The sequence below is a fragment of the Zootoca vivipara genome, chromosome 4 (genome assembly GCF_963506605.1).
Source record: "Zootoca vivipara chromosome 4, rZooViv1.1, whole genome shotgun sequence".
NCBI lineage: Eukaryota > Metazoa > Chordata > Lepidosauria > Squamata > Lacertidae > Zootoca > Zootoca vivipara.
The window spans coordinates 8,055,372-8,632,087 of record NC_083279.1 but is presented as its reverse complement, the minus strand read 5'-3'; the positions used below and the strand labels follow the sequence as shown (position 1 = coordinate 8,632,087).

Below are 576,716 nucleotides of genomic sequence, written 5' to 3'. Positions count from 1 at the left end.
TTTGTAGCCACTGAGCATGCTCAGTCCTCATTGGGCTGTCACTTTGGCTACATAAGCAATGGCACCCTCAGCCTGAACACTGGACTCCCCATTTCTCTTCCATCATGGAAATCCCCGCAGAACCTGTGGGGCTCACAGGAAGTCCCTTATCCAGGTATGTAACAGATCCACAACTGATTCTTCACCAAGGTTGCCTTACGTTTTGGAGGGGATGTGTCTGTGGATTTGATATCAGATGGGAAATTAGGGACTTGAAAGCTCTGCACTGTGTGGAGAAAGTGGTTTGAAAGAAGTTATTTGGTGAAGCTGAATAACCGGGAAATTGAGGACAGACAAAATATTCACGCAATGCATAAACTATGTAACATGTGGGGCTTGCGACCATCTCAAATGGTTTTAAAAGAGGTTCAGACAAATTAATGGAGACTAAGGCCACGGGTGGTGCTGTGGTCTAAACCACAGAGCCTAGGGCTTGCCGATCAGAAGGTCAGCGGTTCGAATCCCCGCGACGGGGTGAGCTCCTGTTGCTCCATCCCAGCTCCTGCCCACCTAGCGATTCGAAAGCACATCAAAGTGTAAGTAGATAAATACGGTAGGTACCACTCCAGTGGGAAGATTTCCGTGCACTGCTCTGCTTCACCAGAAGCAGCTTAGTCATGCTGGCCACATGACCCGGAAGCTGTACGCCGGCTTCCTCGGCCTATAGAGCGAGATGAGCGCCGCAACCCCAGAGTTGTCCATCACTAGACCTAACCATCAGGGGTCCATTTACCTTTACCTTTATATTACCTTATATATTAATGGCTACTAGCCACGGTGATTGGATTCCGCTTCCAGGTTGCCAGCTTCTGGGATTCGTAAGTGGAAATAGTGCTGCTGTGCTATTGTGGTTGCAGGCTCCCCAGAGGCACTTGGTTGGCCACTGTGAGAACAGGCTGCTAGACTAGGTGGGCCTTTGGTCTGATCCAAAGAAGGGCCCTTCTTATTTGCTCATTCAGTCTGTACTAATCTCCCAGACACTGCATGGCACCTGGAGATGCTTATCATCACTTGGTTCCCCTCACTTAATGATTCTGCGTGAACTGACTCCATTGAAAAGCATTCTTTTTAGGGGGTGCAAGGTGACTGGAAAGCTCTGTCTATGACTGCTCATTCACACAGGCAAGTGGACATTTGTTGCAGCCATCCAATGATGAACACGGATAATACATGAATCAGCCTATGGGAACAGCAGCAGAATAGCATAAGCTGTGCTGCCTACACAAGCCTTTCTCGAACTGCTGCTTTGTAGGAAAGCAGCAACAAATTGGAGATGAGAGGTGCCCCTAGAATCATAGAATCATAGAGTTGGAAGAGACCACAAGGGCCATCCAGTCCAACCCCCTGCCAAGCAGGAAACACCATCAAAGCATTCCTGACATATGCCTGTCAAGCCTCTGCTTAAAGACCTCCAAAGAAGGAGACTCCACCACACTCCTTGGTAGCAAATTCCACTGCCGAACAGCTCTTACTGTCAGGAAGTTCTTCCTAATGTTTAGGTGAAATCTTCTTTCTTGAAGTTTGAATCCATTGCTCCCTGAGTATATCTCTCCCTTCGTAAGTAAATCTCCCATAGGCTATATTCCATTTAATGGCGTAGTTTGTTTGTACCAGAGTAAATAATATTAATAACAGTAATAACAATAACAATATTTGTTCAAAAATTTGTTTGTACCAGAGTAAATAATATTAATAACAGTAATAACAATAACAATATTTGTTCAAAAATTCATTCAGTAGCACCTTTAAGACCAACTAAGTTTTTATTTTGGTATACCAAAATAAAAACTTAGTTGGTCTTTAAGGTGCTACTGAAGGATTTTTTTATATTTTGCTTCGACTCAGACCAACACGGCTACCTACCTGTAACTAGAAATATTTGTTCAAATTGAACAAAAAATAAAAAGGGAAGTAAAAATAAAGACAATAAAATAAATAATAGTATAGATGATGCTAGCAATAACACAAACCAACAATCATCTGTTCGCAATCTGAATGCAACAACAATCAGCACATGCATCTTAAGTTAAACATATAAAGTAAAAGAAGGGTTCCATATGTCCACATAGGTATTTACGCAACATTTTTGTTCAAATGGAGCCAGGGCTATGAAGTCATTGCGCAGTGGGTGAAAACCTATCCTTTCCGGCTCATAGTATAAGTATCCAAGCAACCATAAGGTCTCACAAAGTCCACTCTTGTTGTCCTGCTGTTAATTCTCATACTACAGTAATATAATTTTTAAGTAGATGGACATCTGCAGATATCAAGGATTTTTCCTGCACTGCACAAAATTGATGCAGATAACAACTTCAAACCAAAAAGAATATATCACTGGACAAGCCCTCTGGTTTGTCTTCAGATCGTATAAATCTTTTGCTTTTCAACCAGACTAATCCTGACCAAATGGCGCCTTTGGGGGCAAAGAGCAGCTTGGGGAGGAATTTCTCGCTGGAAAATTGCAGAGAGTGAATCCTTTCCCCCCCCCCACTGTGCCATGGTCCCAATGGGGATCCCCCTCCTCCACATCTGGCATTTAAAAAGGAAAAACAAATGACATTGATGATGATTTGATTAACATAATGTCTAGTTTGACCCTGAGACATATGTGAAGCAGTATATGGTGAAATACATCAACTTTATGGTGTGGTTGTCACTGCTAAACCCATAGCTGTATCTCTCACCAAATAAGTCATATACAGATGTTTGTATCACACATGACACATGAGTGGTCATGATGGAGGAGGGCAGGGAAGCTGACTTGGGCCACAGGTTATGGGTGCCCAGTGCGCGTGACATCATGACGTCACATTGCAATGTGACATCATGATGTCACACGCACCCCCAGCCTCGCGAGACCTGGGAAAGCTTCACCAGGGCCTCGCGAGTATGTGTAACTTAAGTGGGTGTGAAGATCCATTCAGAAATAGGGTTGTGCTTCTGGTTGTGCTGGCCTAAGGCTGGTAGAGGGGAAGCAAGACTTTAAAATAGTGCTTGAGTTAGACCATTTTTCTTGCCCGGGGTTGCCGTACATCCAGAATTTCCTGGATATAGCTGGAATACTGCAGTCGGAAGCAGTGATCACTTGAATGGGAAAATCCGGGTGTATGGCAACCAAAGTCAGAAGTCTAGATTTTGGCGAATGTCCCTAAAAATACCTCAAAAACTTCTTCTTCCTCCTCCTCCTCCTCCTCCTCCTCCTCCTCCTCCTCCTCCTCCTCCTCCCCCTCTTCTTCTTCTTCTTCTTCTTCTTCTTCTTCTTCTTCTTCTTCTTCTTCTTCTTCTTCTTCTTCTGAGATTTTTGCAAAAACAGCTCAACAACTTTTGTGTCTGGCAACCCTCTTTTTGCAAGCTTAATTTATGCCTGGTTGTCGGGTCATGTGACCAAGCTGAATGGGCTTAGGATCCAGCCTCAGTCCTGCCACTTTGGTCATGCCCCACCAAACCCCAAGAACACCCCCTTTTCAGGTCTGCATCGGTGTAAGAACCACTAGGTTCAGCTTAGCAAGCTGGGTCCTGGCCATAGCTGCCAAGTCTCCCGTTTTTTGTGGGAAACCCCTGTATTTTAAACCGTTTCCCGCTGGCAGTCCGGATTGGAAAAAATCCCGTAAATCCCCCGGATTTCCTACCTGCCAGGGAGGCTCCATTTTGGGTCCTGGTGCCGCCTGATTTCCGGTGCCCATACATGGGTAGTGTGGCACCGGAAGTCGCTTCTACGCTGCTGCTGATCCCGCATTTTTCAGCAGGAGACTTGGCAGCTATGGTCCTGGCTGAGTCAGGATAGGGGAGGTATGCTGGCATTATCTCCAGCTAAACTGTGGATGAGGGAGTTAAGCCCGCATAGCCTGGCTATACCGGGAATTTCCTGGCTCAGCCAGTATCCTCTGGAACCTAATCTGCTCACCCTGGCAGATATTGCTATAGGATTTCTTCCTAAGTGTGATTTCTAGCTGAGCTGTAAATTGCTTTATTTTGTCTTTGCTGGGAAAGTTTTATATTGTTACTTTTATTGATTTTTGTTTCAAATTTTGTTTTGTAAGCTACTTAGAGAATTGTATTGATGGGTGGCTATAGATATTTAATTAAAATAATTAAATTCAGAATTAATAATAGGAATAATACTGTGCTGTAGAGTTTAGGCGTTTATATTAATTCTTTCTAAACACATTAATATGAACTCCTAAACTCTAAAAAGCCGTATTACGAGCTGACACTTTGAAAACCCAAGGGCTTTGGAAGAAAAGCTGTCAAGACAGTATTAGTAGTACTGATGCAAGGGAGTTATTCCATTCTGTAAAATTTATAGCATGGCGATAGATGGTGGGCTGAAAATACTAATTAATGGAGCATTATGCACTGTGGGATGAGGAGAAATCATTATATCCTGCCTTTGAAACTTTCTGTGACTTAATTTAGTTCAAGAGAATTGTGTTTCTGTTTTATTCCCCCTGAGCGTCAAAGCTGGTCAAACTTTTATAGGAGTATTTCCTGCAGGATAATATAGTTACAAACAGTAGAAGGCTGAGAGGACATTAATGGACATGCCCTGCATTATTTTTGCTCACAGCACCAACATTTCCATGAGTAATTAAAGCACAAATTTTTAGATCCACAAACATGAGATTAATTATCTGGGATGTATACTACATATGCAAGGAATTATTTAAATGAAAGGTGAGGGAGCTGGGGCCAGGGGCAATGAGAGGTGGGCACAGGAGGTAGCAGGCCCACAGCCAACAGGAGCCACAGACTCTGAGCTTTTTCTTAAAATAAATGTGAGTCTCTAGCCCTCCTAGAAAGAAAGTTACAAAGCAAAATGTGGAGGTACTCTTCTGGTAATTTCTGTAAAGTGGGCCAGCCTGGCTATTCCTGCCTTTCAATGTATTTAGCCAGTGAATGAAGTCAGAGCTGATGAATGACGTGTTTGGGCACCAGGCAATAAGAAACCTTGGTGTTCTAAATAGCTGCTGTTTGCTCTCTTCTTTTCCAGCTTCTGACTTATTTTCTAGTACTTGTAATCTTTGTAAAGTAGTTACCTTTATTTTCTCCCTAGCAGCCTGGATTCAGCTTTCATGTGGTAGGTTCATCTGAGATCAGGCATTCCCTTGAAGTTATTTTCTGCCAATACTTCTACACCAGTGTTTCCCAAACTTGGGTCTCCAGCTGTTTTCGGACTACAGTTCTACAATTCCCATCATCCCTGACCACTGGCCTTGCTAGCTAGGGATGATGGGGAGCCGCAGTCCTCTGGTCTTCCTACTTTCTGAGGTCAAGTGGGTAACTACTGGAGGAAAGGCCTTCCCATTGGTGCTGCCAAATGTGTTCATCCTTTCCCTAAATGTGTGCATCTGGTACTTTCATTCTTCCCTTTTAGGTGTAAGGTGAAGTCTGCCCTGTTCACCCCAGTTTTAAATATGTTGTTCAGAACACCAGTTCCTCCTTCTTTTGTGCTTGGTTTTATTGGCTACCAGTTCATTCAACTGCTTTAATGTTTCCCATTTCTGGTTTTTTTTTTAATTGACTTTTATGGTTTGCTGCCTTTAAAGTCTTAAAGAAGTGGGTTAGAAATCCCAAAATAAAAATTAAAAATGAATATAAATTACTATTATATTTTCAGTTCAGGTTTTCCTCAACCTTACAGTGTGTTTTTTTAACTAGCTCTTCCTACTGGCTACAACATGCAATGGAGATGCTTATTTTCCTCTTCTTTAGTAAATAAATGCTGATTTGGAGCCTTACCTGCTCTGAGATGTTCATGCTGACCCATGAAACCTTAGATGTAGCACAGGCAAAATCTCAACTTCCGCCATTTAGTTAGGTGGTAAATGGAGATATTATCAATGTCATCTGATAAAAGTTATCTGAATGACTATACAGTACAAATCTTATAGAAAGCAGAACAATCATTCTAACGTGTTCTCCATGGAAAGGAAGCTATTCTTAAGTCTGGATGGATACTGAAGCACTGACACTGCTGACATTTGTTTTTTGGGGAAATGATGTGTTAAAGCCTCAGAGGAATATCAGTTGCAAATCATGGTACCTCTATCCTGGAGGTTCATTTTGCCTGCTTCTGTGCTAACATTTGTGTTGCAAAGATTGTATTGCTGCACTGCACCTTATTTGTGGACTAGCTCTCCTCCTGATTTGTGCTGCTGATTTGATTTTTATGACAATTTCTATTTTATTTTTTGTTGTTTAAAGACTGCTGGCTGTATTGATATTTTTAATTTCAGTTTCAGAGACTTGTTAGAGGGGGAAGTGGTTTATAATTTTTTTAGAATATATGAATAACTGATAAAATTATGATAAAAAAATTCCTTCAGTAGCACCTTAAAGACCAACTAAGTTTTTATTTTGGTATGAGCTTTCGTGTGCATGCACACTTCTTCAGATACCTTGATAAAATTATGAACAGTGCACTTACATGTCTGTCTATCCAGAGACAAACCAGATCAATCCCAGTTAAATGTGCACAGGATTGTATATGCAGCATTAGTGTGTGGGGCTGAGTAGCTCCTTATGCCATGTTTGGGTGGAAGGGAAATGAATATGCCCCCAGCAGGCTCCCCGCCCCAGACATCACAGCACTGACAATGGAGGAAGTATAACCCTAGCCCATGGGTATGCAGACTAGGGCCCGGGGGCAGGATCTGGCCCAATCGCCTTCTCAATCTGGCCCACAGACGTTCTGGGAATCAGCGTGTTTTTACATGAGTAGAATGTGTCCTTTTACAGGTGAAACTCGGAAAATTAAAATATCATCGAAAAGTGCATTTATTTTAGTAATGCAACTTAAAAGGTGAAACCAATACAGTATATTAGATAGATGCATGACATGCAAAGCAAGAGATGTCAAGCCTTTATTTGTTGTAATGGTAATTATTTGTCGTTAGGCGGGTCAATTATAAATGAAATGTAATAGCGATGTTTATTTTTGTTTATTTTTGTATTATTGTAACTATTTGTTTTATTACTGTGGAATTTCCAAAAGAAAGCATTTGTAAAAATTAAAAGAAAAATAAAAAATAATAAGTTGCATTACTGAAACAAATGCACTTTTCCACAATATTCTAATTTTCCGAGTTTCACCTGTATTTAAAATGATCTCTGGGTTATTTGTGGGGCATAGAAATTCATCCATTCCCCCCAAAAATATAGGTCTGAGGAATAGTGGACCAGCCCCCTGCTGAAAACATTTGCTAACCCCTGCCCTAGAGATTCCTGTGGTTGCACTCTACCTGTGAAGAAGGAGGCTCACAATATCCTGTGGCCCTTGGGATACTTCCCAGGAACCATAGGATTCTGCTCTAAGGCCATTATTCATTCTCCAACAGTTTGACTTCACCCCTGAAGGCACACTTTTCAATTGTCTCCTGAGGCAGACGGATGCCAAGCAACCAAGCTTGGGTTGATATTTGTGAAGCCCTATCTGAGTGTGCTATTTGTACGTAAAGTCGACTCATCAGCAGAATGATGGGGAATGCACATGCTAAGGTTCCCCCCTCTCATTGCCAAGTCATGGAGTTTGACAGAGTCCCTTCCGGCATAGCAGGAGGGGAGGTTGCGGGCCCCCACGAGCCCTTCACTTGGCAAATTGGCTCTGGCCTTGTGGTTTTCGCCTACCTTGTAGCAACTTGTCACAACTTTGGTTTTGGCAGTAGGCATTGGATTATCTCTAAAAGGTCACATGTGGGGGGGGGAGGTTGCTGCCATCACCTCCCCCAAAATGCTGAAGGGTACTCCCTTAAGGAGTCCGGGGGCATGGCCATGTCCGAAGCCGTGGTAGGTTGATCTGCATCGCAGGGCTCACCCAACGGTGGTTAACCCGACTGCCAGCACATCGGGCTGGAGTTGGATATAGTCGGTTAGATCCAATGCCTAAACCAATACCTCTCTACATCTGTAATCAATAAAGTTGTGGCCCTTTTATGCCCATTAACCTTATTCACCGTTTCCTGTGTCTTTATTTACTTGTGGAGGTTGCTGGGTTTCGCCACGCAACATGAAGCTTCCTTTACTTATGAAGGCTCCCTTGCATGGCGGGGAGTGCTAAATCATGTGTAGATCCTCCACAAGGAGAGGTCTCCCATTGTCATCTCCCACAAGTTATAGGCTGATGGTTATGGGTATGTGAGGGTGGTGCTTAGCATGCTTATCTCTGTTTTCTCTGCTGGTGTGCAGATTTTACACGTGAGCTGCAAAATCAATAAAGGTTCAGTGGACTCAGCTGGTTACAGTGGATGGTCATCAGCATACAGCATACAGAAGTGAAAGGGGCTACTATAGTCACATGTCAAGGCAAGAGTCAGATGCAGGTCAGCACAAAGGAGAGTCAGTATTCAGTGAAGTTAACTCAATTCAAGGAAACAGCATATAACTCAGCAAATCTTTCCCGTAGGTCTTGCCCCTATATAGCAGTTGCTAGGATTGAAGGTCCCTGCCTTCTACTCCTCCGAAGGCTCCTCCTCTCTTGGATGATTCTCAAGCAGTCTCAAACTGCATCCATGCACCTCTGGCCTCTGTTCTGCCCTCCTCATTATCCTGCACATTATTGGAGACCAGAGGGGAGGGGAGTTTCTCGCAGCAGGAGAGAGAAACTCCCGGGATTCTTCAGCAGTCTCTTGACCTCCCTCCTCTGCTTCAGCCTTGGAGTCTGAACTGCTCCCTGTCACAGGTTCCTCCTGCTCACTAAACCCTGTTGCCCCTTCAGCACCTCCTCCCAATTTCCTCCCTCTGACCTCTCCCCTGTGTCCTACCCACCAATCCTTGGGTTCTGAACCTTCTTCCTCTGGGATCTCCCTTGGGGGGTTCCCGGGGTGGTGCTTCCCACTATTCCTCCCTGACATCACATTTGCAAGTATTGGGGGGGGGATACTCCATATCCTCAATATACCCTTAATGGAGTAACATTTTCACAGAGTAACATTTTCTTCCATTCTTACTAATGTGGCTATGGCAGCTTGTGGATAAATAAAATAATAACATGTTTTATAACTGTTTTAAAACAATTTCCTGCACATTACGGAACATAATGCACCTCTAAGACATGAGCCTAAATTGATATTCATTTGTTTTATGTTGATTCCTCAGCACGCATGAAAAATAAAGATATGTGATTAATTTTTATCACTGCAATCTGAGCACAGTTGTGAATCACCAGTGTAGGGAGAATTTCCTCAAGCTTTGTAGGGAAATTGATATTTGATAAATAGGTAATCACTGTTAATGCTGATTAAACTGTGATTAAAATACACTTCAGCATTAAAAATGCCCACATGTTTCAGGGACTTAAAATCTTTATCCGGGCATTGTTGACAGAGGTGGCCGGTTAGTTTCACCTTAATTGCAAGATCCGTTGTCTATTCCATGGCTTACATTTCATTCAAAGCACAGAATTAACACTTGATTAGATTCCTCAGCTATTAGTGTTCTGGATATAAACACATTGAAATAATTGCTTGTCTTCCAGCTAACTCCAGTGGGATATAGATTCACGCGCTAGGTGTGCATAAGGTGAACAAAGAGGTAATATTTCATTTTTAGAGTAGTTGTGCAAGTTTTAAAGTTCCCCTATCAACACAATTGTACCTTGTTACCACCAGGACCAGTCTCTGAAAGAAAGAAAGCTCTACCGTAACTGGCAGCTTCAGTTCATCACCTGTTGTATTTGGGGGCTATCAATAGGGTGGCTACCGAAGCCAGGTGATGTTCTTATTCCCCAACAAAGTCTCACTTGGATCAGTGCTATATCCTAACTCAGGATGAGCGAATACGGTATGTCAGTTTCACTTTCTCCCAATTTTTCACTTTTCCAATCTTAAATTTCGTTCTTCACATCTGTTGGCGATTTTTTTTAAAAAAAGAGAAAGACCCCCCCCATTGGAAATTTATCTTAATATACACCCGCATATCTAAATTTTTGCCTAATACAAAACTTCTTGCAAAGTGGCTTCCTCTGAAATAATGCAATTTTTGTATGTTATTTTCACCAACATATCCATTTTAATGGACACTTTATCCCAGCATATGAATTTCTGTACACATTTTCTGGCTAGGAAATGGCCCTGCAAAATCGGAAGACTTGTGAATTTGAAAGAACGGCTGTGTTCTGTTTTGGAAAGTATGGGTTTGGTAGGTTTGTCTTTAAATGTGAACAGAATCAAATCCCCCCCCCCCAATCCTGATATAATATAATTCCTGGGGCATTTTAGGGGAGGGTGTCCCAGAAAACTATGTTGAAGGGGGAAGGAGTAGCAGCAAGCAGCACATCATAGTGTGTCAACACTTTTTTGCGTAAGCCCTCCCCACATTAATCAAATTCTTTTGCTCTAACATTACTGGGGCTTTTTCTTCTACTACCTATCCCTGTTCCCTTTACCTATCCACAACTGCCTCGATTTTTACTGAAATAAAGGTAAAGGTAAAGGGGCCCCTGACCATCAGGTCCAGTCGTGTCCGACTCTGAGGTTGCGGCGCTCATCTCGCTCTATAGGCCGAGGGAGCCGGCGTTTGTGCACAGACAGCTTCCGGTTAAAGGGGGCAGCATGACAAAGCTGCTTCTGGAGAACCAGAGCAGCGCACAGAAACGCCGTTTACCTTCCTGCCAGAGCGGTCCCTATTTATCTACTTGCACTTTGATGTGCTTTCGAACTGCTAGGTTGGCAGGAGCTGGGACCGAGCAACGGGAGCTCACCCCGTTGCAGGGATTCAAACCGCCGACCTTCTGATCAGCAAGCCCTAGACTCTGTGGTTTAACCCACAGTGCCACCTAAACTTTGGGCGCCACCTAAACTTTTGGCTCAGCACAACAGGGAGAAATGGTTCTGCAAGTTTGCAAAAGCAGGCTACAGTCAACACTAATCACGATAGACATCACCAAGACACTTCCTCTATCTCCTGAATCGTTTCCCATTTGCCTGTTAAATATTTTTTGCTTTTTTAAAAAAAAAGTATGTCAAAGGTAAATGTACACACAGAGAAGCATACATACAGCAGTTATTTTTTAAAAGAAGTCACCTGAAAAATGAGGAAGAAGTAAGACTGACAGCTGAAAGTGTTCGGTTTGATAAAAATGTACATCTTTCATGCAAATTGAGAATTTGGGGGAAAGTTGGGTTCACACCAGAAATGCAGAATCTGCAGTGAATTTTAAAAAATAAAGTCCCTCTTCAACCTTAATTATACCTTCCTGCAAAATACTATATGGCACGAGCTTTACATATTCCTTGAAGGATTCCTTAAATTATGGCACAGGAGAGCAGAAGAGATTTTTCAATCCCCTGCTGTCACTCGGCTTCTAATGGTATCAATTCATCTACATACCAGCTTTGTTTTTATAGCCAATTTAGTAGTGACTTGGGATAAAGCTAAATTTATTCTTTCCAAATATATGTAGCACATTTGGACAAGGGGGGTGGGATTGAAAGATTCCGAATCATTCCCACAATCCCTCCCACTGAAGAGATGAACAATAAGCAGTTGCATTTTAACCAAATATTACAAATCAAATAATGATACATATCACAGGTATGCGCACATGTGGTGTGTATTATAGTCCACCCAATGGAGAATTCAACTGCAGAATTCTAGCTGTTTGTGTCCAAAATGTCTTGACCTGGCCTTACCCAAGTTACAGTCTGAGTTTTGTTAGCATAGAGGACACTCTCTGTAGGCCTGACCAACATGTTTCAGTCACAGTTTATATAAGTCCTTTGTAGCCAGTCTCTGAATGATGTTCTCTACAGGTGAAGTAGCTCACCAGCATTCGTAACCACCATTAGTGGCCTCATGAGTCAATGGCTCCCCGTGTGGCTTTCTCCATATGCACGTTGGTTTGTTTTTTAATAGGTCACTATGTATCATGGGCACATGAGAATCCATTTGAGAGGTGATGGTCTCAGAAGTGGTGCACCTCAGCCCTCCGCAAAGCAGAGTTGCTAATGTTTCCCTCTATGTTTTATTACAGTGGGGGAGGGGGGATATTTTCCCTACCAATGTTGCTGAACTCCAGTTTCCATCATTCCTGACCACTGGACTTGCTCTCTGGAGCAGATGGGCGTTGGAATCCAACAACACCTGAAGAGCCACAGGTTCTCTGCCACTATTTTATTACAATCCTAAATACTCATTTATTAAAAGACATGTCTGTAACATTTTTCATGACCGCAGCAAATACAGTGGTACCTCGGTTTACGAACAGTCCTGTTTACGAACTATTCGGTTTATGAACTCCACAAAACTGGAAGTAGTGTCCCGGTTTGTGAACTTTACCTCGGTCTACGAACGGAAGCCGAACGGTGGAAGGGCACCGGTAGTGGGGGGCCTCATTAGGGAAAGCGTGCCTCAGCTTAAGAATGGATTTGGTTTGAGAACGGATTTCCAGAATGGATTAAGTTCATAAACCGAGGTACCACTGTACCAGTGGTTCAAATACTAAAGACACAGCTTTATAAGAGTATTAGCCTATTATAGGATATGTGATAAAAGAATGATATACCAGTATGTTCTGAGGTATTCAAGACCCCCAGCAATTTTCTGAAAACTGAAAATATAATTTAAGCTCTGGAAGGAATTTAAAGTAAAAGTTTGTTTTGCTCTGATGAGAATAAGTTAGCAAGCCAGAAATCACAGCTCCATTTACCCCAAGCGAGCAACAATAAACAATGAAACCGATGTAGTCCCCTTATGGATTATGCCCTTTCTCTACATTTTCTGTTTCAGGGTTATTATATCAGTCGCATTGCAAAAGACCTAGATCAACTTAAAAAAAAATAAAACCCAATAGAATGATTACAGCCGCTGCCTGGAATGACAAGTATTATCAACAAAAATTAATCAGGCGCATCTTTTAGTGAACTCAATTAATAATGTGCAACAACAGGGTCTCTTTTCTTAAGATGAAAATTAATTAGTGGAGGGAAGGTCACTTGGAGATGCTGACATCACTCATCAGAATGCTCTGGCAGCTCCTAATTATTTGTCTTCCAGGCTTGGGTGATCAGAAATTATTGCAATACCTGAGCAACATTTTGAAAAAGCTTTGTGCACGGCAGTTTTAATTAGACCTGGTATTTGATTAATGCAGTGGAAGCGTTTAGATCAGCCTCTTATCATTGAGTGACTTAGAAGTTTAAAGGAATAGGGGTGTGCAAGACAAGACCAGGAGAATACTTTTATATCGTGGCTATTCAATATCACAAGAGTTGTCATAATGACGTCTTCATGTCCCCAGTCTCCTAATATAGCAAATGATGAAAAATAAATAAATTTTAATAAGCTAAACATCCATATAATACTTTAGACCTATATTAAATTGCAACCAACAGAGGCATTATGCAAAATAAACAATATCAGTTTATTTAGCAGCAGTTGCAATGTACAGTAGCTCTCCTCTTTCCTGTTCTTCTGCCTTTCATGTATTGTGACGTGTTGTGCTATTAGCCAAAATATATTTTGCTTTCTGATTTATGTGTATTACACCTTCTTTTCCCTTGCCTTTTAAGGTTTCAGTTCTTCAGCATCAAAAAAATGTTCAGTTTGAAATCAGTTTAAACATACACAGAGTGAGGTCATACAATTGTCATCATATAATAATAAATGCAATCTGATGTGTCTCTTATTATGAAGTAAGTCCCATTGAGTTTAGTGAAACTGGTACTCAGGTCAGACTTTGGTCATCTTTTGTAATATGGTGCCCTGTGTGAGGCCAAAATTTGGCGCCCTCAAATGGATCTTCTCAATTTTGGATCTTCTCAATTTTGAACCCCCTCAGCTTGACACCCTGTGTGTGTGGCGACCATCTGCAGCACCCTAAATGCGGCACAGTAAGACTGTAAAGGAGAGCACATTAAGGTCAAATCCAATTGGCCCATAATTTAGTCCAAGAAGTCTGCCCCGCTATCCTGCGAGCTAACACAGAGTTGGCACCAAGGATCAGAAGTGTTCAAAGGACGACTGGACTTTGGGCACCACCTAGGTAAGATTAAGTTGCGTGTTCAGACCCAGAGACCTCCCCCTTAAATAAACACACATTTGACTCAAATTTTAGTTTTGGTTTTTGGCAGAATTTAGGCCACAACTTTATTGACTACAGAAAAGTGAGTGGTTACATAGGCTCTGGTCCGACTAGCTCCCTGCACCCTTGCAGGTAGCGCTGACCCAGAGCTCCATAATAGGTCAGCCAAGGGTGAACACCTGAGGCAGGTGAAAAGCCCGGGATCAGACTCTGTCCACTCTCCCAGATGCTCCCCTAGACTCAGGCACGGGCACAACCCCCTCTCAGGGGTTGACCAAACCAAGTTGAGTCCCTGGATTCCTTTAATGGAGTACCCTTCACATAGGGATGGTGAGATTTGCTACACGGCAGGTGAAACCCAAATGGCAACAGCCAATCAGCCAAGTGGGGAAAAATTCCTGCCGTGCCCCTGTCTCAACTACAAATGACACACGACGGCATAGCAAGGTCAATCACAAAATGCCCTAAAAGTAGGGAGAGGTGTGCGGGTGTCCCGATGCACGAGCCGAAAGAGAAAGCTCTGGGTCACGTGCATAGGTATACATAGGTCCCTTGATCCGTTTAGACTGCACCCCATTGCTCAGATTAAACCCAGCATCGAGGGACCTACCAATCAGGTGTTATGGCTATCCAATAGACCCACCCACAACCAGGAGGTCAGTCTCCAGGTCTCACCGCAACACGTGCCCTCTTTTAGGGAGGACACGATCTCACTGAATTCCCATTGATTTTAAGTCATAGAATCAGAATCAGAATTGTAGAGCTGGAAGGTGCCATGAGGATAATCTAATTCGACCCCTTAGAATGCAGTCAACTCCTAGGGGCTGTGGGGGCTTTGCCCCCCACAATAAAATATTTGAGGGGGCTGGGCCCCACCAAAGTTGATGGGCATTGCCATTCAAATGTTGTGCATGCACTGCATCATGTGATCGATTATTCATGGCGGGGCTTACCTGCCCCCCATATTTTATACAAGTTGGCACCCCTGTATACAGCTGTTTTAAGCAACTGCTTAATTTTAACAGCGCATACTTTAATTGTTCCAGTCAAAATCAATGAGAGTTCAAAGATTCACTTTCCCCTAGATTGTAAGCATTATAATTTAAATGTAACATATCATGCAAAATAAGATGAATACTTAAACAATGTATTGAAAACAGAGTATGATTCCTAATGCTAGTGAATGAATGTGAAACCATTTAAGCATAAAATTTAATCTAGGCAGCCAAGTCCTACTCAGAGTAAACCGGTTCAAAATAATGGGCCTAAGTTGATTGGCAAATGAAAATGATGGAGTACATGGAACTGGCTGAGATGACCGGGAGAATACGCGACCGGGGAGAAGAAGCAATAGAAGAAGAGTGGAAAGACATTAAAATTTATTTTAAAAAATATGGTAAAATTGTATATTAAGATTAGATTTAGAAATTTATAGAAACTGTGGGTTTGAGAATTATGTTAAGTAAATTGTTGTATGAGAGATCTGAAGTATGGATTCCTAAATAATGAATTGGAAATTGCTAAAGATGAATGAGTAATGAACCGCAGGTAGAGGGAACTCGAGGAAGTCCCCTTTTACATTGTTAAAAGGAAAGGATCATGGTATTTTGATTTTTGTGTTTTTTGTTTTTATATTGTTATTTCTGTAATTTTTTTCTTGTTATCTTTGTTTGTAAGTGTTGTGTTTCTTTTTCTTTTTTTGTAAAATCAATAAAAATTATTTAAAAAAACAAAAACAAAACAATGGACCTAAGTTAGTCATATTCATTAAGTTCAATATATTCATTAAGTTCTACTCAGCAGGTACAACCCTTAAAGTTTGCTTCAAGATAGCACTGAAATATGATTGTTTCTTTTTATTAAAGGGCTTTATGTTCCGTCCTAAGACAAAAGAAAATATGGGTCAGCTTTTTAAAAAGAATGCCCACATGCAGCTTAGTCTATAACTCATTTTCGATGGAACTCATTGATTAAAGCTAAGTGAGTATGACTGGATTGAAATGGCTAAAATCCAAACTTTCAGTTTTCATTGGGTATTTAGATGCTAGGGCCATACAGCAACATTTCCCCCCCAAGTGTTAATCTAAGGTCTTAAACAGGTAAATCCACATTTCTAACTGCATATTTTCAGTTTTAATTATAGAAATAGATAGTTATAGATGTTCATCACAGTTTCTTATTCTTAGAAACAAACTGATGTGCTATGAGTTGTATGGAACTCAGTACTACTCAGAGTAAACCCATTCAAAATTAATGAATATAAGTTGTTCATGTACGGGTCTAATCTTTGTAGGATTAGCATTGAATGCTACCCCATTTGTTTAAACAAATAAATATATAGTAGAACTAAAACAAGGATTTTCATTTAAAAACACACACAACACAATAAAGGAAGTTCTGCAAAGCTCTCTCCCAACAGTATTCAAATCCCTGAGCATTTTCACACACAATATCTTGGAATCAACTTTAAGCCTTTCTCCCTCATCGCTTACTTTCATTCCTGCCCTTTGCCCAGATAGAAGAAAGCAGGAGGGGCAAAAGAATGAGATTTATGGATGATGAAAATGTCTCAAAAACCACTTTTAAATTTTGACAAACAAAACCTCTGCTTTTGCCCCAGAAACTGAGCAGGCTCTGTATTTCCTCTTCCTGCACACTGGTTAAAATCACCACCCAGTTTGGGGCAAACAAACATAAATACATGCACTGCCTTCCTGTATCCCCAGAAATCACATGGCTGCCTATGGCACTCAGCTCACAGACACACGCATTTCTGCCTTTGCCGTACACTTTTTCCAAATTGATACTGGAGGGAACCTCGTAATCAAAGGGATATGCGTCCGTTTTCTTTTCTCTCTGAATGACTACTAAAATTGCAGTCAGATTTCCCAAATACCTTCTGATATACTCCCGGTGACCATTCTCAGATTCCCCTTTCCCCAAAACGGTCTACTGCAACTTATCATTTAGCACAGGGATGGGTAAGCCTGTGGCCTCCAGTTTTTGCTGGTCTCCAACTCCCATAAGCCCCAGTCGACATGGCCAATGGTTAGAGATGATGGCAGCTCTAGTCCAACGACATCTGAAGAGCCACAGGCCAACATGCATACTATCCATTTGATACTTTACTTTTGAATACCTTTCTCTGACATTCTAAATGTGGGTTTCTTCCCTACATGAAATGAAAGCACAGGACACCATACCTCTTGGATCAGCACGCTCAAAATCTAAGCGGTTAGTTTCACCATGGCATCTTCATCTCTCCTTTAGCGGAGAACAGATTGCCAGAAATAAATGAAGCAGAGCAAGCCATACTAAATTCGAATATAGAATTAGAAGAAATTAAGGAGGTAATGAGAAATAGGAAAGTTGGGATATAAATGTGAATTTTTAAAATAGCTCCTTCCCGTTGATTTTTTTTTTTTTTAGGCTGGGAAGTGCTGCTCAGATGAGCTCCATGTGGGGGCATCGTAGGCAACAATTTGTGTGATCAAAGTTGTTTGAACATTGCAGCGCTTGCATCAAGCCCCTGCCAAGTGGAGGTACCAATTCACACAAATGTTGTCACCCTGAGTGTGACGCCACATGCTTCTGAAGTGCTTGGATGGGGGCTGCCATCAAGTGTGAACTGGTCCATGACAGTCAAGAATAAGCATATTTAGAAAAATGTAAATGTCGAAAGTTGCTGCTTTTGTAAATTCACTGTTATGCACTAATAATTTCCTCTCCACATTGGTGGTTCGCGCAGTTGATAGTTTTTCTACAACATCTTCCAGACAATTGTTCTACCACGTGAAATATTCTTCTGCCTTTTGGAAGCCTGTCATTGATTTAAGGGTTGTGTCGGAGATGCTGTCAAACAGGGAGCCATGCTAAGAGCCTTTTCATATTACTCTAATTGCTCAGCTTGCAGAAACATCATCCTTCTAATTCTCTGCAATTAAAGTAACGTTTGAAGAGGGGCTTCAAATGAGAGCCATGAGTCCCCTGTCAAACGTTACATTAATTGTGAGGAATTAGAAGCACAAGTATCCGATGACCATTATCCTTCCTCCAAACTACTTTCCTTTATGGCCAACTCAATGGTTCTTCTGCACACTGCTGAAAACAATTGAGATGGCCCTCTGTGCTAGCAGTGCATGCCAAAGGCATGTATGGACTCAATAGCATCCCTGGATTGTTTGTGGTTTAAAGGTAAAGGTAAAGGGACCCCTGACTATTAGGTCCAGTCGTGACCGACTCTGGGGTTGCGCGCTCATCTCGCATTATTGGCCGAGGGAGCCAGCTTCCAGGTCATGTGGCCAGCATGACAAAGCCGCTTCTGGCAAACCAGAGCAGCACATGGAAACGCGTTTACCTTCCCGCTGTGGCGGTTCCTATTTATCTACTTGCATTTTGATGTGCTTTCGAACTGCTAGGTTGGCAGGAGCTGGGACCAAGCAACGGGAGCTCACCCTGTCACAGGGATTCGAACCGCCGACCTTCTGATCAGCAAGCCCTAGGCTCAGTGGTTTAACCACAGTGCCACCTGGGTTCCTCTGTGCTAGCAGTGCATGCCAAAGGCATGTATGGACTCAATGACATCCCTGGATTGTTTGTGGTTTAGCAGGCACCAAACATGAAAAGCTATACGCTATCATTATCATATGCTGTTAAACACTATATGCCACTGCATGTCATCTGTCAAATACAATTAGTCGATGAATACAATTGCATGTCACTAATAATAATAATAATAATAATAATAATAATAATAATAAATTTTATTTATACCCCGTCCTCCTCAGTGAGTGCCGGGCTCAGGGCAGCTGACATCAACAAGATCACAACAAAACGTAAAAGAAAGAAAAACAACCGATTAAAATGCAGATTAAAATACAATCCAGATTTTCAAAAAAAATTTTTGAATGCAAACACTGTCAAAGCTATAACATATTATAAACAATGCTGGCCAGGATTAAAGCATAGGCTGAAATCCTTCTCCCCAGCAGGAAGCTGGGGAGGTTCACATCCAGTTCTTTGATTGCAGATTGGATATTAAACCAGTCTAGCAGTACCTGAATAAAGCAATTTTCTTTGTAAGACAGACTTCCAGCCAAAACATGAATCAGAAAGTCTTCTAGAAAATAAGTAATTTACCAATTAGTAATAAATGAAAGCATTCATGTTCAAATAATTCATTTTTCTAAATAGCCAAATTCAAAGGATTATTTTAAAAGCCAAATGTTTGTCTCTAGTTTCATGCTGTTGACAGAATAAAATTGAGTGCAACGTTTCATTTGTTTTTGTCATACCAGTTTAAATAATCTACAGGAACTGAGATGGTTCATTAAAAGTATTCTTTCTTTCTTTCTTTCTTCCTTTCTTCCTTTCTTCCTTTCTTCCTTTCTTCCTTTCTTTGCTGTTTTTAAATTATTTCTTTCCCATATTCTACAACTGCTCTGTTAATGCAATTTTATCTTATTTGTCTCAAATTATGGTATATCATATGCTCGGAAACTAGTCAAATTGGGGGATGTTTTCTCAGCACTGGAAGAAACCAGCCTTTCTTATGAGAAGTGTACATCATCCCAGCTGTGATGCTACAGATGCTTGTTATTTTGATCAGAAGTGATCTTTGTTACCAGCCATAAATAATTATTCTTCCACTTCTGAAACAGACAGTTCAACATAGATAGGGCACTAAACCTGCACAATCATTTTACTTATGGGCATCCTTGGCTGGATTTGGAATGGCTGCTGTTATGCCATTCCACCCTGAAATGCTGTTGATACCTGCTTGGAAGGTGAAGCCTGAGAGGGGTCTGCATTTGATTATCTCTTCCCTCTCTGATACGACAGCAGGTGGCTCTGTGGGTTAAACCACAGAGCCTAGGGCTTGCCGATCAGAAGGTCGGTGGTTTGAATCCCCGCAACAGGGTGAGCTCCCGTTGCTCGGTCCCAGCTCCTGCCAACCTAGCAGTTCGAAAGCACCTCAAAGTGCAAGTAGATAAATAGGTACCACTACAGCGGGAAGGTAAACGGCATTTCCGTGTGCTGCTCTGGTTTGCCAGAAGCGGCTTTGTCATGCTGGCCACATGACCTGGAAGCTGTACGCCGGCTCCCTACAGCAGATTGTTGGGATTTCAACTTTTTTTTTTTAAGTTGGCAGCAGCATTGGCTGGTCTGGGCTCTCTCGGCTGGATCAGAGCCACAGACTGTGTTGGGCATGTAGTGCTTTTTTATGAAGGTAAAACTTTCCCTTTTAAACATGCTCTGAAAACAAAGGAATCACCGTGTGCGCATTTAAATGGAAGCTTTTTTGTTGCGGTTGCAGCACCCTATAGCAGTTAAATAAATATTAGAAGAAACTCCCGCTGCCTTTTGTTTAGCTCTCTGGGGCTCAGCTGTGTGGCTGCTAACCCTAACTACATCACTTCAAATTACCAGTAAATTAACAGAGGAACACTTTCAACCTTAGAGCAGATTTGATCCAAATAGTCTTTAAATGCCATTTCTGTTCCTATTAACCTAAAGATCGGCATAGCAGATATTTTCGTGAGGCTGCCCAGCGATACAGGGCATTAATGGCTCAGTTGTGACAGCACTTTTCATGATGATTTATGATTCAGTGTTTAACTTGATTACTCCACTGCTGACTCTGAATACTATTTCAATTAGTGCACAGAAGGTCACATCACAAATATTCCTCTATAATCTATTCCTATTAGCGCTAATACACAGAGTAACCAAATCTTTTCACCCTTGTTGATTCAAATCATCCATAGCACTAACTGCAGGCTTGTTTACCAGTTTGCTGCTCCGGACACATCCGAAATGGTAATTTTCAGTCCTCTGAGTACCATTAATAGCTGTACCATGACATTCTGAATGTAGTGTCCCCCTACTTGATGTTTGTTTGTGTGCATGCATGTGTAAGTTCTTTTTTAAAAAAAATTATAAAAGGAGTACCTTTCTTAAATAGAATTTTAGCGGAAATAATTAGATCAAAATAAAATAGTAAGGCACATGAGAAGTCCCCAAATGAATGGGAACTATGCAAGTACTGCTCTATAGTTGCAGTGATGTTTTTAGAAACAGTTCAGAAGTTGCATTAGTGCAAAATACAGCCACATGGCTACTAATTGCTATTGGATATACAGTGTGTAGCACAGGGGTCAGCAAACTTTTTCAGCCGTGGGCCGGTCTACTGTCCCTCAGACCTTGTGGGGGGCCGGACTATATTTTGAAAAAAATAATAATGAACGAATTCCTATGCCCCACAAATAACCCAGAGACGCATTTTAAATAAAAGGACACATTCTACTCATGTAAAAACACCAGGCAGGCCCCACAAATAACCCAGAGATGCATTTTAAATAAAAGGATACATTCTACTCATGTAAAAACACCAGGCAGGCCCCACAAATAACCCAGAGATGCATTTTTAATAAAAGGACGCATTCTGCTCATGTAAAAACACCAGGCGGGCCCCACAAATAACCCAGAGATGCATTTTTAATAAAAGGACGCATTCTACTCATGTAAAAACACCAGGCAGGCCCCACAAATAAGCCAGAGATGCATTTTAAATAAAAGGATACATTCTACTCATGTAAAAACATGCTGATTCCTGGGCTATCCGCGGGCCGGATTTATAAGGCGATTGGGCCGCATCCGGCCCCTGGGCCTTAGTTTGGGGACCCCTGGTGTAGCATATTATGCCCATTTTGAAACATCTATAGTGGTTGCTGGGTCAATACTGGGAACAATTCAAAGAGCTGTTTTTGATCAAACGTGTTCCTTAAACATGTTCCTTAATAAGACTTCCTTATTAAGAAGTCTACTTTGTGTCTCTTTATGCAGTAATTGCCTTCCTGACCATCCCATGGATGATGGGAGTTGTAGTCCAACATCATCTTAAACGGGGCTTTTTTCGGAGGGAACTCACAGGAACTCAGTTCTGGCACCTCTCAGGTGGGCGCCATTGCCATTCTAAGAGAACGAGGGAGGTGTTCATGGTGAGCTCTGGCACCTCTGTTTCTAGAAAAATAGCATTGATCTTAAAGACACCATATTGGGTTAGGCCGAGAGATGGATCCTTTCTGCACCTACCATTTATGGTGGTTGCTGTTTGATCTGATGTTTTTAAGAGTGAATTTGCAGCTGATTGTCTGAAACTTTGGCTACCTGTTGCTGTCATTAGCAGTGGAGTGCCAGATTGAGAAGAGTTCTGTGGCTGTAGCAGAGCCAGTCCAAGATATTTGAGCACCTGAGGCAAACTCCCCAATGGCACCTGCTTCCCACCATGAAAGGTGTTTGGGAAGATCTGTATCAGGAATGGGGGGGGAGGATTGAAATCAAGATCTGCTGCCTCTATGGACCCTCCCACCTGAGGCAATCACCTCATCTAGCTTTGTGGCTGTAGTCACACTCCTTAAACACCATCATATTCCTCCAGCCAGTAAATGTTAGAGTTATGAGCATGCCTACTGCGACAGGTCTTTCATGGCTTTTTTATTTAATGCCTAGTATTCCAGAATTTCTAACTTTGCAGGAGTATTATTATCATTCTCATTTTATTTGTATGCCACATTTCCATAGCTAAAACCATGCTCAAGAAGGCTTACAACAAGAAAATGCTTACATAATTACAAGCATAGCAAGAGGAGATTAGAAGAGGAATTGCGTTTCTGCCTGAGCTATGGCGAACCTGGTTACTGTGATGAAATTTGTCTGCAGCTAATGACTGCTGTCAGCGGCAGTATTTTGAGTCAGTGCCACAATCTCTGTCTTCTACATCTCTCCTCTGAACTAAGCTCATAAACTGACAGCTTGCACTAGGCAGAGGGAAGTGGCATAAAACAGACATCTCCTAAACCACACACCCAACCCTCACTGCCTCTACACAGAAACTAGGACAATGCCACACAAATGAACTGAGTATCCATACCAGATCCCAAAAGTCAGAATTTTTGCAATTGAGAGGAAAGCAGTTTTTTTTTTGACATTATTATGGAATACTAGCCAACTAATGATGACGTTTTTGTTAGGATCTCCTACTCTCGAGTAGGACCCTGGCAGACACACATGCCCAACTGGCATGTTCCCTCCCTCCTGGTCAGTCGTTCGGGAGCTTCAAAAGCTTTCTTCAGCCTGAACATCACAGTGACTAATGCCAAGAAACATCAGCACACTTAGGGATCCACAGAGTCTTCGCACTTTGCGTAACAGAACTCAGTAGCACAGCATTTGGCTAATCTATGTTTATTTACATAAAATACACTCAGAGCACTGCAACGTGGCTCCCTCTCTCTCTAGCATCAGACAACAAAGAGAAAGAACAAAGGACAATAGTCTCACTTTATGGAACGCAGTAACACAAACATCCTGTCTTCGTCACTTCCCACTCTGTGGAATGAAAAAATATACCGTCATGTGATAGACAACAATCCCATGACAGAAGACACGGGGAATGAATCTCCAACAGTTTTATGGCAACTTTCAAAAAATACACAAACAACTATACCACCAAAAATGGTAACTGCTGGAAGGTTCGGGCTGGTTGCCCCAGGGTTACCCAGAAAAATTCAAGGTTGAGAGGGGATTGAACCCTGGTCTCCCAGATCCTAGTCCACTCTAACCACTGATCCAAACTAAGTCTCTGTGCCATCTGAAGTGAGAAGGGTGGTGAGTGAGGGTCATTCTGTTGTGGCATGCTGACTTTAGAAACCCTTCCCTCAATCTGTATTATGTCTAGAATGGTCCATCAAATAAATGCACTGGATTTCAAAATACTATTGCAGTGCATAAACTGAATTATTTTCACCAGTTCACAGCCTCGGTATACATGCAATGGAATATAGAAAGATGCAAATCACATGCCATGTGCAAACCAGTCATTTCAAAATCAATATACAGTTTTTGAAAGACTTGGTGGCATTTTTCTTTAACACAGGAAACAGGACATTTCAAAATATTTGAGGAATAGTTATAAATGTGCCCATGGTGAGCAAGCATCAAACTCAGTAGGTCAGTGTTACTCCAAAGTGTGAGTTTTGCAGATGTGTCTAATGAAAGCATAATAATAATAATGGTTTAAGACTGTTTTAAATTCCTTTGTTTCTGCCTATGCTGCAGGTAAACTCAGATTGTTCAAATGTTGCACACACAGCTAGTTAACATGGATCTGTTAATTTCAGCACAGATGCAACCCTCAGCAGGACATAAAAACAAACCAGGAGAGATAGCTATAACTTGCTGCTGTATCATAGCTACTGAAGTTTCTTTGGCTTTCATGTTTCTTTATATAACAAACAAATGCTCCATGCTGAAAACATTGCAAAGGTTCTAATTTGTTGCCCACGTAATTTTTAGTGAATTTATCACTTGCAGAGAAGCACCAGATTGTTGGCAACTTGAAGTTCACATTATTTCTTCCCAGGGCAATATAAGTTTTCTCTGTTGTGCCTTGATTGGCTTTTCCCTGGACTTTGAAAGGACAGTGACAGTTGATCATGCTGAGATTTCCAACCACGATCGTAATTAGAACCTCCTGCGGCTTTTGTGATACGGACACTAAGAACTACATTCAGATTCGCAAGTTCATTTGCAGAGATCTAAAACAAATAAAAGCCGGGAAGGAAGACAATTAGCATTAGTCTCTAACGGTAGACTCGGCAGACATTTTACAAACACTGCAACTTTCTGCTCTCTTCAAACTACTGATGATTCAGATTTTGAACTTCTCTCAAAGTCAGCACTAGAGCAAATAGGCGCTTTTGAATGGGTCCAGTTTCAGAGGGTCTTCCCACCTTATTATTGTTTAATCAGTGGGAAGGACACATTTGATTGGTGCTGCCCACAGAATTTGATATGTCCTCTTTTGCACAGAGTGGCACGCCATGGGAGTTGCTTTTCTACCATCCAATTCCATGCTATTGGGAAATGTGAGAGAACCATACGGACTACTCATGCCAACCTTTCCATTCAATTGAAATCCTACAGGGAGAGCAGGTACTACCGTAATAGCTGCTGTAGTATCTGTGATGTGCACTTGTTGCCACAACAGCAGAGGCGCTCCTAGGGTAGCGAAACCAGTGGCGCTGGGAGCTACGCAGCAGGGGGAACCACAATAATGCTGAGCGCAAGAGCTGGAGGGGCCAGATTTTAGTGTTGCACGGGGCGCTACTGAATTATTATTTTTTTAATTTTAAAATTGATTTTCTTTTTTCTCATTACAAATATACTTATATCCATAATATGCAATTCACATAACATCACCCCCTCCCTCCCCTTGGACTTCCCTCAACTCCTATTTCTGATTTGTTATCTTCATTATTGTATTCTGCTGGTTTTTTTTACAATGTATCATATCTTCCCTTTGTTACATTATTTGTTCCCTATTGATAAAATTGTGAATGTTTATTTAAATCCTGCCATCGAGTTGATATTCTTTCTTTGTTTCTGCAAATATAATATCAAAGGTTCCCACTCTTTTTCAAAATCACTATGTCTTTCCCCCAAATTCTGTCCGACAGCTTTGCCAGCTCCGCATAGTTCATCATTTTTTCTTGCCATTGCTCTTTTGTTGGAATTTATCCGGTCTTCCAATTTTGTGCTATCAATATACTTGCTGCCGTGGTAGCATACATAAATAATGTCATTTTCTCTTTCGGCAGGTCTTGGCCTAAAATGCCCAACAGGAAGGCTTCTGGCTGCTTAACAAATGTTATTTTAAACATTTTTTTCAATTCATTATATATCATTTCCCAGTAAGTTTAAACAACTTTACAATCCCACCACATGCAGTAAAAAGTACATTCAACTTCTTTGCACCTCCAACATTCCCTCTGTTCATTTTTATATATTTTTGCCAATTTAACCGGTGAAATATACCATCTATACATCATCTTCATATAATTCTCTTTTAGCAATATACAATCCGTAAATTTCAAATTTACTTTCCAGAGTTTTATCCAATCTTCGAATTGTATATTGTGGCCTATATCTTGTGCCAGTTTAATCCTAACTGACTTTACTTCCTCATTCTTCATTTCCCATTCCAAAAGGATGTTGCATGCCTTTTTTAATAATTTTGAATTCTCTTCTATAACTTCCTTTTGAAATCTGGAAACCGTATATGAAAAGCCACTGAAATTTGAGAGCTCAAAGTCTGCCATGGATAACAGCATGGGGAAAAGCTACAAGAAAACAACTTCTGCAATGTTGCAGTAATATGTGTAGAAGTCTATTACAGAGAAAGGCAGACAGGCGGACAGAAGGCGGGGTAGCTAGACCCAGAAAGGCTCTTACTAGTTGCCTAGAAATACCAAACCTGTGATAATCATCTGAGCCCCTTCTTTTGTGTGTCTCCTCTGTGAGTGGTCCGGACGTTGGCAACATAAGAACAGTCTCTCTGCTCTCCTTAAGGAGACTCTCCTGGCACCTTCATTTCATATCTTTAGGCGCCAGGCAAAAATATTTCTCTTCAACCAGGTGTTCAGGGTTGTTGGGTTTTTTTAATGTGTTTGTGGTAGAACAGTTTATTGGTTTTGGGGTTTTTGTTTTTGTTTTACAGTGGAACCTCTGTTTATGAACACCTCGGCTTACGAATTTTCGGTTTACGAACACCGCGGACCCATCTGGAACGGATTAATCCACTTTCCATTACTTTCAATGGGAAAGTTCGCTTCAGTTTATGAACAGACTTCCGGAACCAATTGTGTTCATAAACCGAGGTACCACTGTATTATGTTTTGCATTCTCCTTTTGTATTTTTCATCATCCTTGCCCTGACAAGCTTACAATCTGGAGTTGGACAGCTTTGTGAGAAGAGAAGAGAAGCCTATGTACCTATGTATTGTATTTTCCTGTGTTGAGCTTCTGAAATCATTTATGTTTCATTGTTACAAGTTTGTTGTTATAATTTTCTAAAAATGATTCTTTTTTAAAAATAATTGAAATTGAAAAATCTTCAGTTTATGGCAAGTACTATCTGGAGGTGTATGGGTGTGTGTCTGTGTTGTTTTTTAAAAAATTATTTTTGTTTATACCTCTCCATTGGCCTATATACCCTCCAACACTTCTCTGAAGAAAATAGGGATGTCCTATTCCATAATAATGATGATAATAATAATTACACTCTGGGTGGCTTCCAACACATATACAAAGATAATTAAATCTATCTAGGGCTGCCTTCAGATGTCTTCTAAAGGTTCTATAGTTACTTATCTTCTTGGCTCAGGGGGTCACATAACTCCATACCCTCCAACATTTCTATGATGAAAATAGGGATGTCCTAAGGAAAAGCGGAACCTTCTGGGATCAAATAAAAAACTGGGACAGCTTCTGAAAATTTGGGTGCTACTGTCGACAGTAGCAGCCAGGATCTTAATAGCAAGAAACTGGAAAAGTGAGAAAACACCTATGATAAATGAGTGGCAGGTCCAAATGATAGAGTATTTGCAGTTGGATATGATGATGCCCACCTAGCAGTTCGAAAGCACGTCAAAGTGCAAGTAGATAAATAGGGACCGCTCCGGCGGGAAGGTAAACGGTGTTTCCGTGTGCTGCTCTGGTTCTCCAGAAGCAGCTTTGTCATGCTGGCCACATGACCCGGAAGCTGTCTGCGGACAAACGCCGGCTCCCTCGGCCTATAGAGCGAGATGAGCGCCGCAACCCCAGAGTCGGACACGACTGGACCTGATGGTCAGGGGCCCCTTTACCTTTACCTTTTATGATGACAGGGAGAGTTAGTATCCGATACAGAAAGAATGGGATTTTTTTTAAAGAGTATTTGAAAAATTATTGTAATACCTATAATCTCCTGGCAGAACTCGAATGATTCTTATAAAATAAAAAGTATAGATAACAACTCCTTTTTTGATAAGAACAAAGAAAATAAATGGTAATTTGAAACTGTATGTAAAACAATAATAGGAACAACAATCCAATGAGCCTAATCAGAAGTCAAATTTATTTTTTCCCATTTTTTATTTTTTATGCCTTCTCTCCTTTACTCATTTTCTCTCTCTTTCTTTTCTTCTTTTCCCTCTCTCTTTTTCTTTCTTCTTTGTTATGTAAAATAGATAAGGTTTAAAAATATATGGAATGTTGACCCAGTCGTTGTGATGTTTTGTAATGCTATGCATTATTAAGGGTGGTGGGATGTAGTGAATAGTGAATTGTTGTGTTAGTTGTGTTGTTACTGTTTGAATGTTAAATAAATGCGGCAGCTAGACTGGTGACTGGGAGTGGCCGCCGGGACCACATAACACCGGTCCTGAGAGATCTACACTGGCTCCCAGTACGTTTCCGAGCACGATTCAGAGTGTTGGTGCTGACCTTTAAAGCCCTAAACGGCCTCGGTCCTGTATACCTGAAGGAGCATCTCCACCCCCATCATCCAGCCCGGACATTGAGGTCCAGCGCCAAGGGCCTTCTGGCAGTTCCCTCACTGCAAGAAGCCAAGCTACAGGGAACCAGGCAGAGGGCCTTCTCGGTAGTGGCACCCGCCCTGTGGAACGCCCTCCCATCAGAGGTCAGAGAGATAAACAACTACCTGACATTTAGAAAATACCTAAAGGCAGCCCTGTTTAGGGAAGTTTTTAGTCTGTGAGATTTTAATGTATTTTGATGTGTGTTGGAAGCCGCCCAGAGTGGCGGGGGAGACCCGGCCAGATGGGCGGGGTATAAATAATAAATTATTATTATTATTAAATCAAAAAATGGAAAAAGAAAAGAAAATTCAGGATGTCCCTAAAAATAGGGGCACGTGGAGGGTCTAGGCCTATGGTCGTCAAAATGGTACAAAAGCATCTGCATTTCCTTGGGTGCTCTGAACCATACTTCCTATGCACAAATCATACCCCACAGTAAACAACTTGATTAGGATACAAAACGTTGTTGTTTAGTGACTTCCCCCCTCAGTAACCTCTATGTTCAAAATCATTTTTGTTGTGATTTACTGCATTTGATATTTATAGGCACAGATTGAGACACAGTATGCTTTTGCCTGCTTTTTCTGTAGGCTAACATTGATACCATCCTTTAATGTGCAGTGAGGGGTGGGTTTGGTTTTTTTACTGGTTGCTTACCCCTTAACACTGAAGAGAATCTGTGGGTAAAACTCTGACTCTCAACATTAAATGGAGTTCTGCTTTTCATAACTGTGGAGCCAGGATGTTCACCTGATGCTTCTTTAAAGAGGTTGACACACACACAAAAAAACCTACCCCTTTTGCTAGAAATTGCATTGTTAAGCAAGAGAAAACAATCTGAATGAGGAAAATCACTGTTAAGACTTCAATGTGCCATATGTCCTTTAAAGCTTAATTACAAGAGGGGCACAACAAGAAAGCCATTAAACTTGCACCCTATTGTGCATAGGTATTAGAAGACATATGGTGCGTTTCAAACAAAAGTATGAATTTACTAGCATTGATTAAAGGAGAAGGGTTATTTTGTCACAATTTCTTTAGATGCCAGAAATGTTTGAAACTAAATGGTTACACTACCATCCCTAGAGCTGGAGTTTTTCAAACTGCCTCTTAAATTTGAGACAATGGCAGCCTCCCTTTAAAGAACGGCAGCTTGTTTTAAGAATGGGGGCAATTTCAGAACGGGACCCTCTTTAAAAAAAACAAACAACAGCAAATATGGCAGGGTGTGTGCACAACAAAAAACCTCATCGGGGGGGGGGAGACACCCCAAAGTCTGCTCACTCAAGACTTTCCCTGACTGAGGATGGATTTTTATAATCAATATCAGTGTTTATGTGGGCAGAGGAGGAATGGTGCAGACTGCCTCCCCATCCTGACCCCTCCAGGGAGGAAGAAGAGGAAGACAGTATAGATTTACAACAGGGGTTTGAGGGAGGTCGCAGCTCAGAGGCAGATGAGGGGGAAAGTTGGGAAATAATGAGAGAGGAGGAGGCAGGACCGGAATGGCAGCTGGCTGACATGGTGTCTTTAGAAAGCATTCCAGACCCTCCATCTCCCAGAACCCGGTGAGCCTTAAAAATAGGAGAGCAAAGAGCTTAAAGACAGAGGGCATGTAGCAGCACCTGTAGAAGTGACGAATGAAGAAGTGGGAGAGATTGGGTGTTTGTGTGTGTGGAGATTCACTTGGGACAATGCCATTATCCAAGAGAATGGGTTCTATAGTCTCTCTCTGTAATACTGAAATAAAAAAGGATGGTAAGAAACTTTCCCTTGTCTTTATACTTTCCTGGGCAACCAGCAGGGAGCCACTGACAGCTTCCTGACAGTTAAAATTATTTGAGTGATGCGGTGGGAGAAAAAAAAAAAGCTTGTATACTAGTATAACAAGTTGAAGAGTTAAATACCAGAACTTTGCATTATGGGCTAGAATTAGACTCTGCCCCTTATACTTTCTGTCGTTTCAGTTGTCCTGGACTTCACCCTCGGAAGCACATTTCATTGTCTTTCGAGACAGATGGAATCCAACAATTCTAAGTGTGATACGCACAGTGAGAAATACACACATCTCCATAAGTGCCTAGAGTACTTCAATACCCTATGTCCATAATCCTTATAGCAGTCACATAAAGTAGTAAAGTTATTAAGTACAACTATTGTTTATTGTCCCGAAAAACAGGTGCCTAGGAACTGTACAAAGAATATAGGGAGGTTATTCAAGTAAGTTTTACTCAGAGTAGACTCACTGAGTATGACTAAGTTAGGTCCATTATTTAAGTGGAATGGTCTCCCCTCTCTTCCTGCCAAATGCTGTTCTGGTGGTTCTCCCAACTGCCCCAGAACCAATTTCAGGGGGCATGAGAGGCACATGGTGGGAATAAGAGGGGAGGAAGCCCCATTGCGGAAGTGGAAGTCCTTGTGCAGAGTTTCCAGTGATGGGTCTCGTTAGGTGTAGCTATTAATGAGTCCTGAAACATTACATGCTGTTAGAGTAGTTGATTGAGGAGGGCAGACATTTCTCAGATATTTTGCTTGTTGCAATGAAAAAGGAAGCTGCAGGGGCCACACCCCTAATAAAAACAGAAGGTACAAGTTAATAAGATTATTTGAAACCTGGATATGTTACAACGACCTAGAGATACTCAAGGATTTCATTCAACTTGCATTTTGAAGTGAAGCATCCTGATTTGTACTTTCTAGGCTAACACATGTATTAATCTGCAGCCACCCTTCAGTTTTCACATGTCTCCAAATTAAGCAGTGCAATTATTGGTCTAAAATATACATATTCCAAAATGCACATTTTAGGGGGAATACCAAAAATGCAATTTTTTGCACAGTTTTTTTTTAATTAAAAAAAATCACCAACAATGCAGACTTGGGGCAGAACAGAGTTATGATGGAAAAGATGCACAACTGACACAGAGCAGAAATAGACTGTCCATCCCTACAGCCAACACCAAACCTGCAAATTTTGTTAGAATAATAGAACTGTAGAGTTGGAAGGGATCCTGTGGATCATCTGGTCCAACTCCCTGCAATGCAGGAATCTGTCCCATACAGGGATTGAACCAGCAACCTTGGCACTATCAGCACCACACTCTAACCAACCAAGCTATACAGGCATTTTCCTGTTGTTTCTGCTTTTGGACCCAGAAGCATACCTGCCAAGTTGCTGTCGGAGAAATAAGGGACCGGGCCGGAAGTAGCAGACCGGAAGTAGCGCTGCTGCCATTTTGGAACTGGGCGGAGCATGCTCAGAAGTGACTTTTGATGCTGCTTTGCCCAGTTCCAAAATGGTCGCCGCGCCAGAAGTCGCACTGCGGCCATTTTGGAACTGGGCAGAGCAGCATCAAAAGTCGCTTCTGAGCATGCTCCGCCCAGTTCCAAAATGGCCGCCGTGCCAGAATAAACCGGGGGAAAACAAAAAAATCCGTTTTTTCAGCTAGGAACAGCTGGAAAAATGGGGATTTTCCGGGGAATACGGGAGACTTGGCAGCTATGCCCAGAAGCACTACAGAGACCCAGAGTTACTATGCCTCTGAGCACTACAGCATCATTCAGCAATCCTGGCTACTAACTTTGATGTTTAGTGAAATTTCGCTACAGGTCTCCTATCAGTTGTTGCATTAAAGAGGGAGATGTCAAGTCTACGGTCAGCTTAACATATCAGGTTGCCTCCTTCCCTTTAAAGCATTTTCTGGTGCCCTGGCAGAGACCCTTGCAATATACTGAATCACACCATGAACTTTACAAAATGTCAGCAATTCCTCTGCATGCTCATACCCTTGTTATTTTAAACAACAAAAAAGCCACATTGCATCCCCCACCCCCTCCAAATAGTCTTCATTCACATTAAGACCCAGTGGCCTGCAAAATTAAAAGTATTGAAGCGTACACAATCTCTGATCAGAACCTCCCACCCCCACCCCCAAAAGAAAGCTAATGAAAAGATCAACAATAGACCACCTATGAAATGTACAGGTTTGGAAAATTCAGTTATGGTTAAATAAGTTCAAGGCTGTAATCAAACAATACGCATCTGACTTGAATGCTGATCTTTCAAATATGCATGGATGACTGAGGCGGGGGTGGGGTGGGCAGGGGAGAAGGATTTTGAGATCAACTTTTGGGCCTTCTGTGATATATTAATTTATTTATTAGAACCTTGTAGTGGGCTGGGCCTGTCCAAATGTTTCTTACCCCAGTTTCCTAACTTTAGAGAAGCATAGTTAGCAGGGACCAGTTAAGCCATGATGTGGGTGGGGGTGGTACATCCCATTGAAAAATAATGAAACATGGATAGAAACATTGGTATTAGAATGACAAACAGGATGTTCATGCTCTTTACGTTGGCAGCTCCTGATTCAGCAAGTGAAAAACAGATGTGGAAGCCTGCTCATCAGTCTGAATCTGGGTGTCACACAAAGCAAATTACATTCCCAAACTGTGCATCCAGGCAAAATTGAAGTTTACCTTGTGCCACCATGGTAGGCCCCATGCAGAACTGATTGCCCCGTCTGTCTGCTCATATAAAGGGAGTGGATATCATCCTGATTGCATTTGCATTTATATCCATCATCCCTCCAAGGAGCTCAAGACAGTGTGCATGGTCTAATAATTCAGTTTTTAATAAATGTTTATAAGATTGCCAACATGCCAGCGTGAACCCCATCAGTTTACAAGCTAGTTTAACTTGAGAGACCATGACTGGCCCAAATAAGCTTCATGGCCAAACCAGAATTTGAACCCAGGTCTCCTCAGTTCTAGTCTGACATGCTGGCCACTGTGCCAGGTTGGTTTTCATTCAGGATACAGTTATCCTCTGGGAAGAAGTGCCCAAGTACAGCTGGCAGGTACAGGAGAACCCTCCAAGTGTCACCATTACACACGAAGTGTGGTCTCATTTCTGAGCACTAGCTTCAGTGTAAATATTGACAGACCATGGACTATTTACAATGGCAAAACGTAATAATTACAATTAAATGTTTATAGGTGAGCTTTCCCAAATCTGGGAAAGATGGTAATAGTAGCAGAGGCTAGCTAGATGATGGGTACATGTATGCAATCCCATGCTCAAATTTGAGCAAGTTCTGTCTCAAACCAACTCTTCAAACATCTGCTATGTACTTATCCAATTAATGAAGCCATTTAACAAATCTAAGGAAGTGAGTGGTCTAGGGGACACTTGATGCTCAAGCATTGTTGCTACTAAACAGATGTGCACCTGATCAGTATCTGAATGGCAAACTAGCGGGAGCCCCATGCTAGCTGCTTGGAAGTTTCTAAGGAAAGATGAGATATGTAAATAATGGCATTTTCATAATGTAAAGTTTATAAACCTATAAAATGCATCTGAGTTCTGTACAGGTCAGGGAGAAAGGAGTTGACTCTGCTTTTATCTACATGTGCTTCTTTTCATTCTTAATGGGCATGCTAATGAAATAACACAAGGAAGAAAAGTTTACCTTACAAAACTGAGAGGAGGGGATGGGGCACATGGAGTGACAGAATTGCAGCTCAGAGGTAGAGCACATGTTGTACATGCACAAGGCCAGTCCCCACCATCCCCAGGCAGAGAGGGAATGTCATGGTTGGAGTCAGGTCTAGTGGTCTCAGCAACTTTTTCCAGGAGGTCTTACCGCAAGGAAGCATTTGTGAGGGCTGAAGGCTCCTTCCCCTGGTTCCTTCTTGCCTCTCATTGCTCTCCCCTCTTTATTTTTCTGTGTGTTCTGGGAAACCAGGGTGGAGGGCAGCTGGTCATAGCAGGAGAGGAAGACTCCCTGTCTTCTTTCACAGCCTGCCTACACTCAGCCTCTGTCTGCACTGCTCTCTGTCACAGCCTCTTCCTGCACACTAAACCCTGTTGCCTCATCTGCTCCCACACCTCCCCCCAGTCTGCCCCTTCTCCCTCTGTCCACTCATCGTCGTCCCACCACTAATTCCCTGGCTCTGAGGCTTCTTCTGACCAGACAATCCATGACAGGGAAAGTCTGGTCATGAACCCTGGACAGCCATTCTTCTTAAGTTCTTATGAAAAATTTCCAATACACACTACGATTGTGTTCAGCAGTATTCAGCAATGGGGGCATCTTAAGCCTTTTCTGCAAGAGTGGTTAACATGTGGTCCCCAAGATGTTGGGGACATCTCCCATCATCCATGACAATTTACCATGCTGGCTGCGGCTGGCTGGTATTGGAGTCCAGCCACATCTGGAGGGCAGAGATTAGCCTCCCCTGCTTTCCTGGAGCCTGTGGGGAATTTACATTTAGTGTCAAGATCTTTAGTGTAGGAATTAGTGGTGGCGAGAGACTGTAGTTTTTCAGCAGTTAAGGAATGCTGTAGTTGTAACAATATCCTATTCTCCTTCTATGTAATCCTGACTTGGAAACCATGATAAATAAATACAATGTCAACTGTGACAAAATGTTGTAGTTTCATGTTGTTGGTTTGCAAATTGAATTTTTACATAAAATTTACACTAAATGGAACCTCATTATATAGTGATGAGGTCCAGTATGATCCAAATCATTAAAATCACTGTACTGCTTAATGATTCACTAAGTGGTACTGCAGTGCCATAAATTTAGCACTAGTTTCATGATTCAAAACACTAGGCTGAGACACCAGCAAATCGTATGTGGATCATTAAATTTACAATGAATGTCAGAGATGAAATAAGGGGGAAAAACACTTTGAGAGAACGGGATAATATCTGCTCTAAGGTGACATCCATCAAGATAAATGATCTTACCCTACTTGCACTTGTTATTCTTCATTTTATTTGGGTTTTTGTTTTGTTTTTGTTATTCTTCATTTTTATAATTTCCAAGGGGGCTGGATGCTTCTAAGAATGAAAGTAGCTGTCATTCTCCGACTCTTTTGTGAACAACTTGATTTGCATTCAGGTCACTGAGATATATGTCGAGGAACGGTGACCAAATTGTGGCACTTCAGAAGGAGCTACTGATCTAAGAGACCACGGGCAGGATCAGACGGTGATGACGTCTAAAAGGGCAAGGACAAAGCCTTCTCGGAAAAAGTGGGTTGTGAACTAAGATTTGAAGGGAGAGAGGTGAAATGACATAGGTAGCCAGGAAGAAATACAAAGCCTTTAAAGGCAGAGTTTCCATGTTTTGCCCATCAGAAACAACTATAATCCCTGTAGCACTTGCTGACCCTTCATTGATTCCTAAGCTGTCTGCCCTGTGTACAAGCAGACCTGGGGCAGAACAGATGTTGCCGTCTACAAAGCGGACGACACACAACATGGGATACACTCTCTGCTGTTACTGCTTTATGAACATCCCTTTGTACACCAATGGCTATTTGTGAATGAGGGCCTAAAGCTGTGTCTACACTCTACCGCTTCAGGTTGCAAGTGGAGGACACATACTGGGCATTGACTCCAATAAAGAGATTGAACTGAATATTCCAGTCTTCCACACAGACAAAAAAGTATATTTTTCTGCACATACCGGTAGAAATCTAGAGATGTCAAGGACAGGGGTGACATGCCACAGTTTTCTATGTGTAAGTTTTCTGTTTTTGTATGGAGGATCATCCATGCATGTGATCTCCCCACCTGTGGGAGCGTGGAATTTCCACGCATGAGCCTTAATACACTTTCTCTTTATTAAGGCTTGCAGTGGGCAACCCAGACTCAAGCTTAACTTTGGCTATCTACTCTGTTGCTCATCTTTGGATTCTCATGCTGAGAATTTGTATCCAAATACACATTTCACAGATGTGGTTTCCCACATGTAAAATTGAGTGCCAGTCATCGTTTTAAATTCTGCTCCCCAAAACACGTGAGAGGGCAGGGGAGGAAAGAAACAAAAATGAATTAATCACCTTCTGAAAAGTGCAGAAAGTGGAACATATGAATGTTCTTGACTCTCCGTGTGTGTGTGTGTGTGTGTGTGTGTGTGTGTGTGTGTGTGTGTGTTTCACTGGGGTGGGATTGTGGGAAGGAACAGGGGAATAAATAATTCAAAGGCCTGGTGATCACACAAAAGATTCAGTTGACTTGACAGGTATGAATTTATCTCACTTGTGAATGAATAACCTTTGAGTCTCACTTGAGACCTAAATATTCCAAACACATTTCCTTAGGCTCACATCAAAAAGGGCTGTTCATTTCAACCAAACAGCCCTTTTGGTTACCTGTAGTTTACTGCAATAAATTTGAAAATTACCATAATAAAGGCTTTCTAAGGAGATGCTGTCTTGTAAGAAGGAAACTGAGTTAACCCTTTGTTTTGCCAACAATGAACACCCTTGCTGGAAATGTTGTTGATGTTACCTTTGCAGCCTGAGATCACGCAGAAAAAGATACTACATATGCAATGTAGACAGGAGTACATTTTGCATATCGTGCATAGCTGTTTTTACAAGTGACAGAAGCTCCATTCTAGGGAGGAAAGGGATTCAACTAACTCACGTGTAAGGTTGGATGACTCTGTCTACTTTGGTTTCTCTCCATTTTTCATTTTTCCAGACTTCAGTTCTCCACATTTCCACAACAGTTTATATATATTTGTTGGAAATTCGTTAGCATTTTTGTGTGAATTTCTTTTAATATACACACTTATTTACAAACCAATTTCCCCATGTCTAGTGCATTTTATATGTTATTTACTCTAATATTCTCTCCCCCTCCTAGTATATTAATTCAACTAGTATATTAATTCAACTAGTATATTAATTTTGTTACACATTATTCAGCATGCAACATTCAGAGAATTGTGAATTTCAAAGAACACTGTGTTTCAGTTCACATATTGCTTCAGAAAGTAGGTAGATTTGCCCTTAGTTGCAAATTGAATTGAAATTCTCCCCCATCCTGACTCATATGGTCCCAGCAGGATCATACAAAATACCAAGGAACACCATATAACCCATTATTGAGTTGAGATCAAGCTCTCAAAGTAAACTACATTGCATGCACAATCCCAAGCCTTTCTTAGGGTCATCTATTGTGCTTCTGGAATGCATCCAATACGGAGAACCCATAGACATACCTGGATTGTCAAATTCTGCCAGGCATGGCAGAAAATGAAACATAAGACACTCTCATGATAACACATAGAATTGTCCTTTATGGGGTCTTTCTGAACCAGATGGTTCAAAACACATCTTATGTTGGATATTTGTGAATGTGTCATCATGGTGCTGTACATTTATGAAACTGAAACCAAGATCAATGTGCTTTTGGTGTTAAAGAAACTAGGTAAAGAACAATGCAGTCTGAACAATGGTGTCATACCATCACAATCAGGAGAGCTTTTGCAGCCCTGTATTAAGCTTTTCAAAGAGCAATGATATTTCTCAGTCCTCTAACATTAACAATTTCCTTCTGAGGAAACAGATATTTTCCAGTGAAACGAGTAACTTAGCTGGCACCTTGTCAAAGTGTCTTTTATTTAGAGGTGATTTTGGGATATTTATTTCTTTTCTTTACCTAGTTTCTTTTGGAATATTTAAATCTATCATTTGTCTTTGAGGATTTATTAGTTGAGGTTTTTTTTTCACTTTACCTATACCTCGTTTCAGGGAGTTATCATGGCACAGCTTTGTTTTCACGCTGGTTATACCCATCCGTGATTGTCTTTTTTGCTTTTGGGGGGTATCGTGGCATTTATTTTGGTTTCGCTCCTACCTTTGGCAACGATGCCAGTCAGGTTGTGTAACCACAGCAGTGACCGCTGGCAGGAGCTCAGAGAGGAAAAATGCCATGGTGCACCTGTAGCAGCAAAATAGCACACCTTTATTCGCTCCACCTGCAATAAAACTTGTCTCTCCCAAATCTGTCTCTACAGCCACAGTATACACTATAACTCTCTAACAGTTTGACTTTACCCCCAAAAGTGCACTCTTCCATTGACTCCTGAGACAGATGGATATCATCAAAGCATTGGGGAACATCTGCAGTAGTATACCCATTGGCCACAACTATGTAAGGTATCTACCATGGCATTGCTGCTGAAAACAGCATCTTCATATTGAGTTCTTCTCTTTATCTTGTAGGAACAATTAATCTCTGATATGACTTCATCATATCATATGAGAGTTCCAGAAAAACATCTACTTCTGCTTCATTGATTTACGCAAAAGCATTTGACTGTGTTGACCACAGCAAACTATGGCAAGTTCTTAAAGAAATGGGAGTGCCTGATCACCTCATCTGTCTCCTGAGAAATCTCTATGTGGGACAAGAAGCTACAGTTAGAACGAGATATGGAACAACTGATTGGTTCAAAATTGAGAAAGGAGTATGACAAGGCTGTATATTGTCTCCCTGCTTATTTAACTTATATGCAGAACTTTCATCATGTGAAAGGCTGGACTGGATGAATCCCAAGCCGGAATTAAGATTACTGGAAGAAATATCAACAACCTCAGATATGCAGATGATATAACTTTGATGGCAGAAAGTGAGGAGGAATTAAATAACCTCTTAATGAGAGTGAAAGAGGAGAGCGCAAAATATGGTCTGAAGTTCAACATAAAAAAAACTAAGATCATGGCTACTGGTCCCATCACCTCCTGGAAAATAGAAGGGGAAGAAATGGAGGCAGCGAAAGATTTTACTTTCTTGGGCTCCGTGTTCACTGCAGATGGTGACAGCAGTCACGAAATTATGAGACACCTGCTTCTTGGGAGAAAAGCAATGACAAACCTAGACAGCATCTTAAAAAGCAGAGACATCACCTTGTCGACAAAGGTCTGTATAGTTAAAGCTATGGTTTTCCCAGTAGTGATGTATGGAAGTGAGAGCTGGACCATAAAGAAGGCTGCTCACCGAAGAATTGATGCTTTTGAATTGTGGTGCTGGAGAAGACTCTTGAGAGTCCCATGGACTGCAAGAAGATCAAACCTATCCATTCTGAAGGAAATCAGCCCTGAGTGCTCACTGGAAGGACAGGTCATGAAGCTGAGGCTCCAATACTTTGGCTACCTCATAAGAAGAGAAAACTCCCTGGAAAAGACCCTGATGTTGGGAAGGATTGAGGGCACAAGGAGAAGGGGACAACAAAGAATGAGATGGTTGGACCGTGTTACCAACATGAGTCTGACCAAACTGCATGAGGCAGTGGAAGACAGGAGTGCCTGGCGTGCTCTGGTTCATGGGGTCACGAAGAGTCAGACACGACTAAACAACAAAACAAAACAAACATGACTTCACCCTGTTCTGCATTTGCCATACTTCTTGCTAATGCATTGGCTGTCACTCCCAGGGGCATGAAAACTTGAGGGGGGTATTCAGACACTCCCCCCCCCATGTTGAAAGAACAAGTGAGGGAAGCGGTGTGGGTTCTCTCACCCCCACAACCAACACACATAGTAGCCATTCCTCCTCTGTCCACACATTTGGTTGACAGGTGAAGACATTCTGCGCACATAGAGATGTGCTTCTTCGTGTGGGGATGAAGGGAACATGGCAGCTACATACATCATGCACCCCAACAACTTCCCTTATGCATTCTTTCAATGTACATGAATTGGTGTTTGAACTCTCCTTGATAAATGCTCCTCTCCCAGGATGAATGGTCCTATATGTTATGGAGAAAGAACGAAAGAGATTTTGGCAGCCCTTCTATGGATTTTGCAAAGGCAATCTGATGTAACAAGTAAACTTGAACTAAACTGAGCACACATCTCTCTTCATCAATATGGAGTTGTTATCAAGCATTCTACATCCCAAAGCCTGTTTTTATTCCTTTTCTAAAGTGTATTTAAAAACATATCTTTGTGGTTCATGTGAAAAATTACTATAATGGCCACCTGATTGTGCTTGCTAAGATAGTGGAAAATTCGTTCCCACAAAGACGTAGCCGTTTCTACATCTGGAATATTCTGAAACGAGGCCCATGTTCCTGTCATGGCCAATTAGGTCAACATGGTGAAACAGAGGCTCATGGGATGGTGAAACATAAAAGAGTACATTATTAACTGATGTCTTTTTCATTTTATTTTTCTTCAGTGACATTTAACAAATTGAATGGTAAATGGGACACACAGACACACACAGAGACACACAAATGCTTTGTTAGATTGTTTTTTTGGGGGGAGAGAGAGAGAGAGAGAGAGAGAGAGAGAGAGAGAACCTGCTCAGTTGGCATACAAGGTAATAACCATAATTGTGTGGTACAGGTATATTTCCAGTGAGATGTTGAAGGCGCAGTTTTCTCTCACAGGAATGTTTCAGAGCTTGCTCTTTGCTCACAAAGTCACATGATTTATTCAGTTTTGTGTATACATATTTTTACATCATTATCTCAAGAAAATTAAAGGTTGTCTGAGCTGAGCCCCATGAGCACTTTTCAGAATGCCAGTCCTGTAAAACAAAACCCTTGTTCTAAAGTTCTCCTGAGACAGCACTTTGCTGGTGTTGCTCTTCGAATCTTTTCAGGGAAGACAGACCTTTCTATGGTGCATTTAACAACCAACATGGAGCTCTCATTCTCTCCTTAGAACAGCCTAGTGCCAACATTCCCCTTTGAACATTCTGTCACATTTGTAGGATGACCAAGAAAGACTAAGGGTGACCAAGAATGAATCCAGGGCAAAGCTATGCAGTTTGGTTCTTCCAATTTGGTTCTTCTTCTTCTTCTTCTTCTTCTTCTTCTTCTTCTTCTTCTTCTTCTTCTTCTTCTTCTTCTTCTTCTTCTTCTTCTTCTTCTTCTTCTTCTAGATGGACCAATGACATGACTAGAATAAAGCAATATCCCATAGTCCGAAGTCTCGATCAGTTTCTGTTGGTAAGTGGTCTTTTGTGACTTAAAGTCAGGACCGTTCATCCAGTACAATAAAAAAAAAGAGAGTGAAAGTCAGAGCAGCTAAAGAAAACTATATATAAGTCAAATAAACTAAGGATCAAACTAGGCAAGGCATTTACTGTGAGATTTTTAAAAAATAAAAATAAAATAGTAGCTGCGGAGGAACTGACCACAGACAGTGCAGACGGAGAGTTTAACTCTTTCCTCTACCAATGAAAATCACCCCTCTGAAGTTGCTATTTGCAACTTGTGAGAGACAAGTTTAAACTCTACCTCTCCACTCCCCACAGTCCCATTGTCACACCCACCCAACCCCAAATTCCAGCTTTTTAATATATTTAGTATCTGCAGTTCAGTTCCATTCATACGATTAGCATCACATCTAGTTCAGACCTAAGAATGAGTAGAAACCCAGAATCAACCAAGCGCTCTGCCTGTCTAATCAAAAATAATCATTATTTTTAAAATAACATTTTTTCCCTGTGAGATGCCTTAAAGGTTCCATAGGAAATATAAAAGCAGGATATAGATGTAATGGAGAAATGGGCAAGCTATTGTGTGAATATGGTAGCAATAATAAAATTTTGGATCTAAAGAAAAGAAAGAGTAGGGTTTCCCCTTCTTTTGTATTTTATTTTATATAAATAGGAAGCTATATTTAGGGGTTCCCTCCTCATTTTTTGACTGGTATTGCCATTGTTCCCCATTTCAGGTAAAATATTTTAAATATTTTGTGGCCGATGATGTGTATTTTTCAAACTGATACTTTAAAAAGTATTTAAAATATGAAATTGAAAGTAAACATGGCTGATTTCAGTAGTGTCTGGTGTTCAAAATTTGGAATCCATTCTAACACTTCAGAAATTCTTGCAGAGGGAACTGAGGAAACAACTTCTACAAGCTTGGTTTTCCTGTGTGCATTCCCCCCCCTTTAAAAATACAGCCAATTGATCCATGTCATAAACCATGTACTGCATATTCTCCTTGGGGATTCCACCTGGCATTTTCAGAGAGGCAATAACATCTAGCAAGGTCTGTCTGTGAAGCATAAATTTTATTGACCTATAGACATTCCAAACCTTAAGATGCCCAGCTTTCTACTGATCTAAAACATGAACATCACAAGAGGACTAAATGATGGCACAAGAATCTCCCAGCTTTGGACGTGACTCTAAACAGGCTTCATGCCACTGACAGTCTCTAATGTTGGGAGCATCCAAGGAGGATGGCATTTCCCTAGAAATCCTAAAGATGACAATGTGATTTTTGCTGTGATTTTTCTCATTTCAATGGGAAACAAAGTACATTTTTTTTAAAAAAACCAAGCCAATACAATTACAAACCATATCTAAACAGTGTCATAATCTTACTGCGGTAACAACACTGGGCAAGTCTAGGTTTCAGGGCATGTTTTCAAGCATTTCATGCTTGGATTTCACTGACAATTACCTAGTGGGCAACAGTAAGCTGAAGCCTGAGATGAATGTAACCAGAACAATTAATCTCCTAAACCCATTCCCAACCATCTAATCTCATCTACCCTCCCATGACCCTCATCCCTCTCGTCTTTCATGTCACAATTTGCCTTGGACTCAAATTCTGCATTGCCAGTTATCTCTGATGCTGAAAATCTATTTGTTCCATGCAACGTCCTATTGAAATTTCAGACTCCAGCACAGAATGACAAGTGCACCCGCAGAGACCTGGAAACCAGGGTCATGCTTTTGGTCAGTCTGTATCTAACAAGGTTCACTAGAAACTAATGTTTTGAAGTCATATTTTAAAAACAAATATCAATACCAATAAGTTATGTTTGAATTGTGACCATGATACATGTTAGTTTAGTGGAAACACTTGATATAATGAGCCACTTGATGAATACTTGATAACATTTGATCTAAACTTTTATCCTGCAAAGGAATTGAAGATCTTTCATGAGTAGATCATCTCTTTTGGTAGAGTCACAAAATATCCTGTCCACTATTAATGTCTCAGATAGTGAATGCCTATACAATTATTTGTGTATTCATTTATATTGTTCTCATTTTCAGATGGCTTTATTTATTTACTTATTTACTTACCTGATTTGTATTCATTTATTTACCTGATTCATATGCTGCTTTTTACCTAGATATCGCAAAGTGGCTCACAACATTCATGAAATGCAATCATACCATTAAAAACACAGTATTTATTTATTTGTTTGTTTATTTTTTAAAAAAAACCCTCATGAATGAAGCTTTCAACTTTTAAACAAACAAACAAACAAATTCCACTCATAGCTGCCAAGTTTTCCCTTTTCTCACGAGGAAGCCTATTCAGCATAAGGGAATTTCCCTTTAAAAAAGGGATAACTTGGCAGCTATGATTCCACTACTGTACTATAACAAAAAAGCAGTCTGGAATTCTTCATTGCTTTGCAGGTAACATTTGGGGCAGTCTCAATTGTAATGGGCCTAGAGAAAATAGAGCTATAGAAAAATGTAGATCTCTAGGAAAACGCAGAGCTATAAAGAACAGATAAGCAGAGCAACATGAGGCTGTGTGAGGGCCTTAATCTGCTTCAGGGGCTTTACTGACATGATACTTCAACTTGAGAAGGGGGAAGACTCCCCTCAAATCACCCTCATTCACCTCCAAATTCAGCCCAGACACACTGGTGATGCACACCCCTAACCTGATACACAACAACTAGGGAAAACAATGGCAATGAAAAGGTTTGAAACATTCCCCCCCCCTTTTCTCCAGAAATTTGACACTGAGATAGCAATGGAAGAATATTTTGTGCATTTTTAATTCTTTGTAATATGTAATATGGGCATATTGTGATATTGCCAACAGAGGCATCTTGGCAAGATTCGTAGAGGTGCACAGAGTCATTTCCTATATACCTCTGCTGAAGGAGAGAACCCACCAATGCCACACAGATCAACCCATTCAATCCCAGTGTCTTAAACCCAATGAAGTTCTTTTCTCCTGGAGACTACCCCTGCAAATATTATTCTGCTCTCCAGTCTAAAGATTCTAACCGAAAGGTTGCATTATATTTGCTTCCGTTTCTCTTTTAAACATAACTCTCAGTAAGAAGGTCACTTCCTAGCGACCCATAAAAACCATATTTTGACTCATATAGTCTGCGTTTCTAACTTTAGGTCGTTCTTGGCAGATAGCGCTTAATGCTTTGCAACTGTTACACTGCTGGTGTGCATGTGTGCAGTAATTGTAGCAGTTTCTGCACTCATTTAAAGAGCAAACTGCTCAATAAGTACATAGTAATTAAGCAATAAGATGTGACAAGCAGCGCATTTCTGAAGAATTTATTTTCTGACTCGGATACCTCGAAAAGCACAAGGCTAAAGGTCGTGCGCTTTCCCTCACTTGAAAATTGGAAGATGCGCTTGAAGTATGCTTTGCTCGTCATGCCTTTATTGCTTATTACAAGATTCCAATTATGGATCCAAAAATGGGGAGGGGAAGAGAGATCAGCGGGGTGCATTTATGGAAGATTCCTTACAGAGGGACGTGATCCCTAACGTTTCCAGATTTGTCTAGAGAATTCTGCAATCTTTAAAACAACGCTAGACTCTACCAATGGAGGGTCCAGTATTTTGCTTGGCTGCCTTTTAACCAATACCAGACCACACCACCACACGGTCTCCCCGCAGAACCGCATTTGCATCTTCCATCCAAGTGATACTAATCAGGCTACGACTGCAAAGGGGGAGTGGTTTCTGAAAAATAATCATACCCCCCTGGAGAATTAGAGGCATTTGGCTTCCTGCACATCTCGCAACACCCCAAGGTCATTATCTCATGATAATCACATCTCATGGAGTTGCCTTATTGCTAAAGTGCAACACTAAATTTTAATTACAGTGAAATAGAGCTCTTCTAGCAGTTTATAGAACATCTTGTGTGCTCAAAGCCAGATGGAAATAACGCATGGCTTTTTTCTATAATAGCATTTCAATGGCATTTGGTGGGCTTTTGTTGCAGTGTGGAAAAGGACACTAGGGTTTTAGAGTAATTCCAAACTAATTTTTTGGCATGGAACTAGGCAACAAGGCCCTATTCAGAGGCTTACTAAGGGGCAATCCAGGCATTCTCCTTCCTGTTCCATTGCATACCTATTACGTGGGCATTCCACGTGGAGATAGAGGCATATGAACAGAGGAGGTCATTTTATACCTAGTCAGGCCTTCACGCTATCCAGCTCAGTATTGTCTACACTGAGTAGCAGCTGCTCTCCAGAGTTTCAAGTCAGGAAATATTCCCAGTCATACCTAGAGATGCTGCAGATTGAATTTGGGAACTTCTGCATGCAAAGCAGATGTTCTACCACTGAGCTAGACCACTTCCCAGTTTGCTGGCTCCGGACAATGGTGGAAAGATCACATGAGACACACAGAGCACTGAATCACACCGTGAGTCACAGATCACTCTCACCGAGGGAGTCTCACTTGGTCTATGATTTGTCCTTAATCTAACAGTCAGTGGGAGAAGGGAGGGAATAGAACCTTACAAGAAGATAATGTCCGATTATCAGACATTCTTTGCTCTCATGGTGAACCACAAGAAAGCAAGGAATGGGGCTACACAAAGTTGCCCTGCCTATAGTCCTTTCCTAGTGTTCATAAACTCCTGGTGATCATTGTGAGGGGAAGAAGAGCAAGAATGTACATGTCTGGGATCATCCTGTCCTCAAGGTTCTCTGCAGTGGGGCAGCCTCCCAGATGCATGCATGCTGTCCTTGGAAGCTGAAACACTGAATGCTCAGGCTTCATGGGAACACATGACTTGTGTTCAATAAGCTGCTCCACTGTAGACATCCAGTAGACATTGCTGGATGCAATGAATGGAACAGGAAAAATGTGTAGAGTCCTGCTTCCCTCTATCACACAATTGTTGCCAGGTGTTTGTGAATGCCTGCAGAGAGCTAATGTGTGGGGCCTGCTTAGAATACCAGACCTTCCAAGTGTCCCTATTTTTCAGGGATGTCCCTAATTGAAAGAAGCCTTCCCAGCTTCTGATTTGATCCCGAATGTCCTGCTGTTCTATAAAGGTAAAGGTACCCCTGACAGTTAAGTCCAGTTGCGGACGACTCTGGGGTTGTGGCACTCCTCTCTCTCTATAGGCTGAGGGAGCTGCCATTTACCATTCCGTTGGAGCGGTACCTATTTATCTACTTGCACTGCATGCTTTCGAACTGCTAGGTGGGTAGGAGCTGGGACCAAACAACGGGAGCTCACCCCGTTGCGGGGATTCGAACTGCCGACCTTCTGATCAGCAAGCCCTAGGCTCTGTGGTTTAGACCACAGCACCACCCGCGTCCCTGCTGTTCTTTAGGATGTCCCTATTTTCATTGGAGAAATGTTGGAGGGTGTGGAGTTATCCAACCCCCGTGCCGTCTGAAGGAAATCCTGTACAGGGAAGTTTGTTTAATGTTTAATATTTTATTATCTTTTTATATATATTGGAAGCTGCCCAGAGTGGCTGGGGCAATCCAGTAAGATGTGTGGGGTATAAATAGTAACATTATAATTATGGAATGGGACGTCTCTATTTTCATTGGAGAAATGTTGGAGGGTATAGAATAATTTGTGTAGTTCTCATCCTCCCCCATTCCTAAAATATACAGTAGGAAATGTACAGAAAAGGGTAACTCATACGATGCAGGGTTTGGAAAACCTTTCCCACAAGGAAAGGTTAAAGTATTTCAGGATTTTTTTGTTTAGGGCTGGAAACGTCAATGAAGAGAGTGACATGACAGAGATTTCCGCAACTATGAATGGTGTGGTGAAAGCTGTTTGAAGAAATTTCCTCTCAAATGCCTTGCAACAGGACTTGGGATTTCCCTGTGAAATTGAATAGTTCAGGATAGACAAAAGAAAGTGCTTTTTCACACAATGTATTATTAAGGTTTAGAATTCTTGACTGCAAGATGTTCGGATGCTTTTAAAAAGATAAGAGAAATTCATAAAGCGCAGGCCCATCAGTGGCTGTTAACTAGGATAGCTAAATGGAATCTCCATGTTCAGAAACAAGCAGACATTCTAAGTGGTTTGAACATACACTCTCTGCCCTGAAAACAGTTGGCTCAAAATGCAACAGACCTCTGTTCGAATGATTCCCACCATACTTCAGAATATCTGCCTGTCTTCACTTTGCATTTGAGGAATGGGTCCTGGGGGCAAATGAAGAGGTTTGGCCATTGCAACCATCATGTGCTGGTTGTAAGATTCTAGAGCAGGCACCCCCAAACTGCGGCCCTCCAGATGTTTTGGCCTACAACTCCCATGATCCTTAGCTAACAAGACCAGTGGTCGGGGAAGATGGGAATCGTAGTCCAAAACATCTGGAGGGCCGAAGTTTGGGGATGCCTGGTCTAGAGGTATCTGGATGGTTGCACATGGGAACAGAAGGCTGGCCTAAATCAGGTGTGGAAAACCTTTGGCCCTCTAGATGTTGCTGAACTACTACTTCCATCATCCCTGACCATTGTCCATGCTAACTGCAGGCTTATGGGAGTTGTAGTTTAGCAACATCCAGGCAACACGTGAAAGATTCCTAAGCCCCGAGCTAAATGGACAATGATCTGATCTGCCAACACAGTTCTTGATGGTCTTAATAAAACTAAGGTTTACATGCATGCATGGCGATTTCCACATACAATATTGCCATGGTAGTCTTGGCACACAAGGAGAGGGTTGCTGTAGTGTTTACTTGGACCCTCTTCCTCCTTTCCTCAAACTACAGAGCATCACTCATTATTCACAACAGGAGGACAGTATGTGCTCCCATACGAGTGATCCATGTGTGTGTCTCCTCCCTAGAGCCTGGGAGTTATTCCCATTGTTAATCATGGCTGATTCTCTGTGATCCTGACAAAAAGGAAGGGAAGGTGAAAGGCCCTGTCGAGCCCTCTGGCTTTCCCTTCCCAAAGCTGCAGTAATGGCAAGTGAATTGCCCTCTCTCTCTTTTTAACACAACATGATGGTGTATTTATTCCCTATTCTTACTATTTTTCACTAAATAATTGTTGGATATCTATCTGGAAGCAACAGCATTGCAGCAGCAAATAGCAAAATTCATCCCAACTGTAGCATCTTATCTTGTTCCACTCTCGTGCATAGGTCACATTATGCATCACGTTGTACCAGATTGACAAGTACTAATGTGAATACTTAAATATTTTAAAGGTAGCACGTTTCAGAATGATAAAATACTCCCCTCATCTTTCTTTCCTGTTGAATTAGTGGTTGATGATAAAGCATGTAATACTGCTATTGTTGTTTCTTTTCCCCAAACCACAAAACAGTGGTGTCCCTCTGAGAAGGATTTCCTATATTTTCGGCAAGGCAATGATCCACCTTGCCACAGTGGGGCTTTTTATTATTATTTTTGATTCAGCCATAAAATCTATCTTTCATAAAGAAACCCACTTACATGTCTTATTTCAGTGAAGGTTATTTGTAGACTGAAGGTCTTTTCTTGTCAAGATATGATGAATACCATGTGTGAAGACAGAAGAGCATCAGAACCTGTATTAGCCGGAAAACCCACTGATCTGTGAATAACCTAAAGAAGAAAACCTGAAGATTAGCAACGTCGCTTTTAAGAATGATCCATCAAATTCAACAAGCAGATTCTCAGAGATGAATCATCTAGTTCCTTTCATTCCTCCAATACAGTAAAGGTTATTTTCCTTCCTTACAAGCACAAGTTGGGGAATCATGGAAATAAGGCAGACATGTATACATGCTTCATGGGGTCTTAAGTCAATGATTCCATTTATTTTTCTTTCGCTCTATTTTTTTTTAATGGACCATTGAAAGTAGACTTGGTCCAGTTCATTGACACAACCCTAGCCACTTGGCTGAGGGTTACTATAGTACAGAGCAGTAATGACGCACTGTTATTTATCAACCAACGAACTTCGCACAACTTCTCCACTTGGGGACGCATTTATAATGGCAAGTCACCAAAAGAGCACTCCAGTCATTTGTCTCATTTCCCTGTAAAAAGCTATCACTTCAACTATCAAAGAGTGATCAGCCTCAGGTAATAGCATAGTGTAACATCTGATGAATGTGTCGTGCCAACCAGGGATCCCAAAGAGGATCTGCATGGAACTGGTTCTTTGGATGGAAGCCTGGCTAGAGTTTAGAATAAAATTGAACATAGCTTAAATCTTACGCTTAATGCAATTCTCAAACACATCAAAGGGATTTTCGTGATAATCCCGCCCATCTAGCTGCGTTTCCCCAGCCACTCTGGCCGGCTTCCAACAAAATATTAAAATACAATAGACTGTCAAACATTAAAAGCTTCCCTATTCTGGGCTGCCTTCAGATGTCTTCTAAAAGTCTGGTAGATGTTTTTTCTCTTTGACAGCTGGTGGGAGGGCGTTCCACAGGGTGGGCGCCACTACCGAGAAGGCCCTCTGCCTGGTTCCCTGTAACTTGGCTTCTTGCAGCAAGGGAACCGCCAGAAGGCCCTCGGTGCTGGACCTCAGTGTCCAGGCAGAACGATGGGGGTGGAAACGCTCCTTTAGGTATACTGGAACAAGGCCGTTTAGGCTTTCTAGTCTTAGGTGGACAATGTTATTACATAGTTTAGTCACTAGGTGGCACTGGGCTTAGTTGTGTCTGGCTTGAGTAAAGAGCTTCCTGTTGCTGTTCTATTCTTGTTTGGGAGAGACAATAACATTCTTGTCTAGATTCTTGACTGGTGTGTCCTATATGCATTCCATGATGAGGCATGCCATACAGAGGAAAGAAATACTACTTTGTGAAGTTCTGCATGAGCTCAGGTGGAAGTCAACATTACAAGAAATGCATGGCTGATGCCAGAACTTTACCCTCCCTAATATCTAACACAACTCATCTGTTTTCTGACGTCAATATGCTGTCATACTCCGCCCCATCAATTGATAATGTTGTCCATCATTTTTTTAAAAAATATTGATTTATTGGTTGCTTAAAAACTCAGCAATCTCCTTCACACATAAGTTTTTCTCTTCTGGCCTGTCTGAAGATATTTTTTTTAAAAAAAGTTTTTTTCAATAAAAATGTGTTAAATTATAGTTTGACAACTGGCAGTGGATGCACTAATAAAACTGATGATATTATTTATGTAAGGCTTTCTGTGTTCCAAGCTTTGCATAAATTACCTCAGTAATTACTACTACTACTACTACTACTACAACCTTGTACAGTAGTGTAGCATCATTCTCCCCATATTGCAAATCAGAATGGGTGGGTGAGGTTTAAACATACTGTTTAACAAACAAACAAAACATACTGTCTAAGGCCAGACAGTGGGGGTTTTTTAACTGAGATGAGATTTGTATCAGAAATCTCTGGGATAGTAGCTCATTTGCTTAATCACTCTGCTGTATGACTAGCTGTATGGTGGGTTGTTTTCAGGACTGCAACTCTACTTTTCCTTTTGCACACCTATTAATTCAATTTGGATATGCAGGCATTTGATAACGTTATTTCTATAATAATGTTCACTATGCAGATTAAACAATAAAATAGCTGCTCAGTTAACATAGTCAATGATTTATGGTTGCGTAAATGAGAACCTGATCGCTTGAAATGTTTGGAGTAACCTTGAAGATGTTCATAAAATTGGACTTCAAAACTAGTAAAGAATGATTTCCAGGAGTCAAATCCTATACACCAATGCCCTGGAGGAGTCACAGTAAAAGTTACTTTCTGTCCTTAACAAGTACAAGCTCACGGGTACAAGATCAAGGGGAAAAGGCAGACCTCTATTCATGTTTCATGAATCTTAAGTCCAATGATTCTGTTTATTTTTCTTTCACTCTATGCATTTGTTTTCAATGGTCCATTGAAAGCAGTCCACTCCATTGTCACAATGATTTCATGATTACATGATTTCTTGGGGCAGGAGACGTTACTATAACATCAACTTGTAATGACATACTGTCATTTAATAATAAATAATAATAATGATTTTTATACCCCGCCCTTCCCAGTTTAAAAACCAGGCTCAGAGTGGCTAACAGCAAATACGGTATAAAACACTGATTAAAATGCGACTTAAAAACAGCATAAAATAAAATATAAAATGCAGCATCAATATCAATAAAATTCAAAAATTCAGGGGTCATTTTGGGGAGAGAGAGAAAAAACCCAGTCAGTAGACATCAAATGATCACCAGGGCTAACTGTCCAGGTTGGTCCTACTAGGGCCAGCAAGGAGACCAGGGAAGAGTTTAAATATGGGGTCCAGAAAGAGTTTCTTAATAGAAGAAGAAAAAAGGGAAAAGGGAATAGAGGATCAGGCTAATTCAAATTGAAGGCCAGGCAGAATAGCTCTGTCTTACAGACCCTGTGGAAGGAGATCAATTCCTGCAGGGCCCCATGTCTTGTGGGACATAGCATTCCACCAGGTTGGAGCCGTCACTGGAAAAGCCCTGGCCCTGGTGGAGGATAGACCGGCTTCCTTAGGGCCCGGGACCTTTAAGGTATTATTATTCATGGACCTTAGGGCCCTTTGCAGGACATACCAGGAGAGGCGGTCTCGTAAGTGCGAGGGCCCTAGGCTGCATAAAGAGCTTCACCTGAGCGCTTACTCCAACATCTGTAGCTGCATGAATGTAGCAGATCAGTTATTCTACCAGTTTACAATTAGAATGGAGGAATGGGATGGATGGATGGGTGGATGGGTGGATGGATGGATGGATGGATGTAGTTCCCTCTACTCTTATTTCCCTCCCAAAGAGATGATTTGCAGCACCCAACCTCATTAGTGGCCACTGTATGCAAAGACTGGCTGCATGCTGTGTTGGATCAGTGCCTACAAATATGGCCTCTTATCACAAGAGCTAGCTAACGATACAATCCTAATCCTATTTGTGGACTCTCCTTCACTGGTCATCTGTCGTGGTTGCTTTAGTTGAGATTCCTGCATTGAAGGGTATCCTTCCCAACTCTACACTTCCATGATGCTAAGATAGGAAGACCAGATGTCTTCCGGTGTCCAGGAAATCAAAATCTAAATTTCCACAACTGGAAAACATCAAATTATTAAATTATTAATTATTGACTTTCATATTCACAAAGTGCAGTGCAATCCTATGTGTTGTTTACTCAAGAATAAGTGCCACTGTATTTAGTGGCACTTCCTCCCAGTTATGCAATGGCAGGCTAAGAATTCATTAAGTGTGACTAGCAGGCTTGCCCAACCTGATGCACCCCAAGGGTTTTAGGTTGGGAAATGCTGGTGTATTTAATTTGCTTGTTAAGACCATTTGAAACTGGCCCAGGACAGAGCAGTGGCATTTGCAGAGTGAGAGAATTTTGTGTACAGATCCTTTGCAGTAAATTGAACACACCTTCATAGTTAGAAGATGATGCCTTTGTATTGCATATGATTATAAGTTTGCTCTTGCTGATTAGACTTTACTTATTAGCATTTTAAACACTGTAATTCATTTTTTTCACTCTCTCTATTTTTGTGAAAACAAAGTTTCATTGGCCATTTTTTCCCTCATTGCTCATGAGGGGGCGCTCTTTATGTTGTTGTTTTCTTCCACCTACGGAATCAGCCATAAATCATAGGTCATTTTGCAAGGGGGACTTGTCAATGATGCAGAACAACTGCAAAGTGAAAACATTCAGTGTAAATTTAGTCCTGGGATGGCATACCTGTATTATTGATTTGAACTTGTGTCAAAGCAGTTGCCAGGTCAATTTAATATCCCATTCTTGTGATGTTAAGAACAAACTCACTCCTAAATAATACAAGGAGTTAAAGAGATGTCAGTTGGAAATAGCAAAAGAATGAAACAATTTAATTAAGCAATAATGGTGCCGGCATTGGGGTATACAAGGCAATAAACAACCCTTGTGGTTGATTAAATGCTGGAGGGAAGCAGAGGGTGAAATTCGGTGTGTATGGAACACAGTCTGTTTCCTGTTTGCTGTGGATTTTCTGCACCGTTGGCTCACTTGATCTTATTTGAAGTTTTCCTTGGCTGGCCTGTTCTTTTCACAGAAAGGTTATAGATAAAAAAATGTAGAAGTTTGTGTTGCTTTCTGTGTAGGCTTTGGATTTGTTCACCACTGGAAGATCCCATATGCAATCATCTAGATCTGGCTCATAACTAGGCTGGGATTGTGAGTGCGTGCAACATTGGGATGAGAGTGGTTTTGTGTCTGTTGCCATTTATGTGATTCCAGTTCCAAACATTTGATCAGTTCCAAACATTTGATCCTGGGTTGGTTGCAAATCTGATGGAGACCGTACACCCTCCCACAGCCCATCATGCTAATCAATAAATATTCTAGGCAATTTACAGCAAAAAAGAACAATGCAGTAAAATATCCATTTCAGTCCATTGCAGACCCCTCAAGGTGATGGACTGAAATGTGACTTTGACATGACTTTGTCCAATTTGATGACAGTTCCAAAATGTTGATTTAGATCCCTCTGATGATACCATCACCCAGTTTGACATGACTTTACTCAAGTTGCCTTGACAGTTCCAAACTGCTGTGGACAATTCTGAAGATATCACCAGTGCAATGGTTTCCAAGAGAAACAGTGAGTTTTGGTCTACATTTGGATACTGTCAGACAGTGTTTTGAATCAAGATGGCTGACCTAACTATTCCAAACCGCACCTGTCTGGATGCCTCTGAAGATACAGTTACTGCATTTTCATTTCTGATGTATTTTTTTTTTTTGCATGTTATACGGTGTTCAGGCTCACATGTTCAGATAAGGGTTAGGATAAATGAATGGCAGCGCTGTGTTGGGTTCCAAATAAACAAACTTCAAGTTGGAGAAGTTTCCATTCCTGCTTTGTGTCTCCTATTTCTCCTGGTTGTTGAAATAACTCAGAAGAGTGCTAAAAAAATGCACTCTTGGAAGGTTGACTTTTTATGTTATTCATGGAGCAGAATTTTCTCATAGGTTCCTAGTTGCCAGAGGTCTTCCATGCCTGGTGTGGCTCAAGTTTAGAATTGTTGGAGGATTATTTGTTTCAATCAGAAAAATATTGTGAACTTGCCCTGGGATTTTATCTCAGGTACAACACCTGAAAATTGGAACAAATGAGTAAATGATACTCAAAATGGCTTCTCATCAGTCCTCTTACCAACTTTGCCAGAACCAGCGAGCCATTAAGATGTCGATTCTTTCAAGCCAGCCGTGGCACTTTTATCACAACATGGTAATGCCTTGACTAACGTTTGTGATTCCTAAATCTCCCCCCGCCCCTGATATTTTAACTTCATTTGCTTTCTTCTCACAGCATCAAGATTCACATAGATAACCAGAGGGCAAGGTGACCTGTCAGCCAAACTCACACAATGGTTTTAAATCCTGAACAAGCATTTAGTGCTTAATGTAATGTGTAGGGAAAAGGCACATAGTAATTTAGGACTGGAGAGGGAAAGCATTACATTTCTGAAACATTTTGCCCGAATAAAATGATGAAAGAAGGCCAAGAGTATATATATATACACAAACATACACACACCTTAATAACACCTTCCTTGCCTAGGAACATGATTTACAATGAGTTTGTGAGAACAGTCTGCCCCTATTTCATGTTGAGTTACGGTACACCTTTGCGAGTGGCTGCTCAAAAGGGATGCAGTGGCTGTTGTATGTGTGTTGCGCCGCCACCGTTTCATGTACTGCCACTAAAATTTAAAATGCTGTACATACCAAATAGATCTATAAATTTATATAGTAACTATCCCAACAAATGCAAACTCGTTCTTAGTAACCATAAAATTACCTTCTGTTATCTATCACCTGTGAATTACGGTCTCATCACACACCACAGCCAACCACTGAATTATGCTGCTTCCCTGTGCACTATTTCAACATTTCTTCTGCAGAAGAACTGCAATGTTACAGAGAACAGAGCTAAACAAACAAGCCAGAAATAAAGCTAAATTTGTTGCACGGTAAATCTGCAGCTATTTTATCAGATTTGCATTTAATATTATTTAAAACACAATCCATATACTAAGCATCTTTATAGCCCTAAATGCAAATCTGGTAACAATAGTCTGATCTTCTGGCAATGGATCCAGATTTGGGTATACAAAACATGCCTAAGACAAGTCATGGCTTATATCTGCACTAGGAAAAATCCTCTGATGCTTAATTTCTCTTTGTGGCTTTAAGTAAGTGTAAACTTGCTCCCAGATTCCTTGCAAGGAGTAGGAGGAAAGTGCTGTGTACCCTTTGTAAATGTAACTCACTGCTACCAACATGTTAACTCTCCTAAATCAGGACTACTCGCTTATGGTGAAGGGAAACATACCCAGTGGTGGCTGTTTCACTTGGGCTAATGGGGCACAGCCTTCCCAAGGAGGTTTACCAAGGAGAATAGTACCTAGGAATTCTTTAAAAATATATCCCCATAATCTTAAAACCACATACAGTGGTACCTCTACTTATGAATTTAATGCGTTCCGAATGCACATTCATAAGTCGAAAAAAATTGTAAGTCGAATCCCATAGGAATGCATTGGGAGAAAAAATTCGTAAGTAGAAGCAACCCTATCTAGAAATTCGTAAGTAGAAAAAATCCTATCTAAACCGCATCCAAGATGGCAGACAGAGCTCTGTTCGTAAGTAGAAACATTCGTAAGTAGAGTTATTCGTAAGTAGAGATACCACTGTACTCTTTTATTGTCCCACACATATTTTATACTTCTATTTAAGCTCTGCATAAATTTCTGTCAATCAGCTGTTTGCTAACCAGTCAGGTCTCTGCACCACTCAGCCAATTCTAATCCAAAAACATAGCTCTGGCCAAGAAGACCCTCCCATGTGTCTCTTGGCAGAAGAAACCACCTGAAAATGGAGTATTAGGACTGCCAGCTTTTCAGTCCCTGTTGTAAAGGTTTCCCCTCCCTCCTGTTGTTATGAGGGCAATTCCTATCTCTGTCAAGGACAGGTAGGGCTGCTTGAAAAGCAGTCCTTCCTGCCTTCTGGGCATGCTCAGAACCATTTCCTTGAAGACCACACCTCCAAACAGCTCAAACCACACTCTCTGTAACTAGGCAGGAGAAGGGTGTGGTTGCAATCTTGGCCAGCTTTTCTTTTTAGTATTTGTTAAGCAATGATGGTGGACACAGTGTTAATCTCTTTCTACAATGAATATATATTTTTGCATTCATTTTTGTCAGTGGGGACAAGGACTGAGGAGAGAAATGGCTGGGTTCTGATACAGGCCTGTACAACTTGTGATCCACGAAACCAGTGGCTGGTGAGGTGGTGTGGTGGCTGTTCCTAATGAGCAACAGAGAGTGACTCCATGACGTTACAGGCACTAGTTTTATGGAGAATCACTGAAAGGGGGAAGCAAAACCAGCACCATGCTGGCATGCAGTGGTTGAATGTGCAACAGTGCTCCACATACCTGCCAAGTTCCGGCCTGAGAAATAAGGGACTGGACCGGAAGTAGCAGACCGGAAGTAGCGCTGCCGCCATTTTGGAACTGCGCGGAGCATGCTCAGAAGCGACTTTTGATGCTGCTCTGCCCTATTCCAAAATGGCCGCCACACCAGAAGTCATGCTGCAGCCATTTTGGAACTGGGCAAAGCAGCATCAAAAGTTGCTTCTGAGCATGCTCCACCCAGTTCCAAAATGGCCACTGCACCAGAATAAACCGGGGGAAAAAAATCCGTTTTTTTCCGGCTGGGGACAGCCAGAAAAACGGGGGTTTCCCGAGGAATACGGGAGACTTGGCAGCTATGGTGCTCCACGCAACCTGCTTTCTGACTTCAGAAAGTGACAGAAAAAACAACAATCAAACAACTCTCAGGCCACAATACATGGCTGATAAGATTATTTCAGCTTGCGTTGTGCCCTTTTTGGTGGGCCTGTTTATGCAAGAGTACTCTGAATGTTTATAATGTGTATAATAATTCAGATGAGCCCATACCAGATTTTCTGCTAGACCTGAAGTTAGGTGGAAATGGCATCTTAATGACTTCTTATAAGCTTTCCTTACCTGAGTTTTATGATATATGAAAGATAATGACCAGCATCTGATGCCCCTATTTGAAAGTTGATCATCTTGTGTGCTCCCAAGCTGCAGTCTTGTTACACCCTTGGCTCACTACGACATAAGCAGAATATGATTCCCAGAATGTTCTTAATAAGAACTATGAATCACACCCATTGATTTATCCACATAATCATGCACTTTTTTCTGTTGGACCTGCTACAAGAAAAAGAGAAAGAAGGGAGAAAAAGGTCACAAGCCCTTTGACTTAAGTATTTCTGTAATGGCTGTTAAAATCAATTCTAGCATTAAAGTCTCCACGAATGAACAATGCATTGAGTGGAAAATTGATTATATGGTCAAAGAACAGTCCTTTGTGGCCTCGTTTGCTTTTTCGATTAGTACAGCTGTCATGGCTGTTGTAGGTGGTCCTCAGCATTTCTACAGAACGAAAATAATGTCCTTGACATGTTGTGTTTGCCTAAAGATTAAAAGAGAACCAAACATATGAATTACTTTAAAGTTAACACTTTATTTAGTCAATGGAATTTTAAAGCAATGCCCTGGGCAGAAAGGAAGGGGGAGGTGGAATCTTGCTTTAAAGAAAAATCAATAAACAGATGAAAACAAAATGGGTAATACCCAAAGGCTGTTTGATACATTTTTGTGTATATGAGGTGTGTGTTTGTGCATGCTGAACCAGAGAATGAATTTGTCTATGCTTTTTGGTCTTTCCCCCTACAATCCCTTCCATGATGATGATGAGCTACATTGGTTCATACAAAGCAACATTTTGGATTTCAGTGAGAGGGCAACAAAACGAGTGGGAGAAGGAATGCTTTAAAGGCCCTCCCTTGGATTCACAGCAGACCAACAACTTAAGTGTATTTAACTTGTGTGTGTTCAGCTTTCCACAGTTGGCAAATATATATAATAATAATAAAAAGGGAGTGGGCACCTGGAGGAAAAATCTAGCAATCCCACCCGCTATTGCACCCAATGTGTTTTGACGGTACTCAATTTTGACTTGAGGCACTATCCCAGCAAAGATAATCATTGCATGTTACATGCATCAGCCTGAGGCTTGTCAATAGGGCTGCAGCACTGTGATTCAATACTTGGAGCTCACCCATGTCAATTTATACCTGCATGTACATAAAGAGGCATGGCAAAACTAGCATGGATAAGAAACCATTGGTTCTTTTTTGGGGGGGGTGTGCAATGGAATAAAAGTCCTTAGAATCTTGCAGGTGTTGGAAGTAGTCAGATTCTTCATTTCCTAATTTCACAGCAATGTTTCGACTGCCATGGAACACTGATAAATGCAAACATTGAAAATGTTTCTTTCTTTCCAGCTATGCAAGCAATTTAGTCATAATTGAAAGCAGATTTCTTTGTTAAGGCTTTAATGTTTTATTAATTTAATTTTCCACAGTCACATCCCCCCTTTTTTATTTTGCTGTTTAGCCTAAATTTCCCTTGATATTTGTAATTATAATGTTTGTTTGGGCTGCAGTATATTGTAAGTCTCAGCCAGCACAACTACCAAAGGAACAACTTTTCCCCTCTTGCCTTACAGAATAAAAACAAATAAAATTTCTAATATTGAAATCCTTGGATTCATTCATTTTTTAAGGTACTGTAAGGAAACTGATTTTGTGTAGCACAGCCTTATGCAAATTTACTCATAAATAGGGAGGGGAAAGGACTTAATTTAGTTTGCATTTTAAAGCAAACTTACCTAATCTGTAGTTTCCAAACCAGTAACAAACCAAAATTGAGCTACCTTTTCAAAATGGGGCCTTCTCCAAATTGTGCTCCCCAACTGAAACCTGTTTGCAAAAAAGAGTATATATTCAAAGAAAAATGCATGAAAGAATGCTTATATGGGTAGAAATCAATGTTTCTTTTCCTAAAAAAATGTTTAGGGGTACTCTAATTTTGACTCAAGAAAACCACAATTTTATAGCTCAAATTGGGAAAAATAAATACAGTAAATGGGCAAAAGTACAAAGATTCACAAAATGTTTAGGAGTATGTGTACCTCTGTGTCCCCCCCCCTCCAAAAGCACTGGTAGAAATAATATACAAAAAATCATTTAATATGGGGAAATTGCATGCAGCTCTGGTTATCTCTGGTCAGTTGGGGCTGACGGAAATTGCAGTCCAACATCACCTGCATGAAGTTGACTAATAGGTATATTCGTAGAGATTACAACTCGCTAAACTCTGCTAGACCATTACCTACATCAGCAAGGATAGAGCGCTTGAAAATCAGTCTTTAGTTATGCTTGCCTACTGAAGTTCACATGCTTAGTTTAGGTTCACATTTAAAAAAAATAGTAACCTTTTGCTCTTTGTTGTACATATTTGTCACTGAAAAGGGCCTTAGTAATTCTGTATGAAGTGACATTTTATCCCTATCATAAGATAGTTGGATGATGTCTTGTACGCCTCCTTCCTGCAACTCCTGCAGCCAAGCTGGTGCCAACATATAGTTCTGTTTTCCTTTGGACCACATCAGCAAAGACGAGAGGGGGAGTCTTCTTGTTTGGGCAACCCAGGACCTCCATACACACTGCCCAGGCTTGCGTCCCAGAGATGCCACTTCAGCGCTGCTAACACAGCAAAAACACTGCTGCAAGCCACGGTTACCAGTTACCAGTCTCCGCAGCCACAGCAAGCACTGTGATTCTCTAGATATTTAACTTCACCTCCAGAGGCCCACTCCATTGTCTCCCGAGACAGATGGATGCCAACAATCACCATACCATCGTAGGAACAGATGAGGAAAGATGTCCACCAGCATTGGTGCCAACTCCCTGGGGCCCTGGGTGCCCAAGCACCCACAAAATTCCCCATGAAGTGGCCGGGTACCCACAAATTTCGGTGACAGCCAGGACCATGCATGCTGCATGGCACCCATGCCCCCAGGCACCCATGGTAGTAGGGCCAAGATGAAAGACAGAGGAAAGGCATTGAAAGGCAGAGGAAATTTTTGAAATGTACTCAAGATTAACAGTAGAATCCTACATATGTATTGTCAGCAGCAAGCCCCATCGAGTTTAGGAGGGCCTACTCCATAGCTGCCAAGTTCCGGCCTGAGAAATAAGGGACTGGACCGGAAGTAGCGCTGCCGCCATTTTTGAACTGGGCGGAGCATGCTCAGAAGCTACTTTTGATGCTGCTCTGCCCTGTTCCAAAATGGCCGCCGCACCAGAATAAACCGGGGGAAAACAAAAATATCCGTTTTTTCGGCTGGGAACAGCTGGAAAAACGGCAGTTTCCCGGGGAATACGGGAGACTTGGCAGCTATGGCCTACTCCAAGGGAAGTGTATATAGGATTGCATTTTAAATGCTTGTTGTTGTAGTTTAAGAGTATTCGTTGTGCATTTGTTAAGTACCTCATAATAATTATAGCTATCTTATTCAATTGTTCTTTTAAGAAAAGGTGTTTGTGCCTTTGACATGCATATATATTAAGCAGGCCTATTTATTCTGGCTGGTCGCATCAGGAGGTAGAGAGGGAGGGACAATGTGGCACCAAAGTCAGTGCAGTGCAGAGCAGAGCTAATTCAGTGCTCTTGCCATCCTCTACTTGACAATATATGTTTAGTGTGGAGAACCAAAGAGCTGGCCAAAGATGCAGTTGCTCCTGAAACATAGGAGATCTGTGGAAATTAGCATATGCATACCAGTCTTGAGTTCTGCACATTTTCTCAAGGATGGCAACTTGCCACCTTAAGTCTTAGGGCTTGCTTTTCTTCAAGCAGATCCAGGTGGCTTTGCCTTTTTCAAAATCTGTCTTGAAAACAGCTTTGCGTGTGAGATCCAAAAGGGATCCGCCTTGAGATCTTCTATTCCTGCTAGCTCAGTGTAGCTGTAAATTCTGGGCAAATGCATGGGGGAAGAAAAAAACTAGTTAAAACCACCCATTAGCAGGAACGAGAAACAAATGGTATCCCCTATTAACCTTCTTTAATAGATTCCTGACCCTGGAAACAACTTATTATAAAACACACACACACACACACAGACAGACAGCCCAACAAAATCGTTCAAGTTAATTAGAGAGCTGAGGAAGAAAGGGTTAAAAGATTATATCCCTGTTATGTAATTGCCCCCTGATCATAGAAGCTCACTTAATTGCAAGAAGTCAGTTAAATTTTAAATCTGTCATCAGAAACTCTGGCTCTCCATATTATTTGCCAAGTTGTTAGTCGCTACATTTTCCACAGATGGTTTGGTCTATCGTCGGAGGAGAACCATGGTTCTGTGGGGGCAGCCATGGGAAATTTGGTTCTGGGGGTGGGAGTTGTGGTTCTGTTAAAGTGGTTGTAAGAGTGCTTTGAGTGTATGCTGTGGATGTTGATTCTTGACGGGCAATATTTGAATCAGACTTCGGCTGGCCACCCTTCAAGCAGAGGACAATTTCAATTATTTATTTTATTGAAAATAATCTTTGTAAGCCGGCAACTCATAAAAAAATATATCAAGGGAATATACAGTAAAATTAGAGGACGTTCCCCTGACAACCCTTCAAACATAAGACTGTAAGTTAGGACAACACTTGGCTACCCAACACTGAATGGTGTAATATTTGTCATACCAAATAGCATCACATGACAACAATGAGTAACACCTGCTGCTTCAGCAGGAAGTATGTCATATCCATTCCATTGACCCAGAAGGACTACGGAAACAGTTTTTATTTTATTTTTTAAAGAATTAGTTCATCAGGCCTTTGAACCCGCTGGGAGCCATCGTTATGTTTAGATGCAGACGTTGCGCTTTGCAAAAAGAAAAAAGACACGTTGTTGCTGACAATGTGAGTATTGCTGTTCTGCATTTTTGTTTTTACGATTGCAATGGACCACTGTAGAAGTACTGTCAAAAATGGATATAAGTTTAGAAATAATTAAAATAATAAATAAATGCAAGATAACCATATTGGAAAATCAACAAAAGCAGCAACAGCTTCATTAAACAAGGGAATTAAATGATGCATTTTAGTTCCATGGGGAAGAACTGGGTCCCCTCGCCGTTCTTCGTTATTTTCACCGGGGTTATGATTATAGCTAAAACAAGTTAATGCAATATAGTTGACTGGGGCAAGCAACATATTATGCCGGGATTGTCCTTCAGCCAAAATGATAAAGGTGGAGCTGATATTAAGGTCACGTTAGCCATCACACTGGAGTTATTCCAAATACAAATCCTTGAGAACGGAGAGGGGGGAAGGTAGGAGAGATCCAGCTGCATTATCATGAGTCACTATATAAATTTGTTCATAGTGATGACCCTTCATCACCCTGCTTTTAATATCTCATTATTTTGATGCTACATCTGTTGGCTGCCCGTATTTTAATCCATGGTCTGACTCCGACTCCTACTCTGTAAGAATTTATGGGCTTTAATCTTCGTTTATGAGGCTCCATTCCTAAAGCATTTTAAAAGATGCGAGTAAGTCATATCCAAAGGCTCGCCTTCTTCTGCTGTTCCATTAACAGTTTCAGAAGTTGCAGGGCCCTAGAGAGGCAGTGTCCCTTGCAAGCTCCTACCTTGAGTAGGTAACCTGGGCAGATGCTGTAACATGCTGATTGGATGTAGTCTTGTAACACACGCCTTGAGAATAACAATATAAAACTTGGGCTTTGCTCTGTTTTCTCCAGAACTGCCCACAATTTCTGAAAACCAGCAAAATGCCTTGTAAACAATCGGTGCTAGACAAGTTAATTTCCTTTGTCTGGGGAGTGCTGCAATTCATTTTGGACCTAACTACATGCCCTTGTCAGCATCCCCACTATTAACTACTTTATTTGATTCTGAGCCCTCGCATGATATATGGCATTTGAAGATTTGAAGACCTCCAATCTGAGTAACTTCACCAAGCATTTCCCAAAATGATGGATGAAGTTTGATGCCCCAGTTTATGGCACTTGAAAGCTCTCATGTCTGGTCATCCAAAATCAGAGTAAGTTTTGCATTATCAATTTGTCAATATTCTATTTTCAAACCCCTGCTTTGTAAATATTTCCCTATGATAATTCAAAACATATCAAAGGTATTTTGTTTTTTTACTCCTATGAGTTCAGTCTTTGGGGTGAAATGCAATTTTATCCTTACCATTTCTCCCTTACCTTGCCAAACTGTTCCTTTAATGTGATAGCATTGCCTCCACCTCTTGTCAGTTATTTCAGGATGGCACCAGCAATGTTTGAGAAACATAGAATCATAGAGTTGGAAGAGACCACAAGGGCCATCCAGTCCAACCCCCTGCCAAGCAGGAAACACCATCAAAGCATTCCTGACATATGGCTGTCAAGCCTCTGCTTAAAGACCTCCAAAGAAGGAGACTCCACCACACTCCTTGGCAGCAAATTAAACTGCCGAACAGCTCTTACGGTCAGGAAGTTCTTCCTAATGTTTAGATGGAATCTTCTTTCTTGTAGTTTGAATCCATTGCTCCGTGTCCACTTCTCTGGAGCAGCAGAAAACAACCTTTCTCCCTCCTCCATATGACATCCTTTTATATATTTGAACATGGCTATCATATCACCCCTTAGCCTTCTCTTCTCTTCTAAACATACCCAGCTCTCTAAGCTGTTCCTCATAAGGCATCGTTTCCAGGCCTTTGAGCATTTTGGTTGCCCTCCTCTGGACACGTTCCAGCTTGTCAGTATCCTTCTTGAACTGTGGTGCCCAGAACTGGACACAGTACTCCAGGTGAGGTCTGACCAGAGCAGAATACAGTGGTACTATTACTTCCCTTGATCTAGATGCTATACTCCTATTGATGCAGCCCAGAATTGCATTGGCTTTTTTAGCTGCTGCATCACACTGTTGACTCATGTCAAGTTTGTGGTCTATCAAGACTCCTAGATCCTTTTCACATGTACTGCTCTCAAGCCAGGTGTCACCCATCCTGTATTTGTGCCTTTCTCTTTTTTTGCCCAAGTGTAGTACCATATTCAGGATCTATTGGTGTTGATTAGTTGGTCCTTAATACACTTCAATCACCCAAAACAAATTGGGAGGGGGCTTTCTTATTGAATAACATATATGCTGCAGTTCTAGAAATTGTAAATACAGAAACAGGATGTGGTAACTATTCTGAAATATGTATAATCAGAATTATAATCAGAACTAAAAGCTGTGATTTATTGCATTCATCTCAGATAACAATCAGATACTAAAATACCAGCATCTTGTGGATTCCTAACAATATCTATTCACCCATCTATCTAAAGATGAAGGTAGGCCTGGAAAAGTTATAAAAGATTTTAAGAAAACAATTTTATTTGGAAAGGGGAATGGGATGCAGAGATACTTTTCGGGAAAGGGCCAAGATTCCTAAAAACTACTTAAAGGTAAAGGGACCCCTGACCATCAGGTCTAGTCGTGACCAACTCTGGGGTTGCGGTGTTCATCTCGTGTTATTGGCCGAGGGAGCTGGCGTACAGCTTCCAGATCATGTGGCCAGCATGACAAAGCCGCTTCTGGTGAACCAGAGCAGCACACGGAAACGCCGTTTACCTTCCTGCTTGGAGCAGTACCTATTTATCTACTTGCACTTTGACGTGCTTTCGAACTGCTAGGTTGGCAGGAGCTGGGACCGGGCAACAGGAGTACTTAGTGTCTACTAAGTAGACTACTTAGGCTTATGCAAAAGATGCACACTGAATTTTTGACTCACCCTAAATAGCTGACACCCATGCCCCAGCTGTCTTCTGTCATTACTAACTGCTTTTGAAACTTTTGTAGAAGTAGTTTGCTTTGCAGGGAGCAGAGGGAAGCCATTCTAGAGAAAAGGTTTGTGGAACCAGCTGCACAGTTCTTTGGACTGCGAGCATAGATTGGTGGTAGGGACTCTTCACCGCCCACAGGCCAAATTAAGCATCCAAAGTGGCAGGCTGGCTCACAAGGTGGTTTTCAGTCGGCCACACACACCTGTCACTCGCCTGATGCCATATGATGAGCTCAGAGCTCCTCAGTAGCTCTGACCCATGTCTAAAGCAGCATGGCTTGCGTTTGGTGCTAAATGTAAACAGAACCCAATGCAAGCCTTGCTACTAAGGAACAATTAGGAACACCCACTGTTTTCACTAAGTGGAATAAGTATTATTATTATTATTATTATTATTATTATTATTATTATTAAAAAATTGTATACCACCTTTCATCTGAAGATCACAGGGTGGTTTACAGCATAAAAACACAGAATGAAAACACAAAATATGTCAGTAGTGATGTATGGAAGTGAGAGCTGGACCATAAAGAAGGCTGATCGCCGAAGAATTGATGCTTTTGAATTATGGTGCTGGAGGAGACTCTTGAGAGTCCCATGGACTGCAAGAAGATCAAACCTGCCCATTCTGAAGGAAATCAGCCCTCAGTGCTCACTGGAAGGACAGATCCTGAAGCTGAGGCTTCAATACTTTGGCCACCTCATGAGAAGAGAAGACTCCCTGGAAAAGACCCTGATGTTGGGAAAGATTGAGGGCACTAGGAGAAGGGGACGACAGAGGACGAGATGGTTGGACAGTGTTCTCGAAGCTACTAACATGAGTTTGACCAAACTGCGGGAGGCAGTGGAAGACAGGAGTGCTTGGCGTGCTCTGGTCCATGGGGTAACGAAGAGTTGGACACTACTAAACGACCAAACAACAACAACAGTGGTCCTTACCGTAGTGGTCCTTTTTGAAGCCACCACAGTCACACCTGCCTTGGTGAGGCTGCATCTGAAGGCTCCACATGGAAGCACTACATTATAGCACCTCCACACCATAAGCTTGTTGGTTGCCCCACCCACGCCTTTAGGCAACTCTGTACAGGCTGCCCAAAATCTGAAAAAGCCACAGAATCTCTTTTCTTTTTTTGCTGCTATTATATGTACAGTAGCTATAATCTGGCACGATTACATCCAAACAATATGTAGGAAACAGTTTTTTTGCACATCCCTCTTTTGTCAAGAAAAGGTAAGACTTAGGTGCTGTTAGCAGCAATGCACAAAATATAATTCCACTCTTTCAAAAAACTTTAGTTTCCTTAAGTAACTTACTATGATACAAGTTTCAGCAGATCAGCATAAAATTTTCTTAATTTCATTACAGGCTGTAAATTAAAATTAATGAGGCTGACACCGACAATTAACAATGAAAAATGCAGATTGTTATAATTACTTAAGCAATAACATTGCTTTACATAGAAGACTTAAGGTGCTCCACAAATTATTTACAAGTGTTACATAAAACACAAAAAAATGACAATTTCAATTTATTTTGTCAGTATAAAAAACAAAAATCCTTACTAAAACCTTTCTCATTTGGGAATCTCTCGCCATGCATAATTAAGCAAATTTGATTGCAATTAAGCCTGGCTTCTACAGTGGAGTTTTAATTAATGCAAATCTGGCATCTACATCTATAAGATTAATTTTAGTGAATTAAAAGAAAACAACAAAGCACATTTGAAAGTGCAGTTGCATTGTTGAAAAGAAGGGTCTGTTAAAAGCTTGTGTTTTGTTTCTTCACCCTTCCATGTAGCTAGCCTTTGACTGAGCCTTTCAGGAAAAAATATTTTATTCAGATTTTGTTTTGTTTTGTTTCTCAATGCTTTATTAAAATGGGATCATCACACATACACACAAACGTTTGGAGAGACATCTTAAAATGCAATTATTTGCCCTTAGAAGAAGAAACCAACTGTAATATAGGCTAAGAGGGAGGTCAATGTTCTCCTTTTATAACAGATCCTTTAAATTTATTGTCCACCCCGAATTGTTATATTGCTCCTGTTGTGTCTCTTCTAGCGTTTGGGCACAGGAAGCAGCTGTCGGGGGCAGCCCTGGGTTTCTGTGCCCTTTAAAAAGAGAAAGAGCCCTCAGATTCCGGGTCTATCCGCTATTAGACATGAATAGCTAAATGGAACAGTATGGATTGTATCCAATGCTAGTCATACTCAAAGTAAACCTATTGAACTTAATGGACATGATTAACATAGGTTCATTAATTTTGATGGCTCTGTTCTAAGAAGTACTTAGTTTAATGCAACCCTATTACTCTAAATACTAAGCTCTGGGAGAGGCATACAAGATGTTCCCAACTCACTATGACTCAAATTATCAAAATGAGGGTGTGATGTGGCCCAGTTCGGCTAGATGTCTTATCACCGGTAATACTGTCAATAAAAAAAAAAAATCCCTCTAACTTTTCTATACCTTTAGGCTGGTGCTTCTAAAAGAGGATGAAATAGCATGTTTGTAACTGATCGTGTTTCACCAGTTTCTAACTTGTCACTTCTGACTCGCTTTCTCCCCCAACCCAGGAAGTTCTGGTTAGGAATTGTCGAATGTTTTTTGTTTCAGTTACGGTCTTTCAAGAAAAACCTGGATTTTCACATGGACTGCAAAAAAGAGCTTCACAGAAACAATGAAATCAACGACTCCATTAATAATTATTTGACATTCCCTCTGAACATACACATTATAATGCTTCACTTTGACATTCCCTCTGAACATACACATTAGAATACATTTGCAAGGTCCAACTAGCAAATGCAGGCAGTCAGGGAATATTTGTTTTCGGTTTGACTGATTCCAGCTGCAGGAGAGCAGGGCAGTTTGGGCAAGCCTGTTCTCCCTTGCCCCAACCAGCTCCACTGTGTTTCAGACCATATGTAAATTACCCATCAGAAGGGCCACCTGTATGACAGCTCCCAACAAACAGTCAAGCCAAAACATGGATTCTTCTTACCGTGCTTCATTCAGCAACACAGTCTCTTGGAAGCATCTTAAAATGCATCTTAAAATGCATGCTGAGTTTAGCACTCTTAAGTCCAAGTGATCTTAATGAGAAAGATGTAAGTATGTGTCAGTAACCCTTCCCAGACTCTTTTTTTTGCTTTTACAATGCTTTATTGAAATTATATACAAAAATAAAGAAAATTATACATAATTATACAAAATAAAGAAAATTATACATAATAAAGAAAAAATGTACTTATTACATCACATCATATTCTTCTCACAGATCCATTGACTTCCTGCCAACCCCTCATGTTTATAAACATTATTTAACCTATCACACAATTTATTTCAGTCTTATATTCATATATACTCTCTTTTCTGGTACTCCTCCCATGTATCACAGGAGCTATTCTAGAGCTGCCACAGACTTCATACTGTTACAATAATCCTTAAGATAATTTAAATAGACACTCCATTTTTTTAATAAAAGTTTGTTCTGTGCGGTCTCTCAATATGTCTGTAAATTTAGCCAATTCTGCGTACTCCCAACAATTTATTTTGCCAATCCAATTTTGCTGGTACTTTATCACACTTCCAGTTCATAGCTATGAATATTCTCGCAGCCACAGTAGCATACAAAAATAATTCCCTCTTATTTTTTGGAATGTCATGGCCTACTATTCCCAAAAGGAAGGCCCCTGGTTGTTGTTTTTTAATGATATCTTAAACATTCTCTTAAGCTCATTCTAATTCATCTGATCCAGTGGTTGACTTATCAGTCCTTCTCAACACTCTGGCACTATTGTAGCATCCATAACTGGGGTTAAATAAATACACAATTAGGGAAGTGTGTGCATGAGTACTCTAGCTACACTTCTATCTTTCAGTCCCCACCAGTCTCCATGTTCTCTGGAATGCCTATCTGTAGTGGAGATGTCTTCCGTAATCATTGAGATTTCCATGCATTTTCAAACCTGGTACCCAAAACTGCAGCTCAGTTGATTTTTGAATGGATTTTTTGAAATATGGAATATAACTATGAGCAACAGGCAAACAAGTCTTTGAAACGATGGACTTTATATTTATGCACTGGAACAGTAAATTTCAGGATAACACCCATCATAAACTTCTTTTTCTTTACTATAAGGACCTGCTTTCTTGACCTTTCCCCCCCTTGTTTTTGTTCTTGTTTTCTCTTTCATTTTTTTTTAGCCAAGTATGCACTCAGTTATATAATATTGAGCATCAGCTATCAGAAATCTCAAACGCCAAATATTATTGCATGGCAGCTACCCATCAATTGCCAGATAGCCAGTGCTGGGAAGAAAATAACGGGAGTCTAACACCAATATTAAATTTTTGAGAATAATTATCATGAACATTTGCATAGGGGAATTTTGAGGAGTAAATCAGTTTAATCTCTAATCCAATGTCTCAGCCTCCCAGTTAAAATTTCTGAAGAAAGGGCAGGATACAAATGACAGAAGTACGAGCGACTCTGCCCACTTCTCAAAGTTGGCCCACGAGACGGGATGGGGACACAAGGATGTGACCGTTTCCCCACCCCACCTGTGTTAGAGGGCTGCTAGCTGTAATCCTTAGTATTTTTAAACTCTGTGACACAGGTGTATTCTGTGTCTCAGCCATAGATTTGATTGGGACACTCAAGCTGTCTGACTCAGCTTTGGGTTTAATAACCCTTTCTCCATTTTCTCCACCTTTTTCTTGGCTCAACCACCATCAACATTCCGTAAGCTCACAGTATCCTCTCAGGCAGGTTTTTTTTTTTTTTGGAAATGTAATTGTTTTTTGATTCACAAACTAACGTACTTTTGCATACCTAGGGCATTTCTCAAATATGTAGAAGCCACTTACGTATTTTTGGAAGGCTCCATTTTCCTTCCAAACATCTGAGTTTGCTTGTTAGAGAGAATGACAGGCTAAACATGTTATATATGTATTTGAGTCAATGGAGATTTCTTGTGAATCTTTTTGCTCTAATTGTAAATTGTCAGGTTTCAGCCTGTGTCCCCAGGTGTTGTTGGACTACAACTCCCATTATCCCCAGCTAGTCAGGGGTGGTGGGAGTTGTAATGTCTTTAAACTGAAGCTAATTCCCCCCCCCCTGAATATGGTTACACACACACACACACACACACACACACACACACACACACACATATATATATATATACTCACATGTAACGGAGGCAGGTTAATTCCCAGTGCATTATTGGAAACAGAAAGAAATTGAAAAACTGGAAGCACTAACCATCTCCTTCATCAATAGGTTTATATTTAAACAAGGAAACCTTGAAATCCGTAAGGGGGGGGGAAACCTTGCTTGCTGTGTCAGGCTTTTGAAGATGTTTAGCATTATAAATGTAAGTGATTTTAACACTCTGTGAACACCTTAAGAAGCCTGTTTTGGCAGTAAGTGGTATATAATATTGTAACAACAACAACAACTGCTGTTGTTTTTTAAATGAGTTTTATTCTGATTTTTTAAATTATGGTTATGATTTGGTTTGTTGGTGTGTTTTTAATGCTTTGAACATAGTTTGTGGGCTTGTAAAAAGGAAAAGGGTGTTTTACATATTTAAAAATGAATAAAATGTCATTATTAGATACGGAATTTAGCCGTCAGACTATTAATAAGGCACACTCCAGCTGGGTCCCATTCCATTGCTTTCGCATGGAACCTAACAGAAACATATTTTACTTTGATTGTTCTTCTTCTACATCATCTGAACAAACAGCAAGTATAGCATGTGAGACTGTTCGCCTTACTTGCAATGGAGAGAATTCTCTTCACTTTTCAACCTGAAAAAGAAGTGCATTATGATTATAAGACTGGCAGGCATCAAAAATACTAGCCATTTTCCTGGCTTCTCCCTTGTGCAGTTCAATTTGTTGTTGTTGTTGCGTATCACTCTCCATCCAAAGATCATGGGGGGGGGGGTTTACAACATAAAGATACAAAATGAGAACACAGCATGCATAACAAAAAACCCCAATAACACATTTAAAAAGGTCATAGATTGTTGAGGTTACAGGTAGGTAGCCGTGTTGGTCTGGATCGAAGTAAAATAAAAAAATTCCTTCAGTAGCACCTTAAAGACCAACTAAGTTTTTATTTTGGTATGAGCTTTCGTGTGCATATCTGAAGAAGTGTGCATGCACACGAAAGCTCATACCAAAATAAAAACTTAGTTGGTCTTTAAGGTGCTACTGAAGGAATTTTTTTATAGATTGTTGAATTATCTAAAGGCCTGGGAGAAGGAGAATGTTTTTGTCTGGCGTCTAAAGGTGTGGGCTGAGATCGGGGAGAGGGGCACATCTTGCCTCAGGCACCAAAAGGTGTTGAGCCAGCCCTGGCAAGCGCTATCTCCCAGTCCCCAGACAGTGTTTACCCAGGTATGAATACCCATCCCTGAGGGCACTCAGCAGTACCCCCCCCAGAGTGAATATCTTTGGGTGAATATCTACCAGGTATCCCCAATCCAAAAATGCCTCATTTTCACAATTACCTTAATTTTCTTCACCATCCTCTACAGTCTATCAAGTAGACCCAAATTGACAAATCAAGAACAGTAGCCCTGCAGTTTGAAGGAGTCTCACCTACCAAAGATGGCTCAACCTGCCCCCCACCCCCACTCAACCCCTCAAAAAAGACAAGTATCAGAAGCCCACACTCGTAAAGGGTGGGGCAGATGGTGCTATGCAAAGAGGACAGAGAAGAAGGGGCAGAAAGGGATTAAATCCAGACCAGTCCACCACTTCCTGACTGAGCATTAATAGCCCAGGCGAACTGTAAGGCTCCTGACACTACTTTTCATACCCAAAGCAGGCTCTCCCATCCTAACAGCTTCTTGATGTTGTTGGACTCAAACTATTGTCCGTCCCAGTTAGAATGGCCAATGTGCAAGGATGATAGGACTTGTGTTATGTATTAGTGTATATAGTTTTCCCTCAGGTCCTCAGGTCCTTGACAGTTGTTTTAGGAGGGAACTTTAGAAGGGAACTTTGAATTATGTTTGATACATTGTTTGAGCCAGCATCTATAAAAGCAGGCCAGCTCGGCAATGCAGTTCAGTTCTGTTCCAGCTTCCAAATAAAGAGCTGCTTTGGAGAGATTACTGTGTCGTCTGCTATGCTTACCCACAACCTAACACTGGCGACGAGGATGGGATTGAAGGACCTGAGGGAAAACTATATACACTAATACATAACACCTTGTAACCTACGACATCAGGAAAGTACCACAATGTACCACCTGCCCTACTCTCTGTCTGTTACCCTGAAATTCTTGCTCTCTATATTTTATTTTCCTCTCTTTTCATTTGCCCCAAGAAAGCCACTTTTTCCTCATGTTTGGTTAGAAGTCAAATAGTTGAATGGTGCATAAAAATAGTAAGAATTAGAAGTCCATTGATACCAGATATCTCAGGGCGTTACCTTGTTATCCTTACTTTATATTTAGGTAACTTTTTGATTTTGAACACCCCGTCTCCAGAGAAACCTGTAAAAAGTACATGAATACATGCAGAATTGCTGACTGAATGTCAATTTTCTAGCACGCGACCTCTATTGATCATTCATTATTGACATGAAGGTCTCCGGCGTCTTTGCTTTTCTCTCTAAGCTCTTTCTCAGCTAAAATTTCCAAGCGAGAGACCAGTAAGGCCTTGAATAACAGAATGATTCAGGTCTCATAGGATGTTTTACAAAGTACACTGACCTCAGGAAAACATCTGAGGGACATTTTTATAAAGGCTCAACAACTGTTTTAAATGAAAATTTAAAGACAACTGGTAGTTAGGGGTAGAGGGAGGGAAAGAAAGCATGGAAATGCTTCATCTGAATGGCATAAAAATGAAAGGGAGATTGCACCCTACAACAATAACAAAGGAGGGGGAGTCTCTTCACCAAATACAATGTGGAGGGAATAAATTTATAAAAGGTCTGGCAAGCACATGTCTCAGTGTGCAAACAGAGAGAACAAGTGGGGTTTTTTTGTCTACCGGCAAGAAAGATAAAGTATTGAAGTAATGTTTTCTTTGTTAAGAAAATGATTGGAAAATTAATCCAGTTTTGAATTTCAAAAGCAATTGCCCAAGAAAGACATCCCAAAATAGCTCTTTATTTTTATGGGACTTTGACAATGCTTTATTTGTTCTAACTGGCCTATGTTTTTTAAATGATAGTTAATACTGCTGCTATTGTAAGTCTTTTTGTACTGTGTATTTATGCTGCAGAAGCTGTCTTGGATGGGATTTGCCCCACAAAAGGCGGCCTATAATATAAGTTGCTTTTTACAATAAGAGTTCTCAGTTCTGGTCTCAGAAGTTTAGCTGAACTACGTTCAAAATGTGTGTGCATATGTATGGGACATGTTCTTTTGATTCCCCCCCCCCTTGGGTCATTTGAATGGAACTAACTGACACCTTGAATTCTGTGAAAGTTGCCTGAGCACATATTTTCACATGCAGGCCTTGAAATAGTTTATTTGGGTATGGAGGGGTGACAAATAACACAGTGCACAGAGAATTCTTTGGTCGTAGATCTGGGTTTTTATTTCTGTTCGCTTTGTGCATGTTAATTAAGTATACACATTCAGGGCTAAGTGCAGAGACAGCTAAATAAACAAATGACACTGTGGAAAGGTCTTTCTGCATACTAATCATATCCTACATCTGCAAGCAAAAGCTCTATAAATCGATTTGCTCTTTCACATCAAAAGACAAACAGTGATGCAAGTCAGCAATTCCTTTGTCAAAGTCACAGACACTGCCGTTCCTCACAAATGCATTTCTCCAGAGCTGGATTCAACCATTTGATGATTAGCATTATTGGCAGCTTTTCAAAGAAGATTCATCAAGCAATTTACAATTGGATTGGTTACCCATTTTTATGATGGTCCTCCATAAAATCAAAGTTTTTTGTGTTGTTTTTTTGAAAGAAAAATAGATTGACATTTGAATCCCTCCTTCGAGGACAAGGAAGCCTACAAGAGGGGGAAGATGTACAGATTTTCATTCCAGAGTGTTTCTGTGTCTGCAAATATTGCCGAAGTCAGTGGCTCCCATGATAGCGAGATTAGATATGACTGATAAGGGGAACTGATGCAGAACAGGCTAAGGGCATCCCTGCAATGACTTTTAAATGAGCCCACATTACCCAAAAGTATAATTCACCTGAACCTCTAAATGCAAGAGTGTGTGTACAGATGCAATTGCTCAGTGGTAAAGGAGAGCCACTCTGCATATGCTCAGAAGTACTCAGCTGCCCTTTCACTCTGCAGATATCCATTCAAATGCATTCCATTTTGGTGTCCTGCTCCCACTAGCATTAAATAAAAGGTTTTTGGCACTGAATCCCAATGAAAGTTTTTGTCTCCAATGGGGGCAATATTCGTGGGAAAACTGTAAACTCTCAGGCTCATTTTGAAGCTAAGATGTTTGCAGCGAAGCCAAGTGCACTGTTACAAATAGACAATGTATGGGTTAAGCACCCCCTGTTTCCTAATCAGTACCACGCGAAGATGCAAGGAAAGGCTGGTGCCTCCATGTGGAGAGAGTTCAGGCATCTCCTGCAATCTGTGCTGTCATAGCAGCTCAAAATTTATGCAGAAAGCAACAGTCTCATCCTGAACACACACACACACACACACACACACACACACACACACACTCACGCATACACACACGTAGGCACTGGTTCATACAACAGCCACCTAAATGTGATCCAATCTGGGCTAGGAGACTTCTTGTGGCACCACATGCTTCCAAAGGCCATCATGGGAGTTGCCAGCTATATAACTGCTTGGGTTGCCAGACCCCCAGAGCTGACCTGAAGCCATTCATGGCTGTGCTGTCACATCAAAGGTCCCTCTTATGTCAACCAGTTTGTGGCCCACATTAATAGCATTTTGGCACCTGCCGATAACTCGTTTACTGTCATAGGCTTAGGAGAATAAACGAAAGAGAGAAAGACACCGTTTGTTTGAATGTTTAAGGAAGAAGCTGAGTCTTCAACCAAGAAAAACGAAGCCCATTCTTCGATAAATATGTGAATGTAAATCCTTTGCATGTATTCTTCTTTAGCTATATGTTCTGGGAGTTTCCACATGAAATGTGGTGTTACACATTACAGTGGGGTGATTCAGACACACGGGATTCCAGAAACGAGCAGAGAGGCATTCAAAATACCAGGACTTGGATAGACAGCAAAGTCACGCACCCCAGGTCACCAGAGTTTTGACCTCTGAAGGCTTCTTGAGGCCTCTAATTACATGTGAAGCATTCCCAGGCCTCTTGCTAAATAGTCTGAATGACCGACCATGCTAGAAACAAGCATGAAAGTGAGGCTGAGTCAAGAAGATGTTCAGAGTCAAAAAGACTGAGCCAAATAAAAGGGCTCAGTATTGGCACTACCTATTGACCTTGTTTGCTCCTTCTGGAAAGTCAACCCCATTATAAACAGTACATGAACACTATTTTCCAAACAAATGAGTTTACAGAGAGAGAGAGATTTCCCCCCAACCTTGACAAATGTTTCTAATTAACTTACACTCTACAGCAGTTTCAGCATTCCCTACTTCAACACTCGGCTCACCTCATCCCCTATTGTACCCATGTTACATCTTCCTCCTTTAATGGTGTTTAAGCGAAAGGACTCCACAATCATAAATCTTAAAGATCTCTAAAAGAGCAAGCAAAGATACATAAATATATGTAACAGATGCACAATTGCTTCTGTTACATATGGATGGATGCATTTATGCACATAGTGCAGTCATAACATTCCCTTGTGCAATCAGATGTTTTTTTCACCCAGTACACTAAGTACACCGGCTTCCCCTCTCCCATAGACCCTCCAAGTGTCCCTATTTTCCAGGGACATTCCCTGATTTAGAGAAGCCATCCCGGTTTCTGATTTGATCCCGGAATGTCCCACTTTTTTGTAGGTTGTCCCTATTTTCATTGGAGAAATGTTGGAGGGTATGGAGTTATCTGACCCCCAAGCAGTCTGAAAGCAATCCGGTATAGGTATTAGTTCCAGTCGTGGACGACTCTGGGGTTGCAGCACTCATCTCGCTTTATTGGCCAAGGGAGCCGGCATACAGCTTCTGGGTCATGTGGCCAGCATGACTAAGCCGCTTCTGGCGAACTAGAGCAGCTCACGGAAACGCAGTTTACCTTCCCACCGGAGCAGTACCTATTTATCTACTTGCACTTTGACGTGCTTTCGAACTGCTAGGTTCGTAGGAGCTGGGACCGAGCAACGGGAGCTCACCCCGTTGTGGGGATTTGAACCACCAACTTTCTGACTGGCAAGCCCTAGACTCTTTGGTTTAGACCACAGCGCCACCCGCAACTGGTATAGGGAAGGGTTTTTTTTAATGTTTAATGTTTTTATTATGTTTTTATATATGTTGGAAGCTGCCCAGAGTGGCTGGGGCAACCCAGTAAGATGTGTGGGGTATAAATAGTAAAATTGTCGTTATGGAATGAGAAGTCCCTATTTTCATCTGAGAAATGTTGGAGGGTATGCTACCATGTTTTAATAATGCACTGGATTCTGGAGGTGAACCCTAAATCAACCTTGCAGATAAGTCCACAAAGGGTTACTAGCCCAAAACAAAGCATTCCTTGCCTAAAAGAGGGAGGGTGTCCGGAGACATTTGTGCAAGTGGTTATTGCACTAAGTGAAAAGCATTTTAAAAAAGATACCCCCTCACCTTCTGAAACATTTTATGTGACATAAATATGGACATGTAGATTGCACAAAGTGCGGGGAACCTTTTTAAAAAAAATTCTTGCTTTGCTATTAGAGCTGGTGTTGCTGACATATCTAAAATATATGTTATACCAGTCAGGAGGAGGATTTCAGGACAACTGAACAGCAGTCATGTAATCAATGCAAGGCAATTTTATCAAGCTTTTTTTCTGAGTCTAGCTTTTCAGTGAAATATGTATGGATTAATCATTAGATAAGGAAAAAAACAGCATTAAGCTTTTCTGTGCAGGGATCCAGGTTTTTTTTAGTCAATATATATCTAGCTAAGGTCAGAAGGTAGTATCTGTTTCTATTTTTAAAGGATCATTTTTTGTTGGTTACATATTTACTGTCACCTTCTTGGCTGATGGGTGGGGGTTATGCATGACCCTTCTTAGGGGATTGATTTTAACTAGTGTTAAGAATATACGGAGGACTGATATTACAAATGTTTCCATTTCACTAAAATGCATACCCTTTCAGCAATTTAGGAAAGGCGTTTGTGAACAGGTGACTGAGCACAGATCCTCATAGAATTGCAGGGTTCGAAGGGACTCTGAGAGTCATCTAGTATAACCTCCTGCCATGCAGGAATCTCCACTGATCATACATGACAAGTAGCCATCCAACCTCTGCTTAAAAACCTCAGTTCTCAGGACTAGGAACCACTCACCTACAATGCCTCTGATAGCAGGATTCGGCTTGTTTATTGGCCCTTATCTAGCCCATCCCTGCATCTCCAAACATTGGTTCAGCTTGTGAAGGCCTTTCCTGACTCAGATGTAACAGAGAAATAGACACTGTGCCCCATATCTCCTGATGACTGCCCCCAACAGCTTCATATAGATGTCAAAATGCACAAGGGACAAAACAGTGCCCTGAGGCACCCCACAACTGAGTTGCTGCGGTGTCAATGCATAGTTCCTAATGCTGTTCTCTGAGACCAACCCTGCAGGTAGGAGCAAAACTGCCACAAACTGTGCCTCCTACCTCCAACTCGGAGACTTACCTTCCAAGTCCCGGACTGCAGAATCCGGGACCGGCAGCCGTGTGACACCGGAAGTTGCGTCAACGTAACTTCCGGTGTCGCTTTGCCCTTCTATGGGCACCAAAAATGGCCGCCGCCGGCTTCAAAAGTCACTTGTACGCATGTCAGGAAGTGCGCCAACGCAACTTCCGGTGTCGCTCCGCCCATCTATGGGCACAAAAAATGGCCGCCACCGACACCGGAAGTCGCGTCTATGCACTTCCGGACATGTGTAGATGCGACTTTTGAAGCCGCCGGCGGCCATTTTTGGTGCCCATAGAAGGGCAAATCGGAAAGGAAAAAAAAAGGCCGCCGGCAGGAGAAAATAACAGAGAAAAACGGGAGACGAAGTGATACGGGGGACCACCGGGAAAAGGTAAGTAAAATCGGGGTTTTCCCGGAGAAAATGGGGTACTTGGCAGCTATGCTCAGAAATGGTCCAGGAGAATATTGTAGTCAAAAGCCACTAAAAGATCCAACACACTTCCCCTGTTCTCCGAGAGAAGGCCATCAGTCAGGACGGCCAACTCTGATTCCCTGCTAAAACCAGGCCTGAACCCAGATTGAATATCCCGCAAGTGTCTGCGAAAAAACTGGACATCCTGTTTTCTCGCAGGAGATCATGGCGACCATTCTGGGTGCCATGATCTTGCACAATTTTTGTCACGGTCTGGTCGGTGGGAGGTAGCAGTCCCGACTCAGGACATCAGGACCAGAGGCAAGATGGCAGTGGAAACAGGAACGGGAGTCCAGGTGGCGCGGGGCTGTGGGCCAAGCAGCAGGAAGTCACAGGGTCAAAGAACCAAAGGTCGGGAAGCAGGGCGTCACAAAGGCAAAGTTCTGAAGGTCGAGGAGCAAGGAGTCACGAAGGCGAAGTTCTGAGGGTCAAGGAACAAAAGGCCAGACGAAGCAAGGGAGGGATCGTGTTGCTGTGGCAAAGAGCCAAGGGGAAATGCTGAGCTTATATCCCTCCTCAGCTCCTGCCACCAGGTGCAGTGAGTTACCAAGTGGCCTCACCTGAGCAGCCGGGCCTAGCTTCTCCAGAGCAAGCTGAGGAGGGCCCCAGTCCTGCAAAGCCCATACGCCTGACAATTTTATGCCAAGATTTCATCCTGAAAAAGGTGGTTTTTCTGGGGCAACAGTCTGGGGTCACATACGTTTTGGGGTGCTGTGCAAGCATGGCCCTGGAAAAAATCGTGTCTCTTGGGCTCCATGGTCTCATGCAGGTCACATGACTCATGCGGGAGCACCGGAGTTAAGTTGATGGAGGGAATGAACCCAGATAATGAGCACTCACACTTTGCATTGTGGGTGCCCTTTGTGGGATCGCGCGTGGTGCTACAGTTCCCAGGGAGCTTACTGGCAAACAGGCTGGCTTGCCTCTCAGTGTTAATTTTTTGAGATTCATGCCCAGCCTCAGTAATCATGTTTCTTGTTGATACCATCCCTACCCTCCCTTTGTTTAATGTTTCTTGTTTGCAGACTAACCTTTTATTCCTGTTTCACGAGCGCTTCTACGGTCTTTGACTGGTTGCTGATGAAGGACGGGGAATTAATTTTCCTGCATTGGCAATTCGTTACAACTTTGACGGTTATGGCCTTGGGTGGAATCCTTTAGTCTTTTCTTCCCTATATGGGGGACGGGCATGAAGTGGTAATTCACCCCCCTGTGGCGGCGATTCCAGGGTCCCCCTCTTAAAGGGGTTATATATATGGGTGTCACTGGCCATACACTGAAAGGTCGTCAGTGAATTACCCTGCGTGTGGGGATATGGGCTTGGCTGCCTGCGACACTTATGTCCCGCAAATACCCTCATATCCCATTTACCCTGATGAGCCCCAGTTCCCCCCCGCTGGGGGGCTGGGAGGGATACACACCCAAGGCCTAAGCCAAGGTCTTCCTACATTCGGAAGTTTAATAAAGTTGTGGCCTAATTTTAATTCCATATAACGTCAGAATCTTTATTCCTTCCTTATGATCCCTGGGGGCTCAGGACCCAAGAAGGGTTTTATCTTTCCAAATCTTTGGGAATTCTAGGGACAGAACTACCCAAACTGTACAGAAACTTATTCATGTACAGTACAGCGGCAAGAATGTTACTTGCCCAAAAACGGAAAGAGGAAGAAGTCCCAGCAAAAGAAGAAAGGATGCAAAAACGTATGGAATGTGCAGAAATGGTGAAACGTACCAGAAAAATATTTTTTAAATAAAAGAATGGAAATGGTTTATTGAATAGTTGCAGACAAATTGTAAACAGATAAGAGCATTGGCAGGGTTATTGTAATAACCTGCAGTTTCATAAGAGTATATATTTAAAGTAGATGAACACATTAAGTTAATTTGGATATGCAGAAAATATCAAAAGTAAATTTAAGGAACCACAGAAAGAGGGGGAAGGAAGTCAAGTTTTGAAATGTTAAAATGACCGTAAAATTATTGAAATTTATAAATCTGAAAATCATAATTTTTTTTAAAAGGAGAGTTTTATCTTTCACAGTGTTGGGGGGCTCCCTGTCAAGTCTTCCATGCTGTGCCATGCCTGGGTCAGGAGGTAAGCCTATCCCGATTTCCTATTCATCAAATGCTATGTTAAAATAGAACAAAATGAAATATTTAACTTCCCTAAATCCCTACCTGTGGGAAACTTCTTTTGTCTTTGTTACACCTGGGGAGGCTCAAGCAGCTGGGAAGCAGCAGCTGCACCAGGAATGTGCCCAGTCAGGTGTTACCATCTCCACATGGCTGCATGCCTGGGCACTCCATGTGGAATGACTGGTAGAAGTTTGAATCATCCCTCAGAATGACAGCATCAGAGAATGCAAACTCCGGAGCTCTCTTTCTAAATCAGCAATGCCAAACATAAGGCTTGGGGCCATGCCAAACTCTTTGGGGGGTTTCTGTATGTGGTCCACAGATCTGTTCCATACAAATTATTGGACCATTTTCAGGCCTACTGTGTGCGTTGAGGTAGGCATGCTTGTTTTGATCGTGGGCTTTCATGGGAGAAATGTTGTTCCTGGGACCTCAGGCTTCAGCAAGACAAGTGTGTGTATGCATAAAACCCTTTATTTACCATATTGTTGAGGCATTTTAAGAACAGACAACACCCCAGAGTTGCAGGGAATATTTCTCCCCTCGTGTGTGTGTGTGTGTGTGTTTGATTAAGGTAGAATTGACAGTTTGATGCTATGCTGACTTGACAATTTTCAGTGAAAAATTCTGGATTTATTTTATTTAAAATAAAATAAAAATTCATCTTGAAGTGAAATTTGCAGGCAAGCTAGGCCCTTCCAAAGGTAAGAATCCTTCCACATTTCAGAACGATAGTTGTAGTAGTTCTCCCACAAGGGCAATCGTTACAGTTTCTGTATAAGCACCACTTGATCTCCCTGGATGTTTTGTGGGGAAACTGCAGACATGAGAAGGGCAACTCTGAATAAGAAATCTGTCAGACCGCAGGCAGATGGGTCCGGGGGCTTTGATGCTAGGCACCTTTGAAGCTGATTTTCGGGTGGGAAGAACTAAGGTTTCACTTTCTGGGTAAAATTGTTCCCTTTGGTAACAGGTTTGACCTGTTGGTCACAAATGAAGCTGTCTCTTCACACATCTCCTGTTTCCCTTCCTGCCATCTTGAGGTTTAGCTTAGAAGCACAAGTTGCAAAGGCGATTCTTCCAATAAAGTTCCAGGATTGAAGAGTGCTGATAAAAAATAATGCCTCTGAATGCAAGCTAGGCCTGCTGAGCCTACAGCATTTATTTAATTATTTTTGATATCTGGATCGCCAAAGTACCTTAGATCACTTCACAGGTTTCTACTTTGACCTCGTAGAGATCCTGCTTCACCTCTGGCACATCCAAAATACCTCTGAGCCATTCCATTTCAACTCATGATCCATCTGAATCCAGTGCACACAACTCCTACCATGTATGTCAGCCATCACTCAATGCTTCTGGTTCCAAACAAGAAACTGTAAATAAGTCTAAAATTGCTGCACTCTGCTTAAGGGATAACCATATGATCAAAATGAATAGTTCTAAAACTATCGATAGACATGCAATAAAACTGTTTTTTGAAAATTGCAAACATGTTGAAATAGAATATTAGGAATTTTAATATAACAGCTAAAATATAACACTGAAGGTATAATAATGACATCTAAATTCAGCACTGACTTGCACTGCAATACTTCTGAAGCCCTACCTTTCTTTCTGAGTATGTGATATGAACCATGACATTACAATCTTATAGCTGTAGCAAGAATGAGTTATGTTTGTACTATTTCCCATTCTCATTATATTTTTTGTCACAAAATGAATTAATGTTGTGCCATTTTCTATTCTCATTACAATCTTTTCCTTATGAATGGGATATCAGAATTTTAATGCTTTTTGTAATCTGTGAATTATAGTGGGATGAGATACTACTGTGACCTTGTTTAATATTTTGCATTTTGACTGGCTGGCCATTACTATAAGACATCCAAGGGGTGAGGTGAAATTATCAGCTAATCAGGTTGTTTTGACAATATTTGAACCAAATGGTTTAGGTGAAGTGAAGAACAAGTCAAAAAGATGAATGCTCATAGCTCTTCAGAAGGGAGGTAGAAACTCTTTCTTGAGTATTGGAAAGTGGCTTTTCTCCATTCAAATACTGCTGGCTAGACTTCACTTCAGGTTATAGAAGATGTAGTTTCATATTCTTTAATCCAGAACAGACAAAACACGTGAGTCTTTCATCATATTAAATCCAAACAGTCAGGAATGGAACACACAGGGCCAGATGTAAGAAGTGATAGAGCACTTGTAGGGCTGACTCACACATTAAACTAGCCATTATGATATAATCTTCTCACTTGGTTTGCAACTGGAATGCCAAGGGCACACGCACCACCATGATTTTAAAAAGTACTGACGTGTATCATGGAAGTGTATCTGTGGTTGGGATGGGGGATAAATTCAATTCAATTCAGTCAACATTTAAAGGCAAACCTACCAAATTCACACTTTTCAAAACAATGTGAACTGACATGTCAGCTACCCTTTGAAATTGGCACTTCTTGAATTTTGCAATGCATCTTTGCAGCTAAATACTGTACTGTGAAAAATGCATATACTAAAAAAGTACACATAAAATGCATGTATTACTGAACGTAACACAAAAAAGTGTTTTGTTGTTTCTGTTTTAGCTATTTATTTGTGCTTTTATCATGCATTTTTATCTTGTGGACAGCCCTGAGATCTTTTGATGAAGGGTGATTGATATATATATATATATATATATATATATATATATATATATATATATATATATATATATATACATACACACACACACACACACACACACACACACACATATATATATATATATAATAAATCTAATAAAAATAGGAATGCACTATATTAGGGGATAATGCTTGCAAAAATGTGTAGGAGACATTTTTACTAAAACACTGGCCAATTTTCATGAGGTTTTTTTAAAAAAAAAAATATCACAAATCGTTGCAGAAATATGAAGAACTGAATTTAAGATTGAAAAATGAGAAATCTGGAGAATCAAAACTGACAGATTTGTCCATCCCTAATCTGTGGATTAACATTTAACACCATACCTTTCTCCATGTGATTTCTATATGTAGGGAATGATTGGGATGGATCACATACTGGACAGACCTTTAGATTTTGGCCTGCATAATTCCATTTTACGTTACCCCAACACAGTCATGTTGATCATGTGTGCTAGTTTAATTCTAGAAAACATCATAGATACACTATTTATTGATTCCAGAAATTACAAAGTATTTAATGACTTTAGAAAGACGAGGACCTGTTCACAAAGCACAGAATCCTTATTTATTTCATTGACTATCGTGAAGAATACAGAATGGCAAATAAAGACACTTGCTACATTTCCATATTGGCTAACTCTGAAGCCATTTCAAGCCAACTATCCAATTTGAATTCCTTGTCTTGGAAGTGAAAATATTTGTTTGTTTCTACAATAAAATGAAACATTTGACTAAGTAATAATCAATCAAACATTTGCTGCATGCTAAAAATAGACTTGCAAGGATGATCACCCCTTTTGTACTCCAGTGGTGCTTATGATTGACAAGTAAATTGGCATACGTCAATCAACATAATTTGGGGATAATGCTATTCACTTCAGTCTTTTTAACAGAAGAAATGTAATTTTAACGGGCTTCAAGATAAGTATGCACAACAAGTAATGTTTCACTTAGTTGCTAGTGAAACCCATAACTATGGTAAAGAAATCTGTGCACTATTTGAACACTGATAAGATGAATTTATGAGTAAAATTCAGGTGTTTAGTGTGATGTTTAGCATGGAAGAGTTGGTTTCCATTCTCACTCCCAGAACTTGAACAATGAGGGAGACACACAAAAATGGACCGTGGATATTTAAGGTACATTGTATTTACAGATTAAAAGCATGTCTTCATAACTGAAAGCCTTTCAGTATTCAGAGAACAGAATCACAGAATGAAATAGAAGCTCATAGGGAACATTTAAAGTTATATGTGATGGGTGTGTTTAGATTGACAGGTAGTAAACCAAAATTGAGAGAAAGAGATAGTGGAGTGGGATCATGCGTCTAGCGCTGCCTCCAAGTCATACAAGTCTATAGTAGCACAACAGAAACCCCATTTAGTAGCAGGGACGGGCTGACTTGGCACACAGTTTGATGGCTTCTGAGCTGAATACACTTTCATCCTATGACAGCATCAGGCTGCCAATGCTATTTCAAAGGGTCCCCTCTCATAGCATTTTCCTGGCTTAGGAAGAGCAGCATCAGCCCTGCTGCTAAAAGGGGCTTGGATCTGGTGTAACTTTAAGCCATATACTTAAAGCTTATACTGGCTTGCTTTACAGCACCTTCTTGTGAACAGGATTGCTCCCTACATCTGGCTCCAACACATTTATTGCCTTCCGAGTATTTTACTGTACAAGGTACTGTACAATAGATATTTTAAATAAATAACGAACGCATATACCTTTAGAACTGGTTTGCACAGCTTGGGATTTCACAAGTCATACACACACACACACACACACACACACACACACACAGTGGTACCTCTACTTACGAATTTAATGCGTTCCGAACACACATTTGTAAGTCGAAAACATTTGTAAGCCGAATCCCATAGGAATGCATTGGGAGAAAAAATTCGTAAGTCGAAGCAACCCTATCTAAAAATTCGTAAGTAGAAAAAATCCTATCTAAACCGCATCCAAGATGGCAGAAAGAGCTCCATTTGTAAGTAGAAAAATTCATAAGTAGAGTTATTTGTAAGTAGAGGTACCACTGTATAGCCAATGAAATGTGTACTGTGGCATGCCATTTCTCTCCAGTAACCCCATATTCCACTAGTTGAATGAACCAAGTATGATCTCCTGCCCCATCCCTCTCCAACTACTCTATAAGAGGAATTCATTTTTGGGATGGTCCGTCTTGCAACCTTAATGAAGGTTGTCTTAAATGTGATAAGGGTCACACACTGTGGCTACAAACCTATACCTGCTTATAATTTAATACCTATGTTTGCTTTTAAAGTTTCACTGTGTTTTAATGATCATTATTTTTATGTATATTCCTTTTGGGGGCTTTTAGCTATGTTTTATTATGTACAGGGCTTAGAAAGCTCTTTGATTAAAAGGTTTATAAATCTTCTTAAATAAATAGAGGTTTGCGGTATACAACTATAACCGTAAGATGCTAAAACCATAATTTCTTGCAATTGTAATTTCATGTATTGTCCAGAATGAAACTGGCTTGATCCAGAAGTCAGCAAGTGAGGCTTCAGACACCATTGGAAATGGCAAATAATCTGTACATCAAGGCTTATAAAAAGAAAAGAAAATGAAGAACCTGTTACCGACACACACACACACACACACACACACACACACACAAAATATTCAAGCATTACTACAACTTCCTGTGGGTGTGAGTGTGCAACAACATAAAGCTGTTCAAGGAAAAAGATTGGTGCATGAAGTGAAGAAGTAGAACTTCTTCTGTTAAAGCTGCAGGGGGGAATTTAGGTTAGCACAAAGCTATTATACATTCTGGAACTTGGCCAGGTCTGACACCCCCGATCAAGAAATGTGCAGTCATCCCAGATGATTCTCTGCCAAAAACACTACAAAGCGCAAGGCTCATTTTCAATGCTCCTGTGAACAGCATTTTGCTACCTATGGTTTTTTTTCCCCTTTCCCTGTTCTTTCTAAGGCTCCTGGAAAATTCTCCGTAACTGCTTTTAAGACATTTCCCCCTAGTGCAGATCTTTTCTCTCTTTTTTTTAAGTACATGTTCTGAACAGCTCTGACAGCCTCTTCAGCAAAAGAGCTCGGATTGTCAGCCATTGATGCAAAAAACCTGAATGTGCTTTGACACCCCGGAATAAGCTTCTGGCAATGTTATGTCTTTCTTTTTTAGATGTTTGGATAAATCACACAGCTCAAAAAACTGCATCATACATTATGCCTAAGTTATAAACAAATGCTGCTGAGGTAAGGATATTTCTCCAGTCCACTGTATTGCGCTCGCTCCTTTGAATTTCTGGATGTCACTCGAATACATCAGTGAAATGTTTGCTCGGGGCTTGGATACGCATTCCAAATGGATGGCTGACGTTCTTCCTTGAGAATCATCAACCTAAAATAAATGTCTGCATACCTCCCAGCTGAGTTCTTGAAAACACCTCCATTTTTGTACATGGTTGGAATTGTTCCATTCCCAAACCCATCAGAAGAAAGTGAAAAAGGAAAAGAAAAGAAAGATACGTAAACTCATACCACTCAGGGAAACAAAACTTCAACTTTTGTGGTAAAGCTAAGAGCCAGCGCACAAATGCATGCTTGCTGTTCGATGACTGCAGCATCAAGGAATGCTTGCAGTATCAAATTATAACTTGCATGTGCATGTCAGTCAATCATCACTTTTGTCTCACTACATTTTGCCTCCCGCACAATGTTTTGTAATGTTAACAGTTCACACAATCAGCTGAGCATTGCCAAGTACTGAGTGAATGGTTTTTCTTTCTTTTTTATCTCATCGTTATGCCGCTTTGCTATATACTAATAGCAAAGTGCTTTAAACATTTAAAAATAATTATAACATCATCAAAGTTCAAGTCACATGCATGTGTGTGTGAAATAGCAGCCATCACTCATTTTGTGATGTACAGGTTATGATTTTGATTACTACTACTACTTAGGAAAGGACCATAGCTGAGGGGTAGAGGATCTACTTTGCGTGCAGAAGGTCCCAGGTTTAATCCCCAACATTTCCAGGTGAGGCGGGGAGGAACACCTGTCTGAAATCCTGGAGAGATGCTGCCACTCTGTGCTGCCAGTGCTGGGCTACATGAACCAATATTAAGGCAGGCTATTATGTTCTTAGGGACCCAGGTGGCGCTGTGGGTTAAACCACAGAGTCTAGGGCTTGCTGATCAGAAGGTCAGCGGTTCGAATCCCTGTGATGGGGTGAGCTCCTGTTGCTCGGTCCCAGCTCCTGCCCACCTAGCAGTTCGAAAGCACATCAAAGTGCAAGTAGATAAATAGGGACCACTCTGGCGGGAAGGTAAATGGCGTTTCTGTGTGCTGCTCTGGTTTGCCAGAAGCAGCTTTGTCATGCTGGCCACATGACCCGGAAGCTGTCTGCGGACAAACGCCGGCTCCCTCGGCCTATAGAGCGAGATGAGCGCCACAACCCCAGAGTCGGATGACTGGACCTGATGGTCAGGGGCCCCTTTACCTTTACCTTTATTATGTTCTTATGTTGAATACATGTCTCTGGCCCCAATGCAAATGTTAAATCCAGTGTGTGATCATCAGTCTGAACATCTAAACCTTTCCTAGGATTTAGGATTTAACATACAGTTGCATACAATGGCACTCTTTGAAGTAGGCTTGTTAAAACTATAATGTCAGTCACTGCCCTTTCTTTGAAGAGGTATTTTAAATGGTACCTCTCAAATAAAGCGAGTTGCTGGAGGAGTTAACCTGTCCACTCTGTAAAAGTGTGTGTGTGTTTTGGGTATATAGTCAACTGCTGTCTATGGAGGGCGACCATTTTGAATTTCCCAAAATGAACCAGCGCCTCATAACAGGGCTTTCTGAAGAAAACAAAATGGTGGGTGCTCTAATTGCCTTCTCCTCAAAAGAATTTCACCTCGCCCCTGAAATATACCTGAAACAAAACAGCTAGTTTTGAGGGGAGTTAAATAGTTGAACAATAGTCTTTATCAATTCAATTAAGACCTAATAATTAATGTCCTGTGACAGGAAGGGGTGTGTGACTGCAGTCCTCAGCAATCTTACTAGATAATAAGGTCCATTGAAGACCAATGGAATTACATTTGAGCAAGCATGAATGTAAGAAAGGCATGGATGCAGACAGAGGGGGTCGAGGGGGGGGGCAAGTGCCTGGTCCGTATTGTGGAATTCCCTCCCAAGAGAAGTTAGATCAGCTCCCTCCTTTTTATATTTTTATCTATTCATACAGGCCTTGAAAGCTTGTGTGGTGTAGTGGTTAAGAGTGGTAGACTCATAATCTGGTGAACCAGGTTTGCGTCTCCGCTCCTCCACATATAGCTGCTGGGTGACCTTGGGCTAGTCACACTTCTCTGAAGTCTCTCAGCCCCACCCACCTCACAGGGTGTCTGTTGTGGGGGAGGAAGGGAAAGGAATATTGTTAGCCACTTTGAGAGTCCTTCGGGTAGTGATAAAGCGGGATATCAAATCCAAACTCTTCTTCTTCTTGAAAACTAGGGGCAGACAATGTTGACCTCTAGGGTAGTTGGTATTTCAATGCTGGTTCTAAATGGGCTTTGCTTTATTTTGACTGTTTTAAGTAGTTTGTCTTTATTACTTTGTATTTTATAATGATGTTTTTAAGATGTTGTAAGCATCCTTCAGTCCCAGCTTGGGAGAAAAGCTGGATTTAAATGCATTAAATAACTAAACATATAAGTTACACACAATTCATTTCTTCAAGGATACCGCTTAAAAGTATGGATGCTTTAGCTGACATTCCTGTGTTGCGAGGGGTTGGACAAGAGGACCCTTGGTGTCCCTTTCAACTCTACAATTCTATGATTCATTATATTATTAGCTAAGTCATTTCAGGTCACTATACAAGCTCTATATAAATCATCAAGGAGATAACCTAGGGCACCCCTCTCTCCTCGTATTCATAACATCCATTCCACATGTTCTATTACACACTTTTCCATTTCAATGCCATGCCATGTTGCTAACCAACGAAAGTTCAAATGCACATTTTTAAAACCCAACAAACACAATAAAAACCATTCCAATTTAAATAGCAAAGAATGCCAAAATATAAAAGCTGTGGAACAGCAAAGCTTATAGCAGTTTCAAACTAATTGCCTCTATCCCACCTCTAAAAGGCCTCTAAATCAAACATTTTTACACAATAATAGAAGGCTGGGAGGGCAGAGGCTAAATGAACCACCAATGGAAGATTATTCCAAATCCTGGATGCAGTGGCCAAGTTTATTCACCTGCTTAATGGGGGGGGGGCATAGCATGGCATCAGCCCAAGGCCCAAGAACCCAGGTAGGTTTGTATGAGAGACATCTTGCTGCTATGTAAGAAAATGACGAGATGGCACACACACCCCAATTCCAAGTGCAGAGACCCACCCACAACTCTGCTGCCTCCCCCCATCCACACAACAGAATCAGTAACTTGAGGCTGCCTCAATCTGCCTAATGGAAAGGCAGGCCCTGCCTGTGGGGGCTAATAGGAGCAGGGAAGTGTGCGATTTTATTTTATTTTATTTTATTTAAAAAAACAACCAATGGCACAGAAGAAAAGACTCAAACCCTCTGTCCTCATGTGCCATGATCCCAAATTTGATCAGGGATGGTTGATTATAGACACAGCACTTCTGAAAACAGACGCTCTGCATTCTTCAGCAGAGCCTAGCAATAAAAAGGAGCAAGCACCAGGTTCCTTCTGAGCATCAGAGGTGACCAGGGCAGCAACTGACCCAACAATCGGACCTAACAATGATTTCAGTGGTTCTACTGACTTAGTTGAACACCACCCAAGGGTTTTAAGAGACACGTGGGCTTCCCATAGGAATCTGGTTGACCACTATGAGACTTGGATGCTGGAGTAGATGAGCCACTAGTAGGGTTGCCAGACTCAATAGAGGACAGGACTTCCATGCCTTTAATTGCCCTGCTCTCTTTTGAATCTGGAAACCTTAAAGAGAAACCAGCAGGCCCTTTGCTTGGAAATTAAATAAAGGGTCTGCTGGTTTCTCTTTAAGGTTTCCAGACTCAAAAGAGAGCAGGGCAATTAAAGGCACAGAAGCCCTGTCCTCTATTGAGTCTGGCAACCCTAGCCACTAGCCTGATCCAGCAGTCTCTACTTATGTTCTTACACATAGTTTGAGCCTAAGATATCGTTTACATGCTCTCCATTTCTTGAGTTGGGACAGTTATCACGGGCACTGCTTCCTTAAGCTTGGGTCACTCTGGAAGGAAAGGTCCCTGGAGATTTGTGCCATTTTTGTCACATTTGGATCAATTCATAAATAGACAAGTTGAGCATAGATGGAAGCAGACAGCACAGCACTCCTAGATCTGCTGCCACACCCCTTCATCCACAGACGCCTTCATCCTTTTAGCGCAAAGCTCTGTTCTCTGTCCCTGTTCTGCTTAAAACTGCAGCTTATTTGTTCTTTTACACCAATTCAGACTTAGATTTCACTACCCAACCTTTAGGGGAAAGGAGATCTCACCCCTGAAAGAAAGAATCAAGAACCCACCTGAGCAATTACCTAAAAATCTCCTCAACAGCACCAAAAGGTAGAGCCAAGACACAGGATAGCTGGTTAAAACGGTAAGCATTGTTATTTGGAGGGGGAGGGGATGTACATTTCAAGTTCTATGCTGAAACATTACAAGTTCTCCCATCATAACCTCTCCTCATTACAGATGCAGACAATGTGCCAAGAACAACTTTGGGAGGTTGCATTTCCCCCCCCTCCTGATACCATAACAAGTATGGAAAGGAGTGTGGGTATTCTTCCCCCCATAAAAATTACTGGTTTAAAAACAGGTTTTGATTTAATATTTGAAGATAGAGTTAACCTCCTGCTGTGCTTTAAGCATTTGAAAACCCTCTGCAAAGTGGCATTTCAAAGGCAGTCTTATATTGAATTCCGTTTGCAATATTCATATCTAATTGTTGTAGGGCCCGTTGTTCTATTAATAAGTGCCAGAATAACAATGCCATTTGTGTGTGCATGCACTTTTGTTTGTTTTTAGACTTTTTAAAAGGACATTGTAGCTGCAAAGACTTTCTTCAAAGGAAGGGGCGAAAATTACACAGGCAGCTGATAAACTCCGACAGCTTTCAAGAAATCCCTGTGTATATCATTACTATGGGCACAATTAATCTGAGTGTTACTCTGTGAAGACATTCTAAGTGTAAATATGTTCTCATTTTAAGATTGTCTGGTTAGGTTTTCGAATTCCTGGCTTTATATGGGGAAGAACAGTGGCTTTTGAATAGGAAAGTAAAATACGTTTTCTTTCTAACAATCTTCAGGGTTCTGTCTACACACACACACACACACACACACACACACACACACAACTCTCTATCCGCTCCAGCAGAGGTAATGCAATGAAGTATTTCATATGACTTTAGCTCTGTTGAATGATTTAAAACCATTCTCCCATTGTAACTCTCCTGTTCTGCATTTTTATGTTTAGCGATTGTGTTTAGCAATATTGCTGAAAATATCTGGAGAGCAATCATATGGAAAAGATACTGGCTACTTTCTTTTGTTGGATTGCTTTTATCTGGCATAAAACTATTAGGCATACAGTCATTATGAATCATTAATAGCATGACAGCAAAGTTGACTGCAGTGGGAAATATCAAGTCAGTTTTATTATTCATTAATATATTCCAGAAGGAGCTAACTTTCCAGAGAAAGAACAGACATCCGAATTATAATATTTCATCCTTATGAATGTGAAAGTGTAGTTATGTTTTATCAGCATTTTTGTTGTTATTGTTGTTGGGCAAACTTTTATTGAATTTATTATGTTGTTCCTAGATACTGATTTGTGTATATTTGCTGATTAGGTTCACCCTGTTGAATAGATCCTTCATTCATTTTTGTAGGTTTACTAGCATAAGAAATGATGACTAGCGGAATGGTCAAACAAATGCTACTTGAAAGTGGGTTTCACTTGTGCGTGATCTTTCTAGAGTTTCATCAGGCCTCAGATCTGAACTTGTCCTCAACAAAGGCATGAAACCCCAAAGTTGATTGAGATTACTGTCATATACCTTCAACTGCCACTTTTCTTATCAATACACTGCCCATTGATGTCACGGTTACTGTGTTCTAGATGCAGATGTTCATGAGCTGGCATGTTCTTTTTTATATTTTTTTTAAGAATGGCTGCCATATGTGAACAACATGGCAGCATCCATTGAGGAGCAGGAAACGGGGGTCCTGACCCATGCACCAATGTGCTTTTCTTCCAACTACACATGTTGATCTTGTCACATCCTACCTTCTCAGCTTCATACATGGTCCGTTTAGCAGAGTGGTTGTAACTTTGTGCTGGAAAGGCACTAGGTGGTCGGTTACCATTTACTGTGCTTCCATTTATTGTGTCAACTTATTGCTGTTCTTTACTTCCTTACTGGCTGGGCTTTCAGTGGTGCTGAAGAAAACAGAGCATCTACATTTGGGAGGGGAGTTTTGCGTCTTCTCCTTCCTGATTCCCCCTTTCCTCTTCCTGTTACCACCCCTCAGAGCCACCTGGATCACTAAAACTGGATATTGACTGCCATAACTGCAGAGGGTGAGGTTTGTCAGTCACAATGAGCTGGAAACATGTGGTACTAGAAAAAAGATCGGGGACTCTGTGGCCCTACTGATAGGTAGTGGAATTTGGGGACAGGGGAGGGTGATACTTTGCCACGATATACATGACTTCTCATGAACAAACCAAAGCCCAACGCTCCAAGTGCTACAATTCAGTGGTGGTCAAAGTGACTAGAGAGCAGAGGTGGGAAATGCGATTTGTCTGGCAAATTGGATCATTATCTTTCCTACCCACCATGGGCCAATGTGAGAGGTACGTGGGGCTGCCCATGTGCCAGCCACCTGACATCACAATGGCATCAGGTGACTTGTTTTGGTTGTGCAGTTTGAAACCAAACTGTGTGGGCAAAGGCGCTGTGTTTTGTGTGCCACAACAATCAGGTGGTAGTTGAAACGTGCAAAGTTGAAACACGCAGCACCATGCAATCGCTGGCGATCAGCTGGTGGTTGACTCTTGCAAAGCACAGTGCACAGAGCTTTGCAGATGCTGCCAGTTAGTTGGTCCACCATCCTCAGAGGTGCAGCAGGTGTCAGTTCAGAAGAAGACATTCTTTCTGGCTGTCCCCAAACTGTGAAATTCCCTCCCCAAAGAGATGCACCTAGCGTCTTCATTATGTCACCTGAGATAGACCAATAGATCGATCAATATATAATCCCATCCTATATCCTTGATTGTAATTTGCTTTAACTAGGACTTTGTGCTGAAGGGTAGGTAAGAAATCTTAATCAGAATAAATTAAATAAACAAAAATAGGAAGGAAGTGCAAGCCAACATATAGAAGGAAAGGGTAAGTGGCTTTTCAGATACACATACTTCAGCTTGGTTTCAGACTTTATTGTAGCTGAGCACAGGGACTTGTGGGGTTGAGCGAAAGGCTTTGGGGAAAAGGTGGGTCTTGAGGAGGGATTTGAAAGAAGTAAGAGAAGTGGGACAGTGAGTGAGAAAGGGCGATATCTTTTGAGGAAGCAGGAAACTGTTGGATGGTTGATGCTGGTGGAGTTGAACTAGAGAAGGGTACAAACAGGCATGTATTTGGGGTATAAGAGTTGAGAGAAAAGGAAGGCAAGGGATGGAGAGCTTAGAAGACACAGATGAGGATCATGGGCACAATCTGGGAGCAGAGAGTTAGGCTAATGATGACAGTGATAAGACTAATAATAACAATAATAATACTGAGAAATCTTTAGCGGATATTGCCTCATCAGGTCAACTTTAGAAAGTTTTATTTTTGAATCACAACAATCAAAAATACGTAACAAAAATGCAGATTCAGACACTTGCAGAAAATGCAAAAGTTAATTGAGAAAAAAAATAGAATATGAAACAGCTGGCTGTCCTGTCTTGTGCCACCAACACACAATATCTTTCCAGACACAATCAGGTAGCAAGCATCATTCTTCATAGCACTTGTGTATGCAGTACCAATTAATCAGTTCAGAGCTATCCCTTATTACAAATAAGGCCCCAGCCCAGTTCTTGAGATTAATGGTTCCCTCTTGTACTGGGACAAACTTATTATAATAGATAAAGTAGATAGAATGAATTAGAACACATAAAACAGCAGACAAGACATATTTCCGGTGAAGAAGAATGCTAAAGCAGCTAGTATAATAGATGATGCAGATTGTAATAGTTCTCATATATATTACATGGGGGTGTACATTAGAAACAAACAAACAAATGCTAAATTCTAACACTTGGAAATAAGGCAAGTCTGGAAACTTAAGACGATCCAAGTCATGGCTTAAAAACAAAACCATGACTTAACATCTTAACTAAGATTTGTTTTTGTTTTTGCCACCAGATCATGATCTGAAGCCATGGTTAATTGTTGGCCCCAATACAACTTGTTCATGTAGCACACACAGTATTACATCTAAATACAGCTAATGACTATGATTCTATTAGCTGAGATTCCTGTATTGCAGGGGGTTGGACTAGATGACCCTTGTGTCCCTCCCGGCTCTATAATTCTAGGATTCTATGACTCCCTAGGTTTTCCTTGTCCATTCGTATCCCTCTCTTTTCTGTGCCAATCACCATTCTATTGTTGGGCCCCATTAATCAGACAACTTAGATTTAAGTTGGTTTGAACTCAAATGGCTCAAATCCATGAACTACGGGCTGGATTAATTGTGTGGTGAGTTAGTTCTCACAAGGTAGTGAGTGCCTTCCAGGTGTTGTTGGGTTCCAACACCCAGGACCCCAACCACCCTTGCCAATGCTCAGGGTGATAGGAATTGGAACCCAACAACATCTGGTGTTATGAATCCAAAGGACCAAACTATGATGTCACTGGCAATATCATTAGGTAAAGGCTGATTGCCGAAGAATTGATGCTTTTGAATTATGGTGCTGGAGGAGACTCTTGAGAGTCCCATGGACTGCTAGAAGATCAAACCTATCCATTCTTAAGGAAATCAGCCCTGAGTGCTCCCTGGAAGGACAGATCGTGAAGCTGAGGCTCCAATACTTTGGCCACCTCATGAGAAGAGAAGAATCCTTGGAAAAGACCCTGATGTTGGGAAAGATTGAGGGCACTAGGAGAAGGGGACGGCAGAGGACGAGATGGTTGGACAGTGTTCTCGAAGCTACGAACATGAGTTTGACCAAACTGCGGGAGGCAGTGCAAGACAGGAGTGCCTGGCGTGCTATGGTCCATGGGGTCACGAAGAGTCGGAAACGACTAAACAACAACAAAGGGACCCCTGACCATTAGGTCCAGTCGTGACCGACTCTGGGGTTGCGCGCTCATCTCGCATTATTGGCCGAGGGAGCCGGCAAATAGCTTCCAGGTCATGTGGCCAGCATGACAAAGCCGTTTCTGGCAAACCAGAGCAGCACATGGAAACGCCGTTTACCTATTTATCTACTTGCAATTTGATGTGCTTTCGAACTGCTAGGTCGGCAGGAGCTGGGACCAAGCAACGGGAGCTCACCCCGTCACAGGGATTCGAACCGCCGACCTTCTGATCAGCAAGCCCTAGGCTCAGTGGTTTAACCACAGCGCCACCTGGGTCCCATAGGGATAGGCAATATCATTAAGCAAGACTAAAAGTTCAAAGTCACTAACTGGGCTCTTAGAACATATGACTCATCAAGCCAATACAGTCCACCAGCCTATAAATCAGGGGTGGAGAACCTGTGCCCTCCAGATGTTGTTGAACTCTAACTGCCATCAGACCCAGCCACCATGGCCAATGGCCAGGGATGATGGGAATTGTAGTCCAACAACACCTGGAGGGCCACAGGTTCCCTACCTCTTGCTGCTCTCTACATTTGTTTTTGCTGCTTGCTTGGGATTGCAACTACTTGCCAAGCACTAAGCAGGTCACAGTCCATGTCTAGTAAGCTGCATTCATTAGCTGAGCAGACCTCACAAGTCATGCTTCACCTGTTTCTTCTTAACATTTCCTTCATTGTGCTACACTAACTGCAAGCATTTCTGCCTTGACAGCTACTTTAATGCTCAACAACAATAGAATATTTCATTTCTGTACGTTTACTTATCTGGTTAAAATTCTTATTTGCTTGTAAAATACTAGAAAAGTCTTTTAATCATTGGCTGTCAAAATGTCACAATGGATTTTTACATCAAAAACAGGTAGTCAAGCTGATTTTTTTTTAAAAAGGAAGGCAAGGTGTGTTTTCAGACTGATGACTCAAGCAACAAAATGTATACTCTGTTCCTGAGAAAACAAGAGTAATTGGTAATATTTAAGTAGACCTTGATTGTTCTCTATGGGTCCAGTGTTGCAATTTACAGAGGGAGTTAGGCTAAGCAAAAAAGACAAAAGCTGTTTCAAGACCTGAGAGGAAGGTAGACTTGAAGGAGGAGTTGTTTAGGATCATGTCCTGAAGGAAACCCATCAAAAAAGATGAAAGGGTGTCTGAGACAGTTGGTGCCATAGGTGCTGTGGAAAGACAGAGATGAAAGATCTGCGTGGAGATTGTGTAGGAGAATGAAAAAAAGATACAGAAATCGGGTTTCTTTTTCCTCATTAAAATACCCCTCCCCCCAACCTTACTTTGAGACAAACTAACTATGTGACTTATTGGTGGGGATTTTTTGCCTAGAAGGTAGTGTGAAATGTTGGGTACAACTGGAAAACAGCCATATCCTAGACATCCCACTAAATATTTTAATTTTTTGTCATTGCTCGAGCAACTCCTTGAAAAGAGATGATGGCAAATCCCTTCATTTTGAGTATGTTAAAAGTGCTGGCATTGCACACATGCAAACTCACCTCTAATGCTGCTATGTTTTCATGGGACTTTTATAGTAAATATATGCAGGTACACTGAAAAGGGACTTTTACAAACAAGAAAGGCCCTTCACAGAAGCAGAAGTGAGAAAGAAATTGGGCAATTTACCACTCTCTTGCATTTTATTGCAGCGGATATTTCACCATAGGCCTGGAATTAAGGAGCAAGCCCTTCAACCATTTACAACATTTGAGTCCATCATAATGGCTGCCAAGGACAGAATGAAAGATCTGGTCTCCAAAATCAATCAAACCAATGCTGGTTGATAAAAAAAGGGGGGGGGACAAAGTAGGTGTCCAACAGGTCTGGGAGAGGGAGTGGGAGGATCAGGACTGGGAAGCTGTGGGGTCCAACTCACTACTGGTTTCAGCATCAAATCAAATTGAGGAATGTAGGCTCAAACTCATTTACAGATGGCACACCACATGAAAGATTATGTCTAAAACAGATCCTGATTTGTTGCCTCCATTGCTGGAAAAGTTCCTTATTGCCTGGAACATACTATCACAAGTGGTGGTCCTGTTCATGGGCTCAGGCTTTTTGGAATGTTACTTTTGATGAAATTCAGAAAACCAGCAACCAACCGCTGGACAGGACCCCACAATTAGCCTGATGGTGTTAACAAATGCGTAGCATATTATCTGCTTATGGCTGCACATCTCACATTTGCTAAGCACTGGAAAAACCTGCAAGGCTTTGATTCCCTATTGGTATCAAAAGATGTGGCACATAGCACACACAGAGAAACGCCTACTCAAAATGAGGGTTATTAAATATTTTTCCGAGGCTGATAAATTTATTAAAACCTGCTTTGTTTTTACATCTTATGCATACATAAAGGAGAATAATATCATTCCTCCATCTCTGATCTCTGTCTGCCTCTATCTGGAATTCATAAAGCATTTTCCTCTCTCTTTTGCCTTCTTTATATTGTTTATACATTGTCATTACAACCTTAGGAAGAACAAAGCCTTGAATCCATTACTACAATCTCTGTTTCTATACTTGAATCCATGCTCATATTATTTACTCTCTCTTTTCCTGCTCTTGCTGCTGTCTTTGTATCACTGTTCAGGTTTTTTTGGGGGGGGGGGTTGAGGGTTTTGTGTTTTTGTCGATGTTTCCTTTTGTTTGTAACATGTCATGGGGGGGGGGGACAACTATGAAAACACTCCCCTCAACACACAAACTTTCTGGATGTTCCACGATCCACATTGCTAGATTCCTCAAATTGTATTTTCTCCCAGTATACAAGAAACACCATTGAAATAATACTCCTCACCCTTTATTATTTGTTTTTGTAGGCCATCCATGCCCAGGGGCCTCTGAACATGTAACAAAATAGAACTCTAAAATATAGCTCATGCTATTTTTTTTAAAAAAAACAGCATGCCCCAATTAATTCTCCATTTAATTAATTTTATTTTACATAGCTTTGAATCTAGTTTCAGGATTTTATGTAGGACAGGTTGTTCCTGAAGAAAATAAAAATGGCATTCTACCAATGAAGAAGCACTTATTTCTGAGCTTACTTGTTCTGCAGTAGGAAGATAGCATCCCACCTAGAGGGTTTTCCTATGCAATCCCATCGGAATACAGTAGTACCTCTAGTTAAGAACTTAATTCGTTCCGGAGGTCTTAATCTGAAACTGTTCTTAACTAGAGGTGTGCTTTCACTAATGGGGCCTCTTGCTGCCGCTGTGCTGCAGGCACACAATTTCCGTTCTCATCCTGGGGCAAAGTTCTCAACTCGAGGTAACTCTTCCAGGTTAGCGGAGTTTGTAACCTGAAGCGTTTGTAACTCGAGGTACCACTGTAAAAGGGACCTGCTAAAGAAAAATAGCACATTCCCATTTATTTCATTCAGGGTTGTGGAAGAAGACATCCTGGTGGATTGTCCTTAAATTGACTGCTTAATTGAGATTTGCAGTATTTCCTATCCCAGTGGTTTGAGTGGTAGATGCAAATTCCCTGCTCTGCCTGGCGCCAATATTGGTGGTCAGGGCAATGGCACTGACCTGACCCACCCACCCCCCTTGCCCATGCTGCTGCTGCTGCTTACTGAAGCAGAGGTGGAGGGGTAAAGTTGGCATTTCATTATCATTTAATTCCTTTACACTCACATATGTGTTTGTGTCTGCCAACATCTGAAACTCAATTCATCTGATGAAATGGAGTCTACTCCATGAAAGCTTGTGCCACGATAAAATGCATTCGTCTTTAAGATGTCACAAGACTCTTTTTTGGTTTTGCCGCAACAGTTGAACACTGCCTAACTGCAATGCTATCTGAACGGTGATAATCTATGCTGCAGTAATCTATGCTCTGGCAATTTCAAAATTGGATTACTGCAATGCCTTTTATGTGGGGTTGCCTCTGAAGATGGTTTAGCACAGGGGTTGGCAACCTAAAGGTTGCCATGGGAGGTCGTTTAACCGGCCCACGAGCCCCCCCCCAAACCGAGCCGCCTGCTCGGCGAGTCCCTATGGGCTGAGCTAAACCGGTGCAGCACTGTGTGGGGACTCACTTCCATGGCACCGGAAATCGCGTCTGCGCAAACGCAGATGCCGGAAATCCGACGGAGAGATCTCCACTGAAGTGAACCGGCCCAAGAGAGGTAAACCTTACCAACCCCTGGTTTAGAAGCTGTAGCTAGTACAGAATGCAGCTGCGCAATTGGTGATAGGCTTGAGACAACTTGATCATAGAACACCAAACATGGCACAACTGCACTGGTTGCTGGTACATTTCCGAATCCAATTCATAGTGCTGGTTTTGACAGATAGTTTTGGACTATAACATCTTGAACCATTCAGGACCCTAATGTCTCTTTCAATATGAATCTACTCGGCACCTTTGGTCTTAACTGAGGCTTGGTCTGAGGGAGGCTTGGTGGGTGGGGAAACGGGGCCTTTTCAAGTGTGGCTCCCCACTTGGAGAATGCTCTTCCCAATGAGGTCCACCTGGTGCCATTATTAACATCTCTTCAGCACCAAGTAAAAACCTACCTCTTCTCCCGGGCGTTTGATGGATGGCGTTCTGTTGTTATTGATTCAATGTTCCCCACAGCGGGAATTTTCTGCTGTTGCTAGGTCTGTTTTGTAATAGTTGAATTGTAATGCATTGTTGCTTGGTTTCATGCTGTGCCTTCGCCTTTCAATTTTCTGTAAGTCGGGGACTCTGCTTCTTTTGCATTAAGCAACTAACAAATTGCATATATAAAATAAGTATAGCGGCAGAAGGAGAAACTGAAAATTACCTCTTTCTAGAGGATACAAGAATGAGGGGCCCAGTTTATAACTCAGTGCCATTAAAACTGGTCCTGTTTCAAGATTATTTCGGATGTTGCTTATGATAGTTTGTAGGTCAGATGCATCACAATGTAAAGCAAGCTACTGCTTCATGCCTTGTTCTCCTTTTCAGCTTTGGCTTAGTCTGGGCACTGACGGGATATCAAGTCCAATTTGGAACACCAGACTTGCCTGCTCTGGGTAGGGAGTGGTATTCTTTTTCATAGAATCATAGAATTGTAGAGTTGGAAGGGACCATGGGGGTCATATAATAATAATATTATAATATTTTATTATTTCTATCCCGCCCATCTGGCAGGGTTTCCCCAGCCACTCTGGGCAGCTCCCAACAGAATATTAAAAACAAAATAAAACTTCAAACATTAAAAACTTCCCTAAACAGGGCTGCCTTCAGGTGTCTTCTAAAAGTCAGAGAGTTGTTTATCTCCTTGGCATCTGATGGGAGGGCATTCCACAGGGTGGGCACCACTACTGAGAAGGCCCTCTGCCTTGTTCCCTGTAACCTCACCTCTCGCAGGGAGGGAACCGCCAGAAGGCCCTCGGAGCTGGACCCCAGTGTCTGGGCTGAACAATGGGGGTGGAGACGCTCCTTCAGGTCATCTAGTCCAACCTCCTGCAATGTAGGAACCTTTTGCCCAATGTGAGATTAAGAGCCTCATGCTCTACAACTGAGCTATCCCAGCTCATGCAAGATGGATTGTACCATCTGTTAAATAAGGGTCAATCAGTTCTGGATATAACAAGTTCAAAATGGACATAACTTTTAAAAACATAATTTTGCCCGAAGTTTAATAGAGCCACTCCCTCTGCCCCCAGTGCCAATCCATGCTGTGGTGAGTGCCTGCAATGTAGAACATGCAGTGATGAGTGAATAGTGAGCAATGGGTATTATTTTCTTTCTTGCATCTTTTTTTAAGTGGCCATGTATTCTTTAAAGATCTTCATCAGGATTGTAAAAACAAAAATGAAATTTGCATTCTTTCATCCTCCCTCTTGCCCCTTTTGCCCTTTCTCTCTCACACACCTTTACATTCATATGCTTTTATGATCCTGGAGGATTCCTGTTATTGTTTGTTCAGATCACTGAGAAATGCAGTGCTTCTAAGATCCTCAGAGTGGAGCTCAACCACAGCCTACCAAAAATTCCACTCACAGCAATAGCACCTTGGTGCAAGGTCACTCTTACTCCCTCCCTAGTTCCTCCCCCCCCTGCACTTCTTTTAACCCACTGGGAATTTAACAATACAGTCTTGAGTAGAGTCTTCAGACTATACCATTAGCTTATTGAGTAACTGCACCTGCGTTTAAACTTTAATGATGCATTTTTAATATGATAAATGTATTATACTTCAATGGTTTTATATTCAGGTCGAATAAACTATGAGTTTTTGTTACTCTTCAGAACCTACTTTTCAAAAGACTAGACTTATAATTGTTTAGCATGGATAACCGCAGATGAGGGTCGGCGCTTCTAAGAAAAGCAATAGTTCTGCGCCAGCAGTGCAAGCTACCAGTTGCTGAGGGTGGGTTTAATTGTGTGTTGGTTTCTTTTTAATTTGGCATTTGTTTTGTCTACAGTAAAATGCAAATGAGCTTTTTTAACAGAACAGAATTGTAATTGTGGCTGGTAGTAGGAAATTTGCTTGTGGGCTGTAACTTATGCAACCATGCCTTGTGGTTGCTGGGTGTAGTGCAGGGATGGGAATGGTGTTGGACTCCAACTCCCATCAGCTTCAGCCAGGATGAAGATTGATCGGAGATGATGGGAGTTGTAGTCCATCAGCATTGGCAAGACCTCACATTTCCCCATCCCTGGAGTAGCAGAGTCACCTGCTTTGTGGATGAAACTGTTGATGCAATAAGAATTCCTGGATGTCAAATCCAAATGCTCTTGGGTGACAGAACCCCGGCAGAGATTTAAAGCCACAAAATATGCAGCAAAGTAATGTGTGGAAAGATAAGTGGTTAGAGCTTTAAGATATGTCAATCTAAGTCAGTTCCAGAATTTCCCTCTTCCCTCAGCATAAGTAAAGGCCACATATTTGGTAAGCTGATAACTGGTTTACTTACAAACTCTAAAAGGTCAGATTCATGTGCTTTCCCATACATCGGTCAGGAAAGTTGCACAGGCAGTAAAATGTACCAGTAGCTTAGTTACAAAGTGGTAAAAGTTCCTAGATTGTTGGTATAGGAACTCAAGGGTGGCTGGTGAGAGCCATGTGGTTGAGCTGGAGCAACCAGCATAAATATTTTCATATGGTGAGCTTCTCAGGCAGACTGAGAGAAAACAATAGGGTTTGATTACCTATTTCCTCCCAAGGTGAGGAGAAGAGACATAACTAAGTCTTGCAGGGCAGCTTATTCTATGGTATTAACTCCTTCATACATTAATTGGACTTAAGCATGTTGCTTATATGAGGCTGGTTATCCCACAGAAACAACATAGACTAGAGCTAGAGATGGGCAAATCTGCCAATTTTGGTTTCTCTATTTCTTACTTTTCCAATGTTAAATTCAGTTCTTCATATTTCCACACCAGTTTGTGTTTTGGTTTTTAGTCATCATGAAAATTCACCAGCATTTTAATACAAATTTCTCCTATTACGCACCTGTTTGTGCACAATTTTGCCTAGCGTACTAATTTTCATGCCTAAAATTATGCCTGCTTGTTTGTTACGTTTCCTAATATGTGCATCAATACGTGCATTTTAGCCAAATTTAAGCATTATTTGGCTAGAGAACTGCATTGCAAAATTCAGAGAAGTGCGAATTTGGGTGGCTGTGTTTCAGTTCACATCTTGTTTCAGAAATCTCGAATTAAGTAGATTCACATTTAAATGCAAACAGAATTTAATTTCTCCCACACATCTAATTAGAGCAGGAGAGATAATCTGCATCAAACACTGAGGAAGAGAAGCAGAAGAACCAAACCTTTTTAAAGTAAGTTTAGGCCAGGCATCCCCAAACTTCGGCCCTCCAGATGTTTTGGACTACAATTCCCATCATCCCTGACTACTGGTCTTCATAGCGAGGGATCGTGGGAGTTGTAGGCAAAAACGTCTGGAGGGCTGCAGTTTGGGGATGCCTGGTTTAGGCGAATCTAACCAAGGAAGCAATGCTCTTATTATAATGAATTAAATTTGTATATCACCTTTCATCCATAGATTTCAGGGTGCTTCACAAGATAAAAACACAAAATACATAATAGAAACAAGTGCAAGAACAGAACAAAAAAACCATAACCCCCACCAAGAGAGATCCAGAGGGCGGCAACATGAGAATGTGTTTTTTGGTGGGGTGTTGTTGTTTTTTTTGCACCAGTGTGGTGTAGTGGTGTAGTGGTTAAGAGTGGTAGACTCGTAATCTGGTGAACCGGGTTCGCGTCTCTGCTCCTCCACAGCCCCTCTCTCAGCCCCACCCACCTCACAGAGTGTTTGTTGTGGGGGAGGAAGGGAAAGGAGAATGTTAGCCGCTCTGAGATCATGATCTCGGGGTCCAGGTGAGTTCATATGGAGGGAGGTGGTCCTTGAGGTATTGCGGTCCTGATCTGTGTAGGTAAAAAAACAGCACTTTGAATTAGGCCCAGAAACTAAATGGCAGCCAATGCAGTTGAGCCAGGATCAGTGTAATATGCGAACGCTGCAGGTTGCGGACGTGCCTCCGTCATGGATTACGTCCGCAACCCGAGGTTCCACTGTAATCACTCCAAAGCATGGATTACTAGATGGTGGGATTTACCCACAAGACAAGAGATTTTGATGCACGCTGCAAGGTTGGCCATAAGTTAGAGTGAATTGGTTGCCCCAGGCAATTGGTTAGGGAAGAGGTTCGTGAAAGGACCGTGGTTTGTTACTTTAAATATATTATTGCATTATTGCTGCCAGACAGAATGGGTGCCAAAATAACTTGGCCAACCTCAGGTACTCCATGCACATTGCCTTGGGGAGGGGTATATACCCTTTGCTGCTCAACCTCAGACAGCAAAATATATTGGGCCAGCCCTGTCTGCTAGCTCTGGATGTTGAAAATAATGTAATGCAAGTGAGGTTCTGATGGCATTTCAAAACTATCTAGACTGTAGAATTACAATCTGTTCTGAAGAACTCAAGAGTTCTGAATAAATAATATCTGTTATATTTTCTAGCAAGGTCGTGTTCAGGAATAAGAACATTCCATTAAGACTGAGGCGATCTGTACAAAGTTGAAGGCAGCATTTTTACTTTTACTCAGCTCTGGAGCGGGTGGGACTGAAAATGTTGATAGTTGTGCATTTGTATGTGTGTGAGAGTGTCTGTATGAGTACATGTTAGAGAGAGAGAGAGAGAGAGAGAGAGAGAGAGAGAGAGAGAGAGAGAGAGAGAGATTGCTGCGTCTATATGTGTACATGTGTGCCTGTCAAGTTCAGGGTGTGTAACATGGTGATACATTTCAATGTGCATGGCCAGGCCCGGCTCGCCCATTGACTCTAGTGGCGCAATGCACCATGGCGCCTGGGTGATCAGGGGGTGCTGAGGGGCGCCCCAGCAAGTGGGGGAGCTTCGCGGTGGCCTCCCTTTTCCCTCCACCAGCCGTGCCGCGAGAGCAGGGAGGGAAGCGAGCGGAACAGGGGCACTAGGACCCTGTTCCGCTCTGCAGCGCCAGGGTCATCCCTCACCCCGGCGCTGCATTTCATTGGTAGAGGTGACGCCACATGGCAGCACCTCTACCAATGGAACGCAGCACCCTGTTGGCGGGAAGGAACCCGGTGTGGCCCGGCCTGACCAGGCACCCCGCTCCGCTGGGAGAAGGGAGGAAGGCTGCGTGGAGCAGCGGCGCCCCCTCCCACACTCAATCCGGCGGCATCGGACAGGCAGGCGGCCTCCGGCACAGCGTGGCCCTGCTGTGAGGTGCGGGGGCCGCCGTGAGGCTCCCGCCGCCCGGCACACCAGGTAAGAGTTTTCCTTTTTTTAAGAGTGGGGGGCGCCCGAGGGATCCCTGCACCAGGGCGCCCGATGACCTCAAGACGGCCCTGTGCATGGCAATGCAGTGTTATTTGGGATGTGCAGAATTTCAGCACTGGAGTGGCAAGTAGAAAGGCAGGCCTTGGTTCTATGCCACAGCAGGCCCTCAAACCCTCGTGGCCTTATCTAGGTGGTCTGCAAGCCTGGACTGCCTGTGTTAGTTGTGAGATGTGCGTCACAGCCTGGCCACCTGTGGCCTGTGAAGAGATCCAGAAGGAGACAGAAAAATCAAGAGCTGTTCTGTTAATGACAGACTTCATGTGTCTGCTGTAAAGGTAAAGTTAACCGGAAATGTACTTTCTATCCAAGTTTTAAAAACCAGTTACTTCTAACTTTATGCAAGTCTCTTCTTGATTAATATAAGTTGCTGTTGTACAAGAGTGTGCATGTTGAGAGAGTGAGCATTTTCTGTTGAACTCAAAGAGTGCCTGATGTCCCACTAAAGACAAACAATTACCTTCAAATTAGGAAAGCTGACAGAGGATCGATAAAGTATCTTATGAAATATCTCCAGGAAAAAGCCCACTGCAATCAACTGGCTACTGAGTGCTACCAATTCTACAGACCAGTATTTCCTTGACATTAAGACTTAAGTCTTTTTTTTTTCAGAAGTGCAGAGGAAGGATAACAGCTGTAACATGGATTAGGTTTGAAGTGGCATTGGTTCAATGTAGTTTCATGGCTCCCAAGGTAGGCTGTGCAGCAACACAGCCTGTGAATTATAAAATAAGGTGGTGGACAGATCTACAAATTAACAGATGTGCAAGTGGCACTTTTTAAAAAAAAATCAAAAGGAAAGCAGCCCTCCTGAAGCATTAGAGAAGGATCGAGACTGATAACAAAACCAGAAACATATGTTAAGTTATGTAAATTGTGAAACCACAAGGAGTGAAACTCACACCATTGGTGAAGAATTTGTCGTTACTTCTGTTTAAAGCTTGTGTCTGTCTTCAGCTTAACAACGCCCGGATCATCCGCACACACACACTTCGTGGAAGTATATCTAATATTCCAGCTGGTATTCCATTCAGGTTCAAACTTTATTAGTTTGAAAGTAGAAATCACAGTTTGAAATGGCATATGTTTCTAGAATGGGACACCTCCAGATGTCATAATCTCCAGCCATGCTAGCTATGGTTCTGACAGTGAAAAGGGAGGATGTATACCTATTTGGAAGTATCATTATTCTTTGTGCAAAGCCGTTACTATTTCCCTGTGCTGATGAGATGCGATGCAACTAAGGTTTACTCAGCGTAGACCTATTGAAATTAATGGCGCAAAGTTAGTCATGTCCATTCATTTCAGTGGATCTACTCTGAGTAAAACCCAGTTGAATGCCACCCATTATTATTTGTGCTCGTGGTGGTATTGCGGAGGGCAATGTGCAATCCAACTCTCAATACTGTCAGTGCCTGCAAAAGTTTCGGGTCAGACATACTGCATTGTTTTCACTCAGTGTGTGCCCTGTAACTTCCTATTGAAATCCTGTAACTTTTTTTGATGACAATCTTCTTTTGTTCTGCATTGCAGAACAACTAACAAAGCAGAATGATGTGTGGACTGTCAAGAGTAAACCCACCACTAATGAATGCCATGTTGCAAAATACACCCACAAATCAAACCTGCAGGGACCTAGTTTTAGACTGGTGTGGCAAGATACGCTATTTATTTTAACTAGTGCAGGAATTTACCGTAAAATTTTCTGCTATCCAGGTATACTGCCCCACCTAGAGAAGGAGGGCTTGGTGGTGGGCTTCTTAATTTGTTAACATGGTAGCTTCCATTTAAAGAATGACTAGCTCAGTCGGTAGAGCATGAGACTCCTAATCTCAGGGTCATGGGTATGAACCCCACATTGGGCAAAAGATTCCTGCGTTGCAGAGGGTTGAACTAGATGACTCTTGTGGTCCCTTGCAAACTTACAATTCTGTGAAAGTTTGATTTAAGGACAGAGACAACACTGGTTAAAAGAAACCCAAGGCATGCAAAGTGGTCATAACGCTCCAAACTCCACCCACCATTGATGTTAAGGGGAACCACTCGCCCATACAATAACAAAGGGCCCAACCTGGACTAAGACCGCATTTGAAGATGAATGGTTAAAGCCCCTTTACTCCCCACAGCAGGGTCCTGATCTAAATCTCACGGTCACCACCTTATGCTGGCTCATAGCTGCCAAGTTATCCCTTTTTTTAAGGGATTTTCCCTTATGCTGAATAGGCTTCCTCGTGAGAAAAGGGAAAACTTGGCAGCTATGTGCTGGCTGTTTGTGAAAGAGAAACAGAATCGCTCGTCTCCTGAGCAGGCTTATTGGGATTTTGCTCTAATTTTATTAATCTGTCTAATGCATCTATTGAAACTGTTGTGTCCTCCTCTGCCACTGCAAACAGCATACATTTCCTACCATCTTCATCTAAAACATTTGTGAAGAAGCTTATTAAATCTCAAGGGACTAGATAAAATAAGGCTCCAAAGGCAGCAAGCTTACTTCTAGTTTGAAGCTGGTTGTCACAGAGCCAGTGGGATCGCACCTTCACATTCAAGTATAAAAATGCTTGTTTGGTGTTCTGATCAAATGGAGGTGTTTAACTATAAAGTCAGGTGCTGAGCTGAATGTGTAATTCTTGGAACAATTTGTCACAATAGCTTTATGTCGATTAGGTTATTCCTACGTATACTTTTAAAAATATCACTGTCATTGTTCATTGGGTTTCTCGTGCGTGTTTTGGACAGCGAACTGCCAAGCACCTGCAAACGCCAGCAACTTGAGACAATTTGTTTTGGCAAAAGGTCATGATGCAGAAAATTTTCTGTAAGATGTGGCAAGTCCGATTTCATATATAGCATCCTCACTGGGAGGTGGGGCTGGGGCAAAGGCTTGAGTTGGCTGTTTCTAAGTCACTTGTCAAAGATACAGCAAGAGAGACACATACACACATCAAGTAGTTCCCTTAATCAAAGCGTTCAGACCAATCTCAGACATTTCTTTACAATCAAATTGAAGCAAATTAAAGTCAGGCTGGAGGCAGGTGTGCTGCTTTTTTAAAACAACAACAACACAGTCACTCTGTATAAGCTTGCAGTCAGATCCCAACACAGTTAATTAAAATAGTATTTCTCTAAGCTGTTTAAAGTATATTAAAGGATAGCTACATTAGTCAAAAAACAGTGCTTTGAATGCTTTATAAACATGCAACACCAGATGGTGCTGGAGAGCAAAAAAAAAATTGTGATTTTCCATAGCGGTTTTTCTTTTGTCATAACAATTTAATTTTTGACTTATTTATAGCATGTTCTTTCCTGTGTGTAGATCCACCCTTAGAGTCACTGGTCCCATGCTGCAGAATACTATTTCATCAGGGGTTCAGCAGGAATCCTTGCTGCTAACGTTTGGGTGTCTCTTGAAGACTTTTTTTACACTGATAGGCCTATTCAGTTGTTTAAAGTCTCTCAAAGGAAGTCATTCGTTCTTATGATTATTTTGAACTGTTTTATTCTACCTGTATATATTATTGAACATTGCTGTGATATTTTATATGAGTGGGTGATTTATACATATTTTTATTATAAATAAATATATACATAGTTATGGGAGATTAGGGAGTAGTTTCCTAAATGGGCAATTGGCTTACTATTGTTATTTATTAAATTTGTATCTCAAAACATAAAGACAATTAATTGTGGCTTTTCATTCCGCAAGCTAAATCCTTCTATCAAACATATTGCGAGTCATCCTCCAGAGAACTCCATATGTCTTTTGACTGCTGATTCTTGCAGTGGTGATATCTACTCCGACCATCAATTGTCCATGCAGCAAATGGACCTTTATGCCCCTTCCTCTTCTTCCAGACTCTGCTTTTCAGCATAGTCCCCCAGAGAGTTGGAGAGTTAGCCGCAATGTTTGTGGCAAAATATTAACTACGGGTGTGGGAGGGGCGTAGAAGAAAAGGGGGCTATTTTGCAGTTTGAGTTTTCAGTAGAGGAAGGGGGGAAAGGGCCTGATTCAACTAAATAGCTGTGAGCTCACCCCACCCAACAGGCTCAGGAAGGTTAGGATTGCACCCAGAACAGCACATGGGAAAGAGAGGGGAGATCATTCCATCAGGCCAGCAGAACTTTTTCTGCTGGTGGAGCAACTTCTTTAGTGCTACTTTGGATGCTCTGAGTAGGACCACCATCAAATACCACCAAAGGAGTGGAGAAAATTATACATCAGCTGGAGATGCACACCTCAGTATAGAATTGCTCTCTTTGGAAGCAAAACATAATCCTGAGGCAGGCTGCACAATCCCCACATCAAGTTCCTTAAGTGCTCTATTTGTATATTTCTAAATGAATAGATGTTGCAGAAAGGAAAACCTTGAGTCTCCAGGGATCACTTGTCAAAAGGAAAGAAACCCATTAAGCGCTGCCCCTATAGGTCTCACTACTCAGAGAAGCAGTAGGCTCCATTACCAAACGAAGCTGGCTTTCCCAAGTCAGACCACCGATCTCTTTAGCTCAATGTTGCCTAGTAATAGCTGTAGTTTTCCTGGCTACCTGAAGTCCTTTGAAGAGGTCAGGGACTGAACCCAGAGCCTAATGCAAGCAAGGCAGGTGCTCCACCACTAAACTATAGCTGTTCCAGAAACAGCCCCCCCCCCAAATCATGCAGCTAATGTGCCCTTACTTGGGTACAAGGCTTTTTCTGTAAACCAAACTCATAAGTACAATAAATGTGTGTGTGTTAACAACTTCCTGATAGCAGAGCTGAAGGCTAAAGTTTGTCTCCTTGGTGCTCTGATAGTTGTTTCGTTCAAGGGTAGTTGCATTAGACTGCTTCAAGTCCCTCACCTTAATGCTGTTCCACAGACAGCAGCTATAGCGTGATGGAAAATTCCACACAAGTTTAGTCTCAAATCTAATAATATATAATAGAGCAAGCAGTTATTGGCAGGAAGGAGAAACACACAGGAGATTCTGCAATACAAGGTTGAACTGCATGAACATTTCAAGGGGAAGCAACTTCACTTTGCTAAGGTTTTCATGCTGGTCATTTTAAGGGAAGTGTCAAGACTGCACACTTTTAGTCTGGGTTCCTTTATAGGAAATAAATATCACGCCAAGTGTTGCTGTCAAGGGAACTAAATAAGATACAAAATACCAATCTTATCCTTTAGCAATCTTATCATTTACTGTCTTCAGACATCATTTGCTTATTGTTTTTTTTTATATTCTGCTCTTCCTCTAACCAGGAGTACAGAGTATACAACAATAAAGTCCTAATTCATATCATCTAATCAGCAGCAACATACACCTGTAATACCACTCACATAATCAGCTACGACCCCAAAGTCTGTGGAAATAGAAATGTTTTCAGCCGTCACCCAAATGTCTCTAAAGTGGGGACCAGCAAGATGTCACCTGGGAGGGTGTCACCAAGAACGCCCTGCCTTGTCCCATGGATGGCTTTCACTCCCATAGTAGCAGCAAATCCTGTGCAGTCCTATGGAACAATTGTGTTCTAGTAGGCTGCCTGTCACTTGCAATTCAGAAACATTACAATGGGAAAGTTACAACTACACATTCAGTGGGGCCTGCAGTGGTTGCTTTCTGCAGTGGAGGAAAAGGATAGCGGTGGCTACTAGTCATGATGTCTATGTTCTAACCTTGACTGTTGAAGGCTGAAGACCTCTGAATGCCAGTTGCTGGGAATCACAAGTTATGTTCCATTCTGCTGGTTGGCCAATGTGAGAAGAGATTGCTAGACTAGATGGACCTTTGGCCTGATCTTGCAGGGATGTTATTATGCTCTTAATATGGCCCAACATGACCACTGTGTAAAACTGACTCCTATAAGAATGGGAGATAACCCAAGCTAGTTTGGGTGGCAGGGCAGTCTCGAGCAGGTCGGGTGCCCTGGCGCTGAGGTGCGGAGATCGCTCCGGCAGCCCCTGCCCTCGCAGTGTGCAGCATGGCTTCCGCACGGCTTTGCCACGCAGCGCCACACCTGCCGGTCCCGCGCCCTGGTGCCCCGCGCCACCGGGACTATACGTAGAGCCAGCCCTGTTGGGTGGCATAGCCTTTCGTGGATCAATTCCAATAAATTCATATATGAGAAGTCCAGAAGGCATGAAGTAACCAACTGCTCCATAGTAATTGCATTTGGAAGGTTCAGTGATTGAATTTGTATAGTCTGAAGAATATAAACACTGTCAACACAAATGCAGCATAATCCATGGAATACCGGTAATATAAATTAACACTTGGTTTTACATTTGGTTCAGGCTCTAGACATGCCTACTCAGAAGTAAATCTCTTATTTGTTTAAAGTAGCAGGACTGCAGCCTTGGCTTTCCGGTGAGGGCAAAGCTTACACATCGGCGATCCATTATATTTAAAGGTAGTTTATAAGATAATGGTATCAAATCAAATCATTTTAACATTGGACCAACTGGTAGATGGGAAAGATGAATTTTATACTTTTGCTATTTTAAGACAAAAATATCATCTATCAGATGCAGCACAATGGCAATAGCTTCAATTACAACATTTCCTAACAAGTGTGTTTGGGCCGTCAGCCCTTTCAGCTTCCAAGATACCTGAGATATTGGAGCAATTGGACAACTCATTCAAAAAAAAAAGGGAGCAATTACTTTTTAGAGATATCTATTAACAATACACAAGTTCAATATGCAGACTGTAAGAGATGATTGGAATAAACAATTGCAACTTTCATTATTACCCAGACAGTGGGAGAATGTATTAGCTTCAATACCTAAGGTGTCATTAGATTTAAAATAAGGACTAATACAACAGAAAATAATATTTAGAGTTTATTGGGCCCATTTATGGTTGTATAAAAAAGGGTTAGCTCAGTGTTAGAGATGTGGCTAGGATAACGCCTTTCCGAAACACATGTTTGTGCAGTGTTCTTTACTTAACAAGTTTTGGGAGAAAGTGCTCGACTGTGTAACTATGACTGTGCAGAAAACGTTAAACCTTTTAGTGGATAATATTTTATTGAACTATATACCTGCAGTGTGGAAATTATCAATGGGATAACGGAAATGGATTTTCCATGCCCTAATGGTGGCTAAGAGATTGATATTGAGGAATTGGAAAAATAAATATATGATACTCTTCAGTCAATGGACTGATGATATGACATCACTAGCAATTTATGAACAGACTGCTTACAGGCACAGACTCTGTATGGATGAATATGATAACATTTGGAATGAGTTTATGCAAAATGTAGTAGGCTATTAACATTTACATAAGCACTGGGACAATAACACTATACCAATTTATATAAGAATGTATAGGAATGTCATTTATTTTATTTTATTTTATTCGCATATTTTCTCTTTGTTGTTTTTCTGCCACCCAAATTTCATTCTTTTTCCCCATATCACTTAATTTCTTTTAACTGAAATCACCTGGACAGTGAGTTTTGAATGTGAAACTGCACATGCTCAACAGCATTTTAATTTTTGTTTCTCAAGGTTAGCGCAATGCCTTTTGTGCTTTGCAAAAAGTTGTAAAATTCTAAAGGTTCAGAGTAGTTTTTGTAGTCCACAAAAGTTTTGCCATAATAACTTGTTTAGTCTTTAAGACACCACAAGATTTATTCTGTGGTATCTCATTTCATGTGTTAATTTTGGGGAGAATTTTGGGAATCGTACTCCCAAATGCCCTAATCCAGGAGTGGAAATGTGAGCAGATTTCTCCATGTGGAAAGTGCCCCCATAAATCATCAGTGATTCATTGGCTGATAAGATAATAATCAGAGAGATGTGGGAGACCATATGGACGAAAAATGTATACTGGTGCCAGTAACTGAAGGAAGAGGCAACTAAAGGAACAGATGGGAAGATAGAGAGGCAATAATAACAAACAATAAAAGAGGGAACAGGCATGCTGGAGGGAACATGAGAAGATGAGAACATGAGAAGAAAGAAACAGAGAAAACAAACTCCAGTAAATATGGAAATAACAGAAAATAATGAGACACGTCTGGGTATTTCTAAGATATGCAAGGAGTTATGATAAAGATAAAATCACTAGTGAGAGGAAGTTGGACTGGACCTCAAACTATCAAGAGTTAGATCTTTCTGCATGGTCTGTGGTTGTACCCAAGATAAGATTCCATTCAATCCCGTCATAGTTACACTTGTTGTATTAAGGCTGATTATTGAAGGATAATATGCCCTAAATGGGATGCCACCAGGAACCACATGTAACCTTCTCTGAGCTCTTAGGTGGAAGAGCAGAGAGAGAGAATAAGGAAATATGTATAGATGGGTATTTATTTGTTAGCATACATGCAAATCGTGTTACTACCAAAACAAAGTGTTGAGAGGAGTAGTCCTGACCATTCAAATCAATGATATTTGCTTCCAAATTCCTATAAAATGTGGTTAGGATCGAGCTGTGATCCCTTGAGTGCTGGAAGCAGCAACCAATTGGATCTCATTGAATATTTATTTTAGCTCTTGACTTTACATAGTAATAATCAACATAAGAAGTTTTCATAAATGCTTTACTGTGACTTTGATGATGGCCGTAAATCATGATAATAGATTATTACATAGTTAGATTAGTTGGGAAGGAGCAGAGGAGTAGCAATACTACTACCACTATGACTTGATTTTTCTTATGTTATTATGTAAAGCTTCATGTACACAGACATGCACAGCTTGCAATTCATCCAGCCAATTCAGGCTTGTGGATTGCCCTTAGATCTCCTACTTTTTACAGTCTGCCTGGGGATGAGGGCTCAAACAAGCAGGAAAGGTTGGCCAGTATTCAAGCAAGCTACAAAACATGGTTGATGAACTACATTTGACTTGGTTGGTTGCAAGTTGTAGAGGCCCGAGTTGGATCTAGAAAACATATAAATAACAATATTGATGATGTCACACAGCGTGTGGGAGATAGGGGAGGTTAAATATAGATGACTCTACTCTTGGCCTCTCCATCTATCCTAACATATGTAACGTTCATTTAATTCTCATTCCCTTGGATTATATCTGGGGGATTTTAAAATCTTGGCTTGCTTCCAAAGATTCCTGGCTACCGGCATGTCATCTACTGCATTTCTGAGGCAGATGATTACCAGCAGGCAGTGCAGTGAAATTTCAATGTTATCTAATGGACAATGCAATGTCATTAGAAGTGCCGACTGTTTTCCAGTATTTGTAATGCTTCAGTCACAGTTAATACAGAGAGAGCTAACAGCAACTGCAAAATGTTACAAAGAATATCTGTTGGAGACATCAGCTTCTTGCACAAATTGGGCCTGAAACATGTTAAATCACATTTTTTAGAGCTAAAATGGCAAAATTACCCCACTCTGGTGATTACTGAAAATATAACAGAAAGCAAAATGACATATCGTATTAGAGAGAAGGAGTAGATGTAATGAATTTTATACTTGTTTAATGTTTTATTCTTGATATGTTTATGTGATCTATACGTGATCTACGCTGCAATTGCTCGATGAAGAAAGGGCTAAAAATTATATTCATATAATATAATATATATTGAATTGTATCGTGTGTATGTCATACTGAGAGTACAGCTACTGCAATAGATGGACTTAAATTAGGAATTACTAAGGTTCATTGGTTTCAATCTTAGGATGCAATCCTGACCCCACTTTTATAGGATTAAGCCCCACTGAATTCAATGGGACTGGCTGTTTTGTAGATACAGTATTAGGATTGTACTGTTAAGTCAGATAAACTCCATATTCTCTATCTGTATCTCCCTATCTGTTTATGTATCTGTCTATCAATAGTGAGATAATACATTTAACAGCATTCTTAGGAATGTGTGGGTGGGTGCATCTCAAATCCTAAGAGTACAGTTAAACTCATTAAAGAAGAAATGAAGTTAAAGAAACTGGCCTCTCTTTCTCTCTGTCTCTTTTTTTCTTTTTACATTCCCAGTAGAGTTCATTTCTACTTCAACAACTAAGCCAAGGTCACATTTAACTCACTTCAATTTCACCCAGTGCACAAGCTAATGTCAATAGTACAGCTGCCATGCAGAGCTAAAGACTGATGGTTAGACAAAGCCATTTACACAAGGCTGGGTCTTTCATCTTCGCTCAGCTAGTGACATAAGAAAGCACTGAGGTTATTCTCAACTAGAGACTAAAACTGGCATATTAGAAAAAATGTTATTCTCCTTAGCTGTCACACAAAGGATCTGAAGAAATGTAGAAATGTTTTTCCCCCCCTTGGTCATCTAGGGAGATCACAAAGTGACTCTAATAGCCTTCACTCTGAAATTTTCACATGGTTTAAGTGATTGCCAAGTCTGATATTTTCCATTTACACTTCATTGCCATCAGAAAAAGAAAAAAAATCAATATACCTACCTACTCAAGTGTGTCACAGGATGAGCTTATAAAAGAAGACATCAGTCTTTTTAGGGCATGAAAAATATACTTATTCAAATATATCTTATTTAAAATGACATAAATTGCAGAGGTTAGTCAAGATTCGATTTCCTCTAAAATATAAGGCTTTAAAAGTATTCCCTGACTTGACAAGGAATAAAAATCCTTCATGTTATTGATATATACAAATGCTCTTGTTTTATGCTATTAAGTTAGCCCCTCTATGGTATACACTGTCTAAGTGACTCTCTGCAAATTCCACACGAGAAATGATAACGTAACATATTACCACATATTCAGAATTTGGTGTTCAGCCAAAACATTGAAATAGTGGGGTTTCCCCCCCTATTCCTGATTTTTAATTAAATATTTTTTTTAAAAAAAACTGTTTCTCTCTCATTGGTTCTACTAAAATATCAAAAAGGATGTGATGAAAACCTTCTATAACTTAAATAATTTTCATCCTTCTATCTTCCTCCAGTAATTACATTTATTGCCTATGAATTCAGTGCTCAACACAACTGCATAAATCCCTTTGTCTAAGGCAGAGACTGATAGCAATTAGTTGACTATCACAATTAACAAGAGATTTATGGCAAGATTAATTGGCTTATTGCCTATATTCTTCTTGTGCCGTTCTTCAGATTTCTATAAACCATTTTGCTTGCCCACTTAATTCTTGCCATGATGCAGGGCTTGCCCACCCATGAGGCAACGTGAGGCAATCACCTCAGGCGGCAGAATCTATTGGGCAACAGATCCCAATGTCAGACTGTCTACCACCTTTGTTCCTGATGTAGATCTTCCCTCACCTTCCCAGGAGGGGAGAGGAAGGGAGAACCATTTTGGGGTCCATCTCCGGTACCAAAATGTGTTGGGGCAGCCCTGCCATAAAGCAAAATCCAACTGCAGTAGATTGTGCTTACACAGAATGTGCTTGCAGTTTAAACAGTTACTTATACTAAACAGAATATTGGTAGCCATCAATGGCAGTCAGTAATCATGATTTATATCAGCTTCATATTGTGAAGGATACTACCAGTTTTTTTATAGCTGGCAAATAACCAGGCTATCACAAAAAGAGCTGCCATCATTTCTTAACTATCTATTGGCTTTCTTCCAGTTTATACATACAGAGCACAATCCAGTGAAAATTAGTTGAGAATAGTTGAAAACATTGGAACTCAAATTAGTCATAACTCCCATTCCATTGTTCTCAATGGGACTAAGTTGCAACTAAAGCCTGCTCATCACGTCCACAATTTTAACCTCTACTCCATTGCAACATGATGCACCCAACCCAGATAAACTAATCAACAGTCACAGGTACCGCAAGCTTCTTTGATAGTAAAATAACAAAAGCAAAAGAAAATATTACCAATGTTGTTAAAAGGAAACAAAATAAACAGATGGGAAAGAGTAATTGGGAAACTGTGGGGAAATGGTATTTGATGTGGACTCTACTTCTGAGATTTCACCAGCCATTGCTCACATATTTGCACTCATATATTTGCTACTGTAAAGAAAAACAAACTTTTTTGGAATAAAAGATGCTATACTTAGAAAGCTGGATTCTGGTGAATTGTAGAATGTTACCGTAGCATAAGCCTCTATGCATATATTGGACTTAAGAATTTCATTTCAGTAGCCTGGATTGCAATATACATGCATGTAAAAGGCATTATACCATTCTTGTGCCATCTGGGAGGAATGCGCCCATTTCCCAGTTATACAATCTTGTTCTCTGTCCCTATTTCCATCTGAGGAATGTTGTAGGGTATGGACTAAAGGCACCCAAGCTTCCATCACACACAAAGGATCATGTCAACTGGGCCTGAAAATACACGTCAACACATATATTATGTTTCCTATATCAGATTCTCAAATACTCATGAATGCTTCCAGAGTACAGTGGTACCTCGGTTTAAGTACACGATTAGTTCTGGGGAGCCGTTCGCCCCCCGAAATCTACTTAAACGGAGCGGGGCTTCTGCGCGTGCGTGAAGCACCGAGTGCTTCTGTGCATGCGTGTGCCGTGCAGATCGCTTCTGTACATGTGTGTGCCGGCCGCGCAAATCACTTCTGCGCATGCATGGACCGCACAGATCACTTCTGCGCATGTGCACGCCATGGAACCCGAAAGTAAACACTTCCAGGTCCACGGAGTACTCAAACCGCAGCGGACGTAAACTGAGGTATGACTATACCATCAATGGTAGGGGAAATAGACATAGCTGCCAAGTTATCCCTTTTTTTAAGGGATTTTCCCTTATGCTGAATAGGCTTCCTCGCGAGAAAAGGGAAAACTTGGCAGCTATGGAAATAGAACTCTTCTCCCAGGTATTTGACTAATTAAACAATCTGGGCCCTTTTAAACTAGGGAGGGGGTATTGCTTGGTTTGTTGTTATGTTATGTATTTTTCTGTTGTTATACTGTAAACTGCCCTGTGATCCAGAGTATATAAATATAAATATGAATATGAATACAACAACAACAACCTGCTGAAATTTTTTTAATCAAAAAGAAAAACTGTTGAAGTGAAGTGATTTAGTTAGTAGATTGATCAAGTAAAGTTTGTTAATCAGTGAGAGCCAATTTGGTGATGCTGTGAGTTAATAATAATAATAATAATAATAATAATAATAATAATAATAATTTATACCCCGCCCTTCCCAGTCAAGACCGGGCTCAGGGCGGCTAACAACAAATAATATCAACACAAGTATAAAAGAAACAATTCAGTTAAAACGCAGATTAATACAATGCTAAATTCAATTTTAAATTAAAAATCTACGAATAAGATAAAACCATTATGAAATAAAACCTTAGGGGGGGGTAACCGTGGGGTCAGACTGCGTCAGTCCAAAGGCCAAACGGAACAGCTCTGTCTTGCAGGCCCCACGAAAAGATGACAAATCCCACAGGGCCCTAGTCTCCTGGGACAGAGCGTTCCACCAGTACTGAGAAGGCCCTGGCCCTGGTCGAGGCCAGCCTAACCATCTTGTGACTCGGGATCTCCAATATGTTATTATTTGTGGGCCTTAATGTCCTCTGTGGGTCATACCGGGAGAGGCGGTCCCGTAGGTACGCGGGTTAGAAGCACGCTTGTACACTGTTGGGGCTATTTTGATGTAATGACATGAAGAGAAAAATATTAAAGACTAGCTGGCCCAGTCACGCGTTGTTGTGGCTCAGTCTGTTAAATGGACCCTCAGAGTCCCCCTTCAGACTCCCCTCCCCTTCAGAGTCCCCCTTCATTTTGTTGAAATGTTTTATGTGTGTTCTGTTTACACAGGCTCATCCCTGTGACTCCCCCCACCCTCTTCTGACCCATGACCTACCCCACCCCCTCCTCCCCCCACCCCCGGCTCATCCTTGTGGTTGGGGCCACCCTGTTCCAACCCATGACCTACCCCACCCCCTCCTCCCCCCATCCCCATCCATGCAAGTCCCCACCTCCACTCGGCCCAGTCTCAAAAGCCAAACCGAGATGCTGTGGAGAGGGAAGCTTTCCTAGGTTAGTACCAGTGTAGCCGCTGCTAGAGGGCGCTGTTTTGCAACCTCTCCTGTGCTCCCAGCATGCACTTTCGTCTGATTTGTGAGTTCTGGAACACGTGGTTTTGGGGTTTTTACATTGCACAGGTGTGACATCTATCTTTAAAAACGGTGTGGGCTTGCTCTCGTGGTCACATTTGACTTTGTGTCAAAATTTGAACGCTATCGGTCAAGCGGTTTTGTTGAACATTGGAGATGAACACACATACCCAGTCTACATATTTTAATATATATACAGTAGATGATCTTCCCTTCCAACAATGAATGGTAAGGGTTTCTTTATTATTAAGTCATAAGGCATCTCAAGTTTCCTTCAGCGTTAAAAGGTAACTCTTTTGTGTATGATAATATGCAAATAGTAGTGTGTAGCACCAGCAGTAACATATATATATATTCCTGCATGCCAAGATCCAAGTTTGGAGCAAGTATACTTTGGTGAGAAAAACCCAGCAGAGATGTAAAGTCACAAAACTTTACAGCAAAAGAAAGCGTGGAAATACAGACTGTTACACCAGTTCGAAAGCACGTCAAAATGCAAGTAGATAAATAGGAACCGCTACAGAGGGAAGGTAAACGGCGTTTCCATGTGCTGCTCTGGTTTGCCAGAAGCGGCTTTGTCATGCTGGCCACATGACCTGGAAGCTATACGCCGGCTCCCTCGGCCAATAATGCGAGATGAGCGCGCAACCCCAGAGTCGGTCACGACTTGACCTAATGGTCAGGGGTCCCTCTACCTTTACCTTTTACACCTTTAAAATATGCCCTTCCAAATTAGTTCCAAAATTTACCTCTTCCTCAAGGACAGGAAAAAACCACACATTTGGTAAGTTAAAAAAATTGGTTTACTCACAAACTCTTCAAAGGTCAGGTTCATGTGCTTCAGAAAAGTTGCACAGGCAGTAAAACTTATTTACAAAGTAGTGAAAGCTCCAAAATTATTGGTGTAGAAACACAAGAGTGGCTAATGTGAACCATGAGATGAGCTGGAGCAACCTCTTCACACACTGAGCTTCTCAGGTAGACTGGAGGGGAACAATAGGCTTGCTTCCCCATTTCCTCCCAAGATTAAGGGAGCATGCCTAGGCTAAGCCTGGCAGGACAGCTTACTCTATGATATTAACCCTTCATGCATTAATTAAATTTAAGCATGTTGGTTATATGAGGCTGATTGTCCTACTTGGTTGGAATGGATTTTTTTAAAAGCACTTATATACCACTCTCCACCTCCTCCCCGACCCCCAAACCCCATGGGAGTTCACAATGAAATAGTATATTACCATTGAAAAATAAGCGTAACAACATCCTCTCCAAAATTCTACAAAACAAAACAAAAAACATAGTTTCCCCATTATATTCAGAATATTTGTCATGCAAGGGCCTAGTTTTCACTAAGGTGATTAACTTGCGACTGGACTGTGCTTCACCTCCAAAAAAACAGTCCCCTCAGAAAACTAGATTGTCAAGTGGAAGGGTTCAAAAATGCCTTCTCCCTGATAGACCAGCTTTCTAGGTGTAAGTTTTAGAAGACACTTCTGTATGTCAGTCTTGAAGGAATGCTACTTTATCTGAGCCCCTCTGAAGCAGTACAACTTTACCACATGAAGGATGGAGTGGGGAACCTGTGGTTCTTCAGATGTTGTTGAACTGCAGCTTGCATCATCTTGACTATTGGCCATACAGGCTCCAGCTGATGGGACCTGGAGCCCAACAACATCCAGAGGGCCACAGGTTCCCTATTTCAAGCCTAAGGCCTGCACCTATAGAATTCTATAGAATCCACAGTTCTATGTGACTTTGGAAGAGACCAGTGGGTCATCTAATGCAACCCCATGCAATGCAGGAATCTCAAGTAGACCATACATGACAGATGACCATCCAATCTCTGCTTAAAAAAACCTCAAAGGAAGGAGTCCACCACCTCTTGTAGGAGTCTGTTCCACCGTCAGACAACACTTACTGTCAGAAAGTTCTTCCTGATGTTTAGTTGGAATCTCCTTTCTTGTAACTTGAATCCTTTGGTTAGTTTCTAGCCTCCAGAGCAAGAGAAAACAAGCTTGCCCCATCCTCCATGTGACAACCCTTTACAATGGTACCTCTACTTACGAATTTAATGCATTCCGAATGCACATTCGCAAGTAGAAAAAAATTGTAAGTCGAATCCTATAGGAATGCATTGGGAGAAAAAATTCGTAAGTCGAAGCAACCCTATCTAAAAATTCGTAAGTAGAAAAAATCCTATCTAAACCACATCCAAGATGGCGGACGGAGCTCCATTCGTAAGTAAAAACATTCGTAAGTAGAGTTATTCATAAGTAGAGGTACCACTGTATATATTTGAAGATGGCTATCATATCTTTTCTCCATCTTCTCTTTACCCAAATCCTTCAACTGTCTGCTGTTGAAATTTACTACAAACTGAGTTAATGGCAGAACCAACTATATTTTTGATTAGGCCTGGGAACCTGCACTGAGTCAGCATTCCAGGACCTGGCCTCTTGGGTCATAGCTTTTTCTGCTAAAGGGGCAGAAATGGTCACATATTTAGTTGACAATACATATATGACACCTCGCTAGGGAACCCTGCTGCTCCTTCCCCTCAAAGCACTCTAAGCCTTCAGGGGCAATATTACCAAGAAAATGAAGCACAGGGAAAGGTTCGAACCTAATCCCAACACACCCAAACTGGGTCATGGTACGTAGCTGGATTGTTATTATTTGGTAAGGTGCATCAGGTGCTAAGCACACTGTAAAAAACAAAGTAGCAGTGCATATTTTGGCTGTGTAGTTTGTGTTTAAGGGACACATCATCTGTCAATTCTGACACTAAAGCTTTCTTCAGTGAAAGTGGAGAGCGAACTACTCAATAGTTCCCTACTAGTATTGCAGCTAGCCTGATATTGAGTAGTGCCTCTCCTTTTCTCCTAGAGAATCAGCTTCATTTATAGATTCTGGGCAGTTAGGGCTTAGCTTTGGCGGCGGCAGCAGATCTCACACTGAATGATGCCTCCTTCTTTGTCCTCTTGCTTTCCAAAAGTATGATATCTTAATTATGATTTTAGAAGCCTATCTGGACCAGTTGGAGGGGGAAATGTGGGGGGGGAGGGTTTAGTTAATCTTCATGCTCACCCTGTCCACATGTTCATGGTGACACACTAACCATACAATGCCTAAGCCATCCCCCACAGTTACAAGTATTTCAAGGTCAATTTATCAATTTAACAGCTTCATCTTCTTAATCACTAAACTTCTGTCTCTTTGAGCCTGTGCTGAAAGACTCTGGCTGCTAATTAAAATGGAGCTTTACTAGCAAGTACACAAATTAGATCCTGTCAGTAAGTTTATTCTAACTATTGGTCATTTCTAAATGCCTTTTTAATCCCCTAATTTTTACATTAAAATTCAAAAGCCTAACAATCTTAATCACCCCTACATCAAATTCATCATTAAGAACAGGAAGCCAGATGGTATAATTTTGATTTACCGGACTTCAGCGTGAATTAATGTACTGAGTGCCGATAATGAATACATCAAACCTGATATTGCAGAAACCTATGAATCTGGCATGTTAAATTAATAACACACTTTGCACAATGAAAGCATGTAAGCTCATATAAAACTGAGGAGTAATGGCCCCTTTTATTTTAAATGGTCTTTATTAGCCATCCATTTTTAACTCTTAACAAAAAAAGAAAAAGAAAAAGAAGAAAATTTGTTTAGTTATTTTCTATCCATTTTGCTTTGAGTACAACTTTGAACTGAATGAAGACCGAAAACAAGGAAAGATGAACTTTCAATCTATTGGTGTGTAATGATGGAATGCATGAAGGTCTGGATTGTAAATGAGCAATTTTCCTGCATAAGATGTCATATGACATCAGAGGTGTCAAACTGATTTCTTGGAAGCCTTGAGAGGTTCCTTGGAAGCTTAACAAGGGTTCCTCAATGAGATCAGTAATGGAAAAGAGCTTTCTGTGTAAGACATCTTGACTACCACTATCAATCTTCCATTGATCTGCTGGAGATGTGTACAGGGGTGTAGTTTCACTTCGTGCAGGGCACCAGTGAAAAATCCAGTGCTGTGGGTGAATTGCTTTTTCATCTTAAAACTTCCTGCAACACACAGTTCCTTAGCAGTAGGGATGCAGAAGAAATCCATGTGGTCTACATTTTAAAGAGCATCTACCGGTATCAATTTAATTACATACTTCTCCCAATTTTGCAAGGCAGATTTGACTCAAAACATTTTATTTTACTTACCATATTCAAAAATTATATATAGTGCTTGGTTGTAAAAGCAGCAGCCCTTAAAGTAGATCACAAAATCCTGAACACAGTACAGGAAAAATAACAGTTTGATAGTGGTTTTAAGTCAGAAAAAGTGTATAGGAGAATTTATAGACTTCACACCTCTCAATGCCTATTTCATTTCACTTTTAATTTGTATACCACCTTCCTCTATTGATATACACGAGGCAACTGGGAAACACTGGCCTGCGAGCGCTCCAGTTGGAGAACAGCCTTTACCAAAGGTGTAATGGGCTTTGAAGAAACTCGATCTCAGGACGCAAGGGAGAAACGTGCTAAGAGGAAGGCACACTTGGCAAATCCACACCGTGATCAACTCCCACCTGGAAATCAATGTCCCCACTGTGGCCTCCACAGTCACTTACGGACCCATTGTTAAAATTGTGTTTATGGAAGACAATCTTACTCAGCTACGAGTGATCACCAAAGAAGAAGACACAAGGCAGTTTGCAAGCTGAAGAAGCAACAAAATAGACAGCAAAGATCACATACCGAATAACAATCTGATGCAATACAAAAAGTCATAATAGAAACATAACTTTAAAATAAACAACTTATATAAAATACAGTACTATTCAAAAATCCATTAGAATATAATAGTAAACAGTAAAATTAAATATCAGCAAATAATAATTAAACAGTTTACACTAAAGTTTACAATAAAGAAGTACTAAGCTACAGTATAATCAATAAAAATAATGGCAAGTCACAATGCATAAATACCACAAAACATACAAAACCATGTAAAAGGATCAAATTGGGAAACAAGGACACAACACACACACACACACACACACACACACACACATACATATATCGCTGAGCTCCTCTTCTCTCTTCCTAGCTGCTTCTGCAGTTCTCAAAGTCATGGTCTGGGAAAGGCTCCTACGGCTGAAAGGTGGGGCAAGGCAGGTAGGAAAAACCATGGCCTGATGGCCAGCACAAAGTTTCTCCCCCCTCACAGTTCTTCCTCTGGAATCAGCTCTCTTATGAAGACTATTAAAAAACAACCCAGAGGCACAAGATCTCCCAACATTACATCTGTTGCACTGAGGGTCAACTATACTTGTATAGTTTGGTTCATTTGCTTTTCAATCACCTGAGCCACTGCTATAGATTTCAAGCCCACTGTACTTGGAGCAACTTCAGGCTTTTCAGTAAGTAGTGAAAAGTGGGGGCATGACTAACATGCATCCTTGTAAGCGTTCATTGAAGCCGAGCTCACAGATATCTCCCGTGGCGGCAAAATTCGTTTTGCTTGCATGTTACATTGAATACGTGGCAGACTGATGCACCTTGCCAGTTCTTCCTGGAACATGCAAACCAGTTCTTGGACAATCAGAGACATCAGAGGTTGTTTCAGACACATAATTCATTGGAAGGGGGTCTCCCCCCCCCCATGCAACAATATTTGTCGACATGGCAGAGAGCCCCTGGAGGTTTTGACACAGAACTTCACTCATTGCCTTGGTCTCTCTCAGAGAGCAAAAGAGATACCTCAGTTGAGAAACTCGTTCCTCCTTTCATGGATATTATTTGACGTAGTGAGCTGCTCAGAGGTGACAACAGAACTGATGGAAAAGGCCCTGATTAACCAGGGGCACATTTTCCCCTTTAAAGTAAGAGTGGCGTTATCCACTTGATCATCAAAGATATATAGGGAGTTGTAATCTCAGGATCACATAAACAAGCTCTAAGCCAGAGTCCTTTCCCAATACCACTCTAGCAACTTGAGGAGAATAAGTTGGTCCCAGTTGCAAATATTTTTACTCTGAAATCTCTAGATGTAGCTCATTTGACAAACCTATTATAAAATGAATAAATGAAGCTCTGTGTGATTTGTCCATTGTCAACATGTTAACACACTTTATTTGAAGGTAGATTGATGAAGGGTGCTTGAAGGAGTTTACCCTCCTGATTTAAAGAATAGAAAATCATTTTTTTTCCAGCACATTTTTTCTTTTTTTCCCCTTTAGAAGTTCACAAGAGTAGATATACAATTATACCCGACTTGCTGATGCAAAGGAACTAAGCATTTAGTTTCTTGTCACTGTCTCTGAAATTCCTAAAGGTACAATTAGCATTTCATTTGACATAATGTTGAAAGGTTCATAGATTGATCTTCCCTAAAATGCAGCAAGAATTTTTTGAAATGCAAATTTTGACATTTATTAACTTTTATTCCAGATCTGTTTATAGACTGTAAAACTGTGCATACATTTAACTCGAAGAAGCTAAAAGGACAATGTTTAGGTGGATACTCTGTGTTATAATAAAAGTCTATTTTATTGTTTCAACAATGAAATTTTTATTATCCGAGATTTATGATATCAGCACAGCAGTTTTTTACTGCGTGATTCACAGTGTTTTTATAGATGTATATTCAACAAAACAAGGGAAGAAATTGGACTGCAGTGTTCACTCTCAGGAGTGCATTTCCCCATTGAAATAATGTCAGCAGTTTTCCACCTTCAAAGCCCTGTGTTTTCAAATCAATTAACAATTCTAATTGTGCAGGAACAGTTGTTCACTTCGCTCTGCGAATGGGACAGGAAGCCTTATTTCCTTTCTTCGCCTGAAACGAAGACTCTAATCTTCCGAACCACATTTAACATTAAAAAGTGCATACCTTTAAAAGGTTAGACAGCTTTCCAACACTGCCAGTCATAAATATTATTCCCTCTATGTGGTCCACATTCGTTTTCTTTTCTACTTTTCTTTATTTTGGAAGCCTTTTCAGAAAGGTGGAGCAAGAGTAATCCTGTGTGTCAGCAAAGTCCCCTTAGGAGTCAATTGGATTTTTAAAAGAATCCTATTTTTATCTATCTCTCAGGACAGCTATAAAAAAGGGCAGCTTTTGTAAAATAGTAAAGCCAACGCTAGCTTTGACTCAACTAGCACATTGTAGAAAATAGTTCTGCTCTGTATCCACCAAGCAAGGCAGAACTAGAAATGCGGATGGTTTGCAGAGCAGGATTCTCAAACATGGTGGCTTCCAGATGTTTCTGGATTACAAGCCACACCTGCCTTGCCACGCTGGTTGACCTATGGGAGTTGGGAGTCCAACAACAACTGAAGGAAACTGCTATAGAGTATTAGATTTGGATTGGAGATGGCTCAGATGCCTACTAAGGGTTTTCTCTGTCTGGGCAAGTTCTCCTCTTTTTGCCTAACCTACCCCACAAGGATGTTGGGATGGTGAAATGGAAGCTGAAGCTAAAGGTAAAGGGACCCCTGACCATTAGGTCCAGTCATGACCGACTCCGGGGTTGCGCGCTCATCTCGCATTATTGGCCGAGGGAGCCGGCGTATAGCTTCCAGGTCATGTGGCCGGCATGACAAAGCCGCTTCTGGCAAACCAGAGCAGCACATGGAAACGCCGTTTACCTTACCGCTGTAGCGGTTCCTATTTATCTACTTGCATTTTGACGTGCTTTCGAACTGCTAGGTTGGCAGGAGCTGGGACCAAGCAACGGGAGCTCACCCCGTCACAGGGATTCGAACCGCCGACCTTCTGATCAGCAAGCCCTAGGCTCAGTGGTTTAACCACAGTGCCACCTGGGTCCCTGAAATGGAAGCTACACGCCAGTTATTTGAAGGAACAGCGCTATACCAATGGGATAAATAAACCTGGGGTTCTATCTGCTAGTGCAACAGATTTCCACTTGCTCAATGGAACTTTCCCCATCTCTCCTCTCCCCTTCAGCCCCCCATGCTCCCTCCTGATCTACTTAAGGGTATTGGAGGCCACTGTAGAGGCAGCATTATGGGGGATATCCGGCTCCAAGCACCATGGCGCAGCTGTTGCTCCCACCGTGGCACCTGCAGTGGTGATGCATTCTTTGGAGGCCAGATCAGCTGCCCCCGTGGATTCCGCTGTCTGAGGCAATTGCTTCACCTTGCCTCATGGGAGGACTGGCTCCGCCAAAAGCATCCACCCAAATGGAAAGCCGGATCCACCCCCAACAGCAAGCAGGGCAGATCTTTGCAGGTCTGTAGCAAATGCGCTACAGGCACATGCAACATTCCTCATCATCATAGTATTAAAATACAAGTTGGCATTGGGTGTGTTTGTTTTCTTACAGCACGACAGTTACAATTTACAGTGGAACCTCAGTTTATGAATACCTCGGTTTACGAATTTTCCGTTTACAAACATCGCAGACCCATCTGGAATGGATTAATTCACTTTCCATTACTTTCAATGGGAAAGTTCACTTCAGTTTATGAACACTTCAGTTTATGAACAGACTTCTGGAACCAATTACACCCATACCCATGCTTCGGGTTAAGTACGCTTCAGGTTGAGTACTCCACGGACCTGTCTGGAACAGATTAATCCACTTTCCATTACTTTCAATGGGAAAGTTCGCTTCAGTTTATGAACGCTTCAGTTTATGAACAGACTTCCGGAACCAATTGTGTTCATAAACTTATGAACGACTCGACAACCGAATTTTCCGACTTACGAATGGGGGTAATGGCATCCGGGGAAAAACCGCGGCGGTTTTAGATAGGGATTTTTTGACTTACGAATTTTTAGATAGGGTTGCTTCGACTTACAAATTTTTCTGTATCGCGTTTCCAATGGCATTTTTCAACTTACGGATTTTTTGACTTACGAAGGTGCCTTCGGAATGGATTAAATTCGTAAGTCGAGGCACCACTGTATCTGGAAATTCCACAACCTAAATGGTTCCGGAGTAATGAGAAAAGGCCTGAATCAGAAACCCAATGGGCTGAAGCTGTTTGGGTCGGTTTGAAGTGAGGGAATATGGTGCAGGGATCAGAGTTAAAGGCTAAACATCTCCTCTTTCTCTTGTTATGGCTCTTTCCTAAGTTTCCTCTCCTGAAGCAGCTTGGATTGAACATATAAAAGGCACTGGGGCAAATGTTCAACATGCAGTAGCTTGTTAGCTTGCAGCTGTTCCTTTCAACTTTTAGAATATTTCTGTTCTAGTCATTGTTATGTGTCTCATGATGAATGGTACCAATAAAGAGCAGCATGATTTTTTTTCTTTTTAAAATTTATTTTCTTGGGCCTAGTTTCAAGAATGTCAGTCTTTTATAGGTATAAATGATATTTGTTGGAAATAATAACACTTTAAAAAACTAAACTAAACTACTATTTATTCTTCCACCAGTGATACAGGATTTCAAATGCAATATTTATTCTCCCCCACCCCCAACTCTCTCACACATTATTTATTATGGTTTCCTGTAACTAAGATGTGGTTTATAATCATAGGATGCACCTTTGCTTATTGAGATTATTTTAATCAAGGAGTTTCATCAGAAAGTCAAGCAATGTTTTTCCTCTGTTGCTTCCTGCACAAGAGTTTTTAACATCTGATGTCTGATTTTTCCACAATAGCCATCTCCAACAAAGATTAGAGCAATCTGCCACAAAATTCACAGCAACAGAGAAGAATATGAGATTCTTTCCCGGTGGCTATGTACATTCTTCAGGTCTGTGTGAGCAAAGTCTAAGTGCAGAATTCAGCACTTAGAAGCATCTCAGAAATCTTTTTTTCCCCGAAACAGAGTTCTAGTCCTGCAACTATATGTGTTAAAATCATAGCTGCCAAGTTCTCCCTTTTTTTAAGGGAAATTCCCTTATGCTGAATAGGCTTCCTCATGAGAAAAGGGAAAACTTGGCAGCTATGGTTAAAATGTGTGACCAACAGCCTGTTGAAATCAACACAGAGCAGAGCACTGTAAGATTTCCAAGGATTGGAGGTGGAGCATCCATCTTCATTGTCCTTCCTAATTCACACACCCCTATAAATTATTCAAAATTTTAAAAATCCTGATGCTTTGCATATTTATGCAGGTCACTGAATCCTGCATTTCCTTGTGCAGAATTTGGGCTACTAGCGGCCAGGTGCTCTTGAATGAAAAAACCATGTTGTATTTAGATCAGCACCAGATACAGTAATGTAGTGTTTTCTCTCTCATTATTGGATTACTACGGCATCTTTCTAAACTCTAAATATAATCAGGCTCCGTAATGTATTCAGCCTGGAATTATCATGTGTGTGGCAGAAGTGCAGAATCTTCACACCTGTCATTTCTGGCTGATTTTCAAACATTGCGCCGCAAGTGTCAGGAAATGACCTGCCAGTCTGTGCTGATGATTAAGGTCGCCTTTGGGTTCTTCTGTGGCTTTTTAAAGAGTGTTTATCCTTAAAGTGCTATTGTCTGTATGAATCTGCCCATCTCTTACCATGTGAAAGGCTCATTTTGTGAATGAGGTATGAAATAGAAAGCTTTGGGGATTATGGCACAGCTTAGTCTGTCTTGTGAATAGTCTCCAAACATCGAGACGTTTGAGTAGACAAAGAAAGCGGCTTACCGGTAATTACAATCGGATGCTAGCAAGGAGGGTCAAAGCCTTGGACTGGTGCCACCTGTTGTTACCATAAAATATCGTTCACATAAGCCGGCTGTTGACTGCAAAAGAAAGTAACATTTCCCCATTAATGCAGCTGAGTTGCACAAATAATTGACTGGTATACTCACTGGGGGATACTGGGGTGGGTGTGGCTATGTTTAAACCTTATTTCTAATCCTAATTTTATCATGTGAATTTCTATCCTCCATTGCTTTGGGGTAGACTCAAATGACCCCAGTTTTCACCACGATGTGATGCTAGCAATAGGGAGCCATATGAAACCTGGTATTGTGAACACTGCCTGTCACAAATGATGTTAAGAGGAACATAAAACATATGCTGAAACCATTCCTATTTGCCGGGGACAACCCCTACTCTCAAGTATCTGTCCTGGGAAATCACTTTCCTTTTTGGCAAACACTGAGGATGCCTTTTAATGTTGTTTTTGTTTTAAGACATGATTACTGAGCAAACGAACACAAATAGTAGTATTGGCCCATGGGAGCCTGCGTGGTTTTCTACTGTCTTCCAGGCTGTTTTGCATCTTCATGAAACCCTTGGGAGAGGCTGTCCAATGATATAGGCCTGGGTATTGATCAGAAGGTCAGCAGTTCGAATCCCCGCGGCAGGGTGAGCTCCCATTGTTCGGTCCCTGCTCCTGCCAGTTCGAAAGCATGTCAAAGTGCAAGTAAATAAATAGGTACCATTCCGGCAGGAAGGTAAACGGCATTTCCGTGCGCTGCTCTGGTTTCGCCAGAAGCGGCTTAGCCATGCTGGCCACATGACCCGGTAAAACAGTCTGCGGACAAACGCCAGCTCCCTCAGCGTATAGAGTGAGATGAGCGCACAACCCCAGAGTCTTCTGCGACTGGACCTAACGGTCAGGGGTACCTTTACCTTAAAGCTCTCTGCAGCTCATTGGCCAAGCATATGTTTTGCATGCAAGATGTTTTGAGTTTGACCTGGTGTCTCCAGGCACTGCTGGAAAAGACCCGTTTGAGACCATAGAGCAGCGGCGAGGACAACCATTTTCAGCCTGAGAGCTGTATTTCCTCATGGGGAATCTTCTGACAGCCCATATGCCAGTGATGGGTGAGATCAGAAGCAAAAGCAGCTGCATCAATGGTGCAACTCTTACCTTTGAACAGTACATGACGTTCCAGCCACCGAAAAGTCAGAGGTTTCTGCACAAACCTCGCTCCCGGTTAACAAGAGGCATTATTACACTTCAAGGACCCATTTCTGCAGAAGCATCTGAGGAGGGCACAGAGGAGGGCTGGTGAGGGGTGTGGCCTGGGGAAAATGCTGAGGGCCAGACAGAGGTGCCTAGAGGGCCGCATTCACCACCCTTGCCCTAGAGAATCACTGCTGCTTACCCTAGAGCAAGATGGACTAAGATTCTGTATAGAGCCTGGATTCACCTGGATTTGTTCTTTTCATCAAATTTCAAGGAAGCTGGTTAGTTGGGGATCCACTAATGTTTCTTGAACGTAGTTATGGATTAGACATGGGAAAATAAAATGAGGCTTAATCCGGTCATGCTGCTATTCAATAGAAAATATAATCTGGGATTAGGAATACATCTTAGTCTGAATGGGGTTGCATTCCCCTTAGGATCAAGTCTGGAGTCTGACTCACTTGTCCCCTGAATGCTCAGGCTGATAGTGAGGCTGGCAGTGAATCTGAACAGCTTTGGATTGTGTACTAGCTGTGCCCTTTCCTGCAGAAAAAATGAAGATCTACCCACCGTCACACAAGTCTTGGTCTAATGCAGGTTGGGTTACTGCAGCATGATCTACACGGACCAGCCCTTTAAAAAGGATTCAGAAACTTTAGCTAATGCAAAATGCAATGAGGATGCTATCTGAAATCCACTTCGCAGAGCTTATTACTCTGTTATTTGAGATGCAATGGCGTCTGGTACAATTTAAGGTCCTGCTAATTACCTATTAAGCATTAAATGGTTTAAGGACAGACAGTTTATCTGGAGGACCATCTTCTCCCACATGAGTTTGCCCTCCCTTTATGGTCATCAGTAGAAGCCTTGCTCCATGTCCCCTTGCCTATAGAGACACAATTAACCCTCATTGACATTTCAAAGGCACATAGCAAACTACTCCTGCGCTGAAAGAAGTTGAATGTGGATTGAAATTGATAGCACGGGAGCGTAAGTGGTGCCATCCGGTTGTTCTTGGAGTCCAGCTCAAATCAGGCCCAGTCACCATGGCTAGCTGACAATCATCATTGATGATGTGTGTTGTGCAATACCTGAACACAATTGCCCACTTCTGAACTATCACAATCTGTGGAGTTAATAATGGTCAAGGACCATCACCTACATTTGTGAAATATATCACAAAAGTTTTCCTATATTACACATCATATTGGTTGAAAGTAGAATGCTTTATATCTATAGCTCTGCATATCTATATCCATATATGGAAGTTATTAATAAATGGGATCTTATTCTCCCCCAAACCTGGATCCCCATAAGTTTAATAATCTTCTTGTTCCCCTACCATTGGGCCCATCTGACTCAATGTTTTGACTATATGATCTAGACCATGGTTCACTGAACTGAAAATTTCAAGAAAAGATGGCTTTGAATAGTTGTGCATGGGAGTGAAACAGTTGCCTTTTTCTTTTTGTCTAGCAAACAACTTTGTGGGGGTAAGGAATTTTTTTTTTCTACAGAGAACAAAGAAGGTGCACAATTTTGTTCCCCTTGTAAGCTGTGAATTATAGAGTAGCTGAATAATGTTGCATTTATAGCATTGAGCACTTGAATGATTTTTATATTTCATCTTTGTGACACAAGGAGCATTGTTCTCACGTAAAATTCTTTGTAAAAGACTTCCGCTGGAAGACATTTGGTGATTAGACCCAACTTGTTTTTCTATGTCACTGCAAAGACAAAGCAAATGCTGATTAAAGCAATTAAAAGTTTCCTTTGTTTGCCAAAAGAGATGTACTCAGATAACGCCTTTTTTGTTTGTAGACATCTTAATAAGCACTAGCAGGCTGAAATGAAATCTGTCATCAGTTATATTCATATTTTCCTCCCTTAGACTTAACTGTCTGCTTTACGTACAAATTAAGGGCAAATTGTTTCTCAAAGCTGCTTGAATGGTTCCCATTTCTTCTTGTAAAGCTTTAACTTAAGAAATCACATTGACAGGATCGGTGCAATGAGATTATGCACAATATGCAAACCCAGTTCTGAGGGTCAGGATAATGTGACCAAGAAATGGAACCAAGTTACAATCATACAGGTGAAGGGCTTTGCCTATGATATGGGGCTGGCTTAGTACTCCAAAGGATTGTAGTGAATGGGGTGAAGTTGAGAGACAGATTCTGGGATGCTCAGTGGCAGGGACATACCTCAGCAGTATCAACGAAAGTGCATTCTGTTCCGTCGCTCCTGTTTCACATAATAAGCCAAAATTTCTTTATTCCTCTTTGTGAGAGATTATTGTGGGCATGAGATTAAGGGTTAACACACATCCACAACAAGTGCACATCATAACTCCAGCAAAGGTTCCTAAACCTCTCAGCAGTGTGTATATGAACATACATGGGTTCTGGCTGCACACATTTGTAACAACTGGCAGCATCTCTCCAGAGTTTCATAGAGAAGCCCTGCCCAGCCTTACCTTCAGATGCTGAAGATTGAACCTTGGGCCTTTCACAAGCAAAACAGATGCTCTACCACTGACCTACAGCCCTTCCCCAAGCAATCTGTACACCAGGAAAAGAATAATGATGGCTGTTTCACACCTGCATGCACATGACTTGAATTTTCATTATTTGATGGTGTTATCAAACCACAAGCTCAAGTTCAGATATAATACTCAGCCAAACCATGGCTTAGCTTTATAAAGCAGCTGTATTTCTTTTTTTGTGGGTGCCTGCATACTCACGCACTCCCACTTAGACATGGTTTGGCTTAGTATTACATGTGAACCAGCCAATGTTAGATAAGAGGAATTAATAGTCAACTGTGTAAAAGTTTATATTTATTCATTGATATAATAAAAACAGTCCATTTAAAATTTTGTCAGTAAATTTGAATGTGGAGTTTTGCCAAGAAATAAATAAAATTGAAATGTGATGAAATATGATTTAAACTCTAGTGCGTAACCACTAAATTATGCTACTGTCTAAGCACAATTTTACTTAGCATCAGATGCAAATGTATGGTTGAATGAGCTTTTGTATGGAGCCAACGAAAAGGGCAATCTAGTCAGATGGGCAGGGTATAAATAGTAAAATTATGATTAGTATTATTGTTATTATTATTATTATGGAATAGGACATCCCTATTTTCATCAGGGAAATGTTGGACGGTATGTAGCTTGTGTCCTTGTTTACCTTAACTTAAGAAAAGTATAATTCTTTCAGTGCAGGTGCCAGAGAGAGAAGACAATGGGAATAAGATGAAGGTTTCTGCTTTCTGATTTTGATAATGACAATGATAGCAGTGCATAACAGAAAGGAATGTGATCTGGTTCAGTCACCCACACAGTGCTATTTGCACAGAACGGAGAACTCATCCTCTGCCTGCTGTGATTCACATCTGCACAATAGTCTGTTTCTTTTTACAAGCACCATTTTTTACCTTTTATTATTCAATAAAAAAAGACTTCTCATCTCATTTTACTTGAGAAAGTTAAGGCCAGCCACCAAGAAGGTGGGCTGCTTTCTTCCCTCTGACCATGAGATGCATCATTACCACTGACCTCGCCACTTCTCCTAAATAGGCGGAGAAGGGCAACAAAAATTGTCAATTAGATTTGCAGTCGGCGGGAGTCAGCCTCACTTGCACTTGCCTGCATAATCATGCATATCTTTCTTCTATATCAGGAGTTGTTCAAGCCTATAATAACTAGGGTTCAACAAGTCTGAAATGCTTTCCCTTGCCAATGATATGGAAATTGTTGATTTGCTACAGATTACTCAGGATCCTGGCAGAATGTCACACCTCTGAGAGCTCAAGATGAGTGGCCAGCAAACATGGAATAGCAGGAAGAAGATTAGCATTAAGCAGAGCATAATATGGTAATATTTTTGAAGGTAAAAGCATGGTAATTTATTATCATACACACCGCTAACTCATAACCTCTGCTGATGGGAGGCCACTGCCTGGAACAGGAAGTAATCAAAAGGTCAACCTGGGGTCCGTGGGCAGAGCTCTGCAAGGAAACAGCAAGCTAGACTGATCAGGCTTTCAATGGCTTCAAGCTTGCGGTGACAAGCAATGCTCCGTCGTTTCTACATATCTCACCGAATTCACCTTTTCACAGCACATACTTCGGAATAGATAGATAAATATAGGCATGCAGCCCGGCATAGAAATATGCTCACCTTTGGATCAATCATGGCCTCAACTCCTGGCGAAACGAAGACTTGGCTGAAAATTTAACAGACAGTTGTATTTATCTCCATTTTCAGTAAAATCTAACTGTAAACCAACAAGGGACTCAGGAAGCAGCCTTATACTGAGTCAGACCATTGATCCATCCAACTCAACATTGTATTTTCTGTGCTTGCCATTAATATCAGTATAGCTGCTGTTTGGGTTCAACATTTTTAAAAGTGAATTTTGAGATGATGATGATGATGATGATGATGATGATTTACCGTATATACCACCCTATACCCAGAGGTCAGAGTTATGAACATGTGCATGGGGATAGCTCTTTCAGGTGTTTCTATATAACACCCAACTATATTTATGCTTAAACTGAACCAGGAGAGCCACGTGAAGTATTGCACTAGTGCTTGGGGGGGCGTCATGGGTTGGATGCAGGGCCATAGCTAGAGGGTGGTGAGGTGGGCCCCTGCCAGGGACGCAGGCGGCGGGGGGATGCAAAATCAGCTTAAAATATATCCATAAGTATGTCTGTAAATAAAAAATATTGATTATTGCCTCATAAGAAAAAGTTTTAAATAGAGGGTGAATTGAATGGGTGAAGCGGGGGGTGGGGTGGAGGAGAGGTGGAAAGATGAGCCAATTCGTCCATGGCTAGGGGGCACAATCTGGATGGTTCTGCCAGGGCGCAAGATCACCTAGCTACGGCTCTGGTTGGATGTGAGCCAATAAGCTGAAGCCGACTCCTGAAAAGACAGAGGAGTTATGCACCCGGAGTTCTCTTGTCTGAGAGGTGAGGGGATGGCCTGCCCTGGATGGGATTATACTCCTCCAGAAGGAGCAGGCAGGTCTGTAGTTATGGATCGGTAACTGATGAAAGGCTAGGAAGCAAATAGTAGGAATAAACTGATGAACTGATGAACTCACCATGGAATGGCGTAAGAAGAGAGGCCCTAAGGACTCAGTGCTAGGCCCACTTATTCAGAAGTGAACTGGAACTACAGGTGAGCAGTGGCTTGGCCAAGTTTTCCGATGGCACCAAAATATTCAGGGTAGTAAAAACAAAAAGTGATTGGGAGGAACTCCAAGAGGAACGCTCCAGACTGAGTGAATGGGTATTAAAATGTAGAATATGCTTCAAGTGTAAAGTCATGCATGTTTGGGCAAAAAATCCTAACTTCCCATATATGCTAATGGAGTCTGAACTGGCAGTGAGTGACCAGGAAAGAGATCTTGGGGTCATGGTGGATAACTTGCGGGAAATGTTGACACAGTGTGCGTCAGCTGTGGATAAAGCAAATTCAATGTTAGGGATCATTAGGAACGGGATTGAAAATAAAGCTGCCAATATCATGCTGCTGCTATACAAATCTATGGTGCGAGCACAATGGAAATACTATTTACGGTTCTGATCACTGCACCTCAAAAAGGATATTGAACAGCTAGAAAGGGTACAGGAAAGAGATCAACCAAAATGATTGCGAAGCTAGAATGATTCCCATATGAATCAAGATTACATTTGGGAATTTTTACTTTAGAAAAAAATGGGTTTAAAAAGGATATTGACAAACTGGAATGTGTGCAGAGGCGAGCAACCAAGATGCTCAAAGTGCTGAAGATCGAGCCTTATGCTTTAGTTGAAATTCCTGCATTGCAGGGGGTTGGACTAGATGACCCTCAGGGTCCCTTCCAACTCTACCATTCTATAGAACAAGTTGTAGTAATGGCAAACAACTTGGAGAACATAAAATGGGGATTAGACAAATTCCTGGGGGGGATAAAGCTTTCCATGGTTACTAATCATGATGCTTCTGTACTACCTCCAGTATTTATTCTAGGTAGCTATTTAAAATATTACCTGTGAAGTATCTATCAAAATACCAGCATTGGAAGAGGTATGCCTTTGAATACCAGTTGCTGGGGAACATCAGTGGGGAGAGTTCTGCCCCACTCAGCTCCCACTTGTGGGCTTCCCATGAGCTTGCTGGTTGTCCTCTTTTAGAGCTGGACTAGATGGGTGATGACTCTAGTCTGATGCAGCACTACCCCGTGGCTACCCCTGGGCGATTAGACTGTGGTTGGGATTTGTTATATTTTTGTGCTGATTCTTTTGATTGTCGAGGGCACCTCAGATCTGAACATTGGGTGCTACTAGGTTGCTGAGGGGGAGGTGTGTGGGCACTACGGGACACCTCAGAGGCACATCTCTGGTTCCAGACTGGAGACTTGTCCCTTGTCATCATAGGCCAAGCCTGAATCTAATGTACTTTGATACACAGAATGTTGTTAAAGAATCAGGTGCAAGATGGGGTGGGGAGTGGTCTTCCAGCGTAGCTATCTCAGACATCATTCATGCCTGAGTTTTCAATTTTCCCAAGGGGAACTTCAAAACCTGCAGGATTACCGGGCTTATAAAACTAAGTTTCATCCTTCGGAGTCTTCTAAGAACCTCATCTAACTTCAGCATATAAAACTCTGGCCCTTGTATTTATACTAAAATGAAAGAATATATTGTCTGCACACATTATTTTATTGTTTAAATGGTTCTCGTTCATGTTTCATTTCAATAATATTTCCCCAGCTTGTAAAGCTTATGTTACGTTGAGCTCCTCTTTAAATTCACAATGCATAAAACTGCCAGGTGGCCTAATAGCAGAGTGCATTAACAGATTGAACTATAAATCAGATGGCTGGGTTCACATACTGTAAAAATACCACAATTTTCTTCCAGATCAAAGTTTGTACACTTATTTTATCAGGCGCTAAGACTGAACTCAAAATATTCCACCACCCCCCACCTCAAATGCCACAGTCAGAATGCAATCATTTATACAGCAGTTATACCTAGAAGACAAAGAAAAAGAAGCAACTCTTCACATTTTTCTACCATTTTTTTTAAATAAGCCATTCGTTTTCCATAGGATAGAATACTGATTCAAAGAACCACAGTAGCAATGCAGGTTGTGTGCTGATTAATGAATTAGCAGTGAAAAATATTGAACAGGTTGTCAAGGAAGGACCGTCATGAAGATTATGCATCTATGACCCATCTATGAGATTATGCACGCATAGCTGTTATGAGGTGTAGAAGTCTTCCATCCAAAAGGAGCAAGCTTCTCAACACCCAAAACAGCAGATCCACATGCAGAAATATTATTTAACATATGAATTACATTTACTCCACTGATGCTAAATCCGAACAAGTGAAATAGGAATAGACATGTAATAGTCATGGAGGAATAATTAAAAAGATGTTACTCTGTTCATCAATTTAGCCTGATTTTGTTCAAGGTTTAGATTATTGAGCCCAACTGACATCAATGGTATCACAATTCTATGTGTGTGATGATTTAGCACTTAATTTTTTAAAAAAGGATCCTATTCTGCCATTTTCTGTTTTGTCCTTCTCCTGCACAAGGGTGGGCTCACCTGGTAGTACCTGCACAGGGTGGGCTCACCAGGTAAAAGTGATGGTTATGCATCATTACTTCCTTCCACAGTTGACATGAAGCATATACTTGTAATTAGGAAATTGGCCTTTTAAAGTGGCAGGTGGCAGAGAAGGAGTGTATGCTGCCCATATTGCTGTACTTCCAGGGAAAACCTCATGTGTGGCTCTCATTCTCTGTCCTTCCTGAAGGCAAATGTGTGCTTTGAACGTCTACCTTAATCCTGAAGCCCCTGGTTCAGCACAGAATGTGGCCATGGTTTGGGGCCACTTCCTGGGCTCAGCTTTGCCTACAGAAAAAGCACATACAAGAATCAAATCCCTGCCACTACTTGCTTGCTTGACTGGCACAATTAGTGGGTGGCACAGTTAGTGAGTTGCGGTTGTTTAATTATGTCCCATTCTAATCAGCTGAGGACAAGCAGTTATGTTTTTCCAGTCATAGATTGCTCCAGAAAATGAATGTTTAATCATTCAGCCTTGGTTCAGCATTTTTGGGAGTCTCACCGCACAATGCTAACTTCTGTAGAGAAATGACACTCCTTCAAAGCCTTGTCCAGACATTATGTCCTTGTTTTTCATGCCACAGTGTGTACTAAGTGCCCCCCCAATAATAGTGCATCCCAGATGCGCAAAGGTCTTGTGTTGAAATGTCTTTGTGTGGTTTTTTTTGCTTATTGTTTCAAAGCTAATGTCTGCCGTTCTGTGTGGGTGTTTATTCAGCTTCATTTAATTTCTTATTATGTCTTGCTTTTTGTCAATAGTGCATTTGGAAAGCATATTTTCACTGCCTTGCACAATAAGCTTCTTGTTGCTGATGCCCTGACAGAAATTGAGATATTGATGTAAAGCTGTAGCTATTGATCCAACTTTGTTTCTTGGCTGTAGTCAGATGCCGAGCTTAGTAGTTTACAGAATTCTGCTCTTTCCATTGTCTTGCGGGGAAAAGGAGACGGGCAGGAGAAACTCTCTGGCGATTCAAAACCAGCCATAAAAAATAGACCGTATGTCAGGTGTCAAATCAGACTTTGCATCCAGAGTTGCGCAACCATGGCAAAAATGATGAACTATTAGAATGCCAGAAATAATTACTCTGATACAGTAATCATTTCATTGATAAAGGAAGTCATTTCCTCTGTTCGTGATTTGAGTCTTCCTGTGTTGATGGATCTGGAGCCAAAGCTGTGCCACCCATGCCCTGGCTGGAAAAGGACAGGAGACGCACACTGATAAGTCTACCGCATGGGTAGGCAAACTAAGGCCCGGGCGCCGGATCCAGCCCAGTTGCCTTCTGGATCTGGCCCACAGACAGTCTGAGAATCGCTGCGTGGATCAGCGTGGATCTGATTGTTTGGGCTGCGCCAGCACACGTGTTTGGCGGCGCCTCCCCTCCCTCCTCCTGGCTTCTCCCCACCCTTCCTAGACCCGAGAGGAAGGGGGCTAGGCTTTGTTGGTGCCAGCAGCAGCATTAGCGCTGGAGCGGCTGCCATTGAAAGCAGGCTCAATTCAGGCTTTGTTGCTCCCAGCCCTTCTCCAGAGCCCTTTCACATGCCGCTCATCATCCCGCCACCGCCAGCCCCTGCCGCTCACAAGACACAGGTAAGCAGCCACCGGGGCTCGTCCGGTGCTGTGGAGAAGGGAGTGGAGAGTTGGGGGTGGTGGCTTACCTGAGTAGAATGTGTCCTTTTATTTAAAATACATCTTTGGGTTATTTGTGGGGCCTGCCTGGTGCTCTTGCATAGAATGCTGTGTCCTTTTATTTAAAATGCATCTCTGGGTTATTTGTGGGAATTCGTTCATTATTATTTTTTTCAAAATATAGTCCGGCCCCCCACAAGTCTGAGGGACAGTGGACCGGCCCCCTGCTGAAAAAGTTTGCCGACCCCTAGTCTACCGCATTGGTCTGAACATAAGCCACACCCCTAAAATAAATTCTCTTCAGTCACAGCTTCTCTACCTCTAAGAGTGTGATTATAGGCTGCTCTCAGGTTTTATACAAGTCAGATTTGGAAAGATAGTGTGGCCTGAATTCAGACAATACGGTATACAGAAAGAATCACCACCTTGTCTGGATAGAGAGGCCATTTCATCATCACTCTAAGAAGCTATTTTAAAATGTCCCCAAGGACAGGACAGGAAAGCTACCCATAAAAATCAATGGAGAAACCCAAGATTTTGCTGTAGGTGGACTGGACACAAAATAAAAATTAGGGGTGGGGGTGGAGGGTGGAACGATGAAGAAAGCAAGTCAATGAGGACTGAGCATGCCCAACAGGGGAAGAATGGGATACCAGGAGGCCAAAAGAAATTGAAGGACTAGAAACCTGAACTGAAGTGCTTCATGCTGCAGCAACTTTGTTGCAGGACCCTGCTTGTCTCTCATGGATAACCTCTACATTATTCTACAGTATGAGATCCTGACTCAACAACAGGCTTATAAAACAATAGCCTCATAAAAGGGCTATAGAGACATATTATTATAGTAACTGGAAATCGCCTTGATTTCATGAAGAAGGAAAGAGCAAGTCTATTTTAAATAAATAAACGTTGGCATTGTATTTATCCAATGAAAATGTTGTTTTGTTTCAAAAAGACCACCATAATTTTACAAAACGCACTTATGCTTTTGGAAGGTCAATATAGTGAAAAGTCAAAAGTGCAAAAATGAACCAGGCTGAACTTGCTTTCCAGTGAATTATTAGTCAAACTGGTATCACTCAAACTTTCCATAGCTGCCAAGTTTTCCCTTTTCTCGCGAGGAAGCCTATTCAGCATAAAGGATAATCCCTTTAAAAAAGGGATAACTTGGCAGCTATGAAACTTTCCTGCTTGCTCAATCATGTTTCAAGTTTTGTTTTATGTAAGAATACCCTCTAGCAGATTTGGGTAGGCCAATATTGCACAACTTAGGAAGTCATGAAGTTGAAAAGCAGAAACTAAGGTTCTAGTTTATCCCAAAACATTACTCGACAGTTTAACAACCACACTCATTGTTATAATTAGAACATTTGTGTAATATTTAAAGGCTCCACTCCAATCCCATTAAAGAGTATTTCCACTGAAATTAGCTGGTCTTTTGAAATAACCAAGACAAATCTAGTTGAGTGTGGGGGAAATTGACTATATTATATATAACAGAATAAAAATCAAGACAGACAGTTTAATAAAAATTAATATACACAACCAGTTTACATATTAATTAACTGCTTATATATCCTAGTTGTTTTATCCTGTTAGACTCATGCGCCCATCAAACCACCTATGAACAAGTTAGTTCTAATGGTGGTAATAATTGCCGTGATATATAGCCCCAGATAGAACAGTATCATGCCACATTAAAGAGTTACGGCTTCCCCCAAAGAATTCTGGGAATGGTAGTTTGTTAAGGGTGCTGAGTTGTTAGGAGTTACAATTACCACAGTTTCCTGAGGGAATTACACTGGGAACTATCGCGCTGTTCGGGGGCTAAGGGTTCCCACTTCCCAGCCACTCTCAGCACCCTTAACTAACTTCTGTTCCCAGTTTGCTTAGCACAGTGTGGCGTTTGCCCATTCCTTGTGATTATGTTTGTACAGGGGGGTGGAAATGGTTAATGTAGATTGACCAATGAGAAAGCTCAGAGGCGGAGCCTACCTGGTTTTGAGGCTCAGCCCAGGGGTTACGATGGGGAGTTAGAGGAGTGAGGGTCAGACAGAGGCAGTAAAAGTTGAACATACAGGTTGTGACAGTTAGAGTGAGAGACAGGGATAGAACTGAGAGAGGCAAGTGTGACAGTGTGGAGATAGTGCCACATCAAGTTAAGGGCGCACATTTGAGAAACCGTCTGAACATATTTAAAACTTGTTTGTCCTTCAATAAACTTTAATCTTCATTGTTGACATTCAGTATTTCACCAGAAGAAACCTGGATGGTGGCAGCGGAATAATAAAGCAATGGTGTACAGCAGGGGTCCCCCAACTAAGGCCTGGGGGCCGGATGCGGCCCAATCACCTTCTAAATCCGGCCCGTGGGTGGTCTGGGAATCAGCATGTTTTTACATGAGTAGAATGTGTCCTTTTATTTAAAATGCATCTCTGGGTTATTTGTGGGGCCTGCCTGGTGTTTTTACATGAGTAGAATGTGTCCTTTTATTTAAAAAAACATCTCTGGGTTATTTGTGGGGCATAGGAATTCATTCATATTTTTTTTCCAAAATATAGTCCAGCCCCCCACAAGTTCTGAGGGACAGTGGAGCGGCCCCCGGCTGAAAAAGTTTGCTGACCCCTGGTGTACAGGTCAATAGTCCGTGAAACGACTGGGGGCTCTGTACAAACGCCACACACGGGTTCTTGGGAAGGAGAGAGGAGGTGCCCAGACTGGAGCCAGATGCCATGTGGGTGGGGAAGAACCATCTTGGCAGGACAGAGACAAGGGAATGGTTTGCATTCATTGGATTCATTGGATTCCAACGTTGCACTGTTGTGGAGAACGAGCCCCTCCTGAGATGTAATCCTGTGAATTCTCATCCTCCGCCTAGACCCAAGTGTCAAATAAACCATATATCTTAAAACACTACAGTCCCTGATGTTCCTGAATCCCTAACGGAAAAACAAGCGCCTGGAACCCCCCTGGCAAATATTTGCTACCCCTTGGCAAATATTGGGGTTAGCGCACAACATTTTTAATGATATTGTGCAGATGAGACCTAACACCAGGCCTCCTCAACCTCTGCCCTCCAGATGTTTTTGGCCTACAACTCCCATGATCCCTGGCTAGCAGGACCAGTGGTCAGGGATGATGGGAATTGTAGTCTCAAAACAACTGGAGGGCCAAGGTTGAGGAAACCTGCCTAACACTATAAACATTTTCTGATTCAAATATAGGACTGCATCTGAAAAATGACAGCTCCACATCAAAATGGGCCCCTCTGCAATGCCCTCACTTCATTATAGGTTGTGTTTTATCCAACCCCACAAAATAGCAATGGTGACTGCATGAATATGTTGTATCAGAGATTACGGAAGGGAAGGAATAATAATAATAATAAATCTGCTGCATCTAATGATAACAAACTGGGGAATAAATGTGGATTTAAATGAAGTTCGTTCCAGAGGAAATGTGGTGATATTGGTTGCCAGGCATTGTGCAGTTGGGGCCTGAAATTTATTCAATTGGCTTCCCTTTTGTGCTAAAGCCATGTGTCATAGAGAAGCTACTAATGTCTTATTTTACCCAAATTCCATAGGGAATAAGTCTTTGGTTGCCTCTGCATTAGCCCTTTTCTCTGAAATTGCCTTTGTTCACTCGCTGTTTGCAGAGCACACAGACAACACCCTATTAGTAATTTCTTGTCAGTTGTTTTACACGGCAAAATACCGATGTAAATATTGTGATTTTAAAGACAAAATCAAAATATAATGGGTGGAAATCAGTAAGGACTCCCTCTGGAAACTAGCATAGGACAATTAAAATAAAGGCTGTTGAAGAGAAATCACTCGCTATTCCCACAACTGGGATCAATAGGATGCATAAAACTGGCTGAACCAGGAAGCAATAAACATTTATTTGAAGTTGCTGGAGGCCTTTGCTGAATGGAACTTACCTGTGAGTTGACATATTATTGAAGGATCTTGATCATGGGTAGGCAAACTAAGGCCCGGGGGCTGGATCCGGCCCAATCGCCTTCTCAATCCGGCCCCCGGACGGGCCAGGAATCAGTGTGTTTTTACATGAGTAGAATGTGTCCTTTTATTTAAAATGCATCCAGGGCTGTATTGAGCAGATCGCGCGCCCTGGTGCTGAGGGGCGGAGATCGCTCCGCCGCCCGCCCCGCCCTCGCTGGGCGCAATTGGTTTTCGCGCGGCTTTGCCGTGCGGCGCCCTCCTTGCCAGGCCGGCTACCAGCCCCGCGCCATGGTGCACTGCGCCACCGGGGGTCTATGAAGAGCTGGCCCTGAATGCATCTCTGGGGTGTTGGTGGGGCATAGGAATTCGTTCTTTTCCCCAAAAAATATAGTTCCCCCCCCAAGGTCTGAGGGACAGTGGACCGGCCCCCTGCTGAAAAAGTTTGCTGACCCCTGATCTTGATCATCGGCACAGGCAGCTAACGTAATGCTTTGTAAATGCTGTGTGGCCGTAGCTCAGTGGCAGAGCTTCGCATGTGTGGTGTCCCTGATCCTATCCTGGCATCTCCGAATAAGGCTGGGACTGCCCCGCGCCATCTGAAACCTGGTGAACTGCTGCCAGTGAGCATTTTGCTGCCTGAGGTAAAATGGGATAGTGCTGCTGTGCACCCGCCCCCACTGCCCCTCCCCAATGAAGCGTTGCTTACTGGGGTTGCACAACCATGGATTCCGGGAACCTGGAAGCCACGGCCACTTCACCTCACCTTTCCTGCAGGGGTTCCAGCATCCAAGGCAGCTGCCTCAGTCCGCCTCATGGAGCAGCCGGCCCCCAATTGGACCAATGATATAAACCACCTTCCCAATTCTGCTTCCAGCTCATTGAGGAAGAGTGATTTCAGCAATTCACGTGTGGAGTACAATGTATTATCTACATGACATCTGAGTGAATCTTACTTTTCAGTTCCATGGATTTACTATATTGAGAATGTCCTTCCAAAACCAAAATGGCTAGTATTGCAGCCTCCATGCAAGTAGCACACTCTGATCTGGGAGCCCTCTCATTAATCCCAATTGTATGGGTGATGAATGTGCAGAGCCAAAGTACTATATATGTGGCTAAAAGCTTTCTGGCCCTAGTGTTGCTTGACATGAAAAGTAATAGAGTAGTGAATATCCTTGGTTACAATCTTGCTCTTCCATGAAGTTACTAGTTGATATAAAAGCCACTTTATAATTTCAGCTTAAGCCCCCCCCCCCCAACAATATGCAGACTAATAAAAACAAGCCTATGTTAACCTACCCTGCTAGCAGGGATTGCCAAATCTGTCAAATTTGCTTTCTTTTGGTTTCTCATTTTTCCACTTTTCCACATTAGTTTGCATTTTTTTAAAAAAAAATCATGAAAATTCATCCGCATTCTCCAAAAATATGCATTTTTCTATGCAGTTTTGCCTAGCACGCACATTTCCACAAGCCATTTTCCTAATAAAGTGCATTTTGTATGTTATGTTCACTAATATTTCTACTGCAGTCACCAGTAGCAGCTGTTGGAGAATTGCATAGCAAAAGTCGGAGAAGGGTGATTGTGAAGAATGACCATAATCTTGTTTCAGAAAAATGTAACTTAGGTAGATTCAATTTAAGGTGCAAACTGAGCCAGATTTCTCCCCCTCCCCTACCTGCAAGGTTGTTGTAAGAACTGAATACTTGAAATGCACTAAATAATAAAGTATCACTATCATCTACAAGAACTAAGCAGTGACTTTCGTTTATATGACTCCATTTTCACTTATATCACACAGAGAGAGAAAGCTCAGTGTAGCTTGCGCAGTGCTTCAAAAAGGCATGTTTCCTAGACATATTTTCCTCCCTGAGGTAATAATTTTCCTTTTACCCCAAATTTCTCATCCAATGCCACCTTTACCTTGTAGAAACTGTTATTAAGAATTGCTTGACATTTTTTTGAAAAAAGAAGCGTTCTACTTCCTACAAATTTGCCTGGTTAAATGTTATCCAGTATTTGACCTCTAAAAGTGAGGTTTCAATTTGCTTAACTGAGATGAAATTGTACATTGCCCTATTTGATTCTTCTATGCTGTATATTTATCTATTATTAGCAAGACATTTTACCCACATAATGTGAGTGGCTGTGTCACACAGACCGCATGCTTATGAAAAGTAATTAGCACTTAATGAAAACAACTGGCTTGTTGTAGAGAGGAAGGCTCCTAGGAAAGGAGACAGAAAGCACAGCAAAGCCCTAAAGACTTTTATGTCAGTAGTGAGGTCCCCCTCCCCCCCCCTTTAACAATCTAGTACAATTGTGGATAGCTGCAGATAAATATTTGGATAAGTATAGGAGCGTATGTAGCAATTCTCAGTGCATCCATCTTCCTGATATCTGTATCAATCAGTACTTCTACAGATGGATTGTATATAAAAATGTACATGAATTTGATACGCTATCTTTGATCTTGGCCTCTTTTAATCTCACCATCCATCCATAAAACATTTGCTGAAATGCCTCCAAGACAACTCTTGTTAAGCAGTTCTTAAAATATTTGTTTTCTCCGTCTATTTCAGGACAGTGTACACATCACACTCTAACCTGTCACATAGCAATGCTCTCCACAAAATGCTTTCATGACTTATTCTCCTGCTGTCAGGGCAAGCGGCTGTTCAACGGAAGGTGACAGTAATCTGTAGCCAGCAAGAACAGGTCACTTGGAAACCTTTACGAGGGGACAAGGACTGTCACCTGACCCACTTTGGCCTATTGGTGAAAGCTGAATCCAGGTAGATCTCTCCATTGACCTGAGCTGCATGGCAGAGCACAGGTTGAATTCCTTTCAGACGTTCCGCAACTCACTGGGTCTAGGTCACAGCTGCAGGCTTCCACCTTGACACCTGTTCAGTCTTCTCCCCCTTAATCTTAGAAAGCTGTACTCTCACTACAGCAGCTATCACCACAACCATGTCCTATCTTCCAGGCCCCAAATTAGTAGCATCTTCCAATAGTGTTTTCCTCCACCCACAAACTGCCTTGTATAATTCTTTCTATATTGCTCTACTTTCCCCCCTTCCAAGCTTTCAGTTTACCTTCCTCAGACAACTCAAATGTCCTACATTACATGCAATGATGCCTGACAAACTGAACAGTGCACATATGTGGCAAGCTGCAAGATCAAAGCATATTTTTCCAGTATTTGTGCTCCATCTCTGTGGTTGTCCACAGGGACCCTGATTCATGAGAGTTCCCATTCATGAGAAGGAACTCTTACATGCATCTGTATATGCACAGAAGCCCTGTTATGTACTGAGCTGAATCATAGAACAATAGGATCCAGAATCAGCAGTCTGATTGGTCCGCAGGAGCCACCCAATCCAACTCCAGGTGGAAGTGAATCCGCAACCTGATTGGCCTGCAGGAGCAGCCAATCAGGCGGCTGGCAGAAGTCAATCCACAAACTGATTGGCCTGCAGGAGCAGCCAATCAGGCTGCTGGCAGAAGTCAATCCACAAACTGATTGGCCCACAGGTGTAGCCCTGAAGTAGCCAATCACTCAAAGCCCATTGTGTAAATAATGTATATAAGCAGATGGTTTTGGGGAAAGGGCATCCTTCTCTTCTTCTTCTTCACCTTGATGACTATGAGCTGAATAAAGAGCATGAAATTCACTCCCGACTCCGAGTATATTTCAGGCCCCTTCACCATGGTCCTGAACTTTCAGGGACTGTGCAGCCATGGCCAGGCTGCCCATCGCCACTGCCACATTTCCCTGTCATACGTTCGATAAATTGCAGAAGTGTTGTGTGAATGCTCCTTGTAGCATCACAAGGTAACTCCTGAATTAAAACAAGCTTCCACCAATTAATCACCACCAACAGTACTTTTCTATCAGAAACAAATGCTTTTCAGTGATGAATACTCAAATGTTGAAAAATCAAGTGATATGCTATGCAAGTATTGGCCCAGTTGACTAACATGAAACTAAACATAGAGTACATACAGAAATTGGACAGCCTATGTAATGAAAAGATGTATCCATTGTAGACGTTCATTTGTGATCGTATGAGCTGTAGATATGTATCTCATGAATAATAAAAAATTGAAGCTATTTTTTAAAGTAAAATCCTATTTGCTCGTGTTTAAGATTTTCTGAGCTGCTCGCCTCTCTTTTTAATTAAACTTGTTGGCTCAGAGCCTTGCTCATTGTCAAGAAGTACCGTTGATGTGTGAATCGCTAGCTGTTTGCTGTCTGACACATCTGACTCTGTTGAAAAATTAATGCATGCAAGTTGTCAGCAGTGTAGAACTGGACAAATCAAACTAACAGATGCTCTCTCTGGATCCTGAACTAGATGTTGCATGGAGTAAGGACTGCCTACTCTTATACACAGTGCTTGTAGACCTAGTATTTATCACAAGACTATTTCTCACAAAAAAGAGTTGCTAGGAGACCCCTATTGCCCTCACAGAACTACAGTTCCCAGAATGGTTTAACAATCAATCTCTCTTCCCAGGGAACTGTGGGAATTGTGGCTCTGGGATGAAATAAGGATCTGCTAGCAACTCTCAGCAACCTTTGCAAACTACAGCTCCTAGGATTCTTTGGGGGAAGCTGTGACTGTTTAAAGTGGCATGGTGCTGCTTTGCTCGTATAGTGCAGACAGGTCCCAAGAAATCTGTATGAGCAGAAGCACACAAATCATCACTGGATATACAGCCCTTGGAAAAGAAACCACGAATAATTCCCTGCTTTTATATTCCCCTTGTAAACAACTGAGCGAGCATGGCTTCAATTTCACTCCTCTCTAATTAGGCCAAGATGGACCTTTCCCAGTGGCTTGGATTGCAAGACCATAAGAAGGGTCTTGCTGGATCTGACTAATGGCCCATCTCCTCCAGCACCCTGTTCTCTCAGTGGCCCACCAGACGAGGAGCCCGGAAGCAGGACCTGACATTCAGAGCCAACAGTGGCAGCTGAACCTAGCCTTTGTAGTTAGCAGCCATGGATAGCTTCACTCGTCATGAATTTGTCTAGTCCTCTATTAAAGTCATTGGAATTGGGGGACATCACTCCTTCTTACGGAAGTGAATTCCATAGTTTAACTATGTGCTGTGTGAGGATGATGATAATAATAATAATAATAATAATAATAATAATAATAATAATAATAAATTTTTATTTATACCCTGCCCTCCCCAGTCAAAACCGGGCTCAGGGCGGCTAACACCAATAAAATTACAATAAAACATAAAAAGCAATTAATTAAAATACAGTTTAAAATACAATATTAAAATGTCTTTCAGGGCCGTCTTAAGCATGTCTGGCGCTCTGGCGCCGTGGTGCGAAGATCCCTCCGGCTCCCCCCGCCACCCTGTTTCACAGCGCAGCTGTCTGGTGGGCACAGCGCGCAGCGCGGCTGCCATGGACACAGCAGCGCGGCGCCCCCCTGGCAACCTGGCACCCTGTGCCACCCAGCCTTGCCGTAGGGCCAGCCCTGATGTCTTTATTTTCTCTGTCCTGAATCTTCCAACCAGTGCCTATTTTTTCTAGGAAAAAAAGGGTATTGACCATGAAATACCCTTCTCGGCCAACTGGCTGTGGCGGCTGCCGGGTGGGCAGAACTGTGGGGTGGGCTCAGTGTGAGACAAGTGCCCACCAAGTGCTCAGAGCTGGGCTCACCACTGCCAGGAAACAGTGAAACTCTGTGCCATCCACGAGTCCTTTGAGGAAGCCGGAGTCCTCTTGGTGCTGCCCAGGTACTGATGCCACTCCCTCTGCAGACCTGGCCGGCCTGCTGCCCACTGAGCACCTTCCGATGGCCTCGGAGCTGGCTGAGTGGTGGAGGCAGGATGGGAACGAAGCGCCACTGCAGGGACTGGCAGTGCCATGGGGCCTGCTGCCATGGGCATGAGAGGAAAGGTGCACCCTCCTCACACACTGGCTTTAGGGGGGTGGGGAGATGCCGGCACTGCATTCCAGTGAGTACCACCAGAAAAAAAACACTGCTTCCAACATTCAGCTTCCTTGGATGTCCCCTAGTATTATGAGAGGGAGAAAAACTTTTCTCTAACTTCTTTCTCCATTCCATGCAAAATTTTGTACACCTCTACCACATCTCCCCACCTCGCCTTCTCTAAACTAAAGGTAAAGCGTAAAGGGACCCCTGACCATTAGGTCCAGTCATGACCGACTCTGGGGTTGCGCGCTCATCTTGCATTATTGGCCGAGGGAGCCGGCGTACAGCTTCCAGGTCATGTGGCCAGCATGACAAAGCCACTTCTGGCGAACCAGAGCAGCACACGGAAACGTCATTTACCTTCCCGCTGTAGCGGTTCCTATTTATCTACTTGCATTTTGACATGCTTTCGAACTGCTAGGTTGGCAGGAGCTGGGACCGAGCAACGGGAGCTCACCCCGTCGCGGGGATTCGAACCGCTGACCTTCTGATCAGCAAGCCCTAGGCTCAGTGGTTTAACCCACAGCGCCACCTGGGTCCTCTACCACATCTCCCCACCTTGCCTTCTCTAAACTAAAAAGCCCCAAATGTTGTACCTTTTCCTTATAGGAGAGTTGTTCCATCCCCTTGTTTATATATAAAATTTTTGTTACATTTTTCTGTTTTACAATTTAGAACACTCATTTAAACATCCCTAAAATATCAACGACTTCCCTTCTTCTCTTTCCATGGTTCATTTTGCATATCATAAATCCCTGCATATTTTACAAGAACTAAACCATTCAGTATTCCATTATTACATCCATCAAAACTGTTGAATTTATCTTAATGCTGCCAACGTTTTCAAGTATACACAATCCCACCCCCATGTATTCAATAAACATTTTCCAATCTTCTCTGAACGTATGTTCTTCTTGTTCTCTTATTCTATATGTTAAGTCGGCAAGCTGTACGTATTCTGTCAGCTTAAATTGCCATTCTTCTTTAGTTGGGACCTCACTCATTTTCCATTTTGGGGCTGACGAAACATGGGCTGTATTAGTGGCATATATAAATAACCTTTTTTTACCCCTTGGAATTTCAGTCTGAATTATCCCCAACGAAAAGGACTCTCTCTTTTTTATTGGAAAAGTACTTTTAAACTTTTTTTAAAAAATCATTATGGATTATTTCCCAATACTTTTTTTACCCTTTTATAGGTCCACCAGCTCCATCCCCTTGAACTGTGCTGAACTCTTCCCAGCTCTACATAATCCTTTTTGAGGTAAGATGACCAGACCAGAACTGTATTTCAAGTGCAGCCACACCACAGATTTGCATAACTGCATTATGTTACTGACACTTGTATTTTCCTTTCCTTTCCTAATAAGCCTAAGCATGGAACTTGCCTTTTTCACAGCTGCTGCACACTGAGTCAACATCTTCATGGAGTTAACCACTGTGAATCCAAGGGATCATTCCAGTTCAGTGACTGCCAGTTCAGACCTGACAAATGTATTAAGATTTTTTTCACTGCAATTTGCATCACTTTAAACTTTTTCCATTTTTTCTACCTGTTCACTCAGTTTGGGGGGATCCTCTCGGAGATCTTCCCAATCTCTTTCTGTTCTAACCGCCCTGATCAAGTCAGTATCGCCAGCACACTTGTCCAGCTCAGCCTTAATTCTTAATAATTTATGAGTTAGTGAAAAAGCACAGGCTCCAATACAGATCCTTGGGGGACTTCACATTCTACTTCTTTTCATTTGGAGGACTGTCCATTTATTCCTACTCTCTGCTTCCTGCTACTTTACCAGTTACTGATTCACAAGAGGACCTCTCCACTTACCTTCCAAGTCCCGGACTGCAGAATCCGGGACCGGCAGCCGTGTGACACCGGAAGTTGCGTCGACGTAACTTCCGGTGTCTCTTTGCCCTTCTATGGGCACCAAAAATGGCCGTCGCCGGCTTTGAAAGTCGCTTGTACGCATGTCAGGAAGTGTGTCGACACAACTTCCGGTGTCGCTCCGCCCAGCTATGGGCACCAAAAATGGCCGACACCGGAAGTCGCGTCTATGCACTTCTGGGCATGCATAGATGCGACTTTTGAAGCCGGCGGCGGCCATTTTTGGTGCCCATAGAAGGGCAAATCGGAAAGGAAAAAATGGCCGCCGGCAGGAGAAAATAACAGAGAAAAACGGGAGATGAAGTGATACGGGGGACCACCAGGAAAAGGTAATTAAAATCGGGGTTTTCCCGGAGAAAACGGGGTACTTGGCAGCTATGCCTCTCCACTTACTCCATGACTGATAAGCTTAGGAGCCTTTGGTAAGGTACTTTGTCAAAACCATTTTTGAAAGTCAAAGTACACAATGTCAACTGGATCAAATCTATCTGTATGAGTGTTGACATTCTCAAACTCTAATAGGCTAGTAAGTCTTGACAGTGACGCTTGCTTCCAAATAAACATATATCACATTGCACCTTGTTTTTTCAAGGCTGTCATCCTATGCTAGGGTTGCCATGTGTCCTCTTTTTCCAGGACACATACTCTTTTTTAGGGGCAGAATTTCTGTCCGAGCGGATTTTTTAAATTTGCCAAAATGCCCCTGGCTATAATTTCTGGATGAGGCATAGACATAACTGGTGGTTGAAGACTTGCTTTCCTCATCTCTCCTTCTGCCCCTCCTCAGCAATATAGCACAACTTCCATAGCCTACATATACTGTAGCAGGGGTATTTAAAACGAAAGTCATCATAGCGTCCTCTTTTTTGCTCTTCAAAATATGGCAACCCTATCTATGCACATTTCGTCAAAGTGCAAGTAGATAAATAGGTACCACTCCGGCGGGAAGTTAAACGGCGTTTCTGTGCGCTGCTCTGGTTCACCACAAGTGGCTTAGTCATGCTGGCCACGTGACCCGGGAAAACTGTCTGCGAACAAACGCCAGCTCCTTCGGCCAGTAAAGTGAGATGAGCGCTGCAACCCCAGAGTCGTTCACGACTGGACTTAGCTGTCAGGGGTCCTTTACCTTTAAGGCTTATTTCAGAGTAAATATGCATAGGGTCGGACTCTCGGTGTTTTTCTTCCTGCTAGATTAAGAAAAGTTTTTTCTTCTGATACGTGCATTGTGATCTACAATATATACAGAACTTACATTCTCGGAGGGCGGGGAACAAAAACCACCCAAATATGCTATTTTTGTAGTCAGCTTTGTACAATCATTCTGCAGGTATGGTGAACTGACTTTCTCTGAGGTAGAAGTCATCTCATTGATTGTCTCAAGTAAAAGGAAATGGCTCGTGCATCTTTTGTACAATATAACAAATGTCCTTTTGCATTATAATTGAATGGTGATTGTTGTGTTCAATCAATGGGAAAGGTTAAAGGAGCTCCTCTGCCAGCATTTTTAATGGAGAAGTCGATTAAGATTCACTTTAATCATTCTGGCTGCCTCGGAATTAAAGCAACAAAGACCATCAATGGTACTATAATTACCAGGCCTTCTGTAGGTTTACACTGCTCTTTATGCAATAATAAATTTTCCTATAATGCACAATGTGACCAGGTTAAGTTGCTTTGTTTGCAAAGCTAAATATTCCCCTTAATTGTATTGTGGATGAGAAAGGCTTGTGATTAAGCTTATATAATTCAGCTGAATTATAAAAAGGAGCCCTCTGCACTGAAGGAATGAGCCGAATCAGCAGGGTGCTTGGCGTTAAATAGTTTTAGTGCTGTGGCCTTAACCCTAGGACACCAGTGGCAACTCCAAAGGGTCAAATATATTATTCTAATCCCTGTTCAAAACAGAGAAAAGGTTATTGTGCAGAACAGTTTGCCCCACTGCAGTGAATGAAAAATTCACATCAGGGAGATGGGTACAAATCTCTTTTAGACATGGCCTTTAAAAAGCTCCCCAAATGGAATACTTAAGTGGCCCCTGGTAATTTTTAAAAAACCCTGAAATTGATCTCATTTATTAATTAGTCTGGACCTTTAAAGGTCTTACCATAAATAGCAGCAACATTTGAAAACATGTATATCAAAGAGGAACTACAACGCGATCCAGACCACATTCATATACAGGTGTTTAAATGCACACCTCGGATTTACAGAAGGCTATTTGTAAACAACTCTGTCATTCTTCCAGTCATAGTTTTGTCACATATTGCTTGTATTTGCACACAAAGGAAACTGGTCCAAATAATATAATTAGGGCAAGTGTATGCACAGTATCTATGGGGGAACCTATAAGTTGTTGTAACACGTGTTATACAGCCAAAGCACAAAGTTAGGCCAAATCCCTACTTATTTCGAGCACTGCAGATTGTAGGACTAGTAACCAGCCACCATTCATGTGTTTGAATGTCAGGGTATATTTTTCTCAAATTCTGAACACTCTCCATTTTAATGGGTGCAAAGTCCTACCAGCATATTCTTACAATCTAGAAAATCAATCCTCAGTTATAAAAACAAGGCTCCTGGGATTTAATTCCATTTCACATTTTTCTTTCTTTCTAACACATAGAACATAACCGTCTATCCTATAGACAGTTGACATGGTCTGCAAATTAAATTCCATGTTTATATGTGGAAAAGATTTAGGTTGCTGATCCACTAGTGCAGCAGGCATAATTGTTCCATTTTTAGTAGATTTCGGTCTATGGAGTTTGGTAAAGGTAAAGGTAAAGGTAAAGGGACCCCTGACCATTAGGTCCAGTCGTGACCGACTCTGGGGTTGCGCGCTCATCTCGCATTATTGGCCGAGGGAGCCGGCGTATAGCTTCCAGGTCATGTGGCCAGCATGACAAAGCCACTTCTGGCGAACCAGAGCAGCACACGGAAACGCCATTTACCTTCCCGCTGTAGTAGTTCCTATTTATCTACTTGCATTTTGACGTGCTTTCGAACTGCTAGGTTGGCAGGAGCTGGGACCGAGCAACGGGAGCTCACCCCGTCGCAGGAATTCGAACCGCTGACCTTCTGATCAGCAAGCCCTAGGCTCAGTGGTTTAACCCACAGCGCCACCTGGGTCCCTATGGAGTTTGGTAGCAAAGCCCAAATTATTCTTTAATTTTTTTAAAAAAGCTTCACATCTGATATGAAAAGGCCCGATGTCAAGATCCAAAAATTCCAGTTCTGTGTGCCCGTGATAGCTCTGTGTGTCTTAGAGGGGCAGTCCCCTTCATCACAGGACTAACAAATGTCAAAACACAGAGCACATTCCAGAGCAGTTTGTGATGATATACTGTTCTACTGTTCAAAGTAAACAAGGTTTTTTTAAAAACTCACCAGTGCAATCAACTCTTTAGGCACTGAAATGGCATTTCAGTGGCTACGGAAACCCAGCCAGATGGGTGGAGTAATAAAAATAATAATAAAATGTATAGCCCACAGCTTTTCTTTCAATCAGAACTCACTGGAACTCAGTTACGGCACCGCTCTGGTGGGCACCATTGCCATTATAAGAGAACAAGGAAGACATTCTGGCACCTCCTTTTCTAGAAAAATAGCATTGACCTGGTGTGGAGCCATATTTGAGTGTTGATTCCTCAGGATATTAGCACTAGTCATGACTGTGTAAAAGGTAAAGGTAAAGGGACCCCTGACAGTTAAGTCCAGTCGCAAACGACTCTGGGGTTGCGGCGCTCATTTCGCTTTGCATGCCGAGGGAGCCAGCGTTTGTACGCTCCTCAGACAGTTTTTCCGGGTCATGTGGCCAGCATGACTAAGCCACTTCTGGTGCAACAGAACACTGACACACCGGAGCAGTGCATGGAAATGCCATTTACCTTCCCGTCGGAGTGGTACCTATTAATCTACTTGCACTTTTTGGCATGCTTTCAAACTGCTAGGTTGGCAGGAGCTGGGACCGAACAACGGGAGCTCACCCCGTCGCAGGGATTCGAACCGCCGACCTTTTGATTGGCAAGCCCAAGGCTCAGTGGTTTTAGACCACAGCGCCATCCACATCCCAGTTATAACTGTGTAGCACATCTTATTCCTATGAAAAGTGAAGCTAGAAGTCCACTGCCTCTGAAATGTCTTCTAGGGTGGTAGAGAGAGTGGAGGCTTCTTCTGAGGGCACCTGGGGCACTGAAACACCAACCTCAGTCTGCCCCCAGTCAGCCCCAGCCTGCCTTCTATCTTACTTGTAGCCAATCAAGGAGAGCAGCACTACACCGTCTCAGAATTGCTCTTGTAGGAATCAGTAGAGAAGAGAATGGGGACAAAACTGCAATGTTTGGGCCCCCTGCCTTCCGCCCCACCAGTCCCAATGGGTCACCAGCTACCTAAGGACTGAGAAGAGGTGTAATATAATTGGCCATTTACATTTCACCTCTGGAAAGCTGAGATAAAGCTCTCCAGTAAGATATTGTTATTATGGCTAGTGTATTATGTAGTGGTTACCATGGACTCGGCTATGCAGCTGTAAATATAATGGCTTTAAGTGTGTTTTAAGTGCATTGTACAAATGTGACACTAGATGGCGATGGTGAGCTTATGGCAAATTTAATCTATTTTTCAAAACATTTTTTTAAAAAAGCATTTTCACAGCGTTTTTAATAGGTGTCTAGATTCCACCTATGGTGGACTAGAACTGGGGAGATCCAGGTTCAAATGAAGCTCAGACCCTGGCTAGGAGTCATTTTCTCTTTGCCTAAGCCACCTTACAGGATGGAGAAGAACTAGGTATACCAGCCTAAGCTCCTTAGAGAAAGGGCAGGATGTAAATGTAATAAATAAATTATGTGTGGTTATTCAGAAGCATGACTGATAAATTCCCCCAAGTGGAAATGTTACTACCGTAGTTGCTGCTATAAGATTAAAAAATACTACTTTTCAAAGTTCTGGGGATCTGGAAAGTTGAAAACCTTGCAATGCAAATGTTGAAGAAAATCCACTGAAACAGCAATATCACCAGATGTGAAGTAAGCACACCTTGTTTGGGAAAATCAGATTATTCTCCCCATTTGTAGCCATTGAAGTTTTCCTTCACTCCAGTGCAAAGTCTGATCAGGATAGATGAGAAAATGATGCAATAACACAATTGCCCACTTGAGAATGGGGACGATGATCTTTTGAGCTTTAGAAATTGCTATGTGAATCTGCCACATTTTGATGCCACTGCAAAAGACATATAGAATTTAGGAATAGTTGTCATCACCACGATCAAACTCATATATAAACAGGAGGAAACTACTATTTCTGCATGGTTATTTGTGAGAACGGAGCGGCAAAGTCCTGCGGCACGTTAAAAAATGAAGGCTGCATTCCAGTGCAGGCTTACTTGGGAGGAAGACCCATTGCACATAATAGGATTTACTTCTGATCAAGCATGTTTATTATTTTATTCTGGCATGAGCTTTCGTGGGCTTTTCATCAGATGCATGAAGTGTTAGTTTCAAATCGAGAGAGAGAGAGAGAGAGAGAGAGAGAGAGAGAGAGAGAGAGAGAGAGAGAGAGAGAGAGAGAGATGTATACACACCCATACATACAGAGAGATATCGAGGGGGGGGAATTAAACACAAGGACTTTTAAATAAATGCAATTAGACTTCAGAGGCTGGATACATGAAGGCCAACTATGAATTACACAGACCAAAGATAACTATTACCAGGGAGTCTTATCTGTGCATATGGCTTAGGGCTGGCCCCACACATGCCTGTACATAGCGTGATGTCTCATCTCTGCTTGACGTATCTTCTGATGGCTCAGGGGCTAAGTAGACACCACATTTGTCAAACTGGGAAGCAGAGTTGATTGTGCCCTTCTGTGCATGTAGCAAAGGAAAAATGAAGTACAAAAAAGGCACTCCCTATTCGAAGGGGGGGGGGCGGGTTAGAAGAAAACATTGTTTTTCATTAGCTGGAGATTATAATTACCACAAGACCATTTTTTAAAAATGAAAACCACTAAGTTTTTGTCTCCAAAGAGTTAAAGACAAATGTCTAATTAACTATTTATTAAAATTTTATGATTGAATTTCCCAAGTATATCAATACACAGGGGACATTATTGATATTAGGATCATGTGTTTAGGTTTTTTAAGGGTTTTTTTGGGGGGGGGAACCCTGCATGAACTAAGGAGCTTGGCATAGAAAGTTCTGATTTTCCAATGTGCGCATTACTGAGAGAAATCTCTGTGCCATTTAAAAATAAGACAGACTAATCTGTTTGAGTGCCTACTGGCTTGTAAGCAGAGAGGAGCTGAGGATGCCAGAATGGAAATCATATGGGCCTAGAATTCCCCTTCTGTTGACCACAGAAGGCATCAGCATAATCTATTAAGAGCAGAATGTGTGCCATACTTTGTTCATTAGCATTTAAAGAGGCTGTTTGGCATGAGACAACAAATACAATTCTTACAAGGAGTTGGCAGCAGCAGGTTTGTCACTTAATGACAATCCACAGCTTTTTCAAATAACACGCTAAACGCTGCCGGTGCGAAGGCTGGAATCTTTGCAGCATCTTCTCTGCAATCTTACCCTCGGGTCTCCACCAGGTTTTGCATGGTGGCAACCAACTTATAGAGAAATCAACACAGGCTGCGCGGGAAATAAAAATAGATTTCTTGGCAGCTCATCAAGTAATTGGAACCAAATTAGAAGCTATGTGGGTGTTATCTAAAATGCCTTCATGTTTCCCCCCAAACACCAGAATGAGCATCATGTCTACAACCTAGAGACCCGAGTGTTGGCAGAGAAGAAGCAGAGCACTGAGACTGTGGCAAGACACAGCAGCAGCCAGCATTTTTGTAGACTGTGAGCCAAATTTTGGAGCTCGGTACCACGTCTATGTGTATGGGGGTGGGAGGAACAAAGGCTTATTGTTATTTTTGACAAGTACAGATGAAAATGGGTGACAACAGTGCCTTCCAGTAGGGTTGGAATAATTTTTTTTCAAACCAAAGGCCACGTTGCCTTCTGGATAATCTAGGACACAGGCCTTCTGGTGGGCAAGGCCAGAGGCAAATGTGGGCAGAACAATGAATGCAATTTTTACTTTTGTTTAGTAGACTATTTTTCCATAACCTGAAACGTCCCAGGTTGTGGAATGTGTTGTGCTGCAGAAAAATAATCTACTGAACAAAAGTAAAAATTGCATTCCTTGATGGAAGCAAGAGGCATTCTCAGAATTCAAGGACACATTCCATAGTGCACCCGTAGCAGCAAAACCAGGTGCCTTCCTCTGCCCCACCTGCAATAAAACATATCTTTCCTGCATTGGTCTCTACAGCACAGCAGGCACTGTAAACTTGCCAATGGTTTTACTTAACTCCCAATGACACACTCACTCTTGTATTGTCTCTCAGGACAGACGGAGGCCATCAGTCTGTGTGTGACTGAGAAGGGGTAATCTAGGAAGAATCTCAAGCACCAGGCAGAAAGGTGTGGAAAGCCTCATTGGACCTGTGGCATCAAAGCTTGCCTTCACTGTGTCTACCATGGTGTTTTCAAGCATGCCCACGGAATTTGCAAACAGCTCAAATTCTACTGGACGATCTCTATATCAATCACCTGGCGCTGTGGGTTAAACCACTGAGCCTAGGGCTTGCTGATCAGAAGGTCGGCGGTTCAAATCCCCACGAAGGGGTGAGCTCCTGTTGCTTGGTCCCTGCTCCTGCCAACCTAGCAGTTCGAAAGCATGTCAAAGTGCAAGTAGATAAATAGGTACTCCTCCAAGCAGGAAGGTAAACGGCGTTTCCGTGTGCTGCTCTGGTTCACCAGAAGCGGCTTAGTCATGCTGGCCACATGACCTGGAAGCTGTATGCCGGCTCCCTCGGCCACTAATGTGAGATGAGTGGTGCAACCCCAGGGTCGATCACGACTGGACCTAATGGTCAGGGGTCCCTTTACCTTTTAATAAAACATTATAGGTGATCTACAGTAGTCTTGGTATTCAAATTAAGAGCTAAGTACCTGCATTGTTCATGTAACTAACGGCCCATGAATTTCACCTGAACTTAAAAATCTAAGCTAAAAAGTATGGCAAACTTTCTGTTTCTCCAGAACTCTTCACCAGGCAAGATGTTACACAAAGCTGCGGGGGGGGGGGGGGGGGGACAATAATAATAAGCAAATAAGTGAAAAACAGTGGTGGTCTGATGCTGCAACAAGTTTGTAAGTCATCTTGTAGACTCCAGATATCAGGTTACCTACCTAACATTCTGTGATAAGGACGCAATGGCTGCTCTCTATCCATGAGAAATCTGGTTTGTAACCCAGATCTGAATAAGTTCCATTGAACTCAATGGAGCTTACCTCTGAGTAGCCATGTACAACATTGCACTGCACATCAGTTTGAGATATCTCCCTGCTTCTGTTTTCTTCTCAGTGAAAAAGAGCACAACTAGCCGATTAATACTGCGTACAAACATCTCTTATGTACAATCTTCTTGAAAAGGATAGTTCAATTTTGGTATTTTGAACAGCTGTTTACACCCTACAATATGCACAGGTTGATAATAATTTGTAAATAATATGAAGGGGCGGGGCGATCTGCACATAGAAGAGACTGGGTCCTTTTTGATTACTTTTTTCTTACTATTATGATTACTAGTTTTAATAATTGTAGGGGTCCCCAAAGAGCTGAAAGGCAAGATATAAATACTGTATATGAAATAAATAAGTAACAAATAACATTTGGATAAAACGGCTTCCTTCCTTCATTGAGGCAGGTGGAGCTTGCCACAAATTCCAGCAAAGAACAGGCCCTCCATCTATCTACAAACATCTAGAGACATGCTATACAAAAGCAGGTTCCAGTACAAAAGCTTTCCGTTCACAGATGTGCTGTTTCCAAATTAGCAGAAGAACATTGGAAGAAAGACTCAGAGTAGTTCCTCTGTTTGCACAAGCACATTCTCAAGACCTTTATAAACCACTAGTATCATGAAGTCCGTTAAAATAACGGGTGCTAGAGCAGACCTGTTGCTCTAGCAACCTCGGGGACATGCGCAGAGCTGATGAAGCGGCGGGTCTGCGCTCCAAGTCCCAACGGATAGAACTGACCCGATGGGGTGGGAGTTAGGAGAAGGCCTCGCTTTCTTTCCTCCTCCACCAAGGCCAGCAAGCGGCCCTACGAATTCCCTTCCCGGACCTCCTACCTCAGCCTGGCTCGAGCGCCGCAGCGGCCTGCCCGCCTCATTCTCTCTCCCGCCGGCATCGCTCCTTGCGCGGATGAGCCACTGAGCCACGCCCTGAGGAGGCCGGGCCCGCCTCTCCCGTCAGAAGCAGCAGCAGCAGCAGCGCCCGGCAAAGGGGAATGGGTGGTCCTCGTGCCCGCCTCGCCACTTCAGCCTGGCTTGTCTCCCTGCCGGGCCGAGCGGGCACCAAGCTCCCCTCTCCAAAGTGTCTCTGCGCTCCAAGTCCCAACATCTGTCCATGGGGCACATGCGCAGTAGCGCAATCCCACAGACACACAGACCGGACGCAGAGACACTTGCACTTTATTATATATAGGATTCCTGCCACATTTCCCCTCCAAAGTGTTTCTTTTCTTTTCCCCCCAAAAAATCAGTGAGCAGTGTATGAAAACAAAAAATCCACATGGGTTCTACCGGTGCTATTTTTCTAGAAAAAGAGGTGCCAGAACTCACCACGAATGCCTCCCTTGTCCTCTTATAATGGCAATGGCATCTACCTTAGTTCCAGTGAGTTCTGGCTGGGAAAAAAAAAGCCCTGGCCTCTGTCCTAAGATATGTTGCATTAAATCAGTTCATTTACTCCTCACCTTATAAAGAAAGAATTAGTAGAGTTTTATAGTCCATTCTGATGGCCAGATGGCTACAGAGACCTTCAAAGCTCACCTGAGATCAATCACTCCTTCCTTTTAAATGGAAAACTCGCAGAGTGTTATTCCAGTTCATGTAAGAGACTGGCTGATAACATGGGAGGCAGTCGCCCAACATTACTGTGGCCATCAAGTTAGTCGTGGTCATTTTTTGCGAGCTGATCATTCCAAAAAAACCTGTGAATATATATATATATATAATTTGTGTTCATAGTGTCGATTTGTACCTTTCTGTTTTCAAGAAATGATAAGGATTCAAATCCTGAAAACATCATTAAAATGTTGTACTAATGAAATCAAAGTTATAGCATCATTCAGGCCCTGGCTTTCTGTTTGTCTGTTGTGGTCTCTGTGGTTCATTTGTTTTTCCAATTAATATTTAATTCAAGTTCATTACCTTGTTTATAGTGTGTTGGTTAAAGGAATTCAGAGAACAGGGGACCATGATGAAATAAAATCCTCACATAAAAAAAATTACAGGACCAAACTATGAGGCATAAGCAATAAGATTGTGACTTTGTTTATAATAAACACTTTAAAAGACTGATATTTTCTCTCATAAATACTCTAAGTAGGATGATCTATGAGATTCCTAATTTATTCTTGTTTAAAATTTAACCATGCTTTTTTAAAGCATATCAATTTTGTTAATACCATGTAATTAAAACATGTCAGTGCACAGCAAGTTTTAGTCTAAATTAATGACTATGAGAATTATTTTAATTAAATAACCAATTATAGAAAAATCGCAAGCATGAGAGCTGACATTTAAATGAATTTCATTTAAATTGCTTCTTAACATTGTTCTATCTAGGACACTAATGCAAAATGAACTATTGTATCAACATAGATTATCACTATTTTTTGCATGCACATAATGTATTCATAGTCAATCACTGGAACAAAGCAGAATATTTTTGTATTGATCTGAAGCTTCTATTAAGAAAATAAAACAAAATGAGCTCAGCAGAAGCAGAAAAAACATCATAATTCTCCTGTCCATCCTTCTGCATTTCCCTTATTTTAATATAATATTTGTGTCCTCTGTTCTGCTTGAATTTGTATCTTCAGGATGTTTCAGAATGAATAGGTAAATGTTCTCTGTTATCTGGAGTCTCCAACCTGCTTATTTTATCCATAAAACATCATTGAGAATGGTAGGTGTTTTTTTTTTGTTGGCTACTGAAAATGGGATGCAGGTGGCGCTGTGGGTTAAACCACAGAGCCTAGGGCTTGCTGATCAGAAGGTCAGCGGTTCAAATCCCTATGACGGGGTGAGCTCCCGTTGCTCGGTCCCAGCTCCTGCCAACCTAGCAGTTCGAAAGCACAACAAAGTGCAAGTAGATAAATAGGTACTGCTCCGGTGGGAAGGTGAAGGGCATTTCTGGTTCGCTGCTCTGGTTCGCAAGAAGCGGCTTAGTCATGCTGTCCACATGACCTGGAAGCTGTACGCCGCCTCCCATGGCCAGTAAAGTGAGATGAGTGCCACAACCCCAGAGTCGTCCATAACTGGACCTAACAGACAGGGGTCCCTTTACCTTTACTGAAAATAAATGGAGCAACCCAGGGCTGGACTAAGCTGAGTAAATTACACAATGGGGTCCTCATTGTAGGTCCCTGCCATGCATCATCTTGTGGCCTAATTATCTGAAGCTTTCCTAGTCTGATAGATATGCTCCTTCTCTTTATGACTTGCATTATTAAAAAGAAATTTAATTGTATCAAAACTATTTCCTATAGTCCAAGCAATGGGAGCAACATATATGTTGCTGCTGTAAGAAACACAGAGAGCACCATAATCATATTAGAACCCTGGCTCAGCTAACACGTCTCACTAGACCATGGTTTGAGCTAAGCATAATTTAGAACCAAACCACAAGTTGAGCTTCCAAAGGTCCTACAAACATGCTATGGCTTAAAGCTGCTAACCTATCTTTCCTCAGGAACATTAACCTGCAGGGTGCAGCAACCTCTGGAGGTGCTGATGGCTGTGACTATATTTTGTTAATTCAGGTAACATGCCAAAATACAGTAAGTTAGTAATCCATGAATTGCAAACTCACTTCAAAACATATTCTGGTTTGGCAGTTAATTGCAAATACTGGTGTGTCAATTCAGACATTACACCAAACCATTGTTAAGGTCTGGCATTATGTCGGAATTGAGCAACTGTCTCTTCTGCAAAGAAGAAATTAGATGTACTCTAGATGCCTTGACACGGGTGGCATTGTGGTCTAAACCACTGAGCCTAGGGTTTGCTGATCGGAGGGTTGGCGGTTCGAATCACCACGACGGGGTGAGCTCCCGTTGCTCAGTCCCAGCTTCTGCCAGCCAAGCAGTTCGAAAGCACCTCAAAGTGCAAGTAGATAAATAGGTACCGCTCCTGCGGGGAGGTAAATGGCGTTCCCGGGTGCTGCTCTGGTTCGCCAGAAGCGGCTTAGTCATGCTGGCCACACGACCCGGAAAAACTGTCTGCAGACAAATGTCAGCTCCCTCGGCCAGTAAAGCAAGATGAGTGCCGCAACCCCAGAGTCGTCTTCGACTGGACTTAACTTTCAGGGGTCCTTTACCTTTTTTTAGATGCCTTTGACTGAATTCTTTGGGTTATAGTATGCTTTTAGGGGCTTTGGGTTATATTGTGCTTCTAGGGGCTGTGCAAATATGCCATTCTTTCACCACTGTTTCGTTGTAGTAAACAAATTGTGAAGGGAAGGATAAATATGCACAAACATGGATAGGACACACATGGCAAGGTGAAGCAAATCTTTGTCTACTGGTACATGACTATCCTGAGAGTTTGGACACATATATCTACTCTTCAGAAATAACATATCTACAGAAAACATGGCTTTCTGTAGCTATCTCTGAGCACAGCAGTGTGCTCATAGTGCTGTTAGAAGTGTGGAGCATCTCTTAATTCGAAATGAAAAAGTGTGGCGTGCAGAGCAGGGTGACCACATGTCATTCTTTGCATATGACTATTCTCTTTTTTAAGGGCTGTCAGAAGCCCAAGTCTGCTTTAAAGATAAAAGAACCATAAGAAATTGCCCATCAACACACCTGGACTGCAGACTCAGCAAGCACACAGGCTAGCCAGCCAAATTCTTCCCCTCTTTGTGGGTAAGATGTACAACATTTCCGATTTAAATTATAGTTATTATTATTTCTAAATTTGCACCGATACGTTTTCAGATGCAGTTTGTTTGTGGATTGAGACCCCTTTAGTTGCGTTTTGGGGCCCATGCAGAAGTGGCCACCGTAAGGAACAGGTTCAAAGTAATCCTTAGATCTATTGCTAAGACTTTCCCTCAGATTATCCTTACTGTAGCTTTAAAGCAGAACAGGAAAAAGAGACTCCTTGCATTTTCTTTTCATTGATTACCCCGTAATGTTATGTATAAATAATGTATCTGACAGTGTGGCAGTCCACTTGGGATATTATGGCATTTACTACAAAATAGAATGCAGCATGCAACTGAGCAACAAGAGCAAATTAAGCATCTTTCCTTGGAAACTTTAGCATTTTTATTAGGCGATAAACATCACAGTGAGGGGATGAGGGAAGCAAATGTAGGTATTTTCAACAATATTAACCTTAATCTAGTGTTATCTAGAGGGACAACATAATATTTTATATTCTTTAAACCACATTGTAAAACTCTCTTCAGAGCAGACTAAAACCCATCTTGCACTCTTTTCCTTGAATGTCTCCCCAGAGATGGGCAGCAGCGTAAATCCCAGTGTATAGTAAATATTTTTAAATATTTAATTTTTCATGACTTTTATTGGCTAAATCTGAAACCACTCATATTATTATCAGGAAATATCCCTACAGAGTGGTTTTCTCTTAAATGGCTCAAAATGATTCCATGTTGGGTGCACTGATCAGCTTCAAGCTTACTTAAGGCATGATTCAGCCACACATGCACACATGTTTGAAGCAAGAATAGCACAAGTGTGGTCCTACATGCAGGGTCCCTACAATGAAGACTATTCGTATTGGGAGCAGGCCCGTCCTAGCCATAGAGGCTAGTGGCGCGGTGAACCACAGCGCCGGGCACTGGAGGGCACCAGGGAAGTGGTCCAGGGGCCACGGCTTGGCGGTGGTGAGCCGGGCACGCAGCGGGGTGGGTGAGGGGGCTCCTGAGCTTGTGCAGAGTGCCCTTTCTCTCTCCTGGCCTGGCTGGCCTGACCCCGCCCCTCTCGTGCCGACCGGGCGTGGCGATTGCCTGCGTGGCGGCGGCGCCCTTCACGACAGGGTCTCCGGCGCGCCTCTTGGTGGGCCGCCCCTCAGGCGCCGACGGCCACCCTCCCGCTCGCCCTGCTCCTTGCCTCCCTCCCTCCCGCCGTGGGTTCGAGTCCCAGCCTCAGCCTGGCAGGTTGGGTCAGGGGCATGAGGAGGACAAGAGGCCGGGTGCTGCACGGCACCGTCCCCCCAGCAGAGGCCTCCGCACCGGAGGAGGAGGAGGAGGCAGCACCCCAGAGGACGACTAGGCAGCCCGGCCCACCCGCTGTGACACCCCTGAGCCCGGCCCACCCGTGCCATGTCCCTCCTCTGGAGGGACCTTTGCGCCACGGTGCTCAATGTGGTTAAGACGGGCCTGATTGGGAGACAGGGTTCAACAGGACACAGGAACTTGATATGAAGAGCAGTGGGTGCCCAACAGCCTGTCCAGAAAATACTGTCAACATATTCCTGCTGCTGCAGAACAACAACACACAGGTGGGCAGCTTTCAGCTGGGGGTCAATTTTATTTTATACCAAAACCTCCTCAAGCTGCCCTATTGTTTCATCCCATCAGAATCGTTTCCTCCCTGTTCATTTCTTCCTTTCTGCCCCTACACCCAGAAAGAAGACGCAGAACAACCTATCAAGTTGTTTAAAAGGTTGCATTTATTAAAATATAATGAATTAAGAGGGTCTACGATTAGTCAAATAATTATGTGCAGGCAGTGGGAATTAATGATTGCACAAGACGGAAATGTGCCTTTCATATGCACCCAAACATATAAGTCAGCAATTCATTTGCTCCCCTGCCAGGGACTGGAAGAAATGTCTCTCTCCTTGCTAAAGTGAGAGTAATTGACATCCAACCTGGGCCCCACAATTTAGCATTTACCATGATACATAGCCTAGGCCTATTGGCACCCACAATTACGCCCCCCCCCCAGCCTCAAGCTACGGTTGCCACCTCAAGAGTACACCTTATTCCCATAATGCCTCAGGGTGGCAGTGAATTGAGGTATTATCTTTTCCTTACCTGCCCACACTAAATGCCACAAGAGGCAACCAGCTTGTGCTTGTTCACCTTCCCCAGCCAAACTCAAGAGCTCTCTGCAGGTTCTTTTTAAAGAAGTGCCCATCCCTTCCTGTGAAAGGTGAACCCCATCAGGCTGATTAAGGGCAGCAATAGTGGTAATATTGTGCTTCATCCTATTATGAGCTTAATCCTGATGCTAAGACATCCCTCCTCATATCAATCTTCTTGGGAGAAGTGTCCCCTTGCCAACACCATCTCTCCGAAAGTTCAGGACCCACCCCCCTGGAGCCAGTCACAGATGCAGTGAAGGCCTCCCACAATGCAAGAGACGAGGCCAAACCCTGTCCTTTGGCATGACATAATTGTCACCTAAATGGATCACCAACAGGTAAAGCAGGCAGCCACCAGCCCAGAGAAGAGTAGGAAGAAGCTCCCCCCAGAGCATAGCTGCCAAGTCTCCCGTTTTCCCCGGGAAATTCCCGTTTTTCCAGCTGTTCCTAGCTGGAAAAAACTGATTTTTTTGTTTTTTTTCTCGGTTTATTCTGGCGCGGCAGCCATTTTGGAACTGGGCAAAGCAGCATCAAAAGTCACTTCTGAGCATGCTCCGCCCAATTCCAAAATGGCGGCAGCGCTACTTCCAGTCTGCTATTTCCAGCCCGGTCCCTTATTTCTCTGACAGCAACTTGGCAGGTATGCCCCAGAGCATTTCGCTCTTGCCTTTCCACCAAAACAAAGCTCTGTCCTACATCTGTACCTGGGTCCCAAATGAGCAGTTGTTGGCCCAACTTTGTGTGCCCAAAGAAGAATAGAATGGTAGGAAAGTCTGTGGATGTCTATACGCTATGTACCACAAGATGAACACATACTTGCCTACTTTGTTTTATTTGCCACAGTAACGCCCTGTCAACTGGGTGCAGAGGGAACACACACTTAAACCTTCATCACATGTGATGGTCCACGTATAAGATACGTTGAATATTTGCAAGGGAGGCGGAGGCAAGATCCCTTTAGAACATTTGTCTTGTGTGAGGTGCCCCTTTCATCTGGAATGAGTGTTGTTAATACAAGACTGAAAGTGGAAGAGCGTAGTTTTCAAATCAGATTCATGTTCTAGTCAATGCAGGTTTTACATTTGAATTACTGGCATGGGAAGTGCAAAACTATCCTCAAAAGCAATTGAATGGAACAAAGGAAGTATATGTGGCAAACAAATGACTCCCGGAGCCACTGGCAAGGGAATATACGTAGCTCTTTGTTTACCACACGTTATGGCAAATCGCAGAGATTAGTTTGATCCAAGCACTCACACCAAGGTTTAGATATATAGTTGAGCTTTCACATCTTGATCTGGTTTTCCTAAACAACAATGAGAATGTTGGCCATTGAGCTATAATGGCTTTGTATTTTTTTCCTATGTAATTATGTTTTGTTTTGACTGTTTACATGTATTATTTTCAGGGGGGGTGTTTTTAACTTGAATATATCAATAAAGGATTTTAAATTCTTTGAAAAAAAAGAGAGAGAGAGAGAGAGAATGTTGGCATTGTGCCCCTGTGTCCTCACAGATGAGGCCTGCTGCAGAGGAGGATAAAAGGGACCCATAACTTGCCTCACCAGCAAGGCCACCCATGTGTGAGGTGCATATTTTAAATATATATTTTATGGTCATTTTCAATAAAGAGATCCATTCACAACAAGTGTCATTCTTTACCATAGCAGATTAAAGAAGAAAGGGGGGAATTTAGGGTACCCTCTAGTGTGGCTGGGAAGGAATAGAGGAGGGAAAGAGCTTGTACCAGAGAGAAGGAGGGGGCTTTCGAGTCACAAAGTGAAAATCTGGATAAAGTTGTTGAGCTTTTTTTCCAGAACGCCTCCCCCAAAAAGTTTAATTAAATTTGGGGAAAAAAATTAACTCCCCCTTGTCATACATCCCAGACATTTTACCGATTTGCTGAAAATCCGCCTGGACACCATGTTCCTGCCCAATTCTCGGACGTATGGCAGCCCTATCTGTTAACAAATAGAATAAAATGATACCACCAAATTCCTGTAAATTTATTGGTCTTGGTCTCCCACCCCCTGTCGCTGCCATGTCCTTCTCCTCACCTGGGTCAACTTTTCATGCAAGGCTAGCTGCCAATATGTATTGTACCAAGTGCAAAGGGAGAGATGTTCTGCTTCTCTCCAGTTCCTGGCAATTCCTAGCCCTGCTGTTACAACAAGTAGCTTCGTGACCAGCAGTTTATACTATTTAGGTACATCCACTCTAACTCTAAATAGAGCTAAGGTTGGTTCAGGAATTAGCATTCATCTGATAATCTGACCAATGTCATAAAAAAAAAATCTTAGCCCCCAAAATCTTTGCTCTTCCACACTCCCATCACAGGTATGACACCACCACCCAAGCTCCATGACCTCTCCAGCAAAATGGGGGTGATTGTTGGCATCCATCTGTCTCGAGAAACAATGGAGTGCATCTCCAGGATGGGAGTCAAACCACTGCATTAGCAGCACTGAAGTGACCTCCCTGCGGCACAAGCCTGGGCAGTGTACATGGAAATTGTGGGTGCCCAGATGACAAGACCTGGATGTGGTCCAAAGGAAAGCAGAGCAGTGCATTAGGCACCAGCTTGGCTGCAGGAGTGGTCGGAAGGAGGCATACAAGGCACCTTGGGGACTGCACTCCAGATTTGTGTAGGGTCTACTGCTTAGCCTTGTCTTATCCTGAAGATATCTTACAAGGCAGTGGAGGTTTGGGATCAGAGTTTTCCATCTCCTAGATGGGCTCCCTTCCCAAGTTGATGCGCCTTACTTCCCTCTACAGCACCTGCAGTAGCAACCTTCTGGACCACTGGTCTCATCCACTCAATCTTCTGGAGCTTGTCTTCCCATGCAGGGGAAGTCCCTAACTCACTGAGGTTTGAGACTCACCTGGTTTAGCCAGCCAGTCAAAGTCGTCCCCTGGGTGTGGTCACTGTCACATGCTGACAGCTTCTAGGAGCCATAGGTAAATGCTGTGTGCAGGGTAGGGACCAATGATGGACAATCTTTCCAGAAGAAGCATGATGTGCTCCCCACCAGAGGTGCTACTAACCTCCTCCCCCCCCCAAATGGAGATAGAGAATTGTGAATAAGTGCCAGGGGTGAATCAATTTCACTGAGATCTTCAGAGCAGGACCTATTAGTTATGTCAAAGCCTGTAATGATCATCTTGCTGCAACTCAGAAGAGGGCCTTTTCCAGCACGTGGAATGAGCTTCCTACTGAGATCCAGCAGGCACCGATTTTGGTGAGCTTCCACCAACTGTTTAAAGACATCTATTTACTTAACTTTTTTCCTGGCCTCTGATATCAGTTGAATTATTTGTTTGTAATGGAACTGTAATGTTTGTTTTATATCGGGGAGCGGGTGGCGGCGTGGCGCTGTGGTCTAAACCACTGAGCCTCTTGGGCTTGCCAATCAGAAGATGGGAGGTTTGAATCTGTGTGATGTGGTGAGCTCCCATTGCTCTGTCCCAGCATCTGCCAACCTAGCAGTTCAAAAGCACACCAGTGCAAGTAGATAAATAGGTACTGTTGTGGCAGGAAGATAAATGGCATTTCCGCACACTCTGGTTTCCATCACGGTGTCCCGTTGTGTCAGAAGCGGTTTAGTCATGCTGGTCACATGACCCAGAAGCTGTCTGTGGACAAATGCCGGCTCCCTCGGCCTGAAAGCAAGATGAGCGCTGCAACCCCATAGTCGCCTTTGACTGGACTTAACCATCCATGGGTCCTTTACCTTTTACTTTTATATATATATGTATACTGAATTGTTTTATAGATAATTGTTTTATTGCACACTGCCTTGGTATAATTTTAATGAGATAATACATTCATATTTTAAATAAACAAACATCTTTATATTGGACTAAATACATTATCATTTACCTTAAGACCAGTAAAATTTGTAGAACAAAATTACATCATGGATTAGCTCTCTCTGTGTGCGGTTATTAAATGGATTAGGATTCCTTGAAGGAGAAGGAGAAGTGTTTTATTTGTTTGTCTGGCCATCTAGGATAAATCCTAAGGCCAAAATCCTGCACAGAGTGAAGTGTGCTTAATCCCACTGAAAACAGTGGATTTAAGGATTTAACTCCACTTTTGATTGTGGCTGTCACTGCGCTCATGGTAACAATGCATTTTCTGAACCACAGTAAATAACATGCTCTCAAAGGAAATTATTCGTTTACAGTTTCAATAATTTTTGATCTTCAATCTCAGCATCGGCCAGCATGGTGCACCAGTAGAGTCCAACCAGCCACGCTGCTACTGGGAGGCTGCCTCTAAGGCAGTCCACCACTCCAGTTCAATCTACTTGCTGTAGTAACACAGACAACAAGCCCAGACTGGTATCCTGAAATAATTTACTCCAGGACACACTTTGAAGACAAAGTTACAGAATGCTACTTACTGCCAATTCCAGCTTCCAGATACATCCACTCCAGCAAAATATCTACAGTCCAGTCTATCCTGAACAATCATATACTGTACTGTACTTCCCTTTCACATGCCTCAGGGGTTGGGCAAGTCCTTGCTTTAAAATAGTGCCCCAGCCCAAACAATTGCTCACCAGCAACATCAGCCATATAACAGAGACGTAAATACAGGGCCTTACAACAGACTCAGTTGCCATCCAGACCCCATGCAAAGCCCAATAGCGTCGACAACAACATGAAGGATTAAATCACCTGCCCATCTTCCAATGTGTTATGTGCTATTATCTGCTTCCAATCCCTATCTACATCCTTCTTAGGACACAAAGGCCTACATAAAAGAATATATGGACACAAATTTGACATTAGAATTGTGATTGAAAATACTCAGATACTCATACTCATACTCAGATAGTCTGTTCCTGACCTTAAAGTGGCTATCGTTGAACAAAGAAACTTTGGAGGGAGGCTACAATTAGAAGATAATTTATCAAGACATTTTGTTCTATTCATTTGGGTCTGAACTGAGACACTGGTTTCCTCTACAGAGGTTAACTGGTAGCATTGCTAAGACAATGGTATTATCATCTGTTGTTAAGGGTCACTGTGTTTACAATGCATACATTTAAGCGCTAATTAAACTGCCATTTAACCCCAACTCCTACAGTACATTATTTTTCTTTTACATCCATGTATATACACCTACCAAGTGAAGATTGCACTTCATGAATCTTATGAAGTGGACTCTGGCTCATAAGAACTGTCACCATCATAAATGTGTTGGTTTTTGTTGTTGTTGTTTAGTCGTTTAGTCGTGTCCGACTCTTCGTGACCCCATGGACCATAGCACGCCAGGCACTCCTGTCTTGCACTGCCTCCCGCAGTTTGGTCAAACTCATGTTCATATCTTCAAGAACACTGTCCAACCATCTCGTCCTCTGTCGTCCCCTTCTCCTAGTGCCCTCAATCTTTCCCAACATCAGGGTCTTTTCCAAGGATTCTTCTCTTCTCATGAGGTGGCCAAAGTATTGGAGCCTCAGCTTCACAATCTGTCCTTCCAGGGAGCGCTCAGGGCTGATTTCCTTCAGAATGGAGAGGTTTGATCTTCTTGCAGTCCATGGGACTCTCAAGAGTCTCCTCCAGCACCATAATTCAAAAGCATCAATTCTTCGGTGATCAGCCTTCTTTATGGTCCAGCTCTCACTTCCATACATCACTACTGGGAAAACCATAGCTTTAACTATATGGACCTTTGTCGGCAAGGTGATGTGTCTGCTTTTTAAGATGCTGTCTAGGTTTGTCATTGCTTTTCTCCCAAGAAGCAGGTGTCTTTTAATTTCGTGACTGCTGTCACCATCTGCAGTGATCAAGGAGCCCAAGAAAGTAAAATCTCTCACTGCCTCCATTTCTTCCCCTTCTATTTGCCAGGAGGTGATGGGACCAGTGGCCATGATCTTGGTTTTTTTGATGTTGAGCTTCAGACCATATTTTGCGCTCTCCTCTTTCACCCTCATTAAAAGGTTCTTTGATTCCTCCTCACTTTCTGCCATCAAGGTTGTATCATCTGCATACCTGAGGTTGTTGATGTTTCTTCCGGCAATCTTAATTCTGGCTTGGGATTCATCTAGTCCAGCCTTTCGCATGATGAATTCTGCATATAAGTTAAATAAGCAGGGAGACAATATACAACCTTGTCGTACTCCTTTCCCAATTTTGAACCACTCAATTGTTCCATATCCAGTTCTAACTGTAGCTTCTTGTCCCACATAGAGATTTCTCAGGAGACAGATGAGGTGATCAGGCACTCCCATTTCTTTAAGAACTTGCCATAGTTTGCTGTGGTCGACACAGTCAAAGGCTTTTGCATAGTCAATGAAGCAGAAGTAGACGTTTTTCTGGAACTCTCTAGCTTTCTCCATAATCCAGCGCATGTTTGCTATTTGGTCTCTGGTTCCTCTGCCCCTTCGAAATCCAGCTTGCACTTCTGGGAGTTCTCGGTCCACATACTGCCTAAGCCACAAGGCTCTTGGGTTTTGTTGCAACTGATTAACATAGCGACACTACTGAAAATTCTACACGCTGTTGTCTTTTTTTCTCATTGGTAATAAACTATACCTTAAACAAGGGTCTTTGCTTCTTAGCAAAATTATCTTTTCTGCATCAATAGATTTTCCAGTGGATAGATCAAGTTCTCTTAAACTCAAATCCACTCCTCAGGAAAATCATAAATGCTTCTTGGGTGCAAAATAAAAAGCTCTGGTACCAAATGGAACTTGTTTGCATGCAGCAAATAGCAGCAGACTCCAACCGTAATAATAATAATAAAAGCTATCAATTAATTTTGTTGTAACTGTATGCACCTGTGAACAACTGCTTAATTAAAGAAGCAAACAGAAATCTCTCACAATAATGCTTCAAATTACTTGCATTTATGTGACTCAATTAGCTAGAGTGGATAAATACAATTGGAAGGCTGCCATGTGGACGTTCAGAAATAAAGAAAAGACGCAACTGGGGAGACACAAAAGCAACAAAGAAGATACAGACTGACAAACATGAATAGTTTTCTAACATCTTCCTCCTGTCAGCTGCTCTGCTGGAAAATAAGTAGCAAGGGCGGAGCATGGCTAGGTTGTTTTATAAAAGGACATTCTGGAACTGGAACTAGCTCCTTTTTTGGACAGGATTAGCATGAAATAACTCCTTCTTAAAATGAACCTTCCAAGCACTGGCCCTGAAATAGGACTTTATCTCTCATGAATCAAAGCAATGGCCGAGTAGCTCAACCAACAGCGGTTGGGAAACCATACATCTACCCAGAGCCTCTAGGTGGAGAAGCTGGCCAGTCATTTCCAGAGATTTCATCACCTTCCCATGATAAATTCCTTTCGTGCTTGACAATAAAGGTTGATCCAGAGCAAACTCCCTTTGCTAGTTTAGCAACGATTTAACTCGGTTTGAATTAAGATTCTGAGATTACTCAAAGCTACAAAGGGCTGGTCATGTGCTATTTGAATGGTACAAATATGTAGATTTTTTTATATAAAAAAATGATCCTATGCTCTGCCCTTACAATAAAGCTCTGAAGGGGCTGAGTGTCTGGTGTGGTGTTCTTTGTCTCTCACCCAATCATCTTTTCCTTTCCATTTCTAAAATAATATATATTTAAGCCAGCCAATTTTGCTCATCCTGGAATTAATTCCTTTTCAGAGTGCATAACTCCATTCTAACGTCTACAATCCTTAATGGGGCTTGTCAAAAGGAGAGGTCATCTTGGCTGTTTGTAGGATGTTCTGGTTTCAGAACACATTCCTTCCGCAAAGAAGCTTCCATGCCATTCTTACTGTTCTTTAGATGAACAAAGAAAGAAGAAAACAAAACAAACAAAAAACAAGCAAAACTTTGATGCCATGTCAAGCTGTGATGGGATAAGTTTTGTGCTTTCTTTTTTTGATGTCTTGCATTGCCTTCCTGGTCTTTATTATTTAAATGTCTTGTTAGAATTTCTATGAGGAGCTGAAGTACAGGGGAAATACCCAAATTGCTTGTAATACAGCCTGCACTTTGGAGTTTGCTACTCCCAATATTACTTTTTGATTCATGTGGCATATCTTCAGTTTTGAAGTTGTGTTGCAGGTGCTTGAAATTGGACTCGAACGAGCGCTGTTATTTTCATTGTTTGGAAAACAAAAATGTACCTCTGATAATTTTTGTCTTTGATTACCACTTCTTCAAAGGGTTTTAAGCAGCATGAAAGCCTTTGAAATTTTTAGAACGAAAGAGACATGAGAGTTATTCTGTATGCACCAGATAAACAGATGTCTCAGCTTTCAAACTAAACGTAGAGGATAGAATCACACGCTTCATCCGAAATAACTAACTAGGCTCACAATGCACTGCATTTGACTAATGTGCAGCGCGAGAAATAATAGTGCCATGCAACTTTCACTTGTCTAAATATCTGCAGAATAACATCTCAGAGAAGATCACAGTAATCGTAAACAAAATATGATAAACTCCCAGAAAGGGGGAGAAGGAGAGAATGCATTCTCAGTTCAGTCTCATTACAGGAACACAGAAGTACATTTAGAAATGTGTTTGTAAACAACCAAGACGCACCCAACTCTTGAGGTCTCATTGTGACTTCCCAGATTAATAATGTCAACCGCCATTCGCGCTTTCAGTGAATCTGATTCCATAATGGATTAGCACTCAAAAGTTCTAAAAGAAATCCTCCACAAAGACTAATGAGAAGACCGGGGGCCTGGAGAGGAAGACATAACTTGAAAGGGTTGTGAGCAGCAGAGAAAACATCACGGCAAAAACACACACAGAGGCAGCTTGCAAATCTGATCTCTTTTTCTTTCTTCCATCGAGTGCTGCTCTCTGATTCGAACACGGAGCATAAAGCAGTGAAAGGAGCAACAACCAAGGACAGAGGAGAAAAGGGACAAGTGGCAGGGAGGTTGCCACTGGATTCAGAGAAGGAAGCGACCCCTTTGCTTTCCCCCTCCTCAGTTTATTTCAATGAAAAATAAAGGAGTAATAAGAGAGGAGCCATGAGATGGTCATGAAGACCACCAGTCCCCTCCCTTTGATCCAATAAAAGATGCAGCTGCAAACCATAGCTGGAATCAATCCAAATAAAGTATACTATGGCAGGAAAAACATGAGGCTGTGCAACTTTCGGTTCACCAAATCATATAACACTCGGCAGCTAAGTACAGAGGCCTCCTTTGCAGTTCAATAAACCTGTCTTTGTTGCTTACCTGGGACTGCAAAATATGGGAACAACCAAACACATGACAGCATTTATATAAACACCTTATATGAAGACATTTACATGCACACTTTACCCTAGTATACACAATTTTTGTGCACATTGCTTGGCTGGAGAAGTGCATGTCAAAATTCAGAGAAGTGCGACTTTCAAAGGGTGGTTGTGCTTCAGTTGGCATATTGTTTTGGAAATGCGAATTAGGGAAGGCTCAGAGAGACCAATGGCCCAAGTCAACAGAAGCTTCAGGTGTTCTCTAGAGTGCTTGTTGTGATCCAGTGTGGTATAGTGGTTTGCATGGTGGACTAGGACCTGGGAGGCCAGGGTTCAAATCCCCACTTGGCCATGAAGCTCACTGGGAGGCCTTGGGCCTGTCACTGCTGCTCATCCTAACTTATCTCACAGGGTGGTTGTGGGGATTAAATGGGGGGGTGGATCTTGAGCTCCTTAGCGGAAATAAAATAATAAAGGAATAATAAAATAAAATAATAAAGGAACTGTGCATTGGGATAGCTCATTAAGCTGTGGAAAAGATATCCTCTCTCACCACAGTGGATCTTCTTACTCATGTTGGGGGAAGGGTGGGTGGCGGCAAAAAAATTAACCAATTTCTACTGTACTAAAGATGGTGAGAAGCTTTGGTTGAGCCTGTAGTTCTGGAATCAGATCAACTGCAATAGAGATTGCAGGTGACAGACTTGGAAGATAGTAATGTCTCAATGACCCTTCATTCAAGATGGAAGACATCATAAAATCCAGCATGGGCTGGAGGAGCCACAATCTGATCAAAGGTGCTTTGCCTGAGCCTGCTCAAAAGCTTTATGGGTAAGCATGGATTTGAACCCTGGTCTTCCTGATCCATCCAAGTGCAGCATTCTAGCCATTAGAGCACACTACCTTTTATCCCCTTCCAGGATGCCCACACGTACTTTCAAGAAGACTTTTAAAAATTAGCAGCAGATCTGCTCTCTCTATGCAAACAGAACTGATAGCAAATAACTGCACATAAATTCCTATTTGTCAAAAATGAAACTGTTATGTTGCCATAAAAATCAATGTTTGTTCAATTATTATCTTTGCGCAGTACAGTACATTGCAGCATAGTTTCTCATTAGATTAAATCAAAACTGCTTTTAAATACCATTTTACCAGCTGTTGCTGGATAAAGGGTGAAATGAACAGTTTGTAGCAGCAAATGTTTCGATTTTTTGGCATGCCTTCTTGCCAATATTACTACAGCTGTGGCTGGTGTTTATAAATACCCTCAGCAGTTATTTTTCTGTTTTATTCAAATCTTGGTTTTCCCCAACTCATCGTCCTGTATCTGCACCAGAATAAATGGCCCCATTGCTAGCAAAAGCAATCAGCAATCAGAAATGAATTCCTAACCATTTTTCAGCCATTTAATTTTCAGTGGTCAGTGCCAAAAAAATCTACCTCAGCTGTCAGGGATGAAAATGTTGGTAGAGCATGAGACTCTTCATCTCAGGGTTGTGGGTTCAAGCCCCATGTTGGGCAAAAGGTTCCTGGATTGCAGGGGGTTGGACTAGATGGCCACAGTGGTCCCTTCAACTCCACAATTCTATATTATTATTATTATTATTATTATTATTATTATTATTATTATTATTTATACCCCCACCCATCTGACTGGGTTTCCTATGAACTGTTTTTCTCCACTTTCCATCAATACATGAACATATACTGTACAAAAATTCAGATAAAAATATTGAATGTTGTACTGCATGTGTATGATAAATAGTTTTTTGGTATGGGAAACCTTTTCATTTAGAGTGATGTGATACCCTTTATGTTCTAAATTCCGCTGCTTCTCAGTAAGCATCCTAGGTATAGTTTCTCATGCACACTCAACTATATACTTGCTAATTACCCAGAGGAATATTTTGGGTTTTTTAAATTGTACCGCCCAGCACAGGAGGGGACAGTCTGCTCCCCCCGCACTCCTCTTCCTCTGCCAATGGCCGTGGGCCCCAAAAGGTCGAAAACCTCTAGTCTCTGAGGATGAAAATCCATGGGAGTAAAATAAAAGTAATAGGAAGAGCAATAACAACAACTTGCTATCCTTTCATGATAATGATACCCAGAATCAGATGTGGGAGACAGCAGACTCACACTGCTTCATGGTCTGACGTGCTGACAACCGTTGAAGAGAGGTTTGGAAGAGAGATTTCTACTCTCCTGTAGCAGAGTTAGTACAATGGTGATTGCTCCAAGCATATCTAAACTTTGTTATATGTTATATCTGTCCTCACCCACCTTTTAATAATGTTCCCCATGCTTAAAGGTAAAGGGACCTCTGACCATTAGGTCCAGTCGTGACCGACTCTGGGGTTGCAGCGCTCATCTCGCGTTATTGGCTGAGGGATCCGGCGTACAGCTTCTAGGTCATGTGGCCAGCATGACAAAGCTGATTCTGGCAAACCAGAGCAGCACACGAAAACGCCATTTACCTTCCTGCTGTAGTGGTACCTATTTATCTACTTGCACTTTGACGTGCTTTCGAACTGCTAGTTGGCAGGAGCTGGGACGAAGCAACAGTAGCTCACCCCATCGTGGGGATTTGAACCGCCAACCTTCTTTTTTGTAATTATTTTTATTAAGGATTTTCTTGGGTTACAAAGGTAGTGGAATGTCTCTTTTTTTCTGCCATGTATCATTTTTACACATCAATTTTACTTATTGAGACATTATGAGGAAGGGGGGAAAGAGGTGGGTGGGATGGGGAGTTGGGTGCGGTGGATTGCCGATGTTTCTGTTTTCAAGACGAATCCCGACCTCTCTCACCAACAAAGAAGCACAAACAAACAACAGAGAATCTGCACAAACGACGCTGACGCCGAACCCCCGACCTTCTGATCGGCAAGCCCTAGGCTCTGTGGTTTAACCCACAGCGCCACCCGCGTCTCTATGCTCCATACTTAGGCTAGAATAAATCAGACACTTAGCTGTGCAAATAAGTGACTATTTTACTCACAGAGTTTCCAGAAGTTACAGCAAACAAGTCTCAATGGCTGGCAGTAAAATAATGGTGGGAAAGGTTCCAAATGACGTAAAAAGGAAAAAAAGAACTTGGTTTCCTTACAAACAGGATCATGCAATCTTTGGGTTAGCAAAGATGCAGGCAATAATATCTCCTTTTAGAGAAAATCATTCAAGTGCAGCATTTGCCAAGCTGGGAGCCAAGTCACATGGTTCCTCCTTCTCTTGTTGCAGGAAGCAAGAAGATAAAGAAAAAAATCAAAATGGAGGAAACAAAAGGCTGCAGGGACCCTACAAAGTTCCACCCCTCTCAACGGGAACCTAAACTCAGGTTAACCCTTTAAGACACACAAATGTGAGTCTATAACTGTATATTACAACACCAACCCACCTCACTCCATTTGCTTTGCAAATATTCTGTTTTCTTCTCCTTCCCTTGGATTGCATTCAGCACTTACAAATATCTAGTAAGTGGGTTCTGAAAGGATTGGAAGCTACCATGTACTGCATCAAACCAGACCATAATAATCAGTTACTGAACTTGTATTCTGCCCTGAAAGCTTCCTGCGGCAGCAACATGGCAAGATATTAAAATGGAATTCCATACCATAAAATCAACCATATACAACAAATATCAAAACATCAAAGTAGCAGAAACAGACAATTCAACAACAATCTGGTTCTCGGCCAGCCCCATATGCCTGACAAAAGAAATGCACATTGAATTGAGACCTAAAAGCATAGAATGTTGGAGACAAGCAAACCTCCATGGGGACAGAATTCCACATCCAGTTGCCATAACAGAGAGTACCCTATGAAGTGTGTATATTGAAATAGCTATGAGCAGGGACCCTCCCACAGGATTAAGGCATTGTCTGTGCTGGGTGGGACTGGTGAGAGTTTGTAGCCCAAAACAACCAAGTTGGCAAAAGCTTCCTTAAAGCATTGGCTGATAGGTAGCAGGGCATGTGGTCCTTCAGACACTTAGGCACCAGGCCTTATGGGCCTTTGGCTACAGTGCATGTATTTGGTCCCCACAAGAGTTTCTCCAATTTGCAGGTGTGCCCACAGACCCCGAGAGATTGGCAACAATTGTGGGTTGGTGTTTTGAGTGCATCTTAGACCAAAAAAACAAGCATCCATTTTGCTTTTAAAGTAATTGGTGGTCACAAAGTGGTCCTCGGTTTGAGGAGGGTGTCAGATGCAGGATTCTAGTTACAGGTAGGTAGCCGTGTTGGTCTGAGTCGAAGCAAAATGAAAAAATTCCTTCAGTGGCACCTTAAAGACCAACTAAGTTTTTATTTTGGTATGAGCTTTCGTGTGCATGCACACTTCTTCAGATACAGATGCAGGATTGTCAGTCTCTGAAAATTAGAGGGTCTTGGTTCCCCACCCCTGGTTTAAGATCCGTTTTGACAGATCATCATTCTACCTTGGAGAATCAAAATCTTTTAATAGCAAGTTGCAACATTGTACTCCTTAGAGGAAATTTGGCATTTGGAGGTAGCAAATTAATTAATTTAGATTGAGAGGGGAAATGTCGCCTTTCACATTAATATCATATTCTGCACAGCCTAAATGGAAATTGAGATTTGTTTTTCTAGAACAGTGGGTTTCAAACTTCCTGCCTTTAGGGAACCCTTTCCATGGTGCTTGGTCTGCTGAAGTTCCCCCTGAGCATGGTGGTGTATGGAGCCTGGTGGTGTATGGAGTAAGTTGACAAGTCTACTGGATCGCATAGTCTTTCAGTGAAAGTGTGCACTTATGTAGGGGGTTGTTTAGAAGTTAGTAAGTTTGTTTTCAGGTTTCATTTCCCAGTCTGCCCAACTTTTGCATATCTCACTTTGCCATTAGTTTGCTGTTGCTACACTTTGTGTTGCTGCTTTGTTTACTTCATGCAAAACGCTCCACATTATTTAGCGACTGGATTCAAAACCATTCAGTTCTGCAGCATAGAAGGGATCCCAACCATTTAGTTATTATTATTTTTTATAATATCACCCTGTTCTAGTTTCCTGTCTGAAGTCTTGTATTCCTTTTCCCTTCACTTATAAATCCCCCTTTTTTTCTTGCCCTATAATAAAAGATGCAAAAATAGTCAAATAAAAATTTGTAAAATGAAAAAGGGTGAAAGACTCTAATGATTCCCAGTAGGGTTTTTATATTTAAAAGTTCTGTGCAATTGTCAATAGCATACTTTATTACACTGAATGCTTGTGGTCTTGCTAAAAAGGTAGGGCCTATATAACAGAGCTAGATTCTGAATGCTGCAATTCATAACTACATGCCCTAGAACTCATGCACTTGTCCTTAAGAATGGATGAGGTGGACATTCGGCTTATAGAGTATGGCAGGCAATGATCTTCACCAAAACTGGTCACAGACAGGTTGCCGGGAAGGCTCAGGTCTGCATCCTGATTGTGTGACACCAGATGGGCATAAGCTGCTAGAGAGAATAGGTGAATTTGGCCATGGAAGACCAATAAGTGAATATGGTCCCACTTCTGCATCAAGTATTGGGACAAAACTATTTATGTATTCTGTTTTCCCACCTTCACCTGCCCTACCATTTGGAGAAGAGCTGTAGCAAAGTGGTAGAGTGTCTACCTTGCAAGAAAAAGGTTCCAGGTTCAGTCCCCAGCATCTCTAGGTAGGACTGGGAGAGAACCTTGTCTGAAATCTTAGCGAGACACTGCCAGTCAGTGCAGGCAATACAGAGCTAGATAGCCTAATAGTCTTACAAGGCAGCTTCCTATGTTTCGCTTGTTTTATCCACATCAGCCCATACCAGAGATCCTTTGACTTGCAAAGACCCAACTGATTTACTATGGATGCTCACTGTAGGAATTGTGACGAAGGGGAAATGCCATAAAAACACTTCTATACTATTCTGGACCATGACATGAGTTATCTTTGCCCAAGCATCACTGTATATTCAGTAAGCATCTTCCCCACCTCTTTCCTTTAGTCCGTTTTCATTCCTGCTCAAACACCAAAAGTCCCATTTTCATTGTTTGCTAAATACACCTGTGCAAATACTCTGACTACACCCCAGCAAATATCAAACAGAGCAATGGCAATAACCTAAGGGCATTGATGTGTGCTACGTTGTTTGTCGCAATGTGTGCATGCATGAGCACAACTTTTTTAAAAAAGAATCATTTGATTCACGAAAGAAAGAATGCAGGCGAGAAGACTAAATGGTGAAAGTAAAGGAGGCAGCTTTTCAGAAGTTAGAATTGCTGAGCAACGGGACTCCTATCAACTCATAATTACAAGCAGTAGGGAGCCTCCAGACCTGCTGTCCTATCAAAAGGAACAGCTGAAGTCCACTTGTACCTTGTGTGGACACGGCGATACGACGTAGCCTGATATGTGGTAACGCAAGCTTTTAACCTTTGCTGACAGCAGGCCACAGGAGCGCTGCTGTCCAGGCAGGTGCAGGGAGCAAACCAGCACGAAACAGTGTTAAGCTAAAGTTGTAGATGCATTACTAAGCAGGAGCAGGAATCAAGTCTCAGCAAAAATACTTGCCATACATTCATTTATTGAAAGTTTTTTTCCCCTACCCTGATTAAAAAAGGCTCTGTGTAGTTTACTGACAAGGCCAGTCCTACAGTTAGGCAGAGTGAGGCAATTGCTTCAGGCAGCGAGTGCTGTAGGGTGGCAGCTTCAGCCCTTCCTGAGCGCTTGGTCATTCTGCTCTGTTGGAAGACGGAGCTATGTAAGCCACATGGCATGGCCTGGAGCCCCCAAACTAGCCTTCTGCCTCAGGTCCAGTGGAGGACAGTATTCCCTCACTACTGTTGAAGCAAGTCAGCTTGCACACATGCAGTGCTGGGATGGGGTGCATTTTGCCTCAGACAGCAAAATGGCTTGGGCCTTCCAGGTCAATAAAAACAAGACATTCCTGCCTTCAGGCTTACAAGGAAAAAAGAAATGACAAAAAAAGGAAAACAGATTTGGAGGAAGGGGGAAATAAGCATGTTTATGGGCCAGATTTTAGTAACGAATTCTTCTAACAACCAGCCAGGATGGAAACAAAAAGGAGTCAGATGCTCTGGTAAATTGTATGGGAGTCCTCAATGTGGTTGTCAAATGGATGAGGGCCCAGTCATGGAGGACTTGCAAAGCGCCATTCTAAGTTTTGCAGAGTAGAAAGATGCAGAAAGGGAGAAGTAATCCTGCTCTATCACATATCCACGTTCTTTTATTTAAAGTTCTGGCTTTTGTAGATGAAAAATGCATATGACTCATAGGTGTCAACTTCTGGATAGGAAAATAAGGGAAAATAAGGGATCAGTGGCGGTCCAGACATGCACAGAAGCAACTTCCGGTGCCGGCTCTGCCCGATTTCCGGTGACCAGACATGCGCAAATCAGTTCTGCACATGTCCAGACATGCGCAAAAGTGACTTCCAGTGCCAGGCTGCCTGTGTCCGCATGTCTGAGCACCAGAAATCGCTTCTGCACATGCTTGGGCATGCGCAGAGGCAATTTCCGAAGCCAAGTGAGCGAGCAGCCAGCCGGGAGCTGGGACATGGCCGCCGACGCCGGCAGGAGCTGCAAATCCGGGGGATTTACAGGATATTTTTCAATTCGGGAGACCAGCGGGAAACAGATTTAAATCCGGGGTTTCCCGCGAAAAACGGGAGAGTTGACAGCTATGATATGACTTCCCTCCATAGCACCATAGGCACAAATTATTAAGCACAATAAAAAAGGATGTCTGGAGGGACCCTAACCTTGACAGTTAAACCAAGATCTTATTCTCAGACAACATTTTGAAGAGGGAGTGTTTCAGATGTGCAGTCTATTTAAAACATTTGTACAAAGAAGGCAGCATCTTGAAGATGAGATCTTTGGCTTTGAATGCACTTTGGGATGATACACTTAGAAGGACACCTACGCATTCCACATTAGGAAGTCTGTTGCCAGGTTCTATTAGAGCTGAAGCCTTAGAACATGGGCACTGGAACTGAGTACATGACTAAGTCATAACTTCCATCCAGCTCTTCTAAGTGCTTTTCCCAGTACCTTGCTCAAGATTTCACTCCATGACTGGACCTACCTAATCGGGCGATAATAAGACCTTCCAGGTTTTCCATTGTGGCTAAATGCAGCTTTTAAAAGTCATTCTTGTGCAAGGGTGGTGGTGAAATACTTAGTAGGCATGAGGATCAGTGTGCAGAGAAGAGCGTGCAGAGCTCTGAGATTTCAGACAGTGACTGTGGACTTTCTAGAGGGGAGATACTGCAAAACCAGATGTTAAGACGTGGCTGGTATTTGTGGCTCTAGTGAAATTGAGGAGCTTCTTCATTACCCGCTAGAATACAGTCTGTACAGTTAGTGAGTGTTAGTGAATCCAGCAAAGAACATCTGTTTTCTGTTAGAAAGTGAAAATAAATTTGATGCACAGACAGTGGCCTCTGTTACCATTGCAACTATGAAGTATCATAAGAACTTTATGAAACGTCACGGCCCACGTTAGCATTAGGGAGCTTCAGATGTATATGACAATCTTGCAGAGAAATATGTAAACAAGGCTTCACTGAATGTTGGGTTTACTTGAAGGGCATCCCCACTAAATCCACACCATGGAAGCAAAAATTCATTATGTTTATTCACTCAAGGGCAGTAAAAAGAAGGAAGCTTCATATTGCTTATAGTGCATTTAATACTGGTCAGCATTCCTGGAATGGTCTTGAGTGTAAAGCACTTCAATGGACACTAGTGTAAGCAAAACGTGAGTGTATAAATGGCATCTTCAATGGGCATCCATGGTGGGCAGTAATCTCCTACGTGGTGAACGTATACACAAAAGGTGGCCTAGAGGAGCGGGGAGACTCTTCGGAATGGTGTGTCATCTGCTGAAATTGAGATCACAGCCCAAGGGAATTTGCAAAATATCAACATGATATATGTACATTGTGGAATTTATGCTTCCTGCCTCTAATCAGAGGCACTGTTCGTTTTGCCACAATGGCGCAAAAGGGTAACGAGAGAAACCTGGTAGGTGTTTAGCGATGCCCTGCTCAAGTAATAATACAGTTGGGTTTGCCACTCAAGAGTGCTGACTTTCCCTTCTCTTAAAAAGCTCCCTGCTAGTGTTATCATTAGAGCTGCCTCCACCTCCCTCATCTCTACTGGCTGAAGCTTCCCCATGACAGTTTCCATACCCAGCATATTGCACTGTCTAGCATAAAGGAGATCTGTCAACAAAGACCTTGTGACTTCTCAAGGCCAGCTTGAAACTGAACTAATAATTTTTTATTGTTATTTCTTGCTGCCCTCTTCTTTTTGTTTGTTGCTCCTCTTAGACCTTCCATTAAGCTTTCATTACACTGGCTGGAGACTCATGAACATAATAAACTGCAATAGTTTTTTTAAAAAAACAAAACAATCTTTTTAATACCACTTGTGTTCCAGATCGTGTTATCCCAGACCTGACAATAACCTTTGTTTTTGAACATTTTACATTCCAAGGCAAATTATTTACCATGTACATTCTCACCAAGGATGGTTTTAAGACAACTAAGCCAGCAAAGTCATCCGGTTATCCTGCAGTAAAGGGCTATTGGAATGAAAGTGCAAATAAAATAAAGCCAGTGTTATAGACCAGGAAACAGTATTTTGACTGAAGATAGAAAGTCACTAAGAATAATAGGTGGTATTCAACCCAGTTTTCATCAGAGTAGACCCACTGAAGTGAATGAATGCGGCTAAGCTAGGTTCATTAATTTCAGTGGGTCTACTCTGCTGCAAGATGTAGTTGAATACCACCGAAAATCTCCTAGGGGGCACAGTCAAACTTCCTAGTTTAGTATGTGTATTATAATAGGCATTTTAACCACTTTTTATGTCAGGCCCTAGATCATATGATCAGTGTCAAAGCTCACAAGCCATCTTTGTTTCCTAAGCCACAAGTGAAGGAGAGCAAGAGAAAGTAAATGAAACAGCTTCATAAATTAAGAAATGAATCACTTCTCTGATAAAATGGTCAAATTTATTCTTAATTATCCATTTTTAAGAATCTCTAAACGATCTCTATATTTTGTTCCCTGAAGCTGAACTAGAAATCTTGTCGTATATATTCCGCATATACATCCTGTGAGTGCCTACTTTAAAAGTGAGCGTGTAGCATGCAGACTACTGTTCTACTATGTTAAATCATGCATTTGGTTGTTTCCATTTGTGCAGCATCAAAGCAGGCTGAAATCCAATTGAAAAGTTTCTTTAGACAGCCATTGTACAGGAACATGATGTCAATATTAATAAAGCCTGAATTTCCCCTTGGCTCACTTCTTACAGATAAGCTTTTCAATAATACACTGCTTGCACCAAAGGTCTGATGGGACTGGGAATAGTAAAAAACACTAATAAAAGAATGTTGAATGTTTTTATATTAAATTTCCCCACAGGCAAACTGAAAAGCCTACTTAGAGGACGCCAATCAACATGGCACTTATTAAATGTAACAAGAGTCCTGTTACAACAGATCTTTAAAGCCCCTAAAAACGAATTGGAAAATAAAGACAAAAGACAATTACAAATGCATTTTTAGTTGCAAGCCCTGGACACCTCACCTGATACTCGATAACGCGAAACTCTGTTCTTTGATCTTCAAAAACAGTGTGGGGTGTGTTTTTTGTTTTTTGTTTTATCAGCCTAAAGCTATATTTGAATTCCGCTTAGCTATATCAGTAGAGAATTTTGCTCCTTGCATTTCTAGAAGTTATCTTTGAAAGAGTACGTCGGATCCGAGATATATTTATTTAGGATTAATGTAGCTTTCAAAAAGTTGAAAAACACATCCCACAGCATCTTGCAAGGTTTAGGAAATGAATAAAATATCAAACTGTTTCTATCTGAAGGAGAGGAGGGTGGGAGGAATTATCACAATTTTGTTGCCTGTCTCACAAAGCATTCCCAACCATCAGAGCTACCTTTTTGTGACAAACTACCCATAAGAGGGCTGCTCTGCTCTTCCAAAACTTCTAAATCTCATCTATGGCATTATTCTTGTTGCTGCTTTTGCTGTTTTTCTCTGGTCATTATTATTTAAAAGCTAAAGTAAAGTATTTATTACTTGCCTCAAGTTTCTGAAATTGTCTTGTTGGCCGTGGTGGCTGGTATTCATCAGGACTGGTAGGGCAAAAGGCAGGAAGACCAACAGTAGGTGGAGCTAGAGCCACTTCCAGACAGAGCCACTTCCTGCATTGGTTGTAAGAAAGGAGGTAGGCAGGTGAGGCAGATGGAGCCTGGTGGGACAGCAACCCAAATGGAGCAGCTTCCAGCTGGTTGTAGGCAATGAAGTTAAGCATAGCAAGAACTCAGCCAAGGCTTCCAAGCTCTCCATCTCAGCAAGAAAATTTAAATCAGAATATAATCAAAGGAAAGGACAGGAAAGGAAAGGAAAGGAAAACCTAATTGTTTTGTTATGGAACTTATTTCCAAGTAGCTATGCTTAGGAGTGTAGTGGAGCCTTTCATCATACATACAAGAAAATGGCGAACTCAACTTGGGGAGGGACCATAGCTCAGTGGTAAAGCACCTGCCAGTGTACGCAGAAGGCAACAGGTTCAATTCTTGGTAAAAAGGTAAAGGTAAAGGACCCCTGACAGTTAAGTCCAGTTGCGAATGACTCTGGGGTTGTGGCGCTCATCTCGTTTTACTGGCCGAGGGAGCCAGCATTTGTCCGCAGACCGTTTTTCCAGGTCATGTGGCCAGCATGAAGAACAAGCCACTTCTGGTGAAACCAGAGCAGCGCACGGAAACGCTGTTTACCTTCCCGCCGGAGCAGTACCTATCTATCTACTTGCACTTTCTGGTGTGCTTTCAAACTTCTAGGTCAGGCATGTCAAACCTGCGGCCCTCCAGATGTTTTGGCCTACAACTCCCATGATCCCTAGCTAGCAGGACCAGTGGTTGGGGAAGATGGGAATTGTAGTCCAAAACATCTGGAGGGCCGCAGGTTTGACATGCCTGTTCTAGGTTAAACTTCTAGGTTGGCAGGAGCTGGGAACGAGGAATGGGAGCTCACCCCAACGCGAGGATTCGAACCACCGACCTTCCGATCGACAAGCCCTAGGCTCAGTGGTTTAGACCACAGCGCCACCTGCATCCCGTTCAATTCTTGGTAGCCCCAGTTAAAAAAGGATCAGGGACCAGGTCCAATAACAAGTGGTGTGAAAGACCCCACCCTCTAACCCTGGACAGCTGCTGTCAGTAATTTTTTGACAAATTGTCTGAAATGACAGAAGGCAGCTTGCTAGGTTCTTAGTTATAGTCATTGATCATAAGGTGATCATTCACCAAATGGAAATTTACCATAGTGTTGCATGTGCCTTTCCTGCCCCTGCCCCTGCCCCCCCCCCCCGGCGGAAATAATAGTAGCTGTGAGAGAAAGCTTCGATCAGGAAAACAAAGTGGCGGAAACACATTCTCCACACAGTGCCACCCCCCAGATAAAATTGCCAGCATGGGTGTTTTTCATTTTAAAAAGGGGGGGGGGAGACTGGAATCTCCAATCATGCATCTCTGGCATGTATCAAATGAAGCTTGGTCCTTTCTTTTTGAATAAAGAGGAAAATAACAAATATCTCTAGCTTTTACAGCTCTAATTTTAGTGACCCTTTTCCAAACTTAACGTCACTGTATTCAAAGGATCATATCAAAGTTTTCAAAGCTCTTAGGAGTGTGTTGCATTTTTTAAAAGATCAACGACTTTTCTTGTTGTCTTAGCAGAAAAGGGGGTTAGACGTTAAGATGAGTTTCCTAGGGGGAAGTTGATGAAGTCAACAATCATCGTCGCAGCCAGGCAGGCATAGAACTCCTAACTAATGTCACACAATTAGCATGTTAGTCCAATTGCACATAAGCCGCAGGGACACATCAGAAGACAATCTGTGAAGTCAAATTAAAAACCCAAGGTAGGTTTCAGATACAGGATGGGCAAAGGCAGTTTAGTGCCCTTATTTTAGCTGATTTAATGATACACCTTTTCTGCTACAGAAAAGTGACTTTATTAATCAGGAAAATGGAACAGATATTAGGCATGCCTATCTAGTCCTCATGTTAACCTGGCCCCATGTTAACCAACCTGGTCCCTGTGATCACCATCTGAGGCCCTTCTTGATGTGCCTACTCTGCAAGAGGCCAAGAGCAACACAAGAACGAGCCTTTTCTGCAGTGGCCCCGTTTGCGGAACGCTCTCTCCAGGGAGATTCACCTGCAACCTTCATTACATATCTTTAGGCGCCACACAAAAACATTGTTTAATCACAAAGGCCTGGGAGAAGAACAATCTATGACCTTTCAAACTGTGAGGGTGGTTATTCCTTTTGTTTGTTACTATGTTGTGTATTTTTGTGCTTTTATATTGCACACTGCCCTGTGATCCTCAGACGAAAGGTGGTATAAAATTTTAATAAATAATCCAGGCAGCTCTGTATCAGGACAGTTTGATATTTTGCTGCAGTTTTATTATGTTGAAATAATAATAATAATAATAATAATAATAATAATAATAATAATAATAATAATATAGTGGTACCTCTGGTTAAGAACTTAATTCGTTCCAGAGGTCTGTTCTTAACCTGAAACTGTTCTTAACCTGAGGTACCACTTTAGCTAATGAGGCCTCCCGCTGCCGCCGCGCAGCCACCACGCAATTTCTGCTCTCATCCTGAAGCAAAGTTCTTAACCCAAGGTACTATTTCTGGGTTAGCAGAGTCTGTAACCTGAAGCATCTGTAACCCGAGGTACCACTGTAATAGTGTCAATTATAAGAAAAAATATTTTCTGTTGCTTTGCTTTGGTGAAGTTGCCTGACACCTGGGATTAATGCCGTACGATTTATTGCTTAGCTGCTCCTGACACACACTCCTGACAGCGGATATCCCTCATTGTGCAGGGTTCAGGTTTGTGAGGGGAGCCTCCACAAGACCAAACATGTTGGGGGCAGTGAGGACAGAGAGGTGGGGCTAATCTGGAGCAAGGCATCATCAATATGAGAATAACCCTTAGCTCTTTTTCTCTGTAATATCTGAGTCAGGTGAAGCAATGTTGGCACTTTATCAGTGTCCGGGAGCAATAACAGGATGCGTCAGGACTAATAAAGCAAAGCTGAATCCTGACAAGATGAAGGTGCTGCTGTGTATTGTTGATTTCTGGGTCCGGGAATTAGGAAGGCAACCTGTTCTGGTTGAGGTTGCCTTCCCTCTAAAGGATCATGTGCAAGGATCTTTGGGTACTCTGAGATTTTACTCTGTCTTTGGAAGCCCATATGGCCTAAGTGTCAAGGAGTGCCTTTTTTCCAGCTGCAGCTGCTTTACTCTCTATGTCCATTCTTGGGAAAGGGAAAGCCTGATCTCAGTGATCACACGAGTAGCCTGCTGCTTGGACCGTTGCAATTTGTTCCATAGTAGTCCTCGAATATGGTCTATCTGGAAAACACAATATGATTTTTACTGAATGGAAAAACTCTGAATCCACCCAAATGGCCATGCTGTCTAGTTAACAAAATGCATGATAATTGGTTTAACGTTTCCAGTTGTGTCAATACTAGTCTGGTTTTACATGACCACAAATTGAAAAGATATTCAGTGCATTATATTTTTCCTATCATCCTTACATTAATTTCTTTTTAAATTTAAACTCCAACTGTTTAATAGGGAATGAATATAATGGCACATATTTCTTTTGCTAATAAATGGCCAATCATTTGTTCACTCGCTTATTAATTGTTATAAGATTAATCATGATGAACTAATGCAGTATTAATATCCATATAATTTGTGCATCCATAGTCATTTCACTGCAATATGATGATTAACTAATTCAACATTATCTATTTTTGTAAAAATATGGCTCAGAACGACGGATACCCTGCAAAATGAGGTTAGATTTGTGGGGCGGACTCTTTCCACTTAGTTTTCATTAATATATTTCCTTTTCCCTAGTTATGGACAAAACATAGCACTGACTCTAGAGGGCTTACCACTATTTGACTTGCCTGAAAATCCCTTAACTTTTCAAGGGCAACATCCACTTCAATCAGGGCCGTCTTTAGCAGATGCAGCTCCGGGGTGCAAATATCCACCCAGCACCCCCAAATTAGGGGGGGGGGGTAAAGCTGTGCACTACCAGCCATGGAAATCAAGGAGGGCCTCACAAGACTAGAACACAGGGTATCCCAATGAAGCTACATTGTGGGGAATTCAGGATAAATGCTTCCTTACATGCTGCACAGTTAAATTATGGAATTCACTGCCGCAACATGAGGTGTTATTCAAATTCAAGGAGAATGAACCTGGCTAAACAAAGTCGTATTACTAGATCTTAGATCTTAAGGAGCCAAACAATTCAGTCTGAGTGTCAGGAGTATGGGCTCTGGGGCCTGTAGTGCTTTGCAGGACTGGGGCCTGCCTCAGCTTGTGCTGGAAAAGCAAGTAGTGGTCACTCAGGTGAGGCCTCAGCTTGTGCTGGAGAGGCAAGGAGTGGTCACACAGGTGAGGCTACTTGATACCTCACTGCACCTGGTGGCAGGAGCTGGGAGGGATAAAAGCTCAGCATTTCCCTTCAGCTCTTTGCCACAGCAACGCTATCCCTGCCTGGTTGCCTCTGGCCTCTTGAACCTCGACCTTTGAACCCTTGCCTTGCTGACGCCTTGTTCCTTGGACCCTTGCCTTGCCGACGCCTTGATCCTCGACCCTTGCCTTGCCGACGCCTTGCTCCTTGACTCCCAGACCTTCTCCTCTGCCTTGCTCCTTGACCCTGCGACTGCCTGCTGCTGGACCCTCAACCCTGCATCTGTTCCTGCTTCCACATCACCATCTTGCCTCTGGTCCTGACATCCTCAGCCAGGGCTTCAATCACCCGCCGACCGGACCATGACACTGAGTTTGTTATGATATAAACATAACTGGTTTAAAAGAAAATAAAAACACACAATAGTGGTCATAGGGAATAGGCAGTGCTGTGCACCTGGCCTCCCAGCAGTGGAGTCACCACCATTTAACATGCAAGGCTGTGGGGCCAACAGCACTGTGCAAGTGCACCATGGGGAGTGTTGGATTGGCTCCACTGGTGGGCCTACACAGTACCTACATCCTCATTGTTTCCTCTTTCCTCCTCTCCCTCCCAGTAAGTGGCAGAGACTCTACTGCCAGGGGGTCAGCCACACAGCACCACCCCTCCGTGCTGCTAAAAACCAAATGCCACCCTAAAACAAATTAAAAGAAACAGCATTCCTTATGCCTGAATGGATATGCTTTCTTTTGAGTACACATTACAACAAACATATGGCTGATACTATCCCACAAATCCTCCCCAAGTTCTCTTGGTAACATGTAATTGAAAACTCTTAGAGTTCCCACAAGCTAGCTCCACCTCATTGGTGGAGGCCAGAAAACAGAGCGTGATGGTGTCATATCATACATCTTTGTTACCATGGACAAGTGGAGAAGAGACACAGGACAGAAACAGCCGTGCATTCTTCACACACACTCTCATAATAGGGCTGATCCTTCTTGAATGTTTGACTGTTTGGTCATCCTAAAGTGCCTGTTCTTCTGAAGCAGAAGTAAAACACCTTTGTATGCCAATCACCGGAAGGTTGCGGAGGTAACAGAGACATTTGCAGATGTACAAATGAATTTGGGAAAAAAGCTTCCTAAATATACCTAGCTGTAACATCACATAAAAACAAGGATGCAGACATAAACTCAAGACTGCAAACCCTCTTATTAAAATAGTCAGACTATCCAAATTCTGGAACAGACTTTTGTTTCTCGACTGACAGCTGCAATGATTCTGATCAGTAATCAAGACTGCAGGCTGTTGGCTGATGCTGAAGTTAAATGTCTGTGACAGCCCTAACAGCAATGATGGATGGCTCTGGATCTGCTAAGCTGACAAAATGCCAAAAGGCTTAAGACGGTTGGTTGTCACTAAAAATGGGCAACACAGGACATGGCATTTGAAGACTTTACATGACATAACGTGAAGCGATAGTCAGCGGTGAACCCTGGATATGTGATATTAATGGGGTTAAGCTCACCATCTGCCTGCTTCTTTTGTTGAGCTACTATCAATGGAGATGGAAAAGTTGATAATAACTACATGGGGTCAGACAAATAACCTAACTAGCTGGATAAACTGCAATACTGGCCAGCACCAGATGCTACAGAGGAAGTCAAAAGCCGCAGGGTCTTTTCACATTTCAACTGCAGGATGAAAAGCCACATGACTTAATGACACGGATCCATCTCTTGTCATTCAGTCATGATATCAGACTTTAGAAATAAAAGATGGGATTACATTCAATCATCAATTTGGCATTGAGAGACAGATGACCTTTCCATCATGATTTTTTTTAAAAAAGCAAGGTATCAGGGCATTGTCTAATTTCTCATATTGTAGAGTTCCACATGTTAACTTCAAACACTGTTTCCTCTTTGTTTTTTAAATCATCTACTCCTGGCTAATCTCACCCGGTGTTCTTTTGTTAAGTATAGAAATGCCAAACTGCCACGCTGTGTGTAGAAACACGTTGCGACACTTAGGCTGTGTACACACTATACCTTTAAGTTAAAAAGGTAAAGGACCCCTGACAGTTAAATCCAGTCAAAGGCTACTATGGGGTGCGGCGCTCATCTCACTTCAGGCCGAGGGAGCTGGTGTTTGTCCGCAGAACAGCTTTCCAAGTCATGTGGCTGGCCTGACTAAACATGACGAAAGCCAGAGCACACAGAAATGTGGTTTCCTTCCCGCTGCAGCGGTACCTATTTATCTACTTCCACTAGTGTGCTTTCAAACTGCTAGGCTGGCATAAGCTGGGACTTCTGGGCACTGTAGTTCCCCCTTCGCAGAATTAGAATTCCCAGCAACCCTTAACAAACTACATTACCTAGATTTTTTTTTTAACAGAAAGAATGTGCTTTGAATGAGCTTTAAAGACATAGTATGTACAAATCCTAACTTGGGTCACACAGATTTCATTCAAGGCTTACCTAAATGAAAGCACACCATGAGTGATGTGCAGGAAAAAGAAAATGAGCTAGTAGCTCCCAAAAAAAGGACAAATGTTCTTCACCATGAGCAATGGCTATCAAATGCCCATAGCTGCACATGGCTGGTGGGCAATAAGCAAGTTTAGGATTGGCCACAAGGCAAGTTGGGAAGCCATTCCTGCCACTTCCCCCCACAAATACCCTTTAGAACCAACCAAAGGAGCAACTCTAGAAAGCTCTGCCACTTACTCATTTTTATTTTTAGACAAGGTTTGCCAGCTTGGTGCTCCAATCACCATGGTGCCCAGGATGCCAAGGAAGGCCCTCAGGAATGCCATGGCAATTCCAAATACAGGCCATAGAAAAAACAACAACCAAAGTACAGTATGGGCATAGTGAGCATGTGACTCAGTTCTGATGATGTCACAGGCATTATCCAATAGATGAAGGGCTGCCCCATTTTGCTGCGAGAGGCGAAAGGCAGATTGAATTTCCCCAATCAATGTACACAAGTTAACAAGGCATGCAGTTGACTACTTCAGCACTGGCAATGGGACAAGATCCTCCCTCACAACTGAGGCAGGGGAAGACCTTGGTAATATGCCACCCTGTGCGAGGCCATTTGATGCCCTCCCCCCAGCCCTCATGGCACTAGCTTAAGCCAGGCTTTGGGAGGGGGGCGCAAGGCTCTGACAGGGTCCTAGAGCCCTGCTACACCCTTCCCAAAACCCAGTAAGCACTTGCCTAACTTTGGAGTCGGAGGAGGAGGAGGAGGAGGAGGAGGAGGAGGAGGAGGAGGAGGAGGAGTTTGGATTTGATATCCCACTTTATCACTAGCCGAAGGAGTCTCAAAGCGGCTAACAATCTCCTTTCCCCTCCTCCCCCACAACAAACACTCTGTGAGGTGAGAGGGGCTGAGAGACTTCAAAGAAGTGTGACTAGCCCAAGGTCACCCAGCAGCTGCATGTGGAGGAGTGGAGACACAAACCCGGTTCACCAGATTACGAGTCCACCGCTCTTAACCACTACACCACACTGCCTCTCTAGAACCTTGTCAGAGCCTTCACGCCGCCTTCCTGAAACCAGGCCAGTGATTACTAGGCTTTGAGGAGGTGTCCTCCTCAGCTGCTCCTCAGGGTAGGCCATGTGGCTGGTACAGCTCTGTCCACTCTCTGACCCTCACTATCTGCTGCCTGAGGCAGTTGCGTCATTCTGCCGGATGCTAGGGCCAACCGTGAATAAGAGAAATGACTATACATTTTGTTTCACAACAATACTCTGTGATTGCTTGGAACAAGTCTTGCAAATGCAAAATAAAGAAGATAAATCAAGGAGCCATAAGCTACAAACTTAGATTAAAAGAAAGAAAGAAAATAGCAGGTAGCATTAAAAGAACTGCAGAAAGGTGAGAGCGGCAGTGTCTCTGCATTGATTTTTGTGTTTAGTATTTATTAAAACGCTCTGGAGGATACAAATTACCTGCTTCCCAAATATTTGGCATTTATTATTGCTTTATTTACCTCAGAATGATAACTGCAGACACTTAGAGGAAGAGATCCATGGATTGTCTCATTTCATTGCAATCTCCTCATCTGAGGTAAGTGTCTCTGTAACATTATTCTGGCACTTCTTTTAAAAGCTGTATATATTGTTAATCACAAGTTCTCAGCGTTCTCATCTTTAAGAAACTGTCTTCAGAAGAGAACAATTTCCTAAGAGAAAGCATATGCAGACCTGCACAGCTTGGGCATCCAAGGGGAACACAGCACACTGCCATGTTGGGTGGCCTCCCAAGGGCTTGGCTTGGCAGACCCACCCCATGTTTTGCAGTCCCAAGCAGAAACAGAAAGTATACTGCATTCCTAGAGGGCTATCACATACTGAGCTGTGTTTGGTTTGGTAACTCACAAGTTTGCAGGCCTAGTATTACAGCAGTTCATGCCCAGAGGGCATTTCACAAGGCCATATCCAGTCCTTGCCAAGGATTATGCACTGACATTTAATAATTTTTTTCCCTTTGACTACCCCACTGCTGCAACTTCCCCCTTACACCCCTACTATTTTTTATAGAAAAAGAGGTGCTGGAACTCACCACGAACACCTCCCTTTTTCTCTTGCAATAGCAATGACGCCCACCTGAGAGAAGACAGAACTCAGTTCCAGCTGGGGGGGAAAACCTGCGGCTGACTACTTAGCATAGCCAAGTTTTCCCTTTTCTTGCGAGGAAGCCTATTCAGCATAAGGGAATTTCCCTTTAAAAAGGGGAGAACTTGGCAGCTATGCTACTTAGTAACTTTTTGGCCTGTCCTAATAATGGCACTGCCTTCCTGTGAGACCAACACAGCTGCAACCATTTTAGAAGCAGAGCAACTCACTTTAAACTTTTTTATGTTTCTGGTGCTTTTCATTGCAAAACCACGAATTATCTCTCCAAAACCTATTTGTCCTGTAAGGTCAAACGTGACAAAATAGCTAGGTGCCTTTCTCTCTCTGTGTGTGTATGAACTACAGTAGAAATTTGCTCACATATATTCTGGGCCAATAAATTCTTACTCATCCTCAGCACTGACTTGCTTTGTCCATGGGATCAATGTCCCTGGAGATGATTGCGCTTTGCTCCTCCCACCAGCTGTATCTCCCTCCTCCCTGATATTGCTGTATGTAAGTACTTTATATAAAACATTTTTTATTTGGGGGGTAGAATTGAATGAAATTTACAGACAAGGCCAATCCTCTAGTGCAGTGTTGGCCAAACTCGGCCCGCCAGCTGTTTTGGGACTACAACTCCCATCATCCCTAGCTAACAGGACCAGTGGCCAGGGATGATGGGAACTGTAGTCCCAAAACATCTGGAGGGCCAAGTTTGGCCATGCCTGGGCTAGATGATCCTCAGGGTTCATTCAAACTTTATGATTCTATGACGTTATTTTCTTTTTCAGCAGACACTTCCATGCAGCATTTTTTTTTAGGCTCGACGAGGCAAAACAAAGCCACCTCATACAGATCCTGCTTCTCCTCTGACAAGCCAAAAATCCTCCTCTAGTAAGAGGCCACCTTAAGAGGCTGTGTGGTAGAGATAGAATAACATCAGTGGCAGATTTGGGGCTCTCAAATTTCAGAGGCAGCCTGTGCAATGCTAAAAAATGTGGGGGGGGCACCTCTCATGCTCCCTTCTACAGCATTGGTGTAGCGCCCCCTGCAGCATGGTGCCCAATGCAACCGAACTGGTCGTGCTCCCTTAAAACTGCCTCTGATAGTATAGACCAGGAATCCCCAAACTTCTGCCCTCCAGATGTTTTGGACTACAATTCCCATCTTCCCCAACCACTGGTTGTTAGCTAGGGATCATGGGAATTGTAGTCCAAAACATCTGGAGGGCCGCAGTTTGGGGGTGCCTGGTATGGACTCAACTGTGACCCAGGAAGCCCTTCCTGCAAATGTCATGTCAGCCATGGGTTCAGTCAATGGTCTTGCCACATTATCCTCAGGCTGCCCTGCTCTCCCAGATTACATCAGAAGCACAGTTAACTCTCTCTTTCTCTCCCTCAAAAATGTGGTACGTGAATGCTAACTGCTGGTGCTATTAGTGCTGTTATCCCATTTATGGAGGTCATGCTGAGTGCCAAGAGCATTTTTCATGCAGGTGAGAGAAGACAAAGTGATGCTCAGCTCAATCACTTATTCTAGGATGGTCTGCTAGTTGTGCCAGATCAGGCACAGGAGACTGGGCCTCCCCCGGTGCTCTTACTACTTCCTGGAAAAGTCCCCTTCAGACATGAAGTGACACTGAGCCAGGGAAGAATTACAAGAGAAAGGGCAGACTCCATAAGGAGCTTCTCCTGCATGTGGTGCAATTTTTATTTATTTATTTTTAATTTTGGGGTTTGTTTTTTCTTTTTAAGCAAGAGAGCAACTGGGTGAATTGGGCCCTCTATTTTTTATTTTTTAAAAAAAACAAAGTTCTCAGCTTGATCATTTTCTTCCAATTTTCATTTGCTATCAGTTGAGGCTGAGACTAAGCATTACATATGACACAGCTGCACATTGTATCATCTCATTCTTGTAACTTAAGTAACCCAAAACGCACATGATGCTCCATGTTTCCCTGCTTTCACTCCGTTGACTGTGCATTGCAAATGTAGAGAATACCAGAGCCCAATCATGTCAAGTCATGCATGCTGTACTCCTAAACATTACCCAGGAGAAGGTGAGCCAAGATGTGAGGTTGCTGTTTTCAGCACTATCAACACGTCTTCAATAACATCTCATTCTGGCCTCAGTCTAAATATATTTGCTGTAACCTAATGCTGGCATTTCCAAAACAAACTTTTGATTGGCTTTATTGTACTTGCATATGTTTGCTTTCATTTATTAAAGACTCTAAACTGGATTCCTGATGTCCCAGTGTTGCAAGATCCCTTTAGCTCAGAAAATATTTACCCACCTCATACCAATATTATGTAAATAATTGTAACAGTTGCATATTTAAAGTGGGAATCTGAGTCCATGTTCTATTGGCTGAGCCAGCTAACATGACCTGTTCAAGTAACATTTATATGAAGTGAGAATTCACATCTTACTTGCTCTGTAGAATCAAGACAAAGGGGGAATCTTCAATTGGGAACTAACTTGTTCATATTTTAATTGTTTCTGCCCATTGCAGCATTCATTGGCCATCGTTTATCTAATTACCCAGCAGTTTTCTAGATAATCCCATTTTCTCCTCTGTAGAAAAAAAAATAGCGTACAATTAACATTTCAAGATGCTCTCAATCAAATGGGGTCATAGCTAAGCATGGCTGCCCTTTCTGTGTACAAGGGTGGGATTGCTGTGCACATGGAGAACAGGAGGCCTCTGAGCATAAGGGATAAGGTAGTCACAAGCCCCTGGTCACTGGGTGTACTAGGAAGGAGCAGACCCAGCAAACACTGAGACACACAAAAGAGGAGGGAGGAAATGAAGTTGGTAAGGACAAAAAGGCATGCAATGTTCACTACATTGCTGCATCTTTAAGTGAAGGGGCATGTGCTGTTGTTTTTACAGAATTTGCTAGCATAGGAGCTCCAATCTGGATCAGGACTTTAGCAGGCAGGAGACTTTAGTGCTTGTTCCTGAGCCAGAATGCAGGGAGGGATGTGTCTGAAATTTGAACTGGGGGAGAGGACTCTCATCTCCTTTAGGGGCTAGAGCAGAAATCCCAGCAAGGTGGTGGGGAACAGATCTCATCAGGATAAAGTGGGATTCCAGCTTGATGTCTTGGCTGTTGGTACACAGAAGGGATGTTGGACCTGTGGCCCTCTTTTCAGATGCTGTTCATCCCCATGAACCCCAGCATGGCCAATGGGTCAGCGACGCTGAAAGTTGTCATCCAGGAACATCTCTGGAGGGCCACAGGTGTTCCACCTCTGCCCTAAACCATGCTTAACTTTTAACCACAGTTCACAGGCCGTGTTCTCATCCTTGTGGGTATTCTACAAGAGGATAAAGGAGAGTGACACATAAGCTTGCGGTTCATGAATGTAATATCAAAAAATGCTTTAGCTGCTTCACTTCAGCACTGTTTCTGAACCTAGCCATAAACTCCTCTGCCAGCGAACTAGTGTAGAAGATTTGGGAAGTTCTCTAGGGTACACATATTTCATTGTCATTTTAAATACTGTAGTTGCAAACCAACCCGAGTGATGCATAGGCACAAGAAGGGAGGGATTTAATATTTTGTATAAAATTTTATATACATAAAAAATAGATAAACTGCTAGTGTTCTCCTCCAAAGCACCCTCTGGGCTTGCTTCCTGATTTCTTTTCTCTTCTTCCATTCTTGGAAAGCACCATGGGTTAGGGGGGACAATTGACAGCTGGAAAACTGGAAGAGATGCCTTCCTCCCCCCCCACACACACACTGACATGCCCATGCTTTGGTAGCTGCTTTAGATTTAAATAAGAAAAGAAAATGCCAGGAAAAAGTGGTGACCTTTGCCCTGCATGAGCTGAGAAAGCACCCCAGGACTAGTGGAGGACTTTGGGCGCTCAAATTTCAGTGGCACCCTCTCATGCACTGTTCTACAGCATTGTAGTGATGCCCCCTGTAGCACCCAAAAACCGCCTCTGCCCAGGACAGTGATGGCGAACCTATGACATGCGTGTCAGACATGACACACAGAGCCCTCACTGCTGGCATGCGCCCCATCGGCCCATTCGCACTGCTGTTGTTGTTTCCCCCATTTGTTCTCCCACTCCTCCTACAGCTTGTGCTTGTCTCCGCTGTTAAAACCCGGATCCTTTTTTGTTGCTGCTGCTGCTGGTAACCAGAGATTGGTTTTTAACCCTTTCTGTGCTGTTTTTTCTGGCGCTTTGGCAGACTATGATTGTGTGTAACAGCGTTCGTTTTTTAACCCGTTCTGTGCTGGGTTTTTTGGTGTTTTGGCAGACTATGTCGGTGCTGCGTGTTAGTTGCAGCGAAGGTATTATTCGTCATTTATTTCTGTTCTCTTCCCCCCCCCCCCCAATAAAAAGCGCAGCAGCTTTGGGGCATCCTCCCCCAAAAAGCAAAGCACCCCCCAAAAAACCTCCAAAACTTTGGTCAGCAGCTCCCCCCAAAAAAGCTCAACAATTCTGGGCACTTTGTGATAAATAAGGGGTTTTTGGTTTGGTTAAATAATGAGTTTTTGGTTTATTAAATACAGTTATATATTACAATTTACATTTTTGTTATTTAAACTATAAATATCGCAAAATTATGGTTTTTTTCTCAAAGTGACACACCACCCGAGTTATGCTTGGTTATTTGGCAAATTTTGACACACCAAGCTCAAAAGGTTGCCCATTACTGGCCTAGGACATGCCCAACACTCCTCTGCTGCATGAGAGAGAGCCAACCGCTCCTTTAACAAAGTTTTGCCGATCTTCTCATTGAGGAACCTCTGAAAAGCTTCTGAGGATCCCTCTGGTTCCCTAGAGGGAAGTGTGGAGACTACTCTTGTAAATTGTATGAGATTACTGTTAAATTACAGGTAAAGATGGAGCTGCACTGGCTTAATTTCTGCATAAAAATAAATTATAGCATTTTTATACCTTTATAGCTACCCAGAATTGTCTATTTTTCTTTGAATCTGAAATACATGAGGCAGATATCCTTGGAGAGAAATCTGTTATGCTCTGGTAGCGGATTCTGTTTTACAGTTTGCAGACATTCAGACTGAAACACATACATAAAATTTAACTATATATGTAATTGCTGTAAATAATGTTTTATCAAATTTATAGTTATTAAAGCTTCCCTTAAGATTTAAAGGTTTGGCTAGGATACACTGTTTCTCACTGTTCTCTAGTTAGAATACCACCACCATGAATATTGCAAGGCAAATACTTCATTCTAAGCTTCCTTTTCTATCCTTGGCATGCCTATAAACGTCACCATGTAAAAATATTATCGTCTGTTGGCTCTCGGTATAAATTCTAAAGATACAATGACAATTATATGCAAGCTAGCTAGAGCAACTGTAGTGTGGCCATGTGTCCTCTTTTTCCAGGACACGCCCTCTTTTTCAGGGGTAAAATTTCCATCCAGGTGGATTTTTAAAATTTGCCAAAATGTCCCTGGCTATAATTCCTGGATGAGACATAGCCATAGCCGGTGACTGAAGACTCACTTTCCTCCTCTTCTCCTGCCCCCCTCACCAGTATATCACAGCTTTTATAGCCTAAATATAGGAGGGGTTTTTAAAATGAGAGTTGTCATAGTGTCTTTTTTTTTGCTCTTCAGAATATGGCAACCCTAGTAGGGTGATAGGGGACCCAGGTGGCGCTGTGGGTTGAACCACAGAGTCTAGGGCTTGCTGATCAGAAGGTCGGCGGTTCGAATCCCTGCAATGGGGTGAGCTCCCATTGCTTGGTCCCAGCTCCTGCCCACCTAGCAGTTCGAAAGCACATCAAAGTGCAAGTAGATAAATAGGGACCGCTCCGGCGGGAAGGTAAATGGCGTTTCCGTGTGCTGCTCTGGTTCGCCAGAAGCAGCTTTGTCATGCTGGCCACAAGACCCGGAAGCGGTCTGCGGACAAACACCGGCTCCCTCGGCCTTTGGAGCGAGATGAGCGCCGCAACCCCAGAGTTGGACACGACTGGACCTGATGGTCAGGGGCCCCTTTACGTTTACCTTTAGTAGGGTGATGGTGAGAAGAATGAGCCGTATGCCAGGAAGTAGGTCCAAATTTCAGCTCAGACTTGACCTGATTAGAGAGCCTGAGGAAAGGTATACAAGCTCTCAGCCCTTAGCCCTCATCTCTGACTGCCCTGTCCTCCAGAATTGCTAGGATTGCTAAGGGCCAAACGAGTTAACTGCACAAATGTAATGTGTGGAAACTTTTTTGTTATATGCATAGTAGCTACAGAGAACCATCCACAGTTGGAAGGGGACCTTTCTCTCCCTGACACAGTCCCAACACAAAGCAACCCTCTGAAACTGCTATTTCAAGTGAAACCTCCACTGGTGCCAATGAGAATTTTCCTTATGATGACCATGGCAGTTTAAGAGGTGCAATTTGGCGGCCCAGGGCAGAGAGTGGAGTAGCAGGGCCAGATTAAGACCTTTAGAAGCCCTAAACACTGACGTGTTTATGGTGCCTCCCATATGTAATTCAAAATAAAAATAATACACTAAACTGTACAATGAAATTGTGGAGTAGAGTATAAGGAAGTTGTGGGTATTTTTCCCCCCATGATGCTTTTTCTTTGAAATAAAGCTAAGGTAAAGGGACCCCTGACCATTAGGTCCAGTCGTGACCGACTCTGGGGTTGCGCGCTCATCTCGCATTATTGGCCGAGGGAGCCGGCGTACAGCTTCCAGGTCATGTGGCCAGCATGACAAAGCTGCTTCTGGCAAACCAGAGCAGCACATGGAAATGCCGTTTACCTTCCTGCTGTAGTGGTTCCTATTTATCTACTTGCATTTTGACGTGCTTTCGAACTGCTAGGTTGGCAGGAGCTGGGACCAAGCAACGGGAGCTCACCCCGTCACAGGGATTCGAACCGCCAACCTTCTGATCAGCAAGCCCTAGGCTCAGTGGTTTAACCAAACGTCAAATTCTTTGTTGTTGTTGTTTTTAAAAAATCATTTTCTTTTGTGAGGATGCTCATAATTTGCTGGTGCTTAGTCCGCCTATTGGTAAAACCAGCATGGGGGGGAGGGAGGCTGTAATGGGGAGGAGGGATGAGTTGACCCCACCTTCATACCCTAAGGCTGCTCAGGTTTTTCTGGGGCTGCCACTTTCACAACAAAAAATGTGTATGCTAATTGCACTGACACAACAAATGCTATATCTAGTTTGGGCCAGATATAACATATGGATAGTGCTTTGTGTGTAAATTAGTAGATAGGTCTACTGATAGATTCACTGGGGGACAGTCAAAACATCATATCACTGTAGTCTGTGTACATTCTAACATAAGAAAAGTGCTGCTGGATCCGATCAATGCCCCAACTAGTCCAGCATCCCACAAGCCTTTTTCTCCGTTAATTTGTCTATTTTTTAGGCATCCAAGTGAGTGGCCATTATTGCATCTATAGGGAGAAAATGCCATAGTTTAACTATATGTTGTGTGAAGAAATGCTTTATTTGCCTGTTCTGATATGAAATTTCCCTCACTGAGCTCAATCACTGATTAGCAGAGTATTGCAAGGAGAAATCTAAATGTTGTGGGTTGTTTCTTTTTCTTTTTCTTTTTTAATCCATTCTCTCTTGGGCTGGTGCCCAGTCTTTTGAATACAGCAAAACTCTGAATTGCTCTGAACTTTGCAAACAGCTTGCCTGCAGTTGCTAAGAGTCTATCAGTGCATGGATTTAAAGGGGGGAGTCAACCTTTTCCACTTCTTGCTGAGCTCCACTTTGATCTAAATTTCAAATATTGTATAAAATATACTGCTAATGTTTCAGAAACATGTTATAGGAAGACAAAACGAGCTAGAATACCCTGGACATCTGGCAATTTCTCTATAATATTTGTAAAGCCTTTTTTTAAATTTTTGAACACAAAATACTAAAAATAATGTAGCAGCATAAGAAGAGAGGAACAGTTGATAGAGTTAGATAGATGATAGATGATAGAGATAGATAGATGATAGATAGATAGATAGATAGATAGATAGATAGATAGATAGATAGAACTTGACTTTAAAAATAAAAGAAATTCTTTTATTCTTTAAGGTGTACTTAAAGAATAAAACACCTTTTATTCTTTAAAAATTCTTTAAAATTCTTTTATTCTTTTATTCTTTAAAATTCTTTAAAAATAAAAGAATTACAATTTTTGAAGGTCGTCATGGCTTGCTTGCACTGAAGATATCTGCAGGCAAAAAACATTGCTCTGGCTACTGAAATAAACTCTTTTTGTATCTCCTACACAGCAACCAATTATGTCGCCTGTTGGATTGTCAACTCAGGGCCTAACTGCACATGATGGTAAATGTGTTACTGGCACCACGTTTTTTTGTTTATTTGAGAGTACTGGCAAGGGCCAATTTCCCCCCACCCCATTTCCTTAGGGGCCATAGCACCCACAGAGTGAATGTTGCGAGTTGCAACACAAGGGACTGAAATTTTCATTGTGATCATGGCTGAGAAGGGTTACAAGTTCCCCACATGCCATATCATTAGATCTTATTTTGAAAAAGGTGTGGGTTTGTTTTTTTAAGTACTAAGCTTTTCTGTCTCCTCTAGCTCTTTTTGAACTACAATCGATATGGCACCAGAGATCCACGATTAGGGATCTTCTATGAGTTTAGGTTTGGGGAAGTAGGGAAGTGGTGGCAGCCTTTTTTCTCCCACCCCCTTTCTCTGATCTAAATTTCAACCACCGGGGTAGGTAGGGGAAACAGGGCATCATCAATGCTATTTATCAGTCTACTTATCAACGCTGGAGGCATTGTTGCGCCAACCTGGTGAGCAAATAAACCTGAGCACTAAGCAGTTTCCTATCTTTCACAGAATTGCAAAACATGTTGAGGGATACTCAGAAAGTAATAGTAATAGCAATGGCAACAATAATAGTGAGAACTACTTTGAGACTCAATGAACATTGGACACAACCTAGAAGTCTCTCCTGATTAATTGTCATCAGCTACAGTGGTACCTCTACTTACGAATAACTCTACTTACGAATGTTTCTACTTACGAATGGAGCTCCGTCCGCCATCTTGGATGCGGTTTAGATAGGATTTATTCTACTTACGAATTTTTAGATAGGGTTGCTTTGACTTACAATTTTTTTCTCCCAATGCATTCCTATGGGATTCGACTTATGCGTTCGGAACGCATTAAATTCGTAAGTAGAGGTACCACTGTATATATATTGAAAATGCATCACTCTGTTCCAGGGCTCTTGCCAGCAATGCAACAAAGAAGCAGCATTATGTGCAAATTACTCCTCTTAACCTTGAGTGCTCCTCATACTGCAAGTTGTTTTTTGTTTGTTTGCAAAGTCCACACAACATTGGTGGCATAAAATTGCCAGCCCATGTCATCCTCACCCATTTAAACCAGATTTGCCCTCTCCTGGGGAAGTCTGATGAGATGAGATGAGATGAGATGAGATGAGATGAGATGAGAGAGAGAGAGAGAGAGAGAGAGAGAGAGAGAGAGAGAGAGAGAGAGAGAGAGAGAGATTACACACACACACCAATGACCTGTTTGAACTATCTCAGTGACCTCTCTGCTAATTAAAGGGAGTAATAACTCAACTCAACTCTGCCTCCTTGAGTTTCCCATCCTCTATAAACTATGCATATTACTGAGATACATCATGGAGGCATTGTGGGAGTATACATCATCATCATCATCATCATTTTATTATTATTTATACGCCACACATCTGACTGGGTTGCCCCAGCCACTCTGGGAGGCTTCCAACATAATAAAAAGACTGCAATCCAGACAGGAGGACCTTAGGTACCTTAGGTACATTTTTCAGCTCGTAGCTGGCAAAAGACACTGCTCCATTAACTAGACAAAGGCTGAGGGCCAAGCTCAGTTGTCATTCATAGCGATCCAGATGTTTGATACTGCTTGCCAATTAAAAGGCAGGCCTTTTGTTGAATGCTTTACACCCAAGTTCCCTCCCATCTCTGATGCAAGCTCTGAGGTATGACCACATCCTCCAAGGTCACTTACTGAGATAGTTTAATACCCAGAGTGCCTCGAAAATGCTTCGGCACTATTGTACTACTTTGGTCCTGAAATGGAACAGAGTAGGAACAGAAACACGGGTACTTAATACGTAGCAGGCAGCTACATATATTGACTTTGCTTAACTAATTACAAGTGTGAGGGGCCCAACTCTCACTCAGTGTCAATTGGAACTTACTTTCCTAAGGCTCCTAGGCCTGCAAAGAGTGGGATAGCCATTCCTCTCTCCAGCTTGCAAAACTGACACTTTTTTCCTGTTTGCTTTCCCCCATCCAAGCTGTGAACCTAGAACTTCCCCCTCTCCACCCTGGCATTGCCTTTTGTTAACTATCCACAGCAAGGCACAAAATCTTAGTCTTGCTAGTAGTGACTTTCTCTGTCTTTTGTTAGGTCAATGACTCAGCCATTCCAGTGGTTTCCTCTTGATGGTTCCTTTCCCAGGTGGTTTCCTGGACACGGAAAGCTGAGTCCAGCTATTTAAAGTCTAACTTTTAGGTCAACCCTCCAAGCATTTATTAATTCTAACTTTTATTAGACCCAAGAATTTAGGCGGGTGTCACAGGCGCTGCGTTGCGACTACTCTAGAGTAACAACTCTCCACTCCTTTGCCTTTTCATGCTTTTATTAAGTGCAGGCTATTTACAGTGCTAGAGCTATACAGGATACATCCGCTTAGTCTGAACCAGAACCCTGGAATGGCGCGCTCCGCATCTTCTTCCAACATAAGAGTCTGGGCACACCAAATCTCCCGCGTTTCCTCCTGCGTAATTCCGGAACCAGAGGGAAAAAGGGTCTCCTTTCCCTGTTTTCCTTCTCCCCCTCTTCCCCCTCTCTCTCTTACCCTCCCACATGCAGCAGGGGCTCTCCTATGCTGCCAGAGCCCTGTCTCCTCCTTCCTCCTTCCTCACTGGACTCTTCCCCCTCCCCGCTGGCGTTACTGCTGGTGGAGGAGCTGCTCCTCAGGAGGGGGGCTCTCTGTACTCTTTCCCCCTCACAGCAGGTCTGCCCCCCCTAAAAAAAACCTCATAACATCATCCCACTCTTAAAAACAGACATCTGACCACAGACAGCCAATAACAGAAAGAAAAAAAACAAAACAAATACAAAGTTAGTAAAGAACTCACAGCATAATAAAACAAATTAACTCAACTCAACATAATATCAGTTTCTTCCTTTTTAATAATTTCCAGTCGCTGAGGCCTCCCTCTTCCGCTTGCATTCTGCACCCCAAAACAGCTTACCCAGTTATGAGTTTCTGACATGTTTAAGCCAGGATGGAAGCCCTGGGAGCAGAGGTGCATTATCCAAAGGCCTTGCTCCCCCTCCCCCTTTTGTTCCTTTAGCACAAAGCAGTTTTTAGAAACACACACAAAACTTTCAGAGTAATTCCCATATCTTATCTGAAGAAGTGTGCATGCACACGAAAGCTCATACCAAAATAAAAACTTAGTTGGTCTTTAAGGTATCTGAAGAAGTGTGCATGCACACGAAAGCTCATACCAAAATAAAAACTTAGTTGGTCTTTAAGGTATCTGAAGAAGTGTGCATGCACACGAAAGCTCATACCAAAATAAAAACTTAGTTGGTCTTTAAGGTGCTACTGAAGGAATTTTTTTATTTTAGAGTAATTCCCAGGCATCATTAAAAGAGTTCCCATCACTTAAAGCATGCACGCACACACACACACAGACACACACAGAGAGAGAGAGAGAGAGAGAGAGAGAGAGAGAGAGAGAGAGAGAGAGAGAGAGAGAGAGAGAGAACAATGGCATACAAATGACAAAACTTCCAAGAAGGATCCTTACAGTAGACCAGTACATAGTCCCACCCCACCCCACCAGGCAACTGCCGACATAGTCCTTATCTTGGGATTTTCACAGAGTTCAAGTAAATCAGCAACTGCTTCAGGGCTCCAAACTCACACCCCAGTCCCAAAACAGTTCCTGCAGCTGTTTTTCAAGGCACAATTCCAGGATCAAACTTGTCTCCTCACTGACACACTGGGGGCCCCCTTCATGTGTCTTCCTCTTGGCCCAGTCTACTTCATCTCCTGCTGATCAAAGTCCTGCCACCGGTCTTTGTCTGGGAGAATCCTCTTCAGAACCAACTGGCCCAGCCTACCCAATATGCCCCTTCAATACGAGGTCCACCTCCTAGGGTATGATAGGTCACCAGACCCTACTGGTTAGCCATAGATTTAATTTGATCCTTGCCTTTGTCCTTCAATCATTTCAGTACTTTTAGTGATTGCCCCCTAAGCTAACATAAGGGGGTGATTTGGCTAAGATGTGGGGAGGGAGCCTCAGTTGTGGGACCTCACGGGGTTTCATTAGGGGGCCCCCTCCTTCCTACCCACATAATTTAAATACTCATGTGTTTCATAATCCAGGCAGTTTTCAAACTGTATGAGAAAAACTGAAGAAAACCACTGTGATAATGCTCTGTGATTTCTAAAATGCAGTGGAATTGTTAGCTAATTTCCTTTTTTTAAAAAGCTATCGGAGAGGCTTATGTTTTTATTGGAGCCAAGCTGAAATACTGTGAGTCAATCTTTATTCCAGCCTGACTCAGTGAGCATGGTCCTCCTGACAAAACAATTCTTTGTTTTCTAGCTGTAATAAAGCCTACATTGCATTACTCATTTGTGGTATTAAGAAACACTGATAATTGCCTTTTATAGTTTTTCAAGCTTCACAGTTTGGCAAACCTATAATTGAAAAGCTGGATTTTGCAATCAAAAAGCTTCATGCAGGCAGTGTTGCTATGCAAAAGTAGAAGAATGTACTCCTTCTTTAGCTTATTAATTTTCAAATAATGCTTCAGGGCTTGTTGTGATAGACCTTTACAAAGTAGTAAATACAGAGATATTCAGACATTCTGGGTTGAAAACTAATTACCATTATAAATTTAAGCATTTTTGCTCATTATTTCTAAAATCAAACAGCTCCAAATACAACATTTCATATTAAATAAAATGTGCATTCAACCTTGGGATGTCTTACAAACCTCAATGATTCTTAAAAGTGTGTGTGTGTGTGTGTGTGTGTTGTATTTGCATGAAACACAAATGGAATAATAAGAAATTGGTGGGGAGAAAGAACTGATAGATAGTACCTTTTTGACAGGCCACACTGCAGACATCTGAAATTTGAAAGACCAAAGTCCACCCCTGACCTCTGGGACATGCTGTAGAATGCAAGACGTGTATTTATTTTTCTTTCTTAATTAGATGTAGAAAGTTCTGTCATTAAGCAGACTGATCAGACTGCAGGAGGGTAATGGGGACCAGAATGGGAGCTTCTGGGAGCATAACCAATAATAGGAAGTGGGGCTTCCAGTGGCAGCATGGAACGTGACAAACAAAAAAACAAGACACACAGACATGCAGCTTCTTATCATCCTCCTCTAACAAAACCCATTTGTGGGGCAGGATTTGCAGTGGCAGCTAAGGAAGTGTCTATTCCTGCAGGCCCTTCTAAAATAATGTTGAAGATGCATCTGTCTTGCTCTTCCTGAACTGTTTTACTCGCACAGAAAGTGAATGATCAGGAAGCTGGGAAGGGATGGGAAGCATAGCTGCCAAGTTATCCCTTTTTTAAGGGATTTTCCCTTATGCTGAATAGGCTTCCTCGCGAGAAAAGGGAAAACTTGGCAGCTATGATGGGAAGCAATCTACTGTGTTTGGGAACCACATGACCTTTTACCTGAGAGAGAGGGAAGGCTGTTCCCCATAGGAACAGCAGTAAGGAAAATAGATGGTCTTATGGTATCAGCAGGCAGTCATTCTGCAGGTATGTCACACAGCTGCTTAGAATCAGGATGTATTGCCCAGTGACATTTTCCTGGGCCAGCTGGCTTTGCCCCACCTTCCTACCTTCCTTCCTTCATTTCTTTTTCTCCCTAGCTTTCTCACTCCATGTGTACACTTGCGCCTGTCCTCATCCTCATCGGAATTCTTAACTGAAGACTCTTCCTCTTTTCCATGTTCCCTTCAGTATTCATCAGCTATGTGCCACTGCTGTGGCTCATAGCTGCCAAGTTTTCCCTTTTCTCGCAAGGAAGCCTATTCAGCATAATGGAATTTCCCTTTAAAAAAGGGAGAACTTGGCAGCTATGCTGTGGCTATGTCAGTGAAATGTCCAAGAAAGGGGTTTTATAGCAGCTGTATCCACATTTCAGGGCTGTCTGCTTCAACAGATGTTTAGGAATCTGGGGTACAATTTGTGCACAAGACCCAAATAGGGCCAATTTGAATATGATATGCAAATTCAGGGCTCCATCCAGGGTCCCCCCCCCCGAGCACTTTTCAGCCCCACTGATTAACTGGAGATTGGGGGGGGGGGCTTTGAACTATCTGCTTTACTCTCCTGCTGAATGAGAGGCAGCTTTGTGCCCATACCTTTGCATAGTCATCTTTCCTTTACGCAAAGGAGTAATCCCCCCCTCCAAACTCACACACACTTTGATGACTCATTTAAAAAGCAGGGAAAGGGTATTAACCTCAGCCATTCATTTAGCAAGGCCATCATGCAGAAGGGTGTAGGCCATGTGATCATGAGTCAACCTGAAGAGCGTGTTACCACCAAGGGTTGTAATAAATAATAGCTGCCGTTTTGCGGCATCAGATGTAGTTAAGAATGCAAAGCAGTTTAAATTTATAACCCCTTCAAGCCATGTGTGAATATGATGATGATGAAGTGTTTGTCTGGCAGCTTCCCCACAGCTTCATCAAGACTGGGGCTTTGTTGAGACCTACCTGGATGAAGAGCACTTTGGAGATGAAACACACGAGGCTCTTATTTGGCTGGGAAAGGCAGCCGAAAGAGTACTTTCTCATGGAGAAAATATACGCCCACCTTTTAATGTCAGTGGCTGGGAAATGCCTTCTCTCCCCACCCCCAATCTCCCTGCTCTTCACCTTCAGTTGTTCTGCACGCTATAGAGAGCAATATTCACAGTTCATCAGCAACCGCAAGGTGTTTTGTGTGCTTCTCTGTTTAACACATCCAAACACCTGGCCACAGGACTGAACTTCAGGCGCGCAACAGGATCCGACGCATGTTTACTCAGAAGCAACCCTTTTTCAAGTTTAACGGCATGTATTGTCATAAGAATGCTTAGGATTGCATTTCCGGGGGTGGGGGTCCGGGTCAGGGGGTGCTCTGCTGCTGTGGAAGTGTTATGAAATCCAGAAACGATGTTGTACAGCCCAATTGCTCACACTTGCTGCTTGTAATGGGGGAGGGGAGTACACAAATGCTTGAGCTTCTTCAACCTTAAGGATATTTGAAGGATCCCACAGAACTATTCATTCTGCTGCTTCCAGCAGAGCAGCAAATGGCATACACTCCCTTCCAAGGGTGCCAACTGGAATAAAACAGAGGGTCAGGTGAGACCTGCCCCAAATAATTGATCACATGACATGGTGCACACACCCCATTTGAATGGCAATTCCCATTAACTTTGGGGGTCCTGATCTCCTCAAATATTTTATGGGGGGTGAAGGGACCTGGCCCCTAGGAGTTGGCTCCTATGCACCCCTCCCTAAGTCAAGGTGTACCAGGGGTGCCCAAACTTTTTTCAAAGAGGGCCAGATTTGATGAAGTGAACATGCATGAGGGCCGACCAAAGTTGTTGAGCTTTTTTTCTTCAGAATTTAACCAAAAGGTTGTTCAGCTTTCTTTAGGATTTAACCCCAATGTTGTTATGGCATTTTTTAGGATTGAAGTTGTGGAGCTTTTTTTAGAATTTTGCCCAGGAAATAAACTTCCTCGGGGGCCAGATTAAATCGACCGGAGGGCCTGATTAGGCCCCCGAAACGGACTTTGGACATGCCTGGTGTAGACTAAGGCTAGCTAAATTACTTCAGCAGCTGATGCAGAAGGTCCAACAAGTAATGATACTACAGGTACATTAAATAACTAATGGTTTGGTGACACCCAAAATCAGCTGCATTGTGGGGCCACTTTACTCTGTCTAATGGCAGGATATGCTCTGGGTCGCTTTACAGTGTTCCATCCTGCTGTGAATCAGGAAGGAAAGGAAAGAGTTGGTCAGCGTCACAAACTCATCCCTGCATACTCAATTTGATTTTGAACCACCCAGGAGGTCATTCTTGAATAAATGTTTCCCTGTGCAAAGCAAATGGCTTCATCACCATCACCATCACCATCACCAATCAATTTAGGAGAGTGTAGTTTGTGAAAAAAAGCATATAATAATTTATTCCAGTACATTTCAACTAGGAATCTCAAGATTTCTTAGTAGCTTCTCAGAGATCACATTATGCTTAAAGGCAGTTTATCTGCCAATAGAGGCTGTAATAAGCACCCTTGTGTAAGTATTGGATGCAGTCTCAGGCATCAATGGGAAATAGGCCCATAAGGCAGTCCTGACTAACATTTCATGCAAACTGAGAGCGGATTCTAAACTTCATCCACTGCAATACCAAGGCAGGCAAAGCCATTTTGAAATAGTTCCCTGCAAAGAAGCAAGTTTGAAAATCAATAAACTGGTGGGCACCTTCTGCAATGTGTTCTTGACACAGTAATAGTGTATCAGTGGTGGATTTCATAGAACTGTAAAGCTGGAAGGCACCCCACGTGTCATCTAGTCCAACGCCCCTGCAAAGCAGAAATCACTAATGGACAGCTATCCAATTTCTGTTTAAGAACCTCCAATTACTTTGGAATCCTTATTTCATGGGTCAATCTGCAGGAATTTCTCAGATGACCTTTCACTAGTAGAAGAGGTGGATTTGCATAGTCAGAGTTGCTCAGTTCTGCAGTCAAGTTTAGATAAAGTGTAGATGCCTCAACAAACACTGTAGCAACTCAAGGAAAGGTGGCACTGCGTTCAGGAAATCTTGGAATTGTCTCCATCCTAACAGGAAATGAATTAAGAATAAAGATGATCTTCCTTCACCCGGCCTGCATATATGGTATACATGTATGTCATGCTAACAGTTAATCAAAAACTAAATCTGAGCAAGTCAAGGCACTTTTCATCATTATACAAACTCACACCCGTATATTTAAAATTCAGTTCCAGCTCTCGTGCTCTATGGCTGATAAACTACAATTTATCTTGTATTGGAAATTCATAACATACTTTTCTTAGCTATTGGATTGCAAACAGAGGTCATATAATCTGAAATAGATTTTTTTAAATGTAATCAAGAATGTGAAAGTCAGCATTAGACACATTTACAGGTTGGCTCTTTAGAATCAATTACGCCCTCCAAGGTGCTGCATGAGGGTACTAGCGCAATCTTTCAGTTGTCATAAAAGTGTGTGCATGGGGGGGGTTAATGATAAAGATTGAAGCTGTTTTTCTTCTTCTTCAAAGTGGAAATGGGTGTGGAGACTTAATGAACGTGGGCCAGGATGGTTCATCTCTGTGAACAATCCACCATTCTAGTTCCTATTTCTCATTATTTGGCCCTTGAAATGCATTCTCGGCCAGGTTGTTGATAATGGGTTAACTGTAAGGACGGATCAACAGTACACTGGCATTTCATTTGGAAGAGTGAGACTATGTGGCTAGGCAAGAGGTTTGATAAATTTACAGTTCACAAATGGGTAAAATAGCATTTTCTATTTCTCGGTGGACCATGTACATTAATACTTTTGAAGTTAGTTAACTCCATCATATGCAGAGAGCCCTATCTAGCAAAATATATTAGCTGTGTGTTTATACTGATGTAATGAAATTGTGTCAGCTGATTTAAAAAACTTTTGTTGATGAATAACCTGCCTTTTAATATATTAATCTATTAAATAATCAGCTTTAAATATATTTTCATATTTCCAAAACATCAATATATTCTTTTTTGATATGTAAGGTAAACATATCATTTACTAAAATTTTGTTAGAAGTGAACGCCATCTTTAATATTTTAGTTTTCCCTTGTTACAGTAACTGAGCAGAATTAGAACAGTGCCCTCGACTCTCAGTTCCACCAATTAAAAATGACCTGTACCAATCAATCAACAAAAGCATTAGTTGATTAACCTACCAGTTAAACAGGTTATAGGTTGCAGCCCTGAATTAAATCATTGCTGAAGATCACACAGAACTGTACTTTGAAAGGCTACCCACTTTTTCCCCATGGCTCGTTAATAGCTAGCATTATAAGTTAAAAGTGGAGAATTCCCCAAATAATTAGCAACATCCCTAAAGACCTTGCGAATTAGCTAGTCTTCTTCTGTGGGCGTACAAACAAAAGCAATTTCTTAGTGAGCAATACGTCTGCCCAGTGGGACTGGTAATAAATCCACATTGTGGTAAACTTTTCAAGTGCACAGGCTGAGAACTGACTTCTTTAAACACACAGCTTTTTGAATTTTCCCTGCAGAAATTATTTTTCTATTGTTCATAATTCTCTCAGGGCTTCTAATCCATTTGCTGCTTCTGAAATCAGCAACGAGTGACTCTCTAGGAAAAGTACAGAACTTTGGGGCTTTGTCGAAACTAATTTCATTAAGCACTTCTTTCTGCTCAAGGTTGCTTTCTCACAGGTAGAAAAACCATTGGTCTTTGAGCAGGTGACACAGCCATCCTTAAATGTCTAACTAAGAGATATTCAAATATAAAACTTTTCCTGTCTGTTCCAAGGTAGGAATAGCTGCTACCTGGGAACATTTACACCTGCAGCCCTACAGAGGGCGCCTTTAGCTCATCAGAACTGATGGGCAGTGAATTGATGTTTTTAATCAGACAAATAATCTGAATCCTCTCTGCAGTAGTTTCCTAGAAATATTGCGACTACATAACCTTACTTATTTTAAATATATGGAAGAATTATTGTCTTTCTAATAGGAACCAATGGCAATATAAGGCTCCGTGTTACGTTATATTATTATTAGTACTTATTTAACAGTCCAGAAATGTGACACAGACAATTGCAAATGTGGTTCAAAGACAGAGGGTTAATTAATTTTTAAAAAATTGAAGTATTTATTTATATAAACTATGTTTGGGGCAACAAATAAAGATGTCTGAAAGTTTTCAGTAAAAAGTTACAAATGGTGGATGCTTGAAAAACCTGTAGCAGAGTAGTAAATCTATGAACAATTTCAATGAGATGAATTGAATTGAACTGAACTTGTTCCTGAACTGCATGCTGAAAAGGAGGAGAAATCTAGGTGAACATCGAGTATACCTCCAACATTACCCTACACATTATGCAGAGTGCAGCCAAATGACACACTGCTGTGGGCAAGTCTAGAGTAAGAGACTAGGGTGATGTCTGCTCTTTCTAGGAACTCTTCTCGTTGTGAGACTTTTGTGGGTGAGCTGAGAGTTTGTTCGGCCTGTGGGAGAGAACCTGGAGGCTGAGAGGAAGGGTGTGCAGAAAGAAAATGAATTTATATGTTGGTTTATCTTATTAGTAACTTTGTATTAATGGACCATTTTTTTATATGTAAGTGTGTGTGTTTTTTAATACTTTGCTTAAGTTGTCTGAAGTTGCTTTGCTTTTCATACAACACTTAGAGATACTTCTAAAATATTAAGTGGTATGGAAATTAAATCATCAAAATTATTAACAATGTAATTTTGGGCACAATCCTTCCACTTTTAAGATACATTTGTTTTAGTGGAGGAGGCAAATACACACTCCGACTGAAAACAGTGAGAATTCAGAGTATATACTGTATATTCCTGCGTATAAGACTACTTTTTAACCCAGGAAAATCTTCTCAAAAGTCGGGGGTTGTCTTATACGCCAGGTCGTATTTCTTATACGGCGAGTATATCCCAAACTCTGTATTTTAACTGGAAAAGTTGGGGGTCGTCTTATATGCCCAGTCATCTTATATGCCGGAATATACGGTAATTTTGGCTGGAACATACACATCAGTGGTGTGTGGTCAGTGGACTAAGGAGACTAGGCTAGTCTCCTAAATTTTCCTGGTAAATTAGAATATTAAAGTATTAAAGTTTGGCACCTTCTTCCCAAAGCCCTGAAGGCTTTTGCCTGGCTTAGGGAGGAAGGCATGATGCTCACATGTGCGATGTTGTTCCCACCATCACAAGCTGGTGCTTCTGGCCCTAACGTTCCCCTACAAAAAAATTCAGCACAGGCCCACTGATACACATTGTTTTCCAAATCGATCATATTTTAATTGTGAGTACCCCCACTTCCAGGACATGTTACTGGAACTGTGAGCATTTCATTCTGAGTTTTCAATTCAAATGCCACTTATATGTTTATGTCCTAATTGATGTCTTCAGTATACTAATTTTACATCACGTACTGTTCAGAATGAATACTACTCAAAAAAGCATTTGTGTGATGCAATGTTAGGTTTATTACCCAGTACAGATGTAACTTGTGAACAGTGTTTCTTGTGTCTCTGGAAATGATCCCAGCCAGGTGACATGGTTCTAGTCTAAGGACGGAGCCCAGGAACACCAGGTTAAACAAGTGCACTAGTACTAGTTCAGAATCCTGGAAGCAAAGACAGGTCAAGCAGAGATTGGGCTCCAGCAAGGCAAGGTCAAGCAAAGTGGAGGGTAGGCTGAGAAAAGAAAAGGCAAGGTTGGACAAACAAACAAGTGAGATGTGTAGAACTCTGGATAGCTCCAAGCAGAGCCTGTGTTGGAAGTCAAACACGGTAGACTTCTTTCTTATACCAAGTGGAGACTAGTCCTCAAATAGGGCTGAAGCTTCATCTGAGCAATTAGCTCCACCCCTCATTAATAGAGCATCTACCCTTAAAGAAGCCCAGCCTTTTGATTTCTAAGAAATCAAAAACACCTCTTTAGGCTAGGACTACTGAGAAGGCAAGGACCTCAAAGGCTGGCTTTGAGGGAGATTTTCCCTGCCTGTCTGAGTTGTCACTGAATACATGGTCTTTTCCAAAGAAAATGGGAATCAGAGTCCTAGATCATGCCAAAATGGACTACAAAACATATAAGTAATGCTCTCATACCCAAGCTTATTCACTTGGAAGCAAGTTTAAATTAAAGCAATGGGGGATTAAAAGGTAAAGGGACCCCTGACCGTTAGGTCCAGTCGTGGACGACTCTGGGGTTGTGGCACTCATCTCGCTTTACTTGCCGAGGGAGTGGCCAGCATGACTAAGTCGCTTCTGGCGAACCAGAGCAGTGCATGGAAATGCCATTTAACTTTCCACCAGAGCGGTATCTATTTATCTACTTGCACCAAAGTGCTTTCAAACTGCTAGGTTGGCAGGAGCTGGGACCGAGCAACGGGAGCTCACCCCATCACGAGGGTTCGAACCGCCGACCTTCTGATCGGCAAACCCTAGGCTCTGTGGTTTAGACCACAGCGCCACCCACATCTTATTAAACATGGTTATGATGCTGCTAGCATTTCTGTGAGTCTTCATTACTGGCTGTAACACATTTGCAAGGACATATCAGAATTAAGTTAGGAGTTTGACCTTCACTTCAAATTTTTGCCATCTTTTTTGTTGGATATCTGAAGTTGACCAGAAGAAAAATACATAAGAAGAAATTTGCTATTTACTAATGAGGAATCTAAACATCAGTCCTCAGTCAAATGCATATGATCTTAACAGATGTGACAAATTTTCCTGAGGCCATTCAGAACTGTTTATAACCCAGGTATATAGGATTTATGATATACTTTTTTGTGGATTTCCAGTGTTAAAATGTGCCCCGGTAACAAAATAAGAATACTGCTTATGTTAATGTATTCAAATGCCCAAGATACTACAGACCAATTAAGCTGTTTTATTGTCAGTCACCATGTCTGAGATTATGCCACTTCCTTCCACAGTTCCCAATCAATTGTTTTCAGAGTCTATTACTTTCCTTTGGCCTGAAACTTAGCATTCAGTCTCTTTTCCTAATAAACTGTGCTTTCACATTATTTAATGCCTTGTCTGAAATAACCAATCATTAAGCATAAATCTGCAAGAAACTTGGCATAGCCTTTGGGGGCTTAGTGAGAATGACTAGAAAGCAGAAATTGTGTTGTAGAAGCAAAAAGCTAACAGCTGATGGCCTCAGAATCTTCTAGGCAGGTGACGGCCTTGAAGATATGTCAGAATTGTGTAAGGTGCTTGACTATGAGGAAGGGAGGAGGAAGCCACACAGAGAAAGTTTGGGGTAGGAGTAAGAAATTGGGGGTTACATTGGTCTCATATTTGTATTATTGAATTATGCTGATGTGAACTGTCTTTTTAAAGAAATAAACAAATGAAGATGGTATATAAGTTTTAAAAATAAGCTGATAAAAGTTACTTTCTTTCTAGAAACATAGAGGACCACTGCCAATCTGCCTCTTGGTGGTGCTTGATTTAATGTATTGACTCCACGGGAGGAAGAGCGGGATGTGAGGTTTGTTCATTCATCTTCTGCCTTGCAGTCCTCTGTACCTCCCAAAACTTTGTGTGATGGGTGGGCAGATGGGGATGGAGGGAAAAGTGGGTGCCAGCAAGCATTGCCTCTTCCTCTGGGAAAATCCTTCACGTTCCATTTCACAAAAGGAAGGAGCCCTTGTGTAAGTGGATGGACAAACCCATTGCCACCCCGTTTTTAGCAATGAAGATCTGATCTAGCTAATGTTAGCTTTGTGTATTGTTGCAATTGAAGCCTAAACCCACATACTAAATAATGGTGGGTGACTTATGCCAGAGCATGGATGGGGCACAGGGGAGAGTGCCACCCTCTTTGTTTTTCTGGATCTCTTGGTGGCGTTTTGTACCATCAACCATGGTATCCTTCTGGCTCATCCATGGAGGTCGGGCTTAGGCACCACTCTTTCACAGTAGTTCTGACCATTCCTTGCTCAGCATTATTCGATGATGTTGGGAGACTCTTGCTTTGCCTCATGCCCTTTGGCTAGCAGGGTGCCATGGGTCTCTATACTGTCCCTTGTGCTTTTTAACATATATGTAAATAAATCTACATGAAACCACTGGCTCTATATTTCTGATATCAGGTAGGCTGTTGAAACACAAAACTGGTACCTTGAAGTAGCTCTGGAATGGATGGGGGCAATTAGGCCTAGGCAAGATGGAAGTGCTAATGGTTGGAAGGTGCCAGGTTCTGGAAGGAAGATTATAACTGGCATCAGATAATGTATCACTCCCTTAAAAGACTAAGACCATAGTCTGGGAGTGCTCCTGGGTTCAGCATTGTCTAAGAAAAAAAAAACCAGGTGGCAATGATGTTTGCCATAAGCTTCGGCTGGTATGACAACTGTGGTCCTTTCTGGAGAGGGCAGGCCTAGGTGGAATCTACACACATCTAAAAATAACGCTGTGAATTTTATTATGTTATTGGAATACTTTGTTTGTTCTTAACTTTGTGGTTGTTAATTTTCTTGGTTTTAGTAGTATTGATTTCCCCCCCCCCAAAAAAAAAAACTTGTAGCTTTTAATTTTTGTAGGTTGCTTTGAATGGATTTTGCCTGTAAAAGGAGCATATAAATTCATTAAGATAAAATATAAATAAATTCCTTTAAAGGAAGTGAAACACATTTGGGAGCAAATATGCTTAGGGTTGCATTTCATGTGTCACTGAAACTAACTTTCGTTGTAATTCTCCAGGTGCAGTGCTTAGTGGAGGCACACCGTATATGTACAAAAGAGAAATTAACACCTGAACGATAGCCGTATGGGGAATAGCTGAGTCTCCACAGGGAGGGAATTCCTTGTTTGAGGTGCCACCACTAAGAAGGCTGTGCTTCATGTCACCACCCCACGGGCCATGCCTGGAGCAGGGGGGGTATCATAAGTTGATCCCAAAGCATAGGATAGAAGTTCCCGAGAAGATGCTCTTTTTAGTACTTGGGTCCCAGTCCAATCCAAAGGAGAAGTCCTTTTCTACTGCAGTGTCCCAATTATGGAATGCCCTTCACAAAGACGTATGCCTGGCACTGACCTTACAATCTTTTTGGCACCAGGTTCAGACATTTTTATGAACTCAGGCATTCTAAAATCTACTTTTAGTTTTTATAGCTTTTGCCGCATCACAGTTGTGATTGCTGTATCTATACTTCATGTGAACAAATGCCTATGCCTATTGTTTTTACCATTATGGAATCCAATGAATGAAGGTGGTTTAGGAATATTTCAAATAAACAAATAAGATAATAGAACAATTTAGTCGTGACTTACCGGTACTTAAGTCTCGTTGGTTTCTGAAGTTTGCTGCTGGAATACAGCAAATTACTCAGTCACATTCTGTTCATTTAAAGCCTGCCGTCCAAGCACCAATAAAGACAGTGATACTTTCTTCTGAGTAAGCATGCGTAGAATCAGATTACACGTCACAGTGGGAGAGATCAGCACTTGCTTTAGATCTCTCCTATTGAAATCAGTGCAATTTAGAGCACTTAACTTATTTCTGAAAGTTGCACTCCTAGCTACACATATTGAACAGGAAACAGGCAGGGTTAAATGGCAATAAAAGTGCATTGAACTAGGATTGGGCTCATTGCTCAGAAATACAGCACATTGTTTCCAATGGACTTGCTCTGCTTCCAAGTAATAATCATGCAGCTTAATGTGTGTTTACTCAGAAGTAAGTTGCTTGAAGTCTTAATTTGCATGTCAAATCAAGGAGTTGGTGCTAGTATATAAGGCTCTGCAATGGAAGCACAAGTACCTAAAAGAGCACCTGCCCAGGACCTACAGGCTCATGCTTTGATATAAGGATGAGGTCCTGCTTATTGTCTCCCCACCCAAGTCATGGCCCATGCACTGGTACTTGAAGCAGGGCCTTCTCAGTGGTGGCACCCCAGTTAGGGAATTCCCTCTCTGTGGAGAATCTGCTGTCCCCCCACACTGCTGTCATTCAGTTGATAGCTTACTGTTTTATGTTGACTACGTGTTTATGGTTTTATTTGTTACTGCCTTCAGCTTCTACTGAGGGAATCGTGGGATATAAAAACAAAGTAAGAGTAATAATAATGGTAATAACATCAAGGTCAAAACTACAATCCTGTGACTACAATCCTGTGCAAATTTATCTGCGATTAAGCCCCCTGGAGCACAGTGGGATTTACTTCCAAGCAGGGGTGCCAACTTGAATAAAACATTGGGGGGCAGGTAAGCCCTACCCCACATAATTGATCACATGACATGGTGCACACACACCATTTGAATGGCAATGCCCATTAACTTTGGGGGGCCTGGCCCCCACAGATATTTTGCTGGGGGGCTGAATGGACCTTGACCCCCAGGAGTTGGCTGCTTTGCTTCCAAGTCATTACGTATAGGATTGCAATGTTATAGTGTCTGTGGACAAATGCCGGCTCACTCAGCCTGAAGCGAGATGAGCGCCACACCCCATAGTCATCTTGGACTGAACTTAACCATCCAGGGGTCCTTTACCTTTTACCTAATGCAATCCTATACATTGCTTATTGAAGTCAATGGGTCTTACTCCCAGGTAAATGGGTATAGGATCACAACCTTCATCACTTAAACTCAAGGGAATTCTGACAAATGGACTGTTAAGAGCATTGCACCTTTTGGTGAAATTTAGCACACACCAGCCAGAAATGAAGCATTTTCAAATACAGTGTGTTTCAGTGAAGAAATTCACAGTGCATTCATATGCCCCATTGAGTGTAAGCCCCACTGAGCTTTCTTTGAAGAAACATATATATAGAATTGTGCTGGAAATGCTTCCTTTTATTTCCTTTAGGCAACTCAGCTACATTACTGACAAGATTGCAGCACTCTTTATCATTTTCACTTGCACTGCTTCAGTCTGGCCCCTTGATGCTAAGTTGAGAATGAGTACCATTTATTTCAGTAGCACCTACAGTACTTCCAAGTACGTGTCCTTTGGATCGCAGCCTCAGTATATATACCCACTGTTAAGCTGCCTTTTGTTTTCTGCCATTTCTGGAAGAAGCTGAGCTGTTATGGGTCACTGGATAAGCAAGCAATCAAACACTTCTCATATAAATTACTGATTCCTTTCCAAGTGCAACTGTTCAAAGAATAATATACCATTTTACAACTTGAGGTTCAGGGTAGCAAAGTCATTGCATTCCATTGCCTAAAAAAAAAAGAGTGCTCAGGAAATGAGTAAAAAGAGTAAGACAAAACAGTAAGGGGCTTTATGGAGAGACAAGCTGCAATAACTATTGAAGTTTTTCAACCCATCAGCACCGAATGATTTCAAGTTTGTTTTGCAGAGTTTATTCTGGCAGAGCTTGCTTTTTTCAGCCATCCCAGATGACAAATCCATTCTTTGACATGTAAGAAAGAAACTTTCAATCAAGAGCCCAATTACATGTGCACAAATCCCATTGATTTCAAATGAGTTTAAAGGCCGGTCCTTGAACAATGAGCTGCAACTGAAGCCACAGTCCGAAGCCATTAGTTTTTAAAGGGAGCTTTCTTGTGTGTGCCTTAAATACCGTAAGGTTGGGCTCCAATCAGACTTCAATGGGATGGGTGAATGGCTAGAATGCACATACAATTCTTCTTCCATGTACTGTTCTGCTTTTAAACCCTATTTACATGTAGCCTAAATTGAGACAGAAGCTCAAACACACTTTTTCTTCCTGTATCTGAATATTCGCTACCTACCCTTCTGTCTTGTGAAGGAGAGCTTTTATGGTACAGTAAGTCTCAGCTCCTGCCAACCTACCAGTTCGAAAGCACGTCAAAGTGCGAGTAGATAAATAGGTACCACTACAGCGGGAAGGTAAACGGCGTTTCTGTGTGCTGCTCTGGTTCTCCAGAAGCAGCTTTGTCATGCTGGCCACATGACCTGGAAGCTGTACGCCGGCTTCCTCGGCCAGTAAAGCGAGATGAGCACCGCAACCCCAGAGTCGGTCACGACTGGACCTAATGGTCAGGGGTCCCTTTACCTTTAAGTCCCATGGATTCCAGTGGAATTTATTTACCTTTTAAGGCTGCAATCCTATGCACACTAACTTGGGTGTATAAACCCCTCTTGCTTCCAGGTAAATGGGCTGTATCTATTTTACTTAGTTGTTTTGATTAATTTTTGTGGGTCTGCACTAACCTAGGTCCATTAATTTCAATGGGTCTGCTTTGAGTGGTGCTGCATACATCTCGATTAAGGTCCCCCCCAGTAGACCCCATTGATAATCACGAACATGACTACGTTGAGTCCATTCATTTCAATAGCCCTACTCTGAGTTAAACCACCCATTATTTTTAAGTATGGCTGGCATGTGTGCTTGGGGAGTAATACACATGAAATTTATCCATGAAATGGATATTCAGCCAACAACAGGCCGATTCCACTTATCAGATGATGCCTATGGATATTTCTTCTGAGTAAAGGAGAATTCCCCGTGTTTTGAGATCTGGCTCTTCCTTAAGTGCATGAGTTTGGGCGATTTCAACGGAGCTTGCTCCAAGCAAATAGCTTTGCGTTGGGTGCACCATGACAACTGGGCGGAAATGGCTGGTTAAGCATCTCTGCAAATGACAAGAAACAACGTAGAGCTGAACATGTCACACTCGTATTCTGGGAAGTAACCACACTGACCTCAATGGGACTCACTCCCTTGTAAGTCTTCCTTGGGTTGCGGCTCAGACCACAAGGGTACAATGCTGAACACACTACGTGGCGTCCTTTGCGGACTTCCTTGTGAGGAAGCGTGCTTAGGATCGCGTCTCTGTGTGGGTGCTGGGAGATCGACACCCACACCCACTTAGCAGCAAAAGGGCTTGATTTTCCAAGCTCCCACACTCTTTCTTTCTTTCTCTCTCTCTCTCTCTCTCTCTTTCAACTGCAAGGGGTATTGTTTTGTGAAACTGATTCTTATCGTCCCATGGGGTATTGTGTTTCCACAGTGGCTCTTTAAAAAAAGAAAAACACAGCCCAGCCCAGCGCAGGGACTTGCTTTGAAGTTGAGCTGTGTCACTCCATTTTCATGTGTGAATAACTGCAAAGAATCGAGATGACCCAAAGCCTGGCTGGTTTTACATCATTTGATTCTCCCTCACCGGGTGGGGTGTTGCAGGAGCGGAGAGAGCATTGGTTCCCCCGGCCGTGGTTGTTAAAAACTCCTTTTTAAAAAACTAAAAAACGTGCCCATCATCACCAACCTAGTTCCTTAGCTTGCTCTGCCTCACCCTGCAATCACTCCGAGTTACATCATAATTAAATTCCTGCTCCCGGATCCCATGTGAGGCATGCTAAATGAGGAGCAAAATAGAATTTTTAAGTAATTTGTTTGTATTCTCGTCTGGAAAAAAAAAGAGGAGCTTGGAAGGGGGGGTGGGAGATTGGAAATTAACAGCGTGGCTAGTTTGAGTTTACTGTTAAAGCCTGGAGAGCGAGAGATTGCTTTGCAAACATTACAGTTATTATGTCTGCAGTTGGTACTCTGGGTATAAATTATTGATCAACCATCTTATTTTTCTTTCTGCTTAATGGATATTATAGCATAGCCGTTTACAACGCTATGGTTAAGATGGTGTCAGCACTTCCATTACAATACCTCTCATCACCCCGCCCCCCCACCCTTTGCTTTGCTTCCCCCCCCCCCAAAGGGTTTATATAAGTCTCTCATAATATAAATCTCTATCCTGGTCTGAAACTTCTCCAACGAGGTTTTAAAAGGGGGGTGGGGAGTAGAAGAAGAAGTGGCGGCGAGGAGAAGCACTGTTTTATTAAATAAAACGTTGAGTTAATGTCGGGCACCAGCTGAAAGCCACCCTCCTCCCGTTTGTCAAGTGGAAGCAGCGGCGTTTTGCAAGCCCTGGTGAAAAGCCTCCCCAGTGCGCGTTTTTAGAAGGGAAACAATTAGCTTCGGAGCAGCTCAATCGTTTGACTGTCAGCCATTCTTGCCCGGCAGAAATCTAGTTTACCTCTCTGGAGTTCCATAGCACGTTTCTTCCCGCAGATTAAGACACCGCAAGCTGTTGCGTCATTTGCGGAGCGGGGAGGGGGCGAGCCGTGGAAGTTGATTGATCTGCAAAGCGGTGGGGGTTTTGTTTCCTAAAAAAGACTTTGAGGTTCATTCAAGGGGGAGGGAGGAGGGAGGTCGTCAGACAAGGATGAGGAAAACAAAAGAGGCAGGAGAGGAGAAAGAGAGGCCTGGACTGCGATCCTAAATACACTTTCTTGGAAAGCAAATGGAACTGAACTTGCGCAAATGTACCTGTTAGGAACCCTAACTTTAACACCTCCCCCCAAAACCTATTCCTTATCCCCTGTGGCGAAAGAAACCACGGACCATTCCGGATTTCCTCGCACTGGAGCCGCGGCAAACTTCTCAGCCCCCGAGCTCCGCGCGAAGCGCAAGGAGGGAGCCAGAAACGCGGCCTTGCCCGCTCCCCCCTTCCATCTTTCCTGCTCCATCTCCTGTCCTCGCGGGAGCCGGAACCTGCCTGCCCCTCATGGCATCCCTGTTTGGAATCCTTGAGTCCGTGGCCATCGCGGAAGAGACGCAGAGCGATGCAAGCTTCGCATCTCTGCCCTCTCCACTCAGCCTGAACTGATGCCATCTGCCGAACGTGTGCGCTGTGGAGTCGAGGGATGTCCCTTTTACTTTCCCCTTTAAAAAGGCATGTTTAAAAATCCCCTCTCGGCTGCAAAGGAGCGGTGTCAGGGAGCGCCTTAAAGGCACCCCTCTGGTCAGCGGCGAGCAGTAGCCAGCTGCTCCGCCCGCGCGCCCTTGCGCGCCCCGGAGAGGCAAAGCTTGCTCGCCGCCTCCGTCGCCCAGCCCCTCTGCTTCCCTGCATGGATGGTCGCATATGGTCCCGGGCATGTCCTGCACCGCAGGAAGGGCGCAGACGCTGCAAGAAGCAGCTGCGTGGTGCGCACGAGTAGGTTTTCTTGGAGATCAATATCTCCGGGCTACTTCCCGCGCGTATAATAAAGTTCCCTGACATAAAGCGCAGCATCTAAGGTTCGCTCGAGAAAGAAGTTCGGGATAGGGCAGGAATGGACCGCAGAATCCTGCAAAGAGAAACGGATTGGAGAGAGCTGGGCTGGGGGGTGGCTGGGTGAATAGCCGGAAGTTTAGGGCAAATCCCTTGCAGCGTGGGGATTTCCTAAACACGACGCGCAAAAAGTTTAAAGGACCAGAGCCAAAGGAGAGCTCATTCAGACGACCAATTCCAACACGCGCTGGCCATTGATGCGTGGCTGAAAGATTTCTGACGGCTTTGTAAATTGACACAAATGACCCGGCTAAATCCCGGGCGAGGATGAACCCCGCGGAATCGTTTGCTCGTCTGTATGAGCTCGGAACCACGGCCTCGACGTGAGGAAGGGTATTGGGCATTCTCCAGATTCGTACACGCAGCAACCCGCTTCGCGCCTAAGGAAAGCTTACTCGCAAGGAAGCCCAACCGAGTTCAAAGGAACTTGCTCCTCGGCAAGAGCTGCGAGCTTTCAAAGGGCCGGAGCTCTAAGCTTCCTGCTACCAAAGGCGCTGAAAAGACTGAACTCCCCTCTGCCACGTCCAATTCGCAGTTTACATCCACTTCAAGGAGCTTCCGGCCTGCCGGAACTTTAATACGACGCGTCTGCTACTGCTCCTGCAGGCTTTTCCGCCCTTCAAACCTTGTCTAAGGCTGCAATCCTAAGCAGACATTGAAACCCACCGAGATACCCTTCAGATTAAACATGGTGCTTAGGATTGCGCTGCGCATTTATTTGGCACCACTTTTCGTTTGAGCAAAGGATCCACATTTGCACTGGGGCCTCCGGGCTTGCTTGCTTGCTTGTGTGTGTGTGTGTGTTTGTGTTTGCTTCAAATGATCTATAACGCCGATTGTTCCAAAGCGGATGCTGTTTGTGTCCAGCCTGCTTGTGGCGGGGGTGCTAATGCACTGTTTGATCGACTGAATTCGCAGTCATAACAATCTGGCAGTCTGGCCATAAGGAGTGGGCATTGATTTGCGTGAAGTCTGGAAACTCCAGTGTTACTGCCTGGGCTCTCTCTCTCCTTTACCCCTGGGGGCATTATATACGGTCTTCGTTGGATATGTGAGTTTTCCTCCCCAAGAGCTCTCTTTTTGAAATAATATGCATACATATATATATTTACTCCTTCAGCAGGAGATTGATGGAGACGCTTGCGAACCACACTGGGCCCGCTGCCCTTTCTAAAAATAAATCCAAAGCAGCCTAAAAAGTCGTTTCAGATTCTTCCCCTGGCATCTTTCCTCCGCCAGCCCCCACCCCACCCCCGCCCTGCAAAATCAAACCTTTTTGCTTTCAATTAGAATAAACATAATTAGAGAGCCGCCGTGCCTTGAATGGCAACCAGCCCTTTTGTATTTGTATTAAGCGTGTTATCTAGTCGTCCTGTCAGCGACGAGAAGCCTCGGTGTATTTATAGAAGGGGAAGGCGGGGCTTGGTTCACCACCGCCGTGTTAGAAGTTCGAAGCCCAGCGGCTGTCGCCTTCTTAGAGTCAGGCTCTCCAAATGCAGTGCACAGAATCACAGAATTGTACAGTTGGAGGGGGACTCCGGTGGTCATCTAGTCCAACCCCCTGCAAGGCAGGAATTCAACATATTGGAAGCAAAGAAAATAAAACAACAACATGCACCTATCTTTTAAAATTATATTAAAAAAAATAAAAATACAACAATTACTTCACAATCCGCAGAGTACAGTATCTCGTTAAACAGTTTAAACCGCCCGACCAGACACTCCCATTTCTCAACATGGGACACGATCTAGCCCCTCCCACAGAATCCCTTTCACAGCCTGATTATACAGAGAAGCAAAATGTGGGAAAGGCAAGTTGCTTTGGCTGGATCGTGCCCACTTGTGGGACAACCCGGAAACTTGCATTCCAACTTTGTCCGGCCTTCCCCCGGTGCAGGGGGGGGGGGTCTATCTTACTGAAGCTACTCTGGAGTAAACGGTGGTTCGCGTTGCATCGCATCTTTACTTCCTAACCTCTCTGACTCACGCAGGCGCACGCTGGGAACGTAGAATAAATACATCCTCTCTCTTTTTAAGGGCTATTGATCACAGGGCAAGATTCATGAGTCCGTTCCCCCCGTTTTGAGAAATGGCTGGGTAAAGATCAGTCAATAGGCAGAAGGAAGGGGGCGAAGCATAATGGGGTCATTGTATTTCTCAGGAAAGCGGGGGTGGAGTGGGGAGTCGAAATAAACAGGAGGAGAAAGTATACGGTAATGAATTTAGGTTGGGGACCCGTCTCCCCCATCACTTGCTTCGGTCTTCCTCCTTTCCTTTCCTAAAGCTAAGGATTTTTTCTTCCGTCTGATGAGCTTAAATGTTTCTTTCCCGCTAACGACAGAGGAGGAAAGAAAGGAAGAAGTTGGAGAGGCGTGAGGAGGGGTGGGGGGTGGGGAAGAGAGAGAAAGGAGGAAATTGTGCCCCCGTTTATCTGCTGTCACTCTGGTGCGGTTTAGAGCACTTAACACGCGTCGTCTAAAGCGCATCTTACGCGTCGCTCCGCGGCCCCGGGCTTCGTAAAGCAGCGCACTCTGGAGCAGGTGTATTTGAAAATAATAAATTAGGATCACTATGTATTCATCTGACTGTTTCCAGTGCGCATTGTTTATTCATCGAAAGGGTCAGAGGGAGTGATGGAGGGTGGGGAGGGAGAGGGAGGGAGAGACTCTGCCCTGAACAAGCTGCGAGGAATAGAAGAGAAACCCTGCTTCAAACAATATTCCAGGAAAGAAATTAAAGACTTCTTAATTAGTGCAGCAATTAAGCTTTCTTGGTCGCATTTTAATCAGCAGAGGCCCTATCAAAGGACAAACAGAACGATTTGCAGGTCTTTGAATTTTAAACAGTCTTATTGATTTCAACACCATAAGTCTCCTACTTGACACACACGGAGAAAGTTCCCTTCTCACTTAGGTTAGGCTACTTGGGAGTAAGGCGAAAGGGTGAGGGATGCGCCTTCTGCGGAGAGAGAGGCTCTAAGGAGAGAGAGCAGGCAAGGGGGGGGGCTATTTTGAAGGGGCCGATGGGTAACAATAATTATAATGATAATTATAAATGAGCCTCGCCATGTTTTAAGAGGCGCCGCATAGCCACGCAATGTTATTGGTGGGTTTTGCGCTGCGTAAGCCTCTTAGTCCTAAACGCGCGCACTTGCGTCGAGACTAGACCAGTTTCCGAAGTCCGTGGACAAAAGGTCGTGGGAATGGCGTTTAGGTCCCGTGTAGCCATGGCCAACCCCCCCCCCCCGCCGCGATCCAGTAGTTTGCTGAGGAGTGCAGACTCCACGGAGCATGAAGCTTCAAGAGAGCTTTGTTGGGGCTCTTCATCCATTTCTTGGTTGTGTTCCCTTGGCAGCTTCAGGACTCTGGAGACCAGTTACTCGATTCACTCCGAGAACAGGAAGATGAAGCGAGAAGAGAAGTCGCCCTTGAAAGGGAAAGAGTTACTCTACTGTGCTCGGGATTCGCAGTTCATGTGTGTCCACTTTGCACAGATTAAAAAAGCAACAGTGGTTACGCGGGAGAGAAGCCTTCTCGCCAGCTGCAGGATACTTTGAGCCCGAACCTGTGTAAGATCCATTTATTTCTGCGCCACTTATTTGCACCCGGCAATCCTATTACATGCATATTTGGGAATGAGTCACACTGAGTTAAAGTGCACTTGCTCCCTCATAGGTGTTCAACAACATATGTGCAACCCCAATCAACAAAAATACACGTCTTTAGTCATAATTTAGTATTTATTTATTGTTCAGGTGGACTCCTTAAGGCAAATACATATTTCCTTTCCAATTGTTGCACTGAAATCAGAAAGAGGCAAATACAGTACAGAGTTTTAATTTTATGAAGGCAGGCTCGGCTATTATAGTTAACAGTCTTGTCATTGCAAAAGCAATCTTGTTCCGCTTTTCCTTGCATTTTGATACCCAAGATTCCAGCCTTGAAATTATGGCCTATTTCTTCAGTTTAAAGAAAGTTTTAGAAGAGGCGCCTTAGAGAAACAGCAGGCCGTGTTTTAAGAACACACCTGTTATTAACCTGAAAAGCTAAGGTGCCCAGTTCACGCTATGAGTCTGTCTTGAGACACCTGTCACATGTTTAAATATTTGTTATTTAATATTCTTTTCTAAAGCTTGTTACAAACACTGGTGTTTCCATTAATTGAACAGACCAGGATGTAAATTTTAACTGCCACTGATTTTCAGTATTGCGTAGGACAAGTTAATATACCTTGTACTTGTGTAGAACGTGGACAGCCTTCACAACATTCCACATCCTGTGGCTGCAATCTGTGGCTGTGACTCAGAATTAAATCCCACTGAACACAGGAAGGCTTAGAGTAAACATATATATGACCGAGCTGTACACCATTAACTTTTACAGCAACCCTGTAAGGTAGGTCAGAACTCAGAATGATTGTCTCAACACTGTAGACCTCCCATACTGAAATGGGTGAGGCTTATACAAACTGATTGCAGGTTCTCAATTCCACTGCACTTACTGTCGTGCAAAGGTGTAAAGAAAGCAGCCAAAATAATTTAACCCCTACATAACACCCATGGATTTAAATACTTTATTGCTATTGGTACTCAGGTACTTTAAAAAGGCCACTGTTCTCCTCTCCAATGTATTTTAATCGATTATTTGTCCTTAAGTGAAGATTATGGAACACACATAGAAAATAATACACATAGAAAATGGTTCTGTAATCAGACTGCAGTTGCTGCTTAGGATCTTTTGTACTCCTAAGCCAATTTATTAGCATGACACATTGATTTCAATACAACTTAGTACTGTATAAAGAACACATGACTATTTCCTATACAAGTACGGTATGACTTCCATGTAGGAAAAGCCATATGCCAACATATGTGCACTTTTCATCTGTGCTAACAGAATTTTGTCATGCAGGGAAGTTGTAGTTAGCCACAGAATCTCAAATGTGTGCACAACCCATTCAGCAAAGCAGATACAGGCCTTGCATATTCCTCACAAAATAACTGCAGGCAGCCTCAAGTGGTGCTTTGCATGTGTGAACGAGTCTTCACATATCAAGCAACACAAGCAGATCTTTCATATCATCTCAAAATGCAGCACTTTTCAATGGCATCAGTTCACAAGATATTCAGCCAGGAGTCACATAGGGGTGGTTTAGGCTGTGATCCTAAACTCACTTACCTGGGAGTAAGTCCCATTCAACACAATATAGTTAACTTCTGAATAAATGCATATGGGTCACCATGGTTATCCATTCAGCCCTGTTGTGACGTATTTTGTATGATGGGAAGTAGGCCCAAACTTTAGGAATAAGTTGGAATCAGTGCATTTTCAAATGACACATGGTACAACCCAATACTTGATATATTTTCTCCTCCCCAAAGGGAGGGGGAAAGGTCTCAAATATTGGGAAAGTTTTACAAACACCTGTACATGAAATTTATACATTGAGTCTGAAATCACCCATGGTGACATTCTTGTGGCATTGGACATACTCCATGAAAAGGATGTTAAATGCTGGACAGAACATCTGGTATGAGCCTGAATTCTCAATATGAGAAAGCATACAATCTACATGCTTTCAGGTGAAGTGAACCAGCCTCCAGCCAACATATTGCACTCACACCTTGAACAGTAGTACAGTATTATATCAATAAGGAAAAACGCTTTTAAGCATCTCTCAATGATTTCAACCTTAGCTGAAAATGGGAAGCCTGAGAAGTTGCTTCTGGCCTTATTTTCCTAATCAGCAATTGTTTCCTAGAGCTGGAAGTTTTTTTAAAAACCCAAAACTTTACAAATTCACCTTCAGCCACACATTTTGCTTTTTAAAATGTATCATCCAGCTTCAGGAAAAAGCTCTCTTTTTTTTCTTCAGCGGAGTCTCCCTCTCAGTAGGTCCCAAAATTGTTTAGCAGAGAGAGCAAGCTCTTTACTACGCAGCCTGCTTGTGGCGCTTTTAATAGCCATAAACAATTGGGCCCTAAGGGAAGTATTGATTCTCCTTTCAGACTCGTGAAAGAGAAGGCTTTGGGCTTGGTTGGCACTGCTCTGAGCGATTTCATCCCCACTACTTCTCTGCCCTTATTGGCTTCTCCACCCGCGTGGCAAAAATCCAGCGGGCTCGAATAAGCAGAAGAGAGCAGGCCGAGTCATTCATCGGCTGCAGGTAGGGCGTAAAAGCAGCAGCGCGCTTTCCAAGTGCAGCCTCTGTCAGAGCTGCTCGAGAGTCCTGTCGCTTTCGGTGGAAGATTAAGAGGTGTCTCCATCGCATCAATGGGGCGAGCGAGATGTAAGCACGTGCGCAGCCTTCCATTGAACACCAGCCAGAGACCCTGAGTTTTGAGCGCATCGTACGCCAGATCGTTCACCCCCGTTTGAGCCTGGCAGCGCAAGGGCCAGAGTAATATAAAACACGCAGGCTTCCTTCTAGTCCGATTCTGCGCAGGTTGACTCCCAAGTAAACACGGCGCCGCTCCTTCCAAAGAGATCTCAGCCTGGATCACGCGGCGGTGCCACCTGTTGATGGCACAGCGCCGTCTGTATAGACTTCGCTCCGCTTAGGAAACATTGCAAAGTTACTTCGCCCCTTGTTCAAAGCAGCGCTCGTTAATCCCCCCCCCCCCGCAATAATAGGGACACAAGACAAACAGAGAAGCCGTCAAAATACAGGCAAAACAAGAAAGAGACAGACACACATTAAAATCGGAGGTTCTGTACTTCTGAAAACGCCTCGGTGTAAAGGAAGAGGGTGGGATATTGGGGGGGGGGAGAGAAACTCGCTGCGGCAGTTTATTGGCGAACATCTGCCCCCTTCTATATGTCTACCCCGCCAGCTTTTTTGCTTTGAGAATCCCTCCCCACAACAGATGTTATTTCTCAACTGCATTAAATGTAAGTACCTTGGGCTCTTTGATCCATAAATGCCTATTATTTTCCGGAAATGCTATATATATATATCTGTACTGTAGTTATATCCCTTTCTTTCTTCTCCGTGCGCTTCGCGTTTCATCCCAGCCCTTCGCACAACAAAGCGCTCTAAGGAGCGGTAATTATGACGCTTCCCTCCCCACTCCGAGCAGCGTTAATAAACAAATATGCAACTTCCAGCGTCTTCCCCCCCCCCCCCCCGCTCTCTGCAATTGTTTACTATCTTCAAAGGACTGGAGTGTACAAATGAAAGCATGATATCCCCCCACTACGATCCTTCCACCTCGATTTTGAAACGGGGTTTTGTTTTGTTTTTGCAAGTAAGTAATAAGTAACACTTAGGAAAACGGGAGCGCTGTTGCTTCGCGCGCTACTTTTTCCTTACTTAAAAAAAACAAAAAAACCCTTTTGGGCCCTTCGTGTCTTGCACCAACCGCGTGTCCCTGGGTCAATTTTAGAGCGTGCTCTCCATCAAACTCGTGTTGACAAGCGTGTTGCTTTTCTTTCTCCCACCCCACCCCCACCTCACCCCCCGCTTACCGTTGGGGGAGGGGCGGGAGAAAGGGGGGGGAGTGGGAATTGGAAAATTACAGAGCTCACCTCTGATGGGATGAAACGTGAAACATGCAATCTAACGGTTTCTGGAGAGGAGGAGGAGATATCTCCCCGTGCATCTCGTTTCCCCTCTCCCTTTGGCTCTTGGCTTCCTGGTTGGATAATTTAGGTTAATGCCCGCCGCCGAGCGGGTGTGGGAGAGGCTGGGGCTCGCTTCAAAGGGGTATTTCAAGTTGCCGGAGCTCCGCCCCTTTCCCTGTACCGTGTGACAACAACAACTCGTCCACGTCCAGAGAAGCGAGGAGAAGAGGCTGGCAGCCGCGGTAGCAGCAGCAGCAGCAGCCGGAGCCGGCGCTTCGCTCCAGCCTCCCGCGCACACCTCCACGCTTCTCCTCCTTTTGCTCCGTGTCCTGGCGAGAGCCAGCTCACAGCTCAAGCCCTGCACCACCAGCAGCCCGCCTCCTTCCTCTTTTTAACTAGGTGTTAGTGAGGAAGAGAGAGAGGGAGCGGGGCGGAGAAGAAGAAGAAGAAGAAGAAGAATCAGCAACAGAAGCAGCAGCAGCAGCAGCAGCAAGAGAAGAAACCGAGCTCGCCCCTCTCCTGCTCCTGCTCCCCTGGCGCGCGCTCCTCCCTCCTGCGCCACCACTTTCCAAAGCGGACTTTTCGTTCCCTCTCCTCACAGTTGCTGCCGGGACGCTTCCCCCCCCCAGCCTCTTCTCTCTCTCTCTCTTTCTGCGCCCCCCACGCGCACTTTTCCCGCCTCCCCCCGCCCCCAAACGTGGCTTTTTAAACCCTCTCTACGGTGCGCGCGAGGAAGCCAACTTTCCTCCTCCCCCCTCCCCTCATAAACAAACACAACAACTGCCGCCTCCCGCATCTTCCTCCTTTCCGTTTCTTTTGCCCCCGCCACCCACCCACCCACTTTTCCGTGCAGGGGGTGGGGTGGGGGTCGCCGGCCCCGGCGGGCTGAGGCTTCTGCTGCTCCCGCCTCGCCGCCTCATGCGGCCATGGCCGCCCCGGCTCCCCTGATCCCTCCGGCGCAGCTGGTGCCCCCTCAGCCGCCCATCTCCACCTCGGCCGCCTGCACCGCCACCACCAGCACCAGCACCGCCTCGGCCGCCTCCCCGCCGGCCGCCGCGGCCTCGGCTGTAGCAGTAGCGGCGTCGGCGTCGGCAGCAGCCTCGTCGGGGGCGGCCAGCCTGTTCCGGACGGAGCCCGTCGCGGCGGCGGCAGCGTCCGCCACAGCCGCCTCCAGCAACGGAGGAGGGGAGAGCAATGGCAGCCCCAGCTTGGGCACCGGCGGCAGCGCTTCCAGCGGAGCAGCCTCCGGCGCAGGGGGAGGCGGAGGCGGCGGCCCCCCACCTGCTCCTAGCGCGGGCACCTCTGCCGGCGTCGGCGTGCCGGGCAAGCCGGTGTACTCGACCCCTTCCCCAGTGGAGAACACGCCTCAGAACAACGAGTGCAAGATGGTGGACCTCCGGGGCGCCAAGGTGGCCTCGTTCACGGTGGAAGGCTGCGAGCTGATCTGCCTGCCTCAGGCCTTCGACCTCTTCCTCAAGCACCTGGTGGGCGGCTTGCACACCGTCTACACCAAGCTCAAGCGCCTGGAGATCACGCCCGTCGTCTGCAACGTGGAGCAGGTCCGGATCCTCAGGGGCCTGGGCGCTATCCAGCCCGGCGTCAACCGCTGCAAGCTCATCTCCAGGAAGGATTTCGAGACCCTCTACAACGACTGCACCAACGCAAGGTAAGCGCATGCAGAAAAGGCGAAAGGAAAGCAAGCAAGGAAGGAAAAGACGGCGGAGAGAAAGGAAAGGGGGCTGGGAAATAGCGGGCGCCCCTCTGGTGCGCTTTGCGCAGCTTCTAAAAACACCCTGTCGAGCTCATCTCTCTAATAAATACACACACATACTCTCTTGCTCAGAGCGCCTCTAGGGCGATCTCTGCCTCTTCTGCTCCTGAATGTAAACACGTGCAGCTCGGCCCTGAACATGTTTGGCTCAAAAGTTCAGCGGGACTTACAGACCGGTCTGGTTTATGTGGAAGTGACCCTCCACTTGGTTTGCTTGGGCTTGCTCCCAGGTAAGTGGGCGCAGAAGTGCAGTTCTGCTCCCTTGGAAGCAAGCTCAGGATTGGAGCCTTACTAAAATGAAATGGAAACCTGACCCTTTTTCTGTTGCCACTTTGAAGTCTCCCTCCCTCCTCTGTAAATCTCCTTTGGAAGGGGAAAAGGATGACACACTTTTAATATAGAGGTGAGCACACAGGCCCAGTGTTTAGTTGGCAGGTGCCCAGGGTTCCAACAGATGCATGGAAGTCCAAGTTCCTTGCCCCCAGATATTGCACAAGTGTTGTCACTGAGTGGGGGAAGTAAGACACCTGCACAAGTGCACTGTTCAATCCAGTTTGCAGCTGTTGAGGAGGACACACTCCAAATAATGCACACAACAGGACTTGGGAATCTTCACACTGACAAAAAGTTTCAGAATTGAGTCCTTTAAGCTGTGACAACACTTTATCCCATCCTTATCAGTAAGACAGTACTAATCTTCTGGCTGTAAAGGCTTTTATTAAAAGCCGCAAATCTTCTTCAATTTTTGCAACCTGATCTTTGCCCATTTTTTTTATCTTTGCCCATTTTTATAGTAAAGAAGTAGATTAGCCTAGAAAGCAAGGAGAAGAAAGGCGTGAGGGGTGGGTAGGTGGGGGGTTTGTTCATTTCAGGACACCCGTATGCACTTTCCCAGGCTATGCACCTATGCCTAGAAATATATGTATCTTGAAAAGCACCAGTAGCACTGCTGCCAGGCAATGTAAGCAGGCCTTACTGATGTCAGTGTTTCACAACCCAGAGAACCATTTAACTGTGGTGTTGATTTGAGTTAAGGACTGATAGCAGTTAAGTAGTAACTTAGACATAATAAATAACCCTCTCTAGTCAGGTTTTAAAAAGTAGGACTTGGTGTACTGCTTTGATGCTTGCTTATGCAGAGTGAAGACTTAGCTTTGAGTGATGCTGGACAAACCATCATTATTAGGATGTGTGATTTATTTATTCAGAATAAGATGCACCAGATATGCATAGGTTTATGGGAAGCTCTGAGCGAATACCAATTTTTCTGCAGAGAATTGCCATCTTATACTTTTTTTAGGTTGCTTTGCTTGTGCAAACCTAGCTGATGACATGACACCCTGGGCAGTTGGAAAGAGAGAAAGAAAGGACCTTTGTAGTAGCAAAGTGGATTTGACTGAAGAGGGAGCTGTAGTGGAAGAACTGAATTTAAAACATGGGGGCAAAAGAATGCTCATAGATATACCACGATTGTGTTAAAACCAAGGTGATTTAAAAATAATTGATTTGAATCAGCAAGGAAAAGTGTGATATAAATCAAGTCTTTATTTTTCTAATTTACACATTTCCTCACTAAGCATGCATAGTACAGTACCTGGGAGCATGATCCACAATCTGTGATCATACAATATGTATCTATCTATAGATGGGGAGCAAGTGTGCTATTTATGATTTATAATGGGTTCTCTCTTTACATATGTAAGGATGCTAAGCAAAACCACTTACTTGAAGACTAAGTGCCAACTACTTTCCACAAGCCAGGTAATCATTGGGCAGAAAGGTTTCTTCATGAAATAGAAATAAAATGTTGTTCAGTTCACAGTCTAAATATTCCTAATTTTCATATTAGTAAGTATAAACGCAGAGTTTCTGCCATATAAAAAGTGGCACATATTTTTGCCCTGATTCAGTTTTAAGATAATGAATGTGCACTTGGACGTGCATACTGGTATTAAATTCAGATTTAATTTTAAACTAGTTTCTGGATAACTGAATCAAATAAAAAGAGTCACTTGTGGGTTTCTTGAGTTGGTGATCAGATGAGTTATCCTTCTAAATGGTCACATGTATGCACACACAACAAACCCTTCTTTCCAAGTTTAACATCTCTAAAACATGCTGAAATTAAGTAGTAAAAAGTAGGATCATTTTGTCCTGGTACATCTTTAGCTCTTCTGAATAAAAAGGAAATTTAAAGGTTCTCTTAAAGGAAAGATGCTTGGGATGGTAGATTGTAAAATGGGCCTTGTCTTTTTAGTTCTGCTTATCAGATTTGTTTTGTTACTATAGCCCTATAGTCTTTAGTTAACTTGTGGAAGAAAACAAATTGGAAATATCCATTTCCAAGAGGTGCACTTTTGGGGTCAAATTATTTGAATTGCAAGTAAATGAGACAGTTTTCTTTCCTCATTATTTTGTTGGTTAAAACTTTGTATGACTCAAAAGTCATATGAGCAGAGGTTTGCCCAACATGAACCTACTAGGTTTTTTAAAAAGCTTTTCCTATGGAACCTGTGTGTGTGTGTGTGTGTGTGTGTGTGTGTGTGTGTGATTGATTGTGTAGAGCCAGTGCTGTTAAACCACAAAAAGTTTTCCAAGTGCAAAGTAATTATATAAATTTTGTCAAGAGGTGCACATTTATGTGAACCACCTCTTCTAACGCCACCAGACTTTTTATGCCACAGTTGTTCTTTAGACATCTGCAGATAGCCCAGAACCCAACCTCATTTCAGTGTTTAGGAATTAGGTAGTGAAGAAGATACCCCTTTACTCCACTGGAGATTATGCTACTGAGGAAAGAAGAGAGGATAGGATTTGCTTGGAACAAGAGGGGAGTGGGTGGGGCTGGGGGAGAAAAGGAAGGGGGATGAAATCTGTCAAAAGAGGACATTCCTATTGTTGACAAACCCCTTTAGAACAGAAAGTCCAAGTCTGAGGGCATTAGCACTGATTCTGTTAGTTTTAGGATTCAGGGGTTGGGACTGGGGAGGAGACTCTTGATATGGTTAAAAATAAATAAATAAAAACACAATATGGAAACAGTTGTGTGTGAATAGCAGTGTGTTTGGGAGACTTGATTTCTCAGCTGAGAATCCTGAGACTTTTTCAGACAGCTGCCGTGTGAAACTTTAGATCAGGTTTTCTAAATTGTTTCCAGTTAACGCTTTCCCCTCTTTGAAGATGTAGAATCTCTACACTTTAATATTTCCTTCTTATATTGGGGGTTATTACGATGCAGCAGTACGTTTAGAGTTAACTTCTCTGACTTCTCATTTTGTTATTTTACTGCGCTTCGTTATGGTTGTGTTTTCTCCCTCACTGAATTAAGTTAGAATAGTAGAGACACTTTTTAAAGGGAGAGGCAAAGAGCACAGTAGGGAAAGCCCCCCCCCCCCTTTACACAACATTAGCAGTGCAATCCTTGGCATGTCTCCTCAGAAGTATTCTCCATTGGGTTCCAAGACTTCCAGAAAAGTGTGCATAGGATTGTAGCCTAATAGGTGTTAAGCAACATTGTTTGCGAGTCTATACAGGTATATGTTTGTGGGTCAAGTCCCTGGACTTCCACATACCTGCAACATGATTTTGGAACAAGCAGCACAATCCTATGTAAGTTTTCTCCCAAGTTCCAGTGAGGTGTTCTGAGGATTGCAGCCCAAAAAGAGGTGGCTTACTACGTCTTTCCGTGATTTTGAGTGCTTGTTTTACTGTAAGTCAGCATGGCAAAGGATTAATTTCAATAAGAGTGAAGCTGATAAACCGTCGTTTCTGTAAGCTAAGCAAATAAGTTTATTGAAAAACCCTTCAGTAAACATGTACAAATGAAGCAATATTTTTCAATACATCAAGGGCAAATTGTTGCCTCATCAGTTTGTGGTACTGTTTGTTTGTTTTTTAAATTTCTCCCTTTTTGTTACTTTTCATTTGCACACAAACATCTCTGCCTATCTACATTTTGGAAACTACAGTAGCTGTTTCTCATCACTGAGTTATTTAAAATACATTTTTATGTAAAAAAAAGCATTTATAGGTGAGATGAAATGTAACTTTAAAGCAAATATATTATTGTTATGTACACATCTCAGCAAGTTGACAACCTTGGACAACATCTTTTTTGGGTAGCTGTGGTTGGAGGGAGTTGATGATGCCAACCATTTAGTCAAGGCTAATATACTGTTTAATCAAATGGTATTTCAAAAAAGCTATTAATTTGTTGTGAATAATAAACCAATTCGGTTTCCCTTAATAAGTTTTGATTCATTAGTCATCAGTTGCTGTGAAGTACTTAAATCATCTTATCTGTGTGAAAAGCGACATCTTTTTTAAAAGAGAAGCCATGTGGCTTATAAAGAAAGTGTCTGATTTACAACGTCTTATTTACGCAAAGTGCTTCTACTTACCTGAATTATCTGCGCTGTAATATATTGCTTTCTTTTAGAAAGGACATAAGGCTATTTTCTGAATATTATTAACAGATGTGGATTAGAAAAAATTGCATTCTAACACAGATTTCTGAATCGCAGTGTATTTCCTATACAAATATTTCCATGATGCCAACTAGGCGTTAAGTTTCTTGTCTTAATGTGCCTCTGAACTGTATGCCCCTTGGCTCTAGACACTTGTATTTAGTCCAAAGAAATAGTGCAAATATCATTTGTCGTAGATTAGGTTTCTGTCAGAGGCTGTTGTTGAGAGCAGAACAATTTCTCTTTTTTATGTAAGCAAAGGATGATGATATGAATGCATATTGTGCATTCTGAATAATTTTGGAACAGAATAGAGTTGGCTTTGGTCAATTAAAAATGTGTAGGAACTAAGAAATGACCAGCAACAGAACAGGTAGGAAAACGGTGATGAAAAATCAGACTGGAAGGTGGCAAAAATCAAATGGGCAGATCAGTCAGCAGAACACACATGGTAAAAGCACTTAAATTTAAGCCAGTTTAAAGCCTAGTACTAAGTTGGCTTACTTGGAAACGAGTTCCACCGAGTTCAAAGGGACTTTTACTCTAAAAAAGCAAGGGTGCTTAGAATTGCAGTCCTAAGGACACCATCAGTCCCCAGTACAAGTTAAGTTCCTAAATGCAAATTCTCTGATTTAATTAGTTCGTGGATTGAGGCTGGCTGTCAGCTTTCATGAATGATGACTGAAACAAATGCCAATGTTTTGCAGCTAGACTTAATTCTATGGCTGCTAGATTTACTATTCATTTCAGAACTCTTGGTGTTTTCATCTAAAACACAATCATCTTCATCTTTAGCAACCCTTTGGTTGGCATAGCTTTTGGATCAGGCCCTGTGTGAATATGGATTTGTTCCCTAACCTTTTGCTGATCTTACGAGACAGGCAAAGTAAAAGTGAAGAATTGCTAGTGATGTTCGCAAGTTATTTTTGTAGAAATGAGAACTAATGGCCTTTGGAGTACAGCATATCAGGAGGTCACACACAAATAGGTCTGTCTTCCCAAAGCTTTGCTTGAAAAAAATATGCAAGAGGAGCCAATATTAAATAATATTTCTTTTTTGCATGGCACACTTTAGTGAACTTTCCCACTTTTTTATTTAAAAGTTAGGAACCCCCCCCCCCAATATGAATAGTACAGTCAAATGTATATAATTCATGGAATGGGCATTTTATCCTGCTTAAAAACTGTGTGTGTTCCAAGATTTACAAAGACCTTAAAGGGCAGCATTTAAAAGGATAATAATGATTTCAAAACACTTGCTTTCCAAAATATAGAGTATAGAAATGCTTTGTCATCAGAATCACAAATCCTTACAGTACTTGTAGACTTGGATCCTGACTTAAGTTTAAAGTAGATCCATTGCAATTATTTTATTCACTTATACTTAATGTTAGACAACAAACTTAAGTCCCATTGATTTCAAGGGGTCTACTCTCAGTATGACGAGAGTCTGGATCCAACTGATAGTACAGTAAGTGCTATATAATACCCCCCCCCCCGCCCCCCAATATTGCACAACACTTACGGATGCAGAATACAGAGAAGTGTATGTGATTATGATGTTAATCAAATATTTGGTTTTCATGTTGATATTTAGCCTTTTCCTAGTTTGCATTTACCAGATTGCAGTGATGTAAATATATATTATTTGAGAGACTTGGCTACAGAATTCCTTTTTGACTCAGGTGATTAGCTTAAATTATATGGTTTATAGCCATCATTTTGCAAGTAGAAATAGCTATATTTATTAATAATGACTTCAACTTGTTATACAAATGGGAGTTATTGCTTGCTTATATTTACAGTTATTATTTTTAAAAAACAAATTTAATTTTGTGAAACTGCCACAACCTAAAAGTTATATTTAGGAGAAATAAGAGACACACAGTTGCTTGGTACTTATAAATTCTTGCTTTAACTTCTCATGTAAATCTCAAGGCCACATTGCACTTCATATTTGTAAATCTCATGATATTTTTACAGGGCAAGATATCTACTTGTGTTACTAAAAGTTATTTTATAATACTGACTTAATGAATGTAGATTTATTGACATTTAAGGCCATTGATATTTAGGTCAAATATGGATTACAATAGACTGCAAATGACAATACAACAATCTTGTGCATTAAAATGTTCAGGCAAATAATAACACTTCTAGTTCTATTCCTGTTGTTTGTGGGAAATCAAAATATTCAGATCTCCGATATGTGGAATTTACCTTGCATAATTTTGCAGTAAATTCTTGCAGATACTTGAATGTTTACATAATCAGTGAGGATAAATTGTGTGGCATATATTCTGAAATAGCTGTCAACAGAAGTTTGCTTTCTGCTATTTAATATTGGTCTTGTATTGCTTGTCCTTTTTTTGTTAGTGCTTTAATATATCACTCAAAATTCCTCTGATTCATTGTCTGAAATGTGTTGCATCTGTGTCATGCATGGTTTGTAACGTATGACGGAAGTGGAGAAATTGCACCATCTAAGATTTGTTGCATTTCCTTTGGAGCTATTGTATTGATTTATAAACTTACCATAGCAATGGCTAGGTCAGGTAAGTGTGATTCTTGAACACACATGCAAGACTGGTTTTTTTTTTAAAAAAATGCAAATATTTCTCTCTGAAGGTGAGGATGTAGGGGAACAAAATTAGTTAGACAACACAATTAGTTAGAAATAACAGGAACAAGTCAGTGCAAAATCTCCAACATTCAACTGTCAGTTTTAAGCCACAGGGCTGATACAAATGTTATGTTCAAATTGGCTTTGTTCGTCATTAGTTATTTAAAGCATATAACTTTTTTTCATCTGCTTTACATTGTAATCGTGATTTTAAAATGCTTCCATGCATATCTTTGGCAGGCAAGTCCTGTTAATGGACCCTCCAAAAATAATCTCTAGTTTTGCATACTGAAACAGCAATATAATGTGGGCTGAGAAAACAAAAAACTGATGACCGGTTTTAAGTTGCCTAAATACATGCCTATGTGACAAAGAGTAATTTACAAAAAGTCAATATCTTCCAGGTAACAAATCTAGATATTTCTTGAGGGCCTATTACAAATAAGCTTCTCTGTCTGTCTGTCTGTCTGTCTGTCTCTCTCCCTCCCTCCCTCCCCCCTCTCCCCCCTCTGTATCTCTACAGTGTTTTATCAGTGAGTTTACGGAACTTGACTATATCCTATGAATGCTCATTTGAGTGTTATTTTAAAAAAATACTTAATACTTATCTTAATACTGATACATTTTCTGTTCATCAGCCTGACTCATTCCTGTTAAATTTAGACTTAATTCCTGTTTAACTGTAGATTGTGTCAACCGTGCTGTAATCTTTGTTATGAATTTTGTGAAGAATGGCGAATACAGTATGTGAAAAAAGCCTGCTATGCTATAAATGCACACAGTACCTGGAAGTAAGTCCCGTTGAACTCAGTGGAACTTAACTCCTGAATAGACATGTATCGGATTGTACTGTAATCGTGTTTTCTAGGTTCAGTCAGGCTCCATATTTCCAGCCCTATTACAAATGACAGGTGTTTTTTTTTCTTTCTTTCTAACAATAGATTTCTATGCATATGTGAAGCATTGCAGAACTGTAGTGATGGTGTAACTTTCATTTGATGGTGTGTCTTTAATATTTTCAAAAGTTTTTAAATGATTTGTTAGCAGGAATGTGTTATCCTTTCACTGGTATTGGTCAAACCTGATATTAACTACAGTCATACCTCGGTTTAAGTACGCTTCAGTTTGAGTACTTTCAGTTTAAGTACTCCGCAGACCTGTCTGGAATGGATTAATCCACTTTCCATTACTTTCAGTGGGAAAGCTTCAGGTTGAGTATGCTTCAGGTTAAGTACGGACTTCCAGAACCAATTACACTCATACTTCGGGTTAAGTACGCTTTAGGTTGAGTACTCCACGGACCCATCTGGAACGGATTAATCCACTTTCCATTACTTTCAATGGGAAAGTTTGCTTCAGGTTAAGTACGCTTCAGGTTAAGTACAGACTTCCGGAACCAATTGTGTACTTAAACCGAGGTACCACTGTATTCTTTTTGAAATGAGTTTGCTGTAATATAAGTAGATCTTTGGTTCCAAGCTTAATGGGACATGGAGTGGTCTTCAATTTCACTCAGAGTAGACCCATTGAAATTCATGAACACAGTTGGGTCCTTTAATATCAGTAGGTCTTCTCTGAGTAAAACTTGACTAGCACGCATGGGTTGAACCTGTCATTTGGGATACAGTACTAGAATTGTTTACTCTTTTACAGTTCTCATTGGCCTAATTTGGGACATTAAATCCCATTGGAGTCTGTGGGATATTTTTCAACACACTCTCTTTAATGACCAGAGGTTTAAGAAGAAGCCTGCTGGATCAGACCAAAGGCCCATCTGGTCCAGCATTCTCTTCTCACAGTGGCTAACCAGATGCCTATGGGAAGTCTGCAAGAGGTGTTTGAGCCCAATAGCATGCTCCTCGCTTGCGCTCCTCGGTAACTGGCATACAGAGGGAGACGGCCTCTTGCCCTGGAGGTAGCACAGAGCCATCCTGGGTAGCCATATCCTCCATGAACTTGTCTAAAGCAGGGGTAGCTACTGTGATGCTCTTCAGATGTGGTGGGGCTACAACTCTCATCAGCCCCAGCCAGCATGGCCAGTTGTCAGGGGTGATGGGAGGAGTTGTCCAACAGCATCTGGAGGGCTCTGTGTTGGCTATCCTTTGCCCACCAGCTTTAAAAGCCATCCAAATTGGTAGCTACCACTGCACAGCAAATTCTGTTGTTTAGCTACTCTCTGTGCGACTCCCTGTTGCTTCTGCTAAACCTTTCAGCACGGCCCATTGTATGATTCTCCATAAAATATTTCCATGGAAATGAGTATCGCATACTTCATTGCTATGAATTGAAATTTAATAAACAATAACACAGTGGGTGGGTGGGTGGGGTTGTTCTTTATGTTTGTTATTATGGTATCTATTCTTGAGTTCTATTGTAAACTGTCCTGTGATATTTGGATGTAGGGTGGTATACAAATTTTATAGATAGTAGTAGTAGTAATAATAATAATAATAATAATAATAATAATAATAATAATAATAATAATATCACTTTTTTGTTTGTTTCGCCTAAGTGTAGTTGAAGTCTGCCTTGGGTGGGGGGTAGTTTGAAGTTAGTGAGAATGAAGAGAAACATAATTTAAACTTAATTTTAAAGTTGCAAAAAGTGTTTACCAGTGAAGAAGCTGGATGCAATATCCCTGTTGCTTTGTACATTGTTGAGAAAACCCATCTCCTTTAGAGAAGTGATGTTATTCTGTTGCAGAACTTATTTCCCCTTTCCACCTTTAAATGCTAATCTGATTTGGCCTATGGCAGTGTCCATGAAACACGGAGACAGTTCACCACCTTTAGGGGCAGGTGTGGCTGGTGCAGCTAAAACCAGCATAACAGTTTGAGAGAATGAATGAGGCTCTTTTGCTTTAGTACATCTCTTGCTGCTTAGCCTTTGACAAGAGTTATAGTTCATTTGTGTCACAACAATTTGCTAAGTAATGTGTTAGGAGAAAGAGGAAACCACAACTGCAGCAAACAACTTAACATATCAGGCAAGGGTTGGATACCTCAGAGTCACAGCCGAAGCAGAATTGTGATTGGACAGAATGCCAGAATACTTGCTTAAAACAATACATTTGTAAAAACAAATGTTACACATTTCTTTAAGGATATGCCACTATTTAAAGGCATGCTAATTATGTATAGCTAAATATCATTCCTACTTGTTAATGTATTTGATTAGCTTCCATTTGAGAAGATTTTTAAAATACTGTTAGAATAGTTTTGCCTACTTACACATTTGAAAGCTTAAAAATATGTACAGTACACATACACGCATACATTATTTTATTTGTAAGCCGCCTTTCCCCAGTTCAAAGCATGCTCAAGGCGGCTTACAACATGAAAAAACACATCACTACAACATAACAAAAGTGTAATTGAAACATGAAAATGCATAACCAAACTGAACAATTTCCACATAAATCACAAGATCTAAAATAAGCATCAACAACAGCAACCCTGCCCCCCCCCTACAAACCCTCTCAAACAATACCCCAGCCCAAGAATCTGTTCATCCTCAGCTTTTGTAGTTGGCATCGCTCAGGGCTCCACCTTCCCAGGCCAGGTGGAAAAAGTCCTGCAAGGCAGGAAGCAGTTCTCCCAGGACTCTCAGCCAAGATGGTTCTTACTGCTATGTTTCATAACCCAACTATGGATATTTTTTACAATCTGTTTTAAAAGTTGAAACCATTGTTTGTTTATATTTTATAACAGTCTTACATACCCATAGGTTGCTTGCCAACCTCAACCCCTCAAAGCTATAGAAGCACAAGGAAAGAGCAGCTAGAAAGAAAATGAATGTTTGGCTTGTTTGCTTGCCTATGAGACAGCTATTGGTTTGTTGAATAAACCATGGTTAAATAGCTTATTGTTATGTGTGGATGAAGCCATTCTTGTCAAAGGGCATGCAGAAGACCCTCTGCCCGGTTGTGCCTGGCCTCATGCAAAAAGAAGGATGCTGCTGAGTGTAATTGTTGCCATACTGAGGCAGAATATTTTGTCTGTACAGTATTTGAGGACCAGGATTCTTTTGCTAGATGTGATGACATTCACCCAGTGTGATGGGGGAGTGGAAGTCATTACAGTACTGCTCAGTCCCTGACTTGCCTGTGTTGACCAGGAAATGTCTGTAGGGGGATTTTCTCATGCTTAATTGAATGTAACAGGGCCCCGATCATGCACAAGGCTTTACTCTTAATTCAAGTTCTCAGCTGACATACAAAGAGGCCAGTGTGCACAGGCCCTGCCCCCATCCCCATATTTAAAGATTGCACATTCAAGTGAATGCCTAAACATGATTTGGTTCTTGAGCCATTGTTGGAATATATAGTTTTGCGTTACTTAGCATACTGTGTTTACATATTATTCAGAATACCACTTTTTTGTTTAACCACCACCTGCCAAAAACAGCTAAAATAACCTTGCTTATACATAGCTGATGCTTATTTGCTTTGCTTTCCCCCCTTGCTGTCTCAGATATTTATAACTTTAAAACATGCGTATGTCAGTGGCGTAAGCATCAATGGTTTAGGTCTTTTTACCTCATCTATATTTTCTTTCTTAGAGCTGGGTAAGATGGCAAATATTGTCTGTTCCAAATGCTGTTTATGACAGTTTGTTATAATTGGAGGAGAACCCAGCTCTGACATATGTGCAGTACCATTGCTCAGATTGGAAACAAACCAGGTTTTTACAGAGCTTGTTTAATGTTAAATCTTTCAGAGTACCAAAGATCAGAAAAGCATCACCTGTTGCTTTTCAGGTATTTCCCCTCTTCATTGCAGGTGGCATTCTTACTTTTTTATTATCTTAACCTTATAGCAAACAATAGAAATGGTTGGAAAATTAATTTTCAGTTTATTTTGTAAATTAATTTTAATTATATACACATACACCATTGCTGCAGGAGGCTTCAGAAGAGCTCAGATTTTTCGGCTGTGTGTTTGACTCTCCTCTTGGTCTTGCTGGTTAATGCTGAATGAAGGCCCACATGGAGTCACAATTAGACCTACTGGATGCCTCGCATTATTTGATGGTGGGGCGCGCTATCTTCTTATGTTAGTATTCCATCCCCGCTCTTCGCACCAAGGTCCATATAGATGAGTGCTACCCTTTATACTTGTGTTGATGAGATAAATATTTTACGGACTCTTGTGGGCTGAATAAGGAGATAAAACATGAGCAATAAACATTTTCCTAGTCGTACAGTCCTTCATGCATGATGTTATTACGGTATATGAATGGGCGTTGGTCATTTATGTTGTCAGCTTTACCATTGGCTTTATGGGGAAGATATTTAGAAACAAAGAATCATAGAATTGTGGAGCTGGAAGGAACCACGAGGGTCATCTAACACAACCCCCTGCAATGTAGGAATATTTCGCCCAACATGGGGCTCAAACCCACAACCCTGAGATTAAGGTTCTGCCGTTTCAGGCTCAACTGTCTGAGCTCTAACTCCTTTACCCTCATGTGATATTTCTAATTCTCAAGAGAATCCCATTGTGGGGATTAGCTAATGCCTGAATAATTCCTAAAGAAAGGCAGTTTGATAAGGAAATGTGACTTTTTGTGATAGCACGCACAGAAGAATTTTCTAGAATCTGCATTGACTGGAGCGGTAAAGGTACCCCTGTCTTAAATCCAGTTGCGGATGACTCTGGGGTTGCGCGTTCATCTTGCTCTATAGGCTGAGGGAGCCGGAGTTTGTCCACAGACAGCTTCCGGGTCATGTGGCCAGCATGACTAAGCAAAGCAGCGCACAGAAATGCTGTTTACCTTCCCGCTGGAGCAGTACTTATTTATATACTTGCACTTTGACGTGCTTTCGAACTGTTGGTGGGCAGGAGCAGGGACCGAGCAACGGGAGCTCACCCTGCTGCAGGGATTTGAACCGCCGACCTTCTGATGGGCAAGCCCTATGCTCTGTGGTTTAGACCACAGTGCCACCCGCGTCCTGGAGCAGTATGGCAACGTAAAAAGAAGGCACTAGGAGATCAAGGACAACAGGTACAAGCAAATATTTATTGAAAATCTTGAAAATTGGGATACATTTCAAGATTTAGTATCTTCTTCAAAAGGGAATTATTTTTTCAACAAACCATTATTATCTATGAATGTATTCCAGTGAGAATGATCTATATTTATGGATGGAAAAGCTAAGCATGCTGTTTTGTTGCTTTGCTCATGAGTGAGATTTGCAGCCTGCAGCAGACGAGTCCTTCCCTGTTTGCGTTTACTGTGTTCCACTGTTATGGCTCCATTAGGCTGTCTTGATCTCCCTCTTCTCCTCTCTCAGTCTGCACTCCCTGGCTTTTGCTAACTGTGGTTTACCATTTGTCTCAACTGGCAAATTAAGGCTAGTGTCTTTCCTCCTAAACACAAATGCAGGATTTAAAGGTGACATGCAAAGTATAGTTGGAGGCAAGGTGCAACCGGTAGCAATAGATTGGAGATTGCAAACATCTATGTTTAGTGGAAGGCAAGGAGGGGAGGGCACAGAAGGTAGATTGTTCATAAGCCAGTGGGTGGAAGCACTGTGTTAAAGAAACATGGCTTAGTGATAGGCTCAATTCAGACTTTCATGATCATTACATTTTGCACGAGTTTTAAAAATATATATATAAAAGATTCTTCCTGTGCATGAATGGATCGCCAAAACTTTGCTGCATGTATGAATGAAAAAACATCAATACCTATGCAAGGATTTTAATATGAATCTTTGATATACAGTGATGAAACAGTGGTGTCTAGGAGGGACAGTGTTTCAAATAATCCAGTCATCAATTATTGTTACATTGCTTATGAGCGGAGCAAATCTGTTTAGGATGGAGGTGTTTAACTAGAATGAAACAATTGTCTTTTCATCTTACTATTTTATGTTATGCTTCAAAGCATACCACCATCTTCACGTGTGCTATGGAAAACAAGGTTTATTTGTTTTGTCGGAACAAAGCATTTAAAAAGTTAATGGAATATCTATAGTGTTTGCACTGTGTCTGCATTATTGGTGTATGTTCATGGACGCAGATAGAGGGAGTATTGTAGGCAAAATATATAAAGCTGAGCGCTTGAAAGTAAACCACTGGAATTTGAAAGTGCATGACTTTGGCTGGATTGTCCCAGGTGTTTTGAACATCCTCTGTTGCGATCTTTCCCATTTGGGGAAAAAAAAGAGGTGCACCTTCCCTTATCTCCATTGCACCGTGGCTGTCCATAATGAGAGACGTTGAAGAGAGAGGCAGAGACTGGTTGTAGTTTTCTGTCTACTGATGTCTTCTGCTTGGAAGTGAGTACCGGTAAGTGTAGGAAGGAAGATAGTCTGCAGCATTGACATGTATAAAGGTATGGTTGGATTGAGGAGAACTTCCATCTATTAACCTCTTAAATGACTTGAGACCTCCATATCTGGAGCATCTCTCCCTGTATCAGCCTGCTTGTGGTCCTAGATGATGATGAAGAAGAGTTTGGATTTGATATCCTGCTTTATCACTACCCGAAGGAGTCTCAAAGCAGCTAACAATCTCCTTTCCCCTGCTCCCCCACAACAGACACCCTGTGAGGTGGGTGGGGCTAAGAGACTTCAGAGAAGTGTGACTAGCCCAAGGTCACCCAGCAGCTGCATGTGGAGGAGCGGAGACACGAACCCGGTTCCCCAGATTACGTGTTTACCGCTCTTAACCACTACACCACACTGGCTCTCTAGATACCTCTCTAGATACCTCTTCTCAGTGTTCCTCCACTGGGAGAGGTGCATTATGTGGGCCAGAACCTTTTCAGTGGTAGTCCTTCATTTATGTAATGGCCTATTCCGTGAAATATGCCTGAAACCAACACTTGTTTTGGAATCAGTTAAAAGCATGGGCTTCTGTGGGTTTTTAGAATTATTGTTACCACCTGTGTGGTGGCTACCTGGGGTTTTGTGGTTTAAAGGATGTTGTATTCTTACGTGCTCTTGTAAATTGTATTTGAAGTGTTCTCATTGTTCTGTTGAAATGCAAGCCACCCTGGGATCATATGATGGACATTCTAAAAAGCCTCTTAACTTTATTTATGTATTTATTTAAGAGGTTTGCAGACATTCTGATTCTTTCTGTCTGCATCTCCCCCTCCCCAAATGAGCAGGACTTTGAAAGTAACCCTGTTTCCAATTATGAAGGGCAGCATAAATGAGCCACTGCAGTGCCATTTATATCATTGTTACTTAGCTGTGTATATGAGTTGCATCATAGTAATTTACTTTTTCCTGGAATAGAATGCATATAGAATTAAACATCACCAGGATCTACACTACTATGCACAACACTGCCAAAAATCCCAAGGGACAGAAACTTAACGTGCTTTTATAAAACCATAGAATTATACAAATGTTAGGTTCTCCATGGGAATGTAATGAACAACTTAATCCTAAATACAGGAGACCTTTGGGCTTGGATTTGATCAGTCCCTCCTGTCACATCTGTTGTCTACAGTATTCGGTCAATAGGGTATTTTTGGAAACCTGCATGGATTATATTTCTAAATATTTATTACTTCCTTCATCACTGCTGTTATGCTTTATATTGTAGGTTAGGCAGGCCTTTTTGCAGAACAATCCTATGCGTGTTTACTCAGAATTTAATGTGACACACTCTCACTCTAAGTAGAGTTATGAGTTTGTGGGTGCCAGACCACTCTAAATTTCTGGACCCAGTAAGTGTTAGAATTTAATTGAGGCTTGGTGTGTCAGACACCTAATCCTAGGACTCAGCAAGTTCTAATCACGCCAGACTATCTTCCTGTGTTCAGGTAATCGCTTGGCTGATGGGCCATTAAGAGAACAAAGGAGAGGTGGTTTTGTGTGAAACGACAACTTTTAACCCGTGAGAAGGACAAAAATTGTGTGTTGAAAATGTATGTAATGTGACCTAGAAGTAAAGCTGCAAGGTGAAAAGCCTGAGAAGCAGAGCACAATGTTATATTTCTGCTTTAATCCAAGGCTTTGGCTATGAAAGAAACAATACCCTTTTGGGGTGTCATTGCTTTGAGCCCCTCCATTGCAGGCTCAGGTTGTGTATATGTGTAAATAGACCATTTATCATAAAGACACGGCAGTCTCCGCTCTGCCTCATTTCCAAAAGGGATCATAAACCCTAGGTTGGGTTGGAGCGCAACAGCATTGCAAGCTTAGGCTGCATTCCTATTTGCACTTACCTTGGAGTAATTTCATTGGAGTAAACATGCTGAGTAAACATGCATAGGATTGCTGAGTTGCAATCCCTGAAGACCAGGTACATATTTCAAAAGAGAAATGTAACATTAGTATTTTTCTTTCCCTTATGGGTGAAACTGTGGGCAAACATTTTATCTTGCTTTGATTAAAATTTGGTATGGGCAGCAAGGGGAAAAATGCATCAGGCTATCAGTTGACCATTCCTTGTTAGTATATACAGTGGTACCTCGGGTTACAGACGCTTCAGGTTACAGACTCTGTTAATCCAGAAATAGTACCTCGGGTTAAGAACGTTGCTTCAGGATGAGAACAGAAATCGCATGGCGGCGGCAGTGGGAGGCCTCATTAGCTAAAGTGGTGCCTCAGGTTAAGAACAGTTTCAGGTTAAGAACGGACCTCCAGAACGAATTAAGTTCTTAACCCGAGGTACCACTGTATAGGCAACATATATTTGAATCACCGAAAAAGCTCGCAAACACCCTGTTTTGTTTCTGCCCCACTCCGCCCCATTCTGCCCCTTTTTGTGATGTTTTTGGGTCATGTCTGGGTTTTGCGTGATGTGCGTGTCCGCAGTCACACACATATTGGGCATAAAAGTGTGAGGGGGTGCTATTATTATGATTATACTACTATTAAGATGGCTGTCTGTATGCTTTTTACCATGTTTTTATTATATTTTTATCATTGATGATTTGTAGTATGTTTCTAATGTTGTACACCACCCTGAAATCTTTTGGAAAAAGCGTGGTATATAAATTGAAACAAGTCTAATACTACTAATAATATTCATTGGGTTTGATTTGAGCATGGTGATAGCGTAGAACTTTCCACAGAGGGAACTGCTGTGCATCCTGTCACTTGTTGGTGCAGCAAAAATTGGGTTGTGTCATATGCTGGAATGGTTTTAGAGCTAAATATGTGAATTAAAAATGGATTATATAACTCGCATAAGCCACATCTTTAGTTAAATTGCTTGTAAAACTAAAATATAAGTTGTACTTGTGTTTCTGGAATTATTGTCTAACATAGAGCTGTTGAAACTCCCAAGAACAATGCATGCTTAGCCACCCCTGAAATTAAGTTGGGAGCACAATTCTTCACTTGTATAAAACCCAAAATGTTGAATGAGTAAGACATGGGTAGGCAACCTAAGGCCCGGGGGCTGGATGTGGCCCAATCGCCTTCTCAATCCGGCCAGCGAACGGTCCGGGATTCAGCGTGTTTTTACATGAGTAGAATGTGCCCTTTTATTTAAAATGCATCTATGGGTTATTTGTGGGGCATAGGAATTCATTCATTCCCCCCCCCCTTTCAAAATATAGTCCGCCCCGCCACAAGGTCTGAGGGACAGTGGACCGGCCCCCTGCTGAAAAAGTTTGCTGACCCTTGGAGTAAGAAGTACTTACTCTCAGAGGAACCCCATCCTTTATGTTTCTCCATGAGTTGTTACTCTTAGAGTGCCTCCTGATTGGAGGAAACAAACCCAGCACAGAGACACAGTAGGAGGCCTCCACTGGTGGCAGGGAATTCTGACATAGCTCTGCATTGTATTGGGTGCAGTTAGATCAATAACTTTAATGCCAGAACAATGAATCATTCAGAGAGATAGCTGACACCCTCCTTCCTGGGTGGAGTCTTTAACCTCATGCAGGCCCTTTAATTCATTTCATGTAGCACACCAAGTGTGTCCAGCTCACAGCTTGTACTGGTCTCAGATACTCATTTTCAAAAAAAGTGATGCAAAAAAAGTATTGTTAGCAGTTATTACTCCGACCATGTTTTTCTCCTACAATTGAGTCAACAGTAAATACTGGGACACTTGTGGAACCATTGCAGATTGAATTTACTGTATGTTAAAGATGGATTCTGTGTCATCTTTGGGAGGGATGAGTTGTGGTGAGGAAAGAGAGCGTTGGTTTGTGTGTGTGTGTGTGTGTTTTAAAGGGGGCATGACAGTGAGACTGTTTGTTTTTGACAAAAGTTGTTTGTGATTTCAGGTACTCATGGGAAATCTCTTGATCAGATTCACATCTGTTCCTGTCAAAGTGGGTGCTAAGATACCGGTCACCCAGCAACCATGTCCAAGAGGGAATTGGGCCGATAATAACTTCAAAAAGGAATGACAGATGCTAGATTAGGATGAAAGACAAAACGCATGAAAAATGAGCTTGTTAGAATAAAAAATTTGTTCAAGCACCTTCATGCAAATTAAATGAATATTGAACATTTGCATGCAGTAATTCCTACTTTTTTGTTGATTGAGAAGAAATAGATATGGTGCCTCTCTAAGACTCTAACATGTAATTTTTAGTACCAATTATCATACAAAGCTGTGCCTTTCTGAAATACCCTCCAGATTAGTCACTTGGGTGCTTAACTGTATTCCACATGCAATCCCATTATTTTGCAATGTGCACAAATCTTTTAAAGATTTATTTATTTTATTAGTATTTAATAGTAAAATAAACAAGTAGTCCTATTTTAATTAAAATATTTAGGGTTCAGGATGCTTTGGCTCATTGGTTCTTCGGTGTTACTAACATTTGCAAAAGATCACAGAAGCTAAGCTTGAATGCCATGGTTTCCTAATGAATGGTCAAACAGCATTCCATTAGAATATTTTTTATTTGAGTAAAATGAAAATATACTCACTTCCTCATATTGTGGGTATTAGGATAGATGGTTTTAAGCTAGCAGTTTTATTATTGAAACATTCACATGACAACCAGAATTTAGAAAAGGCTGATAAAATGTCCTGATTGAGAGAGTATTCTGTGTCTTGGTTTAGCAGTGTCTAATGTGGTCACGTACAGAAATTGATTTTCTTCAGAAATTAATTAATTTTTCATATCGCCCTAAGCTGCAGTTAAAAAGAGTGCATACTTGTCTGTTTTTTCCAGAAATATTGCCTAATCATATTAATACCATTGCCCCAAGGATGAAAAGATAATTGTACAAATGCATTTGGAAATATGTATCACTGAGTATTTATGATTAAATTATGCAAATGACCCAGCTCTCATCCTTTCCAGACCCAGATTGTCTAATTAGGATTGATATGCTGAATAGATGTTCCAGAATTTGAATACAAGCATGTCCAAAGAGCAGAAAATTGGAAATGACAAGGCTGAAATGTTGAGGAAAGTGTCTTTTCCTTTTATACTTTACTAATGTGGTGTTAGCAGTTGCAATTTTTCCTTTGGCTATATTGTGTGACTCATCTGTCCTACAAGAAAGAAAGAAGCCAGAAAGAAAATTCAACTTTCTCAAATAACGCCTTATTTTTTTAAATAACACTGGATTCTGTCCTAGTTATTTTTCTCTTCATCCTCCTGATGTTGAAACATGTTTACATATAGTATTAGAATGTTGTTGCTTTTTATAGAGATATAGGCTTTCTGTTGGATTATCCAGTGTTTCCTACTTGCTTATATTTAAATTTCATTACTGCTTCTAATGTGGAAGTGATGGCTACAGTTCCAGTATTGATTTCTTTAGAGACTTTACTCTTCAAATTGTTAATATTATTTGGACTAGCTATGTCATCTTGCAATTCCATCTTGCAACTCCATTTTGCAACTTCCCCCTTTGTGCAAAAAACCCCTGTCAGTAGTTTTTTAATAGTAGATGATTTCTGGCAACATACACAATATTGAAATCCTAAACAGTGACTTGTATTTATTTGCAAATGCTTTTGTTCTTCTTATGAAGCGCCACATCAGGGAAGGCTAGGGTGTAGCAATGAGTGAGCTGATAGTACTTCAGCCATCATTAGCAGCAGGAGTCACTCTGTCTGAACTCTGTAGGTTTTGTTCGCCCATCTGCAGGATGATGGATTGCTATGTTTAATACATTTCAGCTTTTGTCTGTCTTAGTGTGGATAGACAGCATTATCAATGATTTCAGTGGTGATTAGCGATCCGTCGCTGCCTTTTCCAATTGGCCAGATAGTCCCCAGGAGTGTTTCATGCAATAACTTACCATGCAATTGTGTAGTTCAGCTTCAAACATGGATGGCTAATTCCATTTTTAAAAAGGCAAACAATATTTTAAATCCACCAAGAGCAATTCAAACCGCAGCTGGCACCTCAAAGCAAAACTGCACAAGGTGAAATTATTGAATGCTCATGGATCTTATCTAAATATTTATCTTGCTTCACAGTAAAAGATGAAATTCTGCGTCACTTCTTAAAGAAGCCAGGATATATTTTTGTGAATGCATTCCATAGGGTGTAATGTCATCATTTATGCTCCTGTCTGTATTGGAGCATTTTAGCTACTGGTGATGTAGCTGGAGTGCAATGCAAGGGTTGTATTAAAGCAATAAAATAGAACATGACATGTGTCATCAGAAGATTTGCTAAGCCCCTGAGTGTATTGTGATTCAGAACTCTTAAGGGGCTGGAAGATTCTAGCCACCAGAAAAAGTTGTTATATACCAGCAACACATGCCTGGAGTGTTTTCATGATAATTTTTGAACAGTACAGTGGTTGTTTTGGTTTTATATTTTAAGTCCATAAAGATGGTAATAGGGAAGTTAGACATTTTATTAATTACATATGTTAACTACTGTACTAACATAGAGAACTGGATTCCGAAATCAGAATTTTAGATTGTAGTTTACAGTGCACTTGGCTTTCAAGAATGGCCTGATGACTCAGTTTGGCCTCCTGTGGAGTGCTTGTTACCGAGCTGGTTGCTGATCACTTTTATTGTATTTGAATGGTGTGGGGATGGAAAACTTAAATATCGGGAGATATTGAGTGTTTTGTGTGAAGGAAATGGGGGAAAACCTCAAAGCTTAGGAGTGAGGTTGAAGAGCTAATATATAGTCAGTTGGATCAATGGCTTGTATCTATGCTGCTGTTATTCACTGTGCAGCTTATTTTTATTTGTTTATTGGGGGGCAGCTCTGCCTTTAAATATGTCTTCACTTGTGGTTGTGGCATTTTCCCAGCTTTCCCAGCTATGTTCATGTGTGCTTATCTGTGGCTGAAAATCTCAGGATGGCCTTTTTGTTCCTTCATAGAAGATCTAGGCAGTGACAATTTTCACAAGTAAGTGAAGAGTAATTAAATACCAACTGAGGACATGGGGGGAGGGGAGAGCTGGCAGTGTCTATGGAAGAGAGTTTTATCCCCCCCCTTTTTAATCTGCTCCATAGTTTCAAGGTATCTTAATTTTAATGATTTTTTTTAATGATATAAAGTTGCCTTCATGGTACATGCCTTCAGAGTGCTTACTTGCCGTATACAAGGATCACAGGAACTTTGAACTTTCTAAAAGTTTGAAGTTTAAAAAGAGGCATCATTTTGACATGCCTGCAAGGGTTATTTTATTTGCAGTGCTGCATCTGGCTCAAAGAGACCAGCTGTGAGGATGGTGGACCTTGTGTTAGACGAAATATCTGTGAAAAAGAACTTGCGTTTCTTACAGATAAAAAGTATAAAACTAAAAAGAGATTCATCTGTGCTGCCTATAGTGAAAGAAACCAATCCTTAGACAACTGGATCTTTGTCACTGACATAAGAAATCCTACTCAGGGTAAAATTCAGGCCTTATATTTGAAGTAGAACTGTAATCTTATTTGACCACACTGCCACACACAATGCAAACAGCATGGCTGATACTTCCAAGTATTAGCAGAATGCAAGACTGTTTTAACGGCTTGCCAGAGGGCAGCTAGCCCTTTCCATGTGAAAGTAGTTTTGGGAAGCTCCTCCAGTACAGAACTTATGGGAACCACTGTGCTAATCCTATTGGAATGTAGCAATTATCACCTACCATATAGGTGTTAAACTCTGAATTTAACAGGGATTAACACCTCACGCCCCTTTCTGGGGCCAACCACATAACTACATCTTGTTGGTTTTGTACTCACTATAGGAAATGGTGAAGAAGTGACTAGTTTCTGCTCTTTTGCTACTTGGTGTGCATTATTCTTGAGGAAGAACATAGTCTCTAAGAGAGCTGAAAGCGACCTGAGAGATGCTTTCATCTCCTAATGTGTATATACACTCTTCTCCAACTGTCAAACAGGTGTTGCAGGAGTTTAGAACAATACAAAAAAACTGTTTCCAAGAGGCAAAAAAGTGAGATGAATGTTTTATCTTTGAGTGAATGTTTTAAAACATCTTCAGGCAGTGGTGGAGGAAGCCGTTTCGGCATGTGCAGTGTCACTACGTACAACGCATGTGTCACATGCATGCTGTGTAGTGACGCTGTGCATTTGCACTGCGTTGCGGGTTGTAGCCGGCGGCGCTCCAACGCTGATCCCGGCACCGTCCGTACAGCGCTGGAGCGCTGCCACCAGCAAAGTGCGGAGTGAGGTTTTTTACTGAGCAGCTTGGGAGGTGCCGTTGCCCTGCCGCCTGGTAAAAAGCCTTCAATTCGCAGCTTGCTCGCTCACCTGCTCGGCGCGCGCAGAGGCGAGGGGCGGGCCAGGGAGGGGCGCGCCAAGTGCCACCCCCTCAGGGTAGCACCCGGGGTGGCCCACTCCCATTGCCCCCCCTTGCTACACCCCTGTCTTCAGGTCTCTTATAAAACTAGTCTTTCTTAAGCTTTCCATAAGATTTGTTGTTCTTTCAGACTACCAAGAGTGTTTGTTGTTAGCCTTTATTGGCATAAGACCAAGAGGGTTTGATGTGAACCTCTCCTGATAGAACAGGCAATTATTATGGCCTTTTAGAAGGCATGAAGACGGTCTTCCACCTTTTGAGATGCACTTTTCAAACACTGAAAAAGCAAAAGCAAAACTGTGGTTCGTTTTCAAAGTCTCTCCTCACACCTTGCCCTGCTACTCCCTCCAACTTAGTGTTCCTGTACTTTGAGTTACAGGTAGGTAGCCGTGTTGGTCTGAGTCGAAGCAAAATAAAAAATTCCTTCAGTAGCACCTTAAAGACCAACTAAGTTTATATTTTGGTATGAGCTTTCGTGTGCATGCACACTTCTTCAGATACACACTACTTCAGATACACACTACAGATACAGATACCCAGCTACTGAAGGAATTTGCTGTACTTTGAGCTTTTGTTCTTGGAATGAAACCAGTTTCTCAAGAAGTGCTTTCTGGTTGCAAAAAATATGCAACAGATTTAGATTGTGTGTTGACTTCATAGAAAAAAACAAGTACTCAGGTCTCCATTGTTTCTAGAATAAAACATCATGTATACGCAGCCTCAGTCCGATTAAGGATGTTTCATAAAATGGTTTTGGTTGACCTTACAACTCGTCCTATATAAAATACGGTATTTTTCTGCTCAGCATTGCTAATGGTGGGGAGCAATAACCATTTTAAATTTTAAAGAAAGTAAGAGGTTAAACATTCTGAAAACTTAGGTCCCTGTTAGAATGGGTATTCTCAATATTTAATGAATTGCTAAAATATTAATTCATTTAGTGCATCTTTGGTGTTAATGGTTTGTAGATTTTTATGGGGCATTTTCAGCTGCACTGGTTAACAGCTTAATTTTCTATATTAAGATGAGAATATTATATACCATTAAATGTCCACTGTGGAAAAGAAAGTGCTTTCTATTGTTGAAAGTGACATTCATCTAGTATTTATAGTACATGCATAGAATCTAGTATTTATGTAGATAGATATTCAACAATGGGCTTGAAGCCAACTGTCATGGAAAGATTTAGAGATTTGGTTCAGAGTGGCAGAAGCATGCTACTGTTCTAAGATAACTGTGGGGGTTTTTGGCTTGCAGAGTTTGACATTTTGGGATTTATTTATTTATTGGAGATTTTATTTAATCAACCTTCTTGCAGATAAGGAGTTTGTGTTTATAGAGATACATCTTACTAAAAAAAGGGGGGGCTAAAAATAAATGGAATTTAATTTGAGATGCCAAATTGCCTTTATTATTGAATTGTTTGTGGTCTTGGCAGTATAATGGATCCTATTCTAAAGAAGAGCAGCTCCTCTTTTGTCAGCAGGATTTATGATGATGTCTTGCCGTTTTTGTAAATTATGTAACACTCACTGTTCCTCCTTTGTTATACAATGAAAATTAGTAGGTTGTTTTAATTATTTGATGGATTCTCATTCTCATTCATTCTTCTCTCTAGCTGGTATTTGTTTTCATAATAATATGATTTCTGCCATTCTTTAGAAGAGTGAAAAGTCTCTGTGGATTTTCTTTAATGTGTTTTTCAGCTTTTAAAAAGATGAAATAGAAATATATCCCTTACATTTTTTCCCCGGGTGTTGAATATATATATATATATATATATATATATATATATATATATATATATATATATCCTTTAGAAATAATCCAAACATTTATTAACGTGATCCTTAGTCATTGGCTGTGGACCATTTATTAAGGGCCCATTCACCAATTTAATCATGGCAAATCCTCACTTTGATTGCCGCCGTATGATCAGTGTTTTGAAGAACTACTTTTTAAAATGTACTCATTTTTTCACGTTTTAGGTGTATGTGTTCGGTTAACTTGAAAAGTGCAACTTGTGAAAATGCCCTCAGGCTACACTTTGAGGGGGGAGTAAACAGCCTGTATACTCAACAAGCACAAATAGAAGACTCATACTTTCACAATTGTGAGACTCCAGAAGTATTATGTTTCCCTTATTACAGAGGTGGGCAACCTATGCCCCTCATCCTAATTTCAAAAGCCTTCTTCAAGCAATACCTTCAGACAAACTGGCAGAAGCAATTTCTTCCTTCTGCAGTGTACATCGCCTGGAGCCGTGGGGTGGAGCCGAATGCCCTCTGAAAATTGAGGGGGCCTGACCCCCTCAAAAAAAACATTGAGGGGAGCCAAATCTGCCTCGGCCCATAGGAGTTGACTCCTATATAACACCCTTTGGGCTAGCTTAATTAATTAATTAATTAATAATAATAATAATACCCCGCCCATCTGGCTGGGTTTCCCCAGCCACTCTGGGCGGCTTCCAGCAGAATATTAAAATAAAATGATTCATCAGATGTTAAAAGCTTCTCTAAACAGGGCTGCCCTCAGATGTCTTCTAGAAGTCAGCATAAATTTTACACTGGATTGCCAGGGCACATGACCAAGCTGAATGGTCAAAGGATCCAGCCTCAGTCGTCCGCATCCCGGAACAGCCCTTTATCGGGACTTAGGCTAAGATAAGGGCTGTCAAGCTCGGCTCAGCCAGCTGGGTCCTGGCTGAACCAGAATGGGGGATGCAGCCAGTGTTTCTCTTGCTGAATCAAAGATGATGGAGTTAAGCTAGTGAAGCCCAGCAATGCCAGAAGCCACCTGGCTGTGCTGAAGATCTACTGAACCCCCACCCCCTCATCCAGTTAGATCTTTCTTGGATTGTTCCCATAGAAAGTGTAACTTAATAGTACTACAGTGTTGAGGCATTCAGTTTTGGTTACACAATAATTTCTGAATCTTGTGGTAAAATCAAGACACATAGGTTGAAAAATGAAATTATAGGTCTGAACGCTTATTTATGTTTGAATGCATAGGTGTGCATTTTGAGTTTCCTAAATTTCTCTAAATGCCTCCTCAAGGCAACTAGAAGCAAACGTCATTGAATTTTGTGGGACTTACTTCCAGGTAAATGTGCATAGGACTGCAGTCTGAAACCTTAGTTTGAATTGAGATCTTGATAAATCTATATTGCTTAAAGCCAAGGTATTCATTGAATAACTTGAAATCATTAGACTGGTGATGAACGTGAAGTATGTTCTGTAGGATTTTGTTTTATTCTCTGGTATTCCAAGAGTACATAAGTCCATATAATGATAACTGCCCTGTCCTTTGGCTGCAGTGTCTATTATATTGTTTGTTTGTTGTTGTTGTTGTTGTTTAGTTAGTTGTGTCCGACTCTTTGTGACCCCATGGCACTCCTGCCTTCCACTGCCTCCCGCAGTTTGGTCAGACTCATGTTCGTAGCTTCGAGAACACTGTCCAACCATCTTGTCCTGTGTCGTCCCCTTCTCCTAGTGCCCTCAATCTTTCCCAACATCAAGGTCTTTTCTCTTCTCATGAGGTGGCCAAAGTATTAAATTTCCTTTATTAATTGATGGTGCATTATATACTCGGGACGCAGGTGGTGCTGTGGGTTAAACCACAGAGGCTAGTGCTTGCTGATCAGAAGGTCAGCGGTTCGAATCCCTGCGACGGGTTGAGCTTCCGTTGCTCGGTCCCAGCTCCGACCGACCTAACAGTTCGAAAGCATGTCAAAGTGCAAGTAGATAAATAGGCGGGAAGGTAAACGGCGTTTCCATGTGCTGCTCTGGTTCACCAGAAGCGGCTTTGTCATGCTGGCCACATGACCTGGAAGCTGTACGCCGACTCCCTCGGCCAATAACGCGAGATGTGCGCTGCAACCCTAGAGTTGGTCACGACTGGACCTAATGGTCAGGGGTCCCTTTACCTTTACATTATATAGTCAGGCATAACCATCCTAATCTTGCCTTTAATGAGTTGCTAATAACAGGAACCTAGGAAGAATTGATGAATGAATGAATTTACAACACACTTTTAAAGAGGTCCCTTCATGTAACATGAAGGGGGAAAATGGAATCAATAAGAAATAACTGGACACAGGTCATCAAGGTAGCTAAAACCAATAATTCAGCCCTGTTCTGGAATGTTATAAAGCTCTCCCAACCAACCAACTCTCTATGACAGTTTTGGGTGTCTTTACCTTGGTGAAGGGTAGTTCCCCACCCCCAGAACCCTCCTTCCCCATATCAGATCCATAGCTGTCAAGTTTTCCCTTTTCTCGCAAGGAAGCCTATTCAGCATAAGGGAATTTCCCTTAAAAAAGGGAGAATTTGACAACTATGATCAGATCTGAACACAGCCAGTGAGAGTGTCCAGGTTAGGAAGAGAGGGCAGCTCCTGTCACAACACAGTTCTTGCCCCAGACAGCTGACTTAATGGCAGTTCAGATTCATAGGCTGTGTGTCTGTTGCTTACAAAACCTATCTAGGCTAACATTCAATCAGCTCAAATATAGCAAAGCCCCCCCCCCTTAAGGAGCCCTTCATTAGGGAGTTCAGACCTTGTAAAACATTTGCTTTAAGCCATCAGTGGAGGTATTACAGTGGCTTGCTAAGTTAAGCTGTACGATAGCTGAAGTTGTTAAATGAAATCAAAACAGTTTGGAGAAGAGCACAGATCCTTTGCAAAGCTAATTTGAGCCAAGGGGAGCTTGAGGTGTGCTGAAGGGTGAGAACTAATTAGCATATGGAAAATCTAGTCTGTATTCTATAGCCCGGGTTAGCCTGTGTGGTGCTCTCCAGCTTCTGTTGGGCTATGACTCCCAAATCAGCCTGGCCAGGAGTGGGGGATGATGGAAGTTGTAGCCAGCAACATCTGGAGGGCACCATGTTGTTCATTTGTTTGTTGATGACATTTGTATATCATCCGATAACAAGTTTTATGAGCAGCTTCCAAAATAACAAAAGCAAATAAATAATACGAAACCAATACATACTTGCACAGGTGGTTCTTTTCTCAGCCAGGGTTATGTGCGTCCAATTAGATCAGGATGATAGTATTTTAATAAATGCAGCTTTATTTGCATTCTTTTAAAGGTATCCAGAGGAATGCTATTTATTTAATATCATACAGTTAGAAACAATTTTTCTTTTTTAAAAAACAACCCCATAGGATCATGTTTGATACTCCTTTCATTATGCCATTTCAAGTATACAGTGAATAAGGTCCTGTGTGAATGTCACCCATCATGAAAATAGATTTAATCCAATTTAAGGGGTGAAAGGCAGCAATAATCTGTAATCGTACTCGTGATTTGGTTGCTGTCTGGTCACATCATTGGACCATGTTTTTATGAGCTCCTGGCATATCAAACACACAACAGCAACTTATTAGTAGAATAAATTTGTAGAAAACATACCCAGTCCAAGGCATTGCAAGAGGTGCTCAGCTGGGTGATTACTATTCCATGAAAGGTTGTTGCTTTTACTTCACCTTGAAAATAATCAAATCTGTGGTTAGTTACACACTGAGTATGCTCATTGATATTTATCATTAAGTGGTGCTTGACATCTGATTGGAGCAAGGTGAAAAATCTTAAACAATTACTAATGTTCAGATCTGTGTGCTAGAAGATGAGAGCAAAACAGAGAAATATACCAGTCAGGGGACAGTGTCTTATGTAGAATCTCTTCAAGAGCACACATTTTCAATTCAATGCCGAACATTTCTCTTTGACAATGTCATTTCCCTCTGCACTTTTTGAGTATATAGAAATAATGGCTAAAGATAAAAATTAGGTAAATAGAAATGAATTAAATGTAATGGACTTTCTGTCACTTTGTAATGAAGGTTGCAATTGGAATCAATAACTTGCATCCCAGTTCTAAACCCATATATGTGGAAACATGTACTGTATTCCCAAATAAGTGGGTATAGGAGTATTAAATGGTATATAATACATAATGTTAAAAAAAATTAAAAGCCTTATTTGCCTCTTATCTTCACTATAAAATAACTTAATTATCTATATGTATAATATGTGCTTTTTGAAAGAAAACTTATAGCATTGGAGGATACAGAGAGAAAAGGGATAAAGGGGAGATTGTATATGTAATCAGTATGTGTTGAGGATAATAATAATAATAATAATAATAATAATAATAATAATAATAATAATAATAAATAAATAAATAAATAAATAAATAAATAATTTATACCCCGCCCATCTGGCTGGGTTTCCCCAGCCACTCTGGACGGCTTCCAACAAAATATTAAAATACAATGGTCTGTTAAACATTAAAAGCTTCCATAAACAGGGCTGCCTTCAGATGTCTTCTAAAAGTCTGGTAGATGTTTTTCTCTTTGACATCTGGTGGGAGGGCGTTCCACAGGGCGGGTGCCACTATCGAGAAGGCCCTCTGCCTGGTTCCCTGTAACTTGGCTTCTTGCAGCGATGGAACCACCAGAAGGCCCTTGGTGCTGGACCTCAGTGTCTGGACTGAACGATGGGGGTGGAGACGCTCCTTCAGGTATGCTGGACCGAGGCCGTTTAGGGCTTTAAAGGTCAACACCAACACTTTGAATTGTGCTCGGAAACATACTGGGAGCCAATGTAGGTCTTTCAAGACTGGTGCTATGTGGTCTTGGCAGCCACTCCCAGTCACCAGTCTAGCTACCACATTCTGGATTAATTGTAGTTTCCTGGTCACCTTCAAAGGTATCCCCACATAGAGCACATTGCAGTAATCCAAGCGAGAGAGAACTAGAGCATGCACCACTCTGGCGAGACAGTACGTGGGCAGATGGGGTTCTGTTGTGGTCCAATTTTCTAATAACATGGTCATAGCTGCCAAGTTATCCCTTTTTTACAGGGATTTTCCCTTATGCTGAATAGGCTTCCTCGCGAGAAAAGTGAAAACTTGGCAGCTATGAACATGGTGCACAAATAACTGGACATATACATAGGGATATACATGTGCTCTACTAGTGCATAGGTACACTGTAGATATTGCCCACCTGGCCTCCTTTTTAAAAGGTCATGCCATCACATACACTGAGACATACAGTATTCAGTGCTGTAGCTCTGCTGGTGAAAGGGTCTTCCTTTTCATCTCCGGGCCCCTCTAGCCCCTGCCCACCCTCGAAATCAACTCCGGGGGTTGGGGGCCCTCATTTTTTGGGGGGAAATGTAGGGGAAAGGGGGAAATGGAAGTCTTGCTGTGCAAACTGAATCCAGCTTGTGCAGCAGCATTGGAAATAATAATAATAATAATAATAATAATAATAATAATAATAATAATAATAATAATAATACCCCACCCATCTGGCTGGGTTTCCCCAGCCATTCTGGGGAGCTTATGGTTTTAGGGAGAGGGGCCCACATAGGTCATTTTTTAAAAAGGTGACTGGAAAGTTCATTATAACTAGGTTTCCGTCCATGCTCATATTAGTTGGAAACGGTGCACAAAAATAATTGTTGAAGAACTTTTCTTGTTTTCACTTGTGCTTGGAAATTAGTTGCAAGAAAGACCTGGTTCACACATCATAGTCTGATCTTTTAAATTATTGTGTGCGTTTTTAGGATAGGAAATAAACAATGAACTTCTTTCTTCCATTTCTGACCTTTGTTTTACTGTAGCATTCTAATCAGGCAAACTGGAGTTAGCAGTAATTTCCAAAACATGGTTGGAAGTAGGTGTGCAAACTATGTTTTGGAGGTAGTGCTATCCACAGTTTCGGATGTCATGGTAAATTATGTTTGAAAGAAAGCTGGAAATGGAAGAAGAAACTAGAATATGGTAGGGATAAGAGAATGTGCAAGACCTTGTGCTTTCATCATCACGATGGCTTACATTAGATTTGTGAAACTTGTGGCATTCCAGTGATGTTAGACTCCCAACTCCCATCAGTCACAACCAGCATGACCAGTGGTCAGGGTTGATGGGAGCTTTAGTCCATCAGCATCTGAAGGACTAAAGGCTACCAGAGTATTTTCTACACTGAATCAAATATGTAATGCTTTAAGAATAGTCAAGTTAGTTTGATGTTTTTGGAAAAAAATAATGAATACTCTCATTTTATCTAAATTTGTTCAGCAGCCATTAAAAATAGGCAGGGGATGAATTTGTCCATGTGTTCTGATGAAAACAAAACAAAAGGCAAGGCACCTGCAGTGCTACCCTTTTTGTCTTGTCTTCCATAGAGTCATACATTTAAATGTGTTCTATTCAAGTCAAATAAGCAGCCTTCCTTTTATCATAGTACTCATTTATTTGGATTTTTTAAAAAAAGAATGTGCATGCAATGGTAGAGCTACAAATAACATAAACGAAATACATCAAAATTGGGTTTTAAAAATAATTTTCTTTAAATTGCTGTCTTTTTTTACCATTGGAAGCAGGGGGAATTTAGCTTTTGAATCGCAGTATAGACACAGCTATGGTGTTTACTAGAATAAGGATGAATATTTTGTAAATATTCTTGCCCAGTGTGTATAGGCTTACACACAAAAAAATTGTATTATTTAAATGTTTAATATTTAACTGTAAGCTGATCACATCTGAAGATATGGCTATATCACAGAAGGGAATGCCATTTAAATCCATAATTTACCAACCCACCAGTACCTCTCCAAGGTCAACCTGTCTAATTCAGAGCACTGTGTGCCAGAGCAGAGGGAAATGCTTTTCAGGCAAGTTCTTGATCAAAACATATGCTACAGAGATGTAGGACCTCTGTTCCGAGATCTTTGACCTAAGTGACTTCCTTTGTCCAAAAGTAGTAGTCCTTCTGGTACATTTGTCAATGGCTAGCAATGTGTGAAGGCTTCACATGCATTGAAGGTACTGAATATTCTTGTGCTGCATCTCCGAGGTGCTTTAATTACCTTGGAAGCACAGCAGGATTGCATAATTGATCCCATTACACCCCACCTTGGAGTTGGGTAAGGAAGCAGGGGATTATCACTGATCTCATAATCAGTCCCGTAGTGTGGCACAGGAATGCCTCACCCAATGTGGAGAGACAAGGTCCTGCTGGCAAGACCAAGTCCCAGCAAATATTTGTGGGCTCCTGGATGCACTGCATGCACAGAGTTTCATACCACTATGCATGTTATTGGATAGTGACTGCAGTGGGTGCTGTGCCTATTGTTGACCAAACTAAGCTGTGGACCCTCGGCTCTTGATCACTCCATGGCTTCTGGGTCTTCCAGCACCTGTCTTTATAAATAGCTACACATTGCATTCTATGCATGGAAATCTCTATTTTGCCCATTTTTGGTGTTTCTTTTCCTCTGAGGTCATCCATTTAATCATTCCTAATCCATCCATATATTCCTTACCAAACTGTGATCTCAGTGTATCTGTTATTTGCAGAAAGGTTGAAGAAGTCACTGAAGAAATGTATAAACGATTGAGGTAACAGTATCCTCAGGGAGATTTCACTGCTCTAATTGATAGTTTTCCCTGAGACTTTGCTCATCCTATTAAACAAGTCCTTAGAGGAGCAAAACAGTAGGTTGACTCCTTGAGAGCAAAGGACAGTCTGACTTATTTACTGTGATTATCAATTGCCCTTTTCTTCATGAAAGGAAATACTTTTCCACCTTTCTGAAACAGCTTGTAATGGTGAGTAAGACAGTAAAGAATAGCCTACTTAAGTTCTGAACATTACATGGAAATTTGGGAAACTTGAATGTTGTATTTCTTCTACTGAACTTGTGAAGGGTGCAGAGAAGCAAGCAACTAAACAGTTGTGCGTTGCAGAACCGGTACTAAGCTATATTTCTAAATACACGATGCAATTTTTTAAGGGTAAATTGCATAGGCTGAAATTTATTGGTTTTACTACCTTGTTACTTAAAAAGCACATTACCTTTTTAGAGTGCAGAAAGCTCATGCTGGAGAAAGGAGATGAGGTGCTAGTCCTTCAAATAATTTAAAGTGTTGTGCTTCTTTATTTGGGCCAATAGGGTACATACGGTAAACACATTTCTGCAGTATTTGAGAACACCTAGAGGTGACTATGACAGAACTCTCTGTGTATGTATAAACATATTTGTTTTCCAGGCGGGTATTGGATAAACAGTATTTGGGTGTTTTGTAGTAACTGCATAGTTTGAGAGTGTTTATAACCGTAGCAATATGTTGGCCTATATATTTATATAAAAAAATAGAAACTTGGTATGCAGCAAGCCAGTGATTTGATCAGATGCTTAGAAGACAATGTGTTTGTTCTTTTTGTTGCAAGGCAATCCAATTCATTCTTCTTCTATTTAGTTTAGCTTCTTTTGTCAGTCCCCAAACTAATGAGAATGGTTTACAATGGTCCTTTGCTGTCTAAACACCAAGCACATAAACGCTTTTCAATGGGGGAAAAACGCACAAGAAATGTGCCCAGAGATAATGCGTAGCCTGAGAAATACTTGTCTGCTGACAGCTATCCAACAGTGTTGTCACAGCAGGAAGACATCAGTTGAAGAAACAGATAGCGACCTAAAAAAAAGAAAGAAAGTCTGGTCAGCAGTGTGGACAGGGTTTCACAAGATTATAAATCACCCCAGGGTCGCTCTGTTCCCACCATAAAGAGAGCATGGTCGTTTTATTGTAATCTAATAAGTGATGGGAGCAAAGGACAGCTCCAGTGTGTGCCTGGAAAAAAAAATCTTGATTACAGTTTGAAAACTATACAGTTTCCCTTGCCATTGAAGTGCAGATTATAGGGGTTAAGGCCATTCTAGGATTGGATTACCTCTTTATAGCTGTATGTTATTCCCCTTGTTCATGAATCAGAAAGTACTTAAATTAAACTGAACATTGGGGAGTAATCCTAACATGTATGAGTTTGGTGGCAGAAAATTAATCACTATTTAGTGACAGATTGTTAGCCATATAAGTCCTTCAGTCGGTGACTGAGCATTGGTCTTCCACATGGTGAGCTGGGAACTAGCAGAAAATGCTTATTTCTTTTGTGAGTTAGCGAGTGGGGGGATCCTTTCAATTCATGTTAGCATGTATGTTCATGCGTGAAAGAGTTAGATTTTAAAATATTGCCGTATAAACTGAATGCTGAAAGGGCAGCACCTAGCAAAAAATTAAGGCAATGGTAAAAACATGTCTAGAATTAACTTCTGTTGATAGTTGGGGTCAAATATACTGTGACAATGCTGAAAAAAATCATGGCATTTTAACAGAAGTTATCATCTACTGTATGCACCAGGAATTCTTCAGCCACAATGAGGCTAGAATTTGCTAATTTCATGCCCTAAATTCCCACCCTAAATCTTGGCTAAAATAGATTTTGAGGTCTGTTCTACCCCTAGTGGAATGACCGAAGAAACTGAAAAAAACAACCATGTACATAAGATGCTGAGGATTGAAGTGACCTCGCAAAATGCTGTTTAATGAATTAGATCATCAGATGACCAGCCCAGAACCTGTTCTTTCCATTTCTAGTGAGCATAAAAATTCCAATATTTTCATATATACAAAATGCTCATTTTCATTAATAACGCTTCAAATGCAAACTGCATCCTCACTTCAGCAAGTGTCCAAGCTTAATGACAACACTTTATCAAGGACCTTTAAATGACCCCCTTTCTCTCTTCACAGGAAGGTCTTTGCAAAATGTGTTATTGAAGGTTGTCTGCAGGTATCTTTTAAACCCACCATTCCAACTAGGAACTCACAACCTCAACCAGACCATGATTGGGAAAGAAACAAAACATTTACCAGGTTCTGGATGAAATGTAACAACAGATAAGTTTTTCCATGGGTGTTCCACTAGCCAAGGAAGTAGCTTAGAAAAATGTGACTCTGATTGGCACATTGAAAACCAGCCAACCAGAAATTTCACCAGAGTTCTTTGCCCACCAATCTTATCTTTATCTGAAAATAATACAATAGACGGTTAAAGAAATTAAGATTTGACATTTGTGAGATAAGTGTGAAGGAAAGCAAGGACAGTGATGTTCCCTTCCGTGATTCTGCAGACTCAGTTCTAAGTTTGTGATCATTCTTTATTGTAATAAGTCTGTGTGGTGTGGACAACAAACAGAAGGGCCCCCCATACTCACAAAATTTATTGTATTTTTTTTGTAGCAGATACTTTCTGCGTTTACATCTCTACAAAGGGATAGAGTACTATGTACTCTAGTGGTGCTATGTAAGAACAAACAAACAAACAAACAAACAAACAAACAATACACTTTTTTAAAAACTATTTTCGTTCCTGCTGAGAGTGAAATTTACACTTGTTCCCAATTTGTTTGTGTTCGACATATTTCTAGATGTGCAAGTGCCTGTATATTTGCTGAAGAAAATAGATCCTGCCTATAGGTTTGATGTCAGATTGCTTCTCTGCAAAAATAAAATAAAATTGCAAAGTGCTTTCAAGAATGAGAGAGCTGACAAAAGCTTCCATACTTTCTTCACTTACTTCTATTTGGAACCATCCCCACCCACTTGAAGAAGGGAAAAATGGAACAAATTCAGAGTTTGCTCCAGCCATTTTCCATTCCTGCTTATTGGGAAAAAATGAACCCCAGACCTCTTGAGGGCATGGCTTAGGTGCAGCTCTTTTGAATGTGAATTCTGACACTGATGAGTTTCATGTATGAAGGTTTCCTCTGCCTTCGCCTTCGCCTAATAGTCTGTCTTCTTTAGCCAAGATCAGAGCGGTTTAAAGTAATGGAGCAGCTATGAAAACTTCTGCATGAAAACTCTGATATGCATAATTCTATCCAACATTTGGCAATGAACACCTTCCTGTGTCACATCTTGTGCTGTGTACCATATACCGTATAGAATTGGAGAATATTGCAGATGGGGAGAATTTCGAAGAAAATGTAGTGAATGATGAATTAAAGATTATGTTGAAATCCTCTTCTCATCTCTCCACGAAGAAATCTCTGGGTTATCTATAGAGTACTGTAAATTTCACTAAATGAAATGATCTACATACCAATCTCATGTAAAATCTTGGTAGCATCCTGTTACTTATTTCTTCACTGCCTGTGCTGTGGGAAGAAGAAAATGATGGTGCCTGGAAACTTGAAAAACAGTATTTGGGGGTCACGGGTAAATATATTGGCTTGGAACCTAAGTTTCATTCTATGAACAGAACACAAAGTATGCAAATGGAACAGTTCTTTCCCACCTGCACCCCCAATGAATCTTACTGGGAAGACTTGTGGGGTGTATGTTGTGTGGGGCTGCAGATGGAGGAGCTACTTGGTAGAAGTCATCCCCCACCTTACATGAGTGGAAGAGCAGGAATCCCTAAACTTTTTGGGCCCATGGGAACACTTGGAACTTTTTTGGTTTTTTTGCTGTAGGGAATTTTGCTAGTCATCTAATGGCTGCTATAGTTCTTGGGAAGCATGCTAAGTCACAAATTGTTGGGAGCCCTACACAGCTGTCTGTCCGTTCACAGCTTCTTCATGCAGTGTGTGTATTTCTAGAAGGAAAGTGATCAGGCAAGGCAGCTATCTAGAAGGAGGGTGAAATAACACAGACCCCCCAGAAAGAAAGGTGTGGAAACAAACAGTCTCATAGAGAGGATTAATCACCAGAGTGAAGAAGGTAACAGAAAAGCACAGACTCCCAGAGAAACAGATGCTTACCATGAGCCACTTGGGGCACAATTCACTGTGGTAGAGTGGCGTATAAATAATCTAAGGTGACTAGTAGGCCAAAGCCACTCCCAAATCTGTGATGTTGGGAGAAGGGAGTCTTGCTTTCTTAATACAAACGTCTTTTTAAAAAACAACTGTAGCTCTTTCTACCATGAGTTTCACTAGACCTCTGTTGCCTGTAGCAGAGGTGGGTTGGTCTGAGTTTGGAGACACCCCTCCACCAAATAATCACATAATTCAGAGGAAGGAGACTCTGCCTATAACCAAGAGGTGGCACTATTCCAAAGAGCAGACAATTATATAGCCACCATTAATTGTAAAGAGTATTGTTGATGTACCAAAAGTTTACTTTGAATCGTGTTTTTTGATCTGTGTTAGCTAGCGTTACTCATGTTCTAAAGCTATTTGCTGTATGAAGTTCAGAGAACACAGGTGACTCTTAAATTGCTCACAAACCATCTGAAGGCTGCTCATCCATTATCTTAAAAAGCCCACTCTCTACACGGTCTACTCTTGCTGCAGTTCTTTCATCAAAGCCTAATGGTTTGTTTCAAATAATCAAAGTAGAGTTTATATCACTGTCCTCAGGTGTAACTATTTTGTTTCCAGGAGAGCATTATAACACATACCAGTGTCACAAGCAATAAATCAAATGATTTCCCCCTCCCCCTCAGCCTTAGCCAATCTTGTTCACATCTCTAGAACTGCAGCATTTGTGGCTTTTGGGAGGGGGGTGGAGAATGTGCACAGAAAACATTGTACATGAAACAACACTTCCATGCACCCTTTTTAAACACCAGCAAATAAACCAAATTTATGTGTGCATTGCCCTGAATAAAGTGTTTGTGCTGCTGTCTGAGAGGATGCCATTCCTTTTTTATCAATGCACTGTGTTTTTTTCTTGCATCAAATCTCAAGCCTTTATTTTCACAAAGCACCTTTTTGGGGGGATCCATATTCACTCCAAAAATACACTTTTAAATCAACCTTCTAAACAAGCCAGAAGGTTTTAGGCAACATTATGCCCCAGGTTATGCTTTGGATGACTTCAAATCATTTGAGCCGCCAGAATGAAGAAGCCAAGATGGAAATCCAACCTTGCTCCATATTTTCTACTAAACATGTACATTCTACTTGCACAACATGGTTCTCAGCAGTGTTGCACCCTATTATGTTGGTCATTTTAGATTGGCATGGGAATGACTCTGAAGCTATTATTCCCTTCGCCAAAGGAGACCTGGAATGTCACGTAGGAAATGCCTGCTATGTACAAAGTACACTGGGAAATGAAACTCGTCTGACTATCAATCATGTCTCATTTTCAGTTAATGGAATGACACAGATATCAGCAGTAGGAGATTTTTGTCAGTCCTATTAAGCACAGGGTGAGAGTTGCCTATATTACAGCTTAAGGGGGTAACAGGGGAATAAATGACACACAGGACAAAAGGCTTTCTTTACTGCAGCGACTGAACTAATATAAGTGTTAAGTACAATCACCATCAATACCCTGTGGCAAACAGTCAATACTCACCTTGACAAGTTTTCCGTGTTCGAACCAATAGGCCTAGTTTTATGGATCCCTACTGACATAGGATGCAAATATAATACTACATATGCAAGTTTCAAACAGTACCATCCCATGAAAAACAGCTGGTACAACAAAGATTTCCATTTTTATTCATTTACCTTGTAGAGTTTGAAATGCAATATAAATTATGACTGAAGCAAAAAGCCAGCCACACTGTATTCCTTTGCACAATGATCCATCTGCTCTTTAAAAACCCAAACTTGGTGATTCATCCAAGTCTGACAGGGTTTATCTCAAGAAGTCAGGGTCTATTCTAGCAGCATGCACTACCAGACAAAGCAGAGTAGATAAAGTTGTGAAATTAAATATGGCTTGTAAATTTGCCGTAAAGATGATTATGTCTTATTGAACTTCCTCCTACAGATTTAATGCTCTATAAACCTGAGGTAAAAACAGAAAAAAGCAAGAAAAGTATCTTTTCAGGGGAGACAAATGCAAAAGGTTTCCTATAAGAATCTTTCCCCAGTATTTAATGGGCGGCATTGAAGTCTAAAACTTTTTTTTAAAAAAAATGTACAAATATCAAGTGTGCAGTTCAAATAACCCTAATGGCTGAAGCTGTAGACTAGGGGTCAGCAAACTTTTTCAGCGGGGGCCGGTGCACTGTCCCTCAGACCTTGTGGGGCGGGCGGACTATTTTTTTTTGGGGGGGGGATGAACGAATTTCTATGCCTCACAAATAACCCAGAGATGCATTTTAAATAAAAGCACACATTCTACTCATGTAAAAACACCAGACAGGCCCCACAAATAACCCAGAGATGCATTTTAAATAAAAGGACACATTCTACTCATGTGAAAACACTGTGATTCCTGGACCATCCACGGGTTGGATCTACCCCCCCTTTTAAGGAAGTAGGAAGGCCCATTTTTTGGGGGGGGGTTGGGGTCAAAGTTGTTGAGTTTTTTCAGGGAGGAGGTAAAATGTTGAGCTTTTTTTAGGGGAGCCACAGTTGTTCAGCTTCTTTGGAGGGAGCCAATGATCTACCAGTGATCTACCGCAGATGTCCAGTGATCTACCGGTAGATCATGATCTACCTGTTGGACGTGCCTGCTGTAGACTATCAAAGCTTTCTGTATCACAAAGCTATCCTCAATACAATTTGTAAGTTAAGCTGAATATTGGGTGTTCCCAAGGTGCAGCGATGGGCACAAAGGCAGCCCAGAAAGTCTCCCTGGGTCCCCAAGAAGCCTCTGCATCCTCTTCACCTTTCACTAGGGGTTGGGTGGTATGCAAGCTTCTTTCTGACAGCTGAAGGGAGCACCATATCTTCGTCTTACAGAGTGGATAGCTAGCACTGGTGCTTTTTGTCATTGGCAGTCGCTAGTGGTAAGCTCCAAAATGGGGTGGAGGCAGGGTGCCAGAGACTGCAGATTCCCTGAGTGGTCCAGTGCTCAGCCCCCTCAGCTGAACAGTAACTCCCCTTCCAAGAAGAATATTCCCCCTTCCACAAGGCTGGCATGAGTGCAACACACTGCTGTCCTGCTGTTCCTTGGCTGCTTTTAGGATTGCATTATAATATTCAAAATAATTCACTTTGTATGGTTCTCTGAGGTTTCCCAAATCTTTTTGTGCCATGTGTTAAACCTTAGCTCTTTGCATGGGGCTTCATTTAAAGATGAAAAAAAATGTACTGTGTTCGGTAGGATTTACTCACTAGTAAATGTGCTTAGCGTTGCAGCCTAAAATAAAAGTGTAAATCCAGCCAATGTGAAACGTTAGATTCAAGTAGTAATAGTTACTTCTACAATAAACATTAAATTATTATTTAGAATCCATTATATATTCTTATTCCAACATGAAGATCAATATTTTAATTAAGAAAAGAGGACTGTAAATTGCCGTGTTATTCTCTATTCATAGTAATTCTGGTTTTGGAAGTTGCACTGTAACTGAACTTCAGTGTCAGAACAAAGTAACTCAAGCTGTAGGTATGTATACCTGCTACCCAAGAATAACAGTCCACATATCTGATCAAGTGGACTCTAGTCGTCGTCGTCAACAACATTTTCTTAGTTTCTCAGAGCAAAATAGAGGCCATTACATACAGTACATTTCCCCAACTTGTCCACTACATTTTCTCTTCCTTTCATTATAGTCCCGGTTTTCTCCATGGATACCCTAGTTAGTTGTTACTTTGTTGTTGAAGAATCAATTTCATACTCACTTCTTGATACCTATAAGTGTTTTATCTGGGATCGTCAAAGCTATGTAGGTGTGGCCTTGATGACTCCTTGACAAGGAGGCTCCTGGAAGCTTACATAAGTTATTCCAAGCTTTGCAAAGGAAAAGCAGGATGCAAATGAGCACTGCTCAAGCTTGTTGGCTACCGGCTCTCTAGGTTAGCCATCTTAGGCCTATTATTCCCTGAGAACAGTATAGTGCTGGATTTAATTGCGAAGCCTCAGGCGCTGGACGGAGTGTATGTTCATTTTCTTAGCTCCTTTGGTTTTACATGTTCAGATGTTTGAGCTGTCTCTGCCAGCTGTCATTCCACAAGCTGCTGGTTCCTTTTCCACAGACCAGCTGCTTCCCAGTGGTAGAAAAAGGAAGAAGCTACCCCCTCAACATCTTGCCATTATATAATGTACCACACAGACCACATCAGGTGTATGCTTTTAATTGAAGATACACTGGGGTGTACAGTCAAGAAACAGAAAATGGATAACAAGAACAATTAAAATACTGTTCTAATGATACTTATAACTCAGGTGGGGAGCAGAAAATGAGGCAGTTGTGAAGTAGTGAAGGTGCATAGAACAGTGTTCCACATGGCTTGTTTTTGCTGTGAAGACAACAGTTGTGTTAGAAGAAGACCCAGACTAAAATTACTGAATTAGATTTTTGTTTTTTAGAATGCTCAGCATTGTTTTGCATAGAAAAACCCACATGATAATTTACAGTTGGGCCAAATCTTTATTGGAACCAGCGAAAATGTCACAGAACTGTGGCAAGTTTCACATTCTCCATAATTCTTGCTTGGGCAAGATGCTATGCAAAGTACGGAATAAGAACCATGAGCTCGTCAAGGGAACTGTGGACTCAAAAAGGTTGAAAAGGAGTTCCAAGAACTTAGGAAGAGTGACTATGAATTAATAATTCATAATTTCAAGGACATGGGATGAGACAGCCTCCAAATAATTTGGTTATATCAGTCGAAGTTTAGCTACCTTGAACCATCTCAGATACTACATGGCAGCAAACCCAAATTTGTCACCCCCTGCTCAGTTAATAGAGATAAGTAGCTGATCTCCCTGACAATAAACTTGTAGGATGTACATGGACTTAAATCGGTTTGTTCCATTTAGTCTTTAATATCTTGTATCCAAAATATATCAGGTTGGTAATGGAAATTCTGTAAGCTGCATGAATTTTTTACTTATTAGTGGTTTGTGCATAACATTTATTGGGGCAAAAAGCAGGAAAAAGGAATGGCTCACCAGATTTCTTTCTTTTTTGTTAGGTAGAAATAATTTAATGAATGTTAATATCAAGATTGTTGTAAAATTTTACATTTCTTATAGACTATTAGCCATTTCTTCAATAATAAAAACTTTTAAAAGGAAGAATGTTTTTTATTCACCTCTAGAATGTGGTGTCTAAAAGTGACAGGTTAATTTCAGATTCAGATTTGATTGAGCATATGCCTTTTTCATGCTTAAGAGAACTAAAATAGAGCTGTCTTTAGAAACTGGTATATTAGGAAAATGAATTCTAATCAAGGGGGGGGACCCTTTCCCCATACTTGTGTATTTCTAATCATTGTTAGATTTTTCTCTACAGTGTATGGTACTTTTCTTGGCAAATGTTTAGAATTAACAGAACATTTAATTCATACACTTGGTGTGAAATAAGCTGTAATATATTTTACAAAAAATAAATTGTAATAGACATGTTAGTTGTATACCATATTCTTTAAATAACAAGTATGAGTGTAGTGCTAATGAAAGAATCCAATAATAGTAATAGTAAACAATTACATACTAAAATAATGTGAATTAAAAATGTGTGATTTCCACTAATCACAAAATGCAGCCTCGGAGGAGTGAAATTGCTAACAGGATAATCATTGTTACTGGGTCAATGTGAAAATGCACCTCATTTATACTTGGATATCTCTCTGAAATACTACAAGAAATTCCACTTACATGTGAAACATTATTATTAGATGTTTAAGTGGGGGGACCGGCTGTGGTTAATCTGCTACATCTCCATGATATTCTGATGGCTAAAGTTACTTAATACAGACAAAGATTAGTTTTCACCTGTGTATCTATTTGTTAATTACTAGAGCCTGCAAACTGCATTCAGAGCTTGGAAGGTAATTCCAGGCTTTTCATCTAACTTCCGAAAGTGTAAACAAGTGTTGATTTCACATTGTTAGGAGTCTTTATCTAATGTTAACCATCACTATTAATGAAGATAGTATACTGATGTGGGTATCCTTACCTGTCCTTACCTATATGTGTCCTTTGTGGGGAATGCACTTTGTTTAAGTAAAAGCTTTCATGAAACTTGCACTTTATTCATATGTCTTTGATACACGCATACCATGGGTGCTGTTTTCCTGAAAGTTTTGCTTTAGAAGTGTATCATATTTAGGCCTTTCCATGGCTAGAAACTGCATTATTTCACACATGGTGCATCTGTAACTGAGGAGGAGAGCACTGTTAATTTGGTGCATTAAAGGGGGAAATTATTTTTTTACTTGGTGATAACACTGAATAACCACTTTTGGATTTTATCCTCAAGCATACATCCTGCAAGAGTGTTTCAAAGCGGCAGAACCTGCCTTTGCCACTTGTACAGCCTCACTTTAAGGAATATTTGGACATTAGCATAAAGGTTGTACATGTTATACAAAGTATAATTAATGAAGCTTTGATCCCCCCCCAAATGTCAACTAGCTTGCTAAGTGTCATAACAAAGTGTCAAGCATCTGGTATACAGTTAATTTGTAGTCATTAACTGCATATTGTTGATGTGACAGTTTGTTAGCAAAGCAAGCTTTGACAGTTTGCATTTTGTTATTGATTGACACCTACAGACCTCCCTCCCCATGTAGTTTACATTCCTTATGAGTCTTTTCTCAGTCTTGCATTTTCACTTTTAGCTAATTAGTCTTATTTGGCACTCTGGCCTCTCACCCTTTCCCTGCAACATTCCCTGTGTTAGATAAAGGGTGAGTAAATTTTTGAAAATGGTCAGTGGGAGGTCTTAGCCTCCTTTGGAATATTTCCTGTATTTGAAAATTGTGTCATGGTCTGTTTATGTGGGATTATAAGAACATTTACCATAGAGCTATGAACCAACAAGCCAAACTCAAGCCCATAGAAAGCTATAGATGCACAACTCTATATTGGATTGTGGTTCTTAACGTTGCGTACTGAAATATCACAGCAGAGAAGACATTTTTATGATAGAATGCATGACAGAAGTTCAGACAATGCTAAATTCTTGTACAGTCATATAGCTTACAGCTATAGCTCTTTAGTTATATTTTGCATCAAGACAATGATTTTTTCAGACACATTAGGAATACAGTGTTGTGCAAGCTTCACTTTGCACCTGTGAAGGTGGGCAAGTTTTTTCTATATATACAGTAAACTGTATATAATTCTTTTAGGCCACTCCTAAAATTTTGTTTCATATTAGCATAGGGAAGATACTATGTTAAAATTTCTCTTTGGAGACATCAAAATTTCCAGTGAGAAGCAAGAGTGCAATGCATACTCAAGCCTTATCTGACCTCACACTAGTGGAGGATATAAACTGGAGTAATTCTGTAGAAGTCAAAGACATTGAGGTTTTCCACAGAGTTTGTAATATCTCATTGGTATCTAAGGCTTTCTTGCTTATAATAGTAGTTTGAAGTTTAATATCTGAATAGTTGAATAATTGAAATTGAAATAGATAATTAGAACCCTAAAGTTCAGTATGTACCTTTTTGACAGCGGGATGGAGTTGAATATAAGAATGTGGTTTGCACCACTGTACTTAAAGGAGAACTCAAGCACTTGCAGTAATCTGGATTGTACTGATGAATGAAATCTTGCTGCTTTTCTAGACTTATTTATTAGTAGAAAAAAATGTTCCTAGATTTAGATTGCTTTATGCTGTGGATCATCGTACTGGCAAATTGTGTAGCTTTAGACCTTTAAGTATCTATTGCCCTGACAAAGGCACATACATTAAATTAAACCAGAGCAATCCCAACCGTCTTTGTGCTGAGTTGGAGGGGGTCCCTTCCACTCATTCCTACGGCCCTTCATTGTCTTCCTCCTGACTGCCATAGAGGAGCTCCCTCTTCTACCTGCTGAAGTTGTGGGGAAGGTGTGGGGCTCAGCTGGCCCAGGATCTGTCAGATTCCGAGCTGGCCTGCTGCTGTAATGTGAAAGCATCAGGACCAATCTGGGTGTCCAATCTGAGCAGCAGTTCTAGGCTGGTGCACCACCTTCTGCCATGGTCCTGCATCTCTGGAATGCCCCACTAGGCCGGGAGGTGAGTGGGGGAGAGTTAGGATTGTTTCTTAAGTTCTCACGTGGTGGTTTTGAGCATCATACTGGGTTTTCCACACTTGCCACTGTGAATAGGGCCATGTGAACAACATGATTCTGAGGTATGTGCAGACTTGAGAATATCTCATATCTACAATCTTGGGGCCTTTTACATAAGGAATTTTTCATTCCTTGTATCACCTGATTTGGTAAACTTTGGTATGCTCTTATTCTGAGACTCCCATTTCTCTAAATTAACTGGCTCCAATCATAATTATTGACTGTGGAGAACCAAAAGCCTGAAGTAAACTAACAATTGTATACACAATTACCTGGTGAATAAGTTACATTGAACCCAATGAGACTTACTTCTGAGTAGGCATGTATAGGATTGCACTGTAAGGGATCATTTTCTTAAGATCTTCATAACCCTTGATGTAGGAGAGGAATGTTTGGTTTGATGCAGAAGACATTTAAGACAGCTAGATGAATACTTTGGGATTTTAATCTTTTGAATCTGGGATGTAATGGTCATAGTGTAGTTGAACACAGTGTTCTTAAATAAATGAACTTATTTAAAGTTGCAATATGCCTTTAGAATGAAAATGAACTACAGTGGTACCTCTACTTACGAATTTAATGCGTTCCGAATGCACATTTCCGAAGCAACCCTATCTAAAAATTCGTAAGTAGAAAAAATCCTATCTAAACCGCATCCAAGATGGCGGATGGCGCTCCATTCGTAAGTAGAAACATTCGTAAGTAGAGGTACCACAGGATGACAATTCACTAGTAGACTAAAGCAAAAGACTGAGGCAAGGTAAGAGGTAGATATACTGGTAAGATTCTGTTTTGGTTACTTCTCAGAATTCAGTTTGTAGCAACAAGCGGACAACAGGAAGTTTGGTGCTAATAACTGCCAGCTATTTAGTGCCCCGTGTGTGGTCCTGGATGTCACCGTTGTTATCATTGTTCCTAGAACCTTGTGAGGGAAAAAGATATTTCCCAGTGCATAAAGACTGGATAGCTAGCAAAATATATGCTTACAACATTTATAAGTAAAATCTAGCACATTGCTGCAAACTTTTGGCAACAATGTTTTGGCATTAATCTTTGCATGCCTTAGGACAATCATGGTTGGTTTGAAAAAGTGGAAAGAGGGAAAATTGCATAGAGGAAGAGTAGGAGTCAGGAGAGAGTGGGTCAGTCTGTGACGTGGTTGTAGTTTCCTATCAAGAATATTATGTCTGCATAATAACACAATCCTAAGTATGCAGCTTCACTTTGTATTCCTTGCCCTGCCTCTATTTAATGTTCTCCTGGTTACTTTAAATGAGGGTGCTTGTCTCCACCTTCGTAAGTATGAAATTTGGCAAAATATTTTCATAGACAAATAGAAATAATCCTTTCTCCAACACAAATTAAAATATCTAGAATTCATTTCTAATCCCACCATTTTATTATCTTGCTTACTTTTGTAAAAAAAAATCATAGTAGCCTTACATTTTAATCAAATGTGGATTATCACAAAGTCATTTACAGATCACTGTGAGACAGAAGGCATTAATATATTGCAGAACTGTTGGTTAGTATTCCATATCTTTTCCCACTAAATAACTTCGTAAGGTGCAATTTTGTATTCCTTATTGTTGACTACAAGCCATTTTGGACCTTACCTATATGTTTGCATTAGTCTCTAGGTCTTATACAGCTTTTAATTGTTAAATGTTAAGTTCTGCAATTGAAATTTACCCTTTCCACTGGGAGGATTGAAATTTATTATCCAAAGAGCACAACGATTTAAGATGCAATTCCCAAAGCTGAGAAGGTCATGATACTTTAGCCACAATTAATGAAACTTTTACTTTGAATAATGAAGGATGATTTCTACTCCATTAAAGTGGACACACTAGGAAGTTCCAAATGGCATTTAACCTATCAGCCTTTTTCTGTGCAAACAAGTGTAAGGAATTATAAACTGTTATAAGTCACACTGGAATTAATAGGACTTATTTCTAAGATAATGAGCATAGGATCGGAATCTTAAAAAAAGCTGTTGTGCTTAGAAATACTGTATAGTCAGTGCTTCACTGATGAGATTATTCTACGATCTATCACAATTGCTCTGTTCAGTAATTTTTTATATATACCAGAAGCATGCAGCAAAGGAATGCACTTAGTTCACATCGGCATGTGAGGTACATTTCCTCTTTCCTCTTCTTTAGCCCTTGTTACAATGCTGCAGTTCTGTCTACTATTAGAATAACCCTTCTGGGTGAAAAGGTAATAGGTGTAACATCTAGTGCAGCAATCCCACAATTCAGCTTGGACCTTTATTTGGACCTTTGGGAAACAGCCTGCCTCAGTCTGAGGTGTTTTGTAGGCTACCTGATTTGGCACTGGGTTCACCTGAGTTTGCTTCATTTTCATTCTCCAGTCTACTACTGGTAAATAAAAAAATGGCTGTAACTTTCTCCTCATTTAACAGAAATGGATGAAATTTGCTGGTATACTAATTAGGGTTGCCATACAGTGGTGCCTTGCTTAACGAATGCCCTGCTTAACTAAATTTCCACTTAACGAAAGGATTTTTCGAGCGGAGCTTGCCTCGCTAGACAAATGTGTTTTACGAAAAATTCGTCTAGCGAATCGCGGTTTCCCATAGGAATGCATTGAAATTCAATTAATGCGTTCCTATGGGCAAAAAAAAGTCGAAAAAAATTCAGTGCATTCCTATGGGATTCGCTAGACGAATTTTTCGCTGTAAGAAAAGACCCGTGGAACGAATTAATTTCGTCTAGCGAGGCACCACTGTACTTTGAAGAGGGGAAAAGAGGACACATTTGCCAACTTCTACTTTTAAATATGAATCACTATGATGACTCTACTCATGAAAAAGAGGGTGTGTCCTGGAAAAAGAGGACATATGGCAACCCTAAATTCCTGAGTGGATAAAGCACACCAGATTACATACCAATAGGCCCAGGGGCTTTTGTGCTGGACACCTTTAAGGCTTTTTTCTTTTTTTAAAAAAAGTAAATGGCTTGAACCTTTTAAAAGTTTGGGAGAAATTGGATGAAATTTGAAGGCATGGTATCCCCTTGTGAAGTAATGAATCATGCAAGGTCTCAGAAGGATTTCTGTAGTGGGTTTCTGGCAGGGTGGACTAGGAATCACTTAATTCCCCAAGCATTTTGTGACCGGTTGATCTTAACTGCGGACCTCAGGGAGGTGTTCTTGGGAAAGTAACCTGCAGAATATCATTCAAATAGGTCCAAAAAGCACTGGAATTAGAGAATGTTGATAAAATTCTTGCCTCTCTCCCTCTCCTCTTCTGATCCTGGTACATAGTTATAAGCAGTGGTTTTTTTCTTAAAAAAATGTTTAGGGGTACTCCCATTTTCCCACTCCTATTGAAATACTGCCCCCCAATGAGGCCAGACTTAGATTCACAAAATGTTTAGGGGTATGCGTCCCCGTGTTCCCCCAGGAAAAAGCACTGGTTATAAGCCCAATATAGTAGTTAGGTTCCACTCTGCCCCCCCCCCCCCCCTGGGCACATGACATCTTGGATCAATTCTCATGAAATTATGAGAAAGAAATTACAAGAGAGTCTTCAAACTGTAATATTATATTCATTTTTATTTATAATGCTTTATAACTCTATAAAATATTTCCCTCCCCTTACAATACAGTGGTAGGTTGAGTTTTGTTGAGTTCTAGATTCCTTGCCAAGATAATATTAAAATCAGTGTCACATGTACACTGTTAGCTCCTACACTATATCTACTCATATAATTTATTTCTGTCTTTCATAATGTTTGGATATTTTCACATGCCAGGCTTAAAGAAACTGATGCTTGACTCTGGGCGTATTGTAGACATTGCAATTAAACTGCTGAGAATGTGCAACTGATTTCTCTTCCGACGTCTGTTTTGCATTAACAGAATTCACACATGGGAGAAAAATCAGAAGACAGGCTCTTTAGTGCTTCTTTTGAAAATAATATTTCATTTTGAAGTTTATGTACAACAACGAAACTAACTTGAATAAGAGGATTTCTGCAACAATTTATTTAGATAATTTGTGTCCTGTCTTTCCAAAAAGTTCAAGTAGCTAACAAAAAAAAGGAAAACAATACAGATAGGGATAAAAGTTGCAATAAAATGCAATTGAGCACAGTGGAATACAATTACTTAAAAATGAGAGAGGCCAGAAACCCTCAGAAGCTATAAAAAGAGCAGCAAGAAAACCCCTGTCTGTTAAAGTTCACTAAAATCACTAAGAGCTGAAGGCCTTCAAAAAAGATCTTCACAGGCAGTGGAAAATCATGAAGGAAGGGGGGGGAGGTGGATCAGAGAATTCCAAGACCAAGACTTGGCTACTGAAAAGGCCTTGAGCACACATCAAAATGTTCCTGTTTTCCATCACTATGGGCAGAATCCAACCAGACCTAAGCAACTTTAGGGATGTGGCCCTCTGCACAGTTTAAGGTTGATTTACTTCCGAGTTTTTGTTGTAGGCCCTATTGATTTCAATGGAAAACAACAGGAATAATATTTGACTGTGTTTTACTCAGAGTAGACTAATTGAAATTAATGGACTTAACTTAGTCATGTTCATTAATTTCATGGATTCTACTCTGAGCAAGATGTAGTGTAATACCACTCAAAAGTTTTTCAGTTGTACTCATTAAATAGATCATTCCATTGGGTCATTTCACCTGGGCCATATTAATAGATGCAAGGTTATTTTCTGTTTGGAGTAGTAATTATTTCCAATAATATCTGTACTTTGCAAATGTCAGCACAGAGTCAGAATGTTTATGATATGAACATTATTTTTCAATATATTGGATACTGATATTAGTGTTAATGTGATAAATCTTTTCTGCTCTGGAAACAAAGTATTTAGTGCAAAATATGATTCAGTTCTTGGGTCTCCCTAGTTTAAAACATTTTTCTAAAACAGTCCTTAAAGAGAAAAGGACTATGACACAGCAAATGAAATGCACTGATTTTAATAGCTAAAGCCCAAATTCTTATTAAATAAAAATTAAAATTAAGATAATTCAGCATCCTTGATGGATGTTGGTAAGTACAGATTTAGCTGTCCAAAACTTCAGCTTCATTTTTGTTATTAGGAACACTGAATATTAAAAGAAAATCCTTCTGAATATTTGTTTTACAGCGGGCAATAGGAAAGGATTAAAATACCTTAATCAGACTGGGGGGGGGGGAAGGCTTTGGCCACTTGATTAGGGCTGATTTCCACCATCTGCTTATACTTACTGAGGATCTAGCCCTGGCTGAACACTAATTTGTGCACTTCCTAGAAATTGAAATCTCTCAGCAAGCAAATTAACAAGAGCAGGGATTCAGCAATAATGGAGCTTCTCAGCTTTTGTTTCCCTGACAGATGGACAGGGGTGCACTCAAATTGAATTCAGCTTTAATTGCATTGTGCCATTTAAAATTTTATCTGCTCCACAGATTTTGTTTACAGGTTTCAGGATTCCAGACCTTTGGAAATATCCCCCCCCCCCGCTCTAGCTGTGTAAAAGACCCCTATAATTCGCTGTGAGTACTATCTGATGATTGCTCCTGATTTTCATATCTCCAAAACCAGTGACTTCTATTTTTAAACAGCTGCAAAACCAAAATGGTTCCTGTGTGTGTGTTTTCAAGTTTGGAATGGAGAGAGGTGTAAATGATGTTTGCTCACTGTGTGCCTTTCCCCCTAATCAGTAGAACTCTTTGGAAACAGAGACATTTGAAAATAAGGCAAGAACTATGGAGGCACATCTCTGATTGGTTTGTTTCCTATGAAGGCATTGTAAATTGTCAATCATTAGTCTGTCACTTTGAGCTGTACATGCCTGAGATTAAAAGATAAACTTAGAGTGAACGAATAATTATGTTGTAAAGATTTATTTTAGCTTCTGTTTGTCTTGGGCTGTACAAATTGTTCTAACTCCTCCCCCCCCCTCCCGGCCAGCACATGAAATATTAAAAATTGTTTACTTATGCCCTAATACTTTTTGTGATCTTAATTCTGGATATTTGGCCGTTTTATTTATTTTTGAAAAGTTCCCCCAATAAATCTGGGACTCTGATGCTTTTGAGCATAATCCGGACAAAGTTAATGCCATATTCAATGGGAGACTGATAAGTATATTGTCTTTTCTCCCTCTTTTGCACTGAGATTTGACTTTTTAACTGTGAGAAAGCGACCTTCATTTTTCACACTCTGCTTAGTCTGAATACTGCTTCAAATGTGAGGTTTTTTCCCATGGCTCAGTTCAAACACCAGGTTGAATCCTGGTTTGAGTGTATAAACCTAACAGGGCAATTGTGGCTTGGAGCTGCTTATCTGCTTCCATCTGTTCCGTAGTCCTGTCTTTAGGTGGAATGCCCTCTGAAGGAGATCAAGTACAGGCCATAACTGTGGTTTGTAAATTTAGTCCACATGCCAAGCCAGATCTACCACAAGCTATGGTTAGCAAATCCACTTCAAACAATGGCTTCCGAATCCGGTTTCCCAGCCTATTGCAGATTTATGGCTCCTCAGTTTAGGTATCAAACTAGTTAACATTATAACAGCAGCAGCAACCACCACCACTGCCACCTTTGGGTTTTTTTTAGCCATCCAGGAAATGATCTGGATTTTTGGAAGCAGACCACTCTGTCAGCAGAGAAGGCCTTTCTCAGAGGAAGTCAGGGAGGGACATGCCCAGCATTTTATCCTTGCAACAGAATGTGAGATAATCTAGGTGGAGAGATAATGACAGCTCAATCTCAGTGCATTTCATGGTTTGTGGAGGATTTGAATACAGGATTTTTATTTTTATTGTGTTACTCCGCATGGGCTGTCCAGGAGATAAATGAATACACCAAGGAGAGCAACCTGCAGCCCTAACCCAATTTTATGTAGATCTCCATTGGGTCTCCCCAAACCCCTCCATTTCTTCCTTTCTCTTGGGTTCCTTATTTTTCCAGGGCTTAAAAAAATGTTTTCCCCTACTTCTGTATAGTTTCAGAACAACAGGGAGGGGCAGTATTTGATAAAAATAGATTGATTCTTTTTTATGGCATTCTTCCATCCCAGTTGCCTGAGAACAAGTTGGGGGGGGGAAGAGGGGGCATAATAGGTCATGGATCAGGACAGAGTTGGGGGATTCACAGGGATGAGGGGGGAATCACAGGGATAAGCCGGGAGGGGAGGGGAGGAGTGGGGGAATCACAGGGATACGTCATGGATCGGCACAGAGTAGGGGAAATCACACAAATAACCCACAGCAACGCGTGGCATGGCCAGCTAGTACAAGATAAAAAGGGATACTCTTGGAGCTGCAGCAAAACTTTTTCTCTTGAAAGGTCTCTCTCACTGCATATTAGTGCTCTTTGAGCCAGATTGGACATAATGCTAAAGGATGGTTTAATGTGATGTCAGTGAACATTTACCCTCCTAATTTGGAATGACCATGAGAAAGGAATTCAAAGTATTTTGCATCTTTTTAATTATCTCAGCTGGCTGTGTCCTATAAACCCATCCAAACTATGGTTGATCTTAACTCTGCTCAATGGGAATGAACCAACTTTAAGGCATAGTTTATGAAGCTGACATATTTCAACTAATGGTAGTTACGATTATCCACAGTTTAGGGTTTGGATGACAATCTAAACTGCTGCCAGTGTGAGCTAGAGGGGACTAGTTAGAAGCACCGGTGCATTCTTTGCACTGGTTTCGTATTTCTGGTTTCCATTTTAAAACATTAAACTACTGCTATAAACTCTTGACTAAACTCTTGTCCTTTTTTGAGAATGGATTTTTATGGCTGGAAACTAAATTAGTTTTTTTTATTTAAATGGAACTGTATACCCACAAATTCCTCCCCCTCTTTTCTTGGCAGCCTTGGTCACTTGTAGTTAATTAAGATTTCAGACATGAAGTTGCCAATCAAGATAGCAAATGTACTTCCCTCTCCTGTTTTCACAAGCAGGCACCTAGAGATTCAGTGCATTGCCTTGGTAGCTGGTATGTGATATCTCTTTCTAGTTTATAGCGTGGTACAATGATGCCATTGCCCCATGTGGCAAATGGTGTAAGCTATTGTAAAACTGTTTGTCTATGTGATTAAGACATTGCAGCAGTGTGCAGCACCATCCAATTACTTTTTTAATTTAATTATGCTAGGAAAAAAGAGAATAGCATAATAGAAAAGTCTTGTCATAGGGAATATGTAAAATGTAAATTGAAGAGCCATGAACATTTCATGCATTGGCAGTCTGATTTGTTCTTATTTTCAACTTGTTATGAAGAGTGAGTTTCTTAAATGCAATAAAACAAGACATAGCAGCATTTAGTAATTACTTAGTTCTACATCAAAATAATTATATACAGTGTGTGTTTGTAGCTACTCTGAAACCAGAATACTTCGGGGCCCATATCAATTTTGTCTTTTAGACAGTGTAAATAAAGCTGAATCTTCAACTTTCAAATTAAAACTGATAACCTTGGGCAATCAGGGCTTTTATAAAAAAAAAGAAGGGGGGAGACTTTAGCTTGCCTTGGAACAGGTTGTGTCTCTGGAATGCTTCTGGGACTAAAGAGATCAATTAAGTGTGTATAAACAAACAGTTGGAAAAAAGCTACTAAAACAACAGAGGAGAAACCTCTCTATTGGGCTCCAGGGGCCTGGGGGAGAGAAGTTTCATTAACTGGATCTGAAGTCCTATGGCCCTCTATAAACAGGCATTAATTAAAGAATGTAAAAAATAAAGTTTCAGACCTTGCAATATGTTAATGATCATATGATTCAGGGCCTGGGAAGGAGAAGAGCAGCAGAGGTCATAAAATAAGCATGAAGCATTTAATATGAGTGCTTGGCAGGGATTTCTGCAAATTAGTTGGTTATTTGCTGGTCCAAAGCAAATTAAGGTGATTTTGCTTCACTTGCTAATTTTTTATGTGCATGCTTGGCAAAATGTTTTTCACAAATGGATGAAGGTTATTGTTAATTGCATAATGAGAAATATTAACATATTTAAATAAGCCAGCATATTCTGTCATAGGATGCTAACATAGTTTCTAAAAAATATGCCTGCCTCAATAAACTTCCCCTTTTGCTGCATGACAAAGATTATTGGACTTAATTTTTTATTTCTAAAAAAAAGACCTTGGACTGTTAATCTGTTTAGTAACTGGAGCCATTTGTTTCAAATCAAAATTTTAATAATTTACACATCTTGACATAAAAAGACTTTCTTATTTTAATAGCCACTCCATTCGAGACCCTTAAAATAAGGGTGGGAAGAAGGTAGAACTCAGGAGCATTGGCAAGGGCTTCAGATTTTCAGTTGACTAGCAAAAAGCATTTGAAAAGCCCCCCCCCCCATCTCCAAAAAGCAGAGTGCTGAAAAAGAATGCTGGGAAGAAAACCAGAAATTGATTTGTTGGTGAAAGTACTTATGAGCTTGGCTCTGGTACTGGTCACAAATTCCTGGGCTGAGCATGTACTCAGAGTTTCCCTGTCGTTTAATTCTTAGCTTATTCTGCCCACCTGAGCCACTGTTTTACATATAGCTCTGGATGGCAAACCTCAGTATTTTAGTAGAAGACTAAGTAAATCCCAAGGGTCTGAAGTCTTTTCACCCTGTATTCTAGTTCTTAAACTGATAGTTTATATAGACTCCCTTACTTTTTATATTTGGTAATAGTATTCTTATAGTACAGTTCTATATATGTTCATTCAAAAGCAAATCCTGTTGTGTTCAATAGAAACTGGGTGTAGAATTGCATCCAAAAGTATTTACGATTATTGTGTAAATGTATGTTTTTCCTATAGTGCACACATCTGTGTCCTTCTATCTGAAATGGTGAAACCACATTCCATTTACTAGTTCATATTGTCTATTTGCTGTTGCTTTGCTTGTCCCTTGGGCGAGTAGGATAAACAAAACAGTAGGCTTTGGTTTCACGTTATGTCCAAACCAGGGATTGTTTCTCCTTCACAGTGGCGGGCCTCAGTGTCTCAGATTTCAGCAGCGCCCTGTTCAACGCCAAAATCCAGCCCACTCACCTCTCGCCTTCCATTGGATTTCACAGTTGCCATGCCTGCTTTGGCACCCCATGCTTGGTGCAAGAGATCCACCTTTGTGCTTAACATAACATAGTCACTAGGCAACTTAAAGCAATGGTTTGTTGTTGGCTTGCTGAAACTTGTTAGGAAGAAACATTAGAAAGTAATGTGAAGAAAAGGCTTCCTAAATTTGCTTATCTTGCCCATGCCAAACTAGGAATGATCAGGCAACATGCTCGTTCCTGGTAAATCACAATGCCAGAAAGTCTTATTCATGGTGATGAGTGAACATGGCTGATGAAAGAAAGAAAACACCATCAGAACATTTCCAAGCCCAGAATTCCTAAAACAACAGAGGGTGCTTCCAGACAGGTTTTTTAACAAGGATTGGTGCTCCTCATACATGCAAGTTCTTTTACAGCATCCACACAACATTGTTGTCAACCAGAAGTCAATCTGCATCTCCACCCTCACCCCCTAGTTAGTCTGGATTCAATATAGTAGAAATCCACCAAGTTAAAAACCAAACAAACTGTTGTCAGTGACCTGTTTGCGGTGTCTCAATGACCTACCTGCAGTATTAAGCCCCATTTTGGAACCACTTATAGCCCATTTTTGAGTCAGGAAAAATTAAAACCACCAGTTTAGAAAATATATGGGCTCATGCGGTCATTAAGATCTGTGGCACCTTAGTGCTCCTTAGTCCAGTTGAAATTAAGCTAATTTCCATTGCAGTTGCAATGATTAAACTTCTTGGGGCAGTGACTGGTAGTTTTATTGCTTATATTACTCTGCAAGGTGCCATGTAGACTATACAAGTTCATTAGGTTGTATTCAGTGTAAGTTACACTCAGAATAGATCCACTGCAATTAAGAGACATGACTAATTTAGGGTCGATAGGTTCATGTGGTCACGAAGAGTTGGCCACAACAAAACGACTAAACAACAACAAGAAGTTTCACTGGAAGGGGTTGTAGTGAGAAGTGCAGACACACTCTTACCAACTAGAGCTCTTAGGTGGAGGGGTGGAAAACTTAGACTTTGGAAATATCACATTCTTTGTTTACTTTCACCCCTCCCCCTCTTTAATTCTTTCATTTTTAAGTCCTGGTTTTGAAGTTTGTAAATTTTCTCCCCAATTTATTTTTATTTAATTGAAACAGAGTTTAAATAAAGTAATGGATTTAAATATTATATCCTGGAACGTGAATGGTTTAAACGATAAATTAAAAAGAAACAAAATAGAACATATAATAAAAAAAGGTAGCTGGGACGTTGTATGTTTCCAGGAATCTCACGTATCACAAAATCATGAAAGGGTTTTGATAAATAAGAGAATAGGAAATGAATTCATTTCATCAAATAAAAAGAAGAAAAAGGGAGTAATAATTTACGTTAAACCAAAGATTAAGGCAGAAAAAGTTATTCCAAGATGAAGAGGGGAGAATGGTTGGGGTGCGTCTGTACTTACCAAAGGGAAATGTATGTATTGTAAATATCTATGCACCAAATGGATGCAAAAAGGAATTTTTTGAGAAATTGGGAAAGAAAATGGGGGATCATATAATGGATGAAGAAATAGTGCTTTTAGGAGACTTTAATGGTGTTATGCAGGGGGAGGTGGATAGAACAGAGGGGAGGAGGGGGAACGGGGGAAGACTGCCAGAAGTTTTTCGAAATTTGGTACAAAACTACAACTTAGAAGATGTATGGAGAAAAGAAAATCCAAAGGAGAAAAAATTTACTTATTACTCTGGGGCAAAAAAATCAGCCTCTAGGATTGATATGATATGGCTCTCACCGAAATTGATACAGATGACGGGGAAAACTGAAATCTTGGTTAAATCAATTACAGACCATAATCCAACAATGGTGAAAATTAAAGGGAAAGATATAAAAAATAGAAGGTGGAGAATGGATGAAAGGATATTAAATGATGAGGATTTTATACAGAAAGTTAAAAAATTACTAAAGGAATTTTATGAGAAAAATATGTCGGAGGAAGTAGAGTTAAAGACAACCTGGGATGCGAGTAAAGCCTTTATAAGGGGATTATATATACAGCAAAAAAGTAGAGTTAAAAAAGAAAGGGAAAAAAATATGGAAAAATTACAAAAGGAAATTAATGAAAAGGAAAGGGAATTGGCAGATAGTCCAAAAAATGAGGATTTGAAAATGAGAGTGAAGGTATTACAAAAAGAATTATCTATATTGGTCGGACAAGAAATTGAGAATAAAATAAGATGGCTTAAACAAAAAACATTCGAATGGGGAGATAAAGTAGGAAAATTATTAGCATGGAAATTAAGGGAAAATCAAAAAGAGAGATTAATTACGGAAATAAATTATAAAGGGAAAAAATTGAGAAGGCAAGAGGAAATACAGAAATGTTTTAATCATTTTTATAAGAACCTATATGAGGAAAAGAAATTAGATAAGGGGAAATTAGAGGAATATTTTTCAAAAAGGAGGAAAGATAAAATATTAGAAGAGGAGAGAGAAATGTTAAATAAATCAGTGTCAAAACAAGAGATATATGAAGCCATAAATAAATTAAAATTGGGGAAGTCACCCGGAACGGATGGCTTGTCGAGCAGACATTATAAAGTATTTAGAGAAGAATTAGGAGAAATTTTACAAAAAGTGATGAATGATATCTTAGAGAAGGGAACCATACCCAAGACATGGGAAGAAGGTTATATAGTATTAATACCGAAGGGAGAGCAAGAGGAAAGACAGGTAGGGGACTTTAGGCCAATTTCGTTACTTAATGTTGATTATAAAATATTTACGGACATCTTAGCGGCTAGATTGAAAAAAAATATTAATTAGGATTATAGGGCAAGACCAACAAGGATTTTTACCGGGAAGAAAATTGGCAAAAAATGTGAGAGTGGTACTGGATCTATTGGAATATTTGGATTGGTCTCCGGGGAAGAGGGCAGCCTTTGTCTTTTTAGATATAGAAAAAGCCTTTGACTCTCTATCTTGGAAATTTATGAAAAGATCATTAAAAGAAATTGGAATAGATGATAAATTTATGAGAGGAATTAATTCAATATATAATAATCAAACGGCTAAGTTAATACTGAATGGAGAGGTATTAGAGGATTTCGCAATAAAGAGGGGAACAAGACAGGGCTGCCCTCTATCCCCGTTGTTATTTATAATATCAATAGAATTTTTAATAGTGGATATTAAGAAGGAGGAGGAAATTGAAGGAATCAGAGTGAAAGATAAAAATTTGAAGATAAAAGCTTTTGCGGACGATATGATCGTAATGTTAGAAGAGCCAGAGATTTCAATCAAAAAATTAGAGGAGATATTAAATTCTTTTGAAGAAATATCAGGATTAAAAATTAATGAAAAAAAGACAAAAATGATGTTGAAAAATGTGGGACAATTGGACAAAAGCAAATTGCAACAAATTTCAAATTGGGAAATTGTGAATAAATTTAAATATTTGGGTATCATAATTAGTATTAATAATATAGATTTATATGAAAATAATTATGGAAAATTATGGAGGGAAATAAAGAAAGATATGGAGAGATGGAGGGGCTTAAATCTCTCTCTCTCAGGTAGGATAGCAACAATAAAGATGGCAATTTTACCAAAAATTTTATTTTTATTTCAAATGTTGCCTATATTGGGGGAGAGAAAGATTTTTGAAGAATGGAGGAGAGATTTAAGTAAATTTATATGGTTGGACAAGAAACCAAGGATCCAGTACAGACTACTTACGGATGTTAAAAGTAGAGGGGGGTGGGGGGTACCAGATTTGAGACTCTATTATGCATCATCGTGTATGTGCTGGCTTAAAGATTGGTTAATATTAGAAGATGAAGAGTTACTAGAGGTGGAAGGATTTAGAAATGTTGGGGGATGGCATACATATTTATTAGAAATAGAGAAAGGGAAAAATAAACAATTTAGTAATCATGTGATCAAAAAATCAATATTTAAGATTTGGAAAGAATTTAAAAATCTAATGGAACCGAAGATACCATGGTGGGCCTCGCCCTTCGAGATGACAGCCCTAGGGAGAAGGTGGAAAAAAGGAAGATGGTTGACGTACCAAGAGGTTTTGGTGAGTGAAGAGGGACAATGGAAACTAAAACCATATGAAGAGATCAAGCAGTACTGCAACAGTTGGTTGCAGTACGTACAGATTCAAAGCCTTTTTCAGGAACATAAAAAAATAGGATTTACTATTGGAAAGTCAAAATTACAAGAATTATTAATAGAAAATAAGGAAAAGCCATTATCAAAAATATATAAATTCTTGTTAGAATGGGAATTAAAAGATGAAGTAGTTAAGGAGGTAATGATAAAGTGGGCACAAGATTTAGGGAGGCCGATCTATGCAGCACAATGGGAGAGTATATGGAAGGTTTCAATGCGATTCACGGCTAGTATGAATATAAAAGAAAATATCTTAAAACTCATTTATAGATGGCATTTGACTCCCAGTAAATTGGCCAAAATATATAGGAATGATTTAGATAATTGTTGGAAATGCGGCGAGAAAGGAGGAAATTTTTTTCATTGTTGGTGGGCCTGTGGAAAAATATATAAATGGTGGGACGAAATCTATGAAGAAATGAAAAAAATGTTGAGGTTGACTTTTAGAAAAAAACCAGAGTATTTATTATTGAGCATTATCCCAGAAAATATTCCTGAGAACAAAAGAAATATTTTTTTGTATGCGAGCGTGGCAGCGAGACTAGTGATAGCTAGGAAATGGAGGAAGGAAGATCTACCCACAATCCAAGAATGGCAATTAAAACTGATTGAATTTATGAATCTAGAAAGAATGACGGCAGCAATTCGGAATACTTCTAAGCAGAAATCTAAATTGGAATGGGGAGTGGTAGAGGAATATTTTAAAAGAAATGGTGTTAAAACAGAGTTGATGATCTGTTTAAATTAGATAGTCATGAGGAAAATTAGAATCTGGAAAATGTTAGTGTGATAAAACAAAATTAATCGAAATTAAGATAGACATGATAAATGAAGGAACGCAATTTTTAAAATATATTTAGAAGACAAGCGGTGGGAAATGACTCGGAAGGTAACTCTTTTATCCTTCTTCTTTATTTTTTTCTTTTTTCTTTTTCTGTTTGTTTTTCTTTGATTGGGAATAAGTGTATGATTGTATGATTGTGTATGATTTTATGATATTAACTTGTTATGCTTTTTGAAACTTAATAAAGATGAATAAAAAAAAAAAGAAGTTTCAGTGTGTCTACTGTGGGTAATACTTAATTGAATGCATCCCATAACAGTAAGAGCAAACTTTGGGCAAAACAGGTGATTCTGGAGATTTTGTAAAACATAAGAATCTAAAATGCCGTTTGAAGGTTTCTTATTTTATATTTTATCTGCCATGTAAGTTTTTTTTTAAATATAACCCTTTTCAAATTTGTAGTATAGTAATTATCAGGAAAGTGTAATGCTCTTAAGAGTACACTTGTCTCCAGTATAGTCAATATTCTTAAACTGGAGTTGCCACATAAATATTCAGAAAAATGATACCGAGTCACAAAGTTCCAAGGTAATGTTTGCAAAGTAGTACTTTACAGATGGGAGGGACAGGAGAGGGAAGCTACTGTTGACTTTGTCCTGTTACAGCAATTTTAGATGGACAAATTGCAGTTGAGGAAATTTCATGACTCGGTAAAATGAGCAATGATGACATCTGTGGATGCAGGTCTGTTCATATCTTTGCAGAGCCTTTAGGGAAATAAATATCTCGGAACATTCGGTGAAGTGAAGCTCACTCAATAAATCAACCTGACACAATAACACTTCTGGCACATGAGCTTTGCTTTCTCCTCAGCACCACCTACCCCTCTGTGTTCCTGAGCTACCAAATGGTGTCTCCCCACAGGCCTCTAAATCAAATTGGTGCACACAAATACAGTGAGAATTTATTGGGAATTGGTTTTGTTTGGCAAAAACATTACTTATTAGATGAACTGAGATGATAATACATTTTGACCCTTTAAGTACTGAACCGTTTTAGACATCTTGATACATGTAATGAAGACTCATGGAAACTGCCTACTTAACTTTAAGCAGGAAAAAAACCCAAACCTTTTTCACTGCCTCTGCCTCCCAGTAAGTAGCTGCACTGCTTCAATGTAGAGGATACCAATAGTACTTTGCAGTCTGTACGTAGTCTACAAATTGGGAACCAGCTTTGAAAATGAACACTTCCTTTTTCTTCCTCCCTAGTCTGCCACAAACCAATTTTCTTTAACTATGTAGCCTTAACTGTGGTTTAATATTACATACATACTGGTGTTCCATCTTAGCTTAGGTCCAAAAGCAGTGTTGGAAGTGGATTTCCAAATGCTTGTTACAACAATTCATAATTAGCACTGACAAATGATCAGAGGGTGAAATTCATCAGAGTTTGGGTGGGTGGGGGATATCTTCCCAATGCTGATTTTCGTCGTTGGCAGGTCTATTGGCACCTGCTTAAACAACATCCGTTTGCAATTGTGTTCAAATGAGAGTTTATCTAGTTCTGTTTAAAACTTGGAGCATATTTGAAAATTACCTTACCCGACTACTATGCCTATATATCTTTATCTTTCTATCCACACATTACGATAAAATACACTCTTCACAAACTCTGTGTAAATAGTTGTAATCAGAGAGATTCTCCCTTATTAACTGGCCAGCAATAGTCTGTGTGACCATAGGCCAAAGAGGGGCTACCATATATCTCCTGGCAAACTGTTGTGTAGTGATGACATCACATGTATTTCCATGGAGACAGAACATTTAAAGCTATCTCTTCTTCATTTTCATTGGTCCCAGCCAATTAGGTCTTGATGTAAACCTGTATTGGCTCTGGATTTATTTCATAACAATTGAAAGTACTTTTTGCAGGATTTAAAATAAATGTCATAATAGCTTCTCACTAGGACCTGGCAGATACTCTTCAAAAAACATGCAGCAGTGAGTGTGTGGCCACCTAGGCAACTGTTTTGTGATCACCTAGCGGTAAGTGCTTTGAGATAAATTTATCCAGAGCAGATTTATCAAGTTTTTAGTGGGACTTAACCAAGATTAGCTAATTTTAATACTAAGAAGAGCATCCCTAATACGTTCTAGAGAGGAAACAGTGCTCCTTCAAAGCTAGAAGCATGCCCCACGGTGACAACCTAATGTAACCGATCAAATTTTGGGCTAATGAACCTTGGCCGGTGACCTTTCATGTAGTGATGGATCACATGTGCCAAAGCTAAACTATCTACAAAATTACTGCGATGTTAAAGCTTCAACTAGGAGCTTCATTTGTTTTTCTTCAAGTTAAAAAAAAAGTCTGTTTCAAATCCTATTTGCCCCTTATCTCTGTTTGTTCAGTTGTTTTTAATATCACGTACTGAAAGAATTTCAATAGCTGTTTCACCATGAAGTCATTTGTTATCCTTCAGCGGGTCTTTGCCTGCTGAATTGTAAAGCAGGCCTTCACTATTTGCATCCTCCAGATGGAGCAGCATATAAACACTCCCAGATATTTCTAGTAAGTATGAAAAAAACCAAACTCATTTGTCCTTTCTGTGAATAAATAAGAGAGTGTCAAATTTTATAGACTAATAAATTTGTATGGTGGGAGTGACATTGAATCTCTCATGGCCTGCAATGTCAGAGACCCTGAGAGAGACAATCTTTTTTTGTTTTGTTTTCAAATGTATACTAAGTCAAGTAGAGGTTCAATAAAAAGCCAGGGAATTTGATTGTGCTATTTGTCCGCCCAGTAGACTAATTCAGTTGCAATTTGCCATGAGGAAATACAATTTACATTTTTCCCAGGGTTGCATAAGCAATCACAAAGATAGTCACGAAAGAAGAATGGAAGGAATGGTTAAGAAGCACTTTAAAGCCATATTTTATATGTACTTAAAAGAAAATAACACTTTTGAACTGAAAATGATTTTTGCGCTTCTGGTGTTCTGTATAATGCGGTATGTCATATAAGCCAGAGCTGTCAGGGAAAATCCACCAGAAAGGTTATTCTGTGTACATGCCATTGAAATGAATGGGTTCTCACCATAGTTTACTTCGTTTCAGTTGGGTTTCAGAGGAAAAGTTCCCTAGTTTTTGTTTGTTTGTTTGCTTTGTAGTCTCAACGTTGTACTGGCTGGTGTTGTTGAATGGGTCTTTTTCTTTTTCAACACCTTTTTTTAATACCAAAAGAACAAGCAGCAAATACATGCTCATTTTCATTACAATATTAAATCTTCCAAAATATTGTAGCCCCATGGTCCTTTTGCATTTGATTGCAATCTCTTCTCCATCTCCTACTTAACAGAGTAACAGTTAAGACAGATTTTAGAAAAATAAAAAAATAAAATCCTGAATTGCAAAAATTGAGTAACTGTCAATGTATTTTTAATAAATTCCTAAGAAGCAACTTTTCTGAGGAACCACTCCAAGATATAGTGGATTTTTGGTATCTTTCTATGAAATCCTTGTTTGGAAAGGGTCTATTCATTTCCATTAACCAATTTTTTGGGGTAATTGCATCACATAGCAAATTTCAGCTATGTTGAATGGCTGCGAAACCTTGGTTTTATATAAAACTGTTACTCAGAAGTAGCCTCTAAGGTGGCTTCCTGATTGGTTGGGTCATGAAAGTCCAGTTCCTAGGATGGAATTCTGTACCTGACAAAAATGACTAGAGAATCCACAATTCTAGTATACATTCTTCCATGCACAGTATATTTTTGCAGAGTATATAACCATGAGTTGCCTGTTCTTTGATGTATATGCACCAAAAGAAGCATATTTTAAGAACATTTTTTAGTCCCTGCTAACCAGAGATTTGGACGCAGGTGGCGCTCTAGGTTAAACCACAGAGCCTAGGGCTTGTTGATCAGAAGGTTGGCGGTTCGAATTCCCGCGACGGGGTGAGCTCCCGTTGCTTGGTCCCAGCTCCTGCAAACCTAGCAGTTTGAAAGCATGTCAAAGTGCAAGTAGATAAATAGGTACCACTCTGACAGCAAGGTAAACGGCGTTTCCATGTGCTGCTCTGGTTCGCCAGAAGCAGCTTTGTCATGCTGGCCACATGACCTGGAAGCTGTACGCTGACTCCCTTGGCCAATAATGCGAGATGAGTGGCGCAACCCCAGAGTTGGTCACAACTGGACCTAATGGTCAGGGGTCCCTTTACCTAACCAGAGATTTAGATCTTATGTAGAATAATCTCACTTCAGTAGCACAGAGTGAGCAAGTTGAAAACCACCCACCAGCTAATTTTGCCATTGAATCTCTATCCATTGCCCCCAGGTGACTCCAGGAAGTGCTTCTACCTCTGTCATTATTCACTGACCACAAAACATTCTACAAAGGACATCAATAAATTATATCTAATATTCATTTTCTTTGCATAGTAATTAGAGAGGAATGAGGCAAACTCATAGTATCCAGCACTGAATTGATTTGTGAAAATGTATTTTGATGAGTGAAGTTTTAAGCTTACCAAAATGAAATATTTGAGAAAGAAGTATTTGAAATCAATATTATGAAATCTTCTGAAATTGTTGTATAGCAACAAAGAGACTCAATAAAACAAATTAAAATGTACAGTATAACCAACTGTGTTGTATCACTATTAGCAGTGGTTGCTTTGTCATCCAGACGATAGTAGACATTTCTCTGATAATATCTCAGATTGTGATACCATCATAGAATCATAGAGTTGGAAGGGACCACTAGGGTCAGCTAGTCCAACTCTCTGCAATGCTTGAACCCACAAGCTAGAGATTAAAAGTCTCATGCTCTACTAACTGCTATCCCAACTTGGATTTTGTTTGCTTGTAAAGGTCTATGTGGCCTAGGCCAGAGGTTCTTAAGAAACATCATCTCCCACACATACGACATCAATTTGCAATTTTTAACAAAAGTGCTAATGAAAATTTGTCAGCCATTTACTTTTGCATTTCTCCTGATATACACACTTCATATGGACTTTCGTTTAATAAACACATTTTTGCAAGCAGTGTTCTTCTGCATGTTTTTTTAAAAATATAAGCATTTTTTGGGGGGGGAGGGAGGAACTGCATCGCAAAATTCAGAAGAGCAGGGCTCAATTTTGGCCCATGGCACCGCCCCTCCCCCGTATGCATGCAGGATGCATTGTACCATATATTATAACCAAAACTGAGTTCAAAATGGACATAACTCTTAAAATCATAATTTTGCCCTAAGTTTAATAGAGCTGTTCCTTCTGCCCACATCATGCTAATCCACACAGTGGTGAGTGCCTGCAAGGTAGTGCATACACGTATGCTTTCTCTTGGTCATATGTATGCCATGCACAAATTCTCGTCTGAGAAGTTTTGCTTGAGTATCATAAAGTTACACAAAGTTTGTGCTTTATAGTACAACAACAACAACAATTTATTATTTGTACCCCGCCCATCTGGTTGAGTCTCCCCAGCCACTCTGGGTGGCTCCCAATTGAGTGTTAAAACAATACAGCATTAAATATTAAAAACTTCCCTAAACAGGGCTGCCTTCAGATGTCTTTTCAGATGAAGCATCCCAGTGCTTCAGTGTATGAGGAAGGATGTCAGAGTAATCCATGATTCACCATGATGTAAAGAGCTGCACTGAGCTTTGGCCTTGCATGCTCTCCTCTTCTCTTCAAGCATGACTGTGAAGAGGAGATATGGAAGCTTTCGCTCCCATTTAAATGAATCATAGCTTTCCATGTCACCCATGTCTGGCAAACTGTAGTTAACTTTTACTACTGCTAGTTCCAAACAAGCCAACTTCAAAACATACCGTAGTGACTGAAACTGGCTGGCTTCCATGAACCATTGTTAAGATTAACCACAGTTACAGGTCTAGGTGACACACTGAGTTGTGGTTTATCAGAAGAGGAAGCTTCTGAACTCCTCCCTGTGCCCACGCTGGAGAAAGAGAGGGGAGGCTAGCAAGTAAGTCCAAGGATTGCTGCATCTCATTCTCCTCACGTTAAACCAGGAGTTACCAACCATTTTGGGCTCATGGGCTCATTTGCGCACTGGAGAAACTGTTGTAAGCACTACACACAGAGCACAACCAAGTACACACCATAACGCTTCCTGTTGGCTACAACAGAATGCTCCTTTCAAGTCCAATTTCAGCAGTGGGGAAAGACCGGGGGGGGGAATGCTATGGGTGCCAGGGAAGACCTCAGTTGGGGATATGTGTGCCCCTCAAGTGCCAAGTTGATTACACTTGAATAAGTCATGCCTTACTGTGACAACTAAATGTGCCTGTTTTCTTAGCACTTGAGAATTGCAAAAATAGGACTTTCAGATTAGCTTAGATACACAAAGGAGGCCACATCAGTGTACGGCAAGTAGCACACTGGAACTCAAATTTCAAATTGATTGACCAGTATTGAATCTGACTAAGGATTAGAAACAACCACCTTGCCATCGTTTTGTTAGTCTATTATTCTTAACAGATCCTACTCAGTTCATTAATATAGGTACAACTCAGGTAACCATCTGCTTAAATCGTTATCATTGAAATCATTGAAAGCACTTAACTTTAGCTTAGTTTCTAAATTATTAGTTATTATTGAGCAAGCTAGAGGGTTATGCTGGAAGATCTGTGTGTACTTTGGGCCTTTAGCTTTCCTAGAGCAGGTTTTGTTTCCTCCTGAGAGGAAAACAACATATCCTGAATGCTTCCTTGATCCATGTTCACAGTCCCTTTTCAAGGCAGTTCCTTCACCTCATTTTTCATTCCAGAACACTTATAGTCTCTTCCTTGAAATTCCTTCTAAAATTACTGTTGTGAAGATTTTGACTCGACCCTTTATATCAAATGAAATCGAGATGAAAAAAGAAAAAGACTGCATTTTCTTAAAATTGTCCTCCTCCTTTCTGTCTCGCTTGTTCATGTTCCCTGTTTCCTCCACAAAGTTTAGACTGTAAGCACCTTAATGCATCGGACTTGCCTTTTGCTTCCATTCCTCTGTTAAACACAAGGCATGTTTATTGTACAACAACAACAACAACAACAACAGCGTGGTTGTTATTCTTTGAGTGGAGTAAGATAAATCTAATGTATAAATCTGAAATGGTGGTTGAAGGATCTTGCCCTGCCAAAGCATTCTTTTCCATTCTAAGTGGTCCACAATTTCACTTGCCTCCTTTTTCTATCATAGAGTGATATCCAGTATTCCATGAACCATTCTCAGAGTAGAGCCATTGAAATAAATATCTGCATTGTATCTAGATGTCCATTAAGTAGAATGGTGACTATTAAGATATTTTTTTAAAGTTATTGGCTTGATGTAAAAAGTGGGAATGTTGTTTTGTTTAAAAGAGCTATTTATGCACCTAAGTGATTGCTATCTTTGGGGGAGAACTAAGAAGCAAGGGAGATTTATTTGTGGGAGGAGGATGTGTGTGCTGTTTCTTGGTGCTAAGAGAGAGACGAAATCCTCTCTCTGTGTGTGTGTACCCATGTTTGCATTTTGTATATAATTTGTGGGCATGTATATATGACTTGCATGGCACTCAGTTAATGGAAGCACCCGTCCTTATGCTAGTTGTATGTAGTGCTTTTCTCTTTATGCTTCTGAAAATGCCAGCAATTTCTTCAGTCACTCCTAAGCCCTCTTTATCTCTTTTTAATGTAAGTGCACTGAAGTTTTCCCTTTTGTTTGCTGCCCTTCCATTATTTACTTTGATCCTCTGTGAGAAAATCTGAAAGTGTGTTGTCCTAAATGCTAGCTTTTCACCAAAAAGATTTGAGGCCTTGTCCCTCATGTGGAAGAAAAAAGCTCTTGTGTGAAGATGCGGGTTTTGTTTAGTTCTCTATCCCTGGTGGGAGCCTTAATTGCATTTCTCTCTCACACACAGAGGCTGGCTGCGGAGTGCCTTCCCTCCCTGCTGATGCTGGAGTTTTCAAGCTCTATTACACTATGGCAGTGAAAATTCCTTGCTCTAAGTTAAAGAGCCTGTTTATTATTTTATTTTTAAGAGATTTTAAAGTATTGTCAATTCACCATTCACAGTAATTGCAACGAACAGTTGGGAAGCTTAATTCCCACCCTTCCTCTTTCTTCCTAGATGTTTCGACAAGTTTTATAACTTCCTATAAATTTACATCCTGTTCAATTTAGGATCCTAAATTTCATGGATTACTTCCTGGGCTAATAAACATGCCTTCAGCAACCTGCTAGCAGAGCAAGGAGCGTCTCTGAGGCCAACCCATAACTTCCACACCGAGTTGTAGAACCCCATGAGGGAGTGTAACAGCAAGGCCTTCCTACTCCCCTGAAATGGTGAGACTTCAGGAAAAGAATATATGAAAAGCTACTCCTTACTCTTGGAAGCACTGGCTCATATGCTATGCATAATTAGCATCCTAAATCTTGGTTCTCTTCTACAGATCTGATATGCTAAAGAAATAAAATGTGACCCAGTTCACCCAACCTTTGTGCCTTGCTCCCTGATTTCCCTATGGAGCTAGGGGCAGTCCGAGCCAGGGAGCACAATTGACACAGGTAAAGGTAAAGGGACCCCTGACCAATAGGTCCAGTCGCAGACGACTATGGGATTGCAGTGCTCATCTCACTTTACTGGCCGAGGGAGGCGGGGTACAGCTTCCGGGTCATGTGGCCAGCATGACCAAGCCACTTCTGGCGAACCAGAACAGCGCACGGAAACGCCGTTTACCTTCCTGCCGGACCGGTACCTATTTATCTATGGTACTTGCACTTTGATGTGCTTTCGAACTGCTAGGTGGGCAGGAGCAGGTACCAAGCAATGGGAGCTCACCCCGTCGCAGGGATTCAAACCGCTGGCCTTCTGATCGGCAAGCCCTAGGCTTACACACTGTCTACTGGGAAATTTTTTTGTCATCCAGACTCCAGCCCTCTAGAACGTATATATTTTACTATTGTTTCTGTTCAGAATGGCCTTCAAATATGCTTCTAGATAAAAATACAGAAATGGCAAGTATCCTATTTATATGTAGTTTCATGGAGCGATAACATTGCTCACTTAATACTGGGAGAATTAAGAGAAAAGTGGAATAAGAAATCTTTTGGATTCTTTATTATGACTTTTAAGTTGGCATTCACCTGACTTCAGACAGAATAAATTAGGAGTCTATTCAAAGTTATTAATTCGAAGGAGGCCCAACTTCATGGTTACATTTTTTTAAAAAAATCCTCAGAGGTAACACTAAACAAATTCATGAAACCTGGTAAAGACCAGGACATCCTTATTCATAGCTGTCATGTTTTCCCTTTTCTCGTGAGGAAGCCTATTCAGCATAAGGGAATTTCCCTTAAAAAAAGGGAGAACTTGACAGCTATGCCTTATTCTTGGAAGATCCATATAGTGATTCTGCATTACAGAAGAGGAAAGAATTTGGATTGATTCCATTACTGTGGTTGTGCTTGGGCATCCACAGTTAATTGAAAAATCCATGAATGTTTAATAAAACATTCTGCTAAATTCTTGTCTGGAAATGTTAATCTCTCATATATAGGAAAGATAGTGCTATATCATCCAATATGCCCAAATCCATATATGTGTGTTCAAATCCCATACTCAACCATAAAGCTCACTAAGTGACCTTAAGTTCAGTTATCATTTATTTATTTACTTATTAAATTTACTTGCCTGGTTTGGGCGTAATGTAAAACCATAGTTTAGTGTTACAAGAATGAGTCTAGTGTCACCTAGGCTCACTAGCTCACATTCCCTTTCCCCCCGGACTTGCCTACCTCAAAGAGTTGTTAGAATAAAAGTGTGTGTGTGTGGGGGGGGGGAGAATGCCTTGAACTCTTTGGAGGAAATATATAGGATATATCTGAAATAGCAAAATAACAAATATTACTTTTTTCCTGTGTTTAAGCAACATTCATATCCATCATGTTTTTTTGTTCTCCTTGTTTCTTGCTTTGATATATTCAAAACTCACTTCCTCTTCTCTCAGACCTAAAATAGCTGAACTTTATTGTAATTTACACGCATATATAAACACAAATTTTAAAAGCTAAAGTTACTGAGTACAATGCAGCTGGAATTAAGCACTTTTTCATGGCTGTGCTTAAAATACTTAAGTGTTAAGCACTTTGGTTAAGTCTTGAAATAATGATAGGAGCTGTGATCTGAAGTCATACCTATACGGTTTTCTTCTGAAAATTGAGTTTATTATTCTGGGATAGTTCCCTCCTCCCTTTTTTGATACTACAGGAATGTGTAAAATTGGGGAGTCAGAAAAGACTGGATATTAAATCTAAGATCATAGGGCTGCATATATCCTTAGGCTAGAAAAGTTTTTTCCCCTCTTCTTTGTTGTTGTTTCCTTCCTCCTTGTAAGCATTAGCATTTGAAAATGTTTGCTGATTGCATTGAAGTTGCTTCTGCTGAGTCAGGTCATCCAGCCTTTTTGAAACTCTGGACACCCATGTTACTAAAACCAGTGCTTATTAGAATTTTAATTTAACGCCAAATTCTCAGACTACAAAGGGAGTTGGATAAAAACTACTTGGTAGGTATATAATAAGTGCTCTTGTATTTTTATTTTTTTAATCCCAACATAGGTACACCCTAAGTAGATAGAAAAATGCAGTAATGACCTGTCTGTTTTTGCACTCAATTCAAAATTATGGTCATGAGTTTTAAGCTTTCCTTCCAGCACTGTGCTGTGAAGGGGAGGAGACCCCCCACCCCCCACCTGCAGAAGAGTATGGTGTATATTTCTGCTTGGCCACTGTGAGAACAGAATGATAGATTAGATGGGCCATTTGTCCAACATGCTCTTATGTTCTCTCTGTTGCTGTACATACATGTCTTCCTGTTTGTATGCCTGCCAGTGTGAATGCAAGAGACAGCAGATGCATGCCAACCATTCCAACCTTGGTGATGCCCACTTTTGCTTGTTCATGCCCTTTACTGTCATGTGGCCCTAGCAGGGTAGGCCAACAGAAAATGAAGCCTTCAGGACAAAAAGAGATAGTTCTAGAGAGCTTCCTATCAGCATTCTACTAACAACTGAGAGTTTGATAGTTAGGGGCCTTATCATGTTCCTAAATCCTGATTAATTTTCTACCTAGTGGGGCCAGATTTGCCCGTTTTCTAATTGTCTTGTTCTGCTACCCAAACACTTTCCCTTTTGGCAAGCGTTTGGCTTACCAAATATTTTAATCTTCAGGGTTTTCTTCTCTGTGTATCTTGTTTAGCTTTCTTTTTAGTTGTGATTATTTTGTATTGTCCTATAAATATTGTTTCAATTGGTTCTTGAACTTGTAAATAACATTGAAAACTTTTTAGTGGAAAGACACATCAGAAATATTTCAGATAATCAAATAAAAGAATACTTATGAAGAGAAGTTCATTAGTTTCCCAGAATACTTTGTGTTAAACACCCTTTGCCTGTCACTTATTTCAAAAGTGGCTTTTCAAGTTGTGTGTAAGGCTGCAGTAGGAGGCAGGAACTCAGGATTTGTACTGCACACACTGGTCTCGTTCACACGTTACATAGAACCATAGTTAAAATAAACTATGACTTGATATAAAAGAACTAGTGTGTGCTGTTCAGAAGTCCATGAAAACCAGAATCTGGCTTGATATTTTCTGAAAACCTAGGCCCATAGTTTGTTCTCATCAAACAAACCACAAGCAGAAACCAAAGGGGAAGAACAAAATGTGGATATTTGAGTTGTGTGCATGAACAGACTGCTCATGCATATTAAACCATAGTTCATTTTAACTATGGTTTAATGCAATGTGTCAGCTAAGCCACTGTGTAACTACAGTGGTGCCTCGCCTTACGAATTTAATCCGTTCCGAAGGCACCTTCGTAGGTCGAAAAATTCGTAAGTCAAAAAGCCCCATTGGAATGCACTGGAAACAGAAAAATTCGTAAGTCGAAGCAACCCCATCTAAAAATTCGCAAGTCAAAAAAACCCTATCTAAAACTGCCGCGGTTTCAGTTCGGATGTCAAGAAATTCGTAAGTGTGCGGCCATTTGCCCCACTCGTAAGTTGAAAAATTCGATTGTTGAGTTGTTCGTAAGTCAAGGTACCACTGTATCTAAAACATAGGCACAAGTTATAAAACTAGAGGATAATTCTCACACCATGAAAAAAATTCCTAAGATCTCACCCAACTGCAAGTATGTTCATTGCTCCAAAGAACCACACCACTAGTTCTGTGCATCCAAAGGACTTTTGTTCTCTGTCCAAAATGGCTTCACACCAGCTGAACCTTTAGAAAGCAGTTTTTGATACCTGGCAGGATTGCGTGTCATGGACTGGCTGGATGCAGAAGATTGGTAGGAGGCACAAACTGGGGAACCCTCAAGGGAGCCCCCAGGAGAAGCTAGGGGACTGGTGGTGGAATGATGATAAGCGGTCAGAGGGAGAAGAGAGAGCAGACTGGGAGGAGAATTTGTCAGAAGCTGAAGAAGCAACAGGGTTTAGTGAGAAGCAGCAGGTGGGGCAGAGAGGTCCTGATTCAGAGGCTGGAGAAGAGGAGGGCCAGGAGACAGAGATGAGGTCAGCTGCTGAAGAGTCCAGGGAGTCTCCCTCTCCTGCTGTGGCCGGCTCCCCTCCCCCTGGTCACCCAGAACACGAAGAGAAATGAAACGAGCAGTGGAGAGATTGGTAGTGCACAGACACAGTCTGATTGCTTGGAAGAAACCTTGGAGAGGAGGGGACTTAGGCAGTGTGGGAGGGCGGGGACCTCCCTCATTGGACCAAGACATACTGGGAAGAGTTGTTGAGGTCGCTAGGCCTGTGCTGTTCTTGTTGCTTATTGGGTACACTTAAAAGTAGGTCTTTGCATACCAGTCATGAAATACATTCTATTATATTGAAGTTGTAAAGGTTTGAAGTCAAATCTAACTTTAGAAAGGGTTACAGCTTTTGATCCACGTGTCATTGATGAAAATTGCTAGTTATCACTTCTGCTGCCTGAGAATACAACAATGGGTCCAGGGCCACTCCTAGTCTATAAACTTCTATTACCAGGGACAGCAAAACATCAATTATTTAAGATTATATATTCTTTTCCGTTTACAAGATTGCCGTTCTCAAACATGATCATCTGCTGGATAAGCATAGACACAGCAGCAGGCAGGCCCCCAATATGGATGAACGCGAGAGATATGGGTTCTATCAACAATGAACGCTAGGGCCATTGAACAATGTTTCCCAGCATCTTCATATACAGTACACACGAAGTTTGGTGGGTGAATGGATGGGCAAGATAGACCACAGAAAAACAACAACACAATGTTCACCCTTGGGCAGCAATCCTATAAAACCTTCTTGGTCTCGCAGCTAGACCTTTTTGTCTTAATGGTGAAATGTATTGGAGAGCCCACAAAAATATCTGTTACAGCCAAGGTACTTACGCCTATCAGTCTCTCAGTAAAGACTGTCAGCAATAGTCACAAATACATTATTGATGCACTGTTCATATTGAAAACCAGGCACACATGGCTTGTGAATGCCAGTAACACTCAGGTGGGTCTAACTTGCACAGCAGCCAGGTTCTTCACAAATGAAAGGCAGGAAATGATGTGATTAGTGAAAGTCAACTCAGGTTTTGATTTATTTTTGACAGCAGATTTGAGCTGTCACCTGAGAAGATGTTCCCATATCAGCCAGATAAGGATACAAATTTTCCCAGATGACTTTCACCAGGTAAGATGGATAGGACTCCAACTTAGAGACATACTCAATTTAAATTGATTTGGATAATAGAAGAGTAAGTATCTGGTCCCTTGAACTGTGATGCTGCCTCTAAGTTGATCTGAGAACAGTTATTTTTGAGATGGTTTTGTGGCCTGTTTTACATGTAATGTGAAACTATGGTTTAGTATGAACAAGCCAGGGGTGTTGGTGCCGTGAGAAAATTGTGGCCACTTAGCTCGTTCCCTGCTGCTGCCATGCTACCAGGAACCAAGTTATGCTTTGGTCTAGTGCAGGCATCCCCAAACTGCGGCCCTCCAGATGTTTTGACCTAGAACTCCCATGATCCCTAGCTAACAGGACCAGTGGTTGGGGAAGATGGGAATTGTAGTCCAAAACATCTGGAGGGCCGAAGTTTGGGGAAGCCTGGTCTAGTGTTACAACTGAACCCAAGCTTGTCTAAGCAAACCAGGAGCTGTAACCAAGGCCTCTGTTAAAGCTGGTGCCTAGGTTCATGTGGGACAAGGCTGTCCTCCTTATCTAGTCTCAGCCCAGCACCTTTAATTGGGACAAAAAGCAAATCACAAGTAATTTAACAAGATAGTGTGATAAGGTCAGAAAAGCAGACGTCAGAATTCATTCTTGCCATAGCTGTGGTTTCCAAACTCCTTTCAAGCCCAATGTAGAATATGTTGCAAGGCTGTAATCCGCAAGTGACTAAGGCTCATGTAACTGGTCAGACCCGCTTACTCCAGGAATAGGTCTTTCTTTTTGCACCCATGTATGCGGTGCAGGACTGATCATTCATGGTAAGCCAGCAATTTCCCAGGATCGGGGGCATCTTGATGAAAAACATTGAGCTTGGCAAAGAAAAACTGGTAGAAATAGGGTCAGGACAGAATTTCCTTGTTTAAACTTTGGTACAGTACAGTATATAGAATTGTCATTCACAAATTGGTCACTAAAGCCTAATTTACACAAACAGCTGATGGTTGTGGCTGTACCGCTTAAGAATCACTGAAGTGCTTGACACTGCATGAAGTTAAGCCTTCTTTGGGTGAAAATGGGAATGGACAAGAGTTGTGTATAAATCAACGGGTCTGTTACATTATACAGTAAACACTGAATTTAAACCAGTTCCTTGGAACTATGTATAGGTTAGGCTCGTAAAGAAAAACATTTTCCCCATTAAAGGCAACCTCTGCCAGAGACCCTGAGAAGTAAATTAAAGACATGTAAGTGATGGTTAAAATCTGGAGTGACAGGTATTTTTCCCCTTTGTACTTAGAACCTCTGACATGATGCAATGAAAAATGATTAGGGCTTTAGCTTGCAAGAGACTTATAGAAACCTGCATTGCACGCAGCCCTTTTTTCATAGTTTAGTTTGTAACACAAACTGGCTTTGATAGGAACGTCATTTTGCTCTGTGAACAGAAAATGTGCAGTTGCAGAGTTAGCACTTTATAAAGCATGTTAAATACTATCTTTAGATTCTAGTTGTGTTGAGCCTACAGTAATCCACCAACATTCCATGGAGAACTTTTGTGAAGGTGTTGCGGCGCTCATCTCACTCTATTGGCTGAGGGAGCCGGCATACAGCTTCCGTGTCATGTGGCCAGCATGACAAAGCCGCTTCTGGCGAAACAGAGCAGCGCACAGAAACGCCGTTTACCTTCCTGCTGTAGCGGCACCTATTTATCTATTTGCACTTTGACGTGCTTTCGAACTGCTAGGTTGGCAGGAGCTGGGACCGAGCAACAGGAGCCCACCCCGTCGCAGGGATTCGAACCACCGACCTTCTGATCGGCAAGCCCTAGGCTCTGTGGTTTAACCCACAGCACCATCCGGTTCCCAACTTTAAAAAGTAGGGTCCAGCATTTACCCTCTGTTGTAGGCTTTGCAAACCGGATGCCGTCTAGGTGTTTTGAACTAAAACCTTCGTTAGCCACAAGCAGCACCCAGTTGGGGAAGGTTGTTTTATTTAGATGATCACAACAATGTTTTAAACTAACATATAAATATTCCCCCCCCCACTCAATAAACTGCATTACCATAGTTTGAAACGTTTCGTTTCAAACATACTGGCCCATTTCAGACGATGACTGGCACCAGAGATCAGTAACATCATCCAGTTTCCGAACAGTGCATACTGTTTTGAACCTTCCCAAGTGCATGATCTATACTGACAGTGCCTTTCACAGAATGCTAACGTACTGAATGCTGATTGGGAGCACCCTGAACACTTATATACTCCATTCTCTTGTGAGAATTCCTTCCTTTGTTCCATTTCCAGCTTCAACCATGGGGTAGCATTACAAACACTATTTTGGCAGGAATCAGCTGCACCAGCGAGCAGTGACAACAACTTTTAGAAGGGATTGGCTCTACTTGGGAGCTCAGATAGGGAACATTAGAATGTAGCCAATCCCAGCGGGGCTTGCATTTGATGCCAGATTTGAAAAGTGGTGAACGTAAACCCCATTTGGCAAGGAACAATCTGGAGCACACTGTAAGGCTTCCAATTTTTCCTTTGCATCCAAGTCTTTGTACAGCTCACAAGTTATACATTGTCAGGTGTGGCTTGGTGAAAACAGCATTTCCAGGGCCAAATTACAAACTCTGTTGGGTATAAATGGGCCCATGTGCCAGAGGTTCACCATGCTCGAACTCCTGAGTCTCAGAAAAATAATGATGCATTCTTTCCCTTTTCCACATTTCAGTGTTTGCATATTTCTTCTTCATCACCACCAAGTATTATATATATATATATATATATATACACACACACACACACACACACACACACACACACACACACACACACACACACACTGTGTTGGAATTGCATCTGTTTGAATTGAAATTGTGACTGTTTGGAAGAATATAACTTTGGTGGCCTCCCCGCCCCCATATTGGTAAAATGGCAATACCTTCCTTGGTGTGATAGATTCTGTTAATGTTGCAGCCAAAAGACCAGTTTGAATGCATTTGAGCTAACCTGGTGTCAAATGGATTAGGCATTTGTATAAAACTGTGCATAACATTCAACTGTTGAGTAAAAAAATTCATTCTGCACGGACTGAGCTGAAATATTACTTTAGGGTGCTAGGCTGAGACGCTGCACCTCCTTTGGCTGGGGCCCTAGATAAAGATAATATACTCTATTTATAGTTAATAGCTATTTAGAAAAAAAAGGAAAGATTTTTGTGTGCGTTATTTGTGTAACATTTTCATTGGTTTACCCTAAAGATATATACTAGATGATAATAAAGTAATAAAAGATTGTTTTCACAGCTGTTTGTCTTTGATTACAGATTTCTTTGAAGTACTGCAATAAGACAGACTTTGAACCTGGAAAGAGATCAAATAATGAATTGTTCTGCTTTGTGAAGCTTAAGAAGGGATTTTATTGTTGAAACATATAGTGCAACATATTTTTTTTCTTACAGTTAAATAATGTTTGAAAGTACTATGAGATCATTACAGATGGACTAGATTAAAGGGCTTGAGGCCAAACATTAGGAAATGTTGAAGAAGAAAATATAGTTTTGTAAAATTTGCAATTGCTAAATATTTTTGTTTTCTTTTAAGTCAAAATGAAAGTTCAAAAGAGTCAATATTTTAGCATTCTTGTAAGAAATTAAACTAATAAGTGAGCAAGTGGCTCATCTGGGAATTTTTAAAAGCACATATAATTCCATTTCAGTTTGTACTTAACTTGACAACATACACAATAGTGCATTTAGCTGTAAATATCAAAGAGAAAAACCAGAAGTATTAAAATGTGCTTTGGATGAAAAGAATAGTATGCTTTGGGATGTGATTAATTTATTTTATTGACATCCTGGGTTTCCTCAAAGAATTCAAGAGGAAGTGGGTTGGTTCACATCATCTTATGCTTGCATCAAACCCTGCAAAGTAGGCTGGACTGTGCAGTAATTAACAACATGCAGTGACAAAAGTGAGAGTGAGTTTTACATATTTCTTCTTTCTCTCAAAGAGCACCCATATAATTATATCCATTATACCATAATTATGTATTATTTGATGAATTCATCTGGTATACCAACATATAAAATGTTAAGATACAGAGCTTGTTGTGCTGCCTTTAGTACTTTAGGCTACTTGTAAGTAAGCAATTCAAGGTAATAAAGCAGGTTCAGGTTCACAGTTTAATAAAATATATTTGGTTACTGAAAGTTACAGTGCAGGAGTATTTCATCAAACAGTAAATGTTTTGAAGTTCATTATTATATATTTGGCAGGCAGAATAACATTAAACTCTCTCTCTGTATGTCTCTCTCTGTGTGCCTATAGGAATCCATTAAACATCTGTGCTTAGCGTATCATTCCCATGAATATAGCTGTTGTGTTATTTAGAGCAAACTTTTTGCATGTATACTATAGAGAAACCTTTCAAGGAATGGTTTCAATGGCAGCATCAGACAAAGGAATATTGTAACTTTAGAGATTTTTATGATGAAGGTGTGTTTTAAGAGATGTCACTTTGATATTTTTACATTATGTCCTACATTTGTCAGCTAAAACCAGGATATTGCCTCAATGAGAAAAAAGCATGTTCTGCACTTGTCAAAAGGCAGTAAGTAATGATTAAAATAGCAGTGTGAAACGCTAGGAGATTAAAGTGATGCTAATGATAAGTGAGAGAAGAAAAGGGCAAGCTATATTTTAATCCCTGAGAGAATGGTTAATGACTTCTATTGCCTGAGATTAAACTAAACCTGTCTCATCAGCTTTTTCTGCCTGGTGAAAAAAAGCTCTCTGCACTTTAATTTATTAAAGTCTTTTAAGGAAGCACATTGATCCACAGAGGTTAAACTTTAAAAAACTGTGCAAAACACACACACTAAAATGCTTCAACAAAAGTGTTTCTTTGTTGCTTTAACCATACTCATGGCTTTATGAAGACTGCATTGTCTATGGTTTGGTGCATTTAATTAAGGGATATTAGTTACTTAAAGGAAAGGTTTGTCCCTTTTAGGAAGCACTTCTATATTTCTCTTGAAGGGAAAGTAGTGAGTGAACTATAGCAGGGATCAGCATATTTGAACATGTCAAATTTCATTGCTAATTGCCATGTGCTCTGTTCAGCACTGTGATAGGTGGGAACAACTAGAAAATCTTTCCACAAATATATCTACTTTTATAGCATAATGCAATCAATCTGTTTTAATAAATTATTACTAATCTGTTTTTGAATGACCTTTCACAACTTCAGCAATAAAATATTGGCCAATTCTACATGTCACACTATGCCAAACCATGGTTATGTGTGAGTGCATGGGCTCTGGGAGAGAAGATTGCAGCCTCTTTGCTTCTTTCCTACATTGCTGCTGTGCAGTGCTGAGCCATATCCTGGCGCAGTGTGCCAACTAATTCCAGGCTTGTGGTTTAGCTCTCGGGGACAAAGCACATACAGTCAACTATAGTACACAAGTTGGTTACTGCTCATAGTACGTTTGGAGAAAGCTAAACCATGATCCCGGGTGTGGAGGAGACACTAAGCCAAGCCATGGTTTATCTCATTGTAGTGGGAAAGCAGAACAACAAGGGAAGAGTAAAGCAGCTATAACTTCTCTTTGAGAGACCATACACTTGTGTGTTTGCTCTGCCATGGGTTGTCTTGGCATGGCACACAAACCAGGCTAGTGCATCACAAAGTTGCCTTGAGGAACTATACGAGTAATACTTTATGAACTAAGCTAGCAGCGTCACTCCCCTGATAAATGTTATCAACTGGGATGGTGACTGTTAAAAATGGTGATAAATTCCTAAGCAGGTAATAAGTTGGAAAGAAAGATTATGCCGGCGAATACGGAGAATTCATACTGACCCTTCAGCATTGTGCCACAAAAAATCAATTTCATGTGAGGCTTGAGGAATCCTTGGATCAGATTCCCATCTGGAATGGAAGGATCTGAGATGGTGGGCTTCTGTCTTTTTAATAGCTGTGTAAAACTTCAGCAGGTTCACCTTTTCTCGCTCCCATATAATGAGTTGCACCTGCTGTAACACCTTCCTGTACATTGCTATTACAAGAGTAGGAGGTGACTCCCCCTTCTCCCTTCTTGTTTGCTTACATCAGAAATAGCCAAATCCATTGCTGCTGGTTGCACTTTTTCACAGTTCAGCTAGGAAACCAATTTCAAATCTCACTGCAACTGCATGGGGACTAAGTCAGATGGGTGCAACTTGCTGCAGCATACGTGCTGTTAGTGTATGCGTGAATCACTTTCAGGTAAGCCCGTGAGGAACATAGACAGAAATCTGAAGGTCAACCTCTACATTGCATTTTATTGCAACAGAAGAAAGTGTTCTGCTGCAGGTTTGAACACACCTCCATATGGTCTCCAGAAGTGGTAAAAGAAGAGCATAGAGGCTTTGTACTGACTCCCCACCCTTCTGGGATTTTTAAAATTCAATATGTAAATACATGTTCTGTCTGTGTTTCACAAAAACCTATTTCTTTCTCCCTCCCCTCCCCTTTAGAGGCAGAGGGAAATGGGGGGGGGAGAATACACATAATCATCTATGCTTGGTTTCTTAATACTTCTATGGTATGTCTTAACATATCTGAGACTAAAGTCTCAATGTGATATTTTAAAATTATCTCACTACCTGGGCATAAACTTGAAAGCTGCATTTGTGAATTTTGGATTGTTTTCTGTCTGCTTTGGTTTATGAGTAGGCAGCTCCTGATTTGAAGCTACTGTATCTTCTGTATTTAAGTATAAATAGAGCCTATTTCAAATCTTTCATTTGTGATTGTTGTAATCCAGGTTATTCTGTTTAAAACTTGTTTTTTTAAAAGCATAACTTGTTGGGTAAGTGAGTTTAAACTTGATTCATTCTTTGATGTTAATGAAACACCAATTTATCGGAAGGCCCTGCAGCCCTAATGAGCAGTTTCTTTAAAAAGCACATTTAATCAAGGTTTATTTTTAACTTGTTTAAACAGATCTAATAGTTTGTGCTGATTTCATTTCAGTATAATAATTGCTAGCAATCCTATTAGTAAGTCATGGAACATGGAAGTTAACACAAATTCCATTCTAATGAGGAAAGTAGAGCAGTGAAAACCCTCCTAGCCAAGGAGGGGTTCATGCTAGGAGTGGAGTGACAGAAGCCCTTGGACATTCTGCTGACAATGGATTATTTTTGTTTTTATAGGGATGTCAGGCATGAGTGGTTAGTATTTAAGTGGGTTTTATTGTTTGTTAGAAGTGAAGCAGTCATACTGTGTTGTACAGAGTGAAGCTCAGCAAAGTTAAATTTTGATGTTAGGAAAATATAATGGACCTCTAAGAAAAAGTCAGATTTCCTTTCCTTGTTCTGCATTTTCGAATTTGTATTACATTGGGTGGGTGGGGGTTGTGTAGTGTATATATTTGTGCAACTTATCGGTATTCTATATTTTGCTCTGAATCAGGATTTCAGGAATGCATTAAGTAAGGAATTCCATGAGGTAACACTTGGGAAGTACAACTTTTGCTGGTTCATCGAAGGATCACCGAGAGGAAGTGTCATCAGAATATAATAACAATAAGCAATAACATAGCAATAACAATAATATTTATACCCCACCCATCTGGCTGGGTTTCCCCAGCCGCTCTGGGCGGCTTCCAACAGAATATTAAAATACAATAATCTATTAAACATTAAAAGCTTCCCTAAACAGGGCTGCCTTCTAAAAGTCTGGTTGTTGTTTATTTCTTTGACATCTGGTGGGAGGGCATTCCACAGGGTGGGTGCCAATACCGAGAAGCCCTTCTGCCTGGTTCCCTGTAGCTTGGCTTCTCACAGCAAGGGAACCGCCAGAAGGCCCTCAGCACTGGATCTCTTTGTCCGGGCAGAACGATGGACTTGGAGACGCTCCTTCAGGAGTAGAAGTTTAGAAGAAGAGAAGAGAATTGGCCTATAGGAAGGGGCCCCAGTGAAGCCAGGAAGAAGTGTATGATTTGACAGGGCTTTTTAAAATTTCCAGTGCAGTTGGGAGAAAGAGTTCGGTCTGACTGGGCTAGGGAAAAAAAACAAAAAACACCCAACAACAAAAAACACCCCTGACTTTACCAGTGTAGGCACTCTGCTGTTGCCTTGGGGGTTGGGATAATGATCCACCCCTTTTCATTTATCTTTGGATTTAACATAGGGTGTATCAGAATTTAAAACATTTTAATTCTCATTCACATCCATCCCCAGCCCTGCCCTGCCCCACCTCATGTAGCCATCAGAACTGTAGTTCTGTAAGGGAAGCTGAGATATAATTTTGGAGGTTCTTTCAGAGACTACAGCTAAACTGGTAGAAATGTCCATGTTATGTATTTAATCTCTGAGGCAGGTTGTGTGTGTGGTTGTCTTTGTGCATGTTATCCATTCTCTTTCGGTTAAACAATACCTTCCCAAAGGTAATTTTCAAATGGCGTAAGATACTTTTATTGTACAGTATGGAAAGGACATGGTATAAATTGCTTGTGGTGCAAGTACAATTTGTGCACAGTTGTTAGTCTGCAATCTCCACTGAAGGTCCATCTTCCTTTCTATGAGCCTTTGAAACACAATGTCATGGTGTTTGAACACCTAGCCACTCCAATGTGAATCTGAGAACTAGGAAATTGGGAATATTTCTGTGCATACCTAGGATTATGCATGCACACACTATGACTCACTTATTTTTCATTTAAAAATTGGTTCATTTGATGATAAAGCCATGAAAATGGTAAGCAAGAAAGAAGATGTGTTTACATTAGTGTTACTGAAAAATGTGATGGTAGAGTGCATATACTTCTGCGGGGAAGCACACATCTATGTCACATATACAGAGTGAGGCAAGTACAGTGGTACCTTGGTTTAAGTACACAATTGGTTCCGGAAGTCTGTACTTAACCTGAAGCGTACTTAACCTGAAGCGAACTTAACCTGAAGCGAACTTTCCCATTGAAAGTAATGGAAAGTGGATTAATTCGTTCCAGACGGGTCCGCGGAGTACTTAAACTGAAGCGTACTTAACCCGAAGCGAATTTTCTCATTGAAAGTAATGGAAAGTGGATTAATCCGTTCCAGACGGGTCCGCGGAGTACTTAAACTGAAAATACTCAAACCGAAGTGTACTTAAACGGAGGTATGAGTGTACAGTAACTGGTTGTCAATTAGTTTCTGGACTCGATTCAAAGCACTGGTGCTAACCTATAAAGCCTTAAACGGCTCAGGATATCAGTACTTTAAGGATTGCCTCTACCCAGATGAACTGACCCCGGACCCTGCGCTTGTTATCTGAGGCCCTTCTCTGCGACCCAGTCACTGAGGGGTTCGGAGGGTGACAACATGAGAATGGTCCTTTTCTGTGGTGGCTCCCTGTTTGTGGGATGCTCTTCCCAGAGAGGCTTGCCTGCTGCCATCATTGCATATCTTTAGGCACCAGTTGAATAAAGTTCCTCTTTACCTAGGTCTTCGGCCATTAAACAATCCATGTATGGATTGTATGGGAGGATTGTTATTATGAGTTTTTCTTGGATTGTTTAATTGTTATTATTTTGTTAAGTAAAGTATGTGGTACGCTGCCCTTGGATCTTCGGATATTAGGGTGGTATATAATTTGAGTAAATGATGATGATGTAAAACATCATGGTGAATTATGCCCTAAATATACCCTTAGTGTAGGCTTTGTTTTGTTCTACTATTCTAGGTGAATATTAACGACATTTGAAGCTGCTTTCAGGCCAGTCTGTTCTTCCATCTAGCCCAGTATTATTTACTCTGACTGGCAGTGTCAATCAGAGTCTTGAACAGAGGCATTTCACACCAACTGCTCTCTAGTCCTTTGAACTGGAGATGCCAGGGATTGAAGCTTCTGGATACAAAGTATTTGCTGTGCCACTAAACCACAGGTCATTTCATTTGGACGATTATTTAGAGTGGATAGAATTTAATAGAAATAGAAAAGACCACCAGGGTTTGTGTAAAGGTGATCAATTCATTCCATAGGTTTGGTGGATAAGACAACTGTGATAATGGCTAATGAGATGTTTTGGGACAATGGGCAAGTACACAAATCTAGCAGTTCCTCATATGCATAAAATGACTTGGGGTGCACACACAGAACCAAAATTCACATTCACTGTGGTACTATGACAGATTATACTGTAAGCCCTGGATAAGGGCGGTATATAAATTAAGTGAACAAACAAATGTTCTCTCTGCTTAAGCATTGCAACTTGACAGGCAGAATGACCCCACATCTCCCCCTGTTCTGGGTGTTCTCCCACTCCCCTGGACCGAGTTTGGGGAGGAGAGGGAGGGGAAGCCCCATTGCTGAAGCAGAAGTCCTTCTTCTGGGCTTCCGCTGACGGGGCTCATTAGGCGAATCCTGCTCAATGCAACATGTCATGCAGACAGTTGTTTTCCTTGTTTTATCTCCCTGCAGAAGCCCATTAACTGCGTGTCTGTATCTGTGCTGCCTAGAAGGGGTACAAGCAAAGGGAGAAGACCACCAGGCATGCCCTAAGCACAATGGGAGACTGATACGGCAAAAGTGCCGAAGCAAACAGACTCGGGAGGTTGCAGGTCTGCCCGCATTATACCTGCGTTGCCTGGTAATCTCTATTCTAGAGACTGGCACCAAACCAGAATTATATGATTTGGCCTTGGCTGGCTGATTTTCTCCCCAAAGGAATAACTGGTGCAAGGGAGCCTGAGCCATACTGTGACATGGGAGGAAGAGGGGATTTATCTCTCCAGATCATAATCCAGTGGAGCTTTCCTTTGATTGTGAATAGCAGGTGTGGAGTGGGGAGGAGAGAGACGGAGGAAGATTCCATAAGGACTGCAGTAGAGGCAAAGGCTTAAAACTCCATCCCCCACACTATGGTCCCACTCTCTCATGCCAGCCAAGTAATGTTAAACTATGTACCAAACAAAATCCCAAGTGTGGGTAGACAGATGACTGAAATTAGGCATGTAACACACAAACACATATATGCACATACATCCCATGCCACAATTACGTTATTTACTCAGCCAGTGCCTTTACATGCATTGATGTTCTACCTCCATGTACTCGATTTCATGATGGTTATATGCAGTGGCCTTGTGTCAATTATTTTGATGCATTGGAGTAAATATATAATTCAATGCACATGGCTACATAAATTCAGCTGAAGCTTAAAAATAATGCTGATTAGTATCAACACTGTTACTTGGCAGTATTTCGTACTGTAAATACAAAGAAAAACAGTAAAATAAGTTGGAACTCATCTGTTCACTGACAAATGCATGCTCTAATAAATAATGCCGTCTGGCTGAAGTCTCTTTTTTCTGCCATAGAAAAACAAATTCATACTATTTGTACTTAATGCTGATACACTCTGCTCTCTGAATACTAAGTTGCTATGTATTTACAAATGTGAAAGAACCTGTGGTCCTTTTATGCATCAGGTCGTCATAGAAACTAATTAACTTTCATTTCTGTGTCAGGGTAAAGTACTGTAATACAGATGTAAATTGTAGTTCAGGAATTATTTGAATGAAACTAGAAGGAGGAAAGCATCAAAGTCCTTTTAAAAATCCAGTAGAAATGAGAAATGCACAACACATCATAGCACACAATGCATCACAACATAATAAAATGCTAATAAGGTGGCAGAAAGAGGATGCTCTACATCAATATGGTACTTGTAAATATGTAGAAAGGAGTTTGTATGTCTGCAGTCCACAAGATAGTACAATTACAGCAGTTGGAATTATTCAGATGATAAATCAGTTCCAGAAACTCTGATTCAGAGGATTAAGGAGTAGGTATGTAATAAGGTGAGATGCACATACTGTCCATGAGCCAAGCAACCATGTAACTAAGACCACCGGGGGGGGGGGGGTTAGAATCATTTTTCTCATAGAGCAGTTCTCCATACTGCATGGCAAGCTGCTCTTGAACCTCTTGGAGGGCAGAACTCTATCAAGAGTTTAAAAGCTAAGGTGTGACAAAGAAGACAGGAGAAAGTTACAGTAGTCAAGAGATGAGACAGGATCAGTGTGTGAGCCATAATTTTTAATGTGGGCTGATTTGACCAAAACCTGGTGTAGAAGGTGGAGCCAGAGTTGGAACAGGAGCTGGTGCAAGAGCTAAGATAGGGAGATATAGGACTGATCCATGGAGTTATGGAACAGAAGCAATCAGCTCAAAAGGGAGCTTTTAGGCCAGGAAAATCCAGAAGGAAAGCAGATGAAAAGGTTCTCTATTAAAACATTGTGTGAGAGATGTCACCAGAGTTAGCATTTCTTTGACCCAACTTTAGTTCAAACCAAATGCCCCTAAGACTAAATAGTAAATTGCATTTTTGTCCTGTATTTCCTCTGAGTATCTCAGAGCATTATAAATATTATCCCCTCTCATTTTGTCCTCGGAAGAACTTTGTGCAAAAAGTTAGGCTCAGAGAAGTAGACCTGTTCAATACAGTGACTGAATAGGATTTGAATCTGGATCTTTCCAGTATGTTCCTGACATTATGGCTGAATTATACCACTCTGACTCCTCTTCCATTCCCACCTACATGTTCACCTTGTTGTTTATGCTGTAACAGCTGGTGTAGCTGCAGGAAGTGAGGGAAATTTAGAATTCCCAGGAAGAAAACTTTCTCCAGTATCCTTCATAATTCCCTGATTCAGATCAAGCCTAGGGAAATTTGCCTAGGGAAATTCACCTCCTACTATTAGGAGTAGAACCAAGGACAGAGTGCTGAAAACCTAGGCCATGAAAGGAGTCAATTAGGAGAGAGTGATCAATTTTACAAAAAACAACATGGAGTTTTAGGAAGGATGCCAATTGAGATAATGGGTGATTCTGGTGAGGACTGTTACTGTTGCATGTGTAGGGAACACAAACCAGATTGAAAGTGGGTGTTAGAAGCACAGTTCAATGCACCCTACACAGTGGGTCAGCGAGATGGAACTAAGGCAAAGGTCAAGAGAAGGTCAGGTAGAGAAAGCAGGAGGCAGCTAGGTCAGATCTCTGACAGTAACATTGAAATCTACAAGAAGTATGCTTAAGGAACTCATGATAGCTCAGTCAGTAAAGCGTGAGACTCTTAATCTCAGAGTTGTGAGTTCAAGCCCCACGTTGGGCAAAAGATTCCTGGGTTGGACTAGAACCTCCAGGTCCCTTTCAACTCCACAATTCTATGAATGGATGGAGAATGGTGAGAAGGTGGCCCATGTTTCAGGACTGAAACAAAAGTTGAGGGTGCCAGGGAGATGCAGAAGAGAGTAGAGACTGATGTTTGAGAAGAAATCTGTTGGTGGTGAGGATGTCAGGTTGAGCTTGCAGTGACAGTTTTTTTGTTTTTGTTTTTTTTACGAGGGGCAACACCACTTCCAAGATCTTTAGCATGATGTTGGAGAAATGATGTCAAAGAAGAGAACAGCAATAGCTGCTGCAGTGTCGGAGGCAGAGAGCCCGATTTTGTTGAGGGGAAGGGAAGGGATCAAGAGAGAAAAGGTTGGTGGACGTTGACTGCTCTCTGGGAGGAGGAGAAAGGAGAGGGGATGCATTGAATGGGCATGAGATTGGAGCAGAGTGTGAGTACATGTCGTTATGCTGAATGCAAACCACGAGAGGTTTAGGGATAGTGCAGGGTTGGGTAGACTAGTACCCCCAAGGAATAGAAAAAGGTCTCCTAGAAAGAGATGGAAGTTTTGGGAGTCATAGATACAATGATCTCCTGGAGTATGTGGGCCTCTCAGTACCGTAGCTGTCTCTTTTAGGAAGGCATACCTCAAGATAGTTACCAGAGTTAAATAGGTGGAGTGGAAGGAGCAGTGGGTAGCAGCTGCCAGCTACTTTCTTCTTGATGCCTTCTCACTGCAGAATCCAAGGTCTGAAATCTCCGGGTCACGAGCAAGAGATGTTCTTTAGTAGTGTTGTTTTGACAGCTGCCTAAGACTGGGTTGAGAGACAGTGACAGCAGACAATGTGTTTTTAGCATTCCAGAATAAAAGGAAGGAGGGCAGGAGAGACCAGATGTTAGTTTATTGAGAATTTAAGAAGTGCCTTGCTGGATCAGATGAAAGGGCTACCCTGATCAACACCACTGTTCCAATTTGTAACCAACCAGGTGGGTTTGAAAACCCTTCATGGCATGAAGATTATGGTTATTGCCTGTTAACCAATCAGCTTTGGGTGAATTTTGTTTCCAGTCGCATTCTTTGTTCAGTTCTGTGTGGATTTGCTTTTATTGTGTCACTGCAAAATCTGTTATTCAAACCAGCAACAAGAGCATTATTTTTGCTTTATATTAGTCATGCAACAAAGAATACTTATTAATTTAATGAAGTTGTTTTTATCACCAGTTTTTAGCCAAGAGGGGTATGTGGGTGTGGATGAGGCACTTATCTGCCTGGACCATGTGGGTGAAGCATGAATTACATCCCATGTTCATTTTCAGGTTGGTATAGATGTGAAGTGACTTTAATAATTATAAATACAAACACTTGGAAAATACATTGTGGTGCACAAAGCCACAAGGATTATGTTGAAACTTCCCATAAGGCTATTTAACAGATTTTCCTCCTGCAGTAAAATCCTTTTTCACCTGATTTATAGCATTTGTGACTCTGAGCCCCTGTATTTTCTCTGAACAAGTTGCACAGTGCACATAGTAGACAAAGTGTTAAAGAGCTAGGAAAATATTATTTCATCACTCCTGTTCCATTAGAATTCACTTGGGTGGCTGAGAAAATGGTTTATGGATTAGAGAAAGAAGAACAAGCTAAAACATTTCATACCTTCATCTCTGATAAATTCCCCAAACTCATTTTTCGCATCTGAGCTATAAATAACAACCATACTTTTTGCTAAAAAGAGCTTTTTTCCTATCCTAGGTCTTTTGTCTTGGAGATGAATGCTATAATAAATTTGCAGTCTTGGGGGGAGCATTGCTTGAACTATAACAGCAAGGTTTACAACTGTTGCTTGTATTATGAGGCAGATAAAACAACAACTGTGGAGCTTGATCTTTGTCACAGAAATGGATTAAGATTTCAACCTTCAGCTTGGGTCAAGTGTATATGATCTTGCCCTAAAGCATCTTGCAATTTAAACACTGTATGTGTGATTCTGTTCTTAACTCCAATTCTCCCAAGATGCAAAAGTTCTGTGGTTTTCTGCATGGAATGGGCAGAAATGTCACATAAAATTAAGAAAACTGTTTTGGGGGTATGTCTTTTCATTACCAAGTTGGCTGTAAATTAACTATACTTGGTGACTGTTGGTGACACTTTATTGGATAAGTGCTGAGGAAATGCTTGGAAATTCATTCTAGATTTTTCAGTAGACAGGTTAGTAAATTGACTGCTATCTTCTCCCAGGTTTGGTGTTTTCACATGTCAGGAAATAGGCTTTTGGGAACCCTCTGTTGGACAGAACCAAGCCAAATTTGTTATGTGCAAGTGCACCTTAGAAAACATGGTTTAACAGGACAATCGTTTGCATTTCTACTCAGAAGCAAGCTTCATAGAGCTTGCTGTGACTTGTTCCCAGATATGTGTAGATAGCATTGTTGCCCTTTTTCTTTTTAGCAGTAGTTAGTTCAGCATCTGCTCATTTGTTATAATTGCATAATATTTGCTTTAAAGATTAAACAATAACTTTTAGTTTTCATGTTTATCAAATATAGGCAAACATCTTGACTTTATTAACACACAAACAAATTAATTTTTCTTCATCACCAGATTCATTTTTGTGAACCAAAATACTTTATCTGTGAAGTAAAAAAGATGGTATAAAACTATACTGTATAATTCAGACCCTCTTGTATTTGGCTTATATAGGAAAAAAACAATGCAATCTCAGCATCAAAGATCCTATGGGATAGGAAACTTCCCCAAATATGGGGAAGGGAGGGATCTGTGTATTTACTATGGAGCAGTGATTTGAAAACTTCATATTTTTAGTGAATTGTTTTCACATTGACTTGATTTCTGAAGAACTCCTGTGTGAGGTAAAGCATACCAACAACATCTTCTGAGGTAGTTATTTTTCATGAAGCATTGGCCAGGCCTGTTAAAAAATGCCTATGAACTTAGAGTGTGCCCCCGAACACATAAGAACATAAGAAGAGCCTGCTGGATCAGGCCAATAGTGCGTCCTTTGGTCAGGTGCGTCCTACGGAGGGAAAAATGCGGGTATAAAAGTCAAACTAGTCTGAAGAAAAAGAATAACAAGAAACCAAAATAAGAAGAAACAGAAAATACAGAGATGAGAAAGAGAAAGAATAAATACAAATCCCTTCATCACATTTATATCATATCCTTTATCCATACACAGAAATGTAAATCCTCCCAGATCCCACCTAGGAGCAGGGACCACCATCTTCCAACTGTCACCTTCCTGTGTATGTCCTTAAGCATTCCCAGTTTATATCACCATACACAGGTCTGGGAATAGCACTAGTCTCTGAAACATATAACCCTGATTTAACCCCCAATATCCTTCATCAGAGACATCACCATGAAGACAAAGGTCCGTATAGTTAAAGCTATGGTTTTCCCAGTAGTGATGTATGGAAGTGAGAGCTGGACCATAAAGAAGGCTGATCGGATTGATGCTTTTGAATCATGGTGCTGGAGGAGACTCTTGAGAGTCCCATGGACTGCAAGAAGATCAAACATATCCATTCTGAAGGAAATCACGCCTGCGAGCTCACTGGAAGGACAGATCCTGAAGCTGAGGTTCCAATACTTTGGCCACCTCATGAGAAGAGAAGACTCCCTGGAAAAGTCCCTGATGTTGGGAAAGATTGAGGGCACAAGGAGAAGGGGACGACAGAGGACGAGATGGTTGGAAAGTGTTCTCGAAGCTACGAACATGAATTTGACCAAGCTGCTGAGGCAGTGGAAGATAGGAGTCACTGGCGTGCTCTGGTCCATGGGGTCATGAAGAGTCGGACACGACTAAATGACTAAACAACAACATTCTTTATCATATGTCCTTCCTCTAATACTTGCCAACATACTCTGAAATCAACAGGAGAGGCCCTGCTTGTGTTCCTGCTGATAGGCATAGCCCACGGGGTAGTATTCTGAGTCAGGACCATGTTGATGGCAGCACTTCGATTGTGGAGCTTCCATCCAAGGTAGTGTGGATGTCCCCCACGTTGTTAATATTCAGATGTGAATGAAAATTATATTTGTTTGCTCAGGCATTTGGGCCATAAATTGTTTTTAGCATTCAACAGCCCTGTTACTATGATGTTTTTTAAAATACCGTTTTAGTGTCACGTTTTAAAGATATTTTAATTATTATATTTTCATTGTGCTGTTGATGGCGTAGTTTCTAGCAAGGTCAGAGGCATCCATAGATGGAACACTCAACTAATGTATGAGCAACTGCGGCACTCAAGATTTGTGCCATAGGAGCTTAAATTAATGAAGGTCAGCTCTCTTCAACTAAGTTTTACTCAGAATAGACCCATTGAAAGTAATAGACTAAGTCACATTCATTAATTTTGGTGGGTATACTATGAGTAAAATTTGGTTGACTGCCACTCCCGTGTTTTTGGCCAAGTAGAGGTGGTTTTATGAAGGAGCTCATTCATTCCTTCTTAGTCACAGACCTCTAAGTGTCCTCAACTCAGGAAATGTTTGGGGCATTCAGCACCTCAGATTGTCAGTCAAGCCAATTTGAAGTGCCCATTAATCAATTACCGTGTTTCCCCCTTTTTAAGCCGTAGTCATAATATAAGCCAGGGCAGGATTTTTAAACTTTGTAAAATTTAAGACATACCCCGAAAATAAGCCATAGGTCTACCTGCAGGGTCGGCGCCCAGCAGCGCCGCGCAGAGTGCTGGATCGAGGAGCCGGTCTGCAGGGTCAGCGTCCAGCAGCGCCGTGCTGGATTGAGGAGGTGGTGTTCCGTGTGGCGCTGCTGGGCGCCGACCCTGCAGGCCACTTCCTCGATCCGGTGCTCAGCGCAGCGCTGATCGGCGCCGACCCGGCAGGCCGCCGGATCCACTCTGCTGTAAAAAGCACAATAGCAATGGCGGCGGCAGCAGCAGCAATTAAAGGAAAGCTGAAGAACCTGAGTGAAAACGAGGAAGAACTGGATGAAAAGAGAGCAAAAGCGGCGGCCGCCCACGCCATTTCCCCACTTTGATTTTTTTCAAGGTGATCGAACGAAGCAATGTGGGAGCCTGATTGGCCTCGGATCGAGGCAGACCGCAGGGAAACCGCAGGGGGGGGAGCCGGGAAGCGGCACTCAGCGTCCGGCTGCAACTCTGCACCTACAGAAGCGAAGTTTCTGCAAGGCATCCAACATGGAAGGGCGAGTAGGGAGGCTGGAGGAGATGGGGGCGAGGATCGTGGCCCTGGTGCAGAGCGCACGTCGCAGGCACGCTGGGTCCTTTCCCTTTGGTGAGTGCCGGCCGGCGGCTCCCGGGCCCAAGGTTCTGCCTAGCGCCGGGGCTCCTGAGAAGCCTTGCGAGGGAGGAAAGGAGGTGAAGCCGAAGCCACTTCCACCGCCTCCTCCTCCTCCTCCCCCGCCTCCTCCTCCTCCCCCTTTGCCATCGCTGCCTCTTCTCCTCGCTGCAGCGTCTCCCGCTCCCGGGTCCCGCACACTGAAGCGCGGGCGGATGGAGGTTCACTCTGCACAGGATTGGGCTGCCCTATTGCCTTTAACCCTCTTGCGGAGCTGGAGGGAGGAAGCAATGCACAAAAGGAGGCGCAGGCATTTGATCCGACTGTGCGCTTTGGTTTGGGGATCTGCCGTTTGGGTCAGTTAACTTTCGTCCCCTCGCTTGCGCACAGTGCCATCCTGCGCATTCAGTGGCGCGCTTTACCCCCAGGGGAAATGTGTGCGGCGGCGGCGGCAGCAGCAGCAGGATCGCAGCCAAAGCTGGTCCCTGGCTGTCAGAGCCCCGCTGAACTCCACGGGGCTTTCTTCTGAGTTAGGAGCCATAGGATCGCGCTGCAAGTGGCTGGGACTCTGCAGCCTCCTCTGTTGTGCATTTAGAAGGAAACGACGCAGCAGTAGCGGCACGTCTTTATTTTTTGGGGCCATCTGATCTGGGCGTTTTTTTTAAAAAAAAAATCGAATAAATGTAGATTGCTGTACCATAAAAAAACAAGACATCCCCTGAAAATAAGCCATAGTGTGTTTTTTTAAGGAAAAATAAATATAAGACGGTGTCTTAAAAAGGGGGAAACACGGTAGTTATGAACTTCATCTTTATGCTTTGAGACAGTTAATATGTCAGGTCTTTTGTAGTGTCGCTGAAGCTGCACATTCTTTGTGAAATACTAATAGAACTTGGCTATTAGGATGGGCATGAAACAAAAAATTATCTTTCCATGAAAACTGAAGATACAAAGATAGGTGACAAGGAACTGCCATGGTGACATTTGTATTATGCCTTTTGAAGTGCACTGTCACCTTACATATGTATGGCAGTAATATTTGGAAAGAATGTTAAGTCCCAGATAGCACTGAGCATTTTTCATGAGCATAACATATGTAGCGTTTGTGAAACTTAATGTGGGAAATGGATTTGCAAATTTACTTTTGAATACACATCAAATATTGTTGTAGTCCAACATACTACCTCACAGGGGCAGTTAATACATCTGAATGCCTAGACAGGGGTAGCAAATCTGATGCCATCCAGGAGTTTAGGACTATAGTAGTTGGCCTAGAAAACAAGCAATGAATGCTAACATATTTCTGTCCTCCTTGAGACCTTCATATCTGGCCATGGTCTCATCAAAAAGCAAATTTTATACCTAAAGGGACCTATCCAATATCTCGTTTACTGAACATCGTATGAATATTCTAGTATTGATTATTGTCATGAATGCTCATGTAAGCAGGTCTACAAGCATTTATTAGATATTTGCCTGTTTTTAAATGTGTGATACAGTGGTACCTCAGTTTATGAACACAATTGGTTCCGGAAGTCTGTTCATAAACAAGCGTTCATAAACTGAAGCGAACTTTCCCATTGAAAGTAATGGAAAGTGGATTAATCTGTTCCAGACGGTCCGCGGAGTACTCAACCTGAAGCGTACTTAACCCGAAGCATGGGTGTAATTGGTTCCGGACGTCTGTTCATAAACTGAAGCGTTCATAAACTTAAGCCAACTTTCCCATTGAAAGTAATGGAAAGTGAATTAATCCGTTCCAGATGGGTCCGCGGTGTTCGTAAACCGAAAATTCGTAAACCAAGGTGTTCATAAACCAAGGTTCCACTGTAATGTGCAGCAATACTGATGGCTTTGTAGAATTAGGGAGTTGCCTTATTATAATCATTAAATATTAATTACATTTGTTACACCACACACAAAGAACTGTCTCAAAATGACATTCTTAAAAGACATATTTAAAATTATTTATGATAAACAGTTCTTAAAATTCTCATCCAACAACACAATGAGAAAGATTAATTGCCTTATTTACTGATTTGTTCCCTTGCAGTGGGAGGCAGACGTCCCCCCTCCCTGGTCCATGCATTACTACAATTTGTCACTAATTCCTGGAAAGAGGTGACTAATATGCCCCATGGTTATAAAAGTTTATTCATACTGATAGTGGTTTTGTTTCAGAGGTTAATAAAAAAATCTCTTCGGAATCTCTGACTCTCTTAAAAAGAAGATCACATTGTTTTTAAGTCTGGAAGAACTCTGTTGTCTTGCTTTTAAGTCTGTGTTAACCAGACTGTGTAATTTTATACCTGAAATCAAGATTTAATAATACACATGCATCCCCAAGTCCCCTAATTGCACAAGACCATAAACATCAGAAATATAGCTAGTTTATTATTTTAACACCATCACCCCCCTTTTTTTAAAGAATCCCTCCTCCAGCACACTATAATAAACTATTATGTGATTCAATTTGGAATTATGCATTGCTATCAGGTGATATCCAATATTGTGCAAGCAAATTTCCACCCATGCAAAAGGATGTTCTTTTCCTCTTCTCCCCATGCAACTCTCACCCCCAAATCTTCTTTCAAGAGTCTCCCTCCCCAAGGTGGGGAATAGGAGAAGAAGGGGAAATCTCTTCTGTTGGTGGGTAGACCCAGTTGGATCCTTCTTTGTGGCAGTAGTATATTTTTATAGGCTGTTCCTGCCTATCAAGTGCTTTCCTACCATAAAATGCCTACAAATAAAATTTAGGTGGAGTTTTCTTTATATGCCAAAATATGTGTTCTTCTTCTTTTTGTTGTTGTTGTTTAATCATTTAGTCATGTCCGACTCTTTGTGACCCTATGGACCAGAGCACGCCAGGCACTCCTGTCTTCCACTACCTCCCGCAGTTTGGTCAAACTCATGTGTTCTTATGCCATGTGATAAAAAAACCTGACCACTTGATGCAATTGCTTGTCCATATTAGGCCTCGTACATGCATTTAATCTTCTAAATACTAGGTTGTTGATAGGCTTGTTTCCATCAGTCAGTTTCTGCTTACACTCCCCCTCCCCTCAGTTCCTTTCACACCGGGACAAGACACACCACTTCCTGCAAAGCAAGGAGGAGTGCAAAGAAAGCTGCAGCTCCCATCTCTTCCCATCCCTCCATGGCTGTCATATGCTGGGAGCCATTTTTGTATTACTACTGTAATAGTCCTCTGTCCTTTCTTTTGGTGATGGCAACATGTTCTGTGACATTGCCACTTTTGAGATCTTGCTTCATTAGATTGGGTGACTGTTTATTTGAAATTGTAATGAAATATTTACTTTATAGAGCTATAAGGATTAGCTGAGATAATTGAGTGAGGTTGATCTGGAGCTTTCTGTGTAATAGGTGCCCCCCCCTTCCCCTTGTTTGAATACAGAGCTCTGCTAGAATGAATGAGGGAGCGAGTGTGTTTCTGCCTGTCACTTTCTCTCTCTATATGTTGCTTTTTCTTCTGGAGATAAGTGGGGCCTAATGCTGAACAAATACTGGAAATCAGAAGCTACTGAGAATCATTCGCTTCCCTCTTTCCCATGGCAGCATGATAGACACTCAGTCAAAGAGTCCCCCCCTCCTTTCCGCAGAGCAACAATTTTGTCACCACAAGCAAATCCAATTGAAAAGTCCCTTCGACCGGAGGGGAGAAAACTCCAGTTGTCAGAATCAGCAAACAGAATGAAAAGAACCAAGAGGAGTAAATTGGCACCTGGTGCAGCCGTGGCTGTTTGTGATAGGCTGCTGCATTGTGTTGGGTAGACATTCAAGCATTTTCAGATATAATGGAAGAAATTAATGCAAATGAGTGAATGGAATGAAATGTATTTTAATGCAGATTTGAGGGACTCTCGCAAACTGCTTGATAACAAGTCACTGTTGGAAAAGGCCTACATTGTGAGGATTCATTTTCCCCCCCATTTCTTCTCACTAGTGGCTCATAAGGGCCCTATTGTTCTCTAAGTAAACTCTTTCTAAACTATTGACATTGCTCATTTATGTGAATTTCAGATGCCCCCCCCCTTCTGACAAAGTAGCCTTGGGTGATCTGGGAAAACGTTAATTGCAAGAGGACAAGGAAACTGGTTGAAACAAGAAATTCAATCATTAAGTGTAATGTTGCAGTTGTCCATGCCTCATTATAACATGCACACAAGGCAATAAAATGCATGTTTCACAAACAAATCTTTTAACAAGTATAGTTCAAGAGCCTCCAGCTTTGCATCCCTTTCTGTCTTTTAGTCTTTGGTCATGATCACAAATAAACTTTAGATGCCCTGTGCAGTCCTTCAGAATTATTTTAGACTCCTGTAGATTTCAGTAAAAGCAAGCTTTTTATATTCTGGAATCATTATTTTGCCCATTCACTTTAGTTGTCTGCTGCTTAGAAGAGAATGCTTCAGTTCTTTTGCTTGTTTTATTATTGCATGGATGCTTGACAACAACAAACAAGATAGATAAAATGTGCTGTGGAAATTTTGGGTGTGTGTGTGTGTGTGTATTTCATTTCACCAAAACTTTAAATAGATTTTCACTCATCTGTGCTCTCCTTTCTTTGCTTTTTGTGGGAATTAAAAGCACTTTATCTGGCTTCATTGAGTTTAGTGTGTTGTGGGGAGAGAACAGCTAAACAGAAAAGATCTTCCTGGGTATCTCTAGCTTTAGAGCTACTAAGCTAAGAGACCCAAGAGTAAAGCAGTTAGAAAGGAAAGAGGCAACAGATTCAGCATTGTCCAAAAGTTCCAGACCAGTGATTAATGTGTAAGATAATGGACTTGGGAAATGAGTAAACACTCCCGTACTCCCTGCTTTGTGCTTGAATGACTTGATGACAAGGGCAGAGCAAGGTGAGAATTTAAACAGAAATATAGGGGAAAAGAGACAAAGACTAGCAACAAGCAAGCCAAAGTGGGAGTTTACTGGTTTGTGCTGCTGAACAGTATAAAATACTTAATTAAACTTTTGAAATGGATTTATTTAATACTATTATCCTTAGGTGTGCTCATTTTTTAAGGAAAGAAAAATAAAAGATTGACTTGGTTTGGATAAAACATTAGGCCTGTTAAGCGTTTGTTTTACACACTTAGTACACCTGCACTTTGCCTTTCAACCCATTTACTCAAGGGATGTTAATAAAAAACACTACTTTAACTTTTCAAATTGATTAATAATTTCCCTCAGAACTGAATAACCAAAAATTTAATTTAATGTAAGACCACAATAAGTATCATTGGCAGAATGCAGATGCTAGTACCCAGAAAAATAAATACCGTATATTCCGGCATATAAGATGACTGGGCGTATAAGACGACCCCAACTTTTCCAATTAAAATATAGAATTTAGGATATACTCGTCGTATAAGAAATACGACCCAGCGGATAAGACGACCCCCGACTTTTGAGAAGATTTTCCTGAGTTAAAAAGTAGTCTTATACGCAGGAATATACTAAGTAAATGATATTATGTTAACTAAACCCGCATATTTATAAACCTTGAGATAGATACATATTGAAGTAGTCTGAGTTAGGTGGGACTTCAATAAACAAAAATTAACTCTTAGAATGAAAGGTTGTCTTAATATTTTCTTTTTCAGTTCCTATCACAGTGAAATTAGGCTAAAAATAAACAAGTGTGCCTTTGTAATAATTATATCCCCATTGATTAAAATTGTCCCCTACCTATTAACCAATGAAATCAATGGGTGATATCAGGCCCATATTCACAGTAGACCTATTGAGGTCAGTTGACTTAAGTATGTTGATTTCAGTGGGTATATTCTTGAGTGTCAGCCAATTGTTTAATAATGTACAATTACACATTGTAGTCTAGTAGTAATAAAAGTTTAAAATTGCAACATGTAAAACTTCAAAGTAACTGTCACATGGGTTCTTTACTTTGGCATCTTAATTAGATATGCTTTCTGAGAACATCCAAAATAAAATTATATACGTGTGCTCTTCATTTGGGTTCTAAATGCAGTAACAAATGAGAATTAAAAGATTTTTACACAAAGGTTTCTGATTCTAAATTAGCCAGACCAATCCTGCTGGATCACCCCAAAGGCCTATACAGTCCAGCATCAGGTTCACAACGGTGACCAACCTACAGGAAGTCCCAGAGCAAGACTTGAGTGCAAGAGCACTTGCCTCATTTGTGATTCACAGTCAGTGGTATTTGGCGGTATAATGCTTCCAACATTTGAGGTAGAATATAGCCATTATGGCTAGTAGCCATTGATACCCTTATTATTCATGAATTTGTGTAAACCTCTTTTAGAGCCATCCTTGTTGGTGGCCATCACTCTGTCTTGTGGTAGTGAAATCCATGGTTTAACTGGACACTCTTATGAAGAAGTATCTCCTTTTGACTGTTCTTAATATTCCATGGGACGTGCTATGGTCCATGGGGTCATGAAGAGTCCTAAACGACTAAACAACAACAACAACAACTTTCAGAGACCTTGCTTGAGATCCAATTTATCTGATGAAATGACGTACTTTTGTGGTATTTTGTAACATTCATGTTTGTATGTGGCAATAGTTATTGATAATATTCCCATTTTGTAACAATGTACACCAGTCTCGATGAACCTTATGCTCTCCAGATGTTTTTGGCTACAATTCTCATCATCTCCAGCTAGCTTCTTTTTCTTTGGCGATCACTCGTGGCCGAGTAAGATAGTCTTTCATGAACATGGTTTTAACAGTGATTCCATAAGTGGCTGTGGAGGCCAATTCTGGATCCACATGTCCTTCCACAGTGGAGGCATAGGTTTCCTGGTGGGAGTTGATCACAGTGAGGGATTGCCAAATGTGCCTTCTTTCCCTTTTGTTCTGAGTCCGAGCGTCTTCAAAGCCTATGGCGCCTTTGGTAAAGACTGTTCTCCAAATGACTTGGACTGCTTTGGGTATGACCCACTTCACTCCTGGTCTAGATCAGAACCTCACTTCAGAAAACCTGAGGCTTCCCATTGACTTACATGGGTAAAATGGAACAACTGCTAAAACTTTTACTTTTTGGCAGAACTTGATGAAATGTGCTGATTTCCATGGGGAGTCTTAATGGTTTTGAGTCAGGGGGATAGATTCCATCCCTCATCCATGGCTTTTGGGGTAATTTGTATGAAAATAGCAGACGTGATCCTTGATAACTTGTGAAATTTAAGAGGAGTAGGTGTTCAAGAATTATGATAAATTAAAAAGACGTTGAGGCTTAGTTTTTGTTTCTTGCTCAGTTGACATTAATTGTTCCTTCGACATCTGCTTTTCATAATTTTTATGAAACAAATAAATAAAATCCTTCCCCAAAGCTCTGTGATTGGATATAAATAGGAGAGTCTTGATAAGTTTATTCCTGATTGCAAGCTGGAGCTTTGAGGCAGAAAACTAAAGCCTTTTCTCACTTAACTCTCTGTTTTTCCTTGTACAGAGAGCTTGAAGAGGAAATCTTATCTATTCTAAAACAAACAATCTAACACTGCATTCTCCAGATCTTAAAATACTGAGGCTTAGGAGCAGCTTGATTTTTTTTGGTTGATTTCTGGGAAAGCCTGTTCCACCTTGGACAAAGCCGGAATTGCCCCCAAGCAGTATACTGTTACCAGCCACCCCAATCTCTGCCTAGCAGTAGCAAGATTCTAGGGGTCTTGGCACTTAACCAGGGCTTGTGCTCTTTTGGAATGAGGCACGGCTGAGATACATAGATTTATTTACGCATATGGGACCCAGGTGGTGCTGTGGTTAAACCACTGAGCCTAGGGCTTGCTGATCAGAAGGTCGGCGGTTCGAATCCCTGTGACGGGGTGAGCTCCCGTTACTTGGTACCGGCTCCTGCCAACCTAGCAGTTCGAAAGCATGTCAAAATGCAAGTAGATAAATAGGAACCGCTACAGCGGGAAGGTAAACGGCGTTTCCATGTGCTGCTCTGGTTTGCCAGAAGCGGCTTTGTCATGCTGGCCACATGACCTGGAAGCTATACGCTGGCTCCCTCGGCCAATAATGTGAGATGAGCGCGCAACCCCAGAGTCGGTCACGACTGGACCTAATGGTCAGGGGTCCCTTTACCTTTACCTTTATAGACACCTTAGCGTTGATGTAGGGAGGGGCAGAACATTGCACATCAAGTGTGTCTCTTGTTGCTTCTCATACATTCTCAGCCAGCTTGGGTCCAAAGAAGAAGCCAGCCATGCTCCCTCCTCCTCCTCCAGCCAGTGCCACATGGAGTTTTAACCCCCCCCCTGTTCCAAATGCAACTCAAGCCTTATGTAAATAAATGTATTTTTTTGCCCCCTGTAACCCTGGAAACTTCCCCCTCCCAACTCTGCTGTTGTCTTCTGCTAACTAACATACAGCTGGGGGAGAAACTCAACCCCCCCCCTCTTGTCTTGACACTGCATGTGTCATCTTTTGTCAGAATCATAACTCGTGAGATCACCTGCCTTTGTTTTGTGATGGCACCTCTCTAAGGAAGCTGGCTTTACTTATTGTTTAGGCCTGGCATAGGCAAACTCAGCCCTCCAGATGTTTTGGGACTACAACTCCCACCATCCCTGACCACTGGTCCTGTTAGCTAGGGGTGATGGGAGTTGTAGTCCCAAAACATCTGGAGGGCCAAGTTTGCCTCTCTGCAAGGAACTTCTTCATGTCTTTAGCATGGTGAGTGCTGGCTGAATCCCAGACTAGCAGACCTCTTTGGCCACCTCGCGTAACAAGTGGCAGCATTAAATCAAGCCACTTCCTTATAACTGCTTGTGTGCACCAGGCTTTTTCAGATTCCAGAACATAAATGCCAGAAACACGTTCAATCTTATCTTTCTTGCCCTTAGCGATTATTTCTTTCCATCCAGACGAATTGCCAAAATACAGGTGACTCAAGAACTTTCGTGACCAGTGCAGGGAACGTAGATTGAGGAGGCACCCCTCTGGTCAATTGTCGTTTGGGCTCCTTGACCCATAAACACTGCAGTTTTATCCATAGCGATCATGTTGCAAAGTTGGTATTTAGAAAAGTCAGTGCCATCAACAAAGGACTTGAATGCAAGTGCTCGCTTAACAACTTCAGCATCTTCCAACTTAAACAGTGTTGTTGATTTTCTGAGAGACAGTTCATATCACTGAAGGAAGCCATCCAGCCATTGTTGTGATGCTTTGAATTCAGAGGGTGTTTCGAATTGTGATGCCATTGCTAGGTCAAATGCTGAATATCAGCCCTGTGTACAACCAAAGCCTTTGCTCTCCTGTCAGCGATCCATTCACTGATCATGTCTTCCAGCTCAGGAACTGAAGGTTGCCGACCTGCACCACGCTTGCACTTCTTAGCATTTCCTATGACCATCTGTAGTCTGAGGTTGTATTCTGCCCGCCATTTTTGGACCATTCAGATATCCAAATTCTTCTCCTTGCAGAAAGCCATAAGATTCTTGCCCTGGGAGTCCTCTACAATTCCTTTCTTGTACTCAACTGTATAGCTCCTTCTTTTTGCACTCATCTTGTCTGGGGGTTGTTTCTGGCTGGTTATGGGAGAGAGATAAAAAGGGGGGAAATAAAGTGATATGGTATTAATACCCTAATCAGGGCCGGTTCTAGGTAGACCCATGGTGGCGCGGTGTGCCAGGGCACCGGGCCGGTAGGCCGGGTGCCACACGGTGAAGCCACGCGGAAACCATGCTGCGCCCTGAGAGGGCGGGGGTGCCGGAGCGATCTCCGCCCCTCAGCGCAAGGCGGCCGACCTGCTCGAGACTGCCCTGACCGTAATACCAGTAATACTGGTAATAAATATTGAGTAGTAATAATAATAATACCGGTATATACCGGTATTAAAAAAATTAATTATTTAAAGAAGTTTGGGGTAGTTTTGGGGTCATGCCCAGGTCTCAGTGTCGAAAGAGACCAGAAGCTGTGTCAGGGTTGCACGTGGGAACTTCAGGCTTGCATGCAGTCTTGTGCAATCCATAACATGTTGGGTTACGGCTGGACAAGGAGGAGGAGGGAGGCAAAGCTACTGGTAATGAAGGGGTTCTTTCTTACTGGTCTTTACTGGTATCTCCTTGCTTCTTGCTCCCTCAGTCTCTGCTCAGTCGTCGTCTCTTGCAGTCGTCTCTTCCCCCCCCCCACCTCTTGCTCTCTGACTCCCAGTGTGCCAGCAACAGGAGGGGAAGGAAGAGGCTCCCCCCCCTACCCTTCTCCCTGTGCGCTGAGCAGGAGGTGCAGAACTCAGCGAGAGGCATGTTTTTCTCCCGCGTCTCTCGCTGGTTTGCTGGCTCCCAGCGCGTCAGCAACAGAAGAGGCAGGAAGAGCCCCCCCCCCTGCGCGCTGAGCAGGCGGTGTAGAACTCAGCGAGAAGTGCGGTTTTCCCCCATGCCTCTCGCTGGTTTGCTGGCTCCCTGAGCACACAGGAGGGACTGAGGAGGTGACGGGAACAATGGTGGCATCATTGGCGGCTGAGGAGGCGACGGGAACAATGGCGGCTTACTTTCGGGGTACGTCTTACTTCTCTTACTTCTAGAAAAACCCTGCCATGGCTTACTTTATGACTACGTATTAAAAAGGGGGAAACATGGTATATACATTTTTGCACAAGCATGACTATATTCCTAAGCATCGTTATGTGTTTGCGGTTATTGTACTCAAACTGTAGGGACAGAAGAATTAACATGCTAGAAAATAAATATTCAACATTTATTATTTGCACGGTAATGACCATACAAGCAGATGTGGTTTTAAGTTCCCCTTAGATTTTTATTTGGAGCTTGGTTCATTAAATTACTGCTTCACAAAAAACGGGGTATTGATTGATTCTCAAATATTTGAAACATACACCCTACACAACTTTAAACCAGCAAATGTTCAAATGTATATACCAGAATGGAGTTAATCATTGTGTTCATGGCATACATTGGCAGGTAATTCAGGTATAAAAAGAGATATCTACACAGAAGCTTACAATCTTATTGCTTTAAGCCACTACATGCTCAAACAGATGTTGAAGCAAAGATTAGCTCTCTCTTTCCTTTGCATGTGCTAGTGTACAAACCTTTTAAAGGCATCTATGAATTATTGCTTTGGTTCAGCATGAGTGCAGTAAGAAGAAATGTACCTCATCTGTAATACACTGTGTAGACTAATATCAGCTCCTTTTTTCTTATATTGCAGTGAGATATTGATCTGGTAAAATGGTACCATATTGGAGCTGTCTGTTGTGGTATTCATCATGCTGTCACATCCCTAGTGCCTTGGAGTTATTGAAAAGTGCAATTGAGGGAGTTCTGTCATTTTGTGTTGCAATCTATTCATAAGAAAGTTTGCTAAAACATTACATGCTGTGTTTTGGTTTGTGTATTTCTCTAGTTAAGACGGATTCCAGCTTTTGTATGGCAAACAAAACCTTTCCGTTTAGCAGGCGCTGCCTTTAATAGGCTTGGTTTAACGAGTCTCAGTATTGCATCTTTGTATAACATTGTTCTTTTGTCAGTGCTCACACCTGCTGCCTTTGCTGATGATGATGCATTTTGGTTCTCTCCTCTGGGAGTAATAAATCTGAGAGCTGTGGCTTCATTGCCCTTATGCTTTTATCTGATAGCTGGGAGAAGGTAAACGATGAACTTTTACATGTAGAAAGCTTTTAGTTTCTTCTCACACCAAAGTATCAGTTAATGTTAAAAGAGCTTTCAAAAACACAGAGAGATACTGTCATTCTGTCCTCAGTAGATTAAATAGTTTGAATGAATTATTTTTGTTTTGCAGTCTTTACGGCAACCTGATAGAGAATTTAGAAGGGTATAATATTTTGTTTTGGGCAAGTGTGAAAGAAGGATTTAATTATATAAGTAACTTGTGCCAGCTAGTTACGTTTCTGTTGGGCTGAGGAATCCCTTGCATCTGCCCTTTATTTTTATTGCTTCAGATAAAACTCGGTAACATTGCTCCCAAATGTAAATTAGAAATACGCACGTTAAAATGTTTGGCTTCCTTAATTTGAAACCCAGAATAAGTACAAAAAGCAACAGAAAGTTTGCGGGTCTCCAAAATGTGGAGCAGATGTAACCAGATGCTTTGAGGCGTCAACTTCCGGTAATGAGTTTAGAGCTTCATCTAGATCAGGGATCCCCAAACTTACCCAGCTTCGGGCTGGTGCCCACCGCGCCAATACGCGTGCGCACATGCTATTTCCAGCGCACTTCCGGATTGGAGGAGTGCCGGAAATAGCTTGTGTGCATGCGCACAGGCTTCCTCCGACCTGGAAGTGCGCCGAAAATGACGCTTGCACATGTGCACAAGCTGTTTCCAACGCTCCTCCAATCCGGAAGTGCGCCGAAAATGACGCATGCGCACAAGCTGTTTCCGACGTTCCAGCCCCCCGGAAGTGGACAGCCACACCGCACTGTTAAGAGCGGGCGGCAGCGGTTGCTGGGGGCCAAATAAAAGAGCCTTGTGGGCCGTATCCGGCCTGCGGGCCTTAGTTTGGGGAAGCCTGATCTAGATACTGCACCGTGCAATACTGAAAGCAAATCACTTTGGGACACAGAAACATTGTACTATTTCTCCCAAACCCATCCTGTTAACTCAGAAATAAGTTGTGCTGTGCTAAATGATTCTTACCCCCCAAGTAAGTGTGAAAACTTCGGAAGGGTCCTTAGCTCATTGGTAGAGTACATGTTTCATGCAAAGTATAAGAATGCAGAAGTTCCCAGGTTCGATCTCTAGGTTCATCTGCAGGTAGGCCGAGGGAAGACTCTTCTTGGAAGCCTCTGGAGAGTCACAGCCAATCAATTTATAAAACACTGAACTAGATAGACCAATAGTCTGTCTCAAAATAAGAAAGTTTTATTTCTTCTCATCCTTCCTATATATACATTTGCAAAAAGAATAAAAAATAGTATTATTATTATAATCTTATTTGAAGTGATAATCCAGAAAACCCTTTCACACTATGAGCTTTCCTATTCAGGATTTGAATATTGAAATATTATAATATATACCTGTAACATCTCTTAAGCAGCCATTCACTCTCTACTTAAACCAATATAACCACAGAATTTGGGCGAGTCTCCTATAAATGTGGTAATGGCATTTCTTCTTAATATGGGTTTGCATTATATTCATATAGTTTTATAGAATCATAGAATTGGAAGAGACCACAAGGGCCATCCAGTTCAACCCCCTGCCAAGCAGGAAACGCCATCAAAGCATTCCTGACATATGCCTGTCAAGCCTCTGCTTAAAGACCTCCAAAGAAGGAGACTCCACCACACTCCTTGGCAGCAAATTCCATTGTCGAACAACTCTTACTGTCAGGAAGTTCTTCCTAATGTTCAGGTGGAATCTTCTTTCTTGTAGCTTGAATCCATTGCTCTGTGTCCGCTTCTCTGGAGCAGCAGAAAACAACCTTTCACCCTCTTCTATATGACTTCCTTTTATATATTTGAACATGGCTATCATATCACCCCTTAACCTTCTCTTCTCCAGGCTAAACATACCCAGCTCCCTAAGCCGTTCATCATAAGGCATTGTTTCCAGGCCTTTGACCATGAAGCTTCATTATATTGAGTCAGACCATTGGTCTATCTAATCTAATCTTGACTGGCAATGGATTTCCAAAATCTCATCTTTCACAACCCTTCAACTTGTGTTTCCTTTAACTGGTGTTCTCAAAAGCGGAACCTGACATCTTTTGACACAGATGCACACTGTGTTTATCTCTGTTCACAGCATGACAGAAGCTTTGAAAGGTGCTTTTGGTGTTGGAAGTACTGTAACCAAAATATGAATGGTTTTTTAAAAAAATTCTAAACCACCACAACCATCCCAGTATCCTGCATTGTGTAGTCACAGTCTTAATTTCACCCATTTCCTGGAAGTAAATCTTTTAGAAACAATAGAAAGTTTAGATTAAGATTGGAGGTGTCTGTCCAGAAGAACTGAGTTGATATTCTGTAGTGGTGTGTGAATCTGAAGCTAGAGCTGTAATTTATGGCTGGCCTGCTTCTGATCTACTATCTGTGCCATTCCTCGTACAGTGTATCATTGCAGAGTCATTAATGTGTTTAGCCCTACTACTCGAGTATCCTTGCTTGTATCCTATCCCTTAACACATTTGTTCCAAAGAGGAAAAGTGAATGCATTGCATCTAGTCTCTAGGTTTAGTACTTCTGAAGTATGGTACTTAGAATCATAGAATCATAGAATCATAGAGTTGGAAGAGACCACAAGGGCCATCCAGTCCAACCCCCTGCCAAGCAGGAAACACCATCAAAGCATTCCTGACAGATGGCTGTCAAGCCTCTGCTTAAAGACCTCCAAAGAAGGAGACTCCACCACACTCCTTGGCAGCAAATTCCACTGCCGAACAGCTCTTACTGTCAGGAAGTTCTTCCTAATGTTTAGGTGGAATTTTCTTTCTTGTAGTTTGAATCCGTTGCTCCGTGTCCGCTTCTCTGGAGCAGCAGAAAACAACCTTTCTCCCTCCTCTATATGACATCCCTTTATATATTTGAACATGGTTATCATATCACCCCTTAACCTTCTCTTCTCCAGGCTAAACATACCCAGCTCCCTAAGCCGTTCCTCATAAGGCATCGTTTCCAGGCCCCTGACCATTTTGGTTGCCCTCCTCTGGACACGTTCCAGCTTATCAGTATCCTTCTTGAACTGTGGTGCCCAGAAGTCAAACAATTTTCTGCACTAATTTGGACCAGAAGTTTAAAGAGATTAATTATATCTCAGAACCACCCCCCCTTCCTCCTTCATTGCTGTTGTTTTGCCTCTCATTTTGCTGGGATACTTGTTAAGGGTTGTTAGTTCTAGGGAAGTTTTACACATGAACATTCGTTGCTGTCCCTCAGGGAGATAGGTTGGGGAAACTAGTTATGTGAAAGCCCCAGTTCTCATTAGCACCTTTAAGGTTTAGGATTGAAAAGCTTAACTTGTGGCTAACACTGATCCTCATATCAATAACGTGGGTTCTTTTGCATCAAGTGTGCTTTACTACGACCCTCTTGATGTTGTTAGATAGCAACTCCCATCAGCCCCAGCCAGTTGGGGTCCAACATCCGGAAGGCGATCGGTTCCCCACCCCTGCTTTATACAGTGCTGAGATCTGAAATAATCTCAACACTGGAACACTACATGAGCAATGTATGCTCTTGATGACTTTGAAGACTGTTCAGAGTCTGAGGTTTAGCAATGAACAGGATTGTTCACCTCCTGGAAGGCCATGAGACATATTTTATTGGTGTTGCAGACAGAATTCACTGTGTTGATTTGAACCTATAGAAGCCCTAAACAGTTTTGTGATGGATGGCTAGACTTAATTTTCTTTTGCTTGCGTCTTTTACTCATAAAAAAATCAACAATGAAGAGTATATTTTAATATTGCCTTTGCATTACACTTGAATTGCAACATGGAAGAAGGCATTTTGATGGCTATTCCACAGTTATAGAACTCTCTATTCTTGGAGGTTCATCCATTTATAAGAATAAGCATATTCTAATACTGTGTAATTTCCTGCTTTTTGGATGTGGTTTTGGATGTTACAGTTAAACATAATAGGATGGTCATTTACATTTATTTTAGCTACACTGTGGCCGCATCGTATATTGTCTTCTGGTTCCTTTGATCATGTGCAATGTGGCTTCTTGCTAGAGGAGCTGATTTATTTCTTAGGATATAATCAAGTTGACTTGAATTAATGAAATTCATCTAACATCTTGTGATGATCAAGCATGCACTCCCATTTGTCTCTTACAGAGAATTGAGGGAGAGGTGTTCAGCTTGCTATTTACACAGAAGTAGCAGCCACCAGTCCCAATTATTCTACAACTTTGAGCAAAACCCGCTGCAGAGCTATGCGAATTCGTTGTAAAGAAGTACGCTCCTTAACCACACTTGTCACTGCCAGTTGCACTGAACCCTCTGATTCCCTTTCATCTCAGTTTACCAGTCTATAGCATGCGTACAAGCTGGCCAGACAGGGTGAGTGAGACAACCAAGAGCAAGCTCTAGATTATTCAAGAAGTCCAAATTTATGTGGTTCATTAGGTAATCATGAACATTAGGGATAAATCTGAGGCTGCATGAAAAGATAGCATGAACAGCTGGTTTCAGCAGATCCTATTCTCTTAAAGAAGTTTGAGTACTTAACAAATAAAATTCCAAGGTATGCTCTGTGTCTCAGGAGAGGCACATGATGGCCTCCACTCCGAGAGGAACTTGTAGATTCACTTGGTCCACACATATTAGTAACTGTAGTTAGCACCTGGCGAAGCCAGAAAACTGTCTGGAAATGGTGAAAGCTGGAGATTTCAGGTTCCTTGCATACTGGGTCGTATGTTCTGCAGCTTCTGATAATCTAATCAGCCAGATAATCCAATCAGCCAGTCACATGTTGCTGGGGAAACAAACATTCAACAATGGAAGCCTGGGCAAGGGGGCAGGGCCTGGAAGGGAGCTAATTCCCTGATCTCCCTCCCTGATCTCTTGCAATCAGCTGCAGAGCGGCTTCTTTTCAACACCCCTCTTTCCCTCTGGTTAGCCTTTAGCTCTTTCTAAAAAAAGAAAAAAGCACTACCTGCTTTTTGCCCCTGGGCAATTCGGCTCCAGGGACCACACATTCGCCCCATAAGACGCACAGACATCTTCCCTTACTTTTTGGGAGGAAAAAAGTGTGTCTTATGGAGCAAAAATTACGGTATTTATTTCATTTAAAAAGAGGCAGGGGGATCTGGGCTTGGCTCTGCTACAACCTGATTGAAATTTTCACCTAGTCCTATTTCTATGAACTCCCTTTAGTTACACTTACACTTAAAAAAAAATCTGGACTCAGTGAATATTAACATTAGCATTAAATTCCTTAAGCATCATTTCTGAAGGGAGTCTCTGGCACAGGAGAGTGAGCATTAAAATGGATGTTTCCTTCTTGCACCATTTTGAGTAGTACAGACTCACCTCTCTTTATCTAATCTACCCACCTGCTAAGTTTTCCATCTTGTCCTGAGAAAACATAGCTGGGTGCATTAATGAAATCATTTCCATGTCCTATAGAGTATTTAAATCAACAAGACCTTCACTTATTAGAAAGGGCAGAAGAATAATGCTTTTGGCAAAGCTGTTATTGTGCAGTTGGTATTCACTCAAAACGACAGAAATGGAGCATCACTGGACTGCACAAACAGTTGCAATTTGATCTGTTGTGCACGATAATAATAAAAAACTCTCCTAGATTCTCCATGCATTTAGGTGCTGTCATAGCTGCTGTTGCCAAATAAGAATGCAGTGTGATGTTATTATAGTAAACAGCACTTAAGCACAGCTGGCAGAATTGATCAGGGCCACATTAGAGTGAACTTCAGCAGATGACTGAGGCAGCAGAAACAATAACTGAATATGCAAACACTTCTTGCAGTGAATCCTTTGGGGACCAGACACCATTATTTTTGACTTTGAACAGGCAAAAAAGCTGGTTTGTAACCTCCTTCCCCATTCTCCCTCCCCCTCCAAAACATTTCTAGTTATTTTGTAAATATCTGATTGCCATTTACAATAACACTTGATTACAATGGCAAATTCCAGACTTCATTGACTAGTTACCTACGTTAATTATCTGATAGAAAAGAACATAAATGGCAGATGAAAAGCCTGCAATATTTCACACTAGAACTTTATTGAATAAAGTTTTTTTTAAAAAAAGAATCAATGCTAATATTCCAGCTCTTCCTGTGCAGCCTTCAGATGAATTCATGTTTCCTCTTGAAGTGAATCTATTCCAGTTTAATAGGCTATTAATAGGTTGATTTTGTGACCACGCACTGTGTTCGTTTATGGTAATAATTCTGTTTTCCAAAATTACATGGAGTAGTTATGAACCTCCTTCAAGACATTGGACGATCAGAATTTGGATCATGCTCCCTCCAAAAAACTGTGTTGGAGCTGTGTTTGGACAGCCATTCATAATGACTTCATAGGAGATGCATCACATGCTTATGAGGCAATAAAACTATTAATTCACTGTTTTTGTGAGTCTCCTTTGCACTCTGTAAATCTGTTGCTTATCAGGAAATTCTGACTCAGTTTTAAAGGCGTTTGCCTTTAAACATGCTAATTTCGTTTTATTTCTTTTTCATGCAAAATGCCTGAAACAACAGCAATTTTGTCTGAGCTATAAGACCCTCAAACTATAGGGACATATTTACAATCCAATAGAATTCAGTGCAAAAATTTTAAACTGTCGTAGAATGGAGAAAGAGCTTCATGTATCATACAGTCTATCCATCTGATTGTGAAAGCCAATTTGCCTCGAGTTGGCACAGTAGCTGCTTGTCTAGTCCTTTTGTCCTTGGGCAAATAGCTCATAAAGTTGGAAAGAGCATCTATAGCTCTCTAGTTAAAATCTGTGCAGTAGCACGATTTGTTACACAGAGAGCCCAACTAGAAGTTACTTTAATGGTATAGCTTGCACTGGTCTATTTTCTATAATAAATGAATGAATGAATGAATGCTGTGTTCCGGGGGGAGGCGGTAATTCTTCTTTTCTAATTCAGTTACACTGTGTGGTGATACCTGTCAGGTTTGTGGCCAGCGCCCGATTTAGGGTGATGTGGGTGATTCCCTCCTCACAGGGCGCTGAGCTGAGGGGGCGCAAAATAAATAATGAGGATGAACCTGTATTTATATGGGTACCTACTGAGAAGATAAGAGCGCAACTGTGCCAAAAGGAGTTATTGTGAAAATAAGAAAAAAATTGATGGGGAGGGCAGCACACCCAAATTAGCCCTTGCTCAGGAGGCCACATTAGCTCTGCTCCTGATTGTGGTTGGGCAGGGAAGGCCACATTCCCCCACACACAACATGATAGGAGCTACATGCCATTAGTGGGCAAAGGTAAGAGTACACATGGGTGAGCCCACACCCATGAAACTTAATTTTCATAGCAAACGAAACTCTCCAGCACGCCACTCTGTCATGCACCCAACAACCCTATCCCTATTTTTAAATTTTAGTTTTAATTTTTAAAGTTTATGCAATATCTTTGCCTGCCTTTTGAATAAATAAACAGTTTGTGTATCCTGAAAGTTGAACTGTGCCATCTGGTCAAAGGGAACTTACATGTTCTGTAATTGGATCAGAGCATTGGTTTATTCATAATATAAATCATGGAAGAGATGCTTAAACATCTTAGTTGGTTTTTCATTAAAGGAATCCAGCACTCATATTACACATTCAGCATCACTATCATTTGCTTATTTTGGAAGACCCAGCAGTGTCAGCTGATAGTGGGAAGTTTTTCTGGGCTAAAGCAGCAAATTCCTCAACAGTGCATATTTCCGTCAATGTTAGGAAGGTTTTGTTTGATTCTCCTTTATTTGCTGATTTGCAAAGTCTTATGTTCATTATACCATTTTGTGGTCTAATTTTGAGGACCAGTACAGATCTACTCTATGCAGATATGCATCTATATTAACTTAAATGAACCCAGTTACTGTTTCAGTTCCCCCCAAGACTAAAAATGATTTCAGATTGTTTTCTGTCAAAATATGATCCACATTTTCACTGCTATCAATAGGGTTTTAACAAAGAGATCTATGTAAGTAGATGCTGTTCCAGTTTTGGCAGTGGTGGGTGGGGGAAGCTATCGTCAGAGTGGAGGGGCTGATCACCTGGTGTGCAGGCCTAAATATTTGTCCCTCTTTTCCATTTCAATCCTCCACTACTCCAGATGTTACTGGTAGCTTTTCTGTGAGCCCTCTGATCTGGTGGTGCTGTTATTGAATGCCAGGAAAGTGCATAATAAGACCATGCTAATCCATGACTCGCTTGTGGATTCTGTGATTTTATGATTCTTTGAAGGTGCTGACTTGGCATTTATTACTGAGACTTGAATGAGTAAACTGGGTGGTCTTGACCTAAGTCAGCTGTGTACTTGGTACAACACCAGGCTAGACTGTGGAGAAGGGGGTGTTGCTTTTCCTATAAGCACAGACTTCTTTACTAGAAGACCTGTTGATTTTGTGATAAGCTTAGAGGGTCTACATCTGGTATTGGGCAAGTGAGATCAGCCACCCTGTTGCCCAGCAGTATCCCTGACTGAGCTGGTCTCTGGTGTGGTGTTGAAGGACCCCAAGACAATAGCATCCGCACAGGGGCTGCCATTGGGCCAGCACAGGACTTCATGGCTATCATGGAGCTGCCTCAAATGGTCATCAGTCCAATGCATTTTGCAGGGCACACCCCTAAGTAATACGTTGGGTGGTCTGAAAGTGTGCAAACCACTCCCTTATCATGGTTGGATCTGGTAGCAACTATTCCCCCCTGTAAGGTTGATGGGCCCATTCAGAGACTGATGCAAGCTGATGTGTTTTTGAATGGTCTGAGGGGCTTCCTGGTGGAGAAAGCTGATTTTATACTTTTGAAACCCTGGTCTCACTACAGAATGGCAAGATGAAATGGGCAGTTGTGATTGCTTCTGAACATCCTCTCCAGTGTTGTGGATCCCAAGTGGCAATTTGATATTCAGGGGAGCTCTGTGGGTGAGTCGTTCCCATGTCTGAGAAATTGGTCAATGGCCTGCCCTAGGTGGGGTTGTGCTCCCTCTGAAGGAGCACGTACACTGTCTAGGGGCGCTTCTGGACCCAGCTTTGGAAGCTCTGATAGCCTTGATGCACCTGGTGTGACAGCTGTGACGGTTCCTAACTGGGAGACCACAGTTCAGGCATTGGTGACTTGAGGATTGGATTACTGTAATGCACTCTTTCTGGGGCTTCCCTTATGCTTGATCCAGAAACTGCAGTTAGTGGAGAACACTGAAGCGTGGTTGTTAACAGGAATAAGACTCTGCCAGCAAATAACACCTCTGCTTCTACATTGGTTGCAGATTTGTTACCAGGCAAAATACAGTGTGTTACTGTTGTATATAATGCTCTTAGCAGGTTGGGACCAGTTTAGTTGTATGATCCCTCACTTGGCTTTTCAATGGGGTTAGGTTGCTCCCATAGTCTTTAAGGTTCTCTACTTTACATTGGCATTACTTCTGAAAACCCTTCTAAATGACTTTTAAAAATTAACCACTCAAGGAATCTTACGAATGCTAATAAAAAGATGCTGCTGTTTAGTGTTTGACATTTGTCATTTGCTGTTATCTGATAAAAATATATGACAAATGTCAAGTACTGGAAGTTTGGATCAGATTTTGAATATCAGGCCTCAAAATGTGTGGGATGGATGAATCGCTTTTAATTAGCCATATGGCCTGCTTTCTCTTCTCTCTTCAGTACTCTCTATCCTCTTTAAGGAGGGTTACTGTTCTGGCTCAGTGGTAAAGCACATCCTTTGCATAGAGAAGGTCCCTGAGCCCAGTCCTTAGCATCCCCAGTGAAAAAGCCCAGGAAGCAGGTAATGGGAAGGAACTTCCTGGGACGTTGAGAGAGTTGCTGCTAATCATAGTAGCCAAAGTGGTGCTAGAAAAAAAGATCGCCTCCCCATACATACCGCCCAGGCTGCACCCCAGAGAGATCACTTCCTTGCTGCTAACACAGCAGAAACAATGCAAGAGGCAGCATTTACGAGTTACCAGTCTCTGCAGGCGCTGTGATTCTCCAGCAGCCTTACTTTGCCGCCAGAGGCGGCGCTCCACTGCCTCTTGAGACAGACAGATGCCAACAACCCGGTCGGTATATGATATCCTCCTTTGTTCCTATTCCAGGTCTTTTGGCATTTTCAAGTACGATAGGAGGCGGTTACCAAACATCTGGAGTTTCAATGGGTTGCTACTGCATAGGACGTAAAGAACTGCCATGACTGTTTTCTCCTGTTTCTCATTTTATTTTAACGCAGTATCTGTTGGCATCACAGGTGGTAAGCGCTGACAGAAGTAGAACCAGAATGTGGCCAGAGGAGAGGCAACAGCAGCAGCAAGTGGTGCAGTGTCACCAGCTGACCAGGTCACTACTGCAGTGTTTCCCAACCTTTTGCCTCCAGATGTTTTGGGACTACAACTCCCATCATCCCTAGCTAGCAAGACCAGTGGTCAGGAATGATGGGAATTGTAGTCCGAAAACAGCTGGAGGCACAAGGTTGGGAAACACTGCACTACTGCATACTGGGATAAAGAGAGGAAGGGCCCAAAGGGACAGTGAAGTTGGTGTGGCGCAAACACGCCAGCAGGAGCACTGGGTTGACTCCACTTGTGCATTTGCATTGTCCTGACTTGACCCTCTCCCCTTTGACCAGTGACTCAGCTGAAGGGAGGGCAGATAAGCAGTGTAGCCCCACATTGTCATATTTTACTGGGAAGCAATGTACTTTGAATCCTGAGGTTTCCAAAAGTTATCAATAAGGAGGCACCTTCCCCCCAATATAGCCACAGAATATGGAATGCTTGTTGGGAAAAATAATTGCAGTGGAATATCATGCTTGAAGGTTGGGATGCTTGGAATCCCGAATTCTTGTTAGGGGGTAAGGATACATTGCAACATTTTGTTGTAGGTCCCAGTTACACTATTTATTTCGTGTTTGACGCTCTTCTTCCAAGGACTTCCTGATAGCATATGTAAGGCATTTTATCTTTGCAATAACCACGTAAACTGGCCTAAGATTACCCATTGAGCTTTATGACAAGTAAGGATTTTTACGGAGTTTCTCTGGTCCAAGTTTCATTATACTGCATGGGCTTCCCACAAATATCACACAAACTACATAATTCACATACAAAGATCTATAAATTAAAGGCATCCTTTCCATGAAATATTGAAGGAACCCTTGGCTCTAAAGGACAAATATATTTCTGTTTTTAGTTTGCTGTTGCAGTCTCATTCATGCAGGTATGAACCCAGTAAGCACAGACACACCGTGCAGAAACATTTTTAGAAGGCCTCGGTATTTTCTTTGCATCCCGAACAGTGGTGCAACTATTGTTCAAAGTCTGAGAAGCCAGAACTAGTCCACAGCCCAACTACACAACCACATTATAAACTCTGCTGCAACTCTTTAGCGAATACCCATTTTCAATCAGATTGTGTAATAATACCCATGAAAGAAAAGCTCTGGGCCAATAAATTTTATTAAAAGAAGCTTCTTTGATTATGTTTATTGAAGACCAATATGCATGGTATGTTTGTGATTTATGCTTATGAACACATGGGGACCCTGAATGTGAATAAGGAAAAAGTAAGTTACAATTTCTGGGCTTTTAACATTACTTTTCCGTCTTAATATTACTTTCCTCCTGTCTAGATTGATGGATGGTTTTGGCTTGCCTTTTAAAGGATCTAATATTTATTTATTTTATGATTATCAGTCAACCAACCAACCAATCAATCATGACACATTTGTGAGTGGAAAGGAATTTTTCTCTGTGACATGCTAGTTGATGGTTACTTTGTGTTGTGAGCTTTTAGATGCAATGCCCACGCCGTACTGCTGAGTATAGATCCTTTGCTTGAGTCACATGGGTCTGTTTCAAGAAGCTTGTCACTTACGGATGAATCTTCGGCATGATAAGGTCTGGCCACTCCAAAATAAATTTTTGCATCTTGCGGCAATCTGAGTGATGTTGGAAAGTTTTAGTTCTTAATTTAGTCAGAGAAAATACATTGTAGACAAAAGCAGGTTGCAGCTACCTTCTAGTTCCATAATTATTGTACAGTAAGCCTACAACTTACACAGGTTTAACTTGCGCACATTCAGCAAGGGGGGTGGATATCAGGGGGAAAAGACTTTGTCAGTCTCACGGGTCGTTGCACCCAATGTGTTTTGTCTATATGCATTTTTGGCTTTAGGCACAATTCCCTAAACCTAACCCCAGTGTAAGTTGCAACGTAAGTAAGACGCGGGTGGGCTTGCCGATCAGAAGGCTCTGTTGCTCAGCCATAGAATCATAGAGTTGGAAGAGACCACAAGGGCCATCCAGTCCAACCCCCTGCCAAGCAGGAAACACCATCAAAGCATTCTTGACATATGCCTGTCAAGCCTCTGCTCCTGCCAACTTAGCAGTTCGAAAGCATGTCAAAGTGCAAGTAGATAAATAGGTACCGCTCCGGCGGGAAGGTAAACGGCGTTTCCGTGCGCTGCTCTGGTTCGCCAGAATCAGCTTAGTCATGCTGGTCACATGACTCGGAAGCTGTACACTGGCTCCCTTGGCCAATAAAGTGAGATGAGCGGCGGAACCCCAGAGTTGTCCGGGACTGGACCTAATGGTCAGGGGTCCCTTTACCTTTACCTATAAGTTGCAGGCTTACTGTAAATTGTTACTTGGGAAGGGACCTTGCTCCATCTACTCCATGCATCAACTTGTTTTGCAGTAGCTCCAGGAACGGTGGGGTGGGTGGGGAGTAAACATACATGCATATTGCATACAGAGTAAACATTCTCACAACTCTTCTTCCTTTCCCAAAGTCTAATGACCAAATATGTAAATTATATAAATAATAATATATGCCCAACTTTGAAAGAAGCACTCAAGGCTCCCAGTGTGATTGAATATTCTAGTATTGCTAGGAGTAGTAGTGTTTTTTGAGGACCAGAGCTTTCTACAGCAATTAAAATTTAATATAAGATGGGTTGAACAGTGTTGAACCTTATCTTACCATAAATTTGCCCAACAGATTTTTTAAAATGTAACCTTGGATAAAGAAAGCATTAGAATTGGGCCCTATAAGTTGTCATATACTTGCATTTTGGAAGATTTTGCTTAGCCAAAAATGTTTTTCATCTTGAATGCCTTAAGGGTTTAATTTGAACTAGGGCTCAACAGGTCTCATCCCAGAAACCTCCCTTAATCCTACTGAAATCAATGGAAGAATGGAGTCACAACTAATTTAAATCCCCTGTTGTCAGCAAGACTTTAGGTATAGCTAAGAGCTGTATAATTATTGAACTTGGGAGAGGCCTCAGCCTTGGAAGTTGTAAAATAATAAGAGAATACCTATGTGTGTTGTTTTTGTGTATGTGTGACATGCTCACAGGGTGCTTTCCCTTTATCACTGAATAATCGCAGTTGGTCCCCAGGTCAAGAAAGAGATTTCAGAAGGCAGTTTTCATTTTGATAATTGAGTACTAGATCTGAAGCAGCCCGGAGACCATTTTGAGTGATGCTTACATAAATTAAGAAGTATATCTGTATTTGTTCTTTCCTCTGGGTTGCATAGTTTACTCCTCTTGAGTCAGGAAGGATATGTTGGGTGGTGCTGTTCTTAGTTTACAAGCAAAGAAGAGCAGCAACTGCATTTTAGCAGCCTTTCATCTCACAGTAAATATATCGAGGTAGCCAGTCATTTTGCAGAGCTTCATATAGCAAAATTGAACAGGTGGTTTGGGTTGAGGAAATAAAATAAGCAATATTATTATAGACAGGGAAATTCTTTTCTTGTTACATGTTACTTGAGTAGAGTTAAACAGACAGCTCATGCTGAGAAACTTGAAACTAGAAGAAAGCAACAGTTTAAAAAAGACAGACAATAAATAGAGTGGTAATTCATGGATGGACCTCAATGGTTTACAATAGAGCAGCGTATTCAGGCAAAGGGAAGAGGGAGCATAAAGAGTTGTTCGGATGTGTTTGCTTTAATTTGGAACCCTATTTTCCAAACCAAGCATAGTGATGACTTCATTTCTCTGATTAAAGTTAGTCATGTGTTTATTGTTCCAGGGTTAGTTAAAGTTATTCACTTGGGGTTATGTTAGCAATTATGTTTAGATTGAAAGCTCTCTTCTGTTTTACCGGTGTTTTAAAGAGGAAAACTGGGGGAGGGGGAAGTACGGTATATTGATTGTTGTGCAATAGTCCAGCCACAATTTTTCAGCAGAAGCCCAGGCCAGAGGGAGCCCATGCTTTGATATCTTCTGAGCAGAAATGAGTAATAATCCATTAGTAAGTTAATATCAGAACATTTGTTTCCAATACACAGGCCATATGGTGTAAGAATCTTTTGTGTTTCAGTCTACAGTCCAAGCCAAAGGCCTCCTAGCATAATTTGGTGGTGGCGGGTAATCCAAATCACTGTTAACTTAGATTGTGAGTTTTTAGTAGTAATTGTGAAATTTGCCTCAAGAGTTGTAGGGAAAGTTTATTATTGCAAGCTGTGGATGCAATCCTGCTTACATCTCATTTACTTTAATATTATTTGAGCAGGATTGTAGCTCATATATACATTTCCCTCCATTTTTGGACAATATCTCATGATCAAGAAAGTTAATACGTCAGTAGTTTATTTCATGTTACCTTTCAACCATTTAATGGACAATTTACAAAGAGCCAGGATATTACAAATCTGAGCAATGATTTTATGCATAGCTGATACAGTCATTTATTTTAATTTTGAGACTTCCAGATATGAAGGAATGGTCTGCATTAAATTCAACATCTGATCACATGCATGCTGAAAAGTACCAAGAGATTGATGTAGCAAGGACTCCGTTACTTCCTAGTTGTGCCACACAAATTAAACTGAACTCCTTTGAGACCACAGTTGAATTAACACAGCTTGCTTTTTGTACAATGAAAACAAACTAATCTATACTGCTGCTTTTCTTAAAACTTTAGCAAAACTTATAGATAAGAATGAAACATATCCTGTTTTGCTTAAAATAGTATTTTAAAAGCTTTCCCATCAGTTATGTTTCCCCATGCATTTAAAATATTCGTAAATCTTCCTAACCTTTTGCAAGAATATTTTTCTTTATTTCGTCTTGTAAAGAAGAAGCATTACTAATAAACAAATTAAAAGTGGTACAAACCATAGTTGACTAACAAAAAGTGTGGAAAATGGGTTTCAGCACCTTCTAGCCTTTCTTTTTTTAATATAGAGCAAGCAATCATGCTATATCATTAGCAAACAAATAATAATCACTGAGACACCAAGTGGTATTAAAAGACAAGAAGATTTTGCGATGAAGACAGGAGAAATAATAGAAAATTGCAAAAGGTCTGTTGTTGCCTCTTGTAAGGAATAGCTAGAAAATTAGATTAATCAAGGAGCAGACATTTGGAAGAAAGTTTGTGCGAATGCCTGACAGTCTTGCTCTTTCCCCTCATTTCAAATGTTGGCAGGGTAGCAGGCAGCTCCAAGGGAAATGTGCTCCTTTCATACTTGAGTAATTGATGAATTGTATGCAATATGCAAATGAGAATCCATAAATCTTATGAATGACAGCTTAATTTATGTGAGCCTTAATGAATGCAGGATTAGATTTTAATTAAATATCCTCAAAGGCACCCTGAGTAGTCGGGGTTTTTAGGCCTTTTTTATTATTATTTGAAGACTCTTTCCCTCCCCCCATTCAGTTGCATATTATAAAAGCGGAAAATCAGGCATAAGAACTTTGGAGGAATGTTTTACGTTTTAACGATAAGCATTGTACCGTTTTTGTACAGCAAACAGTTCTTCGGTTGATAATAAGCATTTAACCAAAATATCTACAGATCTTTTTATACTTCCTACACATTTTGCCAGATTGGATTATCTTTAATTGCTGTTGGCTTCTAATATTTTTGAGCTATTTTTAATTAAATGGAAAGTTATTAAAACTTTTGGAAAAAGTGTACTACCACGAAAGAGTTTATTAATATCTGATCTGGCTGTATCAATGTTTTCCATGCTGAATCCAGACCTCCTAAAGCAAGGGCTTCTCATATTTTCTCTCTTATTTCTTTTTTTACCTGAATGCATAATGAGGAAAAAAAACAGTTTTGAGCAGTAAATCTAGTCTTTTAAATAGCTTGCTAAAGTAGATCCACTTAGGAACCCAAGAGGAAACCAGACGAGATATACATTAAACTATATTTAAAAGACACAGATATTGGGTAGTTTTCAACTAAACATTTTATGCTAGCGCAATGACTTTTAGCTGTGATATTTAACTTCCTTGCCCTCTTCTTCCCCCACATGTCTCCCAGGTGTTCTACAGAGGGTTGTGGGAACCCCCGGATTAGATTTAGGGGCAGTGAGGGCACACAAGGAGAGGAGAGAGCAGGGAAGCTACGTTGCACAACAAAAAGTTGTTGCATCAATGTAGCTGAATAAAACATTGTAAAACTATTGAAAGGGCATCATACTTAAGTAAAAGCACAAAGCTGCACAAACATGGTTTTATCATTACAGTCTCATGCCCTCTGTATCACAATGTGTCCCTGTGGTCACCTGGTAAAACTGTGGTTGTCTGGGAGGCGTGAGATGGTCCAGAGCATGTGTTTTGCTTGCAGAAGGTCCCTTGTTAAAAACGACATCTTTTTGGATGCTCACACCATTGTGGGTCAATCAAGTGTTTGAAAGTTTGTGGAGATCATCAGGGCGTATGTGTCCTTGCCACCTTTAGTTTCATTATAATAAAGATTTCCATCTTGGTGGTGGTATACTATTACTATTATAAAACTAGCTTTCTATACCACAGGATCACAGGGTGGTTTACAATATAAAAACACACAAAAAATACTACGTAGTAACAAACAAAAACAATACCCCTCACCACCACTGGTCTGAGAGTGTTGCATCTTTATGGAGAACGACTAGGTTGATAAACCGATCACACAAGTTGCACACAGAGCAAGCTTGCCTCTTGCATTGGTAGTTTGGCATTGAAATTGATAATCAAATGAGGACTTTATTGATTATTTTGAAGAAGGCCAGAGAGATCATGCCCTTGAAGTGTTGAGGCTAAACCTTAACAATACATTTGCAAACATCGCTTTCTGAACTGGGGGGTGGGGGTGGGTAGCCAATGTCATGCCCTCCGGAAGTTGTTGGATTATCTCTCCCATCAGTGCATACCCCGACCAACAAGCTAAATGGTCAGGGATGATGGGACATGTAGTCCAACAACAGCTCGTGTTGGGGACGGGGACGGAACACAATGGCTACCCCTGATTTATAGGAACACTTTTGGCTAGCCCTGATCTAAAGGTCCTTGAATGAGATTTGCTGTGGCTACCTGTTGGTTCTGGTTTCTTGCAAACATTCATAAAAGGTACTGAATATATCAATTTTCCAAAAAGCCACAAATGAGTAATGCAAAATTATAGATATAATTAGGGGGAAGGCAGTTTTGCTAGGTCACAGAAATCTTTCTAACTGGAAAAAAACATTTAAGGATTTTAGGTTTATAAAACCTGTGGGGGGTACTCTTCACCCCTGGTACTATTTGCAGTGACATCGGGGAAGCAAGAAATTTGTTTATTATGCAAAAAGACAAAATACTGATTTTTTTTCAACATTTGTTCTCTTTTCTTACACGTGAAAGGTTCTGGAGTACACACTCAGAGCCATGATGGCTAATAGCTTTGATCAGCAGTTTGTGGGGTCACTTTGCTGTAAGAAGAAATATATTTCCCCCCCAGAAATACCTGAAATATCATGTAACAATTCACATCTCATAAGCACTACCTCAGGGGTCAGCAAACGTTTTCAGCAGGGGGCCCGGTCCACTGTCCCTCAGACCTTGTGGGGGGCTAGACTGTATTTTGAAAAAAAGAAGAATGAATTCCTATGCCCCACAAATAATCCAAAGATATATTTTAAATAAAAGCACACATTCTACTCATGTAAAAACACCAGGCAGGCCCCACAAATAACCCAGAGATGTACTTTAAATAAAAGGACACATTCTACTCATGTAAAAACACGCTGAATCCCGGACCATCCGTGGGCCGGATTTAGAAAGTGATTGGGCCGGATCCAGCCCATGGGCCTTAGTTTGCCTACCCATTCACTGCCTGGAATATGGAGTTGTAGAAAAACTATTTGACTGTTTTCAGTGCTGTTGGGGTGTGTTTGAACTCATCTGTTGACAGAGGGGTTTGTTCTTGAAGTAAGTAAATGAGAAAGGTGCTGGATCATGCCCCAGAAATATTGCTGCAACTTCTAAAATTTGTTATATACCACACGCCAATTCAAGCCAATGCAAGCAAATTGTGGATTTAGATCAGACTACAAGAAAACATATGAGCTGATGGAATAATTAGATTGTAAAACATGATGCACTTTAATAATATCTGCAAACATATTATTAGAGTAATGCTCTTTGGCTGAGCTTCTGTGAAATCCCAAATGCATCATGTTTCCACAGGAAAAAAAATGCATCATGTTTCCACAGGGGGGAAAAATGAGATTGGAAGACGGAGCAGCAAAAATGCATGGTGTGTGTGTGTGTGTGTGTGTGTGTGTGTGTGTGTGTGTGTAAGAGAGAGGGAGGGGAAGTGGGAAATGGGAAATCAGAATAGTGTTTGAGGTACACCACCCTTTTTGTCAGATAAACTTAAGCTGGGTTGCCAGATCATGTGACCAAGCCGAGTAGGCATGGGCTCCAGCCTGATATCTGTTTCTGGTCCAGTCCCTGCTATGTCTTCCCCCACTTTTCAAGGCTTGCACCAGCTTAAGATCTCCTGGGTTCATGATGAGCCAGGATGGGGTAGATGTGCCAGAGTATTTCTGTTGGAGCCAAGGGATAAAATGTTGCTCGGTTCTTCAGTGATTTAGAAGCTGTGATTGTGTCCAAAGAAACGTTGAGCCTGGTGTTATGGGATCATTTCCAGGTGATGCGGCCTTTGGAGGTAGACAGGATACTTGCAGGGTTGCACCTGACCACCTGCTCATTAGATCCTTGTCCACCGTGGCTTATGAAAGCTATCTGGGGTGACGTGAATAGGTGAAAGGCATGGTATAACACATCCTTGCGAGGGTGCCCACAGTTTTTAAAGAGGAAGTGGTGAATCCACTCCTCAAAAAGCCCACCCTAGACCCAATGGGGTGAAAAAACCATAGACCCTTTCTTGGCAAAGGTGGTGGTATTCTTGGGTATTCTTGGAAGAGACGGCTTATCTAGACCCGCTACAATCTGGGTTCCGATCTGTTTTCAGAACTGAATTAGCCTGTCTCCTAATTTGGCCACTATAGAATATACATCATGCTTCAGCTTTCTGAAGATAGACAAAGTTCACCCGAGGCACCTTGATTTTATTTTTGTTTTTATTCCCATAGTTTATTTTGCTTTATTCATGATTGTCAACTTCAGGCAGAGGAATAAACACACAGAGGATGTCTTCTGGAGTAACATTTTTTAAAAACACACACAGAGGAAGCAGAAATCCATTACCCTGTTTGTGATTCCTTTAAAAAAATGTTACTTTGGAGCTTGCCCAAGTTTGAGGGCTTATATTAGTGTTTATACTACATTACAGTATATTAGGGTAAACAGATCATAAGTATAAGTGATAGGAGGAAAGGTTTCAACCATTAGTTGAGTCATGGGTGCAATCAGCATGTAGTAATTATACATGTAATTTGGCACTTAAATAACCCTTACCATACCTACTGTATACAGAAGCTAGTCTGTGTCAATGGGGGAGGGATAGAATGATGAAAATTTGTTAGAAGGAATATGGTATCCTGTTCCAGAGATGTACCAATGATATAATACATTATCTGAAATAATCCTATTTTGCTTTCATGTTCTGTTGGTTTTTCTGCAGCAGTGTCAGAAAAGGAAAATGTTGAGTTCCTTCAAAATAAATATAATTAAAATCTTAACTCATAATGAATTTTCAGTATTCTCTTCAGTGTAGTGCATATGTACAACTTAAGAGCCACTGATATTTGGCTTCTGCTTTGGAGAGGCCTGTAGATTCAGGCCAGTTCAGACAGGGTCTGAAATCCTGAAACAGAACAAGCACTATGTTTTGGAAGCCTAGCATACAGTAAGGGCTTTGTGTGCTCTACGTTAATGTGATATATATTTATCTGCAGTAAGGTAACCGAAATCCTGCATGAAGAAAAGTTTAATTCTGTGATTTGTTTTTTAAAAAGAAGCAAATAAATACCGGTAGTTTCTATAAAATATTCACTATAGTGCGTAATTCATTCTGCATTGACTAGTTGAAGGCAGGGGCCTATGCAGGCACTGCCCATATATTTTTGCACTTTTCCTGTTGCCATAAAATGACATCCGATGGTTGTCACCAGAATCCACAAAGGCTAGAAAGGTGGCCATGAGGGGTTTTTAAATAAATAAATAAGTCCCGCAAAATGTGGTCATTGGATGTTCAGCAATATTGATCAGAGGTTAGAATAAGAGAGATGTACTCAAATGTGCCTGTCATTAGCCGTGTTGAGTCATGTGACTTGGGCTTCAGGTTTACAGGGGTGTTGGCTTATGCATCCCCTTCATTTCCTGCAAGGCTCTCCACCTCCATCATAGCTCTATTCGGAGGTGTAGGAAGGGGGGGTGCGGTGGGGGCAGGCCGCTCCGGGTGTCATCGCTGAGGGGGGTGACATTCGGTGTGCTGCCCGCCTGCAACTCCCAAGCCTGCCTGAACCGTTGGGGGAAGTGGGGGAGCTGCGCTGCTCCCAGGCTGCTGGAGGAGGCAGGCAGGGAGGGAGAGGATGGGAAGGAGGCAGGCGAGCAAACAAGCGGAGGGGGGAGGGAAGGAGAGAAGCAAAAGCTCCCTCAAGTTGGGACCCAATCCCTGGAACGCAGAGGAGGAGAGGTGGGGTGTGAGAACAAAGTTAGGGGAAAAAGTTTTTACGTGCTTATGCTCACAGTGTTAAGTAAATTAACCAGAAAATAACACTTGCAACTATGAGTATCTTATTTTTCCTTCTTTTAATAATTTCAATGGTGGTGGTGGTGGGGTTTGACAAAAAAAAATTCCGCATTGGGTACCACCTGACCTTGCTATGCCTCTGGCTCTGTTGCTACTCTTCCTTCCCTCCCTCCCACTGCTTCTTTCCCCCGTCTGTTGACAAAATGGTTGCAGCAGAAGGACCCATTCCTTAGAGCAAGGCATGGAAAACTTGTGCTACCATTTTCCCAGTAGCAAGAAGGGAGCGGTGGGGGAAGAGAGACAAGGGGTTGCCACAAAGAAGGAAGCAGCAAGAGAGGAGGTGGCAACAAAGGGGCTCCAACTGTTGTATTTCCCCAGGCAATTCCCAGCTCCTTCATAGAATCATAGTTGGAAGGGACTCTGAGGATCATCTTGTCAAACCCCCTGCAGTGCGAGAATATGCGTTCTCATATGGGGATTGAACCTGCAACCTTGGTGTTATCAGCACCACACTAACCAACTGAGCTGCCCAGTCAGCTGATGAAGGAAATAATTAGAACTTCCCTTTCATACATTTTATTTTAGCATGGAAATGCTTTAGAAAGAGATCCTTCACAACTATTTCCTGTTTCACGTGCCTAAAAGCCTAGAGACCGTGTGATGTTTGCAACTGGAATTGCTGGTCTGCTTTCCTTGCTCCAGCTCATCGCCTCCCCCCCCCCAGGTTTCTTTCCCCCCAACCCTTGTTACATATCATTAGCAGTGTTTGTTACAATGTAGGGCATTTATAGCAGGAAACAGCTGTGGAATAGTAATAAAAAATAGTTTTCATAAGAGTTTTTTCATTATCTTGCACCACTATATGATAAGTCACATTTATCTGGGAATAATAGTAACGTTCTGACAGGTGTAAAGGATAGCTGATTGATATAAACTCAGTATGAAAATGAACCTTTTGATAAAGTCATCTTAGTTAAAACTGATAAGTAAAGTACAGAGAACATAAGTGTCTGCTATTATGTATCATTTTATTGCCTTTATGTTGATCTTGATCTTTTAAGTGGATACTAAAAGATGAGTGAATGTAGGCATTTGTATAATGCACTGTTAACAGAGCATAATCTTTATATCAAGGACAATTTAGCAGGAAAAAGGGCTCATGTTTCGTTAAGCTGCAGACACCACCCAGTTGGCAAAATATAAAATTTAGCAGAGTTGTGCCCTTTGGCATCCAAAATGATTATTTCTTAAAAGGAATGTTGCAACGAATGGTGTTCATCCGCAACCAACTAAAAATGTTTATCACAGCAGGAATATTTATTATGGGAAACCAGGTTCGTCTATTGCATCAAGCAAGGTGAGGGATTATGTAGTGAGTTTTGGTCTGAGTGCTTCCCTTCCAAATCCCCTTGTTTCTTCTTTAAAACATATTTTTAAAAAATATTACAGAGGAGGCATTTCAACATAGCCTTCATCATTTATATATAAAGCCGTTTTTTGCCCTATGTCTACTATTACTGCATAATTTTTTAGTTAATTTTTCAGCAGTAGCTACCCAAGCTTGTTCACAGCCCTTGTTCATATCATTTCAAAAAGAAGGAATTAACTGGAAGCATGCCCCCCTCCCCAATTCATCTTAAAGTATAATCCTATATATGTCTTCTCAGAAGTAAGCAAAACTGTGTTCAGTGTGACTTACTCTCAGGTAAGGCAACTGCTGGAAACATTTTTAAATAGGACATTAAAACAATACTAGACTATTTCAAAACAATTTAACTGTTATTTGGGTACCTGATTGGGAACTTACAGCGTATAGGGATATCTAATCTGCTTGTGCACATACACAAACAAACTTAGTGGTAGGAAAATCTGTTTCACATGATGAAATTAAAAAAAATGGTGAAAAGACATTTTGGTAGCAAAGATACAAAAGAGAATCCAATTTACTGAATTAGAAAACAAGCCATCTTGTTATACAGATATTAGTATGTTCTTTTACTTTTTTGTAGGTTGTTTGCTGTATACTAACTAGTGATAAGTGGGAAGAAAGAGAGATAAACAAAAGTTGTTTTTTTAAAAAATCATCTAAGGCTCTCTCTGTTAAATAAGAATTAATTGTAGTGATTTGGTCAGTAATTAGGATCGCTGGTTGATCACCTTAAGAGGATAGTAAGGTGAACTGGGCCAAAGTTCCAACCTCTAATCCTTATTATATTACATTAGCTATAGAGCATTTTTACAAAAATATTTACAGGTCCTAGCAATATCTAAGAGACCTTGTTTTCTTTTCTGGTCACCACCTCAGCAAACTAATCAATGAGGCATGAACTGCTATCTGCAGTGCAAGAAATGAAAAATAAACCAGAGATAATCCTTCAGTTAAAAGGTTATTCTGTGCGATAAAAGCTATTTTGTTAATTTATTTACTTACTGGTACAGTGAGATAAAGTAAGGGAACAATTAGGGAATTCAAGTTGAAAGGATTTAAAAGGGCAATGACAACTTAATATTTTAGGTTATTTTACAGCATCCAGAAATATCTTTCTAAAGCTAAAAATATCTGCAATGGGATTAGCATTAGGTTTTAATTAATTCCTCTCTCGTTTTTGAAAGTGCAGTTCTTTGCCATAAAAATCTTAGCATAGACCTTTTTTCTGAATAAACAGTAGTTCAGAGGTGCCTTTGGTTTTATATTGTGGTTTTGTTATTTCAATTAAGATGTCTATTTCTGCAACAAAGCTCTGGAATATATTTCATTACTCTCTCTCTCAAGATGTAAATACTCATTGTGGAATGCAGTTTTAGAACTTTTCATTTTAAAGAAGTAAACAGATGTCGTGGCAAACCATTAGTAATTGTCCGTGTTTGGATTGTTGAAATAAATAAACAGAATGTTAAGTTGGATAAATGGTCAAAGTCACTTGAAACTAGAGGTGTAAAACATTTTATTTCATATTTGGTTAGCAGCGTAGCAAAAGCCAGTATATTTCATAATGTTTAAAGGTAAAAAATTTGGTGTGGATACAGACCTGTTGTCCTATGGTTGATTGTAACATTGGGAATTAATTTTATGTATCTTTGTCTGCCTATTGGAGACTAGAAAGATATTCTTCTCCTCTCCTTAATAGGTTTTGCTTTATCCAGATTAACTATTACCTCAGCCAAGGTGGGGAGAGGAAGCACATCCATGTTTTGCAATTCTGAGGTAACATTCAAACCAAGAAGTTGGGGCTCTGCCTTGAAGTTAAATGCCTGAGGTTTCCCCACATCAGCAGCAATGTCTGAATTTTTCTCCAATAATTCTCTATTAAGTGAAAGAATATTTAGTAATGAAGGTGGAGGGAGTTTTTTTTATTTTGTCTTTGGGGCTGAGGAATAGGTGGTTACCCAGAAACATAATGAGGTTCATACTGTGGTTCATTTAAGTGCCTTTTAGATGAGCTGCAATTTCCGTTTTAACTGCAAAGTAAGATACATCTAAGCACTCACAAGTAAAAACAGCTTAATGGCACAGAAAAGTATATTAATTGGTTAATATTCCACTCTAAACAAGAGGCAACAATAGTGAAATTGTTCCGAATCTGCTAACTGATTCTAGAACTATTAATAATAATAATAATAATTTATTATTTATACCCCGCCCATCTGGCCGGGTTCCCCCAGCCACTCTGGGCGGCTTCCAACAAAACAGAAATTCTAAAATACATATTTTTGTCTAAATAGCAGCCGATTCTTTAAATATTTACTTAGAGTAGATGACTTTTCATGTTTCTTTTCTTTCGCTAGAGCTGGGCTGAATGTCTAGAGGTGGCCCATGAACTAGAACTGAGTTTATTTTACCCCATATTTATTCATTGTTCCAATTCGTGGGTTGCACCAGCTTGGGGCAGTTTTCTGGAGTTGGACCTGTTCAGGGCCCACCCCCCAAATACAGATTTCTCACTGGTTTGAACAGTTATGAAGCCAATCTTCCCAGGCTCCTAATAACCGAAGCCAACTCTCTTGCATTTGGCTGGTAATGTACTTGCCTTTCTCATTAGTGATCAATGATAAGGCATCAAATAGATCTTGCTGAAAGAATTTAGTAGACTTTTTTGCATGGACCCATTAGTGCAAATCTGCTTCCAGCATTTTCCATGTATTTAATAGGATGCATGTTTCCCATGAGATGATGGAACATCCTGAGAGTTACTACCTTTTGGATGCAAACAGTACTCAACGCACGGGCAGCTGTTCGTGTTAAACATGTAATCTGGCTCTTTGGGAAGGAACAGCAGCAAGCATCTCTTCATTATTGTCCTTATAGCATTCCCCACCCCCACCATGCTCTGCTGCCTGGCAAAATGGGAGTTGAGTTCAACCACATACCTCTGCCTAGGGAAGGCGGCTCAATCTGTTTCTGATTCATGTCAGTTTCACGTGTATCGATAAGTCCATTCCATCTGCGTTGACCTGTGAATTACTTTTAAAAAGAAATCTGTGCAAAAATTAATAGTACTTACAGTGGTACCTCGGGTTACGATTACAGACTCCGCTAACCCAGAAATAGTACCTCGGGTTAAGAACGTTGCTTCAGGATGAGAACAGAAAGCGTGGCGGCGGCAGCGGGAGGCTAAAATGGTACCTCAGGTTAAGAACAGTTTAAGGTTAAAAACGGACCTCCAGAACAAATTAAGCTATTAACCCAAGGTACCACTGTACGCATTTCTAAATGTACACATGCACACATCTCTAAAGGCATTTGGGTATATTTTTTGAGCTAAGAACTGTTCAGCAATATTCAGAGAGGTGCAAAGTCTGGATCGTAGTTTTATTCCAAGGAGAGGCAAAATAGGTTGGTTGAAACAAATTTCTCTTCCATTCCTACCTCTATCACCCATGCTACTTTATCACTGTATCTATATGATAAGAACTGACTGAGCAAGGTCACAAAGGGCAGCTTACTACTCTTACTACTGACTATTCTCAATGAGTGACTTTCTTTTGGAGTGAACTGTCCTTCCTTCCTTGGTGTCATTGTGCAAATGTACAGTGGTACCTCTGCTTATGAACGGGATCCGTTCCGGAGTCCCGGCCGTATCCCAAAAATTCCGTAACCGGAGGACCGCTTCTGCACACATGCGGTGCCGCATGCACATGTGTGAAGCGTACATAGATATTTCTGCGTACATGCGAGCAGCAAACCCGGGTTTGCAGAGTTCGCAACCCAAAAGTTATGTTACCCAAAGGTAACGTAACCTGAGGGTCCACTGTAATTGTGAATGGAACAGAGGGCAAATGAAGAAAATGAGACCATCCCATGGACCAGTTTTGAGAAAGATGACATTGAACAAACATAATTATATATTACATAGAATTTTGACTTTGCACCAAGCCAGCCAAGTTGGTGCATGACACACCCATGTTTCAGGAAGCTTAAATACCCAAGTGGACTGAAGAGCTCCCAAACTCGATGAATTGGCAAAAAAAAAAAAAAAAAAGGCGAATGCTGATATAATTGAATATAAATTTTCGTCCACTGAGGCAAAATACATCTTCCCCTGCACGTGTACAAGGACTAATCAGGAAGGAAATCTTTGAGTCATGGGCTAAACATCAGCTCCTGAAAAAGGATGGACCTTTTATTTAGAAGTCTTAGATGTGGATCTGAATGTGGATCACTTATTAACATTGCAATGCTAATCCTGGCCTTTCCCTCTTGCCTTCTCACCACCTGCTAAAGACCTTTTTCTTTGAACAAGCCCCTTTCCCGCTGTGCATCTGAATTGGTATTGTTTCTAAGATGTTTTAAATAAGTTTTTATTTTTTTATTACTTGTTGTTCACCACCCTGGGTTAGTTTGGGAGGAAGAGCAGAATATAAATGTAATAAATAAATAAATAAATAACCATTTGATGTACATGCAACTAAAGTTGGGTATTGTGTTTTCAAATGTAAAATGAATATCCAGTGGATTATTTTTTAACTACATGTTTCTAGCAATTATGTTTGGTGTTACACTTTTAAGTTTCTTAAGTGTGATATAAAAACACCTACACTGGCCATTTCATAAAATACTGTGAAACTAGGTTTGATATTTTTCCTTTGTTCTTAAAAACAAATCAGAACTCCATTAATTGCTTTTCTCACTCGTGTAAAAAGAAGCAACCCAGACCTTCCCTGTCTCCACTTCAATCTCCCAAGCAGCCCAACCTTGTATTGACTCTGCCTCTTTTCTGGCTCCCTGCTTCCAGCCTGAAGAGGTAGGAAGCATTGCAATGGAAGGAATGGGGCATTTAACATATCAGCTGCCAGCTGCAATACCTGTATTTTCCAGGAGCCAGTCTCCCTCCACATGGCAAAGCACAAGTCTCATCTGTAGGGGCAGGCAGGAAGTGAGCCCAGTTTGTACATCACTGCCAGAGCTTCAGAGTTTTAAGTCTCAACCCCTATCTTAAGGTGGAAAACTAAGAAGGAATCGTTTTTTTAAAACTTTTTTTTTTTTTTTGCAATTAAAATGGCATTTCAGTGCAGTACGGACTTTCTGAAAGGAGAAGCCACTGCTGTATATTAAGATTAATGTAGGGGGTAAAATTACTATACCTGGCTCTTTCAAGAGTTCAGAAGAAAGACTTGGTAATTTAATTACATGCCTTATTCACATGCAAGCTCATGTGATTCTGGACTTGCTGATCCTGGTAGTGATTCATCCAATAGCCTTTGGGGTTTGTGTGGGTGGGGAGGAAATCTTGTCTCCGGTTATATATTGTTAACCGTGTTATAATTACTAAAACATATTAGTACAGCCACATAGTGTTGGGGTGTATTCATGCTGTTTTTGAACAATAGAGGGTAAATAGCTAGAAAAGCTTTCCTTTGCGCAGGTTTTATGAGATCCTGAAATTAGTATTACAATGGGGCATGTATAATTCTGTTGAATCTGATTACTTTAGCAGCAGCAGTGGGGTTGATAGTATCAAGTTCCAGCTTGCAATGGAGGGTCAACATGGACCCAGGCCATTAAAGGAGAAAAGTTCAGGGAAAGTTCATTTCTATTGTTTAGCCCTGGTTACAAAACAAAACTTCTGCATTTGAAACATATTGCTTTTTTGGACTTTGGAGGTAATCTGGTCTTTTATTCCACCCCCACCCCCCAATTGAACACAGAAGTATAAACCTCGTGATTATTTTTAGTGTAAACAAAAGAATATTCTCTGATCACTGTTAAAGTAAAACACAGATGTTCTGTGTTGACTGCTGATGTCGTTATGCAAAATGTTTATATTCGTTTAATTTGATCTACTAAACTGTTAGTATTTAAACTATTACTAGGTCAGTAAAAAGAAAACTTTCATAGGAACCACAGAAATTGAGATTTTATGTTTTGAAAATATTGTGTTTACTGGAGGCACAATTAATCTCTTAAAATCAAAGCATTCTTTAAAAAAATGTGACCTCTTTATTAGGAACTACAAATCTATGGTAGGTTTAGCTCAAGCAGAATTTTGTGACAACTATATATCTTGAAATCAGGGCTTAAAGTTTTAAGTAAGTTAGTGTCAATTAAAACATAATAGTAAAGGGGCACTGCACACTTAATGGAACCATAACAGGCAATCCATGCAGATTTAACCATTTAAATAGTTTTTGGTGGGCAGAATTGCTTATCTCCTTTCCAGGGCGATTTTAAAATTCCCTGGTCTTTTCAAAATGCCACCATTGGCTGCTTAGACCACGCAGTAAGGACTTCTTTGACAAACCAACCTTAAGTCCAAGTGTAGCAGTCAAGAGTAAGATGCACAAGGATATAACTGCAGCACAGAGTGAAATAACATCTTCATATGTTTGGGTTTGACAGGTGGAAAAAAGTGCTTTAGATTCCCTGTTAAGATTAGTCCCCAAATAGTTTGCATTTTTGTATTAACGAAGTGAAAGGATGGAAGACTGTTGTTTATGTCAAAGTAGCACAATCACGCCATTCTGGTAACAATTCACTCAGCGACAGTCTGTTTTACAACAGGTATGACCTACTGATATGATACCTGTTTCCATTTTGGCAAGAGACATAAAGGCAGCATTGGAGTTTTTAGTTTTGGTACCATTTCAGCAGCTAGTGTCATCATCTCTTAACATTTAAACGTTGAACCTTAAGGTACTTGGGTTGCTACAAACCTTGAATTCTGAAGATGTGGTTTAAAAACCAGGGAATCATAGCAATAATTGAATTCAATTAAAACCCAACATATTTTCACAATATCCTTTTTAACATGAGCACTGATCAAAGCAAAGTAGTCCAATTATTTTGTATGTATCTTTTTACGCTGTTTTATAAACAAGAGCATTTCACCTATGCAAGTCTTAAAAGTTTTCTGTCCATAGGCAGTAAATAATGCTACTGAGTTCTTTGTTTTAGGATTTCTTTGTTTGGATTCAGTGAAACAATAGCAGCTAGGTCTCACAGAGCTAATATTGGACACGGCTAGAAGAAGAAGGGGAAAACACAATTTTTATCCATTTCCTCATTCTCCTTGCAGTCCCCTGTGCTCCCTAAAAAAGATGATATTAAAGATTAGAGGACCTTCTAGAACAGACGGCATAAAGCAAGCTGCTGTAAATTAAGTCAGCATAAATTTACACCAGATCCAAACTCTGGACTCAGCTAGATTGGTAAAGAGAAAGTGATTTATATGTGTTGTATATGCGATATAACATTGTGGCACCAGATGGTGATGTGGAGTCCTGTTTTTCTCTACTTGTTTTCCCTGATTAAATTTACAACGTGTTTAACTGAAATGCTTCTTTGATGTGTCTAGATTCATCCTCCGTTGGGCATCTGCTGCTCTGCCGATGCCTTGCACAGCAAAAAATAAACCTTTAATATGGTGTTTTGTGCCATGTTGCCAGGTCAATGAGTGGGTTTTGGATTCAGCCTACACCCCCACCACCACCCGGTCCCACCTCAGAATACCCCCTTTTGGGAACTTACACCAGCCTTAGCTTAGCCAGCTTTGGCTCAGTCAAGATGAGCAAGATATCCTGCCAGCACTCACCTGTCCCCATTGTTGGGGAGTTAACGCTGGCTGAGATGGGAATGAGCTGGCTGAGCCATTGATCTGCAGCATCCTAAAGCTGCTCATCCCAGTGGATCTTTACCCTCGAAATCAGGCATGTCCAACAAGTAGATCGCGATCTACCGGTATATCCTTAGCTGATCCTGGTAGATTGTGGGACCCTTATCGATTGTGGGATTAAATAAAGTTTATTGAAAGTTAACAAATAAAAGCTGAAGAACTCTGAGCAATTCACCCATCCCACGCACACTCCTCCCCTCTCCAATGACAATGGGTAGGTCACTGCCAGTTTTTTAATACCGAGAGTAGATCACAGTCTCTTGGGAGTTGGACGTGCCTGCTCTAAATCTATACAGCGTTATTTAAAACATTTTGCATGGTTATCAAAGATGATTATTTATAAAAAAATATGTTTAAAATACCACCACACCAGCAAAATGCAAGTAGATTTTTTAAAAAAGTTTTAAAGTGGGCAAAAAAGAGAACACCTTCTATCTTCAGTAGTCAAAACATTCCAGAGGCTGTGGGCTCTCTCTCTCTCTCTCTCTCCCTCTCCCTCCCTCTCTCTCTGTGTGTGAAGGTCTTGCTGCTCCCCATTGCCTCTCTAATGCAGCAGAAGGAATGCATTGTGAGCAGGACCTGGATTTCCAAGTTCTGCCGGGACAAGGACCAAGGGAACATTGAATATGTTCTGAACATACATACACAGCCCATGTGATGGTTGTAGATCTTTATGAAATAAAGTGTTTTTCATATTGCTAATATAAGATAACTAAAACGGGTCAAACCTCCATCCCAATTTTCCCAGTTAATGGGTGAAGATCAGAAACACCGCCCCCCCAAGCTTTGGGGGTTTTTTTGGCCAGTGTTGTCAGCAGAAAGTCAAATACAAGCCAGGTCACTGAACAGCAACTGCTTTTGTTTAATGATGTAATATGGAAAAAAATGTGAAGGTCATATAAATGAAACAGTGTCCTGCCTATGAACTGTGTTATCTAAAAATATGGTATTTGTTCCTCTGTCGACATAAATAAGTGGTTATCTTAGTAGTGACTTGGGTGCACAGTGTTTCTTCTTCCAGGAACAAATAACCAATCAACCAACCCCAAACCTTACAGTAAATTTGAAATACATGAGGACATAGTATATGTTAACAACTGTGAGGATATTAGGGGATATAATACATTTATACTCTCTTACTAGATAGCTTATGCAAAATGCCATAAATTTTGCCTAATATTGTTATTATTACTACTCTGTTGAAGTGTGGGTATTTCAGTGATTCCTATATATTTTGAAAAGTTCCACAGATGGTAAAATCTTGTGCGTCAAGTTAAATTCATCTTTCTGGGCCATGATAGATAGATAGATAGATAGATAGATAGATAGATAGATAGAGTGTGTGTGTTTTGGGTGGGTCCAGGGAATTATGCCTGCTGCTTTGAGAGAGGTAGTAGTGTGGCCCTTCCTGAAGAGGATGTCCCTGGACTTGGTAATGTATGAGAACTTACCATCCAGTCACTAATAATCTCCTTCCTGTGTAAAGTGTGGTGACCAGTCAGCTTCCAATGTTCTTGGAGGAAACACATTATGTAAACTCATTCTAGTTTACATTCAGCTCAGGATTTGGGACCAAAACAGCCTTGGTTGACCTGAAGGCAGAACTGTTCTGGTAGACAGATAGGGACAGTAGGACCATGTTAGTTTTTTGGGGTTTCTCAGTAGCTTTTGATGCCATCAACCCCATGGTATCTTACTGGACAACCTCTGCAAGATGAGAGTTGGGTGCAAGCTTGTGGTAGTTTTTTCCCTACCCACAAGGTGAGTGGCAGAATATAGTTTTGGAATACTTCTGCTCTGCCCCATATTAATTGTTCGATAAAGTTTGAAGCATTCCGTCTTGTCTCCGATACTGGATTAGAATGAAGCTGTTGGGTTAGAACATCAGGGGTTTTGGAATTGAGTGCTTTCAGTACATTGATGGCACTCAGCTCTATTTGTCTTTGTTACCTGTTTCAGGTGAGGTTGTGCAGGTGCTGGACTGTTGTTGGGACACTGTAATGGGCTGGATAAAAGCCAGCAGACTTATTCCCAACAGGGGTCTTAATGATCCCACTCTCTGGAAATTTGATAGGCAATCTACCATAGACAAGGTTGCATTTCCTCTGAATGAATATACGTAGTCTGGGAATACTCTAGATCTATCTTTCTTACTGGAAGCCAATCAGTGGCTCCTGTTGATTTTGAAGTTCTTTTTGGCTCCTAAGCTATGACTGTTCTTGGATAAGGAAAGTTTGGCCACAGTATTTCATGCTTGGATTACCTCAGGACACTCTGTGTGGGGCTGCCCTTGAAGAAGGCACAGAACATAACACCAGTTCTGAAAGACCTACTTCGGCTCCCAGTACGTTTCCAGGCACAATTCAAAGTGTTGGTGCTGACCTTTAAAGCCCTAAACGGCCTCGACCCAGTATACCTGAAGGAGCGTCTCCACCTCCATCGTTCAGCCTGGACACTGAGGTCCAGCTCAGTGAGGTACCGGTTCCCTCACTGCGAGAAGTGAGGTTACAGGGAACCAGGTAGAGGGCCTTCTCGGTAGTGGCGCACACCTTGTAAAACTCCCTCCCATCAGATGTCAAGGAAATAAACAACTACCTGACTTTTAGAAGACATCTGAAGGCAGCCCTGTTTAGGGAAGCTTTGAATATTCAATGAATTATTTTATTTTGATGTATTTTAATATTCTGCTGGAAGCTGCCCAGAGTGTCTGGGGAAACCCAGCCAGATGGGTGGACTATAAATAATAATAATAATAATAATAATAATAATAATAATAATAATAATAATAATAAATTTGCAGCTAGTGCGGAATGCAAGGCCTATAATACATCTAATAGGAACCATTTAATACCGGTCCTAGAGGAACTGGACTGGCTGCCAATATGTTTTTTGTCTGATTTCAAAGTCTTGGTAATGACTTGCAAAGCCCAAACAGCTTAGGGCCAAGATATTTGAGGGGGCATTCTTTTTACCATATTGTCCTGCCCAAGAGTTAAGATCTGGTTTTGAGGGCCCCCCTTTGAGAGCTGTATGTTAGATGAGGATGCAGGAGAGGATCTTAACCCCTGTAGTGTCCTGGTTATGGAACCCCTTAAAAATGGGATTTTCTGGTGCCAATTTGTAACCTGGCTGCATTTTGCTGGAGTTTCAGTCATGGTAATAATAGCCTGGAGTGGGAACTACCTGATTTATAATAGCTTGTTGTGTGATTGATTTTTATCAGTCATATATAATTTAGTTTTGCTTATGGAATGCTCTAAAGCAGGATGTAAAGGAGCTGTTCTTGGATAAGAAAGTGCATTGTGTATGCAGATCCAACCCAGTACATTTATTTTCATTGTGGTGATGCAGAACATGCCCAAGAACAGTGAGTATATTTAGCACAGTGCTTGAAGTACAGAAAAACAACAACAATTAGATTCTCATGTGCTCCCCGCCCCAGAAAGTTTAGAAAATAAGGGTGGTTTTTGTGTGTGTGAGAGAAGAACCCAACACCCCACGTCCAACCAAACAAAAATCTTGTGGCTTTATATTAATAATGACCTCAATTCAGGTCATTAACTTGGGAATTAATGACCAGTTAAGGTTAATGGCCCAAGGTCTTGAGTCATTAAACTCCAAGGAAATGCCCTGTACTTTGATCGCTATTCGTTTATTAGGGATGGTTTGTAGTTTTTTAAAAAAGTGGGTTTCTGAAAACAGAAAGATGATCTAATGCTCACAGTGAAGGCAGTTATTGTGTTACATATGTCTTACATCTAGAAATGGACATAAATAAGACGTTTCTGGTATTATCATCTTTGGAATCCTCTGCAGTGTGTACATTCTAATTATTTGCTGCTTTGAAGTTAACCCTAAAAAAAGTCTCGTAAGAAGTAGAACTAGATTGATGAGGTTATATTTCATCCACAGTCAACAAATTAGAATTTAGTGTGTCCTGTATGTTTTTATGTGTGTCTGCATGGTATGCATTTATTTATCACATTCTTACTCTGCCAGAATTACAGGATGGAGGATGTGACGTTATTTCTATCTTACCTGCGAGATGGTAACACCAAATAGCTGAATGGGGATTTGAAATTTAGCTCCCCACATGCAAGCCCAGCACGTAAAATTTCCTCGTCCCATACAGGGACTTTAATCTGAAGGACCCCCATTAAAACTCTTCTGCCAACTTGCTCAAACAACTGACCATACTACCCTACTCTTCAAAAGGGCCTCGGAAAGTAGCTTTTGAACATACAGTGGTGCCTCGCTTAACGAATGCCCTGCTTAACGAAATTTCCACTTAACGAAAGGTTTTTTCTAGTGGAGGTTGCCTCGCTAGACGAATTCGTTTTACGAAAAATTCGTCTAGCGAATCACGGTTTCCCATAGGAATGCATTGAAATTCAATTAATGCGTTCCTATGGGCAAAAAAAAATTCAAAAAAATTTCAATGCATTCCTATGGGATTCGCTAGACGAATTTTTCGTTATAAGAAAAGACCCGTGGAACGAATTAAATTCGTCTAGCGAGGCACCACTGTACTTGGGAATACTGCTCCGTAAGTTCACGTAGAAACAGCAACCCTGCTATGCATACAGAATCATTGTATGGTTTTCACATCCACTTTTGATGTTTCTCCTTGTGTGTGTTAACTGTGTGAAATCCCATGCAATGAGAGGAGCCGGCTGCTCATCCTGCCTGTCGCATAGTGAACACTCCTAGTCCTTCCTTGTGGATTGTCCACAGTTCAGTGCAGTAGTCTTCAGGGAGGAACCTCTCACATACTTGCTTGCTTTTAGGTTTCCATGAGATGGGCAGTTCCAGTCTGGTATTATTGGTTGAAGGGTCTATTGTACAATCACCCGAAAGTGACCTCACCTTCGTTTTTCTGTGGTGAATATTTTTTCGGAACCGGGTCCCAAAATAGTGGGATCTGTGTATTTATTACTGTATTCTAGTAAATCTAAATCTAAAGGCTTTCAGAGTTAGGGAATGTGTACAATCCCTTCTGTGTATTCACACAGAACAGATGTAAGGTGCCAGGACTTCAATTTTTCAAGGATGCCTTACAAACAATTCAAAGCCCTTTTCTGAATAATGTGCCTTATTTAAAGCAAGATTCTTTTGCTTTTAAATAGAATAAGGGTTAAATGATAACTTGACTTATCTTTTACGTGACAAAAAATAAAGAAATTGCAAGACCTTTTCACATATTAGATATGTATTGTCATTTATCATCTAGATATCAGGGTAGTAGTGCGAAGTAATAAAACATATCATCGAAAAATGTGCTATAGGTCTGAATCACTCTTTCATTCCACCTCCCAGCTAACTGTAGTATTAAATCAAACAAGCAGAACATTTCCTTAGGCAGCCATTGCCTTTTAATTTCCTGAAGAACCTTAAAATATCATTCATTACAAGTACTACACATATTTGGTTTTTAAAAGTCTCATAAATCAATAGCAGGCTGACTGTAATAATTATTACAAGTTAGTGCATAATTTTCATGCTGAAGGCTGCATGCAGAACTTTAGCATATGCAAACGAGGCAATTCAAACTGTGTATAGATATTAATATGAAGAAGCAGGTAACGAGGTGCAGGCTATGAATTATGCATCAAGCGCGGCTGATCTTCAATGAGGAAAATGAATTCAGCATGTAATCTAATTAGTGATGGAAGTCTATTACATCTAACTGCAAAAGCAACCGTCCTTGAAACAAATTTATTTACAGTCCATGTTACCAATTGAAACAACTTTGAAATGATGTGTAAGACAACAGCTTAATTGTAAAGTTGTTCTTTGTTTTGTTTTTTGTTTTGGTTCCCCCCCCCCTTTCAGTTCCAGACCTGGTCGGCCTCCTAAGCGGACTCAAAGTGTCACCTCTCCAGAGAACTCACATATCATGCCGCATTCTGTCCCTGGTCTTATGTCTCCGGGAATCATCCCACCAACAGGTAGGAAATTCGTACTCTATGGTATGGTAACCCCATCCCTTAATTCCATAGGATGTTCAAGCATTATTTTAAAATACACTATCATTTTGTATTGCCCTGCAATGATTTATTGACGAATGAAATTTTTTTTTAGCTAATGGGTGTGTAATATGTTGCATGATCATGTGAGCAGGAACTCTGTACCCCATCCCCCAGAATGTTGCAGAGATCTCCTCCTTCCCTTCAACTGCCTATGAAGCCAGCTTGTTGTCCCTTTTCATGGATCATATGTAACTCATAATTAAAATGCATATGCTGCTGTCATTATGTGATTTTATGTGATGCAATACCAAAATGGAAATAAAACTCATTTCCAGTAAATCAATCCCTATATTGTTTTTGTTACAACCGTGCTGCTTTGGCTGTAACAGCTACATCTATAACTAGCCATTTCTATCCAGGTGGTATCTTGTTGCCAGAATTCCTTTTCTTGGCTTCGATCCTGAGAAATGTGAATAGGAGGAGACATTTCCATCCAACCTTCCTCCTGCTCCTCTCCCAAAGTCTCCCCTGGACATTGGAGGAACCCTCGTGAATTATGTGGGGTGGAGTAAGAGGGAAGTTAGCCAAAACTGGGTGGATCTTTTTAATAATGGAAAACAGCATTATGCCTTTAATAATGGAAAACAGCAGCGTTTGCGCTTTTACCAAGGTCCGTGGGGTCTGCTCTCCAGTTCTATTCCTTGAAGGACTTCCCTCATGGCAGCATTGGGGAGACCTGTGCAGATTTAGAATGAAAAAAAAATCTGCATGACATAAGTTGCAGAAAAGGAAAGGTGGTTTGTCCAAAATGTTTTAAAAACAAAGCACAGATTTAAAATTGGAACAAAAATGGGTTTCTCCAAGGTGAAGCTAGTACTATGGCCCCCTTGAGGCAGTAAAAATGAAAGAGGCCATCAATATGGTTTTAATGATGTACACCCCAGATAGATGACTAGCTTTGCGCTAAAGAGACCAAGGTTTACATCTCTAGGCAGTTGTGAAGCATTGGTCTGTTATTGTCTGTCAGCCTCGCCTACCTTACAAGACTGTTGTGTGAGTATTGAATGGTCAGGAGCTTATTGAAGAGCGGACAGGATAAACGGGTAAAAATGCAGATCAATACAAGAAAACAGGAAAGAACAGAAGGTGTACATAGGCTAGAATAAAAGGTGGAGCAACCAGGATGCTTCAAGGCGAAGTAATGATAAGAAGAGATGAACATGTGCTAATGCAAATTTGTATACAGTCCTTAGGTTTCATTTCAGGAAAGGCTCAATGGAAATGTTAGAATATAATGATGGATTTTGAAAGATGTGTTCAGAATTCCAGGCGCAACAGATATCAAGGTTCTAGGAGTGTTAGAGGGGATATTTGTCTTTTCACCGTTTTTTCCTTCCTATTCTCTCACTTTATGTTTACCTCTTCATTCCTTGTCTTCTAATGGTTTAGTGCTTTTTATTGTAGTAATTTGCAAGGGTTTGAGGAGAGCTGGAGGGGTGGGGCTTTCCTATGAAAGCACTATCATTTTTCTTCTATGCATTTGTTGGGTTTTCATGCATTGTCTGTATTGATTGTAAACATTGTGGTGGTCTTTGGTTTTAAATGAACACACACACATAGAACAAAAGGATGGGGGAAGAAAGAGAGAGATGAGGGAACATCTTCAAAAGTGCAACTGTTTTGTGTCTGATATCAGATAATCTCCTTATCTGTTGGAACTCTTCTTTTAATAAATGATTAATTGTTGGATAAGTGCTTGGTCGACCTGAATGCCCTGTTCTTAAAACTGGAAGTGTTTTCCGCTGTCTGTGATGGAGCACAATAAGTGCTTCTTTGTTTCTCTTTAAAATAAAACCTTTTTTTTTTACAGGGACTTTTGAATTATTTTTACCAGATTAATTCAAAATACACAGATACACAAGATAAAGGAGGCTAAAGAAATGCAGGCAGAACTGATTTTTCATGCTAGCCCTCAGCTTATGTTGCACTGGAATGCAAAGCCAAGCTGAATACCATTATATTATTATTTCTTACATTTGTTAGTTGCTTTATCCTGCCTAAGGCAACCCAAAGTGATTTGCAACAGGATAGCAGTTTGTATATCAAGGCAAACTTTTTCTGAAGACATTGTCTATGCAACACAATTGTTTGCATGTTTAACCAAAAGTAAGTCCCACTGTGTTAAGTGGTGCTTAAGTCTAGATAATAATGTATCTGATTGCAGGCTTTGCTCTTTGGCTTCTCCTTGGTTGTTATCCCAACTGTGCCCCCGCCCAGTGGAGGATTGCACAGTACTTAATTTTGGATATACAGAAATCAAGCCTATTGATCATGTCAATTACATTGGTCACATCTCCCCCCTCCAAATGGAGTACAGCTGAGGTTGATAGAATGTGTTGCCCTTAGGTGACATGATTATCATACCTTTCATAGCTCAGTCAACAGCATGAGACAGGATCTCAGGGACATGGGTTAGAGTCCCTTGTTGGACAAAAGAATTCTGCATTGCAGTGCGTTGGACTAGATCAGTGTTTAATCTTTTTCTGACTGTGGCCGCCTTCTGACCCTGTTTCCTTCCTGTGGTCCCCCCATGGATGTAGCCAAGGGCCGGGGGGGGGGGAGAGCTGCCCCCCAATAAGAAAAAAACAATGCAAATAAATACAAATCTGAGGTTCTGCCAACCTAACAAAAATCCTGGATACGCCCATGCCCCCCATCCCACCTACGGTATAAATGTAGCTATTTAAATGTTTTGTTTGTAAATAGCACATGTTTTAAATAATTTTTTATAATTTATACAAAATACAATTACATAAAATTATAGGACCATAATGAAAGATTGTTGAAGCAGAAAAACAGGATCATAGTGCTTGAAGGGACCCCAAGGGTTATCTTTCTAGTGCAACCTCCTGCAATGTAGGAAACTCAGCAAAAGCATCCATGGCAGATGGCCACCCAACCTCTGCTTAGAAACCTCCAAGGAAGGGGAGTCCAGAAGCTCCCGAGGGAGATCCATCTTCCATGTGTTATAAAAAGTACACAACACTTATTTGATGCCAGTAGTTATTTGACACAGAGGGGGTAACCTACAGATACAGTCCAAAAGGCGCACAGGGAGTTCTGTATATATGGGAGAAGTTTAAAAAGCAAGTGGTCCTCATTGAAGTTTTTAATGTTTAATGCTGTACTGTTTTAATATTCGGTTGGAAGCTGCCCAGAGTGGCTGGGGAAACCCAGCCAGATAGGCAGGGTATAAATAATAAATTATTATTATTATTATAAAAACATCTTGTCATCCGGAGAAGCCCTGGCTGCCTAGATAAAACGCTATAGCCCCACACAGCTTTACCTGGGAGTAAGGCTCACTGAACTCAATGCGGCTTTCTTATGAGTAGACACTTAGTTATTTACTAGATGCAAGTCAGCAGCACCAGACAACACCACTAGGCTTGGTGCTCAGGTGGATTTCACCCCGCGCCTTGCAGAACCCGGCCGACGCTGCCAACCGGCCCTGCGCCCCTGGCAACATCCGAAGGCCCTGATCAGCTAGGCACGGGGTGGATTGAACCCTGTAACTTGCAGAGTCAGGCCCAGCTGTCACCGGTCCCAGCACTGTGGCAGCAGCAACAACAGGCAGCTCCGGCTTGCCCTACCCATTGCCACCCCACCATCACAGTACCTGACCTGGGGGTTCTGGGTCATAGGCTCCACTGGTCAAAACGGGAGCCTCAGTGATTGCCCTCTCCCACCGGAAACAAACCAGGATTGCTAAAGAAGAAAACGCATGTGACAAAAAGCAGTCCTGGTGGGCCGCTCTCTTATTTGCCTTGTGGTTGGCCAAGCGGATAGCCAGCCAATCAAGATTTTTTAAATATAAAAATATAAAATATAAAAAATGATCCCCCCCTTCACTTCTCACTTCCCTCTGTGGCCCCCTAGCCTCGTGCTGTGGCCCCCATTTATGTGATTTTCACCTGGGGGGCCCTTGGAACATCCTAGGGGCCCCAGGAGGCTATATGGCCCCCGGTTGGGAAACATTGGGCTAGATGACCCTCATGCTCCCTTCCAATTCTATAATTCTATACTGCTATGAGTTAAAAAGTTAATCATAAGTTAATAGGAGGCTGATGGTTGACCTAAGATTTTTTGGCCTGTAAACACATAGCTTTTTTTGCTGCAGGAAATGAACTGAAAAAATATTTATTTGTGTTTTCTTATTGCAAGTGCATTTACTCTGTTTTGGGAGGAGTTTCTAAGTATATAAATAAATATAAATATATATAAATAAACACTTCACCACTGTTGCATTTCAGCTTTTTTGTGGCTTTGGTAATAGGAAATGTTTAAGATGATGAATGCGACAGAATTATGCATAGTGTAAGAATTTAGAAATGTACAAGGCATTTTAAAAGTATGTAGATTATTTCCAGTAAATATCTAAAGTGAAAAGCTTAATAATATTTCATTTGTGAACTTGGATTCTGACTTGATAGAGTAAATGTTTACTTTAGGGGTGGGAAACATCTAGACCATGGGCCAGGCCTGCCAGAGGCCTGCAAAGCCTGTCCCGTCAAAGCATGCCCACCTGCCCTGTATGACACCAGGTCTGGGCAAACCTACAGATGCAGCTGCCAATGCACAATCATAAGGCTTAAAGTGTATTCCCAGCTGTACGTTGTCTCTACCAGTGCCTCTGCAGAAAGCAGGTTTTGGCTCTAAAACCAAAGTCTCAAGTGGCTTAAAGGCCCTTTGTAAGCACCTCGTGTTGCTTTGAAGTCCTAACTTCAGGACTAAAAAGTTACCTGATGAGTTGTCAGGTGATTAACTGGTGGACAGCCCCACCCAGCTATCAAATTTGGCCTATGAGGCTAGGATCTGATACCTTACCTCGCGTCCATACCTGGCATGCGGAGCCAGAAAGATACCCCCCCCCCAATTTACATGGCTTTGCATTCTGTTTCTGATCCCATGGTGGTTTGGCCTAGCAAGCAGACTATATGCAACGAGACAGAAGCATCTGTTCCTAAGCAAGAGCATAGTGGCTGTCACAGATCCCATAAATCTCATTTGTTTTTATTTATTTATAAAAGTATTTATATACTGACAATTCATACAATGTAACTTGGCAGTTGCAGTAGTATATGCAATAGAATTTAAGTCTGAAGCCTGGAAAAGACCCCAATAAGCTGATATTTGTATTTGATGGCAACATATTATGGAGGATACAGCATCATCTATCTGCTTTTAGAAGAATTTTGTGCTATATTTCTAAATCAACTAATAGATTGACTTAGTTTTGTGAATTAAATTTATATGACTGATATTACGGAACAGGGGCTTGTGATGTTTTAAAATTTCTAGAGTTCAGTAGATATTCACTCCCCTTCCACGTGAATAAACCTGTTCTAGGAAGTTGCCCTGGGCAACCTGGCATTTTATCCTTGTCTGTGAATCACAGCTATTCTCCTCATTCTTCAGATGGGCACACTAACTCACATGTGTAATTCATCCATTTTTTTGACATCCATATCTATGACATTTTCATTAATAATCATTACAAATTTCATTGGACCCAGATTTACACCTATTTAATCCTAGCATAAGTTCCAAACACAGGTTTTGCTATTTAAGTCATAAATTTGGAAGGGATATGCATATGAACTCACTTCTATGCATTACCCTTCTAACCTTCGGGATTTGTTTAACAAACCAGAACATAAATCCAAACCATTGGAGACATAAAGGAAAATTAATTGGGACTCTTATATTTCCTCTTGGAGGTCTCTTCCACTATCATCCCTTATTTTCTTTCCTTCATTCTTAGTCTCTGAGGCCTTCATTCCCTTTGGCTGAGAACTCTTAACCAACCTTTTAAAAATGTAGTACTATCTGAGAGTAGAAGCGTACAGTTTGAAATATGACCACTTTTAATTATCTTTCTTTTATTGCATATGATGAAATGGGCTTTAGTCCATGAAAGCTTATGCTGCAGTAAATTTGTTAGTCTTTAAGGTACCACATGACTCTTCGTTGATTTCGCTACAGCAGACTTAACACAGCTCCTTTTGTGATTTTCTTTTTTTTGTTTTATTTCACTTTATCTGCCCATGTTCAGTTGAGATACAGCTCTGAGCATCTCTCTCCCTCTCTCTCTCTGATAAAAATCTGTCTTAAATATTCCTGTAATTTTTGTGGGTCTTGGTAATTTCAAAAAGGAAGATCTGGTGTGGCACGATACATGGAAAAGATAAACATGACATTAGCATAGTACCATTGCATTGTTTATGAAGCCTTGTGATACATACTTATGATCGGCTTTTGTAAGTAAATTGAAAGCAAATCCATGTCCTCCATAGTTTAAACACCTAGAAATTAAATGCAGGAATATATCTACCCTCTAACGTCTATCTATCTAATGTCAGGTTGAGTAAGAGGGATCAGATATTTGGTTAGCAGAACCATTTCCCCTTGCTTTGTTTGGAAACTTTTCTTTAGTTCGCTTCCCTTCTTCTTTATGGTTTTGTGTCCTCTTGGCTAACTGCTCTCTGTATTTGATTCTGCTCCACTGGCTCCTTTGAAGTTATTTATGATTTAATTGTATTTATTCACTTAACACAGATCCATCTGTGTCCCATTCCCAATAGAAGGGTTTTCATTTCATCTCTGTCACTAAATGCTAACGTCTCATGCATTTCTTACCTCTACAAGCCTTTTGCAGTGTCGTTCCTATGGTAACTTAATGTGATTCCTTTTAACAGAGCTTACAGTATAATCACTAGAGTTTTTATTTGTAGTGCAGAGGTTCTTTTTTGTTTGTGTGTTTTGTTTTTTGTTTGCTGCCTTGTATCTGGGATTGTAAATTGCTTTATAATCCTATTCTAATGAACACTACACAGTTGATGTCTGTTTCTACTTCAGGCATGGCTTGGAAATGTTTCATCTGCTTTTCGTTTGTGTTTGTTGGCAACATGGCGGTGAAAAGGGTTGCTTCTTAAATCCACAGCAAACCTTTTGATGAAAACAATTGATTTGCCCACTTCTCCACCTTCATATATAAATGCAGCTAGCAGTCTAATATAGAATAGACTTAGCATTCTCTAAACTAGGAGAAGACTTGCCCCCACTCCTTTTCACTCCCTTACTAACTCTTACCTTCCCTGCCATGGTTTGCAAATCCAAGTCAAACCATGGGAGTTCAATATGAAAATAACAATCAGATCATAACAACAAACAACTTAACAGGAGCTCTGAGCCCAGCAACTTGCATCATTTCGAGAAGGTCATCAAATCAGTTCCTTGTTCCAACAAAGTAAGATTTCCCAAAATTAATTACCTATGGCTTAGCAGCACAACACATATGTGCAGACTCCCCAGAGAGGAGCTTGTGGGTGCTTTGCACCCCTCTGGTCCTTTCTGCTGCTGCTTCACAAGTCATGGAAAATCAGACTTGTGGTTAAACTCTATCCTCACTAACCACCAACTGTTGTTTTGTTGCTAGTGTGTTTGGCTTAGTGTGATGTGCAACTGAAGCTGTTTAGTTTTTAGTTCCACAATGAAGTTGAGTCACGTTAGCAACAATATTCCCAAATGACCTTAATTCCATCTCTTTTGGATTGTTTGCTCCAGTTTGAAGAGACAACTTTTCCCATATTCCATTTCTTCATACTATCATGGACACCTAATCTCCAGAGATTCCCTAAATAACCAAGGTACTCATGCTTTCAACATATTTTTGAGTCTTAAGAGAATTGGTGGACCTGACCCTGGTAAAGCACGGCATTAGTCAGACCTGCCAAATGATGATACATCTAAGTTTCTCCATGTTTACGCCTCGTTCATTGCCTGTATAGCGACCGGTGCCAAAAAGCATATTCAAAAGGAATATTTTGTAATGTGCAGGTCTAAAAATTGACATTCTCCTTTAATTCTGTAGAACTGTGTAAATTTAAAATGATTACCATACAATAGCAGCTAGTCAGAAGTCACAAACTGATCAGAATATATATATATATCAAGCAAGTTCCAAATTCCATTTGATTGCATTTGCCTTTCTACTTTCTTAAAAAAAAAACAATTAAACTAACACTGTTCATATCCTTTTTTTTTTTTGTATAGACCTGTTCACTAGCCAATAGTATTAGTCATCCAAAGCACATCATATGGATTAATGGTTAAGAATTTTGGATACCAGCTGATCTCTTTTCAATTACATTTTTTTTTAATCTCTAAATTTAATCTATTCAAATGATAAGCAAGTTTGAAATTTCAGCGTCCAGTTGCTAATCAATAGATAAAACTCTTAGATCTCACAATTCTGCTTTAAGAACAAGTCTTCCAGTCCCTAAAGGTTGCAGTCCTGTGTGCATCCATCTTGGAACAGGCCCACAACTACATGGGAGCATTTAGGGGCTCCTCCCTGGTATAAAAGTAGCAGACCCCAGTCAGAAGCTCATCCCTTCCCCTGTAATGTTGGTGACGGCTAATGTTTCAATGGCAACCGTGTTGCCTTCATTGAGAGTCCCTGCATCCAGCCCCTGAGATGCTTGGAGCAGCAACCAAGGCAACTCTTCAAATGGATTCCGTTTGGGCTGGCTGGGCAGGCAGGGAGGAAGAATGGGCTTGACTCTGTTTCCCTTCCTCCAATCCCAGAGGTCCTTGAACTGCTGCTGCTGCTTCTTTCAGTTGGGATACAAAAGGACAGGAAGCAGCTGTGGATGCTTTTAGTTGAAAGGGGAAAAACCAAAAAAGAATCTCATCACACAGCATAACACCCCACCCCTACCTTTCATGGAAGGGAATTGTGCTCCTTTATAATTTTTATATTTCATATATACATGTCTATCCAGAGCCAATTCCCACTGGGTTTGTGGGCCTTACTCCCAAATAAGTGAGTGTATTATCACATTCAGCCTGATGTAAAGTTGAAGTCTCTGGAAATACCATTGAGGGTATACATTCTGGTGATTTTTCTGCTTTGGACTTTGTTTTTCCTTCTGAGGAGTTACAAGCATTTAGGGGATGATCATATTATTTGTTGTGTGGATGCAGGTTCTTTGACATTCCTAGATGATGGTTACAGGTAGGTAGCCGTGTTGGTCTGGATCGAAGTAAAATAAAAAAATTCCTTCAGTAGCACCTTAAAGACCAACTAAGTTTTTATTTTGGTATGAGCTTTCGTGTGCATGCACACTTCTTCAGATACCTGGTAGTTGGTCTTTAAGGTGCTACTGAAGGAATTTTTTTATTTTATTCCTAGATGAGTTAACCAGAAGCTGCTTGTATTTCAATTCAAATGTTGATTAATTAGCTAGAATTAAACAAATTAGTACTACACTTGGAATTCATGGGAGTTTTCAGATGCCTGTGACAGGAGTTCAGGCCTAAGTAGTATTTTAAAATATATCAGACTTAAAATATATCACTCTTTCGTTGCTTTATTTCACCTGTTAAGAATAGGTGCATGTGTGCTTGGGTGATGATCTAGGGTAAATTTGTATGTCTGCAGGATCCTGGGGGAGAGAAATACTGGAAATTGGTAGATTGAGATATAATTTAACAGGAGTCAATGTGGGTAATGAATTTAAGGTAAATTGATTTTTGGGCAGTGTGCCTATTGTTAAATAATAGTTCTGATATATTATATTCTTTTGTTATAATAGCTCAGTTGTAGCAGTGTGAAATATATGTGTGAAATAAAGGATTTCAGAATGGTGTGTGCACTATTCATGGTGCATTATATTGTGCCCATTGGTTACTGCAGGAACTTTGTTACTACAAAATTCATGTATACAGCCCTGTCTGGAACTCATGCTCAAAGGATTGTATTGAAAATTCAATTAAATAATGATGGCAAGACAGCAATCTAGTCAACAGTAGCAGTGGACATTGAATAGTTTTTCATAATATTTGGGAAACAATGAATATTAATATTATTTAAGTCACTCCAAGCTAAGAAGGTTCTGAAAATGCAACTTTGTTAATCATACATTTTACTTTGCCAGTATACTAGTGGTGGTTCAAGAAGAACATGAGAAACTACAATGAACTCTCTCCCCCCTTCACGCAGATTTGGGTAAATTTAGTAGAAACAAATATGAAGGCGTAACTCCATTTGCTATATCTCATTTGCTTTTCTAACTTTAACAAATTACCTATACTTGTGACAGCTGGAGAAATCTTTACAGTATCACAGTGCTTTTGGTGTATGAAAGGCGAACAGTTTCAGTTACACACACACACACACACACACACACACACACACACACACACACACACACACATATATGCGCGCTGGCAGTAACACAATAACTTCTTTGGCTAGATTGCTTTTTACTTTATTCGTTGTGTGTTTTGAGACCCTTAATGCATGTTTGCCTACTGTGTTCCATGGAGAAATCAAATTGGTTCCATGGTACATAAATGTTTTATGCAATATTCCATAGAGAACATTAAATAAGAATAAAGAAGCCTTGACCTCTGGCACCTACACCCATTTCTTATGTCAAATGGGGAGATGCTGAAAGCTCTCTGTGCTTGTAACCCTTCTATCTAGCTGTGACCCTCCTTAACGTTAAGCAGGTGACTCGATTAAACATAAATCAGGCATAAAATGCCCTGCGTGAGGCAGCACAGTGAATCAAGCAAATTATCAAATGGCAAAACTCATTTTGTGCTGAGGGCAATGTAAGCTGCCAGCATTTATACATCAAAACTTCACTCAATGTAAGATTGATTTTATTTTATTTTGTTTATTTTAATTCCCTATAGCGAGCTGTGTTAGCCCTGTAAAATGTTGCCTGCATCATTAGGCTCCTAAGAAATGCTTTTTAGCAAGGGGATGGAGCTCAGGCTTACAACCAATGTAATCCATCTAAGAGCTCGTGCACCATAGTACTCTATAACTGGTTGTGGAGGAGCAGGTCATTTTTCTTTTTCTTTTGGTTGCAATTGTGCTGAAATATAAGTGCCTGTGACTATATAGATTTTCTTTGTCTATTGACTCTATCAAAAATAAGACCACCAAAGGAATAATGTAATAGAATCGAAGTACTGGTAGCATCCAAGATATTTTTCCAGTTCCAGTTGAGATGTTCGGATTAAGGTGTATAAGCCCAGTCTTAAGACTGAAATGAATTTTTATGTAAGATGATACATGTCTTCCTTTCACAGTTGCTTTTTATGCTGCTTTAAAACATGTCAAAATAATCCCCAACAGAGGAATCTAAAAGGAATGTCAGCTCTGTGGTTATGTAAATCGAATCGAGTGCTTTACAGCAGGTTTAAGATTTTTATAACTCAGAAGTTGTTAACAGCCAGCTGGTTTGTATCTGTTTTTTATGGTTATTCTTGTCATATGCAGCCTCCACAATTTTTAATTATATTTTATGGTATCTGTTTTCCCTCCTCTTGAATCCCACAGCCACTGTTCGCTATAGAACATATTTTCCACGGGGAAGAGAGCAAACATTGGTTTGGGACTTCATCATTAGAAACTCTGTTGTATAATTACTCCAGGTTCTTGGTAATGGAGTTCATGGGCAATGGAATTATGTAGGAAATGTGTAGGCTGATATTGCAGTAGAGAAACCTCTAGTACTTGGTATATTCCGTCAATAAGTCTGGAACCCATGGCACCAAGTCAATTAAGTTTTGAACACAAGTATAGATAGAATCATGCAACTGTTGTCCTCCCTATTAAGATAGCTGATTTGCAAATGTATTGATGTTTCATCATGCAAATTAACTCTTGCTTTACAGTTCAATATATTATTTGTCTTGGGCATTATTGTCTTCAAGAGATTTGATTACATCAAAGTTTGAAATCACCATTTGTTTTACATGTTTCTCAGATCCTCTGTTCATAATACAATTAAAATAATGGCAGTAGTAGAACAGATTAGTCACCCCACACCCCAGAAAAAATCTATACATTTCTTCTCAGAAGTTAGCTCCATTGGTTTCATTGGGACTTACTCCCAGGTGCAGTCATAGCTTTATGGCTCTAAACTGTAGTTGCTTTTAAGTCTGTAAAGGATTACAGTCATACCTTGGGTTGCGTACTCTGCGGGTTGCGTACTTTCGGGTTGCGTACTCAGCAGGTTCCGCCGTGCGCGCATGTGCAGAAGCACTCTGTCGGCACTTTGCGCATGCACTAAAGCGCCATTTGGGCTGCGTACCTTTTGGGGTGCGAACGGCACCCCAAAACGGATTAAGTATGCAACCCAAGGTACCACTGTATTTTTTTAAAAAAAATCATAAAGCATTTTTTTCACAAGAATTCTTCAAATACTGATTTTAAAAAGAAATTTTATATATATATATATTTTTCGGAAACCACAGATTAATTCATTAACAAGAATATTTTTAGTTGCATATCCCCACACCATCTCAGGGCTATACTAGTAGAACTCAGCTCAATAAAATAAACTGTGTCGAATGCTCTTTAAAGAAACCACTTCCCATGGGATCAAAAGTTTATCTCACTTGACATATGTTTGCTTGAATTGTCACTAAATGAATTTTGTAGATCAGTCCTGCCAGATCAAGCAAGAAAAACCTACCAACGATGGCTATGATCCTGCACTTACACTAGACCAGGCATCCCCAAACTTCGGCCCTCCAGATGTTTTGGACTACAATTCCCATCATCCCTGACCACTGGTCCTGTTAGCTAGGGATCATGGGAATTGTAGGCCAAAACATCTGGAGGGCCGCAGTTTGGGGATGCCTGCACTAGACCATGTTGAAAACCACTATGGGGTTTTCACACAGTGCAGTGTTTTCAGCCAATGTCACCTGAAGAAGGCATTTCCACAGAGCATAGCAGAAACAATATCAGCTTCTGCTGTATAGTCAAAGAATTGATTCATATAATCCAATTTCATTACTTTAACAGGCAAAAATCCATATAGGTATTATCATTAAACTGAATATCTACAGACATTATGGCTCTGTAAAGGGCTACTTGTATGACAGTATATTATAATATTTAAGCACTTCACTGTTAGGAAGTGTTTGTTTTCGCCTACTTACTCTTCAGTGTCTAAAAGAACTGAATTGAAGAATAAATATGCTCAATTCCACCCCCACCCCCCATTCTGTATAATCCAGGACAACAATCTGCAGCCTGCTGATTTGGGAATAAGTGCATAGAAAGATCTTTACTCAAAATAGTTGTTGCTTGGCAGTGTGTGGAGCTTTATTTATTTAGGAATTTCTGCCCTACCCGTCACCATTCAGTCACTGGGCAGTGGACAACATATTAAAGCATATTCTAAAACCGAGTAAAACATTAATGGAAATCAACATGGCTCAAACTAAAATAAGAGAACAACATAAAATAGTAGTGTGTACAGTGCAAAGCTAAACCCAAGCAGAATGCACCCCTTTACTTCCAAAAGCCTGAAAAAATGCATCTATCTTCACCTACCACCTAAAAAAGTAAAGTGTTGAACTGAGACATACCTCAGTGGAGGAATCGATAAAGTCCTATTATTGGCCCACATTCAGCTGATCTCATCCTTGGCCAGGTCCACCAGGAGAGGCTCATTGGTTGATCTTTAACATGGGTAGGCAAACTAAGGCCCGGGGGCCAGATCCGGCCCAATCGCCTTTTAAATCCGCCCCGCGGACAGTCCAGGAATCAGCGTGTTTTTACATGAGTAGAATGTGTCCTTTTATTTAAAATGCATCTCTGGGTTATTTGTGGGGCATGTTGTTGTTGTTGTTTAGTCGTTTAGTCGTGTCCGACTCTTCGTGACCCCATGGACCATAGCACGCCAGGCACTCCTGTCTTGCACTGCCTCCCGCAGTTTGGTCAAACTCATGTTCGTAGCTTCGAGAACACTGTCCAACCATCTTGTCCTCTGTCGTCCCCTTCTCCTAGTGCCCTCAATCTTTCCCAACATCAGGGTTTTTTCCAAGGATTCTTCTCTTCTCATGAGGTGGCCAAAGTATTGGAGCCTCAGCTTCACGATCTGTCCTTCCAGGGAGCACTCAGGGCTGATTTCCTTAAGAATGGATAGGTTTGATCTTCTAGCAGTCCATGGGACTCTCAAGAGTCTCCTCCAGCACCATAATTCAAAAGCATCAATTCTTCGGCGATCAGCCTTCTTTATGGTCCAGCTCTCACTTCCATACATCACTACTGGGAAAACCATAGCTTTAACTATACGGACCTTTGTCGGCAAAGTGATGTCTCTGCTTTTTAAGATGCTGTCTAGGTTTGTCATTGCTTTTCTCCCAAGAAGCAGGCGTCTTTTAATTTCGTGACTGCTGTCGCCATCTGCAGTGATCAAGGAGCCCAAGAAAGTAAAATCTCTCACTGCCTCCATTTCTTCCCCTTCTATTTGCCAGGAGGTGATGGGACCAGTGGCCATGATCTTGGTTTTTTTGATGTTGAGCTTCAGACCATATTTTGCGCTCTCCTCTTTCACCCTCATTAAAAGGTTCTTTAATTCCTCCTCGCTTTCTGCCATCAAGGTTGTGTCATCTGCATATCTGAGGTTGTTGATATTTCTTCCGGCAATCTTAATTCCGGTTTGGGATTCATCTAGTCCAGCCTTTCGCATGATGAATTCTGCATATAAGTTAAATAAGCAGGGAGACAATATACAACCTTGTCGTACTCCTTTCCCAATTTTGAACCAATCAGTTGTTCCATATCCAGTTCTAACTGTAGCTTCTTGTCCCACATAGAGATTTCTCAGGAGACAGATGAGGTGATCAGGCACTCCCATTTCTTTAAGAACTTGCCATAGTTTGCTGTGGTCGACACAGTCAAAGGCTTTTGCATAGTCAATGAAGCAGAAGTAGACGTTTTTCTGGAACTCTCTAGCTTTCTCCATAATCCAGCGCATGTTTGCTATTTGGTCTCTGGTTCCTCTGCCCTTTCGAAATCCAGCTTGCACTTCTGGGAGTTCTCGGTCCACATACTGCCTAAGCCTGCCTTGTAGAATTTTAAGCATAACCTTGCTAGCGTGTGAAATGAGCGCAATTGTGCGGTAGTTAGAGCATTCTTTGGCACTGCCCTTCTTTGGGATTGGGATGTAGACTGATCTTTTCCAATCCTCTGGCCATTGCTGAGTTTTCCAAACTTGCTGGCATATTGGGTGTAGCACCTTAACAGCATCATCTTTTAAAATTTTAAATAGTTCAGCTGGAATATCATCACTTCCACTGGCCTTGTTATTAGCAATGCTTTCTAAGGCCCATTTGACTTCACTCTCCAAGATGTCTGGCTCAAGGTCAGCAACCACACTACCTGGGGTGTACGAGACCTCCATATCTTTCTGGTATAATTTTTGTGGGGCATAGGCATAGGAATTCATTCATTTTTAATTTTTTCTTCAAAATATAGTCCGGCCCCCCACAAGGTCTGAGGGATGGTGGACCGGCCCCCTCCTGAAAAAGTTTGCTGACCCTTGATCTTAAAGATTGGACAGAATGGTAGGGGAGAAGTCACCCTCTAAGATATTTGGGTCTTGGGCTGTTCAGAACTTAAAATGTCAACGTTAGAGCCTTTAATCGGCTGTTAACTACGATATGCATTCTCTATCTCCGTCACACACATGCTTCACCTAGGGGGTAATTATCTTTCTCACATTCTGGGATACATGGCATAAGAGGTTTGGTAACGAACAATCTGATCCTATTATTCATGCATGAAATCTATGAAGCTAGAATTTACAGTCCCCTTACTTAAATATGAAAGATATGATATGCTATGATATGATATGAGAGCCAGTGTGGTGTAGTGGTTAAGAGTGGTAGACTCGTAATCTGGGGAACCAGGTTCGCGTCTCCACTCCTCCACATATAGCTGCTGGGTGACCTTGGCCTAGTCACACTTCTCTGAATTCTCTCAACCCACACAGTAGCTATCTAATCTGCTTATTACCACTTGCGTGTAATGCCCCAAATCAAATGTTATATGCATATTAAGAGACATCTCCAACTTTTGAATTGCCTTCAGGATTTAAGGTGGGTGAAATATTTAGTTTGCTAGCAAGAACTTCAATTCAAAGAGTTAAGAAACTTATGGAATTTCTTTGGTCTGAATTGCCTCAAGACACTTTGGCATCTGAGGTAAAAATAAACATTTTATTTTATTTTTACTCTACTTTATAGAAGAAACCATCAGAAAGCAGATTACATTATTAATTTCCTCTGTCAAAGCCCATTGATTACAGCAGGTAGTCTGTGGATGTCCAGATTTTGTTGTACCAGACCCCAATTTCCCTTATCTCTAGCTAGCATGAACAACGATCAGGGATTATGGAAGTTGTGGTCCAGCCACATCTGGAGAACAACAGATACCTCACCACCGGATTACATTTTAGCTGGGATAGGGGCTCTTGTTCTGAATGTGCAACAGTGAACAACATTTTGAAGCACTGAGAATTACATGTGAAATTCCTTGGCTCTTAAGCAGTGTCTGCCCAACTATATATCAACTTGAACAAATCTATGAGGACAAATGTCATCAAACAGGTATTCTCTAACATGGTGCCCACCATATTTTTTGAATACTTCCACCCCAGATCACTGGCATGGTAGTTGTAATTCCAAACATCTAGGGGACACCAGGTTGGGCAAGACTGATCTAGAGATTTAAGTTTAGCCAGGTTTTTACCTGCCCCATGCCTGATGTCATAGATGGGTGTGGCTTGGCTGAAATGGCCTGAATTGCTGGAGCTTTCCCACTCCTGTATTAGTAGAATTATACTAATTCTAAGTCTTATATATGTGGGGATTACTTTTAAAGTCTGCCCACGAATACAGTTGTAGTCACACAATGGCAGCCTATTTTAAAAATATTTAGCATTTGAACAGTATTATTCCATAACAGTTTGCAGATTGTTATAAAAACCCAGGAATTCAGTGACTGTTTAACTTTTTATCTATTCCAATATAAGAAGGATGAAATGTGAGGAGATATGTAAAACCTGAGAAACTAGAGCCACTGAAATTATGGCTATTGGGACAAGGATGGAAAGTTAGCAATATTCTCATTTTATCTAAAAACCAAACAAAACTGCTTTAAGAGGCTATGTTCACTTGTTCAAACTCTCTCCCTTCCCTAAATGACACTTTAATTCAGTGTGTTTATCATGCTTCAGCTTTCTTAGTCCCAATTATGAGTTGTTATAACACAGGGAACAAATTGGATAATCAATGCACAGCAGGGAAAAAAGGCAGATAAAAACAAAACATATCATTTAATCACAGAGAAGCAACTTTGGTTTTTGTTGAGTAACTTACAAAGCAATCTTGGATTCCCCACCACATCTGCAGCCCTGTTGGCCAGGGTGGAAGGAGGGACAGTTGCGGGTTTTGTCTTTTTTTGGGGGGGGGCTGTAACATTTTCAGGTTGGTACAGTGATCACCATACACCCTCTGCTTTTTGTGTGTGCTGGCTACCACAGGCTGTACCTGCTTGGACAGAACATGAGCCCCCCACCATAGCAGAGCCTTCCCCCCTCCACAGCAGTGCTCCCTCCTGCCACAGGAGGCCGGCGTCCTGACTAACAGAATTCACACTACATCCTAACATTGCAAGAGCATACCCAGCACTTGGGGAATAGGATCGTCACTCTAGTCTAGTGCAAAACTCCACAATAGTTTCATACAGGTATGTAGCTGAGCTGTTTGTGGGAGCAAATGGGGCTCAGTAGAAATCACACTAGTTACTTACCTGCCCAGGTTGTCCCAGGGCTTTCCAGAATACTTCTCCTGCTTTCACCTCAACTCCTCTTCCTTGTCTTTTCTCCTCACCCACCTTCATGGTTTAAAATTGTTCTGCCACTTGTCTTTCCATTTTACCTGTCCTCATGAGAGCAAGGGATTCTGGGTCAGGTAGCCCAGAGGAAGGAAGAGAGCGCCAGTGCCGCTGCCACGTTAACGGTGGCAAAACCACTTTAAACTGTGTGTTTGTGAGTGTGTGTCTATGTGAGGTCTTCCAAAGCATGGGAACATGGAAGCTCACCATGATTTGCCCTAGGCGGAACTGCTATGGGAAAGTTCTAGGATGTGATATGAATGGAGTCTCTGATACCTAATAAAATCCATAAGCTATGTAGCAAACCATTGCTTGCTTAACCATGTATCTTACCTAGAGGCAACTTTGACGCTGCCAAAACAATTGCTGATATTATCCATCAAGAAACCAAACGCTGCAATAAAAATATATTCTATGATTTTGCATCTGGGCCTGGAGATTTACAAGCACAGGCTAGGAGAAGGAAGTGAATATTTTAGCCCATTATTTTTAGAAGGGATCTTTCTACCACAGTTCTTAAAAATAACATTTTCACTGACATATCTCACTACTGGTTTTCTGGAAGAAGAAGCTGCAGGTCACTTTCAGAGTACCAGCACTCACCCCCCCCCCAGTGTCTGACCACACACAGCCTTCCCAAAGCTTTGAGTTTTGTATAAATAAGACTCTCACCCCCCCCAGCTATTACTTTTGGTTTATCTTCAGTAAGATGAAAAGTAATAGGAAGCAATGCAAACCAATTCAGACAGCTACTGCTATAAACTTATATGGGAAAGAAGGTATACCTTTTACCTCTCTTTACAAATGATGTCTGATCTTTAGCTGTCCTTTAACAGGCATTTTCATTTGTTTGGTTAGATGTACATCCTTTCTTTAGGCCATCAGTGTTCTCTCTTGCAATGTTAAATGTAACATTCCTTTAAAAAAATCAATTGTGCCTTATCAATGCTGCAAAGAGGAAAATGTGAATTGTAGAATGCATCAGCACATATCCAAGGTTAATTTCCTCTCCAGAAAAGGATGATTTACTGAATAGGAAGCCATCTGTGTAATATATTTTCCTGTGGGTCTATAATCACCATAGGTTTTCCAAGATTAAAAAAAAAAGGTATGTCAAGTGTTATTCTACAAAGTTGGAGTAAACTAGGCAGGGCACCGTGATTCCAATTTCAGTAGAGAAAAAAGGCAAATAGATTTCATTAGTGGGTAGGAAGATTGCACCAAGTGCTGAGGACTGTTCTTGGATAAATTCAAGATTAAATTAGAAAAAACCAACACTGTATTTGTTCAGTGTTACATTGTGGTTATTTTTTATACCTCACAATAATTATAGTAATGCTATCAATCTAGGATAAAGTCACACTTTGAGAAAACATATGCTAGCATTTGTTCCTTTGGTGCACACAGTTATTATATGGGGTCAGTATCAATGTTGAATCTCCTTTCCCCTGGAGAAAGGAGCCTGGGGAACTACAGTGGGAGGAGAAGAAGAAGGGGAAGTCCCATTGAATGAGCACAAATCTGTTGCGCATTTGCATTTGAATGCAATTTGAATGATACCCATAATTAATATATTTATAATGCATTTGTGTGCATGTCTGTACAGAGGCAAGCCTCTTTGAGTTCAGTGGACCTTATTCTTGGGTATCTTGGGTACCTCCCTGTTTAGGGAAGTTTTTAATGTTTGACGGACTATTGTATTTCAATATTTTGTTGGAAGCCGCCCAGAGTGGCTGGGTATGTATGTATGTATGTATGTATGTATGTATGTATGTATGTATGTATAAATAAATAAATAATATCTTTAAATGGTTTCTAACCATAGTTACCTACTGTATAAAATTACTGAATTCATGCCACTGAGGAATGAAAACAGGCAATCTGAAACAGAGTGGAGTGAAAATTGATCAAGTAGGTGTGCCTTCATCTACAATGGTGCCCTCCTTACATAAGGATATGTAAGGAGAAGGTATTTACTTTATTTAAATTGTCTTTATTCTCCATTTTTAATGCCAATTTCTCAGGAGCTAGAAGGTTCAGACCTTCTTACCTTCTCAGACCTTATGTTGGTTACTCTGTGGCATATAGAACAATTGATATGGTAGAAGAGTTTCCGTTTCTTCAACTAAGACAATTTCCTGGCTGTAGATGCTGTGGTTTTTGTGAGGGCTATTGGCCTGCTTTGCTGACAGTGGCTTTTATTTCACTTGCTTTCAATTTTTAAATGAAAAATCCTACACCTAACATATCCCTGTTCAGTCTCAATTCCTAAAATAAAGCTATGTGCTCTATTTCAGTTTCCTTACAACCACGATTCTTAAAGGCCTGTCAGATCTCATTGCCTTTGAGACATTTAAAACTTACTGAAGCTCCACATCTTAGGCTAATAGGCAACTTTTAAGTTGGGCTGCCACCACCTTTGCAGATTAGCTTGAAAACACTGTGCACTATTCCAGTACCACTGCTAGACTGCCCTGAACACGCGGATGATGCCGCATTCCTAGCTAGATCTCCCATTGGGCTGAGGAGAATGCTACAAGCACTCCATGAATATTGTGTACAGCATGAGCTTCAACCTAATTATGCTAAGACCAAGATTATGGTTTTCTCCGCCAGACCAAAATTTCACTCGTGGTCGATGAATGGTACTACATTGGAGCAGGTTAACTGTTTCACTTCTGGGACAAGTAACTCGATCAAATAGGTCCTTTCTGGCTCATAGAGAGTATATAACTACAAACACATCTAAAGCGGCCATGATGATTAGATCTCTATATGCTAAGAATCAGGCTCAATCAGTAAAAGTTGCCTTGAGACTGTTTCAAATGAAAGTCCTTCCCCTCCTGTTGGTGGGCATTTCCCTGGGTGCCCGTAGGGATTTTCTCATATTGGAATCTATCCAATCACGATTTCTTAGAGCCATCCTTAGGACCCCCCCTTCTGTAGCGGGTGCGGTCATGAGATTAGAGGTTGGTTGGCAAGCATTCCGGTATGTGGCCTTGAAGGCAAAACTCTGGCTATGGCTTAAGCTATGTTTTAATTGCTTGCCCCCCTTGATATTGAGGGATGATTTCCAATCATTGTGGGAAAAGGAAATCACAAATGAAGTGCAGGCCTGCGGATTGTCACATCTTTTCCTGGAGTCCATGACATTTAGTCAAGCCAGAGCTGTGATCTCTCAAAGACTGAGTGACATTGCTAGACAAGGGGACATTGCCCTTGTGAAACCTGGGATGTTTTTTTGGGATCAGATATTTCAGATTACACCAGCCCCTTATTTTGTGGAAATCCACTATGTGGAATACCGTAGACTCCTCACAGCTGCTAGGTTAAATGTCCTGGAATTGGCGGTCTTGTTGGGAAGGTACAGGGGAGTCCCATATGCCCAGAGATCTTGTCATTGTGCCCTGGGAGAGTGATTGAGTCAACTGAACATATTCTTTTGATCTGCCCATTCTATGCAGATCTTAGACAAAAACTTATAGCTCCACTCCTATGCCAACTTAACCCTCTAGCCAGAGAAAGACAGGTTTTGTTTTTGCTGAACAAGTTTACTGGAACAACAGCCTCCTTGGTGGCCAAATTTCTTTTTCTGGCTCTTAAGCGTCGTAAGGTTAAAATTGACGTGGGTCTAAATGTATAGCCTATTTCTTATTGTCGGTTTAAGTTTTAAGTTCCTTTAGATGTTTGATGTTTTAATTTTTGTATGGATAATTCTGACTGACGGTCGAATAAAGTCTGTTTATTGATTGACTGCCCTGAACTGCGCTGCCCACCCGGGCCGTACGGAGGGCCAGTTGGCGGCGGCGGCAGCTTCACTTCCCGTCGCCGTCGGAATCCAAATCGCAGCCTCCTCTGGAGCGCAGGGTGGCGAGGCTACTTCGTCTTGCGAAGCACGGCCATAGACGACTTCGTTTTGTGAGTCTTCACAAAAATCGCAAAACGTTTTCGTCTTGTGATTTTTTCGTTGCCTGAGGCGTTCGTCTTGCGAGGTACCACTGTACAAAGCAGGTGGGGGGAATGCCTGTGTAACCTTGTCACACACCTACAAAGAGGAAGGTACATCCTGACCCAGAAAGAGTATGAAGGTTATCCTGCAGAGAGGTGAACCCCCAGCCTGCAGAAAAACAGGCATAGGATGTTGGGCATTCAGAGAAGATATACAAGAGGTATGTACAGAGTGGCCTGTGAAATTCCCTCACCAAAAAACTTGACTAGCTTCCTACTTGTTGAAAGGGAAAACTTCCCTTTTCCAACAGGATTCGGGGAACTGGATGCTTTTAATGAAGGTGCTCTTTTTATTGTAATTATTGGTGTGGTTTTAATACATTTTTATATAGAATTGTAGAGTTGGAAGGGACCCCAAGGGTCTTCTAGTCCAACACCCTGCAATACAACAATCATGCCTAAAGCATCTCTGGCAGATGGCGACCCAACCCGTTTAAAAATCTGCAAGGAACGAGATCTCCAAACTTTGTCCAAAGCTCTTTTAAAACTGTCTATAGTTTTACATAGCTTTAATTCTGTCAATGTTTAATTGGTCTTTAATAAGCATTTTTCCATGTTTTTAGCAGTTTTTGATTTTATATTGTCACAGTGGCCGGAGTGGACTACTTCAGAGTAACGACGCTACGCAGCTCTGCATTTTATTCTTTTATTGGTGCTGCGTATTTACAGTGCTCAAGTCATTGCTATTTACACGGAGCGATGTTGTCAGTCGGTTTCAGAACCTCCTAATGGCTTTTGGCGCGTCTTTCTCCAACACAAAAGCTTTGGCAGACCCATCCTCTTGCCCCTCCTCTTCCTGCGTAATTCTGGAGTTGGGGGGATGGGTCTTCCCCCCTTACTTGCCCCTTCCTGTCCCACCTGGGACCCTGGCTCCTCTACCTTGCCTGAGCCTCGGACACGACTTCCTGCTTCCCCACTGGAATCGGAACTCTCCCTGCTTTCCCCTTTGCTCGGGGACGGGCTTGAACTCAGGAGGGGAGGGACTTCGCGATATCCCCTGTCCCTCACATCCACCCCCCTCCCAAGCTCTCCTTCACCCCTCCCCAGGCCCCCCCCCATGTGTCGGTGACGACTGGAAGCCTAAAAACTCGGTGCTCTCCGAGCCCGTTGGTGTGAACACCTCCCCCCAGTCCTGCGAGCCCCCCCCTTCCGCCTGGGAGGACGGGAATCCCAAAAAGTCCGTGGCGTCAGAGCTGGTGGGGGTAAAAATGTTTTGCCAATCTGCTCCTTCCTCTGACTGGGTGGATCTTGGCGACACCCATACCTCATCCTCTGGTTCCTCAAACTCCGCTTCCCAGCGCCATGGTGAGCTGTTCTCCCGTGCCTCCTCCTCCTCCCCCTCCCTTTCCATGTGCCAGGGCTTGGGTCTGTGGGGAAAGAGGGCGTGAAATTCTTCCACCAAGAATTCCTCCTGTATCTGAGTGGCGGGAACCCATTCATTCTGGGACGGTGGAGCATCCTCCCATGCCATGAGGTACTCCAGGCCCCCCACCCCCCACCTTGAATCCAGGATGGCCGTGGCCTCATTGAGTTGCTCCCTGCTTTCCCTCTCCCCCCCTCCCTCGGGGGTTTGTTCGCTGTCTCTGAGCCTGCTGCTTTCCCTGTACGGCGACAGCAGCGATCTATGAAACACTGGATGCACCCTCATGTCCTCTGGCAGTGCCAGCCTGTATGCCACCGGGTTGACCTGTTGCGTGACCGTGAAGGGGCCCAGCCATTTGGGTGCCAGCTTTTTGCACCTCCCTCTGGTGGGAAGGCCCTCCGAGGACAACCACACCTTGTCCCCCACCCTGATGACCTCCCCTTGTCGCCTGTGGCGATCTGCCCCCTTTTTGTACGCTTCCTTGGCCCTCTCCAAGTGTTCTCTGAGCTGCTGGTGCACCGTCTCCAGTTCCTCTGCCCAATCCTCAGCCTGTGGGCCCTCCTCCTCCTCCTCCCTCTCCCTCTCTGGGAAAGATCTGAGGTCGCGCCCGTAATTGGCCTTAAAGGGCGACACCCCTGTGGAGACGTGCACTGCATTGTTGTAGGCAAATTCTGCTAGTGGCAAGCGATCCACCCAGTCCGTTTGCCGCTGGCTGACGTAGCATCTCAGGTACTGCTGCAGAATGGCGTTGACCCTCTCCGCTTGTCCGTTGGTCTGCGGGTGTCTAGCCGTCGACAAGCTGACCTCCACCTGCAGGAGGTTCATGAGCCGCCGCCAGAACCTGGAAACAAATTGGCGGCCACGATCCGAAATAACCCTTAAAGGTAATCCATGCAGTCTGAAAATGTGATCAACAAACAGTTTGGCTGTCTCTTCTGCCGAGACTGCCCTGGCACACGGTATAAAGTGACACATTTTGGACATGAGGTCCACCACCACCAACACTGCAGTCTTACCCCTGGACGAAGGCAGATCTGTGATGAAGTCCATGGACACCACTTCCCACGGCCTGTGTGGTGTGGCTAAGGGCTCCAGCAACCCTGGTGGCGCTGCTCTGACCACCTTCGCCCGCTGGCAGGTGGTACAGCCCCTTACATAGTCTCGAACATCTTCCCTCACCCCTGGCCACCAGAAGTGTCTCATGACTAGGTGAGTGGTCTTGTCCCTTCCAAAATGCCCCGCTGTAGGGTTGTCGTGCATCTGCTTGAGGACCGTACGTCGAAGCTGGGTGGTGGGTAGGTACAGCGCACCCTTGTAGAAAAGCAGCCCTCTGCGTTCTGCAAAGTCTTTTGCCTGCTCCCTCCCCCCTCTCAGTTCTCTGAAGATGCGGTTGGCAAATTCATCCGCTGCCGTCAGTGCTGTGAGTTCTGCCTCGCTCACCACTGCTGCTCCGCAGGACCATGCCGACGGGGGGAAAATGTGCCTTGGGGCTGGTGGCGCCTCCTCCTCCATGTACTCTGGCTTGCGGGAGAGGGCATCCGCCCTGACATTCTGCTCTCCTGGGATGTAGTGTATGGAGAAGTTGAAGTTCGAGAAGAACTCCGCCCACCGTATCTGCCGCTGGTTGAGCACCCTGGCAGTTCTCCAGAACTCCAGGTTCTTGTGGTCTGTGCACACCTGGATGGGGTGCTTGGCGCCCACCAGGAAGTGTCTCCAGTGCTGGAACGCCGCGTGGATCGCAAGAAGTTCCCGATCAAAAACTGTGTAGTTTCGCTCGGGCTGGGTCAACTTCCTGGAGAAGAAGGCACAGGGTCTCCACTCTCTGTTGGCGTCCAGTTGCAACAAAATGGCGCCCACAGCCTTATCAGAAGCATCTGTTTCAATGCGTAGGGGCGCGTCCTGAACCACGTGGAACAGGTTCTGGTCTGAGGCGAACACCCTCTTGAGGCTTTCGAACGCTGCTTGCGCCTCTGGTGTCCACCTGAACCTCTGCTTGCCTCTCAGGCAGTCAGTGATGGGAGCCGTAACTCGAGAGAAGTTCTTGATGAACTTCCTGTAGAAGTTGGCAAAGCCTAGTAGGCGTTGGGCATCTTTGCGCGTCCTGGGGCTGTGCCAGTCCAGGATGGTCTGCACCTTGTCCTTGTCCATTGCCAGCCCCTTGTCTGACAGCTTGTAGCCCAGGAAGTCCACCTCCTTGGTGTGAAACTTGCACTTCTCCAGCTTCACATACAGGTGGTTCTCCTTCAGGCGCTGTAACACCTCCCTGACGTCCTTCACGTGCTGCACTGGGTCGTTGGAGTAAATAAGGATGTCATCCAGAAAGACCAAGCATTTCCTGAAGAGTAGGGACCCCAGGACGTGGTGCATGAAGGCCTGGAAGCATGCTGAGCCCCCTTGCAACCCGAAGGGCATCACCAGATATTCAAAAGAGCCCAGAGGCGTGAACATCGTGGTTTTCCACTCATCGCCTTCCCGGATCCTGATCAAGTTGTACGCCCCCCTCAGGTCTAGCTTGGTGAAAATCTTGCCTCTGCGTGCCGCTGTCAGGAGATCATCCACTCTGGGCATGGGGAAAGCCACTGGCTCTGTCACCGAATTCAGCCGTCTAAAATCCACCACAAGACGGCGCTGTTGCGTGTCTTTCTTGTCCACCCAGAAGACCGGGCTGCCCCCTGCTGCCTTGCTTTCTCTGATGAACCCCCGCTTGAGGTTCTTGTCGATAAAAGCGCGCAGATCCTCCAGTTCCTGGTCTGACATGGCGTACAGCTTGGCTGGGGGTATAGTTGCCCCAGGCACCAGGTTGATCTGGCAGTCAAAAGGCCTGTGTGGGGGCAGGTGGTCGGACTCCGCTTCACTGAAGACCTCCTGCAGGTCCCAGTATGGTTTGGGTATCGCCTCACCCCCTTTGACGTGCATGGTGGCCACCGTGGCTATCGGAGGCCCCTCCCCTGGTTGGTGCTGCATGCAATGTTCCAGGCAAAAGTCCGATCCAAAAGTGATGCATCTCTGATGCCAACTTATGGAGGGGTCGTGGCGCGCCAGCCAGCTCATGCCCAAAACGATTGGGGGGTCTGAGATGGTGGTGACGTTGAATGCCAGTGTCTCTGAGTGCCTTCCAACCGTCATTCTCATGGGGGGGGTTTGATGAGTGATGGCCCCTCCCAGCAGCTCTCTGCCGTCAATGGTTGCCACGTGCAGAGGAAAATCCAGCTGCAGAAGCTGGATCTGGTGCTCTTCTGCAAAGTTTCTCGAGAAGAAGTTGGCTGAGGCACCACTGTCAATTAGGGCGAGGACCGTCAATGGATAGCCATTTGGGAGCGTGAGCGTCACTTCTAGAACCACTCCTGCTCTGGGAGGGGTGGGCTGGCTCTGCTCCTCTCTGTGCGGGTGGGTGGGCTGGGGCTGTTGTCTGCTGACTGTGCCTGGCTGCCGCCCCTTGTCTCCTGCAGCCAGGCTTTCCCGTTTCCCTGCTGTGGTGCTGCGTCAGTGGGGGAGGGCACAACCGTTCCCGCCTTTCCTTGCCACTCCCTGCGATGTGGGCAGTCTCTGACGAGATGCTGGGGGGAGTTGCAGAGAAAGCAATTCCCACCCCTTCCCTCCTTGCGTCTTGGCGCCGCTGGGGTTTGAAAAGCCCGCGCGCGCGCGCTATCAATCTGCATGGGTTCCTGGTCCTGACTGGCCCCAGGCGTGGCTTGAAAGGGTTGTTGAGGGAGTGGCTTCTCCTGCGACCGTGGGAACCAAGCCCGCTTTGCGCGCGTTGCTTGCTTGTCGCTCCATCTGGATTCCTGCCTCACCCCCACCGCCAGAGCCGCTTTGCTCAGTTGATCCATATTACTGGGCTTTGGACCTCTCGAGAGCTCATCCTTCACCTCCTCATGCAACCCCAAGTAAAACGCCGCTTGCATTGGGGCAGACTCCAGATCCCACCCCAATCTGTGCACCAGCATGGTGAATTTCGCCCAATACGCGCGAACTGTCATATTTCCTTGGCGTAAATTATGAAGTTCCTCCTTAGTCTGGTCCATATGACTATCGGACGAATACATCGTTTTCAAACCTTCTAGAAATAGTTTGACATTCTTCATGCAAGGATTCCTTGTTGCAATTAACGGTCTTAGCCACTCCCTGGCCGCCCCTGTAAGGTGCTCCACAATAAACGCTACTCTGTGCTCATCATCAGGGAACTCATCGTGGTGCAGCTCAAGAGCATACACAATCTCAGTCTCAAAGCCCTGAAACTCCTTCGGGTCTCCATTGAACTTGCTTACTAGGGTCCCGGCTCTCCTTCCTGGCAGCACTTGGACTTGGGGTGCCCCTCCCGCCTTGTTTTTCTCTGCATCCAGCTTGTTTTGGAGGTCTACCGCCACCGCCCTTAAATGCTGCTCTTTTTCCTGGAGCTCTCTCACCTGTTCCGCAAGTTGTAGCCGGTCGTCCTGGACCTTCTTAGTCTCCTCTTTAGCTGCCTTCAATTCTCCCTGCGCCTGCAGCGACAGCTGTTGCAGTTCTAGCTGGGCTTGCTCAGCGATCTGCCGCCACTTCTCCGCCTCTGACACGCTCATCCCGGCAACTCCAAAGTAGCCCAAAAATGATTAGGAGGTTGCTGTCACAGTGGCCGGAGTGGACTACTTCAGAGTAACGACGCTACGCAGCTCTGCATTTTATTCTTTTATTGGTGCTGCGTATTTACAGTGCTCAAGTCATTGCTATTTACACGGAGCGATGTTGTCAGTCGGTTTCAGAACCTCCTAATGGCTTTTGGCGCGTCTTTCTCCAACACAAAAGCTTTGGCAGACCCATCCTCTTGCCCCTCCTCTTCCTGCGTAATTCTGGAGTTGGGGGGATGGGTCTTCCCCCCTTACTTGCCCCTTCCTGTCCCACCTGGGACCCTGGCTCCTCTACCTTGCCTGAGCCTCGGACACGACTTCCTGCTTCCCCACTGGAATCGGAACTCTCCCTGCTTTCCCCTTTGCTCGGGGACGGGCTTGAACTCAGGAGGGGAGGGACTTCGCGATATCCCCTGTCCCTCACATATATGTATGCTGCCTTAAGTCTCGTCAGATAATAATAATAATAATAATAATAATAATAATAGCCTGTCCATACATTAGAAAGAAAAGTTGAAACACTTGAAAGTGTGCCAAAAAAGGAAGTCCATTAAGGCTTGACATCAGCATAAACCAACCAACCAACCAACCAACAAACAAACCGTAGCACTAGATAGAGAATATGTTCCTGTGCATGTAGTAGTGAGTGGGTCATGATGATCTTCACCATTCTTTGGAGTTTGTCTTTTAGATGCTTATGGACTCGCACATATGTACAGCTGCTCTGCTACTGGTAGGTGTTATATAATCCCCAAGGAACTATTAACATTTTATGACTAAATTATTTGTACTATACCTTGAGCAAGGCCTCGTATTGAAAGCTAAATCCAAGGTGCTGACATGTTTTGATGACATTGACGAGGTTTGTGTGTTATTCTGGCGTGTAAGCCGCAAGAGAACTTTTATATTACAGTGTGACATACAAATCCCAGAAATAAATGATTATTCAGAAGACAACTTGATGAAGGCAAAATGGCATTTCCCCTATCTGTTACCCTGTGCAAACTTATTGGGGAATTACAGTGGTACCTCAACTTACGAATGCCTCGACTTACGAAGGTTTCGACTTCCGAAGTCTGCTAAGCCAGAAGTATTTTCGCCGAGCACGTTCTGCGCATGCACAAAATGGACACTTCGACTTACGAAGAGCACCGTGGAACGGATCGCCTTCGTAAGTTGAGGTACCAGTGTAAGTCCTAATGAATTCAAGGAAACATGGACAAAATCATCCTAAGCCTTCCCTTTTGGAAGTGATCCAGTTCTTTGTCTCCATACAGATTGGTAAATGCATCCCTACACATTCTATGGAAACATGGCTTGAAAAGATCAGTATACAAGATTCATTGTCAGCAAGTAGCATTTCTCTCTTTCAAAAGTTGACCTTTGCTTCTTTTTTTAATTTTAAAGATATATCTGTGCTTTTTAAAATCTTTTTAAAAGCATGCATTTTTGGTTAAGAAATTGAAGATAATTTCTTTGTTCTACTTCTAGGCTGGGGAGGTTCAGATAAAAAAGAATTCCTGTCTTAAAAGTCACACATGGCTGTAATTTAAGTTTTTTTTTTTAACCTTCTTGTCCGTAACAGTTGAAAGAAACCTTCAATGAAACTTTATTAACTAGACCAATGCCTGAGGCTATAAAGGTTCATTTATTACCAGTTTCTTGGCTGTTTTTCTTCTTCTATTTTTCGGTTAAACTCATAGTGTAAGATAATACTTCACAAAATTAAACCTTTGACCTTCTGTAGAGTTAAGTCGCCTTTGATTAGATAAAGTAACAATTTATGGTCCAGCTTGAGGTTGCACATGAAATGAATAATGCAACAGACTGAATGAGGACTGAAAATCTATTGCTTTTGAAGAGATGACTGTTAAAAAGAAATCTACACTCTTAATTGAATTGTTTTGATTCTGTACGCACATCTGCAATATTTCAGACTCTTCATAGTAAATGTAGTCTTTTATTTGGTGGTTTCTGTATATTATATGTAGTTAAAATCTGAGTAAACTTAGTAAACTCCATTGAATCTAATCAGAAAACAAGATACTGCTGAAAATATGTAGTAGGTGCTTTGTTATTTTAAGTAATTGGATACTGTATGTTCCTTTAGACTTCTTTAAATAAAAAAAGTGGAAATGTGCCATTTATTTTCAGTGCTGTTTTCTTACTTCATAATTACCTTTAGGATTGCAGCTTAGCACCGTAATTCTGTGCTTTTATTCAGAAGCAAGCCCACTGAGTCCAATAGTCCTTAGTACCAAGAAAGTGTACATAAGATTACAGCGTAAGATTTTTAAAAAAGCAGGGATGCCACCAAAGAAACCCGGAGCAGCAAATAAGCATCTCTACAACAGAAGATCAGTGTAAGAACATCTCATCATGAACCACTGTGACAATCAATAGGATGTAATTAACGGAAAGGACTTAAGGGTAGCATATAGGATAGGGGGAAATATGGGATTTGCAAAGTATATATTGAATGGATTAACTCATGTAATTGACTTGGGGTAGGGCCTTCTTTGTGGTGGTGCTTTGCTTGTGGAACCCTCTGCCCTTGGAAGTGAGTTGAACACCGTTGATGCTGAGTTGCCATCATTTGCTAAAGAGTAATCTATTTACTCAGGCCTTTGGGACAGCTTGATGCTTGTGCTAGGCTATTTATATTAATTTACTTGCTGCTGGACTGTTAGTATGGTATGTAAATTTTGATTTTAATGTTTTATTGATTGTAATGCCGGGCTTCCCAAATTGTGTTCCGTGAGCTTCATTCACATGGTCTGGTATGTCCACACTAATGGCACTTTTATTGCTTCTTTTATTCCTTATATTGTATTTTATCGTATGATGATTTGCTTTTCACTACAATGCAAATTGTAACAATAATATCAATCTAAGAAATAAAAGAAGCAATAAAGATGCAATAAAAAAATCATACAGCATCTAGCACACCACATTACAACAGGTAAAAATAACAGTAAGTGGTTCACCATGACCATAAGCAATTTTCAAGTGGCCAATGGGAAAAAAGTTTGAGATGTATATTAGAATGGTATGGTTGTATTTTATTGTTTCATATGTAAACAGCCGTAGGTTGTTTTGATGAAGAGCAGCCAAGTAAATCATGCAAATAGATGAATATACTGACAGTGCAATCCTAGGCTTGCCATATGTCATGAAAATTCCTGACATGTCCTGGTTTTCGGGTGTAAAAATGGTGCTGGGGAAATGGGGTGTATGGCAGTGCAATGGAAAAAGCAGCAGAAACAGCTCAAAGAAGCTCAACAATTTTGAGGACTTCCTACAAAAAGCTCAACAACTTTGCAAGTGTCATGAATTTTACTATGCAACCCTATGTAGGGGTACTCAGAAGTTACTTATACTGAATTCCTTGGGGCTATGGAAACGTGTAAGATTTCAGCCTAAGCAAATTATGTCTATGGGAAGAAGAATGTTCTTAATCTTTAAGAGGTTTGCATAAAAATGGAAGTAAGTTATTAATTTTCATGAAAGTGAATTAATCTTAATATTGATTTCAAAGCAAATCAAATTGTTTTAAAAATATTTTAAACCTATCAACTTTGATCCAAAGAAAGTTAGTCATGTTGAAATTGCATGGATTTTCTATTTTCCCCCCTGTATTGCATACTTTCTGCTGAAACACACATAGATACGTATGTGTCGTCATCTGCTTTCAAAAGCAAAATTATTTTTTCTTCTATGGCCTATTTAGATCGTCATTACACAGAGACTACATGGATCCTGAGTTGAATCTGAAGTCTCTAGATGGGTTTTTCAAAGAAAAAAAAAGAATTAGTTCCATTTGAATTGCGAAATAATACTGTTATTTCGAAGTCAGTTACATCAAAATCAATTGGACTTGTTGCTATGCAGCATGACTAAATTATCAAGTAGCAACCTGATGAGCTGACTCTGTCCTTTAAAAACTCTAGTTATAGTGGAAGCAATTGCTGCAGTAATTGTTTGGTGAGTTATATTGGCTTTTATCCCACCTCCTACCCTCAAATTGGCATTCTCATGCCTAGCCATCCCTTAGACCCTGTGCCCATTCTTCTGCCCTGCCTGCTGTGAGACAAAATTAAAACTACAGTACTTTCTGCAGCAGGTGGGGCAGAAAATTAGGTAAAGCATCTGATGAAGGAACAGTGTTGAAGAATACTAGATAATCTTTAGCTGCTTTGGGGCTTTTGAAGAGGCTAGATTTCCTCAATGAATATCTGGGAATCATTGAGCAGTTCCATACTTTTAATAACAGCAGCAGCAGCAGCAGCAGCAGCAGCAGCAACAACAACAACTTATTATTTGTACCCCACCCATCTGGCTGGGTATCCCCAGGGGAAATTCATTTCTTTGCACAGGGGAGTCTACAGCATCCAGAGGGAAAGTTTTCGATTTTGCTTCAACCTTGCGCAAATTACAATAATCAGAGGAGATGAAACCAGCAAACTACACTTCCCAACAGTTGATCCCCCCAACAAGTAGGGATGTTCTTGTGATTCCCAGTTTTCATTTTAAAGAACACACCCCACCTTCCACTTCCACTATTACTCATTGGTGTCATCCTTACTTCACTTCCAATATGCTATATTATATTCATTAGTTATGTGACCAGCTATCTCACAGGCGGTTTTAAGTACTCTTTATAGTTAGTCTACTTGACCTAACTACATGTTACACTCACTCTAGAAATGTTAATGAAGCACCTGTATCATAAAGATTAAAAATATTATGTGATTTTCAGTGACAGCTATAAGAAAACAGAGCCTGTTCCCAGTAAATCAGAACAGTTTAAGCATATGGGATGGACTATAACAGTGAAAGCAGCAATTTTCACTCTGCACCTTCAACGTCATTAATGATGTACGGTAGTTGACAAGGCTCCCTAGGTGGCTAACTGAAGACTGTGGTATCACCACTGAGAATGGCTTTTTTTGGAGCCCTATACATACTTACTTCAAATAGATTCATTGGGGAGGAGACATTCCCACAGAAGGATTCTTCAGGAAGGCATTATCTTTGTTTCTGGAGATTTTTGTTGGAAGTGAACTTTAGTCACAAAAACAAAATTTTAAAGAAAACCGAACATTATCCTTTTTCAAACTTGGTAAATTAGAACCTCAGCACTGAGCCTTACTAGATGTGTGAGGGAAGAGAAAATTGTTCTGCTGGGTAGCACTGTGGTGAAGAAGGGGATTTGCTAGAAGAGCTCATTCAGTGTGTGTTTCTTCAGGTTTTCAGTGTCTAGCTGAGGTTAAGAGCTGAGTTTCTGCTAAGACTTGAAGAGCTTTGAATTGAGTTATAATTCAGGCTCACCCTGCTCTTACAAGACACCTTGAACAGACTTTTCCCGATGAGTCTATAGGAACTGTCAGCAGTAGGGAAGATTACTTCAGAACCACGATTGTTGAATTGAACTTTACTTTTTGATGTTTTGCTTTTTGAATTAAATTGTTGGACAAGATTAATTGTACACAGTGAGAGCTTTAAATGAATAGCTGTGTTAAAGCATTAAACTTCTAAGTATGTCACATGGGGGAAAAGCTGGGAGGTTTAATGAATAAATGCATTTAATGCATAAAATGCCTCAGCTAATTTTTTAATTCCTCTACTAACGGTCTTTATTAAAGAAAAAAAGCACATCACCCTGTACTTTATTCATCCTTCTGTGCTGGTTGCGGAAATTTCATATTCCTGCGTCTTGCTAATCTCCCGGTTCCACAGAAGTAAACAATAGATTTCATAAATTAAAAATACGCTCTTCAGAACATGCTTCTAAAGATAAAAAACAAGGCTGTAAACATTTATGACTGAAACAAACTAGATTGTTCAAATACTGCCATGATGTATCATGTATATCAATATGGCACTGATATCAGTTAGAATGCAAACAAGGTTTTAAATGATGTGCCCCTTCATTTCAGCTGGAGAATCCACTTTACGCCATCTGCCTATCAGATGGTTAGGAACCAGGACTGCGTATTAATGCCACATGTTCGATTTTTCCTCCCTCTTGTAATGGTTAGATTCATATTGCTAATAGCTGTGCAGGAGCACTGTCGATGAAATTTGTGTGACGCTGGAGTGATGAGATATTTATAAAGTGGCCTGTCTCACTGAATAATCAGCAGGAAGAATGCCAGACATAAACAGCTTATCAATTTTGGAATATTAATGATAACTGCTGCCTGCAACTGTAATAGGGTGACTTTTCTATCTCTTTTTTACACACTTGTTTATAGTTCTTTGGAACAAATGCTAGGAGAAAACAAGAAATACTTAAAAAAAATTCAGAGTAGTTATTGGGCTTATCTTAAAATTGCTTTCATATATTGATTTTTCCATCTAATTTAATTAATGGCAAGCAGCACTTATCCAAATGACCTAGAGAACATGAAACAACACAATATGAGTTTGAATAAAAAAGGAGGCAATGATTACCTAGTGCACAACCCACAACTTGCCTTTCGTTCCATGCTGGTGTGCTTTCATGGAACTCCTCTATTCCAAATCCGGAAGCTTTGCAACTGGTTGGGCTAGTTACAGTTCCTTCACTTCAGTTCCACACTAGAAGTGCTGCAGTCCTGTATCTTCTGACTATCGAAGCCACACCTGCCAATCGCATTAGTGTCACAGGACGGCAAACGATTAGTGGACCATATGGTTTATGAATCTCAGGATTGGCTTGGATTTGGCAGAAGTATGGGATAACAGTGCATCCTCCTCTTGCTTTGTAGTGCAACACAATTGTGGACTGGGCTGTGTTACAAACTGCTCTGACTATATGTCACGTACAGGGTTCAACAGATTCTGAGTGGCATTGGTGGACAACCAAAATGTTGCCCTTGCCAGGACATGCCCCTGGCATCATGCTGTATCTCTCAGCGACAAACAGAAGCACCTCTTCCATTCGTCTCCAACTCAGAGCTGCAGTTCTTCGGCTCCAGGGCATGCTTGCACAGGGCCTTTCTTTCTAATTCTTCCCCACTGTACAGCACGCAGTGCCTGAAAATCAGCTCTTAATAGTGGGGGGCCTCCAGAGTGGGCTTCAGTGTGATATGAAGGGCTACATTTGGAAAGAGAAAATGGCAGTCTTGCTAGTTAGTAGCAGAAGAACTTTCCACTCAAAGAGTAGAAGAAGACACTTTGGATCCTAGGTACAACATAGACATTTCTCCACGCTTGTTTTACTACCGCCATTAAGAGATGGCCAAAACAAGACTGTCTTGCAGTGGTAATTCATGGCTGCCAAGTTTTCCCTTTTCTCGCGAGGAAGCCTATTCAGCATAAGGGGAAATCCCTTAAAAAACAGGATAACTTGGCAGCTATGTGGTAATTTAGTTTTTGTTATTGGCAGAGATTTAGTGGAAGTGTATGATACAAATGAGGAAAAACCACCAAAAACACCTTCTTTGGGGACCCTGCTGTTAGAACTTAGTGAACAGATGGCAGCATTGAAAAAGGTGCACTTAAAGGTTGCAATGAAGCATAAATAAGAAAGTGGTATTTGAGACAGGTATAACTTGGTTTGTTCACAAGTTACAGAATCAAATTTATTTTCGTAACGTGTCTCATGCCTGAGAACAAAATCGGAATTCTTACTGTATTTCTTGGTTTGGAACTAGTATGCACTCTCTTAAGGTAATGAGCCAAAGTTTACATCCACCACTGAGTGGATAAAAACAGCTTTACTTTTACTTTTTTTTTTTACTTTGACAGCTTTACTAACAGGACTTGACAGAAAAACCATTCCCAGCTTGCAATCTTCTGGACTTTTAAGTTTATTTGGTTACATTTTGGACAGCTGACCTCTTATTTTTAAAACTCATGCCTTCATTGAGAATTTGGTATTGTAAACAAATTTGGAAGAAAATGTAGCACACCAAATTGTGTATTGCTGAATTTTCTTCTTAGTAAAATTCCTTTTGGTGGCAGATGATGCGAGAAGAGTATCAATTTCAATGGAAAGTTGGTAGAAGTTAATTTAGTTCCATTCCTGTCTCTTTTTAGGTCTGACAGCTGCAGCTGCTGCAGCAGCAGCTGCCACCAATGCAGCCATTGCAGAAGCAATGAAGGTGAAAAAAATTAAATTAGAAGCTATGTCGAACTATCATGCCAGTAATAATCAGCACGGAGCAGAGTCTGAGAATGGGGATCTGAATTCTAGTGTGGGTAAGTTTCCGATCTAAAATAGAATTCTTATATAAGTAATACCATAATAGATAACAAAACTGATTCTTGCATTATTTGTTTTTGCTACTGTTGTAAGAATATTACTTTTGCATGTGGTTCTTTGCTGACCCGTTATTATATAATTTTTCAATAAAAAACACACATTTGGATGGTGACTTGTCATTGTTAAAATCTAGGTAGGGTTATATGAAACAGAAAAATATCACAGTATCCCACTGCCCTACTGGAAGTAAACACTCAACAGCCCAATCCCAGCCAAGTTAAGTAGAGAAATATTTGGTGCAAGGTTGTTTTGGTCTTGATGAGTTCAACCAGACCAATGAAATGTAGGCGTTAGGCTGCACAGCCTGGTAGGTATTTCAGTCTTGCATCACAAGTACTGAAAGAGAAATAACGAACACATTAAACAAAGTTTGGAAATACTGGGTTTGATCCAGATATGGGCATCCCCAGAGTAGACGTAAGCTTGACTAAGTCTGGATCCAACCCACTGTGTATTGAATTTTCATGGATAAATTCCTAAATGATAACTTCTTCCGCCCCCACCATATGTTAAATATTTGGAACCATTAGCACGACTCTATGTCTAATAAGATGCAGGGTTAACATGATGTGTTTACACATGTCGTAAATTTCCTTGGCTAAAATATACTTAAAATTATGGTAGCTTTTAAGGTCATTCCATTGTAATGGCTCCCTTCTGCTCTCTGAGATAAATGTAAGTAAGCGAACTGAAAGCGGAGTTTTAGTGCTGTTAACCATTGTACATGGCAGAGGTCGCGTAGACATAAAGCAGACATGACAATCTAATATATTCCTCTTTTTGTATTCTGCAAATTTTTGAGGTTATTCTTAAGGATGACAACTTGACAACTTTTTTGTTCTGAATCTTCCTGTACATATTTATTATTTAACCCATGCCCAAGAACAAAAGGAACAAATGTGCACATCAGCAGATTCCGAGGCCAGTTTTCCCTTCCTTTTTCTGTTAATGTTTCAGCAACCGGGGGTGGGGTGGGGTGGGGGGTTGAGGAGCTACAGGTACAATTAGGAAAACTGTTTCGAGAATGGCGAAGATAGATATGAAGTTTAATGGTCACCAACAAAAGTGGTCTCAAAGGAGGGTATGTGCTAGTGGGTGGGGAGGGGGAAGCACACGGCAAAGAAACAAGAGTAGTATTCTTGGCTGAATGAAATGAGCAGGGATTGGTTGCAAGAAGCACAGTATACACCAGGGGTCCCCAAACTTCCACCGCTGAGGGCCGGTGCTGCCAACGCCGATTGCGCTATGGGCCGGAGCACATGGGAGCGTGTGGGATCGCACGCCCATATGTGCGCACACACATGATTTCCAGTGCACTTCCAGGTCACTGGAACACCGGAAATAGCTTGTGCACATGTGCATGGGCTTCCTCTGGCCCAGAAGTGCGCTGGAAATGACGCTTGTGCATGTGCACAAGCTATTTCTGACGCTCTGGTGGCCAGGAAGTGGGCAGCTGTGCCGTGCCGCGCAGTTAAGAGCGGGTGGCAGCAGCAGGCAGCAGGGGTCACTGGGGGCCGCATAAAAGAGCCTTGCGGGCCGCATCCGGCCCCTGGGCCTTAGTTTGGGGAAGCCTGGTATACACCATATATATTTTTAAGGGGAAGAACGGGTAGATGCTGCCTTTAAGCAATTGAGAAAAGGAGAGGTATGAAGAACGTCTTCTATTTTTGTAACGTGACAAAAGTAAAATGACTTGTTCAAAATGACAGGTTTAGTAGGACTTGCTTACTTTTTGAGGCTATTTTGATTCTAGTAGGAAGTACAAAAGGCATTATTGCCAGCAGTGCATAGTATTTTTATTAAATGTTAAGCTCTCTTATACTTTCTTTTTCATATCTCAAAAAGACATCCATGTTGAGAGTTTTGTAATACATAAATATGGCCAATTAATTAAGTGATAAATCTTTTTTAAAAGGTGGCCAATTGTTCAAAAAGAATTGGTTGGCGATCCTAATATTTAGAGATTTTAAGAATGGGACTAAAACTCCAGCATCCTTTCTGCAAGTCTCAATTTCCTTCATTTTCTCTGAACTTGCCTTTATTTTTCTGAATTAGTATCACACAGACACACATATACATGTGTAAGTGTGGCTGATATTTTGGTACTGGTGTTTCAAGTGCCATGCATTTTTGTCCCTACAAATCTGGAAAGGTCTAAATAGCCCCAAAATGAGCTGAGAAGAATGATGATATTGGATTAAAAGGTAAAGGTGAGAAGAATGATGATATTGGATTAAAAGGTAAAGGGACCCCTGTATCATCTCTTTGGTTCTGGGTTCTGATTTGCTAAATGATCCTGAACCTGGAACCACAAGCTGGGGCAATCGGATGTGCTTCCACCTCGTCCCGTCAGCATGAAGCTGGAGATGAGTGTTATAAATGTGTGGGGTGCCCTCCGCACTCCAGGGGCGTTGTGAACCCAGAACACCTCTTGGGAGCCCAGGCCGGCCAGCCTCCTGGTCTGTGTGACAAAGTTGCACATCAAGCCTCTGCCCCCCTGACTCTGAGCTGTTTTGGGGAAGGGGTTGATTTCTCCTATTCCCCCAGCTCCAAGCTTAGAGCTCGAAAGAGCAGCAGGGGATTTCCACCCTGAGATGCTGCTGCCCTTCTGAGCATCAGGTCAATGATAATACCTTGCCGCCTGGAGGAGAAAGGTGGGTGGGTCCTGGCGAAAACAAATGTTTCCAGCCCAAAATTTTGTCAGCCTCTGTGTTGCATTGTGAATCCAGGTCTGAAACGAATGCTGCATATGGAACAACCTGATAGTCTGCAAGCATGTTCCTATACATCTCTGCCTCCACATATTTTTCAATTTGTAATGTACAAGAGAACAGTATTTGTGATAGTACCTGGCCATTGCCTGTTTGCTGCACTTCCTTTTGTCAACTGTGCAAGTGATTTGGAGCCTGCCCAGTCCACCTTCTCATGCATCAAACGTATTAAAACCCAGATACACTGCATGCTTAATCCACGTCTATCACTCTTCTCGGATCGGCTTGCATTTTTTTTTTTTTGCTTCTGCTTGGAACTTCTGGGATGAGGATGTTTCTGTCACCGTGATACAGCTTGCCCCACCCCCCTATGCAGCCCTAAGAATACAAACTAATAATAGAACCAGATCAATCAGTTCTTAACAATGAGACTCTTTTAACTACCCATTGTCACAGTGAGAGTAAACAATGAGAGATCTAGAGGAACCATTATTCTGCACAGTGTCAATGGCACCTGCATTGAACACCCCCCTCCTCCCCCCCAAAACAGGACAGAGTTTAAAATAAGCTGTACAAATGTCATTGCTAGCTTATTTGGAAGCCCTGTTTACAGCACAGTTAGATCTTGATGTTCATATCAAGGTGGTTTTTTTTTTTTTTACCCTTGAATCTCGATATTAGAACCATGCAGCCTAGTATTAAGATGGCAGTATTTGTATATGGTCTTGTGGAGAGATTAGTAATTGTGCAAACACAGGAATGATGGGTATGTTGCACAGAAGCCAACACCAGGAGGTCGCGGGGGCCGAGCAATCCACAAAGTCAATGAGCAAAGCCAGAGAGAGGTAGCCAGCCAGTCTCTGTGAGAGAAGCCAGTCTTCTGAGAGAGAAGCAGTTCAGCTCCACGCTCTGCAGCTAGCCAGCGAGTCACCCCTTTTTTGGGGGGGGGGGTTGGATGCAGAAGCAGCATGTCTCCGCCTCCAAGTCCAGGCCCCTCCCCATGGAAAAGGGTGCCTTGCTGACAACAGAACGCAGAGCTGAACTGTCACTGTCTGCTGCAGCCGCAGAGAGAGGGACAGTTCAGCTCCGCACTCTGCAGCCAGCGAGTGAGGCACCCTTTCCTGGGGGGGGGGAGGTTGGACACGGAGGCAGAGTCTCTTTGCCTCTGAGTCGGAGCCCCTCCCCATGGGAAAGGGTGCCTTGCTGGCTGTGGAGAGAAGGAAGAGGGACCCTCCCAAATCGTGCCGCAACATGCAGGTGTGTGCATGTGACGTTGCACATCTGCGTCAGTGGTGGGCTTCCATAATCCTGAGGGCGAGATGGTGCTCCTGGTATATTGTAGGGCACATAATATTCCATGTGCCTGGCCAGAGACCCACATTGTCTGAGCATACCTCTGCAAACATGCCCAAGCATCCTTCAAAACATTCTGGGGTTCCACAGCAGACAAATGAGTGTGAAAAGTGTTACCTGAACATAAAATGTTTTGAAACAGTGGCTTAGTTCAGTAACCACCCATAACAGCTTTGTATCCATACATACAAATTCACATGTTTAGCATGTTACTTCTTTAGCAAACAAGGAAGAGCATGTTGCAGTTCCTCTAGACATCAGCAAAACAAAGAAAAACAGATAAGGAGGGTTCTTGGAGGAGCAAAGTCTGCTGGGAGATCTGTTTGTTTGTTTGTTTATTTAACTTTATATACTGCCCTTTATCTGAAGATCTCAGGGAAATTTACAGCATAAAAACACAAAATAAAAACACAAAATACACAATAAGAACAAGAACAAACCCACCACCCCCCTCCCACAAACACATTGTGGGATAGGAGGCCTGATTGAAGAGGAGCATTTTCTCCTGGCACCTAATGATGTATAATGAAGGTGCCAGGTGAGCCTTCCTGGGGAGAGAATTCCACAGGCAGGAAGCCATTTTTCTGTCCTCAGGTACCCATGGCATTCTAAAAATGCACTGCCTTCTCTGCTTTGATCTTGGGTGCTTTTCTCAGACAGTAAACCTGAAGTTGGAGTATTTTAGCATTTTATTTTAGGCACAGCCCTTACTGTGGGTACTCTAAAATAACCATAATCACTATGATCATAGTGACAGGGGAAAAGTCACTGATTAAAATGCTCTGAAGGAGGTAAACTACAATAAAAACTAATCATTTATTACTTCTCTTACCTCCCCAATTTTTGTTGCAGCCTCTTAAGCTTTGGGAAACAGGAAATCCAAATGGAGGGCTCCAAGTGTGGCTTAAATAAAATATATAGCCGCAATACTTGTTCTCTCCTTTCCACAATCGGCTAGCATTCTTTTAGTTTAATATTTACTTGCTAAGATTAGATGCTAGTCTGCATGGTGATAAACAGTCTAGTACTGGCATCTGAAGGTGACCTGTCAGTTCATATGGACAAATCTCCTGCTTACTGAAATGTACAAAATAAATCATTAAAGCAGGCAGGTGCTCATTCCCAGTTTTAAATCACCATAGATTTATGATTTGAATTAATGCTTCATTTGGTCATAGAAATAGATGCTTGAGACAAATGATATGCAGTGGTTGGGGCTTCCATACTGTAGCCATCCTAATATTGATTACTGAGATGTCTTTGCAATCTCTTGTTTATATCAAGCACTGTCTTGTGACAGCTTGGCTGATACCAGCTACACTGCAGATAAGAAGGAAAAATGTCCTGGATTCTTTTTAGTGGCAACTTCTCACAGAGCATGCAGCAGAGATAAATTATTTTAGCCTGGTTATTTAAAGTAACAGCTACATAAGCCAGACATCAAAGCTCTACTATTCTTGAGAGTATGATCGTATAAAGTGATCCCCTCCCTTTATGAAAAAAGGTCACATTCATATTTAGTAGAAAGCCTTATATTTCTGTAATTATTTCTTTAATGCAAATGCAAAAAATGAGTTTAAAATAAGCTGGCTGGGATCCTAAGAGGTGCATTTGCCTAATGCACACCTGCAACTCATGTTTTTTTTCCTTAACTGGCCTTACAGAAGGTGGTCCCAGAATAACCCCCCACCCCCCAAAAAGGGATAAGATAGCATGAACATGCTGGAGCAGTTCAGGTTGGGGGGGGGAATGCTATCTGAAAGGTCAGCCCAAGAACAAAATCTGATGATGTGGATTCTAGCCACTAGTTATATAGGTGTCCATTTTTTTCGTTATTAAAGAAATAGATAAGATATAGATACTCATCCGTATGTGTGTTTGTGTGTGCGCGCGCACGCAAATCTGTGTGCAGAAGCAAGGTTCCACATGCAGATCACCTTTATGAATGCTAACCACATGTACAGAAGGCCTAATGTGCTTCGTAAAACTCTTATTCATCAAGCAGCATTGTGTTGTCCTTCATGGATCAGGTCTCTGTTTCCATTCTCTTAATAGGTGATCAGTGCTATACCCTTAACAATGCAAATCATCAGTTTGGATGATGAAGGCACTGAATCCCTCCCCCCGTATATCCCGTGTCCTTTTTCTAGAAGAAAAGGTTCCAGGAATCGCCATGGAGATGTTACAGTATGGGCTTATTTTGGCTCTGGCCATGGCGCCAACCCTCCCCCCCAGCCGCGTTGCAGGGGGTTCCAATCCTGTGATGCCTCAAAGCCAGGCAGTATGGAGTAAGATAGAGCAGTGGTCTGACTCAGTAGAAGGCAGCTTCCTGGGCTTGCTATAGAGGGCCTTCACTTTGAGAGCCAAAACACTTAGCTTTGAACTACGAGTCCCTGGTTAGCTTTAGAGAAGCCACAATTTCTCAGCCTCACTCTCCTCCCCACCCTGCTTCCCCAAATCTAAAATATGGAATAATAAAATTGACACCTTTCATGGCATCCTTGTAAGGATTGCTGAGATAATGGATCTAAAGTGCTTTGAACCATCTGAAGTACTATACAGTACAAATGTTGAGTACTATGATGTTTGCATGTAGCTCCTGTGCAAGGATTTCCCATTCACTTCAGTTTTGGAGACAGCTCCACGTTTACATACAATAGATGCCACATGTCCAGCACTGTCTTTGGCTTTTAAAGAGAATGGGGGTAGCCTTGAACTTATGGGAATCTAAGTATACTTCATTTTCTCCTTCACAAAGAGCTTCTTATGACACAAAATATGCGTTTTCAAATTGAAGCCTTTTCTTTAAGCTGTAGAAGTTGTGTGTTTGTGTGTGATACTACAGTGGCACATCAGGTTATAAACACTTTGGGTTACAGACTCGGCTAACCCAGAAGTAGTACCTCAGGTTAAGAACTTTGCCCCAGGATGAGAACAGAAATCGCACGTTGGCAGCGCGGTAGCAGAGGGAGGCCCCATTAGCTAAAGTGGTGCCTCAGGTTGAGAACGGTTTCAGGTTAAGAACGGACTTCCGGAACTAATTAAGTTTGTAACCAGAGGTACCACTGCATAGTACCAGACTATGTTCATTGGACTTGTTACAGGTAGGTAGATGTGCTGGTCTGACATAGTCGGGGGAAAGAAGAAAAAAGAATTCCTTCCAGTAGCACCTTAGAGACCAACTAAGTTTGTCATAGGTGTGCCTATGACAAACATAGTTGGTCTCTAAGGCAGTGTTTCTCAACCTTTTTTGGGCCACGGCACACTTGTTCCGTGAAAAAAATCACGCGGCACACCACCATTAAAAAAGTTAAAAAATTTAACTCTGTGCCGCCCTATATTGACTATAATTATGTGAGAAACACTTGCCAATTGCTGCGTTGGTTGCAATCTCCTGTAATAAGGCTTCACAAGCTGCTGATTTCTCTGCCAGCACGTGCTCCTCGCCGAAGAGGCCGCTCACTCCCTGACAGAGTGACAGTTTGGATGCTGGCTGGACAAAAGAGGCTCTTCTCTTTGCACCTATGGAGTCCCTGTGCGATTTTTATGCGTTACAAAATGCATCGTTTCATTTCCACGTGGCTCCGCTCCTCCCGTCGAACCCGGCTGGGCTGTCCCGAGGTTGCGGTGCATGTTGGGATACTGGGGGTTCTGCTGCTTTTTCCTCTCTGGGGGGGGTCTGGGCTGAGGTTGCGGCTGCAGAGATGGTGAGTAGGGGAGGGGGAGCGCTCGGCGGCTTTTGATTGGGTGCGGAAGACCATAGACAACTAAGTCAAAGGGACGCTCGAGGAGGAACCATAGAGATAAAAGAGAGAGCGGAGAGTGGTGGTGGTGCGGGCGGGGCAGGCAGGCGGGTTATGACAGGAATCGCCGCCATCTTGTGAAGGGCGCGCTCAAACGCAGCCATGCTGAGAAGGTTCTCCGCACATAGGTACGGTAGTTCTCTCTGTGACAATGCAAATCGCCCTTCTCGTCGCCGCACGTCACGGCACACCAGCCAGCGTCTCGCGGCACAGTAGTGTGCCGCGGAACAGTGGTTGAGAAACGCTGCTCTAAGGTGCTACTGGAAGGAATTCTATTTATTTTATGTTCATTGGGAAAAGGATAGAAATGGAGACCAAAAAGTAAGAACGTTTTAAGAAAGCATGCTACACAGGTATGACCTATTTTTGTGGACGGTGGCTTATGGATGGAAGGGAAAATCACCCATTTCCCCCCCTGCTTTAAGCATTAATGTCAGAATAATACTGAGCAAACATTCTAAAGCATTCTCCAAGGATCTGTGAAGAACCTTTGCCATTACCTAATGGCTGAGCCACATATCTTGTAAACAGTGATCAACAATAGTAAATTACTTGCAAAGTAGGAAATGAGTTCATTTACAATATGATCTCAAAACAGATGTTCCAAAAACAAATCTCATTGTTTAAACTGCAATTATACTTTTTTAAAACTCCTGCTATTATTTCTTTAAGGAAATGAAGCAATCAAAATGACTTTAGTGTTCTCTGTTTCTAAACACATTAGTTAGGAAATGTAAGTGACTTGGATAGAATGATCCATGAGCCAACCACAAGATGTGTTGAAAATGGAGTGGTGTTCTTGACACACTGGACTTCCTTTTTTATCTGCACAAATTTACAACGTTCAAAACAGCAAGAGGCATGTTTACGATAAGTCAAGATCTGTTGCCCGAGAAAAACATTTGCCTCCCTTAAACTTATTATATTCTTTGCTCTAAAAAACGACAGCGCAAGAGTATCAAAGCAATTGATTAGAAAATATTTGCCTCAAGTGGCTGCCTCTAAGAACAGAACAGTTTAAAATGTAGTCATTTCCTTTCTCTCAATTCATGTGTCTTATTTTAGAAGGAAGAATTAATTTTATGGCTGGGGGGGGGGGGGAGAGAAAGTCTCCGAGTCCTTGAGAAAGCAAATACAAGGAAACAGAGAACACATGCAGGCCACTGAGCACAGCTCTGCGGTTGCACATCTGAATCTCTTCCTTGGCAATGTTAATGAACCTCAAATCCTCCCTATAATTAGATGAGGGAATTGCTTATATTTTCAAACAGATGATGCTGCTATAATGAAACGATTGACAGGGAATTTAAGACTGTCTACAGTAGTCATTTGGTTTCTGCTCCCCCTTCCTTAAGTTGAAAAGGAAGATTGGCTGTAGACTTAGGTCCTAGGGGAGGTAGTAATTTACATAGAATGCTATGACAGGTGTCGTGTACAGTGAGGAAATGAAAAGGAAGAGGAAGAATGATGGGCAGGTACACCACTGATTTTGGGAAGGAGGAGGTGTCCTGTGTGCTTCTCCTGCCTGGATTCTTTAAAAGGGGCCGAGACTCAGGAGATGGATCCGGATTGAGTGCACAGCTGTAACTGCTGATGAGCTAATTGCTCCTTATCTCTCAGACCCATTCATCTTCATTTTTTACCAATTACTGAGAATTATCTGTGTTCTCAGTTGGATATGAGAGTTAATCCTTTTTGGTTAAGCTGGCAGTACTGTGAGCAGATTCCAAATCGGAGGGTGAAAAAGCCAGAGCGTGCTCTTTCTAAAGTCTCTATTCAATGGCCGTATTGTTACTTCGTAAGTTTTTCTTTCCTGCCCTTGCTTAACATACTTTAACGTCTTTTTCCTCCTGTTGTTTTGAATATGCACACCTACATGTATACTGCTTTTACATTTCTGGTTTTGCAGGTATTTCGCAAAGGGACAAACACACTGGTTATGCACAGCTCAGTTGCATTTCTGAAAAGTTGCATTGTGCGAGAAAAATAAGTGTCTCAAGACAAATGTCAGCCATAGTAGTTAGACATGATATACAAGTGCTTTCTCCTTGTGATAATAAAAATTTAACCTGAAGAATAAGACATTTCCCACAAGTTGCTTTAGACATATGACATGCATTTGGCAATCATTTAGACACTCTTTATCACTGTTTTAGGACAAATGGGTAAACCTGCTATCACAAGTCTTTGCAAAGCAGTAGTCAAAACGCCCTAGAGCAGTACATTACATGTTAAGTGTTTCACCTTCCTGTTAAAAATGCATTTTTGTATTTATTCTATGGAAATGCCTCTAGATTCCCAGAATAGTGCGTCAGATAACAGGTTCTTAGACTTTTTAGTATGAAAGCCGCACTTAAGGGACAGAAAAGGAATTTGGCACAATGAATTTGACATAAAGAATATTTAGGATGCTAGTACAGGATGCTTAAAGTACTGTTTACATTTCTGGGATTTGTTCCCTTGCATTTCACTGCTGGAAAGTGTGAGGCAGCTACTTTGATGTAATCATCTGAACATTGATTAGCAAATTTATAAAAGGATTGGCGAAACAGTGGTGTTTTTGTGTTAGATAGTCAATAGCATTTAAAAGAAAAGTGAGATACCTCCACAGTTCTAAATTGAGCTTGTAGTGTCAGCAGATTGAAGCTCCAGAAACAATGAATTAATGACATGTTAAAAATTGGAATTGGCTAAAGCTGCTTCCTAAGGATTATAATCTAGGGATATGTGTGTGATGGGGTGGGGATTTAGGCTTTGAAGCAACACATACATTTGTGTACTTATCATTTAAGATCAGTAAGAAAATAAAGCTTTAGTTTATTGCTGGCCCAAACATATATTTGTAACTCCAGTCATAATGGAGCAAAGGAATGTAACAAGAATGTTTTACCAATTTATTTATAAAATACTCTCTTTATGTTAGATCCAAACACTGCGCTACTTTCTATTTTTTCATAATTTGCTTCTTCAGCAAGAAATTTGAACCATAGTTTTAGAATTTTTGGTCTATCTACTTTCTTTTATTGTTGTATCCAGTGATGTCCTGAAAATTATAGCAACATGATATTTTAAGCATGCCATAATCAGAAATGTGACTTAACTAATTGTATTACTTTGATAAATCCTATTAGAGTCTGTGTGATTCTTCTCCGCAAATATAAGGAAGGAAGTGCCCTGAAATAGCTAAATATTTAAACGATGTAAGCTTCAGTTTCACTGCAAATGACAGATTAAATTCTCCATAGGCAGGCCATATAAATCTAACTATCATCTGACAAAGTGGGCTCTGGCCTATGAAAGCTTGCACTGCCATAAAACATAGTATTTAAGATGTCACAGAACTGCTTTTTAAAAAATGTAACTGACTAACACAACAACCATTAAAGTGTGCAATTCTTCCATAGCTTAAAGGGAGGTGAAAAGGCGAAATACACAGTAGAAGCAGTCCAATGTTTCAGTACAAAGTTTCACTCAAACAATACATTATTAGAAGCTAATGTAAATTTTATTAGTCTTCTAAGAGATTTGCCACCCTATCCTTAAATAGTAAGTTTATTGCTTTTAATTGGAAGTAGAAATATTAGGAGTACAGTCTAAACCAAATGATTATAAACCTTAAAATATACTTAAAATATTATCATTCTAACAATATTATCATTCCAACAACTTTTCCTGGGTTCAGAGCTTCTCTGGGCTTGAACCACAGTTCAGACATGTGCAAATTCATCCTTGCCCTGCAGCTCTGTGGCCAATGATGTATGTACACATCTTATTGGTTTTATTATGTTATTATCTACAAGTCTACTAAAAAATTTTGCAGTCGGCTTTGAAAATTTTCAGGTTGTAACACACACACAAGTTGCAATGAACCAATAAGAAGATGCTCCAAAACTTGCTTTCTCCATATAAGTAATTTCTTTACCAGTAATTATAAATTTGGTGTTGAGTAGACCTGGGTTTCATTTTTTTCTCATGTGGTTACAAAGGTGTTTATTGTGTGGTACAAATTTTTCAAAATATTGGGTTGGATCCAATGAATCCCGAGTCAAATGCATTAGCACTGTGTTGTGCATAAGCACTATTAGAATATTGTATGCAGCAAAGAAAGCCCCAATGCTAGAGTGCAAAAGGTTCCCCGTTGAATAGCAAGACTTGCTTTGTACTTGCTGCTTTGGGATTTGCAGTTATTGCAAGCTCTTTCTAGTGGGAAACTGCTTTTGCTCCTGCTTATTTAGCAGATTTGTGAGGAATTTAAACTCTGAAGGAGGAATTCAACTAAGGAGATTGTTCCATTGGCACAAGCCTTTCAGCTTGCCATATGGGAAGATCTCACCCCTCCTCCCCCATGCGCTCTACTGGGGGTTCCCCGACCCAATTTGAGGGGCGTATGGGGGGCATGAAGGGGAGGAGAGGGGAAGAAAAGCCCCATTTCACTAGCGAAAGACCTTCCTCTGGCTTGCGGTAGCATAACTCATTAGTTAACTCCGAACCTTAAAAGTTATAGGACAATAATCCTTGATATGTAGCCCCTTGTGCAATAGAAATCCACTTAGGCAGTTGGGTTTCAGTATGAAATATATAGCAGTCTGTGTGGGATGTGTGGAACGGGGGGATTTGGACTCATGAATGTACTGGCCATCATTGCCAGGTGGTAGCCAAGGAGATAAGATTAGCTTAGGTTTCATAGTTTAAGTGTGCCCACAGAGAATACTAGCAGCATATGTAGGTTGATGATGTCACTGGCTTCCATCAGCACAACATCCCTGTCCCCCAAATAATGATTTAAGTCACTAAACACACAACTCCCAACTCAACCTTTCCTGGTAGTGGTGACTGAATATCACAGCTTCTATAGCTGCACCTGTTGCTGCTGACATTTAGTCAGTCATATTATCAGATTTTAATATTACCTTCATTTCAGTCATGTTGGTCAGCTGGGCTGTTCTCAGTTTTATAACATGCCAGAACATTTATCAAACTACAGTGAAAAAATAGTTGCATTCCCTAGTAGGTTATATTATTAAGATATTTCTGAGGCTTGTACAACAATGTGCTAGCAAGTGTACTACAATTTTACACATAATGACTTGTTATTGTTGCTTGAAATATGTTGGATTAGTTATTATTACATTGCTGAGTAGAAAAAATACACTTCTGTTCTCTTTTGTGTGCGAGAGAGTTGGTGCAGTTTTCTTCCAGTCACCTAAAGTGGGCGAGCATTTAACTTCATTTTTCTAAACTATTTCAGCTTCAACTCATAATCTTTGGCAACTTTGCTTCCGATAATGTAGGAAGAAAGATTTTATTTTAAATAAACCTGGCAGCAATCTTATTTTCCCTCGTTATTTGTCATAGCAGAGATACTAATTATGAAATTATGCCTGGGCATATGGACTTAAGCAACTCCTCCTTTAACAAGATGCGCCACCATTGGAGGGGCAATCAGAGACTACAAGCTCCCCTTCAACCAAGACTAATCCAACTGCCAAAGTTGTGACAATTGCTATGAGGTAGGCCAGTGTTTCTCAACCAGTGTGCCTCCAGATGTTTTGGGACTACAACTCCCATCATCTCTAGCTAGCAAGACCAGTGGTCAGGAATGATGGGAGTTGTAGTCCCAAAACATCTGGAGGCACACTGGTTGAGAAACACTGAGGTAGGCAAAACCATTAGGTTGGAGCCATTTTGCCGGGTGGACAGTTTCCTGCCTGGCACCGAATACACACCCAACAATGTCATACATAATAATAAACAATAATAATAATAATAAACCTTAGTTGTCTCTACACCACCTGTGTGCAGTGAAATTAAATGAGCCCCCCCCCACTCAGTCTTGTTCACACACGGTGTGCTTGTCGGAAGTCAATTGCACCACTATTTTTTTTCCATTCAGCAGCCCAACAGCCCACGGATAAAAACTGTTCTTTAACCTGTTGGTGTGGCTGACTATACTTCTGTATCTCCTGCCTGAAGGTAGGAGATTAAAGAGATGCTGGCCAGAGTGTGAGTCACCCCTGATAATTTTCCTCGCTCTCCTGAGGCAGTGGTCTCCTGCGATGTCATCTAGCGAACTCAGGGGGCAGCCCATGATATCATGTGCTGTATTCACCACCCTCTGTAGGGACTACACGACTAAATGACTAAACAACAACATCTTTCCTGGGTGGGAAAAATGCCCCAGGGAAGAAGAAGATGAAGAGTTTGGATTTGATACCCCGCTTTATCACTACCCGAAGGAGTCTCAAAGCGGCTAACAATCTCCTTTCCCTTCCTCCCCCACAACAAACACTCTGTGAGGTGAGTGGGGCTGAGAGACTTCAGAGAAGTGTGACTAGCCCAAGGCCACCCAGCAGCTGCATGTGGAGGAGCGGGGAAGCGAACCCAGTTCCCCAGATTACAAGTCTACTGCTCTAAACCACTACACCACACTGGTGTATAAAGGGCTGGCAAGGGAAGTACTACTTGCTCTGGCCCTCTCCCACATATCTTGGCTCTCTACTGAAGGTTCCTGCTTCCTGCGGTTGCTTTTTTAAAAAAAAGAATAATGGAACTACAAATCATATGTCGCTTGGCACAGTGCCTGCTATGACTTGCTAGTCCCTGGACCCAGTAGGAAGCTCACAGTAATAAAAATAAATTGTACATGACTTAAATTGTGTTGTGTTCTTATTTGACTCAAAAGTCAAACATTTTCCATATGGCTCTTTTTACATAGAAAAGTTGCCATTAACTTTGTGGATTTTATAAAGGACAATTGATTTTAGTTTTAAGGTTAGAAGTGTGTGCCTTAACATGTTTGAAAATCAGATATCATTTTAACTCATTTGTGTAGGTACTACTAATAATTAGGTACTAATTAATTTACAATTAATCTAGGTACTAATTGTGTTTCTTTAAAAACATTAAAAAATAAAATAAGGTCTGATTTCAAGTTTTTTTAAGGTCTGTGACGCACCACAGAAACTGGTGGTGAATCCAGATGCTCTCTAAATTTGTATTCGGCATTGGGTTTCTTGCAGACACTTCGTTAATAATGTTTAGATATTCATTCTATATTATGCGCCATGAGTTTAAAAATGCACTCCAGCTTCCCATATATGCTCCCTGCCTCTCTCCTGCTTTCCTCATGGTACTTAGAAGTGTATGGCCAAACGGGGAGATCCCAGTTATTCACACAATATCTTTCTTGGTCTTAGATATAGAACCCTTCTTTCTAGGTTCCAGTTCATAATTTGGTGGTCTGCACCGGTTTACAGGTTTACCCTCAGTGGAAATTACATGAAAGGTTTGGACAAGTAATTTTCAAAGTGTCTGTTTGCAGTTGTGCCACATTCTGCAGGTGCCATTGACTATAGTTGAATTAGCTATGTTTAAAAACGTTGATGGATGAACATTTTGTATATTCGGGGAAAATGTGTGTGTAGCTTTGACAGCAATGATGTAGGGAGCCGTGACACTTGAAAGACCAAACAGGAAGGGAAGCAGAAAGGTTTAGAATATGGTTTTTCTTAACAGCAGGTTCTAATGGAAACATGGGCCCTTGCATTTATTCAGCACTGAGAGAATTGCTAGTTTGATAATGAGTAGGAATGTTGTTATTAAAACAGTGTGTGCAGTTCATTTTCAACAGTTTTGAATTAGAGTCTTCACTAATGAAACGGATACGGTTTCTTTCACAAAGGGCAGATCTGTTAGTTAATATAGCTGCTGCAGTGCCTTGTGGACCATGCCTTTAGCTCTATTTGTATTTCACAGCATGATAAGCAAAGAGTGTTGATTTTCAAGGATCCTGCTGATGAAAGGTAATGGCATTATTACATCTTTATCTCAAAAACAGAACTGTGTGGTAAATGATTCTCCCTTTCTTCCTTGCACCTCCCTCCCCTAATTCTCTCTCCGTTTCCTTATGGCACAAAAGATTTCCTGGTTAGAAAATCCCTTTTTTTATTTCTTTAAGTCACTTTAGCCTTGGAAACGATATGTTATTATTTAATGTCTGCACAGCAAGCCTGAGAGCACCTAATAGCGAGTGGATTGGAAGTGAAGGGCCTCCTGCTTGCAGATATGGATCGGCTCAGTCACACGCTGTACCAGCTGTCATCTCGGCCATACTGCTGTGATTTAATTAGTCTGTTTATGTCCTTTCTAATAATATTTCCATCTCTATGAAAGGGCAAATGCGACAGGGACTTCTTTCCCGCTCTCCGGGTTCCACACACTGAGGAATGTGGCCTACATCTGATATGCTAAGATGCAGGATTGAATCACCATTCCTGTCATTTCAAGCTGTTGATAAATTGTTCAGCCAAGAAATGTACTTACTTCCTTGGGGTCATTTGTGTGCTAGGGCCTGTAATCTGTGCTGCAAAGGGACGAGAGAATGAAAGAGAATACAAAAACAAGGATGTTGTGGTTCTGCGTAGAAGACCAAATTCCACTAGCGGGATAGAAATTGTTTTAATTGTATCTTCCCCCTATTGGTCATGCAAACGCTTGGAATAATTATTTTTGTCCTTTCATCAGAAGAAGCTACTACTGCCGCCTGTTAAATTTCATTAGACCAGCATTGCAATCCTATTACATACCTGCTCAAGTGCAAACCCTACTAATTTCAGTGGGACCTTCTCCAAAGTTTGTAAGGTTTGCAGCCTTAGGGTTAATAGTGAAATAATTGAGTTTAAATGCACTTTCACTTGACTTCTTGTACATTTTTGCCACATTGCAAGACATCAGGTCTAGTACATTTAAACCAAAAATATATCAAAATAGAGGGGAAGTGGCCAAGTAGAGGAAGTATTGCCAAAAAAGAAAAAGAAAAAGCCATTGAGAAGACTCAAAGATGAAGCAGGAAGACATTTCAATACAGGTTTAGGAACTGGCAGAATGATGTAAGTAAACAGAAGTAATAATAATAATTTTACGTAATTGTGGAAAGACCACATCAAATGCTATCTCCCCTCCCCCTCCCCTTACACACACACACACACACACACACACACACACACACACACACACACCTTATCTCATCACTGTAATTCAATTGTGAATCTAGTTTACTCATGTTACTACACAAATTATAAAAATGTCAGTGGGTCACTTTCAAGAGTAGCTAAAAAAACCATGGCGTGCATACACGGAACTTCAGAGTGGGAGAGAGAGCAGTGATAGAATATGTTTGGTTTGATCATACATGTAGATGGTCAAATGCTACCAGTGGTGAATGATCAGAATTAATGGAATTATGTATATAGCTTGCGTAAACACAGAAATAATTATTTCCAGTGACAGGAGCCATTGAAGGCTTCAGAAAGTTAAAACCACTAAGGAATGTCCAGGCCATTCTTAACCATAGTATAGTAACTTGATTTATTCTTAGCCTTTTAGCTATTTGGTTATTCTTTGGGACTCACTGAGTTATGAAATTTACAGTAACTATTTTCATAAGGTATCATTCTCCCCCCATCTCGCATATTTTGATTAAAAGTTCCATAAAAGTTACTGCTTAATTCCACACAGGGAAAGGCCATAAACAGCATCACATAGTTCTCTTAGCTGTGTAAATGTGTCCTGCCAGGGTGTATGTGTGTGGTGGACCTTTGGTCATATGAATTCTTCCATGTGCCATAGCTTTTGATCATACAACTACACCGGCACAATTTATGCATTTGCTGCCATATCAGCCATCATAGGAGCCAACTCCTAGGGGCTGAGTGGTCTTTGCCCCCCCCCCCAAAGATTTGATGGGGCTCTCCCCCCCCCCCCCCGTTGATGCACATGGCCATTCAAATGGTGTGCATGCACTGCATCATGTGATTGGTTATGCAGAGCGGGGCTTACTTGCTCCCGCCCAATATTTTATTGAAGTTGGCATCCCTGCCAGCCGTATACAGTAACAATAGCTGTTGACTCTAAGTCTTTCCCCTTGAAGGTTCGACCCAAACTAGACAATTCACTAAGTAACTTATTTAAATGGCATCTCTCTCTCTCTCTTTGTGATCAGAACCAAGAGCAAAGGGAGGGTTGCAGTGTTTTCCTTCCCAAAAACTTTAGTCCCATTAAAAGCCACTCCACCCGTTATTCACCCTGAGGAAGAAGATGCCTATATATTAGGTTTTTGGGGGGAATTTAACGAGCTTAAACATTCCCCCTCTTATACCACATCAGAGAGATGAGATTTGATTACATTTCCTTTTAAGGGTGCTTAAAGAAAATAGATGCATGTTGCACTGAAACGGCTTGACAACCAGGACAAAAGCTAAACATTCCATTCATACAAAATTTTACTTCTGATGTTCCTCTGTACCAAATTGGCTTTTGATTTTACCCTCATTTCTCCAATATACTTTTGTAGCAAGTACTGAAATACCTTGAGGTGCTGTTCTAAAGAACAATTCAATCAGATGGTTGGCATTGCTTTAGACGTCTCATGGTCTCACATCATGAGCTACCCTCTGGCATTTCCTACAGTTTCCTTATCACTGTCGGGGGGGGGGGAGAGGAATCTTATAAATTATATATTCAAAATATGTTTTCCCGGCTTCTGTTTGGTTTTCAGATACACTCAATGCTCATTCTAGGACATGCTCCCGGGGCCTTTGAAAAGTATCAGAAACTAACACCACTTAACCCACAAGAAATAAGACTGACATTTAAAACTTAGACCACCATAGGGTTAGGATGAGAAATCAATTTTATGTGCCTATTACTAGTTAATGTTAGCCTCTTCCTTAAAAGTTTGGCTCATATCATATAATTTTATTCGCTTTTTGTAACACCATGGATGCCAAACCTGTAAAGGGAATTAATCGAAGTCAAGGCCATTTTTGCAACCGTGATTTTAAAAGTTATCCTCCCCTGCTTATATTCTTTATTTTAGCAGAATAGCTCAGTTAGTCTGGAATTTAATTAGGCTCATGCCTCCTCATTCACACAGTAAGGTTAGCAATGGATGCAGACAGAGTAGTGACTTCTGGGTTGAGATCCAAATAAATCATTTGCCTATGCAGTGGTGATCCACTGGCAGACTAGAGCTGTGCCACATGCAGTTGCTTCAATAACAAGTCACTTTAATAACTGAAAATGGCTTGTCTTTTGAGCAGGAACAACTGCTGATGCAGAAACACCAAATGATGCTCTCCTCTGAGCGTACCTGCCACTTCTTTTTGTGTGTTAGACATAGAATCATAGAGTTGTAGAGTTGGAATGGATCCCGAGGGTCAGCTAGTCCAGCCCCCTGCAATGTGAGAATCTCAACTAGACCATGCATGACACATGGCCATCCAACCTCTGCTTAAAAACCTCCAGGGAAGGAAACTCCACCACCTCCCAAGGCAGTCTGTTCCACTGTTGAAGTTATTCCTGATGTTTAGTCGGAATCTCCTTTCTTGTAACTTGAATTCATTGGCTTAGGAGAAAGCAGGCTTGTTTCATCCTCCATGTGACAGCCTTTTAGATATTTGAAGATGGCTATCATATCTCATCTCAGTCTACTCTTTCCTAGGCTAAACATACCCAGTTCCCTCGCCAATCCTTGTAAGTCTTGGTTTTCAGATCCTTGGTCATCTTAGTTGCCCTCCCCTGCGCATGTTCCAGCTTGTCAAAATCCTCCTTAAGTTGTGGTGCCCAGAACTGGATACGGTACTCCATGTGTGGTCTGACCAAGTCAGAATAGAGTGGTACTATTACTTCCCTTGATTGGGATACTATACTTATGTTGATGCAGCCTAGAGTAGCATTAGTTTTTTTTTTTTTTGCTGCTGCATCACACTGTTGACTCATGTGAAGCTTGTGGTCTACAGAGACCCCTAGATCCTTTTCACATGTACTACTGGCAATCTAGGTGTCCCCCATTTTATATTTGTGCAGCTGATCATTCCTGTCTAATTGTGGAGCCTTATATTTGTCCCTATTGAAATTCATTAAATTAATATGTAAACGAAATATGTAACTCACGGTTCCTCAAAAAAGTCAGAAAATTGCACTGTATATGGGTTTGGCCCACATCTCAAGAGACATAAGGTTACATATTTTGGTCTAACCTACATGGAATAACAGGACCCTGGTGGCGCCGTGGGTTAAACCACAGAGTCTAGGTTTGAATACCTGCAACGGGGTGAGCTCCTGTTGCTCGGTCCCAGCTCCTGCCCACCTAGCACATCAAAGTGCAAGTAGATAAATAGGGACTGCTCCGGCGGGAAGGTAAACAGCGTTTCCGTGTGCTGCTCTGGTTCACCAGAAGCAGCTTTGTCATGCTGGCCACATGACTGCGGACAAACGCCGGCTCCCTCGGCCTATAGAGTGAGATGAGCGCCGCAACCCCAGAGTCGGACACAACTGGACCTGATGGTCAGGGGCCCATTTACCCTTTACCTTTACATGGAATAACAAACTTATAAAATAGGTGAGATAGACAATACCAAGTATACGCAAGGCCCATTCAACCCAGCCAACATATTTATGCAAGGGAACCAGAAATTGCAGCCAGGTTTGTGGCAATTAATACATAAAGGTGCATTCATACATGTAAATCTACAAAACACTTGAATAACAGTGACGATACAATTGGCTTCCAAAAGAATTTAAGAACTAATTGCAATCATAAGCCATAATTCCAACTTTCTTATTCAGTATTTTTATCATGACAGATCTGGTTATCCTCCTGACAATAATATTTTTTATGATAGCAAACAAGTTTTAGTAAATGTTTGATGGTATTTCGTATTTGTAAGATAAGCGAGTTGTGAGATGTGTGATTGCCTGATGATGTACTCATTTAGTTGTTCTCCCCACCCCACCTTTTACTAATCTCTGTCATGTTGGATTTACAAATGGAACAGAGTGACCTTTGAAACAATGATGGAAACGAAGAGATAAACACAACTTGAAAGGACAAACCAATTAATATAAATGTGTTGCACATAAAACTGATTTGAGTCCATTGCTATCTATGTAAACCTTTTCAATGCTTACGAGGACAAAGGGTAAAGAAATGATGTGACGTACATATGGTGTATTTTTTTTAAAAAACAACAACAACAACAACCCTATTCTGTAGTGTTATAAAGCAAACCTGCATACTTGCTCAGTCTCACTCGGGTCCAAAAGATCTCTGGAAAAAAACAACTTTTGGTAAAATCCCAGGTTTCTGCGCTTCGTGTTTTTAGGGAATTTGAGATTCCATGAATGAAAGTGATGGGGTAACTTATGACTGAAGACCTGCTTTTTCTTCCTTGTGTCTCTCATCCAGAGGCACCCAACCAAATGCCTATCGAATAATAGAATTGTAGAATTTGAAGGGACTCTGAGAATCACCTATTCCAACCCCCTGCAATGCAGGAATCCTGCCCACAACTGTCCCTAGGTGGGCTCAAACCACCAACCTTCTGGTTAACAGCCAGACACACCGACCCATTGTGCCAAACATGTGTGTCTGTTATTTTAAACATATGTTAGAATATTGCAAATATGCATGAATTTTTGCTCTTTTGAAATCTTCTAATGAGATCTCATCCAATCTTTCCACGGTGAAAATGCTGTCTATTTTGTGAAACTTGCAGATTTTATTTCCCAGTTGTAGGCTATTCTCTGAGTTCCCGAGCAGTTCAACACTGGGCCCAGATCCTAAGCTTCATTATTTTTATAATATGTAGGATTTTAATTGATTGTTTATACCTCGTTGCTAGAGACATTCATGAAAATGTGCAGGTGTTGTGGTGCTTAGGAGAAAGGAATGCTTCTGCTTCATCCCACTTTATTGTGGTAATGGCGTATTTTTGTTGGGAGGGGGATAAAAATAGCAGACCATTCTTCTGAGTCAGTTCAAGGACTGGGGAATACCCCCTCCTTGCCTATTCTTGCTAATCTTCATGGTGCCTTAAACCCATTCCTGTAAGTCTCTAACCACGCATAAACACACTTGTCCCCTTTTCTTACTTTGCAAGTGACAGCAGGGGTGCATTGGCAAAGGCGAGAACAGAGATATTTTCCCTTCCCTCCATCTCCGATACATTATACATCTGGGCACAAAGCTGGGGGAACCAAGGGAATCATAGTTCTCCCTTGATATTAATCTTAATTATACAGGTTGTCAAGAACGAAAGTATACAGCTCTTTCTCACCACTGTAACAACTTGGTTTTTGTGTTTGGTGTGGTGTGGTGGTGTGCGTTGGATGTTGGATGTTATTGCATGAAAGTTGGTCTACTCCAAACTTAGCAGCTCACGTGTAAATCTTGCTTGACAATCTAAAAATGCTGCTATGAGAGTAGGCTTTATATATATGACAGGACTTCTGGTGGACAACCAACATATCTTATTTAGTTGTCGGAGTTGCTTAATTTGCATACTTAATTATATCACAGAGCTTTTCGAACCTTTTACTGTGAAGAAAGGCTTTCTAGATTGACTTGTCTTCTCAGTGGTTCTAGACCACTGCCATGGAATCTCTGCAGGTTACAGAAGATTCCAGAATATGTTATAGGGTGCACATTAATTTCATGCAAGCTTCTTAGACCAGGCATCCCCAAACTTTGGCCCTCCAGATGTTTTGGACTACAATTCCCATCTTCCCCGACCACTGGTCCTGTTAGCTAGGGATCATGGGAGTTGTAGGCCAAAACATCTGAAGGGCCAAAGTTTGGGGATGCCTGTTCTTAGACCATACATGACAGTATGACCTTGAACATCCCCAACACTATTCTTCTAATTACATATTAAAGAGTGAGAAAGCAAGTTTCTTGTATATGAAAATTGTGGAATTCATGGTCATGCTATCACTACTTGAATTAATTTCCTGAGATTGATCTGCATATTGTCTCTTTTATGAACATTTTACAACTATCTCTTTCTGATTTTTCCTTTTCCCCCTCTTGATGGTTTTAATTGATTTTTTTATGCAGTATAATTTTAAAATAAAATATTCCAATCTCTGATTTTTTTAATGGTGTATTTATTTCTTCTGCGGTTGCCCTGTAATGATAAAACTATTTATCATCCTAAGATCAATACATCTGCCTTGGATGTTCTTGTTTAGGAATTTACAGCATATTTATCTCTCTGCTTCCATCTCTCTCCTCTATTTTCTCTTGAAGAATAAAATTTCTATTCAATGCATCTTATAAACCCTGTGTGCATGTTCTCTTTACAGGCTTAATTACAAAATATGATCAATTTAATAGAAAGGTTTCAAAATATCATTATTGCACTACAAGTAGGAGGGGTGGGGGAAAAGACAAGCTTGACATTTTAAAACACTTGAATTAGACAGAGTTTCACTACTAATTGATTTTTAAAAGAGTTCCCTGGAAAAGTGAACTCTGAAATGTTTGGAAGTGCCTTGGCTGCATTCCAGAACATTTACTACAAAGCATAACTAGACAGTTTTGCTGCCACTGAAAAGATGTGTTCTATGCATAGGCTGTTCCAATTTAGTATCCCAGCTGTACACTAACATATCATGCTTCATACAATTCTTATATTTTTGGGATATTATATATTTCAGGGTTTATATATTTCAGGGTTTCAAATATTCGACACCAGGACTTCATCCAGAGCCCGCTTTCTTTTAAAACAAGATGTAGATTAATCTGCCAAGTCTACATCAGCAGTGATTTCATTATTTTAAATATATACGCAGCATAGGGTGCTTGCATTTAAACCCTTTGGAACAGTCTAGCATAACTGTTCATTTGAGCACATGATCGCAACCAAAAGGGTTAGCATTTCATAATACCACTGTGGGGGGCAGGAGAGGAAGATCAATTGCGTGAGTGGAAGAAGTTCCATCCATGCAAAGACTTTGTTGGATACAACCCAATATATTCTGTCAATGAGAAATGGAAGTACAGTGGGTCACTCCTATTTATAATGTTTATTATTATTTTTATTACTAGTGTATTTCAGCCCGTTCAATAAACGGGCGCTAGAGAGAGAGAGAGAGAGAGAGAGAAGTGAGCGGGGCTTCTCCGGGACGCGCTGCCTGCGCGAGCAAAGTGGGAAAGAATCAGCCGTGAGAGGGGTGAAGGGAAAAAGCAGCAGCAGTGAAAGGGGAAAGAGTTGCGGCTGCGTTTCCCTCCAGTGACTGCCTGAGGTGGTTTGCTGTGGCGGTGGGCGGGCGGTTTGTGTGTGTGTGCGAGAGAGAGAGAGAGAAAGAAAGAAAGAAAGAGAGAGAAGCGCACGGGTCTATCTCGCAGCCTCCTCCTCGCACTGCTGCTTAGAAGTGAGTGGTTGGCGGCCGCAGGTAGGTAAACGGTAGGCAGAGGGGTTGGGGGGGGAGAGAGCGCGTGTGTGCGTTCCAAGTCTCTGGTCCAATCCCTGTGTCCGTGGGGCACATGCGCAGTAGCGCGGAAACGGGACACAGGGAATCTGGACGCAGAGACACAGGGACTTTATTATATAGGATTGCTCTGATACAATTCTATACATTACATATTTCCATGCGTTATCATTTTGAGTGGTTAGAGTTTTCCTTCAGACCTTTGCTCTGAGCATGCAAAAGGCTTCGGGACTGAAGCCTGATTTTATGATGCAAGGAATGGTGAGGATAGGGATGGTGAGGACACAGACCCGGGTCTATTCCAGTTGCCCTATTATTGCTAGGGAAAAATTGGTTATACCATTATTCCGATCACATAAGGGCCCTCTAGTGGCCCTTTTTCTGGGGAGGACCTTAGCTGAAATTGGCAGCTGTGGAAATTGGCAGCTCATGTTGGTGCCAGGGCTGTTAAAGGCACCGTTTTATTTTAGAACATGTGTGTTGCACTAAAGTTATGTTCATTGAGGAGTTTGAAATACAGCATGTTGTTTTATTCATTTACTTACAAATAGCTTTTCACTATTGCTTTCCCCTAAAGTTCCAAATAATGTTTGATTTAGAAGAGGTACAGTAAAAAGCTGAAATGTTTTTGCCTGTTTATCAGTCGAAGTAAAGTATTATGACTAGGGAAAAATTGGTTGTACCATTATTCCAATCACATAAGGCTCTCTTTAATTGGTCCTTAATAAGCTTGGTTTAACTGGGATTTAAGGCAAGAACAGTGGTCATTAACATTAGCCAGATTAAGACTTTGTTAATTACCGCTGAAAGATAAAGTAGCATGCAATGATGGGGTTTGAAATGAAATATTTTTACACGTAACAGAAAGAGGACTAGATAATTTGTTAGCTGAAATTAAAAAATTATTCTCTCTTTCTGTAATACTGGGAGGAGGAGTTTAAATACAGATTACTGTAGTTAAAAGGTGCATAAAATAGAGGTGTCCCTCCTTTTTATTTGATTTCTGTTTACTGTTATTCAACGAAACTAGAAGCCTGAAGTAATCAATAACTCCCTCAGGTCTGCATGGCATCACATGCAAAGTAGTGCCGACAGAATCTCATACTAATGGGCCTGTGACAGACACCTGTTCATGAGGGGTTTGCACAATTCCTGGCAAAGTTAAGTTAAAAGGGGAAGCTCTTTACATGGGCAAACAGTTCTAGCATCAGAGCAGATTCCTAATGGCCAGATTTCTCACTAAGCTCTTTGAAATCATGAGAGGCTTTGAAAACGCGAGGTATTAAATAGAATTTATGTGGGGTGATTTCTGTGTGCACCACGCTAACTGGATCTGGTACATTGTCCAATGTTCAGCTTACTTTCACACATTAAGCTTTGCACGTGTGGCCAATAAAAATAAAATAAAATAAAATAATGGGTGGAGTTTCAATTATTATTATTATTATTATTATTATTATTATTATTATTATTATTATTCTTAATACCCCGTCCATCTGGCTGGGTTTGCCCAGCCACTCCTGGCGGCTTCCAGCAGAATATTAAAATACAATTATTCATCCAGTATTAAAAGCTTCCCTAAACATACTCCCATCCGCAATGGAACCCAATGTGTTTTGACTCTACACCATTTTGTCTTGGGGTGCAATTCCGAGAATGTAACCCCCACATATGTGCAGGGTTACTGTATCTATATCCACAGGACATTTTCAAGCTTATCTGTAGAACCTAGACATAGCTTACTTATTCCTGCCGTAAGTCCACTTGCCATTTCAGGCATGGAGGCATTGCAGGCCAGTACCTCCCCACAACCGTGATACGATGTGGCCTCTGGGGCTGCCCAGCCAGCAAGGAAACTTAAAGCTCACCTCACCAGCCGGGGGTTGAATCGAAGCCTGCCTGCAAACTGGGCAATGGCAGGCAGTCTTGGAGGTTGGACTGGCTCTGGGAGTGGACCTGGTGGAGCATGTAGGCTTGTCTCAGGTCCATTCCCGAGGCATTTAAAGCAACCCGCCCTGGCCACAGCAGTCGTTAGTGGGGTACCCCCTTTAAATGCCCTCTTTGCTACTGTCTCTCCAATCCAATCCAGGTCAAAAATACTGTACACAACTGGAATTTAAGCTCTGGGGCCAGCAGCAAGCCGCAGGACACATAGGAAAGCAGTGGATGCTGTGCTACCCTGCACATCAGCTGTTAGGCAGGGAGGCTGAGCAGCCTAAACAAAGCTCCACTGTGCCTCCAATCTCTTCTCCACCCTCCCTGAAGTCTTCTTCAGGCTCTGGGGAGGTTTTCTCCATGAATGAAATAATGAATGAAATAATTTATGAATGAAATAATTTAATTATCCCCCAGTTCTGTGCGTATAAGCGATTGCACACGAGTGGAGACATGTATATGTCTTGTTGGCTTGTAGTCAAATATATTTTAACCGCTTAGTTATCATAACAATTTTGCAGCCTCCCATTTCCTCAAGTAGCAAAAGGTTCCCGGGGCAGCCTTTGACAGGGTTGGATTAGAGCGTTGGAGAATAACAGTGCAATCCTATTCATGTTTACTAAGGCGTAAGCTAGTGATTTGAAGGAGACTTACTCGAGTAAGTGTGCATATGATTACAAGCTCCAGAGAGTTTTTCTAAGTTTGCAAATAATTACCGGTATGTTTAGCATGGGGAGCAGACAGGTACCCAAGCAACGGGCATATCCCAACTTTTTTGCTTGCCAGCCACTGACAAAAGGTTTGTTTTTTCCTTTGCTGAGTACATTTACACAGCTTCCTTCAGTCCCCAGTGAAGCAGGTGGCAATGTCCTGTAGTAGATAGTAAGCACCAGCCTACAAAGGTATTTAGCAAGCCTCTTTTAACTAGCAAGTTATACAAAAGCACTAAGATACCATTTTGCGTGCTGAAGTGTTTGTAACAGAGCAATGTCAAAAAGTTCACCAAAGAGGATGATAAAAACTTTCTTTAAGCTAAAATAATTAGAAAATGGGGTCAGAGAGAAAGGGTAAAATGTAATTCAAAGGTCTAGTTATGCATGTAGCAGCAAAAAAAAAACAACACAAAAAAACATTTTGCTTGTTTGCTATCCTGGATACTCTGTTTTTTTAATAATAAATCCAGGCAATGAAATGTTTTATATAGTCAACAGCCATTTTGCTGGGGCTTCTTTCATGATGCATTTCAGAAGCACTAAGTTGTTTCTCCAAAGAAGGTCAACAACAGATCTGCCATACCTAGGAACCCTTATGTACAGAATAGTACATACTCTGCTGTAGAGCTGATTGTATTCTCCAAGGCTAGCTTGAATGGGTTCATTATGATTCACATTAAAACAGCAAAGCTGTTCTTATTCTCTTTATTTCTTCCCTGCTTGCCCTCACACACAGGGCATAGAAGAATGCAGTATCCAGCTTTGGTATAAGGAATGCTCTTGAAATGTTCTAAAAGCAAAGTCCCAAATACACCAAGAACCTGTGTCTAGTTCAGGGATCCTCCGCATATGACCTAGAAAAATATAACATTGAGCCTCATAAGCTTCTTGTTTTATTGGACTATCCTGCACAAGCATTGCAAAGTTTAAGAGCTTTTTGGTGAGGATGGATATGTAGGCGGATGTAGGAGGAAGGAGTTATGAAAATGTTCCCCGCCCGCCAACACACACACTTGAGACAATCCCCAGCAGTTAAAAATGGGTAGAACAATGGAACCAGGAAAAGATTTTTCATCCAGCTGACCACTGAGCATATGCACCCCCTTCCAGAGATGAGGAACCTTGGCAGTGTCATGCAGTGAAATTTTTTTGTAGGAGAACAGTTAGGGCCAAAGGCGCCAGCTTGCGGAGGGAAAATTTTTGGGGGTGGGGTGGGTTTGATGTCGCACCCGTGAGCATCGCGCCTCCCTCCCTAACCCGGGCAGAAGCTTCCTAAGCTTTGGGAAAGAGACGTTAGGCCTCTTGAGAGGATGCTGTAGCCTTGTTGCCTTCTTCCCAAAGCTGGACAGGAGGACTGTTGGACCCTTTACGGGTCTAGCGTATTCCCCCTAGGCCACTGACCACTCACCACTGAACCCTAGCTCACTGGTGGAGCATGTGCTTGTATGCAGAAGAGTCAGGTTCACTCCTTGGCATCTCTAGTATAAAACAAGCACCAGGCAGTAGAAAATACACTGCATCTGTGGATGCCCTGCAGAGCCAGCTGTCGGTCAGTGTAGACAGTATTGCTCAACATTGACAAATACACCTGGCTTCCTATGTGATTTCACTGGCCAATTTACCAGAGTTCATTGGTTCTGAGCCGAGGTAGCTTGTGAGTAAGACATTTCTGTTCTTTCTTTTCTGTGGTCTGTGGGGCAGTCTGTGTTTATATCCATTTTGGTTTTTAAATTTCTGAGTTTTTGTAATTTCTTGATTTCAACCTAGAGATGTTTCAAGGTTTTGCAGTATTCTTTGAAGCGTTTGCCTCTCTCCAATACTCACTGGAAATATTTCAAGCACTTGCCACAGCTCTCCGTCTATGAGGAATGAGGCTGAAGTGTCACAAATCATACCTAGTTGCTAGAGAAGTTCAAATTGCTGTAAGCAGCAGTGCCAGGGGAGCCTTTACCACGCTGCCAAAACCATAATGCAACACTCACAATGAGATCATTGCATCGTAATCCCTTCCTCAAATGTGTTTCTTTTTGTGCTCTGGTTATTCGCAAGTCAAAGCGGGTGGGGCTAAGGGCCAGAGACATCCAATTTACAGCAGAGTACCCTTCAATGCATCTATGCCACAAGCTCTTGGAGAAGAAATGCCCCTTTATATTAGCTCTTCAAGCGAAATAGGTTTGCTTTTTTAAACATTTCCTAGGCTTTAGCTAACTAAAAGCAGCATAGGCATTTTTAAATGTATCTATTGTGCCTGATAAAATTCTACAGGCATAATCAGATATGTAATACGCAGCCTAATGCCATGATCATGTATACTATCATTTAGTTTAGCCATCTTCTTTTTTGCTTTATTGATTCCGTTAATGTAATTCACTGTGGCATACATCATGAATTAAGAAACCAACCTAGGAGTGTTCTGGATCTGTTGTGCAGTAGCTGATACTGTCTTCCAGAATGCCTTGTAAAGTCAGCATAGGAAGATCTCTTATGCCACTGAATGCTCACGTTCAGTCTGGGACACAGTTGTTGAAATGCCCCCACAGAGAACTGATCCCCACCGTAATTTAATTTCTTTAGCCCCTCTATCACCACTGGTCAAACAGTTTTTGAAGCTCCTTGAAGTTTTAGAAAACACCATAAAACCTGGGAGAAAAGATGATGGTATCCAGTATACTCAACCATCTCTCTATCATACCATTTTCAACTTTGTTGAGGGAAAAGATTTTCCATTTCTTCTTCTTCTTGTTGTTTAGTCGTTTAGTCGTGTCCGACTCTTCGTGACCCCATGGACCATAGCACGCCAGGCACTCCTGTCTTGCACTGCCTCCCGCAGTTTGGTCAAACTCATGTTCGTAGCTTCGAGAACACTGTCCAACCATCTTGTCCTCTGTCGTCCCCTTCTCCTAGTGCCCTCAATCTTTCCCAACATCAGGGTCTTTTCCAAGGATTCTTCTATTCTCATGAGGTGGCCAAAGTATTGGAGCCTCAGCTTCACGATCTGTCCTTCCAGTGAGCACTCAGGGCTGATTTCCTTCAGACTGGATAGGTTTGATCTTCTTGCAGTCCATGGGACTCTCAAGAGTCTCCTCCAGCACCATAGTCCATTTCCATTTCTAGTCACTTACATAAAAACCTAATGAAATATGTAAGGATTATCAACCATTTAACCAAAATTGCCCATTGGTGATCCTCAAATTGCACTTTTTCACTAGATATATTGCATACCTTCCGCTCAGATGTGGGTTCATGCCTTTATGGATTAAAGCAGCATGTTCTGGGAAATACGGAAACAAAGGCTAAAGAATATATTATGGGGATGTAGAACAGAAAAATAATGACGAGAACTGCAGAAGGAATTTCGGCAGAGAGAATGCAATTATGCATTTGAAGTCTGGCTGGGATATATGGAGTCACACATACACTCCTGTGAAGAATACCAGGGGATATTTAATGACTTCAGCTGTCAAAATGCAACGTTACTTGTTTCTAGGAAGATGCTACCAATAGCGGCACAATGATTCCTGACAGCATGCTGGGGCACCATTTCACAGCAAACTTGAAGGGGACGAGTACCACCTATTGCAATGACTGCTTACTGTAGCATCTGGTGTTCCTTGGGTACTTTTTAGTGAAAGAATAACTTAGCCCAACCTTGCTTTAGCAAATGAGGTCTGACAAGATCGCAACCCAGGGTTTTATGACTGCAAGTAGAACTGCTGATGCCAGAAGTGTTTCGGCATCAGATACTTCACCAGATATTCTGCAAGTGATGACTGTTCCCCTTCTGGGCTCGCTATCTTCTCTTCTAAGGAGCTTAGCTGAACATAAGGGTCTTGAACGCAGAAAAGGTTGTAAAATGAAATGACAACACTTTTAAGTTAGACAACCAAAATATTGACATGATGTTTTATGTTAAAATGTGCTGGCATGCTAACTAAAAAAAAAGTGAAAGGAGTGAATATTAATAACAGGGCAGTCCAGGGAAAATGTGTTAAGTAACTTTCTTCTCTATCTTATTTGTTTTTTCCTAAGCATGAGGGGAGGACATTATGATTTTTGTTTATTTAGGTTTATGACCTGAATTATTTGATATAGATCACATGGTAATGTTACCCCAAACACTCTTTAAAAATCAGGGTGAGAAGCCATGTTGGCCTGTAGAATATTTTGTGGCAACTTTTGGGGAGCGTGGAGAGGTGGCAGCAGGAACTGCCAGGAATCAAGCTTTAGAATTAAGAGTAATTCAGTAGGATAAGCAACTGGAAGCCCAGGGGCTAATCCATCCCCAGGCATCCCATCTGGGTGCCAACATAGTCATTGATGTCAACAGTCTTTCCCAGGCAAAGGGCTTTATAACCCCTTCTTCTCTGACAGCCACAAAGGCATTGAGAGTGCACTTCCCCTTATGCAACTTAGATGCTGGCTTCCATATGCAAACTAGGACGCAGGTAAATGGTAATGAAACATCAGAGATGCCTAAAGGAAGGGTTCAGCAAAAGCCTTGGTTACAGTTTACACTGAAAAAAGAGACACCAGCTTGTTTAAAACTGGCTGCTCTGCCCTTCAGTTTTTCCTTAGTCCAAAACATGATCCTGTAAAAACAATTTGGATGAATCCCATCTATCCCATTTTTGCCTATTGGCGTTGGTTTTCAAGATAAGTGAGCTTTCCCATACCTACTACCTGAGGGCCTTCTATTGTGCTGGAGATTGAATCTGGTAACCTTGTGCTTCTAAAACATGTGCTCTGCCACAAATACGTAAGCCCTTCATAAAGCTCTAGTCTAGACCAATATCTATCTTGAATGGCAGTGGCTTACCTCAGTCAGGGATCTCTCCAGTGATCTATCCTCTTATCTGGACTTGCTTGGGATTGAATGGGGGCCTTTTATGCACAAAGTATGCAGTGCCCCCTCTACCACTGATTTATGCAGATTCCCACAAGTGGTGCATGGGCTTGTCTAGTTTTTTGACTCTAGGGCTTCCTGCCTGGAAGGGAGACTCGAGCTTTGCTAATTTTTATTCAAAAGACAGATTTCTGAGATTCATGAGCTGGAATGTGAAAGGAAGTGTATGTCCCCCCCCCCTTTATCTATTTTAGTTAAACATTAAATCTATGGTCAATGGCTTTTAACGTTGGGTGAGCAATGTTCAAGGATTGCAGCCCCCTCCTGTTTTTGTTTTTGCGCCATATGAGCAGCAGGAGAGATGCCGGTTTAGTGATGCCTTTCAGTTTTTAGACTTCCTGAAGTAATGGGATATCAGAGGCATCTGGTAAAAAAAAAGCTGGTGAAGTGAAATGCCGTTGAGATAGACCACTACGCGCTTTTCTTTCAACACATACTTAATGAAACAGAGTTAAACATTCCTGGTGAGAAAATTATTAGAATTTTCTTTGTACATTTCTAAAGAAACGTTTTTGGAATAAATGGAAAACAATACCTTCCAGAGATATATAATGATTTAAAGTACCATTTTCTATTGTCCATACCCATAGTGTACTTTTAATTGTTTTACTTTTGATTTCAGCCACATTTACTATATTTTTGTCTTAATTTCAGAAACATTAGCAATCAAATTAGGCAATGCCCTCTCTGGTACGGGAGTGGTTATAAATGGAAAAGAACAAAATTTAGGTCTCTGTGCAGCTGATATAAATTTATGCCCCTCTGTCCCTATCACAGCAGGTAAAATATTATGTTCAGAATTGGAGCGCTTCTCCAGGGTCTCAAAATTGCAAGTTAATTTTCAGAAATCAGAGATAGTTTTTTTCATACATATACATACAGCATATACTTTTACAGCAACATTGAACATTCTAATAGCTACAAAACATTTTAGATATCTGGGGGTACAAATTGATCAAATTGTATCAGTATAATTACTGCATGGTTTGGAAAGGTATAAATAGGGATGCAATGCGTTGGAATACATTGAGACTCTCCATTATGGACAGGCTGCATCCAAAATGATGGGGGTTTTTTTCCTAGAAAAAAAATTTAAGGAGCTATTATGGAACAAGCCAGATTTAGTAAAAGAATCCGGTGGTCAACACTGGAGGATACAGAAATTGATGGTGTTCCTACTGGGGTATTAGCATTAATGAAAAATACGCGCCACTTGTTGAGATGGTTTACTAGCCCCTATGCACTCATGTCATTTAGAATATGGAAAAAAATGGCAAAAGTTTTAGCCCCAGGCCTGTCACCCATAATTCTGATTAAATGCCATATTTTATTTCAAAATAAAAACAGATTATATGTGAAGGTATGGTTATTTGAAAGATTATTATAGGAAAGGACATCTTCATGTGTGGATTAGTTTTTACCTACATATCATTGTGGCATATCAGAAAATACAGATTACTAGTTCTTAGTTCACTTTTAGTATAAAAAGAACAGTTTCACATAGGCTTGAGATTTTAGCACAGAAGTACTAAAAAAGTTGCAGATTTTGTATGCTTCATTAACTCTTTGCACACAAGATAAAAAGGGCTTTCTGATGAACTGTAAAACCAACTTGGGATCAATTTTCCACAACATAAATTCAACATTCATTCTACTCTTTGATAGCCTTAGATTCAAGCAGCCAGGCAGAGTTTATATCTATCCTTTATCAATAAGCATTTTCTTTACAATTGTTTTAGATTATTGAACCAGTTGAAACAATTTTTTGCACATTGTGGATGGTGAGATGATCCGTTTGTTCCTTCATTACTAACAATAACAATCATTATCATTATTTATTAAATTTGTATACAACCCTTCATCTGAAGATCCCATGGCGGTTCACAACAGAAAAATACAAAATGAGAATACAGAATTCATAATAAAACAAAAACCAGTAACCCCACTCCCACAAGCACAGTTTAAAAGCCATAGAATGTTAATCAGCCGAACAAATGGTTGAAAAAAAAATGTTTTCACTTGGTGCCTAAAGATACATAATGTTGGTGCCAGGAGACTCTCCTTGGGGAAAGCATTCCACAAATGGGGAGCCACCACAGAAAAGGCCCATTATTGTGTTGGTACCCTCCAGGCCTTTTGTGGAGGGGACGGATGAAGAAGGGTCTCAGGTGATGATCGCAAGGCCTAGGTTGGTTCATATAGGGAGAGATAGGGAGGCAGTCCTTTTTAATCTAGGACAACCTTTAGAGTTTAAAATTTCTTTGCAATAATTTTCTGGTGCCATTTCAGGTGTCATCGCCACAGATCTCTCCCCCCCCCCTTTCCTCCCAAAGGTTCCTGTGTGAAAGTAGAGGGTATAAATTGTAGCAAAACCTGTACATCTGTGCAAATTGTGTAGGTGTCCTAAGAGATAAACAGCATTTAGGGACTAGACTAGCAAGTACAGCACTACTGCACCCCTCTCTGTGCATTGACTATGTACACAATTCTTTTCCAAACATATTTTACACCTCTAGAGAGCAGATACACCACATTGTGTTCATGCCTTGCAACAAATGTAGGTCAAAGTCGGGGCCAATTTGGATCCAGCACAGTCTATACAGTGGTGAGGTGAGGGCCATGGTAGGGGTGCCTAGTAGCAAAAAAATCCTGCAGTTTCTGCAGCCTTCTCTTTAGGTCTATGTGAGAGTACTAAGGTATGAGATAGGGAAGCTGCACCCTGGCATGCCCCAACAAAAGTTATATGCGTTCACTGTAATAATTGAAAATTATTACATGCCTGTGGGATTTGACTTGTTAATTACTGAGTATGAGTTCATTTTTATTAATTATCAATACTTTCCTTCACATCTCAGCATACCTTTTGTACCCTGTCCAGAAATCAAGAAAGCAACAGACTGCTTCGACTTGATATTATTTACTGTTCCAGTTCACCTTTTGAGGATTAATTCTTAAATTGAGTTATTTGGACTACCTAGACTAAAGTTATTTATTTAGAATATTTGGAAGAAAATTAAAATAGGCCCCACATATTTTTTTTAAAAAAATATTAAATATACTTCACTGCTTAAATAGATAATGTAGCTAATTACAAAGAAGAAAGGCTGAGTTAAATATCAGGATTTGAAGCAATTTTTATGTCATTAGCCTCTGTTGCAAATCCCTCCTCTCAGATCATGAGAGTATAAACCCCACATATTTTTATTACAGAGAAATGCAAAATCCATGTTGAATATAGTAGCTCTGGGGACCAGCACAGTAAGTGCTTTGGAGAAATGCAGGCTGACATTATTTCTTTGATTTTCTGTTTAAAATATTTTGCATGCTTAAGCTGCCTTTATCATATATTGTTTTCAGATCCTTGTCGAATCCTTCTGTTGTGTGTGCACTGAGCACAGGCACTGTTAGCACGTCTGAAGTAACATCTGCTGTGTCTTTTTTGTTGCTGGGGTTCATGGTATAATTAGCTCTATATTTCACCAAACACAATTTTGCTCCCATGGCGGACAGAGCAGCATGAAGAAAACATAAATAATTGAAGATTAGAGAAACAGAAGGCAAAGTTGAGCTAGGTGGCTTGGCTGAGAAAAGGGTTAAGGAGAAAAGAAGGTCATCTCATTATGGGGAAAAAGCATTGTTATCAGGACACTTGTAAATGCAGTTGATTTTATTTCCTAGTGATTAATGCAAAAGAAAGGTTTCCCTACTATTTTCAGCCAAGAAGCATAGACACAATAGTATATTTATATACTTATGTATATTTTTAAAAGTAATAATATATATATATATATTTTATAATAGAAGATTGTCCTCTGGCCTGACCCACAAACAGAAAATTAATTGCAAAACAATTTCCCATTTTTCTTCATATACTTGGTTGGTTAAAAAGGCAACTGTTATATATTATAATGCAAAGTTCACACCAGGGCATACTCCAGAGAATGGCGAGCTAAAGCAGTTTCTCACATGCTATATGGCCTGAGAGCCCACTGTCCAAATAGCACCATCATTCTGACTTTGCAAATAGTTCTTGCAGGTTAAGAGAGCTCACTGTGGCTACTTTGCCCAAGAGCCTCTGATATCCTGGAGCTAACACTGGCTTTTGTAATTCTTAAGAGGGCAAGGCATTTTCATGCTCAGTTGCTACTACTCATTGTATACAATAGAAAGATTGCTTTCTTTTTCTTTTCAAAAAGGTATTCAGGAGCACCGTGGCCCTACCATTAGGCAGAGTGAGGCTGCCACTTCAGGCAGCAGATTTTGGGTGTCATTAAATAGCTGCTAGTTGGGGCTTGTGGAATTTTCTACAATCCTAAACAATTTGCCTGAGCTTCAGTCTATTGAAATAATTCGGATTCAATAATAGTTAACTCAGGTGGTCAAGTACTTATCACTTGGTAAACAAGGTGGCTCCGCCCACAAATAAAGTATTGGTTTCTACACACTTGGGGGATTTCCTAGATATGCAGTATATAAAATAAAATAAAACAGTATCTATCTATCTATCTATCTATCTATCTATCTATCTATCTATCTATCTATCTATCATCTATCTATCTATCTACAGGAGGTCCTGCATTTCAGCCATGCCAAAATGAAAAGTTACAATTCAAGGACTCATTCTATGCAGGCAAAAGCACTCGATGTGGGTCATGAACTGGGGAGAGTCCTGAGGGCTGGAGAGAAAGGGTTGGAGGGGCCCTTTTGGCTTGCAGGCTGGAGGTTCCACATCACAGTGTTCGATGGTAAAGAAACATTGCAACACTTGAACCCTCTTCAATCAACTTATCCCACAGAATATGCCAGAAAACTATGCCACACTTTATCTAAGAAACTGCTGAAACATCTTATCGGCGTTCTGTATTCCAAACAGAAGTTAATAAAGGAGGAACTCTCTGCACTGGAGAACTCCATCAGGAATCACCCGGCCTGGCAGAAGTTCCACAAGGAAAAACAAACCATTTACCACTCTCAACTGGAGTTACTGAAGAACCAGAAAAATAAAAAACTCTGCAACCTTTCCAACCTACAGGCCACCAATCAAAACAAGATCAACAACATTGTCAATCTTTCACAGCAAACACTCAGCCCAGCTGAGGAATCCGTCCTTTCACGGGGACTATCATTCTGCCCTGCCAAATCCCAACACATGATTCAGTTCTGCGGGGACCTGGAAGCATTTTTCCGCCGTTTACGCCTGAAGGAGTATTTTCATCACACACAAGAACAAGACAAAGTAGAACAAACTACATCCCCACAACACAACACCTCTCAACTTACTGGGGAACAACCATCACCCTCCAAACGCATCAATGAACAGAACATTAACCACCAACTACCACCGAAAAGAAGTTACACAAAAAGGGACTCCACATGGACCCCTCCTGATGGACGCAATACCACACTAGATCTGTACATCGAATGCTTCCGCCACAGAATCCAAACGGATGTGACCAGAAAACACCATCGCTTACAACAAAATCTAAACCATGCTGAAAGGAGAGCCATAGAAAATCTCAGGAACAACCCAGACATTATAATTAAAGAGGCAGACAAGGGTGGAGCTGTCGTCATCATGAACAAAACTGATTACATCCAAGAGGCCCACAGACAACTTTCCAATACTGCCTTTTACATGAAATTGGACTCAGACCCCACACAAGCATACAAAAAAGAACTGAACAAGATTATTAAGGAGCTACCCCTACACATCCAAGAACAGATCCTCACAAACACACCAGCGGAACCTCGGCCAGGAACTTTCTATCTTCTACCCAAAATACACAAACCAGGAAACCCAGGACGCCCCATCATCTCAGGTATTGGCACCATTACAGTGGGTGTTTCCGGCTATATGGACTCTGTTCTGAAACCATATGCTATCAGTGCTCCCAGCTACGTACGTGACACCACAGATTTTCTGAGGAAAATACAATATTTGAACAATCTTCCTAACAATACTATACTAGCCACTATGGATGTGGAATCTCTATATACCAACATCCCACACAATGATGGTTTACAAGCCATAAGGAACACCATTTCAGATAAAACCACAGCGGACTTTGCTACCAAACTCTGCCACTTTGTCCTTACCCACAACCACTTCAAATTTGGTGATGACCTGTTCCTCCAGATCAGCGGCACAGCCATGGGCACCCGCATGGCCCCACAGTATGCCAACATCTTCATGGCAGATTTAGAACAACGTTTCCTTAACTCCTACCCACTCAAACCTCTCCTGTACCTGCGATACATTGACGATATTTTTATTATCTGGACACATGGACAACAGACCCTGGAAACCTTCCACCAGACATTCAATGACTTTCACCCCACCATCAACCTAACAATGAACCAATCTATGCAAGAAATACATTTTTTGGACACTACTATAAAAATACAGGATGGACGTATAGACACCACCTTATACAGAAAACCAACTGACCGACAAACATATCTACATGCTTCTAGCTACCATCCCAAACATACCAAACAATCCATCGTATACAGCCAGGCCTTACGTTACAACCGCATCTGTTCCAACTCTACAGACAGAGAATCTCACCTAAGAGATCTACAGCAAACCTTTTTAGAACTAAAATATCCACCTGATGAAGTTAAACAACAGATCAACAGAGCCAGACAGATACCTAGAGAGAACCTGCTGCAAGACAGACCCAAAAAAGAAAATAACAGAACACCACTAGTCATCACATACAGCTCCCAAGCTAAAACAGTACAACGCATCATCAGAGATCTACAGCCTCTCCTGGACAATGACCGCTCCCTTTCTCAAGCTCTGGGAGGAAGACCTTTCATTGCCTACAGACAGCCACCCAATCTTAAACAACTCCTCACCCACAATAATACAACCACCAGACTTAACATGGACACTGGTACCAGAGCCTGCAATAAACCCAGATGCCAACTTTGCTGCCACATACACCCAGACAACACCATTACTGGCCCCAACAACATCCAACATACCATCTCAGGACTATTTAATTGCTCATCCTCTAACATTGTGTATGCCATCAAATGCCAACAGTGCCCTTCAGCTCTCTATATTGGACAAACAGGCCAAACCCTACGCCAAAGGATAAATGGACATAAATCTGACATCAGGAACCAGAAGACAGAAAAACCAGTAGGAGAACACTTCAATCTCCCAGGACATTCTATACAAGATCTCAAAGTAGCTGTCTTACTACAAAAGAATTTCAGAAATAGACTGGAAAGAGAAGTTGCTGAATTGCAACTTATCACCAAGCTCAAAACCATGGAGGGACCTGGTTTGAACAGAGATATCGGGTTCTTATCTCATTATACATGATAAGCGATCTTCAGCCATCTCAACCCTTGCTTTTTCATGCAAAACCATTTGCAGTCGTTTGCGGTCATCAACAGCTATCAGTCAGTCAATCACCCATTTCCACCACCCTTCTGAGTGATCCCCCCTCCCCATCCCCACCCCTCCCCACCCCTTCTCTACATAAGTGCCTGGAAACTTCCATTTCACTGTATCTGAAGAAGTGTGCATGCACACGAAAGCTCATACCAAAATAAAAACTTAGTTGGTCTTTAAGGTGCTACTGAAGGAATTTTTTTATTTTATTGCAACACTTGTGGGATCCAGTTTGTGTCTAGGCTTCTTTAGGTATGCCAGAACTGTACTGGTAATTTTCGTCTTGTGTATAGCACGGAATGGATGACAAGGCTGCCTGAATAACACAGAAAATGTCATTTTCATATTCTTGCTTTCCAGCTACATATAATAAATCATTTTCTTGAAAAGATAATAAAGCACCAACTGAGTGCTGCTTTAATTCACATTGAGAGAGAGAGAGAGTACTTCAGTACTTTTCTAAAACAATGTAATTAGGAAAAGACTTAATTTGTGAAAGATGCATTTTTATTTTCTGCTTTTATATATTCAACAGCTGTTAAAGAAGTTTAAAAAAGGTTAAGCAGTAGGAAAATATATTCTATTTCTATTTGCATTTGAAGCAAAAGAAGTAAATAAATCAACAGCAATTACTAAATATTTAAGGGAAGCGGGTGGCGGTGTGGTCTGAACCACAGAGCCTAGGGCTTGCTGATTGTAAGGTCAGTGGTTCAAATTCCCGCAACGGGGTGAGCTCCCATTGCTCTGTCCCAGCTTCTGCCAACCTAGCAGTTTGAAAGCACGTCAAAGTGCAAGAAGATAAATAAGTACCGCTCCGGCGGCTTTCCCGTGTGCTGCTCTAGTTTTCCAGAAGCGGCTTTGTCATGCTGGCCACATGACCTGGAAGCTGTAGGCCGACTCCATTGGCCAGTAAAGCGAGATGAATGTCGCAACCCCAGAGTCGTCCGCAACTGGACCTAACGGTCAGGGGTACCTTTATAAACATTTATAAGGTTTGAAGATACCTGCTATACCATTTTATGTGCAGATGACTGTTCACATGTCACAAATTTGCTTTGGAGAAGCAAATTTCCCGAAAGCATGGAAAAGGGGCCTTTGTACATAAAGCTGAGTGCGCAGAGGTGTTTTCAAACCTTCCAATGAACAGAATGTTACAGATTTGGGGCAGAGTTTACCACTATGTTGCCTCCCCATTCCATGTCCATTACGTGCACCAAACATGTAGAAAACTTTGGTCAAGTATAGCTGTATACCTACAGGCTTATCACATTCTCACTATATGTTTTTTGTTGCACAGTCAAAACATCCTAGGTGTGATAATTAAAAAATGTAACGCCACAGGTTTTTGTTTTTGTTTTAAATGTAATGCCACAGGTATGGGACGCAGGTGGCGCTGTGGGTTGAACCACAGAGCCTAGGGCTTGCAGATCAGAAGTGGCTTTGTCATGCTGGCCACATGACCTGGAAGCTGTACGCCGGCTCCCTCGGCCAATAACGCGTGATGAGCGCCTCAACCCCAGAGTCGGTCATGACTGGACCTAATGGTCAGGGGTCCCTTTACCTTTACCTAATGCCAAAGGTAGCCTTCAAGAGATCTGCAGTCTCTGTTTTTTCTCTGTTATCCTGAGCCTCATTTTCAATAATAATTAGTGGTCTGGAGGATGCTGTAAAGGTTGCTGATATAATGTATATAAGACTCTTTGAACATTTGATGTGTGCCATTTAACTTCTGTTATTAAATTGGTTGTAACAACTGAACAACTGAACAAAGTTCTTCTTGCATGCGTAGACTACGCTTCACAGTTGTTGTGTTTGTTTTTATTTTTAATTCATGATTTGGGCATAACTGAATCATTTTTATGTTGCTAGGACACTCAACAAAATGGATTTTCAGTAGGAAAAAGGCAGTTAGATGTAAGTGCTAAATTTCTTTAAACCACATTTAATGTTATAATACATTTGCCATGGTATTGTTTTGTTGTGTAATTTGTATTTTCACAGAAGGTTAAGAGTGTCTTTTGTGTGGTTAGAAGTGCCCTTTTGAATTTTGCCTCCACCCACCCCTCATCCCCCCCAAAAAGGTTTATGAAAAGGACTGACTAATCTAGGTTAGGTTTCTGTCTTAAATCATATTATTTCACTTTTCATATGTCGTGGGCTAAACCCAATCTGTCTTTAGTTCCCACTGATGTAGTAACTCTGTATCCATGCAAAAGGAGTCCTTCTACAGGCAAAAATTACCATGCCACGCAGAAGTTGTGGCTAGAATTCCTCTCTCCGAAATGCCAGTTTTCTACCTGAGTTGGCTTGAAGAACTATTTAATCATGAATTTTAAAAAGGAGAAGGGAACTTTTTTGAAGTGAGGAGTAAAGGGGCCCTGCTCAGTGCTAGTAAAGAGACAGGAATTACAACCTTACGTTTAGCTTGCTTCTTAGCTGTCACAGCCCTGTTTGTATACTTCTGGAGGAGATAATAATAATTTAAAAAGTTCTTCCAACATAAAGAACTTAAAGGGGTGTATATCAAAAGATGGGATGTGAGACATTTCAGAAGCATAAAAAAGGCACTTGACAGGAGGAGTATTGGCATCTGTCTCGAGAGACAATGGAGTGTGCCTCGGGGGGGGGGGGGTGAAGTCAAACTGCTGAGTTAGCAACAGTGAAGTGAAGCTCCCTCTCAGTCTCACTGATGTGGTCCAAAGGAAAGCAGAGCAATATGTTTGGCACCAGCTTGGCTGCAGGAGTTGCTGGAAGGAGGCATACAAAAGGCACCTTCCTACCATCTTAGGGGCTCCACTCCAAATTTGTGTAGGGCAGGCACCCCCAAACTCAGCCCTCCAGATGTTTTGGGGCCACAACTCCCACCATCCTTAGCTAACAGGACCAGTAGTCAGGGATGATGGGAATTGTAGTCCCAAAACATCTGGAGGGGCGAGTTTGGGGGTGCCTGGTGTAGGGTTTTACTCCTTAGCCTTTTCTTCTGAATATATCCTGCAAGGCAGCGGAGGTTTAGGATCAGAGTTTTCCTTCTAGATGGGCCATCTTCCCAGGTTGATGGGCTATCTTCTGCCCCTCACATCCCTCAACAGCATGTCAAGAAACCACCTTCTTGAGTAGTATCTTTGCACAGGATGGACCAGATGGGCAGAGGAGCAAAGGAACCATGTCTTCTGGTTGCAGAAAGAGAATGAAAGAATTGAAAAGGGTATTTTATTGGTGAGGAAGTTTTAGTTCACTGGAGGGCTGCGGCAGGATTTCTCCACTACTTCATATGTTAAAAAAATGCCCTGAGATTAGTGTGAATTCTAGCATTTTCCCCTAATGATAGAAGATACTAAAAAGTGCTTACATAAACACTTTACTTTTAACTAATGCTATCTCCAATTGAGCTAAATACTACCTTCCTTTCTCTATGTTAAAATATGAAGTGTTGCAATTGTATTGTATTTTATTGCATGTGAAGTTTTCGCTCCCCTTCTAGAATCAAAAGTTTGTACCTCTCATTTAACATAACCAAATGATGATAATTCACACTCCTCCCCCACCCTATGTCTCTGACGCCTTGAGAGATCAGTAGTGAATTGTTATTGCTTAAACACGCTGGAGGAAATGTAGGTTTTGTTGGCTTCTTGCTTAAATAGAGGCGGAGGTTTGTAGGCTCAGTAGAATGTCTTCCTTTTGTGGTCTAGCTTTTAGGCCTTTTTATGTAGTAATAATGTATTGCTGTTGGTGGCAACAGACAAACGAAACCTGCCCACATTATTTCAGAGTCATTCTACCATTTAGACCTGCATACTGTTGTAAAAGTTAACTGATGCCTTTTTTTTACTTGCCACTCATTTCATAATAATTCCTCACAAATTGACCAAAAGGATGTTTGGTGTTGAGGTTTTTTGTGAGCTTGCCTGCAAGAACAAATGCAAAAAACTTTTCTTTCTTTTTTTGTAGTTTGCTGGTTACAGAGAAGTTGCTAGCTGACTTTTAATCTGTGACCAACAAAGTGACACAAATCACAGCAGGGACGTGTACAGTCCCCAGTGAAGGTGCCAGTTCCCAGAAATGCCTTTCCACCTGGCCAGCCATCATCTTGAGACCCATGTACCTAACCCTCATGTGCTCCCCATTTAGCCCCCCACAAGGGTGAATTGCCCATGGATACAAGCTGTTAGCTGCTAGAGTGCTTCACCATTGGCAAATATATATATATACTGTTTTCCGTCACTTGTTGCTAAAAATAAGTACGTTCAGTCGAAACCTCTACTTACAACTCGTACTGTATCAAGTCCATAAATCAATTAGAGCACAATAATTATCTGTTTACAGGGTTGCTCTCCTTTTTTGTTAGCTACAAACAACCCCTCTTTTCTTTCTTTTAAAATGTCTGTGTTGTTCAGTAAGCCCAAAACATATAAAAGCATTACCAATATTTTCTAATTAATATTTACTCTTTTCTAAAGCTATTATAAGGACACTTAATGCACAGCCTAAAATGAGAGTTGACAATTGCAAGTACAAACCAACCAACATTGTAATAAAATCAATACTTACATTTCCCTTGGGGGCACTATTTACTGTTTGCTGTGCCATTTCCTTAATGGAATAGCAGTTATGTTTGCAGAAACCTTGTAACTACCATCTTTATGTTTTAACTAAAAGCAGCTTTCTTGAAGAAGGTGGGGGGGGGGCAACCTCAAGTTACCATATAAAAATTGCTATGAGCATTTTGTGTATTATTCATAGAATAACCTAAAGAGAATCACAGTTATAATCAGAATACGTCGGGATGTTCAGCACTGTAAATGAATATTTTGTGTCTTCCCCGGTCAGTATGATTTTAGAATAATATTTATGACACAAATGTACTTCAGTATTTAACACGCTATGAATATGCCTCTCTTTTAATGTGGTTGATAGTCTCCCATCATTAAATTAAGTCAGAAGTATGCACTTTCTTTAACATGACAAAAAAATAAAATGAATCTTCCATTGCAGTTTTCTTTTAATAGATAACAGTGAGCCAACAATTAGAATCCTTATGCAATACGTTGCTATCATCATATATTATTTGTTTATTAAGATTATTTATAACCCACCCATCTGTAGTTACCATAATATAGGGCATAATAGAAACAGCCAATCAAAATAATACTGTAAAATAATTAGTTGTAAATGATGTCCACATCCAAACAACCAAAATCACAAACAATAAATGAGGGAATAGCTATAGCTGAGTTGTAGAGTATCTTCTTCACATACAGGAGTCCCAGATTCAAGTGCCATGTGTTCATCTTTAACACAACGTATCTGAAGAATGGTATCTGAAGAAGTGTGCATGCACACGAAAGCTCATACCAAAATAAAAACTTAGTTGGTCTTTAAGGTGCTACTGAAGGAATTTTTTTTATTTTACAACGTATCAAGACACCTCATTTTGCATAGCCAAGGCCTCTGGATTTCCATTTTGGTTTTATCGTTGCAAGGGAGAAAGTTGCACCTTGGCATAATCACCATTCTGACCCCTTTTCTATACCGTTAATTAGGAAACAGCCTTCCATTTCCTCTTTCTCTTCAAGGTGTTTGATGAGTGCTTTGGGAGAGAGGCCATGGAGATTGCAACTTAGGCGTTGCCATGACGAGTGTCTTCCGTGTCAAAGGTAACTCGTCTCTAAGCTAAACCTGCCATTCTCTAAAGCAGTCAGTAGCGACCCTTCCTATCTCCATAGCTTCCTTGTCATTGTAACACAGATGTGTGAATCTTACTCTTTCTAAGCCTGCAACTAAAGGACAAGATTTAGCCTGGGGCCATTAATGGATTACCCACCACATTAGATCTTTGTCTCACACTGTGGTTGAAATGTAGACGTGATGGTTGTATATAGATGTGATGACCCCCTCAGAGTGATAGGACAAGAATGGCAGGTGAAGCTAGCTAGGGATGTAAGATTGCACTGAATAACCACAAAAGCAAAGTTTTGGACAGCCCTTGGGATATCTGTAGGGCACTAAATATGGAGATACCGGTAATATTAGATCCCAAGGGCCATGTATAATTAACTATGTATGCAAGGTCTATCATTATATGAACTTGTAGCTTGTCGTGTTTTTATCTATTGAATTTTATGCCTTGTAACTTTTTAATAGATGTATTAGTTAAAAAGAAGTTCTGCTTAAACCATGTAGCCTTACTTCCATGTGGCACATTAAGGATTAGGATAGAAATGCTCTCTTAAGCTTTCACTACAACGTATCAAATGGTGTATGGCATATTTTTGTTAGATAGGGTCCCTCCTCTCCTTATTCAGAAACTCCTGCTGACTTTAGAAATAGATAATAAAATTTGAATCTGCATGTGTTTTGTTGAAGGCAGCAGCAAATTTGCTTCATTAATTATAGTCAAAATCACTGGGTGAGCAGCACTATAGACCCATTCAAAGAAACTTATTTTGAAACAGGATATTAGAAGTATTCTCCATAGGGCAGCAAAAGTTGCTTTATGTAGTGATGATAGTATTTTTGGAGTGTGATAAAGCAGAGCTCTTGTCAAATCTAAATCTTTAATAAACATACAAAATGTTGCTTTGCTCTTCACGTTATATTGAGGCTCTGAGCTCTGAGCCTCTTTGTGATTCCTCTTGAAGATCTGATTGTTGAGAATGAGAGTTACATTATTTATATATAAAAAAACCACAGTCCCCAGCCACATTATTACGTATGGCACACAATATCTTCCAGACTGTCGCTTTATGTCAAAAGCTTTGAACAGCCTTCCAGTACTTACCAATTGCAGTTGATACAGAATCATTGCTATATAACAGCTGCAGTAACAAGGTGTTACTGCCTTTACTTTAATCTACCTTTCTCTCTTGCCAGTTTATTATGTTTTGAATTTACGCTTTTTGTAGATCTGTGAGCTATCTTTCTTATGGAAATTAATCTTTTTAGAAGATTTGTGCTCTCATTTTCAAACACTAATACATGCATTCAAGTATCCCATTATTCAGGACCAGCTGGCTTTTTTATCTAGTGATATTTACTTCAAAAAGCCAAGCTAAATGCTATCATAGATTAATTCTAAGGGCACAGGAGAGCTTTTTTTGGGGGGGGGGAGAAAAAGAGATTTGGTAATTACTTAGAATATTGCAATAAAATCATAGAACATGTCAAAAATGTGTTATCTAATTTGTCATAATGGAAAACCTAAAAAAAGGGAGAGAAAATGATACTTCGCTGAAGAAAGGCATTCTTTGAAGATTGTGGGTGTGTGGCAGGTGTCGTCATCTCCCCCCCCCCCCCCCCGTCAGAACACATACAAAGTCTAAATCTATAAAGCTTTATAACAAACTGATTACACAGACACACATATGTAAATAGCATGTGTAGGAGACAGGCAGAGGAATTCAGACATTCACTCTAAGCTACTTTAAGATACATCAAATCAAGTTAAGTTGTTAAGACATACTTTTCTATATTAGGGTGAAGGTCCAAAATCTGGTGAATGTTATTATTCAAAGCTAAATGCCCCCAAAGTGAAGGATTACCCATGATTGTCGACATTCATCAAATATTTTGAGTATCATAGGCTCAGTTCAAGCACATCCCTTATCTTTTATACTTATTTTTTGTGGTTCAAAGGAGTAGTAGGAGCTTCAGATGATTACTGACCTATAAGATTGGGGGCAGGGGGTGATGAGATAAGCGTGGCTCTCCAACATAATGAGGAAAGCCTAGTATTAACTGAGTGGGATGAAGATAGGAGCAGGCCTCAGTGGGAATACTGTAATCACTCAACATAACTTGCATATTTAGCTGTAAAGGTTAGGACAGATTTTATTTAGAATATTTTAGTATAATATATGTACTGTTATTAGTTTAGTATTTGTGTTTTATTGACACAGCTGATTGCTATACATTGAGTGTTAATTAAACTGAATGTGATGACCAAAATTTACTTGTATATGTCTGAAAAATGGGGAAACATAATCTAGGTTTGGACATCCACAAAAATCACCTGGACCGTCAGCACTTTGATATTCACAAAAATTTGAACATTTTCTGTAACATAGCACACGTATGTGGTTGTATGTAAGCATAATTGAAGTTGGGAAGCACTGAATTTCAAAAAGGATATTCACCGCTGCAATTTCTTACATAAATCAAACTGGAAATAAGACACATTTTACAATTCAATTTAAGATCCCACTGAGACAATAATGTTGCAAGCTGTGCATTTTGCAAAGTAATATAGTAATGTCTAGTTTGCATTTTTAAAAAACCAAATTAATCACACTTTATTGAATATGTTGAAGCAAACCTAAAATTCATCTATTATTAAAAAATATTGTGCAACAAACACAAACTATATTTTATACATAAAGGACAAACTCATTTATTCATTAGGATAAAACACTTGGAGTTTGCATTTTGTAACTATGAAAGAAATGACATTTGCTACCTTTAGTATTTTGAATATTTAAACACGTTCAAGTACAAAACAGGCTGCTTGAAAATTTGTTCTAATAATATAATGTGTTATTGGTCCAGCAGATCATTCCTGGGCTTGCTTACTCCAACACAGACATTCCATATCACTTGCACAAATCACATGAACACCCCATATGATCATTAGGAGGTATATCAATCTACTTTGTACCCAGGATATACAGTGACACGTGCATCCCCACCCACGTTGTGGCAGAACTGGTGGGAACAAGTTAGTTCCATTTCAAGTTCCATTTCAGTGAGACTGAGCCCCGACTCACTTGCTGTATCAGGGCTCGTCATATGAGCTCTTGATTGACCACCCGTCTTCCCTTTAGGTATTCTGAATACCAGGTAGAACTGTGTGTCAGACTGGGACTGGGAAGACCTCGGTCCCAATTTTCACTATCTCAGTCTCGCAGAACGGTCTTGAGGGTGAAGTTCTCTCTGTTGACCCATAAATAGCTAACTTTCTTGGGAGTTAGGTAGTAGTGAGCCCCAGGCATGCAGGTGGGAATTTCTCCCATATTCTGAATAGTGTTGGGTCGGTATGTTCTGTTGAAATAAATGGGCATACTTATTGAACATTCTTACTAAAAGGCCTTGTGTTTTAGATTCAGGTGACCACACTTAAGAATAATTTGAGTAGCCATTTTCCTGGCAAATCAGTTAGCTGGTGTTAACTAAACAACTCAGGATGAAAGACAGCTGAGGAGTATATATAGGACAACCTGGTCAATCTTTAAAGTTACTTGCTCTTAAAAGCTTGTAAAGCTTTCATAAGTGTCAACATACAATTATCACTCAATTATTTCTCATTGATGTGAGTATTTAAGTTGTCTTTGAAAAAAGTATGCTATAAATTGTGAGGGTATGATACCTTCGGGTACTTCAATTTCCCTGCTAATGTATTTGTAGAAGTTCTGTACTTTATACTTTTCAACCCTTTTTGTTTTTTATTCCTCTTAAGAGGATGAAGCATTTTATGAAGCTCTGAAGTTTGGGTAAGAGAAAAGGACTGTGGACTTTTAATTATTACTGATTGTCATTTGAGATAAAATTTATAGTGTGGGAAGCCACATCTTAACGGACTGTGACTCTGTTGCATCATGCAGAGTTTTTGTTTACTCCTTAATAATTCACTGATATAGCAATCATCCACACAATGCAATTGTTCGGATGTAAAGCTCAGCCATGTGTGGGGAACCAAGGAGCACATCTTCTTGTAGGGAAATGTTTGGGGGCCATATGCCAGTGGTGGGTGGGGCCAGAGGAAAACGTAGGTGGAACAGGTGATGTAATTCTTAACATTGTGTCCAGACATGAATTTGATTTTTTTATACCTGCACGTAAACACAAGGATGTGAACAAAATGCTCAAGGAGGGTACAGAGGAGACCCAATGAAGCCTCTGATCTGTGGAGAGGAGCTGTGGTCTCAGGACAGGGTGTGGCCTAAGGAGAGCTCAGTGAGAAGCCTGGAGGACAGATCTAAGCCCTTAGGTCTGAGGTTCCCCAGCTCAGTGCTAAACTGTGGTTTTGCATTACATGAGCAAGCCTTTCGCTTGTGAGGTGTCTTCGACCACTCATTCTCTGGTGTAGCTGTGAGGAGATTTGAAGCATTGTGTTTTCAATTAACCGGGGTTTATTATTTTTGTCAAACCTGAAAGCTCGGCTAATCCTAAGTATGGTTTACTTGAGTCCTCTGGGTATAGGGCGGTATAATAATAATAATAATAATAATAATAATAATAATAATAATAATAATAGGATTGTAACCCACAGAGTCAACTTGGCAAGCTTCCCTAAGCCAGAGTTAAGCCTGACCACACTTTGTCTGCATTTAGACTTAACACTGAATTGGAACGAAAGGATCTCAATCCTCTCATGACCATGTGGAGGAAGAGTGCAGACGAATGAGCCCAAGTCTGGATCTAGACACATCAAAGAAGCAATTCAATTAAACTGTTATAAACTCATACAGGGAAATCCAGTAGGGAAAGACAGGACTCCACAGCGCCATCTGGTGTCACAGTGTTCTATCCAGTATTTTTCTTCCAAAAAATGTTGAGGGGTACTCTCATTTTCACTCATAAAAACCACCACTTTATAGTTCTAATTGGGAAAAATAAATACAGCAAATGGACAAAAGTACAAAGATTCACAAAATGTTTAGGGGTGTGCATACCCCTGCCCCCCCTCCCCAAACCACACTGGTTATATCACATATACAACGCATTTGAACACTTTTTCTTTACCAATCTAGCTGAGTCCCAAGTCTCATGAATGAGGCCAGTCTATAGCTCTTGGAAGAAACACAATTTAGGTGGTGATACTATTTGTTTTTCCTAAAAATAAAATAAAACCTAAAGAAAGTTACCTTTGTGTTAGATTGTGACTATAAAAGTAATGAATATCTAATACAACAGATAAAAATTGTAGTTTGTGACATTCATGATTATAGTACATATTAGCATTATGTTAGTTGGTAAAAGCAAGGACTGTAAAGTGTGTATATATCACACACACACACTACAAGTAACAAGTTATTTGGGAAGATCTTTGGTATCATATTATAGCCATCTGAGTTTCTTAACCCTGGGATGATATGAAAAAATCCAACCATACATTGTTGTTTGCGAAGCAAGAAGACACTTTCTTTCCCTCTTTTCCCCACCACCAATACCAATTACATATTCAAAATAATATGTTCACTTAGAACAGCTTCTGCAGATTTTCATATCATTAGCTCTCTTTAATGTTCATACCATGACACATTACACACAAAAATAACCAAAGATGGCCTGGGAGCCAAAGTGCCACTTTTAGGTTACCCCCAGTTAGTGTCTGAAATGCTTATGATTTCCTTCGAATATGTTTTAGGATCACTTTCTCCCGCCCCCAATTTTACTATGCAGCCTGCTTTGAGAACTTCTTTTGTCAAAGCATACGTTTTCCAAAGAAATGAATAATTTCTTGTGTTACGGACGGGATCCATTCTGGAGGCCCGTCTGTAATGTGAAATGCCTACAACTTGAAGTGCTGCGTCTGTGCAGGTGCGTGGCGCGATTTGACGCTTCTGCACAGGTGTGAAGCGCGATTTAGCGCTTCTGTGCAGGTGCAAGCGGCGAAACCCGGAAGTAACCTGTTCTGGTATTTCCGGGTTGCCATGAGACATAACGCAAAAAGACACAACATGAAGCAGACGCAACACGAGGTATGACTATAGAATGAAATTAGAGCTGGTAAACAGCATAGAAAGACGAGATTCTCATTTTCCCTGCATATACAATATTGCCTTCGTGACAACAGTTTATGACACTCTCTTTGTAATTACATCTATAGCTGCTTATGCTTCCACGAGAAGCATTGCTGGAGGTTAACTTTTTTATTTTGTAATAGGGGAGGGCAAGAAATTGCCTAGAAAAAGGCCTCTGTGATTTGCAGTCTGCCATTTTGAATGCACCCCACAGTGCATGGCAGTGTGTTGTGGTTTGATAAACCTGACAGTCTGCCAGTTGGTGGAGTGCTTTTCACTTGATGGGTCACCAATTGTGCAGGCCTGGCTAAGAATAGATGTGTGCAATAGGTTCTGAAGGCGTCGTACCCTTTATGGAAAAGTAATACCAATGCTGTTGAAGTAAGATTGTGTTCTCTTTGTAAGTATTTCCTTATTGCACCATTTCTAGTTTAATCATGCTCTGTATTAAGTAGAACCTTTCATCTGAAGATCTCAAGATGCTTTAGTGAGGTGTAGTCTCTCTTCCATATGGTAACTAATTTCAAATGGTTAAGCTTCATCACATAAAAGTAAAGTGCTACGCATATTCACATTTTGTGGAAGGAGAACCAAATGTTTGATTTGGATGATTATACTGAAGAGGATCCATCATTTATTGAGGGACCAAAATGATTAACATTTAGCAGATGGAGTATAGGTATTTTCAACATAGAATATAATCATTCATAGACTATAGTAGACCCAGCAACCAAGGTTCAATTTAGTTGTCTTTCACATTTAGTTGAAATGCCTTGGTGGGGGGAAAATAGTGTTCATATAAAAATACAGAAGATGTATAAGGGCCAAGGGATACCTTATGAGGGGAAAATGAAGATCCCTTGATTTCATTGGGACCTAAGTTCAGCCACCTTAGTTCAGATCCAAGCCTATGTTAATTACATTCCAAATGGTTAATGTCTGTAGAAAGATGCAGGTGGAGAACCAGATTAATTACAAATATCCCAGCAATTTAAATTATAACAACCAGAGAATAAGGCATAGGTGAGACGTCCCGGATAATCCCTTAGACAACTGCCTGGACACTGATTTTGGCTCCATTAATCACATTTTCTTTTCTTCCCAGACACAAAACAAGGAACATTAGTGGGCAAAAATATTATAGGAAAAGGGAAAATAAGACAATACATCTATTGTTGTTTCTCCAATGATGGTTTTTTAAAAATTTAAAAAGCACACAAATGTATTATATTTTTTAATGTTCAACTATTTACATGGAGCACAAATAGAGTAATATAGGCATGAGTTTTCCAAGCTGTTCAGTACTTGCTTGCTTTCTGACACCCATATGATTTCGGAAAGTTTTCTTTTTCTTTCATTTTCTTCTTCATAACTAGGCTTGAAGCTTACATTTTCAAGTTTCCATCTGGCTGTCAACTCTTTGTAATAAGCTTAAGAGCTTGGACACCTGATATCCCTGGTGCTGTAGGGCACCCACTTAGAAGCTGTTTTCTTTATATTGAGAGGAAATTAGGTTTTAGAACCATAAATTAATTAAATTATGCAAAATGTTCCAGCTTCAGCATATTTCCCCTCTCCCCTCCTTATAAAGAAAAAAACACAAAGCGACAACATAAAAGTTTCACACATTCTCATGCAGTATTTTAATAATACTAGCCTGACAATGCTGTATTATTTCAACTGTGCATTGAGGCTACTTTCCTTGTACAGTTATACCTCATGTTGCGTCCGCTGCAGGTTGCATTCTTCCGGGTTACGAACACGGCGGACCCGGAAACACTTCCTGGTTTCGCTGTGCATGCATGCACAGAAGCATTCTGCATGCTTCGCACATGCGCAGAACGCTCTATCGCACTTTCACGCATGTGCAAACGCGCCGCTCAGGTTGTGGACTTTTCGGGGTGCAAACGGCACCCCGGAACGGATCGGGTCTGCAAACCCAAAGTACCACTGTAATCATGTATACAAGATGACAGAACAGAAAATGACTAATTGTGTATTGGACCTGGGTGGAGTATAGACACATATAAAAAACATTGTGAAGATGTTTAAAGAAAAAAAAAGTTTTGGAAAATATATTGAACTTGCCATAGCTCACCATCACAATCTAGTGTCACATTTGTATAATGCACTTTACAACACATTTAAAACATTTTCTTTGCAGCTGTATAGCTGAGTCCCTGCTGTACATAATAACATTGGCTGTAATACAGCTTAGAACTAAGCATGCTTAAGCCTTCATTCATTCATTCAATCATTTTGAATGTACTTAACTCTATATAGGATTGTTTATATCCACTTTGGTGCAGTTTGAAATGCCATTAGGAAGGTAACTTGGAATGGAAGTTTGTTAGCTGCCATCTCAACTCTTGATTGTTTTTTTAGAGTAAATTATTGAGATGGTTAGATAATCTGATAATTATGAAATACCAATGATCTAATTAATTAATTAATTAAAGGTGAGGTTTAAATAACCTTTTCTAAGATCCTGTAGGGAAAAAAATGCTATCCTGTTTATGGACAAAACAAAATTGCAAACATTTTGCACAGAAGCAAGTCTGGAGGATTGTTGGTGGGCATCCATCTGTCTTGGGAGACAATGGAAGAGGGCCCATTCAGGGTAATGCCAAACCATTTATATAACTTTTTATAGGATATACAATAACATTAACAACCTTGAAAAAACCCAGTAAGTTAAATTGAATTAGACTAGGATATTTCCAATCCTCCACCCATGGATCTTCCAAAACTGATTTGACAATTGGAAAAGGAATTAACCTGATCTCCTTGGTTGCAAATTCAGAAGCTTCAATTTTGGAATTATCCTGCATCCCAATAATTTATATTCATTCCCCACAGGAAGCACTGATGGTTCTTGGGATAGAGAGAAACTTCAGTCTCCCCCAACCCAAGGATTGCAGGCCTCTGTTAACCACCCCAGCATGCCTGGACAGCATAACATTCCAGTTAATCATCCTCTTAACTCTCTCCAAAAGAACCACCTTCTGCCAAATGGTATGGCTTAACATCTTTTCATGTTCATATTCACACTTTATCAAATTCCTATATTTTACGTTAAAGCGTATACTTAAAAATCAACACCAACTCCCTCACAGCAAACAAAAATACAACATAATAAAAAAGACAATGTTTCTTATGGAATCAGACTTTCAGAAATAACGAGTAACAAAAGGGGCAAATATTTTATCTGACACATTTCAGCGAAGGTTCGACTTGGTTACATAATAAGCAACAAACAACATCCTTCCTGCATGATGAGAGCTATCACTGATGGCTTGGATGTACGTTATAGTCAGTTGGGTATTGCACTTTACCTCAACATATCTGTGATCTACTTGAGAGTTGATTTAGGCATGCAGATAAATCATGTGGTACAGAATTGCTGGGACCGTACCATTTATGACTGCAGTTTGAGGAATCCACGTGTCATTACTTCCTCACATTCAATATATATTTTTTATTTGGAACTTTTTGTCCTGCTTTCCTCACAGAGTTTCCAAGGACTCCAAAAAGTCAATCATAATGCAGACACTATTCCTTCCATAAATTAAGAGTCAGTTTTCTCCAGTCTGCTTCTGGTGCTTTTATACATTCATGTGTTTCTTCTTTCAGTGATTCTGCAGCCAACTTCATCTGCTGCTTAGTGTGTTCAGAGTTGTGTACACACACACACACACACACACACACACACACACACACACTATTTACCTGCTAGGCTCTGGAGGTTCTGCTGGTGGGCATCAGGTCAGCTTCTAAAGCTATGGAAGTCCCCCACTCACCAGCTTTTGAATCCTGGCAATTCTCTCCAACTACTTTGTCAGCCAGCATACTCTTAACTAATATAAGAAAATTAAATTATGGGAACTGGATGGTATTTGGATTTGGACACATGTAAAATACTGAACAAGGACGTGGGTGGTGCTGTGGTCTAAACCACAAAGCCTAGGGCTTGCTGATCAGAAGGTCAGTGGTTTGAATCCTTGCGACAGGGTGAGCTCCTGTTGCTTGGTCCCTGCTCCTGCCAACCTAGCAGTTCGAAAGCATGTCAAAGTGCAAGTAGATAAACAGGTACCGCTCCGGCGGGAAGGTAAACGGCGTTTCTGTGTGCTGCTCTGGGTTGCCAGAAGCGGCTTTGTCATGCTGGCCACATGACCTGGAAGCTGTATGCCGGCTCCCTTGGCCAATAATGCGAGATGAGCGCCGCAACCCCAGAGTCGTCAGCGACTGGACCTAACGGTCAGGGGTCTCTTTGTCTTTACCTTAGGTACTGAACAGATCACATTCCTGCTATTTATTGAGCAGTCATAGTAATTCAAAACATGTTTCCTTGTTAGAAGAACATTTGTGAACATTCATTCAATAAACAAGAATTGAATGAAAATTCATTGCTTGATGAATAGTTAATTTACCTTTGCTTCATGTTAAAAATGTTTGTGATCTCCAGCACTTAAAAATCATAAATGTGTTTATTTTGCTTTATTTTGTTTCCCTTAGGCCTGGAGCTCCCTTTTATGATGATGCCCCACCCGCTCATTCCTGTCAGCCTGCCACCAGCATCTGTGACAATGGCAATGAGCCAGATGAACCACCTCAGCACGATTGCAAACATGGCAGCCGCAGCACAAGTACAGAGTCCTCCCTCAAGAGTTGAAACGTCTGTTATTAAGGTAACAGAGGTTTGGTGTTGTTTTTTTTTTAAAAGTACTGAGAGTAGCAATGATATCTTTGTTGACTTTTCCATTCTTAGACCTATGTTCCTCAATCATAAAATGAGATTCTCTGACTGGAACAAATCATACGAGCTGGAGACATTCATTTAATTCACATACAAAACACAATGCAGCCAATATTCATTTAATTGTTCCCTCCTGTGTTTCCAGAGGGCAGCCTTTTTTCAGGGATAGCACCACTTCCTGGTTGGAAGGCAGTGCCAACATGATTTTATTACGTTGGGGAGCTCTGTACCACCCCAGGCTGGCCCTATGTTCCCTGAACCGGAATGTGGGCTTTGGGCGGCTATCTTTAGTGGGCTTTTTATTCTTTGTTCCTTTTTAGCGTTTTGTAAAACTTTCTTCCTGTCCTTCTCCATGAGGCCAAGATAGTATGAAAGCTGGTGGCCAAGTACGAAGGCATGGTTTCCTTTATATCTCTGCCTCCTCTCAACCTGACATGAATGGCTATAATCCACTACCCAGATTGGACAGTCTCACTTTGTCTCCTCTCCAGCTGCGATCTTAGGGAAGAAAGGTATTTAGAGCATCTTTAAAGGCGGCAGTGGGGAAGACTGCCTTTAATGGGGTTACAGTAGTTACTCCATAAGGGGAATTGTGACCACAGCAACCTTCTTGGGGAGGTCTTCTTTAGATGTGACCTGAAAGTTACACCCTTACTAGATGCTACTAACTCTTGTCCTGGGGGTACACAGGAGTGCGCATACCCCTAAACATTTTGTGAATCTTCGTACTTTTGTCCATTCACTGTACTTCTTTTTCCCAATTTGAACTATAAAATGTTGATTTTCTTGAGTCAAAGTGAGAGTACCCCTAAACATTTTTTTTTAGAAAAGAAGCACTGTCGTGACTTATATAAATTCATTAATGTAATTTATAGATCACTGTTCCCAGGGGCTAGGGGTATTGTATTAGTTGCAGCTCACCCAGTTAAACTAAAATCCTGTTTTTCTCTGTTCACCCTGTGCCTGTTCTCAAAGTTAATTTGGATTTGAAATATCCAAATATACCCCGAACATGAAAGCATGTAGGGGAACTCTAGAACTGAAGAAAAGCTAGAGAGAATGCATGTATTGTATCCACAAGGGAGTCAAAATTTGGATTTTTCTTTTTAAAGGTGCAGAATGTAATGGAATTGGTTTTGGCCAATGATTTGCACCAAACTGTGCCATCAACAGCAGGTGGGAAGCAGATGCATGATCCTCAGTACGGCAGTTTAAAGCAATTATTCTGCCCTTGTCCTGAACTTAAAATGGAACACGTGAAAACTGAAATTTTCCAAAGCACCTCTCTCTCTTTCTATCGGATGCTAGATTATGAGATTCGTAAAATGACAAGTCCCTAATTTGTCTCAGTAGGGAAGTTGATATGGAGAGCCCTGCCAGCTTAGATCTGTTCTTGACCTTTCCCCACAATTCACCAAGTTCTTCTGAGCCTGTGTTGTTATCTTAAACTTGTAAAGCTTCAGATGCCATTCCACTGTTAAGCAGTGCTTCATTTCCCAGAGATAAGCAGCTAGTATATTTTTAACTCTCTCAAAATAATGAAATGAATGTTGCAATAAAACCCCTCCATTTAGAATAAAATAGGAAGGGCAATAAGGTGTCTGTGTGAACGGGATACAAGTGGTTGATATTACATGCCACCTGATGTCTGTGTCCCTTCTGAAATGAGATGTGCATTAGATACCCTTTTTGTAATTGAATGTTGTGATCTGTGAGTTGGAAGAATAAGATCTCAGGAACGAGCAGGGACAACAGACTGTGACAACAGTAAATCGCAGTGAGCATGACAGCTGTGACCTGTGAATGCTTTAGGCAGGAAATGCCTTTCATCACTTGCCCATGGCTTCAGAAAGCCAAGCTTGTTAGCAGCCTCTTCTTTCCTCAAACAGAAATGTGTGCAAACACAGTATAAAGCCACATTAAAATAAACGTTATACTTCAGGGCTGATGGCAATGTTTGTGGTTACGTCAAGAAGACAGCCATAAAGCAATATCAAAATCTACTCTACGTCCATGAAATATACATTGACATATCAAATTGTAATAGAACAGGTGTAATGTCTAGCACAGTGCTACATTGTTTATTTGATTGGCTTGTGCATTTTTGAAATATAGTAAATTTGGGGGTGGGACAGAGTGCTGTTTCCATAGGCATATTCAATGAGAATACATTGCCTTTACGCAACAGAAAATTTATCCCAACTAGTTGCTGCAAACAATGGGATGTGTGTTTGTTTCTGTAATACACGTAATATACAAGTTCCTCCTGTGCCTGACGTTGTTTTATTTTGGAAGGATTGTTTCACACCTTATGTTTAGCATATGTTTACTTAAAAATGGAATGCATGCATCAGACATAGGTGTGTAATTGTTAATACAATAGGGCAGTCAGAATTAACCAAAGGATTTTGCTTAGGTACTTGCGATGGCAGGGGCTCCTTGCTATGCAATATGTGAAGTGCCACTTAAGGTAGCATTCTGGCTACTTTGTTTGTTGGCATCTGTCTGTCTTGAGAGACAATGGAGTATGCCTCTGGGGGTGAAGTCAAGCCACTGAAGAATCACAGTGCCTGCTGTGGCTGCAGACTGGTAACGCATAACTGCTGCCTCTCGCATTGTTTTTGCTGTGTTAGTAGCACCAAAGTGACTCTCTGGGGTGCAAGCCTGGGCAGTGTGTATGGAGCAATATGTTTGGCACCAGCTTGGCTGCAGGACGTGTCGGATAGAGGCGTACAAGGAACCATCCAACTTGAAATGCATTTTGTGATATGACACGGAAGCTCAGTTACTCAACAACAACAACAACAACAAGAAACTGGAAAACACAATGGTTTGTGTAACCATAAACAGTTGGTCGGATCCAGACCAACAAATCCTAGTCATGGGCTGCTCCAACTACCTCCCCCCCCCCGGACTACTGAGCTACACACCATAGCTATATCAGAGTTGTATCAGACGAAGGTCAGTTTCAACACTGTTTGTGGGAGCTTTAATCAGGTGTCCAGTGGCTCATGCTATTATTATGTAACACGACGTTGGAGTGAAAATACTGTGGGTGATTTGACCAGGAGTGTAATACTGGCTCCTGGCCCACAATACTTTCCCTCCATTATAATGATGCTTGCAGAATAAGAGATGCATGCTTACGTAGTGCCTTGTTCATTGAAAAATGGAGATACTCCCCACCCCCCAGGGGACACTGCTAATTACCCTACCAAGCACCACCACCCCAAGTCTCACCAATGACTATATTGGGTTTTTTGGGGGGAAGTCACTGTTTCCCAAGGCTCAGGAGTTGATTTTTGAGACTTTATTGTCAGAAGATTCTTTTAAAATGTAAGAGACCTAAAGACATTCTTTCCTGGTAAAGAAATAAGTTGCGGAAGAATTGGCAAATGGCTTTTAATAGCTGACATGTACTGTTTAATATATTACCATTATTCTCCTCCAGTAGTTAATGGTAGACTGCGGGAGACCAGAGCCATTGATTTTGTTACAGGTGCCAACATAGATTCATCTGGTGTGAGCTGGCTTTAGGAAGCCTTTCTAAAACTATTAAATATAAAAGAAAGCAAAGCTAAGCAAACATTAACAAGACATTCTATGTTATTAAATCATTATACAATTATAGAACTGTAAAATTGCATGAAACAGTATGTTATGGTTTGTTGTAAGCCATGAGTTCTATAGTTTTGCAAGTGACCTTCTATTCTTTTCTTTTTTTACTGAAGCTTATGAATTAATTAAAAATATCCTTATGAGTTCAGTAACTGCCTTCGTTCTGCACTGCTTCCCAAAGTATTTTCCACAGTCTCAAATGTCCTCTTTTTCACATTTTTTCTTGACATGGATACTGTAGAGCAGTATATTGGGGAATCTTTGGCATCTGGTCTTGCCAGGCCTCGGAGATTGGTCCACCAGACTGTTTTGGGCAAATGACACCCACATTTTCCAACACCTGAGGCATAGGTACGAGGTATGCTGGGTGTGCCCAGGCACACCCTAATGTCTCTTTTAAAAAGGGAAAGTGTCTGTCGCCTAAGTGAATGTTTTTGAACTGGCAATGTGAAGGACACCTAGTGTTTGGAAAAGCAGTGAGAACACAGCAGTGCCCTCTTGGCAAGAGGTCAGCATACTTTTTCAGCAGGGGGGCGGTCCACAGTCCCTCAGACCTTGTGGGGGGCCAGTCTCTCTCTCTCTCTCTCTCTCTCTCTCTCTCTCTCTCTCTCTCTCTCTCTCTATATATATATATATATATATATATATATATATTAAAAAGAACAAATTCCTGTGCTCCACAAATAACCCAGAGCAAAGCACACATTCTAATGTAAAAACACCAGGCAGGCACCACAAATAACCCAGAGATGCATTTTAAAGAAAAGGACACATTCTACTCATGAAAAAAAACGCTGATTCCTGGACTGTCTGCAAGCCGGATTGAGAAGACGATTGGGCTGCATCCAGCCCCCGGGCCTTAGTTTGCGTACCCATGCTCTTGGCTGTATCTGTTTTGTGTGTGCTGCAGCAGCACCGGTAGCAGTGGAAAGTTTATTTTGGTGCGCACAGCATGTGTGTTTGTGTTTGCTCCCTTTGTGTAGGAGGTCAGCCGGGGGGTGGTTGGGTTTGCCTGGGGGGGTGACTCAAAAGCTATAAAGCATTAAGTAGTGACCAGGGGACATGTGTGTGGAGATGGGCTTCTTGGCTGGGATCTTTCAGAGTATGTTCCTGTGTCTCCACCTCTTCTTTTTATCCCCTCCCCCTTTGCCCACCTATGACATGACGTCATATATGAAGTCAAGCATGGGAAACTTCCAAATTTTGGAATAAAAATATTGGTGCTTTTTAACTTTGGTGCCTTTTTCTGTCTTTCTGCACATAGCAACAGAAAAGGTACTGAATTAAAAAGGCAGCAAAAGTTTGACACAACAGAAGAATCAGGAGAACACTCAGAGTGAATTTGAGCTGGCCAGTTCAAATGACCTCCCTCTGTAAGGGCTTTTTGTAAGCACCAATCAGTTGCACTATGGAATTTCGTTTATTGCATGTTTTAATTTTTGTAAGCTGCTTTGAGACCCAAATGTGGTGAAAAGTAGAGATGATGTTGGTGATGATGATGATGAAAACAGTCTTAGATCACAAGTATCCCCCAAGCTATGCAACGTTTCCTTTAAGGGAAATGGAGCCTACCCAGAATGGGCACCATACAAGCATGGTCCTGTATCCCATAATTTGTAAGCCTCAGACTAACAGTCAGTCAGTCTTTAAGATCACTTGGAAGTGAAAGGTAAGCTACTTGTGGCTTTTTTTCACTAGTTTGCCAAATTCTTGTGATACATACTTCTCCACTTGCAGTAGCAAGCAGGATTCTGTCCCGTACAGCAGGCAGGGGTCAGGTGGCTTACAGCAGTGTTTCTCAACCAGTGTGCCTCCAGATGTTTTGGGACTACAACTCCCATCATTCCTGACCACTGGTCTTGTTAGCTAGGGATGATGGGAGTTGTAGTCCCAAAACATCTGGAGGCACACTGGTTGAGAAACACTGGCTTACAGGACCAGAGGAAAAACAGATAATCATTCATTGGAGACATCTTGGTTATAATCTAGTAGTTGCGCTACCCAAGGCAAATTCAGCAAGTTGGATGAATCCATCAGAAGGGTTTACAGAGGGATTGCTTAGCAGTCAAAAGTTATTGTGCTTTATATTTTTTCAAAACTTTACCCACCATTTGGACTGCGTGGAATTTTAAAAAATGTAAATAGCACAAGACTGGAAGAAATCAGAAGCACTGGAAATAGAATTTAATGGATCCCATAATTTCCCACAATGTAGGTCCCTAGGTCCATGCATCTAAGCCCATTTATTATATGTGTGCAAAAGTTATGTGTGATAAACTAATTGACTACATTTTTATTCCTTTTTCTTTTTACTATATTTTCTTTTTACTATATATATTTTCTTTTTACTATATATATATTTTATTCTAGTTCTTTAAAAATGTAAAGTCAATATTTTACTAAATCCACCCTTTCCCTCACAATTTTCCACAAGAATGACAGTTTTTGCAGTTTTGATAAAGACAGAAAATTGAGAGAGATTGCATATTATTGATTGGAGGAATTATGGAGCAAGAGTATGAAAAAGAGACTTGAGGAATTAAATTAATTAGACTCTTACCTATGCTCAGTTCACTTGCATTTCTATTAAGGTTAAAGGGTGTTTCACAAATGAACTGATAAGCTGCGTTTACAAAGCGCTCTCTCATAGATTTCCTCCTGGTTCATCTTATTATATGACAATAATAAAACTCATTATCTCCTTTGTTTCAGTCATAATTGTGTTGTGTTGCCCTATACATTTCTTCTGCTGTCTCCATATTATAATTTGTTCTATAAAGGCATACATAAATATGATAAACAAATTAAACTCTTAAAATAAATTAATTTTCTATGCAACGCTATTCAAATCTTATATGCTCACTGGATTTCACTTTAATGAAGCCCTTCAGAACACAGCAAGCCAAACAGTAACATTGCCTGGGTTCTTCAAGCACCAGCACTGTAATCCTAAACTTAGCTGTTGAGATCCTGGACGAAAAGGCACTGTGAAAAACAAAATAAAGAAGAATCTATGCTAACATGGTCAATTTTCCTATAGCGTTTTTTAAAAATAAAAGAAAGCAAACAAGTAGAATATACCTAAATTCCTCTCATTGGCCTGATTCTGGTCGCATGACAGTGAGGTGATAAAGACCATGCAAAATTCTGCCAGTGGCGGAGAGCAGGCGGGGGGGGGGGCTGGTGCGCGTCCTGAGGGCATGGTGCACCACCCACAGGGGCGTGGCACACGTCCTGGGGGTGTGGTGACCAGCGTGGGTGGGGGGGGCAGCCACGATGGCACCCCACCACCACCCCGCATTCCTCTTCCTCCACCACTGAACTCTGCGCCTTGTTTTTTGCACGTGCGGCATGCATTGGGTTTGTATAAATGGAGGCATTAATTTAAAATTAAAATTGAGATCTGTCAGGTAATTCTGAGTGCTTCTTCATTTTCTAGAGGGATGCTCAGTTAACTTTGTCATGCCATATACCCCAAGAGCTGTTAGATTTGTGCCTTTGTTGTAACCCTCACACAGGCTAAACTAGAGTGGTCCAGCCATGGACAGATTACATCTCCAGAACTTGTCAATTTCTTTGAGGTGTGAGAATCAAAATGCCCATTATTCAGATGACGTTCAGTTTGTGATCTGTGAGTGTGAAATGGCTATGGAAGAAAGCTTGCCTCTGTTTGATAGTTCTAATGGGTACAAGACATGAAGGTTCTGAAAATTAAGATGGCTTTACATGGATTTTTGCTTGTATTTTGTGTTATGCAGGAACGAGTTCCAGACAGCCCTTCCCCAGCTCCATCCCTTGAAGAGGGCCGAAGACCTGGTAGCCACCCATCATCTCATCGTAGCAGCAGTGTATCCAGTTCCCCTGCCAGAACTGAAAGTTCTTCAGACAGAATCCGTAAGTTACATTGTGTCTTCTTTTCTCACTTAAAATGGCCACGCTGGCTTTAGGTGTTTCGATTTTGCCAACGAAAACTACCTCTCGGTATTATATTCCCCCAGTGTGCTGCATCAGATGGTGTGATGCTGCCATTTGCAGAACTGATGGAAACTGGTGACATAGGGGATTAAACATGGAGGTGTGAAGTATAGAAGCGTTTCACAAAAAATCAACATTCACTTATCAAACATGCCCAGTTTATGATACGCTAAGCTGGAAAATCTATTTCCGAGTGGGGTCCCCATAACCCCAGTAGAAAGCTGTTGGGCCTCCTTCTACTAGGGAGCGGGGTTTAATACACACACACACACACACACACACACACACACACACACACAGCTATTTCGCATGGAGACAAGGCAATATATTTAATTCTTAGTAACCCCACTTAAGTTTCACCTTCCATTTTCTGCATAGCCTTCTTTTTTTTGTACAAATTTTATTAAAATGTCAACATCTATCTTTTCTAACTGCAAAAGGCAAAATCATCACCATCATCATAATCTCAGCAGAAGATGCAAATGATACCAATTCAGAGCTGCAACCTCCTTACAGCTATTTAAAATATCAGACTTGAAGATGCAATTGCATCCTGAATTGTATGCATGAAGTTGGAAAAATGCATAAAACGCATGGATGACTTTTCACATATTTTCAGGGAACACCAGTCTGCTGAGACAGTTCGCCCTCTGCTTTGATCTTCTTGCTGCAGATCTTCTTACACAGGAAGGTGATGCAGTCTCACACTTTGCCCAACATTAAAGCCCCTTTGCCTCCTTGCTGAACAGCTGATGGGGGACTGAGAGGGCTGGATGAAATCTGGCTGTGGGCTGAATCTGGCTGCTGGTAAGGGGTTTTCCGCCCTTGCACTAAGCCAAACAAAATATAGCAGTCATAGTGTAGGCTACCAAGTGTTTGAAAATACTCTCCCTATTTGTTCATCCCCAGGTAAACCACAAGAAACCAGGAGATTTATCTAGTGCTTGGTGGGTTTCCATATATGTTCAGAGGTGTGCTTAGCAGGTCACAACTTGCATAAACGTGGGCTAGAACAATTTTAAAGAAACTTTAATGCACACTTATATCTTAATGCTGTTATGCTTCACTGTCTTGAAAGAGGCAGTGATTTTGACCGCTACTGCCCAGTTGCAAACACCACCTTTTGAGGGAAGATGTTGAAGAAGTTTGTGGTGGCACAACTGTGAGCACACCTCCCATGTAACTGATTATCTTGACCTATTTCAGTTCGGGTTCAGACTGGTCACCCTTATTGGGAGAAGGGGAAATATGACCCTCTGATTCTTACTTTATCTCTCAGCGACTTCTGCTATCATTGACCATGCTCCTGAAGGACTTGATGTACTATTTTACAGTGGTTCTGATTCTATCTTCAGGGTCAGTCTCAGAGAATAGTGTTGGGTGATTATTTTTCAACCCACTGGCAGTCATGTTGTGGGGTGCTTCAGGGTATCATGCTTTTGCGAGCACTCATTGGGGGATTTGGAGCAAAAGGTCACCAGTATGCCTCAAACAATCTGCTTATGCCTAGGGCTGATGATGCCCAGCTCTGTTCCTCTGTAACGTCTGAATCAGCATAGGCGATGCAAGTTTTCAGCCTTCGCCTAGACTCAGTGGTAATCTGGATCAGAGCCAATAAACTATAAGCCTGCATTATGGCAAGACAGAGGTGTTGTGGGTGAGTCCTGATAATTGGTCAGTTGCCTGCTTTGGATGGGGTTGTGCTGTCCCTGAAGGAGGAGGTTCTTAGTCTGGGGGCTTCCTGGAACTGGCACTTCCTCATAAATAGGCAGAAACGATGTTGTTTGACAAAGCTATCATGAAATTTACTAGTAGTAATATGTTTCTTTTCGGTTTTTTTGTTTTATCTGTTTGGTGCTAGCAGCTGTCCATCAGAATGGCCTGTCCATGAACCAGATGTTGATGGGCTTATCACCGAATGTCCTACCTGGTCCAAAAGAAGGTGACCTGGCTGGCCATGATAGCGGACATGATTCTAAAAGAATGCACATGGAGAAAGGTAGGCAGTTGTTTTAACTCTCTGTTCTGTTGCTGAAAAGGAACAAATATTATACTCCAGGCATCGTTAATACTAGTGATGCTGGTTCTTTGTGTTAATCCTTGTGTTGGTACTCGACTGAAAGCACTGGTGGAGGGGAAAAGGCAGCTTCCTGTCTCTCCCAGAAGATAACATAATTCTTTTTGTGTGTGGGTGTATATGCTCATGTAGTACATTAATTATTTTAATAGGGTAAAAATTAAATTGTTGAAATTATTTAATAATGGCACCATAAAGAGGAGGAAAATGATTTAAATCTCTCAATAAAATGCAGATGTGAAAAATGTAGCCCTTATCTGTTCCATGTCTTAGTGCCTGTTCTTTAGAAATATTTTATTAAGAAATTATTTTATATAATTGCTGTGTGTCTGTAGTTGATCAAAGAAACAGTCGCTTAAAGTCAACCACTATGAGATAACTGTTGATGGCCATGTGTGTGGAAGGAAGAGGGACTAAATTACTTAGCTCCTGCAACTGTTAATAGTGTAAAATGAGACTGGCGGATATCATGTAATTTATTTTAAATTTAATCAGCCATCTGACTGAAAGTGTATGAGCCAGATTAATGTCTATTAGTATTTCTATTGATTAGTGTGCCATCTTCTCATTTGGTTTATATAGACTTGTTCAGTACCTTCCTTCGGCACAGGAAACATTAACCAACATTATTATTATTATTTAAATTAGACAAATACAGACTATGATTTTGTGTACCTGATATATAGATATATAGCAACCTCTGTGGAACTGAAGGATAATGAGATGATAGAGGTTCAACTCAAAGGCGACAGCTTGGTGGCAATGCTATAGTACATCTGCATGGAATTGCTGCAGCAGTAAAGATTTTAAAAGAGGACATATTTTTTGTGGTATCGTTTTAATAGATACAAAAGGTTCCCAGCTCTGTCCTGTGCAACTACTGTGAGATATGGGAAGTGAATTAAAATCTGGACACTTCCATTCTGGACAGGTGGCATCTTTAATAAGATTACACTAAAAATTAATGAGAACAACATTTCTTTTATACAAATCATTAATTTTGGTTCATTGCGCACACAACCTGTTATGGCTTCTTGCATGTGCCCCACTTAGACCCTCCAAACAATATCCATGCTGAGAGTGCAATATGAACAGACCTGTTTTTGAATTTTGAGGGGATCTCTCTCCCTGCCCCTCCTCCAGCCTGTTCAAGTTTTTGGTGTAAATGTGCATGCATGCCATCTTCTTAAATTTCAGTAGACTCCCTGTGAAACAGTTGGAAATTTTGCATTATTTCCATTAAAAATGGAACTTGTTAATGGTTCTTAAAAGTGTCCCAAATGTATATCATTTTTCAGTAATGAGCTTAACTAGATGAAATTGCTGAGTTCTTTTTCTTCTGCAGTAATTGTTTAGGTCACAGCCTTCTTTGGTCCCCCTTCCTTCATCCAAACACCTCCCCACACCCTCTCTCTTTCTGGCTACTGGATTAGATGTAAATATTCATGGGTTATCTAGATTTATAGGGTATACTAAATTAAAAATTGTTTTTTGTCATGACTGCATTTATCAAATCTCCTGAGCCAGCCCTGCAACTTTTAGGCCAGGCTTACCTGTATTAAAACAAGCAATTTCACTTAGATATTTGCAGAGATAGTAATTATCTGTTTGCATCATTATGGACCTGCAGTTCAGATATGCAATTTTGTTTCTGACCACCTTTAATCATTCAAAATCATTAATCATTATTACAAGTGGAGAAACAAATGCAAACAAAATAGATTCAGGCATTTATATTTTTAGGATGGAAAATGCCTTGTTTGCATCCCTTTTCTATTTTTTTAAAATAAAAACCATGGAATTTTGAGCCTTAGTCATTAAGCGTTTGTGTTTTCTTCCAAGACATATTTGTGCTAATCCATCAATCAGAGCTAAAATGACTTTTAATAATTACAACCGTGAGATGTTTCAAAACCTCCTTTTGAAGTTGCCTCTCCTATCCATGCTTCTCCTCCTCCTTTTTTATTCAAGTATTCTTAAATTTCAGAAAAGGGACAATTTATAATCTGCAGTATGTTAAAAAAAATTGTTTAAGACAGTAGGCATAATAGTGAAATATAGTTCAGGAGAAAAGTATTCTATTATCACCTTCACATCTCCTGAAGTAGGCAAGGTTTTTGCTGATTTGAATGATTTTACGAAAATGTTTTTTTCTCCTTTACATTTAAAATTGTTATTATCCAGTCACACTGAGTCAAAGATACCTGTGGATTTTAACCAGTTAAATAGGTGGTTTACAGAAGTGTATTTGTTTCATAATTTTTTTGTTAGTAGATTCCCCTGCAATTAAATCTTAAGTATATCACACCAGTTCTAGGCTGTTGCTCACATGTACCTGTGTCAGATCTCCAAGCTGAGCTGCCCCTGTCATTAGAAAGCATGATGTAAGCATCTCAGGGGGCAGATTTTGAGATATGATTGCGTAGCAAGCTGCCACGTCGTATTATCATATGCTCACCGCCATAAGGAGCAGAATCATTTGCTGGGATTCTCGGCCTTCAGGAGTGGCTGGTTTGGGGCCATGTTGCTCTCTTGAATTGACTTCCCAATGCCACACATCAAGAGGGGGAGCGGCAAGGCAGTCGGGAGCTATGAATGGTGCAAGTACAGTAGGGAAGCCAATCCAATGTTCCCAGCACTGAGCCCTCACCATGCTGAGCTCCGCACTGACTTGCCCCCCTCCTTCTCAATAACTCACCGCGTTCCACAGCCTTGTGAAATCAGAACAACACAGGCCCGTGTGCAGGACTCCCCCCCCCCCGGGTGCTACCATCCACCACGGCCCAAGGATACCTTGGTATAATTGTCCATCTGCAACTAAGTAGTGTAATCAATTGTAGATGCCGGGAGAATCTTTTAAGAGTTCTATGCATTGCTCCGTGCATTGGAAATGCAATTTATTGTCCTTATGTATGTGGCGCTGTCTAAACCACTGAGCCTTAGGGCTTACTGATTGGAAGGTCGACAGTTCGAATCCCTGCGACGGGGTGAGCTCCCGTTGCTCAGTCCCTGCTCCTGCCAACCTAGCAGTTCGAACGCCCGTCAAAGTGCAAGTGGATAAATAGGTGGTGGGAAGGTAAACAGTGTTTCCATGCGCTGCTCTGGTTCGCCAGAAGTGGCTTAGTCATGCTGGCCACATGACCCAGAAAAACTGTCTGCGGACAAACACCAGCTCCCTCGACCTATAGAGTGAGATGAGCACACAACCCCAGAGTCATCCACGACTGTACCTAATGGTCAGGGATACCTTTACCTTTTTATGTACTTATTTCCTTTAATTTTTCACTCTTTGGTACACTGTCAGTATCTGCAAAAGTTATTTAAATTAAAGTGGAGACCATGTGCATATTAGACATCAGTAATCGTCAAAACAGCTATCTACTTTTTAGGTTTCTGGTATAGCCTGTATTAGATATTACTTATTATTCTTACTGTATTAGATAGTAATTAGAGCCTGGATGGCCCAGTTGGTTAGAGTGTGGTGCTGATAATGCCAAGGTTGCAGGTTCGATCCCCGTATGGGACAGCTGCATATTCCTGCATTGCAAGGGGTTGGGCTAGATGATCCTCAGGGTCCCTTCCAACTCTACGATTCTATGATTCCATAATTTAAAAATACTGCCAGACAGAAAATATGCAGTGCCATAGTGGTAGTTTAGGCGTTATTGCAAATCATCAGCAAAACAATGTTCATGGGAGAATGAATATTGGATCTAAATTGTATAATTTTGAAAACTTCCCCGACCACCATATTTTTACAGAGATACTGCACTTAATAGGGTAATAACACACACACACACACACTTTTATCTGCATCTGTTTATATTTCCTAAAATGGCATCAATGGTAAACGAACCCTGAATGTCACTCTTTACTTTATACTGAATATTTTTGAGATTCTAATCAGAAGGATCTTTCTTAGCTTAAAATTGTATAATGGTTTAACTTCCAGGTTAAGGGGGCGGGGGAGAATAATCACAAACTTATTAACAATTGATATTTAAAGCCAGAACTCGGTGGATTTTTTGTTTTGAGATTTTTTCCCCTCAACAACCAATAATATGCTGTTATAGACTATTAACAATACTTGATTCAGATGCATCTTATCATAAACCTTCAGTTTAAAATCCCAGAGAATTCCCTTTGTTTACGCAAATAGACCTCATGTGAGCCTAGAGAGGCATAATGGAATTCTACATAACTAAATCAAAATATGTCCTAAGGCAAAAAGTATTCCTGAATACACAAAAAGGAAAAAAGAAAGAAACTTCAGTGCTTTTAATGACTTATTATCTCATCCCTTTCTTCCGTTTCCTGTTAAGAATCTCAGCAAACTATTTTGCTACCGTAATATCTCCAACTAATTCAGCATATCTGCACACAGTCTTCTGATAGTAACACACAGTCTTTACTCAGTGAGTAAAGAAAATATTAATAGCAGGATGACTCCAGAAATAACCTTGGAGGTTATTTGAATTAATAAGACAGCTCAATCTTCTAAATGCATGATAATTACTTTTACCTTGCAGTCCTATCCCAGGGGCTATAGTAAGCATCAGATCTCCCTCTCTGAGGGCAGAGAACTTGTGATATTGGATACCCCCTTCTTCACCTCTGTGTAGTAACTTCTACACTGTGTACCCTACCATTGAGTCAAATAGAGTGTGGGCCAGGGCGGACCCAATCATTCCTCCCCCCAATGCTTTGAAGGCGGGGGGAGGCGGTGAGGGAGCTATGTCATGCCAAGAGCTGGTGTGGTTCAGTATGCTTCCTTCCCAGTGAAAACAATGGCAATAAATGGTTACTACTGTTTGTTACCTATATCTGATTGGATAAGGCGTGGGCATTGATTTTATACTTTTTGAAAGATGGTACCCTCCTCCCCCCCCCTTTCTATGTACAAAGCACTCTTCCCCTGTGGGTCAGGGCTACAGAAAATGAAAACAAGTATCGTGAGCAAGGTGGCCATACCATTTTGCTATCCCTGTGACATGACTATAACACAATTTTTTTGTTAGCTGGGAGAATACTCCAGACTCCCTGCTGCCATCGCTGGGGCTCTGCAGAGTGGCAGAACCACTGCTGCATTTGTTGCCCAGCTGCTCAAAGTGGCAGAAGATGGAGGGCAGGCAGCTATAGCCTGATCCCCACACCAGCTCCAGGCTGGCACAAGTAGGAGTTCTGCATCAGGCCCAATGCCAGCTGGCACAAGTTAGGAGAGCAGCTCAGGATCTAGTAGATCCCAGGCCAGCTCAGCCCCATGCTCTGAACACCCCATTTCAGGGCTTTTGACAAGGCCCCACTGGCATCAATACCACCAGTGGGCCACTTGCCCTTTTGGCGAGTGGAAGGGGTAGGTCTTCACCAGTGGAACACTGGTGAGAGGATAGCTGCCCCCTCAGAAGCAAGCAGAAGGAAGCCTCTGCTCAGCCTACCCCCCACACCCACCCCCTCGGCCTGGCATAAGGGGTTATGGGATTGCAACCTACATTCATAGATGTCCTTTGAACTGCCAAAACTTCATGCTGTACAATTTAAAAACAAAGAAACCAGCATGCCTCTAGCTTGCTAACCCTGGCACATTGTTCATCACTCATAGATCACATTCAAACACAGCTTTGTCCATGTCTTTGCTATGATGAGGTTCTCATATGTATATGCCACATTCCAGTTCTAAATAAACTATAGAGAGAGAGTTTATACACTAGTTTTGTGTGCCCATGGAAGCCTTGGGGAAAAAAAGTATGGATGGGTGGGACCATGAACATACAGCACAGTTCTCTTCCAGGAGAAGATGTCATAAGTACTAGCATATATATGGAGAGTTGACAGGGCAGGTGGGGGGGAGGATCAGAAAAGAATCAGCTACTGTAGATAGCTTTCTAGATGCTCCCTTCCCACCTTTATAGCTACCTGTGAGCTAGACAGGAAAGTTACAGAGATAGCCACATGGCGGCTGATTTAAATCTCCAGAAGTCTATCCTTTATTCTTGAAGGATTAGCAGTTCCTTGCATGCAAGGGGATTTGTCACAGAAACTGAATCCACTTTTCAGTTGTCTTAAGAGACATTTGGGAGGATGTATTTTCTTGAACAGTCATTTATGCAACATATTTTTCTGCAGAACCTTTCTGCAGATCTTTAGATTTATTTTAAGGTCTAATAAATGGCATTCACCAAGAGGAAGTTTTTCATTTGCTTATTCACAGATTTACTGGTAGAAATCGGGTAGATACTCATCTGAACCTAGGCTATGATGAGATAATTAGCTGGATGAATAGTTTTGTGACTCAACCCTGTGTGGTATCTGAGTAAGAAGGCAGAATAGCTGCATGCTACAAAGCTCAGTAGATTTCTATCAACTGTATACATCTGAATGGGCTTTTAGGATTATGAATTTCAAAAACCACTACAAATAAAACATAACATAACCACACTACAGCAACCCAGTGTCTTCTCCAGAGAGACTCATTTTTGTAGCATGTGAAGGATTTTATTTGGGGAGATAATTTGTTAGCAAAGGAAAATTCATTTTGAGGAATTGCATCATAGTGGAAATAGGCTTTCTTGAAATGTTCTCTAATATCTACATTTCCTTACTGTCCTTGCTTGTTCACATTTACACAAACACTACAGCCTTTCACTGGGCTAAATGCTTCCATGCTCTTGTTCCCAACATTATGTTATGGGTTAAGAAACACAGTAATAGCTCCCCAGTCTCCCATGCTTGGAGCAGTTTAAATCCCTCCATCAAGTTGATGGAATGATTTACTATATTGTTTCAAGTCGTGTTCTTCCATGTAAAGTTGAGGCAGGGGTTTAACCACACGTAACCGAACCAACTTTTGTTTGTTAATTCACTGTTCAGAATCTCGGGGTCAGCACCCTAATATAAGCCATTTAAATGCATTATCAAATGCAAGCAATTTGCCCTATAGATCATCATTACTATAACTTTGCACAGGAGCTGTTTCAAAGCCTTTTTGGGAGGTTTCGTTTCCCCCTTAAAAGTTCACTTAAATAGCCAGAACTTTTAATTAATGAATGTTGGTCTGTGTTTACAGAAATGCATCTTGCATCTGATAATCAGGCCGTTTTTGGATACTTTGTGAATGAAACTTTTTGAACATTTTTTGGATCACCATTGTTACCAGTATCTTATGGAACAGGTTCAGAATATTAAGCAAGTACAATTGTTTTAACTACTGTGAAATTGACATATGAAGCTGAAAACCAAAAGTACCTTTCATGGGATTTTAAACACTATTTTCCTCCATATGCCATCCCAATTATTATTTAGATATTACATTCCTAATTTACTGTTAAGGTTGATTAGAATTCAAGCCTCTCAAAAGCATGCACCAAAGGTCTTGGGCTGTGGAAAACATTTTTATAAAATAATCCATTAATGCAGAGGAGTGCAACTAAATTAGTTAGCAATTTGCTGAGCATGAATTAATGAACAGAGCTTCTCCCAGCTCCCAGAGTTGTAATTTTCATAATAACCTCAGACCTTTATTTGGCAGGTTGTTTAGTTTTTTTCGTTTGAAGGTTTTCATTAGTCTAATGAGGACTATGCAAGGGCGAGCAGTCAGCACAATTTACATGGGGAAGCTATCATAATAAATGAAGCAATTTGAATAACACGCAAGGGTTTATGCAACAAGATAAGAAGAGATTGTAGAGCGAGATTTAGAGGTAACCAATACATTAGACCAACTAATAACTGAAGTAATCCCAATAAAAGGCTTAAGCGAAAGGAATGAAATTAATGATATATACAAAACTGTAATGATATGATACATGATTCATTAGATTAATAAAATAAGTGTTCAATTGTTTTTAGTGCTTTTAGTCCAAGCTTTGTTTGTCTTGGGCACTTTAATTAGGATTGTTCACTGGATCCACTTGGCTTAGTTAAGTTTTAGACTATGGCTGTTTTTTAATGATATTTCTTTCTCTTCTTATTTAATCTTTATAGCCCTGATAGTCATTGAATTAATTATATGCAATATATTCTGTATGGAGATGCTTTTTTAAAAGTAATTGCTTACAGCTCTACCTAAGTGGTGATTAAACTTTAGAGATGAATGCAAAATATCTGTTAGTTAATTCTTCAAAAAGCATACTCACGCTTTAAAATTAGGAAAAATAAACTTGTTTTTTGGTGTCCTTTATTTGACTTTTTTTTGTAGGATGCACACTCTGTTTTAAAGCATGTATGCTTTAAGAATATGGGCTCATTTATATTTTTAAAAGTTTCCTAAAACATTGGTACATATATGTTTGCACACAACTTTCTTCTGTGTAAATGGGTGACTAATATGCTAAAAACTAAATATTTTCCTCTTGGTATAGTGATGAGTTTTCCCCTTGAAAGATGTGCATTTTTGTTCCTTCAGCAAACCTTTTTTAAACAAACAAACCTAAACACATATTCCAACTCAGTCATTGAAAAGTCTGCCACGACCTTCAGTGGGCCAGGGCAGTACCGGTAGATCAAGCCAGCAGAAGTTGATGTGTTGCCAGACTGAGTAGTTGGATGAATTCCCAATCCAGAACATTTGAATGATTTTTTTTTTAAAAAAAAATTCTGCTTTCCTTTTTTCTCTTGATTCCCATCACTTAACCTTATGACGTGTTTGGGTATATCCAGATTACTAGAAATGCTGAACCCCGAATTTGGCAGACAGTATACTTTGAGATCATTTTTGTGGGTTGTCGTTAAAGGTCCAACATTCGAGGGACTCCGTGCTGCCACCAAGTGTCTCCTCAACCTTTAGCTGCAACAATTCCATGCAGGTTTCAAAGCAACGAGAACTACATGCTTATCAAAACACCTTGCACTAAGGCTGCTTTGTCATACAGCAGTAAAACATAAACAGTAGAATAATTGGAATCCAGTGGAACTGTGTGAGGGACAAGCGTTAGATCCTGTTAAAGGAGTTATTTACCAATAGTGCCTTTGGAAGCACCTTGCCGGTAAGTTGTCACATTAATAGTAATGTGTGTCAGATAGAAAGTGCTCGAGAGACTAAGTGGGTGTAACAAAAATAAGAGTGAAACATCAGACCCCCCCCCCCCCCCCGGAATGTAACTGGAATAGAGAAAACAGTATTACGGTAAATTGTCTTACAGTTGCAATCCTATAAAGTATGAGTATGTATAACTGCAGGCTTTGTGGTGCAAATGTTATCCTTTATACTGAGCCACAAATACTTTAATACCAGAATCCTGTACACACTTAACTAGGAGTAATCCCGACTGTCTTCCAAGTAGGGATTTGTAGGACTGCCCGGTTAATGAACCTCTGGTAACAGCAGTAATATAAAGCATAATATCCGTTGTCTTGGGCCTGTAACCTCTTTCCTGAGTCCCAATCATTGCTTTTTAATGGGTGTTTTATAAATCTTACAATAGACAGTGACGGGTGTGATAACTTTCACATCTTCTGAAAAACAAAACTGGAAATTTTTTATTTTATTTTTTAAAAAAGAAAGCATTCAGTTATTAATAAAAAGATTGCTGTTTGGCATAGGATCTCTGAATTTGGTTGTGATATAGTCAAGGAATCTGATATACTTTATATTTTGTTGCATTACAGGAATTATGATGTCATGTTGGTCAAGAGGACACACACTCACACGAACCCATAGATAGTGCTGATCTGTAACATGATCAATATCTGATTTTAATGACAGTGAAGCAGCCTGGTGATATCTATTGCCATAATCACCCACATATAATACCCTTCCTAAGCAGTATGTGACAAAAGGCATTTGTAATTATATTTACTTCTGAAAGATTATGGCTCATAGTTAAACCAAGAGAGGCATCCTGTCATTTTCAGAACCCGTTAAATGTGACAGAATCTATTTTTCTGCCAACTTGTGAAGACCAGGCAGAGAGCAAATTTGCTGTGGTCAGCTAAGTGTAACCACTGAGCAGGAAAGTGAATTTAATAATGCATTATTGTTCTTCACTGAAGGTGAACTGTTACAGTGCCTTTGTTATAGCAGACTTTGCCTCTGCTAAGGTTTCCAGATGCCGTGCAGATTACCTGATTAAAATCTCTAATGCATGATAAAATATACCATGTAGGCTTTTATATTAACATAAATGCGTCAGTTTTCTGGAGGACTACTGACACTAAAGCTAATTGGAAATATTTACTACTACACTATATAGTGCATATTACAAATAAGGTTTTAGTATATAGAAGGCTAAATGATAAAGAACCTTGGATTTACAAGGCTTATAACTACAGTGTGCTTTTTCAGGTAGTAATGTAATGAGAGCAAATCTCAAATGGTTTATGATGGCATTTCAAGCCCTTGCGCCGAGACTCAGTGCTCCTGTTCTATGTTGATCATAGACAGACATTGTGCACTAGGGAAAAAAACCATGCTTGTTTGTATTTGTTTTTTTATTTTTGCTAGCTACTTTTCATCTTCTTATCAAATCCTTAATTATTCCTCCTCAGCTCAAGTCTTCCCCTTTTAAAAGTTAATTATGTTCTACTTCCCACTAAAATCCAAGGATTCACCTTGTGATCATCTGACTTCATATATTTCTCTTTTTCTTTTTATATTTGAAAGTCAAATGGATTTCACCCAAGTTAAAATGTGTTGTTTAACAAAAAATGTACTGTCTCCTGTCCCAGAGTGCTGGAAAGATTAATTAAGTAGCAGTAAAGCATTATGAGTATATACAGAGTGAAAAAATACCATAAATCTTTTGTGGGGTGTTGGGGTCTGACTGTGGGGTCTCCTCCACACAAACTGTTGATTTGCTTGCACACAGTTCACACGGTATGCAGTACCCTCTTTTTACTGAGCATTCGTTCTGATTTGTTTATGGGGAAATTATATGCTCATGCATCCTGATTTGCTTGTGGTTATACAGCTTCCTGTGAATCAATCATTTATCCCATGCTTTTTAGTGCATTTTCCCTTCACTTTCCTAACTGCAAAAACCACAGATTTTTTTTTACGGGTTTGTTGCAGTTCAGCAACAGAATGCTGTAATCCAGCACCTGCAAAGTACTGACAGTCTGGGGTGACCTGGGTCTTGCACTGTTTCCCAGCAGTGATACTTAATCCAGTTCATTGCAAGTCAAGCTACTGTTTAAGAACGCAGCTGCATTCACATGTTTAAAAGCAAGCAAGGTAAAATATATCATGGGAATGCTTTATCATGTGTTGTTTCTGTCCTGTTTCTTCTTGACGTGGAGGGTTCAGTCTGGTGAAACTATAAGGAAATACAGCAAGACGGCAATTTACATGGGTACGTTCTAGAGATTGCGCCTAAAGCCAAAATCGTGTATAGTCAAAGCACATTGTATATACACATTGTTCGTCGTTAGAACACAGTGGTGGGTAGAATTGCCAAAATCGTTTTTCCCGGACTTTTGGCCCCTTCTTAATTTTATTTTTTTGCCAAGCATGTGAAGTTAAATGTGCATAAGTTTTTGGCAAAGGCAGAATCAAATGAAAATTAATGGAAAAGGGTCCCAGCTTTGCTTTCTTACCCGCAGTCCAAACACAGAAATGCCTACTATTTTCTAAAGAGAACTATAGTCCTTGTTGACTATTGACCTGTGCAGAGGATGTGTGGTACAAAAACAGGGGCACACCTTTGCTCTTCACAAGATGCCCCATGCAGTACATGATGCAGAAGCCCATACGTGCAAAAATTCCTTTTGTCTCGAGATTAATTGCATAAACTGAGTGGCTGCATGTATGTATGGTTCTTCACTGCATATTATATATTTGGTGGAGTGGTGCCCAGTTCCCCACCCACACAGACTGTTACCAATGAAGTTACTCCTTCCTTTCTAACTTACATTTTATTAAGAACGAAAGGTAAAAATGTGTAAAAGTTTTGCAAAACTGAAATTTGTGTGAATGTGGTCCAACAGTTTGAAAGTGTGATGCTTGGATATTAAGGAGGTCAGGTTTCGCCACAATTATAACAAAAGGAAAATAATGAAAGCCTATTCTGGCAAGATGAGGCACATTCTTAACAAGTCAGGAAGGGTATTTGAGTCAGGTTAGAGGCATATTACCTAAGCAATAAACGGAAGATATTTGCTCAACATTTGTCTTGCTTCTTGTCTGAGTCTCATAACCTATAGCAATTAAAATAGAGGGGGAAATACACAGGCACCATAGAAAATTAAGTTTAAGTATGCAATATCTAGGGTTGTTTTTCCCCCTTCTGAAATGCTGTTTTCTTTCTTCTACCACACAATCTGTTTTAATTTTTTATTCAAGCCTGCTATAATAATAGTCATTCCACTGACTGTGGGGAAGGTGGTTATTACAACCCAGATGCAGTCAATTCTTTAATTTTGCCTGCTGAGAATCAAACTGCTGCTTTTCAGATTGTAAGAGATCTGCTCTCCTTACAGGGCAAGAGGCATTCATTGAACAATTCAAATTAGAATATTTCAAGAAGGCAAGCCCATCTCCTCCCACCCACCTTCTGTGTGCGTGTGTGTGTGCGCGCGTGTGCTTGTGTTAAAGTTGTGTGCAATACAAGAAGCACCTGTAACGTACAAAGAGAGACAAAAGAAAGTCAGGTAACGAAGAGGCGTGGGTTATAAAGGAACAATTAATGTAGACCTAGAACCTGGAGTTTGTAAGCAGGGCATGCAAAGCTTTTGGCTTTTTTAGCTGCAATATAAACAAGAAAGAAAAGCTTACAGTACCTAACAGAAACAGAATTTATTTCCATATGTACTCTCATCATGCAGCTTATAAACAGCATATACTACCTGGTGTTCATTACTCTATGTGAATTCATGTCAAACGAAGTATCTCAACTTTATAGAAGTCAGTGTGGAAAAGAGCTTGTCTCATCGTTTGTGAAGGTAGACTAACTTGCTCTATAGACAATTATAATTATTTTAACTGGCCTTTTCTTTCTTGCAGCCGAACAAAACAAAGCCATTCCGCTTTTAAAACAAAAGCATAAAGGTTAAACAAAGCTGCAGTCTAGCAAATAGCATAGTCCAAATTGTAATCTCAACCTGAAATCTTCTGTTTGCTTTACAGACATTACGGCAGTGCAGTGTAAAACTGGTGCAGAACAATTTCTTTATGTATTCTAATCATACTGCTTGGAGGAAGCATATAATCTGAATTTTTTTTTATTCTCTGTGAGCCGAACAAAGTATCTCAACATGATAAAAGACAGAATGGAGAAATAATTGTATCATAATTTGTTAAAAGTAAAAAATATCTAATTTACCTTACAGATAATTACAACTCTTTGAACAAGCCTCTTATTTCTTGCAATTCACCCACCCAAGTCACCCTTTAAAACAAAAGCATAAAGGTTAAACAAAGCAGCAATCTAGCAAACAGCCTAGTCCAATTTGTAATCTGACCCTGAGATCTACTGTTTGCTTTCACAGACATTATGGGAGTGCAGCGTAAAACAGGTGCAGAACACTTGATACTATTGCCCCACTATTATACAAATGACTTGATTTTTACTAGGCGCATAGTATTTCCTGTGTTCCCTAAGAAACTCCAGAAACCACAGATTAGCAAAGTGGAAAAGCTCCATCGGCTTCTCGGCCATGACCTTGGCAGTGTTACAGGAGGAGATTGGTGGAGTGAGGTGTTTCTTGTGCTGTGCACAGATGTAAAGACTCTCTGCTCTCTAGTTTCGTAGAACAACTCAGGGAAAATTATTAATTTTGCTGCAGCTTTTCTAGCTCTTGATACGCTGGAGGAAGAGTTATGAAATTTAGCTAGCTCTAAAGTTTAATAAGCTTTCAAAATGTTTTCTTTTGTTTTTTTAACAGTGTGACCATGTTATAATAGTTTTATCATTGGTTGTATCTCTCCTGGTTAAATGTTGTTTATCATTCAAGTATTGGGTCTCTTTTGATTAACGAATTCCTTTGAACCAATGCCATTAGTCAGGGAAACCAGTAGTGAACAGGGTTGCCATATTTAAAAAGTGCAGTGTTGTTTGAGCTGTTTCTGCAAAACCTCAAAAAAGAATAAGTTTTTGAGCTATTTTTAAGGAAATTTGCCAAAATATACACTTCCAACATTGGGTACTATACATCCAGATATTCCCAGACATTTCTGCCCAGACACTGTTTTCAACAGCCGAATCTCAGCTATGTAAATTCCAGACATATGGCAACCCTAGTAGTGAAATACTGAACCTACTCAGTGGCCTTATGTTGTCATTGATTTGCAAGGACTTCATTCTAAATGTAGCTTACATATTTTTCTCTTCTCATTGTTGCCTATTATGGCCAATACTTCTTACCAAACTTACACAGTGCAAGCCTACTCAGAGGTCTACTCAGAAGTTAACCCCCCTGAGTTCCGTGGGCAGTACTTCTAAGTAAGTGTGTATAGGACTGCAGCATTCAGACCTATGTGGCTCAATAGGGTACATAACAAGTCCAAAATAACCATTAGGCTAAAACCTTAGCCCTCCTTAATTTCAAAGCTCAGTCATGGGTGATCTTAGGCCAGTCACTCTCCCTTAATCCTAAATTCCTCACAAGGTTGTTGCTGTTGAGGATAGCAAGGAAGGAGCAAAATCCATGTGTGGGTGCCATCTTGAGCCTCTTGGAGGAGGAGTATAACAAATGGAGCTATTTAAAAAACAAGACAGACTAAATAAGGAAGGTGTAGGAAATGTTTAGTGCTCCATATGTGCAGGGCCGTCTTAAGTGTATCTGGCGCCGTGGTGCGAAGATCCCTCCGGCGCCCTGCCCCCCCCCCGTTTCTCAGTGCGGCTGTCTGGCGGGAGCAGCGTGCAGCGCGGCTGCCACGGGCACAGCAGCGTGGCGCCCCTCTGGCGGCCCGGCGCCCTGCCGCATTGTGCCACCCAGCCTTGCCTTAGAGCCGGCCCTGCATATGTGGCTAAACTACAATTCTCATAACCCTTAGCAAGCGTGGCCAATAGCCAGCGATGGTGGGAGTAGATCAGCAACTTCTGGAGAGCCAAACCACACTTGCAACAAGGCATTTTAAAGTTTTAACGTGTCAAAGCAGTGACTGATGGGGACTGTAGCAGCCATGTAGTGGGGCAAAAACGTGGAGAAACCCTCCCAACCCTGGGCCAGGCATGGGCAAAGGTGTAGCTGTGCAGGTGCTCTGGCTGAGCCAGTCCTGTGCAGTCCCAAGCTCACGATTGTCTTTCCCTTCCCCAGCCTCACCCAAATGAGCTGCAGGAATGCTGGCATTGAGAGGGCAGCCACTGTGGACAGCACAGGCAATTGCAATCTGTTGAAACAGTGACTGCCACGTGGTACAATGAACCAGTCGTGCAGTGTAGTCAGGACTTGAAGAATAGCTCTGAGACAGGATACTGTTGTCTATACCTGCCTAAAGGTAGTACTTTGGAGCACAGTAGAAAATTTGGTAGTGTGTGTGTTTTATGTTGAACTGTTGCACAACTGTTAGTGGGAGAGTTTTCATTTTTGAATGTTCCCCTATATTTGTTGCAACTGCCTTCAACCTTTCATATGTTAAGTTTCCTACATATTTCATATAGGAAGGTTCAGTGGGGAAAGCATGCTTTGTTTGCTTGTTAACATAAGGGGACATTCAAAAACACCCCACTCTCTTCAATCTGTGGACTGCCATGTCTTGGCCAATGGTAGTGTTCTCTCTTCCATTAGGCCTTTGCTACTTGGTTATTTAGATCATTTGTGTATAAGACTTTATAGCTCTTGTTTTACTCCTATCACACTCAGCGCATTGTCAATCACCATGTCAAAGAAAAGGGAAAAGAAAAGAGGCTGGCCAAAACAGAAGGTCAACAAAAGATTACAGGGCAGATGTGTCGCTGAAAGGCACACCCTCTCTTCTAACTTCCTACTAAGTCTAGTGTTGAAGTTGATGCAACAGCCAGCAACTATGTACCTACTGCACCTGATAAAAAAGGAGCAGGCTGCTACGACGACATCAAACTGGGAGGGGCAGCCAATGCCACAGAAGACAGAACCAGGATTCAATAGGATATGATCTCAACAGATTGGAAAACTGGACCAAAACTTAAGAAAATGAATTTCAACAGGAACAAATGTAAGGTTAGGCAGGAAGAACCAGCTGCACAAATATAAGATGGGTGACACATGGCTTGCCAGTAGTACATGTGAAAAGGATCTAGAGGTCTTACTAGACCACAAGCTTAACACAAGTCAACAGTGTGATGCAGCAGCAGCAGCAGCAGCAGCAGCAGCAGCAGCAAAAAAAAAAAAAAAAAGCGCCAATGCTCTTCTAGGCTGCATGAAGAGACGTATAGGGTCCCGATCAAGGGAAGTCATAGTACTGCTCTATTCTGCCTTGGTCAGACCGCACCTGGAATATTGTGTTCTGTTCTGGGTGCCACAATTTAAGAATATTTACAAGCTGGAAGGTGTGCAGAGGAGGCCGGCCATGATGATCTGGAATGATTGAGGGAATTGGGTATGTTTAGCCTGGAGACTGAGAGGAGCTATGATAGCCATTTCCCAATATGTAAGGGGCTGCTACATGAAGACTAAAACACAAACCAATGGCTTCAAATTACAAAAAAGCGGATTCTGACTAGAATTCCAGGCCTTATTCTGTAGCCTCGGCTGAAGCATCAAGAGCCCTATATTAGCCAATGATTCCTGAAGAAATGTACCTTGAAAAAAAAAACCAAAGGCAAATTTTGTAGATAGACTTTTCTGCCTCTAAGTGTGAAAAACTTCCATTTCCCCCGAGCCCCTTTTTCTTTCTTTCACAGAGTCTTTTTGTTACTTCCTAGCTGTCTCTATGCCATTCACTCCCAAGGAATTTGCTTTCAAACCTACCATGGTGAGAAAGCTGAAATAACTGCAAGTTATGTGTGTGGTTTTTTTAACTACTAGAAATTGCCCATGTAGCCAGTCCATGCAAATGAGACTTCACATGTTTCGTTTGTTCTTGCATTTACTGGGCTTGCATAACAATTAGAAGATGTATGCTTTGTAGGAGCTGTTTTAAAAAATGACCTTAAGATGCTGAGATTTGTTTTGCAAAGGGCATTTGTTCCTTAAAATAATCTCATCGACCCGACTTAACAGACTCTGCGCGACTCCTATTTGCAGTGGCAAAAGAAAACATTCTACCATTCTGCACATTGTCTCAGGTGCTACTCGGCAAGATGGATTATACTCCTCTAAGGCCAATAGGAGGCAGACTGTACAACAAAAATTGACAGGATTTTGCTTTTAGGAATAGCTCATTCCTTCTGTTGACTCACAGCCACCCTCCAAGTCTTCAGAAGGTAGAGGCTTATCAATCAATATATTCTCAGGAAAACAGAGGAGTCATCCTGAGCAGGTCCTTGCTCCCCCAAGCCAAGGCTTTCCTGATCTTATAATGGGGAAGTGGCACAGCAATTCCACCCCTTACATATTGCACACTGAGCATAAGAAGACCCCTGCTGGATCAGGCTAAAGACACATGTCATCTAGCATGTGCGGCCAATCAGGTGCCCATAGGAAGCCGGCAAGCACAATCAACCCAACAGCACTCCCTACCTGCAGTTTCCTGCAACCGGTGTTCAAAAAAAATACTGCCTCCAGCAGGGGAGGTAGAATACATAAGCTGTTCCTGCTATCATGCCTTGGGCTTGCCCAGTTCTCAAGAATCCACACCTAGGTGCACCTAGGCAACAGAATACTGTCAGCTTGTACCAGCTGGTTCTTGACCATCCCTGAAGCACACTAAGACCATCTTTGTCGCCTCAGACTGAACAGTAGGCCTGCTGAAGCCCTGCCTAACCTTCACAACCCTCAACTCTTTTAGTCTGTCATCCTGGCTTGAAGCCCAGCACCAGAGAAGGCACCTCCAACTGAAAAGGTGGCAAAAGATTACACATGTAGATTATTGCTGGATATTCCAGGTAGATAAAACTCTTAGTCCTGTAGTATGATGCTAAGGTTTTGAAGTACAGTACCGATACAAGTTTCAGTCCCATGCCATAATTCCTTACTGACTGATGGCATTAGATAGTATCCATTTTTTACTGATTGGGAAAGGAAAAAACAATAGATAAGATGAACCTTTCACATTTTGCGTGGACTAAAATATTTAAGACGGATTGTTCTGTTTTCCTTTTATTTTGGTTTGTTTTCCTCCTCCCTAGAATGAGATGGTGAACTTATAATTAGCTATATTTCAAGTCATTGTATGTTTAGTTGACCATCAGTCCCGACATGAAAGTCAACAATAATAAAAATGCAAATCATTGTCAAAGGCATGTGTTGAAGCGAGAGAACATTTCAAAGATGTTTTATCAGCTGTTCATTTTCTTCTGTCAGATGTTGAAATCTTCTACTTTCCATCATATTGCAGGGAAATGCAGTTCTACTGATAGTGTCTACTTGTAGCTAAGCTGCGAAAAAGTCAAAAATTCATTTTGTAAAAGCAGTTATCACACTGAGTGCTGGAGGCCTGGGTTATTGGTCCTTTTTAACAGACCCAAAGATAAGATGTCTAATTTCCTGACCCAGCCTGTTTGGGTATGTGTGTGTATGTGTGGTCTCTGTAACATATTTAATACAAAAAGCAAGTATAGCCTGCTCCCTTTCTTATTCTTATGCTATATAAGGAGACATTAATAGTTCAATGTCTCCTACAGAATGGCTACAAAATAAATAATGACATTAACATTGAATATTACATCAAAACTTTTTTGAGCTGTTAACCTTTCTTAACCAGTAAGAAACGTGTAACACTTGAAACCAATGTTTTTACTGTTGATATAACACGAAAAATGTTTAAATGAAGACATTGACCATATTCAGACACCTTATTCAAATATAGTAGTTGAGTGTGATATGATCAAACTGCAGCAGGCTTGAGTTCACACTTTCTGCCTCTGGCAAAGCAACCAGGAACAGTTGGGAAGCTTTCCTTCCAGTTTAGAATAGCCACAGTTTATGGTGGTTTCCTGAACCTTAAACTGCACTTAATCTTAACTACACTTCGTTTGCAACAAGCCACCTTCAAACAATGGGTTACGGTTAAACAGGCTATAGTTAAGATTAACCACAGTTTAAGGTTCAGACGACACACTATACAGTGGTTAACAGGATGTTTCTGATACAGTGGAACCTCGGTTTATGAACACCTTGGTTTACGAATTTTCATTTTACGAACGCTGCGTACCCATCTGGAACGGATTAATTCACTTTCCATTACTTTCAATGGGAAAGTTTGCTTCACTTTATGAACGCTTCAGTTTATGAACAGACTTCCGGAACCAATTACACCCATGCTTCGGGCTAAGTACGCTTCAGGTTGAGTACTCTGCGGACCCGTCTGAAACGGATTAATCCACTTTCCATTACTTTCAATGGGAAAGTTCGCTTCAGTTTATGAACGCTTCAGTTTATGAACAGACTTCAGGAACCAATTGTGTTCATAAACCGAGGTACCACTGTACCATGGCCATAGTGGAAGAGCCCAAGGGTAGGGTTGCTGTGGCTCATTCTTTTCAATCTAAGCTATGCTGTGAATCTAGTTTCCCAGCAATTGCATTGCATTGCTGCTACGTACTGTGATGATGTTGAGGTGGTAATCCAGCTCTGGCCACTGGTACACCCAAACCATCTTGCTCCATGGTTCATGGCAGTGCTAGTGCTGCCTGGAAGCCAGATGGCACTTTTTCTCCTCTGCACCAGCTAGGTATTCCTGAAGGTTTAATCTGATTGGATTGTGGTCCTGTGGCATGGGAGAAAGTGTGGGGGAGGGCTTTTCTTCTAAATTAATTATTTTTTTGAGGGAGGGGGAATGTGAGCTCCAAGTTTAATGTAACAGGTACTCTATGGGTGGTTTTGGAATTATTCCAAATAAGTTGTTGGCAATTGACATTCAGCAAAGATGGTGGGGGCACAAGCTAATAACTCTGGAAGCAGAATTAGGGCTGAATCTCAATACCAGAAGCTATGAGGTGTTGGTGTCCTGGGAGAAAGCATTCTCTGTGGCAGCCTCCAAGCTAAGGGACACCCTCCCCACAGAGCTTCATTATAGAGCTTCCAGGTGTCATAGACTAGCTGGGTGGAGAGGAGTGGGAGACAACAGCTGGGAGACCCCCAAGGCAACCCCCATGGGAAATATAAATCACATTGAACAGGGATAGAATTAAGAAGTCTAGGATCAAAATCTGAAGATTGAGGGGAAGACCACTCACCCTGAACCAATGGAGCTCACTCCATTATGGGGCAGGTACAAAGGGGTTGTCCACTTTTTTGGGGATAATAGTTCTGGTTTGTTTGTTTTGTGTGTGGAAAGAACTCAGGTAATCTGCAAGTTACTCCAAAGGGAGACTTACAGCTGCTGGTTTGCAAGGATGAATCGCTTCTGGGAACTTGGTTGTGTAACCATGAATGTGCCATATCAGATATTACTTCCTCCAAGCAACTGTTTCCACAGGACTGTTCTGTATGGTGGAATTTCAAGCATAGGAACCTGCCACTTGTTAAGATTTAAGTCCCAATAGCCTGTCAGACCCTTAAAAGTCCTGCTCTATCAGGGCAAATACTTGTTGGGCCTACAAAAAGAATGAATAGAATGAGCAGGAAACCCCAGTTAACTAGACATTTAGATGCAGTTCAGTAACAATTGCTGGAGAAACAGAGTCCCCATCTGCCTCCTATCTAAAAGACTTTAGAATAAAAAAATTCCTTCAGTAGCACCTTAAAGACCAACTAAGTTGGTATCTGAAGAAGTGTGCATGCACACGAAAGCTCATACCAAAATAAAAACTTAGTTGGTCTTTAAGGTGCTACTGAAGGAATTTTTTTATTTTACTTCGATCCAGACCAACACGGCTACCTACCTGTAACCAGAACTAAAAGACTTTAGGTTATTCACCTTAAGTGCCCAACATGATGGGGGCCTGACAGATGACAAAGAGAACTACCAAAAAGAGACAGAAAAGACAGTGATAAACTCAACAGAATATTTGCAAAAGTTCTCTCCAATAGCTTGGGATGTCAGTGGTGATGTCATGATCTTGTCAACAAATAAGGGAGAAGTATATTGAGCTTCCCCCTAGGACTGTAGTTTATGAAAATATTTGTGACTGTTTTATGAAAAGCATAACCATTAGGATGAATTCCCCCCATAGTCATTTCCTATGGGACGCGGGTGGCGCTGTGGGTTAAACCACAGAGCCTAGGGCTTGTCGAGCAGAAGGTCGGCAGTTTGAATCCCCATGACGGGGTGAGCTCCTGTTGTTTGGTCCCAGCTCCTGCCAATCTAGCAGTTCGAAAGCACAAAGTGCAAGTAGATAAATAGGTACCGCTACAGCGGGAAGGTAAACAGCATTTCTGTGCACTGCTCTGGTTCGCCAGAAGCGGCCTAGTCATGCTGGCCACATGACCCGGAAGCTGTACGCCCTCTCCCTCGGCCAGTAAAGCGAGATGATCGCCGCAACCCCAGAGTCGGTCACGACTGGACCTAATGGACAGGGGTCCCTTTACCCTTTACCTTTAGGCATTTCCTGTAGGTAGCAATTGCTGACCACACTGAATTGTTGCCACACTGAAATTCACTAGAAATTCCTCCATCGTTCTGCCCGGACACTGAGGTCCAGTGCCGAGGGCCTTCTGTCGGTTCCTTCGCTGAGAGAAGCCAAGTTACAGGGAACCAGGCAGAGGGCCTTCTCGGTAGTGGCACCCGCCCTGTGGAACACCCTCCCACCAGATGTCAAAGAGAAAAACAACTACCAGACTTTTAGAGGACATCTGAAGGCAACCCTGTTTAGGGAAGCTTTTAATGTTTAATAAATTATTGTATTTTAATACTTCTGTTGGAAGCCGCCGAGAGTGGCTGGGGAAACCCAGCCAGATGGGCGGGGTATAAATTATAAATTGTTGCTGTTGTCACTATTGAATTGCAATGATTGTATATAGCCAGATTTCTTGCAGTTCTTCCCTATACACATGAACCTGAAGAAGTTACCGTGTATAAAATTCTCATGTATGAGAATTCTCTATTAAGTAATGGATAAATGGAATTGCTGTATTCAAGCTAGAATACCACTTCAATTAAGATCCACATGCCTACCCTCAAAACTTTCAGTAGTCGTTATCTTGGATAATGTTATACTAGAAATTCTGGATAACTTATTACTTGTTTATAAAAGGTAGTCCGACTTATTTCCTGTTAACACTAAAATGTATTTGTAGGGAAGCAATTACTTAAATAAATACATAACCCTAAGGGGACAGTCTTTTGGTTAAGATGGAGAGAGTACATAGTTCTCAGTGATTTGTGAGCAGTAATGGTTCATATACGTATATTTTTTTCTTTAAAATAACATTTGTTTTTACAGTGTGATGTGTTCTTGTAAAAAATCCTTAGTACATTTTTTTTAAAAAAAAAATATTGCTTAACTACAAAACCATTATCCATAGTGACCACCATCTGTCAGAAATGGCACAGCTCTAAAGCCTTCTGAGGTTTTCAAAGTCCAGCTGCAGAATCTCATCATTTTTAAAGCTACTATCTATCTTGTCATAGAAGCAATCGTTACCTGTATCCGCTGCATGAAATGTCCGGAGAGTTGCAACACAAGTATGGGCCTTTTCTGTGGTGGCTCCCCATTTGTGGAATGCTCTCGGGGGGGGGGGGGGCTCACCTATATGTAGGTGCCAGGCAAAAATATTCCTCTTTAATCAGGCTGTTGGCTAATTAAACCATCTAGCACCTTTTAAACTGGGAGAGTATTTGTTTGTTATTATTTTATGTATTTTTTGTTTTTATATTTTAAACCGCCTTGTGAGCATCAGATGAAAGGCGGACAAACAAACAAACAAAGTCTTCTGACTTTGCTTCCTGAGTATTTCTAGGATAAAAAGTAGAAATGACATAAACTAGAGATAGGCAACATATTTTTAAGGCAAACAGAAATACAAATATTTAAATTTCTTATTTTAAATTTTAAGCCTGAATCATTTGTTTATTGACTATTCTTGATTCAGGCTCAGTATGCTCATTTTAACAAAAGTCAAATTAACCTCATTATAAGGGAACCACACTAAGCATTCTAGATGTTACTGCCGGGATGAGACTTCTAAAAAGTGAAATTATCTCTATTATATTTATTTTCATCAGTGCATGCAGCTTTTATTCGACAATAAATCATAAGAAAAAGTTTCTGGTATCTAGGAAAGGCCAGTAATGTCTTCAATTATAAGATTTTGAAAAACAAAAAAGTGTCCCAGCAGTTTCCATTATGAGCCAGGAGAATGATGTGAGGCGATGAAAGCAGAATAAGAAGTTCAAATGTTTTGTGTTTCCTATATTAATAAAATTTATATGAGAATACAAATTCATTTTTGTATCCTTAAACCTCTAGTCTTGGTATAGAAATGAAGCTACTTGTCTCTAAGTGGTAAAATTCTAAGTACTGTTTAATTCCTTTTAAGTAGTGCTTGTCGAGAAATCTACTTGTCTTCTGAAGAGCTTTTCAGAAAAGATTGTTATAAAATACAAACTACGCTGGAATTAAAAGGTAGCAAGTGAATACATTACTTACATATCCTCAGTAACCTTGACAAAAATGTGGTTTTTTTAAAAAAAATATATCAAAGCTTTAAGCACTTGCAAAATGAATCTGATTAGCTGCGAATAACACTAATTTCATTCTGTTCATAAAGCTAGTTTTTCTGAAGTGTCTGAGAAATGAGATACAAATGGAAGATTTCCACAGCATCTGCTTTGTTTTAAGGTAGAGAGACCTAAACTTGGCCTGTTTTCACTGGTCCAGGTCCTCTGTGCATGTACTTTTTGTTCATGTTCAGTTTTAAGGCTGGATTGATAACAGCGTAAAAGAGAGAGGGTGTTTTTCTTTATTATATACTATAATAAATTTAAAAAAAACAAATCTCTCAATAAAAGTAGCAAAAAATGCTGCAAACAGAATTTAGAACCACACTTCTTATCATAGATATGAACAAAAGCTCAGACTGGAATGTTCTTGTTCTTTGTGAAGAAGAAGAATATGATATAAAATCACTTGACAACTTTCACATTTTCTCCTTGAAATGTTTGATTGATTGAAATTGAAGACACCATTTTGAAAGTGAATATAGTAAGGGAACAGCCATATAGAGCTGGAGTTTTCTTTTGTTTCCTCTGAAGTTGTTTGCATCCTTGAAGAGCCAATCTGCTTGGTTTTAAAAGCAGCTTGCCTCTTCAGTAATAGAATCACTTTAGAGACAGTTCTAGCCGCGTGTAGTGTCCTTACATGCAAACTATTTAGATTTGATTATAGCTCAGTTTTCCAAACAGGCAAATGTTTCAGATGATCTTTGCTCTCGACATTCCTTTGTTCTTTGCTTCTTGAGTCATATAAAGATTTCAGAGACATCTAAATGACTATTTGCGTGGGATTAAGCAAGAAAAAATGTACGTCTCTGTAGCTTTTAAAATCACACAATTTGCTGCTGAAATTAATATATATCAACTGGAATTATTATTTCTTCACATGCATATATACACACACACATATCTGCTAGATTTTAAAAACATTCTAAATAAGAGATTTTCTAAAAGCAGCTAAAAGTCTCTTTGCAATTTTTTTATTCATTAATGTCCCATTTTCATTTTCATTTCTTTTGTTCCTTTACCACCTTCTTCATCCAGGGAGAAAAAAAAGTAACAGCCAGTGTCGCTTTTGAAATGGAAAAATGGTTTCAAATCATTGGCAAAGCTTAATGACTTCTGACTGCTGAGATATGTTAATTTAAGGCCGACCAAATGTTCCTCAGCTGCAAATATTTGGTGTTGTTCACTGGGAACTGGCAAGATTTATGAGGGCCCAGTGGCAAAGACTGCTTACATGCTCTACATTACAATTGTTTCACATATTAGCTGATAAAAAGGCTCCTTTGCCGGGGTGGGGGCACGGAAAGAAAAGTTTCTACTCTAAGAGATCTAAAAGCATGTATTGAAGAAATAAAAAAACTCAGCTCTGCTTATTTCCTCTTTGTAAATCTCCTTAGAAATCAATTTAATTCCCTATTTTCATCCAAGTCTAAAATCATAGGGTGCTGAAGAGGATGGTTGAAAGAATTGAAAGCTTGTCATAGAATTTTAAATAACCCTGAAGCTTGTGGTGACCAACAGTTGTCCATTTCTTCCTCCTCACTATTCTGGTTAAACTTCTTGTGGCCATATTGTTTTAATTCCAGTCATAATCTTATACAGTGAGGGGGGGAAGTATTTGATCCCTTTGCAAAAGATGACTTAGTACTTGGTGGCAAAACCCTTGTTAGCAATGACAGAGGTCAGACGTTTCTTGTAGGTGGCCACCAGGTTTGCACACATCTCAGGAGGTATTTTGTCCCACTCCTCTTTGCAGATCCTCTCCAAGTCAGTAAGATTTCGAGGCTGATGTGTAGCTACTCAAGCCTTTAGCTCCCTCCACAGATTTTCGATGGGATTAAGGTGTGGAGACTGGCTAGGCCACTCCAGGACCTTAATGTGCTTCTTGAGCCACTCCTTTGTTGCCTTGGCTGTGTGTTTTGGGTCATTGTCATGCTGGAATACCCATCCTCAACCCATTTTCAATGCCCTGGCTGAGGGAAGGAGGTGCTCACCCAACATTTGACAATACATGGTCCCATCCATCATCCCTTTGATGCGGTGAAGGTGTCCTGTCCCCTTAGCAGAAAAACACCCCCGAAGCATAAAATGTCCCTCTCCAAGTTTGACGATGGGGATGGTGTTCTTGGGGTCGTAGGCAGCATTCCTCCTCCTCCAAACACAGCGGGTTGAGTTGATGCCAAAGAGCTTGATTTGGGTCTCATCTGACCACATCACTTTCACCCAGTTCTCCTCTGGGTCATTCAGATGTGCATTGGCAAACTGCAGACAGGCTTGTACATGTGCTGTCTTGAGTAAGGGGATCTTGCAGGCTCTGTAAGATCCCAGTCCTTCACGGCATAGTGTGTTACCAACTGTTTTCATGGTGACTATGGTCCCAGCTGCCCTGAGATCATTGACAAGTCCCCCCCGTGTAGTTCTGGGCTGCTTCATCACCATTCTCCTGATCATTGCAACTCCACGAGATGAGATCTTGCATGGAGCCCCAGACCGAAGGAGGTTGACAGTTATATGTATTTCTGCCATTTGTGAATTATTATGCAAACTGTTGTCACCTTCCCACCAAGCTGCTTGGCAATAGTCTTGTAGCCCAGTCCAGCCTTGTGCAGGTCTACAATCTTGTCCCTGATATCCTTGGACAGCTCTTTGGTCTTGGTCATGGTGGCTAGTTTGGAATCTGCTGGATTGATTTCTTCTGTTGACAGGTGCTTTTGTACAGGTACTGTAACGAGCTGGGATTACAGGTAAGCCCTCTCCCTTACAGCAGGTGCTTCTAATCTCAGCTCGTTACATACAGTGAAGATACCAAGCAGCCTGACATCTGGCTGGTTGTTAGGAGATCAAATACTTATTTCACTCATCATAATGCACATCAATCTCTGACTTTTGTCTTCTGGGTTTCTGGGGCTTTTTCCTGTTGTTATTCTGTCTCTCACAGCTACAATAAACCTACCATTAAAATTATGGACTGGTCATTTCTTTGTCAGAGGGCAAACGGGCAAATTTAGCAGGGGCTCAAATACTTTCCCCCCTCACTGTACAAAGAACAACAGGTTTTTTGTGTTCTATCTCTTTCGCACTACAGAGTAGACCAAGAAAATGAATCCAGTATGGTTCTTTCCAGATGTTACTCTGAAGCTGTGCAGATAATGTCTGCCTCAGTTCTTAGTGGCTTCTGTTGAATTAAGAAGGGGAAATAAAGTGAGTTAACATTCTTCCCACTTGTGGATCCAAGCAACGGATAATATTTTGCTCCATGGATTTGTCTAAACCTTCTTTTAAAGCCACTACTACTTCTCGAATTCTACACTTTAATTTTGTGGTGTGGTGTGAAATACTATACTTTTTTGTCTTTCCAACACTCAGATTCATTGGAAGGCCCCAAGTTCTAGCAAGAGAAAATAGGTTTTGCTCATGGGAAGGTGGAGAACCTTCTGTTTGACTCAGGGGTGGGCAAGTTTATAACTAGGGTTACTAGGTAGCTTTATTTCCAACTCCCCCACCACACCCTGCCTAACGGTTCTGCAGTATACTTACTTTCCCCCCCTACATGAATTAATACCTGTCATGTACTACTGCGGAAAAAGTGAACTGCTTCATTTGGGCACATTTTTGTATTACAGAGAAGTGTGAGCCATGCTACACTGGGGGTGCTTAAGGTAGCTGACAGGGATATTGCAAGGAAGCTGCAACAGGTTCTCTACAATGTTGAAGTTACAGCAGCACAACCTTTACACATAATAACACATGTGAGTTGTTGTAACAGAATGGCAGTATTAAAAAAATTTGAAATCAATAAACAAGCAGCTAGCGTTTTGCTAGTCCAGGGGTAACCAACATGCTGCCCCTGCCCTGAATTTGTTGGACTACAACTCCCAGCAACCCGTTCTAGCACAGCCAATTGTCAGGTTCATGGAAGCTGTAGTCCAGCAACATTTGGAGGCTACCACTAGGCTACCCAACAAGCATTATGTGCATTAATTATTACGCTCAACACCATTGCAGGCATCCGTACATGAGAGAACTACTAGCAAATATAGGCTTGGTACAAATCAAATCTGGCAGTATTCCTGTGTCATTTGTCCTAACTGCAGTGCATCTAACAATGTAGAAAGGCTTGCTACAAAAGGGAGGGATGCATTAAAATATTTAAAGCCCTGAAACAGTCAGAGCAAGACCAAATACTGTAGCTTGTGTGGCCCAATGCTCAATTGCTGGATGAACTGTCATCTTTTATTGCCCCTGGTTGTCATGGGTCAGGGCATTTTTGTCTGCTACCCCATATCCACTGTATACTACTTTCAGAATCAGAGGCCTTGCCTGATGTAGCTGCCATTTTGTGAGCATGACTGTTGTTGGACCACCACAATACAATCTTGGTCATGTTTCTAAGCCAACCTGCCCTTCACCTTTCTCCACCAGTTGCTATGATGTAAACACTGTTTAGATTGTAAATAGGTTTTTTTTGGGGGGGGGGCTAATATTTTTTCTAGTTAAGAGGTTACATACATCGAATTGGGATTCTGTTGCCAGTCTAAAAGAAGCAGTTAAATCAATTCTGTCACTAAGAAGATAACTTGTGAGCTTTTAGTTATGACAGTTCACTGCAGAACTCAGCTTGCTGTCCCAGACAGTAGAATTCGAAATACCAGAGTGAGAGAGGTCCTTTTGTAAGACAACCCATCCATATCTAATGGTCCATAGTTATAAGCCAATGAAATTGCAGGATTCCAGCAAGAACCGTGGGATTGACTGTAGGGTCCTGAACTGAAAAGAATAATAGGGTAAACACAGCAGTGTCTAAGGGGCAGTCAGACAGACTTTGGAAGACTGAACAAAATTCAGAGGGAATTTGAAGAGGGAAACTTGGAGAGTTTCAAGCTGAGAGCAGAAGCAGCCAGAGTCCAGAGATGGGACTAGGATCTGGCAGAGCATTGTGGCAACAGGTAGCTGATAAAGAAGAAGACTCCATGGGACGATCTGAAGTCAAAATGTCCGCAGTTGTCCATTCACCTAAAGACAGCCCCTGGCCTGAGCCCAATAAAGCCTGCAAGGTAGTTGAGGAGATGAACTGACCAGAGAGACAACTTCAGCTGAAGTCCTCTGACCAGCTTGTGATTTAACTAGGGTGGAGTTTAATATGGGACCCTGGCTCATGGTTTAGTATAACGGCAAGGACTAGAGCAACTGTACAGACACTTCATTTAAAACAACATTTAAAATAATAATAATAATCTTTAAAGCATTGATTTTCAAACCATTATTCTGCTCATTCTTTGTTTCACCCCCCCTGTAGGTCATAAAGTATACAAAGGTGTTATTTATTTGAAACTTAAATGGTGAGAAGAGGATAAGGAAAGCATGTATTTTTAATCAAAGGTATCTGTGGCAGTTATCCTGCATACTGTAATATAAAGTTGGGATTGTAAGTCAGCCAGCTGCACTATTGGTGGGCAGACCCCCTATGACACTTGTTTTATGGTATGCGAGTGGAGATGGGGTTGTAAAAATGATGCGACGTGTTACATCTCTGTTAACAAGTAGAATAAAAAAGTAAAGGCAAAAGACCCCTGACAGTTAAGTCCAGTCCCAGACGACTCTGGGGTTGCAGCGCTCATCTCACTTTACTGGACGAAGGAGCCAGCGTTTGTCCGCAGACATTTTTTCCAGGTTATGTGGCCAGCATGACTAAGCCGCTTCTGGCGAAACCAGAGCAACACACGAAAACGCCGTTTACCTTCCCGCCGGAGCAGTATCTATTTATCTACTTGCACTTTAACGTGCTTTCAAACTGCTAGGTTGGCAGGAGCTGGGACCAAGCAACGGGAGCTCACCCCATTGCGGGGATTCGAACCGCCGACCTTCTGATCGGCAAGCCCAAGGCTCAGTGGTTTAAACCACAGCGCTACCCATGTCCCAAAAAGTAGAATACCATCCTACAAAACTTTTAATATACATTGATCATTTTGTAATGCCACAAAGGGAAATTTAGGCTCAAAAGTATGAATGAACTTCAGCATTTCCTACCATACATGTGTTTTTCATTGTTACATGTGATTTGACTATAGATTGAGAATTTCGTTGCGTCAGATGCTTTTCTTGAAGTAAATATGACTCAGATTGCATGAAGCAAAGTTTTTCCCCTGGGGATGTTTCTTAACTTCTGCTAAATGTCAATATTTTTGGTTTTAGAAAACAAGAAGCCTAAAACTAAATTCCATTATCAGCTGGTAGAACCACTTTCATTTACTTTCAAAAGCCCTAATATGAACTGGAACAATGTTTCTTGTTTTATAGAATGCATAAGGACTTTCATTCATTCTTTAATTAATAGTTTATATTAAATTTACATCATTTGTTATAACAATATTTCACATCAGTTTCTGTTGGTCTTTATACCATACTGATATAGTGTGCAACTTTAGGATGCAACAGTTTTTACATAAATTAATAAATAACACCCAGTTATCAGAAAAGTGGAAGTATCCTATTTCCCCTTATTTTAGAGGCTCTTGTAAGCATACTGAGGGCCTAATGGATCATAACAGATGCATTATGTTTCAGAGAACCATAGGTTTGTGGAATACCAAAGAATCAGCAACACAATTCTACATTCTTTTATTAGAAAATTATATTCTGCTGAGTAAGCTTCTCTACGAGTCTTTTTAAATTGTTCTTGGGTATTTTTGTGGGTCTTTTGATGGATGCAAGACAGGGTACGGGGAGTTGTCTTCTATTTGCTGCTGCACAGTATAACGTATAGCCTTAAATAGATACTCTTGTAACAGCCTTCAAAGGTGCAAATGGACAGAATGAAGCCTTTCTAGAACTAGGAAGATCTTCAAAGGGTATTAATTACAGTTATCACTGTGTATGGCTGAGCATCATAAGCACTGCCCCAAGGAGCTTGTATTATTTTAGATAGAATTGTGTTAATGCTTGTGCAAAGTGAAATACTATGGGGCTTTATAAGTGACATAAATTTGCAGTGCATACATCAGTAAGAAGACCACATTAATCCCCATTGGAAAAGAGCTACAACTCGAGATAAAATTGATTTCTTTCAGGGCAGCTTTCTTCTGTACCTTTCTAAACACACTTACATATAGTTAGCATGCATACTTACTTTTGCAGCCCCCAAGCCAAATGTGTACTTGATTACAGCATTTTTGTACTAATGAATGATGGAAGGATTTGCTTTTTGTATAACCCTACAAGAAGAGTAACATTTTAAAATAAATGATCGAGACTGCCTAGCAAAGACAACTGGCATTGCTTGATTTCCCTGCCATGGTTCGTACTGCCATGTTTTTCTTAGAGTGTGGCAGGAGTCCTCTAGTGATTTAAATAGAGTTTGTCATGCATAACTTGTAAGCTCAAAAACAGTTTCAGGGGCTGCATTGGATGACAAAATAGGTGGCAAGTTCTTACATTCTTTTATTTTGGTGGCGGTAACAATCAGGTAGCACAATTCGTGGTATTGAGCCAATAAAAGTATACCGGCGTATAAGTGTACAGTATTCCGGCATATAAGACGACTGGGCGTATAAGATGACCCCCAACTTTTCCAGTTAAAATATAGAGTTTGGGATATACTCGCCGTATAAGAAATACAATCCAGCGTATAAGATGACCCCCGACTTTTGAGAAGATTTTCCTGGGTTAAAAAGTAGTCTTATATGCAGGAACATACAGTATATTTTTTCTGTAAAACAAACAAACCACTGTTTTATACAAGCTTGCTAAATAAGTGTGCCTATCCTGCCATCAGTTGATTAGAGAATCAAAATGAGGATGACAGTGTTTTTCTAAAGATTACTTCTTCCAATCCTTCCACCCACAGGCTCTAGAGAAGGCAGTAAATAGTCCATTTTTGTTAATGAAGCTTCACTCATACAGCTGGGATTGTTTAATATTTTACGAGTGTTACTTTGTTTTGCTCTCAACGATCTCAGGCAGTTAAGGATTTATGAATCGTGTTTTTCTCAGCCCATCTGCGGTTTCCTATCTTCTCTGGCCTTGAGAATATGTTTAAATTTATTAAAGCGAAGCAAAGGCTCATTATTTCAAAGGAGAGCCAAAGTGACACAGTGAATTGGTTATTAATGGAAAGGCACTGCCATAGGGCGATTGAAATTTAATGATATCCTACAAGAAAAAAATGAGGGTGTCACTTTCCAAAAAGTCATGCTAAATGCCAGCCTTTTTAAGGTCCTGCCGCTAATTTTATGCCTGCGCACAGTAATGTTTTCAAAAGCGTTTAGGAAACACGGACCAGTGACTGTACTGATTATCCTTTTCACCTTCTCGCCTGCTCCAAATGGGTTTGTGCAGTGAGCGATTTAATCTCTAAATATAGGGAACGTTAAAAAAAAATAACATTGCTGTTTTTCACAAGCTAAGGGCCTTTTGCAATCCTCTAGAGATGGACTTGCAAATATGCTATCTCCATATGCTCACAGCAAGCTCTCAAACTGGCTCATCACCAAAAAAGCAAAACAGAAAAACTTCAATCCCTCTATTCTTCTCCATCGTTGACATCCAAGAGACATTAAAAGGAGTACACACAGTACATTTATCTACATTTAAGTGATATATCGCAAAATAAATAACCAGACCATATTGGAAGATTTTGAAAGTTTCCAAGGTTTTTTTCTCTCCTTGTTTGATATTTGCTTCCTCTTTGTAGTTGTGTTTCCTGGTCTAAGCCATATCGATTAACAGAATATCTTTTACCGTATCTCTCTCCCCATCTTAGAACACCAAATTTGCCAAAATAAGGGTTTTGTTAAAGTTTTATCCGTTTTTTGACTGACAATTATCTTTCACAGAAATCTGTTTAGTAATAGTTTCAGACAAAAAACTCAGAATAACTTGTTGATCATTTATTCATGCATGCTATAGATGTTGTGTGTAGATGTCTATTATGCCTGTGTTTCTTGTACTGATTTTTGAACAGACTTCTTCTTCTTAGAATATGATATTGTCTACTGTTTACTTTTTGAGTTTTTTACAACTGGTACCTCGGTTTGCGACCGCAATCCGTTCCGCAGAGGCGGTCGCTCGCCGAAGGCACGCTTCTGCGCATGCGCGAAGCGACAATAGAGCGCTTCTGTGCATGCGCGAGCTGTGCGGATCGTGTCTGCGCATCCAACGCTGCGGAACCCAGATGTAAACACTTCCAGGTCCGCGGCGGTCGCTCGCCGAAGTGGTCGCAGAGGTAGACGTACTACAGTATGTGTTTTTATACTTAGCTTTATCATTTGAAGTGCTTTTAAGTTAAGAATACAAGAATATAAATATATTTGTATGAATCAAAAATAACAGCATTCAAGAGGCCTCTCTTTAGTTATCACAATATCTTATCCCATCCTTAATCATTATTATGCTACCTCAATATTCAAAGGAGATTCCAGCTTGTGTGTTCTGCCTTCCCTTAGCCCCTTGAAACCAGATTTTATTTGAAATGTAGAATTGTGTCCTGAATGTGAACACCAAATTCAGTCCAATATTCCAATATTTCTGTCTTTGAGGCACATTTTGTCTTACAATAATTTTTCATACCCCCCCCCCCCGAAAGTGGATATAGAAATTAAATGGATATTTGAACCTGTATTGTGGAGCATCGTTTCAGCATCTAACATGTCACAACTTACTTTTTACAAAAGCAAATGGTCAGGTGCAGACCTATTCAAAGGCACCCTAAACCTTTATAATAATAATCATCACGTTGAACCAGGAGGTGCTTCCAATGAATAATCACATGTATCTGAAGTATATGTGTAGAGAGAATAGGGAGAACTGCTCTACCCTTGCCAAACAACTTTGTTGAAAATTTAAGCCAAACCTGGAGACTTCCTGGTAAGAATCTGGCTTACAGTAATGAAGGCCTGAAATCCGTAAGATGCTGAATGCAGAGAGCCCACTGGTATGAATGAGAGTTCAGAGTATGGGGGAAATGACAGAATCACCACTCCTAAACTGTACAGTATTAAACGATTCCATGTTATTGGCTCTCCATTTCCCCCTCTAAATATTAATAATACTAATGGCAATAGTAGCAGGAAGCCTAGGGTGTACCCAACAAATGTACCAGAAACATTTAATAACATTGCCATAGATTGGGGGTGTGGGTGGTCGTAGAAGCAGAAACGGAACGTATCTTTTAGACGCCATCTACCTCAGACCCCCTCATTCCTCTGTTTTATCTGAAAATGTATCATCCTATAACCTTTCTAAAAAAGACATAAACACTTCAGTTACATATATTTTGATTGTTCCATGACAGTTTACTGGAGGCAGAGCAATGACAGATTTCTTCATTGTCTTTTTTGCCAAAATTTGTCCTTTAAGTCATTTTTGTTGACTGCCCCTTTTAGCAGCTCACCTCACAATGAGAGAGGAGACAATTAATGGGAGGGTGATTTATCACTGCCAAAAACTGTCAAGGACTTCTTATGTAGCTAGAGAAAAAGCAATTTCACATTATGGCATTTCATTCCGAATACATTGTATTTACAGCTCACAGTTTTATTTTCAGAGCCTATTATCAGGTGAAACAGTTGCATCTGAAATGTTGTTTGTGACATAGGTGACCTGTTAGGATTTGATAAGTATTTACGCCAGAGCACAAGGGGCTCACACATCTGCTGTTGGCAGAAGCAATGGAAAAAAATAACCTGGAAATGAGGCGTTTGATTTTTCTGGTTCCTACACTCGAGCATCTGTTGCTATAATTAAGTGGCATTCAGTAATTGCAGAGCAATGGTGAAATAAACATATGCATTCTTGCCAGCTTTTAGGATTTGGTGTCCTTACTGTAGGAGAAACAAGCAAAGTGACTTCAGCAGGAACAAAGGGTTCTGTGACAAAGTTTAAGAATTAACTTTCCTATTGCATAAAAGAAAATCTATGAAGAAGAAGCTGGGGTGGGGGGAGGAAAATGAAAATAGGCATTGGCTGCTTGCCCTAATATATTTAACCATTTAAATGGCAATTATTATGAATATTTGAGCTACACAGTAAAAAGGAAAAAGCAGATACTGAATTGGGAACATGTTAACATTTTGCTGCTGATTATTCATAAGTACGCTGATAATTTCTGGATGGCATTTTAAATTTTCATTGTGTATACTGAGGAAAGAGCATTTATTAAAGGGGAGGTTTGTAAAGAAGTCTGATAAATTATTTTTATTTTATTTGTTATCCTGCCCAAGGCAAACCAAGTGACTTACAACCAGTGAAATTGGCTGGAAGAGAAGGGCAAAAAACCTTGACATTAAAGACAGTTTTATTCTTGTTTACAGAATGCTTCTATATTGAAAACTCGCACCATAAGTACAACATAACTTTGTGTGTTCCTATATTTGGTCTTATATTTCTTATATAATGTAAAGTTTGACTAACGAAACAGTTATATCCCTGTGAGCTAAGCAATTTAGGTCTGAACATGAGGTTATATCTGATCCACACTCACTGTGAGGCATTAATATCTGCATTAGCACCAGTTGTTCCCAAAATGGAGGATTGCCATCAGGGACCTGGAACAATGACCAAGTAGTTGGCTAGCTACCATTATCCAGAGTAGTAATTGCCTCACAGCAGTGAGGAATTGAATGCAGGCCCTTTCACCTGTTGATTCATGCTCAAGCATTTCCCCGAGTGATCTCGCCTAGCAAGGATAGCTCCATCAGCACAAGGACAGGCTGCTCAGAGATCAGTTCTGGTGGTTGGTAATGACAGTGAAAGGTGTGCTGAACACTTCCGGTTAAAGACACAAAAAGCTGCCATGGTAGTCTAATATCACTGATTAGAAAAGAGAGAGTAAACCCGTGTATGGTGATAGGGGTTTGGGTTCAGAGCAGTGCCGGATTTACGTATAAGCTAAACAAGCTATAGCTTTGGGGCCCCAAAAAAAATTAAAAGAAAAAAACTGGATGTACATTTCCAAAATATAAGATAAAAAACAAATAAAATAAAACCTACAGACAGCAACAGTGGCAATGGCTTTAGGTCCATAAATTCCCATATAGCATATACTCAGCACAGACAAAACAATGGCAATTTGTTGTTGACAAAGGACAGGTGGACATATAAAGGGCCCCCATTACCTTCAGTAGCTTAGGGCATCATCAAACCGAAATCTGGCCCTGTTTCCGAGAGTGAGTGGGGACGGTAAGTTGTGGCACAGCTTGCAGCTTCCTTCCCCTGATCTGCTCACATTCAAATGTAAATCCAATTTAATTCAGTGTGGTTTAATCCCAAATAAATGGGATTAGGACCACAGCTTTAGTCCAAGAAAAGTGAGTACAGGATGCTAGGAAGGAGCAAATTCAAAACAGGCTGTGAATTAGACAAATAAACTGCCCCGTTCAGCAGCCCAGGAAAAAATTAACCTATATAGCTCTTAATATTTAGAAAACAGCCATCAACACGTTTCAATTGTATCATAAGATGCATGTGCACTTTTATATTTATTTAAAGTATTATTTAATAGGTAAAATGTATAAAATGCTAATATTTGCATTTTTTAAAAAGCTACACATGCACATTTTGTCATCATCATTGAAATTGTTTAATTTAATTTAATTTAAGTGATGACTTCATGTGTTTCTTTGAAATCATGGCTCTCATGCTGGAGGGGCACAAAGAGAGAAAGGGGGGCAGGTAGCCACACATTCTGCTGAAACCCATAAACTCATAGTCCCTCCCCCCCCACCCCATTAAATGCAATGTCTGGGAATCAATAAGAAGTAGGAAAAGGCAGCTCTAGAAATTCCTAGCTCTGCCTAGCGATGTCGAAAATGGTCACTTGCCAATCACAGCTCTGACTTCAGCCATTGGCTGAAATGCTATAAGGTGGGGACGGTCAACCAGGCTAGCTGATTTCACAGATATTGTTTGAGACAGGGAGAGGTCACATTTCAGAGCTTACATTTTTTGAATTTGAGCATGCAGGATTTTTTTTTAAAAAAAGCAAGCTAAAAGTCTGGGACCCCTACTGGTCCTGGACCCTCCTAAAATCTGAACCACTTGACCTATCTGCTGGTGGCCCTCCCTGGAGATGTTGGAGAATAACTGAGACAATAAGATGCTACATAATTTTACTACTCCAGAGCTGGGATCTGTTTCTGGGATGTTGGTTGGATTATGGGATGATACAAGGAAATTCATTGCTCTCTTAGCCGAAAAGAATGACAGGACTCTCGATTAGATTTCAACATGACAGAACTTCATTAAAGAGCTACAAAATTTTAAATGCAACATTAAGCCTAAAACCCAAGCAAGTGATCTATTGACCATGCTTATACTAACCTTTTTTTTAAGAAACTGAGGGAAGGGGACACCATTTCAAGGCCTTTTCTCCTCCAATTGTAGGCAATTCCATTCAGACTTAGAGGTAGAACCATATGAATTCCCCTTCTCCGGGTTAAATTATGTTTGAAACCCCTGATCTGGTACAACCAAATGATGCTGCAAATAGATTGTTTCCTGGTGATGATGGTACCAGACAGACTGAAATGGGTAGGAAGGTTTAAAAGACATAAAGCCCTGCTCTACGTACTGCACCCTTGTTGTAGAATGTTACTGGTGCAGTTGAATGTGGTGCCACATACAATAGCCACCACATTATTGTACTACGTTTAGACAACATCAAAAAGTACAGCTGCATCCTCAGTTCTAAAATATCTGTGTCACCTAAACAGTCCTGGTATTTGGGAGATACCTTCCCAAAGAATGGGAAAAATTTGAAAGCCTTTTATGTTATTCTAAAAGTAAATACTGAGTCGGAGAAAGTGCTGATGATCTCTCCTGTGTGTTTTGGCATAGTCCGTAGCAGCTCTGGCAATATAACTATGTGCTTTTCTAGCTGGATGAGTTGTTTGGGGAAGACACAAGTGAGCCTTTTTTTTTTAATTGCCCGGCACATGTTGATTAAATTGAGTTCCTAGATGCAGTTTCACTTTCAAAAAGAAGCTACCAAGTCTCATGCATCATATGCTTGTGGAGCATTTTAGGATCCACAGTGGAAATTTTGTTGTTAACATCATTTAAGACAATTACATAAGATTGTATATAATTACCTTCCTAATTTACATTGATGCCGATCAAGCTTAAAAGGAGTTTTTAATAGTTAACTGTTGGCCTGGTTTGCACAATACAGTGAGCCAAACTTTGGCTGACTGGGACCATGCAAATGTGTGAACCCTGGAGAAGAGGTCACAGCTGCTTTGCTCTTCTCTGGTCCTTTTTACTGCCACTGTGCACGGCTCCTAGGTAAGTTTGGCTTAGCAACCATGAACAGCAGCCAGAGTATGGTTGCATGGTCCCTGTCAGCTATTATTTGGCTCACCAGGTCATGTCAACCAGGCCAGCATCACGGATGTGAGTAAATATGTCACATAATCATGTGACATGGTTTGGTGACACTGGGTAGCTGGCAGGAGTTTGGTTATCATCGGTGGAATCCTATATATAATGTCTGACCCATGATGGTATAGAATAGTCGGGTACATATTGCAATCATAGGACAAGAAGAATTTAACAAGTCCAATTTATTAGTTTTTATTTTGCATTTCTGCATAATTTTTAAAGAGCAGCCTGAATTTACTATGTACATTTTGGGTGGCTGTGGGGAAGTTGCATGCTGGAACCAGTTTTTAGATGATAAATCACACGTCTCCACAAAGGTAGGCATGTCACTAACCAGATACGCCACCAATAATTTGGCAGTGAAGCTGCAGATCAACGATGGATTGGGAATTTACTGGAATCTCTTGTGGCTCCAGTTTTCTGCAACAGGACAGGTGATGTTGTCATTAATTCAGTTTGGTTTGCATTTTAATGGGAACCTACTTGATTATCATTTGCCATCTTCTGGACAGGAGCTCTGAGTTGGTTGAGACCAGTACATTTAATAGAATCACCTTCTTTGTCTCATTCCTTACCTTTCTTTAAGGGGAAGAAAGATACCACAAACTTCAGAAATTATCCCCATACAAAGAAGATTCATGCTGCTGTCTACTAAAACTTAGCTGAGGCCAAAAAGTAATTTTAATGGAGATTTTTTACAGCAGTTTCCTAACACTCTTTTGATCACTGTAGTTAGGGCTCAATTCCAAGACTAGACATAAAACCAGTGACTAATCCACTGAATCACCCACACAGTGTTGTATATTGTTAATGATCTGTGCTGCCAGGAATTATAGCATTTTGGGGGGTTAATATTGCTTATGACAAAGAAACTTTGTGTACACAAAAGACTAATACAACTTTAAGGCATGGTTATGTAAAAATACTGTCAATAAAATACACTGTGATACTGTAGCAACATCGAATTTTTTATTTATGATTGTAATTGACTGCAGAGAGTCTTAAATAACATATATTTTAAGCTAACGACTAATATTCTAACTTTGGTTGGTTAATGTTTGCAGGGCACTTACAGATGCTAGAATAATCTCTAATGTTTTTGCTCAATCTGCTCTGGAGATGGATGAAATAAATAGTTTAAACTAATTAATGTAACACCAGCTGTTACAAGTGCTTGGCAGACGTCTGTGAGTTTTGATGGGCAGAGAGCGGCTGTTGTACTTGACTTTATTTTAGTACAATGTTGATCACAGTGTAAGCTGGAATAAACGACGAGCCAAAGGAAGGAACAGAGGATAAATTTCTCTGTAATGCAAAACAAATATTGCCCTTTTCCGGAAAGCAATTTTTCAGCTATTGAGGGAGTATTAGACCGATCCTTATTATGTCATGTGTGTTGCAACAGCCAACACACTAAACTTGTACAGTTTTAGGGTGCAATAAACCAAAACTCCATCCTTCTTAACTCCCTTATTTGAATTGGTATATGGGAGCAACGTTCAGTGAATTGCAATGTTCATGTGCTTTTTACATAGCATTGTATGCTGTTCTGTTGAAACATGATTTTAAAAGATTATTGATTTTTGTTTGAAGGTTATTTCTATTAATTACTTTTTATTAATGACAATTATGCAGGCATGGGATAAATTATTATTTTGAAATATCATGTATTTTGGTTTTTAAAAAGCCTATCTTAAATATTTTGGCTTGTGTAATTTTTTTTAGCATTATTCTAGGGAATCTTTATTTGTGTATGATATTTACCAGGGAAGATAGAAATGCTTCACTGTAGGATATATGTGATGTGGTATGTCTCATTGATCCTATTTCAATTTAAAATAGTAAAGAAGCATTTGAAAGAAATGTCCCCAATCTATGAATAAATACTATATCAACTCAATCAATACTGAATAATTACTACAGATAACCAAAGTTACCTTCTAAAGATTTGAGTGTAGAGTGCTTTTCAATGGCAAAAAACAACCCCACAACCCATGACTGTTATCTCTCTATATGTGCCAGCATTAAGATAACAGTGTCATTGTACAGGTTGCTACCCTGTGAATATATCTAATAAGTTATTATAGTGTGCCGAGCAGATGGCAAGTGTGCTCCTGGAAGAATTGATGGATGGGATATGATGTCATCAATGAGATGACATGGTTCACAAGACACTTGACCTCCAAGAAGAAGTTCTAACTGGTTAGAATTCTAAATGGTGAACTTTAGTGACACTGGCTAAATGGGAAATAAGTGCAATTTGTATTTCTTTATGGTAGTGTTTACCCCCTTCACTGAACTCCACATAATGGGATTTGGTCCCAGAAGATTTCGAGATATTGTTGGAAGGTTTCACCCTGTAACCTTCAAAGGATTTCAAATACAAATGTAAACTTCAACAGAAGAATCACAACAAATACTATTTCTCAAGTCAGATTCCTATGTGGGCTTTCTTTCAGAAACATTTTTTTTAATGTAACAACATGGCCCCAAAGAGCATAAGTCTTTAGCTTGTGTCTTAAGTAGAATCTTTAAATCTGTAAATATACACCTAAACGTTTTGTGACTAAGGATGAAACCTGATAAGTAACATTTACTTCAGATTAAATATGCAAGGGATTGCATTGTGAAATTCTGAGGGCTGAAAAGAATATGATATTGTTTACAATATCACATATTCGAACTCATTATGGAAATAAATGATTACAGCACTTGTTTGTGTGCTCACTTTGAACTATTCATTCGATATGTCATTGGTTCCTACTGTATTGAAAACTTTTTGACTGTTTAGCAAGCTGCATTGAAATACTAATATAGTACCACAAAAGGAAGGGTGTAGCAGGAGGAAAACAAAAATCTTAAGGATTCAGATGATCTAAATGTTGTGAACAGAAAAGAATCAATTTAAGATCTCAGCATCTTTGTACAGAATTCTTTTGGGAATTACCCCTTGTAAATACCGTAGTTCCACTTTTTACACAACACTGCAGCTGCAGTAAAAGTTTTATAAACACGATGTTATAAATTGCTCCCATCTTTGGCTCTAGGACTACTATCCGTAAGTAAAGTGCTTAGGAGTCCTAAATTACTTTAAAATGACAGCAGGGCTTAGGTTGACTTGCAAACGCTATAACAATGAATTAATTTTACAGCAATTACTATGGTAATATGGATTATAATTTAAATTCACAGTCATCTTTTTTGTGAGGGGGATGCAGGAGATTACGTGAAAGCTTTGCCTGTAGTTCATCTAATGCTGTTCAGCATGTTGTGTTCTTTGCATTTGTGTGTGTTGTGCACTTCCTGGAAATTATTCATTTGTACAAAAGAATCAGGTGTTGGTGATTTTAGGTTGTTCTCTTAATACTTCAGTGCTTAGTTTCTCTTTCTTAGCCAAGGTAGCAGTGAGGGAAGCATGAAGAACTGGTCTGCTTTGACTAAAAGGACATCCATCAGTAAGATAAAACTAAAGGCAAAATAAACAAGGTCATCTGTAACTTGTCCTGCTTTATGGGTGCGGATCATGTGTTGGGGAACCACGATTGTTTGGGCCAACTTGGTGAATGAAAAAGACGGTTGCTTGACAATGTTCTAGGCATGGGGAATAGTATGGCAGAATGTATGGAATTGGAAGAGGAGATAGAGCTGGGAATAATGCAGAAGGTAGCAAGGAAGAAAGGGTGTCCTGAGGTGTGAGTCAGAGGTGGAAAGCTGGACGGCGTATATACACTGACACAGCATTTGACACCTCCCATTTAAGGGTCTGGGAAGCAAAGAGATGTCACCGGGTCAAACAACAGGAGATAGTCTAAACAGACAGAGTGTATTGTATAAGCAGCAGGGGTATTTTGAATCAACTTGAAAGGGAGAGAATAGCAGAAGAGAGGAGCATTCAACGAGGCAGTCACAACAGTCTAAACAAAAATTAGTCTGAATATGGGCAGGTGTTTAAGAAGATATCTCCCAGGCTGATTTTAACATGCCTATAATACTATACCAATGAAGGATGTTAAAGTATGTACTGTATCTCACTGTAGGTCGTGCTTTATTCATGGAAGGTCCCAGATTGAATATCCACGTAGGACTGGTTAAGACGCCTGTCTGAAATTCTGCAGATCCACTCATAGCGAATGCAGACAAAACTGCACTATTTGTTCGAATTAGTAAAGTGCATCTTCCTACATTCTTCTATCACTTCCTTGAGGTCACAAAAGATTGCTAAATTTGCCACTGGCAATTCTGAAACCAACCTAGGAAGCCACCTGCCCCAAATACCCCGGCCCAGATTACCAAACTGCTTATGTCACAGTCGAGATTGAATCCCAACAAGACAGAAGTACTGTTTGTGGGGGACAGGAGGCAGGCAGGTGTGGAGGATTCCCTGGTCCTGAATGGGGTAACTGTGCCCCCTGAAGGACCACGTGCGCAGCCTGGGAGTCATTTTGGACTCACAGCTGTCCATGGAGGTGCAGGTTAATTCTGTATCCAGGGCAGCTGTTTAGCAGCTCCATCTGGTACGCAGGCTGAGACCCTACCTGCCCGTGGACTGTCTCGCCAGAGTGGTGCATGCTCTAGTTATCTCTCGCTTGGACTACTGCAATGCGCTCTATGTGGGGCTACCTTTGAAGGTGACCCGGAAACTACAACTAACCCAGAATGCGGCAGCTAGACTGGTGACTGGGAGCGGCCGCCGAGATCACATAACACCGGTCCTGAAAGACCTACATTGGCTCCCAGTACGTTTCCGAACACAATTCAAAGTGTTGGTGCTGACCTTTAAAGCCCTAAACGGCCTCGGTCCAGTATACCTGAAGGAGCGTCTCCTCTCCCATCGTTCTGCCCGGACACTGAGGTCCAGCTCCGAGGGCCTTCTGGCGGTTCCCTCGCTACAAGAAGCCAAGTTACAGGGAACCAGGCAGAGGGCCTTCTCGGTAGTGGCACCCACCCTGTGGAATGCCCTCCCACCAGAGGTCAAAGAGAACAACAATTACCAGACATTTAGAAGGCATCTCAAAGCAGCCCTGTTTAGGGAAGCTTTTAATGTTTGATGGATTTCTGTATTTCAATACCGGTATTTTGTTGGAAGCCGCCCAGAGTGGCTGGGGGAACCCGGCCAGATGGGCGGGGTATAAATAATAAATTATTATTATTATTATTAGTAGTAGTAGTAGTAGTAGTAGTAGTACTAGTAGTATCCTTAACACAACCCAGTACAGATTAAATGCGTATAAAATAATTGAACTAAATAGCCTAATTGTGCAAAGTCTGTGCTCTCTTTATGACTAGGGAGTATAAGGGACTAGTAACAAAGAAATGCTTTAAGCAATACAACCTCAGTCATACATGAATACAAAGATTCAACTTTTTCTGAATAGTGCCATTATAACCTGATATTCTCTACAAGCTGGCTTCTATTAAGGATTTTGATTTCTTCTTTCCCTCCTCTCCCTCCTTACGTGGATTATGGCAGAATCAAATGAGGTTTTAGTGCTATAAGCAATACCAGTATCCCTATCTGGTTGTCATGATTAAATTAATTTATCATATGGTCACAGTTCATAGAATAATTCAATGTATTATTAACTTGACAGGTTTGTTTGTTCATTCCACATACCATTTTTTTGTATTGATTATGTGATGATACCATTTTAGTATATACCGTTACTAAAAGGGAGGGAGGGAGATTGTATAGTGTATATATATACTGTGTTTGTGTGTGTGTGTGTGTGTGTGTGTGTGTGTGTATGTATGTATATATATATATATATGAATGAATATGAATGACTCATTCACAAGTAGGGATGTAAGGAGCCAATAAAGTCTGGTCCATCCCAGTTCTACATTGCTTTATTAGTCTTCAGTTGCCTTATTAGTTAGTTCAGAGAGTAATCGCAGGTATTCTTTGGCTCTGTCGCCAGTCTGGGAGCACAGGATAGCAGCCTTTAAGCAGGCTAGTCAGATTTTATGGTCTCATTTCCAGGTTGTGTTAAACTAGTAACTGCTAAATTTAATGCTCTTAAATCAATGGATACAAGATCTGTTTACCTTAGGTTATTCAGAATTGAACTAGGAGCAAGGGGTGTATAGCATAAGTACATTATGTGCAGAGTTGTGAGTGATACAGCCGCTTTCACTCTATGAAATACTGTTCGGTTTACGAACAGTCCTGTTTACGAACTATTCGGTTTATGAACTCCACAAAACCAGAAGTAGTGTTCCAGTTTGCGAACTTTAGCTTGGTCTACAAACGGAAGCTGAATGGTGGAAGGGCATCAGTGGCGGGAGGTCTCATTAGGGAAAGCACGCCTCGGTTTAAGAATGGCTTTACTTTTGTAAACCTTTTAATAAAGGTATTAGAATAATGCTGATCTCTAGGAAGAAATTTCCAGGCGTGAAGAACAGGACCTGAGAATGCAAGTTTACAGTTCCTGCATTTTATATGTAACTCATGGAGGGCACCATCAGAATGTTTCCTGGTGTATTGCAGCAACTATCCTGGATTTTTTCTCTCTTATATCCAAATATGGGATACTGTTGAGGTTATTTCGGTACCTTGTACAATATATATAAAATCTGAATATGTAAAGGCATACAGTTGAAAAATCTTGACTTGAAGGCCTGTGTTGCGGCAGCAGAAGCAAACACAAACGTTGACTTGAATGGAGAATAATTAAATACGGCGTGAAAGATAGAGCTAAAACTTGTGTAGCGTTTTCTCAGTGAACATCAAGCATGAAAATACCACTGGAAACTTGCCAATGGAAGTATTTTGTCAGCTTGTTTCAGACATTTGATGAATGCACTTGCCACAAAAATCACATCAGGTATAAAACTGCATACTGATTTCATTTTGAATTTTGTTTATGAACACACTGATTAACATTGCTAGTTCCTTTTAGTTTTGGCATATCTGTGAAAGGCGAATAATAAGAGCAAACAATGAAATGAGCACATCACATTGAGGTATTTGCTTGTAGTCTTGTGGAGGGCTGTGTGCAATAGGAATTCTCAGGGAAGTTGTTCTCATTGAGACTCACTGGGATGAAAGGGAGCTGCATAAGAGCCCCACTGAGCAAGCCCCATTCATTTCAGTGTTGCTCACAAGAAGAACTTCCCAGTAGATTAATGAGCTCTGGCTGTAATCCTAAACATACATGGGAGCAAGTCCCATTGAATTCAGTGAGACTTAGCTCTGAGTAAACATGTTTAGGGTTGCCACTGTATAACGGAAAACCTTGAGAGTTCAAGGGCTCATGTGTCCAAGAGAAGAATGGATCTCAGCCTTTTGCATCAAGCTTTGCTTACTATACTCCATGTATTCAGAAACACATATTGGGTGGGAGTTCCTCCTCACAGGAACCAGAAAGTTGATAAGGGTATCCAAGAGTATGCAGTTAGGCTCAGTCCAGTTGATATAAATTATTTGGGATTTGGTTATTTCAGGCCTACACAAATTGTCACCTTCCGAAGCGCCTAGTATGGTTGGCAAACTGTATTCAGTTATGGGGACTCGGGTTGTAATAGTAAATAAGCTTGGGGAAAATGTCCTCAAACACACAAGTCTTGCTTATGGAAGACCAGGAATGAGAATACAGTGCTTATATCCTTTGGAAGTAATGTTGTACAGATATATACCTTCTAATTTGGATATATATCTAATTTACACACATAGTTCCTGATACACGCATGGAAACCTGCTTGCTGGTGCGAAGTTCCTCTGGGCTATGATAACTGTCTTTTAATTGTGTAGACATAGCAAAACGGTATTGGAGCTAATCCGCAGTTTGCAGGTCTCAATTAACAACAGGTTCAGAAGCACAATTCCTATCCATTTCAGAATGTCACTCCTTAAATAATCAAACTTGTTGTGCTGGTATAGGGGGCTTTCCTCTTGTCCTCTTAGCACTTTGTCCATTAAGCTAAGTTGTAACAATATAGGAATTTATGTTAGTTAATTAATTAAAACCCATGTTTTCTTTCTGATATTCAGAATGAAATATTTGCTACGCAGCAGCTTATGTATATTCTAAATATGCCATTTTGATCATTTTTTTCTACTGAAGTTTGAAACAAAATATTTAACAATTAAGTAAAAACAAAAAGATCATTTAATATACAATTGTTTTCACACATTAATATTATATCTTCATCATCTGAGACTTGCAAAATACCAGCTGTTCTGCTTGAGGGTTTTTTCTCCCTGGGGCTTTGTTTTGGGGCAAATAATTACTCTCTAAGACTGATAATGAAACACATGTCAAAAACCTTACATTTAATATGCACCTAAATCCACAAAAATATGTATATTCCTTATCCTTCACATATAATCTCAAGTACTTAATTACAAATTAAGGAGAAATCAAAGTGGCACTTAGATTCATACATCATAATATTCTAGCTTTTTGTTTGAAACATTCTTTCCAACAAATATTGTCCGTATGGACATGCAGGATTACAAATTCTAGGAGTCTTCAGGGAAGGTGATGTGGTGGTAGGGCCCTGAGTGAGCAGTTCTGCTCTTCCAGTGACAGTTGTTACTCTTGCCAGGTGTCAGATTTAATGTCTGCCGTATGTGATGCGTATTTTTGATACTACTGCACCTTGATTTCTTTTCATACTTACAACTTACAGACTTTATATATATATAATTTTGTTGCATTGACACTTCTCCAAAGAAAATGCAAACCCACAACTTAATGGGCATTTAACATGTGCTAAATGGATGTTCCCACAACAAATAACAGAACAATGCTACTGCCCTAATTTCATTCGCTAGCACATCTCTGCATTCAGAATAAAGAACAATCCATACAGCTGTTTTCCACCGGCTCATACCCTCCAATATTTTTCGAATGAAAATGGGGGTGTCCATTCTTGACTTTGTGCATTAGGGATGCCCTATTATAATATCAAACAGTTGTTGGCTTCCAAAATAAACATACCAATTTACCCAGTTCCTCAATAAGCCTTCTGAGAGGAGAGGATGGGTTTATAACAAGGACTTGGAAACATGTGGCCCCATGTTTTTAGCCCGAGCCCAACATTATCCCTTTCCCCCCAGTAGCCACATGCTATGCATGGTTGTGTGAGGAGAAATCCCTATGTCCGAGCTCCTGCTAACAAATGATCAGACTGGTAGGAGGCGTGGCGGAAATGCGTGAATAGGGTTATAGCAGAAATGTGTATTGTCCCTTGGATGGGTTTGTTCAAAGAGGTTTAGGCCTTGAGCATCCATTCACTTTAACATAATGTTAACAGCATTGTAATGGAGAGCTCTTGGACATATTTTGAAGTACTTCAATGGCAAGAGTAGTATCCTTTTGCCACTGTGATCTATGGTTGTGTTTTAATTGGCTAATATTTACAGTATGTGTTGTTGTTGCATTTAAAACCTCACCCCCCTTTCAAAATTCCCCTCGGTCATAGCTTATCTCACATCCCCAAATATCCACTCTTCCTGTGTATGATATGTACATTTGTTTTGCTTCAAATACAGTCACATTCAAAGTTTATTTCACATGGGACATAAAGAAAACAGAGTCACTTTATGTCAGATTATTTTTCCTTAAATTAAACATTCATTAAAATAAGTTCAGCTTGAGTTCAAGTCTCTTATTTCTACACTGTGGTTCAATGAAACCACTGTTAATCAGTAAAAATGGTGTTTAGTCACTGGAATGCATGCAATTCAGTACCATTTTAGGAATGCTTAGGTTATTTTTTGCTTTTGATTGGAGGAAAGAATGTAAAAGAACCTTCACAAGCATTGCAGTGAATGTAGCAAAAATATTTAAAGTTATTAACAATTATGTACTAGTTTAAAGGCTTATATATACTTGTAGGTTTATACTTGTATATACTGTGTATATACCACGGTATATACCGTGTATATACCGTGGTTTAGCATGATGTGCGTGAGCCCCTGTGGGTTCAAGTGCTTCCCTTTCCTTCAAGAGGGTGAATAAATCAGGATTCAGTTTCTCCTGGCTTATCCTTACATGTGAACCAGGAATTGTGATTTACAATAAACTCTAGTTTGTTTCAACAAGCCAGCTTTATAACCCATGGCTTGAAGTTGGTCTTCAGTGAAAGCCAGGAATCTGTGAAAGGGTGGAGGTGGGGGGTGTGAGCCTGGCACTTTGCGCAGGCCCCTTTCTGCTCATTCATTTAGTGTTAAACTATGGCTTCTCACTACATGTGTATGTAGTCATTGACAAAGTGAAGCAAGTATTTTGCAGGAGGATTCAAAGCAATTAAAGTGCTCTGTCACCTTAGCACAACAAAATAATTTTTACAAAGAAATTGACTGTTTGCAGTTAGGAAAGTGAGGGGAAAATACATTGGAAAATGTGGGATAAATTATTAATGGTAAGATGTGTAAACATGCTGCAAGCAAATCTGAATGAATGCAGGGTGAATGTTCATTGTAGTATATGAACCCAATAAGCAAAACATAGCAAAGGCCCAATAAAGACCAAGCATATCTAATTACTGTGTAATGTTTGTACAAGCATATCAGGATAAATGCTGAATAAATCTATTGTATGGAGGAGCATGTAATGAATCTGTGTGAACATCCAACTTACAGGGTGACAGATACTACTCGTTCTAATGCATACCAACAGTATTGTTGCAAAAACATGGCCACTAAGCAACAAGAAGGCGGTACCTGCATGCTTAGGTGATGTTTGTACTAGTACAAAAAAATCAGGGTGTGGAAGGGGGATTCCAAGAAAGACTTAGAATTCAGTAGTGCAGATGCGCGACACGCTGGATTCACACTGCTGCTTTACTTTTACGATCTGTTCAGATCAGAGGCTGTGCAGAAAATGAGAAGAAAGAGGCAAGGCAACAGGTGGAAGGGGTTGTTGGAAGGAGCAAGGAGGAGACAGCAAAGGATAGACAAGTGAGAGTGGTAGCAGTGGAAGTGGAGGCAGCTGGGAGGAAGCAGGATGGAGGATGAACAACAGAAAATGGAGGATGAACAACAGAACAGAGCTTATTTTTGAGCAAGAGAGTTCTTCCCCTCTTCTCCCACAATGGGGCACCCCTTACCTCCAAAGTTGGCTGGGGGGCACTGGGTGAACCCCAGAACAGCATGTTGGGGAGGAGAGGGAGGTCGTTCCTCCTGGCAACCTGCTATGCGTTTATGACACTGAATTTCTCCCTTGATTTTTATGCAGTGTGACACGGTTTTATCTCATATACAAATCAGGAGCATATGCAGCAACATTTTTCAAAGCCTTTCCTTAGATTGTAAAAGAGAGACAAGGCAACTGCAATATTATGATGAAGTATATAGAAAACCTCCCAAGTTGCCAGTGGACCTTTTGTACATACTCACCTACACATAAAGTGGAGAAAAAATATGTTAAATGTGTTACTTTCTAAGAGTAATTAAAATATGTAACTTTGGGGAGTTGGGGTTTTTTGTTTTTAACACTCAGTCTTAATACAAATTCCAGTGGAAATAATGCCATGTATAGGAGCACCTGCATGAATGTTCACATTCATGAGGCCCCCACTCAAGAGATGATGGACAATGTTGGGACCAGGGGAGTGGGAGGAATATCTGGAAATGATCCCCCAATGTCCAGCATAGTTGTTGGAGCTGACAGCAGCATCCATCCAGCAACGTGTGGCCAGGACCACTGGGTGTGTGTCCCCCTAGCTCCTTGCCCCCTTTATGTATGTGTGTGTCCATGGAAGTTTATTTTTACATGCACTTCCTAAATCAAGGAGATGGTTGATTATGGGTTAACTAATTGAGAATCATCTTCGCATAAAACACACTGCTGCAATATAAAATATGTATCATCCTCGGAAATATTCTATTGTCAATCCAAATAGTGCACAGACTAAAATGAGATAATTGGGAAGGTACCCATAAAGTCAGCCTAAATATATTATCACAAGTATATGCGAGATAATATTTGTTTTAAAAAGATTCTATGGCACTGTAAACTCAGTCTCATTAGAGACTGCATTTAAAAGGCTTATAAAGTTACTCATTAATGTTATCTTGTTGTATCTCCACAGCTTTTTCATTAAAGAAAATTCAGCAGAAAGCATTTTCTCCTGATAGCAGGAACCAATTTGCAATAAATGTTCTGGAAACCACTAGGGAAGCCATTACTGAGGTCTAATAAAAACAGACAAGCGTAACTTGTTCTATATTTTTGTTTCAATCACATACAGATGAGACCCCGCTCTCCACACCAACCGCAAGAGACAGCCTTGACAAACTTTCGCTAACTGGGCATGGGCAGCCGCTACCTCCAGGTTTTCCATCTCCTTTTCTATTTCCTGATGGATTGTCGTCCATAGAAACCCTTCTGACTAACATCCAGGTAGGCCTTCTTTGCAGATCAGTGTAAAACAATACAGATAAAACAGTCAATGAACCGTCAACAGTAATACAATCAGTTGAGCTTTAACTAGTTCATAAGACACTGGAAAATTCTTTCAGGAATTTCAAGTATTAAAGGCAGCACAGTAATCAAATGAGTTTATAAAACCATCTAAATGCAGTACATAAAATATGGCTCATAATGCTGAACTGATGCAGAGTTAGATGAAAGTGGCTCCAGTATTTTATCTAAAATGCTTTTTCTATTACGCAGTAATGATTTGTAGTGATCTGTTTAACTTTCTTGATGGTGCTAAATAGAGAAAACCTGCTAAAATAAATAGTTATTTTAAACTGAATTAATGCCAAGGTGGAAATGACATGTTAATCTATGGAAAATATGCCTTAATATAAAAGACATTAATAAGAAAAGCATTTCTGTTACAAATAAGCTCATTTCAGTACTATCTTCAAAGAATAGACTTCAAAGGGCATTACAAAATTTTCTGCAGATTTCCTTTGCAGCAGTCAGCTTGTCTATTGTATGTATACTGCAGTCTGACTTGAACATTATTCAGGGTTTTGACTAGCATATTACAGGGCATGCTAGCATAGTTGAGATTAGGTGGAGAATAAGAAGGGGCTTACCCACAAGTATACTGATCACGCACAGGGCTGGTGGAAGTTCTGCCACCACTAGGCTCTGTGTTGCACTTATCAACAGCAAAAATAAAAAATGGAGCCATCTCATACTCCTTCCAGCTGTGTCTTCTGTGTATAAACCTTCAAATTGAATCTTTGTGAAAGTTCTTCCCAGTACAAATAACAGAAGAGAAGAAACAGTTGTTAGATTAACGAATAAATAGTAGCTTCAATTCCTTCTGTACTAATTTAATCAGGTTCGTTACATTTAGTGCTGAGTTTCCAAGCTTGGTTCAATCTGTTGAACTGTTAGAAACCTGTTCCACACATCAGGACCTCATTTATGCAGGTAGGCAGGAATATATCTAGAGCGTTAGTATACTCATAAACTACAAAAAAGTCATGTTATCATTTGTTTATCCAAAAACAGTAGTGTTATTCTAATCACAGATTTCATCAGTTTTTCAGATATGGTGAAAAGAAAGCATGTCATGTGCAACTGATAATTTATTGATATATACAGAATATTCCATGTTAATGTCTCTGAAGCAATGATAGCAATCATAAGTCTGTTTTATTCCATACCACCATGATATTTTTAATGAGTTGACAGTTTATAAGTATATCTATAGAGGTTAAAAAAGCATAATCTTATTATGTGTCTTCTCAGAAAAACATCTCATTGGGTTTGATGGGTCATTGCAGCCTAAGACCTGCTTCTGAATAAACATGTATAGGATTTGACTGCAATGTGTGAAGAGTATGGTTTTGATCATTTCTTATGGTTTAGTCCTATTTATCATTTTCTTAGAGCTAAATATTACTGGAGCTTTTTTTTTTTACTTGCGCCCCAAAGTAGGTTCACCCCAATTCTTGACTGCGGTGCAATAAGGACCGCTTATGTTCATAGGATGGTGAGTGGTGATTGTGCTCTGAGTCCGGGGCGAATTTCTGGCCCCACTTGACTGATGAGAGATGACACTCCGTCCTCCTCTAGCAGGACAGGTTGCTGGGAGGCTTGTAGTCAAACCGACCTATCACAAGCAAGCTGCATTTGAACAGACCTACTGTATCACAGGCAAGCAGGTAGTGGCAGGGCTTCGTGGCGGACCTGAGGGAAGACTTCCACCCCTGGTTTTCACTCAGGTCCAGACTGTCAGCTCAGTCAGACCTGGATTCCCCATCCTCCTACCCTATGTTTCATATGGCCCTGCACAGAGATGAGTGGGCAGGTTCTGCGTATGACCTTGTTATGGAAATATTTGGTCGCTGTATTGGGGCCAGAGAGGAATTTGCCTGCAGACAAATCAAGCTCGTCTGGAAGGTTTTGCTTACCACATAGCAATTGTCACAACTTGTTGGCAGATGAAGCATTGCATTGCATCCTTAGTCTAGGCGGGGTGGGGGGAGTTGGGAACTTGCATGAAGCAGGGGTACTCCATTAAAGGGGTCCAGGGGGAGGTGCCTCTGCCTGAAAGCCCACTCGGGGGTCAGTGGGCCATGACAACCCCCAAATGGCAACTCCCTATTTGGGAGAGCCTTAATCCAGGATCGACACTGCAAAACAACCAGCTGCCACGCTGGTTGATTCAGGGTAAATACCCAAAGCCTATTTACATATGTAATCAAAAAAGTGGTGGCCTGGCCCCCAGTGTTGTTTGGTGGTTCCACGCCAGTAATAGTGCTCTTTTCCAGAATGGTCATTTCACAGTATGACAGAAACCTGCCAGTTTACCTGAGGAGGAGGAGCTCCTTCAAGGTTGGGTCTCTGTGGCTGCACTGGCAGGTCCAATCTGGTGCTCCTCCTGGTTCGCCCCTCTCCCCCAACGCCTCACCTGACCCCACTCCTAGTGAACATCCGTAATACTGCTGCTGGGATGCTTTTGTTGTAGCTCAGCAATTCAACTGTTACTTGAGTTTGAGTACTGGCTGTATTGAAGGCATGGACCCAAGTGCACCATCCTCTCCTGATCCCTTCCACCTCTGCCTGTGCTAATCAGGCCATAATGTGCCATGCCTGAAGTGGCAAATATGTGAGTGTTACACACCAGGATCAAATCATGGTTTGTAGCCTTGACTTGGACTGTTATCCCATATCATAGTTTGCAAGTTCAGATGTCCCCGCAAAATTATGGTTTGATTAGACCAGGAAGTAATATATTAAGCCCTGCATATGAGAGGAAGGGGGGCCACTTGAAGTGACAGCTTTTCGCTCATGCACCAAATCATGATTTGAATTATTATTACGTATTCAAATGTATCTTCTGTGGTTGATTATATAGTCTCTGCAGCTCTGTCCATTTATTAGTAGGAAAATGGGGGATTTTTTTTTATCCATTTTTAAACTAGGGTTGGGTTGCAAGATTTAATCATAGATTAATCAGCTAAAGCTTCAAAAGATTATCTGTGCAAGTTCATTTTAATCAGTGAGGGCAAATTTTAATTGATGGACTGCGAGTTCAGGGCATGCCTGCTCTTTGGAGCCTAGTACTCACTGATATGGCAAACCTGAGCCCGGGGTCTACCTACGTCTTAAGCCTGCTGGAAAAGGCTCACATGATGAAATCCTTGTTCATACAGAGAATTTTCTTCCACTTTCAAAATTTGCATATCAAGCAGGCTAGGTGAAAATGCCATAACAAGAACAAGAATGCCATAATGTGAATCCCCAGCAGAAGTGTGAAGTCCTATAAATAGGGCCCAGCTGAAAGGCACCCCTTTCATTTTGTCACCCCATCTGCAAGTAGTAAAACAGAGTGGAGTATTTCAGTAGCATTTGGGGAACACATTTATAGGCTGAGGCAAACTATATTCATTGCCCTTGCCAAGAGAACAATCCCAAAGACCACTGACTGGTAGTCACCCTTTTTTCACCCAAATCCCCTAAACCAGGGGTGTCAAACTCAAATTCATCGGGGGCCGCATCAGCAGTTTGGTCACCCTCAAAGGGCCGGTTGTATCTGTAGGACTATGTGTCCACTCTTTATTATCATAAATTATTGTCACTGCATTCAATTATTACTGTTTTTTATAATAATGTAAGTAATAACTAGCTCTGAAAGCAGAAACATAGTCAGAATAATGGCAAGTAGATATTCAAATGTACAATTATTGTACAATTTATTGAAAAATGATTTTTGGTAACTGCACTGGGTGGTGGAGGCTCGCTAGGGTTTTATGCAGAACCTTTGCAGAGCTACTAGTACCTGGAGATGCTGGGATCCTTCTGCATGCAGGACAGATGTTCTGCCAGTGAGCCACCACCCTTCACCAAAGGGACTGGCTGAGGTTGACTCACTGGAGCTGCTCTCCTGGTTCCAGGGTTTAAGGGCCAGAAGTATGAAGCAGCATCCTATGTTTCTGAGGAGAGGGAGAGGGAGGGAGGGAGGGAGGGGAGGGAGGGAGGGAGGGAGGAAAGAGGGAGTGGGAGGGAGAGAGGAAGGAAGGAAAGAGGGGAGAGAAAGAAGAGTAGGAAATAAGGAAGGGAATAAAGAAGGAAAGAAAAAGAAAGAGGGAGAGAAGACGGAAAAGGAAGGAAAGAAGTAGAGGGAAGGAAGTAGAGGGAAAGAAAGAATAAGAATGAGGGAGAGGAAGAAAGATGGGAAGGACGGAAGGAAGAAAGGAAGGAAGTCAGGAAGAAAGAAAGAAAGAAAGAAAGAAAGAAAGAAAAGAGGGAGCAGGAGGGAGAGAGGAAGGAAAGAGGTGAGAGAAAGAAGAGTAGGAAAGAAGGAATAAAGAAGGAAAGAAAGAAAGAGGGAGAGAAGACAGAGATAAAGAAGGAAGGAAGGAGAGGGAAAGAAAGAATAAGAACGAGAGAGAGGAAGAAAGAAAGGGAAGGGGGGGTCGCCGCCTTGATTCAGCGCCAGAAAAGAGCGCGAAGGGACCCAGGGGCAAAAAGCATTTCCCGTGCAGCGTGAGGCAGCGGGTGTCCGTTTTAGGAGAAGTGCGTAAAGCCTCAGAGTTGCACGTTCGTGAGGCTGAGCCGCTGCTGAGCTCACGTTCATGAGGCTGAGCCGCGGCAGGAGGAGGAGGAGGTGACGCAAGAGGAGGAGGAGGCGCGGGCTTGCCGGGTCGGTGCCCGGCAGTGCCCTGTGGAGACTCCCGAGCCTCTGGGACGCAGCAGTGCTCTGTAGCACTTTGAATCCTCCTCCTCTTCCACACGGCGCTGCTGGGTGCTTTGTCTGTGCTTCAGCAGCAGCAGCAGAAGCAGCAGCCGCAGCCGCAGCCGCAGCCGTTTCCAGGCGCCGAGCCGTGGCAGGAGGAGGAGGATTCAAAGTGCTACAGAGCACTGCTGCGTCCCAGAGGCTCGGGACTCTCCGTGCGGCGCTGTCGGGTGCTGACCCGGCAAGCTGCCTCCTCCTCCTGCTGTGGCTTGGGGCGCTCCACGCAGCGCTGCTCCGGCCGCCTTTCTACCCCCCCAGCCCCAGCTGTTTGTCGGCGCTTTGTCGGCACGGCGCTTCAGCAGCAAGGTCCCGCTGCTGGGTCCCGCTGGCTGGGGTGCTCAGTGGGCCACATGATGAGGTCTGGCGGGCCGGATTTGGCCCCCGGGCCTTGTGTTTGACACCCGTGCCCTAAACAGTAGCATGTGAAGTAAGGGGTTTTGTGGGGGGTGAAATTCTAGCTGTCATTTCAACCCAAATTATAGGCATATTTCTTGAATTTACCATGCCAACAAGAATTAAGCCTTAATGCTAGTTTCTTATTTTAATACAAAATGGAAAAAATAACAGTAGTATTATTTCCCCTTGAGTAGCCACTATTGTTCAGTGCTATGGTTCATGGGGTCACGAAGAGTAGGACACGACAAAATGACTAAACAACAACAGACTTCCTTTGATAGCTTAAAATGCAGTTATATTTATGTTTCGACAATTCTTTGTAAATTTATTTAAATCTAAGCAATTAATTAATGGAACAATTGATTCAAGTCATATAATTGCAAATAGTTGCCAGTACTCTTTTAAACTCAAGAGTTGTACATTATGAGTCAATGAATGAAATAAACAAAGCATTTTAATAATCATAAAAATCAGATGAATTACATGAACATGAGATTTTAAAATACAAATAGATTTGTTCATGAACAAAATGGTTCTTCAATTAAGGAAAAGTGTGCAAGATGAAGTCATGTATTAAAAAAAGCAAATGATTGCATTTGCACTTGGGAGTTTCCTGTACTGCAACAAGATATGAATATTGCAAAATAATTTGCAAGCATTAGATCAAACAAAAGCTGCAATTTAGCACCGACTGTATTCAGTACCTTTTTTATCTGCCTTCTGCAAACATTTATGAGAATGACATTCTCTTCACCAGAATGCTAATGAGAATGGAAAGTTACAAGTAGTTGGGTACATCTATCTTACTTCCTGTGTATTTATGTTGGTTGGCGTACAAAATATCCATGTGTGAGTTATGACAATGAAGCAGTCAGAGAACAGAGAGTGAACAGAGAGTTGAAAATAACGTTTGGTAAGATGGCAAACAAACAATCCATAAGCAGAAGTATTTTCTCTAAAGAGTTGGCTAGGCAATTTAAAATCATGAATTAACACCACCACCACCCCCAAAAAAATACAAAATACAAAAATACAAAAGCAGTCATTATTAATATTATGTATTTCTAGGAATTTATACTCTGCCTCACAATGTGTGTCCATGGTGGATTACACCAAATAAAAAATACAGCATATGGGTGGATTTCAGTGGCTATTGTTCTGCTGACAGAAAATAATGTTTTAAATTGTTTTTAATATTGTTTTCAGGTAGTTGGATGTTAGGGGAGGGATATAAATAATAAATTATTAAATTATATTATAGTACCTCTGGTAGGGGCACACTGTGCTTCTTCTGGGGTAGTTTATCCACCTTTGGTTCCCACCCTGCACTCTGATCTCGCCTGTGGCTCCTAGAAGCTGCCAGCATGCGGCATTGGCCGGACGTCAGGATCGGCTTCAGCTGGCCGACTAAACCAGATGAGGGTAGTGGATGGTGAGTTAGGCAGATTGAGCAGACGAGACCAATAGTGGGCCCTAACATCAATAAGGCAGTTTCTGCATGTGCAACACATCTAGGAGAAGTAAAACTCTGACCCTAAACTTCTGCTGCCTTGCGGGAGGTAAGGAGTAAACGCTACACAAATGTGGAGTGGAGTCCCTAAGACAGTTGGATGGTGCCTTGTATGCCTACTTCTAGCAACTCCTGCAGCCAAGCTGGTGCCAAAGGTCTTGCTCTGCTTTCCTTTGAACTACATCAGTGAGGCCAAGGGGGTGGGTCTTGTTGTCTGGACAGCCCAGGACCTCCAGACACACAGCCCTGGCTTGCACCCTGGGTAGGTCACTTCGGTGCCGCTAACACCATGGTTTGACTTCATCCCCGGAAGTGCACTCCATTGTTTCTCAAGACAGATGGATGGCAACAGTATGTAACCCACTCTGGTACCTTAGGGAGGAGGGGGAGGGGGAGGAGAAGAAGAAGAGTGGAAGATGATTTTTTTGGGAGGGTGGAGTTACAGAAGATTGCAGGTAGTGAAGAAATGGCCTAAAACTGCCTCCTTCCATATTCCACTTGCAGTTGACTTGCATCAACAGTGTAGCACCCATTGGATACCACTCTTTATGTACTTTCTATATTTAAAACTCTTCTATTCCGCCCTTTAAGATTTCTAGGGTAATAGCTAATAAAAATAAAGAAAAAACTGTGAAAGGCAGGGATAAAAACAACAATAATGAAAAAATAGATTAAAAGGGTATTTTGCTTACATGGGTAGAAACTCATGGGTATTATGCCCAGGTAAATTACTAAGATGGTAGCCTAAAAGACAGAGGTGTGGGTGCCCATTTTTACACCCACCTCACTAGATACTCAGGGCCGTCTTAAGCATATCCGGCGCTGTGGTGCAAAGATCCCTCAGGCACTCCCCCCCCCCTTTCCCAGAGTTGTCAACCTTTTCCCAAGTCTCTGCGGGGAAACTGCATGCCCGCCAGCCATATAGTTGGTGGGGCACAGCTTCCATCCCAAGCCTCTGCAGGGATCACTCTCCTCCCACTGAGGCTTGGGAGGCAAGCTACATACCCGCCAGCCATATGGTTGACAGGGCCCAGCTGGTGGGCAGAAGCTGCGCAGCTCCCCCACTCGCTGCACGCCCAGTAAGCCCAATAGGAAAGACGACTCTGTAGATACTAAAGAACATGGGGGACAAAACGGAACCATTTGGCATCTAATGGTACTAGTGCCAGGTGGTCAAGTATAAGTCCCCCAGTGACTCCGAAACAAGCCCTGCAGGTAGCAGTGAATCTGCTATATCTCCAACTTTTCAGCCCAGAGAACAACTCCTAAGACCAGGCATCCCCAAACTTCGGCCCTCCAGATGTTTTGGACTACAATTCCCATCTTCCCCGACCACTGGTCCTGTTAGCTAGGGATCATGGGAGTTGTAGGCCAAAACATCTGGAGGGCCGAAGTTTGGGGATGCCTGCCTAAGACAATACCGTGGTTAATGATATTGAAAGATGTTTGGGGTCATTTGCCTTCTGCCCCTCTCCTGCTAAAGGTCATCAATCAGGACAACCAAGACTTTTCAGTGCTGTAAACCAGACTTGAAACCAGATTAGCTGCTGGTAATATCTCCCAGTGATTTTGATAGGTTTTCTATGCACAATCTCTTTCCAGATTGGGATTAGAGAGTTTTGTACAAATGATACAGCCTTCTTACTTTAAAAGAAATATGACTGTTGGTTTTACTACCATTGGTCAACTTCACTGTAAGTCTGTCTCTCCATAAAAGAATATATTTCCCTGTGTTGCTGTCCTGGGCAGTAATCCTACACCCATTAGGCATTTTAAATGCTCTTGACGTCAATGAGAGTCAAGCAAGCTACTTGCGCACAGTGTTGTAGTCCTAGTTTGCACGGCATTTTCAATTGTTTGGCAGCACATTGATTTAATATCACGGAAGATGATTAGCCAAAGTGTTTTGTAAAATCTTTTTTCAATGGGTCTAGAGAGAATTCACACAAATCCAAACAGCCCAGAAATTACTACTACTGTATTGTTGATGGCTCAAAGGCATCTGAGGGTCCTAGGGGCTAGGTTATTTGCCCCCTCTCTCATGCTGCTACATTGACTATAAGTTAATACCTATTATTTCAGAGTGCATCACATTAGGATTGCCATTTGCAGCAGTAACATTTTTGCATACGCATCAATTTGGCTCCAAGTGTAATATTTTGGCTGCCCTGCTGATGTGCCGCATATAACTTCTAAAAATGAAAGTTCATTTCCATAGGTTGTAAGTTGTCCCTAGTGGGTTTCAGAGCCAAAAATGCTAATATTTTTCCAGACATAATGAGCAGCAGTAGACAGTGCATTACCATTAGAAGCATTAGAAGAAAGTGTTTCAAAAATATGTTAGGGGAATAGGGTGGATGAGAAGATATGGTGCTGAGGCCCAATGAAAACGTAACATGCTCTTAGCAGCTTCACACTTTGCAAAGGTGCTTAACATAAAATTACACCCATCAGTGTTGCAGTTTAGCATTATTCTCCATGTTTATCCATGATTGTTTCATATTTAAAGAACAGCAAAATATTGTGTTTTGTCAGCCAAGGACAATAATAGTTTAATAGTAATTTATTTTCCATTGCTACTGATAATACAACCAATCAACACGTTAAGTGGTGCCAACATTGGCATCTTGCTAAATAAATCTCTAGGCTTTGCGCTGCGAGTACATCTTTCAAAGATAAGTCAACAAGAGCAATCAGAGCAGAAAATTAGAATTTGGTATGTTAGAATTAAAATACAGCTAAACTAAAGTTTTAATTGGGGTGATCTAAAAGGGCACTTGATGTAATGATCTCTTTCATTTGTTACTAATTGTTTGTTCCTGATGAAGAAGAAACATGTACATGAATGTTGCTGATTGAGTAAAGATGGCAGTTGCCATAGCAGCTAGGTTTTATTGTTCAACAAGAAGGGATCGTCAAAATGTAAAGGAGGTCTGCTTGTGAGCTTTTGCGTTTACTGACACTTTTGCCACTTTTTTTGTTATAATACCACATTTTTTGAAACTATGATATCAAAAGAGATTACCTAAAGAACTGTACTACTATGTACGGTGCGGCATTTAACCCGGAATGATTTCTGTGTCTTTGTTCTTCTGGAAGCAGAATCTCATTTACCTGCAGAGTGCTGAAGTGCCCTCTGGGATTTCTGACACAAGTCTCTCCCCATCCTACTTGGGAGATGCCAGGGATTGAAACTGGGAACTTTTGCATGCAAACTCTTCCATTGAGCGATAGCTCCTCCCCATAAAAGCGTGTGGCATGTTTCTATAAGTTGTATGTTTCTATTGATTCATAATAAAGGTATCAAGAGGTTTTGTACTAGTTCTGTTGTTTCCCTCTCCACAATGCTGCAAATGTGCTATGATTTGATAACATGTTATAAATGTACCGGGCAGTTTACTATTGGGATTTTACGTAGCTAACAAACATGGATTGGGTAGCCTAATATTTCAGAAGTTTACTCCATTGAACTTTGTCTCCCAACAGGGCCTGTTGAAGGTTGCCATAGACAACGCTCGAGCTCAGGAGAAGCAAGTGCAGATGGAAAAGACAGAGCTGAAAATGGAACTTTTCAGGGAACGAGAACTGAGGGAAACACTTGAAAAACAGTTGGCAGTGGAACAGAAGAACAGAGGTAATGATAATAGAAACATAATCATTTATAGGGTTCATGTGTTATCTCAGTTTTCCAAAGATACCCTGCCACTATTCACATATGACTTGCCTTGGTTCCCTTGCACAAGAGTAACTGCCAATGATACAACATACAGTTTCCTATAAATACCCTTTTTATCTTTAAAAGGTTCCACACAGAAAATTACATTGCTTCAATGCTCAGTGCAAAAATTTCACTATAGGTTTTAAGTGTGGAAATTTTCCTTGTCTTCCCCACAGTATTGACAGTAGCAAGGTCCAAAGGAATTCACAATGTTTCAGACAGCATATCGTGAATATGGATATATATAATTTGATGTAGGTCAATTTCAATTCCTTGGCTATTTCCAAAACACGTTTCTAAAAAGAGATATTCAAGTGATTCCTACTGAAATTTTATTATTCCACTTTAGGACCTGACATTTGGTAGTTGCACCTCATAGGTAAAGGGATAAAGTTAGTTTGGAATCATGACACCACAACTGGGGCTAGGTAATCTAAATAAAGTTAATGACGAGCAGATTGACATCCCTGGGAAGATTTGTAATGAATCCAGGAGAACTGGATTAATTGACCAGATGTTCACTGGACAACTGAAAATTAATCATTTCCCCTGGATTAATTATGAATCGGCCAGGCCCCCTTTATGTCTGATGATATCATCAGGCACTCAAAAGGGACATGGAAGCTTTCCTGGACTCTTGCTGACCAAATCAGGCCCTCTTCTTCTCCCCATTCATGTGTTCTCACAGGTGTTGTGGGCTTAGAAAGGAAAAGCACTGCTAGGGATGGTACAGATTGTCAGGTGGCACTAAGAGTTCCTGCACATAGCTGTTGATTCTGGACCAAAACCCAAAGAAGAAATATTACACCACTTCTGGAAAAAATGAGACTCTATAGGAAGGAAGTATTGCAGTTTGGGGAAGGCCTTACTATGTGCCCTTGCTGTTCAAATTGGGTTGTTTGCTAGCATGGTCAAGAGAATACTCTTAGGTAATCTTAAAAGCAAATTGAGGTTGCACAGCAGAAACCCTGGGTGGATGATCATAACTTTTTGTTAAACCTCATTCACCATTTTTTTAATACTGTAGTACCAATCTGCTGCTGACATTTCGTAGACCCCCTTTAAAGATCACGATAGCTTTCAAAATGATTCTAGTTTAAAAGGGGGAAATGGGTTTTAGTAGTATCACATTCCAAAACATAGTTTAACAAAACAAAACAAAAACACTATTGGGATGCATTGGTCTTCACAATGTTAACGAAAGGGAAAGCAAAAGAGAAATAACAACAACAAAATGCCTAGGTGAAATACTGGGCTCATAGCAAATAATGGAAGGGGTCCAATGTACCCCAATAACTTAAAAGGATTCTCTCCCCCACCCCCAATAGCATTATTGTTGTGGGGTTTTAAAAAATAATAATAATAATTTCTTTTTTACCTTTTTAAATTCTTTGTGAGGTGGGGGGTGGGAGGGATGTTTAGTCAGGTTTGGGAATTTGTTTAATTTTGGCACATTTGTAATTTTTATTGTTTTTGGTTTTTATTGTTTTACTGTGTATTTGTGTGTGTGCTTATATAGGTTTTATTTTGTTCTTAAGGGGAGGGGTCAGGGCTGCCTGGGAGTGGGTCCCAGCCAATAAAATGGCTGGGGCAGGTTCCACAGGGGTGGGGGGTGCACTGGGACAACTGATCTCAGTGATCATGGGTAGGAGGAGTAGTTATGCTAAGACCAGACCATGTCATTACCGAGGAGGCAGGTTTAGTCGTTGTCTGAGGACTATCCCTGCCTCCGGGTCTAGACCTGACCAGATGGATACTGGAATCAGCAAGGGATACCCACATGACCTGAAGGTGCTGCTGTGCAATGCCAGGTCAATGATTCATAAGACCACTGCCATCCATGACTTGATCGTGGATGGAGGACTTGACCTGGCATGTGTAACGGAGACCTGGTTGGATGAAGCAGATGGGCCTGTCCTTGCTGCTGCTGGTCCACCAGGTTTCTCTTACGCACAGCAACCCAGGCCTTGTGGGCGGGGAGGGGGGGTTGCAGTAATTTTTAGGAAGTCATTAGTTTGCACCAGGCGTCCTATTGGGAAGACCCAGTTCTCCGAGTGCATGTTCTGGAAGTTGGGCAATAGAGGCAGTACAGGATTCCTTCTGGTGTACCGACCTCCCCGCTGCACCAAGGATTCCCTGCCCGAGCTGCTTCAGGTCATGGCGGATGTTCTCCTGGAGACACCTAGTTTGGTTGTCCTAGGGGACTTTAACATCCATGCCAACACAACCTTATAAGGAGCCACTTGTCTACCTGCTGTCACAGGGAGGTGCGAAAGGGCACAATTTTTCTCCCATGTGCTATTTAATGTCCAGATAAAGCTGCAGGGAGAAGTCATCAGGAGATTTGGGATTCACCAGTCTGCTGATCATGCCCAACTTTATTTCTCTGCAATATCTGATTTGGGAAAGGCCTTGTATATCCTAAGCCAGTGCTTCGATGCATTCATAGGCAGGCTGAAGTGACAAAATCCTGACAAGATGGAATTGTGTACAGCTCTGCCTGGGGCTGCACATTTTCTGAAGGAGCAGATGCATAGTTTGGGGACTGCTCATAGGTCCATCACCATCAGTAGAAGCCCAGGTGAACTCAGTAGCTAAGAATGCTCATTTCCAGATTCAGTTAGTGTGGCATTCACAACCGTTGCTGGACAGGGATGCCCTGGCCAAGTTGCCGTAGAGTGAAAACTTCATAATTAGACTACCGTAATGTGCTTTATGTTAGGCTACCCTTGTGTCTGGTTTAGATGCTCCAGCTAGTGTGAAATGCAGCTATTAAGGTGCTTATGACTCAGCTAAATAGCTGTAAATAAAACCTTTTAAATGTGTTGTAAAGTGCAGTATACAAATGTGACACTAGAGGACGACAGTGAGCTATGTCAAATTCAATGTGTTTTTCAAATTATTTTTTTTAAAGCATTTCCACAGTGTTTCTTTATATGTGTGTAGATTCCACCTCTCTGGGTTGAAAAAACTGCACTGGCTCCCTGTGAGCTAATGAACCAGGTTTAAAGTTTTGCTGACATCTAAATCCCTAACCAACCTGGGACCAGGATATTTAGTGGACTGTTACAGACCAAGCTGATGTTCCAAGGAGAACCTGCTGGTTATTCCATGACCACAGGATTGTCACATGGTGACAGCACAGAAGCAGGTCTTGAAGATGTAGAGACGCCTCTACCTCTATGTTTACCAAAGAGAAGGGGGGAAATCTACTCCAGTGCTCTTAAAGTGTTATAACCATATTTTTTTTTTAAAAAAAAAGAATTTATGATGCTAAAGTTTTCCCTCTTCTGTTTTTAGAAATTGCTGGAGATCCCAGTTACCTTAGGCATATGGTAGTTCCACTTACTGATTCATATCAATAGGGCTCCCCCTCCCACCAATATTTCAAATAGCTACTAGGGTCCACCCAATTACAACTGAAAGGCTAAATAGAACTTTTCTCCTTAAATCTGTTTTGATGCTATTGTCCAAAGTATTATGGACATTATGATGATGCATGACCAAAGTAAGCAAACACAACACCCCAAAAGTTAAAGTCTTTTGGCACCCTAGCAGATCAGATCAATGAAGCTGCCTTCCAGGTAAACCTGTTAAGGATTGATAAGTTGGGCTTATAAGCAAACAGCTGAGCTAATGAACTAGTAGTAAAACTTCATGTGCTTTGAACAGCACAGGAACCTTATATAGGGGCATTATATACCCTAAGCTGCTTACGAGTTATGCTTCATGACATGTTTACTTGTCTCATTTCCTTTGATTTCCATTTCTATCCTCTAATTAGTGACTGTTTTGACTGTAGAGTCTACTATGATTGTAGTAAAACTAGCATCGTATTTCTGAAGTGGTTAGGTGCACAGCAAAACATTACTTTCTGTGGCTACAAAGGATAAGCTACAACAAACACATAATTCAGAAAGCAACCTGCGCTTTCTTTGTATTCATTTAGGTTGTTAACAGTGTGGTTATAATAAAACATTAAACCACAGAGCTGCTCAAGGTGCTTCGACCTCACATTTGAAATATAATAAGAACTTTGTTTGTTTGCCATATGAATGCTGTTTCTGGCACGGTAGGAATTACATTCCGGCTTCGCACATGTTCTTAAAATGGTTTTGCACCACAAGGACCTCTGGTGTTGGTGCATCTTTAAAAGAGCCCTTATTTTATAAATCCCATCTTCATTGCTGTACAACCATACATCTGCCTGATGTTTGACTTGACAATGAGCACTGTCCTGCTGTAGATGTCAGCATGATGTACACTCTCCTCCTGCCTGCTAGAGGGAGGGCAGCAGAGGGCAAGAAAGGCAGCTAACAACAGTTGCCCAGAGAGGAGGAGGATGAAGGTTGAAAGTGGAAAGTTAATAGGCTTGGGTACCTTGGAAGGAATTCAAACATGTCACAGCTGATGAGGAATTTCTGAAAGATTACACGGGCTTGTCTATCCCGGTAGTTTATGCAGATCCAGGATGGAAAATCACCGTGAACTGGAATGCTTCCAGGAGTGAAGCAGTCTGTCACCTGAGCTCAACTCCATTGCAAACTCCACCTTGTGGAAGAGAAAAGAACAAACAGCTATGAACACGAAAGGAAATATTAACCTGCGAGGAGCTTGCATAATTGAGAAACAAAAATGGCAAGCATGTGAAAGTGTTTGGAAAGGCAGGTTCCAGATGAGATGTTCACTTCAGGTGACGCTATGCAGTGTTTTGAAATCCACTGCGGCGCGTAATGCATTTGGGTTTTTAAACAAATCCTTTACCTGCTCATTAAAACTGCTTTAAGCCACGGACACCAACCCTGAAGAGCTGGATTGGTGTGTCTGTTTGCACAACTTTAGCAGAATGCCACGTAATAATATAAAGTCAATCCAGGGAAGATATGCCTCATTATAACTTTTTTCTGGTATAGAAAACTGGACCATGAAAATTGATCTAAGTGCACTATTAATAAATGATGAGTACATATATGTAATGTTTTTTATTTAGATTTGTCATAGCTATTAAGAATCTAAAGTAAATAAAGTGTTCAAGTCAAGGTTTTGGGGTTGAACTTGAATAGATTTTTTTCCATGACAGCAATAATTCAGAAAAGGTTAAAGAAGGAAAAGAAAGCCAAGAGGAAATTGCAGGAAGCACTTGAATTTGAAACAAAGAGACGAGAACAAGCGGAACAGACACTGAAACAGGCAGCTTCCACAGATAATCTCAGGGTCCTAAATGGTAAGAAGCCACCTTTTTGCATTTGTTAGACTAATGCATGGTTCAAGTAGTGTGATGGGGAAACGTCATATCAGAAAGAGAGTTGGTGGTTAGTTCCTCCCAACTGCAATAGAGAGAAAATAGCAAGCGGTTTTTCCTCTGTATTGCAATTTTTAAAATTCTATATTATTGGGGGGGATTAAACCAGATGATTTTATTAAATGCTTTGAGATGTCAGCTCTCTGTTACTGACTCTGCTTTAAACATCTATTTCTCATTAATCGTGCTCATTGAAAAATTATTGTGCTGGCACCCAGTCATTGTTCAACATTAAAAACAGGGCAAAGGTTGATTGTATTGTAATTCAGGACTTGAGTAACAGGTTGTAAAAAGAGGGTTTTGAGGCTCAAGTGAAATATGTGTCAGCCTTACCTTTTTGTGCTTTTAGACTCTCTGACCCCAGAGATAGAAGCTGACCGCAGTGGGGGCAGAACAGATGCTGAAAGGACAATACAAGGTAGGAATTTGCAAAAGGCTATAAATCTAGATCTTACTATATTAGTTTTTCCTCTGCTCTAGCCCGCTATTCAAGCATGCAGCCTACCATCTGGGCCACATCAAAACAAGTTCATACAAGGTCAAGTTCATCTGGCTTTTTTTTATAGAAGAGAATTCATTTTGCACTGATAGATTTCCTTTAAATTAGCAGGTCATTTCTGTTTATATAATGCAATTAAAGATGAATAATTAATTTGCAGAACTGCATTTAGTGTGGCTAAGATGAATGTATTTTTAAAGTGTTTGCCACCACATCTTTATGAAAAAGACTGCTTTTTCAGTAAAGGTAGAAACAACAACCAGGTAGGTAATCTTCAAGACAGAAACATTACAGCTCAGTGACTGGTAAATGCTTTGGAATTATCTCAAGTGGGGCAGGCAGAGTTTTTATGTAACAGATCCAAGGAAATAAACAGCAAACTATGATCCTATACTTCAATAAGTGTCATTTAATTAATTAGTTCTTACATATAACTGATGGTACAACTGCACCCATATTTGCAAAATATTCCATGGCTAATTATTTTAAGAGATGGATAGATAAATACATTGATAGCAAACACACACAAAATTAATAAAGAGCAAATTCTGAAGGTTGCATTTATTTTATTCTATTTGTGGTTGCTGATGTGCTTACATGAATACTGAGCAGCAAAAAATAGCATTTATTTTCCATTTTAAATGAAGGTACATTCTTCAAAGACAAGACTAAAATGATTAGCTGAAGTAATCTCTCTGAGATGCCTTTCGTTTGCATTTTAAAGTCAATCACTCTAAAAATTTCATTTGCTGTCTTTTAGTCTGCTATTGAATCTCATATCCTAGCTCCTCTAAGGTGTTTTGCATGCCATTGTACTATAGGAAAATATTCAAAAAGATAATAAGCAACACATTTATTAAATGCATGTCAAAAAAGAGGGTACAGGAAGCTTATTTTCACACACCAGGAAACTCAACCCAAGAGATGCCATGAATTATTTTGTGAGGTGTGAACTCAATAAGGAAGCAGCGACAGTACTTAGGTAATGAGTGATCACTGATTGGACTATGTAGACTACAAAATCTGAAGTGAGCATAACTTAACTACCTGCTCGTCTGCCTAATAGGTGTCTTATTGCCCGAATTCCAGAAAATTTATAAATACTATATTAGCTCAATGACTCTTCATTTTTTAAAATTTTATTATTATAAAATAATATTATGTATGAATGCTCAAAGGACATTATTATTATTATTATTATTATTATTATTATTATTATTATTATTATTATTATCCCTCCCATCTGGCTGGGTTTCCCCAGCCACTCTGGGCAGCTTACAGCATATATAAAAAAAACATAATAAAACATCAAACATTAAAAACTTCCCAATATAGGGCTGCCTTCAGATGTTTTCTAAAATTTGTGTATTCCTTTATCTCCTTGACATATGAAGGGAGGACGTTCCACAGGGAAGGAATATCATCTCATGAACTTTGTTTCTTGTTCTCCTGTTCCAGAAAAAAAAGTTTGGCCACATTTCAATGAAGAATTAAGCATATTGAAACCCATTGACCCCAATCCAGAGAGCGTTAGTCATTCTTTGGAATTCAGAAGGAATTAACTTGTCTCAGTGATTCAGGTGGAACTTAAGCACAAATAACATGCTTTGGTTTTAACTCTTGTGTTTGACTAAGAGTTTTTAAAAATGTCTAAAATACATACACCATTTACAGCAGTTTTGAATTCCCAGTTTAGTTATCTTTCCTCTGTGTGATGTTCCCTACTTGAAGCCATCTTCACAGCCAACCCCTAAGCATGTTACTTCAGAACTAAATTCAGAGTGGTGTAGTTGTATCTCTGATTAGTACTGAGCAGACAGACTTGGATTTAAATCCTCATTGGGCCATGAAGGCAACTAGTTGACCTTGGGCCATTCATTATCTCTAAGACTAACCGACCTCATGTGGGGCCATTATGAGGGTAAGAGGGAGAACCATATGCACTTTGACAAGCAGCATCAGTGAATATGATACTCTCCAACCTTTGACATTAGAAGGATGCTTGGGAGATACTTGACCACATCAGAGAGATTTGAAAACGACCTCATGCCTTCTCTAGGTTATTATAATCTAGGAGGCTAGGTAGAAAAGCGCTTCCATCGTCTCTTTGTCATAAATATATTCAGCATGGAATAATGGGACATGTGTGTTATTTCTCTTGGCTATACATAAATCAGAGTGCTGATAGGACAGCTGCCTATTTACCAAGAGTCATTAATCTTTTGGTTCTGAAATACTGAGTGTGTTAGGGAAGCTTGTCAAAATGAAGGAGGCTTTTCCTCGCCAGTAGGTCTTAAAGATTAGGGGAGTTCACAGGGAAGAAAAGGCTCCTTCGGACACTAAAGGCCTTGGTTTTAGTGATTTAAAGTTTGTGTTCGACCCCTTGAACTAGGAGCAGTTGCGAACAGCTAGCCAGTGCAAATAAGCTGAGGCAAAGCGCGTTTGATATGATGCCTGGGTCCAGTTACTGTCTGGAAACGGGCTGCTGTGTTGTGCTGTAGTTGCTGATTCTAGAGATTGCCCCATAAAGAGCACAGAACAATAAATCAAAACAGGATGTGTCAATGCTTTCGTCGCATTAGGATTAAGTTTGAATGTAGCTATCCTTCTGCAAACTTCATTTCAACGGGTACATAAAGAGCATACTTAATGTGCCACCCCTTATAGGCGATTGGTTGGCTACTGTGAGATACAGGATACTCGACTAGATATTCTTTGGGTTTGACCCTTCAGGGAGCATCTTATGTACTTAACAGACCACTGCAGCATTTTGATTTTAGCATTTTCTAATAGCCTGAAAGTTTAAATCCTATTGAACATTTGTACTGAAGTTGATGCAAGCAGTGACATGGGCAAGTCTAATTTCTACAACACTGTATAACAGGCAAAGGAAGCATCTCCTTCCATAATGGCTGGTTAGATGGCATGTAAAAAGGTCACTTCCCTTTGTTGGTAGATGCACCATGCAAATAGCCAACCTCATGTCTGGGGGCATACCCAGATACCAGCATAATGACACCAATTATAGCACCAGGCCAGGAATAGATTCCTTTCCTCCGAATCCCAGGAGCTGGGAAAGTAAATATTATATACAGAGGGGAGGTTCCGTAACCCTGAAGTCAGGTGATATAACCAAGTAATGTTTCAGAAGCCTCTGTGCTTTAGAACCTGACGGGAAGCAAAACTGACGGGAAGAGTTAGAGGAGTCTTAAATCAGAAAATATATGGAGAATGGAGAATATTTAAGGATTATTTAAGATTATATTGTACTAATCCTGCCATATTAGCAGAACTTGAATGATACCTGTAAGTGAAAATAGGTAAGATTTTTTTTTTACTAGATGGAAATGATATAAAAGAATATAAAACTGTGCAAAAAAATAACAATGGTACAAAGTGTAATGAGACGATTGGAAGTTTTATATCCAGAACTTTAAGTGTTATTCAAGAAGATGTTCTTTTTTGTACATAGCTTTTTCTTCCTAGGCAAACCAGGAGCTGTAAACCATAGACCAAAGCTTGATTACAGATCATGTTTTGGTCTGGGAAGAACGAAACCATGAGCCCAGATTTGGACAACATGCTAAGCCAAACCTTGGGTTAGCTCAGGCATCCCCAAACTTCGGCCCTCCAGATGCTTTGGACTACAATTCCCATCTTCCCCGACCACTGGTCCTGTTAGCTAGGGATCATGGGAGTTGTAGGCCAAAACATCTGGAGGGCCGCAGTTTGGGGATGCCTGAGTTAGCTCAATGCAGAGCAGCAGCAGAATCACTGGAGGAGAATCTAGGCAGTGATAACCTCCTCTTTGGGAGCCTGGGCATTGCTTGCTCACCCTAAGTCAAGATTGCTTAGCATTATATGTCACTGAAAGCTAAATAATACTGAAGAATTTAAGTGGTGTCGTTTAATTCATATTACATCAAATTTCAGTTATTTGGCCCACAATTTAAACCCTGACAGAGTTATTCTCTTTGTCCCAACCACATGAGAAGGAGTGGAAAGCAAATAGGTTGGCCAACTTTTGCCAACTTAAGTGAATCAAGGAGTTTAGATGGAGGAGACTATGTTTTAGACAGGTTGGTTAGAAGCTGTTAACAAGTGGCAGAGGTTTAAACCAAACTTTGCAAGGAGCTTCCACTAGCAGACATAAGAATTGCTCAAATAAATCTTCAGCCACTTGACTGAAAGAGTAAACGGAATTGTTTTCTAAACGGATTTGCAGTCCTTTTAATCTATTATTAAACAAGTCTAATGAGTATAATAGTCTGAGTAAATGAGCATTTGTTTGTGTGCAATTCTTCTGCAACATACTTGTCTTATAGTTGAAAGCTACCCTCTCTTTCCTTTTAAAATAAATAAACTAATAAAACTGACAGTGATATTTATATTGTACAAAGAAACATACTCTAGTTTTGAGAAAGAAAAAGTTTATACGAAACAAATATGCTTAGCAAACCTGACAACAGATATAGCCTTTATAATCACAAATAGGCTGCCTGATAGCTGCTCAGTTTGGATTGTCTTATTACACCTCTTATTTGGAGAAAATTCATAGTATTCCCAAACTAAGTGGGAGTCTCTCTATTTTCATGGCAGCAATCTTGTTATATAAGCAAAATTTAGCCATCTCACACAGAAAGCTGAAGATCTTAGCATTCAAATAAAATAAAAATAAAAATTCCTTCCAGTAGCACCTTAGAGACCAACTAAGTTTGTCATTGGTATGAGCTTTCGTGTGCATGCAAACTTCTTCAGAGACACTTAAACAGAGGTCACCAGATCCCCACATATAGTGAGAGGGTGGGGAAGGGCCGGACTGTTAAGAAAATGCAGCCATAAACAGTATTTTGTGGGGATCTGGTGACTTCTGTTTCAGTGTATCTAAAGAAGTGTGCATGCACACGAAAGCTCATACCAATGACAAACTTAGTTGGTCTCTAAGGTGCTACTGGAAGGAATTTTTTTATTTTGTTTCGACTATACCAGACCAACACGGCTACCTACCTGTAATTAGCATTCAAATGTTATTTTAAAATAAAGGCAAGTAACTATCAAACCGTGTGTTCCTGTGTACTAGAATTGGCTTGAGGAGCGAAGCAGAGCTGCAGCAATAGCTTCCCATCAGCATTACTTGACAAGAGTGGGAGGACCAAGGTGGCAAGGTCTGGGATTCATGGGCCCACCATTGAAGCAAATCTGGCACTCCTACCAGTATGCCCATGAAGCTCCAACCTTGCCCTGCCACCTCCCAACTCCTGGTAAGCTGCAGTGATTCCACTGCCTGGAGGCTATTACTGAAACTCTACACTACCCTGATGTGCTTCATTTTCAAAAACTTACTTAGGGGTGTAACAGCACCCCTGGTGGCCATTCACTTTCAGGAGGACCTATCCTATCACCAAATAGCAGCCGCCAGCCGCCAGCATGAATGGACAGCTGCTTCAATCATTTGTGGAGGTGAATTTTTTTTAGCCCCACTGAATTCAGTGACTTGTTTTCTGAGTATGCATGGTTAGGATTCCACTGCTAGTCCTTTGATATAACAAATAGTCATCTATCAGAGAAATCTGAAATGCAAATAGTTTGAAGGATCAGCCATCCCACTCTAAAGTGGCTGTGCTCATACATTCTTAACAACTCTTGAAGCGCAAGAATTCACATCAGGTTCCATACCTCAAGCGCAAAGATGCAAAAAGAGAACAGGTGAGCTGAATTGTAAATGTCCCTCCTTTAATCAAAACAACAACAGTCATTGATTAATTAATGTATAAAATATTTGTAGACCACCCCTCATAAAATATGATCAGGGTAGTGTACAACAATACACACACACACACTTTTAATATGATGCAGGGCATCGTTCTTTGCATACCATTTTAAAATGGAAAGTCAGAACAAGCTAATGCTAATATGAGGTGTGGGTTTTTTTAAAAAAATATGAGGTGGCAATTATATAATGAACTATGAGTTTATCAAAGGGAAGGAAAGAACAAAATTGAACAAAATGTTTGAACAAAATGAATTGAACAAAATGTTACTCTGAACTCAGATTTTTAATGATTTGACTCCCTGCTTTGATGGATATTAGGACTCTGGGAAAAGAGGATTTATAACTATATAAAATGTAGATGAGATAAACAGTAACACTCATTGTTTTCTTTGCTTCTCACCAAGAAAGGGGGGCCCTTTGGGGAAAATCACAGTGTGCCTTAGCACTAGACCTCTGATCTTTGTTTCATATTTGAAGGCTTCAGTTTCTCCTTATAGTCTCCGTGGGCCTTGACATCCTTTCGCCAGCCCATCATAAGACTTCTTTAGCTGCACCAGAACCAACTACTGCAGGGGTCCTAGAATTGTAGAGTTGGAAGGGACTCCAAGGCTCATCTAGTCCAACCCCCTACAATGCAGGAATCACCAACTCCCGCAAAATGACGCTGTTGTCGTCTGACAACATTGTTCCTCAGTACCAGGGAAAATAGACAAAATGGCCAAGCCACACTCCCCATACAGATGCTGACCACATATATTCTCTCTCTCTCTCTCTCTCTCTCTCTCTCTCTCTCTCTCTCTCTCACACACACACACACACACACACACACACACCATACTCCTCTTCCTCTCTCTCTGCCCAAGAGAAAGCAAAAAAGTCCCTTGAAAGATCAAAAGAATTGACTGCTGCCAGCTTCGTAGGACTGGTAGGCAACAAACCTAAGTAAATGGGGCTCCCATCCCCATTGCTCTGCCCTAGCTGCCTGCAGCTCTGAGTGAGGAACTGTAGCTCTTTTCTAGAAAACGCTATTTGTATAAATTCTAGCAGCTGCCTTACACGTACCTGTTTTGTTTTGGGGCTATGTTGAATGCTTTTAAAAGGTTCAGAATGGAGACAGAAACTAATAGCACAGTCTATGGTCTTGAAACATTCTCTGGTTTGTCTGTCTCTTTTATAATTGATACTCAAATAGCCAGTAGGAAAACATGCACTAATTATGTACTCTCATACTGCATTTTTTTTCTCAACCAAGAATAAACAGTGGAATTCTACCGCAGTGCACAGAAATTAAACAATAATAAATTTGCTTCCTGTCGCTTGGCACTGAACTCTTGTATTTTGGCAGCTTTTCAGCCCAAGCTAATCAATTAAAGACAACTTTGATTAAGTTAAACAAAAGGTGGTATTGATTGCCGGCAGTAACCTATAAATAGGCTATTGTTTCATAGTGTTCATAGGTCATTGTTAGCTACACCTTTAAACGAGATAGTTATTCTATTTATCACCTAAGAAAGCAAAGTTTAAGCATGCTAACTTAGTCATTTCACTTTCTTTCAAAATAATTTCTAAAGTTGCAGACATAAATGTTTCACAGTTAGCCCAACCTGCATCTTGTTTTATAACTTGGCTTTCCTGGAGATACATGAAATAACTTCTCATTTCACTTCTTGTGAAATAAATGATTAATCTACTGAAAGTTTTTTTCAAACATGGTATTCTTAAACAATTTTCAAATAACCAATGTGTAAAATGAATGCAAAAGCATGGGCAAAATCACGTGGAATGTTCAGGAGCAATGAGAATGTTGGTCACACCATGCATTTCATAAGGTCCATGCATTGGTCGTATACTTACTTATCTAGGACACAGCCCAGGATTGGATTCTAAGACTTATTTCTGAGTAGATATGCATATGTTAGCACTGCTAATCACTGTATTAGGAGTTGTTATATAATTGGTAACAAATATTATTTGTACATCCATCTCATTCATTCACCAATTTCAAAAGGATAGGTTTGCAGGCTGTTTTCTGTATTGTGCTCATTAAACGTAAGTATCTCTGGGCATTTAGGGTACTCAGCCTTCTGATGTCAAGACATTTTGATCCTTCCGTTCAAACACATAGAATTCAATTTCTTTGGATACAGGTTGATACAGTACTCCCTCCTATGTTCAGGATTCCAGCCAGCCATTCCTTCCAAACAGGGCATTTCTCTCTCTTAATATCAAACAGGGCATTTCACTTTCCCCATAATCTTTATTTCATTTTTCTTTTCTAATTGTCACTCTACATCCAAAGTCTATTGACCATGTTTGGTCCTCGCTGGGCTGTTGTTGTTTTTTATCCTCACTTTTAAAAAAGATTTTTTGTATTTCTACAAATCTTGATATTCTGCTAAGGATATTGACAGTGATACCTTCCTCTGGTTTCTCAATGGCTCTGTTTTGGCTACAATCCTGGTGGCACTCACTACCTGAGTTTACTAGTAGAAGGTGTGAGGAAATGAATTTTGCAGCACAATATGGATAAAAAAAAATAACTTGTGAGAATAATACAAAAAGGGTTTTCCACTTCTAGAATGTAAAAAGGTCTAAATGGTCCTATTTTTAAAGTGAACAATGTAAGAAACCACTTTTAAGTTTTCAACAGAAAAGCCAGTTGTTGAGATTCAAAGCATGACAATTTTGGACAAAAAGAACGGTTTCTCCCATTAAATTCAGTGACAACTTTATATAGTTTGGCTGATCTGAACCTTAATGATCCTCAGCCTCTCTTACCTTCCACTGCCACCTTGGTAGATGGTGATGCAGAAATGGTGACTACATCCATGATCCCAACACCCTTGATCCCATGAGTAGAAGTGATGGATATGTTGTGACATTGCCATCTACTGCTCACATTGTGTCAGCATTAAGCTTCAGGTTTCTTCAGTGCCTTCTGAACTTTACTGTGCAGTCATGTTGGTAGGTAAATCATGTGGGCAGGATTTCGAGAGGAAAGGCTGAAAAAGAGATATTACAAGTGATACATGAAAACTGCCTTCGACCAAGCTTTCAGGGCAACCAAGAGAGGAGATACCAGTACAGCATGGATAGGGAGCCTGTGGTCCTTCAGATGTTGCTGGATGGAGCCTTCCACCAACCCTGGCGGCCATTGGTTCAGATGGCTGCAGCTGACGAGAGTTGGGAATTGCAACAACAACTTACGGAGGGCCAAAGGCTCTCCACCCTACAGTACAGTAGCGCTTTCCTGTTCTAAGGCTTTGTGTGGCTTGTAAGTAAGGAAATTCATGACCTGATTACTTCAAAGAAGGTTGGAAAAAATACTTCAGTGAACAAAAGGATTTCTTAACCTCTGTAGGTGACTGGTGAATCATTAGCTGAGGAACTCATCAAAATACTGACTCATAAATCTGTCAAGCTCTGGCTTAAAGCTAATTGCATTTCTTTTCTTTCTGCTGCTTACTGGGGTGCTTTTAAAAGTTCCCTGGTTATTATAAACTTATCATCTGCATTTATTTAAGTCCAGTTTATATCTCCCCCAATCATTACGTATGCATTAATTGGCTATTATAGATAAATGTATTCTTTATAGGGGGGTTTATTTTCTTAGATTTCAAGTTCACTGTTTATTTGTTATAGCATGTGGAGTAGCTCCTTGCGGATACTGTTGGTAAACCAGCCATACACCTGTGTCATGCGGCTACTTCACTCAGACATAACCATGTGAATGTTTTTAGTTTTACACCATTTATATAAAACAGCCAAAGAGATTTACAACTGTAAAACAACAGAACAACAGAAATCATAAGAACCTCAATAAGTAATATCTGTAATTGCATTAAAACTTTAAGCAGAGGCTATAATAGATGGTTGTATGTGCAAGAATCAAGAAACACCTGGATAAACAGATAAGCTTTTAAGGTCAGAAACACAATATAGATGGCACGCGTCATATTTTTGGGCCCACATAGTCGGCACTACTATGGTAAAGGCCATTTCTCCAGTGGTTTGGGGATGGATTTCTGAAGGTGAGCTACCACCTGAAGAGCCTCTGCTGACCTCAGTGTGCAGGCAAATCTATATGAGAGAAAACTGTCTCCCAGGTAGCCTGGCCCCAAGTGGTTTAAGGCTTCATGAACAATAGCACCTTAAACATGTATCTGAAACTGTCTAAACCAGAGCGCTTGAATATGGAGAGAGAGAATGGCAATGCTAAGTGCCATAGGAACTGAAGCAGAAAATGCTGATCATAGGAACTGTCACTAACATGGTCACTATTTTCTAACATCGCCTTTTACTGCTTTATTTGTAACCCGAGTAGATTAGCTTTTCCACTATTTGCTCCATGAGAGAATTCTTACCTGTTCCTATGGGCAACATGCATTAATATGTAAAGCAGTAGAAAATTTACTTTCCTGAGTACCTGCCTGTTTAAAGACTCAGTAAGGAGAAAACTTTTATGCTATCAAATATAAAAGAGGGCATTAAGGAAACTTTTGATAAGATAATGCTACTTCTACCACAGCTTAAATGACAGTATAAGCACATTATGCATTATTGCCTACCTCATCCCATAAAATTTGATTTAAATAAACAATGCAGAAACCAAAGTTGGGATTTACCAGTATGTTTTTATTTGTGTGGGATGAAGTATGTTGTCTGAGAGGAGGGAAAGAGGGAGGGGACAATTCACACTTTAAAACAGAAGGATTAAATCCTGTACACATTTACCTTTGAGTAAATCTCATTGAACACAATAGGATTTACTTCTGTCCAAACATACATTTTCAATCATAAATCCTTTTGGAAAATGTTGTTGGAAATGAAGAATCAGATCTACTGTATGCTTTGAGAAAATTTCCAAAAGGGGAAAAAATACTATGAGGATTTTTAAATGTTTTAGAAATGCAGTTTCTTGCATTATTCTGACTCCTGTGGCTAGGGAGAGAATGCAGATTTACCACAACAATGTTGGTTTTTTTATTTCTACTGTTCAAACCATATTAATGAGAACATCATTTTGGAGAACTAATTATTTCTATTTGTCTTGTGTCACACTTTCTAATTCCCCTATATTAGCACAGCCAAAGCAAATTAATTGCTTTTTCAGCAGTTGAACCTTGTCCAAGAATGAGCTCACATTCTCTTTCAGTTTCCCAGTTCCTCGAAGTGCATTGTGTCAAAATTTTCTCTTGATACTGAACATAACCCAAAGAGTATCTGTTCAGATTCTGGTTGCTGCTCACTTGATGAAATTTATAAGTTTAAGTGACCCACCAGGAAAGATAAAGTTCTTAGCTGCAAGATTATACATCAGAACAGTTAAAGTGAAATTAAAATTAAATGAATGAATCTCACTGAAGCAAAAAAAGCAGTAATTAATGGTTCCCTTAATTGTCTTCATAAAATATTTGCATGGGTCTAATTTGCATAATTTGCATGTATTAATTAATCTTTCAAAGGAATTTTGTGCTGAGAGAAGCCAAAAATTCTCTTTGTTTTATTTAACATCTAATGAAATATTTATCTTCTTTAATGAACTTCTCATCTTCATTAAAATAAAAGTTGCACAAGTTTGTATGTTTTAAATGTTTTTATAATTGAAGTGTTCAGAAAAATCTCTTTAGGCTCACAACATTTGAAAACACACACACGTTAAATATTCTGAGTCACTTGGGCAACAGGAACATTTTTAAAAAATAAAGGTGCAATCCTGCTTCTATTCAAATCAATTACAATTCTGCAAACTAAAGATATTGTGCTAAATGTTTTCCAAAAATTTCCTTGCTCTATCAAATGTTACAAGTTAATGTTTCTGAACTGCGGTCCCTCATTAGGAATTAACTGAAATACATACAATTATTTTTGTGAAGATAGTGGTTTAGTTGCAAGACCTATCTTTTTACCAGATCCCCAGAAGGGGAAAACAGAACTAACAGAATTGAAATACCAACAACAGAGGGAAGCCAGCTACATGTATTCTAATAGAATAAACAGCTTTAAACATCATGATTGCAAGGATAGGTCATAATCAAGTGCAGTAAAAGCATTCATTTAAAGTAATGGTAGCACCGTCTTCTATGGAGGAGAATTCAAAAGATGAGACCACACTAAATATCAAAGCTGTAGTGTTAAAATCAGAATAGGAAAGCATTAGGAGATGAAATGTGATGAAGTGCTTTGCAGAAAGCAATTTCTATAAAAGTTATGGATCTAAAAGGACAGTGATTAGTCTTTCAGAGACAAAGGTTAAGGCTATTACTTGAGAAGGGGGCCACCTATATCCCAAGGTAATGTATCAAGTAGTTAATATTGTAGCAGATAGTAATGGAGGAAAGCAAAGAGATGGTTACAATGCAAAATTGCTGCTATACAAAATTTAACATAGTGCATAATAAGATTTATGAACTGGAGATTCATTTTTCAAGGATAAGTACAATGCTGTAATAATAATAAACCCATACTTGAACTATGCAAACAGTTGTGGGTTTGGAGGACAATGAAAACAAGTTGCTTCAATAGAGGTGCACAACAAGATTTGTGACCCATATGGAAATTACCCCCCCCCCCACACACACACCGATTGGTTAAAATTCTTGCTTGGAGAGTTTGAAAACTCAGAAATTAGTAGAGCGGCATGTTAAAAACAGATGGCAAACACGTCTTGTTGTTGAACAAACATGGCACAGAAGCAGGATCTCTGTAAGAACACCTTTGAGAGTGTGGCACTTGTAAATAGAAAGAGATTTTAAATTGTCCCTAGGACCAAATAATTCGCTTTAGAAAGAGCTTATGCTTTACCTATTATGCATGCTATTGTCTCTATACGAGGCAGAGAATTATATAGACTATCTACACAACAAAATTTTCTTATACAAATAAGTGAAGTTGTTAAATTAAGATAGCGACAGCAAAGCACAAATAGCTGCAGGTATTGTAAAAGAACCGAACTACCACAAACTAAAAAGCATCTCTTTTATATATCTATCATATTTTCTCCTCTAAATCTTGCACCCACTAATCTCAATATTTGCCACAGGGCCAGGCCCAATTGCAGATGATAGTTAATGGTGGGCTCCAGCTCCTCAGAGGCTGGAGACTAATATTCAATGGATATCTTTTCAGTGTTTTGCGGGAGTTAAAGGGAGCAGCCCAGTGCACAGGAACCTGATGTAAAGCAAATTGGTGTCAATTAAACCAGCATAAACCCTGATGTTGGGAAAGATGGAGGGCACAAGGAGAAGGGGACGACAGAGGGCGAGATGGTTGGACAGTGTTCTCGAAGCTACCAACATGAGTTTGACCAAACTGCGGGAGGCAGTGCAAGACAGGAGTGCCTGGCGTGCTATGGTCCATGGGGTCACGAAGAGTCGGACACGACTAAACGACTAAACAATAACAACAACAAACCAGCATAAACTTACACCAGATCCAAACCCATTTAGCAGCAGAGCCCAAGCCTAACAAGCTCAACAACTATGAGTAATTCCCCCACCCCCACCCCAAAAAGTTCAACAATTCTGGGCAACCCTCCGCAAAAAAGCTCAACAACTCTGTGCCATCTCCCCCCATTTTCTTAAATTTGAGTCCCCCAAAATAGGGGGCGTCTTATACATGGGGGTGTCTTATACACAAAAAAGTACAGCAATCCTGGTTTAGCAAAGCTGAGCCACAAGCCAGTCAGCTGAGCTGAAGCTCTGCTGCATCCTAAGCTGCTCATCCCAGCAGGTCTTGCCATTGGATTGCCTGCCACCTAAGTCTGAATTGTTAAACCTGCGATCCTATCAATGCACTTACTTGGGAATAGATACCATTTAACTCAGTGGGACTTACCGTATTTTTCCGTGTACAGTGGTACCTCTACTTACGAATGACTCGACTTATGAATGGAGCTCCGTCCGCCATCTTGGATGCTGTTTAGATAGGATTTTTTCTACTTATGAATTTTTAGATAGGGTTGCTTCGACTTATGAATTTTTTCTCCCCAATGCAATGGGATTCGACTTACAATTTTTTTCGACTTACGAATGTGCGTTCGGAACACATTAAATTCGTAAGTAGAGGTACCACTGTATACAACACCCCCTATTTTGGGGTGCTCAAAATTAAGAAAATGGGGGAATATTCCCCCTGTGTATAAGACTACCCCTCCTTTTTTAACATTATTTTTTTTAGTTAAAAAAACAAAACCAATCTAGTCTTATACATGGAAAAGTATGGTACTTCTGAGGAAATGCATAGATTGCACTGTATAAACCGTTTTCATTGGCAAGAACTCCTTGAAAACTACCTTAAAATGGGTCTTAAAATGGAAATACCCCAGAGGACAATCCTGTGCTCTGTATGCTTCACTTATTAGATGTATAACATTATTATTGCAGTCGAAACAAAAAATGAATAAATAAATCCTTCCAGTAGCACCTTAGAGACCAACTAAGTTTGTCATAGGTATGAGCTTTCGTGTGCATGCACACTTCTTCAGATGCACGAAAGCATCTGAAGAAGTCAATCAATATACTTTATTCGACCGATAGTCAGAAACAAACAAACAAACAAAAAATTCTCAATACAAAGATAAACATATAAAACTGAAGGCATCAGAGGGATATCTAAAAATATAAAACTGAAGGCATCAGAGGGATACATAAATGGGGTATGACCGCGCTACTAAACCTCCTACAGATAACCCACATCAAGACATTCAATTATACACATCTGAAGAAGTGTGCATGCACACGAAAGCTCATACATACCTATGACAAACTTAGTTGGTCTCTAAGGTGCTACTGGAAGGATTTTGTTTGTTTGTTTGTTTCGACTACGTCAGACCAACACGGCTACCTACCTGTAACAATTATTATTGCAGTTATACTCCCTAAAAATGGATACCTGCCATAGAAGCAATATCTTGTCAAGCAAAGGGAGGAGGTACCAAAGGAAGACGGCATTCTTGAATTTTTGTTGTTGTTCATAGTAATCCTGAAATTATTTAAATCACTCATAGAATTTCTGTTTACTCACATCATCATAGAAGTGATTCTGTATTTCTTGGTGTGTCAGATGTGCTAGGTACTCAGTGCTAGCATACAATACCAGGCTTAGTTTAGTTTTTAAAGCATTTTCTGCCTGTTGTTTAATCATTGCTATTTCGCCTTCAGATTCTAACTGTTGGCTAGCCTGATCATATTATGGCCCAGCTAAGCTGCAACTAAAGGAAAGAACACATTAAAAGCTACACTGAAGACAATTTATTGCCTAATGCATTTAAAGTAGTTTCAAAGAGAAACCAAAACTGTTTCCCACAGCATCATTATTTCGACTAAATCAGAGCTGCCCACAGGAAGAATTGAAATATTCTAAACATGTTAGGCAATAAATTGTCTTATGTTTCCTCATCCCCTTTTGCTTGCTTTCTTCTTTTTAATGTTTGCATTTATAAACAAATTGGGCCATTGTCATCCATCTTTTTGCATTAATGTAAGCTAGTCCTGGGCTCAGCTATCAGTGCAATACTAGCCAAGTTATAGATAAATGATATTGAGGGAGCAATCCTTTGGCCACAGGGATGAGCGAGTTTGTTTCCAGCAGATCTACAGATCAGCCCGGAGGTTCTTGGTGCAGCTGGGCTATGCCAGTTTAAATCTCTCATCCATGCCTCAGCTGGAAATATGCTGGTTTATCTCCCCCATCCCATCTCAGAAAGGACCGAGCTGGCTAAACCAAGCCCAACAGATTTAAGTCCTGAAAAGAAACGGGGGTTTTTTTTGGGGGGGGGGAGGCATGGTGGGAGCAGGACCAGAGGAGAGGAATCTTAGGCTGGATCATAAGTCATTCAGCTCAGACCTGAAAACCCAGCATAATTTAAAAAGGGTGAAAATATAACTCAAAACACTGTTTTAAAGTCTTGCTTTCCCTCTGCCAGCCAGCAGTAGCCCTGTTGCTGAACGGAGTTTGGATCTGGTGCAACTTTACAGTGGTTTCACCTAGACCAGCTTGCTTTACGTCAACACACCCACTAAAGACCATGTCAACTTCTTCATCTCTCATTCCTAGTAATATAGCTCTTGTGGTTTCGGATAAGCTTGGCCTTATTTTCCCTTAACCCTTAACCCTTTTGGTTAATCACCAGTACCCGAGTGTCATTTTCCAAGGATGGTAAATTGCCACGAATAAAATGTATGTTGTGAAATTCAGGTTGCCATTTCATGACATTACCATACAGCATCTCTAAATAAGCACCACGGCAGTTAATAACAGCACTCGTTCCCTTGCTAGGGCAATGAAGGATAAAAATCACATGGATGTGCTTTTCTGTGGGAGCAAAACCTATCCTCCATTCTGAGACACTGGGTAGCCTGGCTCTCACTGACAGGGATACAGTTTGTTCAGAATTTTTTTCCCTATTATGTTCTTGTCATCCTTATTTATTAAAAACAGAGATCTTATCTCGGAACTAGTATAGAAAAACATGCATAGCATAATAGCATAGGCTGTGATGGAAGGTATCATAAAGGATAGCAAAACTGGCCTTAGAATATGAGGCACCCGAGGTTTTGACTTCTTTATTTCCCTTATTGTAAACTATCAGTGGAAAAACACAAACAAACAAGAACAAAATTACTCCCTGCATTAAGAGAGGTGTGCTTTTCAATCGCATTCCTTTGCACTAGAAACAACAGTCTTTTCCAGAATTCATACTTAATTTTAATTTTAATTGTATTCAGAAATACTGTTGTCTTTTGGCTGTTCTATAGATATGACATTGGAGTCATTGTAGAAATTTACAGTTCTGGCTTCATCTAGGCACATGACATATACAACACAATTTGTAATATTCAAGTAAATCTCTAATATTGCATTGCTATGGACACTTTCCTGGGAGTAAGCTCCAGAGAACACAGTAGGCCTTTCATCTGAGTAAATGTTTTGATTATTTATGTAAGGTAAATAATCTTCAACCAAGGGTCCCAGGGCAGCACAAAATAAATATTAAAATCAAAATAAATAGTGAAAGTTTAGGAAAAAAATATCCAAACACCATAAAACCAATAGTGCTGTAAACTGGATTAACTGTACCAGAAATGCCATTTAAAACTAGCAGGTGAAGTAAGCTAGGGAACAGTGATAGTTATTTTCTTATGCCTATTTCCAAATTACTACACTATCCTGAAGTTGGTTACCTATGTATTCTCTTTAGAGGAAAAATTGATGACATGAGGCATGTAGCCCCCCTACGCTAAAGGTAAAGGACCCCTGACAGTTAAGTCCAGTTGTGAACGACTCTGGGGTTGCGGCGCTCATCTCGCTTTACTGGCCAAGGGAGCCGGCGTTTGTCCGCAGACAGTTTTTCTGCGTCATGTGGCCAGCATGGCTAAGCCGCTTCTGGCGAAACCAGAGCAGCTCATGGAAACGCCGTTTACCTTCCCGCCGGAGCAGTACCTATTTATCTACTTGCACTTTGACGTGCTTTCGAACTGCTAGGTGGGCAGGAACTGGGACCAAACAACTGGAGCTCGCCCCGTTGCAAGGATTCAAACCGCCGACCTTCTGATTGGCAAGCCCTAGGCTCAGTGATTTAGACCACAGCACCACAGGAAAGAAAGGGATGTTCCTCACAGTGAGAGAAGTCATAGCTTTGTTGGCTTAACAAGTGGAACACAATCTCTTTCGTGTGTGTGTGTGTGTGTGTGTGTGTGTGTAATAGCAGTTGATGGAAAATGATGGAACATTTTCCAGAATCTTTGCCTATGTACACAGTCCTCCCAGATCTAGGCCTTATTGTTATCAATCTGAAGGCGGAGGGAAGGAGAAATGTATCACCAGTGCATCAACAATGGGGGGTTGGGGCTCATTCCCCCTTCCACTACCCTTACCATTTGAAGTGAATGCATTATTTTTCTAAACTATTTGCTTATGCGCATATGTATATAAATGCATAAAGCAAATGGTTTGGAAAATACGTAAATGGAAAGCTCCCTTGCAGTTCAAAGCAGGGGAGGAACAAGACTCAAGAGTGTGTGCCATCAGGCAGACATTTTCCAATCTCAATCCCCCCCTTCTTCATAAGGTCTTTCAGACTACAAGAGAGGAACGCCTTCGCTGTTCAAAGTACTGACAGGGAAATGGCAATGTAACGCAGATATACAACATATGCATTTGCATGTGTGTTGGAGATGCATCAATTTACCTCATTGCAAACTGGATGGGAGAGAGAGAGAGAGAGAGAGAGATGTGCAATTGTAGCTAATAAATGGCAAACCAAGTCATGACATCAGTTAATTCCATTCATGTTACAAGCTCTAGTGACGGACATTAAAAGCATTGCAGATAGTAACCATGGTCGCAAGCCATCACTTTATTGTGGGAAGAATGCTTCACGTTACTTTATCCCATTTTAAAATGTAATCAGAGGTGCACTGTGTCACTATTACCTATGTATCCTTATGATCTGCTCTACATCAGTTTCCATAGTTGTTCTAAAAGATGCAATGGAAACGTCTTAAAGTTTCTATGTCAAGTTTGGCAGATTTACGTTTCTGCATGACTTTCTTGCTCTTTGGCATCAGACAAGGCAAAAAAATTCTAAGAAAGATACTCTCTCCACTATATACAGCTATGAATACTTACTCCCTGAGATATACATAGGAGTTTGTGTTTCCATTAGGTCTCTAATTTCAGAGAGCTGGATCCAGCTAATGGGTCCTGCTAGCAGAAGTCCACACAAGGACTTCCACTAGCGCAACTGAGCTGATCTCCCTTTCCGTTCCCAATTGGAAAAAGCTATCGCATCACCTAAGAAACAACTTTGTTCTCACTATTTCTTTGCATAAAGCCATAATTTTCACCTTTCTGCTGACAACAAATTCATTTCTTGCCATCACAATATCTTTTGAAGCGACATTCATTCAGCAATACCAGAATGGTCTATTGTCACTTCTGCTCAACGAATGCAGTTTGCACGTTGGGAACTATATGTATTTTAACTGGGAATATGACTACCACCAATTCTAAATGAACCCATTTCTTGCAGAATTTCTGTACAATTGGTCAACTTCTGGATGCAAATCAAACTGAACCCAGTAAGAGATAAAAGGATCGCAAGCCGATTATAATTAGCAATGACTTCCTAGTCTAGTGTTTGACTCCGACATTTGTTTATTTTTTCCCTTGTTTTCCTCTTTTCCCACGCCTGCTTCTCCCAATAGAAGTGACCGGAATGCAGTGCTTTAGAAATTCAGGTTCAGTGATTGTAAGTAACTAGTTCTTTTGTTTCTCATTTTCCGGGAAGTGCTGTTGTACTGTTGATACAAATAAAAACAAGTGATAGCCAAGTTCACCAGGCAGCAGAAAAAAATCTCTGATTTTTTTTATTTATTTATATTGTCACATCTTCAAAATCGGTAGCCATGCTCCAAGAACCAGTTTAAAAATATGTAGAACAGATTTGTGACCCAGCCTGACATTGGGAAGAGGACAGTTGCCCACAGTTCATGGGGAAGTTTTTTAATTAGCACTGGACCTGAAAATACAGCTGTGTGGACCATGCCTGGTGTTTTTTGTGAACCCTGACAAGGCAAGGTATGCGTTATCACCAGGAGTATCCAGCACAGTATCTTCAACAAGAGTCAAGCATATCCTGTTTTACAAAATATTAAGCCCATTGGATTCATTTAGCACCCCTATCTGAAGATTTATTTTTGCAGCTTAATTACATGACGTTTGTTGTTCACATTCAGATTTGTGCCCAGAGATCTACTAGGTAAGGGAAAAGCTAGGTTTAATCCCTGGTATTTCTAGCTAATAATTTTGTAGGGTTGGAAAAATACCTTATCTGACTCCCAGGAAGTGACCAACACCTGGAGGAGACAGCACTAGATGAAACAGTATTCTGACTCAGTGTGAAATAGCCTTATACGTACCAGCTAGGAGTTCAAACTTTGCCATAAAGGATTGCCATATACAGGACTGTCAAGCAAAAATTGCTGGAGACAGTGTTTAGAAATTCCACAGTTATAATCTCTTCCATTTCAAAATTTCTGAATATGTATCAGCTTCACCTCAAACACGTCCCCATAGTTAAGAACTCAGATTCATTGTGTAACAGCATTTACATCTTAAACAAGATATATGGGTTTTCTTAAACACCTGAATAAGCTACTTCGCAGTAAGTGTTTTGGATAAGGGTTACAGTTTGTCTAAGATCTCTTCCATCTGTTGCAAGACGCTTGCTTTTATTTGGATTTCCCGGTGCTGCCTTATTCATTGCGTACATGAATCACACCCCCATTTGTTTGTCCTCATCTCCTTTTTATTGTTCTTGTTCCTTTCCCTTCAATTATTAAAACACCATGTTGAATGGAAGGTTAGGATTACACTGCGATTCACACTTGCCCTATCTTATTAAAACAAATAAACCCAGCAGCTATATAATTTTAAAACTGCTTGAGCTGTGGATCAGAGATGCTTTTATCAACATTAGGATGAAGGGGTTGTGTGCTTTTGGGCACAGCTGTCCTTTGAAAAATGGCAAACCTCATTAGATTACAGGTGCCTACAAACAAACAAAAAAACTTCTGAGGAAACAAAATAGCTGCCGTTTTTCAATAAGTTTCTTCCTACCAGGAAATGCACTTGATTACATCCTTTAACGTACGTGAGCAGGTTTGTTTTTATTCAGAGAAAAAAACATTCCATTTTATTTGATGTATATTTCATCAGCCCAGTGAAGCTAGGGGGGACCTATATCTGCATGGAAACATACAAGCTTCCCTTGATGTAAGGCACTTTGCAGGATGCTTTGCAGAGTCAGGCATGTAAAAAGTTGCTGTATGCTCACTTCCCTACCTCATCCACTAGTTGCAGGCACACCAGCTCTTCAGAATGAGGATGAGGAGCAAGGTTCTGAAGTTAAGTCCCTCCTCCTCCTCCTTCACGTCTATTTTCTATGCTAAAAAGCTGACAGGGGCCTTTCTTTTGATATATCCAATGGAAGTCCTAGCTGTGATAGCCTAGCAACTGAACAAAACCAGGGGTGGCTACCTGGTGCATAGCTTTAGGGCTAAGAGCCAAGGCTTTTTTATTTGCCCCAAGCAAATTGATTTTAGCAACTATTTATTTATTCTATGCTGCTCTGTGGTTCTTGGCTTGGATTATTTGTTTTACTCTTTCATTTCTATTTGTACACCACTTGGGAAAGTCACATTTAAAAGAGGCATAACATTACTTTTCAAAATGGAATAGCAAAGTAAACAGAACTCTGGGGCCATTCCACTGACCCTGAAATATGCAAGCTTCCCCTAACGTGGTCCTATCCAGCCAAATCAGCCCCTCGCACACGGCGCTTGCACTGTTTACCTGGCAATGGTGAAATGCCGCTGGTGGGTTGCTACTGCCGTCACACAAAAAGGGAAAGTTATGCTCCCAGCAGCAAAGCAAATGGATGGCGATGGGAAGCTGAGAAAAGCAAAGGATTTGAGCTCTTAATCATTAATGCGGCTGATTTGTGGCAAATGGGACATATTTCAATTCAAATAAATTAATCGGGACATACTGTATTTATATTATGAAGGAGTCTTAACATAGGCTGGAATCAAAACCTTCACATAAAGCTTTATTATTTTTATTATTGATTGCTTAAGTTTACAAAAATATGTGCCCTGTCTCTTTTTTCAAGTTGCATTTTCTACCTACAGCTTTTTAAAAGCAGGTTCAGACATGCTGCCATTGCAAATGCTTTTAATGTTATGATTCACAGAGTCAGGCCTGAGCAACTTGTGACCACATGCAACTCGCCAACTATCCATGCATCATGGTCTGCCAGCTGCTTGACACTTCGCCCATTTATATGTACTCCCAGGCAAATAACACAAACAGCAAGTTTTCCAGTCCTCTCCAGTGGCTTACTTTGCATTGCTGGTGGACTATCTTGAACCGTCACAGGTTGAGCAGGCCTGATCTATGCTCATTACATTATGTAGCAAGCATATGCTTTTTTTTTGGAAGGGAAGGGAAACCAGTCCTACATAAATATTTGCAAACGTCGACTTTCAGAATGTGCCCTTTTGTTTCCCCCCCCCCCTTTGACATTCATGGTGGAAAAGGCCTCGCGTAGTAGGCTTTGAAAAATATACTCACTCTTCCTGCAGATTTAGAAGCTTCTGTCCTGGCAAAAGATAACAATAGTTCCTTGAGACCCAATACAGATAAATAAAACATAATGGACTGAATGCAGACTACCTTTAACCCGTAGGTACAGGAATTACAGCCAATGCCTGTAATCATTAGCTTTTGCCCATTCTAGATAACGAAAATTCTGATAAATACTATACAGTCTCCAACAGTTGTTTCTGGGCAGCACTGGTGTTGTAAAATGGATGGAGGGCCTGTTTCTAGGAAAGTGGGTGGTGAAGAGGAATGAGAGAAGGACAGACAAGAAATCCAATCTGACAATGTCAATAGGATAGGAAGCATTGCTAAGACAAGCCAGCTGCAGTAAGGGAAAAGGATGCATTGAATGAAAATAAAGGTGAGGAGGCGTTGTAACTTCTGTTTGCTTGGATTCCTGCCTCCCACAAGCGGAATGAAATGAAATCTGTTTAAAAAAAAAAACTTTAAAAGCCTTACATCTTGGAATGCTTTTTAAAATTAAAGCACCAGCAGTATCTGGCAGGGGAGAAATGCACAACTTTCTGACTAAAACCTCTCCCTATTCTGAGATTATGAATTTTCAGTCTAATAGTTTTGTTAATGTGAAACGGATCCATCAGCAGTCACAGATGTGGATTGCTGCATCGGGCCAAAACCTCAGTCTCCTGAATGTATCACTATAAGCACTTTCTGATCCAACATAAGTCAATATTACAACAATCAGCTGTTTAGCAGGGAAGGGGAGAGAGGACTCAACCCATCCTTGCACAGCTCTTTCTCTACAATTTATTGGTGGGATTACAGCTTTAATTACTGGGATTCTTACCCACAACATTAATTTGCGTATGCCATTTCTCATCCAGTTAGGGATGTATATGCATAATGGAATAGGTAAAAACGGATGATCTTTTATTTTAAAAAATGATTTTTTCCTGTTCAATCAGATTTTTTTATATGTTTTCTGTAAATAACTGGGATGATCATTTCTTGCATGGCGCCTGCCTGGGTGATGTTGTATCTTCCTTTTTTTGTACGCGCTTTTTAACAAGCACAGTTCTGTAATTGATATTTATGAATAGGCAGGCCCCTTCTTTTGACATACATATAGAGAAAACTATGAAATAAGCTATGTACCATTTAAAATTTGCTAAAATTAATAAAAATGTTATTATATAGATTGAGAAACCTGTACCCTTCTAGGTAGATTTGATGCTACAGTGGTATGTTAAGATGTAGAAATATGCATCACTGGCTAGGAAATATATCAAATACCCACAAGAAACATGTTTTAAATCTATCATTTAATCAGCCTGTTTTGGGGTGGTTTAAATCACATTTATTTAAATCAGTCCAACCTGGTTTGGAAGCAGAGTGTAAGTCCTTCAAAGGGGGAAAAACTTTCTTGGTTTGCTGTTACATTTATAGTCTCGTTTGTACACTTAAATAGACAATGTTGAAAAAGTGGCATATACACGATGAAAACAGACAATCCAAATGGTTGAACTGGGTGCAAATCCAAGTCGCCTAAAAATATCCTTTTGTATTTGAAAGCCATAGATGGAAAAGAGTATTTAAAAAAAAAAAAGACAATTAACATAGAGAGCAAAAATTCTAGAATCATGGAATCTATTAAATATTTTATTCTTTACTGATGTTCTGTATTCACATCTACAAGTGGACATGGGCATTTTGTTGTATGTACATTGAACAATACACCTAAAAGCCAAAGAATGCGCTGTGGCCATAAGCTAGCATCTCCATGGACAGGGTGCTGCTGGTACAAGAAAAGCATCTGAGGAATAAGGGAGAAATGTCCTTTCCCCTGCTCTTTCTTTCAACTCGGCAGTAGCACCATGACAGTCTGCTTCTTCCTTGGCTGTATCCAATGATTCCATTCCTCTGAGTAGGCTACTAGCCTCATTATTAGGAATAACACGCTGGCTGGTTCACTATTCACCACGGGGAAGAGTGTGCTATGGGGGAACCATCCCTGATTAGTGAGACTGGGTGGGACAGACCAGACTAGCTCATCCTCCCTTTCCTTTAGAACTTCTCCTGCATCGTAACCTGTATTTTTTGGTAAGAGCATGTAGGACATGTGAATAGTATTTGCTCTTGCCATAGCAAAGTAATTTTCTTTAGCACAGTTAAATGTTAAACAAAATCCACACGAGTCCCTGTAGTTTCTTCCAGTGTTATAATGGCTATATGAACGCAGCATCTTTTACAACTTCAGTCACTTAGAAAGCGTTGTAGCAGTCAGACTGTAGAAGTTTTGAGGAGATACCATCAGACTTAAGCAGGAAATGTTATCAGCATTACAAGGTGAAATATGCTTTCAGAGAGCAATGTTCAAAGCACTTCCAACCTTTTTTTGTATTATTTATATTTTAGATGGACGACTTTATTTGAAAACTACTGTCATGTACTGAACATATCCAGCTGAAGACCTGTGTGCTACAGTTTAAAGAACTCTGCAGTGAGACATTTGCCAGTTTGCAAGTTCTGCAAAAACAAAGGTGCTTTCCGGGCAACTTGGCCACTTCATGTATCCGTGTGCAGAGGTTTTGTAACTTTTCGAAAGGGCATCTTCTGTGGGTTTCCTGGGACTTCTCCCCGGGTTGCAGAGAATGTTTCTACAACTTATGTAGCACACTTCTTCAACAGCCAGCTAACAAGAAATTTGCCTATGGACACTTCCTTGTACAGAACGGCCAGAGTAGGAACTCACATTCTCTTTCCAATGGAATGGAAACTGTCTCCTCTGATTCTTTGAGCACATCAAACAAAACTTCCACAGTGCCCACTTTTACACCTAAAGACTTTTATGTAAACCAGCAAGACAGTATAGAAGTGAATCTTTCCAAAAGAGGCATAAGAAAATTCCGAAAAACATAAACTAGCAACAGACAAACAAGAGAGTTACACCAACCCCACCCCCTTCGATTCTAAGACAGAGTATTGTTTCCTTTAAAGACCTATTTCCCCAATATACTTTTCAAAAGACCAACACATTACAAGAAGTCAAAACAATTTTATCTTGGGTGGAAAAAAGAAGTACAGTATGTAAACAAGGTAATTTTTACTGTTTGCAATAGTCTCTCTTAAGTAAAGATTAAAGATCTGTTATAGTTTCTGATTCTAACCTGGCAGTAGTTTGGGAGGGGGAGTGACGAGATGTTGCTTCTTATTGAAACTGTTGGTCAAATGTACAGTTATATAATCACAAACCACACACAGAAGGTATTATGTATGCCGTAGAATACTAGATTTTAGGAAAACAACAATTTTAGAGAATATGTTTTGTCACCCTGTTGGTCCAAACGACACCTTTCTGATTTTAACGCATGCAGGCATGTAAATATTTGTCCTGAAGTCACAGTATTAACAAATGGGATCTGGGGATAAAGCCACTTGTATTTGTATATTGGTCAGTGCTGTGAAGCAGCACTTTTAAGAGTAAATTGTGGCTCAAGAGCAAGTCAACCCGCCAGAAATATTTTTGTATGTTAATGTCATATTACGTCAAATTTGCTGGGGAGGGGGAAACCTCAGAGGCTAAACAGACACTTGATGTTATCAGTCCAATACCACGTAGAACTAAGTGATAAAGTTGAAGTCTTTTGTCCTTCCTACCCGCCTTGTCTTAAGCAAGGCTGGTTGTGTGTTATTTTTACTGTCTTTATAAATGCTATGATATCTGTTCTCCACCTTTGTGCTCATAACTGGAAGCAAAGCTGTGACACAGTGCTTATTACATCCTAAATTATCTTCTTTACTCCAAGTTACCCCTTTAAAGACTGCTTTGTGGACTAACGGCCACCCTGTGCAAACACATTCTTCCTCTTCAATGTTTATACGCATACGTTTTATATAAAAATGTAATCGGAACCACAGACATGTAAAATGTCTCACCTGAAGTAATGCTGACTGTCAAAACAACGCCTCTGTCCAAATTTAAATAATTCTGGTTTTGGTGGTTTTTAAATTTTTATTTTGCCCTGTTTTGGAATTGGTTTTTTTGTGGCCTGTTTTTGGCCTCTCATGATTTTACATCGAGAAATAAAACCATTTCATCCAATGGAATTAAAAGAGGCATTAGGGACTATTTTGTCATTCAAACATGTCACAATAGACATGTTAATTATAATAAAAAGACTACAGGTCCCCCCCGTCCCCCCCGAAGTGCAGTCTTTAAAGGGTTAACAGCTGTCATTAGATGGACTTTGTGGCAAACTGTTAAATTATTTATATGAGAGAAAAGAGGGGTGTTTTTTGTTAATTAAAAAAAATCTACAAATGAAATCTGTAGCATCTCTTATCATTGCTCTTGCTCCTTGCAGAGAGTCACCTGTAAGTAGGCTTAATCGTTCATAAAGTGTATACTTTCCAGACTCTTTGGGTATGCATCATTGTTTGGTTTGGTACCTACATAAAGGAAACGCTAAGAATAATGAGGAAAAGAAGTATATCTTACTAAAAACAAGTGTAAATATTACAGTTCATTAAATGCTACCGTATGATGAATTTGGGTTTCTTTTGCCCCTCTTTAGTTACACACAAAGGTTTTTCCTTTTGCCTAGATTATGAAGAAATGTTGTGTTCATGTTATTGTTTAAATGCATTTTGTAATCTTAAGGGATATTAATGTCTAGTTGTTCTATATTATAACCACCTTTGCGCTCTATGCAAGCCCTTGGAACAGAACATTCTCATCTTCATGTAGGACCTATGAAAATTGTCTATTTTTATCTATATATTTAAAGTTTTCTAAAAATGAGAAAAAAATTATTATGAATTTTGTTGTACAAAATCTGTACAAAAATCTGTTTTTACATCATAATGCAAGAATTGGAAAATTTTTCTATGGTAGCCTAGTTATTTGAGCCTGGTTTCAATGTGAGAACCACGTTTACTGGTATTGTATTTAATTTTTCTCTTTTTTCCCCTCCTCCTTTTCAACAATCTGCTAATAAAACTGTCTGAAATCTGCCTGTGACTTTATTTACAGTTCATCTTTATTAAATTTTGTGAAATGTGTAACATCAGACAAATATTTACTTTCTAATGGGAGGCATCTTAAAACAACATAAGTCAGCTCTTTGCAATGTGAGAACAATGCTGAATGATTTTATTTAACATGCAACCGCTTCTACCTCTAATATGAATTACTGTGGTGAAGAGGAAAAAAACACATCATAAAAGCACACTCTGTGGTTATTGTTTAACAAGCAGATTTTCCATATTTTGTTTCTTGCCAGCTAAGCAAACTGCCCCCATCTGCATGATTTATTTATGTACATTTCTCAGTTTATGAAGCTGTTATTTGTACCTTTTCCCCCTTTATATTGTGATATTCCCAGGATTCTTATTTTACAAAGCTTTGTGCTGAATAATGTAAAGTGCACACGTTGATGGAACAAAACATGTTATTTCCATAACTACAAGAGTGTGGAAGTTTCTCCCCCCCCCTCTAACCCACTTTCTTGTTTTTCTCCCCCCTCTCTCTCTAATACCCATCAAGTTCTGCAAGATACTTAGAGACTTTTAAAATCTTAATGCACTTCCTCACTTAAAACTGAAAACATTTTAAACATTTAAAAAGACCTTAAGATCCACACTGCAGTCTCAACATATATGTTAAGTGAATAAGATGGGTCTTGCTTTTGTGTTGTTGTTTTCAGAGAGGGATATAGTTGAAATATAATTAAATTTATATTCAAACATTTCTGTAAGAGTGTTAACCCTCCTCCTGCTCATTTAGATATTTTATCCATCTGGATAGAAAGATCGCTGATGTAGCAGAGTAATGACATGTGAATACTTGCCTTCCATCACTCTAAACAGGATTGGTTGCAAATAATAGGCATGAAGTGTGGTAGGCTTGTCACAGCTGTATTTTGTTCATATAGGAAGGAACATTTAACATGTGAAGCTGCTGTACTCTCACAATGGCGGGGCTTGCTTGAAATTTGAAAACAAACAAGATTAGTCCAGCTAGATGAGATTGTTTCATTAGCCTGACATTCCAGGCCCCAACTGGCAAAATTTCGCCTCATAACTTTGCTTTATATTCACCAACAATCATTTCTATTGTCTCAGGAAAGCATCCCTTCCCAGCTTCAGGAAAACATCGAGAGGAGTTAGCAATTGCAAGCAGCATACAGTGGTACCTCGGTTTATGAACACAATTGGTTCCGGAAGTCTGTTCATAAACTGAAGTGTTCATAAACTGAAGCGAACTTCCCCATTGAAAGTAATGGAAAGTGGATTAATCCGTTCCAGACGGTCCGCGGAGTACTTAAACTGAAGCGTTCATAAACTGAAGCGAACTTTCCCATTGAAAGTAATGGAAAGTGAATTAATCCGTTCCAGATGGGTCCACGGCGTTCGTAAACCAAAAATTCATAAACCGAGGTGTTCATAAACCGAGGTTCCACTGTACATAAGTAAGCCTTTACTCATGTTGTTCCTCTCAACCATACCAGAAAGATGATAAGGAAAAAGTCATCAATCCCTACCCTCACACCTATTTGTATGTCCAGCAACCAAATAATTTCACTATAAGTTAAAGATTGTCATATTTAACAAGGCTGGAAATTGCAATATGGTAGAGCCATGTAGCAATAGAATACAGTGATGCCTCGCAAGACTAATTTAATTCGTTCCGCGAGTCAATTCGTTTTGCGAAAAATTCATCTTGTGAATCGTGGTTTCCCATAGGAATGCATTGAAATTTCTTTTTTTGCCCATAGGAACGCATTAATTAAATTTCAATGCATTCCTATGGGAAACCGCGATTTGCAAGACGGAATTTTTCGCAAAGCGAGGTACCACTGTGTGTGTGTGTGTGTGTATTCAGATAATCAGGAGGAATCAGAATGCATATTTGAGGGGAGGAAGTATCTGGTAATCATTTGCAAGCTGCCCCCAAAAAGTAAATAAAGCACACCAAACTTAGGTGCTGAAACATTTTATTTTGTGTGAGTATGGTCACACAAAACAAACAAACAAATGGCAAAGTTCACTAAATACAAATTATTCCTGACTGACTCAAGCAAAGAGTCATTTATTGTCAGTGTCAGTTTTAGGTTGGGGTGTGTGTCCAAGGACGCCCTTCTTTGCCCCTTTCTCTGAGTGATGTCATGCCATCGCTGCCCATTGTCCTTTTCCTCTGGCCCCAATATGGGAGCAGCTGACCAGAGGGACAGCAACAGGCAACTGGTAGCTCTCTTGGCACTATTTCCACACTTGGAGAGGGCAAGTGAAGAGGCAGTGATAGCAAGGAGGAAGAAGTCACACCTAGGAGGCTCCTTAGAGAGAGACACACACAGAGGGGGGGTGTAGTTGGTCAGCTAACAAATGGCAAGGGTCCTCTTTGGGTGCCCAGCGATGCCAAGCCCTGACGCCAGTTCTACTCCTTGTGCAACTTACTCTGCGGTTTCAACAAATTAGCCTTAGTTAACCCTCACTTCTCATATTAGGGCTTCCTCCTTCAGATATTTATTCACAATTTGTGAGCAAACGGATGAAAGCGTTTGGTAAGGAATTCAGATGCCCCACTTTCTCAGTCTGCAGCAACTTCCTGAAGAACTGGATTGGCCCTCGTGTTCGAGGCGCAGCATGAAAGGCTTTCTGACTGAGCATCATTGATATAGAGACTAGTCACCACAATCTAATCGGAGGCAAACTGGTTCCAGATTGTCAGAGCAAGGCACCAGCGGCAACGGGGCTAGGTTACACAAGCTTCTCCTCAGTGCTTGCATCTTATTTGTTATCTACAGGCTTCCTCAACCTCGGCCCGCCAGATATTTTTGGCCTACAACTCCCATGATCCCTAGTTAGCAGGACCAGTGGTCAGGGATGATGAGAATTGTAGTATCAAAACATTGTGGAGGGCTGAAGTTGAGGAAGCTTGTCTTAAACCTTACACCTGCATTACAAAGCTATGACCACTGGTGGAGGAACAGGAGTGCGGGCGGAGCACATCGCCCCCGGCAGCGCAATCCTGGTAGGGTACCATCGCGGCTGCCCTGCCCCAAGATGCGCACCAGCCCCAGCCCCGCCTCCTCTCCGCCCCCTGGTGCCGGAGCATGAAGCTCCACCACTAGCTATGACTGTGTGTGTGTGTGTGTTGCTCTGAATAACTGCAATGTGCCCTATTACTACAAACTGTTTAACAGAGCGGGATTGTTTACAGACAAATTACCAAACTGGACAAAAGAGTCCACAGGACGTACCATAATAAAGCAAAAGTCTTGCCCTGGTACAGCAACCGTTTTTCACACATTTCACCTATGAAAATAAGAAGACCCCTGCTAGGTCAAGACAAAGGTTCAGTATCTTCACAGTGGCCAAGCTGATGCCAGGGGAAGCCTGAGCACAACATTGTTATCCTCACCTGTGATTCCTTGCCATTTGTATACCGCCTTATACCCGCAGGTCTCAGGACAGTTACAACATAAAAGCACAATAGTAAGTGTGCATGTGCTCTGGTCCATGGGGTCACGAAGAGTCGGACACGACTAAACGACTAAACAACAACAACAAGTGTGCATGTGACCTTAGCATATGACCAGGGCAGCACATGCAGCAGAAAGAGATGGTGAAATGGATTGCACCCTTCAAATTGCACTGCAGGGGGTGGGGACCACTTTTGAAAGTTTCCCAACATTAAAAAAACAAAATCCTTAAAACACGGTGAACTAGAATATTTCTCCCCGATACTCTGCTAGCTGCAGGATGTTGGTATATGGGGACATTCAGACATCATCTCCCTCGCCTGCCGTGTCCTGGGGTGCAGCAGACAATAGCTTTCTTCAGGACATGGAGCGAAAGACGATGCATGAGTGGCCTGGCACATTTTTGTCCTTGCTGGTCCCTCCTCTTCCCTGGTTGTGCACTTGGGAGCCTGCCTGTAGCAAGGCAGCCTGATCAATCATAGGTGGCTCCAGAACCCATGAGAGCTGGCAGGCTGCCCTGAGAGAGACCTGCTCTCAAATGTCCAGGGGTGACCCTACACTTCCTCGTGCAATGAAAACTTTGTCCTGAATGCCTGAACAGGGTTATTCTAGTACCACATTCTGCTGCAAACTAGGTCTATGTAAGCTCATGTTTGGGGGATATCAGAAGAAATACACAAGTTCTTTCTCACCATGTTAAAATACACTAGTTCCCTTGCATTTGTTTTGGGGGGGAGGGAGGGAGAAAAGAGCAGAAAGGTTGCCACTGTTACCCTGCAATGCCCTAAATATGTGACATGTAAAGAGCTTTCTTCGTTAATCCAAACCGACAAAGCTTCATTTAAAATTTCATTTGAAATTAATTGTGTAAATCATTGGTGAGGTTATTTTATTAGTATCAGCAAGCATTTGGCCCATGAATTTGATTACTGAATTAATCAGATTCTTCTTATTTATTAATTCATGCTGTCAACCCTATTTTGTAGGCATTAGAAAAATGGTCTGCAGGACCTTTACATATTCCTTGTTAACTACAAACCTTCTCTTTCTCAAGCCAGATTAGTATTATTATTATTAGAAACAAAACATTAAAAGAAACAAACCAATATACAGTGGTACCTCGGGTTAATAACAATTCGTTCCGGAGGTCCGTTTTTAACCTGAAACTGTTCTTAACCTGAGGTACCACTTTAGCTAATGGGGCCTCCTGCTGCCGCAGCGCCGCCAGAGCACGATTTCTGTTCTCACCCTGAAGCAAAGTTCTTAACCTGAGAAACTATTTCTGGGTTAGCGGAGTTTGTAACCTGAAGCATTTGTAACCCGAGGTACCACTGTATGCAAAACATTCCAAAGATTACGTCAAGAGAAGAAGAAAAAATACGTAAGTGAGCCATGCATCCTCATTGCAGACTTTGCAAGGAATATATCTTTAAATGTCAAACCCCCCAGGATCAACTACAGTAGCAGACTTGCAACGTTAATAGCAACCTTTTTTAAACCTTACAGAGTGTTGGTGACATGATATCTGATTAACGAAGTTTGGAATATTGAGATAAAGTTCAGGATAACATACCTCCCCGAAAAGAAAAGCAGACAGAAGTTGATATAGGTCATTCTGGTGACAAATCGATGAAAAGAATGAAGGGAGACCAGTCATCCTAACATTTATCTCTAGTAACGTCATCATAATCACCATTTTTTTATTTGTATGCCGCCTTTCCACAGTTAAAAGCAATGTTAAAGGCGGTTTACAACATGACAAGATTTACATAATTACCAAAGTCATAAACAATAAATAAACCACATCAAAAAGTACACAACCAAACTAAGAATACAGCATTGATATCACAGTTTAAGATGACATAGGTAAAAAAAAAAACAGCAATTTAAACAAAAACAAAACAAAACGGAGCCCTCTCCCCCCTCCCCCTGCAGCAGCAGCCCCTTCTAGAGCCCACCAGGCCCCGCCCTAGGCCAGCTGGTGAGTGGCAGGACTGGGGCCCTCGGGCGCTGAGCAGGGGAGTCCTCCTCCCTGTCACCTCTGACTACTCTGCAATGTTGTGTCCATTTGTCTACAAGCGAAACCTTCCAAAGCCTATCATGCCAGTATTGCATTGTGAACAATCACTTCTCCATAATAATGCAATCTCTATCCTGGCTGCTACCAGGAAAGGGATTATTGACAGCTTGAACAAAATATATTTACTCAAAATAACCATAGCAAGGTGAAGCCTAGATTTTAAACCACTGTAATATAGAGATCATGTAGAACACACCACCCCAAAACTTGTTTACTGCCTGACACTTCCACCGTAAGTGAATATACAGTAAGTCCTATTTGTAGAGCACCCCTGCCAACAGAGAGAGGAAACTGAGCCACAAATACGATGTGGGCACATTGGCGTTAGATACCACCTGTGGATTAATTTAAGTGATTGCTCCTTATCAAGTGCAGATATTGATTTAAAAGAGGTTGACTGCCCCACTGCATACCAGTCCCATTCAGATATTTCCCCTATATCTGTTTCTGACATTGAGTGCAAGTTCCCCTTATCTAGATATTGATGGTCAAGGACTATCTGATATATAGCAGGTAGCTCAGCCTTCACCCATCTGGAATGGGCTTAACACAGTTTTTCAAAAATGGTAATTGAATGTGGAGCTCCCAATTTGCACTTCCAGATTTTAAACCTGTGTCAGGTACCAACAGAACCACAGAATTGTAGAGCTGGAAGGGACCATGAGGGTCATTTGCAACTTTTATACACGCGCATCATACACATGAGATTAATAGTACCTGCTTTACTGACTGAGCTATCCCAGAAAGTGAGCTCTTCTCACTGTTGGAAGGTGAGGCATTTTCATCTGTGGAACAAATCCTGGAGCTGATTGCATTCAGCTGGCAACTAGAAGATTCACTAGACTAGAGCATCATGGAGTCCGTGGCCTCTTTGCCTGAAACAGAGTTTGATACAACTGGGTTCACAAGCGTGGAGAGGACTCACAAATGTGCTGCGGTGACTTTCTAACATAAGGTTGTGCCTGCCTTTGGACCACTCTGTAGCAACCGTCTGCAGCTGTAGGACCTCCATGTACCCATGGAAAGTCTCCTCTGCCCACCTCACATTTTCAATGGCCAACTCAAAAAATAATTGTGCGAGA

General features: G+C 41.2%; 1 protein-coding gene and 1 long non-coding RNA gene across 9 annotated transcripts; one reads left to right on the top strand and one right to left on the bottom strand.

The window, feature by feature from the left end:
- Positions 1 to 234,506: 234,506 nt before the first annotated feature.
- On the top strand, positions 234,507 to 570,574 carry DACH1 (dachshund family transcription factor 1). Of its 8 annotated transcripts, none has more exons than XM_060273315.1 (14): positions 234,507 to 235,946; positions 375,204 to 375,319; positions 411,120 to 411,281; positions 465,038 to 465,193; positions 466,694 to 466,866; positions 474,311 to 474,446; positions 475,147 to 475,218; positions 476,392 to 476,526; positions 526,790 to 526,941; positions 537,138 to 537,285; positions 542,450 to 542,593; positions 543,021 to 543,089; positions 562,152 to 562,195; positions 567,487 to 570,574. In XM_060273315.1, exons 1-14 carry the CDS (start codon positions 235,207 to 235,209, stop codon positions 567,502 to 567,504), a joined length of 2,265 nt encoding a protein of 754 aa, XP_060129298.1. In that variant the 5' UTR covers positions 234,507 to 235,206; the 3' UTR covers positions 567,505 to 570,574. The 8 variants fall into 8 exon arrangements, with proteins under 8 accessions (XP_060129298.1, XP_060129303.1, XP_060129301.1 ...); XM_060273320.1 differs by lacking the exon at positions 465,038 to 465,193 and adding an exon at positions 452,313 to 452,357; XM_060273318.1 differs by lacking the exon at positions 475,147 to 475,218 and having other exon boundaries at positions 476,389 to 476,526.
- On the bottom strand, positions 541,550 to 565,139 carry LOC118084657 (uncharacterized). Its single transcript, XR_009557424.1, has 3 exons — positions 565,081 to 565,139; positions 551,722 to 551,945; positions 541,550 to 541,920 (listed from the first exon to the last, which is right to left on the bottom strand). It is a non-coding gene; the product is annotated as an uncharacterized LOC118084657 (long non-coding RNA).
- Positions 570,575 to 576,716: the final 6,142 nt, after the last annotated feature.

What these genes read in the sequence shown, in the direction of transcription:
- DACH1 (XM_060273315.1), top strand. Translation starts at nt 235,207, where the DNA reads ATGGCCGCCCCGGCTCCCCTGATCCCTCCGGCGCAGCTGGTGCCCCCT. An exon ending in GGATCTGAATTCTAGTGTGG is followed by an intron (nt 411,282 to 465,037) that starts GTAAGTTTCCGA and finishes CATTCCCCACAG; the next exon opens with GAAGCACTGATGGTTCTTGG. An exon ending in TTGAAACGTCTGTTATTAAG is followed by an intron (nt 466,867 to 474,310) that starts GTAACAGAGGTT and finishes TGTGTTATGCAG; the next exon opens with GAACGAGTTCCAGACAGCCC.